Consider the following 576,716-nt stretch of genomic DNA (forward strand, 5'->3'; position numbering starts at 1 on the left):
AAACACCTTATATAGTGCCACCATTAGTGGTACCCCCTATGCAGTGCTCCTTATATAGTGCCCCCAGTAGCAGTCCACACCCCATGCAGTGCCTCCAATAGTGGTAACCCTTATGCAGTGCCCCTTAAATAGTGGACCCAGTTGTAGTCTCCCCCCCTATGCAGTACCCCCAGTATTGCCCTTTTTATAGAGCCAGTATTGCCCCCAGCAGTGGTCCCTCAATGCAGTGCCCCCAGTGGTAGTCCCCTCCCCCCTATGTAGTGCCCCTAGTAGTAGTCCCCTCCCCCCTATGCAGTGCCCCTAGTAGTTGTCCCCTCCCCTTGTAGTGCCCCTAGTAATAGTAGTCCCCCTTGTAATAGTAGTCCCCCCCAGTAGTAGTCCCCCCAGTTGTAGTCCCCCCAGTTATAATCCCCAGTAGTGGTCCCCCCCTGTAGTGCCCCCAGTAGTGATCTCCCCCTTGTAGTACCCCCAGTAGTGGTCTCCCTCTTGTAGTTCCCCAATAGTAGTCCCTCCCTCTTGTAGTGCCCCCAGTCCAGTAGTGGTTCCCCCTTTGTAGTGCCACCAGTAGCCCCCCCCTTGTAGCAGTAGTAGTAGTCCCCCCCTTGTATTGCCCCCATTAGTAGTAGTCCCCCCCTTGCAGTGTCTCCAGTAGTGGTTCCCCCCTTGTGGTGCCCCCAGTAGTGGTCTCCCCCTTGTAGTACCAGCCTCCCCCCCAGTAGACACATATAGTAAAAAAAAAACACCTGAATCCCCGCTCCTCCGTCTGTCCTTCCCGGACCGGGCCGCTCTGCATTAAGGGAGAGACGTCATATGACGTCATGATGCCTCTCCCATTGCCCACTGCGGGAGCCGGAAGATGGAGCGGCTCCTGCAGTGGGCGCAGCTCTGACAGACTCTCATTGGCTGCTGATCAAAACAAACACACAGCTGCTGGAGCCGGCGGCTGTGTGTTTGTCACTTGTGTAGCGCTGACCGAACTCCGTCCGGTCAGCGCTGCACACGCGGTGCAGTCTGTCACAGTGACACAGACTGCCTGTGGCCCGCGGCCTGCATGATGCTGCGGCCCGGGGGGCACATGGCACCCTGCCCCACGGCCCAGCCCGCCACTGGTTAGGGTTAGGCTAGGGAAAGGGGGGTTATGGTTAGGCACCCCTGGATAAAAGGTTAGGATTAGGCACCCCCTGGGAGGGTTAGGTTTAGGCACCCCAGGAGGAAGGTTAGGGTTAGGCACCCCTAAAGGAGGGTTAGGGGGGGAAGAGGGGAAGGTTAGGTAGTTTACTCAACTCCGTTGGGATCTCCGCTATTCGGCCTGCCGGCATCGGGATTTTGACCGCCGGGCTCTCGTCCAGCGGTCATTCATACTGATCCCCATTTACGCATCTGAGAGCTTTGAGGCTGGCCAGCCTAAAAAGAGGCAGATAACCATCTATGTCCTGATTCACAAAATTTGTGGTATATTGATATAGCTGAGTCCTATCTCTTCTGCAGGCAGCTATGGGACACTTTGGGTAGCTCTGCAAAAATGTGAAGAAACTGTCCTGTGTTATCCTAACAGAAGAATGTGTGTGAGTCACAGAATTCATTAATATTTGGCACTAAGGGCTCTAGTTATTAATATTATTTTGACTAAAATAAAGTGAAAAAGGGTGTTTTCACACCCTTTTCACATTATTTTAGTATCACCTATATTTATTACAGGGTAATTGGAGTAGAATTCGTAAGTATCACTTATTTTTAGTAATCAAATCACATTTCCCATAATTGTAATGGGATATGTGATGTGTCTGGTAGTTACTAAAAATAAATTATGAAAAAAATACCTAGGGAGGCCCTGTGATAATAACGCCATCTGGAGGTGGCGTTATCCAGGGTCTCCCCCAGGTAACCGGACTCCTACTCTGCTCTAACGGGGAGAGCAGAGCCGCGAGTCGGTCCCAGTAATCAGCTGTGTGGTCTAAACAGACTGCAAGCTGATTCACTGCAAAAAAAAAATTCACTTACCTGACACCAGGGACTGGTGGTCCTCCCTCCGGTCAGCTGGTCTTCCATACTGCACTGCGGCCCGGTCATCAGGTGATCGGGTCCCAGTGCAGTATGGGGTATCACCTGACCGGAGGCATGGAAGACATCACCGGAGCACCAATGACTGCAGATAAGTGTAATTAAGGGTGGGGGGGGGTTGCGGGGGAGGGGGGTCCGCAATCGTGGGGGGTGGGGCAATGCGAATTCAGTCATTAAAATCACACTACAATCTGCATTCAATATGCGGATTGTAGTAAATAGAGCCCTTAGAGAGTTAACCAGAAGGGTGGTGGCTAGGTATAGAGCCGTAACTAGACTTTTTGGTGCCCTGTTCCAGAAAGAGCGTTGGTGCCCCCCCCCTTATTTTTCAAATTGGGACATAAGACAGTGCACCCGAAAATAGGCCATGGCCTCAGGGCCGCCATCAGGGGGGGACTGCCGGGCCCGGACCCTGGCTGAATAGGGGGGGCGGCCGCTGCTACCGCCTGCTGACGCTGATAGCTACCACCCATCGCTGCCAACCGGAAGGACACCTGTTGGCTCCTGTTATGTTTAATAAAGTTTGCTTAGGAGTTGGCGCGCGTGACATCATGACGTCACGTGTGCCGCTGGAGGAAGAGGTCGGAGGAGCCGCAGATCGGGAGGGCCAGCGTCTCTGCCGGGGAAGAAGTGGAGAAGAAGCCGAAGCGGGGAACTCGGAGCCTTTTTCAAGGAAATAAGGTAAGTGGAAAAAGCTGTGCACAGCGGGCAGATGCTAGATGGATTAAATAATAATAAACAGGGCAGGGGAGCGAAGTGAAGTTGGAAAAAAGAGCTGGGCAGGGCACAGACTGGATTTACTAAATGGCGGGGAGTGAAGTGGGGGAAAAAGAGCTGGGCAGATGGCACAGACTGGACTTAATAAATGGGGGAGTTGGTGAAGTGGGGAAAGCTGGACAGATCATGGCACAGACTGGTTTTAATAAACGGGGGGAGTGAAGTGGAGACAGAGCTTAATAATTTTTGCCCAAAACATTTGACATTTTTTTTTATATTGAGAATGAATAAGGTAGGGGGAGGGGTGCCTTGCCTATTTTGTCAGTCCTGGGCCCCACAAATTCTGATGGCAGCCCTGCATGGCCTCATGGGGAAGGGCCAGGGAAGAGATAGGGGAGGCCAGGAGATGCTGGGGATAAAAGAAGAGGAAGATACAAGTGAGGATGATAAACAGAAAATTGACAGGCCCAATCAGCGCCCCCTGCCCTGTGGTGCCCGGTGCCATGGCACAGGCCGCACTACCCTAGTTATGGCCCTGGCTAGGTAACCCCTCCACACAGGGACAGACTCGAGCTAAGCAGCCCTGGCAGTCTCCCTGTGATTGCGGCGAAGGCGCACATGCACCTGCAAAAGGGGCAAGGCCTAATTACAAAAGGTGCGTGGCCCTGCCTCACAGGGGCATGCCATGAGTCATGGGAGCTTGGCCTCGCGGCACGCCTTCTTCTTTCAGTATTCCCGGCCGTGCAGAGCGCCAGAAGGTGGTGTGACACCAGACTGTCCCATCTGGCCATCGGCCCTCCTGGCATTTGCCAAAAGGGTCAGAGGTGCAGTCTGGCCCTCCCTCCACAGGTTAAAGCTGAATCTCTGACAGCAATTTTTGTTCCTTTTTTGGAGAAGATTGATCCCTTTCTTCTAAGTGATCTCCACATGGCAGACCTGTAATATTACTTGAGTGAGTTGTTTTGTTTTAATTCATTTTAATTTATTGAAATTATTTTGCATATTAATCTGTGTGTCCTATCTGCAATAATTTTTTTTATTTTGATGCATTGGAATAATTTTCTCCTCAGATTAAAACCCTTAATCTTGGCATGTTTTCTGACATTCTTTCCAAGTACTGATGCACCTGTAAGGTTGGTAAGGGCTATGCTACATACATATACACATGTGACCTTATTGTTTGGAAATTAATCATTGTGTAAATTAGAATCTAAGGGCTATGTCTTCCAATCACTTGATGGTGGCAGTTAAATGGTGTTTTTCAGTGCTGGGGTTTCAGAGTGAGGTATCGAGGAACCAGCAGTTCATGACACCTTTCCCCAATCTTTACATAATTTACCCTACTTTCCCTTTGTGCTGTAATTTTCTCACTGTCCTCTACTTAATTTCCACTCAACCTGCAATTACTATTCCAGACTCTCTATTTGTTATGATACCTGATGAACTCCTGCACTGTCAATACCTAAACAAAGTTCCCTTCACCAATAAAAACCACCTTTCCCGGAACACACACTTGTTCGTAGTTACTCAGCTGCCACCTGGACTTTGCACTTAAAGTAATAACAATGCAGGAAACACAGGTATCAAAATACAGACAAAGGAAAGTGACACCCTAAGAACTCATATAGGGAACTACACCTAGATTCTCAGGAGGTCTCCCATCCAGGAATAAACCCAAGTCCTCACTGCTTAGCTTCCCAAACTAGACAGAAGTCTGGCTAAAGCTAATAGATGTAGTGATACAAATATCACTCCGAATTAGTGATTACAAGAATACTTTCCTGCAGTTAACATTACTGCAAGCTAGTAACAAACAAGGATTCAATTTAGCTACTTATAATTAAGCAACTAACAAAAGGGTATGCAATTATATTTTCACTACATTAATAATATATACATTGTTAAACAATAATAATAATTCTAGAATGATAATTCAATAAACATGAGAGTATTTCCAAAACTCAGTAATTTCTTTAGATATATAGCAAACTACAGGAGAAGAAATTTCAAAACACATGGACTATCCAGAGTAGTATATTAGCTAGGTGTATATCTGCTAGCAATAATATGTAATAGACTGTATCCAGGATACTTAGCAGATGAAGAAACCAGCAATCCTTCCTAGGCAGCTTGCAAACTGTTATAACCAGGGACCAGGCAAGACATGCAATCCTGTGGGAGACACAGCCAGAACAGAACAACCCACACAGGCTCAAGAGCCAGCACCTGATTAAAACTGCTAGCAAACCAATCACAGTTGACCAGGCCAATGCCCAGGCTGACCCAAACATGAGGTTCACTGTGGCTGTAGAAAATATGGGCCTCATTCAGAGATGGATGTTCTGTAGTGCACATCACTCCTGCGTTTTTGGGTTTCCCGCCACCCAAATGGTGACAGACTGCGGCTTAGGAGGCACTGTGTGCAACAATGTAGAACCCGTTCTGTGTATGTGCAGAACGGGTACTGTGCTTGTGCAGATGCCCCACCATTGGAGATATACGCAAACCAAAATTAGAGGAACCACAGCAACTGTGATATGTCTTGTCCAATATACTGTAGGAATACATAAGGAAGTATTTATCGATTTTTTATTCTATTTTATTCTATTTTAAAGGTGAATTTATGTTCGATTTTGCAATGGACATTCAAAACCGAACTGAAACAACTATTCAAAATCGACACACATCGAATTCCATTTAGAAATCAAATTCAAAATCGAATCTTAGTAAATGTTCGATTTGGACAGTGAAATGAATGTCGATTTGATTCAATTTCAGATTAGTTAAACCGAACGCAAAATCAAACTTTTGTAAATATACCCCATTATGTCTGGTTCCTCCTAGAAGCAAGCAGATATAAAGTTATCACAAGGTGTCACAGTTTCCTATAATTTAAGTTCTCAAATTCATTGAATATTTCCACAGTCCTTTATATATACAACCTAAATCTAAATTATTTACAGTAGACCAGACACATTGTTGTTTATGTGAAGCAATTGATTGAGAGCAGTCAGCATGACCTCTATTTTCTATGGAAATTTGGATAGAATGATTGTGGTTACAGAATTCATTATTCTTTTAGCAAACAGGTTATTTGTAAACAAACCAGAAAGCTTCATTTTATAGGTTCCGTTAAAGACATATGGAATCTAATTGGAGTAGAGCATAACAGAACTGGTGACCTTACCTGCTGATCCCTATAGGCTTCAACAGGACACCCTTAAGCCGCATAATAACTACACAATATAAATGAATGATTGAATGATAACGACATCGTTATCGTTCAATCGTTCATTAATCGTGCAGTGAATATGCTGGCAAGGACCGTCGTTGTCGGCATCTGTCATCGCCTGAACATACTGCCCAACCTGACGATATGGTCAGGTTGTGCAGGTTCAGGAATGAGGGAGGGATGTTTGCACTGAATGACATATCGTTCAGTGTGGGCACATTGGGCCTGATTCAGACCTGCTCGTGAGCGCTGAGTGCTCGCAAATGGGTCGACGGTGCCCTAGTGCGCATGCGCACGACAGAGGGAGCTCCATCGTGTGCATGAGCGAGACCCGAATAGCGACGGCCAAGCCGTCGCTATGGGTCTCGCACCAAAGGGGGCGTGCTGTTGATGGTGATTGACAGCACGCCCCCTTTGGTGGGCATGCCGGGGGCGTGGCTGCCCAGACAGAGGCGTTCCCATTGGAACGCCTACCGTCTGAGTCCGGCCCCACTGACATCACTAGTGATGTCAGTGGGAGTGCTTTTGGCTCTGATAGAGCCAAAAGCACTCGTGGGCTTGTGGAAGCGAGACCCTACCGCAGGGTCTCGTCACAAGCCCGATGATCGCGATGGTCTTGACCATCGCGACCATCTTTTTGACCGCTCGCATAAGCTGTGGGTGGTCACCCACAGCTATACGAGCGGCCAGGAGGCCGCTCCAATATTAGGTAGGAGGGCCCTGATTCAGAGCGAGCACTCTTGTCAGAGCGTCCGGCTCTGAATCAGGCCCATTATCCACTGCACAGTATAATGAACGATTCAACGATAACAATGTCATTATCATTGAATCATTCATTCATCGTGTAGTGGATATGTCCCATCATAATATGGATGTTGACATTTCAGATGCAGTATGCTGTAAGGGAAAAACATACATTTGTTGTTCACTGTACAATACTTTTAACAGATGTATAAAGAATTTGACAGAGTGATGATAAAAAACCTAATGCTACTTGGTAATTTGGAAATTATTGGACTGATTCATTACGGATCGCAACTGCAATTGCAATTGCAATGACGCACGCAGTCTCACTGCGATATTATGCTAAGCCATTGCGATCACTATGCCGTTACAGCACTACAGAGGGATGCCCACCTTACCTTACACACATTCGTAATGTTTAGCAAGACTGCAAAACCATCGGTAACATTAAGTACAATCGCAGCCTCACACACACTTGCACAAGCTTTGACCTTACTCAGGAATTGCTAACCTCATCGCATGCATTGAGCACTCAAGGTGAGTATGGCACCGCAGTGGATAATCTATGCACGTGCATGCAATGGTGTTCGAATGCACTGGCAAGCATGTGTTTCGCCGACCACCCCCCCGGCACCACCCACAAATGGTACTTCCTGTCAATCACTCTGCGATGGGTCTGCGTAGTTACTGCGATCAGTCCCGATCGCAGTGGCTGGTTCGCGCACTGCGATGCATACGCATGATTGTGTGAGTAATTGCAGTTGCGATCCTTGCTGAATCAGGCCCTATGATTGTAACAGCTGTTTAGGAATAATGTTGAGAGAGTATGTATTGACATCAGGATATTTGAACACCTTGTTTATTGTATATAGCTTCCTGATGGCATGTCTACAATCGGATATAAAACAAATCATACTGTAAACTTGCCATTTAAAGAAATGTAAGGGAACCCCTACATACAATGTAAATATTGCCCTCTTTCAGGAAAAAACCTTTATCCATAATTATTTATGGAAACACTGGGCCTGATTCAGATCTTGTCGCAAGCGCTGTGCGCTCGCAACCAGGTCTATGGTGGGCCAGTGCGCATGCGCATGACAGAACCGGCTCCGTCATGCGCATGCGCAAGACCCGGATAGCGACGGGCACTCCGTCGCTCCGGGTCTTGCACCAAAGGGGGCAAGCTGTCGATGTTGAGTGACAGCTCGCCCCCTTTGGTGGGCGGGCCGGGGGAGTGGCTGCCCAAACTGAGGTGTTCCCATGTGAACGCCTCCGTTTGGGGGCGGCCCCACTGACATCACGAGTGATGTCAGTGGGAGAGATTTCTGCTCTGTTAGAGACGAAATCTCTCTGGGGCTTGTGGCAACGAGACCCTACCACAAGGGTCTCGTCGCAAGCCCGATGGTCGTGATGGTCTTGACCATCGCGACCATCTTCTTGGCCGCTCGCTATAGCTGTGGGTGGTCACCCACAGCTATGCGAGTGGCCAGGAGGCCGTTCTAAAAGAAAAAAAGACCGGCCCTGATTCAGAGCGAGCGCTCTGTCAGAGCGTCCGGTTCTGAATCAGGGCCACTATTCACACAATGTTTCAAGGCTATTTTGAGCAATGCACTCCAATCTGAAGATCCGATGGCTGACACCATGGTTCTAGATGCGGAGGGGGAACAAATTATCGGCGGTCGTACACCAGACTGTGTAATGTGTACGGACCACACGATATATCGTTCAGTTGCATTTGGTATAAACTACCGAGCCTAAACTCCGAAAAGCTTTGCTTTTTGGAGTTTAGTACATAGGGGTCAGATCGTAGTCCCCATTGATAATAATGGGGACTGCGATCTGCAGCCCTAATTAGAACTTGGCCGGAGATTTCTGTGAAATCTTCTGTATTGTGCTTTTAGTACATAGGATCAATACATATAATTATGCAGAAACTGCAGTTTCTGCATAATTTTATGTATCAGCTTGATACAGAAGTCCCTACATATCACTCAGTGGCGGATCCAGGGGGGTGGGCGATCAGGGCGATTGCCCCCCGTAACACAACTGCAAAACAATTTTTTTCCCATAAGGGGGCGTGGCCATGCCTCCCACAATTAGGTCACACCCCCTTGACCCAGACGGCTCTCTACAGGGACAAGTGCTACCACTTGTCAAGTACTCAGGACAGGAAGAGCCGAAGAGCCTGAGGAGCAGCAAGCAGCGCACAATAAACTGGCTGCCGTGGCTGGATCAACAGGACACCGAACTGAAAGAAAAAGGAGCAGATGAAGGTGAATTGGAGGGGGTCGGGGAGCAGGTTGGTTGTTGAGGTTATTCAGGGGGCTAGAGGGGAGACAGGAGGCCGGAATGTTGGGTGCTGGCGGGGACACGGGGCTGGAGGCTGGAATGACAGGTGGCTAGAGGGGACACAGGGGGCTGAAGGCTGAAATGACAGGGGGCTGGAGGGGACACAGAGGGCTGAAGGCTGGAATGATGAGGGGTTGGAGGGGACAGGAGGCTGGAATGACAGGTGGCTGGAGGGGACACAGAGGGCTGAAGGCTGGAATGATGAGGGGCTGGAGGGGACAGGAGGCTGGAATTACAGGTGGCTGGAGGGTACACAGAGAGCTGGAGGCTGGAATAACAGGAAGCTGGAGGGGACATAGACGGCTGGAAGCTGGAATGACGGGGCTGGAGGGAACACAAGGGGCAGGAGGCTGGAGGGGACACAGGGGGCACATTTCTGGTTGAACTTCTGTTGTATGATGATGACATTGGATTTATTCCTACACAAACAGGCATCTTCCGGACCATGTGATCTTCAATGTGAATAGTGACTACCGATTGATTACACTGTCTGCCCACGGAGGATCAATTTCTTCAGAGGTTCCCCATTACCGAGAAACCATCATATAGGTAAGGTGAGTTTGTATTTAGTATACACAAAAACAGTATCGATTTTTTTTTTGTCCTTTTAAGTGGGGCACCAAAAGGAATTTTCGCCCTGGGCTCTACTTGGTGTAGAACTGGCCCTGATATACACATAAAACCCCCTCCTACAGGTGACTAAAACCAGATTAATGAGGAGTCTGAGGACCCAGGAGACACGTACCTCACTCCCAGGGCCCCCATTGGGATCCATGATGATGGATGGATCGCCGACATGGTGGCAAACACATTCTTGCCACCACTGCACACACACACACACCGCCCCCCCTAAAGTAAGAGTCTAGATCCGCCCCAGATGTCAATATGCTTTTTCACTGCCATAAAGACCCATATTCACAATAATTCAACCAATATTGGTATAAGTATTGGCATGACAGTATTAATCTATGTTAATTTCCAATACTGGAGTATGTATAGCAGCAAAGTGCAGAAATTGCCTGTGCGCAGATCTACTAATGCAAATAGCAGGCCCCCTATGTTTGACCCATACATATGAAAGGTACCATAAAGAGAAGTACAGTAAAATAGTCAGACGGAAGCCGCCCATATAAATGTATCAGGTTTGTACTGTTAAGGGTTTTATCATCAGATATTGAACCCATAATGAGAGGACCTATGATAGACACATACTGATATGGACATAGAAAGAAATTTGCAAAGAATCTGCTAACAACATATGGCCTATTAACACTGTGTTATATGGTGGATAGATAGCAGGCGTGTTCCGATTTTACTAGGTATATCATTAAAAAGTGAACCCAGGCCAGGGCCGGTGCTACAATTAGGCAACCCTAGTCAGCCGCCTAGGGGCAACGGCAACTGGAAGGTGCCACTGAGTCCACAAAAAAAACAATTCATAGCTGAGTGGCATATAATGAATTTGTGGCTCAGCTGAGTGGCATATAATGAATTTGTGGCTCAGCTGAGTGGCATATTATGAATTTGCGGCAGTGTTATGAGGCACATTATGATTTTGGCGCTCTGCTGTGTGGAATATTCTATATAGTATATTATGAATTTGGGACACCGCTGTGTGACATGTTATTTAACTGGGGAGACTGATGCGTGGCATATTATGAATTGGAGGGAGCAGGGGAGGTTGAGGAAATGTTGCTTAGGGCGCCAGGAAACCTTGCACCGGCCCTGACCCAGGCAAATGATATTATACATTTTGACATTAATGTGCAGTAACAGTGTGCCACGCTGTAGGTAGATAGAGAGTGCTTCAATATACTGTATAATCTTAGGTACTTCTGCTTTTGGGCATACTGTACTATCACAGACATCATATTTCCTTACAGAGTGATACTTTACTGTGAAGTTATGAGGCATTTGAATCTAACCAATTATTATTACTAAACATAATGATATACGTAGTGTTTATCTCTCCTCACAGGATAGTATTACATATTGCTGATATTTTTGTATCTTTGCCATAACATATTATGCTGGGTACACACCTATCATCGGGCCGTTCTTTCAATATCGAGAGAACAGCCGTTGGATTGTATAGGTGTGTATACTGTCCTGATGCAGGAGCGTTAGCTAATAAACGGCTTTTAACGCCGCTGCAACAGTTGGGATCGGGAGGTTGCGTCTTATTACTGTTTAATATTTAACGGTACGACCTCCCGATCCCATAGAAGCCCGTACACACTGTGCTATGTCTGCACAGTGTGTACACGGCTCACAGGCAGCTGACAGGGCGTCACACTGGGGACAGACCGCACGGCTGATCAGGACAGTTTTACCCGATCAGCCTGTAATCGAAAAGGTGTGTACCAGGCTTAAGACTGGTGTTACACATTCTAAGGTGAATACTATCTTCTGAATACAGGAGTCTCAAGTGCTGGTTAATTTCAAGCAGGGAATATCCCATCGATTTTATTTCATTTTATTTACATGTTCATTGTATGTCTGTCCTTTGTGAGTCCACCTATAAAAGTTAAGTTTTAAACTAAACAATGAGTGTGCCCCACAAATAGAGTTTTCTTCCTCTTTGTTTCCTCTATCATTTTCATCACTCTGCGGAGCACATCCGGCTATATAAAGTTTGGTTTTATCACAAAACAAAATATAAGAAATGTCGGTTTATAGGTGACTTTAATTCACCAGATTAGGATGTGAATAACCAGTGCGCCCTTCACAAAACAATTTCAAGCAAAGACACTAAACTTTTAGACAATTAATTTCATATTCATAAATGATAAATGTTTTTGCTGAACCACTGCCTGATTGCTAATAAAACAAAACAACTTGCTTGCACATCTCACATAATATATCACGTATATATAATCTTTATGATGGAAGTACAATCACAATGCTAATAATCATATCTGCTATAATACTGTTTCCATATTATTGCAATTTGTAATGTTCCTATTAAGTATTGAAGATTAAGCATATCTCATGGTATATGCTGTGAGTTCACAGACAGGAAGTCATTAGTCCATGATTAATAGTATGTTTCACTACTAATCTGAGCAAAGGAAGTACAGTGCACACAGTTCACAAAATGTCTACCACTCATATATATAAATAATAAATTCATTGTAAAATGTACAGTTACTAAGGGGCCTATGTATCAAGCTGATTTTTACATAAATTTATGCAGAAACGGTAGTTTCTGCATAATTTTATGTATTGTTTGAAATCTCCAGCAAAGTGCTAATTAACATTAATTCGATTGTGGCTTTCCAATTATAGTGCAGAAGCAATGTTCTTCCAATGCTTCAATACAGCTGAATACGGTGTCTACTGCACATGTGCAACATAGGATTCTTGCACATACGTGAACCATTGCAAAAAGTATTTCCATTGCATGGTTTTGGTGCAATAATTATTCACCATCACATCGGACGTTTCAATGTCTGCTGTTGCTGCCACCTCGGTAAGCAGAAGCAGTTACATAGATAGGTAAGCCCAGTGGCGGATCTAGACTTAACATTTAAGGGGAGCGGTTTAAGAATAATACTAAACCCCCCCTGGATCCTCCCACAATAATAATATGGTCCACAAGCAGGCTCCCCCAGCCCCACATGTGTGCCAGACCCCCCCCCCGGACCTCCCACATTAATAATATGCACCACTAGCAGGCCCCCAGCCCCACATGTGCGCCAGACCCCCCCCACATTAATATGCTCCACAAGCATGCTCCCTCCAGCCACACATATGCACCAGACTCCCCCACATTAACAATATGCTCCACTGTCCACAAGCAGGCTCCTCCCAGCTCCACATGTACACCTGACCCACCCTCCGACCCCTAATGATATGCTCCACATTCCACTATGACTCACAGCAAGAAATAATCTGCATTTACCACAAGATCACTGGTCCATCACAGCCTAGTCTGCTCCACTGCTCATGATGGCGTCCTCCTCGACTGATCTTCAGTGTATCACTCCTTACTGTCTTCACTGCGCATGCACAAAGGAGAACAGGGGGGCCAGTCACAGAAGAGATTGTACTACATCCCCGCCGCCAGTGCCAGATTAAGTTCCACATGGGCCTGGAGCTGAAATTTAGGAAGGCCTATTGTGTGCTTCCGCAAGGGATGTGACCAGCATTGGGGAGGGGGGGTTGACTAGCAATGTGGGGGTGTAATGAGTGTTGTGGGGGTGTTGTCTATACAGGGGGTGTGCCCTGTGCTTGGGATGTGTGTGTGTGTGTATGTATATATATATATATATACACACACACACACACACAATGTGCGCCACTGCCCTTTTCAGATGATACAGGGCACGTGTCCTCATGGCAAGTCATCGTCTAAGCATGTTGGCCGAGCAGACAAAAAACAAGCTGGCACTCCTCTATAAAATGTATTACTATCCTTGTGCCCTCCTGGGGCCACTCACATGTCCTGAAGATCAGTGGCCTAACTAGAGGGGGTCAAGCGGGGCACGTGCCCTGGCAAGCCCAGCAGAGGGGGCGCCAGCAGGGTATCATACTGCACGTACACCCGCCCTTCCCCTCCCGCCATCATTGTATCCCAACTAATAACGAGTAGGTCAGTCTGCTGTGCCTGCTAGCCTGCTGCTAATTGGGCTGCCTCTAGGGGGAGCTGCAGTGGAAGTGCACAGCCCCTCACAGGCAGTCTTGTTGATGAGAGAGTGAGAGCTCTTCCTGTTCCCTACCTGCCTGAAACGAGCTGCCGTCTGACTCCGGGTACCAGGAGAGGAGTGATTCTTCCTTCCCCAGCTCTCTCTGCTAACTGCAGGTGGGTAATGGGGGGGGGGGGGGGGGTGGAGGTTGGTGTGTGTTATGTGTGGGGGGGCTGCATTTGTGTGAAAGACATCTGTGTCTGTGTACTGTATATGTCAGTGTGTGTATGTATATAACTGTATATGTCAGTGTGTGCATGTATATACGTGTCAGTGTACTGTGTATGTCAGTGTGTGTATGTATATATGTGTCAGTGTGTGCATGTATATATGTGTCAGTGTACTGTATATGTCAGTGTGTGTATGTATATATGTGTCAGTGTACTGTATATGTCAGTGCGTGTATGTATATTCCTGTATATGTCAGTCTGTGCATGTATATATGTGTCAGTGTACTGTATATGTCAGTGTGTGTATGTATATATGTGTCAGTGTGTGCATGTATATATGTGTCAGTGTACTGTATATGTCAGTGTGTGTATGTATATATGTGTCAGTGTACTGTATATGTCAGTGTGTGTATGTATATATGTGTCAGTGTACTGTATATGTCAGTGTGTGCATGTATATATGTGTCAGTGTACTGTATATGTCAGTGTGTGTATGTATATATGTGTCAGTGTACTGTATATGTCAGTGTGTGTATGTATATAACTGTCAGTGTGTGTTGATGTATATATGTGTCAGTGTACTGTATATGTCAGTGTGTGTATGTATATATGTGTCAGTGTGTGCATGTATATATGTGTCAGTGTACTGTATATGTCAGTGTGTGAATGTATATAACTGTATATGTCAGTGTGTGCATGTATATATGTGTCAGTGTACTGTATATGTCAGTGTGTGTATGTATATAACTGTATATGTCAGTGTGTGCATGTATATATGTGTCAGTGTACTGTATATGTCAGTGTGTGTATGTATATAACTGTATATGTGTCAGTGTGCATGTATATGTGTCAGTGTACTGTATATGTCAGTGTGTGTATGTATATAACTGTATATGTGTCAGTATGTGCATGTATATATGTGTCAGTGTACTGTATATGTCAGTGTGTGTATGTATATAACTGTATATGTTAGTGTGTGCATGTATATATGTGTCAGTGTACTGTATATGTCAGTCTGTGCATGTATATATGTGTCAGTGTACTGTATATGTCAGTCTGTGCATGTATATATGTGTCAGTGTACTGTATATGTCAGTCTGTGCATGTATATATGTGTCAGTGTACTGTATATGTCAGTGTGTGCATGTATATATGTGTCAGTGTGTGCATGTATATATGTGTCAGTGTGTGTATGTATATAACTGTCAGTGTGTGTTGATGTATATATGTGTCAGTGTACTGTATATGTCAGTGTGTGTATGTATATATGTGTCAGTGTGTGCATGTATATATGTGTCAGTGTACTGTATATGTCAGTGTGTGTATGTATATAACTGTATATGTGTCAGTGTGCATGTATATGTGTCAGTGTACTGTATATGTCAGTGTGTGTATGTATATAACTGTATATGTGTCAGTGTGTGCATGTATATATGTGTCAGTGTACTGTATATGTCAGTGTGTGTATGTATATAACTGTATATGTCAGTGTGTGCATGTATATATGTGTCAGTGTACTGTATATGTCAGTGTGTGAATGTATATAACTGTATATGTCAGTGTGTGCATGTATATATGTGTCAGTGTACTGTATATGTCAGTGTGTGTATGTATATAACTGTATATGTCAGTGTGTGCATGTATATATGTGTCAGTGTACTGTATATGTCAGTGTGTGTATGTATATAACTGTATATGTGTCAGTGTGTGCATGTATATATGTGTCAGTGTACTGTATATGTCAGTGTGTGTATGTATATAACTGTATATGTGTCAGTATGTGCATGTATATATGTGTCAGTGTACTGTATATGTCAGTGTGTGTATGTATATAACTGTATATGTTAGTGTGTGCATGTATATATGTGTCAGTGTACTGTATATGTCAGTGTGTGTATGTATATATGTGTCAGTGTACTGTATATGTCAGTGTGTGTATGTATATAACTGTATATGTCAGTCTGTGCATGTATATATGTGCCAGTGTACTGTATATGTCAGTGTGTGTATGTATATATGTGTCAGTGTGTGCATGTATATATGTGTCAGTGTACTGTATATGTCAGTGTGTGTATGTATATATGTGTCAGTGTACTGTATATGTCAGTGTGTGTATGTATATATGTGTCAGTGTACTGTATATGTCAGTGCGTGTATGTATATTCCTGTATATGTCAGTCTGTGCATGTATATATGTGTCAGTGTACTGTATATGTCAGTGTGTGTATGTATATATGTGTCAGTGTGTGCATGTATATATGTGTCAGTGTGTGTATGTATATAACTGTATATGTGTCAGTGTGTGCATGTATATATGTGTCAGTGTACTGTATATGTCAGTGTGTGTATGTATATATGTGTCAGTGTACTGTATATGTCAGTGTGTGTATGTATATAACTGTATATGTCAGTGTGTGCATGTATATATGTGTCAGTGTACTGTATATGTCAGTGTGTGAATGTATATAACTGTATATGTCAGTGTGTGCATGTATATATGTGTCAGTGTACTGTATATGTCAGTGTGTGTATGTATATAACTGTATATGTGTCAGTGTGTGCATGTATATATGTGTCAGTGTACTGTATATGTCAGTGTGTGTATGTATATATGTGTCAGTGTGTGCATGTATATATGTGTCAGTGTACTGTATATGTCAGTGTGTGTATGTATATAACTGTATATGTGTCAGTGTGCATGTATATGTGTCAGTGTACTGTATATGTCAGTGTGTGTATGTATATAACTGTATATGTGTCAGTGTGTGCATGTATATATGTGTCAGTGTACTGTATATGTCAGTGTGTGTATGTATATAACTGTATATGTCAGTGTGTGCATGTATATATGTGTCAGTGTACTGTATATGTCAGTGTGTGAATGTATATAACTGTATATGTCAGTGTGTGCATGTATATATGTGTCAGTGTACTGTATATGTCAGTGTGTGTATGTATATAACTGTATATGTCAGTGTGTGCATGTATATATGTGTCAGTGTACTGTATATGTCAGTGTGTGTATGTATATAACTGTATATGTGTCAGTGTGTGCATGTATATATGTGTCAGTGTACTGTATATGTCAGTGTGTGTATGTATATAACTGTATATGTGTCAGTATGTGCATGTATATATGTGTCAGTGTACTGTATATGTCAGTGTGTGTATGTATATAACTGTATATGTTAGTGTGTGCATGTATATATGTGTCAGTGTACTGTATATGTCAGTGTGTGTATGTATATATGTGTCAGTGTACTGTATATGTCAGTGTGTGTATGTATATAACTGTATATGTGTCAGTGTGTGCATGTATATATGTGTCAGTGTACTGTATATGTCAGTGTGTGTATGTATATATGTGTCAGTGTGTGCATGTATATATGTGTCAGTGTACTGTATATGTCAGTGTGTGTATGTATATATGTGTCAGTGTACTGTATATGTCAGTGTGTGTATGTATATAACTGTATATGTCAGTGTGTGCATGTATATATGTGTCAGTGTACTGTATATGTCAGTGTGTGAATGTATATAACTGTATATGTCAGTGTGTGCATGTATATATGTGTCAGTGTACTGTATATGTCAGTGTGTGTATGTATATAACTGTATATGTGTCAGTGTGTGCATGTATATATGTGTCAGTGTACTGTATATGTCAGTGTGTGTATGTATATATGTGTCAGTGTGTGCATGTATATATGTGTCAGTGTACTGTATATGTCAGTGTGTGTATGTATATAACTGTATATGTGTCAGTGTGCATGTATATGTGTCAGTGTACTGTATATGTCAGTGTGTGTATGTATATAACTGTATATGTGTCAGTGTGTGCATGTATATATGTGTCAGTGTACTGTATATGTCAGTGTGTGTATGTATATAACTGTATATGTCAGTGTGTGCATGTATATATGTGTCAGTGTACTGTATATGTCAGTGTGTGAATGTATATAACTGTATATGTCAGTGTGTGCATGTATATATGTGTCAGTGTACTGTATATGTCAGTGTGTGTATGTATATAACTGTATATGTCAGTGTGTGCATGTATATATGTGTCAGTGTACTGTATATGTCAGTGTGTGTATGTATATAACTGTATATGTGTCAGTGTGTGCATGTATATATGTGTCAGTGTACTGTATATGTCAGTGTGTGTATGTATATAACTGTATATGTGTCAGTATGTGCATGTATATATGTGTCAGTGTACTGTATATGTCAGTGTGTGTATGTATATAACTGTATATGTTAGTGTGTGCATGTATATATGTGTCAGTGTACTGTATATGTCAGTGTGTGTATGTATATATGTGTCAGTGTACTGTATATGTCAGTGTGTGTATGTATATAACTGTATATGTCAGTCTGTGCATGTATATATGTGCCAGTGTACTGTATATGTCAGTGTGTGTATGTATATATGTGTCAGTGTGTGCATGTATATATGTGTCAGTGTACTGTATATGTCAGTGTGTGTATGTATATATGTGTCAGTGTACTGTATATGTCAGTGTGTGTATGTATATATGTGTCAGTGTACTGTATATGTCAGTGCGTGTATGTATATTCCTGTATATGTCAGTCTGTGCATGTATATATGTGTCAGTGTACTGTATATGTCAGTGTGTGTATGTATATATGTGTCAGTGTGTGCATGTATATATGTGTCAGTGTGTGTATGTATATAACTGTATATGTGTCAGTGTGTGCATGTATATATGTGTCAGTGTACTGTATATGTCAGTGTGTGTATGTATATATGTGTCAGTGTACTGTATATGTCAGTGTGTGTATGTATATAACTGTATATGTCAGTGTGTGCATGTATATATGTGTCAGTGTACTGTATATGTCAGTGTGTGAATGTATATAACTGTATATGTCAGTGTGTGCATGTATATATGTGTCAGTGTACTGTATATGTCAGTGTGTGTATGTATATAACTGTATATGTGTCAGTGTGTGCATGTATATATGTGTCAGTGTACTGTATATGTCAGTGTGTGTATGTATATAACTGTATATGTGTCAGTATGTGCATGTATATATGTGTCAGTGTACTGTATATGTCAGTGTGTGTATGTATATAACTGTATATGTTAGTGTGTGCATGTATATATGTGTCAGTGTACTGTATATGTCAGTGTGTGTATGTATATATGTGTCAGTGTACTGTATATGTCAGTGTGTGTATGTATATAACTGTATATGTGTCAGTATGTGCATGTATATATGTGTCAGTGTACTGTATATGTCAGTGTGTGTATGTATATAACTGTATATGTTAGTGTGTGCATGTATATATGTGTCAGTGTACTGTATATGTCAGTGTGTGCATGTATATATGTGTCAGTGTACTGTATATGTCAGTGTGTGCATGTATATATGTTTCAGTGTACTGTGTATGTCAGTGTGTGTATGTATATATGTGTCAGTGTACTGTATATGTCAGTGTGTGCATGTATACATCTGTCAGTGTACTGTATGTCAGTGTGTGTTTGTATATGTGTCAGTGTACTGTATATGTCAGTGTGTGCATGTATATATGTGTCAGTGTACTGTATATGTCAGTGTGTGTATGTATATATGTGTCAGTGTACTGTATATGTCAGTGTGTGTATGTCAGAGTGTGTATGTGTATGTCAGTGTGTGTATGTGTCAGTGTGTGTATGTGTGTGTGTGTATATATATATATATATATATATATATGTCAGTGTGTGTGTGTGTATCTGTGTCTCTGCTGATAGACAATGCAGGGGAAGATGATGGTGTGACAGAGACGATGCAGGGGGGGAGCTGATCGCGTAACTGAGAGACGATGCAGGGGGGAGCTGATCGCCTGACTGAGAGACGATGCAGGGGGGGCGGTGATGGTGTGCTGAGAGACGACTAGGTGGGGAGTTGTTGGTGTGCTGAGAATTGACGCAGGGGGGGGGACGGTGATGGTGTGCTGAGAGACGACGCAGGAGGAGGGGATGGTGTAGCTAAGAAGAGATGACACAGGGAGGGAGATGATGGTGTGGCTAAGAGAGGATGCAGTGAGATGATGGTGTGGCTGAGAGGTGCAGGGGAAGGAAGTTACACAGGGGGAACGAGTCTGGTTGAACCGCTGTTTTATGATTACTTTTTTAACACATAAACAGGCATCTTCCGGACGACGTGACCTACATGAATAGTGAATACCGACTGAAGACGCCATCGTTCCAGGGAGGATACATTTCTTCAGAGGTTCCACATTGTGAGAAACTACCGCAAAGGTGTGTATGGAGCGCTAGTGAAGATCAGGTGACCACGGTGTGTAAATTGTATTTATTAAGACTCTAATAAAAAATGACAACATGCACACAGGACACAATAAATGATAAGTATCAAATCACAATAACAGAAAAAATGTGGGTAAAGAGCATCTGAGAACACCTGGAGATGTAATACGGATAAATACAAGGTAGCAGAGACTCTAAGCTCCGTCTTAGGAGAGGGACTTTCATAGCAGTTCCGTATTACATCTCCAGGTGTTCTCAGATGCTCTTTACCCACGTTTTTTTATTGTGATTTGATATTTATCATTTATTGTATCCTGTGTGCACGTTCTAATTTTTTATAAGAGTTTTAATAAATACAATTTACACATCGTGGTCACCTGATCTTGACTAGCGCTGCATACACACCTTTTTTCTTGTTTATCATATTAGCAGGTGCAGATCCTGCTGTAGGAGCAGCCTGTCATAATCAGGATATACTATCTAGGTGATCAGCGCACTCAAATCTATCTAGCATATGGAATGTGACAAAAAATGGGTGGTGTGTCATATTGGCATGCCCCATTTTCAGTAGCCACGCCCCTTCTGGTAGGTGACCACGCCCATATTTTTGACGCGCGCCGAAGGCGCGCAAGATATATTTGGCTGTTTCATGGGGGGGCGCCAATCTGAAACTTGCCCTGGGCTCTGAAGACCCTAGTTACACCACTGCTGAAGATACAAGTAAAAGTCAGAACCTTATTCTTAATAAACGTCACAAAGGGCTGTAATGTTGAACTTGACCACTGCTATTTTGTGTTTTCTAAAAAAATACCAAGGGTGCCGTCTTATCTCATGCTATATATACATACCTCCCAACATTTGGTGAAGCCCAATTGGGACATCTGCGCGCCAATGGTGGCCCATGCATAAAGGGATGTGGCCTGGCGGCATGCCCCTTTTTCATCATAAGGACGTGCCCAGCATCTTCGAGATGCTGGGCTGTCCCCGGGCTTCCCCTCTACTGTGAATAGATGGTTAGCGAATTTGGGCTGAGAGCGGGTAACGAGAGGTGTGAGATGAGATGCCATTGCCGGCATTTTAAAGACGTGGAAACTGCAACTCTCACCCTTTGCCATGGGCATAACTACCATAGGTGCAAGGGGTGCAGCTGCTATTGGGCCCAAAGCTGAGGGGGGCCCATCAAAGTTACGTGTGTTATATACATTTTTCACCATTGGGTGGTCCATAGGGGCCAGGGGCTGGCTGGCAACTTTTAGCCTGGGGGGCAAATGCATGCAGGCGGCCCTGGCAGAGGCGTAGCGTGTAGCAAGGGTGCCCGAAAGAACATGCGTGCTACGGCGCCCCCCCCTCAAGTGTTCTAGGGAGGAGGCGGGTCCATATGGGATTAATGTAAGGTAAAAATAAAGATTAGGGGCAGCCCCCTGTCGTAGTGCCCATGTGCAGTGCCACCCTGTGCCACAGGAGGACACCCTTATGCAGGCCTCAAGTAGTGCCCCCAGTAGTAATCCCCCCTATGCAGTGCCCCTTGTGCCCCCAGTAGTAAGCCCCTTATATAGTGCCCCCAGTAGTGGTAACCCTTATGCAGTGCCCCTTAAATAGTGGCCCCAGTTGTAGTCTTCCCCCTATGCAGTACCCCCACTATTGCCCTTTATATAGAGCCCCCAGCAGTGGTCCCTCGATGCAGTGCCCCCAGTGGTAGTCCCCTCCCCCCTATGTAGTGCCCCTAGTAGTAGTCCCCTCCCCCCTATGCAATGCCCCTAGTAGTAGTCCCTTCCCCTTGTAGTGCCCCTAGTAGTAGTCCCCCCCAGTAGTAGTCCCCCCCTTGTAGTGCTCACAGTAGGCCCCCCCTTGTAGTGCTCACAGTAGGCCCCCCCTTGTAGTGCTCACAGTGGCCCCCCTTGTAGTGCTCACAGTAGCCCCCCCTTGTAGTGCTCACAGTAGGCCCCCCTTGTAGTGCTCACAGTAGGCCCCCCCTTGTAGTGCTCACAGTAGGCCCCCCCTTGTAGTGCTCACAGTAGGCCCCCCCTTGTAGTGCTCACAGTAGGCCCCCCCTTGTAGTGCTCACAGTAGCCCCCCCTTGTAGTGCTCACAGTAGGCCCCCCCTTGTAGTATTCACAGTAGGCCCCCCTTGTAGTGCTCACAGTAGGCCCCCCCTTGTAGTGCTCACAGTAGCCCCCCCCCCCCCCCGCAGTAGAGACATAATAAAAAAAAACTAAAAAAAAAACCACTTACCTGACACCCGCTCCTGCTCCTGGTCCCGCCGCCGAGATCAGCTCCTCCGTCCGCCGCTTTGCATTATGGGAGTGACGCGTCACTCCCATTACCCACTGCGGTAGCCGGAAGATGTCCGGCTCTGGCAGTGGGAGCAGCAGCCGATGAGAGTCTGTCTGATTCTCATCAGCTGCTAAAGCAAACACACAGCTGCCGGAGCCGGCGGCTGTGTGTTTGTGCTGTGTAGCGCTGACCGAACTCCGTCCGGTCAGCGCTACACACGCGGTGCAGTCTGTGTCACAGTGACACAGTCTGCACCGCGGCCCGCATGACGCTGCGGCCCGAGGGGCACATGGCACCCTGCCCCCCGGCCCAGCCCGCCACTGATAGGGGCCCTTACAAACTTTTGCTATGGGGCTTTCACAAACCTAGTTACGCCCCTTCCCTTCGCGGCTAATTGGATTGACCCAGCAGTAGGACCACACAAGCTGCAGTATTAGCCAGATTGCCCACTATAGCTGCTGGCATTGCAGCATACTTGCCGACATTCAGCTCCCCCCTTTCGGGAGGGGACAGCCAGGCTTCTACGGTGGGGGGCATGGCGCGACAATAGAGGGCGTGACACAGAGATGATGTATTGTTAGGGGCAGAGCAGGGGGCATGACCGCTGGTCATGTCATTGCGGCCCCATCCCCTCTTCCCAATGCCGAGATTAACAGCATTGTGAAGCAGAGAGCGGGGCCACAAGGACACAATTCAGCGCGAATCACGTAATTGCCCCCCTCTGCGTATGTGGATGCCGGGGGGTCCGGGGGGATGCAAGGGGGTGGCAGCCGGCCGGGAGATTTGCCTACTTTTCTGGACAGCCAGGAGCGCCATCCGATTTTTGGGAGCCTTCTGACTGTCCCGAGAGAGTAAGCATGTATGCGTTTGCAGCATGTGTGTTCACCTTTAATAGACACTGCTATGCAGCCTTTGCTGTGCTGCCTTTCCCCATTTCAAACTCTGGGGGAGATGTATTGTAGTGGCCTGGATCGTGTCGCTATAGCTCTTCCTGCTCCGCCTCTTTACCGAGGTGAAGTAGGAAGCAGTACCGACGAGATGTACTAACTTCCGCTTCAACTTCAGAGTAGTCTAAAATATAGCACATGGCAGCACTGTGACCCAGCCACATACAGAAATGCCATCAGCCATCTTCTCCAGCGTCGGCTTCATCACCTCTAGCTGCTGTTATCTGCCTCTCCTCACATGAAGAAGCAGGAAGCTCTCTGTCACTTTACCCAGATAGGAGGCCAGAGAAATAACAGGTGAGAGTCCACAGGGCAGAGGTGGAATGTGTCTGTGCAGCCACCACCGGGTGCATTTCATTTGTTGGAGTTGCAGACTCCAGCTTTGCACTGATAACAGGCGAAGCAGGAGCAGCATTATCTCCAAGGAAAGTGGATTCTTATTACATGGGCCACTTAATTCTGTGTTGCCTTCTCTGCAACTGTTAGCTCTCTGCAAGCAGGATTCAAACAACAGCCAGTCCTACCAGGCTACAGGCAGCTTGTTGATGATGTTACAGGGGCAGAGCCAGATTAACAACAGGACAGAAGGGACGGTCACCCAGGGGCCCCCACAAACTGTTGCTACATCACCAGCATGGGGGCACTGTGGCATAATCTGAACTGTGTGGTATAATGTGAATTGGTGGCACAGTGTTTAATGTGCTCTGAGTATTTACACATTATAGTTTTTAATATCATCACCAGCATATCTTATTGACAATGTTATTGGTAGGGGCCCCCACAAGTTAGTTACCCTGGGGTTCCCACAAACCTTAATCTGGCACTGTACAGGGGAAAACAGATAGTACTTAGTGCTGCTGATAGATAGGTATCTCAATATTACAAGTAATGTACAATGCAAAGACTTGTAAATATTGGGACATTGACAGAATTTTCATATTTTGGCCTCTATTCACCACCACAATGGCTTTGAAATGAAACAAACAAGATGTGCTTTAACTGCAGACTTTCAGATTTAATTTGAGGGTAATTACATCCAAATCAGGTGAACGGTGTAGGAATTACAACGGTTTCTATATGTGCCTCCCACTTTTTAAGGGGCCAAAAGTAATGGGACAAACTAAACTGAAGCATTTGACTGAATGTGAGCATATAATATTGCCCGAAACACTTCAGAATTAATTCTGCTGCTTTTGTCAGCAGTCACATCATCAATAAATACAAGGGAACCAGTTCCATTGGCAGCCATACATGCCCACGCCATGACACTACCACCACCATGCTTCACTGATGAGGTGGTATGTTTTGGATCATGAGCAGTTCCTTTCCTTCTCCATACTCTTCTCTTCCCATCACTCTGGTACAAGTTGATCTTTGTCTCATCTGTCCATAGGATGTTGTTCCAGAACTGTAATGGCTTTTTTAGATGTTGTCTGGCAAACTCTAATCTGGTCTTCCTGTTTTTGAGGCTCACCAATGGTTTACTTCTTGAGGTGAACCCTCTATATTCACTCTTGTGAAGTCTTCTCTTGATTGTTGACTTTGACACATATACACCTACCTCCTGGAGAGTGTTCTTGATTTGGCCAACTGTTGTGAAGCAGTTTTTCTTCACCAGGGAAATAATTCTTCTGTCATCCACCACAGTTGTTTTCCATGGTCTTCCGGGTCTTTTGGTGTTGCTAAGCTCTCTGGTGCGTTCTTTCTTTTTAAGAATGTTCCAAACAGTTGATTTGGCCACACCTAATGTTTTTGCTATCTCTCTGATGGATTTGCTTTGATTTTTCAGCCTAATGATGGCTTGCTTCACTGATAGTGACAGCTCTTTGGATCTCATATTGAGAGTCGATAGCAACTGATTTCAAATGCAAATGTCACACCTAGAATCAACCCCAGACCTTTTACCTGCTTAATTGATAATGAAATAATGAGGGAATATCCCACACCTGTCCATGAAATAGCTTTTGAGTTGATAGTCCCATTACTTTTGGCCCCTTAAAAAGTGGGAGGCACATATAGAAACCGTTGTAGTTCCTACACCATTCACCTGATTTGGATGTAATTACCCTCAAATTAAATCTGAAACTCTGCAGTTAAAGCACATCTTGTTTGTTTCATTTCAAAGCCATTGTGGTGGTGAATAGAGGCCAAAATATGAAAATTCTGTCAATGTCCCAATATTTACGCACCTGACTGTATGTCTTTGTGACCCCTGTGTTTGTGTGAGCCCCCTGGAGGCAGCAGCAGAGAGAACTACATCTCCCAGCAGCCACCTCCCCTCCCAACAGCCCCCTCGACTCCCAGCAGCCTCCTCCCCATTGCAAACATGGAGGGGGGATGACCGGGAGCCGTGGAGACCACCGGAAACCAGAGGAGAGGTAAGTATTTTTTTTTTTTTTCGGTGCTGAAAATGGCGCATGCATTTTTTTAACATTAAATACCAAGGGTATCGGGAGCCTGCTTACCTGTGGTATTCCAAAATTGAGTGTGAGGTCCGCGTGATGTTTTGTGGAGAAAACCATGCACCCAAATGAACTCTCTCCATGGTGTTGGGTCAGGAGGGGGGTTTCCAGTCAACCGGAAACCCCCCTGCGTTTGCCTATGACATATCATATACACGTGGTACACATCAGAATGATTTAATGACGGATGGAATGGTCCTTCGCTTCGTCCTTCATTACCTTGAACGGCGCCGCATGTGATATTGTCCGGTTGGCCTTGCAGCATGGCCGACCGGAAAATATCGCTAATGACCGTGGGAGTGTGCAGATTGGGCGTACTCACTGACTGATCTGGCTGAGATGTCGTTCCGATTTGGCCACAAACTACAGATCGCGCCAACGTCACTCCAGTGTGTACCCATCGTAACTGTATACATGTTGCGATTTTACTTTAATATAGGGGCTTATTTATCAAGTTATTGTCCCCTTTAAATCATGCAAAACAGCAGTCTCTGCTTAATTTATCTAATTCTCCTTTTTATCATATATTTAAAAAATGAGATATCGAAAATGTGTAATTTATCAAGCTGTGAATACCTAAAACTTGCGGAGTTTGTCTCGGATAGCTAAAGCCATCTTCAGATGGCATTAGCAGACTGTTTCCAATGGAAATATATATCAGATTGCGAAGAGGGATCCATTCAGATCAGGAATACTGCCAGAACAGAACCAAACACTTTCTGGTATGCAGTCGGGATGCCGACGGTCGAAATGCCGACCACCAGCTTCCTGACTGTCAAATCCCGGCAGAGTACTAATGACAGGCATCGAAATCCCGACGCCTGTCATTAAATCTATGCCGGGAGCCCAACGCCCGGCATATCGAACGAAGTTAAGCCGGGCGCCAGGCGTGGACAGCCTCGGTAGGGGGGAACGTTAGGTTTCAGGGCTCCCAGGGGGAAATAGGGATAGGCACCCTCCGGATGGGTTAGGGTAGTGGAAAGGCGGTTAACGTTAGGCATCCCCGGGGGGGTGGTTAGGGTTAGGCACCCTCCCGGGAGTCCTAGGTTTAATCTGCGGGGAAGGTTAGGTTTAGGCACTTACAGGGGGGTTAGGGTTAGGCACTAGGGGGGGGAGGTTATGGTTAGGCACCCCTAAAGGAGGGTTAGGGGGGAGAGGGTTAGCAATAGTTTAAATACTTATCTTCAGGATTTTCAGGGCTGCCGGTCTTCCGCTGTCGGGATTTGAACCGTCGGACATAGGTCTGGCGGTCATTCATACCGATCCCAACTTTCTCTGTAGCAAACAGCTGCGAATATTGAGGTTGTTATATCCACCTTCAGAGCTGCCTATCAAACAGCTCTTTTGGCATGAATAAAAATGCTGGGTTTTGAATGAGGATTAGTGGGCTGGAGAACCTGAACAAAAACGTGAACTGGAAGCCAAATCTCACACTGTACCTACAAGGCAGCCAAATTTTTTAGTTATTGCCTGTGATGATCAGACAAGACCACTGAGCAGAAATCTATTATGTATATCTGCTTGCATTAAAAACTGAATAATAATTTACACTACGGGCTGTATTCATTTTTTATTTTATTCACATGGAGTCTGTTGCCAAGTGAATACCATGTCAATATATCTTGCAAGATCGCTTTGCGCATGTCCAGAATATAGGTGCAATTAGCAAATTGTGTTGACTGTTCTGGAATGCTGCAATAACAGTGGCCTGATTCTGTAAGGATTGCTATTGCGATCGCAGCTGCGAATTTGCACGGAACGCAGCTGTAAAAATATGCTAATGTTTTTCCAAAGCTCATCTGGCATAAAGACGCCCACTACTGCTTTCTCACATCCGTCCAATGTTGATCTTCTGCGTAAACATCGGTACCATAGACGCACATCGTACAGGAATGCAGCATTTACACCAAGTCTGACCGGCTGCAGACACTGCATGTCTCGCACGCAGTGGGCTTTCAACTTGCGTGTGCACTCGCAGTGGCTAATTTATGCACGCCCAAGCAACGGTTTAGAACGGACAGGCACGTCTGCATCCTGTCACTCACTCTGTGATGGGTTCCTCTGATCTTCTGTAATCGCAGTGCGATTGCAGCGCATACGCAGTGCGGTTTCTAAACATGCGCAATGGCTAACAATTTCTCGATCTGCATGTGTAACTGCATTTGGGATCCTTACTGAATCAGACGCAGTGTTTGGTGATTTGTTTGTCATGCAGGCATATATTATGCTTTTGTGTGCTGATTTAGTACAAACAAATTGGATATGATGTGGGGAGTTGTTTTAGCTGCATTAGATAGATTTTAGCAATTTTCCTTACATGGAATGCGTTTGTTGTAAGTAAAATAAATGGTTAAAAACATGGGCACGCATGAGAAGTAAGTGTATCCATTGTATGGCTGGCATATACAAGGCACCATTGTTACTGTTGCCAATCGGTACCAATCTTGATCTAGTTACCGCTTTGTATATGCGTACAGTTGCATGTTTTTTAATCAATACCAAATTGAAAGTACGATTTAGTTTGTATTATCGACCAATTCTGCATCAGTCCAATGATGTGACATACCGTAGGGCCTGATTCAGAGATGGACACAAATGCTCTGGTTGTTGTGATCTGCTGGGATTTGTATTGAGACGCCCACTTGCAGGGACTCAAGACCACTGATTGTGTACAAAAACGCAAGTATCAGACGCACATTGGTCGTTCATCGGACTTCTGAGTAACCCTATGGCTGCGCAGAATGGCCCATAGAACTAAGAAGCCGGAGCCTTAACAACTGCGTACAGGATCGCAGACACATGCCACCAAAATGGTCACGACACGCCTGCTTTTGAGTGACCACCTCCCATTACCGCCCACGAATGGTCCATGACTTTGCAAATAAATCCTCTCTGTGACCGTCATCATAAGTCCATCGCGCGACATGCCCAGTGCAACTTTGAGGCATGTGCAGTAGAAAAAACATCAGCCATTTATGGAAATATTGGTATTGAGTCCATCTCTGAATCATGTCCATAGGGTTTGTGAAAGGAATACTGCTGTTTTGGAAGGAGGGGTGGCAGGAGGATGGATACTATACACTGGGGTCTAGTAGAGTAAAATATTTAAAGTTAGGCCTAATTGTAGCTTAATAGAGCAAAGATATAGACACAAACATTGACTTATCTCTTTAATTAGATAGCTGTTTCAAGAGGTAGTGAGTGAAATAGTCATTTATTATGTTTAATTACATTTGTACCTTAGTGACAGGCTTTTAGCTCAGTATTAATGAGAAAGATCTATCATGCTGTATCTTAAATACTTTAAGAGATTGGTTGGTAGGATCTAATATGTGTTAAAGTGACTTTGGTAATTACAATTGGGATTTTAAAGTCTGTTATAATGTTGGCTCTGAAAGGATAAAATATATTTCATTTATTGATGAACTGACTGTTATAGATTTATATAGCACATACTGTACAGTTATAAACAGTGCTGTATGCCCAAAATGTGTTGGGATGTTCCCTTTCCAGTGATTCTTCCTATCTAGTTTTTGGTCTGAAGATTAATAGTAATATAACAGAAAACATTAACTAGGGCTAATCGGGCACTACTACATTGGTCCCCAATGTTTCTGCATGTTTTTGGGGGGTTCAGGCTGATTTCCCCTACTCCGACACCACTTTTCGCCTGTTCTGACTTCGCATGTCTCCATTTTCGCGTCTTTTGGAATTGAATAGGGCGAATCTTGGGTACGCGCACAATACGTTTCTGCAGCTAAAATACGCAATGTAGGTGAAGAGTCCGGCACGCGAAACTTTATGGCGTACCACCAGGAAACAGATGTATGCTGTCCTTATGGATAATACAGCAAAACAACACATGCAGAGTTCCAAGCAAGTCCATTTGTAGCAGACTGATCCTGCGTTACTGTAGTGCCCGTTGCTCTGTAGCCTAGCATATGCAACCACGGGCTATTCAGAGTGCTATGCAATTTAGTCACATCACTTGTGGCTTCAGTGACAAGGCTGGCTGGTAGCAGTGCATTTGAACATTGGTTAAGTCGAGTGAGGACATGTTGTGGGCATGTAGACGTAATTGCAGGCTATGATTAATATGATTATGAGGCTGATGAACAGTGAAGCCATGATGCAGCCTGGTGGCTTAAACATATCTCTGCAAATATATGCAAACTAAGGGACTGATTCAGGACTGAATGGAATTGCAAAGCTGCACGCAAGCAGCTTTGCAATTCCATCCTTGCAGATATGGTAATGCAGCAGGAGGCAACACTGCATTACTTATCCGAGCTCTGTTGTCCAAGATAGCATGGGATAATCTGTTGGAACATTAGCCGGCTAAGTGACCCATGGAGTCAAGCAAGCCTACCACCGCAGATGAAAGAGGCCAGGAAATCTTCGCCAGCCGATGGTGATCCTGGCCTCTTCCTTCCCCCCAATTGCAGTGACACGCCTCCATTCTGGGAAACAGAGACCGTCGCCGTACCCTCCCCCGCCCACAAACGGCAGCAGACTGTTAATCACTGTATGCAGGACCCATACTGCACATACGCAGTACAGATTATGGAGGCCTGCGCAGATTCACGACCATCGGGAATCTGCGTTCAGCAGCGCACTAACTCATGTAGTATTCAAGTCTCATTGCTGTTATTTGTAGAGTGCTGGGGAACATTTTTCCTTTTTCTTGTCTACATTAACCCCTCCTTTTCCATGCACCTCTGAAGGGCCATTAAGTTAATTTGGGCAGTCGCCACTTTATATTACTATTCTGAGAGGCATGGATGGGACCAGCATTTGTGGGGTGTGCTGGATCCTTTAGTGCCATTTGGAGGATTTTGGGATTCCTCCAGGTGAGTTGGTTCTCAACTTAGATATATTAATGTATATGCTATTATCATGTGACATAACAGTATGCAATTATATGACCCAAAGTAGGTGTGTTATTATCACATAGCGTTAGGGACCACCAGAACAGACACGCCTTGACATGGCCCGGTGGCTTAAACATATGTTTGCAAATATATGCAACAAAGATCTCTGTATTTCAATTATCATTGCTGGACCTTTGCAGAGTGCTGGGGGGAGAAGCGATTGGAGACTGCACATGTGCCCCTTCCTCTCTTAGCTGCCCTTGACTGGAGAAATCTTTTACACTAAGGCCCTCATTCAGAGCCGTACGCTCTGAGCAGAGCGCACGCTCTGAATGAGGGCCGGCCTCCATGAAAATGGAGCGTCCTTCTGGACGCTCGTATAGCTGTGGGTCACCACCCACAGGCTATACGAGCGTGCATTTTGATGGCCGCGATGGTCGAGACCATCGCGACCATCGAAATTGCGAGCCGGAGCCTGCGGTTGAGATTTTCAACCGCAAGCTCCGGAGTGATTTTGGCTCTATCAGAGCCAAAATCACTCCCACTGACATCACTACCCCATACACACAGCCATTTCTTAGGGGTTTTCTTTATTAAATATGCAAAAAGCTCAAAAAAACTTTTTACACGTCATTATAGGGTATTGTGTGTAGAATTTTGAGGACAAAAATTTAAATATTCCATTTTGGAATAAGGCTGTAACATAACAAAATGTGGAAAAAAGGGAAGCGCTGTGAATACTTTCCGGATGCACTGTACTGTGGGCCTGATCCAGACCCGGTCGCAAGGGCTGAGCGCTCGCAACCGGGTCAATGTTTGCCCACTGGGTATGCGCACGATGGAGCTGGCTCCGTCGTGCGCATGCGCGAGACCCGGCTAGCGACGGGTGCTCCGTTGCTCCGGGTCTCGCACCAAAGGGGGCAAGCTGTCGATGGTGATTGACAGCTCGCCCCGTTTGGTAGGCGTGGCCGGGGGGTGGCTTCACAAACGGAGGCGTTCCCAAGCGAACGCCTGCCGTTTGTGGGCAGCCCCACTGATATCACCAGTGATGTCAGTGGGAGAGCTTCCGGCTCTATTAGAGCCAGAAGCTCTCTGGGGCTTGCGGCCACAAGACCCTACCACAAGGGTCTCGTCGCAAGCCCGATGGTCGCGATGGTCAAGACCATCAACCTGGCCGCTCGCTATAGCTGTGGGTGGTCACCCACAGCTATGCGAGCAGCCAGGAGGCCGCACAAAAAAAAAGAAGAACACCCAGATTCAGAGAGCGAGCGTGTACTTCGTAGCTGTAATTATATGAAAGTACCGAACCACAGGGAAATATAAAGAGATACAGTTGCAGAATGTGTGATATTATAAAAAAAGAAACATATCTATGTACAATTAGATACTGTGATTATATAACGTTGCAAGATTTGGACCCATATCAGTGTGGAAGATTCTAATAAAAACAGAATATTAACATCATAAATCAAATGCGCCTATCAGAATAATGATCGCTGTATAAGGATATTATTACCCACACACTATCCCAATAGCTGCCTGAATAAATGATATATAATATATACATGAAAATAATAATAACTAGAGAAATACATTAAAGCAAACAGCTATTTGAACACTACAGGAGTGAATTATGTCTGATATAGACAGGGACTAATTGGTACTAAAAGTATATATAGTGTGACCAGCTGTGAAAGGGATTTTTTAATAGCAATTTTCTAATAACTCTTTTTCACACTTTAATTCCTCTTACTATCTGTTATTTTAAATAATATTTCACCTCTATATCGAACACATTATTTTAAACAAAGTAAGTAATAAAGGTTATTGAAATTTAGATATTTGTTGACAGAGAACATTAAACAACTTAAATACTGACCCAACAAGTGCACCGTGACAGATACTCTGCTTCTTTCTTTTTCTTTTTCATGTTTTCTATTATTATTATTATTATCCTTTATTTATATGGCACCACAAAGGTTCTGCAGCACCTTCTATGTGCATATTTCAGTGTTATCTGTTGCACCTCTAAAATATATCTATACTTTACTAAATTACAATTATAAGAAATTCTCACATAAGAGTTTGGGTTGATTCAATATATTTTTCTCTGTGAAAAAGGAAATAAATAATACTCAACCTATACTGGTGCGGGACCACAAATAGTATAATAACATCTAAAAAGAATGCAACTGAGGTATGATGTACTCGTACCGAAATTCAAACAGTGTGGACTGATAACCACATGGTTTAATGATTATACTCCACCGACTGAAACACCACTGTCACTTGGAACTCTCGGGTACAATAACCCACACCACTAGCTGCCACAGGGAGCCGCGGCATGCCGGGACCACGCTGACCAATATGTGCAGTAGAAGTTGGTGAGGAGTGTAGAACAATCTCCTGGAACCACCTGCTAACACGTTTTGTAATTAACTTTGTCAGAGGGCTTGTTCCAGGAATGCAAATTCATTATTTCTACTTCAGGGTCCATAGGGGTCCACAGGGTTGACCTTGGGGTATAGCTGGATCTGGATCCACGGGCACCACGCAGTTAAAGCTTTGCTGCTCCCAGGATGCACTTGGGTCCGTCCTCCTCTATACCCCGCCCCGGCCACAGGCACCTCAGTTTTAGTTGGTGCCCGGCCGGAGTCGGGTCACCCTGTCGCAGTGGGGCTGCAGGAGCAGCCCCTAAGCTTTATTTTAAAAGAGAATTTTTTTATTTTTTTCTTCTTTTTTTACACTTTTAGAGCGGCAGCATCAGACTGTCCTTTAGGACGTCCACGCTGCCGCTCCTTCTCCCCGCTGGCGCCGCGACGCCAGTACAGCTCTGGGGATCGCGGCGGGACCCCAGAGCCTGTACTAGCCGGGCTCTGGGGACTCCCTTGACTGCTGCCGGACGCGACGGGGATCAGGTAAGCCGCGGGTCGCCGCGTGCGGCGGCCCGCGGATACTTCAATGCAGTCAGGAGCCTCCGGTCTCTGGGGACAGACCGGAGGCGCTAGCGGCGGCGGCGGGCTCCCCCTCAATTGAGGAATACCCCGCGTGTCCGCTAGACCACCAGGGTATCAGGCTGGTAGCGGGACCGGCAACCCGGGGGTTAATTGCTAGCCAGGGGAGGCAGCCTTCCCTGTCTAGCGGCTCCTCCCCTCAGCTCAGCGCGCCTTTCAACAAGCAGTCTGGCGTCGCTGAGCTGCTCTTATCTTACGGCCACTCCTCCTCTGAGGTCTCCGGCGGCCATCTTTACTGGCACATCGCAGACTCCCAGGCGGTATCAAGTGGACCGGTCCCCCTGTGTACCTCTCCCCTGCTAAAGGACAGTGTACACAGCGCTATAGCCCTCCCAGACACTGAATCTGGGCGGTTGATTGTAGCGGAAGGTGCAGTGAGTATAACTTTTCTGCATTGTATGTGACTATTGCTAGTGCTGCCTGTCTGTGACTTATTCTCCTTACTGTCAGCTTATAACTATCCCTTTCCTTCTCCTACGGCCCGGCAGGTGTGTGGGGGAAGGGCGTTTTTCTGAGACCCTCACATATATAAAACACGTATTTGTGGGGTCAGTCACATACTGTTGTGTGCTACACAGTACCATATCTGGGCTGTTGTGTCGCATACTGGTGAGTGCGCGGGTGTTAAAACCGTAATTCCTCTGGTGATACCTATTTCTTGTGTATTTACGGTATCATGTCGGATGAGGAGACTGAGCGCTCTGTGGCTCCTGTGCTATTTTCCTGCAGACGCTGTGCTGCTGGAGTTGATGGGGAGGACTTATCTCAGGATGGTCTGTGCGGGCGGTGCCAGCTGGTACCGGGCCCCTCCAACCCCCCTGTATCACAGGACCCTCCTTGGGCGATGTTTTCACAGGTGCTGGCGTCTATTGCGGACCGGTTATCGGTCCCATCAGCGGTCCCTTCTAGGGTGTTACCGCAGCCCACCATCCCCCATTCCCCGAGGGTTCCACAAATGTTGCGGTCTTCCCCTGGGGCCCAGACTGTGGGTCCTTACTCGGGACTGCCTGTGTATGTGCAGTCTTCCCCAGGGACGTGTCAGTCTGTAGTGCCTTTGCAGAGTGTTGCTCCGACGGCTCCTCCGCCTTGGGTGGATGTTCTATCCAGCTCCGTACAGAGTCTGGCGGCTTCATCCTCGGCGTTTCAGTCTATGTTGCAAGGTGATGTGCCACCAAGGGTGTCTAAACGTCCGGTTGTGAGTTCACTAGCTGCGCAGTTGTCGGACTCGGAAGTGTCCTCAGATGATGGAGAAATCCATGAGGACTCTGACTCTGATGTCATGGGGCAGGAGGTGGAAGCTAAGTCCTCCATTAATGTTCCAGCCTTAGTTAGGGCGGTGCGGGCTATCCTACATGTTGAGGATGATGCGCCGGCTCCTAGGTCGAAGTTTCCTAATTTTAAAAAGGCCAAGGTGACCTCAACTGTGTTCCCCCTGTCTGATCAATTATCGGATCATATGGCGGCGGCCTGGCAATTACCTAGTAAGAGGTTCCATCCACAGAAGAGGTTGGCGGCGAACTATCCTTTTCCTGAAGCTCATTGCAGGAAATGGGAAACTCCGCCGGCGGTGGATTCCCACGTTACCCGCTTGATCAAAAGCGCGACGTTGCCATTGCCGTCTATCTCCTCTTTGAAGGATCCCACGGACAGGAAGGTGGAGACTTGTTTAAAGTCCATTTATTCTCTTTCCGGGGCGGTGGCTCGCCCGTCCATGGCTATCTCCTGGGTGGCTAAAGCCATTGAGGCATGGGCCAATGCCTTGGAGGATACCTTTCCTGATGAGGCTCCGGATATCCAGAGAGCGTTAGTGGGACAGATGCGGGATGCAGCTTCCTATATTGGGGAAGCGTCTTTGGATGCCAGCCTGCTCACTTCTAGGGTGTCGGCTGCAGCGGTATCTGCTCGGCGCTCCCTGTGGCTGAGGTCCTGGAGGGCTGATGCAGATTCAAAAAAGGGTCTGGAGGCCTTGCCTTTTAATGGTGATTTACTATTTGGTCCGGATTTGGACAGAATAGTGGATACTTTGGCTAAGTCCAAGTCGGCTTTTCTCCCTTCGGCCTCTGCGCCGGCTAAAGTGAGGAGCTCTGCCTTTCGGTCCTTTCGGGTTCAGGGTAAGGCCAAGGGCCAGTCCTTCCCAAGACATTCGGCGACCAAGGCCGCACCCAAGCCCAAGAAGCAGGCATGGAGTGCTCGGCGCCCTTCTTCCAAGCAGGAGGATAAGCCTGCTGCCTGATGGGACGGGCCTCTCTCTGGGGGACCCCAGAGTGGGAGGCCGACTTCTCCAATTCGCCCAGTGTTGGCACAATACCACCACGGATGCCTGGGTTCGAGAAGTAGTCTCTCAGGGGTACGCCCTGTCTTTTCGGTTCAGGCCGCCCCACCAGTTTTTCTGTACGAGTCCTTCTCTGGACAAGACCAAAGCTGGTCAGATTCAGGTAGCTATAGAATCCTTGCTACAAGCAGGGGTCATTGTTCCCGTTCCGCAGTCTCAGCGCGGGACGGGGTACTATTCTACTCTGTTTCTGGTACAGAAACCCAATGGTTCTCATCGCCCTATCCTGAATTTGAAGTCTCTGAACAGATACCTCAGAGTTCCCAGGTTCAGGATGGAAACGTTACGTTCCATCATTCTGGCGATGGAACCCGGGGATTATATGGTCTCCCTCGATATCCAGGACGCCTATCTCCATGTGCCCATAGCACCGGCACATCAGCGGTATCTGAGGTTTGCTATCCTGAACCATCACTACCAATTTCGGGCGTTGCCTTTTGGCCTTTCCACGGCTCCGAGGGTGTTCACCAAGGTGATGGCGGTTATGGCTGCCCACCTTCGGGGTCAGGGTCTACGTCTGTTGCCGTACCTGGACGATCTTCTGCTGCTGGCGAGATCCCCGGAGGTGCTTCTTCGACATCTCCACCTGACCATTGCTTGTCTTCAAGCACACGGGTGGTTGATAAACTGGAAGAAGTCCTCCCTGATTCCATCACAGCGGATGGTTCATTTGGGAGCCCTGCTGGATCTCATCAGCAGCGGATTTTCCTGACTCCAGAGAAGGTCTCCTCCCTGCAGCTGCGGATACACAGTTGCCTGAGCAGTTGCCGCCTGTCGGTCCATTCAGCTATGAGAGTTCTGGGGTCCATGGTGTCGACATTCGACATGGTGGAATTTGCCCAGTTCCATTCCCGGCCCCTGCAGGGGCTGATTCTATCGGAATGGAACGGGTTACCTCACCGGATCCGCTCTCAGATGCTGGTGTTGTCCGCGGAGGTTCGGCAGTCTTTGGCTTGGTGGCTTCAGACGGTGCATCTGGTCGAGGGGCGCCCCTTTTGGATCCCGGACTGGGTCCTGCTCACGACGGATGCCAGTCTTCGGGGTTGGGGGGCAGTGACCGGCTCATTATCTCTTCAGGGTCGTTGGTCCGCGGAAGAAGCACTTCTCCCCATCAACATCCTGGAACTGCGGGCTGTGTACAGGGCCCTGCAGTCGTCCGGCCCCGCTCTTCACGGAAGGGCGGTTCAGGTGCAGTCCGACAACGCCACCACGGTGGCGTACATCAACCACCAAGGGGGAACTCGCAGTCGGGCAGCAATGTCGGAGGTGTCTCGCATTCTTGCTTGGGCGGAGTGTCACGTTCCAGCGATCTCGGCAGTCTTCATTCCCGGAGTCCTCAATTGGGAGGCGGACTTCCTCAGCCGTCACGATGTGCATCCCGGGGAATGGTCGCTTCACCCAGAGGTGTTTCAGCTACTCGTGGACAGGTGGGGGCTGCCGGAGCTGGACTTGATGGCCTCCCATCACAATCACAAGTTGCCCGTTTACGGGTCAAGGACAAGAGACGCAGGCGCCTGTCTGGTAGACGCTCTGTCGGTGAAATGGACGTTTCACCTGGCGTATCTGTTTCCTCCGATATCCTTACTTCCTCGGGTTCTGCGGAAATTCAAGCAGGACGGCGGCACGCTCGTGCTGGTGGCTCCGGCGTGGCCCAGACGTCCTTGGTACTCCGATCTGAGGTGCCTCTCCATCGACGCTCCGTACCTTCTTCCTCAGCGTCGGGACCTGTTGTCTCAGGGGCCCTGCCTTTACCCGGATCTGGGTCGGCTGTCTTTGACGGCGTGGCTCTTGAGACAGCCGTCTTGAGGTCTAGGGGTTTCTCCAGTTCAGTGATTGGTACCATGCTTAGGGCACGCAAGCCTGCCTCCGCGCGGATTTACCACAGGGTGTGGCGCACTTATTTTCAATGGTGTGAATCCAGAAACTATGATCCGCAGGTGTTCCGGGTTTCCAGAATCTTGGAATTTCTTCAATCGGGTTTGGACCTCGGCTTACGCCTGGCCTCTCTGAAGGTTCATGTGTCTGCTTTGTCCGTGTGGTTTCAGCGACGGATTGCTACACTGCCAGATGTTTACACCTTTTTCCAAGGTGTTCTCAGGATCCAGCCTCCCTTCGTGCCTCCGGTGGCTCCGTGGGACTTGACGGTGGTACTGAGGGTCTTGCAGGGTCCTCCTTTTGAGCCGCTTGAGTCGGTGGAGCTCAAGTGGCTGACGTTTAAGACCATTTTTCTCCTGGCAATTGCTTCGGCCAGGAGGGTTTCAGAATTGGGGGCGCTTTCCTGTCGCCCTCCTTTTCTGATTTTTCACCAGGACAGGGCAGTGCTCCGCACGCGTCCTGAGTTTTTGCCCAAAGTGGTTTCAAAGTTCCACATTAATCAGGAACTTGTTGTCCCAGCTTTTCAGTCACCTGATCTTTCGGCTGGTGAGGCTTCCTTGGATGTGGTCCGGGCACTTAGAATCTATGTGGACCGGACTGCTTCGGTTAGGAAGTCGGATTCTTTGTTTGTCCTCTTTGGTTTTCACAAGAGGGGTTGGCCTGCCAACAAGCAAACGATAGCCCGTTGGCTTCGTTCAGTTATTTGTGAGGCTTATGCGCAGGAGGGTTTACCTGTGCCAGCCTCTGTTAAGGCTCATTCCACTCGTTCTGTGGGTCCCTCTTGGGCTGCTAGACGTGGCGCCTCCGCTGTTCAGCTGTGTAAGGCGGCTACTTGGTCTTCAATTCAGACGTTTTTGAGGTTTTATGCGTTTGACACCTTCGCCTCTCAGGATGCATCCTTTGGGCGCCGGGTACTCCTTTCAGCACAGGAGCGTCCCCGCCCTTAGTTGAACTGCTTTGGGACATCCCCAAGGTCAACCCTGTGGACCCCCTATGGACCCTGAAGTAGAAAACAAGAGATATGGTAAGAACTTACCTTTGTTATCTCTGTTTCTACGAAGTCCATAGGGTCCACAGGGCGCCCGCCCTGATGCACCTGGCTTCAAATGGGCTGTGTGGCTGGTCACCGGTTTTCCGTCTCCCATTTCTGTGAGTATGGTTTCTTGTGTGTTCCAGTCTTCCTTCTCTCTGTTTAGTCTCCTCCTCCGGCCTTAGCTGCTTACCAACTGAGGTGCCTGTGGCCGGGGCGGGGTATAGAGGAGGACGGACCCAAGTGCATCCTGGGAGCAGCAAAGCTTTAACTGCGTGGTGCCCGTGGATCCAGATCCAGCTATACCCCAAGGTCAACCCTGTGGACCCTATGGACTTCGTAGAAACAGAGATAACAAAGGTAAGTTCTTACCATATCTCTTGTTTTTATAGGCAGACTTTACTCACACCCACACTCACATCATTAGTAGTAATTAACAATGCAGGTGTTAGCGTCAGTTCTATCATAGAGCAGATCTTAAACAACAGTCAAATTAAAACAAACTGTTCTTACATATTGTACATATATTAATGAAACACAAAATTATACACATATATCAAATTTAAAAATATGTATAAGATTGAAAGTATATAAAAAAATGTATATATAAAAAGACATGCTCGAATACAAAAAAATAAAATTACATAAAAAATATATTTATATGTATAAACAAGGGCACATATATATATAGATGCACGAATATCCAAAGTTGTATACCAATGAAGGAGGAAAAATTATATATAGATCAGGAAAAGCACACAAATATAACAAATCATTAACATATAAGATTATTATTATAAAGACCATGAGTGTTTATTTAAATACCTATACCATAGAAGCTAATGATCTTTCACCTAAAACAAACCCAGACTTAGCTCTTAGGGGTAAATTTACTAAGATGGGAGTTCTATTAAGAAGTGATGTTGCCCATAGCAACCAATCACATTGCAGGCAGGGGAGTAGCGAGGGTGGTTCCAGTGGAGCATGAGCTCCGGGCGCCAAAATGGACAAAGGGCGCCATTCAGGTTTCCGGAATTCATGGGGCGCTGCACAGTATGATGGCCGCCTGTTTGTTTTATCTCAGTTTGTTTGCTCTATATCCTAAATAAGTTACGGATCGGAGATCTGTTTCTACATTTCATGCTCCCTCAAGCTGCCCAGATTGCCAGCCCTCCCCCCTCTGTGATCATCTTCGGTCATCTCCTGTCAGATTGATTACATTCACTTCTCACCTCTTTAATTCCCTCCCCTATCTACCATGGGATCGGCTCTTTGCCCCTGTCCACTCCTTTCTTTTTGGATTCTGTCACCACCCCTCTCTGATCAACTCTTTGTCCCTCTCCTTTCCTTTCTTATTGGCTTCTGTCACCACCCCTCTCCTCTCCTTTTCTTATTGGCAGGTATGAGTTTAAAAAAAAGTCACTGCTTTGCTTTTTAAAGTAATGAGGTGTTCCTAAGGTATGCGGTCACATTGCCAACGGACAGAATACCAGCGACGATATCCCGACAGTGAACAGAATACCGACATCGGCATCTCAAAGCTCCAGAATCCTGACCATCCAGACAGGCAAGTAACGTCAAAGTCCCTGGGGAAGGGGGGGTTAGGTTTAGGCAACACTGGGGGGGAGTTTAGAGTTAGGCACCCCCCGGGAGAGTTAGGGTTATTCAACGGGAAGGGGGGATTTGGGTTAGGTGCCACTAGGGGGGAGGTTAGGATTAGGCACCCCCCGGGAGGGTTAGGTTTAGGGTGCGGGGAGGGGGATTAGGTTTAGGCACCGCTAGAGGGTAGGTGAGGTTTAGGCACCCCCTCCAGAGGTTAGGGTTAGGCGCCACCAAGGGAGGGTTAGGGGGGTAGGTGTAGGCTAAAGTACTTACCGCTGCCAGGATTCTCAACCAGCCGGGCTTCCACTGTCGGGATTTTAGCTGGCGGCTTTTCAGCCGCTGGCTTATCATACCGATTCTGTTCCTACTAGGCATGACCACAAAGTGTTATTTGAAAGGTCTTTTAAAAAATACTGTATTAGGAGACATAAAATAATAGTGGTAGACAGAACATTATTAGTAGTACTCACATTAATATAGGTGCAATGTATATTTGTGAAGTAGGAGCATAGCTGAGAATGGAGCTTCCCATAGATGTCCCCACTCCAGCGAAAGCTGCTTGGGGCAGTAACTGCAGTAATAAGCTGTGCACCCTGTGGAATTTCGCTCTAGCACATGTACTCTGTCAATTTAAGTTAAATGATCAGAATATATAATACAATCTGCTCTATTGACTAACAACAATGACTCAAAGGAGATATATGTCAGATCCTAGGTGTTATACATAAATAAAGCAGTGCCTTAATGTCAGATTCACTGAAGCATTCTATTCCCCCAATGGGACCTCAATGCCCAGCATGATACTGCCACTGTTTGCTGTTTTTCTGTTCATTTCAGTATTCTCCCGCAGGTCGGCCATACCCCACTGGCACAGTACAGTGCAGTGAGAGGGAGCGAGGAGGGAACGCTACAACATGCACTTTCTCCGGGCGCTATGGTTCCACGCTACTCTTCTGATGCCAGGTATTATCTTCTAGAAGGTGCTAGATAAATAAGTAGAATCTGATTGATTGCTATGGGCAATATCGCTTATTAAATAGAACTCCCATCTTAGTAAATTTACCCCTTAGTATCTTGTAAGCATTTCAGACTATATCATCTCAAGCCCGAAGTTCGCACTCAGGATTTTATAGTATTTGGCCGAAGGTATTTGGCCACACCTGTTAATTATTGAATTGAGATGTTTCAATCAGACCCATTGCCACAGGTGTGTAAAATTAAGCACATAGCCATGCAGTCTCCATTTGCAAACATTTGTGATACAAAATGGGTCATTTTGTTTTGCTCTGCTGATTCCATAGCTGAAGAGTCCCAAAGTTCCACTGGCATTAATGTAAGCACAAAAACTGTGAGGCGGGAGCTTAATGGAATGGGTTTCCATGGCCGAGCAGGTGCATACTAACGTCACATCACAAGTCCAATGCCAAACGTCAGATGGAGGTTGTGTAAAGCACACCGACACTGGTCTGTGGAGCAGTGAAAACATGTTCTTGTTACGAATCCCAATGCCTGCTCCATGTCAGACCACAAGAACCCGGCTAGCGAGATCTTCACCAATAACAACCGCCTGTTGTTCCCTTAGAACTTGGATACATTCACCGGTACTTAGGTGGTCGCCTGGATTTATGCTCGGGGTAGTAGTGGCTCACATGGAGGTACAAGGGAATTCAATAGATGAAATGTACAGTTGGAACAGATGCAGGAGGTGGTAAGGCTTTGAGGAAAAGAAGAGTGGATATTTGACCAATGGTTTAAAGTAGCACAGCAGCGGATGATGCGGCACTAGTATCGATGGTGCAGCAATAGTGCCGATGGTGCTGCAATAGCCGTTAGTAAACAGTCTAGTCTTTGGAAATGGGTTTGGAAGCCGATTATGCTGCAAATGTGCCAATGGTGCGGCAATTGTACCGATGGTGCAGCAATTATGCCGATGGTGTGGCAATAGCCAATTAGTAAACAGTCTAGGTTTTGGCAATGGCTTTGGGAGCTGATGATGCGTCGAATGTGCTGATGGTCCGGCAGTTGTACCGATGGGGCGGCAATAGTGCCAATGGTGCAGCAATTGTGCCAAGGGTATGGCACCAATGGTTTAAAGTAGCACAGCAGCCGATGATGTGGCAATAGTATTGATGGTGCGGCAATAGTGCTGATGGTGTGGCAATTGTGCTGATGGTGTGGCAATAGCCATTAGTAAACAGTCTAGTCTTTGGAAATGGCTTTGGTAGCCGATTATGCGGCAAATGTGCCGATGGTGCGATAGTTGTACCGATGGTGCGGCAATAGTGCCGATGGTGCAGCAATTATGCCGATGGTGTGGCAATAGCCAATTAGTAAACAGTCTAGGTTTTGGCAATGGCTTTGGGAGCTGATGATGCGTCGAATGTGCTGATGGTCCGGCAGTTGTACCGATGGTGCGGCAATAGTGCCAATGGTGCAGCAATTGTGCCAATGGTGTGGCAGTAGCCGTTTGTAAACAGTCTAGGTATTGGCAATGGCTTTGGGAGCTGATGATGCGGCTATAGTGCCGATGGTGCAGCAATAGTGACAATAGTGCCGATGGTGCAGCAATAGCCGTTAGAAAACAATGTAGGTTTTTACTGTGGCTTGGGAGCCGTATGAAGGCTGATGAGCTGATGACAGCATTGGGGCTGCTTGGTGCAGCTGGGAAGCCGTATGGAAGTTGATGAGCCGATGGCAGCACAGGGGCTGCTTGGTGCGGCTGGAAAGCCGTATGGAAGTTGATAAGCTGATGGCAGCACGGGGGCTGCTTGGTGCAGCAAGAAGTCATATGGAAGCTGATGAGCTGATGGCAGCACAGGGGCTGCTTGGTGCGGCTAGGAAGCCGTATGGAAGCTGATGAGCCAATGGCAGCACGGGGGCTGCTTGGTGCAGCTGGAATGCTGTATGGAAGTTGATGAGCCGAAAGCAGCACGGGGGCTGCTTGGTATGGCTGGGAAGCCGTATGGAAGCTGATGAGCCGATGGCAGCACAGGGGCTGCTTGGTGAGGCTGGAAAGTCATATGGAAGTTGATGAGCTGTATCACGAGGAGAAACAAACAAACTGACCATGCAGCAAAGCTGATGAAACTCACAGACACACTATAGTCGGCACAGCTGCAATAGTTCAGTGAGTATAAATAGGCTGAAGTCCCAAGCAGGTTTGCACTTGTGGAATGCATCACTTCCTGAGTCGTCGCCTAGCAACAGGAACAACTGAAGTAGCCCCGTCCTGTCTGGGCAACCTGTTAGAAGGATTCAAGTTGTGACCGTGACTTGTAACAGTACCCCCCTTGACGCGGGGTTGAAGAACCCCTAGAACCTGGTTTGTCTGGAAAATCTTGAAAGAAACATCTTCTCAACCTGGGAGCATGTAATGCAAAATCAGGAACCCAGGAACGTTCCTCCGGACCATAGCCCTTCCAGTGGACTAAGAATTGCAGACAACCCCTGGACATTCTAGAGTCCAAGATTCTCTCCACTATGAACTCGTGCTGACCATGGACCATAACTGAAGCAGGCCTGGATGAAAGCCTGCTTTTGAACTTGACTGAAGAGAAGACCGGTTTGAGCAAAGAACAATGGAAGGTATTATTGTTACAGAGAGAGTTGGGTAATTGAAGTTTGAAGGCTACCGGGTTCGAAGGCATTAGACGTTGCCCTGTAACACAGAAGAATGGGGATACTGAAGATGCGGAATGGCATGAATTAGGCAAACTCAGCAAGCGGCAGATGAGATACCCCGTCATTATGACACTTGGAAACATAACAGCGTAGATATTGTTCCAGACACTGATTAACATGCTCTGTTTGTCCATTGGACTGTGGATGATAACCTGAAGAAAGACTAAGGTCAATGCCTATAGAAGACCAGAACACTCTCCAGAACTGTGCCACAAATTGTGATTCTCGATCAGAAATGATATCCATCGGTAGGCCATGTACCCGAAAAATGTGTTGAAGAAACAGACTGGAAAGTTCCTTAGCAGAAGGAAGTTTTTGTAATGGTTTGAAGTGTGCCATTTTACTAAACCGGTCCACCACTGTCCAGATAATGGAACATCGAGGAGATATTGGGAGGTCAAGTATGAAATCCATGGCGATGTGGGTCCAGGGTCTCCTAGGTATGGAAAGTGGAAGTAACAGACCAGAAGGAGCTGTCCGAGGTGTCTTATTATGGGCACATACCTCACATGCCAAGACAAATTCACGCACATCTTTGGTTAAAGACGGCCACCAAACAGAGCGGGAGAGTAATTCTAATGTCTTACTGATGCCTGGATGACCAGAAACTCGACAAACGTGAAAATCCAGAAGAACTGCTCTTCTAAACTTCTCTGGAACAATCGACCAGAAGGCTTCTCCAGAGGTGATTCTGATGACATGCCCGAATAAGATCTGCCAGATTTCGGGTGAGGGCACAATGGAAAAAAAAGTCAGGAATGATAGCTTCCTTTGACCTGGATGTCTGTTGAATTGGTCCAAAACTCCTGGATAGGGCATCAGCCTTGATATTCCTGGAACCAGGATGGAAGGAGATGAGGAAGTTGAACTGGTTAAAAAATAATGCCCAATGTGCTTGTCGCCTTGTCGGGAATTCAACCTTTTTGCGGACTGAATGTAGGGCAGGTTCTTGTGGTCAGTAAGAACCAATATTCGGTGTTTGGCCCCTTCCAGCCAGTGTCTCCAGTCCTCGAAAGCCCATTTAATAGCTAGTAATTCTCGATTTCCCACATCATAATTGCATTCAATGGAGGAAAACTTCAGAGAAAAGAATGTACATGGGTGCAACTTACTATCTGCCAGGTCTTTCTGTGACAAAATGGCTCCAGCTCCTACTTCAGAGGAATCTACCTCTAGGATAAAAGGAAGGTCAGGATCAGGATGTCGAAGGACAGGTGCTTGAGTGAAAGTGACTTTGAGAGTTTTAAAAGACTGGATCGCCTCGATTGGCCAATTTAAAATATCCGCTCCTTTTTTGGTCAGATTTACAATGGGACCCCTGGATGGCTTTAAGGGATGTTTGTTGGTATAGCCTCGACTTTTCCATGATCCATTGAGAATCCCTGGGACAAGATGGTATATCCCAGAAAAGAAACCTGAGTGACTTCAAAGTCACATTTCTCCAACTTGGCATACAGATGGTTCTCCCGCAATTTTTGAAGAACTTGATGTACGTGCTGATTCAGTGATTAGGATGTTGATTCAGTGATTAGGAAAAAATTAGAATGTCGTCCAGATATACGACCATGAATACTCCCAAAAACTCACGAAGAATGTCATTAATCAGGTCCTGGAAAACAGCTGGGGCATTAGATAAGCCAAAAGGCATGACTAGATACTCATAGAGTCCGGAATGAGTACTGAAGGCCGTTTTCCACTCGTCCCAACTCTTCATTCGAATCAGGTTGTATGCCCCTCGGAGGTCAATTTTGGAGAAGATATTAGCCTGACGCAACTGATCAAACAGTACCGGAATGAGAGGTAATGTATATGAATTTTTTACCTTAATGTTGAGTCCTCTGTAATCTATACAGGGACGTAGAGACCCATCCTTTTTTCCCACGAAGAAAAAAACAGCTGCCAGTGGTGATTTTGAGGGACGAATTAATCCTTTTGCCAAGACATCCTCGATGTACTCTCTCCTATAGCTTTTTCCTCCAGTACTGAAAGGGAATACAACCTGCCTTTGGGTAATTTGGCATCTGGAATCAAATTGATGGCACAATCGAAAGATCTATGTGGAGGAAGAACATCCACAAGTTTTTTGGAGAAAACATCAGCGTAATCCCGGGTACTGAAGCGGAATGGTTGGAGGTGTCTCAGCAACCGTAGTTAATACAGACCGAATAGGCATGGTCAAGCAACGCTTCTGACAGGTCTGACTCCATCTGATTATCTCACCAGATTGCCAATCAATCACGGGATTATGATCCCTCAACCATGGAAAACCAAGAATGACTGGAGCCAAGGAACAATAGATGAGATAAAAAGACAAAATTTCTGAGTGTAAAAAACCCACCGATAACTGGAGAGGAGGTGTCTTAAACTTCACATGACCTAATGAAATCAAACCTCCGTCTAGACCACATATAGGAATTTCTTGTTCCAAGGGGACAGCATGTACACCCAGAGGGCCTGATTCAGAGCCGGACGCTATTTGCACTCGCTCATTCAGAAAAAGGGGCCGGCTATTTAAATTGAGCGCTCACTCTTTGCGGTCTGTTGACGCCTCTATGTCTGAGCGAGCGAACGAAACATGAGCTCGCTATTTTGTAAAGACGCCCCCTGGCCGCTCGCATCCTACATCATCTCTGCTATTTATTTGATTAATCGAGTACATCGAAAGGCGTCTGAACTGCTCGCAGTGCTTGTGGTAGGATTTTCCTACCGCAATCATGCGAACAGTTCAGGCTAAGAAACAACCAAGTGACGTGGTCGATGACGCTGCTTTGTTAATTATGCACACCCTTAAAATGCCCGTTTTGACCGTTTGGCACGCCTGCGTTTGGATCTCCACTCCCTGTTTTCAAGCACCTTCCCCTGTTACCACCCACAAACGCCTCATCCTGTCACTCAAATTAGCAGGCACTCGCTATTTTGCTAGCGCTCGATTTCCAACCGCAATGACTGGTTGGCGCATGCGCATTACGACCCATACGCATGCGCAGTTGTGCGAACATCGCTCAGAGCGAACGAGCGGCCACTTACGAGCGGCTCTGAATCAGGCCCAGAGTGCGAAAGAAAAGAAAATCCATGAAGTTGCCTGCTGCCCCACTATCAATGAGAGCTGATGTAGTCAACATGGAATTGGCGAGTTGGATGGCTGCTGGAACTGAAAGAGAATTCTTGGAGGAAATGGACGCCAGGCCTAAGTGTAAATCCTCCCGAACACTTAGGCCTTGTCTTTTACCGGTCTGAGTGGACAGTTATTCCCAGTATGCCCCTTGTCACCACAATACATACAGAGGCTAAGAGACAGTCTTCTGCATCTCTCTTCTGATGATAGGCGAGAGGCACCAATGCAGTGGTTCCTCTGTGACCAAAGATGGAACCCAAGCGAGAGAACGAGGCGTTTTGATGGGAAGATTTTGTTCACGTCTACTTTCATGTAGCTGCTGGTCAATCCTAATAGCTTGTTGCATAAGATCATCCAAGGATTCAGAAGATGAATGTTGAACAAGGATGTCCTTGATGGCCTCAGAAAGATCAAGACGATACTGGCAATGTAAAGCCGGATCGTTCTAACCGAACAGTTGCCCATCTGTGGAACTCTGATGAGTAATCCTCTGCTGCCTTCTGACCCTGTTTGAGGGCATGCAATTTGTACTCAGCCAAAGCAGCACGGCCCGGGTCATCATACAATAGGCCCAAGGCTGTAAAGAAAGCCTCAACGTTCTGTAATGCTGCATGGGTTGAAGGCAGTCCGAAGGCCCAAGTCTGTGGATCCCCCTGAAGGAGAGAGATCACCAGTCCCACTTGTTGTAACTGTGTCCCTGAAGAGACCGGACGAAGTTGGAAATAGAGCTTGCAACTTTCACAAAAGTTTACAAACTGTCTGCGATCCCCAGAAAACCGATCTGGTAAATTCATCTTTGGTTCAAGATGAGGAGCTGCATGCACAGGAGAACAGTTCTCTTCAACTCGTATAGTGAGTTCCTGGACTTTCTGAGTGAGAGTTTGGATCTGGGCTGCAAACACCTGGGCAAGATTCTGTCCTTGCTCCATGATAGCAGAAGCTATAAGTCCAACACGACTCTTTCTATATCTATATCCAAGTGTACCTGTGTAGGCGGGCCAACTATAATGTTACGAATCCCAATGCCTACTCCATGTCAGACCACAAGACCCTGGTTAGCGAGATCTTCACCAATAACAACCACCTGTTGTTCACTTAGAAGTGAACTTGGATACATTCACCGGTACTTAGGTGGTCGCCTGGACTTATGCTCGGGGTAGTAGCGCCTCACATGGAGGTACAAGGGAATTCAATATATGAAATGTACAGTTGGAACAGATGCAGGTGGTGGTAAGGCTTTGAGGAAAAGAAGAGTGGATATTTGACCAATGGTTAAAGTAGCAGAGCAGCGGATGATGCGGCACTAGTATCGATGGTGCAGCAATAGTGCCGATGGTGCTGCAATAGCCGTTAGTAAACAGTCTAGTCTTTGGAAATGGGTTTGGAAGCCGATTATGCAGCAAATGAGCCGATGGTGCGGCAATTGTACCGATGGTGCAGCAACAGTGCTGATGGTGCAGCAGTTGTGCTGATGGTGTGGCAATAGCCATTAGTAAACAGTCTAGGCTTTGGGAGCCGATGATGCGGTGAATGTGCCGATCGTGCGGCAATAGTGCAGATGGTGCAGTAATAGCCATTAGAAAACAATGTAGGTTTTGACTGTGGCTTGGGAGCCATATGAAAGCTGATGCGCTGATGACAGAACTGGGGCTGCTTGGTGTGGCTGGGAAGCTGTATGGAAGTTGATGAGCCGATGGCAGCACAGGGGCTGCTTGGTGCGGCTGGACAGCTGTATGGAGTTGATGAGCCGATGGCAGCACGGGGGCTGCTTGGTGTGGCTAGGAAGCTGTATGGAAGCTGATGAGCCGATAGCAGCACGGGGGCTGCTTGGTGCAGCTAGGAAGCTGTATGGAAGCTGATGAACCGATGGCAGCATGGGGGCTGCTTGGTGCGGCTGGAAAGCCGTATGGAAGCTGATGAGACAATGGCACAGGGGCTGCTTGGTGAGGCTAGCAAGCCGTATGGAAGCTGATGAGCCAATGGCAACACAGGGGCTGCTTGGTGCAGCTAGGAAGCCGTATGGAAGCTGATGAGCCGATGGCAGCACGGGGGCTGCTTGATACGGCTGGAAACCTGTATGGAAGTTGATGAGCTGTATCACGAGGAGAAACAAACAAACTGACCATGCAGCAAAGCTGATGAAACTCACAGACACGTTATAGACAGCACAGCTGCAATAGTCCAGTGAGTATAAATAGGCTGAAGTCCCAATCAGGTTTGCACTTGTGGAATACATCACTTCCTGAGGCATGCCGATTGCCTAGCAACAGGAACAACTGAAGTAACCCCGTCCTGTCTGGTCAACCTTTTAGAAGGATACAAGTTGTGACCGCGACTTGTAACAGTTCTGTGGAATGACGAATCATGCTTCTATGTTTGGCAGCCAGATGGGCGAGTCTGGGTTTGGTGGATTCCAGGAGAACGTTACCTGCCTGACTGCATTGTGCCAACTGTGAAGCTTGGTGTAGGAGGAATAATGGTATGGGGCTGTTTTTCAGGGTGTGGACTAGCCTGTTATCTCCAGTGAAGGGCAATCTTAATGCTTCAGCATACCAAGATATTTTGGAAAATGCTATGCTTCCATTTTTGTGGCAACAATTTGGGGATGGTACTTTTCTATTCCAACATGACTGCCCCAGTGCACAAAGCAAGGACTATAAAGACATAGGGTCTCATTCAGACCCACTCGGAAGCGCCTATGCGCTCGTAGGCAGGGTGGTGTTGAGGCCCTGCGCACACGCAGTGGCCGCACTACGCATGCGCAAGCCCCGGAGTGAGAGAGAAATTCTCTCGCTCCTGGACTCACTACAAAAGGGGCGGCTGTCAATGGTGATCGACAGCTCGGGGGCGGGGGGGGGTAGCTACACAAACGGAGGCGTTCCCAAAGGAACGCCTGCCATTTGGGGGTGGCCCCAGTGGCCCCACTGACATCACTCTAATAGAGCCAAAAGCTCACTGGGGCTTGCGGCAGATGAGACCCTACCACAAGGGTCTCGTCGCAAGCCCCGATGGTCTTGACCATCTCGACCATCAACCTGGCCACTCGCTAAAGCTGTGGGTGGTCACCCACAGCCTAGCGAGTGGCCAGGAGGCCGGCTCTGAACTTAGAAGCGGCCGCCCTCATTCAGAGCGAGCTCTCGCATTTTGCGAGCAGCTCTGATGAAGGCCATGGTTTGATGAGTTTGGTGTGGAACAGTGGTGGCTCCAGAGTTGGGGCTGCAGCGCAGTCCAAAATTCAAATAGGAGAGCCACACTAAGTATCACCAGAATGCTGCCAAACATCGCTGGCCGGGAATCACTGGTAGCTGGTGTGACTCTCCTATTTCAATTTTGGTCTGCGCTGTAGCCCCACCTCTGGAGCCGCCACTGGTATGGAAGAACATGACTGGCTCGCACAGAGCCCTGACCTCAACCCCATCGAGCACCTTTGGGTTGAATTGGAACGGAGATTGCGAGCCAGTCAGCCTCGTCCAAAATCAGTGCCTAACCTCATAACTGCTTTACAGAATGAATGGGCACAAATTCCCACAGAAACACTCAAAAATCTTGTGGAAAGCCTTCCAAAAAGAGTTTAAGCTGTTATAGCTGCAAAAGGGGGACCAACTCCATATTAAAGTATTTGTATTTGAATACAATGTCATTACAGTCCCTCTTAGTGTAATGGTCAGGCGTCCGAATACTTTTGTCCATATAGCGTGTGTATATATACAACGTTTAAGCACTCAATATATTAACACTTTCAAAAGGACAGACAACATGAATAATAACATCTTACCTTAAATAGGCAAGTTCACCCAGGGGATGCCGGATTCTGGCAGCGGGATTTGCCACCTAGCAGGCAGTGCATAATCAATTACATCATCATGGCAGGTACATCAGGCGCGCTGAGTGATGAGTCACAAGTGCTTCCCAGTTACCATAGTAACTTACTATAAACATAACAAAACAAATAAAAATTGTACAATGCTGATATACATATACTGTTCAATAAGTTAAATAGCTAGAGTTAATCCATAGCCTACCTACAGCAATTAAAAAATATATATCATTGCAAACTGCACTAACAAGGAGACATATAGCATATGCAACAATATGTAACAAACATACATCAAAGTACAGGCTATTATTGTATCACCAAAGTTACCTACAGTATATTAACCTAAGCTTCAGCTTATGCAGACTGGCTGAGGGCAGCGACCGCAATGGTGATCCAGAGCCGGCCCTAGCCAATTTGGTGCCCTAGGCAAAATTTGGACTGGTGCCCCTAGCAGATAATCGCACCAGCAATCTTGTGTCAGGTACACACTAGATGATGTCTAGTGTACCCGACCTCGTCAGCGACTGGACCCGATGGCGGAGCCGGCATCGCCAACTGCAATACACACTTGCATGCAGGGTCGATGGAAGATGTCTCCGATGACATATGGCTTTAAAATACATAGAAATTTTTTTATTATGGATGGTGTTGTGGCTCTGTGTGTGTGTGTATATAATATATATATATATATATATATATATATATTTCCAAAATCATCCGGCACTCTCCTGAAAGTGATGCAGCTCACTGCGTGCCCGAGCTATAAGCAATAGAGTTCCTGTACAGTATATCTATGAAAGAAATACACCAGGCTCGGCACTGCAGTATAATAGAAATATATTAATGTGGTGTCATGTCCGCAGCAACGTTTCTGGACCCACGTATGTGTATATGTATATATACACATATATATATATATATATATATATATATATATACACACACACATGTTTATATAGACAAACATGTATACACAGATATATATATATATATATATATATATATATATACACACACATACACATACTGTATATTTTTAGAGCGTGTGGTTTTTCAGGGGAGGGGCATTGCCTTACGGTACTTTCCTGTAATGCATGCCGAAATAGAAATAGAAACCACAGAAATTACCTCTGAAGACCTCATCTCACAGTTTTACCCACATTTACACACCAACACTCCAGCACTCTCATTTCTGGATCCCCAGCACCTGCACTGTGTCCCCAGCATCCTCATGTCTGTATTCCAAGCACCTGCACCGTCTGTCTTCCCTGCTCCCTCATGTCCCTCTCCCCATATCTGTCTCCCTTAGCTTTAGTTCTTGCACCCGAATGTTTGTTTCCCCAGTTCCTGTACTCTAATGTTGTCACCAGTAACTGCAGCTGTGTCCCCAGAACACTCACCTTCATATCTGTGTCCCCAGTCACACCACCACTAGGCACAGGGAGGAGGAAGATGCTTCATCAACATACGGAGGAGAAGGCACTGTGGGATAGACATCATGTAGTCTTTCCCCACAAACAGTGCAGGAGCCAGGCCCGGGATAGTCACAGCCTGGCGCTGCCGCCGCGGAGCTGTGTGTAGTGTAGCACTGGAGAAGTAAGGGAGGTGGCAGGGGGAGGAGGAGGCACTGTGAGATAGACATCATGTAGTATTTTCTCAGTCCCCAAAAACAGAGCAGGAGACGGGCCCGGCACAGTCACAGCCTGGCGCTGGCGCCACGGAGCTCTGTGCACTGCAGCACTGGAGAAGTAGGTGGGGCGGCAGGGGACGAAGGAGGCACTGTGGGAGGACAGTCAGCCTGAGTGACAGAAGGGTTGCCTGGGCATACATTGCAGCAGTGTGTCCAGCAAATACATTATGGTGGTGACGGCCGGTTCCACCCCAAGGCAGCCGTCGCTCTGTGCAATGGAATCGGCCACACCACCCTAGTTGTGGCCCTGCATGGGAGGAGTGGCCGCTGCTGGGCATGCGCGGCATGTCCTACCGTGGCCATCTTGTTTTCTCCTCCTGTAGCGTAGTCAGAATGAGCTTCTGTACAGAAGCTCATTCTGACCTGGCTCACGCTGCGCTGCCCGGTCGGAGCTGAGCTCTGATCGCGGCAGGTAAAGGGCAGCTGCCGCCGGCGGAGGAAGTGTTTGAAAAGCATTAGGGGGGCAGTGGCAGGTGGGGGGGCTGGTTTGCTGCAGAGCCCTGGATGCCCCCTAGGTATTGAAGTCGCCCCTAGGCATTTGCTTATAATGCCTATGCCTAGGGCCGGCACTGTGGTGATCCGAAGCAATGTCTATGGATGCTGGACTCAGATCGCAGATACATGCAGGAGGCGTCTATTCCCTACACACAGCTCCTGCTGCATTTGCATTTTAGTTGGATGGTATTGCAGAATCCGGCTCAATAATGGGTGAGGATTGATCAGTGGATTAAAAGTGTGATGTTATCAGATTTGGGGGCCTTTTAATCACTGATGGCAGTGGCTCCCTGAATAGTATTATTCCTTATCGCTGAATATCACTCGTAATTCATTTTCAAGGGGTGACCTTTTAAAGACTCCTTTACAGTAGGAACCTGTCTTCACAAAGAAGCTGTCAGTAACGTGATAGCTACCACTTACACTCTTACATTGCACATGGGCAGTATACGTTTGAATAAAAGGCCAGGAAGGAGCATGGAGGCTGGTGGGGAGGGATCAAAATATCTCTCTCCAGTGAAAATCCCCATATATCAGATGACCATATCTAAAGATAGCGTCATAATGGGTACAAGCTTGGCTAATTGGGCGAGCCCGCAGTCCCCATTGAGAATAATAGGGACTGCGGACTGCAGCATTAGTTAGCCTAATGCAGGAGATATCTTTCGTATCTCCCACACTCAAGCTTTGTTAAATAACAGTGGTACTTAAAAAATGCTAGTTATGAGATGACAGAAAGAGACACAAGAAGAGGGAGAGCGGCTGTAGGAAGATGTAAATTTGAGTGTCATAACATAGAGGTGATGTTAGAGACCGAAGGAGCTGATTTGGTTTCCAAAGAAACAGATGTAAAGGTAGAAGAGGAGGGGGCCAAGGATAAACCTTTGGGGTATACCAAGAGGTAGAGGAAGGGTGTCACGACCAGGGCTGTGTGTCACCGGAGATCGCGGACCTTACCTGTCTGGGCGCTCTGGCGAGGTCCCTTCAGCAGGGGGTGCTGGCTTCTGGAGGTAACCCTGGTACTGGTGATCTGTCAGGGAGGTAGGCAAGACAGCTGGCTGGTGATTTTACTAGCAGTGCTGCTGACTACTGGGTGCCGCCATCTTGGATTTGGATATGTGACCTGGTTGAGCCAATCCAGTCACAGCATCTTCCTGGGAGTCCTAGCAACCAATCCTGCACCTTTCCATGGTACTTAAGGGCTGTTTGGAGGCTCTTTAGTTGCCAGTGCAACGTTATACACAGCACAAGCTGTGTGATAGTTCCTGTGCTCCCTTTGCCTCAGTGATTGCTGCAGTTCATTTGTAGTCTGTCTGCTATTCAGCTCAGTCTGACCTCTGATTCCAGTTACTGTGTGCACCATCCTGTTTGCCTACCCAGTCTGCCGTCCCCAGGGTTCAAGTGTCCCCTTCAGTCTCCAGTTCCAGTGTCTGACATACTCCACGTCTTCTTCAGTTTACTACAGTCTGAGTCTCCTTCATTGCATTTCTCATTCATGAATAACACCCCCCTAAGGTCGGCTTCTTTTCAATACCAGCAAACTGTTCTACGGACATCTCTTGTCTCCACTCTGGATTCAAGTTCTAATCAAGTTGTGACAAAGAGGGAGAGATGGAATCAGCGGTAAAGACAGAAAAGGAATGGTTAATGATATAAGACGTGAACCATTACAGGACAGACTCACATAGGGTCTCATTCAGACCCGGTCGCAAGCACCGATGCACTCACAACCGGGTCGATGGTCCACACAGAGCATGCGCACGATGGAGCCGGCTCCGTCGTGCGCATGAGCGATCCCCGACTAGTGACGGGCACTCCATCGCTAGGGGTCTCGTAGCAGACGGGGCGAGCTGTCAATGTTGAGTGACAGCTCATCCCGTTTGCTGGGTGGGCCGGGGGCATGCTCGGCCAAACGGAGGCGTTCCAGTGGGAATGCTTGCCGTTTGGGGGCGGCCCCACTGACATCATTGATGATGTCAGTGGGGAACTTCCTGCTCAAACAGAGCAGGAAGTTCCCTGGGGCTTACGAGTGTCCAGACCCAACCTTATGGTCTGGTCGTAAGCCCCGATGGTCGCGATGCTGATGACCATCGTGACCATCACCCTGATCGCAAGCTAAGCTGTGGGTGGTAACCCACAGCTTAGCTTGCGACCTGGAGGCAGCACTTCAAAACAAGAGGTGCCCATCCTCATTCAGAGTGAGCAATCGCTTCTTGCGATCAACTCTGAATGAGGACCATAGAGTGATGTAATGCAGGGTTTGAAAGAGAAGCATGTGATCAACAGTGTAAAAGGCTAGAGACAACAACAAGAGGATGAGAAGTTATAAGTGACCATTAGCTTTATCTGTGAAAAGGCCTTGGTGAGGGCAGTTTCTGTGGAGGGGATGGAAACCAGATTGAAGTCAGTCAAGGATGGAGTGGAAGGAGAAGAATGTGGGTAGTCAGAGTAGTAGCTTGGAGGCATGGGGGAGGAGAGAGGTAGCTAGAGAGAGTCGTGGGATCAAGGGTAAGATAAGGGCATTCCTACAGGGGATGGTGTCAGGAGAGAGGGGCAGGTTGAGATGAACAAATTGTGAACAGACTTCAGGAGAGAGGGAATGAAGAAGATGAGAGGGAATGCAGTCCAGGGGGCAAGTCTAGGAGGATTAAGATTAGGACATGGATTTGACCCCCAGTGGTAAGGGAAAAGGCTGAGAGGTTGGTTGGTAAGAAAGCAGTGGGAGGGGTAAAGGGGGGAGTTGAGAGTGGTGAAGAGGCAGCAAGGTTTAGGAGAAGCCAAGAGACTTAAAGTAAAACAGCTCAGTGTGTGTTATGGCAGAGATATAGGAGGAGATTATACATTTGAAAAATGGAGGAAATTAACATGGGACAGCATTTTCCTCCTACTATTCAGCAGAACTGAAGCATTTTTGATGGTAGCATGCTTAGAATGCCAGGGTAGAGATGCAGACCAACGGAGACTGAGAAAAACAGACTGGATTATGGAGTAAAAGGGCAAAGGAGAGGGTCTGGTTGTAGAGGGAGACAGCTTAAACAGGGCAAGAGAGAGTAGAGATAGAAGAAACTCCAGTAAGGAAGAAAAAAAGACAGGATGAATGACAGTGAGATTAGTAAGAATAACCTTGAGAGAAAAGGATGGAGTTGTGACTACAGGAAGAGACTCAAGGAGAGAAGATGATGGTCAGAGAGAGTGAGTGAAGTTAGATATGACACAGTAATGGAAGAAGACATAAATCAGGATCACCGTGATCGCTGGAATGTAGGAGATACATTGAGTGAGGTTTAAAGAGGAGGAGACAAAGAGTAGTTTGGAAGCCGCAGCATCCATGAGATTTTCAAGTGGGATATTTAAGTAACCCAGAATAAGGGATGGGAAGTCAGTGGAGGGGAAGTGGGACAACCAGCCAGCAAAGATATCTAGAAGTGGGAGGTGGGGCCTGAGGGATGGTAGATTGCTATGACACAAAGTTGAATAGGGTGAAAGAGATGGATTGAATCATTCTCAAAAGATGAGGAGAAAGAGGGCTCAGGAGGTAGGACATGGAAGGTGCATCCACTGGATACACGGGATGCAGTCAGGACACCGATGGTCGAAATGCCGGTTATCAATCGGGAAACCGGCTGCCTTAATACCAGCAGCCGGCTTCCCGACTGTCATATCCCGGCGAGGGTGAAATGCCAGGTGTCTATATCTAGATGCCTGTCATTTCCCCGACGCCAGGAGACAGGCGCCCTGCATCCTGATCGAAGGGATGCCGGGCGCCGCGAGCGTACAGCCGCGGGGGGGAGGGTTAGGTTTAGTGCACCCGGGGGGGACGACTTATGGTTAAGTACCCCCCCCGGGGGACTTAGGTTTAGGTAGCGGGGAAGGGGGGTTAGGGTTAGGCACTTAGAGGGGGGATTAGGGTTAGGCACTTAGAGGGGGGATTAGGGTTAGGCACTTGGGGGGGAGGTTAGGGTTAGGCACCCCTAAGGAGGGTTAGGGGGTTAGGTTAGCGTTACTGCCTCACAGCACTGAGGTCATGGGTTCGATTCCCACCACGGCCCTAACTGTGTGGAGTTTGTATATTCTCCCTGTGCTTGCGTGGGTTTCCTCCGGGTACTCCTGTTTCCTCCCAGACTCCAAAAATATACTGGTAGGTTATTGGCTTCCCTCAAAATTGACCATAGTGTGTATGTTTGTGAGCATGTGGTAGGAAATATAGATTGTAAGCTCCACTGGGGCAGGGACAGATGTGAATGGTAAAGCGCTGCGGAATATGTGTGCGCTATATAAATAACTGGTAATAAATAAAAAATAAATAAACATCATACATTGCTGCACGTCTATCATAATAAAGAATAGTAAGTCATTTCATTTTAATCAGTTCCAGTGAAGGAGCTGCTTTAGAAATCCATTTCTGTGGAATAATTTTCCTTGCCAGAGTGATCGTTTATGTACTATTCTAAAGATTTCTCCTTTTATTCGAAATCAGCATGTACCAAATCATGTTTTTCATTATTTCACTCCATGGTATATTCTCTATTACATCCTTCACTCTCCCTGCAGCTCACCCCTCTGTACACATTGCAGCCTCAATAATATAATCCCCTCTTATGAACACACTTGAGCTCTTTACTTATTTATATACATTGATAATAACACCCTCAACTTGTCGCCATAAAAAAAAATGCTTGTTTAACTGCGCTTCCTATCTCTGCTACCTCTCCCAAATATAGTGGGGTCCCTCCCATAGATAAATAGATAGTAGAGCTAATAGTGCTTAGGAGAGAATGGCGCTAAGAAACAATTCAGTATACATAAAGAAGAATTTGATTGACATACATCTTAGTATAATCGTTAGACACGGCTATATAGACATGCTCTATTAACAAATACATTTTGTGAATAGAGCATTTCTATATTGCCGTTTCTAAGGATTCTACTATCTCCGTATCTCCTTCTAATTCTATTAGCTGGTGACATATCACCAAATTCAGGCTCCACTCACAACGGAATATAAATCCAGCAAACCTCCAACCCATCACGTGCATTCCATCACCCTCCAAGTCACTAAAATGTGCCTTATGGAATGCACACTCTATTTGCAACAAACTAACATCCATCCATGATCTCTTCATCTCAAATAATCTCAACCTTCTGGCGGTAACAGAAACATGGCTCACACAATCAGACACTTCCTCCCCTGCAGCACTTTCACATGGTAGCCTACACTTCACCCACACCTTCAGGCCTGGTAATAGTAAAAGATGTGGGGTTGGAATATTACTGTCCCAATATTTCACATACACAGTTCTCCCACAGCTACCATCACTCACATTTACATAATTTGAAGTACATTCCATCAGTACTTTCACCCCTTTCTTTCTGCATATTGCTGCTATCTATCACCCACTTGGGCCACCCCAACAATTTATGGAACATTTTTCTGCCTTGCTCCCTCATTTCCTATCCTTTGACATCTCCGCCATCATCATGGGTGATTTCAATATCCCTATTGACAGTCTACAATCTCCTCATGCCTCCTAGCTTCTCTCTCTAACCCGACTATGCTCAGTTTTTTAATTCACTAACGCCCCTTTCCCTGCCTCAGATCACAACCTTATCACCTGCACACTCTCCTCCATTACGTCAACCACAATGTCATTCAAATCAACCAAGCCTCCTCAAACTCGCTGAAATGCTATAAATTTTCAACAACTAGCCACCTCTCTGCAACACCTATTCTACATTCCAATTTCTACATTCACTTCTCCTGAGACAGCTGTATCACACCTAAACCAGACCCTAGAAATTGCCCTTGATGAAATGGCTCCAGCTACCCATCACACTCCACGTAGACTTAGACGTCAACCATGGCATTCTAAATTAACAAAACACCTACAAAAACTTTCACGTAAAGTAGAACGTCAGTGGCGTAAATCTCATACTCCAATTGACTTCCTCACATATAAGATTATCTACCACTTTTATTGTAATGCTCTGGACACTGCCAAACAAACATATTTTCAATCTCTCATCTCTGCCCAAGCCTCTAATCCCAAGCAACTTTTTAATATATTTAAATCACTTCTTACCCCTTCCTCACCCAACCCACCTGCTACTATCAGTGCACAAGATCTTGCTTCCTATTTCAAGGACAAAATTGATAATATCTGAAATGAAATGGCAGGCTCTTCCTCAGCCAGTGACCTGCTCATTTCCCTACCTGAACCCGCTGGCACATTCTCTTCATTTGACCCCACAAATGAAGATGAAGTATCTGCACTCTTCTCATCCTCCTACCTCTCCTCTTGATCCTATGCCCTCACAAATCAGTAAAGTTCTGCCTCCTGTGCTCATCCCACCCTTAACTGAAATCTGTAATATCTCTTTCTCTACTGGTATCTTTCCATCACTGTTCAAGCATGCGGTGATAACTTTCATTATGAAAAAAAAAAATTCTGACCCTAACTCTCTCTCAAATTACCGTCCCATCTCCCAGCTCCCATACCCCTCCAAGCTACTTGAGAGACTTGCCTACACTCGCCTCACACACTTTCATTTGCACAACTTATTGGACACTTCAGTCAGGCTTTCATTCCCGACACTCCACAGAGACAGCAATGACTAAGGTAGTGAATAATCTGGTCACTGCTAAGTCTAAAGGCCATTAGTCACTTCTTATTCATCTAGATCTCTCTACTGTTTTTGACACTGTTGACCACCCTCTTCTCATACAAACACTACAATCCCTAGGTCTTCAGGACACACCCATTTCTTGGTTCTCATCCTACCTATCTAATCACTCTTTCACTGTTCGCTTTTCTGATTCTGCCTCCTTTTTGCTACCTTTATCAGTTGGAGTACTGCAAGACTCAATCTTAGGTCCTCTGCTTTTCTCAATCTATGCCACCTCTCCTGGCAAACTAATCAGCTCTTTTGGTTTTCAGTATTATGTGTACACAGGCGATTCTCAAATCTACCTGTCCTCCCCAGATTTGTCACCATCTGTGTTAGTCCGTGTCACTAAATGTCTTTATGCCATTTCATCTTGGATGGCATCTCGCCACCTCAAACTTAATATATCCAACACAGAATTAAATATATTTCCACCAGCCAAAAGTAGCTACAACCTGATATCTCTATCACTGTTGATAACTCAACAATCAACCCCACCCCACAAGCCCGCTGCCTAAAAATATCTCTAAAGTTCGAAAATTTCTTACACAAGACACTGCAAAAACTCTAATCCATGCACTCATTATTTTCCACATTGACTATTGGAATAGTCCCCTTACTGGTCTTCCCAAAAACAGACTTTTGCCGCTACAATCCATTTTGAATGCAGCTGCAAGGTTGATCTTCCTTGCCAAATGTTCATTGTCTGCTGATCCGCTCTGTCAGTCCCTCCAATTTTTACTGGTTTTCTACCGCATTCAATATAAAACACTTTTACTTACACATAAAGCTATTAACCCAACCACACCAACACACATCTCTTCACTTATCTCAAAATATCTCCCAACCCGACATCTCCGCTCAGCACAAGATCTGCGTTGTGTCAATGTACGGCTACAGGACATTTTTCGGGCTGCACCCACTCTGTGGAATGCCCTCCCACGCACAATAAGACTTTCTTCTAGCCTCCAAACCTTCAAACGTTCCCTGAAACTCACCTCTTCATACAAGCTTATCAGATTCCAGAACCGCCCACATACCCTTCATAACTTCTCTATCTACTTACATCCCCTCTTACAGTCCACACGTAACCTCACATATTTTCTCTTTCTTCACTTTCACATCCTCCTAACCCTAGGACAACTTTCCTGTGTGACTGGATCATGCATCTCACCAATAACCTCTGCAATCGGGTTGGACCAATATCCAATATATAGCACCTATCATTGTGTATCAATGCCTATTTCCCTAAAGATTGTAAGCTTGCGAGCAGGGCCCTCTTACCTTTATGTCTGTCTTTTATTACCCAGTTTTGTTCTATTAATGTTGTTTCCATTTGTAAAGCGCAAAGGAATATGCTGCGCTATATAAGAAAATGTTAATAAATAAAGAAAAATAAATGTATCTATGTTAATTTGTCGCTAGCTATCTACACTGTTCGCTGTATACTCATGTTGTCCTGCAGGGCCACAGAAATAATAATGCATTAAGCAAAACAATGGAAGCAGACTATAATAAAACATTAGGGGCTCTATTTACTACAATCTGCATTTGTAATGCAGATTGCAGAGTGATATTATTGACTGAATTCGCATTGCGAATTCAGGCAATATTACAGGGATTTACTACAAATCCCTTGCAGAGACAGAGCTTGCGAGAAAGCTCTGACCCTACGAATCCCCTCCGTACACTAGCCACGGTATTTTCGCAAAAAATACTGTGACAAAGTGCCCGTGCATGTGCCGACCGGCCGCCGCTGCTACTCCCCCCTGGTGCTAAGCCCCGCCCCCATCATTAAGCCCCACCCCCACGATCGCTGCCCCCCTTCCCTTAATAGCACTTACCTGCAGTCATCGGTGCTCCGGTGATGTCTTCCATGCCTCCGGTCAGCTGATATTCCATACTGCACTGGGGTACGATCACCTGATGACCGGGCCGCAGTGCACCATGGGAGACCAGCTGACCAGAGGGGAGTCATTACCGGAGCCCCGACCACCGGTCCATGGACTCAGGTAAGTACATTTTTTTTTGTTACTTTTTTTTTTTTTTTTTAGCAGAGATCAGTTTCCCAATGCAGCCAGAGGATGCCTTGCCTGAGGACGGCCCCCTGAGGTTGGTCGGAGGTCAGTATGTGGGGGGGCCATACGCGATCAAATTGTTGCCAGATTTTTTAGGTAATTATTTCCACAAAGTTATTTAATTGACACAATGTAGACATGTATTATTTTAATGTACACTTTTAACTTTTTTAAATTTTGTTTTTGTTTTATTCCCTAAAATGACCATAAAAATCCATGCATACTACCTGATCAACACAAATGACTTTATGTGGACACATTGGATATAACTTCGGGAACAATGATTTCTTCTCCTCATTTGTGGATTCATGTTGGCATGCTACTTCTTCAAACAGTTCTTGATTTTTTTTGGGGGGGGGGGATTTTGTAATTTTTTGGTCTTTTGTGTGTGTTTTAACTGTGTGATTTTGTTTTGACAATTCACTTGGTGTTTATTATTTGTGTGCAATAAATTAATTTTTTTCATTAAACAACCATTTCCTTCGTAAATTACAAACAAGTGAAACCTGCTCCAAAAAATGCAAACATGCTTAATGCCTAATACTGTAATTTCTTAATTTCTAAACTTTTGTACCCTGCTTTGTGGCTAAAAACAAACCCCAAAGGTATTATGGTGAATCAGTATGTTTACAATTCTAGGCCTAAGCAGGTTGCTTTAATGTTTACATTACCACCAAAAATATTTAATCTATTTTTGACGTTAAGTCTAAAAACCTATTGGTATTGTTATGTGTTTAATGTGCAAGCTTACATACTTACTTGACCTTTCTACAAACAAATTGACATTACTTAAAAACACAGGGACAAATAGTAGACTTATGTAAGGTTCAACAATCTAAGATTTACAGTCAAGGAATGAGACTTAAATAAATCAAAATAAACTTTTTTTTTTCTTTTTTTTGTCAAAATAGAAAAAATTATTGGCGCAGGATCGCCAAAAGGTGGTCCAATGCCACCAGCATGCCAATTACATGGCCCCGGAGTTCCACCAATCCTCCTGCAATGGCCTGGTTACGCCTCTGGGCCTCTGTGGTGAAAAAAAATATGCGGGTTACTAAAATGACACCTTCATTTAGAATGTTCAAACCCACAAAAAATTCAGGCTATACCAAAAAAAACATCAGTTACAAAAACATGTCCAAAAAAAAAAGAATGCCAAATGAAAAGATTTTCAAAAAATAAGGGGCCAAAAAGTAGAAATAACCTAAAAAAACATATGTCTTAAACCTAAGCAAAACTACGACATTTGTTGGTACCGTAAACAAGAAAGACACAAGTGGGAGTGTTTGGACATGTGTCATATGTGTAAGGGGAAAACATCCTTGACATTGTTTCCCAAAGATATATATAAAAAACATTTGAACTACTTTACTATTTTGAACTGCACAGGCAAAAGGACAACATCAAACAAATTAATTTACACAATAAAAAACCAAAAAAAACCATAGTTTACAATGTAAACATACCAGCCACACTGCGGACTGGGCCTGGAGCCATGAAATCCTCCTCATCTGAGGACTGGGCCAGTGGGTAAGTAAAGGAGGAGGGGTTATGGCTGAGGGAGTGGAGGGTGTGGAAAAGTGAGGTGGGTTTTGAGGGGAGGGGGAAGTTGGAGGGATGGTCAGGTGAGGAGAGGGAGGGGACTGAAGGATGGCAAGGTCTGGGGTGGAAGGGGAATTTGGGGAAGAATGGGCAGGGGATGTTTGGGTGGGAGTAGGGGGATAGGGGACGAGCCACACGTCGGCGCTGTCTGACTATCCGCTCTGCCCCTAAATGATGGAGAAAAACATTTTTAATTACATTTTTTACATATACTGTAAACAAGCGCACGCAGGTATGACCAAAATAATAAAAACAGGGATATACTGTAAACAAGCACACGCAGGTATGACCAAAATAATAAAAACAGGGATATACTGTAAACAAGCACACGCAGGTATGAGAAAAAAAAAAACAGACACAGAAACACTTACTTTGGCCAATCCGGCACCGCAAAAGGGCCAGCAGGCGTGGTGATCGGCGCCTCAGATCCGACCACCTGCGTTCCAACTGGCCGATATTACGGCGATAGCCGAGGGAACGCAGGCGCACCTCCGCGTAGGCCCTACGCTTTTGAAGATTGGTGATGGGGAGCGGATGGTCAGTAATGCGCTCGTCCATGACCTCAACTAGCACCATTAGCTCCCGCCTACAGAAAGCGTTGGCTCTCATGATGGCAATGATTTTTTTTACACAAACCAGTTTTAATAAAGGCCCTAGAAATTTTTTATTGGCTAATGTACTTTGTAAATTAACAGGAACAATTCTATCGGTTAGTGTATGAGTCATGTGACCTACACCCTCACAAATATAATGTGAGTTATGATAGGCTTGATGCAGTGACATGCGTAAACTAATTTAAATTAAAAAAAAAAATGGAAAATCTGCATTTAAAAAAACAAACAAAACATTAGTAGCATTCAAACAAACTTTTACATTAGAAAAACCATCCCCTTGGTCAAACCGTACGTATTCTGCGGAAGAAATGACACACACCAACAAGAATAAAGTTTATTGACATTGAAAAAAAAAACAGGATTGCAAACATGTGAAACAAACAATTAAGGTAATTAATATAGTGATTGCCAGTAATCGATTCAAGTATGTTTGCAGAATGAAATAGCAGGCAATCGAAACTGACAGGGCCACTTCCGGAATTGACTTGTGCAAGCGCTCACTGCAACCAAAGAGGAGATGGACGCTCGCTATTTTGTACATTCGCTAGCTAGAGGAGGGGTTGGGAGAATATGGGGCGGAAGGTTAGCTACGAGCGAACATACGAGCGAGCGCTTGGATTCAAATATTTCCACTCGTACGGTAGACGAGCGATCGGCCACTTGCGTCCGGCTCTGAATCAGGCCCTAAATTTGGTACTTAAATGGGAGAGGCAGGATTTCAATAATATAAGCAAAGAATTCAATAGAGAGCGTCTAGCCATGCACAAAACAGGTGTACCAGGTGGATGGTAACCAAACTCACAGAGTTGTGTCCTCTTGCAGCAGTGATTTCAATTCAGATATTCTCCTCCTGTTTAACTGCTGTGTAACTCTGAGTTATGCTGATTAAAATCTTAATACACTTGTAACATCAACATTTAGAGAAGACATAGCTATAGAACAAGCAAGAAAGTGTGTGTGTGTGTGTGTTCCTTTATGCACGGCCTGTGTTGTGTATCTAGCTTCTCCAAATCTTGCATGGTGGTGTAGTTTGACCAGGATTAGGTTTTTGCCCATGTTTGAAGTTTGACAGGGCCATGGAGGTCTAAATGATGCCCACCAAGTAGGCCGTGGAGTCTGTGATTTAAAATTTTAGTTTAAGCAAGTTCACTCATGATGTCTTTCAGTGCCTAAAACTGCACTTATCTGAAGGCACAGGCTAATATGTACCATTGGGGGGCAGGCAGAGCTCCAACGGAAGAGCAGTGAGTCAGAGGATCAACTGTTAAGGCACACATTCAGTAGACGATTAAATTGAGCGATTGAACGATAACAATATCGTTATTGTTCAATCGTTCAATAATAGTTTGCAAATCGTTCACTAAAATGTCTAAAACAACCAGCGATGCGCGCTCCCGCTGGTTGTTTTAGACATCTATCATCGGCCAAACAAGCTGTACGACCTGACGATAATGTGAGGTTGAGCACGTTAGGAGACGATTGATGTGCCTACACTGAACGACTGCTCGTTCAGTGTAGGAACAGCACAGACTGGAAACGACTGCACGATTACAATGTCATAATCGTGCAGTCGTTTTGAGGTCTACTAGTGGATGTGTGCCTTTCACTGCACCTGCACTGACAGTTACTAATTTCCTCCAAGCACAGTTTCATATACTATGCTCTCCAATGTTGGTCTGCAGAGATTTCTGCTTGGCAATGATTTGCTCTGCACTGATAAATGAAGGCTGCAGATGGACTTCAAGGTCCATTCTTCAACCCGGGCAACTTCTTCCCCACCTTGTTAGCTATACTGTGGCTGGTGCAGAAATAAGATAAATACCATGTATTAATCAAAATAGCACTTTCTTAATAATAAAGACAAAGTGCTATTTTAAGTAATATATGGTATGCTGCTTTTACACTGTCTTTGTACTTCCTTGATAACTTTTGTTATAGGAAATTATTGGCTATTTACTAACAAAGCACACATGTGTAGTAAAAATAACAAACATCATTGTATTTTAGACACTCCTGTATTTTGCTCATGGTCTGTGAGATATGTGTAACCTTCAAACTTCCTAAATGCTGCCCATACACACATTGATACTGCAGCCTTTTGGCATTTGGGCAGATATCTCAGGGCCTGATTCATATATGGACACTAGAAATACATGCGCTACTTCAAATATTTTTGCGTAGTTGCAGCAGTGGCAATTTGCAAATTCTAGTTTGAGACCTCCCCTTGTGTACAACGAACTGTGCAAGCTCTGAAACACCCACTTTCAATGCCCGTGGACAGTGCTCCGGCGGTTGTGAAAACACCACCATAAGCACACCATCACTTGCACCATCTACACTTATGACAGCCTATCAGGGGCGCCGAGAGAGGGGGGGGGAGTGGGTACAGTTTACCCGGGCGCCGCCCGCCCCCCTCACTTCCCTCCCTCCCTCCCTCTGCAGCAGCCCAGCACACAGCATGTGCTGGGCTGCAGCGGGAGATTGCTTGCTGCTGCTAAGTAGCAGCCACAGCAATCTCCTATGCCTGAAGGGAGGAGCGATCACACTGATCGCGCCCCCCACTGGCTTTGCGCCGGGCTGAGTTTTCTTTTTAAAAAGGGGATGTGGCCACACCTTCTGAAATTAGGCCACGCCCCCTCTTTACCGGGGCCCCACGTGGCTCTCTACGCCCCTGCAGCCTATGACTGGCGCAAGGTCTCCTTCTGTTAATCCTTTATACATGGCCTCTGTGGTTGTCGATCTGCGTTTGAGAACACAGCCATGTTCCATGACATGCCCATGACACTCCCATAATAAGCCCATAAGCCAGACTTTTTTGCGTTCACTTCAAGCCACCTACCAGGAATCGTTACGGAAAGCCCATGGCTTTCCGCCAGCAGCTCAGATGGTAGTGAACCCATATGCAACAGCAGTTGCTGCATACACTCAGTGGCACAACTGCATCATAAGGGTTTCATGACTTTACGCGCATGCGCAGAATCACTGAACTGTGCAAACATCTGCATTGTACGCACATCTGAATCAGGCCGACAGTCCTAAAATTACCTACATTCTCAATAATGACTAATTAAATTATAGGATCATTGTTTTGCACTCTGGTTACACTGCTGCTTTATCTCCGGTTCCAATCCAGTTCAAGACATCCGGTTTCACTCCGGCTAGTCTGCAGTTACCTCAGGTCCCAGTCCAGTTCAAGCCCCCAATTCCACTCCAGCTACTCTGCAATTAACTCTGGTTCCAGTCCGGTTCAAGCAGGGGCGTATCTATAATGGGTGCAGGGTGTGCGGGGCACACGGGCCCCCGGGTACCGCACCGCACACACTGCACCCATATAATTTAAAACTCACCTGTCCGTGGTACCGAGTTGGGTGTCAGTGCTGCACATAACACCAGAAAATGGCCGCCGCAGCTATTTTTCCAGGCGTTCTGCGCATACACGGTAGACTCCAGGCACACTCTAGTACCCAGAGTCTACTGCTTCTGCAGTGGCCACATCAGTCGGCTGCCGGCCGCCATGGAGAGAGGAGGGGGCCCTGCACGGAGAATGCACACGGGCCCCCTCCTCTCTTAAGACACCCCTGGTTTCAAGCCTCCAGTTCCACTCCGGCTACTCTACAGTTACCTCTGTTCCCAGTCTGGTTCAAGCCTCCAGTTCCATCCCGATTTCACATCTGCAACCTCCGGCTCTTATCCAGTTCATCTATTGTCCAAGTCTGAGTTATTCTGTAATTTCAGCCTGCTTGTATTCTGATGTCTCCTGGGCATTTCAAAGGCTCTTCTAGTGCTTCCAGTGCTAAGCCTTCTGCCACATTGACCTCATCTACTAGCACGTCCCCTGAGTATATCTCTCATGCTCATTGCAGGTTCATGTGGACTTTACCCTCACTGAACTTCAGTTTACTCCTGTCCTGCATCATATTTCTTTTACCCAGCATTGCTGAACTACTCTGGGACTCACTACTCACCATACCATCGGTACCTCTATCGATGGTGGTTGTTGCCCTGTGGGGCCTCTCCTAGAGGGTTGGGGTTCGTGCTAAGTCTCTGCTCTGTTCAATCCGGTTGTTGGTGATTGGGTGCTGGATCTAAGTTACTCTTTGATAGAGTGACCCAGCTCTGATAATTGGTCTGCAGCAGCCATTAGCAGATTCCAGGTGGGCTACCAATTACCTGAATTACTCGCTGTGGTGTGCCCTGAGTTCTCAAAACTGGTTCCAGCCTTTTATCCCTATATCCAGAGTAAGGGATTGAAGACCTCATTCAGAGTCGGTCGTTGCGGCCGCTCGGTTGTAAGGGAAAAGGGGCCGGATATGCAAATGAAGCGCTCGCAAGTTGCGTCGTTAAGATGGGATCGTTAGCTGGAAGAGCGAGGGGAGGATGCAGCCGTAAAACTAAAAACATGCCCCCTTCTCATTCGCAATACACGTCATCTCCGGGCATATAAGGATTAATAGAGACCATTGGGAACCATCGGAGCTGGTCGTAAAGCTTAAGGTTGACCATACCCTCTCTTAAGCACTACGATCAAGTCAGTGTAAAAACCTCCCATGTCACATGTGCGATGACACTACTTAGCTAATTATGCACTCCCATAAAACGCCGTTCAGATCTCCACTCTCCCGTTCACAAGCACCTTCCCCTGTTACCACCCACAAACGGCTCAATCTGTCACTCAAACTAACGACCTGGCTGTGTTCAAGGAGAGAGCAATTTCTGATCGTAACAGCTAGTTTGCGCACGCGCATTGCAAATTTTACGCATGCGCAGTTTAGCGAACATCGGTTGCGTACGACCGAGCGGCCGCAACGACCGACTCTGAATGAGGTCCTGAGTTCCACTGAAATTGTTCCAGGGGCAGCCTGGGGGCCTTGCAGCTGTCACTGACCTCTCCAAAGGCCCCAGGCATTTACCACATGAGTCTCACCCATGAGTACATCTCTGATTATACCACCACTATTCTGCTACTACCCAGTCCTGACATGGATCTAAAAACCCTAAACGTGACTATCTGTAGATGGTTGACTTATGAATTAGATCTTTTGATATAGTATTATGCATTTACATGGAATTTGTGGGCTCGCTAAGGGCATATTCATTTTGTTAATTATCGAGGGCCATGCGGTACCCTATAATTATCATTCATACTTGCAGCAAATCAGCTGTCTGCACAATTATTTTCAGTGCTACTTTCGTACTACTTTTGTAGAGAATTTCACCTACATTTCTAGAAATGAAGTGATGATGAATATAGCCCTTTAGTGTCTTTGTAATAGGGAATGCTTAAAAAAAATACTGGTAAAGGTTACATTAGTCTTCCGAACCCCTGCTATATCTCACTCTGCCCCCCGCTTTGCTGCTCTGTCCAAATCTGCCAAAGCCACCCCCCATCACCACACACACACACTCCATCCCGCCCTCATACTTACTTCTATTCCCAGCGGGTTCTGATCCTCCTCTCTGTTTCCCTAGCAGTGGAAGCTGTTGGGTGGGCGGAGAGCTTCCCGGCTCTCACTGCACATGGTTACGGGACAGACCTTATAGAATTAATATATTGATCCCAACTCTTATGCTGATGAGGGCCGGCCTGCTTGTGTTACAGTATCTTATACTGATGAGGTACACCCTGATTGGGAGTGGGAGGCACATATAGAAACCGTTGTAATTCCTACACCGTTCACCTGATTTGGATGTAATTACCCTCAAATTAAATCTGAAAGTCTGCAGTTAAAGCACATCTTGTTTGTTTCATTTCAAAACTATCGTGGTGGTGAATAGAGGCCAAAATATGAAAATTCTGTCAATGTCCCAATATTTATGCACCTGACTGTATATCATTCTATAGCTTAAATAAAGCTAATTGCCTTTGTTAGATTTGTGATAGAAATCACTACATTGTTGATGTTCATTGATTCATCCATCTTTAATATTTATAATATAACTGTTAATCTGAGGTTGTGTAAAATCCTTTTTTTGTTGTTGAATGCTTTAAAACTTGTATTTTAGTTTAGTTCGTTTATAAGATACTGTATACCACACACCTTTTATAAAGATAGATTTTAACAGAACATGACATAATAGTTTCTTCCCTTTCAAAAAGTTGAGTATGAAAATAAAGCAACCAACCAACCAAACATTTGCTTTTATTATCCTAACTGCACTACATAGAGTGGTATCTGTTCAACAGTAACCGCGTAGATGCACCACAATGTCAACAATACAATGTCGACATGGTTCAAACTGTCTACAGAAGTGAATTTCAACCTTTTTCAACACAAAGCACACTACGCAAGATTTCAAAATTGCCAAGGCACACCATCCTGGGATGCAGCGTCCATGAAAAACATACATATTGGCTCCCACATAAAAAAAACAACACATACATTGGCCTCCACTGAAATAAAACAGACTACATTGGCCCCAGAGAAATAAAACACACAGACATTGGCCCGCACAGGAATAAAACAGACTACACTGGCCTCCACAGGTATAAAACGCTCTACATTGGCCCCAGAGAAATAAAACACACATACATTGGCCCCCACAGGAATAAAATGCACATACCTTGGCCCCCAAAGAATAAATAACATTGGCCCCGACAGAAAAAAAAAATAACATTGGCCCCCAAAGGAAAAAAAAACACATTGCTCCTCTCAGGAAAAACAATGACATCGATAGGCCCCACAGAATAAATCTAAAACACATTCATACAAATAAATGAAAACATTGTCTGACCTAACAGAAAATATTCACATTGATAATCACATACCTGTCAGTGCAGAACTGTCAGCAGCATGAGAGCATGCAAGCATGCAGGCGGGCAGGAGAGCAGTCTGTCTGTCTGTCCTGAGGAGCAGGCATGGTGGGCAGGTGAGTCAGTGACTGGGCTGTCTTGCAGATCGGGTATGGTAGAGCTCATTTTCCCTTCATGCTAGGGACCTGGAAGTGACGTGAGTGAGGGCGGAAGTACAGTTCATGCCCATGAAGGCCAGCTAAACAATTAAGTTGTACCCACTTAAAGAAGAAAGTTGTCCCCTCGTGGGCTCGCTTCACTCGCCACACTTCACGCTCAGTAGCTCGCTATGTTCGCCACATGGTTATATTCCCCCTCTACGCCCACTTGGATGGTAGGGAATAATGCTGGACACTGGCTGATGACGTCAGGGTCCTCTCCGTGAAGGGGATTTAGACCCTACGGATCGGATATATCGGGCGGGCTGAAAGTGCGGCGTGCGTGACCTGTGATGTCACGGTGCCGCATCTATGCAGGTCACGGCCCGGGCGCGCCTGTGTCTCCCAGAGGAGCTCAGCGGCAGCGCTGCCCGGTTCACAGATCTGCAATGTGACTGGTGGCCCTGACCGCCGTTCCTGACCGCACTGCGGCACACCTCACAACTGCTGGCGGCACAGTGGTTGAAAATCGCTGGTCTACAGGCACCATGTTCACAATTTCGACATCTAAAAACTGTCACCATGTGACATGTTGACAGTCTGGAGGGTTAGGCTATAGGGGGAGGGTTAGGGTTAGACTGTGAGGTACGAGCGTTAGGATTAGGCACTGGGGGGAGGGTTAAGGGTAGGGATTAGAATTAGCAATATGGGGAAAATTCTCACCAGAACAAAGCTGCAGAGACATCACCGCCAAAACTGCTCATCACATGACGACCGGGTCCCAGAATAAGATGCTGGAGCCACTGAGCCACCAGGGAATGATTGGCTGCTATGAGCACTACATATTGTCATTAAAAAAAACTTATTTGTCAATAAAAAAGAATACCCATTTAGGTTATAAGACAAAGACTTTATCAATCTTTTACTTTAGCACCCAGGGAACTTTTCATATTTCCTTTGATTTTAGTCATCATAGTTAGTTGAGAGCTCTAAAGCTGCATACACGCACAACGATTTTGTTACCAATGATTTTAAGAACGAATTTATGAACGATTTTCTGTCAGATTATCTGTCAGAATTTTTAAAGTGTAATGAACAATTTTTTGAACTACAAACGATTTTTCCATATTCCCTTAATGAAAATTGTTCAGTTGACAAGTCTGACTGAACTACAAACTACAAATGTGAACGCACATGAACGATAATCATTCATCGTTTGACTCAGAAAGTGAACGATTTTTTCAAACGATTATCGTTAAACGATATCGTTTAACGATAATCGTTTAAAAAATCGTGTGTGTATGCAGCTTAAGGCAACGGAAGTTTTGTAGGGACTTTGAGCAAATCAGATGTTAGTGATAGGGAAAATTTTTAAAAGCTGTTGAACAGAATATTTGACTGATTACGCATTTGGTGATGATATTTTGCAGGTTTTGCCTTAAGTGTTCCCAGTCCTGCGCCAACAATACCATGCATCAGAATGAATTGACTGTCATTGTCACAGCTCTTTTACAGAGGTAGCCAGTCATAATGTAGACATTCAGAATGTCAACATATTCTGAATGTCCACATGGACATTAGAAAGATATGTCGACATACACAATGTCGACATTGCCATTATGTCAACATTGCATAAGTCGACAGTCACAATGGCGGGAGTAGCAATAATTAGATAATTCATACATTGTGCCCAAAGTGTATGTAGACAAATTGTTATGCCTTGCATGGAATACAATTGAAATCGGTCTCTTCCAAACTGGTTCTGAGCTGCGCGGTAACTGGGGTGTGCAACTGGTGCAGTTACCCTGGGCACAGGGCTCTGGGGCGGCACCAGTCACTGCCCAACGGCTCCTGTATCTGGCTAGCAGGATGACTGTAACAGCACCCTGCAACCTATATCGCTGCTGCAGTGCCACCTGGAGCATCCTTTGGACGCTCTGGGCACGCAGCCTGTATAGCCACCCGGAGTGTACTGAGGCTGGTCAGGGCAGTGCCATACTTCCCGGTGCTGGCAGTCTCACCCACCATCATAATGTCATGAACTCAGGTGGGTTGGGTTGGCACAAGGCGCACTGCCATTCTGTTACAGCACTGGTTCTGAGCATCAAAAATGGTAACAATACTGGCAAAAAAGTCAGTCAAATGTATCCTTAAAATAAGTTATGTTTTGCAAAGGTTAGTGATTCTGGGTCTCATCCAGCTGGGCCCAGAGTAGATCAGAGCATGAAAACTAGCAAAAGGGTCCATTTTAACCAATTAATCAAGTGCTATTTTTGAAGAGTAAAATAACTCTTGGCCAGGTTGATTTTATTTAATTTGATGGAGGGGAAAGTTACCTGTGTATACGATTAGTCAGTGACATGCTATAACGTATCACTTCAGAAATGGCAGTTATTTATTCAGGAAATTGGTCAGAATACGAACCTGGCTGAATGAGAAACCACAGATGTGTGACATGTACCGACTTTTGTGCCCATAGCTACAGTTGTTGTGAAGAGTAAAGTATCAGAAAATGTAATTTGTACAGATGTGATACAGCAATGTGAGCTATTTCCTACACAACCTAAGTAACAATAGTTTTGTGACTGCGTGTATGGTCTGCAGCTCTGATGCCCAGCACAGGGAGTGTAGTCAGTGAGGGTTCTGCTGTCACAGCAGTGACATGATTACAGAGCTTTAGCTCATAGAGTTAACAGGAGGAGGAGCTGTGTGAGAGGGGCAGAGACTAGTCTGAAAGGAGGAGGGTAAGTGGGTGGGTGGTAAATGGGTTTTTCATTTTTGTTTCCTGGTTTAGTTATCTATCTGTAAACGAGGAAACACCAGAGATACATGACATGTTATGCTGGAGACCACTAGCAGGGATACTTTGTATTATATGAGAATTCCCTGCCTGCAGCCGGAAATCATCATCATAGTGAGAATAATACAGCAAATCTCTTCCTGCTGCCAAACTCTCCCAGTGTTTGTGCATCTTTACCCTACTGCCATCTCTCCTCCTCCTGGGCCCGGACTGGCAGATACAGGGAAACCCGGGTGTGAGGAGGTGTCCTCGGCTTGCTGTGGATCTCAGGGCCGGAGCTGTGCTGCAGGATCCAGGTTACAGCAGTATGACTCACTCCCCGGGGCAGCCCGGCCTGCCTGGGATACAGGTAAGACCACCGGAGCACACACAGGCACTCTCTCAGGGGGCACCTGGGCGGTACTGAGTTATAGGAAGTTTTATTCACTATTTATATTTCCCCTTTAGGACCCAGGCACCATGTATAGGGTCAGATTGCCATAGGTCCTGCATTACACCTTCCCCACTACACACAGTGTTACCATAAGCAAGTTGTAGCCCCTTCCTTGCCTCACACACGCCAGCCTGGGTCACAGAGTTAGATGAGGTAAGAATGCATTAACATGGGGTATGTGCCATGTACACTGTCATACAGCCGCGGCTCTGCCTGCATATTGGGGGTTACTCTCTGATTGAAAACAGACTAATAACAAACAAACTAACAATAACATAAGAGAACTCTTGTTGTGTACCCCTCCCTATATAATAATGCCTCATATAAAATATATGGGTGTTACGTTGTAGCAAGCTTAGAACACAGCTTTTATGTTGCATTAAAGTTGTACATTACCTGTATGAGTCACAGTAGAGTACTATTGTTACTTCATTAGCTTCATGGTATCTCAGTGAGGATGGGTACACAAGCCTGCCTCATGTTATGCTCTATAAAATAGACTAACAGTGTATCACTGTTCAATGTACTGTATCACTGCATGTGCCTGTATAATGTACTGTACCAAAGTATCACTGCATGTACCATTACAATGTACTGTACCAAAGTACACTGCATGTACATGGTGTATACTGGCTGCTTGGTTCCATGATATTTCCCCTTCTATGTGCATTACTACGCCTGACTGCAGTGAGAGGAAATACGACAGCTAGCCTCATGTTAGCAACTTAGCAGCACATCTGGAAGTCAGTGTTGCGCAATGTTCTGCTAGAGCTGGTGCCCGGCGCTGGGTGACCCATGCTACTACCCCGGGCATGGATAGGAGGAGGAGCAGCAGCTTGCTGTGTATCCGGTGTGATGGTGACAGAGACATGAGGCTTCTCCTTACAGCAGGGGAAGAAGTACTGCATACAGCTCTGGCTACACCTGAGCAATAACTTGCCTGCCAGGCTCCGGGTCAGTCACTGGCAGGGGTATGCAGGCCGGGCAGGTGATTGCAGCTGATACACGAGTGAAGTATGTGTGAGTCAGACACGCAGGAACATTTCTTGGGTGGAAGAGCAGTAAATAGGGCGATTACTTTGTCAGTGTTACTCTGCATTCAGGCGTGGCACTGTTTCTCATGTCATTGGCTGCATATGTCATCTACCAACACTAGAGAAAGGTCAGACCATTACTATACTGTAGTTGGGAACCGATTTGGAGTTGTGTTATAATGTGTATATCTTGTCATGGTACCACAACACTTTTTGGCATCCACAATTGTAGACACCCCTGTTTATTCATATTGAGGACTCGTATTTAATATAATTTACTGGCTTGTAGATAAACAGGAGGCACTAATGTGATTAGGATACACAATTTACAGAACCATCTATTCTACAATGTACAATTTAATTTATTTATATGGAATTGTGCCCCAGTTATGTATGCTTATATGCAATAAATGTGTATTACTCTATACATACAAAGGTTGCTTTGTTAACATTAGACATGTAGGAATATAGTAATCATAGGTTTAGTTGCATGATGCATACCTGTAATAGTACATTATGAAGGCTGACCTGGTAACTCCTACGACATTATGTGACATCCAGGATTAATGATCATCAATCAAGGTGAAGAACAAAGTTGGGACTCATTATGTTTTCTTAATTTTTAATACACAAATATCCATTTAACCAGGCACTGTGCAGGTATGTGATCAGTGGTTTGTCCATATTCACTATCACATCTCCTAGATTTTTGTTAGTGATTTATTTATTGAAGCTTTGCCATAATACATTATTCAAGCGTGGCACTTACTGTATATGTTATGCCGATAGTTCCCATTCATTCCTGTATAATACACCTTTTAGAGTGAATGTGTGGTTGTGCCCCTTGGTGACGAGGTAGAATGAGAATCACCAGGGTAGTCTTGTCATACAGATACAGTTGTAGACAGAGCCAGTATGGCCAGTATGGCCAGTATGGCCAGTATGGCCAGTATGGCCAGTAAGTGACTGTTAGGAATGAGAGTGTTCAGATCTGTGGAGCCAGTAAAATTATTGAGTCCTGCTCTCCCCCAACATTCTCCAAGGGGCTCTAAAATCGGCATAGGAGTATATTAGACATAAACCCATGTCAGGGTGGAGGTGTCATTGAAGGTTAGAGAAAGAGGGGGAGTTGCCAATGTGAATCCATGATGAGCGAAAGCACCCTAGGCTATAGGAATTAGAGTAAGTGCTCCATTCCATAAATAGAGTCCCCCATGTCAGAGAGCCACATCATACTGAAAAGGGGGAAAGTCCTCCCATACCGGAGTCTAATAAAGGGGGAGAGACCCCATGCATAATAGCACTAGCAGCCAGTGAAGGGAACTCACTGCTGGGACAGTTGAGAAACTGAGCTAGTAGAGAAAGAGCTGATGCTGAACTGTATATGTGCCATGTAATGACATGCTGATCAGCATTGTGCAGGTGTGAATAGACAGGAGTGATTATACTTTTCTATTTTGTAAACTTTCGTCATGTGCTGAAGGAAGAACGACCAAGTTTATTTTGTGATAAGAGATGGTCTGGTGGCCAACTTATTGTAGCAACTTATTGTGCTGCACTGCATTCATCACTTTCCTGTACCAACAATTGTGTGTCCATACTGTGATTTTGCTATTACATCTGCATGTGTGGAGACCCCTTGTATACTTAGCAACCACAGCCATGAGCTAACCTGGTCAGGGCACAGTGACAGAGAAGAGATGTGCTACCTACACAGGAACCTCATAACACACGCACAGTGACTGTCATATGGTGACGCTCTTGTCACACACACACACACAGTGTAAGTCCTGGCAAACTACTACAGACATTAACCTTTAGGCAAGGAATAGCATGTGCTGCAGCCTGCAATAGCTTTGCTCTGTCTGTAATCTATACTTGTGGATATTGCAGAGCACTGTGTTGTATTGAAACAAAGTAAATTTATAATGAAGTGGCCCATTTATCATGTAATATTTGCAGTGTGGTCCCCGCAGCTCGCTGTTGCCTATGGGCTACACATTGCAATACTAGCAGGTAGTTATTTTCATAGGAACCCTCCCCCGGCAATGGCTGCTGCGCATGTGTGGACTGTAGACCATTCATGTGCAGGGGTCCCAGCACATCGCAGGGATGGGTTACTTTTGGAGCCCCTGTCCCTGCGGATGCCTGTTAGTACATTCGGGCGCTATGATCGTAGCTTTCAATTTCATCATGGGCACTAATATCGCGCCCAGATCGCATTGCAAATGCGATCATTAATAAATTGTCCCCTGAATCATTCATGTCAATCAATGCACAGTATATGGACAGCAGGTCCTACCTGTGGGCTCACAATAGAGATCACTTATCATTACTGCTTTATTAGCATGTCTTTTACTACAGTATGACCCACTTTACCTTTGAGAAAATGTTTTGCTCCATGGTTTTACACTTATTTTCCAGTTGCAATAACTGTGAAATAAAAATGTTTTTGTAACGTTTTTTTATTCAGTATTTTTTAATGCAAATAAGGAAAATCAATCGGGCCATTCTCTTACACATCATGTTGTAAGGTATAGCTTATGGAAAAGGTTTTCCCAATCTAGTGAATGTTTCATAGATCAAACAAAGTAAAAGCTGTGTTTCTTGTCGCCTGCAGCAGGATTAACATGCAGCGGTCGTCTGGGGGGGGAACCATTCTACAAAATGGGGACGTGTCACCCCGATTTTTAGGCATGGCCAGGCCAGGGTCTGCATCTTCGGCGGGCATCAGACCTGTGTTAGCGGCATGAGGCGTCTTTTTCCATCAGACGCTCCCTGCAGGCATTAGCGTACTTTAGCAGTAACGGCTGCTACTGCTTAACGTAATACTATGAATCAGGACCAGGGTGTAGTGATAGCATGTTTATCCTACAGATTACTTTTATTTGACCGGGCTAATATTAATATCATCTCAACATGTGATCCTGTATTTTTTTCATTAGTTCTTTAACCCCTTGAATGTTCATGACTAGAGCACATTTAAAACATTTTCTATATGTTTGTTTCACTTTTATTCACTTTTCTTTTTGTAGCTTCATAACATATTGGGTGTAATTCTGAGATGGACGCTGCAGTGTCTGTGTGTGCATCTCTGGCCTGGATTGCTTCTGCAGCTTTATGCAAATACCGGTACAAGCCTTTCCCTTATGTACATTCGTGCATCTGCATGTGCAAGGACTGAGACATCTACCCTGAGCTATCAGTCGCAGCACTGACCAGGCCCATGTCAGGTGCAGATTCTCCATCAGAGAATTGCTGGGCATACACTCTACAATCATCTGTCAGATATCTGTCCAATCTGTCTGGTGGGAAGGAAAATCTGGTCCGTTTTCTAGTGTTTGGGAGCAAATTTCTATTGTCATTTGCTCCCATACATTACCAGGTTTTCATTCCAACCAGCCAGATTGGACAGATATCTGACAGATAATTGCATAGTGTATGCCCAGCATTAGGCCTCCAATGTGAAGGATTATGCACTGAAGTTCTAAGTCACTTTAGTGACACCGCAACACTCCCATAAACCGCCCATAAGATGGCCATCTCCGTGCATCTGACTAGCCCACATTCCAGGTACTGTCCTGGAAGGAACAAAAGGACAGAATTTGCAAAAGGGCAAAAACTGAAAAGACAAATATGTCTATTTGGGGCACTCTTAAATCAATTCAAATTATTATCAATAAAATAGTTGGCTAGGATTAAAATTTAACTTTTATTATTTACCTTAGATAAAATAAAGTTCCAATCCACAAAAAGAAAAGGACAATAACAAATGTACAACAAATAGTGATTTACAAATATACAATAAGTGAAATTATTATCAGGATCGTATTTGCCTGCGGTATCATGTACATATAGTACCAATGGTCATTTATTTAGCAAAAGGTATCATGTACATATGGTACCAATGATTGTTCAATTAGCGAAAAGAAAGGAGAAAAAAGGCGAGTATTTGATGATTTTATCAGGTCCTCTTCCAGTTACCTACTAAATAAATCCCTGTGGTAGGAAGAAGGAAAACACCTCACACAGTTTATGGATGATGTGACCAATTGAATCACCTTATTATACCAATATTGGATCATGAAGGTCACATTAATTTATCATAATAATACATGTGTTTCTCATGCAGCATAACTTGTGATGACCAATTGTCAATACATAGGTGCTGGTACATCTGATTCATTAATCAATAAAAAATTGAATTCATAATTCATGATTTATAGAGCATGGAAGGTAATAACTTAATAGTTAACCATAATAATACCTCTATGAGTAAGTTTGATCTTACACATACTCCTGAACCCAGCTTGGTTCCAAATAGTATCTCAGCAACAATTGTTTGAAAATAACAAAGTGATGAATATTATAGTTCTGCACAAAGGGCAGTATTCACATCGATTTAAATACAAATACTATTTCACAATGTAGTTCAGTATAGTCTAGGGAATAACCAATATCACAGCATAAAAATGTCTGATGCTCTTAATAAATAATGTACACAGATATTAAGTAGGATATATAGTATATTGGCCAAATGACCTAATATAAAGGAGATTCCTATAGAAGAAAGTAAGATCTATGGTACTGATAAACGGAGAACCACTTCTACTTTCCCTTTTCTACATCAGAAAAGGGATGAGAGAGTGGTACAACGTGACACACAGAGGAAACAACAGTGAGCACTTCTACTGTTTGAGAAAAAGCTGGGTCTCTCCCCTGTTACCTATGCGGCATTGCAGGGGGAGTCGCGAGCAGAGAACTCAAATGAGAGAGTGCGTTATGAAATGACAGTGAAAGTACCTTGCCCTGGATTGAGGAAATAAAGCTGCATGAGTTGTGTGAGGGAGCCCTGGTGCCGTGCACCGTTCAGTCAGCAGTCAGTACGCGCGTTTCGCCATATGTGGCTTGGTCACCTGATAGTGGAAGGCCCAGCACATTTCCAATACATTCGGATACTGCGCCTCTGTGCCTAAATACTGTGTGACACATGCGCTGCGTGACTTTTTAGCGTCAAGCGCATGCGCAGTAGTAAGAAATTACTTAATACAGTGAACATCGGCATTGTATGTAACTCTGGCCCATTGTCTATTTGTACTGTTATGCTTGCTAAAACAGGTAGGCTTAGCAAGCATGACACTTTTCCATAATTCTTCCAATACTTTCCAAATGAGTGAAACACTGGAGTAGGACGGACCTCTTTGTACAAATGAGCAAATAGCACAATTTAGCGTATAGTGTGTACAGAAAAGTGCATACAGCGCATTTACAGAAGTGAATTTACACATTTTTGAGAATACATTGCGGGTGTGAGTTAGTGCGGCACCTTACTGCATGCCTGAACTCGCTCAGAACTGCTCGCAGCCCCATGGGCCATAAGCAGGCGTTAAAGTGGGGAGGAACTGCATGTCGTCAGTTCTATTTGGAGGCTGAACCAGTTCTGCCTCCTCTGGCCCAACTAACTCAGCCTATCAGCCCGGCGCCACACTGAGATGCTGGGCACCCGCTGAGATTTTGTTACCAGCAGGCGCCCGGCTCCTTCCCCACAGCGGCAGCTGGAGTTCACTACTAATGGGGGCATTGCATAGTGGGCACTGCATAATGGGCACCGCTCCTAGGGGCACTGCATAAGGGGCACCACTACTGTGGACCCTGCATAAGGGGCACTACCGCTACAGTGGGCATTGCCTAAGGGGCACTACTGCTGTGGGCATTGTGTAATAGGCATTACTGTTGTGGGCATTGTATAAAGGGGACTACTACTGTGGGCATTATGTGTATTAGGGGCACTACTATTGTGGGCATTGTGTATAAGGAGCACTAATGTGGGCATTGTGTTAAAGGGGCACTACTGTGTGTCAACATGAATAAGGGACACCATGTGCGATGTGATGTGAATAAGATTGTGCTACTGTGTGGAGTAATTTTAATTGGGGATATTCTATTCATAGAAGCACGGAAAGCTCAACTTTCCATTTTGCTTCTCCAAAAAAATGTTACCTTCTCAGGATGACGTAAACAGCCTCCTGATGGCAGAAGAGCAGGGAAGACAGCTGTCTACCTGCTTTCCACACTCCCTTCTGCTACAGCAGCCAATCCGAGGGGCCCAGGGAGAAAATGGCAGAGAAAAACTCTGCCCCTGCTCACTGATGGAGAGCTTTCCGCAGTGTACACAGAAGTGACCCGGCATATGCCTGCCGGGTCACTTCATACTGCTGACTGCCATCTACCCCCCCTAAAAACACGCGCACACACACGCACGCATCTGCAACTTTATGTTAATGCAAGTATTAGCCATTCCTCTGGTATACAACTGTGTGTCTGCATGTGCAAGGACTGAGAACCCCACTTTGTACGTCTTTAGTCAAAACCATCAGATGCATCATCAGAACTTCCACCTCCTTGGCTCCCAATGTATGGTTACGGAGACAGTTCCAACATATTCCAATCTCTAACCGCTGTCCCAGTTATCATTACTCAAACCATAACTTGCAGTACAGATATGTAGCATGGATAAACCACATCCACAGTAAAAATGGATCTGATAAGGATCACAGAGAACATTTTTATGAAATCTTGGGATACCCTACCATAGTACAAACCAGCCCTAGGCTGGTCAGGACAGAGATGTCTTATGTGTAGGACAGACTTGTCTGGGAGCGCCACCGACCGATAGACCCAGCAACTGTGCATCTGATTTTGGGAAGCATACACACTTGCCAATCGGCCACACGATATATCTGCCAAGACATCACAACTGAGCAGACGTTTAAATATGCCCGCCCTGTTGTCATGTCCTTGTAGCTGCTTCCTGTGGCCAGCATATGGGTCAGTCATCTGTACATACGCATATTTGAACAACATATTTTTCAGATATATTGCATGTGCCATGCTGCACGGCCAATGCAATATATATGTGAAAGATGATGTACACAGATATATTGTGTGTACACACGAGCCGTTGCACTGAATAGAGGCCCTGATTCAGAGCCGGACGCTCTGACAGAGCGCTCGCTCTGAATCAGGGCCGTCCCTCTTAGTTTTTAGAGCGGCCTCCTGGCCGCTCACATAGCTGTGGGTGACCACCCACAGCTATTACGAGCGGCCAAAAAGATGGTTGCAATGGTCAAGACCATCACGACCATCGGTCTTGCGACGAGACCCTTGCGGTAGGGTCTCGTTGCCGCAAGCCCTGGAGTGCTTTTGGGTCTTTCAGAGCCAAAAGCACTCTCACTGACATCACTAGTGATGTCAGTGGGGCCGGCCCCAGATGGTAGGTGTTCCCATGGGAACGCTTCTGTCTGGGCAGCCACGCCCCCTGTACGCCCACCAAAGGGGGCGTGCTGTCACTCACCATCGACAGCACGCCCCCTTTGGTGCGAGACCCATAGCGATGGCTTGGCCGTTGTTATTCGGGGCTCGCGCATGCGCATGACGGAGCTGCCTCCATCGTGCGCATGCGCACTTGGCCAACATTGACCCGCTTGCGAGCGCTCAGCGGTCACGAGCGGGTCTGAATTAGGCCCCGAATCTGTATGTGATGCCGGCAGCTGTTTAGCTGCCGAATCAAATACCAACAGCGGCAGCCTGGCGGGTCGAAATTCCGACAGCTGAAGGTAAGTACCCTATCCCTCCCTTAGGCGTGCCTAACCGTAACCTCCCCCCACCCCCGCGGCTAGAGGCTAAGACACCTGGCATACCTTCATTCGGTATGCCGGGTGTCGGGGTTCTGTAGTGGTGCTAATGATAGGCATCAGGATTTCGACGCCTATCTTTAGTCCCATGTCGGGATGTAAGTGTTGGGATATCAGCGGGTGGGACAATATAATGTAGAGACCATCATTGCCATACAGGGTTGGTCCTAGACCAAGTAGAGCCCAGAGGGCTCCAGCCTCGTGCCCTCTGTGTCACTCTGGCCTCGTGCCCTCTGTGTCACTCTGGCCTCGTGCCCTCTGTGTCACTCTGGCCTCGTGCCCTCTGTGTCACTCTGGCCTCGTGCCCTCTGTGTCACTCTGGCCTCGTGCCCTCTGTGTCACTCTGGCCTCGTGCCCTCTGTGTCACTCTGGCCTCGTGCCCTCTGTGTCACTCTGGCCTCGTGCCCTCTGTGTCACTCTGGCCTTCGTGTGTCACAGAGTACAGCCCCCCCAAACACCACTACCCATTACACCCATACTACTTATCACGATTGCTCATGCTAGGAGAAAGGGACAGTCTGCAAACTACTTATTACTATACAAGTGTATGCAGCAGTGTTTGAATTCACTTGTAAAGTGGCAAATAGTTTGCAGACTGTCCCTTGCTCTTAGCATGAGATCTTGCAGACTGGGAGATATCAGATTAATCACTTAGGAGAGCCAGCTTGATACTCAGTTGTCATCCACCCCAGCGGCTCCTGATAAGTTTTACAACATTGGACCAGCCCAAGGTGCAGAAAATGGGACCCTGCCCCCTGACCATAGTCGTCTTTATAATGGGTGCAAGGTGTGCAGTGCACATGGGCCCCTGGGTCCAGGGGGGCCTACACTGCACACCATGCACCCATAGTTGTTAATATACTTACCTCTCCACAGATTCTGATGTGCTGCTCTGCAGAGCATCAAAAACTCACTGGGAAAATGGCTGCGCAGATTTTCCCAGTGAACTGTGCATGCGCAGAAAAGATGTCCCCAGGAAAATAGACACAGGTGCCATTTTCCCGGAGACCCGGGCATGCACAGTAGATTCTGGCATGAAGCCAGAATCTACAGCGCTCAGGACCTGATTCAGACCTGCTCGCAAGCGGCCCGATGGTTTGCGAATGAGTATGAGCATGTGCGTGAACTACTCTCTGTGATTGCAGGCCGCTCGCTCGCCCAGCAAAGACTGCCCAGTGAAATGAGTGACAGGAGAGGCCGTTTGTGGGTGGTAACACCGGCAGGACACTAATAACGGGGGTGTGGAGGTGTGAACGCAGGCGTGCCTGGGTGTATCAATGCCATTTTTAAGCCGTGCATAATTAACAGGCAGTGTCATAGTACACGTCACATGCCTGTTTTTTACACTGAAGTCCTCACAGTGCTTGCGGCAGGGTAAGGCAACCACAAGTGCTGCGTTAGCTTCTGATGGTGCTCGATGTACCATTGTTTTAATACACTTCCTGGAGATGACGTGCACAAGTGGGGGTCTCAACACAGAGCGATGGGTGTCTGCATACACAGAGCCATCGCTCGGACAGCCAAAGTGGGTGTGCTTATGCCTTGGCGAGCGATCGCTGCCATGTCGTCACTTTGAAAAATTTGCATACGCTGGATGCGAGCGATCGCATCTAGCGATCAGGTCTAAATCAGGCCCTCAGTATGCTGACAGAAAGGAGGGGGCCCAAACTGAGGCTGCACACTGGCCCCTCCTCTTTTAAAACGCCTCTGCCCCTGACCCAGCCCACCCCTGGCAGAGAGATTTAGCACCTGGAAGAGATGTGTCCCAGCGTATTTCTATTTGTGCACTACATGTAAAAGTAGGCAGTATTTTCCCTGCATGCAAAAAATAAATATATTTGCACTTCTTGCATTGCAACATGGTTTGTTCCAGGAGCAAATTATACCCCTGTCACATACTCCTTTTGTTGTGGGTTGGAGCTTGGGGCCTGATTCAGAGCTGAACGCTCTGACCAGAGCGCTCGCTCTGAATCAGGGCCCTCCTACCTGTTTTAGGAGCGTCCTCATGGACGCTCGCATAGCTGTGGGTTACCACCCACAGCTTATGCAAGCGTCCATGATGATGGTCGCGATGGTCTTTACCATCGCGACCATCGGGCTTGCGACGGAGACCCTGCGGTAGGGTCTCGCTGCCGCAAGCCCTTGAGTGATTTTACCTCTATCAGAGCCAAAATCACTCCCACTGACATCACTAGTGATGTCAGTGGGGCGGGCTTCAGACGGTAGGCGTTCCCATGGGAACGTCTCCGTCTGGCCGGCACGCCCACCAAAGGGGGCGTGCTGTCAATCAACATCGACAGCACGCCCCCTTTGGTGCGAGAACCGGAGCGACGGAGAGCCCATCGCTCTCCGGGTCTCGCGCATGCGCACGACGGAGCTCCCTCCATCGTGCGCATGCGCAGTGGGGCAACATCGACCCGTTTGCGAGCGTCCTTTGCTCGCAAACGGGTCTGAATGACCCCCTTGGTGCGAAGGGGTCCTTGAAAAATAATCTGGATCTATTGCCCCGGCATTTTAACCCAGGTAGCGAGCAAGGTTGAACATGGGAGTGACCCGGGTTACATGGCAGTGTGCACGGGTGATCCATTACAAGCCTATGGAGAGCCGCGTCACCGGCGTTTGGAGATGATGTCATCTACAAGCGGTGGCAGAACAGAAAACACTGCACCCGTGTGCAGTGTAAACGGGGCCAACCGGGAATAACCTGGGTCGCCAGCGTGGTGTAAACGGGATTTTGGCCTGAAAGGGATATTAACCAAAACGTTTTATTTACTCTTTATTCTGCATGATCCCCGTTTTTCTTGGTAAAAGGTTACACAGTATATGTACATTGGGCCTGATTCAGCAGTGCTTGAATGTTTTCATAATTTTACAGTTTCCATAAAACTAAATATATACTTTTTTCAAATAGGGCACTTTTTTATATTTGTAATGTCTTCTCTCTGAAAAGTCTTCTGAATTTTGCAACAGGGCTTGTTCTTTATATGCAGCATATGTGGAGTGCATTCATTTTTAGGTTATGACTGGAGTCTGTAGGTTACAGTTACACAGTTTAGTCCTTGTACTATATGTTTACTTTTACAGTGGAGGAATGACTGCTGTTCATTTGAACTTACACTGCTTCTTTTGTATGTGAACTACATGGCTTTATTCACTAGGGCAGGCACAATCCTACACAAGTGCTTCATTGGAAGGTAAAAGCAAGTTAAAGCAAATAATGATATTTCTCACATGGTATGACTTATTAAATGAATACATTTAAGAAATGTAAGTTGTGTTCTTAAAGGATCTTTGGATGCTATTTGTTCTAATAGTAGTAGTAGCAGTCTTCATGCATCGCTCGCTGTTCCTTCTGAAGTAAGATTTCGTAGATCACAGTGCTTTATTTTTTTAAAGTTCATATGCATAAAATTGTCAGTCATGAGCGTTGTAACACAGTAAGGTATATAATTCAAATAAATAAATAAATAAATAAGGGGTCTGTTCAGTTAAATCTGATGTAACGCCAGAGCGAAATATGGGCCATGTTCAGAGCGTATATCACCCGTAAATATGGTATGCTAACATTGCCAGCATTGTCCCTACTTCAACTTTAAATGCACAATGTGCTGTTGGGACACTGGGTCTCATTCAGACCCGGTCGCAAGTGCTGAGCGCTCGCAACCAGGTGACTGTTAAGGCCCTGCGCACGCGCAGCCTCTTCACTGCGCGTGCGCAAGCCCCGGAGCGAGAGAGAAATTCTCTCGCTCCATATCTCACTACAAAAGGGGCGGCTGTCGATGGTGATCGACAGCTCGCCCCGTTTTGTAGGCGGGGGGGTGGCTACACAAACGGAGGCGTTCCTGATGGAACGCCTGCCGTTTTGTGGGCGGCCGCACTGACATCAGCAGTGATGTCAGTGGGGAACTTCCTGCTCGATCAGAGCAGGAAGCTCCCTGGGGCTTGCGGTTGCCGAGACCCAACCTTAGGGTCTCGTCGCAAGCCCCGATGGTCGCGATGATCTTGACCATCGCGACCATCAACCTGGTAGCCCACAGCTTAGCTAGTGACCAGGAGGCCGCACTTAAAAAATTAAGCGGCTGTCCTCATTCAGAGAGAGCGATCGCTTCTTGCGAACGCCTCTGAATGAGGGCCACTGTGTGAACGCCACAAACGGCACACACATTGTCCCTGCATCGTTCACTTTATCTCGCATCCCCGTTGGGGTGGGCAAAAAAATGCATGTTAGCCTACTGTATGTATGTATGTATGTATGTATTATGTGAGCACTGAACATAAACCACAAATACAGTGAAGTGCCAAAAGATATGGAATAGCAGTATGTAAAAGTAATGGTAGGTTGCGTCTTGGAAATGCCCAAACCTGCATCAGTTGTAATCTGACATGTCGTGAGTCAGTTTGAACCAGCTGGGATGTCTATAGCAGCACAACATGAATTATCGGAGTTCGAACGGGGCAGGATAGTGGGTGCCCGACAGATGGGACATTACTTTTCGGAAGTTGTGTGGACATTCAACATTCCTCAATCTATGGCGTCACGTGTGTACTGGTAATACCTAATTGAAAACATTACCATCCACCGTGGACAGCGCAGTGGCCGACCACCGGTGCTTAATGGGGGTTGGGTATGAACCCCCATTAACCTGGCACTCCGACAGCTGGCAGTCGGGGTGCCAGCTGTGAAAATACAGACAGTGGCATCCCGATGCTCAGTATCCTGACAGCGGTCCTGTAAGTATGCAAACCCTTCCCCCCCTTCTTCCCCTAACCCTTCCTGTTAGTGCCTAAACCTAACCCTCCCTCCTTGGTGCCTAACCCTAACCCCTCTCCCCAGTGGTGTCTAAACCTAACCCTCCCCCCCAGTAGCTAACCCTCCTGTGGTGCCTAACCCTCACCCCCCCCCCTGCTAACACTTAACCTGGCCCGCTATACTTATGTTCCGGATGCCAGCTGCCGAAATTCCGGAGTCTGCATCTCAACTGGCGTCAGGATTCAGTCGCCGCTGTTATGTTTCGGGTCGGCATTCCGATGCTGGAATTTCAACAGCTGGCATCCTTTGCTTCGGCATCTAAACTACATCCTGCTTAATGGTCTAGACCAGCAGCATCTGGTCAGAATTGTCCGTGGTAACAGACAAGGTAACACTAGCTCAAATCACATCCACATTCAATGCAGGAGGTACCAGATGCTTATCCAGCAGGTCAGTGCAGCGTTCTTTAGCTTCCATGGGATATGGGAGCAGAAGACCCACCAGAATGCCCCTGTTGACATTATGACAATGTACACAGCACCTCACATAGGTTTGTGACATTGCTAATTAGACCCTGGAGGACTGGCGATATGTGGCGTGGCCAGATGAGTCGTGGTTCCAGCTGTTTCGGGCTGATGGTAGGGTTTGGGTGTGGCGCAGACCACATGAGGCCACGGACCCTAATTGTCAACAAGGCACCATGCAGGCTGGTGGTGATTCCAAAATGGTGTGGGGTGTGTTCACATGGCATGGGTTTGGTCTGCTGGTCCGCCTGAACATGTCATTGACTGATAACTCCTACATTGCATTGCTTGATGACCATTTGCAGCCCTTCATTGACTTCATTTACCACTACAATGATGGACTATTCCAGCACGAAAATGCACTGTGCCATCTGTCCCAAGTTGTCCAGGATTGGTTTGAGGAGCATTCTGGAGAGTTCCGATGAATTTTGTGGCCACCACGTTCACCCGACATGAACCCAATCAAGCTTTTATGGAACATGGTCATTACTGAAACCTGGATCTCATCCTCTGACACCATTTCTCCTGTTGCTCTATCCTCTGGGGGCCTCACCTTCTCCAACACCCCTTGGCCTGGGGGTCGCCATGGTGGTGGTGTTGGGGTCCTATCCACCAGTTATTCTTACCAGCTAATACCCTCTGAACCATCCCTTACATTCCCCACATTTGAGGTTCATGCTATACGCCTCTTCCAACCAGTAAACCTCAGAGTAGCTGTCATTTACCGTCCCCCTGGCACTCCCTCCAAATTCCTTGACAACTTCGCTTCCTGGCTCCCTCATTTTCTCTCCTCAGATCTTCCCTTCATTATCCTAGGTGATTTTAATATTTCTATTGATATTCCCACAGAATCCTCTGCCGCTAAACTCCTTACCCTCACCTCTTCATTTGGTATCGTCCAATGGACCTCATCACCCTCCCATGTGAGTGGGCACTCACTTGACCTGGTCTTTACTCACCGTTGTGATATTTCTGATTACTCCAATTCCCCATTGCCCCTCTCTGACCATCACCTTCTCTCCTTTAAATTATCCCTCTCTCCCTCCCACCCTTTACCTCCTAAGGCTACCATTACTAAGCGTAACATTGAGGCTTTTTCCTCCCTGCTGGACTCTCTTCTCTCCCCTATCCTTTCTCTCTCCTGTCCTAAACAAGCCACTTCCCTGTACAATTCCTCCCTTATTTCTGCTCTTGCCTCTTTTGCTCTGGCAATAACTACTCACCCTCGCAGATCCACACCACAACCCTGGCATTCAAAATGCACCAGATACCTGCAAAAGTGTTCAAGAATTGCCGAGCGTCAGTGGAGAAAATCACGCTCTAAGGCTGACTTCCTCTATTTCAAATTTATTCTCTCATCCTACAGTGCTGTCCTGTCCCTCTCCAAACAAGCATATTTCAAGAACCTCATCTCCTCCCAGTCCTCAAACCCCCGGCGTCTCTTTGCCACCTTCAACTCCCTCCTCTGCCCTTCCCCTCCTCGCCTCCCCTCCTCGCTCTCTGCCCTTGACTTTGCCACCTACTTTACATCTAAAATTGACTCCTTACATGAGGACATCCTATCCCATCAGACCCTCAGCACTCCTGCCCCTCCTTTCCCTGACCACTCCTCCCCTTCTGCCTCACCAACTCTGACATCCTTTTTCCCTGTTTGGAGATAAAGTCATGGCCCTCATCCGTTCCTCCCCTCTTGACCCAATCCCTTCCCGTCTGCTCTCCTACCTGTCTCCTTCTGCCTGTTCCCATCTTGCTCACCTCCTTAATCTCTTCCTATCATCTGGCACTGTCCCTTCTGCATTCAAACATGCCCTTGCCTCCCCCACTCTTAAAAAACCTACCCTTGATCCTAACATACTCTCCAACTACCGACCCATCTCTCTTCTCCCTTTTGCTTCCAAACTCCTTTAGCGTATTGTTTACAACCACCTTGCCACCTTTCTTTCCTCCCACTCCCTACTTGACTCATGTCAGTTTGGCTTCCGTTTTCTCCACTCCACTGAAACTGCCCACACGAAAGTCAGCAATGACCACCATGCTGCCAAATCAAAGGGCCACTATTCTCTGCTCATTCTCCTTGACCTCTATGCTGCATTTGACACTCTACAAATCCTTCACTCTATTGGTTTATGTGGCACTGCCCTCTCCTGGCTGTCCTCCTACCTCTCTGATCGTTCCTTCTCTGTCTTCTCTCATGACTCCTCTTCCCCCCCCCCCCCCAACTTCCACTAACAGTAGGATTTCCCCAAGGCTCTGTTCTTGGACCTCTCCTTTTCTCCCTTTTATACGTCCTCTTTAGGTGAACTCATAAACTCCTTTTACCTCCAATATCATCGCTATGCTGCTGATACACGAATTTACCTATCCACCCCTGATCTCTCCCACTCACTCATATATCCAGCTGTCTCTTCATGGATGTCCCAGCGCTTTCTTAAACTTAACATGTCTAAGACTGAGCTGATCATCTTCCCTCCCTATTCCACTACCTCACTTCCCACAATTTCACTGTCTATAGATTGCACAACTATCTCCTCTAGCCCCAAAGTGCGCTGTCTTTGAGTTATCCTAGACTCCTCCCTCTCCTTTAAACTACACATTCAGCAACCCTCGCAGTCCTGCCATTTCCACCTAAAAAATATCTCCAGGATTAGATCCTTCCTCACCCAGGATGCCACTAAAACCCTCATCCACTTGCTGGTCATCTCCAGATTGGACTACTGTAACCTTCTCCTAGCTGGCCTCCCAGTCTCTCACCTCTCTCCAATACAGTCATTTCTCAATGCTGCTGCTCGACTCATCCTCCTCTCCAGACGTTCTACATCTGCTTCCCCTCTCCTTCAAGCCTTACGCTGGCTCCCCTTCACTTTCAGATGCCAATTCAAGGTTCTTACACTCGCCTACAAAGCCTTCACCAAATTCTCTCCCACATACATTTCTGGCCTTCTCTCCCTTCACACTCCCGCCCGCCCACTTCGCTCAACAAATGCATGCCGCCTCTCTTGCCAACTGATTACTTCCTCCCACTCTCTCATCCAAGATTTTGCCCGTTCAGACTCTCCACCTCTCTACAAATCTTCAAGCGGGCTCTCAAGACCCACTACTTCATCAAGGCCTTCCAGCTCTCATCCTAAACCACTTCATGCTCTTTCCACCCTATCTTCCCCTTCTGTGTCACGCCTGTCTGTCTGCCCCCCTTTAGAATGTAAGCTCTCACAAGCAGGGACCTCTTACCTCATGTGCTTCTCTTTGCATTTTCTTCTACTCCTTACTCCCCATAAGGGCACCTAACACTTGACTGCCAACTCCCTGCTGCTTATAGTGAGTGCTTTAAACGCTGTTGCAGCAATGTATATAAGTCTTGTCCTTTTCCTGCACTGTAATGTACTGTAAGTTACTTGTTTCTTGTTCACTTACTAGTTTATGTACTATGTAAGGCGCTGCGGAACACTTGTGGCGCCATATAAATAAAGGATAACATGGTGGAGAGGTCATTGGCACCCAAGATCCTGCACCTACAAATATCATAAACTGTGGGAAGCTATCCAGACAGCATGGGTCAACATCTCTCCAGAGATCTTCCATCCACTTGTGGAATCGATGCCACGTTGAGTTGCTGCACTTCACCCGGCTAGAGGGGGTCATAAACGATATTAGGTATCTATCCCATTACATTCGGCACTTCAGCTTACAGGAGGCTAACATTATGCATTTTCTTGTGCTCAGGCTCAGCTAGATTCCATTCCTGGCATCCACATACTGTCCCAATGGCACATTGCCTGCAATTCCCCTATGTCGAATGTAATTAAAGTGCCCCATAAGAGGCTTACAATGTGTTTGATTACAACCTCAATGTAAGTAATTTATTGCTTAGTTTGAGTTCACGAGTTCCATCTCCTTTTTATATGCAGGAACAGATTATTTGTTGTCCTACTATACATGGTGGAGGGTGACATAGAGTAATACAGTCTGGAAGTAAATACTTGGCATGCATTGAATAGTATAAAAAGGCTGTTTTAGGTGAGGGTTATAAAATAAATATTATGTACAACACTAATAAAAAAGAAGAAACAACTTATAGGTAAGGCGCAAAATAAGGCAGCATGGAATTTGTCAGAAACAAGTCACCCTAACTTGTCACAATGGCATAAAAACAATATAATGACAAAAAAGTCCTTGCGCCAAATATTCAATCCAGTAGATTATTCCATCTGTAGAGGAATCAGCAGTAATAGCATCTTCTTAAGTAGAATACGCCAACCAAGCACATATGAAATAAACAGATGGCAATATATTAGAGAAAAAAAATTAGTTTATGTAAACTTCAAAAGGAGTAGGTCAAATATGAATGTCCTTTTAAATCCTTCCGTGTAGAATAAATTACAGGACCACCAGTATAACGTGCCCTCCTATTATAGAGAATGCTCACATGAATAATACCTATAGAGGTTAAGTGTCAATCCCATCAAGGTTTCTTTAACCATCACATAGATAAAATAATGAAGCAGACAGCAAGATGCTCACATTCATTCTTACTTGAGAAAAACTGTAATGAATCTCATAAGGGTTTCTTTATCCTCCATTAACAGCAGTATCTCTCAGAGAAAAAAAATGAAAACTTCACATGGTTTAGTATTTTAAAAACTACATTTAATAGACAAACAGTATTAAAAATGGGAGTAAAACCTCCGTACCAGATAGATGGTATAAACAGGCACGATGGATAGACACAACAGACAGCGATGGGATCCGGATATTCCACTGCCGCAAGTGTAAGCCAAAATCCAGTTATAAATCAGGTACCAGGTAGACCTCCAATGTCACTCCTCCTATACAACACACCTATTTGCCAGTGACACCAGCATTTTATACTGTCTAATATTCATTGCTTAGGGAGGGGCTCTAGACTGCACCCCCTACTGGTAATGAAAGGTGCCATCATGCTAAGATTTTAAAGTAACATACACAAAAACAGAGTTGCAGATGCACTATGCGATCATTACTGTTTACATTTAAATTTATTAAATAGAATTTCAGAAGTAGTTTGCATATCAATGGCCAATGATACGGGCCTGCCCACTTGGTCAAGGTCACCTCATTGAGCAGGTCCCTAACACTCTGGGGTTCACATCTGGGACGCAGAGCACCCCAAAAGACAGCCCAGCCAAAGACCTCCCCAGGGCATCACACGAAAAGATGGGTGACAGTGAAGTGTTAAAGTATCAGGTGTGTAAAGGTAACTAATGAGTGTTAAGATAATAATAAAAGTAGAATATGTGTGAAAGGTGATATACATTAAATGGTGATGCCCTGAAGAGGTCCAGCCAGAACAGCTCAGGGGGTCCCATGTCCAAACGCTCACCCCAAATAAACTGACACTTCCTAGTGCCAGGAAGCTGGCTTCCACTGGTATAACTATAGAGAGTGCAACGGGTGCACTTGCTATGGGGCTCTGCGGCTTAGAGGGCCTGCCAGCCCAGCAACCAACCCACTGCACCGTGAAGACTTTTCTTTTGTTAATGTAATTTTCTCTGTTATCATTTATTTAAACTTAATGACTTCCTGCAGCAGTGGATGGCGTGAAGGCATGATATGGTTATGGGGGGATGTCTCCGGGACTTATTGATTACTGTGCTTTAGCCAGCAGCGCCTTGGAAATGCTACTGACTGATCTTGCGAGGTGATGACATCATCATCTCGCAAGTCTTTCTCTTCACTAGGCTCAGGGCGAGGACTGGTCTGGGAGGGATGTGCTGTAGTGTAGCAGCAGCTAGGGGCAAGGCTCAAGTCGTCGGCGCAGAGTTTGAGGGAAGACTCTGTGAGTGCAACAAAAGTGAAAGTGATTTCTAATTTCTTCATAAATCTAATATGCTCATCTTATATATATATATATATATATATATATATATATATATATATATATATATGTGTGTGTGTGTGTTATATATATATATATATATATATATATATATATATGTTTCACACCCTGATGACAAGACCACATAGGTCTTGAAACGTTGGTGAATAAAGTCATTTATCTTCACTTATAAAGTCCGTGGAGTGCCGCCTGTTGCTGTTTTTAACAGACTTCACATTTCTACATTATCTCAAGGAAGGCACCCCTGCACTATTGCATAGGAATTGTGAATGCCCCTCTACATGTTCTATACATATAGATATAGATATATATATATAGATATAGATATATAGCGTGTAAAATACGTTTTGGGCACATCAACATTTTTCTCAGTAAATATATGTGTACTGGGGCTATTGTAATGAAATTTCACCAAATGTCAGCAACAACCCATGTAATTCACACATGCAAAGAAAACAAACCATAGATGTCCATAAATTAAGTTATGTGTAATAACGTCACCCCTAAAACGCCATACCAACAGTGAAGTTTGGAGGTAGGAACATCATGGTGTGGGGCTGTTTTTCAGCATACGGTACTGGCATACTTCATATGATTGAAGGAAGGATGAATGGAAAAATGTGAGATATTCTTGATAAAAATTTGCTGCCATCTACCAGGATGCTGAAGATGAAATGAGGGTGGACATTTCAGCAAGACAATGATCCCAAACACACAACCAAGGACACTCTCAATTGGTCTCAGAGAAAGAAAATAAAGCTGCTAGAATGGCCCAGCCAATCACCTGATATGAATCCAATTATAAATCTATGGAAATAACTAAAGATCAGAGTTCATAGAAGGGGTCCATGGAACCTTCAAGTTTTGCAGACTGTTTGTGTGGAAGAATGGGCCAAAATCACACCTGAGCAATGCATGTGACTAGTTTCCCCATACAGGAGGTGTCTTGAAGATGTCATTAGCATGGGCAGCACAGACAGTGTAATGGTTAGCATTACTGCCTCACAGCACTGAGGTAGTAGGTTCGATTCCCACCACGTTCCTACCTGTGCGGAGTTTGTATATTCTCCTTGTGCTAGCGTGGGTTTCCTCTGGGTGCTCCGGTTTCCTCCCACACTCCAAAAATATACTGGTAGGTTAATTGGCTCCCAACACAAATTAACCCTACTGTGTATGTGTGAGCATGTGATAGGGGACATAGAATATAAGCTCCACTGGGGCAGGAACTGATGTGCATGGCCAAATATTCTCTGTAAAGTACTGCGGAATATGTGTGCGCTATATAAATAACTGATAATGATAATAACAAAGGCTATTGTACGAAGCATTAAATACATTTCAGTAAGCGTGTTCAATACTTTTTCCCTTTGTCATTTCACATTATTACACAACTTAATTTATGGACATCTATGGTTTGATTTCTGTACATGTGTGGATTGCAGGGGTTGTTGCTGACATTTTGTGAAAATTTTATTACAATAGCCCCATTACACATATATTTACTGAGAAAAATGTTGATGTGTTCAATACTTATTTTACTCACTGTATATACAGTTATATGGATATATATATATATATATATATATATATACTGTATACATGTGTATATACATATAATTGGCTGAACCCCACAAATGTATATCAGTGAGGGTATACAGCATTTCCATTACTTGTTTGTCATGAGGAGGAATGCTCACAATCATTTTTCTCTCTTCCACCCCATCGCCTTCCCCATCCCCACCATACATCTGCTACTAATCCAGGAGAAGTGCCACTTTACATTAATAAACTTCCCCATGGTAGTAGCATAATAGCTACTTTCTCACCATAAAGTCTCATGCCATGCATGATCACCACACAGAGTCCAATGGTCAAAATAAAAGCAGTATTCTCACCACGGAATGGGTATGTAATGCCGGCTGTCTGGATGCCTCCTGTCATAATGCCGACAGCAGCATCCCGAATGGTTGGTATCCCAACAGGGATCTGGCAGGTATACTTACCCTCCTCCCTTTTTGTAGCCTAACCCTTCCCACCCCGCACCTAAACCCTCCCCGTTAGTGCCTAAACCTAAGTTGCCCCCCCCCCCTTAGTGCCTAACCCCCCCCCAAAAAAAACTAACCCTGATACCGCTCCCTAAACCCCCCCCCTGTGGCTAATGCTAAGGGTGCCCGGGACTTACCTAGTTCGGGCTGGCGTCCTTCAGCGTTCCAGCTTCGGGGTTAAGATAGGCGTCTGTATTTTGACGTCTATCTTCAGTCTTTTGTGGGATTCTCCTGTCTGTATTGAGGGTCTCATAACTACATCCCCTCACCACATACAGGGCCTGATTCAGACCCGGTCGCAAGCGCTGAGCGCTCGCAAACGGGTTGATGGTGGCCCAGAGCGCATGCGCACGATGGAGCCGGCTCCGTCGTGCGTATGCGCGAGACCCGGATAGCGATGGGCAATCCGTCGCTCCGGATCTTGCACCAAAGGAGGCGTGCTGTCGAAGTTGAGTGACAGCACGCACCCTTTGGTGGGGGGGGCCAAGGGGGGTGGCTGCCCAGACGGAGGGGTTCCGATGAGAACGCCTACCGTCTGGGGGCGGCCCCACTGACATCACAAGTGATGTCAGTGGGAGAGCTTTCGGCTCTGTTAGAGTGCCGAAAGCTCTCTGGGGCTTGCGGCCACGAGACCCTACCACAAGGGTCTCGTTGCAAGCCCGATGGTCTTGACCATCGCGACCATCATCCTGGCCACTCGCATTAGCTGTGGGTGGCAACCCACAGCAATGCAAGCGGCCAGGAGGCAACTCCATTAAAAAAAAAAAGACTCCCTGATTCAGAGCGAGCGCTCTGTCAGAGCGTCCGGCTCTGAATCGGCCACAGTCCCATGCCCATCTTATTAGCTCTACAGCATGTCCTTGCTGTAAACTGGCTTCTAGGGCCTCCCTCATAAACTCATACATATATTAGCGCCAACTAAACTTCGTCCCATTCCCTTCAATGTAAAAATATAAATGTTTCTTCCACACCTTGACGTGTGGTAAACTATTTCAGCCACTAGATTATCTTTGACTCCAGGAATGTTTTATTTTTTTTCTTGGAAAGCCAATGTAATTCAGACCCATCCAATGAAATCAGAGGGAGTTTTAGCCAATGAAATCAGAGTTTGTGCAGAGAAGTTGCAGATGTTTCTCATGAAACTGGTTGGTTTCTGGATTAGCTAAATAGCAGCTGCAGTTTTAGCAAATGGATCTGCAGGTGTCTAGGACAGCAGAATAGAAACTGTTTCTTGGTTTAATAACGTAGGGTAAAGTGGCATCTTCAAGCTACTACAGTACTTTGGGAATCCTGGCTGACAATCAGTTGGACCAGTCTGTTCTGTGGGATAATTTATTCTGTGTGGTTTATGTCACTGGGAAAGCTTTGTTTATATGTAAACCCCTGACCTGCCCAGTGTCAGGATATTTGTGACGTTATAATGAAATGTAGGGATAAATACACACCTAGACAATTACAGTAATAAAGTATTCATTGGGATTTTCAATAAGCCCGGTAGCATTAATAATTGTTCTGAAATGTAATGTTATTGAAAACTGAAAGCGTAGTAAAGAAAATTGTGTTAATTCTAATGCTAAAGAGTAGTTCTAGCTATTCAGGTTGGAGCAAAATAGGGAAAATGGCAGAACATAGGTTGTGTAACTCACCAGTGATTTATTTATGGTTCCGGTTGGTGATGGTATTGCCATCACCTATATTTAGAAGGTAGTGATGTCACTCCTGAAAACAATGTCACTTGTGTCAGATGAATCATTTGAAAAGTGTTCTGCTATGAGATCCGCAGGTCTCGTCATAAAGCAGCTTGCCTTTGTTTCATATTCATACTTACATATTATGTTTATACATTTTGAGTGTGAACAGTTAAACTTAATGGACACGTCATCTTTTTTTTTTTTTTTACAATCTAACAACTACGCAACTATGTACCTATAACCTGTAACACTATGTAATGTACGGCCTACGTGATTATATAAACTTTATTAGATACTATCTGGCATTTTGTGTTTTAAATTGGAGACACATAAGAACGGTTATAACAAATGATTTCATAAGTGCCCCCCACCCCTAATAAGTGCTGTATATAGATGGTTAGGTCTTCTATAGTGTTGCTTAGAGAACGGTCTCACTTTCTACAACGTGAGGAGTATTTACATGTTACCAAATGTGGACAGAAAGACCTGTTCACTTCTTCACTAATTTAATGCTATTTCTTGTCCTCCAAATAAGTTTCCCAGATTCATTTGATCTCTATCCTGATCTGCCAGTATAGAAAGCAGCATCTTGTAGTGGTCCCCAAGATTGTGCCTCAAAGTGATCCTTTAGGGGTGCTGTATGTGTATTATTAGGAAGATCTGATCAGTAGACCATGTCCCCTCCCAAATTCTACCTTGTACCACTCTCCTGAACATCTGTTACCCTAAAAGGCCCTTGAGTTTCCTAAGCTGTATCCATAGCCAGTCCAGGGAGACGAGACATATGCTTGATCTTTGCTGAGTGTACAATGTTTAGATTTAGAGGTTATTCAGATGAGTGCAGCAGAGGAATGTCTGGCTCATATGACAGATATGACACATGTGGAGAACAGTCATGGAAAGATACTTGTTACATTGTATAAAAAGGTCTATGTAAAGATCCCAGCTCTTGTTTTGTAACATACATCACTCTTACAAGTTAAAACTGCAACAGTTTCAAAACCGTATTAAAAAAAAGCACACATTTTCATCCCCCCCCCCCCCCCGGGAGCTGTTGTCCACATCGCAATTGGCGGGTTGCACCCAGGATTTGTACACGCGTCCATCCCGGGTGCGACCCGCCTGAGACCCCTTTCAGACTGGTGTCCCAACCCGCCATCGCTGCTGAGCTGGAGCTTGGAGATGAGATCGCCGGCTCTTCCTATGCAGTGAACAAGACCCGGTTTGTCTCAATCAAGGTTACCCGTTTACACCGCACTGCGGGCCGGTTTGAACTAGTGTTTAACCCTGCTAGCTGCCCGAGTTGAAATGCCGGGTTGCTTGACCTTCAACTGGGCCCGAATTGCTGCACGTTCATGTACAGTAACCCGGGTTATTAGATGACACTGGGAAAGGGGTAGTCGTGAGAGTGCAGTTGCTTGTGAATATAAAAGAAGTAAACCTGGCAGAATAACTCACAACGGCATGGATGCTTTAGGAGGCTATGGTCACAGTATATGCATTTAGCTTTTTTAAAGAACATGTGGATATGGTTTCTAATTGAATTGAAGCCCCCACCAATTGAATCTGAAGAGAGGAAAATCTTATTTATTTGGGGTCACTTTGTTTTCATTCCCTTAAATGGTGTGTGTTTGTATTTTACACACTTACATGTTTGCATCTCACACACAGGAAGCAGTCAGTGGAGGCAACATACAATTATCAGTGTTGGGGTACACAAGCAGCAGTCAGTCCAGTCCGCATACAAATAGCAAAATCAGGGTGGTCATGGTACAGAGGCAGTGGTCAAGGAAAAAGCATGACCATAGATAAGACAGGCATAGTGTACTGTATTGTAATACTATAACAGGCAATGGTTTCCTGCTGAAGATTCTGTTTAATGCTGCTAACACCAATCAGCAGGCAGCAGAATGGGGTTGGGTACTGGATGCCAGCGTTTAGGATCCTGGTTGTCAGAATTCTAACGCCGTTATCCTGACAGGGTTAAGATACCGACACTTGTTGTTCAGTATCCTAACCATCCCCCTCTCCCTACCCCTCCCTCCGTGGTACCTAAACCTAACCTCTCCCTAGTGCCTAAACCCAACCTCTCCCTAGAACCTAACCCATAACCCTCCCCCTAACCCCAGCATTTACTGTCTGGATGCCGGGATTCTGCCAGGAGTCGGGATTCCGGCACCAGCATTCTAAGCGCTGGTATCCCGACTGTTGGTATTTTAACCGGATCCCACAGAAATCAAGACCTCCAGAAGAATGGGGAGCGTATAAAGCATGTAACCTCAAACATTTAGCATGCACAGCTATTTAGTTACATAACTGCTATGCCCAATCAGTGACTGACCACAATCATCAGCACAAAAGTGCAGTCATATAGAGGGAGATGTATCTAGCCTTGGAGAGAGATAAAGTGGAGAAAGTTGCCCAAAGCAACCAATCAGCCTCTGTGATTTTTCTAGCAAAGTCTTTAAAATGACAGAAGCTCAAAGGTTGCTTTGGGCAACTACTCCACTTTATCTCCCTTTAGTACTAGACACCTCTCCCCAATATTGCCCTTAACAACTGGGCTTAGTTGATCGTTTGTTTTTGAAAATTCATATAGCTCCCTAGGTAATGATCCAGGTTTTGGTTGATTCACTCAGTTTGCCCATTGGACTGCAGATGGTATGCAGTGGACAGAGGCGGATTGGATGTAAACTTCACCGGGAAGATTCCCGGTGGACCGTCACGCCTCTGGCTGCAGGTAAGTTATGGCCTCATCCCGGAGCCCACCGTAATCTATCAGCTGCTGACACAGCACATCCCCGAGTTCTGCAGACTCAGCTGTTGCTCAGCCTGGTGTACAGTGTTCTGCAGCTGTGACAAGGATTACAGGGCAGGGGCGATCATCTGCAGACTCAGCTGCCCAGGGTGTACAGTGCAGAGCATGAGCGATCACCTGCAGGGAGCCGCCAGATGGGTTAATAAACTGTAGAGTCTGGGTGCTGGACTGTATGTGTACTAGTGCCTAAGCATGGTGGGGAAGGGGGAATAGGTAATAGGGGTTGCACTCTGCACTAGTAACTGTCACATTACATTTATAGGCTGTAATAAGGTCAGAACAGCTGTAAATATGCTGGCAAATAACACCCATTACAATGTATGTGTAAGAGCTGCCTAACTATTATCCCCTATACAATGATGATGGGCACTGTCCTTTATAGATTAATCCATATGTAATATTTTTCAGCTAGGTACTTTGTGCCTTGATATATTCATTACTACTTTACTCAACACAAAGTGAAATGCTTTATATAAGCAACTCCTAATTGTGCTATATGTTCAAATTTCAATGAGCAGTCCATATAATATCCACGTTTTAATGTTGTTTAATCATGCTGCTTCCTTAGATTGGCTTCACCCCACTGTTAGTAATGTGTTCTAGGAACAAAGGAGCGCACAATTGTAAGGTATCAAATCATATATATATAAAAAAAGTAATTATCACGTACATCAAAGTTAAAAGCAATCAGCAAAGGACAAGCTTGTTTATGCTGTCGGCCTCCAGGGGTCATTTTGGCCATGGTCTCCAGTACAGATATACTTGATCGCATTTTGGACCTGGTCTCCAGTACAGATATACTTGATCGTCACGGACTCCTCCTGCACCTGATCCCTTGTAAAGACCGCTCTCTGCACACCGGGGCAGATGTATTATAACAGCATTTTTCGTGCTGCTATAACGCTTCTTGCTTCGCCTCTTTACCGAGGCGAAGCAGGAAGCACTAATGATGAGATGTATTAACATCTCATCGGCCGGAGTAGGGGAGTGAAAACTCCCCCATCCGGCGATTCCTGCCTGAGCACATAGCGCATCAGCCTAGTGCAGATGTGCTGAGTCTCAGTCCCGGCCGGCCCCACTGAGCATGTGCGGGATATCGCAAGATCCCATGTGCAGCCCTGGGGGGAGATGTATTAACTGCCAAAGCGGCATCAGCGCACCTTACATGCGCTGATACCGGTTCTTCCCCATGTATGAATGGGGGACTGGCCGGTAAATGACAGGGGTGCTATGCTCCCCTATCATTATTGGTGCTGCTGTCTTATAGGCAGGGCTATGTATGAAGTTAGTTCGCCTGACCGTTCCGCCCGCTGCAGCTGCTGCTATCGACAGCTGCAGCCTGGCGATACCCTATCTCCACAGCAGGCACAGCGCTGCCCCTACTACAAGGGCTGCCGGCTCCAGGACTGCACGCGGGATCTCGTGATGCTTGTGAGATCCTCCATATGCTCAGTGGAGCCGGCCAGGACTGAGACACAGTGCATCCGCACTAGGCTGATGCTCTGTGTACTCAGGCAGGGATCGCTGGAGGGGGGAGTTATCACTCCCATGTTCATACATCTCATCGGTAGTGCTTCCTGTTTCGCCTCGGTAAAGAGACTTATCGCGCCGCTATAATACATCTGCCCCACTGTGCACATTAACCGCCGACAGAGACTCCGGAACTTCACTGCTAGCTATGTTTATGTTAGTTCCACACCTAGGGGGAGATGTATTATAGCGGTACTTATCGTGCCGCTATAACGCTTCCTGCTTCGCGTCTTTTACCGAGGCGAAGCAGGAATCACTAATGATTAGATGTATTAACATCTCATCGGCTGGAGCAGGGGGGTGATAACCTCCCCCTACGGCAATCCCCGCTAGAGCCTACAGTGCTTCAGCCTAGTGCTGATGCACTGTGTCTCAGTCCCGACCGGCTCCACTGAGAATGTGCGGGATCTCGCAAGCATCACGAGATTCCGTGTGCAGCCCTGGAGCCGGCAAAGCTCCCCTGTCATTTACCGCAATAGGGAGAAGCTGTATCAGCGCACATAACATGCGCTGATGCCCCTTCGGTGGTTAATAAGTCTCCCCCCTAGTCTTAAGTCCTGCCGATGTTGTACCCCAATATGTGTACACCCAAACGCGTTTCGTCACTCCGGTTTTCGTGATAGATTACTCTTCTTTTATATAAAGTATTTTTCTATGTTACAATTGTGCGCTCCTTTGTTCCTAGAATATAAATATATATTTATAAATATATATGTGTATGTATATATCATGTGTATATATAATTTTTTTTATATGTTCAATATGTTTTTTTCTATATATATATATATATATGTGTGTGTGTGTATTTTTTTTTTTTTTATCTGTAGTGCTAAGGAATATTCGGCTCCTTTTTGAAGTTTTTATTATTCTGTTTTCTTATCTATGATGCACTCAAGGTGGATTGGTTTATGAATTCTTACTCATGACTGTAAAGTTTGTGGGATGTTGTGTTGTGGGATGTTGATGCACAGTCCTAGGCTTAAGCAAAATATAGCACCTGGCATTGGAAAATGTTCAATCCTCTCTCATCATGCCAAACTATTGTCCAACTCTACTTTATCTACTAGAATGCGGTAACTCTTTCAGTGGTGTTAAAGGCTTCTTTGCAGGGGCGGAATGGCCATTGGGCACACACTTACCATTGAGAGATCTGTTAAACGAACAAGAGTGATGGGTGTTATCTTGGGGGTGCAACTCTTTCTGTTTGAGATCCACAGGCTGGATATTTGTAATAGTTTGATCTGTCTGTGGTAATGAGTTGTGTGTCTATTTACTGGAAGTTTTGTGGTCTGTGTTCAGTCTCAGTGAGGGGCGATGTTATTTGGAATATGGAGGATTGGGGTTTGTCACAACACCTTACCGGTTTGCGAGTGTTGGGGCCACTAGACTATCGTGCATATTGAAACCCAACTGCTTCCACACAGGTGTAGTGATGTACTAACCCCGCCTACTTAGTTCTGCCTAAAGTTAATTTGGTGCTGCCATCGTGAGGCCACTATTAGAAATTTTTCCAGGGCCACTCTTAGGGGCATATGTATCAAAGCTTGATGTGAGATAAAATTGTGAAATATATATCACCAACCAATCAGCTTCTAACTTACATTTTGCAGGTTGTGTTTAAGAAATGATAGTTTGGAGCTGATTGGTTGGTGGTCTATATTTCACAATTTTATCTCTCATCAAGCTTTGATACATATGCCCCTTAGTTCCCAATGCGCCCCTGGCAATGGATAATCGTAAGTCTGTTATGTATTGCTTTATGAAAGTTCTCCAGGCTACTATGCCTTCTGGACATCCGTGCAGCTGATAGATGTGCTGGGTAAATCGCCTGGGAAGCCAAAATAAGATCTTTCATTGGACTAATTCATAGGAACCTTGGTTCTGAGGCAGAAGGGCATATATGTGTTGGCCAATCAGATGTCAACCCCCAGCCCCATTCTTTCAGTGTAGACTGAGACATTCATCAACTATTCTAAGACCGTTTCTCTGAGATAACGCTTGTAGATTGCAGGAGAAAGGTGCCTTGCAAACAAGCTGCCATTAGTAATTGTGATGCTCGTGCATGGGTTTGTGGAGCAAGTTGGGTGCTTTTGCAATGGAGCAGCAGCTTTCACAGGCAGAGTACATGCGTTAAAGATCATTGAAATGAGATAAAGGGTTGGAGATACTGTATACAGATTTGTCCTCATACATCTAGCCTCAATACGCCAAGTGGCGCGAGATACCTGGCGAGAGCCGCCAGGTCACGTGCAACTCTGCTAGACATATTGTTTGCCAAATATGCGTCTTAGCCGCAATGTGATGCACCAGGAGACTGTGCTGATTTGATATGCATCATCTGTGCATGACTGAATCTGTATACGAAGCACAATGGAACTTGGCGTGGAAAAAAAGGTGCAATTACATATCAAATTAATCAGCAGTGTCTCCTGTTGCATCACATTGCGACAAAGATGCATTTTTCGGCAAACAACATGCCTAGCACATGGGACCAGGAGCTGTTTGGTACGACTGCAGCAATGATGTCTGAGGACACATCTAAATTAAGGGGCTTTCATTGCTGTGGATCGAGTCATTTAGCCCCAGCCCCCTACTCGCGGACCAGCGAGTCGTGGCCTTTTACTGTGGTGGGGTCTAATGACTTATACAATCCGGCCCCGCCCCCCCTAAGATGTCAACCGAATCTCCTCCCCAGTCTGCTCCCAGGGAGGAGATATATAAAGTCGGCAAGCATAATTTAATCCCTTCATGCTCCGAAAATTGCCACCTGTAATGAAAAAGCCTCCATGTGTATTTATTTATTAACAGTTGTAATCTGTATCTGCATAGTTTGTTCTGCCTCTGCACGCCGAGGCACACTGTTAGTGTGCGGGGACAGGGTATGTGAGCATGCAGGGGTTTTTGAAGAGAGGAGACTCAGTGCGGGCCCACTCCTCTCTCCGGCTTGGCACTGTACTGGCAGTAGATTTTAGCTTAGTGCCAGAATTTACTGCGCATGCGGAGGTCTCCAGGAAAATGGCGCCCGCACTGTTTCCTGGGGACAGCGGCACTACGCATGCGCGATTCACCCAGGAAAATGGCTGGCGCCATTTTCCCACTGATCCCACTACGGACACTTAAATATAAGACTCTATGGGTGCAAGGTGCACCCAGATACGCCCCTGAAAGCACGCCTTTATGTGCACTGGGTGGTCTACTGAGACCACCTGGTGTAAAATCTAAGCATTTTAGTGCTTCGTAATGGCCTATGCTGCATGCTTGTCATCTCTCCCAGAGAGAGTTGGCAACTCTCTCTCTAGGTTGGTGTACACACTTGCCGATTCCATGAGCGATGGCGCAACAGCGGGGGCCATGCTGTATTCGGCAGCATGGCCCCTGCTGACTATATCGTCCAACGGGTGTTGCATGCAGGTCCAACGGGTGATTTAGCTGATGACTCATCGTCAGCGACATATTGGGCACACACTGCCCGATGTGGATGATATGTCGTGTGATCTGGCAGATCGGACAAATATATCGACTAGTGTATCATGACAGTTAGGAGCTGAGTGGCTGGTAGTTTATCACTTTCTAATTTATCACTTTCTAATTTATCACTTTAGAGAGCTTAGTACCCTGTGGCGTACCAAGCAGGTATTTCTATAAGATGCCCTCCTAATCCCGACTGCAGGGATTCCGGTGCTCAGAATGCCGGCATCCAGACACTGGTCAGAACCCCGGTGCCGGCATCCCGACTGCTGGAATCCCGAAGGTTAGTAGCAGGGTTAGGGGGAGGGTTAGGCACTAGGGGGCAGGGTTAGCGTTAGGCACTAAGGAGGGAGGGGATAGGTTTAGTGTGCTGGGGCGGAGGTTAGGTCTAGGCAACGGGGATGGAAGGTTGGGGTAGGGGGGGTTAGGGTTAGGACACCGACCAACAGGTCTCTGTATCCTAACCATGTGAGGATGCCGGCGTCTGGATTCTGTCGGGATCTCGAGCGACAGCATCCCGTGCCCAACCCATTTTTATAACGTGGACATAATTTAGCTTTATGGCCATCTGTATGATATTTTATTTTAGTACGACAGAGCAAATGCCTGTAATATCAGGTACTATTAAATGCAAATAGGCATAATACGATCTCTATATAGAATACCTTACATTAGTTTCACAAAATACTATATAATAAATGGGATTAAACAGAGGGCCTGATTCACTACCATACGCACCTGCTAATGCAATAGTGATTACGTACGTAGTTCAACTGCGATAGTATGCTAATTCATTGCTATTGCAATGCCATATGCAGCACTACATAAGGACACCCACCTTACTGTACACATCCGTAATGTTGAGCAAGACTGTGAAACCATCGGTAACATCGAGTACCATCACAGCCTCATGCACACTTGAACAAGCCCTGACCTTACTCAGAGATTGATAACTTCCATGCACGCTATCAGGCCTCAGGCTGCATAGGCCATCGCAGTGGATAATTTATGCACGCCCCTGCTACGGCGTTGAAATGCACTGGCACGCCTGCGTTCGCCCGACCACCCCCCTGTCATCACCCACAAATTACACTTCCTGTCAATCACTCTGGGATGGGTCTGAGATCGCAGTCCCGATCGCAATGGCTAGTTTGTGTATGTGCACTGCGATGCATACTCATGCGCAGTACGCAACAATCGGCAGTTACGTACAGTAGTGAATCAGGCCCAGAGTTACGTGTGTGTGGGGAAGCTTGCTTGCTCTTTTCAAAGGTGAGAAATGTATTTATTATTTGAGTTGCCTCCATTATCAGCTGGTGGCCACTGATTGCAGTCCTAGACGAATGAATGCTGGGGGTACAGTATGGCTCCACATTTAAGATTATCCCCATGGAAATATTTGTGTGTAGTAAACAGGGCTGTAACTAGGGCTGTGCAAATGGTGCTGTCACCATGGCACTGGGCCTAGACGCTGCCTCATGGCACCTGCAATTTACATCCTTAGGATGCTCTGGGTGCTCAGCCCCTCACTCTAGACCTCTTACAGGTCCAGTACCCCTCTCTCCACATTGTGACATTATGATGTTACATGCTGGTGCTGGGGACAGCACAGGGCGCATTACAGTCCTGCTACGGCCCTGCTAGTACATGTTGTTCTTCAGATGCAGTTTGACAGTTGATTGAAAACTCAGCTATTCAGACTAGTCTCTAGATCTCTGCCTTCTCTGTACACTTGAAAGATTGAGATTGTGGTGTATTAATATAATAGTCAGTTGCTAATTCCTTTTTAATGTCTTCTAGGGCATATAAACCTACATCTTCCAGTAACATGCCTTTGACACCTATGTTTTTGTTTCTCCTTAACAGAATCTAAAAGCAGACCCCGAGGAACTATTCAGAAAGTTAGAGAAGATTGGCAAGGGATCCTTTGGAGAAGTTTTTAAAGGGATTGACAATAGGACTCAAAAAGTTATAGCTATAAAAATTATAGACTTGGAAGAAGCAGAAGATGAAATAGAAGATATTCAACAAGAAATCACTGTGCTGAGCCAGTGCGATAGTCCATATGTAACAAAGTATTATGGGTCATATCTCAAGGTGAGTAATAGAAGTGAACTAGATCTTATTTATCTTGCATTTTAAGAACCTGACACCAGGGATACATTTATTATGAGGAGGGATTGTTTTTCTGGTGGTATTGTGGCGTTTTCCTGGTGGCATTGCATCCTGTTGATTTTCTAAAGCCAAAACTGCTGCAATCCTGCTGAGAGACCCCACTTTACAATCTAAATCACCATCAATGTTTGTGTTAGTTAAAACTAAAGAAATCTCTGTGCTAGACGTACTTTATTGTATAGCACTTATCCTTGTGTATCAATGCCTATTTCCCTATAGATTGTAAGCTTGCAAGCAGGGCCCTCTTACCTCTATGTCTGTCTGTTATTACCCTGTTTTGTTCGATCAATGTTTCCAATTGTAAAGCGCAATGGAATATGCTGCGCGATATAAGAAACTGTTAAATAAATAAATAATTGTGAGAGACGTATGGCTACCTTCAATATTGAAAAGGGAAGTCATAGTCTTCTTTAAAAAATGGAGAGCATTTATTTAGTGTCTGCATACCCAAATCCAGACTAACATTTGGAAGGTTTTTGAGCACACGGAGTGGTTTTTGTTACAACAGGTCACTTAAGAGGTAGCCCTTCTGCTCCACGGGAGGTTTCTGTCCACCCTGAGCTCGCCTTAGGACACCTGCGTTACGGTTTGATAGGTGTACCACCCCAGTCAAACTGCCCAACTTAACTTACGTCTCTTAAGTCCCTAACTGATTTATTATTATTTTATTAAATTATATTATTCTCGAATAGTGAGAGGATGCATATTTTGGCCTACTGTGTAGTTGTATTTTTTTTTGGTATAGTCTGACCTGTATTTTTACGTTTTTTTAGGCCATCCCACTTTAATTGTGTGCAAGTGCATTCATCAATAAGAGACAACACCATCATCCCACAATATAAGGCAATATTTACCTATGATATTATAGCATATAAAACTGAGAGCGAGACGATATCAGAAATTAAAATCTGTTTATTTCATGTTATCTTTAATTTGAATTATTGCTTTTACTATTTCACTGGTAGGGTACACATTTTTAATTAATGAAATAAAGGTTATATTTTATATGAACTTCTATAGTGCACCTAACAAAGAGAAAATCCTTTTCTCTGTATGCTCTCTATATTGTATGGCGGTCACTGTGATGCTCTCTGCATTATATGGCAGTCACTGTGATGCTCTGTGCATTATATGCAGTCACTGTGATGCTCTCTGCATTATATGGCGGTCACTGTGATGCTCTGTGCATCATATGCAGTCACTGATGTTTTCTGCTATGGCGGTCACTGTGATGTTCTCCATTGTATAGTGGTCACTGTGATATTCTTTACATTATATGGTGGTCACTGTGATGCTCTATATTATGTGGCAGTCACTATGATGTTCTCTTCATTATATGATGGTCACTGTGATGCTTTCTGTATTATATGTCGGTCACTGTGATGTTCTTGGATTATATGGCAGTCACTGTAATAATGCTCTGTGTACTGTATGTTGGTCACTGTAATGTTCTCCACATAATTTTGGTCATATAGTATATTTAAATGTCCTCTTAAAGTATGGAGAATGCTCCCACTGCTAAATGCCGCCTGAGCCTCTTGCTGAGATCATAAATACACCAGACAAAAATAATATGGATTGCTCACATTAGACGTTAATATGGCATTACATCACCATCTGCTTTAATGACAGCTCGGATTTTCCGTGGCATGCTGTCAATATGACTCTGTATCACATTCTTATCGCATTGCACCCATTCCATGACCATGTGGTCCTTCAATGCAGTCAAATTCGGAGGGTGTTTGTGTTTCTTCTTCACAGCCCGTTCCAACATGTCCTGTTTCTCAATAACATTGAGATCTGGCGAATTGGAGGGCCACATGAGATGTGGCATGTCAGTATGGTGCTCGGCAAATAAATTCTGCACAATCCTAGCGCGATGGACAGTACAATTATCATCCTGCAACAGTGGATCCACGAGACTGGACAAATATCAAAACTGCACGATCCAACAATATCACATAGACCACGCTTTCATGTGATTGGACACCAGCTCCAGCACTCGAAATACATCCCCAAAACATGACACTTCCACCTCTTTTCTGCATAGCTCTTTGGACACAGTCTGGTTGGAACACTTCCCCAGCCCTCCTCATGACTCTGGAGTGGCCGTCATTGGAATATAAGCAAAATCTAGATTCATCAGACCATATGATGCTGTTCAATGGTCCAGTGATGATGCTGTTAGGCCCATGTCAGACGCTGTTTCTTTTGGATGGTTGTTAACCTGGGACGCACCTGGGCTATACGACTGAAAATTCGTAACCGATGCAGTTTGCGCCGAAGTGTTCTTACTGATACTGTTTGGCTGGGTCCGGCATTGTACTGTTGGAGCAGAGCCTGATGCGTTTGGAACCAATTGGTGGTTGCTAGGAGCCCTAAATGCATGTGGTCTCGATTTGTCATGATTGACTTTCTGCCACTGTTCAACCGCTAAGATTTTTGGTGTCCATGCTTTTTCCACTGTAGATGGATAGTGCTCACTGTCTTCAAGGGCACACCAACAAATGCCGCCACCTCCTATGGCCATGCTCTCAGCCAAAAACAATGGCTCCCTTTTTCCACTCAGTCACGTCACGTATACGACCCATGGCTCCACCTGAAAAATAAACAATATTTAAACAAATCCGCATTGTATCAATACCTCAGACATTCACAATGATCATCCAATAGTTTTAGTGTCACCATCTACACATGCATGTTCACGTCCCGCTTCGTTGAACTTATACCACCTTGTCTTTCCGCATTCCATATTATTTTGTCTGGTGTGTTTATGTTAGACTATACCCAGTGGTATACCTATTGTATCTTCTTGGTGCAGTTTATGTGAAAAGCACAGTTGTATATCATGACAGAAGTTGCTTTCTCTTTTCAGTGTTATCTCCTAAATATCAGTACAGTGTATTTGTACAGAGGAACTTCCCATACTGAGAAAGGGAGTGTGCATTTATTTTTTTATTCATTTACTTCAGAAATAATCCAATTTAAACACAAATTATATGTGCTGTGTACCCTCATATTTTGTAGTTTAGTAAATCATTCTTAAAAGCATGGATAGATTAAAGAGGGCAGCATGCATTCATAGCGAATAAACTATACCAATAGATAATTTCCTGACAAAACTGCAGCACTTTCAGCCAAACTAATGTAACAATAGGAAGCACGTCCTGTGTTTGAAAATATAACTTATTTTTTTTTTAAAAAGGTTGATATTTAGATGGTTTTCCGTTTTGTTATTGTTTATCTGCCTTGTTGGTCCTAATAAGTTTCCATTTGTGAGAAAAGGGCTGGGTGTCTATAAAACCTAATGACTCCTGTTGCATTTCCTTTATTGCACATGCACTCAGGACTGATGCAATTCAGTGTATGTAGAAAAAGGCGGCACGTCACTGCCAGATGATTTTTGGATTCCTGCTGTTGCTGCCAACAAGCCAGCTGCCAGAGATAAGGCTAAATTTAGTACAATGACCCATGGCCCATAAAACTTTATGTTCAAGGACCTGGATGTGGCCATTAATGTTACAATCCCTATAGTGAGCTCAGTCTTTCAGTAAAGAAGAGATTATTCAATTATCAATCTAAATCAGCGGTTCCCAAACTCTGTCCTCAGGACCCCAAACATTACACGTTTTCCAGGTCACCCAGCCGGAGCACAAGTGTACTCAGAGCCACCATCAGGGGGGGCTGCCAGTACTGGAATCCTGGGCCCTGACAGAAGGGGGGGGGGGGGTGCCTGCCCACTCCTACTGCCACTGCACAGCCTGCAGCCCTGCACTACCTCCTTTATCAAAAGAATGTGAGCCCAGCAGCTGCTACCGCCCGCCACCGGCGGCCAAGTTCTCCAACCTATAGGAGCCAGGACACCCGCCGGCCCCTATGTATTTAATAAAGTTTGTTTTGGAGTCAGCGCGCGTGACTTCATGACATGACATGACGCTGCTGTGCTGGAGGGAGAGGTTGGAGGAGCCGCGGTGTGTAAAGTGCAGCATCTGTCGGAAAAGAAGAAGAGAAGAAGCCAGAAGGAAGGATTCCAGATCCGCCTTCAAGGGAATAAGGTAAGTAAGCTGGACAGGGCAGATGGCAGAGCACTGGTCTGCTCTGGTCCATATATAATAAACCAGGGGGGGAAAGGGACGTGGGATGGGAAAAAGAGCTGAGCAGGGCAGAGCACTGGTGTGGTACAGATTTAATAAACCAGGGGGAAACGGGAAGTTGCAAAAAAGGGCAGGGCAGGGCAGAGCACTGGCCTGGTACAGATTTAATAAACCAAAGAGAAACGTGAAGTGGCAAAAAAGAGCTGGGCAGGGCAGATCACTGGTCTGGTACAGATTTAATAAACCAGGGGAAAAGGGAAGTGGGGAAAAGAGAGCTAGGCAGGGCAGAGCACTGGTGTGGTACAGATTTAATAAACCAGGGGGAAACGGGAAGTTGCAAAAAAAGGGCAGGGCAGAGCACTGGCCTGGTACAGATTTAATAAACCAAAGAGAAACGTGAAGTGGCAAAAAAGAGCTGGGCAGGGCAGATCACTGGTCTGGTACAGATTTAATAAACCAGGGGAAAAGGGAAGTGGGGAAAAGAGAGCTAGGCAGGGCAGAGCACTGGTGTGGTACAGATTTAATAAACCGGGGGCAAAAGGGAAGTGGGATGCGAAAAAGGTCAGGGCAGGGCACTAGTCTGGTACAGATTTAATAAACCAGAGAGGGGGGCTGCTTATTTCGTCAGTCCCAGGCCTCACAATTTCTGATGGCAGCCCTGGGTGTACTCATTACTCACCAACACATTTTAAAAGATCCACGGCTGGAGCTACTTATTTCCCTTGTGATTCTGTGAGGGAATCTGGGAAACGTGCACTGTTTGGGGTCCTGAGGACCGAATTTGAGAACCTGTGATCTAAATGGTTTCCTCCAAATAATAAATGTTTGTAAATTTCTATACGATGGTTAAATTTAGGGCTTTGTTGGATTATATTAATATATTTAATACAATAGTTTGTGTCCTGTCATATTTTAATATTTTAACCTTTTTTTATAATTTTATTTTGTAGGACACAAAATTATGGATTATTATGGAATACCTTGGAGGAGGATCTGCTTTGGACCTGGTGTGTGTAAAACACTTACAAAGCTTTATTTTGGATCTCTACAGTATGACATGTTAATGCCATCTCACATTTAGAACTTCTAGTTGCATTCATAGCTGTTTTTAGATAATTGCTCATCTCAAAATGCTAGGTTAAAAAAACTGAAACCACAACCGATTACACAAATTAGCTAATTGGATGAAGGCTAAAATATATCAAATTAATGCAGTACATGTATAAATAGACTTGCAGAGGCAATTAATCATTGTCTACTGAACTCTCTGCTGGAACAAATGCTTGGGAAGGGAAGCGTGCTAGATCTTCTATAAATGGGATGGCAAGTATTCTGCATACTCAATTAGACCTTGATTGTGATTTCACTGGCAGCCATATTTGAAAATAATGGATGCCAAGTTTGCAGCACTGATTCCAATGGTAAATGGTAAGGCATTCTCAATCTGTGTCATGCCTCATAGCTGGTTTTCATCACTTGTTGCTGTGTTGTGTAAGAAAAACCACCTTTATACTGCCATGTCCACCTCATTACTGTCAATGTGCATACCCATTCATATTATGGCTTTCCAGGAGTAATATTCAGTGGGACTTGGTAGGCTTAATATTTACAGAAATGGACAGAATTGGGTAATTTTTTTTGCAAATTACAGAGTCAGGAAGTCCTGTATGTCCACAGCTTTATGTCCATTTGGTCTCCCTTTTTTTTTTTCCCTCTGCATTGTGCCCAACCTACAGCCACAGCTCTTATTGAGCAGATGAAGCTCAGCGGCCATAAAGCAGAGAATGGGACTGGACTTAGTCTTATTATCTTTGTGGATCACACAGCTCCTGCACACAATGCAGGGAGGTTACACAGTGCAAGCAGCACATCTAAGGTCATAGAGGAAGAGGGGTGAATCGGGCAATTCATCATTTCGGTCAGAAAGCTGCGCTGAATTCTCTTTCTGACCATAGAGAGAGTGGGGGAGGAATTACTTTTTCTCAGCTGAGCAGTGGCTGCTTTTGTTGCTATACGGATTCGGCAAAGGACATATCATATGATATGTGGGGACAGCAGGCGGGTACCACTGTAGAAGTACAATATCTAGGTTAGGTAAAGGTAAAGATGCAAAACCTTAAGTATAAGATCTTCAATGGCTTTTGAAAAGGGAAGAAGTATAGGGTAGCTACAAACTACTTGACAAACATAAACACCCGACCAGAACCTCGCCAACAGAACTGCGATCGGGAGGGTCACATTTTCTGCGGTCTGTTTGGAGTCATGTAGGCTCTGTGGACCGAGATTTAACATACGTCTCTACATGATTAATGCACTTAGACATTTTAAAATTCGTGATGCGTATAGTCTCTTCACTCGTCCCCCTCCCACTGCACACCCAGGTCCCACTTCAGTTTAGCATGAATTTTCTCAAGGACGTTTTCAGACTGAGGTCAGAAGCGGGTGTGAACTTGGCTAAATTTGTAGAAGTCCCCTTGAGGTAAGTGATTAGTGTCACACAGCTGGGTGCATGACAATAGAACATCACCGGAATATAAGCCTGCAGTGTACAAAGAACATTACAGTACCAGCCAGTTAAATTAACATTTGGAATTAAGACTAGTAATTTTTACATTTAGCCAAGGGCGGTGAAAAAAACCCCCAAAGCATCAGAACATTTCTCCCATGCATCAATGATGGTTACAGTATATATAGTGGTAGAGGCATGAAAAATTTCACAACAAGTGAAAGTTAGGTTGACATCATGACCCATGGTTTGGGGATAGAAGTGGACAGCCAATCCCATATCTGATTTGGGAAGCATGAAATATTTCCTAGCCAGCCTGGCTCTCCCACTCCTCCACACATATATTTTGAAAACTAAATAAAATGTGTGAAACCCATGACACTGGCAGCAACCAAGATAGAGCAATTTAAGGAGGAACATCATTTTAATAGCAGCTTTGTTACCCAACCACAAAACCTCATAAGCCATCTAGTCCATCTTGAAGGCCTCCAACTTACACAGAAGGGCATGGTAGTTACAATGCAATAAATCATCATCCCATTTCATGAGATTGATGCCTAAAATAACTTTGGGACTTTCTGCTAGGTATAAGTGTAAGTCAGTTGGAGATGATGGAAAGCTCCAGGCAGAACATTAATGGGTAGGAATTCCGCCTGTTAGGAAGAACCGGAATAGGCATCCAACAAAGTGAATAGCAGAGATAAAAAATCAATACTGTACGTTCTCAGCAGAGAGACCTAGTGTATGGGGAGAGCCTGAAACTATAGCACCTCTGGTGGAATTAAAGATCCAATCGTTCTTTGACAAGGACAAATATAAGAGGGGACAAGGAGCAACCTTACCTAGTGCCATTGCTAATGAGAAAAGTTTAGGAAAGAAAACCATTAGCTGAGGGGGATGAAGACTAGTATGGCATCCAAAAAATTACCCCAGAGACCAAATTTACATAACACAGTCTACATATAGCCTCTTTTAATCTCCATGGCCTAGGAGGGGCCAAAAAGGAATCGCAGTCCTAATGTTTAGGAGGCATGGTCAGACCGTGAAATGGGGAGAATAGAAACAGTCTTAAACTGTTGCGAGATCCATTTATTGGACTAGATCAATGGTTCTCAAATTCGGTCCTCAGGACCCTACACAGTTCACATTTTCCAGGTCACCCAGCAGGTACACAGATGTATTCATTACTCACTGACACATTTAAAAGATTCACAGCTGAAGCTAATTATATAACTTGTGATTCTGGGAGGAGACCTTGAAAACATGCACTGTTTGGGGTCCTGAGGAGCGAGTTTGAGAACCTGTGGACTAGATGGATGGGAGGGTTCAGAAGAGTGGGGAGGTTTTATTCACCACTACTTGGTCAATGTTTTGAAATGAACTCCCCTCACAAAAAAAACCCTGCACATCTCTATGTTAATTTTAAAGTATGTGCTATCATAATACTAGTAGACATTTGTGTGGAACAAATATATAGGGAAAAACATGTAACGAAGACACAGATTCATAGCCTCCACAGCGTGAGAGACATCCATGTGACACATAGAAGTCAAAGAAACACACAGAACTAACTTCAAGACATAATAGCTAGGGAAGTGCTGAACAGATGGGGGATCATCCTACAAAATCTGCTAAAACCCTCAAAAACTTGGCACCATCCTCCGGGGAAAGAAATTTCAGCATCATGCCCTCTCATGTGGCAATGAATTTTGTAATGAAAACCTAGCAGTAAGGGATCTGGGCCCTGCGCAGTGCTGTGGAGATTCCGGAGAAGGAATGTCTCTTGGCCAGTGTAGCCATACAATTGCAAGTCACCCAGGACAGGCCAGCAGACTCAGACATATGAGCAGAATGTAGTATCAGCTCCTTAGTAGCAGAGCTGCATAATAGCATCACTCAGGGAACCCTCAAGAGCAGATGGGGCTTTGGGGAGTAGGTGGATATGGTCCACAAGAAATTTAGAATAAAATAGCTCTGGCAGTAATTGCAGAACAGTTCCATTACAAAGCATATCAGACCAGAGTTGTTCATACTCAAGGATACCCCGCATATTTATAATATTGCAGTAGGATCTATCTTCATAATCGGTAATCTTGCCCCAAGAGCCACCAGTTCATTGTGGGAAGGTTCGTGATCAAGTCATTGTGGTAAGCCACCAATTTCTCCATTTTATTTTCCAGATAATTGGCTTGGTCTCTAAAATCCTGCACATCACATTTCAGGTCAGACTTTATCTCCGTGGACAGTGATGGATTAACAGGGCAACCAGAGAGGTCGCCCAGCCACCCCCCCCCCCCCTTCACACACTCAGCTACATCACCAGCCTGGGGGCACTGTGGCCTTGTGTGAACTGGGGAGCACTCGAGTGTGTTTAACACACATGCTGTAAATACTCCCAGTATGCAACATATCATATTAACTATTTTCAGTAGGGGCCCCCTATTTAGTTGTGTTGGGGCCCCCACAAACCTTAATCCAGCCCTGTCCATGGAAATAATCTTTCCCAAAATCAGATGTAACGGTCCGTCCAGCCTAGGATCCATGGGCGACTTATCAAAAAATATCTATGTACTGAAAAGAAGCAGGACTGGAAAACTCTTGTCTGGGGTGGAACAGGACGAATAATGTCTTTGGCTTGAACAAGCTAACAGGAGGAACATTTTGGGTAGTCTTTGTTTATGAGCCATAGCAAAGTAAACAAGGACCTAGGGAAACAGGAGGTGAACCACTTCAGGCTTTAACAAATGGTCACCGTGGCTGACTGCGTTGAAATGGGTTGGCAAGTGAGGGAGGTATATGAGACTGTCACTATTGTGTTTATAGCACCTGGCTATTGAAGAGGATAGAAGTTTGCACAGTCTGACTGCAGCCCTGTGAAGGAGTTAGGAGGCTTTAGGATAACTATTTATTATTATTATTATTAACAGTTTCTTATATAGCGCAGCATATTCTGTTGAGCTTTACAGTTGGAAACATTAGTAGAACAAAACTGGGTAATAACAGACAGATATATATGTAGGAAGGCCCTGCTCGCAAGCTTACAATCTAGTACCTGGCCTGTCAACATGGTGCAAGTGACGCTTCATTATTTATTATTTTTTTATTTCCGATTCCACTTCATCTTGTGAACATGTGGTGACTTGTACTGAGTTGGGCATGTGCCTAACTGCTGACCATAAATAGGCAAATTTATACTGGCATGGTCACAAAGCGTATGCCAACATTCATATGCAGATCTAACACTTGCGCATCCTTACACTTGGAGAGTTAATAACAGAGTCAGACCAGATCCATAGAGAGGCACATTAAAGCCGCTTAGTGGCCGTATCACTTTTAGGTGCCTGAGGGCTGAAGCAAATACAGACTGATGATGATGACAGTCACCAGGAGGAAGAGTATATCTGCTGTGTGTTATGGGCATAAATACCACATTTTATGTGCAGCTTACAGTTTGTTTTACAGCTTAATTTCTTTTCAACTCTACATTAGCACCATGTTTTACGCTATGGGGTACATTAATACAACATTAAACAGGTTGGTTGATGGAAACCTTTCTGCAGAATTGCATTGTGCCTGATCCAGCCTAAAGGCGCACATCCACATGCCGACTAGGGAAAGATGGTACGATTACAACATCGTAATCGTACCGTCGTTCCCGATCCCCTGCAGTGCCAACACTGAACTATCAGTCGTTCAGTGTAGGCACCCTCCATCATCCCCGAACATGGCCAATCTGTCAGCGGCAGATTGACCGGCATGTTCGGGTGACGATTGATGTCGGAAACGACCAGCAATGCGCGCTCCCGACATGCTCGATTTGTGTCTGAGTAACGAGCAATTGAATGATAACGATGTCGTTATCGTTCAATCGCTCTGTTTAATCGGGTAGTGGATACCCGCCTTAACAGTCAGAAGGCGATAGAAAATCTGGTCAGACAGAAGTGGCTGATGTGAGAATTGTTTGGTATAGCTAGTAACACTTGTTTATCTTGCATTACAGTGCCTGCTGATATGGTTACTTATAGGGTCTGGAATACGACACTATGGGCCTGATTCAGAGCCACTCGTAAGCGGCAGCTCGTTCGCTCTGAGCGATGTTTGCCCAACTGCGCATGCGTACGGATCATTATACGCATGCGCGAACCAGTCAGTGCGGCCGAAATTCATGTGCTCGCAAAATAGCGAATGCCTGCTAATTTGAGTGACAGAAAGAGGCGTATGTGGGTGGTAACAGGGGAAGGTGCTTGAAAACGGGGAGTGGAGATCCGATCGCAGGCGTGCTTAAAGGTCAAAACAGGCGTTTTATGGGTGTGCATATTTAAAACAGCAGCGTCATTGACCACGTCACTGGGTTATTTTATAGCCAGAACTGCTCGCAAAATTGTGGTAGCAAAAACCAACCACAAGAATAGCGAGCAGTTCATACCCTGTTCGATGTACTCGATTAATCTAATAAATAGCGGACATGACGTAGGATGCGAGCGGCCAGGGGGCGTAGTTTCCTAAAAAACGACCGCAAGTTTTGTACGCTCGTTCAGACCTAGAGGCGTGAACAGACCGCAAAGAGCGAACGGTTCAATTGAATAGCCACCCCTATTTTCTGGACGAGCGAGCGCTAATTGCGTCCGGCTCTGAATCAGGCCCTATATTGTCTAACACTGCTGTTATAGACATACAAAAGAGGGAAGACCACCCAGAGCTGATCTGAAAAAGACCGTCAATAAGACAATTTATATCATAAATAGTTCCTTTATGCAAAAAATATATCCAACATAATCTTCAGGGGGGTCCAATCAATCGATTTCTGATGTGCTTGAATAGATAAACGCTCACCTCAAAACGGTGAGATGAGTACACATAAAGGTATCTTTAGAGGATCCTCCACGTTTTTTTTCCGTGTAATCACTTGTCTCACTATGATCGACTCTCCCAAAGACCTCAAACATAAATCATAAAAAACGACCTTCCATCTTGTGATACAGTAAGGATATTTATTTACGACAGAACAAAACACTGAACATGTAACTGAGGTAAATGAATAAAACAAACAAAGGCCCCCTTAGGGTTCCTGCGTACCAAAGTAGGCCTAGAGGTAAGCACTGTAAAGAACATGGGTAGATGGATGTTAATCCGGATACATCTCCTCCCAGATCAATCCAGAATACTCCCCTCTTAAGTCCAATTGGGTAGCAGTCAAGTCTCCCACACCACCGACTCATTTTGGAACCCTGTTCCTTCCTCGAGGTGTACACCCTAAGGGGGCCTTTGAACATGTAATTGAGGTAGATGAATACAACAAACAAAAGAAATCGATTGATTGGACCCCCCTGAAGATTATGTTGGATATATTTTTTGCATAAAGGAACTATTTATGATATTGACGGTCTTTTTCAGATCAGCGCTGGGTGGCCTTCCCTCTTTTGTATGTGTGTTGTGTGGTAAAAGGGTTGGTGACCTTTTCGGGTTGGACCCCAGCTGCCGGTCTATGAGCGCAAGTTACACACAAAAATCGACTTTTTTTCTATATTGATACTGCTGTTATAGGGTGATGTGTATATCCTGGTTTTATGGGAGATAATGTAGGTGTTATTTTGTAAAGTTTATTTTGATCTCTTCATGTATAATTGATTTGTTTTTTGTAATTTTCTGACAGCTGGAACCTGGTCACTTAGATGAAACACAAATTGCCACAATCTTAAGGGAAATACTTAAAGGTCTTGATTATTTACATTCAGAAAAGAAAATCCATCGAGATATTAAGGGTAAGTACACAGTTACATGTGTGTGCCATGATGTTGTAGGTGAAAGTCTGTTATATTTATTATGCATTTCTTTTCAGCTGCCAATGTGTTGTTGTCTGAACACGGAGAGGTAAAACTGGCTGATTTTGGTGTAGCCGGCCAGCTTACAGATACACAGATTAAGAGGAATACATTTGTTGGCACGCCATTCTGGATGGCACCAGAGGTCATAAAGCAATCCGCATATGACTTCAAGGTAAGGTGACATGGTGACTCTACCTGTTTGTTTTTTCTTGTGTCGGATGGTAATTAAATACCATACATAATGTGATGAATCACTGTCTGTACACAAATAAAAGGGTTGGGATACTTGTGTTCTGTGGTAAAGGCTTCATGAATATTGATGATGATATGTGTAAAAGAACACTTAATAAACCTGTAGAACAACTTTGGTAACCTGCACAGTATCTTACTGCTTAGTTCACACTAGACATTAAGGGGTAGATGTACTAAGCCTTGGAAACAGATAAAGTACCAACCAATCAACTCCTGTCACTTTACAGTGTGTTTGAATAAAGACAGGAGCTGATTGGTTGATACTTTCTCTCCACTTTATCTCTCTCAAAGGCTTAGTACATCAACCCCTAAATATTTTAATTTGTAAAAAAAAATGAATTTCTGAGCTTCAAGATTTAGATTCATTTTTTATTCAGTAAATAAGTAATACTCAAGCATAAGTAAAATTATATGGAGCATTTTATTAGATATGCACATACCTTTTGTCAGGAACAAGATAATACCAACATCTATTTATAAATACATTAGTTGCCAGGTCACTAGCTGTTGTGCCCTTTGTTGCCGGGTTTTTGTTTTCTTCTCTCTTCCGCCCCACCTTCCCATTTCTTTCTCTCCTTTCCCAGCTTTTTCCCCTTGGCTTTATCTCTTCCCCCGTCCTCCTCTGTCTATCACTTCGTCTCTGTCTCTACCGCTCTTTCCCATTGCGTCTCTCTCTTACGCTCTCTGCCACGATTCTCTATCTTTTCCCCTGCTCCTCCCCTGGCTTTAGCTCTCTTCCTGTCCTTCCCCATGTTGCTCTCATCCCCCATTAGCCAAAAATGCTAAACCAGCCTGATTTATTATTTATTTTTATTGCTGCTTTAAATCGATTGGTCAAAGCCGCCAACCATTGGCAGGTTATTAAATCTGCTGCCTAATATTTCATTAGCACAGTACATTTAATCTGTGGATCATTATTAGAGCTTTTTGTATCACTGAGCATTGAACCGTGTGGTTCTTATTGAATGACTAGAAATTAGAGAACTTTTCTCCTATTTCCTCAGATTGATTATATACAGTCAGGTGCATAAATATTGGGACATTGACAGAATTTTCATATTTTGGCCTCTATTCACCACCACAATGGTTTTGAAATGAAACAAACAAGATGTGCTTTAAGGGCCTGATTCAGAGCCGGACGCTATTTGCGCTCGCTCGTTCAGAAAAAGGGGCCGGATATTTAAATTGAGCGCTCGCTGTTTGCGGTCTATTGACGCCTCTATGTTTGAGCGAGCGAGCGAAACATGCGCTCGCTATTTTGTAAAGACGCCCCCTGGCCGCTCGCATCCTACGTTATCTCCGCTATTTATTAGCTTAATCGAGTACATCGAAAGGCATCTGAACTGCTCGCAGTGCTTGTGGTAGGATTTTCCTACCGCAATCATGCGAACAGTTCAGGCTAAGAGACAACCAAGTGACGTGGCCGATGACGCTGCTTTGTTAATTATGCACACCCTTAAAACGCCCGTTTTGACCGTTTGGCACGCCTGCGTTCGGATCACCACTCCCCGTTTTCAAGCACCTTCCCCTGTTACCACCCACAAACGCCTCATCCTGTCACTCATATTAGCAGGCACTCGCTATTTTGCGAGCGCTCGATTTCCGACCGCACTGACTGGTTGGTGCATGCGCATTACGACCCATACGCATGCGCAGTTGTGCGAACATCGCTCGGAGCGAACAAGCGGCCGCTTACGAGCGGCTCTGAATCAGGCCCTAAGTGCAGACTTTCAGATTTAATTTGAGGGTAATTACATCCAAATCAGGTGAACGGTGTAGGAATTACAACGGTTTCTATATGTGCCTCCCACTTTTTAAGGGGCCAAAAGTAATGGGACTATCAACTCAAAAGCTATTTCATGGACAGGTGTGCGCTATTCCCTTCATTATCAATTAAGCAGGTAAAAGGTCTGGAGTTGATTCTAGGTGTGACATTTGCATTTGGAATCAGTTGCTGTCGACTCTCAATATGAGATCCAAAGAGCTGTCACTATCAGTGAAGCAAGCCATCATTAGGCTGAAAAATCAAAACAATCCCATCAGAGAGATAGCAAAAACATTAGGTATGGCCAAATCAACTGTTTGGAACATTTATGCACCATATTTATGCACCTGACTGTATAAGTGATTTGTATATGGTGCACATTATTTACCGGATGTGTGTATGTACAATATGCACACACATTTCCTATACAGTAGCAATTAGATGGGTGTAATCTCTGAAGTAGTACATTGCTATGTTTTCGTTCCCGGGCTGCTCTAAACGAGGTTCTATCAGAGTTATCCAGTTTTTTCAGGTGGGGACAATTTCTTCTTTGGTGGATAACAAAAAGTGTTTTCAACCAGGGTCACATCCTCTCTAGATGACTGGACCTTAAGGCCTACAGATGCTAGCCTTCTGGGTTTATGAGCTGGGAAGATGCAGTCTTTCCTCGTGAACAGCTCTTTCTGTCTTCGATCAACACACCTTTGGGTATACAGGTTTTTTCAGTTTCAGAATTTTAACATTAGTGGAGTGATATATGGTTCTGGAGGAATCTTTTTCTTAGATGAACAGACAGGGTCTGATGGAGTTCAGAGTGTTGTTTTTACCCTTAGACCACTAAGTGTATGGTTCATCTGGAGAATCTGAGGTTCTCAGGCCTAACTTTAGGCAAGCATGACTTTTCTGGCTAATATGTTAGGAGAATTAGGCTGATTTTTTTTTTCCATCAAACTTTCATCAGCTCAGATGAACAATTTTTCAGAGAAGAGCCTTAAATGATCCGGTGCTACTTTCTGAGCGTCGCATAATGTGTCCTCAACTTGGCAGCCTTGTGCTATTGCCAACTAGTTTCGGTCAATACTTACTGCAACTTAAAGTTTTGACCTATTCTATCTTAGAATGTTTTGTTTGGCCTACTGGTGCTGTGCGTACCCTCCCATCAAGAGATAGCTTTGGTACGTCACCATGGTAGCAGTGTCCCCCAGATTGGATTAGGGAGAAAAGTGGATTTTAGGTACTCGCTGTTAAATTAAATTCTCTGAATCCATCTGACGACACTGCGGGCCCCACTCATTGATTCACTGTTTTTTTGGATGATGGGTATAAAGTTTCAGTGGGCTCCATATGTTCCTTGGTACTTTGTAAGTTTACTTAAGGAAAAACAATTGCGATAGAGGTATACAGGGGAGGTGTTCCAGTAGTTGCCTTCTATGAGCCTAATCAGAGTTGTTTGCTAAAGCAACAGCCGCCGAAACCTATATTGAGGCATCAGACACAAGTCAGGCAAACATCGACTCCTTGAGTGAATCTATGGTTGCACAGCATTGCCGCCGTATCTGAGATGCTGGAGCCATGTTATCTGCGTACAGGATCGCAGACACTGCCGGAAACAAGCCTCCGTTTTAGCCGCCACTCCCTGTTACCTCCCACAAAACATTCACTTCCTGTCAATCATTTGTGATTGAATCCTCACTGCAACTGTAATCACAAATTAATCGCTGCACATTGCAGCTGTGACGCATGCGCAGACCACCAATAATAGCGCAACTGCGTGAACATCGGAATAGCATTCAACTCTGAATCAGGCCCTATGCGCCCAACTACTGAGCAGCCTCTGTAACCCATGGTAGCAGTGTCTCCCAGATGGATTCAGAGAAATGGATTTAACAGTGAGTACCAACAATCCCTTTTTAAAAAAAAATAAGAAATGTATTTTTATTTTCCTTACAGGCTGATATCTGGTCATTAGGCATAACTGCTATTGAACTTGCTAAAGGAGAACCCCCTCATTCCGAACTTCATCCTATGAAAGTGTTGTTCCACATTCCCAAAAGCAACCCTCCCACACTTGAAGGAAACTACAGCAAACTTCTGAAAGAATTTGTGGAAGTTTGTCTAAATAAAGAACCCAGTTTTGTAAGTCTTGAAAGCATGTTTGTTGTTATTATACATTTCCACACCTTGATTTATTACTAGTATTATTCATATTCGTTCACATCCATGTCCTATTTCCATGAATGTTCTTCACCATGCTGCATACTGAAAGCAGTCCCTGAGAAATGTCCACCTTTGTTGCCTAATGGCAAATTTTCTATCAGCCAACCTCATTAATGTATTTATAAAGTATTAATGGCACACAGAATTCAGGAAACAGTTTAGTTCTTACGCCACAAAATTTACACATTTGTCCCCTCTCCTCTGTTTAAAAAAAGAAAATATTCCCCCCACCAGAAGAACATTTCTACTCTACAGATCCCACATCTGCATTATGATCCTCTCTCTACCCACTTATGGGCATGATGAGGTGGCTCTCAGACCACAGCAGTAGAATTTAGACTCTTGAGATGAGACTTTGCTTGTGATTTTTTTTTATTGAAAGAAGCTCTGCAATAGGGACAGTCTGGGAACAAATTATAGTGCAGCTGATGCACCCACTCCCACAGCAGCTGTAATACTCTGTGCAGAGTGGAATAGGGCACATGGATGCCAGGACAGAAATACTGCTATAGTATAGAAATAATGTTTTAGTATTTCTGTCCAAGCTTCCCGGGTAGCTCTTTTCTGGTCTTGCTTCAGTCCGCAGAAATGACTTTGCTGGCCTCATGTATTGCATTTATGATTTAGCAGATAAACTATAGATTTGTAATCTTGGCATGGTGGTGATGATTATAACATTATGTAGCCACAGAGATTAGATATAGTTGCTATTGACTAGGCTGGACCTAGGAGGCTTTCTCATGAGGTTCCAGGGCTATGTGTAATATATATATATATCACTTCTCCAATTCCTGAAAAGTTTATCTCATGGATGTTTTGTGATTCCAATTTTTGAGAGACTGACTTTTTTTTAAAATTTTTTTAAGAGACCAACAGCAAAGGAACTTCTAAAGCACAAATTTATTGTGCGCAATGCCAAGAAAACATCATATTTAACAGACTTAATCGATAGGTACAAGCGGTGGAAGATGGAGCAAGGTCATGAGGCTTCCAGCTCCGACTCAGACGGGTACGTTTCATTATAAAGAGAATCGGCAGCTGAAATGAATAATATGAAGAAATTATGCTTTAATATTGTAACATAACTGTGTTTAGAAAACCTGGAAATCTATAAGAATGAAAATTAGCCCATTAAAAGGAATATTTCTCCACTGCTCTGAGCCTACACCTGCGTACTATTTGGAGATCACATTGAAGATGCCAAACATTTGTTTATGTATCTGGGTTACAGCACTCATCTAAAGGGCTTGTCTACCTAAAACAAAAAAGTAACTGTAGTGTCTATGGGCACTACATAGTGAAATGTCAGAAATGCCTTCTGTGTTCTGCTGTGACACTTTCTGACCCAGTTTCCCTGAGTTGTTTAGATCTCTCATGCAACACGGTTGGAAATATAGAGCACTTTGTTTAACTGACAGCTATACTCCAGAACTGTTATTCATATTGCCAGGTAGGTTACTGTAGTTAAGGTTCCAGGTACAAAGTTCAGGTCACTACAAGTCCAGTTGCTGTGTACAGAATGCTGAAAACAACGTGGTCCAGCACCAGTTGTACTCCATAGTGGAAGGCCTGACTGTGCCTGACCTCCTAGCCATTCCCCAAAACAACTCCTGATCCTGGTCTGTCACCCCTATTTAAACCAAACACAAACCTTTTGTGGGAAAAGCCCTCCACTAGGCATTCTAGTGGTTCCAACTGGTGGGCTCACTATCCGTGTCCATCCCCTCTGCCCATCTCTGTACTGTTTCATGTAACCTTCCTGCTGGGTCCGGCCCTGCAAAGTCTACTTGGAATCAGGATTAAACAATGGGAAGTAAACACCGGTCACAATGGATCTGTAGTCCACTCTCTGCCCGATTACCACTGACTGCTCTGAGAGTTATCCTGTGAGGTACTTTTTCAGTCTAATGTTGTTTCTTCATGGCTACTTCTGTTGGTTTGGTAAGATGACATTCCTACATGCAGCACCTACCCAGCGATATTTAAAAACATCATTATGTGATATGTGTAACAAATAACAGTACAAGTTTGCATTACACTGTGTAGGCACTCGCAAAGTCCCTGGTGAGAACAAACATCAGGCGGGTTTAACCTTTATTATGAAATGCCCAATACCCGGCTCTCGCCACAATCTATATCTAAAAAAAATGAATCAGTTATGGATTTTTTTTGACTACTTTTGCTATTTGTAACCAATAAGAAGGTACAAGATTTTTTGGCTTGATAAGTAGAACTATTAAATGAAAGCAAATTTAATCCTGGAAAATGAAGATTTTTTTAATTAAATGATAATAATTGCTCTTGGGGCAGGTTATGCCACAGCAGACTGTCAGCACAGAAATAAATACTGTACTCACAAATATTTTTGTCTGTCCAGTCCTCCATCCCAGCTATACTTACCCTCCTCCCGGCTGTCATATCTCGCCATTGGGGGAGGAGAGGTTGGCAGGCGCTACGGGCTCCCACCGTGCATATCAGAGACATGCCAGCCATCTCCAGTTATTGTATAACTGTTACTACTGCTATGGCAAGTAATGACAACTTGCCATGCTTCCAATGAACGGAATATGGAAAGAGATCATAGCATTTGCAAACCTCCGAATAACTGCTACTGTTTATTGATGCTTAAATCTGCTCACTGACCATAAAGCATGCACACATCCTGTAAGCAGTTTGGTGCATTGCTCATAGCAGGGCGGCACTCAATGCCATAGTTGGCTGCCACAACTGCCTGTATGTGCACTAGACTATGTCATCTATTGTAATCATGTCATGTATTGTAATCTATTGTAATCATTTACAAGACAACTAAAGGCCCCCATCTATTGCAGCAATTGTGCAATTTGCAATCGATTGTGTATAAAAATCTTTACCTTTTTCAATCGATTGTGGCATCTCTGCAATCAGCAATCGATTGAAAAAGGGAAAGATTTTTATACACAATCGATTGCAAATTGCACAATTGCTGCAATCTCTGATGTATGGGGGCCTTAAGTCCCCACTCCATTTTCCATGCATTGAGCTGAAGTACGTTTTGTTCAGTCCTTCACCTCGCATACGGAATATATTCAGTTAGTTTCCAGTCGGAATAGAACAGTGCGTGAAAAAAAAGCATATACGCTATTCATGCACTAAGCAAGTCTTCATTCACAGCTCTGAATGGGACCCTGCAAAGGTCAGTCTCCACAACTCTGTGCCCTACACGTAACCGTGATACAGATGTTATCCATCCAGCTTTAGGAGCTTAGTAATATGTTTGGTCTTCACTGGGATCCATTTTTTTTTTTTGTAAGATTAGTTTAGTACAGGCCTGGCCAACCTATGGCTCTCCAGCTGTTGTGAAACTACACATCCCAGCATGCCCTGCCACAGTTTTAGCATTCCCTAATAACAAAACTGAAGCAGTGCATGCTGGGGCTTGTAGTTTTACAACAGCTGGAGAGCCCACAGGTTGGCAATTCCTGGTTTAGTACGATGACATTGAAAAGTAGATGTTTATATTTTGTAATTTTATATAAAAAAGGGAAGAAGATGGAGAAGCATCAGGAGGGACTGACAAGGGGCCCTGGTACTTTACAATGGAAGAAGCAGATCTGAAGAAGATGCAGAATGGTGCAGCACAGCTGGAGGAGTTAGAGAGCAGTGAGGTTGGTAAATTCATGGTGTTCACATTTGTTCCTTTTGTGTTTTCTTTTTAAACCTTTATTGGCAGATTCCACAGTAATTCATTCCACAGTACAAATTGGTCATCAAAGGACTTCTCCACCATTAGACAGCCCATGATTTCAATAAGTTCCCCTCCAGTTATGTGTGGGAGTACATTCACTTCGCACTATTACATGAAACGGCCATAGTGACCTTACTTTTATTTCACCAGTAATTAACATGATGACTTCTCTGAAGCTGAATATTTACAACACTTTAATACATACAGCATCTTTTCTGCGAGAGCTTTTGGCCTGGATTTTTCCTGGCTGGTCAGCTTTTTGTACACTACCCCATTCTACACTTTTAATATCAATGGCATTTTGAGAGGGCAGGTAACTATGTTCAGGGGAACACATTAATGCTGCCTACTCTCCCCCTATTCTTTAACCTGGCTTTTAACCTGCTCCTCTGTATTCTCCAGTTCATGATTGCTTTGGGCAGTGTAAGTACCAAAGTCACAGCTTTTGCTCATGACCTCTTGCTACATATTTCAAACCCTCCTTGTTCTCTCCCACTTTATGGGATAAACTACAGGAATTTGGCCAGATTTGGGATTTTACCATTAGCCAAGATCATTGGCTTTGTCTCTTGGTACAGATGTGAAACCACCCTGGAGTGAATCTTTTAAAGTGACATGGGCAAATAAATCCCTCCCCTATCTACTGTAGGTACCCAACTCCAGAAAACTATACACTGTCTGCACTCTTAGTACAGTTTTCATGACTTTCCTTATATTATCAGAGATCCACAGCTGGCATAGTCTTCATCTGCCAACCTCCTCAAAATGAACAGCTTCCCCAAACTCCTTTATCCATTACCAATTTTAGCAATTGTTCTATCCGAGGAGAAAGACAGTCTGCTTAGTAGTACATTTTGTGCCTTCATCTGGCGCCACTGGTGCCCTAGAATAATTTCCCTCAACCTCCTGCAGCTTCCCCACTAATGGTAGCATTACCTTCACCAGTATTAAACTCTATAGTTTTGCAAGCGTCCTTCAAGTGATCAGAGAATTACCTCTATCTACTCACACCTCCACAACCTCCACAAGTGACCAGTACTTTTTTGCTGATATCCGTCTAATCTCCTCCTTACCCATAAATCAGAATTCTATCTGGAGAATTTGGACAACCCCTCTCCTCACGTACTCATGGATAATGTGGTAAGCCGTTAATAAAAAGATGGGCCTTAATAATTACAGTTCGTTACTTCTACCCATGTTACATCATTTAGAATTATATCATAGTGAAGCCTCTTATCCTTTTCAATCATAGAGAACTAAGGGTATAGTTAACCTAATAACATTGGTAATCATATTTATATAGCAACCTCTACAGATGGATGATATCGTGGATACCATTGTTCCCATACATTTATTTGCTGTCAACCACACGTTTAATTTTATCCTTTTAGTAACTCACACCCTGTCCCCCTCTGACTGGTCTAATGCCATTGATTCCATGGTCTTCACCCCTGACGGCAAGATTATCTCCATACATTATAAATGTTTGTGCTCTACCTTTAATTAAGCCTCCTGTAGGAGCTAGCTTTTCTTACTGGTTAGATGACTTCCCACACATGTCATTGGAAATTATTTTCCAGATGCTCTTTTACTACTGCTCAGTCCCTACTGCTAGCTCATACCGGGAGATGTTCCTGGATATTTTTTTATTGAGCTACCTTTCTCCTATGTGGTGTTTTGTCACTGACATTACATCTTTCATCCTCTGCATATGGGATTGCCCAACCATTTGACATTTTTGGAGGCAGGTTCAGCTCTATGCTTCCACTCATTTGCTTAATTATGTTGAGCTGTCCCCGGAATGGCACATTCTAGATGTAGTAGACCACTTCCTCCATATCTCCCATGGTGGAAGATGCCTGCTTTTCCGGTCTTATATTCAGGTGCATCCCCCACTATGGAACTTTTTCTCTCTACTGTCTACTCTGTGTTTAGCATGGAGTGGGTGGAGGCCTCGATGCATAAGGAGATCTGCACTAAAATGTTCTTTACTATTAGGGAGAGTTTTATAGACTCTCTCATATACTCCGCAGGCAGATTCATCACTGCTTTCACTACACTACCTGGTATGAGACGAGCCTCCTCCTCCTCTCCCCAATCATCATTCTCCTGTAGTGTGAGATGTCCCCCTCCCTTCTCCCATGGGGCAGGATCTGATCGTTTAGGACTCCCTTTTTGTTGATTCATGAACCTTGTGTTTTGCATGTCTTGTATACCATGCAATTTCTATTTTGTCTAGTTTTCTCTTTGTACATGCATTCACTGTTCTGTCATACGCTATGCATTTCTATAGTTTTGTAAGAAGTAGCAAAATTCATCTCCTCGTAGAAATATTGTTTATTTACTGTTCACTGGAAGATGCTTGTTCCTGTACCATATGTTTATACAGGGTTAACAAACTGGCCCTCTATAATTCTGCATTTTGCATTGTAAAGGAAAGTACAATCTCTATTAAACTAGAGGTCCATATAGTGATTGTAAAAATAACAATGGAAATATGTTTTTCTAGTTTCCTATTTTTAAATGATAGGTCATTGTTCAGTAAATGAAATGTACATGAATGTTTTTGTCCTCCATGGCAAGCCTAAGTTGTAACTTAAGTATGTGATGTACTGTAACCTGCGCTGGTTACTATACATCACATACTTTCAACACAAAATTATATTTATCTCTAAGTTCTGAAAAACCTCCTAGTTTAATTTTTCACAATTTGATTATCCAGTTAGCCTTCAGGAAGAGATAAAGAGCAATGCACGGAGGTGAGTTTTGTCTGTGTCATGGTAATTACACACACAGTTGATGATCTAGGCATCTTTCAGCTGCGAAGCAAACGTATAACCTAATTAAAAAGATGTAAGCAGGGAAAACTATAAAGGAAACAATAATAATTGTTCATTAATTTGCATATATATATATATGTGTGTGTGTGTATATATGTATATATATATATATATATATATATATACAGACACACAATACTGTGCAAAAGTCTTAGACAGGTGTGGACAAAAAAGCTACAAAGTAAAAATACTGTAAAAACTAGAAGCGTTAATAGTTTACTTTTGTCAATTAACAAAATGCAAAGTGAATGAACAAAAGCGAAATCTACATCAAATCAATATTTGGTGTGACCACCCTTTGCCTTCAATACAGCATTAATTCTTGTAGGTACACTTGCACAAAGTCAGGGATATGATTAACAGATCATACCAACAGGGTGATAATTATCATAATTTTCATATGTAGGTTGAAACACAGTCATTAACATAAACAGCTGTAGGAGGCTTAAAACTGGGTGAGGAATAGCCAAACTCTGCCTCAAAGGTGAGGTTGTGGAAGACCGTGTCATGTCACAGGTCATACACCATAGCAAGACTGAGCACAGTAACAAGACACAAGGTAGTTATACTGTATCAGCAAGGTCTCTCCCAGATTTCAAAGCAGAGTGGGGTTTCAAGATGTGCTGTTCAAGCTTTTTTGAAGAAGCGCAAAGAAATGTGTAACATTGAGAACCGTAGTGGTCGGCCGAAAAAACTAAGTGCATCAGATGAAAGACACATCATGCTTCCTTCCCTTCAAAATCGGAAGATGTCCAGCAGTGCCATCAGGTCAGAAATGGCAGAAACCAGTGGGACCCAGGTAAACCCATCTACTGTCCGGAGAAGTCTGGCCAGAAGTGGTCTTCATGCAAGAATTGCAACCAAAAAGCCATACCTTCGACATGGAAACAAGGCCAAGAGACTCAACTATGCACAAAACATATGAACTGGAGTGCAGAAAAATGGCAGCAGGTACTCTGGCCTGATTAGTCAAAATTGGAAATATTTGGCTGCAACAGAAGGCAGTTTGTTTGCCGAAGGGCTGGAGAGCAGAAAAATAATAAGTGTCTGCAGGCAACAATGAAGCATGGTGGAGACTCCTTGCAAGTCAATGACTCCAAACATACAGCTAATGTCATTATGAACTATCTTCAGCATAAAGAAGACCAAGGAGTCCTGGAAGTGATTATATGGCCCCCACAGAGCCCTGATTCAAACATAATTGAGTCTGTCTGAGATTACATAAAGAGACAAAAGGATTTGAGCAAGCCTACATCCACAGATCTGTGGTTAGTTCTCCAAGATGTTTGGTACTACCTCCCTGCCAGGTTCCTTAAAAAAAAAATTAGTGCAAGTGTACCTAGAAGAATTGGTGCTGTTTTGAAGGCAAAGGATGGTCACACCAAATATTGATTTGATTTAGATTTCTCTTTTGTTTATTCACTTTGCAGTTTGTTAATTGATAAAAATAAACTATTAACACTTCTATTTTTTACTATTATTCACATTCTTACTTTGCAGCATTTTTCCACACCTGCATACAACTTTGCACAGTACTATGTATGTGTGTGTATATATATATATATATATATATGTATATGTGTGTGTATATATATATATATATATATATGTATATGTGTGTGTGTATATATGTGTATATTATATAATATATTGTTTTTTAATTGCTAATTATTTTTCTTCACTTTGTACTCCAGGTTAAAGACATCCAAAAAAGACCTTTATCTCAGTGTTTGTCTACAATAATGTCCCCTTTATTTGCTGAGGTATGTTCACTAGTCTATTTATTGTTTTGTCTTGTGCTAATTTCAGCAAAACCAATATACTGTACTCGTATTGTTTTGCTAATGACCAGAAACCCATCCTGAGGTTGCCCTCACAATAACATGCTTTGCCCCTTTGCACCATGGCACATTACACAGATTGAACGTGTGCCACGGTGGGATGATCAGAAGATTTGGTTTAATGCAAGAGACTGAAATGTAAACAATTGTGGAATTGCATGAAAAAGTCTTTTACATGGAGCTTTCTGCTCAGAATTAGGGAAAGGGCGCTAGAAAGACTCAATCTCATGACTGATATTTTTAAAAACAATTCATGTATCGTGTATCCGAACTTTACACATAATTCAGGGGCGCAAATTATTTGTAAACTGGAAACCTAAAGTTTGCTCAACCAATAATCATCCTGGTTCCAGGTTTGACCTGTGAAACCTGGAAATATATATGAACTGTACTATTTTAAAATCTATAAAACTAAGGGCTCGATTTAGACCCGGTCTCTAAGAAGCGTTCGCTCGTAGCTGGCCGATTTTCGCATTCTGCGCATGCATTACAGTGCACGTGCGTGAACAAGTGCGAGAGATCGGGAAGCGTATGCCCGCTGCGCATAGACTGCCCTGCAGAGTAAATGACAGGAGAAGCTGTTTGTGGGTGGTGACAGGGGCAGGCCACTAGAAAAAGGGGAGTGGAGGTGCGAATGCAGGCGTGCCTGAGCATCTTAACGCCGTTGCAGAGGTATGCATAATTAACAGGCAGCATCATAGTACACGTCACCTGGTTGTATTTCACACTGAAGTGCTTGCAGTAGGATTATGGTCTGCCTCAAGCGCTGCGATCGCATCTGATGGTACCCGATGTACTGATACACTTACTGGAGATGACGTGCGCAAGTGGGCGTCTTAAGACAGGCTGGCGGGCGTCTACATACACAAAGCAATCGCATGCCAAGACATAGTGGGCGTGCTTATGCCTTGCCGTGCGATCGCCTGCCATGCTGTCACTTTGCCAAATTTGCATACACTGAGTGCAAGCGTACGCGTCTAGCGAGTCCTATATAAACTCCAGAAACTGAGGCATCATTATTGAACAATCGCTTGCTAAAATCGCCTAGTGGATACCCCCCTTAACGTGCACATATTTTAGTTGCCTCAGGTGCTAATTCACCTTATATGAGGAAAAAAGGTGCGCTCTCTCTCCTGGAACCAGTAAGAGTATATCTTTTGGATTGTTGCAACATTGTTAATTGTGTCCTCTTTCTTTTGTCATTAGTTGAAAGAGAGGAGTCAGTCATGCGGTGGCAACGTAGGCTCTATAGAAGAACTAAGAGAGGCCATTTATTTAGCTGAAGAGGACTGTCCTGGCATCTCCGACTCAATGGTGTCACAGCTGCTTATGCGGCTTCAAAGGTAGAAATTCATAGAAAGTCATACATGTAAGCTGAGCATTATTGTGGTGGAGTGTTGCTGCTGTAGTAACCTCTAGGCATCTCTTCCTGGACAACCTAAAAAGTTAGGAATTTGTATCAAAGCAATGGTGACTCCTTCTGCATTGGCCAATCAGATGTGACCTTACACCAGAAAATATCCCTAAGCAGGGATGGCATGAACCCGTAATGTAATAGTAAGGAAAAGAGATGGCGTGTAACATAGGAATGTTTTCTTGAGTGGAGAGCACCTTTTAACATAAAGTGAAAGTGGTAACTGCAAAATAAATTGTATTCCACTATAAAGGCATAAATAAGCACCATTAATATGCTAAATTCTTCACTGCAGTCACACAATATTAGGAATTGATGACATTAGTATATTAGATAGTGTACCCTAGTATCGTTTATAAGGTCATTTAAAGTCACCAGGAGCTTAATACTTTTATAAGCAAGCTTAGATACAGTACACAGGTACATACACACATACACTCAGTGGCCACTCTATTGGGTACACCTGCTTGTTAATGCTAATATCTAATAAGTCAGTTGGGATGCAGTCAATATACCGACCACGGGGATTCCAGAATGCTGGTGCTGCAATCCCAACACCTGTCAGAATCCCGACCACCGGAATCCCAAAGGTAAGTAGCGGGGTTAGGGGGAAGGTTGGGCACAAAGGGGGGGAAGGGTTAGGTTTAGGGTCAGGGGAAGGGGGGAGGTTAGATTTAGGCACCGGGTAGGGAGAGGGGGAGGGTTAGAAATACCTACCAACAGGTGTTTGTATTCTAACCCTGCTGAGATGCCAGCGTCTGGATTCTGACCGCCGAGAGCCCGAGCGCCGGCATCCTGTACTCATCCAAGTCAATCATGTAGCAGCAACTAGATGCATAAAAACATGCAGGAATAGTCATGGTTCTTATTTAACAGGATCCAAATTAGTCCGTATTTTTAAAGCGGAAATAATTTAATGGACTGAACCAACTTGATTTTGCCTTTCAAAATTATTGTCTGATTAAAAAGAAAATAAAAAAACTCCAATGAGTGTGAGTTATTTGGGTGAAAATGCCATGTTAATGAGAGTTCAGAGGAGAATGATCAGACTTGTTCAAACTGACAGGAAGGTAACAGTAACTCCAATAACTTGTCCTGCTGCATACTGCTAGTGTATCTCTGAATGCACAGAGGGGCTGATTCACATTTGTAAGCAAAGCAAAAACATAAGTAAATTTGCTTCTTGGCAAAACCATGTTGCAGTGCAGGTGGGGCAGATTCGTACTTGCCGACATGCTGACTGAGGTCGGCACAGCGGTGGGGTGGGGAGCATGATGCAGCTATGGGGGTGTGGCTGGGGACATTATGCAGCTTTGGGGGGAAGTGACTGCTTGACCACTTCATCGTGGCCCTGCCCGTGCTGTACAGTGCTGTGAATATCGTCATTGTGAAGCAGGGGGTGTGTGTGCATCATCGCCCCCACCCCAGTGCAGGTGTTGAGGGGGCGGGGTAGCATAGGGGCATGTGGAGGGCAGACAGGAGCCTTGCCTACTTTTCACGGCGATTTGGCATTTGTAGCTTACATGTATAAGCAGCCACTATTTACTCTGCATGCAAACAATGTAAACAGATCTGCACTCCTTGCATTGCTGCATGGTTTGTCCAGGGGCAATGTTACTGCTTTATTTGCTGTGTGTCCACCTCAGGAACAGCCCCAGAATGTCAAAACCTTTTATTGTGGAAGAACCACATCGGGTTCCACACATGTGCACTAGGAACAGGATACTGTGGCTACAGTGGGCACAGGATCACTTCAACTGGATAGTTGGAGATTAGGAAAATGTTGCCTTGTCTGACTTTATCTTCTTTTGTGGTCAGAATTTGGCGTGAACAAAAACCAATGGATACATCCTGCCTTGTGTCAATGGTTCAGGCTGGTGGTGAAGTAATGGTATGGGGAATGTTTTCTTCGCCCACATTGGGTCTACTACTACCAATTGAACATTGTTTAAATGCCGCTGCCTATCTGATTATTGTTGTTGACCTTGTGCATCCCTTTATAGCCAAAGTCTCCCCGTCCTATAGTGGACACTGTCAGCAGGATAACACTCCATGTAACAAAGATCACCTCTTCTCAAGCTGGCTCCACAAACAAGACAATGACTTCAGCGTACCCCAATGACTTCCATGGTTGCCAGATCTCATCCATTAGAGCATCTTTTATATATGATGGAGATGATTCCCAGAACAAATCTGCAGCAACTGCATGATGCCATCATGTTACCATGGACCAGGAATTCTAAGGACTGTTATATTGAATACATGCCAAAAACAGATCGTTTTTTTTTTTAGGAGCAAAGAGGGGTCATACCCATTACAAGCAAGGTGCACCTAATAAAGTGTCCACGGAGTGTGTATGTACACTTACACCTACAGAAACTCAGTATTCCTAGCTGCTGACAAGCTGGTACCTAGACAGGAAAGAATGTGGCACCATGGCAGTTTGCTACAACAAATCTTTTGTATGCAAAAGTATATGGAAGCTGTGTATGAGGAATGGATTGTACACAGACTCCAACTTAACACCATCTCTATGTGGATGACAATGGTTTGGCTATTAAGTTATAATATTCCAATTAATCTTCCCCAAAATGTAGTTACTTGGAGCCTGCCTTGTATTTCATTTATATTTACTAATGCAAATATTTATCATACTGTAATATAAGAGGCACCAGATTTACAGAGTGAGCTGCTGTAACTGCTTCTTTCTCTTATTTCAGATACTCTGCTAATGGAAAAGACTCTTCAGCACACTGAGTTTATGTCCTTATAGGACAGTGACACTTTCCATTCTTCCTCTTCACCAGGATTTCCTCTGTAGAGTCACAGAATGTGGACATAGCTTTAAGTATCAGTGACTGCGCTGAGCACACCTAGAGCTTTTATGGTTTGATTTTATTTTTTTGTAATCCTAGTGCAAATATGGAAAACAAATCAGACTTCTAAGTACTGTGATAAGACTAATGAAGATATTGGGAATCCTCAGGTATCTTGTGCTAAGCAGGCAGCTCCTCTGGAAGGTGGAACAAAAGCTGCGTTGGATTTTGTGTACAGAAATGTATGTATATAGCATCATTTTTATGAAACTTCTTTGACTGTGCCCAAGGCATCCCCTGTGTGCCAACAGGAGAGTGCGGCTGGAGATAATGTTATTGGATTCAATATTTAAAAGGCCATAATACTTACGTTTTACCCTTCAGTTACCTATATGTTTTAAATGACTTGGCTGGCTAATTTGTTTTCTATTTCTAATATGTTAATCTGAGATAAATGTTACATGAGGCCATTTTTTTGCAACACATTTTACTAAATGAGAAAATACAGTATTTGTATTAAGAAATGTCTTCTAACGATCCTGTAAGCTATAAAAAGGCTGACGTTGGGTCATACTGCATTTTTATTATGTTTTTTAATTTATAGTTCTGCTTCTTATAAATATAATTAGGACAGTGCTAGACTTAAGGTGCCTATCCACTAGACCAGACCTGCCCAACCTGTGGCTCTCCAGCTGTTGTGAAACTACAAGTCCCAGCATGCCCTGCTACAGTTTTGCTATTAGGGAATGCTAAAACTGTTGCAGGGCACGCTGGGACTTGTAGTTTCACAACAGCTGGAGAGCCACAGGTTGGCCAGACCTGCACTAGACGAGTGAAATGAGTGATTGAACAATAACGATATTGATATAGTTCGAAAATTTGGTCTTTTAGACATCTATCATTGTGCAAACATGCTGGTCAACCTGATGATATCGTCAGGTTCAGCATGCTTGCAGATGATTGATTGTGCCTGCACTGAACGACATATCGTTCAGTGTGGGCACCCTGCAGTGTAGTGAACGATATCGTTATGTCTTTTTACTGTTGGGTAGTGGATACCCACCTTTATGCTGCATACACACGTAAAGATTTTCTGTCCAACCATCAAACTAGTTGATTGGTTGGAATGAAAATCTGGTAATGTATGAAAGCAAATGACAATCAGCAATTTGCTCCCAAACTCCGGAAAATGGACAAAAACTGTTTGTTAAATGTTTGATCTAAATAATTTGTTCGAACTTGTCTGACGGCCATTTTCATCTGTTTTCTGGCATTTAGGAGCAAATTGCTGATCATCAGTTGCTCCCATACATTACCAGATTTTCATTCCAACCAATCAACTAGTTGGATGGTTGGACAGAAAATCTTTACGTGTGTATACAGCCTAAGAGGTCTTATTGTCACACACCACTGTTTTTTTTTGTTTGTGTAACTGCAAATTATTACATTAAAAACAGAGTGGCACATTCTGCAGATTTGTAGCTTTAGAAAAAATATGAGCGAGTACTTTTCTGATCACCCTTTGGCATTAGCAACAACACAATATGGAAGTAGCCATTGTGTTGGCTTTTCAGCCTATGAATTTACAGAAGAGCATAAAATCCCTTTGGTAGCTGTACCTGGAAGTGACGTGAGTGAGGGTGGAAGTGGAGGTTTCTGCCCGCACTTTCCACGAAAATAAGAAAGTTGGCCCCTTGCTGGCTCGCTTCATTCGCCATGCTGCAGGCACGGTGGCTCGCCACACGAATATATTCCCCCTCTATGTCCACTGGGATGGTAGGGAATGACGTTTGACATTGGCAGATGACGTCATTGTACATCTACGGAATGGGAATCTATCTCTTCCCTTGAATTTACTAGATACTACAGTAAGTATGCATATGGCTGCCTCTGATAACCAGCAGGAGGCAATATCTGCCAATATAAACAGCTTATCCTGCTGCATTCAGTGTTCCGTAATACAATTTATTAGGGCACTATGCTGGTCATATTTCCTAGCTAGAATTGGACAATGCTTAAATAGGTGAAATCCAAAGTCACAGTGTACTAGGGATCTTATTCCAATAATACCTTGTCCCACATGTATTAGCCTGTGAGTTGTGGACAACTGCTAGGTTTAAAGCTGCAAATTGTTTTACCTTAAAAATTGCTACTTTAAATCTTGAGGCTATATCCCCAAAATCTGGCTTGTGCCCACAACATGCAGGCTATTACATTTGGGCCTGCACAAGTGCATGCAAGCACATCTGTGGCCCCCTTTAAAGTCACTATCATTAAATAATGGTCATCATCACTCTTTACTTTGTGAAAGCTGGTGAAGAGCAGGAATAAAGGACAAGTTTACTCCTAATTGTAACCTCCTCATCAGGCACCTGCAGAGAAAAAAACATACCTTGGGACATCTATAACTGGTGCACAAGAAAAAGGTGCTGTTTTAGCAACCAGATTTTGTTTATAGAGTTTAGGAAATAAAAGCAAATGTCTGATTGGTTGCTGCGGGTTACATCACATTACAAAATATCCCATCAATGCTTTTTAAGTGGATTTAAAACTGGTAAAAGATAAATATAGTTTTATGAATAAGCAAAGGCATGTAAAGGGTCTAAAACAATAACACTTACCTGCCCCACATTGTCTCCATTTTGTGCTTTTCCCACTGAAAAGCCTTTCATCAGTGTTTCCTTTTACTTGCTGAACAGTGTGGCAGCTTCCACTCACAATTTTTTCAACTATGCAGATCCATGTCTGCACCATGACTTATGCCCATATATTTCATTTATGTACAATAAAAAAGTGAACACAAAGTTACATGTATTTAAAGTTTATTTAACTATACTGGAATATATTTTGTGTTAATCTGGTAAGAAAAGAATTGTTATGTCTTCTCTTGGTCAACAGTTGGGGTTGTCCACTATCTAAATAACCTCCACTTCCTATTTGTATATCCTTGTTTTTAGTTTTCTTTCCCGTCAACTTTGTGTATTTTAGTCTATTGTTTTCTGGGTCTTATTATATTAATCTCTTCATATGAAGAGATTTTATTCAGATCATGGCTCCTGTCTCTCTCACCCCCACCACCTATTTGCTGTTATCTGGGAATAAGGCTACATTGGTAGCCAACACATTTATTTTTAAGCACTGAAGTTTATCTTGGAAAATATTGATTATTAAATATTATTTCTTCTCTAAACTAGTTTCTTGGTCATTACTTTGGGAATTAGGCAAGTATAATAATAAGTAACAGTTCTTTATACATATTTTGCTACTGTTAAACAATTAATGGGAATTTGTTTTACTAATCTGGCTGTATCAGATTTTGTAATGCATAGAAAGCTGTGCATTTAGGATTTATGAAAGGTAGGTAAAACCTTACACTGGGAATATTGGAAGGTACATTAACTGAAAGTGTAATGAAAATGATGCATGTTCTATGTATTATTTAGTAATCCTTAAACAAAGGTATGGTAAACAGGAGATACTGGGACGTGTTAGTATATAAGAAGGGGTCCCAACTCCAGTCCTCAATAAACCCCAACAGGTCATGTCTTGAGGATGTCTGTGTGTGGAAGCAGGTGGGATCATTTCTGACCCAGGAACATAACTCACCTGTGCATGATTACAGACATCCAGAGAACATGAACTGTTGGGTTATTTGAGGGCTGGAGTTAGGTACCACTGGTATAAAATATGGAAATTCACTTACCGCCTTCACTTCTAGGGATTACACTCAGTTTTGGCTCTAAAAACAGTAGCTACTGGTACTAATATTGATGGACTGGAATATTACATAGATCTGGGCAACCTTTTTTTTTTTTGTTTCTTTAAGGTGTACACAGACCGTGCACACTAAAATAAACATATACAAAAGGGTGTGAAGTTACAAGCAAAAGGGAGAAGGAAATAAGTGACACCTATGGCTGCTGAGTAGATGCATGTCATTTTTAAGTGTGATTAACACCATTCTCTTTTTAAACTCGCTTTTAAAGTGGAAGGAAGCTTCTCTGAAGAAAATGAGCAGTCAGTGAGCATGAAGAGCTAGAGAAGCCAGAGTCCAAGATGACCATAACTACTCTAGATCAGGGAATCTCAACTCCAGTTCTCAAGTGCCCCCAGCAGGTCATGTTTTTTACTTTCTTTAATCATGCACAGGTGAGTTAATCTATGTTGCTGGGTCAGTGGTTATCCCACCCGTTTCCAGACAGAAATCCTCAAAACATGACCTGTTGGAGATACTTGAGGGTTGAGATCCACTGCTCTAGAAAAACAATGTAGGACTTGTGGGAGGAGGTAACAAATGGTGGTGAGCAATAAGTGGAAAATTGAAGATTACTTTAAAATAATGTTACAGATATAGGCTGCAGAAGACATGGGAATGGGCATTTAAGTTCAGGATACTACTTAGAACTGCATACAATATTCAATTGGGCGTGAGGTTTAGCGAGGTGAAAACCTTGCGCCGAATTTTGGAATGCACATTCCCGATACCCGCGGTATCCAATTAAAAAAAAAGTGGTCGCAGGGTTTTCAGCTATGAAAACCTCGCAGCGCATTAAAAAAAATAAAAAATCTGCACTTACCTGCCCGGGGGTCTCCGCGGCTCCCAGTGGCCTCCCCTCTATCTTCTCACTGGAGAGGGGGCTGCTGGGAAATGTAGTTTTCCCAGCGTCCATTCAGTGGGGGCACACACTTACAAACACTCAAACAGTGACATACTCACCCTGCAGCAGAAGACCCGGATTGTGCCGCATTCTTGCCGATTGGCCGGCTTCAGTGGCGCTTGGAGCTAATTAATACCGCTTTTCCAACTAACGTTCCTCATAGTACCTATGTTGTTCAGTGCATGAACCCTCCCTCATCCCCAAACATACACAATCTGTCGTTATCAGCAGATTGACCAGCATGTTCAGGCAATGATTAAGTCAAAAGACCAGCGGGAGCATGCATCGCTGGTCATTTTCGACATTTTAATGCCATATTTGTGAACGATTAATGAGCGATTGAATGATAACGTTGTTGTTATCGTTCATTTTAATCGCCTAGTGGATACGCACCTTAAGTTCTAGGTCTGACCTGAGATGCGGGTGCAGTGAAACACTTCGCCTGGTGCTTGGAGATGTCATCTCCATGCATTGGCAAACCCATTAAGGCCTGGGTCCTGTTTACAGCATGGGGACCAGTTTACACGGGTCGTTCCCTTGTTAATCCCTGCAAGCTATCCGGGTTGGATTGTCTGGTCACTCGACCCAGGAATCCAACCCTTGTCCCTTTTACACCTAACGGCAACCTGGGTTTTAGCTGTGCTGTAAAAGGGGTATAAGCGACCTGTGTTAAGCATGGATAGCCTTAAAACCTGACTCTTTATGGTGCCTTGAGGATCAAGTTTCGGAACCACTGCCTTAATATAAGAGTGATGATTGTTATGGTCATATTGTTTACTCTCAATGTTTTTTAACTCTACTTAAAACCACACATTCAGTACTTATAGCGATCCTGCCATTTCCATCTCAAAAATATTTCCAGGATCAGACCCTCTCTCTCTCTCACCCTGGATGCTACTAAGACCATCATCCACTCACTGGTCATCTCCAGTTTGGACATCTGTAACCTCCTCCTACCTGGCCTCACTGACCCTCCCCCTTCCACTCCAATCTGTCCTTAATGCTGCTGTCAGTCTCCTCTTTCTCTCCACATGTACTTCATCTGCCTCCAACACTTGGCTGCTGACACCCTGCTGCTTTTTATACGATCGCTGATGACCAGAGTGTATAAACCACGTCCTTGTCCTGCACTGTTTAACGGTTTTCTTGTGTGCTCATTTGCTTATGCACTGTGGAACCCTTGTTATAAATAAATGTGCAAAAAGTTTATTACATGCATCACCTAATTCACTTCTGATCTAACATAATGGTACACCACTATTATGCAATTGGTGCGTTTGTATACTGACACCACTATGAGAATGCATAACTCTGCACAGCACCAAGAAACCACAACCATGTTTGGCAAAAAGTTTACTGCAATGCTTCTCCATGACAGAAAATCTAATCAATGTACAGCAAGGTTAGTGACCAGGATGCTAAATATAAAATGTACTGTGTAAAAATGATTATTATTATAGATAAAGGAACAATGCTTTAGGCTGCAGTTCCTTGTTGTCTAATTCTACTTTGCTTTACCTGTATCCTATTGTTCCTTTTGCTTGGCTTCCACAAACAGAGGTGATTAAAGTGCTTTGTATGTATGTAAACCTTTACAAAAAACTGATATACTGCATGAATATTGCATTGAAGAAAGCTTTATAACTTAAAAAAAACACTAGAAAAACATTGACCTTTCATTGCTTGTGTACACGTGTTTAAATTCAATAGTAAGTTTAAAAACCTGGAATAAGAATAAAAGTTTAATCATTTGCCACTATACTAGAGACAACACTATTTAATGTTGGCACACGAAATTCAAACAACGTCAAAATGTATTGTACAGGTAGGAGACCAACTGCCTGCTGTCAGCAATGGGTTAATTTAGAACAGGAAGGGATTCAGCTTTTATTTAAAAAAAAAAAAAAAAGTTTTTAAAAATGTATCTGTCCAAACAAAGTTGGAGAAAAAGTCACTGAGAGGCAGTCTCTGGTCCTGTGTGGAACAGCTGGCCTTACACTTCAACAAGGGCTGGTATCAAATTCCTGCTAGAAAGCAGCTGGGATTTGTGAGCCAGGGAATGTTCTGACTTCAGTAGAAGTGGGACTCTTTGTGACTCAAAAGGCGGGAGCGACAGGCGGAGTCCGTGGCACTTCGAATGACTTCCATCCACCTGCAACCAAGGAAAGAATGTGTTACTTAACTGGTTCCAGTCCAAATACATGCACTAAACTAAGTACAATCTATCCACAGAAATAAAAAAAGACAACCTGTTTGACAAAGCTTATGGCAAATATTGTATCAATTAAGCAGAACACGGCACTTATAGAACAAATAGTGTGTTTAAATCTGTTCCTTTTAGGATGTCCGCTTAAGAAATAAGAGGTTTAAAAGTTGAAATGGTTCTCAAGTAATGTGATTTGTTGACAACTGAACAGACACCCTGTGTTTCTGTGCTCAATGTGTATTTATGAGGATCCCACATTCCATAACGTGTTGTATGTATGGCTATTATTTCTTAAATTATTCAATGAGAATTTAGCTGGCCATAAACTAACAACTTTTTAATCATTGACATCAACTGACTTTTCTGATCAACTAAACTATCAGGTTGACACTATACACTACCAACTACCAGCTTTTCCATCAGTTATGCCAGATATCTGACCCCTTACCTGTGATGGCTACCCTAAAATCAAGGGGAAGATGCCATGGGGTCCCCTATGATTTGGCTGGTGCAGCCTTAGAGGGGATACCCAGGTCAGTTTCCAACAGGGCTTTCTTCCCCCAGGGTGGTCAGACACAAAACTGCATGCGCCCCCTCCTAGTATAACCAAACCTATAGCGAAAGGAATTAAGGCCATTTCCATATCTGATGGGTATGGTGTAATAAAGTGTTTAAAAATACATAGAGATTTTGTTATTCGCTCACCACAAATTACATAATGGTCTAGCACTTGGAGAACGACTAGTGCCAGTAAAAAATGCAAATAAAGACAGGACACAAGTTTCAGTAAAAACACACGTTAATAAAAATAATAAACACTCTACAAGTCCCCTCTTAACACAGCCATCCTTTATTTTATACTTAGGACCATGTCGTCTGATAATCCACATAGGTTGTCTTTTAAAAAAAAAAAAAAAAAGACTGGTCTCCACCCACCCATCGGCATTGGGTGTGGAATAGCAATAGTGCTATTGGCAATTATACCCAAGAAGGGAGGACCGCAAGCTCTGACCTGGTACTGGTAGGAACTATGATTGGGGGACCTAAACACTGGCCAAGCCTAGTGCTGGTTACCCTAAAATTGGGGGATGGGTGTCCCAAGCAGGTTTATCCCTTGATTTTGGTGTAACCAGCACTAGGCAGAACCTTGCGGGTAGATGCTGTCCCCATCTTACACCACCTCCCTGACAGACTGTGGGAAAGTCAGAAACAGCAGAACTCTGAAGGGTGTATATGTTTTGGAATGTACGACTACTTTGTAATTGTGCACTGCAGATATCTACTCTATGCCCCTCATCGTTTCTACAAGTCCGATTGTGGGGAGTATATACAGGGTTAGGACATTAGCCACTAGAAAATTACCTGGTACTAGTGACAGGTAAAACTATTAGCAAATTGATGGTGACTGACAGCATGCAAGCCAGAAAACATCAACCTACTGGCGATTCGGGATAGTTTCCTTAAGGTCATCTGCTGTGATCTTGTTGAGGTCAGGAAGTCTATGAATATCAAGAAAGTGTGTCCCTCATTGGCTGAAACCTACAAGTACAGAGTCCAATTGGTAATCAGTTCACTTTCTATCATATCAAATGAGCTCCAGGTCTTGCTGCTGGAGTCAGCCCATACTTTGATATCTCAAAGTTGGGCTCATGAACAACCAGAGAGCATTGTGACTTTCCAAGCTGATGCTCTTCCTGGGGATTCTACTAGACAGATGGTGTTCTTGGCTGAGAAAGAACTCCTCTCTTGGCTAGGATTTGACCCCACTAACCCCAGACTTGGTATCTTTTCATGCCTGTCCCATGTAATTTGTTTTCAGGTTTAAGTTGAAGTAATCTGATCACCCCAAATTTACAGTGTTCCAAACTGAGCTACCTTCATAGTAGTTCAGTCTCTCCACAAGCTGACCAGTCTGCTTTCTGACTGCCCTGATTTTGTAGCTCTACTGGGGCTGTGGGCCTACAACCGTAGCAGAGATTGCCCCTTCTCCATCTTTGGCTGGGAAAGTGTGACAATGGATCCTGACCTTTGAGTCTGGATGTCAGTTGCTCTACAGTGCTGTTTTCAAACAATGCCAGGGTATATTCAGGCAGGACTCCGAGAAGCAGAGCTAAATGATCCAGCCATCACAGCAGTTTTTCGAGGAACAGTTTCCCCAGCTTTCTAACACCTTCACTCAGGGAGATGGTTGTTTATCAGGAAGTTTTCGTGCAGCTTGTGGACAGGTGGGGGTCAGCTGAATGGAGACTTGAGGTATCTTGGTTGAACTTCAAAGGGGGCACTTCAGCTCCAGGAGAAAGGACTCAACGGCGTCTCTGGTAGACGTTATGTTTGTCCTTCCACAGGTGCTGGCGCAGAAAAAAAAAAAGTAGCACTAGCTTGGTCCAGAGGGCTGTAACATGCAGACTAACAGCACGTGCTTCATGAATTTCTCTCTTAAGTTAGCCACCCCCCTTCCCTCTTTTCTACCAGAATGTCCATCATGTGGCTTTTACAGTGTGGCAATTCTGCATTTGTCTTTAGAGCTTATGATTTTGCTGACAATTTTAGATCAGGTTTAGGCTTGGGAAGCTTATTATGGCAAGTATGTCCACAGGATTTGAAAGGTCTCAACTGTGAGGCAATGTGTTTTTATCTCTTCCTATGGTCGGACTGCTTAATGCTCTGTAAGGGGTTGTTTACACTGTGCTCTTAAAAAGGTTTCAGTCTCAACCATCTAGGTTTTCTTTAGAGAAAATACAGATCTTTTTTTCCTGGGGTGATGCATGTGCAGCCTATACATCCCCCATATGGCTCATTGGGATATCAACCTTTGGATGCATTGACTATCTCCATAGATAGGTGAGGTTTGGAGCTGTAGGCTTTGTTTTGAGCGTCTCCATTCTTTGGCTTCCATGAAGATAGGGCTGTACTTGGAACCAAGGGCTCAATTCAGACACGCTCGCTAGATGCGTAAACTCGCACCCAGCGTACGCAAATCCGGCCAACCCACAGCAAGGTAGGCGAGCGCACGGCAAGGCATTAGCATGCCCACTATGTCTTGGCATGCGATCGCTTTGTGGAGATGTGTGCGCACGTCATCTCCAGGAAGTGTATGCAACCATCAGTATATCGGGTACCATCGGATGCGATCGCAGCGCTTGAGGCAGACCATAACCTACCGCAAGCACTTCAGTGTAAAAACCAGCCAGGTGACTTGTACTATGATGCAGCCTGTTAATTATGCATGCCTCTGAAATGGCGTTAAGACGCTCTGGCACGCCTGCGTTCGCAACTCCACTCCCCCGTTATTAATGGCCAGCCCCTGTCACCACCCACAAATGGCTTCTCCTGTCACTCACTCTGCTGGTCTGTCTATGCGCGGCGAGCAAATGCTTCCCGATCTCTCGCACTGGTTTGCGCACGCGCACTGCAATGCTTGCGCACAATGCAAAAATCGTCCAGCTACGAGCGAACGCATCCTAGCGAGCGGGTCTGAATCTGTTTCCGAATTCGGTCTTACTCTTCCCGCCTTGGACTAGGAGAGGTCTCCGGGGGAAGAAGGCTCTCTTGACTTCCTGGACGTTGCTGGTTCTATGTCCTTGCAGCACGGGTTTCCGCAGGCTGGGTGACCTGTTGATCTAATACAGTTTCCATGTATTCGTTTGGTCTGTGTATTCACAGACCCTGAAGTTTACTTTGGTAATTCATCCCTGTAACTTTGAGGGCACCTGGTCTATTTGGCATCTAGAGATGGGAACTTTATCAAAGACTCTTTGATAAAGTTCCCAGGTTAGAACAAAATGCGTTTAAGGACTTACCTGCTTTGTCACCAAGCCGATTCGGTGCTCTTGGGGTGTTTACTCATATTGAATTACCTGCTATTGAAACGGTTTCCCTTATGCACATATGGGATATCAGCTGCCCTGTGGAGATTAATTGGCTTGCTATCGGACATAAACAGATCCACATGTGGATCAAGGGTGTGCTCTGGGAGCTGCAGCCGGGCACCGGCACTTGCCGTGAGACAGAGACAGTCAGACACGGTTGATGTGTGGAATGAGATTGCCGGACGACAGATGAGAGCAAAGCCGCGGCTTCATTATAGCACAAAGTCATTCACAGCTCTGTGTGCTTGTGGACTTTAAGGAGATGCGTGTAATATGACATGCAACACGGCTCCTTATAAGTATCCCCATTAAGCATCTGGACATTTATTTCACTATATTATACTGGGGATCAATTACCCCATACATGGGGAGAACTTATCATTACAACAAAAGACTATCATACGTCATTTTGAAAGCTATTACCATTTCTGTCCACAAATTATATTTCCCTTCTTCTTTGAAAAGACAGGTGAAAACTGGGAGGACAGGTGAACATTAACATCCACCTGATGTAAAGAGGACAGTATCCTTATAACCTTACCAAAGGAACATGGTTATTATATGTGGTTATTATACAATTAGCCCAGTTTTATATTTGTTAGGATCGATAAACATTTGTGTGTATGGATATATGCTATGGTTTTATAAATACAACCGGTTGTTTCCATTTTATAGATTGTATTGAATATAAATATAAGCGTGATATTTTTTTACGCATTAGAAAATAAAACATTTGTTGTGGATTATATAAGCATCCTTCATTTCACATATCAGACATCATGATATCAAAACTAATAGCACAAATTATCCTTAAACAACATTATTTGTACAGCCTATAATGCAACATATATTGTATATGAATATAGTGTTTTAGTTAATATTTTATACAAGGAAATACATTCCTGTGAGTATTATTATTAGAATTTGGTTATTGAAGTTTTATAATCAAATGTGGAAATACACCTTACAAAGTGACACTGGGGGGTATATTTACTAAAGTGAGAGATTTAGAAGTGGAGATGTTGCCCATAGCAACCAATCAGATTCTAGCCATTATCTTCTAGAAGGTGCTAGTTGAATGTTAAGTAGAATCTGATTTGTTGCTATGGGCAACATCTCCATTTCTGAAAACTCTCACTTTAGTAAATATACCCCTAACGGTGACTTTACCTTTCAAAGGTGTACTCGTTTTCAGCCCTGAAGTAGTAGACGTGTGACTTGAAGTGAAGTTTAAAGACATAATCCTTGTGAATATTCTCTGATTCAGAGGGAATGGTGAGTGAATACCCAAGCAATGGGAGGCTGGCTAACGGGTGATTGTCCTGAAAAGAGAAAGGGTACACATAAAATGGGCACTTTCACAGTCCTGAATATAATTATACAGATGTGTCCACATACATCTTACTACCTTAAACAGCCCTTCTAGTCGCGCCATGCCCTGGCATAACTTGGTAGCGCTGAGCATCTTTTTATGTGACTTTTTACCTTCAAATGCATCTTATTCGCGGTGATATATTCTGTGTGGGACTGCGGGTGCATCTGCATGCCAAATGCTACATTACAGTGTCATAGCCACCGGCAGTGTGAATAAGACGTATTTGAAGGTAAAAAGATGCTCGGCGCTACAGAGTCGCAACAGCACTCCCACATTACGTTTATTGCGACTTGTAGAGCACGGAGGCAAGGTGTATGTGGACACATGTATGCTTTATCTAGACTGAGAGGACCTGTAAGGTCCATGGAGAATTGCCCATTAGTGACATTAGGGCTTGAAAGCAATGACATTTCATGTGTCACAATATGAGAGTGAATATGAGGAAGGGCAGGATTTGCTGTGTGGGTGTCAGGAAGTCCCTCTAGTCACACAATGCCTTAAGCAAAAATAAAGCTTATACTGTATGATAAAGAAAAAGCTCAACTGTACATAGAAAATGTATTTCAGGCTGCCTCCTCCCTATCACACTGCGTCCTTATCAATTTACCAGGCAGGGGGGAAAAGGGCAGAACCAATCCCTGGAATGGTAAAGGAAGTGCTCGGCTAGGACACTTACATACCTTGGCTGTGATAACACTAACATGTAGGAGCAGCTTCACATGTTATCAACTATAGCAGTGACAAGTTCTGTTCTATTGTTGTAATATAATTTAACTCCAAAGCGCACAACATGAAAAAAATAAATGTGGTCAATAAACTGACTTCAAAGCATGGACTTACACCACTGTCAGGGACTAGACCCTTCTGGACATCAATTGTCATTAACACAAGCAGTCACTGAGTGCTGGAATATAGATGTTGCTGTAAGGTTGCATCAATATTTCACAGCTCAATTTCTCAGGGCCCCATTTATCAACGAGTGATATTCTTGTTATCACTCGTTACTAAACTTAAATGGTGCTCTAGCCAATCAGCTCCTAACGGTCATGTATTTGTAAAATGACGGGAGCGGATTGGTTGGAGCACCATTTAGGTTTAGTATCGAGTGATAACAGGAATATCACTGGTTGATAATGGGTCACCTAGCACTCAGGTACAGATTCAGTGATCACACTAAGCTCATAAGTATGTGGGTCACGGGGAACAATCGCTTAAGACGTTTTGATTCCGAATTCACGTTTTCTGGGGCCCATCATAATGTATGGTTTTGGAAATGCACTGCGCACATCCCCGAGAAATACAACAGGCCAACATCGCACATTTTTCTGCAGGCATCTATAAGGTACAAAGTTTATGGCCGCGAGTTGCGGACGATATGACCATTTCTCTGTCACTTCTCAGCCATCACTTTGAATTCAATCACCCACATTGAGCAGTATAATAGAACTAAAGGTGGAAACAGGAGTGCACTAATCCCAAGGGTTACCTGGTGTGATTTGTAGAAAAATAGGCAGAAGTTTGTGAACACCACCCACAGTTTCTGCCATCCATTGCTGTTCTTGAACTTTCTAAGCAGGTTTCCCGATAGCTGATTCTACCAATGGGGAAGAAAAGACAGACATTTAAACAAAGTGGAGTTAGGGGTTAGAAGACTCATCCTACAAAGTTCAATAATAAAAAATGTTAAAGGTGGGCTCACTAGTTTCATAAAGAGCGCCATCGCCGCCCCCCCCCCTCAGGGTCAATTCTAATCCCGTGACTATGGGGACCTTCTACTGATCGCTTCCACTGCCGCCTTCGGGTCTTCCACGATGGATACAGCTTCTTCTGTTTATGTAAGCATCATGCAGCTAGCTGTGTCTCTTTTGGTTTGGCTCTATGTTTACCTATGTATTTTGCTCTCTCTTGACTACTGATCTAGGCCTGCTATATACCTGTGCTCCCCTCCCCTCACCCCATTCTTTTCAGACTTGGAAAATACAGATGTGTCCTCATACATCTAACCTCAATATGCCATGCAGTGCGACTTGCCTGGTGTGAGTGAGCTGCCAGCTCCCGTGCTACTCTGCTAGCGTCAGGCGTCTTTTTCCCCCGATTTTTTGTATATCTGTGTGCACCTGAGTCTGTATATGAACCACAACAGAAAATTTGGTGCTCATACACGGTACGATTTTTTTACCCCATATGGACAGTTACGATGAGTTGTACAGACCAATCGTATAAAAATAGGTGTTTTTTGTGTTCTGCGACCCCGATGCGCGTCCCCGCTGTCCTCTAGTTGGATCGCAGATCAGATGGTTTTGCAGAGAGATCTACGATCTTTTGAGTACAATGTGATACACTTCTATGCTTCTTATCCTATGATCGTAACGATCAATCGTACACCATTTGACCACATCGTATGAAGAATTTCAAGGGCAATCGTACAATACATCTGATCAACTTTGAATCGTATATGGGGGCCATTAGAATGATAAAAGCTGCGGCCACTACATTGTAGCACTTCGTATACAGATTCAGAGACACAGCCGCACTCAGATATGCAAGTGTCGCATATCAAATTAATCGGCATAGTCTGCTGGTGCATCCTGGTCACATCACATTGCAACTTAGACGTATATTCCCCAAAAAAAGATGCTTGATACTGGCAGAGTCTCATGGGACCTGGCGCGCTGAGAGGGGCTCTTTAGCGCGACTGCAAAGATGTTTAAGGACACCCCTGTAAAAAGAAAATGGTAGTTTATAAAAAGAAACCAGAAAAAACAGAAATGGATGACATCAAAGAAACAATTAAAGAAAAAAAACGGTAAAGGTAAGAAACTGATCAATGAACTGTTGTCATGGGAATCCGAAATCTGTTAGATCATCAGTTATGGTAAAGTGACATTGGTGATGTCAATAATTTTTAATAATATTTAAATCTGCGGTGTGAGTGTGTTTGTAGACACTCAGTGCTCTGGGGTAGGAATCCCTCCTGTGTATGTCACAGTAGTCTCTGGGCTCGATTCTGACCCACTCGCTAGATGTGTTCGCACGCAGTGAAAGTATGCAAACCCGCAACCGCACAGTAAGGCATTAGCACGCTCACTATGTCTTAGCGTGCGATCGCATTGTGTATGCAGATGCCCATCAGCCTGTCTTAAGACGCCCACTTGCGCACGTCATCTCCAGAAAGTGTATGCAACCATCGGTAACATCGAATACCATCAGAAGCGATCGCAGCACTTGTGGAAGACCATACCCTCCTGCAAGCACTGCGAGTGATTCAGTGTAATTTTCAATCAAATGACGTATACTATGACACTGCGTCTTAATTATGCACCCTTCTGAAACGACGTTAAGACGCTCGGGCACGCCTACGTTCACACCACCACTCCCCCGTTTTCACCGACCAACCACTGTCACCACCCACAAACGGCTTGTCTTGTCACTCATTCAGGCTGTCTATGCGCAGCGAGCGAACGCTTCCCAATCGCATGGACTGGTTCGTGCATGCGCAGAATGAAAAAAGTCATCTGGCTGTGTGCGAACGCAGCCTAGCGAGCAGGTCTGAATCGGGCCCTCTATTCGTTGTTCTATGGAGGTCATTTCCTATTGATGCAAGTGGTGATGGCACTAACTAGACTGACCAGTGGAAATACGCTGAGAAATTCCTCGTCTTAGACAAAATAAAAAGGGACCAACACCTTTTATTAGACTGGTTTGAAGATTTTGCCTTTATAGTCTAAAATGAAGAAGTGTTTATTATTTTTCTATCTAAGGTTGCCAAAGTCAAATATTAAAACTGAATGAAGTACAATAAAATACAACACATTCTGTACATTATTATAAATACTATTTTCATTATAAGTGTAATTTCCTATTTTCTATTGAATTTGTATAACTGTATGCTGATGTTTAGTCTTATTTTAATCTGCATTTGATATGTATTGTTTTATAAATACTGCATCTCTGCTGTAAATATAAATGTAATATTAATGATGTAATGTTCTAGATTCCTTTATTTGCAGTTAAACAATGTAATGTGCTGCCCCTGAAACTCAATCTTTCCCCTCACCCATGATACTGTTAAACAAAGGAAATCCAGCATGGTATAGTCATCGGCGGGGCCCTCTGGCTTTATGAAGATCCGGCCACTCACACAAAGGAGAAGGAACTGACCTATCCAACATCGAGTATACACAGATTTCTGCCTGTACCCAATGATTTTATTCCTTAAGGACTATTTGAATGTTAACCTATAAGTTGAACTGCAGTGACCTTTGGAAGGCAGTGAATTTAGAATTGAAGCCATGTGTTGGCATTGTAAGGGGCGGTACTCTTACAATGCACATGCGCGGTTGGCACCAACACAGGGATGCCAGAGGAACAGGTATAATCTAAGTATTGGTATAACATGATACCAGAGGAACAGGTATAATCTTAAAATTGATGCAGAAGGGAACATGCTGTCAGCAGATGGGGGTGCTAGCAACTACTAGGTATATTGTGTATAATTTTTGGATAATCAAGGTCTTATATTTTCCTGGAGTATATTGTGAGTGGTTGTGCCTTTCCACAAACTCTGAAGAAGTGCATTTAAAGAGAAGGTATCACTGAATGCGATGACATGTCTCATAAAAGGTACATTAATACTGAGAATTCAATTTAAAACTAATCCAACAGCGAATGGTACTGAATTACCCAACATCAGTGACTGGTGAATATTGTATTACCTTAGAGTAAAATTTTGGGACAAAATGATGTACATACATCACAAATGAACCACATGATCCTAAAGAGGAGATATATCATAAAATGGATGAGTATTACAAATGAAATGGGATTTCAGGAGAGCTCATAATGCTTCATTGACACTGGTGGGAGAAGACATACCAGGCTGGTTCTCTTGGTTGGATCAGGTAAAATGGTTTTCCGGAATTAGCATGTGGGTAAAAGGAGTAATGTCTTTATTAGGAAGACTTCTGTTATTAATATTGACAATACTACTGATTATATTTTATATTTTTCAAAATTATATATCTCTCTTTATAAGGTGTGTTAGAAACATGTTCAAGGGTAACAACAACCAAACCAATCACCCTGGTATAGAAATGGATGTTAGGGTTCCAATAAAGTATTACAACACAGAACTGGACAATCCGCAATATGATCCTACATTGGAATTATGAAAAGAGTGATCGTTTATTGACTATGAAAGGGTGGACTGTCAAAGTCAAATATTAAAACTGAATGAAGTATAATAAAATACAACACATTCTGTACTTTTTTATAAAAATTAATTTCATTATAGGTGTAATTTCCTATTTTCTATTGAATTTGTATGACTATATTGATGTTTAGTCTTATTTTAATCAGCATTTGATATGTATTGTTTTATAAATACTGCATCTCTGCTGTAAATATAAATGTAATATTAATGATGTAATGTTCTAGATCCCTATATTTGCAGTTAAGCAATGTAATGTGCTGCCCCTGAAACTCAATATTTCCCTTCATCCATGATACAAAGGAAATCCAGCATGGGATAGTCATCGGCGGGGCCCTCTGGCTTTATGAAGATCCGGCCACTCACACAAAGGAGAAGGAGCTGACCTATCCAACATCGAGTATACCCAATGATTTTATTCCCTACGGACTATTTGAATGTGAATTTATAAACTGAACTGCAGTGACCTTTGGAAGTCAGTGCTATGCCCAATGATTTTATTCTGTATGGACTATTTGAATGTGAACTTATAAATTGAACTGCAGTGACCTTTGGAAGTCAGTGTATTCAGAATTGAAGCCTTGTGTTGGTGCCAACCGCGCATGCGCCTTGTAAGGGGCGGTACTCAGTTTATTTCTTTGTGCAAATAAATCTTTTGGATTTTGGAACTCCAAGCTGATCGGACTTCACAATTATTTTACTTTAATAAGGGGAAGGTAAGCTTGTAAATGACTAGGAAATAGTGGTGGCAAGTAACATATTTGGTTGCACAGACTGCAATACAATGAGAGAGAGGTGAGAGTAACAAAGTAGGGGTGTGGTAGGATCTATAAAGGCTGGAGAAACAGTAAATGAGAAGAAAAGAATGACACTAGAGCTGCCAGTTGCTTAATGCTCCTTGGGAATACCCTGAGCTGCCAACAATCACATGCGATTCCCCCTGCTGGCAGCTTCTGAAATGCCGTTGGTAAAGGGGAGTTCTATGTACTCTCTGCTTCTACCCCACCCAGAGAGACTAATGATGTAGAATAAAATAATTAGCAGTGCTGTAAAACTCCATTCATTTCAATAATATCAATTATTTTAATGGGGTTTATATATGTAAAGCACACCCTGGAAACACCATAGAAAAGAGTGGGAAAAGCTCAGACATTTTAGACCATTATTGGCAATTTCATATATATTTTTTTTAATTGATGAAAACTATATGCATTAGAAAAGAAAATGCTGAGTAACATATTAAAGAGTAGGGACAACAAATCCCTATTTCTTGTTGATGTGCGTCTATTTAAGGCTAGTGAAGGAAAAATTCTTTAGCAGTTTCTCCAAAACATGTTATTTTTCTGTATTAATGTTGTCTGCAATAGAGATCTGCTGCCACCTACTGGAATATCTGTGCAGCTTATCATCAAATAGTTTACATATTTTCCAGATATACTAAACGGGTTCTAAAAATGGGTCTATGGGTAACTAGAATGATACATTGATAATGCAGTTACAGACCAATACTTTGTAAATGGTTTATTCCACTTTTCTACTTATAGCAACACAGAGAAATGAACAGCTGCTATACAGAAGTTAAATAACTTTTAAAAGCAAGTAATTGCCTCTATATTGCCCTACTGTGTGCATGGAACTATACAGTACATGCAGGCTTGTACGCATCTATACAACTGCACTGCCTCTATACATAGGCTTGGTTTAATACCCATCATTATCAGTGCACAGATCAGTCTGTAACCAGACATAATTTCACAACTCTGCATATATCAGTCTGTGTCCCATTGCTCAGCTTTGCCTAAGTGCGAATGCCATGTAACAACCCAGTTATGCTTCTCTAGCTGGGAAAGGAGATGCAGCTGATCTGTGTATGACTCAGCATCACCTGTAGTTGAAAACGCTCCTGAGAATGCACAGTATAAAAACACTTTACCTCTGCAAACAGATTTGCATTAAACTCTGTATCAACCTCTATGGCTATAAGTATGTATCTTTACAGTACAGGGGTGAACCCAGGAGGGAGGGAGGCGATCAGGGGGATCCCTCCTAACACTTCTCCCCTGCCCACTGTATAGCAGAGCAGCGCCACTGCTCAGTGGAAGCAGCCTCTCTCTCCCCCTCCCCCCAGTCCATCACACGCCACGGAGTATGGGTCCTCCACTGTTACAGTACCCTCTCTATGCATGTTACGCCATCAATTGCAGCATTCGTATCCGCAAAGCATCTGTGATGCCATGAAGATAATCCCAACACAAGGATCATAATAGGACATGCTGGAAATAATACAAACAGAAGATGAGCATTAATGTGAGTGACCGAACTGAACTGTTCTCAGTCACTCATCTCTTAGGTGGAGCAGTGGGATTGCAGTGAGATTGGCCAGAGTAATAAAACTATATTGTCTGGGAGTAGATTTGTGATACAACAATGGGAATGTTTCAAACCAATCACAAGAGACAATGAGAATACGTGGTATAAAAGCAGGATGATTGTGTTACTATGCACGATACCTCGACGGCAAAGCTAAAATCAATCATGGAGACGCTTGTGTTTCGGTGCCAGCACACATGGACTGTAGTGTTTCCGCGATGTGGTGATTGTCGTTCCAAAGAAGTGCGGGAAGAGCTTAAGTCGTCCTCAGATTCCTGGTCTGTGGGGCCTTCCTCCGGCGACTCTGCAATGTCATAGATTAATGATTAACTATGTATTTGTAGTGTTATTTACAGTAACCCACTTATACAGATGTGTCCACATACATCTTACCTCCGTGCGCTACAAGGTCGCATTACACAACGTGTGAGAGCAGTGTGACTTGGTAGTGCATAGCGTCTTTTCGTGTGACTTTTTACCTAGCGTTCCCGCTAGCTTATTTTAGCGGGGTGCCACGCCCAGCCCAGTTTTTACAAGGTGATATGTGCCCTGCCCGATTTATGACTGTCTGCATCCTGCACCTCCACTTCTCCCAGAGCAAAACAACACAGGCACTTACACAGAGTCTGGGAGAAGGGCGGAGCGAAGAGCCGGGTGGCCAGCCACAGTCCAGCCCCAGGAGGCGGGTCGCACACCGTTCAAAGAACAAGAGGGAGGTCTTTGGTTATCCCACTCGAATTTCGCTGGCGCGGACCAGCCGCTGCTCAGTACTCACAAACCGGTAGCCTGTACATGGGGGCTGGGCTACACTGACTGGAGCGTGGACTCTGGGAGGTGCCGAGGATCAACTGCTGTCCCTCCGGATGCCAGCCTCTGTACTGTGTCATCTGGTCCAAGCAGACAGGCTCCTGGACCCCAAACAGCAGCAGCAGCCAATGGCTGACAGCGGGGGTGGTGGGCTGTTACTGTTCCTGATGTGCCTTAAGGGTTGCTGCTATTTCCTAGTTGGAGAAAGGACCTCTGTGACGTATCCACCACGTGACCGCTGCAGGAGGCTGGACCGCTCCTGCGTTACCATCCACTAGGGCATAGAGGGGGAATATTTTTTGCGAGCGCAGTGAGCCACCGTGCCCGAAGTGTCGTGAGCGCAGCGAACCCGTGAGGGGACACTTTTGGTCCCCCGTTAGCATCCCCGCCCCTCCCCCTTTCAGACCGGGTCACGTGGGTGTGACGTCACATGTCCATCTGCGCTGTATAGTCTAGTCCTAACCGTGCCTTAAGAGCAGTTGCATGGCATGCCCAGGGTGACTCACTACCACCACAAGTACCAGAGCCCACCATCTCTTCCACACGTATCTCCTCTGCCCTGCATGGGACAGGTATGGCAAGAAATGAAAACCGCTCTCCCCAAAGGCAGCACAACAACTCCACAGCCCTCCATGTGATACAGAAACAAGAGTAACAAATCTGATAACCAGTGGTCACCATCACCACCACATACTGTCCCCAGCAGGTAGGGGTACATGTTACTTCTGCTAGTTTGATAAGAGAACAATCACTGCAAAGTATGTCTGACAAGGTTACAGTGTTCACAAAGTTTATATAGTCACTGTTATGTACTGTCATTGCATAGCACATTAGTGATTAGTCTTACTCTAACGAAGTTGTTTGTGACTGTGCACATGAAATCGTGGAAGGTAGTGAAGGAATTAAGTATTGGTATAGTTGGATTTGGAGGCAGAAAGGTAATTGATTGGCAATGTGGGTGGTCTGAGGGGAATTAGGTGGTCAAATGCTGGGCATATACCAGAGTGATGGAAATGGTGTGCTGTGATGCCACGCCCACTCCATGTGAGACCACACCCCATCTTCGGCATGCGCGCTAAAGTAAATACGTGCCCTTCAAAATAAAAAGTCCCGTGATCAGCACCCTGCCCTAAACAAATCCTAGAGTGAACACTATTTACCTTCAAATGTATCTTATCAGCACAAGCAGCTTCTGCTGATTACAATTATATGCCTATATTCTGTGTGCAACTGCGGATTTAGTTGCATGTGACGTGCTATGTTACAATGTCAGCGGCTGTGCGAATACGACGCATTTGAAGGTAAAAAGTCGCAGGAAAAGACGCTTAGTGCTACAGAGTCACACCACAGCATGGTGTGACTAGAAGGGCTGTTTAACATGCAAGGAAGCTAGATGTATGAGGACACATCTGTACATATAGTAGTGTATGCAAATCAGCAAGTTACTAATACCTAAATAAATGTTTTAGAAGCTTCCTAGAATGATGGGATATTTGACATTAAGCTGTGATTGCATTAGAAGCACGTTTTTATATGCAGGAAAACTTCTTGTAGGTAACCCAATTAAAAGCATTGTGGAGGAGTGCCTCAGATACAGATATAAGAACAATAGCTTGCATCAGAAACACCGTAAACAAAATAAATACAAACTCAGAATAGAAGGACTTACCCCAAATACATTTGTTAATGTTAAAAATACCTCAGATCAATTACTAGAGGTAATAATATCCCCACTTACGCAGTGATGTTTCTATACAATGCCTAAAGTGGCTGTGAGATGTATTTGGCACATACTTTAATTTCTTACCTCACAGAATCAGAATGGAATTATTCAGGAATTCCTACCACTGATTAATATTAAATATTCAAACAAACAGGACAGATAATAGTTATATAGTCATTCTCCCCCTTGCTTTAATACTTGGCATAAGCCCCTTGCTGCATTGGCAGGTATGAGTCTACTTTGGCCAAGTCTCTTGACATATCTGGACACTGTCATTTTCATCCATTCTTTAATATTGCTCACAGTGCATTAGGTTAGTTGTGGATCGAAACGTCAGCAGCAGTGTCTGTGATGGGAACATTTTAATCGGCTAGCAGGGGGTGGAGAGGTCTCAAGTGATCCATGTTTTACAATTGGGAGTATACGTTCCATATTTAAATAGAAAACATTTTGCCCCAGGGAATGGAAACTGCAGTTGTGCCTGATAAAAAAAAAAATGAGGCTCATTGTAAACAGAGGGGCATATCCAACTAGCTGCAAGGTTTTGCCTACAAAAAATTACCCCAGCAATTTTGGATTTCTGCAGGTATGCGCAATCCTGATACTCACGCTATCCAATTGAAAAAAATTGGGTCAAGGGTAGTGGAGGGTAGTGTGTGCAGGGAGCAGGAGCAGGGTAGGGGTAGTGTAGTGTGTGCAGGGAGCAGTAGCAGGGTTAGGGGTGGTGCAGTGTTTGCGGGCAGATGGGTAGTGTAGTGTGTGCGGGCAGCGGAACAGAATTAGAGGTAGTGTAGGGTGTGAGCAGGAGCAAGGTTAGGGGTAGTGTGTGTGTGACAGCAGAGGGTGCAAGGTTAGGCATAGGGAAGTTCAGGGTTAGGAGCAGTGGGGTGCAAGGTTAGGGATAGTGGAGACAAGGGTTCAGAGCAGTGGGGTGCAGGGTTATGGGTGTTGTAGTGTGTGACAGCAGAGGGTGCAAGGTTAGGCATAGGGAAGTTCAGGGTTAGGAGCAGTGGGGTGCAAGGTTAGGGATAGTGGAGACAAGGGTTCAGAGCAGTGGGGTGCAGGGTTATGGGTGTTGTAGTGTGTGACAGCAGAGGGTGAAGGTTAGGGATAGTGGAGTGCAGGGTTAGGAGTAGTGGGGTGCAGGGTTAGGGGTAGTACTAGTCCTGTGCCAAGCCGGTCCATGGAAGCTGGCTGTGACGATGGAGAAGAAACAGAGGAGGAGGACAGCACTGCAGAAGATGAGTAATTAAGGACTAATTAAGCTAATTGGAAACTTTCAGTAGCTTAATTAGTCATTAGGGGGACTGTCCAAAGGGGCCTAGAGCAGGTGCAAACAATTTTTCCTTAAAATATTAAAGATTTTTGGTAAACTCGTATCTAACTCCCACCAAATTGAATATGCCTCAGACTGTAGCAGACCATGCAGCACATTCAAAGCGAACAGAGAGTACACTTATCAATGGGTTCAACTGGAGTAGATCAGTTTGGGGTCTGGTTACTTACTGCCATCAGGGGGGCTGCTGGCCAACAGCTCAGGGATAGGACCACCACTTTTTTCTGCTAAGTCAATAGCCATCTGAATATCTTCACTCCACTTCTCCATTTCAGCCCGAGAACTAGGAAGGAAATACCCCAGAGAAACAGTTTACAATCATTCAGTCATTTAAAATGTTGGTCGATGCTCCAACATTTTAAATGGCTGCAAACAGACAGTTTGTTTATCATGTAACAGGCTTTTCCATTTTATTCTAATGGATTAAAATAAGATTTACATTTTTTGGTTTTTTTTATTTTTTTAGCTTCTTGTTTTAAATGCTTTTATTTCTACTTTCCATGTAAAGGAAAGCTCTAATGCTACAGAAACTATTGTAAATGCTCTCTGGGTCAAATGAGACCCAGAAGCTTAACCCACTATAAAGCTGGGTACACACTATACAATATATTGTATGACGCAGATTGGAACTAAATATCATACACATCGTACAGTGTACACACACGATTTGTCGTTCACAACAGTAGTGCACAATGCAATGGACAGTGCGGTGCAATTACAGACGGCATGTAACTATACATTTCGCCATTGTGCAGTGTGTATGGCGGGCACAGTGTATCATCGCATCATCGGTGTGTCGCACATTGCATAGTGTGTACCCAGGTTATGGATCTATCAGGATGTCACCTAAATATGCAAATTACATGGAAGACACACAGGGGTTTATGTATCAGTGAAAAGTGTGGAGAAGTGAACCAGTGGAGAAGTTGACCATAGCAACCAATCAGCTTTGAAGTAGCATTTATCAAGTACAGTCTATAACATAATAGGTAGGAGCTGATTGGCTGCTATGGGAAACTTCTCCACTGGTCCACTTCATGCTATTCACTGCTTGATACATAAACCCCACAGAGCTCTATGTTTGAATGTTATATGGCGCGATCTAAACACCAAAAACCGAATCAAACTATGAATTCCAAACAGTAGAACATAGCTCTATGCTTGTTGGTGATTAGAACGTTCATACAGTACATTTTAAGTGGTCAGGAAGTAGTTAAAACTTTTGAAAATCTCTTTTTAAATTCACTCTTTATGGGAAAGAAAATATTCTTTCCCATAAAGAATATTTTGAGAAGTTACAGTAAATAAATGAACATAATATAGCGCCCTGTGACATTAATCATCTTGATGTAAATTATATAGTGTCATACTCAGAACAAACAGAATGCTAGATGAGATGGTAATTTATTATAAAACAAGCAAGACATGTCTATGGGAACATTTATAACCTACAGCAATGGGTCTCAAACCCTTTACACAGGACCTGTAACAGTTCACAAAGTCATTACTAACTTCATCATATTTTAAAAAGATCCTCAGGTGGTCTGGAAAACATGAACTGTTTTGGGACTTGAAAAAAAGAGTTTGATAAACACAGCCCTACAGCATCTAGCACAAAATAAAACGTGCCATGTTCAGGCTCGGAGTTACATTTTCTGCCATGCCCTGGGTCATTACTGCTTTTCCACCCAACAAGCCCATTCCTCCAGGTCTGTACCTCTCTTTGGTCCAAGTTCCCACAAAATAACGTCTTTAAATACAAGTAACTAGAAATAATTCAGACTAATGGCAACCATACGCAAATAGTAAATTATTTATAAATACAAAATAATGATGTTAAAGAGAGAAGAGAGTTGTCCTTGTGCCCCTGCCTGAGCACATGTAGCCTTTCTGCAAATGCAGACAAGTCCGTGTACCTTGAATTTCAGTACCTACCTGGCTGCAACAACTATAGCCTGGTTCTGACTCCTTAAAGTAAGGCAGTGGGAGACTCCCCATTCATCATCACTTTCTTCTACCTAAGTGCAAGAAAGAAAAAAAACAGCATATACTGTATGTTGTATCCACTGCTTAGAAAACAGAGAATAAACTTCATCACGTTCACCAGACAGCATGTAAGAGACTGTAATTAGTCACACAAATGTAAGTTATAGTTTCTAAGACTATCAATGGCTATGACAATGCTGACTATTTACCAATACAACAAAAGACATTTCTGTTTAGATGACAGTACTCCCAGTCAGCAGGAGGAGAGGACGACTCACCGTCATGTTGAACAGTGGCAGCTGTCCATGCACTTTAAACTGATTAGATGAGGTCAGTCCTCTACTTGTGTACAGCAACACATCATTAAACTGCAAGACAGAGGGTGCACCGTTATCTCTCCTTACATTCAGCAATGCTGCCAGTTATACAGTATATGGTTACAGGGAAGGTGGGAAAGCCAGACAATGTGCAAAGTGCCTGAAGCTTTTAGGCAAAGTAGGAGATGAAGAAATCGCTACCTAGTTTCTGCTTCTTCAGTACCAACAAATTCAAAATAATACAGTGAGTGTGTTATAGTTTTAAACAACACCCCAAAAATGTAAACAAGAGTTTTAGATCTAACAGATCCAGTGGCAGACTGGAGCATGCAGGGCCCATAGGGGAACGCAATAATAGAGGCCCACAAAGGGGTGTGGTCAGTCACTGGAGGGGGATATTTTATAGTCTTCTATTTTTATATACTAAAAATAGAATAGTATAAAACTCTCTCTCTCTATTAATGGAAGAGGTCAGTGATTTACTCCTGTGCATGGCAGTCAGTTATGTGGGTAAGGACGATTGTGGTGGGTATCGGGGGTCCTGTAGGCAGTGCAGTGTTTGGTATGGAGGGGCCAGGTGGATAGTACAAACAGCAGAGGGATCATGTTTGGTAGCGAGGGGTCAGGGGGTAGTGCAGATAAGATAGTGGTGAGTATAGAGAGGTCAGGGGGTAGTGCAGAGAGATAGTGTTTGGTAAGGAGGGGTCAGGGAGGTAGTGCAGATAGGTAGTGGTGAGTATGGAGGGGTCAGGGGGTAGTGCAGAGAGATAGTGTTTGGTAAGGAGGGGTCAGGGGGGTAGTGCAGATAGGTAGTGGTGAGTAAGGAGGGGTCAGGGAGGTAGTGGTAAGCATGGAGGAGTCAGAGAAGGTAGTCGTGAGTCGCTCAGTAACCCTTGCAATGCTGGTCAGTTATGGGTAAATGAGACCACTACACATGTAGTGACATTATGCCATAGTGTATCGCATTTACTTTATAGCACACTATAGCGCCCCCCACATTATGCCACACTGTAGTACCCACACATTAAACCACACTGTAGTGCCCGCACATTAAACCACTGTAGTGCCCGCACATTATGCCGCATGTAGTGCCCGCACATTATGCCGCATGTAGTGCCCGCACATTATGCCGCATGTAGTGCCCGCACATTATGCCGCATGTAGTGCCCGCACATTATGCCGCATGTAGTGCATGCACATGTCAACTGTAATACCCACATTATGCCACACTTTAGTGCCCACACATTATGCAACCTGTAGAGCCCACATTATGCAACCTGTAGTGCCCACATTATTCCACCTGTAGTGCCCACATAATTCCACCTGTAGTGCCCACATTATTCCACCTGTAGTGCCCACATTATTCCACCTGTAGTGCCCACACATTATGCTGCCTGTAGTGCCCACACATTATGCTACACTTTAGTGCCAACACAATGCCACATGTAGTGCCCACACATTATGCCACATGTAGTGCCCCCCACATTATGCTGCACTATAGTGCCCACACAGTGTACTCACCAGAAGCCACAGCAGCCTCGAGGCTCAGACAGCCGGCAGAGCAGCAATCACAGACTCGCAATGAGTCAAGCTCATGAGGCTGCGCTGCTGCTGGGCCAGAGGAGCAAGTGATGGGCTCATCCAATTAGAGCTCAGCACATGCTCCTCTGAACCCTCTGCAGAGATTCCTGGGATGTATTACCCAGTAGTGCACTGCAGTGCTGAGTCTAAATGCACTGTGCTCCAATCCACTGCGTGTAGCTGCCGGCCGAGACAGTCAAAGCCTTGATGACTGCCCGGCAAGCAGCTGCACTGCACAGTAGGCCATGTCCTCCCGCGATAGAGGGCGTAACTACATATCACTAGGGATTTCACAGAAATCCCGGCGGCCCAGTCCGAGCCTGAACAGATCGAAGTTTATTACAGATAAACTTCTATTATGTTTTATGTAAGGTAAATGGTGATACAGGTTGAGTCTCCCATATCCAACATGCTTGGGACCAGGGGTATTTTGGATATCGGAATATTCCGTAATTTGGAATATATGCATACCATAATGAGATATCTTGGGAAAGGGACCCAAATGTAAACACAGAAAGCATTTATGTGTTATATACACCTTATACACACAGCCTGCAGGTAATATTATACAATATTTTCAATCATTTTCTGGCTCAAACAAAGTTTGTGTACATACCTGAAATTCATTTAGGTTTCATATACAACTTATACACAAAGCCTGAAGGTGATTTTATACAATATTTTTAATGATGTTGTGCCTTAAACAAAGTTTGTGCACATTGAACCATTAAAAAGCAAAGGTTTCACTATCTCAGTCATGCTAAAAAATATTCCATATTTTGGAATATTTGTATATGGGAGACTAAACCGGTATTGCATTTACAACCACCACAACAAAACAAAATTGCACCATATTTAGTTTCAAACACCTCAACAAAAACAATTACACTATTTTTACCAAAAAAATAAAATAATAAAACAAGTTTTAGAAATGCCAAACACCAATTTTTGTAGCCAGTGGTGCCAAGAAGGGGAACTGGGTAGGAATAACCCAGATTCAGAGTCTCCGTAAGGGATTGCAGGGAGCAGACACTCCCTCGTTAAGGTGTGGCCACGCCCTCTAATGATGAAGCCACACCTCCAGGAGTGGGCAACACAGCTTTGTTATACAGATAACTGGCTAGAGAGTGCACAGGGTGTGCACGTGCCAACACTACAACACCCGGGCCCACCAGGGCTCTCAGCAGCCTTGTTTGCACTCTAACACTGTGTTTTGTCTTGTGAGATGCAGTTTTTTGATGATTTACAAAGTCACTTGTTACAACAAGGGAGGTTAAGTGACATTCTTTCCCACTTTGCCTAACATACTGTACATCAGACATGCCGACATTCTGGCCGCCCCTTCCGGGAGGAGGGCAGCCAGACTGGCAAATCGGGGGGCGTGGCCGAGTGTTGTGGGCAGATCGGGGGCGTGGCCACACACTAGTGTCATTTGGCCCCGCCCCCGCTACACAATGCCGATAATCCCGGCATTGTGAAGCAGGGGGCGGGGCCAAAATGATGCGATTCGGCATGAATCACATCACAGCCCCCCGCTTCCTGGGGATTCTCACTGATCGCAGAATGGGGGACAGGAGGGGTCGGCAGCTTGCGGGAGACTTGCCTGCCTTCCCGGGAGGCCGGGAGCGGCACCCGATTTTCGGGAGGCTCTCAACCAACTCGGGAGGGTAGGAAAGTATGCTGTACATTAGGCTTTTCTAACAATTCCTAGGCAAAGTAGGTAATGAACATCATTTCCTACTATACCCAACACATTTGTGCACAATGCCCGATTTCCCACTTTGCCTGTAACATACAGTATACAAATGTTATGTAGTGTCCATGAATCTATACAGTGCATTAAATAAGGAAGTGATTTGTTTAATGATGGGAATCAAATTCATGGTAAAAGGAACATGCACCCATATACACACACACACACACATATATATATATATATATATATATATATAATATTTATACACACGCACACATATATATACACACACAGTATCACACTGTACATATATTAATCATAGATAATTTTGCTTACCAAGAAAAACATACGCTGCTGCAGGCCTTTCCCAGATAACTTACTTAAACTTCCAAGCCTGATGAACTCCTAGAATAGAATATAAATAATTTGTTACAGATATGTTCAGTAAATACTTTATGTAGGATTAAGGTCACTTTGCGTAAACTTGTTACTATTAGTGTGGTTGGAAGTTGATTTCATATCTAGTAACCATGGCCCTCATTCAGAGCCACTCGCTAATTGCGGTCGTTCGTTCTAAAACAAGGGGTGGCTATTCAAATGAACCGTTCGCTGTTTGCGGTCTGTTCACGCCTCTATGTCTGAACGAGCGAGCAAAACTTGCGTTAGTTTTTTGGAAAAATACGCCCCCTGGCCGCTCGCATCCTACGTCATGTCCGCTATTTATTAGATTAATCGAGTACATCGACAAGGGTATGAACTGCTCGCTATTCTTGTGGTTGGTGTTTGCTACCACAATTTTGCGAGCAGTTCTGACTCTAAAATAACCCAGTGACGTGGTCAATGACGCTGCTGTTTTAAATATGCACACCCATAAAACGCCCGTTTTGACCTTTAAGCACGCCTGCGTTCTGATTTCCACTCCCCATTTTCAAGCACCTTCCCCTGTTACCACCCACATACGCCTCTTTCTGTCACTCAAAATAGCAGGCATTCGCTATTTTGCGAGCACATGAATTTCGGCCGCACTGACTGGTTAGCGCATGCGTATAACGATCCGTACGCATGCGCAGTTGGGCTAACATCGCTCGGAACGAACAAGCGGCCGCTTACGAGCGACTCTGAATCAGGCCCCATGTTCTGATCTAATTTACCAAAATGTCTGACAGAGATCCAGTTGAATTTGATCAGATCTTTACTATGCCTCATGACTGTTTGGGGCCACAGACGCTATGATATCGGACCAATTGCTTTATACAGCAGGTGATATCACAGCATGTGTGACCAGCATTAGATACTAATGTTTGCAGTCACTGTGTTTCCTTACTGCCAATATCTGCACTATTGTAAATAGAGAAGAAAAGGCTCATCCACACACCTGGATTACATACATGGAAGTGACCATAAGAAACAATTGTTTGCATCATTCTCGCAGGGGTTACTTTTATGCTGCACATTTCATTGTTGCCTGGATACATAGCACAATGTGTTCCAAGTATTTCTCTTGTGTGGATGAGCCAATGTAAAAGCAGATAGAGTTTTAAGAACATAGAAGGAGCTGGTTACTGCAAAAAGCAATGCGTGGAGTGGAACTAGATGAATAAGCTGTAGCTGGACAGCGTCTCCTGCAGCTGAGATTCCACAAATAGAATTAGAATGATAGAATTGTGCTATCACCATAGCAGAAATAATGCCAATCAGGATACATATAAAATTAAAATATTTAAACACACATAAACATTGAAAAATACAGTTACTATAAAAACTTTGGCCCAAAAATATGGTATTCATTTTATACGTATCCTGATTGATATTATTTCTGCTACGGTGATACTTTATTACTAGCTCAGTTCTATCATTATAGTGCTATTGGAATAACTGCAGCTTCTTATTTATAAATTAATATAAATTCAATTGTATTTATCTCTATTAATATAGACGAGACGTCTCTTATTACACATTTCTTATCCAGCGTCTGAGAATTTGTTTGTGGAGAGATCACAAATGGCATTCTGCAAGGAAATCTATGGGAAAGTTTTTTAAAAAATGAAATCATTATCTTAGTTATATATAGAAAACTGTGGCCGTGCAGGGCTGATATAATCTGCATACACAATGGCAGCAGGCAGGTGGCACAATCAGCTGATTGCTGCTCTTACCCTTCCTGGTATCATCAGATTGTCAATGCCCGTCAGATCCTTCCGAAGCTCCTGCAGTTTCTGAAAATTCTCCATCTTTATCATTGTCCCGTGGTGTTGGGCCACCATTTCTGAGATCTCTGCCAGAGCCGCTGGAGATAAGAGAGTCAGGATATTTGTCATCTGTAATGCTCTATGCGTTTTCACACTAACCATTTTGTAAATACAGATTTTACAGAGAGGTAATTCTAGTACTCATTGCAGAGCCTACTTCATTTCAAATGGCCAAAGAGAGACACATCCAAAATAGTGTAAGCAGACATATCCGTGGCAGTTAATATAACAATACAATGTATCAGTGATATTAATATGTGTAAACTCCTGTTAAATAATATATGTATAATCGTTAGGAAAATGTGTATTGGAGCGCACATTCTATTGTAAATTATTCCTGGTATTTGGAGATCCAAGACCTGGGCCTGCACCGTGTGCCCATAAATGATCACGCAACAGATTATATAATACTTACTGTACACTATAACTTACTATACTGTACACACCTACAAGGCAGTGAAACTCCCTAATACATAATGGTCAATAAAGTAGATATGTCCTCTATGTATCCTCAGGCAGTGATGTACTGCCCTACAATTACAGAGACGGGAATACAGTGACAGTAGTGCTCTTATTTCTAGACTCAAGACAGTAAATTGGCTTCAAGCATCACATGGGCCAAAAATACAGCCTGTGTCCTTACTATAGACCCTGAAGTAATTTTCGGTATCAACAGATCACTAATTTTAGGGCCACTAATTCCACGTTCACTTTGAGTAAATGTATAGTATTTCATATTACCCTTACAGCCTTTTATCAATATCTTGTGGACATGTCTCTCCTTCAATAACAGAGGACCTGTACACAGTGGAAGCATCCATATGTGTGCTCTCATATTCATGAGTAGGCAGCCTATCAATTTACTAGGAACAATTGCCTCATGAATACAAATTAGGTCTCTAATCAGACTTCATGAATATGTATTAGCACGTGCTTTAGTGATGTCACTAGTTCCTAGTATATGGATAGGCTGCATACTGGGTGAGCTCACAAAATGGATTCCACTGAGTATAGGTTTCAGGTCCACTTTAATAATAAACCCTAATTCTTGTACTTTTAAATATTCTGAATGTGTATGTGCGTGGTCACATTGGGTTGAAGTTAGCCTAAACATTACTAGGAATTTATTTGAAGGTGAGCACTTGTGTGCAACATAAACGCGCTATATTGCCCATATTTTATATCAATAACACGAGTCACAAATGTAAAAACAATATGTTCCAATTGATTGATATATATTAGTGCATATATTATTTCACTGGGACCACAATGGTGCAGAGAATACTTGTCCAGAAGCGATCCAATACTTTTATTTGATTGGAGGTCAAGTAGATGTGTCCGGTTAATATAATAAGGTTATTGCCATCCAAATAGTTTTCTGGAGATACATATATATTAGAGTGTGCTTTGTCCCTACCATTCTCTTGAAACAAACTAAAGATACACACACTTGTGTCACATCATGAAATGCGTAACAGTCAATGACAGTAAGGTATTCAAGGTAATGTATTGACTTAAATATAACAAATATAGTATTTAATACTAGGATGTACTTATAGACAGGCTAGTGTAAATATCCTTTTCCAAAAATAAATACCAGCCTTTTATGTTTCTGTCCATAGTTATCATTATAGCAAGCAGACTAGAAGCATCTTACCTCGAGTGTCTCGGAAATCCACGTGATTTGGAGAGTAGTGCTTGCAAAGCCTCTCCATGATTTGTTTGTAGTGCATGAGTCTGTGCAAAGGCTGAAGGAGGAACATGTTCAGAGGCAGGTAGCAGACCTTCTCCTGCTCAAAGTCCCTGCACAAAATATCCAGCTTGCGGGAGGTTTTAATTGCCTTCTCAAGCTCCATCAACAGCTCAGAGTGCTTCTGAAGGTTACATGTGAATTGCTGCAAAGAAAAAATAAAAAGTTTTAGTTAGGAAAATCATCATTATATTCAAAATTAATCGGAGCTGGAAATATAAAACTCTACTTTGATGGTTTATTGGCAAAATCTGAAAAATCACAGGATCACTGAGCCATGTGGCTACAAATATGGATCGCCAAACGGCATCAGATTCCCTGTTTTCCACTCAAGCTCATCAAGCAGATCTCACTTCCAGAAACACACAGGACGGTAGAAGTCCCTTTTCAACTGGATTTACCAATACGCCTATGCAGGTATATTTGTAAACTTGCGAATTTATGGTCTAATTTGGTTCCCCTGTCCTTATGTAATCTTGTTGTGTACTCTATCCCCTATGTCAGGGGTGGGGAACCTTTTTTCTGTTGAGGGCCATTTTGATATACTAACATATTATTTGCGGGCCTGGTGCAGGTCACGCCCCCTCTGTGTGATGTCACACAGGGCTGGGACCACAATCACCGGTGAATACAGCAATGCCCGGAGCATCCTCAGAGCTGTAAGGGCAGCGGTAGGATGCTTCAGAAGGTCACAAGGACGCTCCAGGTGGCACTGATGCATAGATTCTGGCTGCAGTGTGCAATTCTAGGCACCCTGCTATCGAGATGAGGCTAGCAGAAAAAAGCTCAGAGGGTCAGACCAAATGATTCCAGGGGCCTTATATGGCCCTTGGGCCTGAGGTTCCCCATCCCTGCCCTATGTACACACTACAGATGTATTGTGTAAGAGAGAATTAAATAATTAAAAGATAATTAAATAATAGTAACTTTGACAGGTACATTTTCTGGCATTGCGGTTGCCAAGGACACACAGACTTCAAATGCCAAATATCTCCTCTGATATGACAAGGTTTGTGTCCAGCATCACTTTTACTCAGATTTCTCATTCAATAGAAAGTTACCTGAAAGAAATCTAACCTAGCGTCAATACTGATCTAATCTTTGAAGGAGCTAACCATAACGTTAAATGGTATTACCGTCAGTAATAAAAAGTAGCTAATAATCAAACAAAATTCATATTGAATTTTTCTTTCAAAATTGCTTACTTCTTTTGTTTAGATTCAATTATCAAGCTATAATATGGAACTCTTCACCTAAAAGTAATCATTTCTTAGCCAATGAGTAATATGATTAAAAGTGATGTGGCTGTTTAATTAGGATCAGAAAGTGTTTTGCTGTTTACTAATGCGATTGTACATGAATGCACATGTTCATTCGGAAACTAGAAAAACATTTCTGTATGTAAATATGAATAAGGTCAATATGTAATAATTAATCCTGTTGTATGAGTTTTCGTAGGCCAATGAAGCTTTATTTCATTTTAATTGCTACTTCCCGTGGAATCTTCTACCCGCACAGTTTAGAATCAAAATCACCATCAATGTTTTAGGTCATTAAAGGTAGAGACCCAGGTCTACTAATTGCTGGGTACTCACTGGCCGATATATTGGCCGATCAATTCATTGGCCAATATATCATGCCCCCGTTGGCCAGTGTGTACAAACGATATGTCTGAACGACGTAGTTCGCAGACATATCGCATTGGCTGTGCTGCACAGCCGATGAACAGCAAGTCCATCAGCAAGTGTGTACGGCCGATCGCCCGTATACACACAGCGGCAGCCGTGTGGAGGGGGGCGGGAAACGCCCCCTACCCGCTGCACCATGCAGATGATGGTCGTTCAGTGTGTATGAACGACCATTATCTACAGATATATCTGCAGATCACTCGATCTGCAGATATATCGCTATAGTGCGTACTCACCTTAAGAAAAGGGTTTAGCACCCACCACAATTCTCTTGTTCCACCCAGGTTCCTACACCGCCATCTAGAACTGCTTCTCCCAGGGGGATGCGGTCAGGATCCCAGCGGGCGCTCCCGACGCCTATCATTAGCCCCACTAAATCCCGACACCCGAAGGTAAGCCGGGTGTCTTAGCGTCTAGCCGCGGGAGAGGGGGGTGGGGTTAGCTTTAGGGCCCCCCGGGGGACTTAGGGCTAGAATAGGGAAAGGGGGGGTTAGCATTAGGCGGCACTAAGGGGGGGGGGGGGTTAGGGAGGGTTAGAGTACTTACCTGCTACAGTTGGGATTTTGACCCGTTGGGCTGCCGCTGCCGGTATTTGATCCATATACCGATTCCCTCCCTGGCTCCTACCACTGACACATGGAACCCACTTACTTCTGAGTATGCTGCAACACCTCCTGGTCGGTGTCGGCTAATTCCCCACTGGTCACTCACTATGGATAAGTCTGCACTGCGTAGCTGGCAGAGGGCTTGAGACATTGGACACAACACAAAACAGGCAGAGAACAGACTAGCGTTTTATGCTATTCTGGTTGTCAAAGGATGCGAGTAGATGCTAGCATATTGAATCAAGTAGATGTTTATTGCTCAGATTATGTCTTTACAAAGATAGTTACTCCCAGCATGATACAGAAGTACACTCCTCTGAAGATAATCAGAGGATATATATTTTCAGAGCTCACAGGGCCTTTTTTTATTCAGTTCCAACACAGTACTGCAGGGGGTAAACCCGCCAATCAAGCTATGTACATGCGCTGTGCATGTACATTTAGTTTGGACATGTAATATTGTCCCTAATGAACAGTGGGGAATGGTTGCTCCTTCCATGACTGGGACAAAATACAACCATTTTCTATATTTTAATATACATTTCTATGGCAACTAGAGATGGTAGAACCTTGAAAATGCACCCCTCAGTTCCACAGTATGACAGAACATGGGGTTCACTTGATTTTCCACTAGCCAGCACTAGACTTTACTTGCCAGGGCTTGTGGAACCATAGATGAGAGACCAGCAGAGTGTGTGGGGTAGGGGATTTCCTCACCATGATTCCAACCAGTCATACTACAATTGGCATCAGAGCTGGGTTCCCTAGGAGGGTCGGGTTTGCAAACACTCACAGGCTCACCCCCTCCAAGGTATACCAAACCGTAGTGCCAATAGAACTAGGGCTCATCCCAGACCCACGTAGGGGCAGTTGCTGCGTAAATAATAACAAGAATTATTATTAATTTTTTTTTTTTTTACATTTTGTCCATGGTGAACTACAGGTACCAGAATTGTCGGGTTCCAGAAAATGGCAGTCAGGGTATGGCAGCATTGGAGGAGCACAAGTGCCTTAAAGCCCTGGCACTCAAGCTCATTGGCACATGTAGTGTGCCAGGGAAAAATTTAAACACACAGACACCAGTTTAATTTACAAAAATAAAAAATTTAATAAGTAAAACCACCTTACACCCCTTGTAAATATCCATGTTTTATTACATACTAACCTCATTAGGATTTCAGAATATTCTTCTGTTAAATTCAAGTGTTAAATAAGAAAAAAAGAAAAGAAAAATGGTAACAAAATAAATAAACGTGACTGGACTGCAAGCAGTCTCCTGCACCACTGGGGATAAAATGTTGGGAACTACTTCCTATTCTTAGCACTAGACTTTCTCATGGTCTTGACCTAAAGAAAACATCTAAATGTTGTGGGTTTTTCCCTCAGTGTTACTAAAGTGAAAGTACTGGATAGCTTTATACGGAATGCCCGGCGGTTGGAATCCCGGCAGAGGAGGAAATCCCAATCATCAAAGGTAAGTATATACTAACCTATTTATACCCCCTAACCCTCCCTTAGGGGAGCATAACCCTAACCTTTCCCCCCAGTGCCTAAACCTAACCATCTCCCCCGCCGCCTAAACCTAAGTGCCCCGGGGGGGGGGGTGCCTAACCCTAAGTCCCCCCGGGGGTGTGTAACGCTAACCCCCCTTCCTCTAGCCTAAACCTAACCTCCTGGGGAGGTGCCTAACCCCAAGTCCCCCCCGGGAACCCTAAACCTAACCCTCTCCCCCCGTGGCTATCCGCGCTCGGCGTCCCTTCGATCGGATGCCGGGCGTCGGGCTCCCGGCGTATGTCCAATGACAGGCGTCAGCATATCGACGCCTGGCTTTAGACCCTTGCCGGGAAATGACAGTCGGGAAGCTGGCTGTAGGGATTAGGTCCGCCGGCTTCCCGACTGCATACCCTTTTTACTGTCCAGGCTGCACAGAGCACTATTCTACCCTCACCCAGACCAGAGTTATCATAGGTACAATGTTTGTTTAAAAAATAATAAGATAAACCCTTGGAAAAGTAGAGGCTGTGCTTTTATAAACGTCATCTGTAATCCAGTCAGCCTAGATAACAATTTACAAATCTTATCATGTCACCAATATTTTACTTGCTTTTTCCTTCAGCTTACATTGCATTACACCTGGGTAAAAACCTCCAAGAGAATTTGAACATTCTAGTAGTGTTATATTAGGCTTATGTTAAAAAGGTCTTGATTGAAGATCACATTCTATCATCTGCACTAAACCTATTCAAACACTGGAATCACTGGGTAGAACAACCCATTGTTGTAAATGACCAGACTACAGATTTCCAACCACTTGAGATAAGATGAAGCAAACAGACATGAGGTTATAGGGGACAGACCCACAAAGTGCTTCAGATAACATAACTATGAAAGCAATAAACCACAATGTGATACCACACAATGTATATTAAGAGTATTTACCCCAGAATCTCTCACTCAATAACTGGTATTTTAATTATTACTTCTCCTTGATCTCTCTTAAGTAAAGGTCACTGAAAACCCTTTGATGATTTTACTCCTTTGGGCCTTTTTAATTAATCAAGATAGGTGCAATCACTTTGTTTGTAAAACCTAAGATGCAGTGATGTACACATTACATTCACAAAGTTTTTGTTTATAGTTGAATTGTCCGCATATTGCTTAATACAAACTTTCTTAAATCATGGCGGCTTACAGTATCAGCATTCCTTTCATGTACCACTAGGCCAAAAGTGTCTAATTGATATACTGTATTCAGCAAAAATGATTACATTAAGTATATTGTCTTTAGTTATGTGGTGGTGCACACAGTTGTACTTTAGTTTGTCAGCATATTCTGTGATTGGCAGCCACCAGGACTGGTTTAGCCTATTACATTGACCATAAATAATTTGATTTGGTACTGGCCACCAACCCATGGCGCCCTGCTTGGGAACCACTGGCATAGTGTGTGAATGAATTCCCAAAAAGTTGTTTTACTAAATAAAAAAAAAAGTTCCCAGACCAGGACAATTAGTAATTGTGAAACCATTGAAGGATTTTATTGTGAAGTTCGTACAGCAGCTTCTGCAATATTTTTCTTTTCATTATTTTGTTTTCTGCAGTTTGGTTTTATGTCAGACATAAGCTGGTGTGTTGTGAAGTCACAGTTGAACAATCTGATCAGCGAATGCTCAGATCATTGTCCAGTCAGCACAGAAGATAGTATTTGCAGGTCAGGTATATCACTAGTATCTAGAGAACAGTTTGGCTGCATTCCTATATACTGTATGTTGGTTAGGACACATCTGAAGTCTCCACCACAAGGTGTCTTACTACTGTCATTTGCTAATTGAGAGTCACACAGAAAATGATACATTGAGGACTAGGGGCAGCAATAATATTGATTATATTACGCTATAGTTAGCTGTTGTGTATTGCACATGCTCTGTTACTTGTAGCGGTTGAGTAGTGCACTTTTGCACTGTTACTGTTATTTTACAATGTTACCCCCTTGTATGGAGCTGCTGACTCTTTGGGGCACCAAATAAAACATAATAATAATAATCCCATATAATAAACTGTGCAATATTTGTTTTTCTAACACAACCATCACCAAGGGCCAATAATATTGTATTTTATACAACTTATAGAATAGACAATGTGCAGTTACACTTAAATATATTTAAAGACTTGTCAGTGAATTGATCTGCAACTTCCATTATATTTGCTTTTATTAGTGGGAGTAAAATGGAAGTATAGACATATTTTACCATTTAAACGGCATATTCCAAAGTACCTTTAACCCCTGAATGTTCTTCAGCATCACATCGCCAATTTTCTGATTATCAACTTTCATATGCGAATTGGACCTTCCTTCCCTGGCAGAACACAGAGCAAAATTACTAAGTAATAAACCGTATATTATTAAATAATATTTATTATAGTCCCATGAAAAAATATATATTTTTTGTTTGCTTCTAAAATAAATCCCTCTTTCGGGACACATGGTGGTGTGTGTTGCTCCTCAGGTTGCTTTATTTCATGGACCTGTCAATATCATACACTATCACACATTCAATTTAACAGAGCTTGAAAAAATATTTGGTTTTCATGAAAAGGGGATGGGAGAATTTTCCTTCCTAATCATACAAACCAAATGATTGAGCCTACAGGTTGGTACAGAGTGAAATAGCTTACAGTAGATAACAATGTAACATTACACCTGTCAGACATGTAGACATTTACATAGGAAAGTTTTTACACTATAAAATATAATATAATTGTATATATTATAAAATAAAATACTGAACATACCATTAGTAAAGCCACAAGACCGTTATATTGGATAGAATTGTATTTTAGGATTAATGAATTGTTGCTAGGTGGTGCAGAAGATGAACCCACTGTGTTAGAAAAGCAATCTCATGTATTTACACTACATTTTATTTATCTATAAATGCTAAAAAAGAGTATCTTTCTGTATATAATCATTATTTGCACATCTGGATCTATATGCATGGAAATTAATCAGACATGCAATATCTACATGGTTGTAACCACAAAAAAAAAAAAAAAGAGATTTCCTAAAGAAACTGGATTTGAGCTGTAATTATATAATTATGCTCATCAATGGGATACTTTATCTTTGAACAATCTTTGTTTTTAAATTGATGTTCACACAAAATGACCATTAAATCAATCATCAATGGAGCATTGCAGAACCAGCATACATGTTGCCCCTTAGTGGAATGTAACTTTAAATAAAGGTATCCTTATCTATAACCCAGCTCACATAGTTTTCTGTCAAAATCCCACCATAAGAAGTCATTTGTTAGATTGCTATTTGGAACAATACTAGGACAAATACAAGCAGAAGCAAACTTGTCTCACCATAGAGTAAGTCTCTGATCAACTTCCTTTAGGAAATTGGAGTGGAACTTGTGTAAGGGGTCAAAGTTAGAGAAAATTAGATTTTTGAGGGGTTCTGGCATTGAGTCATCTTTGTTCACTGCATTCTGGAACCACTATAAGAGAGAGGAAGACAACTTCTTCACATACTGCTGACAAAGTAAAACACATACACTGAGCGCTTGCTGATACATAAAATGTTGGGAATTGCTAACACACACACAGTAGAGTAATGTTAAGCAAGTTGCAGTAGGAGTATGACTGAGGGCACCAGCCCTCAGCCACATTTGCAGATGGCTGAGGGCTGGTGCAAATACACACCGCTTCCGATTGGCTGATTCACCACAGGTGCTTTCTACATTACTCATGCATATACTCTATATATTATCCTGTCAGTAAATCTTAGCAAGGTTTTAAGAGTTACACTTGCTATATTTGAGAGGATTTTTTTATTCAAACCCATCAACTGTTTATTTTGCCATCTAAACAATGTCAACAAATTGAGAACATCAGCATGTTTATAATGTCCACATTAAACATGGTCAAAATGCTGACATTATTTATGTCTACATTATGAACATGTTAGGGTTAGGTTGTGGTTATGGTAAAATAGGACTGTCAGCGCTCCCACTGTCCACATTCATAGTGTTGCATTTGTGTACATATCAACAGCGTGAATGTCAACGCGCTGACCATTTTGACAAGCTACAAATGTCCTGTTTTTTTTATTTCTCAAAGATTAAAAAACAAAACATCATCCCCACCATTAAAAGTGCCTCTCTGGGATTTGATACAGGATTGTAAGTAGGTTCATATAAATATACAGATATGTGACAACAGTGGGGCAACATAAGCTAGTCCCTGGTCCACTCAGACCTCACACTGATCTGCCAGGATGCACCATACTTTTGGGTGAAACGCCGCCCAATTTTGTGTAAGCACCGCCATAAATTCTGGTCTGCGAATCAGGACAGTCGGCAGGTAATGCAATCTCCTGAAGAACAAATTTGCAGTGTTATAAGACAGAAAAATAATTTACCACTGTAATGACTTCGAGGTCTTTAAGATAGGTGCACTCTGTAGATGAAACCTCCTTTGCAATAAAGTAGGCTTTGTCTGTGGGAAATTTCTGCCAAACAAAAGGTATAACAGAGTAAGTAAATCTATGGAATATGAGAGAAGAATGTATTTCATCTACATTATGAAGGTTTTGTTAGTCTTTCATTACATAATGTAAGTTTCCACAAACCTAATAGTACAGCAACTGCTTTCATGCTTGTGCAGTTTTCAGACAATCATTATGTGATTTTCTCCACAAAATATAAGCCGTGAATTCACTGACTGCAGATGTGCTTGAACATTAACGGTCACAGAATTAAGAAAAAAAATAAGACATTGATCTTGTTTAAATGCTATAATACAGAAGAACCGATATGGTACTCATCCGAAATGAAGTCTTCAGTATGCATATGTTTAAGTTACTAGCACTACACTATAATATATTCTATGAGGCACTTTGCTTACGTAAAAAGCTTAATTAAATGTATCAACCACAAACGGTTTGCTTTACTTCTGCTGCTATGATTAGATTACACAACAAGAGATGAGATTACACAACAAAAGTGCGGCATGAGAAAACAGTGTTGGCTGTTTTGTATTATAGTTTCACGCTTTTCCACACAGAACACCCAAGAATACTGTAAACAGATAAACACGCTTGTGCATGCTGTTCAATAACAATACTAAATTGCTTGTGCGGATACGTTCACACACCTCAAACAAACGTTCATAAAATAGGGAATGCATCATCTGTTGATACTTTGCATCAGCATTTTTACTAATTTATGTTACTCTATGGGACTACTTATTAGTCTGCAGCCATATGCCAGTCTTATCTGTACTTATCCACAAAAACATATATTAAATTTGGTAATATATGTGAAGCCGAAAATATTGTCAATTTCTGGTTAAAAACTGGCACCTCTGCCTTAATATTGCTGTATTAATGCTCTTATTCGGCGGTGTTCCCCAAGAGTCAGAGGAATACCATGAACACAAAGAAGAAAAGAAGTCTCTTTGTTTTGGGGCACTCTTATGCTGGTATATCCAGTATAAGCATATCTACCAGCATAAGAGTGCCCCCAGACAAGGAGTCTTTTCTTCTTTTTGTTCACATAAGTAATGTTCCAATTTTTCGACCTAAATTGTCAACTATTTTGTCCACTGTGGTCTCATACATGGAGGTACAAATGACCCTGAACTAGTACTTAGGGAGCCTGGGACTGCTTAGTAAGTGCACTGTGTAATCTCGTCTGCCAATGAGCTTACACATAAGGCAATAAGGTCTTCATCAACAGCTCTGATTATTTTAGGTGGTCACACTTTAAGCCAAACAGACTGACTAAATGCTCATGTGTGTTGCCAGACTAAAAGTTCTCTAGCACAATGTTTCAAACGGCCATTACATATAAAATAAAGAGAGAATTGAAAAAATATTTCAGAAATATGATTATCAAGTTTAAACATTTTAAAACAATTGTATAATGGTGCATACACAGTGTCAGATTTTTCTTCAGATTTGACGCTAACGATTTAAAAAAAATCTGAAGAAAAATCTGACATATCTGTCAGATGAACGATTTGAACGATGCGCGTTCCCGATGGTCAGATAACGATATCTGACATCTGATGTGTTTGCAGTCAGACTTGGACGATTTCCATTCATTTTAATGCAGTCAAAAATCGCTCAAATCTTTGGTAAAATCGTTCATCTGACAGCTCTGACAAATCTGGCCGTGTGTATGCTCCATAACTGTGTGTGGGCAGATTGAATTATCCAAATCAAAACAGTCTCTTTTCTGTGCATGATCAGAATATATCACATTATATCACATTATATCAGGGATGGGGAACCTCGGGCCCGGCCCCCGGAATCATTTGGTCTGGCCCTCTGAGCTTTTTTCCTCATCTGGTTAGCAGGGTGCCTAGAATTGCACACTTCAGCCAGAATCTATGCAGCACACTTCAGATGGTGACACTGCTGCCCTTACAGCTTCCCGGAGCATCCTCAGGATGCACCGAGCATTGCTGTAATCACCGGCAATTGTGCCCCTGCCCCTGTATGACATCACACGGAGGGGGCTTGGCCTGCACCGGGCCCGCAAATAATGTTATATATATCAAAATGGCCCTCGGCAGAAAAAAGGTTCCCCACCCCTGAGTTAAATCATTGTCAGTGTGTACAAATTGTTAAATTAATCACAAAAATAAATAGAAATGGACCTTTTTACGACTATCTTCCTCATCATCAGTTCTGATGCAGATTGGCTCATTCACAAATGGACTAATCAGTGGAGAAGAAGGCTTTCCATCTGGGCTTAAGTTTGGCGATAGAGAAGAGTTTAGTACAGTTGTTCCTCCTTGAGAATTGATAGATAGTTCTGAAAGGTGTGGGCTACCTGTTAAAGAACCTATAAAGAAAAAAAAAAATCAGTATAGCATTTTCTTCCAAACAAAAGAACATAAAAGCCTAAATATCAGACTGAACCACAAACACACTGGTGAAAATGTACTGAACTATGATATACCGGAAAGCTTGGTTGCAAGAGATAAAGTGATTATGCGATACTCAAGTAGGATAATATTTTAATTAAACCAATAATGCAAAGAATAAGAAAGACTAAGATTTGTTTCTCTCAAAGAGAAAGCTCCATAAATGATCATGGCATAGTACATCCTCACCAGTGTGCCAGAATGACTATCAAGGGCTGCTTTTAGCAGTTTGGGAGCAGTGGCTTTTACAATCTGGGCAATAGGTAGTATGTACTATACAATAGAAATGAAGCTGGTGATAAACTACTGAATGGACATTTGCTAGAAAGGATCTAAACAGAGGCCTTCTAATATACAAAACTCCATAGCATTTCACACAGATGACAGGGGCTTAGTGAACTACATTACCAGTACTACACACAATAGACGTTGTATACCTTTTGCCGTCATTCCATTCATGCTCCATAGAATGCCTGTGACAGAAATCCTAGTACAGCTAGTCTACACTCAGTGAAGAGAAATGTCCAGATAAGCATAGATGGTAAATTATTGGCACATGATGTGTTTGTAAAGATAAATTGGAAACATGAATGCCCGGAAAACCTGATCCGGTAGTGCCTGGCAAGATGTTGGCATTCACTTGTCAGGTCTTCATATTTTGTGGATTTTAGGAGGTTTGGGAACAATAGATCTTTAAAGAATGCAGTTTCTATAACTGACAGCTGCAAATATCCTCAACACTTTGCAAGGGTTCTTATTGACTAAGCATGACTGGGTTCCAATAGTTGTTTGCAACAGGTAATCAGTTACAACGCTGTGAAGGATCATGCAACTTCATTAAGCGTGCTGTAACATGTTGTCGTACGCAAAATTTAAATAATAAATAATTTTCCCAGATATGGGTTTTGTTTTAAACCCATATTTAGGAAAATTATGCATTATTTTAATTTATTTTATTTAAAACAAACTGTCACATTGAAAAATAATCTTATTTTACAGTGCTTAAAACTGGCCATACATACATTTCAGATGATATCAGCAAAGATGACAAAAACGAGTGTATGGTATCAACAGATTGATAAGATCATTACAGATCATACACATGTACTGTAGCTGGGTGCAAAATGGTCTACTATGTGCCTATGGGTGTGGGTACACTAGGCCCCAGTGCGATGCCACTGGTCGGCCAGATCTGTGACTACCTATGAATGTTGCAAAAACGGAAAATTATCCTGTTGCTCGCGAGTTGTTTTTTTAATCTGTAAGAAAGAACTAACCATAGTAGAGAGTCATAACAACGATTTAGGGGTCTATTCAATTACTTATTGTATCGTTGGGCCCGCAGATTTTTGTTCTCAACCCCGTAGGGCTGAATACAAAAATCCACGAGTCCAGGACGAGATTGGGCACTGTTCACTTCTGAACAGTTATCAGGTACCATTGTAAACATAAATATTCTGTTCTCGATGGAGTGGGAACATGCTTTATACGTTTCGGGAAGGACAGACCTGGAACAGTGTACTGCTAACAGTAGTGAAGCAATCATGCTCATTGTCTTGGCTTATTCATTGTAATTTGCACTGCTTGTCCCACACCAGATGGCAGTTATTTCAAGGGGGTTGTATTGTGCAGTATGCCTATGAACTAAACTTGCAGACTGCAAAAAAAAGATTAAAAAATATACTCATGCTGGGTTACGTGGCACAAACACATGGCCATGTACAGTTCTACAACTACAACACAATATTAAACTCACACTTCTTAAAGAAATGACACAAAAAGGTGCCAATTTTATTGATGCTAGAGAACAATATTACACAGTGAAATGCCTTGAAAGGAGTATAAGTGTATCACAAGTACTGTATTTAAATCAAACTATCCTACTTGTGTAAATATATAAAATTCTGTCTGCAAGAAACACGTTCTATGCACGGATCTGTACATGAAAAGGGCATATATGTGTCTGACAAAACTGGTGCTATGGAACCATAATGAGAGAACAGACGAGCACCAACATTTTCACAGACAAGACTGTTAGGCCACAGTGTGAGAGAATGTTACACCTTTTCAAGTCTAAGGAGGGGTGGGAGGTTAATTTAAGCGTGAGGCCCTGAGGTGCTCCTGTGCCCATCTCCAGATATTGTCGCTTGCACCATGTGATGACTTAGGTACCAGGTCATCCCGTGGAGACGCACTGCGCGAGGCTCCTACGGGACCTCACACTTAATTTAATATACCCTTAAGTATATATAAGAGAAAAAAAAAAAAACATGCACCATTTTTACTCTACATGAACAGTAATCTCATCTACCTAGTCTATACTTCACTACAGTTTTCATGAACAGTAATATACTTATCTAGTCTAACTTGTTTGTTGAAAGTCTGGAGTTGACAAATTCCTCACTGTGTACATATATTACATAAAATAGATCATTTCACATGGCGAAAATGATGCATATAATAATTAGTTGAACTACTCTTCCATTCTATATATATATGGCACAATAAGACAGACTCTTTCTTACGAGCAAAAGCTTTTTTTGTTGTTGTTTTGTTTACCCCTTTGGAACATATCACAAATGACACTTTCACCAGAATCTCAAAAATTAAATAATGAATGTAATTATATTAATATGTACTATGTGGCCAAAATAATGTGGACACACATCCGAATACGTTGCATGGCCAAGTGAAGAAGAAGGGCACAACACATAGCAATCATCCGTCCTGAGTTGCAACACTCACTAACTTCTAAACTGCTCCTGGAAGCAACATCAGCACAGGAAATAACCACCATGAGTTTATGGATTAGGTTTCCATGGCTGAGTGATACCACTGTGCACAATGCTAAATGTTGCATGGAGTAGGGTAAAACACTGCTATTCGACTCAGGAGCAGTGAAAATGTGTTCACTGGATTAATGAATCACAACCTACCATCTGGCAGTGTGACCAGGGGTGCCAGGAGAATGCTTCTTGCCAGAATGTGCCAACTGTACAGTTTAGCAGATAACTAATGGTCTGGAACTGTTTTTCATGGTTTTAGAGTAGGAGGAAAACACAATAACAGGATAGAGAATTCTTTGCTTCCAACTGTGTGGTAACAGTTTTGGGTATACCCTTTCCTGTTTCAACATGACAATGCCCCCATGCATGCATAAAGCAAGGTTGTGAGCAATGCTGACTACAAGCTCAGTATTATAATCTAACATTACTGATTAACCTCACTGATGTTCTTGTGGCTAGTTGTAAGTAAATTCCCATCAACCAAATTAATATTATAGTGGAAATGAATGAAGGTGATTAAAGCAGCAAAGGGAGAACTAAATCCATACCAATGCCCATGATTCACCAAGCACATGTAGGTGTAATGCTTGGGTGTCCATATACTTTTGGGCAGGATGTAGTTAAAATCGCAGCTGTTGGTGCGCAGAATGTTGGCGCCGGAATACCAACACTAGTGACTAGTGTTGGTATTCCGGCGCCAACATTCTGCGCGCCAGCATCACGACGATAAATCGTGGGGTTAGGCACTAGTGGGAGGGTTAGGGGTTAGGCACAAGGGGGATGGAGGGTTAGGTTTAGGCACTAGAGAAGGGAGGATAAGTTCAGGGAGGGAGGGTTAGGGGTAGGATACTTACCGTCAGGTTTCAGTATCCTAAGCCTGTCTGGAGACAGGCTACGGGATTACGATCACCGTACCCAACCCTTTTGGGCATGTATTGGAATATGTATGTATGTATGTATAATAATAATAATCACAGCCTTACAATTTACTGAGCCATGGCTTCCTGGTTCAGTAAACCCTAGTACAACAAGCTGTGATACAAACCGTTGTGCTGATTGGTGATCTCTTTATGGAAATCATTTTCAAGATCTTTCTGATTGGCTTACTTTATGTTATGCTTTGGGTAGTGCTGAGAAATAGTTATTTTTCTTAGAGATGCTTCACTGACCTATAAAACGTGTGTGGGTTCCCTGTACTAAAGCTAGCAGCATGATGGAAAACTGCTCTCAACATTAACCTATGCACAGCCAATAAAGAACCAGTGCAGACTATAAAAACACTATGGGGTCTATTTATCAAAGTAATTCTGTCCTTAATGTGGAAACTGTTGTTTCCGCAGAGTTGAGGGAGATGTAAGGATCACAGCTCTCTATGAAGGTTATAAAGCAGAGATAATCAGACATATCTCAGGACTGTTTTCCATATTACAACTCTTGCAGCAGCCACCCCAATAGTTTTCTATGGGAACTGCGTTACTGGGGCTATTTAGCAAACTCAATAAAGCTTAATTTTTTTTCAGAGCTGGTCTTCAATATCTAATGCCATGTGGAGATGGCGTAGGGCCTCTTACCTCTATGGGGTAATCCCGTTAAAAGAGGGATCTTCTGATCTCTACCCAGTAGGATAGAGCGGATGCAGGAATGTTGCTCATGCACAGTCATCCCACGGGCCTAAGTGACCACTGTACCTTTTACTTATCACTACGGTAGGCGCTTATCAGAACCAGTCTCCTGGTGACTGTCCCATGATAAACTGCCACGGAAAAAAAATTCAAACACGCAGCAACAACAAATGTACAATTTTGAGGCATTAGCGCAAATCTTCATAAATAGCTCCAAAGGTTCTGAGTGATTGTTACAGAATAATGTAAACTTTTGCGTAAGTGTCTTTTCTCTATTCCAGCTTTTTATCTCAGTAACAATATGCTAAATTGCAGCACAATAGACTTTGTATAGATTAATGATGATAGTCACCAACATACTCTAATCACAAAAAAACAAAAAATCTATACATATTAATACTATTATACTTTTTTTTCATACATGCATCAGATTAAGTATGTGGAGTGTCTAATCAGTCATACTGATGAGCTGGTAGCCTGGGTTGCCCTTAGAATTATACTTACACTCTTGAATTTAGGTTTTAATAGTACAGTTATGGTGCAACATTAATGCCATATTACACAGCCTCTATGTCTATGACATTAATGTGACATGATCTCATTACTTTAACAAAAAATAAAAGATACTGGAAAATTGAGCTGTCAACTTGGTAGCATGATCTCACTGATCAACAGCTGACAGCTATACATTTCACCAAATGTCAGAGTACTGTAGCCATGCAATGACAGATTGTTCCATATTACTCTGCACTGTTGTGAGTGACTGGACTCCAAGATCTATTATAGTAACAAATGTATATTGTATCTTTACATTATAGTGTGACTAATCATTTATGGTATATTTTAATACTAGTTTAGACAAATTCATAGTCATGTCAGGTTTGACGCAGAAAGACTGCCTAAACTACAATATCAAGCATGCATTGCAAACCAGCAACAGTGCATGCTGGGACTTGTAGTTCCACATTAGCTTAAGAACTAAGGTCTGTCTGAGGATAGCTATGTTCCACAAGGGTAAACAAGGATGAAATTTACCTGTAGACTTCTCCAAGCATGAAAGTCATAAAAGTGCTTCTGTTAAAAGCTTTTGCACAAAGAAAAAAATTAAGAGTAACAACTGACACATGGTCTAATGTGTGCCACAGAAAAGAATTATTTTGAAGCAGAGTAAGAGAGAAACACAATAGGCAGTGATTTAGGAGTACATTACATCTTACCCAGTGACTAGGTTATCACCAAAGAGGGTCAGCAGGGTGACAAAAACAGATAAACAAATGACAGTTGTACAGCAGGCTGCAGGTTGGGTGGAGGTAATGCCCCTGGCGTGGGTGCAGGGAAGCAATGTATCACATGCACAGTAATTCACCAAGCGGAGCGTTACATAGGCAGCCCATAGCGTTCCCAGCCAGTGCACTCATGCTTTCATGTTGTAATATTACATAACAAGTCATCATTCTGAACTGCAACTGCTGCCAGTACAGTAACATTGGTTACACACACTAGTGCTGACTCTTATCATGTAGGTGGTCAAAATAATACCTACATCATCAGAAATAGTACATTTTATGCTAAGGGTATGCTCAACTATTCACTAGTGCAGAGACCATTGTTACACCACTGACAGGTGTAGTTCACTTTAACACGCACCTTTCCAAATCAACAACAGTGATCAATGAATATTTCCTGCAATAAGAATAAATGATAAACTGGCCAGGGGTAAATTCCACAATGCAAATATGCTAAATAAAATCTGACATAACTGACCGTAAATGATCTGTGTGCCATTCATACACTAAGTGAACAGTTTTTGCCTATTAGCATATGAACAGACGTATAGACTGCCCTGTTAAGATGGCAGGAACATGACGTAGTTGTATTACACTTGTATTGCTTGGACCACACATTCATTTGTTAGGACCTTGGAAGGCAGTATCACTGTTGTTGAATGAAAAGACATTGTTCTGCATACAAGGGCAATCCAAAGAAACGGAACATCAAAACAAGACCAAGAATAATGTGAGTAACAGAGGATAAAACATGCTGGAGGATGAAGACAGAAACCCCCTTCCACTTTCTTTTTATAAAACACATGCCGACAAAAAGCAATGCTTACAAAGCAACATAAACAAATTTCTTATTCACAATAGGTTAACAAATGACAAAAATGAGAATGCATTTCCCAAAGTAGTATATAACAAGAAAATTAGTGAACAAAGATGTTTTAGAAAGTGAAACAAAGCGGTTGGTTACACGTCACACCATCCGATGTGCTCCATATGTTAGTGCATCTGCAAATTCTTCTGTATGAAAGTTAAGAACAAATTTAAGAGGCAAGCACCCCAAGCAAGCATTTACAGATGGAAAGGGATCTTAGTTTTTTAACTTATTTGTAATTGCTATACATTATATATTATTAGGATTTAAATATATACGTGAAACCGTATTAAAGTGTCCATATAGTATGAAGGTCGAAGAAAGAAGGCAAGAAAATGTGCACATGACTTCTAATTTGTCAGGCATGGGATATCGGGATCTACAAAGAAAAAGCTGGAACTGGAGCGGTTGTGAGGAACATATAAGCGAGACCCTCTGAGAATGAGGTTACAACCTCAGCTGAGAGCAGACGGAAGCAGAGGACAGAGTGAGAATACCATTCATCACATACTCCAAAAAGGTTTAGTCTCTCCTCAAATGAGAAGCCTTTTGTACATACATGTATACATAGTTTGCTTCCCCAACGTTTCCTCTACACTTTCTATATGTCACATTAATGTGACATATAGATAGTGAGCTAATCCTACAATATTTTTGAATGACTGGAAGCCTCTAGCTGTAATAAGACAATTGGAGTTCTTTCAAAAGGTTTAAAAAAAAAAAAAAAAGTCAGTGACCTCTGGACAATGGCATAGCAAGATAAGTCTAAAGCTGGGTACACACTGGCAATTATATTGGCCAATCAAATGATCACTCGATCTGTAGATATATAGGTTAGGTGTGTACCTAGCTTAAAGCTACCTATTTGTTTTAGAACATCTATATAGAAGTGTGAACCAAAACCACCAGAAGCCCTGATCAGGACCTTAACCAGCTAACTGTGAATGTAATTGGTCTACACCACTAACTGGACCCCTCATTTGGCTCAGATGGCAAATTGATTGACTTGTATGACATTATGAGCATGATGTCAAAGTTTGTTTCATTATCAAACACATTTGTAAAACTGCAGGAGAAAGTTACCCACTATAAGTTTGTGTGAAGACATCTTCCGACTGCCCCATCTTACTGTATATGGCCAAATTAGACAGTGATCCTCTTGTTTAAACCGAGTGGCCAGATGGCTCAAGGGTAACATTAGTATTGTGGACCAGAAATATAATCAAATAATTGGGCTAAACAATGTGTGATATATTGATCTACAGCCAGAACTGGAAAACCTCTGTAATAATATAGTTTATATTAGAATAATAAGAACTATAGAAGCACTGCTATGTTAAACGGGTATATAAATTGCAACTAATCAAATCTGCATTTAGTAAAGATCCTTAGGGCTAAGACACAGTTGGGTAATTTAGTCAATGACAAACAGCATAGGTACGTTAGTCTGGGATGTAGTTTAAATCCTGGCTGTTGGGATGCCGGTGCCCAGAATGCCGGCACCGGAATCCCGACACCAGACCGAATCCCGACGCCGACATCCCAATGGTAATTAGTTGGTTTAAGGGGAGGGTTAGGCACTAGGGGGAGGAGGTTAGGGGTAAGATACCTACCAACAGGTGTCGGTATCCTAACCCTGTTGGGTTGCCGGCGTCGGGATTCTGACGCTGGGATCCCGAGCGCCGGCATCCCATACCTGACCCGTTAAGTCTTTTCTTCTGCTGTGCGTCATATTTTTCAGGCCGTTTCTGAAATGGTTATATAATATTCTACACTTTAGTGTTTACTGTATTCATACGAAACATGTTAAGGCCTGGCCTGGTGATGCTGTTCTAATGTGATCCAGCATCCCTGGAAACCTTCCTAAACCTAAATCCACTGGCGGCTGGCCGTTCGCGGCGGGCACCCGGTTATCAAGGACTGAAGGTGGGAGATTGCCTGGGTTTACAAATATCAAAGCCAAGTGGTAACCAGACCACTCAGCTACATTGTCGGTACAGGTTCACTCTATGGGGTAAATTTACTAAAGTGAGAGTTTTTAGAAGTGAGTTTTAAAAGTGATGTTGCCCATAGCAACCAATCAGATTCTAGCTATTATCTTCTAGAAGGTGCTAGTTAAATGTTAAGTAGAATCTGATTGGTTGCTATGGGCAACATCACTTTTAAAACTCACTTCTAAAAACTCTCACTTTACTAAATTTACCCCTATGGGTGTATTCCAGTGTTATGTGAATTTTATTAAAGATTTTTATTCACTATGGAGAGCCCCCATCTCATTCTATTTTAATATATAAATAATTTAATTTTTTTATTAAACTGATCTTTTATTCTGGTTTAATTCAAGTGCATAATGCTATTGTGTCTTTAACCCTAAACAACTAATACTGTTAAGTGCAAAGGTTTCTTGATGAAAAATATGTGCAATGAGATTTCTTTGAAATGTAATATGTTTGCTATTGTGGTGCTGCCGAGACTGACTCTCATATTACACACTCTTGAAGCTAGCCAGCAAATTTGCTGGTCAAAGAATTCACCTTCTAACCCACAAACCACACTAACTGGGGCACACGTGACCCTGTAAATAGACATAAGCAAAGGGAACTATCCTCTTTGGTCACATGTGACAGCTACATGACCATAACTGCTAATATAAGAACAATACACCATTTAACAAACCATATAAAATCCTGGCCCCAAATTAGCATTAAGGAATTAAGAATGAAACATACAAGAAGCCATCTAGCACATACACAGTTTTACAGGCCCAAAAAGGTAAGAGGGCTATCCATAAACATAAAAGGCATAAACCTTCAATTCTAAAAATATGCTCACTAATCTGCATTGTGGCCATATATTTCTGAACAATAGGCACTGTAAAGAGAAAATACGCTTAACCTAAAAAATAAATTTTGACCGTAGAGTATGGCTTAATGTACAATTGTGGCACTAAAGGCTTCTTTTTTCCATTACCACAAGCACATCAAATTCTCCAAGTACCACATTAAAATCATGAGGTTGAGCCTCAAATTGTAAAAAAAGGCTGTATTTAGAAAGAATTAGTGCAAATGAAGCTCAACAACCTGTGCGACTCCAGATACAACTACAAATACTGATATTCTACTTGAATGAAAAAACAGGTCTAAACGAGACATCAACTATAAAAATCAATGTAAGTGCCACTACAACATTACAAAACCCATAAAAAAAATCTATTACATAATTATTAAACTATCTTACCAAATACTTCAATTACTATGTTTACCTATATTTAAACATAAGGTGCAAGCTACTTCTATCATATTTTCTCTTGCCTTGTCATGGATGGCATGAGGAACACTATCACAAGAATGTTTTCACTGGACTAGATATTTTTTTTTTAAATGTTCAACAGCTAAAAACATGTGCACCATCTTCATCACTAAAACTAAGGACTGTATCCTCATCGTTTACCTCTTCAGCATATTCCTCCAGCTGAAGGCTACCAAACGAGTAGTTATTTCTAGGCATCGGTGAAGACGTTAAGACTATTGGGTTCCCATACACAAGTGGGTGACCGAAAGAATCAACTATATCTGAATCTGTATCACCAGACTCACTACCACTGCTGGTAGAACCATCAGCCATTGGAAGAGCACCCATATGCTCTTCAACCATAGCAGCTGACCGCAATACCGGGCTGTATTTAGGCTGCCTGCTGTCAAAGATTCCATTTGACATCATTTTAGCTTCCAAAGCAGCCATTTTTGTGAGGTGGCCTATCCTTTGCTCCTCGGCTCTATGGTCTACTACTGGAGTTGAGGATATTTGACTTAAAATAAAAGGATCAGTATCAGAATGGTTGCGGTAGCCACTCTTTAGTTTCTGAATATGTGGTCTTTCTAAAGGCGTGTCATACCGCTTATTATCGTAACCCTGGCAAACAAGCCCATTGTCTTCTGAAATTCTAGCCCCATTATTATTATACACATTTTCTGATACATAGCTTGGAGATCCAGTCCTATTAAAACTCATATTTGGACTTGAACCCTTACTACTTGGAGGCAATGGAGTAGCAAGGGGACTACGGCTGTCAGGGCCACTGAACATTTCATCTATCAGAGAACTGTGCCTGGGCATTTTTGGGCTACTGCAGGCATAGTAAGACATGCCAGCTGAGTCATCATCAATGTACTCCTCAATAATATTAGATGATGACCGAACAGAGGAAATTTGTTGCCTCAATTTGGTGTGTTTGACATAATCATCTGTTTGATAGATTCCATTACTACAATGAAAACCACACTCATCATTGTCATTTGTTTGGGACTGAGAGCGGATTAAAAGAGCTCTGTGAATATCATATTCGCTATCTACATCACTGCAGTCAATGTAAGGAATTGAGTTACTGCTGCCATGAGCAGCCCGGGATGCTGGACCTGTGCTTGGGTGGTGTGCGTTCTTCATATTCTGCTGTATGTGGTCTTTGGCCTCATTTTCCCCATCAATTGTCAAATGCACTCCTTCCTTTTCTCTCCTGTCAAGAAGAATTTTCTTGGGAGATGGGCTTTGACGTTGTGATGGCACCTCAGCCGCTAGCTTTTCCTCCTTGGCTGGTTGTAAGGTTTGTATCTCATTGGCCTGAGAACACTGTACAAGTGTTATTTTAGGGCTCTGCTGTAAAAACAAAAACAATCTTTTGAGCAAGCAAAACTGGAATACATAATAAGAATCATGCTGAAAGGTAACTGACTAGGCATTTATAAAGAGCCTAACAAAAGAAAGCAATACATTGTTCTCTATAGAACCAAGACAAAGAAGTTGTCCTATAAAAGTGGAGGCAGAAGGTTAAGGAATACGTGGAAAAATACTACATAGTGTGGAATCTGCGCCAAAATCTTCACCCTTCACAAATCATAAGGGATCTAACAAGGACTTTATTTCATAGCCAATCACTTCGCTCAGTTTGTCCTTTGGCACTCTCCTCACATACAAGAGTGCAGGAGTTATATGGGGTATTTGCCCAACAGCCCATCCGAATGACCTATTTTGGCAAGCATACACATTTACCAATCGCCCGCATGATATGTCTGGCCACAGACACACCTTCCAGATATATAACATCTGCCATGCTGCGCAACCAAGGCGATATATCTGTGAAAGACGTTATTCATAGACATATCGGGTGTACACATGGCCAGATGCACTGAATGATATATTGCGCAGTGTGTATTAGAAGGTAAACACCCCACTCCAGTTTCCATTGTCTCCTCCAGTGGAGAGCCCAAGACATTAAAAAAAAAAAAAAAAAAAACTAACCTGTAGTAACATCCCCTTAAAAAAAACTTTGGTGGTTATGGATGCACATTTCCTGCTACCAACCACTACCACTCTCATCCATCTTTGGAATAATCTGGTCTTTGACCCTGGGCTTAAACTTTGTTTCTTTTCAGAATGGAAACACAGGGAATATTTTTCTTAGCAGACGTCATGCCTCTACTTTAGTAAATGTAAGAAGCAGATCTCACATTCAGGGCACAGATCACATTCTTTAGCTCCAGCTGTGGCAACTACATCTTCAAAGACTTTATACTTCCCAAATACTCTATACTAGATGCCCTATGTTGGCAACGGAATGGGTATGAAGTCCCGCCGGCATCCCGAAGGGAGAAGATCCCGACAGGGCAGGTAAGTACTCTATCCCTACCCCTCTCCTTCCCCCCTATCCCTGCCTTAGTGGTGCCTTATCCAAAGCCCCCCCTTAGTGCCTACCACACCCTAAACCTAACCCTCCCGGGGGGGTCCCCCGACCTACCCCCGGGAGTGCCTAACCCTCGCCCCCCTACCTGAGGGTGCCAACCTTCCCCTCCCCAAAACCTATCCCTAATCCCACTACACTCCCTAAACCTAACCCTCCCCCCCCCTCGCGGCAAACGCTAAGGGCGTCCCGGACTTACCTCGTTCGGGCTGACGTCCTTCGGCGTTTTGGCGTCTGGATTAAGATAGGCCTATCTTAAGTCCCTTGCCGGGATTCCGATGTTGGTATTGAGAACTACATGCCATTGGCTACACACTTCTCTTCGAGATCTACTATCTTTCATATGCAAACTCCTGTCCTCCACCAAAGTGCAACACAAACATGAGCTGACATAAGGAAGAACAGGACTCGGAAGAGTGAAAGCAAATTAGAGTATATACTACGACCTATATGGTACATGCCAAAACTTGCACACAAATTAATCAGGCACATATTGACTGACCCCACCACTCCTTCTTAATTATTAATAATAGATAGAGCTTGGTGTGTGTTCATAATAGAATATCACAGAGCCAACCACCATTTCTTCACTTGGAAACCCACTGCACATCACCTACCTAAGGTTATACATACCTCACAATAGAGATCAGTCTTGTTCAAAATTTGTTCTATTTGGGTATAATAGCCTTCATGACTGAATACATGTAACCAATGCCTGTTGTGTATAATTTCTTCTGGTCTACACTGTTCCTCCCTCACCCCTACATTTTTATTCCTTCTGTAACCCCTGAACCTCTTGTTGTTAAATGACAGAAAAAGAGAACATAAAACCATATGTAATAACAACTAACTTGTTTTGGCACCTCCAAAACCTGCTCAGATGAGGCCGTAGTCAAACTTCTTATAGAGCAAAGCTTGCTGTGCTTCCTATTAGAAAAAAAATGTTTAAAGACAAAACAAAAAAACTTGTACTATACAATTCATTCCAAATATGTCACTGAAGAGAAACAACTAAAACCATAATAATATTACAAACTGTAACCTGTGTTACAACAACTTAGTTGCAACAGTCTTGAGTAGTCTTCAGCATACCAGCTACTGCTGTACTAAAAATACCAACCCTGGACTAGACGCAGTACAACACGCATTTTGGCGACTCCTTTTCAGTTAACATCAGATACGGCAAGTTGAACAAGGATTCCTTACCTCTCAAACTGCACTTTTTTGTGACTTCCTTCCTTGACATAGTCCAAAACTTGCTTTTGTGTGCGGCCACTGATAATAAAGAAAATGATACTTCTTTAATTTTTAATTATCAAAAAATGTAATATTTTTTAAAAACAAAATAATAATCATTCCTTCTCATACCTGTATTTACATGCTATGACTTCATCACCTAGCTTAATACAGTTTGGCACACAGGTTCACCTTATATACATCAGGACTCCCTCTCTAATATACATTGATATATGAAGTCAGAAAACATCAACTGAGAAATGCCATGATGTGCCCTTCCCGGCAAAATCTGTGGATGCTCTAACAGCCTGGGGGATACCAGCCCTATGGCTGCCCAGGCAGCGCCATGTTGGCTTACTCCCTGGGAAACATTACAAAATTTTTTAGCAAGACAGGGTGCACAGGGATATTTAAAGAGGCTGTTGGAACCCACCCTTTTCCACACTGTGAACTGCCCAACGCCATCCTCTCCGTTACCTGCTACCTACTTAACAATTATGGGGAAAGAGGCATTTTAGTGACATCACAAAACAATTCAGCTTCCGGCTTCTGTAACTGGCGGATAGCTGGAATACCAACAAATGTTTTGTATTTTCATTACTTTTAGTTACAGTTTTAGCTATTTTAATTAACATAACCTGTAATATTAGCATTGTAATGCGGTTGCTTTTCTTTGTTTTCTTTTTTTATCTTATAATGGAATATCTGAATGATTATTTTTTATGCATCAGGACAGGCAAATTGTTTTAATTCATTTTATGACGTGCACCATCCTTGTCTCTGTGAATTTTCTATTATTAATATCTAATTTTTCTGTTGTAGCTACATTTCCTATATGGCACCTAAGTAGGATAGGAATAAAGATATCCAGATAATTCCAAGATGAAATATACTGTACAGTTGACAAGAATATATAAACTGGGGCAAAGAGCATTATCAGTTATATCTGCTGTAGCCAAAAAATGTATCCTGCAGATGTGGGGTACAACAAACCCCTCCGCCACTCTCGCTATATTTAGAAAAGTTCTTTCAAGTCTTCAGAATGGATTGGTTGGAGCACGCTCTGCAAACAGAGAAATTTACTGAACGTTGCTTTTAGACATGCGAGAGCTATATTGATGCCCTTCTCTCCTCACTTAGGGAGTAGCTATGGAAATGATTTTTGGGGTATGCTGTGGTATGAAACCCATGTGTGTGCTCAAGACCCCCTGATTTACTTTCCCACTGCTCATACCTCAGACTGTCGGTTATTGGACCACCTTCCTTTCTTTAGGATGTGTTCATAAGGCTGTGGTTCATGTCTTTAGTTTTGGTTCCTAGTCTACCTCCTATTCCAGCTACTGATACAGATAATATTCCTTTTTGTTCTGTATTTGTATTATGTGATATACAACTTTTTTATGTTGTACTTTTTGTTTATAATTTCATGTTTCAAACTTTTTGTTCTGTATTTGTATTATGCGATATGCTACTTGTTTATGTTGTACTTTTTGTTTAGAATTTCATGTTTCAATAAAGAAAAACTTAAAAAAAATATATATATATATATCAAACTAAAATACATATGCTCATGTGTATAATACATATCACAATAAACAACATTATATTTAAATAAAAACAAATGTTAATGTATATAGTCTATATGGAAGATCTTTCAAGACAAAATCACTGACAATGCCGGGAGCAATGATGTACAAAGGAACAAAGTGTCATGTTTTCAGTGACGTATCAGGTTTTCGTAGCATCTTGACAAGTGTTAGCTGGAAGCCTGCAGGAACACAGTGATCACTCAACTACAGACAGGAGGCCTTTTCTCTCCAGGCAAATAATTCAGTTTACAATGTCACTTTAAATTTTGCTGTCAATTCTATTTCACATTATTTATTGATCTTTTCATTGTAATCTAATAAGTAGTTTATTAAAATGCAATACATCATCACTTCAACTACAATGAAAGGACGTAATAAAGTTCAGTACCATGAATGACTGAAAGACTCCGCCGTGGTCAAGGTTAGCATAAATCAAATTTAATGCTGATCAATACATGTGAACTTTTGCTGACCAGTTATTGTGAGATGTTCAAATTGAAAATTGATGAAAAAATTATCTGGTTCTCACCTGAATCTAAAAGAAGAACCGCGGCTGAAAAGAACTGGCTTTGGCTTTGGTTTGGGTTCCTCAAAAAGCCTGAAAAAGGCATGGTATTCCACACATATTTTCCAGAATGATTTACAAAAATCCCGACTAGCCATCATGAATTCCAGAGTATCCTGATAAGAACTCTGATAGCATAAATACGGAAAAACAATATTAATTAACAGAATAACAGACTAACCCATTCTAAGCATACATCTATAAAATAAAACCGAACGCTGATCGAAAATATATTAGCAGGTCGGCAGGCACACATGCATGCCTAACCTAAACTAAGTGAAGTGCACCTAACTGATTCCAGATTTCATTTACAAAAACTTAATGCACAGTAAGTTGCTGCAAAGACAAATGCAAGCTGGTTAATGGACTGGCAGCTGCGCGCTGTGCACCCTTCCGATGACTATGTGATTGGCGACAGCAATAGATGAAGAAGACTGGCGGCCGGCCCTTGGAGGAGGCAGGTAGTAAGACTAGTATGCAAAAGATAGAGGGATAGAACAGAGAGACAGAAACTGAGGGGCAGGCAGGACAGAGAGAAGAGTAACAGGATGACAGAGAAGGGGAAGAGTGAGAGGGGGTACAGTACGTAGACACAGTGTAGCAGGAGAGAAAGGAAGCAGGGAATAAAAAGAAGACCAAATGGGGAGAGCAAAAAGAAAATGTCAAGAAACAGAAAGATATATAAGACTGGGAGGGAGAGATATCATGGAACCAGAGCGATGGAGTAAGCGGGGGCAAAATAAATAAAATCCCAGACAATGCCAGGGAGAAATGCTAGTTTCACAATAAAGCAAAACTCTTAGTCTGGTTTTATTGTGTCAGAGCAAATAAATCTTTATGTGACCAATCGCTATGAACGAAGTATTATAGGGACATCTTACCAATATTATAGGGACATCTTACCAATATTATAGGGACATCTTACCAATATTATAGGGACATCTTACCAATATTATAGGGACATCTTACCAATATTATAGGGACATCTTACCAATATTATAGGGACATCTTACCAATATTATAGGGACATCTTACCAATATTATAGGGACATCTTACCAATATTATAGGGACATCTTACCAATATTATAGAGACATCTTACCAATATTATAGGGACATCTTACCAATATTATAGGGACATCTTACCAATATTATAGGGACATCTTACCAATATTATAGAGACATCTTACCAATATTAATGTTTATAAACATACAACTGTGTTTAGGTGCAATAATCTTCCCTAACAAATAGTAATTCCATATTTAATAAGTGAAGAACAGCAGCAAGGAAAGAAACAATTCCGTGTAGCTCAACATTATTTATGTGACTGTTTTGGTAGGTTTTCAATCTGTGTGTATTTTTTTTTTAACTAGCAGCTACAGATGTAGGGAAGTAATAGCCTCCACAGACATTGATCCTCTCTTATACATCATTCAGAGATGTACAGTGTACTTTTATTATGTATTCTAAAGATTGTATTCAATTCCTGTTGTTGGCTTTCCTTTGCTTTTTTCCTGCAGTGGGAAGTTGCTTCCAGTTAGATTCTGCAAGGACAAATCCCAGCATTGCTAGTGCGCATGGAGCAGTGATTGGAAGACATTTCTTCATATAATAATGAACAGAATGTGGTGACCTAGAGTTGCTTTGTTCTAATACTATACATCAACTTAGCACTGTGAGAATCCACATATTCTATTTGCACAAAAGCCTTAAAATAGTATGAAAATGTTATGCTCCCTTAGGCTGTAGATATTTAAACATTACACAACACAACATGTTCTGTTTAATGATTTATTCACGTTTATTATATAATGCAAAAACACTCCACAGTGCTTTACAATTGGGAACAAGCAAAGTAACACAACAAAGGGGGTACAACTGGGTAATGACAGACAAATGGGTCCTGCTTGCAATCTATAGGACAATAATAGTTTGATATAAGAGGTTAAATACAAATATTACATATTAGTCACAGATTGCAATGGGAAAAGTGCTTAGTGGGGGTTGATGATGCCATCACTCAGCAGTGTTGGATTAGGGAACGGACGGGTGTGTAAGTATGGAAAGAGAATAAATGTAAGTATTAGTGTACTATGTAAAGGGGAGGTAATCTGGAAGGGAGTGGTTTGCAATTTAGATAAGAGGTGAGTTTTCACGGAACACGTCACGGTTTGGAGGATACAGGAAAGTCTTGTTATATGATGGAGGGTCTTTCACAGAATGGACGTAGCCTGAAAACAGTACTGTAACAGGCAAACACTGAGTGTGGATGAGAGACACATATATTGGAAAGATAAGGGAGGTAGAGAATTTTAGATATGGTTAAACACAGTCAAGCAATCTAGGGACTGATAGAGTGGAGCAGCAATAGAAGAGTTATTTGTAAGGACATTAGTCTAGCCATTGCATTCAAAACATAACACAACATAAGATATCACTTACATTCGCATCTGGGCGTAGTTTTATAAGAAACCGTTTTCTTTTGAAACTTAGCTTTCGTACCTTTGCCCAGTTAAATGCATTTATTTTTGTGTGACCCTGAAAAAAACATACATACATGTTTTGAAAGTTTATAGGCAAAAGAGTTGTAAATTAAATGGGCGTTAAACTTTCTTGGAATTAAATCTGAAGCAATATTCCACCCTGTACATTTTACAGGGTTGGGGTACGGCATCCCAATGGTCAAAAACAGATTTTGGTAAGTATTTTAACCCAAATCTTAACCCTTAACTTAACTCACCCCTCCCATAGCCTAACCCTAACTCTCCCCTCCCGCAGCCAGTGCGTACCCAGCATTACATTTACTGTCCAAATCTGTCGAGTTTGTGACCTACAGGATGCTGCTGTGAGTATTCTGACCACCTGCATTCTGGCGGGTGGGATCCTGACTACATCTCCATTTTACATGCCACAAATCAGCAAGTGTATTACAATTTCACTATCACTAGATTTAGGGGCAGCACTAGTGTGATGTGAAATATGGTGTAAATTGATTTATGGGTTCACAGGCACTGTTACCAAAGCGCTCTAGAGATCTTCATAACAGTGCAATGCTCCATGTAGCACTTGATCGATAAATCAGTAACTACAGTATTTTGCAGATCATCCTGGACTGCTATTGTATTTTGTTTTTATAAATATATGGAATTCTTACAAAACTGTGTACCAGCAAAAATATTACTGGAACCAAGTTACTGTACATCCTGCTTAATTTTACTACTAAAACATATTTGCGGATCTCCAGGAACGTCCGGAAGACTCTCAGATAAGGAGAGAGGAGCCATTGCTGCTGGTGAGAGCTTACTGGTTCAAGGTTGGGCATAGAAATAACAAGAATTGCATAACACTGACCCTGCCACTTAGCGTTTACTGAGGTGGATGGGACCTGATGGTAAATGTGATGGAGCACAGAGACATCAAGCTCCAGCCACCTATTCCTTTGCTACTTTACCTCTGCATCTTCTGAAAGTCAGGTAGAAAAAATAGGCAAGTATGAAATGATGGCATTCTTTAAATACATCAAAGAAAACGCCCTTATTACTGCGCTTAAGTGGTATTTGCAATGCATGCTTGTATGTTTTTTTGTGTGCAGGAATGCATAAAAACACATTAGTGCTGCTGTACAATAGTACAATAAGGAGGTCGACATCATGGCGGTGGACAGTCACTTTAAAGCACTAATTCCCATAAGTACCTGAAGACTGCCCTAAAATAGCATTTATTCCAGTATACAGGTAAAACAAGCTATTGTCCGAAAAGGAGATATAGAAAACATACTATACCTGAGGACATGTCCTATATTGAACAAGGCATTGCTAAATATGTAGTGACAATCTAAAATACACCCCTTATGAAATGAAAGCTATCAACAGTGAGAAAAAGGCCCTGGATGTAAAATTCATAAAATGTTAGGACACTGAAAACTTGTCTGATCATTCTGAATGCAAGCTTTGAAAACATTTAGTGAAACAAAAAGGAAGATTGGAATGAAAGCACGTTATAAGCAAGCTTGGCAGGGTAGGTATATTACATATTTGAAACAACATGGTAATCAAGCATAACAAACCTGAAATACTAGGATGCCTGTGTTGGCCACGGACAGGTTGATCTTGGTTCCCTCCCGGTCCTTAGCTGGGTGCAGTCTTATGCCATACATCTCCAAGCGACGAGCAACCTCCAGAAGTTGGAAATCTGATTCAGCTGGGGTCTGTCCACTGCAGGCAATACGATGAACACAGTATGAACAGAACTTAATTGAACTACTCAGCTGGAAGATAAAAGCTATAGAGATTCTTTACTATTTAATTTTTTTGGTAAACAAAACACCCTCTAGAAATTAGAAATTAGAACATTTAGCATTTTTGATCCCCTTGGTAATACAACAGAGTTATCTAGCACAATCTATGAAATTACAGTTAAGGTGCACATCCACTTGTAGATGCGGGGACGACGGCACGATTATGACGTAATCGCGCTGTCGTCTCCTGTGGGGTGAAGTGCATATACTGAACGTTCAGACGTTCAGTGTATGCACATCAACCATCACCGAACATGGGCAACCTGACAACGGTTGTCAGGTTGACCGTCATGTTCGGGCGGTGATAGATGTCGGAAAAGCGACCAGTGGGCGCGCGTCTCGCTGGTCGTTTTAGACCTTTACATGCCCGATTTGCAGCCGATGCCTCAGCGATTGCATGATTATGATGTCATAATCGTGCGATCGTTCAGTATTATCGGCAAGTGGATGGGCACCTTTAGAATCTGATTGTTGTTTTGGGCAACTCTTCCACATTATCTCTTCCTGAAGGGTTGATACATCTCCCCCATAAAACTTGAGATATTGTAAAAGGTGTGCCGGAGATAGGATAGGTGAGAATATTTTATTTAGAAAAGTAAATTAAAGGCTAAGATTTTAAATACATTAACCACTTAACCTCTCAGAAATGGTCAGGATTTTTTTATGATTGCAGTAGGCCAAGAACATCTAATTATAACTTCTATAAATACAATTTTGTTAAAAACTATTTTACTTATTTACAGACATGGCATTAAACTCAACGATATATCAGCACATTGCGGCTTTGCATTGCCTCAACGGCAGCTCCCCTGCGCAGTCGCTGGGTGCTGAGGGCTGCTTCATTTACATTTCCCTGGCAGCTTCCCCTCTGGGCAGCTGCTGGGTATACACTGGGTGTGGAGGGCTGCTTCATTTACATTTCCCTGGCAGAAAGATGCAGCCACCGGGGATATGTGAGGGGTGTTGCCAGATCAGCAGTGATCAGCTGCACAGCAGACACTAGGGGAGGGTGCAAGGATGCAGAGGGGCCGGGTGAGATTGGCGGCTGATGGAAGATTATCTTCCAGCTGCCGCCCAGTGGGCACTTCTGACTAATTGCATTGTTGGAGACCATGTCAGGGCCTGGCAAGTGGTTAACGCAACATAGGCAAGTATATTCTCCATTGTTTACTTCTACATTCCCATTACAAATATGTAATGACAGAGTCACAATGAAAATACAATGGTCCCAGCAGAAGGATCACTCACAAGTGATTCTGATGATATTCCATGACTTTTTCTTCTAAAGCGTCTTGTTGAGGCATGTAGATGTTCTTTGATAAATGTTCTCGGTCAACAGCTTCATCAAAATCTCCTATTTCAGCTAAGCAAAAAAAAAAAAAAAAAACAGGAGCAAAATAAACATTAAGTAAATCAGTTCATTAGAAAAAACTCCTATGTGATATAAAATGCACAGCACACACAAGCATTTACTTTGTTTGCTCTTGTGACTCTACAATATAGCTAAGATGTCCTCTAATGGTATGTACACATTAGGCATAGCAGTGTTCTCCTCAGAGCCTTATTCATGGGTGCAATGCCCGACACAATTCTTATACACTGCCCAGCTAACAGTCGCGTCATCAGGCACCCAGGAGCGCTGTGAGCAATACTCACTGAACAGTGCTGCCCCAGCCAGAAGTAGGATCCCGGCCGTAAAGCCGGTGCTAGGGGATTCGGCTGCCCCTGCAGGGACAGGCAGCTGTCTCTCTCTCTCTCACTGCTTGGTAGGTCCATCTCCTGGATTTGTAGTGCACAGCTGAGGCAGCTCCTCCATTTCACCTCGTCTGGAGCACAGCACACCACACAGAGAAAGAGTGGGTGCGCTTGTGTGGCATCATCGCGTACTTCATGCATGGTAAGTGCCGGTCTACATGCTATTGTTGGCAGTGGGACTACTTAGAAATACTTAACAAGGCAAGGGAACATACTAGCCTCTCCCGCTCAGGGGTGGGCAATGCCAGGCAACAAAATCAGTTCCTGACCAGGCGGCCGCAGACATAAATTACATTTAAATTCAGGTGGATTGGCGATCTGCCTAATGGGTGGTCCGGAGTCTGGACCACTCATTAGCCAGATCACAGATCTGCCTGAATTGAAATTTAATTTATGCCCGCTGCCAACTGGTCCACCCCTTAGTTTCGGCCTGCCAGGCCCGCCCATGACACTGCTGCAGTGACTGCCTCAGCCTGCCTGTCTTGTGCAGCAACGCAGAGAGCAGCTGTAAAGGTGCCCAGAAAGCAAGCATTGGGGAGGGCACCTCTTCAGCCTGGCAATCCCCTTGCAATGCTTACCCCGCGGACAGCATTGCACCGGCCTTGCCCAGTCACCGCCTCCACCTCAGCCCTCCCTGCACTGGAAGCAAGCATTGCAGACTCTCAACCTCTCCTACCGGGAGCCTACCAAACAGTAAGTGAGATGCAGGGTGGGAGGGTGCACGATGGGCTCCTGTTACCTCCTGTGATAGGGTTCGGTCTGCCCCCACTCCCTGGCTACCTCATAACGCCACCCAGCTTAAAAAAAAAATCCTGGGTAGACTACTGCATGGCTGTATTGTATTAATTAACACAATTCGACAAAGACAGAAAACAGCCTTTGGATTTTTAAATGAAAACTGGTTACATGACTATGGGGCCTATGTACTAATCACGGAATTGCTGCAATTATTAAGGATCCGTTTTGCAGTGGATATTTTTATTGTTAACAAAAAATATGAGATATGGTAAGAACTTACCTTTGTTATCTCCATTTCTACGAAGTCCATAGGGTTCCACAGGATACCTTGGGGTATAGGTGATGATGTCAGGCATCGGGCACCATAGAGTTAAGTTTTCAGCCTCCCACGATGCACTAGGGTCCCCCTCCTATACCCCGCCCCCGAGCCAAGGCATCTCAGTTACGTACCAAGCCATAGGCCGGAGGAGGACAAGGAAGAGAAAGAAGAAAGATCTGGACACACAAGAATCACATTCCTACCAGAGGGAGACGGAAAAAAAACGGTGACCAGAGTAAAGCCCATCTGCAGCACAGGTGCGACAGGGCGGGAGTCCTGTGGAACCCTATGGACATCGTAGAAATAGAGATAACAAAGGTAAGTTCTTACCATATCATATTTTCTACATCAGGGTCCATAGGGTATCCACAGATTACCTTGGGGATGTCCCAAAGCAGTATCCTTTAAGGGTGGGGACGCTCCTGTGCTGAAAGGAGAATCCGCCGCCCGAAGGAAGCATCCTGAGAGGCAAAGGTGTCAAACGCGTAATACCTCTCAAAGATGTGGACAGAGGACCACGTGGCAGCCTTGCAGATCTGGACTGCAGAGGCACCACGTCGAGCTGCCCACGAAGGACCCACAGACCTAGTGGAATGAGCCCTCACAGAGGATGGAACCGGAAGGCCTTCATGAAGATAAGCTTCTGAAATTGCCATACGAATCCAACCTGCCAAAGTTTGCTTTGAAGCAGGCCAACCCTTTTTACGGAAGCCATAGAGGACAAACAAGGCGTCCGACTTCCTAAACAAAGATGTGCGGTCAACATAAATCCTTAAGGCCCGCACAACTTCCAAAGTGGCAGCACTCACTGAAAGGTCAGGTGAGTTAAAAGCCGGCACAACGATTTCTTCGTTGATATGGAAACTTGAAACAACTTTGGGAAGAAATTCAGGACGAGTGCGCAGCACTGCCCTGTTCCTATGAAAAATCAGGAAAGGGGGTCTACAGGAGAGAGCCCCTAAGTCAGAAACACGTCACTGGTCAGAAGGAAAATTGTTTTAGCTGTCAGCCATTTAAGGTCCACTGAGCCAAGTGGTTCAAACGGCGAGAGTCCTCAGGACCACAGCTAAATCCCCAGGTGCCACCGGTGGAACAAAAGGCGGCTGAATTCGAAGAACAGCTTGCATAAAGGTGCGCACATCAGGGATTGCAGCAATCCTACGATGGAACCAGACTGACAGGGCAGACACCTGCAGCTTCAGAGAAGCAAGGCGAAGCCCATCTTCTAGTCCCACCTGTAGCTAACACTCTAGACAGACGGAACTCCCGAGGGGCATAACCTCTCGGTCGACACCACTGGAAGAACATATGCCACACACGATGGTACATCCTTGCAGAAGATGGTTTCCGAGCTCTTAGCATAGTTTGTACCACAGAGCTGGAAAACCCCCTGGAACTTAACATTGCCGTCTCAACAGCCACGCCATCAAAGACAGCCGAGTCAGGTCCGGGTGAAGACAGGGACCCTGTGACAGCAGGTCCAGTCGTAGCGGCAACCGCAGAGGAATGTCCACGGACAGACTCTGAAGCTCTGAGAACCAGTGCCGCCTGGGCCACGCGGGAGCTATCAACAGGAGCGTTCCTCCTTCCTGTTTGAATTTCTGGGTTACCCGTGGAAGAAGGGAAAACGGAGGAAAGAGATAAGCAAAGTGGAACGTCCACTGGACGGACAGAGCATCCACCAGAGACGCCTTTTCGCCTCTTGTTCAAGACCCGTACACCGGCAACTTATTGTTGTGCCGTGACGCCATGAGGTCTATCTCTGGAAGACCCCACCTGTCCACCAGAAGGTGAAAGACGTCCTGGTGCAGAGACCATTCCCCCGGATGAACGTCCTGGCGACTGAGAAAGTCAGCTTCCCAGTTGACTCCCGGGATGAATACTGCTGATATGGCCAGGAGTTTGCGCTCTGCCCAGACCAGGATGCGGGACACCTCTACGAGTGCCGCCCCACTTCGGGTTCCTCCTTGCCGATTTATGTAGGCCACGGTGGTGGCGTTGTCCGACTGGACTTGCACGGGGTGACCTTGGAGAACCCGATGTGCCTGCTGGAGAGCATTGAAAACCACGCGGAGTTCCAAGATGTTTATTGGAAGCTCCTTTTCCACCTGAGTCCACCTGCCCTGGAACAAGTGTGTACCCGTGACAGCTCCCCAGCCCCGAAGGCTGGCGTCCGTTGTTAACAGGACAAAGTTCGCCACCCAAAATGGACGACCCTTGTTGAGGTGGGTCGTCTGCAACCACCAGGCTAGAGCCAGGCGAACCTCCGGAGTGAGCACCATCGTCTGGGACTTTAGACTCTGAGGCAGTCCATTCCATTTGGACAGGATCAATTGCTGCAGAGGTCTGGAGTGAAACTGGGCATATTTCACCATGTCGAATACTGACACCATGGAGCCCAGTAACCTCATCGCCAAGTGCAGAGACACTCGGCGACTCTGCAGACAACTGCGCACCCTCAACTGTAAGGCAGAGATCTTTTCCCCCGTCACAAAGATCCTCTGCTGTCTGGAGTCCAATAAGGCTCCGAGGTGCAGAATCCTCTGAGACGGGATCAGGGTGGACTTTTGCCAGTTTATTAACCAGCCGTGACGTTGCAGTACTGCAATCATCAGGTCCAAGTGGCGTAGAAGGAGCTCTGGCGATCCTGCCACCAACAGAAGGTCGTCTAGGTACGGCAACATGCGGACTCCCTGCAGCCGCAGGTAAGCCGCCATGACCTTGGTGAACACTCGTGGTGCTGTCGCCAGGCCAAAAGGTAACGCCCGGAACTGGAAGTGATCGTTGCGGATTGCAAACCTGTTGATGGCGTAAAAGAATAGGGACATGCAGGTAAGCGTCCTGTATGTCCAATGACACCAGTAATCTCCAGGTTCCAGCGCCAGAATGATGGATCGTAGGGTCTTCATCTGAAACAGTGGCACCCGCAAGGACTTGTTGAGGGTCTTGAGGTTGAGAATCGGACGGTACGACCCATTGGGTTTCTGCACCAAAAATAGATTGGAATAGAAACCCTGGCCCCTCTGGGAGAATGGTACAGGACTATAACTCCAGCCTGGAGCATAGTGTGCAAAACCTTCCGCAGTTCCAAGGCTTTGTTCCGGTCCAATGGAAGACCTGTGGTGAAGAATCGGGATGGGGGCCTGTACTGAAAGGAGAGGGCATATCCGTGAGAAACCACCTCGTGAACCCAATTGTCTGTCGTGGTTATTGACCAACACTGGGCGAACTGCAGCAGGCGGCCTCCCACTTTGGGATCCCCCAAAGGGAGGCCCGGACCGTCAGGCCGCAGGTTTGTCATCTGACTTAGGGGCCGGACGTCTGGTACTCCAGGCCTGTTTCCTGGGCTTGGCCGATTTCTTGGGCCCAGCCTGTTGGGGAAATGACTGTGATTTAGGCCTACCCTGGGCCCTGTAAGGCCGAAAGGACGACGTACCCGAACTTGAAGGGACCGCAGCAGACGGGCGACAAGCAGATTCGGCTCCCGCCAGCGTGGCTACAATTTTGTCCAGATCCGGACCAAATAGGACTTATCCATTAAAAAGGCAAAGCTTCTAAGCCCTTTTTGGAATCAGCATCCGCCTTCCAAGATCGCAACCATAAGGTGCGACGAGCACCAACAGCTGCCGAAGAAATCCGAGATGTGAGGATACTGATAGCCAAGGCCGCTTCATTGATGTAAGTGGCCGAATCCCGGAGATTGCCTACCAACTCGGCCTGTTCAGCCGAACAGTCGGAATCCAGAGACGCCTCCAAACTATCAGCCCAGCGCTCCATAGCTCTGGCTACCCAACATACGGCCATAGCCGGTCTGGATGCCCCCCCCGCGAGAGAATAAATGGACTTTAGGCAGATCTCCACCTTGCGGTCCATAGCATCCTTCAAGGAGGACATGGAGGAATGGGCAACGAGGCACTTCGGACTAGGCGTGTCACATGAGAATCCACTTAGGGAGGGGATTCCCACTTAGAAAAATAATTGTCCGCAAACGTATAAGCCACAGCTAAGCGCCTCTGAGGCTGATACCGTTTACCAGGGTGTTTCCACGCCTCCTCTAAATGGTCTACTAACTGACCCGAAAGAGGAAACACTGTGGAGTCACCCCCTTAATATCCTTAAAAAGGGCATATTTGGACTTGGACACCGGAGGATCATCATCCTCAATAACTAAAGCCGTGCGGACTGCCCTAATAAGACCAGGAATATAAACCTTGGACTTAGCGTCCAACTCTTTAGTACGGAGAGGTTCTTGGTCAGACAGATCAAGAATCGGACGTCACATCATCATCCTCATAAGGAGCAGACAGAGACGCCACAGGCCGCTTATGTGGCCGCAACACAGACTCCACTTGTAACACGTCCGACAAAAGCTGTACCGAATTTGTCAGTGAATTAACCCACGCAGGCTTCTGTGAAACCTGGGGAGGAGAAATAGGGAGACTGTGGGGTACCATCAGTTGTCTCGGGAACCCCTGCATGGGTGACGACACCACTGACTGCTGGGACAATCCCATCTGGGAGAACGCAGGTGACGGAGCCAACTGGCCCACTAGGGTTGTAAGCGCTTTAGCGAAACAAGCCCAGGGAGGTTCCTGTACCGGAGTCGTGACAGTAATTGGCCACGCCAATAAATAACACTGCCGACATTACTCCTCCGCGTTACCCTCCCCCTCCGCTATTGGTACATTGCACTTAGGGCCTGATTCAGACCCGCTCGCTAGCGCTGAGCGCTCGCAAGCGGGTCGATGGTGCCCTAGTGCGCATGCGCACGACGGAGGGAGCTCCGTCGTTTGAATGTGCGAGACCCGGGGAGCAACGGGGAAGCCGTCGCGCCAGGTCTCGCACCAAAGGGGGCGTGCTGTCGATGTTGATTGACAGCACGCCCCCTTTGGTGGGCGTGCCGGGGGCGTGGCTGCCAGATGGAGCGTTCCCATGGGAACGCCTACCGTCTGGGTCCGGCCCCACTGACATCACTAGTGATGTCAGTGGGAGTGATTTTGGCTCTGATGGAGCCAAAATCACTCCAGGGCTTGCGGTCACAGAGACCCTACCGCAGGGTCTCGTCGCAAGCCCGATGGTCGCGATGGTCTTGACCATCGCGACCATCATCATGGACGCTCGCATAAGCTGTGGGTGGTAACCCACAGCTATGCGAGCGTCCAAGAGGCCGCTCCAAGTTTAGGTAGGAGGGCCCTGATTCAGAGCGAGCGCTCTGGTCAGAGCGTCCGGCTCTGAATCAGGCCCTTAGTACACATAAGCTGGAGAGGAAATTCACTCTCAGACATGATGGTAAGTATGTGACCCCTCTCACTGATACTTGTTAGTATAGTGGGAGAACCACCCTGCAATCACCGTACCACAAGGGCTTTAGCAGAGGAAGAGCAGGGACAGTAAAATGGCTGACAGTAGAAAGTGAAAGTACAGGCAGCAGACGCTACCAGAAGTCACATACAATGCAGAAGAAATTAATCCCTGCACTATCAGCGCTGATCCTCAACTACACCGACACAGAGCCTGGTAGGACACAGCGCTGCGTACACAGACCTGTTTCAACGGAGGAGAGGTATGCCGGGGGATCCAGACTGCGATGCTACCGTCAGCAGTAACAGCAACCATACAAAGGTGGCCACCGAGGAGCAGAAAGGAGGCTGGCCTGGGGGAGGAGCGCTTCCACAGGGACAATCGGCAGCGCAGAGAGGGCTGTGTGCAGCGGGGGAGGCGCCGGCTGTGCACAGGGAAGGCGCGCTCCCCTGGGATGCAATTAACCCCTGGGACGCCGCAGCGCTTGCCGCTCAGCTGCGGTCCGCTGTCCCAGGGGGGTAGTGGAAGCGCAGGTTAGTTACCTGGCTCCACACTGCAGCCAGTCCCCAGGTAGCCCCCTGCCTGGGGACTTTGGATCATGTGCTCAGCAGGGACCCACCGCGGGACCCCGCTGCTTACCTGCTGCCCCTTGAATCCGGCCATGGTCAGAAACATCTGGGGTCACCGCTAGCCGGTACTACCAGCGTTCTGGTACTGGCGGGGTGTAGGGGAGACAGCATGGACGTCAGCAGTGACTGTCCATGCTGAACTCCCAGATGTGCAGCCACAGCTGCCTTGAAGAAAACTTCAGGGGCTATTCTTAGCCCCCCTCTAAGCATGTGCTCCGACTCCGAGCCGGGCACCAACGAAACTGAGATGCCTTGGCTCGGGGGCGGGGTATAGGAGGGGGACCCTAGTGCATCCCGGGAGGCTGAAAACTTAACTCTATGGTGCCCGATGCCTGACGTCATCACCTATACCCCAAGGTATCCTGTGGATACCCTATGGACCCTGATGTAGAAAAAAATTATTTGGGACAGCGGTTGTGGTAACTGCTGTCCACATGAGTTATATCCCCAGCAGTTTGTAGAATTCTTTCACGTTTGTGTTAGACTTCTCCGGGGAAGCCTGACACTGCGTATGCGCAGTGTCCGTTTTCCCCGCTGGCCGATCTTTCTCCTGTTTGTAAGCCTCTGTAAGCTTAAAGCAGTTTACACCAGCTTTTTGGAGTTTGGTACATAGGGCTGATATCGTAGTCCTCATTGATAATTATGAGGACTGTGATTGGTATGCAGTCGGGATGCCGACAGTCTAAATGCCGACCGCCGGCATCCCGGCTGTATAATCCCGGCAAGGGTCTAATGACAGGCGTCAAAATCCTGACGCCTATCATTTTACCTAAGCCGGGAGCCCGACGCCCGGCATCCTGACCGAAGGTAAGCCGGGCGCGGACAGCCACGGGGGTGGAGGGTTAGGGGCTCCCGGGAGGGACCTAGGGTTAGGCAGCCCCCCGGGAGGGTTAGGCTAGAGGAACGGCGGGTTAGGGTTAGGCACCCCTGGGGGAGAGGTTAGGGTTAGGCACCCCCTGGGAGGCTTAGGCAGCGGGGAAGGGGGGGGATAGATTTAGGCACTTAGAGGGGAGTTAGGGTTAGGCACTTGGAGGGGAAGTTAGGGTTAGGCACCCCTAAGGGAGGGTTAGGGTTAGGGGTGGGGGGTTAGGTTAGAGGTACTTACCTTTTAGAGCAGTCGGGATCTTCACCCCTGCCCAGGGCCGGATTACTAATGGGGCGGGTGGAGCTGCAGCTCCAAGCCCACTATGAAAATAGGCCCACAGTATCCCGGCAGTGCACTGCAGACAGTGCTGACAGGAAAAAAAAATCCCTGTTTACAGTGCCTGCACTGTACTGAATCCGACAGCACGCTGTCTGCACTGCAGTGTGTGAGAGTCCGTACAGTACACCCTAAACACGGGCAGATGATTCACCTCCCTCCCATGCCAACATCGGCAGTCTGAAGCTCCGCCCCCAGACAGCCTAAAGCTCCGCCCCTAGCCACCCAACTATCCTTCTTGCAGTCAATGCTCCGCCCCCTTGCTCCCGTAGCTCCGCCCCCAGGTCCTGCTTAAGCAACCCAGCCTGTGTCCCCTGGTTCACTAGAAGCTAGAGTACCCGCTGAAGCCCTGCCTTTTCACCCCCCCCCACCCACCAGCCATTCCTGGAAACTGGCTTGACAACTGGGAGCTGGCCCTGAAAATTATGAGATTATCGTGGAGCGCAGAGGCTGAGCTGACTTGCACAGGATGAAAGATAGTTGTCACCAGCTGAAAACAGCATGCACAACCAGGTCAGTTCAATGTCTGCCACCTATAATGTATTGTATGTGTTTATTTATGTATGTATATGTGTGTGAGTGTATCTATGTATGTATACATGGGCAGTGGCGTAACTAGGGTATTTGGAGCCCAGGGCAAATTTGAAAACGGAACCCTCCCCACCCATCCCCCTCCCCCCCGAGGCGCGCGTTGAAAAATGGACGTGGTCACTGAAAAATGGGGCGTGTCAACATGACACACACCCCTTTCTTGTCACTGGGAACATTTCTCTCCATTTGCACCTTAATGCAGTGCCCCTTATACAGTCCCCACCCTATGCAGTGCCCCTAGTAGTGGTCCCCCTTATGCAGGTCCCCAGTAGTGGTCCCCCATATGCAGTGCCCCCTGTAGTGGTCCCCATTATGCAGCCCCCCATTAGTTCCCCCTATACAGTGCCCCCAGTAGTGATCCCTCATATGCAGGCCCCCAGTAGTGATCCCCCATATACAGTGCCCCTTATACAGTGCCCCCAGTAGTTGTCCCCCTTATGCAGTGCCCCCTGTAGTGGTTCTCCCTTTTCAGTGCCCAATGTAGTGGACCCCCCTGTGCAGTGCCCCCTGTAGTGAGCCCCTTATATAGTGCCCCCAGTAGTAGTCCCTCCTATACAGTGCCCTTTATATAGTTCCCCCAGTAGGAGTCCCCCTTGATGCAGTACCCCTGTAGTATCCCCCCAGTAGTGCCCCCAGTAGTAGTCCCCTTCTTTGTAATAGAGCGCGCCCCCCCCCCGAAATACACACTAAAATGAAACAAAAGAAAAATTCTTACCTGTATCCATGCTCCTGCCGCCGTCGTCCGCACGTCCATCCTCCCGGGCCGGGCCGCTCCGCATTATGGGAGAGACATCATGACATCATGACGTTTCTCCCATTACCACTGCAGGAGCCGGACGGAAGCCCAGCTCTTGAAGTGGGCGCGCAGCAGTCAATGAGAGTCTATCTGACTCTCATTGGCTGCTGATTCACACACACATCGCTTCCGCTCGGCAGTGATGTGTGTGCAGCAGCAGCAGCCAATGAGAGTCTGTCTGACTCTCATTGGCTGCTGATTAACATACACATCACCGCCAGTGCTGGCGGCGATGTGTGTGTTATGCACAGTCTGAGCCCGCCTGAGCCCGCCTGCCACCCACCTCCTGGCGCTATTGGGCAAGCGCTCAGGGGGAGGGAAGGGGCTCAGCTGTGCAGCACAGGACCGGCGCTGGAAGCCTAGCGCCGGTCCTGTGTAAATGTGTAGCGCTGACCGCACTCACTGCGGTCGGCACTACACTGGCTAACTAGGGCGGGCCGGTACCGTGGCCGGTGGCGCCCCCCCCCCGCGCCGCCGGTCCCATGGCACCCAGGGCACGCATCCCGCTCACCCTGCCCTAGTTACGCCACTGCGCATGGGTATATATGTGTACATGTATGTACAGTATATACTGTATGTATAAATGTATGTGTACATATTATAAATACATATATATATATATATGGGGCTGCTGCCAGGGCTGCCAAGAGTCGGCCAGTGTGAAGGGAGTGTGCTCTAATAGCAGTAGGCCATGCCCCATTAAGATAAATAAAATAAAAAAACATTGTTGGCACTGCGTGTTGGGGGCGCTGTGAGCCCCTTAGCACAGCGCATATCTGCTCACAGGATGTTGGCCCAACCCCACAGGCAGAGGAGACTACTGCTGCGGCAAGCAATCCCCCTTTGCAGCCCAGCACACAGCAGCATGTGCTGGGCTGCTCAGCAGACAGGAAGGAGGGGGGCGGTGTCGTACCCGGGTACCTGCCCCCTTTCCCCGCCCTTGGCGCCCCCGGCTGCTACATCACCTTCAGGCAGCTATGTTGACCTCCTGCTCTGGCTCTGCTTCACTAAAGCAGTGTATATCTGTGTTGACACACTGGCTGCGATGCACACAGTATGGAGCAGTGGTGTTTCTAGAGAGGAGGGGGCCCGTGTGCAGTCTCCGACACGGGCCCCCTCCTCTCGTCTGGTGGCCAGCTTCGCAATGAGCGGTGCGCGCCCAGAGCCGCACTTATAGACTCTGGGCACTAGAGTGTGCCCAGTCTATAGCGCATACACAGTTCACCGGGAAAATGGCTGCGGCGGCCATTTTCCAGTCGTTTTTACAGGCATGGACACCAGAGCCGACGTGGGACTCCGGAGAGGTTAGTTTTATGGGTGCAGGGTGTGCGGTGCGGCCCACACACCCTGCCCCCATTATAGATACTTCCCTGGTATGGAGGGAGGTAGGAGTGAAGGATGGGGGAGATAGGAGGATGCAGGGCTGTGCTGTATTATAGATATAGGGCCTGATTCATGGTCAGATGCAGATGAGGGATCCCACACAGTTTTTCGATCAGAAAACTGCAGATGCACAGGATCCATTCTGCACATGTGCAGAACAGGTTCTGCGATATCACTCACAGATCCCCCAAGGGATCTGATTTACATGCTGCGGCATTTGGGAAGGTGGACTGTGGGCATGTCGGTCACTGTAACACTCTCTACTTTATATATATTTTTTGTATGTATTGTATACCTTGACAAAGGGGAGTCACGGCCCCGAAACGTTGGATTTATATGAATACATATCGTTGACTACTACAAACCCGGAGTTCCGCTGTTTTTCTTATTGTATGCTACAGTTTCACGGAGGGCACCCGGGTCCAGTGTCCCATTTGGTGGAGTGCCGGGCTATTCGTTCAGTATATATACAGTATATATATATATATATATATATATATATATATATATATATTATAGAATTCCTCTGTCTCTCACACAAGGACATCTAATAAAAAAGATCACATAACTGCTCCTGCAGGTAATAGTATAATTGATTTTGAATTTCTTCTCAGAGTGCGGATGTACAAAAGTATTCCCCATCTCCAAATATGCATCCGTGACACCTCACACACCCTTTCTTGTATGATAGAAAATTTGTATTTTCCACCACCTTCCAGAGAGAGAGATTTTTATGGGCCACCACATCACCAATATTTTGATGACGTCCGCAGCAAGGTAACAACCTCAAATCTACCAGGTTGTTATCCTGCTACAGACGCTGAAAAAGTTAACCATTGTCACCATGGTCCATCATTGCCATTATTTTTTTAAAACAACAGCTAAATAGACAGTTAATTTATTAATTTACTGCGGTGGTTAGGAATATGGGATGGACACTTATAGAAGTATGCCAATGTCAGTGAACAATTTAGATATTTTTTCTTGTTAATCTAAACTATTGTAGCAGTCCAGGAAAGGTAGACCACACAGTTCACACTCTTCACAATTTTTTTTTCTTGTTATAGTTCCAGTATTAAGTGGGTGAAGGTAAATGCCACCTATGCCCTCCATGGAGATAGTCACATACACTGTGTAGACCACATCCACACACTATGCATGCCCCCACATCATTAGTCCCACTGCTACAGCTCTTGTCACACTCCCCTGCAGCAGCACACAATAGGCCCTTCATAAATTTCAGCTCCAGGCCCATGTGGACCTTAATCTGGCACTGCCCCTGCCGGGCTTCTGCTGTCAGGATTTGAACCGCCGGCCAGGCGGTAAATCATACTGATTCCCTGTGATCTGCAGTGCTAATTAGCACTCTGCCAGAGATTTCTGTAAAATCTCCTACATTAGGCTATTTGTACATAGCAACAATTCATAAAATTATGCAGAAACTGCAGTTTCTACATAATTTTATGGAAAAAAAAACTTGATAAATAGGCCCCTATATCATCCAATCAGACTATGTCTAGCAGAGTTTAGAAAACTACAGTAAATGTGTATAGGTTGCTATGAGCTAATTATAAAACAGCATAAACAGTATACTGTATAAACATTAAACAATTGTGGGACACCATCTGTGAGTGTTGATGAAGTGACAGCATTCTGTAGGGTTTGTCAGATTTCAAATGAAAAAATAAAAAATGATTTGGAGCAGTGTGAATAGAAGACAGCATTCCTCACTGAAAATGTGAAAAACAGATAAGTAAATTAAGAATGGTAAGTAAAAAAGCCTCCAAGAAAAACTTCAAAACCTTGTGAAGTATAATAATAGCACAGATAAGGCATACACCTTACCATCACAGTGCCAGTGTTAATAATAAACGCATTGGAGGAGAGGAGCACAGCAGTCACCTGTTAGAATGACTCCACTACCAATTGAAATATTAACCTGCTCAAGTGCTTAGGATGTTAAATACACAGCACCAAACACATTAACACAATTTCAAAGCGAATGCTAAAAACTTACATTGCACAATGTGTGAGATTAGGAGTGCAGCGCTGCTTTCATTACATGTCAGCTTGCCTTGTGCCAAATCTTGTTTCACTTGAAGCGCAAAGAGGTACCTGCAGAAACAGGAGAGCGGTGAACATTACTAGGGGAGTGCTACATCCGGATCCCAGCAGATACTAACAGTAATGTGATACCTGTAACATACTCTAATATCTCTAACTGGCATCCTGGAGACACTGACAAATATACACATAAGTGGCTGAAGCCTTTTGGCCTTTCAGAACCTCTGAGAAATTAAAATACGTTGCAGGGGAGGAGGACAGGATAGAGGATATAGAAATATAATTTTCTGAAACTGGATACAAACCATTTAGGATTTTTATTCTATTTCTGCTTTTATAAGAAATCATAAGCAAAATATTATACATCTAGTATGTATTATTCATAGTAATAGTCTACAAACAGTGAGATTGCCAGCAGAATGGAAGCAACACACAACAGATACATTACAGAGTGCTCACTCACACTCATACAGGCTGTCGAAGCTGGATTATTGGCTGAGACAAGATCAGTTTAAAATTGAATCGCAGCGACACCATCTTGCGACTGGCCGCAAGATTCCATCTTGGAAATGAGATCGCAAGATGCCATTTTGCGAATGGCCGCCTAAGCGTCATTTTAGATAAACACACTTTAGTACATGTGGCGATATTACTATTAGCATCATGCGACTGCCTCTGTGACCATCGCCATAAATTACGGCGATTCACCAAAAGCCCATTTCATGACTTTACGTAGTTTGGGTGCTCTGGATAAAGTGTATATTATTATAATTCCCCTAAAGGATATATTTCAGAAATGGATTTACAGTATGTCAAAATTGGATTGCATTAGCTGAACAGAGCAAATGGCCACGTGACAACTAGCTTGTGTAGACAAGCTTCCTGGACATAACGTCTGCTCTCACTCCAGGTGGCCCTGCTCGAATACAGCAAGAGGGTCGTTTGTAGTGCCTTACATTAGCAGGCTTCCTGCAATAAAACACCTTCAAAGCCAAGAGTGTTATCTGAGGTTTGAGTCTTGTAGCTGTGCTAATTTGCATTTACACAAGAACCTGGGACAACAAAGGATTGTACTTTTGAGCCTGGGAAGGGTGGGGGCTGCTGAGAGAGGGGGGCGTGTGGAACTATAAGGCTCAGCATTCCACACTGCTAGGTGTTCACTTAGTTTAAGTGAGATTTAAGTGCACCATTTCTCATACACACATTAATACGCACAATTGCGCTGGTAACTAATCACATATTAGCGAAGGCATAAGATCCTGTATGAAAACGCTGTTTATTAGCTTCATGCGCACGCATCTGCCCCAAGTTAACTAGCGTCTTTACATCACACCCCGCATACTTACACATTACATATTCACATAAAAGGTTTAATAAGCTTTCAAGTATAAGATTTAAGTATGCACATTTACTATAATTGCTATGAAATAAAGGTTATTTCGAAACTAAGGTTTTATACGTGATAAGTAAGCCATGTTTGGAATTGTACTGATGCATACTCTCTCAACAGTATTCCGGTACCATCGGTGTGGAGATCGCATCATGCATTCTCAACTTATGGACCGCAGAGACTTAAAGCAACAAAATGTACATAATATGAACAACTGTTAGGATGTTTGCATGAGGCAGGAAACCAGAGACCCCCAGTTGTTAGAGGCTGGGTTGTGTCTATTTGAATCAACCTGTTAAATGGCTTGTAACATATGCCCCCTCCGTTACGACCAATGGTATTAGCAACAAACTTCTCTATTGTGTTGTTTATTTCTGGGGGGGATAAATATGCTCTGACCCTGGGTTCCTAGTCTTTGTGCTGAATGCTGATGGACGATGGGTTTCTTGCTGATGCCTAACATCTGGACCAGAGAGCGCTGCGTATGTATAATTGTACTTGGGTCTGTATAATCTCTTTGCGCTAAGATTATATGAGGATCATAGCGTGTAACTGCTGTACTTTACTTGAATAATACTTTGTGCTTTGGAACCACATGTTCTAAGTCTGGAGTCTTTATTTACTAGATGACTGCGTACGCAAATTAGCGTCATCCTTAAGAGGTTTATAGGAAGAATATTAGAAGGTATAGGAAGGGGTATATAGAGGTTCAAAGGCAGTATCCTTAAGGCTTAACAAGGTTGCCATAAGCATTAAATGTACTACAACAGCAGTCTATTTTGCCAATGAAACACATTGTGAATTATGCGTCAATATATGCAAGAAATACAAACCACCATGTTCTGCTTAAAAATGCAGATTTGCTTACACAAAGATAGCTGCCCACATCTTTGTTAATTAATATTTTGTCTATATAAATTATGGCTAGCTACATTACACCATTCTCTTCTCCAGCAGCTGCATGTTCTTCACTGCCAAAACTGCATGTACAAAAACACTATTAACCATTGTGCAAAGAACTGCAAGACTGGTGTAACAAAGTAACAACAGACATGGTGGTTATTATAGTGGACAGGGTAAGAGAACTTTCTTTTTTAACTGACTGAACTCACAAATAGCTATGCTAGAAACAAATATAACTCCTTCAGTGCTAAGGACTACTAAGGTGCGTACACACGGGACGATTTGCTCCTTGAACAAAATTGTCCCGTGTGTCCCCGGCAGGGGTGTGCTCAGTGTCATTAATGACACTGAGCAGAAACGCTGAACGAAATCAAGAACGATTTCGTTCAGTGCCGGCCACCCTCCCTCATCCCCGAACATGTTCAACCTGACATTATCGTCATGTTGGATGGGACTTTCGGGCGATGAACGAAAACTACCAACTACAAACGGGAGCGCGCATTGGTAGTTTTCGTTCATCGTTTTGGCCCTGAAACTGGACAATTTATTTGACGACTGAACGATGACTACATCATTATCGTTCTGTCGTCCAAAAAAATCGGTACGCACCTTAAGAATTGTTATCCTCATATACTTCTAAAGTGCTGCCTTTTAAATTGTTAAATCCTTTATTCCCTATTTTATATAAGACAACCTATGTATAAAAAGGGGCTCCATTTCCTTATGACAAATCCTGGATGCTATTTCTGAACACAAAAATATGTTACATGCTACTGATGATGAAAACCACTAGCCCAAAGCATTTTTGAAAAATTAAGAGTTATGGTAAGAACCACTCTTGTTAACTGTATTTCTTCAAAGTCCATAGGGTCCACAGGGATTACCATGGGGTGTAGTTGGTTGGAGTGAGTCATGTACCAAACAGTTAGCTTTAGCTCCCCGGATGCACTGTCCCTCCATATATATATATATATATATATATATATATATATATATATATATATATATATATATATATATATATATATACACACACACACATACATACATATACACATACACACATATATACACACGCCACCCCCAGCCACAGGCAGCCAGTTTTGTAAACAAGCCCAAGGCAGGAGTAGGAGAGAGGAGAAGGTAGAACATTACTCTCAAGAAACACACTCACAAAAGATGAGGGAATCCGTAACAGAGAAAAATACCCAATGAAGCCAGGTTGCCCTGTGAACACTATGAAAGAAATAAGAGTCAACAAGGGTAAGTTCTTACCATAACTCTTAATTTGTTCTTCAGGGTCCATAGAGGATCCACAGGGATTACCATGGGGACATCTTAAAGCAGTTTCCCCTAAGGGTGCGGACGCTCCTGAGCAGAAAAGAGAATCCTGCGCCCAAAGGAAGCATCCTGAGGCAAAAGTCTCAAAGGCAAAAAACCTAAGGAAGGTGTGGATGGAACCAAACGCTCTTCAATCAAAATGAAAACCCCCAGGATACCACTTATGGAGGGTAACCAATCCAGGTACAGAGGACAGCTCTGTCCTAGAAAAGAAATAAAAAGCAAGCACCCAGAAAACCCTAAAACCATAAGGTCATAACCTCTGGGTGAGCACCCTTAAAAATAAGAGTGCGAAGCTCTGTGACATATGCGGACTGAGGAAGGCTTCCTCGTCCCAAGCATCATCCTGACCACAGAGCTAAAGAAACTTTTGGTTTTAAGAGAGACAACTCAAGAGCCACACCGTCAAAGAAAGACGAGGAAAGTCCGAGTGCAGGCAAGGACACTGTGCTAACCTGTCCGACCACAGAGGAAGTGGAAAAGGAGTGTCTATGGAGAGACTTCATATATCGGTGAACCCGTGGTGCCTGGGCCAGGCTGGAGCTATCAGTATCACTGTGCCATCTTCCTGCTTGAATTTCCAGAGAACCCTTGGGAGGAGGGAAATCGGAAGAAAAAGGTATGCGAGATTGAAATTCCATCACACTACCAGAGCATCCATGAAAGCTGCTGAGGGGTCTCTGTCCTGGATCCATACTTGGGGACCTTGTGGTTGTGATGTGAGGCCAGGAGGTCTACGTCTGGTAGGCACCATTTGTCCACCAGTGGGTGAAAGACATCCGGGTGAAGAGCCAATTTCCCTGCGCGTACATCCTGATGACTTAGGAAATCAGTTTCCCAGCTGAAGACTCCGGGGATGAATACTGCAGAGATTGCAGGGAGAAAACATTCGGCCCACATTAGGATGTGTGTTACCTCCAGCATTGCTGCCCGACTTTGCGTGCCTCCCTGATAGTTGAGGTAGGCAACTGTATTCGCATTGTCGGACTGGATTTGGACCGGCCTGCCCTATAGAAGGTGTCGTGCCAAAGTGAGCGCTCTTTACACAACTCGAAGCTCCAGGATATTTATAGGCAGGTAACTTTCCCGAGTTGTCCATCTTCCCTGAAAGGTATGATGACCTGTCACTGCGCCCTATCTACGAAGGATAGCATCCGTAGTGAGAAGTTCCCAATTTGGAACCCAGAAGCAGCGACCCTCGTCCAGTTGGGACTTCTGTAGCCACCATGAGAGGGAAAGCCAAACCTCCGGAGAGAGGAGGATCATATGGAACCAGATGATACTGTCCATTCCACCAGGAGAGAATCAATTGTTGAAGGAGCCTGGAGTGGTTCCTCATCCTCTATATTCAAAAAACTGATTTAATCGCCCTTACTAGAGAAGGAACATCCAACTACCGAATGATGGTCCTCCTCACCCGAGGTGGACCCTGGAGGAGAACCCTGTGCATCATCTGCCTCCTCAGAGGATGTGTCAGAATTTGAAAGCTGGGCAGACTGAAATAATACAGGCCGTCTATGGGTTTTGGTGGCTAATGGTCTGTCCCCCAGTAACATATCTTGCTGAAAGGTAGCAGACGTATGCGCCATATCCTGAGCTGGGTGAGCATAAGCATTCAACCAGGAATGATGCATAGGGGGTACCAACCTAGCAGGCTGTAACTGCTGTGGGTACCCCATAGTGGGACAAAGCGTGGGAGCTGACAAGTGATCCACTAAATTCGTCATAATCTGTGCAAAGGAGGACACCCAAGGTGGCTCCTGCTCAAGATACTGGCAAATTAAGCTGGTGAGGAGGTACATGACAATTAGCACACTGACCATCCTGCACAATATCCAGAGAGGACAAGCCTACTGAACAGGTTATGCATGTAAGCAGCACTTGCCTTTGGAAGACATAGTAATACCAGTAAGCAGCACACAATACAGTGTATAGCTTATAATGCAATGTGACACCCTTCACAAATACAAGTAAATGTGAAGTACAAACAAACCCCTACACACCTGGTAGTGATGGATTGAGAAAGAGCAGCAGGGATAGATATAACGGACAGTCAGAAAGTTAAAGGCAGTATGTCACCACAGCAGGGCTAGCACAAGTCACATACAATGCATATAAATATACTTGCAATGGTCACTGAATCAACTACTCAAGCAACACTAGGCTGGTAGGATTTGAGTGCTGTATAACCCGACTCCAGGGAGACAGCACCTGATCTCTTGAGACCTACAGCTTCAGAAAAGCCCTGATTAAAAGCATCTGAGCGTCTCATTAGGGAGGAAGGTGTAGGAGGAGCAGCTCAGATGTTGGAAGACTCAGCTGAGAAATCACATTCTGAGCTGGGGAAGGGGCTGTCAGGGGAGAGCTTACTTCCCCACTGCTGTATTAAGCCCCTGGGTCTACTGGCTTAACAAAGGCCCCAGACACCAGATTTTACTGCCCTGGTGGTGTAGTGGGGGAGCGGACGCACCAGTCGCCCCAAAACAGCGGCATCCAGCTGGTTTCAACAGCCGGAGGTAAGGACTAAATAACGAGATTCCCCGCAAGCAGAGAATCGCCTTACCCGACATTCCCGTTATACGGCCGCAGTCCAGGGTCTCCCAGGCAAGCCCTAGCCAATCTCTGCTGGTGCCGGCCGTAATCACTGGACCTGCGGCACCGGCGGGGGTAGTAGGAGCAGTCACGCAAGTGTCCATTAGGACGCTCAGTGCGACTTGCTCAGAAACAAAGTAAAAACTTGAAAACATAAAATAAAAGCTTGGGGCTGTCTAACACAGTGCTACTGCTTCTGCCAGCACCAAACTGGCTGCCTGTGGGCGGGGTATATATGGAGGAGGGCCCATGTATCCTGGGAGCTAAAGCTTTAACAGTTTGGTGCACGGCTCACTCCAACCAACTACACCCCATGGTAATCCCTGTGGATCCCCTATGGACCCTGAAGAAGAAACAACAGAATGAATTCAGAGGTGTAAAGAACAATCTCTTCACAGAGATTGGAATAAAATATCTGCAAATGAACTAAATTTAGAGCTGCTCCCCCCTCCCAAGAATTAATGACAGTGAAAATGATTATTTGTGCTCTGGTAAAACAGTTCAAATCAATAACCTAGTGACTAGCACTGGCTGTCTGACATGCACCATATTTATCAGTGCATTTCATATGTAACAAGCTGTTATACTGTAACTAGCAGCTTCCAGCACTGTGCTATTCTCACCCAGACAAAGGCTCATTGATTTACACTTTTATTTACAGGAACTGACATCTCTCTCCATAGCGGTATTATACCTGCATGATAGAATTATAGTAGATACTGAAATACTGCCCATCATATTCTAACTGAAAGTTACTAGATCATAGGAATAATTAAAAATGCCTAGACAACATGAATCTTGCAAAGCTACATTACATTAAAACGGACTGCATTTAAGCTGTACCTCACCTTTCCTTTTTAAAACAGGAAATGTTTAATAGGGGATTCTTGCAATACAAGGGAACCACTTGAAAACTGGTAAAGCACGGCATAGCTAAGCTGCAGGTAGCTATAAAAATATTCTTTTGGGACATTAAACTGTGAACACAACTGAGTAAAGGACTTGAGAGAACTTCCATCATATTAGCTAACCCAGACTGATCACTGCCCGCCACTTCCAGACAGTTTCAGCTTGCAATGGCCCAATCACTCCCCATAAAGGGCCATCAAGGTCCAACCCCTTTATTCCTAATAATTTACCTACCAGGTTCCAGATCTTATCAGCCTAATGCAGAAAGGGAAGACTAAATCCCGTCTCCCTGCCACACAACGGAGCCTATTGCATTCCTGGCACCTGTTACTTACAGGGGAGAGGAGGCTCATTTGCTACCTATACAGAATTCATCGCATTTTGCGACTGTTGCCCAATCAGAATAGGAAACAAAATTAAAGTTTTTTTCTGGATGCATTTTGTCATTATGTTTTCATTTCACTCTGAATAAGGCCCATAATCCTAAGAATTTAAGAACCAAGTGTAGTAACTACAACCTATATTAGGTTTGTAATAACACCTTCCAGAGAATTATTTCGATGTACCCTTGAACTCCCGGACAAACGATCTGGTGCATACACACTGTGTATTCTAATAAACGACCAAATGATATATCTTGCATCGTTTGGTGGTTACATAGTTAACTATATAATGTAACCATATCGCCTGATCGTCCGGTAGTTCGTACACAGGTCACGATCGGAGGGGAATCTTTAAAGAGATTGAAAGATCTTCCTGCATGGAGATGGAGAAGATGCGACGAACATCGTCATGGAAGCGTGCATAGTGCGTACACACTTGCTTTGAATGATTTGTCGTTCCGATGTGTCGGAATTGGCCAAATCATTCAAAATATCATCATCTAGTGCGTAGGGGCCGTAAGTGTATGTACCTGATGCTCCATGATGGGCAGTCACTTCTGCTCTGTTACAAATAGAAGACCTTGGGTATATGATACTATTAATTTTAAAATAGGTACAGCATCAGTTAGTTATAATTCCAAGTGATGAGGCTTTATTTTCAGGCACAAATTGCGACATCAGCTGAATAAATCAGGCCGTGTGTGTGCAGGTATGCAGTTTTAAGTAGGCCGAATATAAATGCAAAACGGACTGCGCTGGCCACACATCAGACCAACTTTCCTCGAACCAACCAACTGACCAACCGTCCAACTTGTCTGTCCAACTAAAACGCTTCCCCACACATCTAACCAACTTTTCATCCAACCAGGCAACCTGCCAATTTTTTCAACAGACCAGCCAACATCTGTCCAACTTGTGATGTCACAGAAGTAGGCGGAGACTGCCTGCCTACTTCTGCATGCTTTGAATATATTGAACACACACACACACACACACACACACACATACACACATATATATATATATATACACACACATATACGTCTGTGTGTTTAAAAATATATATATATATATATGGAATTGGTATGAAATACCGTCGGCCGCATGGTTCGATTCCTGTCAGCGGCAGCCCGACAGAAGCAGAGTGCGACGCAGCGGAAGCCCGACAGCGCTGGAAATCCCGATCGTGGATAGGTAAGTATCCACTAACCTAACCCCCCTAACCCTAACCCTCCTTAGGGGTGCCTAACCCTAACTTCCCCCCCAAGTGCCTAACCCTAATCCCCGCTCTAAGTGCCTAACCCTAACCACCCCCTTCCCCGCTGCCTAAACCTAAGTCCCCCGGGGGGTGCCTAACCCTAAGTCCCCCCCGGGGGTGCCTAACCCTAACCCTTCCTCCCCCTAGCCTAACTCTAACCCTCCTGGGGGGGGGGTGCCTAATCCTAAGTCCCCCCCCGGGAGCCCTAAACCTAACCCTCCCCCCCGCGGCTGTCCGCTCGCGGCGCCCGGCATCACTACGATCGTGATGCCGGCCGCCGGTCTCCCGGCGTCGGGGAAATGCGGGCGTCTACATCTCGACGCCCGGCATTTCACCCTTGCCGGGATAAGACAGTCGGGAAGTCGGCTGCCGGTATTTAGGCAGTCGGCTTCCCGATTGCCTCCCATATATATACACACAAAAAAAGTGTGTGTGTGTTGTGTGTTGTGTGTGTGTGTGTGTCACTGGATAGTGCCAAATGAGGGGATGAGAGTTGGGATGGATCGGCGGGTACGGAGCCATGATGGTCGGGGGGAGGGTGGCCAGATGCAGTAGAAGTCAGATGGTCATAAAATATATAGGGGCCCATTTATCATTCAAGATTTGCGCTGTATTCCCTGAAAACCGTTTTCGGGGGATAGCCGCAAATATTAAGTATTGTCCGATATCTGTTGCTGTCCCTCCATTTCCGTCTGCAACGCAACCCCCATTAGATTCTATGGGGGATGCAATGCTGACAGATTTATTAAGTTCCGGATTGCGAAACATTCCGAAACCTTGATGCGCGCAGCATGAGCCTTCTGAAGATGGCGTAAGCAACTGTAGCCTATGGTCTACACATCACAAATCTGTCTGGAAGAGGGTTCCATAGGAAACATCCCTTGGCAATGGCCGCAGCGCATGCGTGGTCTGCAGACCACACATGCGCAGGATCCAAGCACAGGAGTGAAGTGACTGCTGTCTCTGCAGGTGGAACTTCATACAGCCAGGCAGTATGATTGCATCCTGCAATGCGATCATGGGCGCTAATATGGTGCCCAGATCGCATTGTAAATGCGATCATTACTAAATGGGCTACACACACACACACACACACACACACACACACACACACACGTATATGATCCATAGGGATGTAATTATGAGACCGGCGGTCCCAATTCCAACTGCGGAATCCCGGCAAGAGATTTAACATAGGCGTCGAAATTCCGACGCCTATGTTAATCCAGACGCCGGACCGATCGCCCTCCTGCCGGTTAAGTACAACACTTAGCCCGGGGATGGGGGGGTTAGGTTTAGGAACCACCGGGGGGACTTAAGGTGCCTACACACTAGGCGATGTGGTCACGATCCGATATCGTGTCCGATTTCCCTTGAACTTTCCCCGGCACTCCAGGACACGAAGTGCAGCAAAAGCGTGTGTGGGGGCCTTTACATGTTATCGTGCAGCCTCTAGATACATATGTAGCTCAAAACTACATGTCACAAGATCTATCGTGCAAAAATCTAAAGATTTGTCGATCTTTAGATCGTGCAGTATAGCAAACAGATGCTTGCACGGATCAGGGATATCCGTGATGCATGTATCTGTCTGTAAAAGAATAAAACACAGATGCACGGACGGGAACAGTGAGACCCGTCTGTGCTGCTGTTTAAAAAAATTAAGACCTGTGTAAAAAAAAAAACGGCGTGACTGCTCCCACAAAAGAGCAACCAGCCCCTGGGCTTTAGTGACCTAGTGCTGGTTGCGCAAGATACTGTGGACAAACGACGTAGGGGTACCCCGTAATCTGTGCAACCAGCACTGGGCTCTGATCCGGTCCTGGTTCTGGAAATACAGGGGGGAAAATGAGTAGAGTCCCCTTGTATTATCTGTCTTTATTTTCTGTCTTTATCCACACATACTGTCATGTGCTCGCATGTTTATTTACCTTTTTGAATGCAGTTTTGTTCACCAGCACAGATTCATGGTGCGGTGTAGCATAACAGCATTCAAGTATGTAATCGTTTTGCTTTGTAGATGCACTTATCGATTAGGCCCTCTACTTTGTAACTTTTAAACTTATCTCTTGTCTTTTAACTGATACATTGGTGTCTCGTAGGTGCTTTTCTTTTTCTTCCCTGTTGCCAAGACGACCAGCCGCGTTCTCGCGCCAGTGTCCCGGTTGCCTAGGCACCAGGGTCACGCAGCGCGACCACGTCATCAGTGCGGGACTCCGGCGACGTCACGTGGGGTCCCGTGCGGCGTCCGGGCTCAGGCACTTCGGCGGGCTTCTCTTGGGATATAAGGTAAGGACTTTCTAGCTTCTTGTACTCTTTTTACCTTGACAAAGGGGCGCATATAGCCCCGAAACGTTGGTATTGGCATTGTGAAGGATCACAATTAAATTTTAGCTGACAGACTCCTAGTGCCGCTTTTTTCCTTGGTGTATATATGTATATATATATATATATATATATATATATATATATACACACACACACACACACATACACATGTTTATATACATGTATATAGTTATATACACATATATGTGTATACCTGTATACACATATATACGTATTCATACACATATACATGTATGTATTCCTGCATACACATATATGTGTATATATAAGCATATATGTATACACACAATGACAATTTGGAGGGGGATCGCGGGGTGTGGTGGTCCCGAGGGGTGGAGGGGGGTCTCGATCGCGGGCTACAGTGATCCCGGAGGGGGGTCTCGATCGTGGTGTGCTGTGGTCCATGGGGGGGAAAGGGGAGGGGGTAAGCAGTGATCGCGGGTGTGCAGTAGTCCTGGGGGGAGGGAGTAAACTTCCATGATCGCCGTTGTGCGGTAGTCCTGGGGAGGGGGAGGGAGAAAGCAGACGCGATCGCGGGTGTGCGGTAGGCCAAGGGTGAGAGGGAGGATGGTGCAATCGCGGGTGTGTGGTAGTCCCGGGGAGGGAGGGGGGGTGCCGCGATCGCAGGGTCCGGTGCGCGGGGGGGGAGGGGGCGGTGATCGCAATCGCGGGGGTGAAACTAGTGTGGCAGACAAAGATAGGTACCTGACTGAAGTTCAACAGCAGCGCTGCAGGACAGATCCAGCTGCAGCACCGATGAGTCACTGCTGCTGACAGGGATCCCAAGCTGGAAGGTACACGGTGGAGAAGTAGGCGGACACTACCGGCCAGTGTCCGCCTACTTATCGTTCAGTTGGGGGGAGAGTTCCCCCTACACTAGAACGATAGTTGGTGAAAATCAAACATGTTTGATTTTCTCCAACTAGTTGGAACGACCGTTTTTGGCCGTTTTTTAGCGTGTGGGAGCAAACGGCTGACTATCGTTTGCTCCCACACACTAGACGATTATCATTCCAACCAGCCAACTAGTTGGCTGGTTGGAACGATATCGTTCTGGTGTGTGGGGGCCTTTACATGTTATTGTGCAGCCTCTAGATACATATGTAGCTCAAAACTACAGCGCAAAGATACAGCTGCATTAAGATACACTCAGAGCATACATGTAGCTGTACAATAGTACCTAAAAGAAGAAAAAAAAACTAAAAACAAACCAAAAACTCTGGAACATTTAAAAGCATTCTAAATAAAATAAAAAACTTAGACCCTTTTCTACCTTCTTATTCTACTACTAAATTCATAAGGAATCTTTTTTCACCATTCTTCAATTCACATGGATTTCAATTAAAAAAATCATAACCTGACAAGAACGAAAGGGTAAAAAAACATGGTCAGCCAATCAGAGCAGGTGATGCATAATAATTTTGAAACTGGCTGGGCAAACAAGGTAGAGGGCAAACAGCCCATGAGTCCATAAGAAATTCCAAAATAAAACTTTTAGTGTAGAACATTTATTGACTTACTGATAACCAACCTAGGGCCTCACTAACACCTCGATGAAGAACGCTAGAACACAACTGTTGCACTCAAATAGCTAATATGACATAGTAATAAAGAGAGACTGGGCACATTTACAAATTAGTCACATAGTTAACAAGTATTGAGGCAAAATGTGCGGCACGACTGGTGTGTCATATTTATGATTACAACTGTGATTTTCTTTTCTTTCAGAAAGTGACACACTGCTCTCCACAGCAAGGTCTGGTCATCATCACTACCGTCATATATTTAGCACCAATATTTTAGACAATGTCGTCTTGTGCTTCTGTATTTCACTAGGTATCGCATACAGATAACACCTTCAAAGTCTCTGGCATTTAAACTTGGTCCACACTGGAGGGCACAACTATAAAGTATCCCACAAAAAATAACTTGCCTTTAAATCAAGCCTTAATGCCTTGTGTTGTTTTAATAAGGCTTACATGTCATGATCAAACATTTAAAAACAAGTAACAAAAACAATGACCCGCCCTTAAGTGGACAGATTTGTGCTGCTACATTACATGTTGCCAGAATTGCTGAAACATTACATAGAGCAGTGAAAGACTCGGCCAGCTGAACATGTTCTCATAATTCATAACCTGCCAAACCAACAATACAGTAAGCCAAACGGCAGGGTTTAAAACATTATTTTTTCAAACGCTCAATTTCTGAAGACTTTGTATAAATATCTGCAGATCATTTTAATATTGCTGTTTCAGAAGCATGGATTTTTACCTGTTATGTTGGCTTTTAAGTCTTACAGTTCTTCAGGCTAAGTGCCCAAAGCAGAAACATTATATAACACAGCTGTCTGGCAAGCTAGCCAATTTCTGGGTAGTTCTCGAGAAGTTTCTGAAGTGCATGTTTCCGATATACAATTTTCCAGTACTGTGATACCACACTTAGAAAAGAATGCCCGCCATTTTAGGTAGCAACAATATTTCTATATGATATTTGATACTCTGCATTCAACAGCCTTGTATTATTATATTTCCACCAGGCTTTGCCTCAACAACCGATACATGATTGTAAACATTGGCAAAAAAACTTATCTGCTTATAAATAGTCTGTATCTCTAAAAATGTAATAAAATAGATATAGTAAAAAAAATACTTATTATTTCAAGGCACAAATGTTAAAACATTTTTAAATAAAGTATATTTTCTCTTTAACATTTTTATATATTTTAGACAATAATGTAACACCTAACCCCAACTGCTGTTCTGCTACATGTTTCCTAATCAATAAGATAAACCTTCACTCTGACATGAAGACCCTTAAGGGGCCTATCCACTAGGCGACCTGAAAGACTGAACATCTAGCGTTCAGACCTTCAGGTCGCCGAGGTGCGGTGCCCGCACTGAACGGCGTTCAATGATCATCATTCAGTGCAGGAGTGCGACCTCCTATCTCTGAACATGCCAAACCGGACGAGCGTCACCAGGTTGACTGACATGTTCAGTAGATAGTCGGGGACGGCAAGGACCCAGCGTGCACGTGCATCGCTGGTCCTTGCCGACTATCCATTACCCGACTTTGTGAACAATGCGACCAAAAGCTCCTGGTTTTGGTCAGATTGTTCACAAAGTCGTGCAATGGATAGGCACCATTATGCTGGGCATACACTATACAATTTTCTGTCACATATCTGTCCAATCTTTTTTTTTTTAAACATTAGATTTTTATTGTTTCAAAATTATAAGGGTAGGATCTGGGATACAGAAATAAAAAAAAGGAAAAGGGGTAAATGGGGGCAGAAATAAAGAAATAGGTACATTATTTGCTTATAAGATTACAAATATAACATGGTAATATTAATACAGTCCAGAACAAACAGCTGTTCTTGTCAATCAGTATGTAACTATAATACTTCAATCTAGCAATCACTAATAGCATACATCTAAACTGACGAAATATGAACTACTAGCTAAATTCTTCCGAATGGTCAAGGAAATTAAAAAAAAAGGACCAGATAGGACAAGACAACTCTCCCTATAGAATCCATTGGTCTACTTAAATTCGGTTATTTATCCTCAACTTAATATATGGATCTCAGGGTTTGGATTTTGAGGTCCAGTAGTCAGACCAGTTTGACCACTGAATCAAGAGGATTTGATGACAATAAGGAGTAATTTACTCCAGCTGTTTCAAACTCACAGTGGATTTAAACTTTTTTCTCTATATCTTCCAAAGTGGGAATTATAGGAGATCTCCAGAATTGGGCTAACATTATTTTAGTGACTATAAGGATGTGTACCATTAAATAACGGTCGTTGGAAGTCATGTCTTCTTTGAATATATGAAAGATAGCTATGACATGGTGTGGAGAGATAGTAATCTTTAAAATGTTTGAAATTAGGATAAATACCCTTTTCCATAGCGTAATGATAAAGGGGCAAGTCCAAAATATGTGGAGTCGAGAGCCCACATTGCACAATTCCGCCAACATAAATTGGAGTGGGATGGTGAGATAATATGCATTAATTTAGGCGTGAAGTATTGTCGGTGAAGTAACCATAATATTGTTCCATATGCGATAATCATTTTGATACCTTATGACTAGTTTTAAATATTAGACGGCAGTCCTCTTCAGAGAAGGCACAAGAGAGGTCTGCTTCCAATTTCAAAATCGTTACAGATTTGTTAAATTCTGTGGGGGTAATTGAGAGTACCACAGTGTAATACCTCCTTTACTATTAGTTTTATTTAGTTGATTAACTAAAAGTTTAGGGAGATCATGGATGATGTGTGGGGATGGAGTTATACTTTGTAGCCAATGTCTAATTTGTAAATATTTATAAAACTCTCTAAAAGATGTGTTAAATTGTGCATTAATTTGGGTAAATGGCTGTAGAGTGCCTGATGATGTAATTTCTTTAATGGAAAATATACCATGAGATCTCCAAGTCTCAAAACTTAAATTAGGTATTAGAGCAGCCAATCCCTCCAGTGTAAAATCGGTGGAGGGAAGGCTAACTTCTGATATCACATTAACCATTTCTAAACAGGCTTTCCTGGTTGTGGACATCGACGTTAACTTTTCAATCCACGGAATCTTAACATGAGATGGTATCCAAAGACAGTCCATTTTAAGTGGGGAGTGAAAAACCATATCCCATTTTAACTGGACCCATGGCATCAATTTCCCTTTTGAGAACCAAGGGTTCAATTGTGCTAATAAAGACGCTATTTGGTACCAATGTAAATCTGGGAGTCCCAGACCCCCTTCCATCTTAGGTAGGGACAGTGTTTTCCTTGCCTACCTAGGTTTCTTACCTTTCCAAATATAGGAAGTAAAGAGTTTTTGGATCTTAATAAGAATATATTGTGGGACTAATATGGGCAAAGTTCGAAAAAAATACAATAACTTCAGTAATACGACCATCTTTAAGGCAGAAAGTCTGCCCATCCATGATATATCGAACATCATCCAATCATTGAGTAATAACGACAATTGTCGTATCAATGGTAATTAGCTGCTATTAAACTATTGGTAGTAGCTGTTCAGTGTATTCCCAAATATTTAATAGAGTGGTCCTGCCAAGCATAAGTATAAATTGCTTTAAGGGATGCCAATAAGCGTTGTGGGAAGTTAATAGGGAGTGCCTCCGTTTTGGAACAGTTCATCTTATAGTAAGAGACGTCAGAGAATTCTCCCAACAAACTATGTAGAGCTGCTAAGGAATTAGTCGGATCTGTGAGTGTCAGCAGAATGTCATCGGCAAACAGGCTAGTTTTGTACATTTTACCGAAAAGTATGGGGCCTGTGATGTTATGGTCCTTTCTAATGGCTTCTACTAATGGTTCGATTGCCAGGGCAAACACCAGTGGGGATAGGGGGCACCCTTGTCTCGTGCCATTTGTGATCGGAAATGGGGTGGACAATATACCATAGACAAAGACTCTGGCCAAAGGGGAGGAGTATAATGCAAGTATTGACGTTAGTAAACTGCTCTTAACTCCAAACTTAACCAAGACAGCTCTTAAGTATTTCCAATTCAATCTATCGAACGCTTTTTCAACGTCTAATGATAGAAGTAGGAGAGTTTGGTCAAAACTGGAAAATGATTCGATAATATTAATCACCTTCCTCGTATTATCAGGTCCCTGCCTCCCCGTCACAAATCCTACTTGGTCTTGATGTATTAAAGTTGGTAGCAATAAATTAAGTCTATTTGCTAGGAGTTTGGCAAATATTTTTATATCCGTATTAAGGAGTGCAATTGGCCTATAATTAGCCATGGATGTCAAGTTCTTTCCTGGTTTGGGAATGGCTACTATTTTTGCTTCCAGCATTTCTCCCGGGAATAAGCCCCCTGATGAAACATCATTAAACATTTGTGCTAATATAGGAGACAAGGTATCTTGGAAGCATTTAAAGAATTTATTTATATAGCCGTCTGGTCCCGGTGCCTTATCTAAGGGAAGGGATTTGATTACTGATAAAATTTCTTCCTCGGACCAGGGATCTGCCAGCGTACCCCAAGCGTCAGCGTCCAGAGATGGTAGATCGACTGTACTAAGAAAATCATCAATCTGGGTTAGTGAAGGTTGGGGTGTTATAAGTTCATCTTTCAAGTTATACAGGGAGGAATAATACTGCGCAAAGGATTCTGCTATATCATAGGGGTCTGTAATTTTGATACCTTTAATATTGGAATCGTTCTAATACTTTCTTTCGCTCTTTTCCCCCTTAACTTTCGTGCTAGTAAACGACCCGCTCTGTCTCCTTGAGTATAGAACTTTTGGCGTAGTTTGAACATTGCCTGGCGGACTTTTTTAAGTGCCAATGTTTTCCATTCTGCCCTGACACTGAGTAATTCCCTATATACTGTATCATCATTCGGATTAAGTTTATGTTTAGTGTCTAAGTCTGCTAGTCGACATTCGATATTTGCTTGTTGGAGGATAGAAGCCTTATGTAGGCGAGCCGCTGCCTGAATAGCTGAACCCCTAATAACTGCTTTTAGCGAACACCAGAAAGTAAATGAAGAAGTATCTTCTGGTTTGTTGGTTTCTAAATACATGGATAGGGCATTTGATATTAGTTGTTTAGATTCTGTAATAACTAGGAGGTATTCTCCCAAACGCCAGGGGCCTGGGGGGGGATCTCAATCTAGTAACATCCCAATCAATAAACAGTGCGCATGGTCTGACCATGCAACCGGTAGAATTAATGATTGTTTAATATAAGGTAAAGACCATTTATCCGCTAAGGCTAGATCAATGCGGGAGTAGGATTTGTGCACCTGGGAGTAAAAGGTGTAATCCCTCTGCTCCACCCTCCATACATCATAAAGCTCATATTCACTAAGAATTCGTCTGAAGCTCTGAGAATGGTCTTGAGAGGAATGAAGACTCACTTTGGATTTGGATGAGGATTTATCCCATAGCGGATCCGGGACTATATTAAAATCCCCTAATAATAGTAAAATCCCTTTTATACGTTTGAAGAGCCGTGCAAAATTTCCTGAGAAAGGATACTTTTTTTCGTGTTTGGAGCGTAGATTGATGCAATTGTCACTGGAACATTATCTAACTTACCAATAAGAATAAGGTATCGGCCTTCCTTATCATTTATTTGTTTATTCAAGATAAAATTGCATGTATTAGAAAATCAAATCGCCACTCCTGCTTTTTACATGGGCCGTTGGAGGTATAGCAAATAGGGTATTTCAAGTTAGAGAATTGAGGGGGGGCGGATTGTTGGAAATGGGTTTCTTGAATAGCGATGATATGAGCTTTACATTTAGCAAATCTTCTTTTATTGGGAGAGTTGAGTCCCTTAACGTTAATAGATAGTATCTTAACCATTTGGAAATAGTATAACATTGCTTAGCATTAGTTGCTCTGAAGGTAAGAATTGTTTATCGGATATGTATAGTACCTGAAAACTTGTTAAATTGGTGAAATAAGAAAAAAAAATGAAAAAAAGGGTTAATAATAAAGAGTAAATAGTTTCTAAAAGGGACTATCAGGGACCACCTTCTTAGGTAATACATTGGGGTAGGTGACCAAAAGAACATTTAACCCCCGTCGCCCGGGGTCAGAATACACTGCTTTAAACTTGAGTATTCTTTGTAGAGAATAGGAAACATATATAACGACCTATAACTATTGTATAAAGAGAAAACACCGAAAAACCACACCCAGTAATCCAGATTGTGAAATAAACACTACAATAACATGATGTTCAGTTCTGCGACCTAAACAGAAAAGGCAGTTCTAAATGGTAAGTCGATAATTTACTACCTCTATTCTAATCACACTAAATATATAGGTTCACAGAGAAGGAACATCTTATAACTAGATAATCAGTTAAATCTAATAACACTAGGTGTGTACATTTGTGAGAAAGGATACGGTACATCTGAGAACAGTTAGGACCATTCCTAGTTTATATGAAGGTTGCTTGGAATTTTCTGTGAGATGTCCTCTAAATTCCAAGACACAAGAAGCTGGATACCGGCCGCTGGATCTGAAATGACCGTGGTAGAGCCATTTCTATTGATTATCAGTTTAGTGGGGAAACCCCATCTATAATTGATGAATGCTTTTTGTAGGGCTCTGGTCACTGGCAGAAATGATCTTCTTGATGCTAGCATTGCAGCAGAGGTCACCAAAAATTTGGATTTTACCCAGAATGGTAGCGTCTGCTGACCTTGCTGGATCGCCTCTTTAGTATGGAAATAGTGCAATCGCATCAGAACATCCCTAGGAGCATCTGTAGGAGCATTACGGGCTTTAGGCAGTCTATGCACACAGTCCAGTAGCAAGTCCGAGATCTGTGTAGTCGGTAGAAGGTTCGTAAATATTCCCGTAACATGTTCTGTCAACTCTGAATTCGGGATTGTCTCCGGAATTCCACCGAGCTTGAGATTATTTCGCCTAGACCTATCTTCCAGGTCTGCAGTCTTGATCCTCAGAGATGTGACCTCTGGCTGTAGCTCTTCATGGAGAGTGATCAGTTCATTATGTTATTTCACTACTTCCTCCAACCTGTTCTCTAAATGATCTGTGCGTGACCCCAACTCGTCAACCGAATGTTGGCAGGATTGCAGAGCTGCTTTAAATTCGGAAGTAATATCGTCTTTAAAGGAAGCCAAGAGCATCCTCATAGAGCCCATTGTAAGTGGGGCATCATCTGCAACTTCCAGCTGTCTGGAGGTAGTTTGTGGGAAGCCGTCAGACTGAGCACTTAATGCAGACAGGTGTTTACTGCTTTTATTATTAGACAGGCCTGCTTTATCCATTTGTGAGGAAGGAGACGCTTTAAAGAAAGATACTGGTGGAACAGTAGATGAAGACTTTGGGCGTTTAGGCGCCATTATTAAAGAACTGAGGACACGCAGTTATGTATTAGATATCAGATACAAGTGCCTGTACTGTAACTCATTATTATAGAAGGGCGACGGAGGGTTAAATTGGGATTAGTGAAGATGAGCCAGCATTTCGTAGCAGCGGTGGTATTTATTACTTGGAAGGTGGCCTATCAGCATCATAGACACGGCTCTTGGCAATATTGGTTCAGCTATTGGCAGTGCGCCAATGTTCCTGGGTACTTGAGGGCCCCCACTTCACAAGATGCAGGTGAAGCTGGAGACTGACAGTGATGTCTAGCAATGTATAGCTGCAAGGAGAGGCCAGGTACTAATAATAAGTGGGAGTCCTGGTCAGAGGCAAGTCCTCCTACTGTGTAGCTACCAGCAGTATTCAGGGAGAAATGATGCGGGCTGGGGAGACCAGGGAGAGGTACCGCTGCCAATATCCTCCACCGCACTGCTGGTTAGGAGCTTTGGTAAAGCAGCAGGGGGGAGAGAGAGGAGCTAAGATGGCGGCCTCCCGCTATCGAGTGCTCCGATTCGGGCCTTACCCGGGGACTACAGGTGGCTGGGGCTACCAGGTCTAACCAGCCCGAATGTGCACTCCGGCATAAAGGGTGCAGCAGAGATGTGCGGTTATCTCCAGCGGTGATCGCGGCCGCTCCGGTTCGCGCACCGCACTCGTGACTGGGGCTGCTGAATACGACACCAGCCTCAATCCCCCGGCGGCAGTGCTCAACCCCCGGCGTGAAGGTAAGATGTCAGCGGTCACGGGCGGTTCTCTCTGCGGCCCCCTGTGAGATGCGGCCGGCAGGCTGCGACCGAAATCGAGGCCGCGGCTTGTGGGTGCAGGGAAGGCCTCAAAGTTTGTGGGTCTCCAGATCGGTCTCTGGAATAGCGACGGCCACTGGAGACAGGATCGCTATGTCCACAGGGTCTGGAGGTATAATTCCGGGGGTTTCAGTACCCTATTATAACATATAACAGGGGGTTATATGAATGGGTGAGCGGAGCTCCCAGAAAATGCTGCCACTCTGCTCTATAGTCAGGCCACGCCCCCTATCTGTCCAATCTTGCTGGTTGGAATGAAAATCTGGTAACGTATGGTAGCCAATGACAATCAACCATATGATCTTAAACACTGGAAAATTGACAACAATGTTTGTTCAAATTGGTTAAATTCGTTTGATTTAACCAATTTGTCTGAGAACGACCATTTTTGTCTGTTTTCCAGTGTTTGTCAGCAAATGGTAGATTGCCGTTTGCTCCCATACACTACCAGATTTTCATTCCAACCAGCCATTTTATTCTGTGTAATTACCCTTCTAGAGAGTTTCTCAATCTAAAATGTTTTTATATATTTCTGGATTTACATCTCGTATAACAATCCTTCTGGAAAAGACAAGGAACAAGACAAGTCTTATTAGAGGGAATATTATGTGAAATGCAAGCTCAACCTTCTTGCAACCACAGCAGTCTTGGGTCTCATGGGTCAAATTTGTGACTGGGTCCTGGGCAAGATGAGAGCCCAAAGATACAACCCTAAACACCTGGCTTGCACAGAAACTTGTGCTGCAGCCACCCACACTCCTACTGTACATTGCAGACTGCTGGAACTACTGGATTTAGCTAAAAGCCTCCAGGTCTACATATAGAGTTTCCAGAAACTAGCCCTCTCTGCAGTATACTTTCAGTAAGCAATGCTTTATCAGAACCACCAGGTAACCACATGAAGACTTTGAGATAAATTGGAAGTTAAGGACCAGAACCCGATCATGAGTCTATCCCAGTGCAAAGAACGAGTGATCTTTGGGGCAGCTTGCGGAGAATGGATGACTATCTGTACATTCAGGCACTTGTTCATACTGTTTTTTTCCATGCATATTACATGTGGTAAAGTCAGGACATGTGTCAGCATGTTAAGTGTGCAGTGATCTTGAAAATCATGGATTCCTAAAGTCTTTGTGTCTGTCTGTTTATATCTCACCACACCACATGTAAAGTGCATGGGAAAAATAGTGTGAATAAACACACACACAAAAAAAAAAAAAAAATTCCATCCATCTCCCATAGCACACAGGTAAATGGTTTGCCCCAGTTCAGATTTTGGTTGGGAAACAGTTTATAAGAGCATAAAGGAGCAAAGAAAGAAAAAAATCTAGGCGCTAATGTGTATGGGTGCCCAACCTCTGCAAAACTATAGCTATAAAAGCTGCAGGCAGCACCTCAAAAGCACTTTAGATGGATATGCAATTTAAAATAGCTAGTAAAATGCATGCATGCGTGCGTGCGTGTAGTAGTAATAGTAGTAGTAGGTTGCAAACCTGGTCAATTCTTCTTGCAGTTGAGTATGATCAGGAGGGAAAAACTTTACAACAAACTTCAGAACAGTAGTCTTGGGTCCTATAATTTAAGAAAACATCAAATCAATAATAAAAACAAGTGAAAAAAAGAAATAAAGACAGCTATTAGAGCTCATTCATATAAAATACTTACTTCTGATTTGTTTTATGATGGGTTTCAGCAAGTCCAGCCATACCTGAAAAGAAAATACAGATGTAATTCATATTATTAAACCAGAAAAGCAAATTCCATGAATATTGTATATTATAAGCATTTTTGTCACATAACTAGCTCATTCCTATGCTTCAATAGTCACATTTTCAGAGTGTTCCAGAACAAACTAAAATGTGGCAATAATTAAGGTTATGATATGTGGGAAGGGGTCACTACATTGGGTGTATAACAAGGGGTCACTACATTGCCACAGTGTAACAAGAATAGGTTGCACAGCAGTACTGAAGCTCTTTTGTCATACATTTAATTTACAAGTGCATCCGAGTTTCTGCAAACACCAAATAACTGGTAGTTTTTGACAACCAAAAAATATTGCCAACACAGCAACTTAATTTTATCATGGAGCCCCCACAGCTAGAATGCAGCTCATTTAAGATGAAAGAGCTACTTATAACATCACAAATGTGCACAGAATATCTTCAAGGAGTTATACTAATAGTAAATATATTTAGTTCCAATATCGGTAGTCCTTAATCCTTCTTTGATCACCTGTGTGTTGCCATCAATAGTATATATAAAATACCTGTATAAACCTAATACACCTTTCCTGTATTTTGCCCTTTTTCCTTTATCTGGCTATCAGGGGAAAATATAACATTCTGAAAATACAGGCTGTACTCTTTTTACCTTATGCTGGGTACACACTGGCCGATATATTGGCCGATCAATTGATCAGCCAACCTATCTGCTGGCCATCAGCCAGTGTGCACAGGCGGATATGTCTGAACTACATCGTTCACAGACGTTCGCATTGGTTGTGCTGCACAGCCGATGGACAAATATGTCTGCAGACATATCTGTCCATTGGCAAGTGTGTACGGGTGGCCTGCAGACCGCCCGTACACACACAGGTCGTCCATACTGGTGGTGGCTGGGAGGTACTCAAGAAGCAAAAAGCAGAATGCCTGGAGCTGGACGCCATTGCTGACGTAGTATTGTGCACTATAAATGCTTTAATCCCAGCCCAGCCCTGGGCCACTACCAATCATTTTATTAAATATAGCATTATTTTTAATATTAATGAAAAAAAAATACTAGTAATACTTTTTATATTATATATATATATATATATATATATATATATATATATATACACACAAATCGCTGCTCAATACATTTCTCCCATCAGTTTAATTATTTGCAACATCAATGTACACAGCACTTTCCAAAATGGCAAGTTATGTGTGGAATATATGGAAAATGATTACAGCAGAAAAGAGGGCACTGTCACAAAGATTTTACAATATATTCGGTATATTGAAAAAACATAATTAATGACAACTACCTGAAACATCTTTTTTTGTTTTCCTTAGAGATATTACATGTTTAAATGAGGGCAATGATTTTAAAATGCCTGACAAACTAATACAAATGGAATATTATAAACAATAAGATAAAATGATATCCATATAAAAAAAAAAGTCTGCAGCATTGATAAGAGAATTATGTAGACATCCACACGTATGTATTTAATGGCACATACCATAATTTTTCTGTGGTCCTGAAACTCCAGTCCAAAGTAATCACCTTCAACGAGATTAAGGTGACAGCAGACAGCATCTAAGAGTGCTTTGCCGGGGGCTCGTACCTGTAGAAACAGGAAATGTCAGATCGTGCGGTACTACAGCACCAACCACCACCTAGAAGGTCATACATACTGTACATGCATTAATTTAATAAATAACTATTTTTGTTTCAACACTTATTGTTCCATTACAGCACATCAACGCAGTTAAAAAGTCCTATTTGGAGAAAGAGCGCTATATAAATAAAATTATTATTATAAAAAAACCTTTACATTGACATTAATGGAAGCAAATTGTAAACTCAATCAGATGTGGTAGAGAAACCTTTACATATACATTTCCACATGTGACTGGCTTGAACAAGATAAATTCCTGCGTTATCACAGACACGTCTATAGTAGCCTCTGAATGTATACAGAAATGCAATTTTTATCTTTTATCGAGCAATTTAAAACAAATTGCAGGAACCAGTGCGTAGCTAACCACACATTTTCACACCTGTATGCATATACTTAGAAATGCATCTTAAATGCAGAATGTTAACCCCATTGGGTACATATTCTTAGTTTTATATTTACCATATTCTAAATTCAGCCTCAGATCAGAGTGTTTCTAACACAACTTTTTTTTATTTTATTTTTTTTTAACACCCCCCAGTGTGTTTGTCTATAAATACCCACAGTGTCTACATCAGTTTCCATGATGAAGAGGTATCAGCAGTGCATCATGAGTCGTTTATAGTGTGGTAACCTAAACTATTCTGCAGAGCCAGAACTAGAAAATGTAATGCCTGAGGCAGGAAGGAAATTTGACAATTTTCAGTGGTAACCAAATTAATCCAAACATTTTAATTTCCTGCGACCCTATAGATTTGGGTCTAGGGAGACAGCCATTCTCACACAGCACTAGCCATGGCCTTGCTACAGAGCCATGAGTCGCGGAGCAATAGATTCAATCTACCATGGAGACACTCTGAACTCAGGGCCTGATTCAGCTTTGGGAATAGAGTAAGATATACCAAGTAACTGTGCATCTTGGTAAAACCATGTTGCACTGCAGGTGGGGCAGATATAAATTGTGCAGACAGATTTAGATTTGGGAGGAGTGTGTCCAAACTGACATCAAAATTGCATTGTAATAATAAAGCTGCGCAGTATTTATGGGCTACATGCAAAAGCAGCCAGTATTTACCCTACATACCATATGCAATTTTTCTTTTATGTATTTGCACCTCTTGCATTGCAATTAATGTTTTGTCCAGGTTTACAGTTACTTGCTATATCTGTTACTCTATTATTCTACTCCCAAAGCTTAATCAGGCCCTCAACTCCTTACAAAGTGACCATTGTATAAAGCCTTTTTTTTTTTTTTTACTTTAAGGCCGGAACTTTTGTAAACTGGGCATCAAAACCTAAGGATATTCTAAATGATCTGTGACTGAAGGTATGCAGATTAGTCACACACATATCCAATTGAGAAGGGCTGAAGAGGCTTTCATGGTAACTGTATTATTTATCCATTTTTCACTGCAGCATAACACAATAAATGAGCCCTATTTAAAAATGTATTTAAACTATTTCAAAGTCTCCATTTATTCCATTACAAAATAATTAGTTCATATCTACTTCACAGGCCAATATTAGTGAAAATAAATGTATAGTTGTCATCTAAACTTGTTGCTTTCTTCTAAAATGTAAAATATAGGTTGAGTCTCCCATATCCAAAATGCTTGGGACCAGGGGTATTTTGGATATTGGAATATTCCGTATTTTGGAATATTTGCCTACTATAATGAAATATCTTGGGAATAGGACCCAAATCTAAATACAGAATGCAAGTATGTTTTATATACGCACAGCCTACAAGTCATTTTATACAATCATTTCAATAATTGTGTGGCTCAAACAAAGTTTGTCTACATACATTAAATTCATTTATGTTTCATATACACCTTATACACACAGCCTGAAGGTATTTTTATGCAAATATTTAATAAGTTTGTGCTTTAAATAAAGTTTGTGTACATTGAACCATCAAAAAGCAAAGGTTTCACTATCTCAGTCATGCCAAAATAATTCCGTATTTCGGAATATTTGGATATGGGAGACTCAACCTGTATGATATGTAAATTTTTTTATATAAGAAGTCACCATACAAATATAAAAATAAAGTTGCATTCTGATCATCTTGTGGTGAGTGTGCAGATAGACTTTTAAACGCAAAAATCCTAATTATTGTTTATGTGGCTTTATACAAAACCAGAGTACAGCAGATATGCAAAAAGAAGCCCAGTTTTAAATCATACTTGTTGCAGCAGATATAAATAAAATCCCTATTATTACATGATCTAATTATTCTGACTTTAACCATGGAGTATTCAAATCAAGTGAATACATACGTTTGCTCGACAATCAATGTCAACAAGCATGATATCAGTAGCAGTCTGCCGACAAATTATAATGCAGCTTAAAGCATTTTAACAGTGCTGGCAACAAACTGCGGTATAACTGTAACCATGCTATTTTACCAGACACCGCTTTAAGCTGTATTTTGACTGTCAGTATACTGCCGCCAAAATACTGCCAGCGATGATCTACATGCCAACAATATGATAGTCTATATGCAGAATGCATGCCCAATAATGAACAATCACTACATTACATATGTGTCATGCCAATATCAAACTGAAATTGGCTTGGCAGCAGATATAAATATATATATATATATAACAGTATCATATGTATGTCTCCAAATTTCCTTCCCAGATTAGGTTTACACTGCTACTCATTGGCAAACACTGATTTCCAGATTAGGTGACCTCTACTCTAGTCCATACAAGTTGTGTTATAAAATGTGTCATTTAAACTTGTGACTAAGTCATGGAGTCATATCACAAAAATTGTTGATGAAACGTAAGAGAACTTTTTAAGATAGCACATAACCTTGCTATAGAAACAATTTCTTGTAATAGATTAGCAACTGAAAAAGGAGAAAATAAAACTCAATTATATTTATGTCTTTGCTTCCATACACAAACTTTTAACAAAAGAAACTGCATTAGAAGGAATACCTGATTATTCCACTGTATTGCTCTACAATTGTTACACAGTAGTAATACAGTGGACCAGCCAACATGCTTCTGTTAATAAAGAATAGTCTCTGAATGTGGGCAATTCTCTCCTAAATGTCAGTGGTAATAGTGACTTTCTTTTGAGATATTTACAATGTGCTGTGTATTTTCCTTTTGCTTTAGGATTCAGTAAAAACACTTGGAAAAAAAATAATAAAACACATACACCCATTTGGAGGCTGATTTAGAAATAGGTGTACGTCAATCTTCTTTTGTTGCACAACACACACATTTTCGTACTGTGCATGGACGATATGAGCACCAGCAGATACGCCTTTTAGTAGCCATATATCCTGTGGTGCTGGTGGGCTGGTGTAAAGACACACAATCATGATTACAACTCTCTGCAGGACTATCTGCCCACTTCAGATTGGTTAATTACCTATTTAACCCTCCTGTGATGGTAATTCTTTATCACAGCAGCTATAATTAATACTTTTCAATTTAAACTCCTGCAGCAATTTTTATTTTTCAAGTAGATGTTTGTAATTAATGTAATTTGTATTTAAAATCAATTTTATATTGAAAATGTGACTTATTTATTTAATAGTTCTTGATATATAGAGTATACATACGAGAAAATATTTTGGTCATTCACATTAGTCCCTACACCAGCATAGCTTGCAATTTATATTCCCTATCATATGGATGCACACACATACTAGTGTTAAGTTTTTCCACATAAACACGGTAGAATATGCAAACTCCATGCAGATAAAGCACTGGTGGGAATCAAACCCAGGACCTTGATGCTGTGAGTCAGCAAGATAACCACTGCGCTGTCCTTTTATTACTAAGGGGGAGAGGTATCAAACCATCAAAAGGAAGTGAAGAGAAGCTTATTGTTTATTAAGAACTATTAAGACAATAAATACCCCTTTCAGACAGAAAAACAAAATTACCGGGTCAAACATTTCAATCCGGAAATTTGCTGATCAACACGGGTCCTTTTTCTGTCTGAAAGGGTCAACGCGGGTCAAAAATCCCAGGACTTCGACCCAGGAATTTACCACGGTCGGAGACCCGGGAATTTCGACCTGAGTTGACCCTTTCAGACAGAAAAAATACCCGTGTTAAATCAGCAAATTACTGGGTTGAAATGTTTGACCCAGGATATTTACTCTTCTGTCTGAAGGGGGATACAGGCAGGGACTGGCAAAAAAAACCTGCACGCAAATGCGGGTAAAAGCCGGGATTTCTACTTTTTCCTGTCTGAAAGTGGTATTACCCTTATTTAGATGACCCTTAATTACATTACTATAGTGTAAATGGTAATGCCTTTACAATGAATACTGTGATCAATCTATTGTGGTACAAATTTGTTATGCCTGGCACATGAACAGCACCAAATGCTACTGTTGTAGGACGTAACTCATCAATGTAAAGATACTGTTTTTAATGCACATTTTATTCCTATATACTGTACATTTGAAGTGCAAGAGTATCCAACACTTATACCCCTTTCAGACAGAAAACCAAATTACTGGGTAAAGCACTTTTACCCGGTAATTTGCTGAGCAACAAGGGTACTTTTTCTGTCTGAAAGGGTCAACCTGGGTCGAAGTTCCCGGGACTTTGACCCTGGTAAAAACCAGGGTTGACCCTTTCAGACAGCAGATGGTTTTCTGTCTCAAAGGGAGTTCAAGTTGGGACCGGCAAAACGAATCGGCACTCAAATGCCAGGTAAAAGCAGGTTTTTTTTAAATTCTGTCTGAAAGTGGTATAAATTAGCCTTTTGGTGAGAACAGTTTAGAAAATAAAGGGGAGCCGTAACCAATGTAGCTCTGGAAACAGAGTTGCAGAGAGTTAGTACAAAATAAAAACACCCAAAAAAGACCAAAGCAGTTAACTAGACTTAATTATCAATTTTTAAAATTCCTAATGTGGTTTTCTGAGGTAATGACCAGTTTACTTTGTTTGATAGATTATTTCCTGAAACATACAAGAATGAATAATAATGAATTCTCATAGAATGGGAATTAGATCAACATTTACTGAAAGTAAACATGTGGCATTCAGTGCAACTACACTGGTGTTTTTGTGCTGTTTAGTTGTCTTTCTTTGCACGTCAACAGTTTTATTCTGAGCCCAAGATGAGGAGTCGTGGTATCATTACTCCAAAGGATAAAAGTGATTTAAGAAAATAAACCAGAATGTAGGAAGTGGACATGCAATCAGTCAGTGTTCATTTGAGGAGACTACACCCAACAATTTTCATCCACAATAAGAAAAACTTGGAAAGGCTGCTTTTCTATATTGCAGTGTAGAAATTATAGGCTAACTAGTTTCAGAAGTTGGTCAGAAGCCTAAATAACGTGCCAAGAAGATGAACATGAGTGGCCCTGCAGTGGAAGCCAAGGATGTCTTTCCGAACGCTTACTTCCTTGTCCTACAGTACAGAGTATAGCATAGCCGAACATGTTATATAGTCGTTTATTTGTAATTAACAAGTTTTACATTTGCACCTATTTTTATTTTATATTCTAAGGATATTGATACTATTCTATAGAAGCAAACTAAATTCTTTAGAAACAAATGTTACAGTAAAAGTGCAAATACTCGTATATGTATTCACAATCCGCATAAAAAGTGCCACCTCTGATGTGCCCAAACCCTGCCACAAAACACCCACTTTGGATGAAGCTTTGCTGATTTCTGTGCAGGTTCTGCCCATTTTACAGTCTGAAAATTGGGACTGTTGGAGGGTTTAGGGTGAATTAACACCATAAAACCACCACTATTTTATTTTTTTCAGTGTTCAGCTCAAAATGACATTTTAAAGATCATTTAAAAAAATGTATTTTTTACATTCAGAATAAATGATAAAATCTTCAGACACACATTTGTCGGCACAAGTTTGTCAGGAGGAGCAAATCATAATGCTCTGTTTGTTGTTGACATTTTGATATCCAGATAGGCATTATATTAGCTGGGTTCCTCCAACTTCAAAGGAGTTAGCAGAGCTGAAAATGTCTGTGCTGCATTTTACTTCTAATGCTCTATTTGGCCACAAGTTTTTCCAACTCCGCAAATTTCATATAGCGCACATTTATTTGTAACCAGTTTTGAGGAATAAATACAGCAGAGGTTTTGGCCATTGTCAAACTACATACAAGCAGCTGTATACGATGGCAAAAATATTTGTAATCTTCCCAAAATTCCTTAAGGCCAATGTATGTCCATTTAAAAACAAAAACACACACACACATTGACTAGCGATTTAAAAGTAAATAAAGAAATAAAACAACATTTGTTGCTAAAACCTGTATACATGGCTATCATCTTTGTTTACACAGAAAATGAGACCAAAAGCTTGTGATAAATAGGCCCATCACTGAGCGTATGACATAGATGAAGTTACAGGATCTATGGAACATATTCGCATATCAGGGAGATCGCCACACTTTCCTGCACTTCATTGCAGTGCCCTCTCTAGCTCATACATAATTCTTCCTAGAGAAGAATGAAATATGCTACCTAGGAATTCAATATACAGTAAGATGTGCACTAAATAACAGGATCTGTGTTCCAGTTCCTTTTTGAACACGAATAATAATAATTATTACATAAAAACATTTGATAAACAGTTATTTTGTTTATAACAGTTCAATGTCCAATCCTATGTCTGATAAAGAAAGTTGTTCTAACTTAATAATAGAGTAAAGGAGCAAATCCACTAGCAGATGAGGTAACGAAAGTATGATTACAACAACGTAATCGTACCGTCGTTCCCCATCCTCTGCAGTGCCTACACTGAACGATTAGTCGTTCAGTGTAGGCACCCTCCATCATCCCTGAACATGGCCAATCTGTCGTTATCGGCAGATTGACCAGCATGTTCAGGCGATGATTGATGTTGCAAACGACCAGCGGGAGCAAGCATCGCTGGTCGTTTGACATTTTCATGCCCGATTAATGAGCGATTGCACGATTACGATGTCGTAATCGATCATTAATATCTGCTAGTGGTTACGCGGCTTAAGAGGTAAGATTTGTTGACAAATTGCACGTGGTAAGAAGAAATGCTCATTACTTTCTATACCTACAGTACAATTTTAGTAAATTCTTCAGTCATTTATCGGTGTTAAGCTTTGCATCATGAAGCAAAATTCAGACCGAAATGCTACATTACGGAGATATCATTGCAATGCTATCTAACTAAACTGAAATGTGCATACAAATAAAAATTAACTAAATGGAGGAATTTCAGTTTTTTTTCCCCCCAGAAAACAAAAGAGCAAATAATGAAACTGGAATTCATTCAAGTTTTATTGACATTTAGTAAATTGGCTTCTTGCAGTCTGTGTGAACATTTTGTGTTTGGCTGCTGAATATTAACAATAAAACGTACTCTGCTTTGCAATACAACACAAGAATTCATCCAGCATGTAAAAAGTTCAGCTGCCTTAGTTCCCCCATAAACTTGCGAGGCATTTTAATGATTTTGCATTTATTATCTTTATGCCAATGTGGAGACATAGCTGTACTGTTTCTGGAACGCCACCCAACTGATTTCATAGCTTATTAATGAATGTGTCTAACTTGCAGACTGAGAGGCATTAGAACTTCACACTACGCCTCTTGTTTCGGCAGTAGAGCAGAAGATTGCACACAAAAAAAATGCTTATTAGCCTCCTTCATATTAAATTTCACAGCTTTACAGAATGAAAAGCAGAGTATAATAGCACTATTCTCCAGAATTCTATTACATGTAATTTGTAGGTAAAGAGAAGAACATTTCCCTGGGCACTGTGTTAGCCCTTTCTATATAAATATGCCGGCCCCTAACAAGCCGGTTCCTCTAACAAGCATGATAACCGTATAAAAATACAAAAAACTGGCTTGACTGGTTTGGATGGCTTACTAATCCCTATCGACACTAAGTTACTCATTCTGGGGCCGACACACCAAACCCCACAAGTACAGGCGGAAAACATAACATTACTACATGGTATATGGCAATGCTGATGCTATGTTTCAGTTAATAAACACATGGATGGAACTGAAATCCTGCTTTCAGTGTTTGCAATCCATCTGTAGAATCTAATTATTCCAAGAGGGATACGTTTAAGATGCCGGCGACGGGATCCCGAATGTCGAACTACCGGCATATCATACCCAACAGATAAGTTTAAGATGCCGGTGGATGAGATCCCGGAGTTCGATATACCGACGCCAAAATCCAGACCCCCCGGCATAATGCCGAACACATAAGGATAAGAATACAGACCACCAGCATCCCGAACGTAAGGGTGCGGGTAAATATTGCACTTAGCCCGGGGATGGGAAGGTTAGGTTTAGGAACCTCCTTAGGTGGGTTAGGCACTCCCCGAGAAGGGTTAGGATGCGGGGAGGGGGGTTATGGTTAGGCACCACCGGGGGGAGGTTAGGGTTAAGGTGGGTACACACCTGACAGATATATTTGCAGATCGAGTGATCAGAAGATATATCTGTAGATGATGGTCATTCATACACACTGAACGACCATCCTCTTGCCGGGGGGTGGGTTAGTACCCCTCCCGCGGCTGCCACTGCATGTGTACGAGCGATCAGCTGATCGCCCATACACACTTGCCGATGGACAGATATGTCTGTGAACGACGTCGTTCACAGACATATCGTCTGTACACACTGGCCGACGGGCATCAATATATATTGGCCGATCAATTGATCGGCAAATATATTGGCCAGTGTGTACCCAGCATTAGGCACCACCGGGGGAAGGTTAGGGTTTGGCAGCACCAAAGTGGGGTTAGGGTATTGACCAGATCCTGTCGAGATTCTGCACGATCGGGATTCCGGCATCAGCATTTGAACAGTCAGCATCTCATGTATCAGCATTTCATATCCAATTCATTCCATGAATCTGTATACTTTAACTAAGCAAGTACATTCTAAACAGAACCATAGAAGCGATTTAAAGGCAACATCTAAAGTATCCCACATATCAATAAACAGTAATAACCATAAGATAGTAACAATCATTCCTAGGTATGTACGTTACACCCTGCACGCACTGCTGAAAATAAATAGCCCTAGACGACAATCAAGGAAAATGTTACACTGGCATTATGGAGTATGTAAACTACAGAACTGTACATTATAATCTCACACTCACATTACCATGGGGAATTTCACAGCCCATTGAGCACTGGAATGGATGCCTCAATGGTAACATTAAAAGTAAGATAGGAAAAAAAACAAAATGCGATGGACACACAACACCTATGTACTACATTTACTGCATCTCACAGAAACCCTGGAAACTTATTTTTCTTTGAATAAAAACATGTTATATTTATACAGGGTAACTTGACAACTAACAACTAAAATCAACAGCAAGTCTAGTCTGCAGCCCCTGGAACAAGCAGAAATGATCATATAGCCTCTACTGCAATATGCTCTTTATCCATTGGTGGCAGATATCATTGTTAACAGCATTTTATTAAGCTAGTGAAAGCATGAAAATGGGTATAGGGATGGGACCTATTGCCTCCAACGACCCCCTACACACTTGTACTAGTTGTCAGGAGCAACTGCCTCTTAACAATGGGTAACCAACCTTATGTGGCAGAATTCATGCTGTGGCACTGGTATTTTTGAAGTATAAAGGAAGCCCACAGAGGGATGCTAGGTTGTGTAAGCCATAGGTTCTCTAACTCAGTTCTCAAGACCCCAAACAGTGCATGTTGTCCAGGTCTCCTCACAGAATCAGAAGTGAAATAATTAGCTCCACTAGTGGATCTTTTAAAATGTGTCCGGGAGTAATGACTACACCTGTGATCTGACCTTAAAAAATTTAACTGTTTGGGGTCCTGAGGACAGAGTTTGAGAACCACTGGTGTAAGTAATGAGTATGACATTGCAGGCAGTTATAGAGTTTGGTGGGTACAGATGTTGAAACACAACAAGCTATGTTTCAAGAATACTAGAATGCATTTTGCCAAGACTTACAAATAAAATATGAATAGGAATGTAGGATTTTTTTTTTTTATGACTATAGTTTGTATTATTGTGTCTAGCAAAGCACCAGGGAACAATATACATAGTTTTAGGCTATGTGCAGGCTATGAGTAAACTTTGGGACCTGTGTCTGCCACATCATATCTCCTGTTCTCTGACATATGTTTAAGTACTAACAGACCTGGCCACGTCTACAATGATATAATGATCACACCTAAATGATGCCAGACACATATCCCTTACCTGTATGTCACACCTTCAAGCTATTGTGCTGTGAGAACTCATCACACACAGACAGAAAGCTCTGGGAGACGATAAAGGCATTGTAGGAATGAAAGACAAGCAGACCATCACCATTATAGAAACTAGGTACAAGTCCAAAACCAAGAACCTCAGGATTTAAATGATACAAACACAAAGTGAAAATAAATATAGAAAGTTAGAGATTCTTGAATGTTTTAAAAGTTGAAGAGTGATATTGCAGATAATCAAGAACAGACAAAATTTCCGATGCCACATACTATCTAAATCCATAAACACCAAAAATTTATAATTTTCATAATATTATACATTTAAAAAGATAACTACATTGTTTTTTGAGCCTGAAATGTACAGCTAAGCATGGCTGAATTAAGCTAGGTAACAACAGAGCATGTGCAATGCAGGGGACAGTAAATAATAGTAGATACTGTATTCATACCCTCCAACAGGTACAAAATGTTCTGCTCCTAGACTTCCCACTTCCCACATCCTATCATTGCAGTCACCTGTGTTAAACAAATTATTTTGAAGATTGTTTTAACACAGGTGACTGCAGCATGCAGATGTCCAGGGGCAGAGCATTTTGTATCTGGAGGAACAGGTCATGTTGGTCGGTCTGGGTGTTTATAACAGATTATAGCTTTTGTCAAGTTAATGGTGCATCCTATGGTTATTTTACCCCATCAGAACTTGCTCGAGGTTAGCAGTTGACTACTCCTGCACCTGATTGGCCATCCTATTGTGCTATCATGTACGTGAGAACATAGCACTCATCCAAGTAAATATCTGATATGTAATACAAACAAGGTTGATTATGAAAAAGCACATATAGATTATAGCACTTTTATGAAAGATTTAACACACTACAGAGTGAGAACAGATTACAAAGTGAATACACACAAAACATACCAGGGGAAAACAAGGTATTATCGTACCAGTCTGATTAGCCAACTCTGGGCTGTCTAATCCAGGACTGTTTCCTTCTATGGAAGTAGGGTTGCCAGATCATCCATTTAATAAAGGACAAATATGATTTACACAGGTTCTGTGGCTGACTAAAACCAGGTGAAATGGAGCACCTGTGTAATTTATGTGTGTCCCTTCTTAAAGGGATGAGGTGGCAAGTCCACATGGAAGTAGCTCTACCAGGGATGCTGTTGAGAAAGTGGTTACGTTTGAGTGTCTTTCTGCTGTTTTTGGCAAACACACAAATCCACAGGACCAGATGTGGTGAAGGGCGCAATGTTGCAGGTTCTTGATGATCTGCAATTGTGCCTGACCTTTAGTCATTCCAGCGAGAGCATATAGCTCTTGCCAGACCTGACACTGCATTGTTCCATCCAGAGAGTGGGAGCAATTATATCCAGCAATGGTTCTTTGAAAGTCCTGTCTTCCAGCCTCTGAGATAAGGTTACAGTTACTAGCATACCCAGTTGGCACATCATGAGCTGCAGGATTCAATCCAAAACTTTTCCCCTAGTCTCATTTGTACTTCTATCAAGGAGCAGGACCACTTCTCAGGCTCTATCCTCTCTTCTTCCTAGCCATGGTTCCACAATGTCTGGGTTGTCCAGGGTCACACAATAGCCATTCATGAAAGCAGTAGAATTACTGTGGGTTGAGGACAGCCAAGAATTGTTGTATGGATTAGTCCAGGTACCACTGGAGCTGCAGAGTATCATTCTCTTGATGACTGTCACTATCCCCATACATCTGCAGGGCTTCTGGAAGCCTTCCCCAGCTAGGAGCAGAGGCTTGTTCCAGCAACTCGTGGTTTTCTGGAACAGATTGCTTTGGCTGGAGACAGACTGCACCTAGTAGGTTATCGGACCTTCTTTGCAGGCCAGTATCAACATAACACATATGATAAACATACAGTGTGCATACAATTACAACATTTACCTGGTACACCAAATGCTGAACATTCATTAGAGGTGCATATAACATGGGAAAAGCCTGAGTGAACGTTGTTTGAATAACCTTCACAGATGAGAATGGGAATCGAAGAGGGATGAAGGGCTAAAATTACTATGAGCAGAGTTCATAGTACTTCATACTATTTTCAATTTGAGACACAGTAATAAAGATGTTTAAGATACCCCTCTCTTTGCCACAGCATCTACAAGGCTGTAATTCTTTATTCAGCATCACTCAGCCCTGAAGGTCTTTAGAAAGTTTAGACAAGACGGTCGGGAACCTGGTGGTCAGAATACCGACAGCGGTATCCCGACAGTCAGAATCCCGATGCATGCAGGTAAGTACCCTAATCCTAAACCCTAACCCACCTTTCCCACATCTTAACCCTGACCCTCCCCTCTAGCAGCCTAAACCTATTCAAAAGGATAGAATGCACCCTGCCCCCCTTGGCGGTGCCTCGCTTAAACAGCCTGCGGGTGCAGTCTCCATCTGCAGGCCACAGTGTCCAGTGTGTGGGGAAAATTGCGTATAGCGATTACCACTGGTGAATGGATGCCGGGCACATTTTCTGAACCCCAAAATATTGTAGAAATTTACTGAAAAACACTTGTTTGACTTTTGCATTTTTAATTAATGATGGAGAAATGTGTAACTTTTCACCATTTCAGAACCTCCAGTACTTTCCCAATGACCACTAACAGATATGGTCCTGCTGTCTCAGTTATTTGGGGGTCCAGGATGATTTAGCCACTTTTTCATATACATCTCCCAGGTCACTTTTTGTAGAAAAGTTGCAAGTCCTGCGAAATGCCATTTCTAATTGAATCTCGCATTTTCCGGGGGCGCGCATTGCTGCAATTTATGAGAGTTTTATGATGCTTAATTGAATTGATGATAATTGAATTGACCCCAACCATGAATATAGCCCGTTACATTTGTACTACTGAAAACTGAGTGCTCAAAATAATTATTAGATATCCATAGATAAAACCTCCTACTACATAATCAAAACATGACCTACATCAAACAATAAAACGCCTTTATCACAAGATTATCATAAGGACTCTAAGATCTGATAAAACATGTCTCGTATTCCTAGAAACACAATGTCACCTTCTTTAAAAGCAAATATCTGCAAATTGAGGAAATGAATCCACATCAGAATATATTTGAATTGTGATATAGTGGTGGCTAAGTATATGCATTGCACATACGTCACTTCAGTGAAACTCTCTACTAGTTTATGTAACACACTAGACGTGTTAGCCAGGACTTCTATTGGCAGAAATAACCATATCGACCTACTTAAGTTACATTTATAAAGTCCACAAAAGGTGAACACATTTCAAAGTATGTGCTGAACCAATTACCCCATAAATTTGCTAGGAACCATTGACATTACTAAGGCATAACAAAAATCATTGCACCCAATAAATGTCCACCTCCAAATGTGTGGTCATCAAGTACACTTAAAGCAGGGGTGGAAAACCTTTTTTCTGCCAAGGGCCATTTGGATATTTATAACATCATTTACGGGCCCTCCACGTGATGTCACACGGAGAGGGTGGGGCCACAATCACCAGTGATTACAGCAATGCCTGGAGCAGAGCTGTAAGGGCAGAGGTGTGACCCTCTGAAGCGTCCTGAGGATGGTGCATGCGGTACTGCTGCATAAATTCTGGCTGTAGGGTGCCATTCTACGCAGGCTAGCAGGAAAAAGCTCCTAGATTTATTGAATTTCGAGTCCCGTCTGCAGTTGCCTTGGCAGGGACAGACAAATGATTTTGCAGGCCTTATACGGCCTGCGGGCCGGACGTTCCCTACCCTTGCTTTAAAAGGTTCTCTAGTGTTAATTTTTGTATAATGACATGGCAAATCATACACTATATACCGTGTTTCCCCGATAATAAGCCCTACCGTTACTTTTGAAAAACGGTCCAAAATGAGCCCTACCCTGAAAATAAGCCCTAATAAAATCCCCATTTGGTCCGGTCCCTGCGCTACACTAAAATGCCCCCAGCTCCGCCCCCTGGATGAAATGGATGCCGCTGTTAAAGATTTAACAGTGGCATCAAATCACAACTGCAGCGTCTCACTCTCTCCCAGTCAGCGCGTGGCAGCGTCATTTACAGCAGCGCCGCGGAGGAGAGAAAAGACTATTTTTGAATAAAGGTAGATTTTTTTTGTTCACACTTACCTGTTTATTGAAATTGCTGTCAATGTTAAAATAAGCCCTACCCCGAAAATAAGCCCTATGGAGTTTTTTTAACCCAAAAAAAAATAAGAGTGTCTTATTATCAGGGAAACACGGTAGTAGCAAAAAAAAAAATACAGATATCACCAGGCATGCTGTTCATGGCAAGATTATTATTATTATCCTTTATTTATATGGTGCCACAAAGGTTCCGCAGCGCCCTACACAGTACATAAATGAGCACACAAGAGAAACAGTAATACAAAACAATGCAGGACAAGGGCATGGTTTATAAACATAGCTGCATAACACAAGCAGCAGGGCCTCAGCAACCAAGTGTTACAGTAGGTGCCAATTGGGCAGTTAGGAGTAAATGATAATATAAGTAGGGGGAGGAGAAGCACGTGAGGGACGAGGGCCCTGCTCGTGAGAGCTTACATTCTAAAGGGGAGGGGCAGACAGACAGGGGCGACACAGATGGGGTAGATAGTGAGGAAGGAGCATAGAGCAGTGGGTTAGGATATGTGCTGTGGAATGTGTATGTTTAAGATGACTTGATGTTATGTCAAAGTTAAGTCCTTCATTAATCTATCTCTATGACAGAAAATAGATGTTTATGTGTTATTTACTTCAGAGATGTACAAAATAAAGTTGTAGCACTTTAATTTGTGTGTGTTACATTTTAGCTGCATTTTTAGCGGGATGTATTTAAATGCTATTATGGGACTGTCCACCATCCTAATACAGTTGGGAATACTTTAGTCCCAGCTGCTGGGTGCTATGTCATGCTCCTGTGAGTGGGTGCATCTCACATGCTAGACCCATCCACAAATGGGTGCAGCCATGCCCAACATACTGTGGTCCCATTTTATTCAGTGCACTATGGGCCGGATTCAGAGCCGCTCGTAAGCGGCCGCTCATTCGTTCCGAGCGATGTTTGCACAACTGCGCATGCGTACGGATCGTAATACGCATGCGCGAACCAGTCAGTGCAGCCAAAAATCGTTTGTTCGCTAAATAGCGAATGCCTGCTATTTTGAGTGACAGGAGGAGGTGTATGTGGGAGGTAACAGGGGAAGGTGCTTGAAAACGGGGAGTGGAGATCCGAACGCAGGCGTGCTTAAAGGTCAAAACGGGCGTTTTATGGGTGTGCATAATTAATACAGCAGCGTCATTGATCACGTCACTGGGTTATTTTATAGACAGAACTGCTCGCATGATTGCGGTAGGAAAAACCAACCACAAGAATAGCGAGCAGTTCATACGCTGGTCGATGTACTTGATTAATCTAATAAATAGCGGACATGACGTAGGATGCGAGCGACCAGGGGGCGTAGTTTTCCAAAAAACGACCGCAAGTTTTGTTCGCTCGTTCAGACCTAGAGGCGTGAACAGACTGCTAAGAGCAAACGGTTCATTTGAATAGCCACCCCTTTTTTCTGAACGAGCGAGCGCAAATAGCATCTGGCTCTGAATCAGGCCCTATGTTCTCTACCAGACAGACCTACTCCAGCCTTTAGAGCAGGAGAGCTGTAATGCTGTGCCCACAATATGTCATTCAGTGTAGGCACGCTCCCTCATCCCTGAACATGATCAATCTGTCGTTATCGGCAGATTGACCAGCATGGTCAGGCGATGATTGACATCGGAAACGACCAGCGGGAGCGCGCATCGCTGGTCATTTCCAACATTTTCATGCCCGATTTTTGCACGATTAATGAGCGATTTAATGCAAACGATATCGTTATATCGCTCATTTTAAACTGCAAGTGGATACCCACCTTAAGACTGCACAGAAGAAAGCATAGAGTGCAGTGTGAAAATACAACTTGGAAGCAGAGACTGGTGAGTCAGTTCAATGCTCGTTCCCAGATCAGCTTCATCTAAAAGTCCCAGCTCTTCATCATACGTGCCTACTCATGGAACTCCCCTCCAGAAGATTGCAGAGAGCAGATTAAAGTTTGAGGGACAGGATGTATTTTTGTCATGACAGCGGCATTCAGACTGCTCAATTATACGATTCGCATCAAACCAAAAAGTGGCCCTAATGACGTAATGCACAAATGCAGGCCAATCCTCACACAGCAGAAGCAGAGACTGATATAGCAAATCACATAATCAAAGAACTTCCACTGAACATAAAGGAGAAGCAGGATCCTGAATGGTGGCCTACTCTCTGGGGATCTGGGAGTACTACCTGAAATTCCCCCTGATATTTTGGCAGAGTAGGCTATAATGTAGTAAAGCAAAACACATAATGCTAGTGACTGGTCCACTTTAGCTACAATAAGTCAATAAACATTATCCCAGTTGTTAGAAACCTAAATAAATATTGTCTTTGCTCTTTATACATTAAACAAAACACACTGGATTTATAGGACTCGTTCTGCTAAAGAGCCAAGAGCCATGTCCTTTCCGCATATAGTTTGTTGCCTTTTGCAATCCATCCACTTGTACTGAAACAATCAATATGCCCACTCAAATTGAATACTTTATAGTGAACATTTTAGTTTCCATTTCAGGCCGCAGGGATATTGCAAAGTCCTTTAGAAATAAAAGCTCCTAAAAGCATTTAAAATATGTTTTCTCTCCATGAGGTCACTTGTTCTGGATAAATCATATAGTTGCATCATAAAACCAGCTTTGTTTCCTCTGCAAATTGCCTGTGGCTGTTCCCGCCTAACAAAAGCACAGTTCTGCAGACTAAATGCTTCACACACAAAAAGAAATGTACAGCAAATGCATTGTTTATCCCCTGCACTGCCATCCAGTACATGTTCCCATTCTTTAAACAAGAAGTTTTCCTTTAGGAACAAAAGAGTGAACTACTAAAACAAAAGCTATGGCGTCACATTTTCCCAGGCTTAAGTGAAAAATGCTCATTTGATTTTCTCAGTGATGTTAATTGCAAAGCGAGCTGTACCCAATGTCCTCTCTCTGTACTGAAATCTAACCCATCTTTGTTAAATCCTTTGCAACAATTTTCCAGTGCTTTGTAAGTACTTAGGAAACACAATGTTCCAGGGCTGACAGAATAAACCAAGAGCAGGTACTGGTTGGGGATAGTCATACTAAGTGGCCCAGTGTGTTCCACTGCCAGAGAATGACCAAGCTACAGAGGGGAACTGCCTAGTACTAACCTGCCTTCCAATCAATGCTCTGCCTATACACAAACCAGACAACAATGCTCTGCCTGCAAAGCATGTAACACATAAAGCACCTTTTCACCTGGTAGAAACTCTTATCATTACATCTTCCTCCATAACAAAATAAATTTTTTGCATGTGAACACAAGATGCACTATTGTGTCCATCACATAATTAGTTCTCAGTGGCCCAATCCACTCAGTTCTTCCCATGGGAACATTCTGAAGGCCGCAGCACTCAGAGGCAGTCATTTTCCTATGCAAACTTCATTACTGTTTGCAAATTTAAGCAAAATCATTTGAAAAACAATTGCAATTGTCCTGTTAGTATCAAGTCAATAAATGATGCTATGCAGGTATGTTCTTTCCTTATTAATTATATGGCACAGAATTGGTGTGAAGCTGAAAAGGGTAAGGGAGAGCTTACAATAACTTCCTAGAAATAATATTATGCCCATAAGCCACTCCTGTTCAAATAGTTTTAACTTCCACACCTATGACAGAAGGGAGGTAGTTGTAATCCCAGCTGTCGGCGCTCAGAATGCCGGTGCCGGAATCCCAACACCAATCAGAATCCCGGCACCTCAGCATCCAGAAGGTAAGTAGTGGGGTTAGTGTTGGGTTTAGTCACTACGGGGGGGTAGTCTTAGGGTGTGGACAGGGAGGGCTAGGGTTAGGATACTTTCCAACAGGTGTCGGCATCCTAACCTTGTCGGGATGCCAGCGTTGGGATTCTGACAGACAGGATCCTGAGCGCTGGCATCCCATACCCAACCCTGACTGAATACCCATGGTATACACATTTGGTATTTTTACCAATACGCTACAAAGGCGAAAGATGGGAAGGGTGTTTATATAGCATGTACTGTTATATTACAGTTCTAAGCTTATCTAGAAAGACAAAAGGTACATATTGATACAGTATATAGAGCTCTGGAAAATGACATTTACATGGCAGCTCTTGGATCCAATGTTTGCCAATTGGGTATTAGAGTAAAGCTGGGTACACAATGACTGATATATTGGCCGATCAATTGATCGGCCAATGTATCTGCTGCCCGTCGGGCAGTGTGTACCCGCGATATGTCAGTGAACGTTGGCGTTCAACGACATATCGAATTGGCTGTGCAGCACAGCTGATGGACAGATATGTCTGCAGACCGCCCGTACACACTGAGCAGCAGCCTCGCGGAGGGGGGTGGGACACGCCCCCACCCAGTGGGACACTCCCACCACCCACTGGGACACGCCCCCTGGTCGCCGGGACCTGCGGGCACTGATGGTTGTTCAGTGTGTAAGAACAACCATCATCTGCAGATATATCTGTATCGTGTGTACCCATCTTAAGACACAAGCCACTTCAGAGACATAAGGCACAAGTTTTACTCAAACCTGTAGCTGTAGCTCAGACTTAGATGTACTGAAGTTTAGAGCAAAAACATTTTCACTGGAACAAATTAGCCAGTGCACACTGTTATTATATTGCTAGCATTTGAGGAGCAGATCAGAGTTATTTTTTTTTTTTTTAAGGGCTCTAAATATTTTTTATAGCTTTAGTTAGACCCAATGCTCAGGTGCACCCAGAATAATTGTCTCTTTTGTTCCTTAAGAAATGATGCTAGGTGTAAGCACTGTTGCCAAAATGTATCGGTTGTCCTGTGCGAGGCTCTGCTAGTGCTGGGCAAGCTGTATAACCGCTCTCCAGCCCGATGCCGCCCCTGTAATGCAGTCCGCGGGGTAAGCATTGCAGTGGGGTGACAGGTTGGAGAGGCACCCTCACCGCTGCTAGCTTTCTGAGCGTCTTTAAAGCTGCACTCACTGCACCTGTTACAGGCAAGCTCAGGCAGACAGTGCAGCAGTGTCATGGGCGGGCAGGGTGAAATTAAGGGGTGGTCGCCGATCCACCTGAATTTAAATGACCCAGAGTGGGTGCTACTATTATGTAGCAATAATTATTTTGGGGCGAGCGTTTGGGAGTGGGGCCCCCGAAGTTGTTCTGGCTAACATATGTGATCTGTACAGCAAAGGACAGCTCTTCCGATAAGAGCTGTCCTTTGCAATCCCTGCAGCCTTGTGGACTTGTGGACTTCCGGGTTTATGACCCGGGAGTCCATATGCGCAGAGTGACGCAGCGACCGCGGGGCATGCTGGGAGGGATCCCTCATAGCAAAGCGATGCGGTAGAAGCCCATAGGCTTACCCTCCGCATCAGAGCCCGGCGGCCAGCTGATTGATGCATACGGAAAATGCGGTAAACAGGGTTTTTACCGCACTTTCCGTTTAGTGCATCCCGGCCTCTGTGTGGTGTGCTGTGCCCAAGAAGAGGAGCTGCCTCAGCTGTGCACCGCAACGCCAGGAGGAGGTCCCGCCGAACAGTGAGAGAGAGAGCTGGCAGCTGCCTGTCACTGACAGAGTTCAGGAGGGCACAAATTTATCATTTGCAGGGGGGGCGTTGAATACCCTAGCACTGGCCCTGACTACTGGTATAATAAGAGGCAGTGTAAAGTTTAGAGAAGTTGGTCACAAATAAGCTGACAGATGTATATAAGTGGCGAGGCATCGCTGCATTAGGCAGGTAAATAGCTAAAGGTAAAAGTAGCCATAGTGGATAAAAATAACTATATCGGTGAGAGCAGCTATTATATTACACAATAGAGAGCAAAGATCACCAGCAGACTGCCACATGTCTCTGCTAAAGTCACGAACAAGTCTAATTCATGGATGCTTCAACAACAGCCTGGTCTATCGATCGGTTTGCAAAACTTGTGTTAAATTTGTTCTCGCTTTACATATTTATATTAGAGGTAGGTCTTTTTAGCATTTAGCCACAGGGTGTCTGGCTTTTTTTCTTAATCCAATTTCCTATTATGAGAACACACAATGACAACCAGTAAAGGAAGAAATAGATTAAATAAACACCAGAATACTGTATAGAATTGCCATGATAGGCAGTGTGTGTTTACACACACAATGACAGTCTGTTTACACATCTTATGTATTTGCTGAAGAAAAAAAAAATGCTGATGTTATTTAGCGTTTAAAGTAACTGGTCAGCAGATAGTACAACATATAATGCCATGACGACATGCACATAGCCTTCAGAAACTTGTATTGTCCATTCTGTACTACTTTGCATAATACTATAATAACTTCTAAAGCTCCAGAATTGTGCAAAGCAAGAGCATTGGAGCTGTGTTACATAGGAGGTAAAGCATAGGATAATAGTTTTGTTTATTGTTACAATTTTTGGTTGTTATTGTCTTTAAAACAATAACAAAAAAACAGAACAAATAAATGTTGTTTCGAGTACAGCAGCTACATAAGGAGGTGGTTGGTATCCAGTTTGTAGCATTGTCTGCACAGAGCAGGAATAGGACAAATAGATTATGGAGAGTGTGACTAGGCAAACTATACAGCTGTGGACAAACTCTGTATACGAAACAAGCATAATTACTAATACTGTATAAATTAGGATCTACAAATGGAGCAAATGTTATTTAATTAGGTTTATGTTTTATAGATATTTTACATGCAGATTTGCTGTATTTGGGTATATGTTGTGCTTTACATTAGTGAGGATAAGCCAAGCAAAAACCAGTTGGAAAACTCAGTGATGTGTGCTGTGATTATATCCCAGAGAGGAAGGGAAACAGCCTGGAGCAAGTCGACTACTAAAATAACATTGGACTAGTAATCTGATCTGTGCGATACACAATCACACCAACACAAATACATGAAATATATTATAATACCTTCCAACTGCAGCTGTTTAAGCTTTTACAGACTCCATTGTGAAGAGTTTATAGCTTATTTTTTTCTACACAGATCATAATGGAATAACGGAAAGGTGTTATTTGGTCAATATAAATGAGATTACGATACTTTAAAGCTTTAACAACTTCACAGCTATATCACAATGCATTAATTCAACCCCGTACCTGTAAATATGTGTCACTACACACAAAGATTTATAAAGCTTGTAATTCAGTGAATATCCATAGCTCAGTAACAGTGAACTCAGTATGCCCATACACCACCCAGAGGTTCTTAAAGGATTTTGTCATCCAAATATAAAAAATGTTTTGGGTGGAGTTAGGCAAAGGCTATTCTTGTTCTACTTATCTTGATGAACGCAGCACAAAACTAAATTGCTTATTTTGGTTTCAGTTATCATATAACCTTTTTCACCTTGGATCCATATTATTGTCTGCTAACGCTAAAGTTCTGTATTCGCTCTTCCCACATCAAGTGTAAAACACACAAAACTGGAGTTACATAGGAGATATATAGTAAAATGAGTACTTCTTAATGCACTGATGGTGAACAAGGAGGGAAAATAAACGGATAGGTGTGGTATGAAGTGGAGACACTGTAATTTACAGTTTTCTACAAAAAGAATTCTGTTAAACTAAAATACTACAATACATTTTTTAAAAAGTGCAGGCTTTATTAACAAATGAAGACATGATCAATGATTAGTGTATTAGTACATAATAGGCATACTTGCTAACTCTCCCTAACTGTCATGGAGACTCCCTGAAATAGTAGCAATCTCTTCCGACTCCCTGAAGAGGCTAGTAATCTCCCTGATTGCACCTCACCCCCATTAAGAAGCGGTTATATAAACCACCCCCCACAGATCTATACATTGAAATGGGATCATTAGTATAATTTCCCTGCATTGGTTATAAGCACAATGATCCCTATGGCTACATGCATTTTCTGAAAAGTATCAGTGTGTTTTCATCATCACGTAGATCTTACTTTGGGGCTCATTTACAGTTATGACACGCCTCTCAGATGTAGCAGTACACGCCCACTTTAATGCAAGCTCATAGGTCTTGCTTTGACAATCTTCCTGAAATGCTTTTTTAAAAGTAGGCAAGTATGGATTATGGGCACTCACCCTATATGGAATGGTGGCCCCTAGTATAAACCAAGGGAGTGCACTTGGTAAAACAATAGCTGACACACATATCAGTTAGTAAAAACAAGTAATAAAAAAGGTAGTTAATGTACATTTTTTATCTTATTGCTTGTTGAACAATCCTGACCTAAGCCTTAGGCCTATGTTAGATGGAGAGCTGTAACAGACGTATGGTTTCATTTATCATAGATATTCATGTTTATTCCGCACAATAAAAATATCTGAGTTGACATCAGATGTTGGCAGTGTAGTTGCTTTATTTACATTTCATATGAAATTCCATGGGCAATTATATGGCAAAGTCAATGTCAAAGAATGGCTTTATAAAAGAAGACAGGAATAAAAAGGCTGTAGTAAGGTGTTTTGCAGCTTCAAAGGCTAAACAGTACATGAGAAGAAGTTTCCCTCAGTAAAATAAGTGCTGATGATTACAAGCCCCAGCCGTCTTCCTAATGCTATACACATACTGACGCATGAAATATATTTTTTATCATAGAATCTAAATGAATATAAATCACATTCCAATAGTCCGCATCTATTTATGTTTTGTTTTGGGGTTTTTTAAACAAGCACATGATAATAGAGAAAGCCAAATGCCTGTATAAACGTATACATGACGCTGTGTGTTCGGCATCCCGACAGTCGGGATGCTAATGCTTACATTACCGGTGCCAGAATACAGATGCTGGTCAGAATCCCGGCGCCGGCATTCCGACCGCTGGAAAGCCAAAAGGTAAGTAACAGGGTTGGGGGGACAGATCGGGTTGGGTTTATGGGTTAGGAACTAGGGGAAGGGTTATGCACTAAGGGGGGGACTGTTAGATTTAGGGTGCATGGAGGGAGAGGTTAGGTTCAGGCACTGGGGGGGGTTAGGGTTAGGCATCAAAGAGGGAGGGTTAGGGTAGGGAGAGGGGGAGGGTTAGCATACCGACCAACAAGTGTCGGTATGTTAACCCTATCGGGATCCTGGCATCGGAATTTTGACCGCTGGGATCCTGACTGTCAGTATTTCATACAGATTCCTATATGACTGCTTCTCCATAGCTCATTGCAATTACTATTTAGATTAATTAAGTTTCCAACTGTGTTGACAAGTCAAAATGGTTGTGGAAGCTTTCAAGAATGTTTGAGCAATCACTGCTAATGTACAGTAGTGCTAGTATAAAGGATATTGACTCCATAGATTAGTTCATGTAGGAAATGAGGTTATCATAGAATAGAAAAATAAAAGATAATATGAAATGTGTCTGGAGTCTCCAAGTGCAAAAGTGTGTTCACAGCTAACCCACACACGGAGATAACACTTCCAGCATAAAGATAGGAAAATCTCCTGAGAGGTGTTATTGGAAAACAGTGACAAAACATCAACATAACAGTTATCATTGAAATGTAACATTACAGAAAATAAGTGTTCGTTTTATATATGTTATAGTCAGTTTTCATATAGTTTTTTTAATGTTATGAAAATTACTATACCTGTAGGTAACCATTGTGCAAGGTTGCTGTGCAGCTATTGGGGGAGATGTATGAAGCCCAGAAACGGTTTCAGCGCACGTTATGTGTGCTGATACCGCTTCTCCCCCGATGTATGATCGGGGGGTCTGGGCGGTAAATGACAGGGGCGCTATGCACCCCTGTCATTATCGGCGCTGCTATCTACAAGATAGCAGCGCCGATAGCCTGGGCCATGTACGAACGGTCAGATCGTCTGACCGTTCAGCCCACTGTAGCTGTTGTTATCGACAGCTACAGGTTGGCGCTGTCCTATCTCCACAGCAGGGACAGCGCTGTCTCTGCTGGGGCTGCTGTTGGCACCAGGCTGCACGCGGGGATCTCCTGATACTTGCGAGATCCTGCGCATGCTCAGTGGAGCCGGCCGGGACAGAGACACTCCCCCTCTCCGGCCGATGAGATGTTCTTATATCTCATCGATAGTGCTTCCTGCTTCGCCTCGGTAAAGAGGTGAAGCAGGAAGCTTTATAGCGGCACGTTAAGTGCCGCTATCATACATCTACGCCACAGTGAGTTATGATGATAATTGGTAAACTTTATTTGTACTGCCTTTATAATCTAATTTCTATCATCTTTTGTGCTTAAACAGCCCTATATTAATGCAGGGGTTATTCACGTGCTTGACCTCAGGTGTCATACGTAAGCTCTTATGATGATAATCAGTAAATGTTATTTCTATTGCCTTTAGAATTCCAGTTTTATCATCTTTTGTTCTTAGAGAGCCCTACATCAATGCAGGGGCTATTCATGTGCTTGTAATACGTATAGTGCTTGTTCTCCGGGTATATTATGTATATTGCAAACTCTATGGCAGTTGATTGCATGAAGGTTTCATTCAGTATTACTTATGCATTCAACCATGTATGCTCGTTTGAAGTGTGATTTCAAAGTGTTTAACAGTATGTTAGAAGTTTATTTTCTTCATCAATTTGGCTTTATTAATCCTGTAAGTTGCAATGTTTAATATGCTATGTATTGTGCTACATTTTATTACTCATGTACATACTTGTACCTGCAGCACTTTGTTAGTGATGGTGTCACTTTGTAACTATGGAGAGTGGATCCACCCCCCCATCCCCCGGTCTGATGGACACGTGATAGATGATGTCAGCTTGCAGATGGTCTAAATGCCGACCGTCGGCATCCAGACTGTCTAATCCTGGCAAGTGTCTAATGACAGGCGTCGAAATCCCGACACCTGTCAGTAGACCTACGCCGGGAGCCCGTCACTCGGCTTACCGAACGAAGGTAAGCCGGTGGGGACAGCCGGGAAGGGGGCCGGGGGGTGGTTAGTTTAGGGGCTCCCGCGGGGGATTTAAGGTTAGGCACCCCCCCAGGAGGTTAGGGTTAGGCTAGGGAAGGGGGGTTTAGGCACCACCGGGGGGAGGTTAGGGTTAGGCACCCCCCAGGAGACTTAGGTTTAAGCTGCAGGGAAGGGGGGGTTAGGTTTAGGCACTGGGGGGGAGGTTAGGGTTAGGCACCCCTAAGGGAGGGTTAGGGTTGGGGGGTTAGGTAATAGAAAAAATACTTACCTGTCGCGATCTTCACCGTCGGACTTCCGCTGTCTGGATTGGAAACACACCTCAAATTCATAATTTACCACTCCACCTCTGCTGTTCTCGTCAGTCTATACTACACTGAATCAAATTCAAACTCCTCTCACTCTCTTACAAACATCTCAAACACTCTCTCTCTCCCCTGCACCTCCCGCTCGCCTGCTCCGTTCAGCCAACAACTGCCTCCTCTCATCCTCCTTCATCACTTCCTCTCACTCCCACCTTCGGGGCTTCTCCAAAGTTGCCCCCATACTCTGGGATGCCCTCCCACTATCAGACCTTTGCCTAGCCTCCCTCCTTTTTAACCGCCCCCCCTTCCCTCCCTTCTAGAATGTAAGCTCTTGCAAGCAGACCCTCTCTCCTCATGTCCTGTTATGTAATTGTGCATTCCACGGGTGGTAAATATGTATCTGTCAATAACTGTCTATATAGTTCACTAAATAGCAATGTAATTCTGTATGCTGCTGCCTATGTACAGTGCTACTGAACTCTTCTGAAGCCTAAGAAATAAAAGATAATAATACACTGCAGAAAAATAATGGAGCCCAAGGATTCAGGGATAGGAGAAGATATTTCCCAATCTGGATTACATAGATTCAAGACACCCACATTTCCCCTTTTTCAAATGATTTGGTCACCAGACAATAGCTACAAGTTTTCCATACACCCTGATACTAAATGTTCCCTCCCCCATACTGCCCAAAACAAGTGGGGGCACCTTTGCAGCACAGATGGTGCTACGTTAGCGTTACTGCCTCACAGCACTGAGGTCATGGGTTCGATTCCCACCACGGCCCTAACTGTGCAGAGTTTGTATATTCTCCCTGTGCTTGCGTGGGTTTCCTCCGGGTACTCCGGTTTCCTCCCACACTCCAAAAATATACTGGTAGGTTAATTGGCTCCCCATAAAATTGACCATAGTGTGTATGTGTGTGAGTATGTGGTAGGGAATATAGATTGTAAGCTCCACTGGGGAAGGGACATGTGAGGGGCCAAATATTCTCTGTAAAGCGCTGCGGAATATGTGTGCGCTATATAAATAACTGATAATAAATAAATAAATAAAGAGTGGAGTCCCCTCATTCAAGCTATGCGCCCCTTTAGTAGTTATTGTCTGGTGACCACCAGAAACATTACGCAAAAAATATTTCTGTTTTCCACAAATATAGGGGGGAGGGACACACACACACAAGAGACTAATGCCAGATCACCACTATCCTGTATTAAATAAAAGGGGTCCAATCATTTAATGAGTTAGGTTTTCCAGACTAAATATTGGTAGGCCTTTTTGGACTCTTATTCCTACACATTCTAATAATTCATTCAAAACTGCAAAAACAAAAACTCTATTTTCAAAGCAGATTTTTTTTATTATTTTATTTATTTTTTTTTTAAGAAAATCTATACTGAATCCATCATCAATTTAGAAAAGGTGGATTAATGCCAAAGCTGGAACCACAAATAATGTATTTGTATTTCAATTAAAATTAATTAAATTTGTTACATTTTATTTGAAGTATTAAATAGAATAAAATACATTGTATTTTCTGAAAATGCAAGGTCTTATAAACAAATTTTTTTTTATAATTTGTGTGGGTACAACATAACATCAATATGTGATATTGATGACTGAAATGAGAAGAGCGCTTACATGGAAAAATTGTGTACAGGACTGAAAAGTGGTTAATTTCACCAAATCTATATGTTCCTGGATCACAGGGGCTCTCTAGGTCACCAGTGGAGGTGACTTCTATTCCAAGTAGATCATTCGTGACCACTGGTGATGAAACATTAAAATGACCTGGTCATTTTCACATGAGAAACTAACACCTATTTGAATGATATTCCCTACTTTATCCAATCAACCAAAATATAGACAAAGCCGTTCTTTGATAACAAAAATCACAAGACACCTATTGTTTTACCACGTGCTATGATCTGCATATATCATAATAAAAAGTCATGCCAAAAGGTTTAATTTAAAAGTAAATATCTTAATGCAAAAACTTTGATAGGATCCCTTTAAGAACAAGTATAGATTCATTCAGTGAAAAAACGGCCTCCTTCATTCAGGGGAACTACGCCTCTCACCAGTCAGAGAGCAGATTGTTAGTGCTGCTACAGCAGCCAGACATCCTTGCAAGGTTTAATATATCCATAAAGTGTATGGGAACATTTTAAATGAGGTGCAGTTTTAAGATATCCTCTGGGATTCCTGGAAGTATGTTATATAAAAAAACAAAATACAAACTCATTAGGAGAACTGTGAGCATATTTTAGAAGGGTACATTTACTGAACAGACCATTCACAGATAAGCCAAGAATTCAGGGTAAACAACTCAAATGTCAAACATGTAAATAAAATAAACATGGGACTCAAACTGCCTAAAAAAATTAACCTGAGAATTGAGCAATGTCGTCAAAATATAGAAGACTGTGATATAAAGTGACTACCTATATGAAGACTAAAGAGAGGTAAACAGTCTTGCAAAGTAATTATTACACTTTTTTTTTTTGGGGGGGGGGGGGTAATAACATTGTGAGAGATAAAGTACTAACCAATCAGCTTCCAATTTACATTTTGCAGGCTGTGTTTATAAAATTATAGCTAGGAGTTGATTGGTTGGTAATTTATTTTTTACAATTTTATCTCTCTCCCAGAGTTGATAAATATCCCCCTTGGTGCACAAAACCAATCACAACACTATGGTGAACATATCAGCATGTGGATGACTTTTGTACATAACCAATAACAACGTGACCTCCAGAGAGCACCCATTCCAATGTTTGATTATTCTAGCAATCCCATACTCATTGAGATTGAAATCATTTACAGTGAACTGCAGGAGAATTTTGATCATTGTCGCATATCTGCAAAGCAACATCACATCTGTGCCAAGACAAATCCAGGGCTTTTAAAATGTTGGTAAATAAATGTATTTGTAAAAATTAATCACATTACATCATGTTGGTATTATTATTAATAATAATAATGATGATAAATAATATCTTCCACATTTTGTTCTAAAACAAAGCTTTCTGTATCAAAGCAAGCGACTATGGATTACTTAAGCCAGGTACACATTTGGACGACATGCAAACAATTCGATGTCGCTCGCGATTTCCCTTGAACTCTCTGGAACTTCTGGACCAACGATATTGTGCGTACACACAGTGATTTTACAAACGACCAAACGATATACTGACACTAGCAAATTGTTGGATTTATGGCTAATTTAATTATGTGAAGACATATCGTTCGTCGTTCGTACCGTACACACTGCACGATTTCCTCCAAGTCGTTAGTGACATTTTCAAAATTGAGTTGCATGTACAGATGACAGGACGTCGCTAGCGAGCCACGGGAGCGCACATCACTAGCAATATATTGCGTGCACATTCAACGATTTAAAGATTTTGTCGCAACGATTGGTTGTTATTGGCAAATTTGTTTAAAATGTCGTCTAATGTGTACCCAGCTTACACAAAGCTCGTTTCAATAATATCTCTGCTAGAGAACAATTGGAAATACTAGGCTATTTGAACTATTACTGTTTTGGTAATAAAAGAAGTGAATTAAATCGCTGACGTGAAGACTCAGGTGGTTGTACTGTATCTGTGATATGGACTTTGTGTGGTTTCATTACCTAACAGAAAAATGAGCAGACTACGAAGGGACACTCAGATGACGAATGTATTAGTTTGGTCAGCCAACCGTAAATGATTCCAGCTCAGCTAATAAAGAGTGCTGGGCCCAGAGCCAAACTGCTGACCACATCTGCAAATCATTAACAAAAGGTAATTCAGCTTAGAATTAACTTGTACATTTTTCATTCGTTTTCAGTGGTTTGTCCTTGTGTGTGTGCTTAATGTATCCCATAAACACAGTTTACAATATACACATCATTTCCTGATACCAGCTGGCTCTGGATTAAAAGGAGTAATCCTTTCCCGTTCCAGTTTTGCTGCCACTTTGACCAGAGCAAGCAAATTTGTAATTTTGTAATGTGAAGCAAGATCTCCTCTTTCTCAAAGACAACTTGGCTTGCCTAACATACTGCTGTTGTGCCCCAGGCATAAATAACTTGGGAGGGCCGATATTTACAAGTGTATTTAGTTCTCCTCATGAATTGTATTTTTGTCCCTGTTTGCAAGAGATCTGCACTACAAAAGGTAAAGAAGCATGCCAGAATTCTATAGGAATATCTTTCATTACTTGAGTGCTGTCAATACTTGTACAAACAACCGTAAAAATGCCCTCAGCTTTGGAGACCAACCGCTCATAGTTACAAAGGCAGTATTAGTTATGGATCCATATTAGGGCATACCAGTGTAACAAATAAAACATTATTATTTCCCAGTTATACTGTGCTTACACAGATATCTACATATATAACCACACAAAAAAGCATGATAAAATAGAAGCTCAAGTGTCAAAAAAATTCTAAGGGGGGAATTCAATTGTTTTTATCGTGGTTGTTAGTAATGGGTGCCTGATGGAGCAATTCAGTTGCTGCTCCGATCGAGAGTTAGTGCCACGGGCGCCCACAATTCTGCTCGCAGCTTCCTGAGGTGGCGAGCAGGAAGGTGCAAAAAACCTGATCCGTGTAAAGCAGTACTTTAGATGGGTTTAGCCACTTTGTGTGGCTAAACCCAGTGCTTTTGGGAGCGACAAGCGCAATAATTAATGGGCTCCCAAAACAATTAAATTGCTCTGCAGGTGCCCATCGATTATCGCCACCCAATGCTTATTTTCTTTGTAAAGAAAAAAAAAACCGCTGAGGAAAAATATATTTCTACCTTTAAATATAAGGTGGTTGGAAGTTAACATGACCACAGAAGACTTCTTATATCTTTATAATAAATTAATAGGTGAATACATGAATAAAGAGCTATGGATCATACTGTATGCTTATATATTTGCCGACCTTTGACTAGTCATCATGAATAGTTCATTTCACAAGCCAATGTTATTACGTACCTCATCCATTTCAAGCATAACCAATAAAAAAAAATCAGAGTTATGGTATAACATACCTTAGATAACTCTTTCTACAGGGTCCATAGGATCCACAGAATCTACCTTGGGGTATGTAGTTGGAGAAATCCATTGCACCAAACATCTACAGCTTTGAAGCTCCCAGCATGCACTGGTCCTCCTCCCTATATACCCCGCCTCCAGCCACAGGCATTCAGTTTGTAAACAAGCCTAAACGGCAAGAGACGGAAAGTGAAGAAGGAAGTACAATGTACCCAAGAAACACTCTCAAAATACGAAGAGGAAATCAGTGATCCCAACTGAGGCCAGGTGTGTCAGGGTGGGTGCTCTGTGGACCCTATGGATCTAGAAGAAATAAAGTTATCTAAGGTACACTATACCAGAACTGATTTTCTTATTCAGAGTCCATAGGGTCCACAGAATCTAACTTGGGAACGTCCTAAAGCAGTTCCCTTAAGGGTGGGGACGCTCCTGAACAGAGAGGAGAATCCGCCACCCAAAGGAAGCATCCTAGGAGGCAAAGTATCAAATGCATAGAATTTGATAAAGGTATGGACGGAAGACCAAGTGGCTGCGTTGCACAGCCGTTCAGCCGAGGCGCCATGTCTGACCGCCCATGATATTCCGACAGACCGAGTAGAATGTGCAGTCACCTTGTTAGGAACAGGTAGATCAGCCTGTATATAGACTTGAGCAATAGTCGTACGCAGCCAGCGAGCCAGTCTGTTTGTTATATGGGTTTCATAAACGAGGATGGCCAGCTAACACAAAGAGCGAATCTGATTTCCTGATGGAGCTGGTACGATCTACGTAGATACGAAGGTCTCGAACCACATCCGAAGAAGCTTCACCTGTAGACATGTTTGAAGACTGAAAAGCCGGGACTACAATTTCGTCATTTATGTGGAAGGTAACAGGATTTTATGTGGAAACAGGATACTACCTTCGGAAGGTAACCTGCCTTAGTACAAAGAACAGCATTATTTTGATGAAAAATCAAATATGGAGAGCGACATGATAGTGCTGTCAAGTCAGAAACTCTATGAGCCGAGGAGATAGCGAGGAGAAAAAGTGTCTTTGCTGTCAACCATCTTAAGTCCACCTAATCCAAGGGTTCAAAGGAGGGAGCTTGCAGCGCCCTGAGAACCAATGATAAATCCCATGATGCCACTGGAGAGACAAACGGAGGTTGCAGTCGTAGGACCCCCTGCAAAAATGTTCTTACATCTGCCAGGGGCACAATTCTGCGCTGGAACAAAACTGACAAAGCAGAAACCTGAACCCTCAAGGTAGCCAGACGCAGACCTAAGTCTAACCCAGCCTGCAGAAAAGCAAGTACTCTTGAAACCTTCAAAACCTTAGGGTCATATTTTGTTTCGGAACACCGACGGTATGAATGCCAAATCATATGATAGATGCAGGCTGAAGCAGGCTTCCTAGCCCTCATCATCGTTTGGATCACAGAAGCAGAGAAACCTTTGGCTTTTAAGATGGAAGCCTCAATAGCCATACCGTCAAAGCCAGCCGAGGTAAATCTGAATATAGGCAGGGACCCTGCACTAGCAAATCTGGTCATAGAGGCAGTGGAATTGGCCTGTCTATGGATAGACATGTCAGATCGGAGAACAAATTACTCCTGGGCCAGACACGCGCTATTAACCTGCTGCCTTTCTGCTTGAACTTTCTGATGACTCTTGGGAGGAGGGATATCAGAGGAAACCGGTATGCCAACCTGAAGTTCCACCTCGCTGCCAGAGCATCCACGAAGGCGGCTGAGGGGTTCCTCGTTATGGAGCCGTATCTGTGGCGTGACACCATGAGGTCTATGTCTGGTAGTCCCCACCTGTCTACCAGGAGTTGAAAGACGTCTGGATGAAGAGCCCCTTCTCTGGTGTGTAGGTCCTGATGACTTAGGAAGTCTGCTTCCCAGTTGAGGACTCCTGGGATGAATATTTCCGAGATTGCTGGAAGATGGCATTCTGCCAACAGCAGAATGTTCGCCACTTCCCTCATGGCTGCCGGACTTAATGTGCCTCGTTGATGGTTGATGTAGGCCACTGTAGTCGCTTTGTCGGAACTGAATCTGGATAGGCCTGCCGTGAAGAAGGTCCTGCGCCAGATCTAGCGCTCTGTGCACTGCACGAAGCTCCAAGATATTTATTGGTAGATGACTTTTCTGAGTCGTCCACCTTCCCTGAAAGTAAAAAGCCTGGGATGGTCTAGGCAGCCCTGCTGTTAAACAGGTGCATCTGGATACTTGGCGCGCACCAAATCTGAATGCCTGTGGCTGGAGGCGGGGTACATAGAGAGGACGACCAGTGCATGCTGGGAGCTTCAAAGCTGTAGCTGTTTGGTGCAATGGATCTCTCCAACTACAAACCCCAAAGTAGATTCTGTGGACCCTATGGACCCTGAAGAAGAAAGCTTCAATTATGTTCTTACACTGTTTATGAACAAACCCAGTAGTCCCATATGCCCAGTAATGAGAAACCTGATATACTTCAAGGGTCGCAGATCTAGACACATGCCCCCCAAAACTCACGTCACATGTCCCTTACATGCACATCAGACCTCCCCCTACCTTTACTTACAGATATTTCTACTAGCTACTGCTATTTGTCTTGCCCGCAGTAGAAGCGAGGAGAGATCACTGATCCCCCTCTTCTGGTATGCTGTGTGACTGTCCCTGCATTGCAGAGGAGGTCACTATGCTGTAGTCAGCTGCTTCAGTTCTTCAGTGTGTATCAGTGTGTGAAACCAAAATCGTTTGACATGCACTACAGAAAGTTGGAGGGAAATCTATCAATGATATCTATGGTTGTTCAAGTTGTTCCATGTGTATGCAGCATTAGTTTTATCTCGGTTTGTTTGCTCTATGTCCTAAATAAATTACGGTCCTGAGATCCGTTTCTACATTTTATGCTCCCTCAAACTGCCCAGATTACCTCTCCTCCGGCTCCCTCTCCTCTGTAATCATCTTCTGTCACCTCCCCTTTCTGTCACATTGATCACATTCACTTCTCATCTCTTTAATTGCCTCCCCTCTTTACCTTGTGATCAGCTCTTTGCCACTCCCATCTCCTTTCTTATTGGCTTCTGTCACCTTCTCTCCTCATTCATTCATTGTGCTTAAGTGGATGTAAAGGTGACACATCTGAGGTAAAGTCCTAAACTTCAATTATTATGTATGAGATTAAACAAAGTCATTGCTTTGCTATTTAAAGTAATAAGCTGCTCCCAAGGAAACCATGTGAATGGCCGGCGGTTCAAACCCCGACGTCAGAAGAGACAGTCAGTAGTGAAGATCCAGACAGGGGATTACCCCCCCCAACCCTAACCCTTCCTTAAGGGTGCCTAACCCTAACCTCCCTCCTAGTGCCTAACCCCCCCAAAGTGCCTAAATCTAACCCCCCCGTTCCCGCAGCCTAAATCTAAGTCTCCCAGGGTGTGCCTAACCCCAAGCCCCCCCGGGGGTGCCTAACCCTAACCCCCCTGGGGGGGTGTCTAACTCTAAGTCCCCCCCCGGGAGCCCCTAACCTAACCCACCCTCCTGTGGCTGTCTGCGGCCCCATCATTCGGTATGCCAGGCGTCGGGCTCTCGGCGTATGGATAATGACAAGCGCCAGGATTTCAACACCTGTCATTAGTACCCTGGCGGGATTTGACAGTCGGGAAGCTGGCGGTCGGCATTTCGACTGTCGGCTTCCTGACTGCATCCCGCTCCCAGGCATGAACACAAATTGTTGTTTGAAAGGTCTTTTAAAACATATTATTAGGAGACCTGAAATAATAATAATGGTGGTAGACAGCACATGGTTAGTAGTACTCACATTAGTATAAGTGCAATGTATATTTGTGAAGTAGGAGCATAGCTGAGAAGGGAGCTTCCCATAGGTGTCCCCACTCCAGTGAAAGCTGCTTGGGGCAGTAACTGTAGTAATAAGCTGTGCACCCTGTGGGATTTCACTCTTGCTCATGTATTCTGTCAAGTTAAATGAACAGAATATATAATCCAATCTCCTCTATTGACTAATAACAATGATTCAAAGGAGATAAAAGTCAGATCCTAGAAGTTATACATAAATAAAGCCAAAGGAGCTACCCCTTAACGTCAGATAGCGCATCACCGAAGAATTCTACTCCCCCAATGGGACTTCAATGCCCCAGCATGATACTGCCACTGCGGCTTTTCTCTTCGCTTCAATATTCCCCCGCAGGCTGGCCATACCCCACTGGCACAGTTCATTACAGGGAGGGGGGGGCGCTAAGACATGCACTTTCTCCAGGTGCTATGGTTCCACGCTACTCCTCTGAGAGGGCTTTAGGCAATTTCGCTTTGGCACACACCAATAACTGACCAAGCATGCAGTACACTGTAGTTCCATTATGACCACTGTATCACTGTATATAAAAAAAAAAAAAAAGCATTATTCTCAAAAACTGCCCTTTACGCACACCCAAAATGTACTTTTGCCTTACAGGCATATTTAAAAGTAGATTATATCAAAGTAAACAAAGACCCAAACGGCATTGGAAAAACTTGATGTATTACATTTTGAAATAAAACAAATGGTCTAAAGTTTGTTGCACATAAACAGAACATGTAGAACAGGCAATACTAACACATACATGTTGTTACAAAACCCATGAACACTAGTAAATATTTGTACAAAGTGTTTTATTTTCCTTTTCTGTGACATACTAGAAGAAATAGGAAAACGAGTGTTGAGGTCTGGTTGAGACAAGTTAAGAAGTATGTTTGTTTTGGATAGAATGTCAAAGCTCTGCAACAGACAATACATAGGTGCCAGTAATGTCTATGAATGATTACTACTCCCAGTAACATAATATACATGATGTATAGGACACAATGGAGCATATGCCTAATCACACACAAGGACTAAACAACAAAAAATTATTAGGCATTAAGGGCTCGATTCTGACCCGCTCGCACGCTAGATGCGTATGCAAATTTCGGCAAGGCAAACGATCACACGGCAAGGCATTAGCACGCCCTCTACGTCTTAGCATGCGATCGCATTGTGTATGCAGACGCCCACCAACCACTTGTGCACGTCATCTCCAGGAAGTGTATGCAACCATCGGTACATCGGAAGGGAACGCAGCACTTGTGGCTGACCACACCCTACCGCAAGCACCGCGAGTGTTTCAGTGTGAAATACAACCAAATGACGTGTACTATGACGCTGCCTCTTAATTATGCACGCCTCTGAAACGGCTTTAAGACGCTCAGGAACGCCTGCGTTCACACCTCCACTCCCCCATTTATAGTGGCCAGCCCCTGTCACCACCCACAAATTGCTTCTCCTGTTACTCATTCTGCAGGGCTGTCTATGGGCGGCGAGCGTACGATTTCCGTTCGCTTGCACTGGTTCGCACAAGTGCATTGCGATGCGTACGCATGCGCAGAATGCAAACTATCGGCTGGCTGCGTGCGAACGCATCCTAGCGAGTGGGTTTGAATCGGGCCCTAAGTTTCTAATATCCGTCACCTTATTCCTAATAAGCATTTTTTCCTCACCTACTACATATATACTAATTGCTCTTGACCATCTCTCGTGTTTTTTCTCTATATAAATGTTACAGATGTGTCATCACACATCTAGCCTCAATACGACATGCAGCGCATATTGCCTGGAATGAGTGAAACTCTGCTAGCATTGGGCATCTTCTTGCACAGACTAGGACGTGCCAGCAGACTGTGCTGAGTAATTTGATATGTGACACTTGTATATATGTGTGTGCACCTGAGTCTGTATATGAACCACAATGGAATTTGGTGTGAAAAAAGCAGCGGCTGCTACATTGTAGCACTTCGTATACAGATTCAGAGACTCAGTCGCACTCAAACATACAAGTGTCGCATATCAAATTAATCGGCCCAGTCTGTTGGTGCGTCCTAGTCGACGAAAGAAAGATGTAAAAAAGACACTCGCCGCTAACAGAGTCTCACTGGACGTGGCGTGTCAAGTGGGGCTGTTTGGGGCGACCGCAGCAAAAATGTGTAAGGACACCTCTGTACTTTAAGGAAGCAAAATGTGATAAAAGAAATATAATAAAAAATTAAACCGCACAAACTCCCAAATAATATGAGAGAATTTTAAATGACGCCATTCACAACATTGCCTGTTGTCCTGTGTGCTGGACAGAACTTACCGTATATACTCGAGTATAAGCCGAGTATTTCAGCACATTTTTTGTGCTGAAAAAGTACCCCCTCGGCTTATACTCGAGTGAAGTGTAGCGCTGACCGGACGGAGTTCGGTCAGCACTACACACTGCCAAACACACAGCCCCCGGAGCTGGCAGCTGTGTGTTTGTTGTAATCAGCAGCCTGAGTGAGTCTGTCAGACTCTCATCGGCTGCTGCTGCTCCCACTGCGGGAGCCATCTTCCGGCTCCCGCAGTGGGTAGTGGGAGAGACGTCATGAGTAATGACGTCTCTCCCGTGCAAAGCGGCCGGAGGAGCTGTTAGCGGTGGGACCAGGAGCGGGGGTTTCAGGTAAGTGTTTATTTTTATTTTTTTAATTACATCTCTCTACTGGGGGGGGGCAGGGACTACTGGGGGCACTACCAGGGGGCGATTACTACAGGGGGCACTACCAGGGGGCGATTACCACTGGGGGAACTACCAGGGGGGGGATTACTACTGGGGGCACTAAAAGGGGGGGGGGGGAGTACTACTGGGGGCACTACCAGGGGGATTACTACTGGGGGCACTACCAGCTACTGCATTTCCCACCCTAGGCTTATACCCAGTTTTTTGTGGTAAAAGTAGGAGCCTCGGCTTCTATTCGGGTCGACTTATACTAGAGTATATACGGTATATGCAGAACGAAGATAAAATTATCAAAAGAAAATATCAAAATTGTCAAATTAATTTAAAAAAAGCAAATGTTTATCCACACCCATGATGACTAAACAAAGAAAGCATGCAGGCACTGCCCATAAACCCACTGAAGAACCATCATTATTAACCTGCTCTTCACCACTATATAAAAGTGTACTACAAAATGGAAACAAATTTGTAATAGTTCAGCGGTAGCACCCCATATGTGATTATTTTAATTATTATTAATTGGGAACATGGAATATATGAAAATACATATTGATAAAAATGCAAAAATAAATTAAATCTATTGGGGGGAAATAAGTTGTTTTCTCATACCCGATCTCCCATCAGAGCGATAATCAATTGATTGTGTCCGCGGGCACAAGTTAATGGCGCCTATTAATTATAATGCACCTATGCAAAGTACTTAGCATCCTGTGATTGGGTGCCCAAAAGCCTGACTTTTTGCAGATTTCTGCTCGCCACCTCAGGAAGGTGCAGGCAGAAATAATGGTTTCCCCGCGGCACTCACATCACAAACACTTGAATTGCTCCCATCATTTTAGACATGAGTTGCGGGCAGTGCAAAACAATGGAATTCAAGCCTCGATCTATGATTTTTGATTTGGTAGGTTTTTTTGTTTGTTTGTATAATACATGCCTAACTCCTAATTAATGGAGAGGTTACATTCTCAGGAAAATTGGTTCAGCCTATAAAATAGCTGCCGTCACACTGAATAGACAAGGGACATGCACCAAATTTGGGTTGAATTTAGAACCTGACAATTTTTATCTTAGATGTTGCTGTTTGATACACCCACTAATAGGCATTTCAAATCAGAATGTACAGATCTGTTTCTCAAACAAGGAATTTTAAGAATGCAATGCTGTTTCACCATACAACAGAAAGGAGTGTTATTGTTTACAGAAACTCCAGAACACTACATATGCTGGAGTGATAAGTTGTCCTATGTGCAATGCACCTCTCAGCATTCTTAAGGAGAATCGTCAACAGCATATATTATTGTATTCTGCAGCACCCAATATCAAGTCTCTGAATAAAGCTCCGCAAATGTCTCACAACCATCAATATTTTCCAGCCATCTATGTTTTGTCATCCAACTGTAGCGTTTTCACTATTCTTTGGTGGCCTTCCGATGGTAGCTGCCATTGAATGGTGTGGAAGCGATGGCCATCTGATTTTAAAATACAGATGAATTCAGCTGTTTAACATTGGGAATGGCCATGGGGCAGTGGCGTAACTAGAGCAGGGTTAGCGAGGCACGTGTCCTGGGCGCCGTGGCTAGCCCAGCAGAGGGGGGCACCGCCGGCCAGGACATCGTACCCGCACTGCCCGCTCCCATTGCACCCGGACTGAAGACTGAACGAGCAGGCAAGTGTGCCTGCTGGTGCTGCTAGGGATGACTGTAGGGGGAGCTGCAGCAGGAGTGCGCAACCCCTCCCAGGCAGTCTTCTCATTCAATCTATACTGGCTGAGAGATGCCACCTAAGGTGATGGTGTGACTGTGACAGGGTGAATCTCCTTCCCCGGCGCTCTCTCTGCTCTGGACCAGCCAGGTAGGTACTTTCTTTTTGCTGGGGGTGGTCGGACTGCAGCGGGGGAAGAGAGGGGGATCGGACTGCCGTGGGGTGGAGGGTGTGACTTTCAATTGAGGTCAGCAATGTTTTTACTTGGCTGGCTGCATTTGTGTGAAAGGTGTGCTTGTGTCTCAGTATGCGTGTATCAGTGTGTGTGTGTGTGTATATATCTGTTATGTTGTGCAGAGACACAACACAGGGGGAAGCGATGGTGTGGCTGAGAGATGACCCAGTGGGAGGAGGTGATGGTGTTGCTGAGAAACAACGCGGGGGGGAGGTGATGGTGTGGCTCAGATACAATGCAGGGGGGGAGGTTTAGTGTGGCTGAGAGACAATGCAGGGGGGAAGGTGATGGTGTGGCTGAGAGACAATGCAGGGGGGGAGGTGATGGTGTGGCTGAGAGACAATGCAGGGGGGGAGGTGATGGTGTGGCTGAGAGACAATGCGGGGGGAGGTGATGGTGTGGCTGAGAGACAATGCAGGGGGGAGGTGATGGTGTGGCTGAGAGACAATGCAGGGGGGGAGGTGATGGTGTGGCTGAGAGACAATGCAGGGGCGGAGGTGATGGTGTGGCTGAGAGACAATGCAGGGGGGGAGGTGATGGTGTGGCTGAGAGACAATGCAGGGGGGGAGGTGATGGTGTGGCTGAGAGACAATGCGGGGGGGAGGTGATGGTGTGGCTGAGAGACAATGCGGGGGGGAGGTGATGGTGTGGCTGAGAGACAATGCAGGGGGGGAGGTGATGGTGTGGCTGAGAGACAATGCAGGGGGGAGGTGATGGTGTGGCTGAGAGACAATGCAGGGGGGGAGGTGATAGTGTGGCTGAGAGACAACGCAAGGGAGAGATTGTGTGGCTGAGAGACGCATGGGTAAGGAAGTTACACAGGGGGAAGGAGTCTGCTTGAACTGCTTTTGTATGATGACCTTGTTAATATTCCTACACAAACAGGCATCTTCCGGACAATGTCACCTACAGTACATGAATAGTGAATACTGACTGAAGACGCTGTTGTCCCAGGGAAGATACATCTCTTCAGAGGTTCCACGTTGTGAGAAAGCACCGTATAAGTAACGTGCATATGGAATGGAAAGGAATGTTCCCAAAGTGACGAGAAATGGGTGGCGTGTCATGTTGGCATACCCCATTTTCAGTAACCACGCTCATTTAGTATGTGACCATGGCCATTTTTTGCTGCGCACAATTTTTTTTTACTCGTGTGTGGGGGCTAGGGGTGGTGCCATTCTTCAACTGCCCTTTGCTCCAAAAACCCTAGTTACACCACTGCCATGGGGTGCTTTTGCACATGCGTAAACAGGTTTTTTTTTGTGCATGCACTTTCATAAGAAAGTTTTTCCTCCATTGAATTCTTTAGATATGATGGTTAGTTACCATCGCATCGAAAGTTTTCATGGCGGGAGCCCAGCATTCATTTGATGGTGGATTTCCAATGTCCATCCCTAATACGGAGACAGGAGTGTAAGAGTTAAGCACTAGAGTTATAATTAGGCAGAAAATGCTCATCCAAACCGCCGCTCTGTCAGACGTTTGCACCGGAATTGATGGTCACATGACAGCCTGAACCTGGACAACGCGCTAGAGCCACTGCAGTCGTCTGAGCCAGTCACGTGACCACTGGGCCACCAGGCATGTTAGGTCCACATTCTATCATGTCAACATGTCGTCATCCATGTAGGCATGATAAATGTTGACACATCACTGTCGACATGCTAAGCATGTCGACATTTTCAGGTCAACCTGATGCAAATCGACCTAGCACACCACACCCCTCAGTAATCACCCTCCTAATTGATTACTGGAAGGACAACATTGTGAAATATAATTGTGAAAAGTAGAATATTACATGGATTGACCGTTAAAAGGTAGCATCATTTTTATCAGCTGAAGACCTGGTTATTCTCATTCAATCAAGTGCTGCAAGATAAGCAACTTCTGCAACCTAATGTGTACAAACCAGTGCCATATTTAAACTAATTTAGGGTGCGATTAATCAAAGCTTGTTGAGATATAAAGTGGACAGAGATAAAGTATGTACTAACCAATCAGCTTCTGTCATTTTACAGGGTGTGTTTACAAATAACAGTTAGGAACTGATTGGCGAGTACTTTGTCCCTCTACTTTATCACTTGGCAAGCTTTAATAAATCTCCCCCTTATTCTGTGATGTATGACATAACAATGCAATTAATTTGAATTCCCAAATCCCAGTCTCTTCACACTACAGACCAATAAACACAGTGTTATATTTAAATCTGGTTTACAGTAGTGGTGTCTAGGTGTAAACTGTGCTGCAATGTGTGTGAAAATTAGCCCATCATTAGCAAGTTCATGTTCTGTGTCTGCTCTCTTGTGAGCACAGCCCAGTTTAGCAGCAATTTAATTATCTATTCATATCTTTTCATCAAATAGAGAGAGCTATGGGAGCAAACAAATTGTCAAATCATCGCCATGTTGCTGGAATAGCTTTGAAGTTAGAGCACTCATGAAAAGTAATTTTTTTTTACATATTAAGCTTAAAGCTAGGTACACACTACACGCTATATCGTGCCGACGTGGATCGGAACAATATATATTATACACATCGAACGCCTGATCCATCGTTGCTCATCGCATCGTCCCATCTGCTGTTCTGCACAGCAAATAGGATGATGCAATGAACGACATGATGCTGTTACATGCAGCATATAATGATACACTGCACCATCGTATGCTGGATAGTGCAGTCCAATATTCAAATAAAGCAGCCACACCAACTGCCACTGATGTTTGGCAGCATTTCGGGTGACAGTTGGTGTGGCCCCCTTATTTGAATATTGGACTGCGCTGCAGATCCACCTCTGTAGTCGCCACTTCTAAGGACTAAAAAAAAAAAATTAATTTACTTAATCTAGATACTAGCATGCTCCTTTACACCAAAGGCAGAACATACACTAAGGATATACTGTAAGTTAAGATTGTATGAAGAAAATTAAAATACCTAAGGTCTACCCGGGTGAAATCAGGTGCATCAGTAAGTATGTACATACGTACGTATTGACACGACTTGAGGTAATTATCTCGGTAGATGGGTGTCAGTGATACAGGTGCAGAATTAGAGTGCACACATGACATTTCAAGGTATAAATAAAAGAAAAGTGCATTACTGTCATTGGGCAGCACAGACGGTGTAATGGTTTGATTCCCACCACGGCCCTAACTGTGTGAAGTTTGTATATTCTCCCTGTGCTTGCATGGGTTTTCTCCGGGTACTCTAAAAATACACTGCTAGGTTAATTGGTTCCCAACACAAATTAACCCTAGTGTGTAAGTGTGTGTACATGTGGTAGGGAGCATAGATTGTAAGCTCCACTGGGGCAGTGAATTGTCAAATATTCTCTGTAAAGCGCTGCAGAATATGTGCGCGCTATATAAATAACTGGTAATAATAAAAAAATACTGTCAGCATACTGTAGAAAGAAAATAAACTCCTAGCCCCCATTCAGGGCACTGACTCACTTCTTCACCCCCGACCACCTTTGGACAGCTAGTCTGCAAATAAAGTACAAAATCTCACACTCTGCTTCCTGCAGAGTAACACTGGGATAATCAGTCTGGCCTGGCTTACAGTCTCTGGCTTCTCAATTGTCAGCTGTCCTGACACAGAGCCTGATTCCTGCTTCAGAGCACATCACACCTTGAGAATTGTCCTCAGTTGTATAGGACAATATTTGACAGCCCTTGTATTGGATCATAGACAATTTTGGTCCTCATTAGGGACTTTATTTCACCAGTTTTCTATTGGATCACATATTATTGTGATGTGTATACCCCTGATGAAGTCCTAACGGACGAAACGCGCTGGGTTGAGATTCTAAAGTTCATTGGTTTGAAGTGAAACACCTGCCTATTGAAAAATCTGACCCTAAAATGGGAAACAGCAGGATAATTATTGTCATCTTCCACTGTTCGAACCAATGGACAAATTGATTGTGTAAGCAATTATTATGTACAAACTATTTTATGTCAATTTGACAAAATAATTTTAATAAATACATTGTCTATTACATCTAATAGTAGGCCTTTGGGCCATTTCCTGGGTTTATTTTTTTGGTGAGTGGGTCTTTTTTAGATATTCATTTCAGGAATTTATGGAATCTACCTTCAACTTCCTTGGAGCTTTTATCAAAAAGAAGAGATCTATTTAAAAGGATATTATGTCAGCACTTGGTGCAAATTGTTGAATATTTGAGATTGTTTGATATATCAAAAAGTACATGCTTTTGCGCCCTCTAAGCATATTTTTGTATATATACTGATGGAAGATATTTCCTGGGCTCACAATTGATGTGGATTTGAAGCTACATTTGAAGCTTTAGTCTTTTCATGAATTTGTGGAGCAATTGTCTCATTCTGACACACTGTATTCTTGGGCACGTTTTTGGGACATTGTTTTGTATGAATCTGTGGAGTAATTTGTCCAATTTTGTTGTGATACTGGGGCGTACATAGGATCCTGAAACTGTGGACTATTATATTCAATTGTGCTGACATAAAAGTGGTGCTTCCACTTACCAAGGTACACCCCCATCTATATGGTGGTGGATAAAAATTATTTGAAAAATATTGCACTAGGAGGCGCTCTCTTCTCCACTTTTTATCTTCATAGGATTATATGCTGTCGGAACAACAGTGTTTGGGAGATAAAGCAGCCACCTGTGAAAACTTGGGAGTGCATGTGTCAAGGATTACTGAAACACTAATCTGATTTTGGACTCAGCGCCATTACCACTATTTGCATATATATATTATATATATATATATTATATATGCAATATCAAGCTAGGTGACGGAGATGTGACCACACCTAATGGCTGCCGAGTGGATTCAGTCCAAGGTAGGACTGATGCAGACAAGTGTGACTTGGTGGAAGTCAAGCCAGGCCAGGAGGCAGTGTCTATACCTGTGAAAATGCTAACAGTAAAGCTCCATTTATTTAATTTAACCTAAAACTGCATGTGGACCCTTAATATGAACCTAAATATTGCACCACTGACCCATCTGTCAAGCTAATTAGCCTAGACAGAAATAAATAAATATATATATATATCCTCCTGATGAAGTCCAGCTATATGAGCAAAAGGACGAAACGCGTTGAGGACAGAGTGACCTGCGCATACTAACTTGTGGCCAGTATCAGATAAGCTTTCTGAAATCCTTTTTAATGTAATTGTTTCTATGTGTTTTTGTGGCGTGTGTAATAAAATTGTATTGACTGTTACACTATGAGAGTTTTTTTCTCTCTCTCTATACGGACTGGGCCTGGGGAGAATCTGTGACTAATCACGCAGACTGTTGTGGGAGACCAGAGGTGACTTCCCAAAAAAGACCACATACTATAAGCCTATAGAAAAGGGCAATACGGTACGCATAATATATATATGTAGTGCGTGACCGTGAACCTGTTAAACGTGATTACACTATTTGGCGCTTGTTTCCACCTTTTATTCTTTCAATATATATTATATATATATATATATATATATAATGCAATTGCAAAAATTAGTGGGTTGATGTCATAAAGAGGACTTCAAATTATCCAATTATACAGTCTTACACGTATGAATAAACACAATCCAGTTTAATAATCTTGGTACGGCTTCAAACATTTCATGCACAAAGATAACCACGGGTCATTTTAATATTGTTTAGCTTATAGGTGTTTGTTTTGGATGTCATGTTATAATGTTATACCTAGCAGCTTCTCTTTTTGATGTTTATGTGGGAGTTTTCTGGCTTACAAAATGGATTTTAGGTGCCATTAAATATTTTTCCAGTTCTGAACAATTCACATTGTTCCAATCCCACACAATAAAAACCACAGAATTGACCACCCTACCTGAACTGTGGTTTAGTTTAAGCTCTTTAGCGCTGTGTGGGAGTAAAGCTAGATCAGAAAAATGGTATCATGTGGAGCGCAGACCAACTTTTCTCAGTACTCTGATACAACATGCACCTAGAACATTTTTTAATAGTCTAATATGAATGCATGTTGTCGGTTCTCTAACATGACAGCTATAATACAGTAGTAGTGATCGTGGTAAGGGGCGCAGAAGTGAAAAAACTAAATATACACAGATTTAAAGTAGTGTGAAAAAATAATCTAGCAACATTTTTGCCCTTCTGCTTCACGTGAGGTTTCTGTCCCACCTGTTATTTAATGTAATATTCAAATGTACAAATAACTAGTTCAGTAAAAGAGAAGTGAAAGATTAAGTGCTGTGATTTTGTTGTGATATAGACACTAGTGCAGCATACAAAGCTGATCTTGCCATACTCTATCTGCTCTAAGTACCAATTCTTCAAAGAAGCCATTGATAGACGTGTAAGAGTTCTCTTCTAATCCTAGTAGTTTGAAAAACAGTAATACAAAGTGACAGCTCCAGATGCTGGATCCAAGGCAAGAGCATCTATTAGTTTACGTAGGATTAACTTAAACTACTTAACCTTCAGTATAGTAAATCCCCATCCCACAACTGAGTACTACAGCAAAAATAATAGTCTTTCTTGGAATAATTGCAGCCTAGTGCTGGACTCATTACAATGTACTGAAAACCCAACAGTGTCACAAGCAGAACACTTCAAACATGCACAGTGCTGCAGTTTATTGATGACATTACAATTATACAGCTAAGGCTGAGCCCTGAAGAATTAAAATGTGAATTAACAATAAGTAAATAATTAGTTTAGAAGTTCATACATTTATTAAGTGAGAGTAAATATTAGGCAGCTTAATGTGTGCCTTTGATCTCAAGGCATTAAGCATTAAATGGTTTAACTGGAATGTATGTCTAGAAAGGAGAGTGTTAAGAGTGCTTTCAGCACATCTTTTAAAATGTGCCATTTCTCCAGAAATAATATTCCACATACCGGTAATTAAAAAAAAAAAAATGATTTGACTTATCTGACAAAATAAATTAAGGTATGTTGTGTAATTCATTTGATGTTGTATTGCTGATTCTAAGTCTTTGGCTTCTGTAGGTTTTTCGCTTTAGGCATAGCTACTGCTGGGCAAGTTCCTTCTGCATTTTCATGCTGGACACTGTAGAGTAATGCTATATTTTGTTCCAGTTTCAAACCATGCCAGTGTCTCAGTGGTTAGCTCTACATAGGGATGGGGCATGGGACATTGGTCTCATAATGGACACATCACTGTAGGTTGTCCTCTAGGCGTCAGTGTAGGTTTCATGTAAGTCCTCCAGTTTTTTTCCAATAGTCTAAAGACACACTGTTACATTCATGCACGCCCACTGTACCAGAATGTCTGAAAGATTCCCAGATCAGGGAGCCCTCCTGGATTCCTGTGAATCACGTCATCAAGGCCATGACCCCACTGTAGAATACTGCTATTTGCATCAATCACGCCACAAGGTGGCGAAGCCAGGATAATGGAAATCATGTCACCATCCACCCTGCACTTGCCTCTTGGGTTTCTCCACTGAGAGGGCGATGCAATTGTTTTTTAGGTCGTGATAATTAATGAGCGCCCAGTTTTGCTATTTAATTGTTCTGGGCGCTCATTAATTATCGCCCTCTTTGCCCCCTATGAGACCAGGTTTAGCCGTATAAAATGGCTAAACCCGCATAAAATTCTGGTTAGGGCACGCTAACTGCGGTTAGCGCGCCCTAACCAGGGGGTTTCTCTCACATTTCTGCTCGCACCCTCCTGAGTGTGTGCAGAAATCCCAGCGTCGGCGGCCATCGCGCCCTGACAGAGCAACAATTCAATATAGATGTGTTTACCTATACTTTGTGCACCATATGGCGTAAGACGCATGCTGCAACTGCATGGGTAGAGATTCCCGGACTTTCATACACATTTCTGACGTAATCGTACTGTCTTCCCTGGGTCGTGTAGTGGATACGCACCTAACCCTCCCACCCGCAGCCTAATTTTAACGCCTACATAGTGACAATGTCAACTTTTCACATGACATGTTGCCTGTCGACAGGGGGGGGAGAGTAGGGGTGTTAGGTTTAGGGTCTCCCGGGGGGATTTAGGGTTAGACATCCCCCCGGGAGGGTTAGGTTAGGGGAAGGGGCGGTTAGGGTCAGGCACCCCCGGGGGGAGATTACAGGTTATGGTTAGTAACTAGGGGGGGAGGTTAGGATTAGGCACCCCAAAGGGAGGGTTAGAGTTGGAGGGAGAGGGTTAGGGATAGTCTACTTACCTCCCCTGTCGAGATCTTCTTCTGCCGGACTTCCGGCATCGGTATTTCATCCGCCGGGCTGACGTTCCGGCGGTATAACATACAGATTCCCTTGGTTCATATGTTGCCAAAGTTACCACAGTGCCCCTCTGAGGGGCTCTGCACCCAAAATGAGCCCCTATTGCCATTCCATCTCCATTATTTATAACATTTTATTGGATTGTCCTGTATTGTATTGTAAGTCAATGGTTACTTTTTTGTCTATGTACTTTGTTAGGCGATGCGGAACACTTGTGGCACCATATAAATAAATGATGATAATAATAATAATTGTGCCTTTGTTTCCTGACCCATGTTTACTGATGTTTTTAAGTGAATATTTGTTCCATACAATAGTTTAGTGTGTTTCAATATACAGGTTTCATTTCAATACAAAGTTATCACTAGATGGTATAGGTGTCCCACCATATTGAGTAGAATGTTCCCAGATCATTCCAAACTTAGGGGTCAATCCAATTAGGTGTGAATAGCGAGTTTGCTTTTTGAAACTCGCAGACTTCGTGTCGAAGCGCGCTCCCGAGAATTCTCCAATCCAATTAAAAATGCCTATTCGCACTACTCGCAGCGGACTGCCGAATGAGATTTGAGAGACAGGCATGAAAATGTGGGGTGACCATCCTGGACCCCCACAGTGGATAATTTCATTAGCAGGGCCATATAGAAGGCTGTTGTGAGCATTAGGTATGTACTGTAGCTTTTTAAATGGTGTCAAATGGCTGATTACTGTATTTTTTTTTTTTTTTTTAAAAGCAAAAAAATTATAAAAAACAAACTTTTCGTTTAATCTCAAACGAATTAAACGAAAAAATGCAAAAGAAAAAAAGATAGGAAAGGGTGATTTTGGGGTACTTTGAGGGCATATTGAAAAAAAAAATGTTAAAAACAATTTTCAACTAAAAAATAATTGGAATTAAATTTGGAGTGCCTAAACTAACAAAAAAGTTGATTTTGGAGCAATTTGAGGACAATTTTTTTAACCCCAAAAAATGACATGTAATTATTGGACTAATTAAGCTAATTGTAAACTTCCTATTGCCTAATTAGTCATTAGGGGGGTGTCCAAGGGGTTCAGCACAGTGTCCCGACATTTTAACCTTAAAATAAAGATTTTCCTTTCCATCTCTCACCCTCAGAGAGGTGTGAATGGAAAGTTGCGAATTCAATCTGACCGATTCAGTGCGAGTTACTAATTGGATTGCAAAATAAATTTGCTATGCGAATTCCGAGTGAAAATAAGAACTCGCACCTAATTGGATTGACCCCTATGTTGGAGATGCAGCAGCAGTGTGGGATCTGCCCCACATATTTGGTGGCTCTGCCCCTCTTTGACATCTTTTTGGTTCCAAGTTATTCAGTTAGCCAGAGATATTGTGGGAGAGAAGGTGCCTGATGGTCCGGAATTTTGGATCCTTAATGTAATCAAGTGTCCTATCTCTAAATATAAAAGTTATCTCTTAGAACATATGAATAATGCAGCCAAGGCGGTTATTCCAGTTAATAGACGGAGGGGAAGTTGATCTCCATTTAAGAACTGGTTCCACAGGTTGGATATGTATATGGTTATGGAAGAGATCTCATTGTCAACATCAAACCTCCTTGCCACATTTACTACCACTTCGTATTGCTGGTTGGAATTTAAAGAGTCTGCCAAATATAAGGATTTAATGGCTTAAAAACTTTTCTTATTCTGTGTTTGACTTGTGATTTAACTGCTGGAGACCTATGTACCCCCCTTCCCTATCCATCCAGTCATCCTCCTCTCTTTCCACCCTGGTAATAATTGGGGTCGAAGTCCCGTGAATTTCGACCCAGGTTGACCCTTTCAGACAGAAAAAGGACCCGTGTTGATCAGCAAATTACCAGGTAGAAATGCTTGAACCTTTAATTTGCTTTTCTGTCTGAAAGGGGTATTAGTAATTATTATGTTGCAAAACAAAAGCTCTACAAAAATATTCTGCTATATAAAAGTTTGGACATCCATGTTACACTAAAACAAACTAAGTGAAAAAAAGTTGACACCACCTCTGCCGCGTACAAATGCAACATCTCTCTTAGTACAAATATCTTTACTGGGTTTAATAAAAAAAAAAAAAAAAAACACGAACAAATAGCTCAAAAGACAAAAGCAGATAGAATCTGTTAAATATATAACAAGAAATGTAATGAAATAATAATAGAAAAAGTTACAAAGATCACATTATTAGATAATCTAATTAAAAATAAATAAAAATAAGGTAGAATAAAAAACAGAGGAGAGAATAGGACAACAAAGAGGAATAAATGCAAATGGGGAAGAGGAGGAAATAGATGGAAGGGAGGAAAGTGTCTGGCATCTACCAAAACTAGCAGACTGAGATAAATGAATACAGGTCTACCATAGAGCGACTCTCCTAGAGGCAGATGTACGAATAAATCAACATCTTAATGCAACCCTAAACCAGTACCACCATCACCAAATTCCACAGCAATAATCACCACCTTAACCTCAGGCATGGGTAAGAATGTGTAAGGTCGAAGCTAGTGGCCAGGTCGGGACAAAAGCCAGAGCCAGCGCCAAAGGGTCGAAACCCCAGGGAGCCCAAGTTACCATAAAAGAGGCCTACAAGGAGGTCAGGGAGAGAGTATTCATGAAGGTCAAAGATTTCTTAAAGTCCAGCAAGGAAACCAAGTATCCCTTAAAGCCTCATATTTGCCATCCACAGATGTTGATATATCGTCCATCTCCATAAAAAAAATCTATTTAAGCAAACCAGTCTGAAACGGTTGGAATGCCAGCTCACTGGGATAACTGCCTTAGCTGCATTATTCAAGTGGCATAATAAGGATTTCTTGTATTTTGAGAGGGGTAAAGGGGACAGTTAAAATGGCTAAAATACATGGTCCAATGGGACAGATTCCTTTAGAATTTTAGTAGAACGATGAATCACCTTTGCTCCAGAAGGGACGGAGGCTCTGGCACTTCAACCATATGTGAAACGGTGTACCAGGAGCATTAATGCTGGGACACCAATCCCCATCTTGCAAACAGTATCTGGTAACCTGTAGCATTGGGACAGCAGCTTGTATTGAGTTTCCACCACGCAGGAACTAGGTCAGCTAAGCGGAATATTTTTTTCCCACTTAACTTCCCCCAAATCCTCACCAGTCTCTTTTTCACAGGTTTTAGTCAATTATGGCAAAATTAAACTAGCATCTGCAGACAGGAGATTATATAGCAGAAAGATAGCTTGAGTTGGGGCACTAGAGCTGGCACAGAAGTTTTCGAAAGGCGAAGGCGCCATATGTAAAATACCAGAGGGGACGTGAGACTGTAGGAAATGGCGGACCTGCAAATATCGCAATTTATCGCCCAGAGGCAAATTCCACTTGTCACACACGACCTCCACGGACACAATTTTGCCCCCACTTACCAGCTGTTTAATTTTTAAAAGTGCAGCATCAAACAAATATAGGAATGCTCTAATGTCAACACCCAGAGGGAAATTTGATAGGAATGACATATGAAAGGAGGCCTTTGAGTAGATAGACAATCTTTCTGAGGGGCTTCATCATAAAAGGGTGGAATGGGAGTTGTTGGGAGGGGTGGGGATCCACAGAGCCATGCAGATGGGGACAGATACGCCCTGCTACTTGATCTCAACCTACTGTGATATCTGTACTAGACCACCCTAGGATTCTATCGAAGAGGCTAGCATGGTAATACCCCCGAAAATTAGAAAGTCTTAAATCCACCCCCCCATGTTTCTGTCTGTACATCAATTCCAGCTTCAAATGGGGTCGCTTACTCCCCCCCCCCCCCCCACACCGATACAAATTCTCTGATAAGCGCCTGAATGCCTAGGAACCCTCGATCCGGATGGGTAGGGTCTGCAGGAGATAAAGAATCTTGGTATGCAAGATCATTTTGAAGAATCCCGAACCATGAGAAGGGTTTAGATCTAAATGACTGCAGTTTTGAGTGCAGTTTGATCAGGAGAGGATAAAAGTTTGCCTAAAATAAATGATTAGGATCTCTGGTAATAGCAACACCCAGGTACTTCAATTGAGAAACATGCCAAGAGAAGGAGAGAGCAATCTTAAAGGCCAGCTATCATTTGAGGGGGCGCCGCCGTGATATTAAGTGATATTAAGACTTGTACTAATTGACCTTGAATTTGGAAAGGTCTCCACATCTCTTAAAAACTCATCTAACAAGTTTGGCAGAGAGATTTGTGATTGTGGAAAGTACGTAATCAGCAAATAAAGCCAATTTGTACTCTTTGTCCCCTATCCCGTTCTATCAGAATTCAACTGTGTAGAGCTTGCCAAGGCCTCCATGCAAAGGATGAAGATCAGGAGGGACAGAGAACATCCCTGCCTGATATCATTATCGATATCAAAGGTACTGAAGAGGGAGCCATTTACTCTAATTATAGCAGAGGGAGAGTGGTAGAGGGAAAGTATGTCTTGGAAACAGGCAGAACCCAATCCCATGTCCCATCACCCATGCCATAAGACTCCAGTCTATTCTGTCAATCAGCGTCTGTGGACAAGGGATGGACAAGGGCTAGGACTTTAGTGGTGTTGTCCCAGCCTCAAAACTGGGTACAAAACCAACCTGGTCACTAGGGATAACAGCGGCCAGTAACAATTTAAGTCGATTTGCTAAGACTGGACAGTAACTGGGACACAAGGATGGATCCTTCCCCTCTTTGGGAATAACAGTAATGTGGGCTTCTAGGGATTGACAAGAGAAGGGGGTATCATCTGAGAAAGTGTTTTAAGCCTCAAGAAACAGAGGAGTAATTTTATCTGTGAAAACCTTATACTAGTTGATGGTAAAGCCATCAGGGCCAGGGCTTTTTCCTGTAGGGGGCTATTTGATAACCTCCTCCAATTCAGGTAAAGTAAATGGCTCCTACAAGTTATCCCTTTCCAAATACTTAAGCCGTGGGAACCGTATTCTAGAAAGGTAAGCACTAATGGCCTACTGTTTCGCCAGAGTACCAGGGTGGTCTATGGGATCAGATAACTTATAAAGTGAAGTATAATGAGAGCAAAATGCAGCTGTAATCTTGCGGGTAATATTGTGAACCAAACCCTTATCGTCCTTAATAGAGGGTATTAAGGGGATAGCTCTCTGATCTCTACACATTTTAATGCATAATTACTACTGATTCTTGATTGACTTATTAGGCCTTAAATTAAACCAGGTGAAGACAATTTCAGAGTTGAATAAATACTTCTTTACATTTTCACTTTTAGAAAAACAAGAGACACACATTTTTACTTTTAATAGGAGAAAGCCATACTTCTAAATAATGCAAAGCAGAATCCTGTGATTAATTTGCTATATTCGCCCTATAACTCCCAGCATACTACCTACTCTCCAGGAATTTCCAGAAGAGTCCTGAATTTGGAGATCCCCAGGGTCCCAGAAGAGTAGACAAACTCTTTGCATAATAGAAATAGGATCAGCGCCATAATGGTGTATTCAAATCTGCTGTCTAAGGAAAAAAGGCCTCCCAACTAGACCATGGGGGTGGTCTGTAAACAGAAAAGTACTCTCCGGCACCGATAGCAACATTTATAACTTCTCGCATGCTGCCCACTTCTCCAGTGAAGTGGTCAGGGCGTGAAAATGTGATTTGCTATGGAATGTCATCATGGCTACAACCACTTGTAAAAATGCTAGTCATATGTCCTGGGGAAGAGGCAGCGATGATGCAATTCGTAATGCCATGTCCCCATTGCTTCCTGGAGGACATATACAAAAGTAGATATGTGCACTAAACAACTGGAAAACTACTAGCAAAATAGCAATTCTTCCTTTTCTGCTGCTGTCACAATGGTGGTACAATGCTACAAACTGTACATAGACTAGAATTTCCCAACTCCAGTCTTCAGGGAATCCTAACAGTGCATGCCATCCAGGTTTCCCCAAACAATCACAGCAGAAATACTACGTACCATTCCTGCATCTTTTCAATGTTTTAGACAGCAAAGAATACACCTGTGCTACAGTAAGCAGATATGAAAAACTTGCATTGTTAGAGTAGCCAGAGGACTGGAAACACTGAGGGATCTATTTACTAAGCAGTGTTAGGAGACAAAGTGAAAAGTGATAAGGTGCCAGCCAATCAGCTCCCAACTGTCATCTCACAGGCTGTGAGCTGATTGGCTGGTACCTTATCACTTTTCACTTTGTCTCCTAACACTGCTTAGTAAACAGACCCCTCAGTTAGATACTGGAGGAAGTTCAATAATAAATGTCAAACATTCTATGTACCAAGCTGTATTTTTTTTTCCAGTGAGAATTGCTAGTGTAAACACCTTGTATGTTAAAACAGGAAGAAGCAATTATCATATGTACAGTTTATAGTCATTTAATGCATGGCTGTACAGTCAATGATTTCCAGAGATGCTGCTTGTTATAAGGCATATGAGTGCCATTTATAGTAACCTGCCGCAAGTGGCCTTTACTAGACATTAATGTAGTGTACTTGCTGTGAGTTACTACAGCCAGCCGATGACACCGATCATGTGTGCACTGATCACCAATCATATGTGATGCTTACGGCAAGCAAGCCTGCTTGCTATTATATTAATTGCTTGGATTTGCACACATGCACACAGTGTTGTTGATACAGGCAACTTCAAGGAACCTGATTATTAGTGCAAACTGCTTTCTATAGGCCAATAGAAAGCAGTTTGTGGCAACCATGATTGTGCCAACCAAGAAGCCGCCTGAAATCTGTACAGGTGAGACCGGTTCAATACGAGATAGGGACTAAATAGAACTAGAGTAATCATTCTAGGCTTTGAGAATAGACAAGCACCTTCTGCACAAAGAAAACTACATCTCAATTTACAACAAACAAGTGTTTACATTAACAGTCTAAACTAAAGCTGGGCACACACTGGCTGATATATTGGCGATCAATTGATCATCCAATATATCTGCTGCACGCTGGTCTGAACGACGTAGTTCACAGACATATCGCATTGGCAGTGCAGCACAGTTGATGGACAGATATGTCTGCAGAGACATATTTGTCCATCGGCAAGAGGGTACGGGTGATCAGCCGATTCCCCGCACACACACACACACACACACACACACACACACACACACAATAGCAGCCGCAGGGAGGGGGCGGCCCCGCATAGATGATGATTGTTCAGTGTGTATGAACAACCATCATCTAAAGCTATATCTGCAGATCACTTGATGGACACACCAGGAGGGGTAAAACAAATGACGGAGGATCTGGGTAGACTAGAGGAATAGGCAAGAACATGGCAACTACAGTTTAATGTAAAAAAATGCAAAATCATGCACTTGGGTCTCAATGACAGAAAGACTAAATATAGTATCAAGGACACTATAATGGAAAATACAGAAGAGGAAAGGGATCTAGGAGTTACCATTTCAGATGACTTGAAGGCAGGCAAGCAATGCACCAAAGCAATGAGGAAGGCAAGTCAGATGCTTGGTTGCATAGGGAGAGGAAAGGAATCAGTAGCAGGAAAAAAGAAGTGATAATGCCACTGTATAGGTCTTTGGCACGGCCTCATCTAGAATACTGTGTTCAGTTCTGGAGGCCATATCTCCAGGAGGATATAGACACATTAGAGACGGTACAAAGAAGGGCAACTAAAATGGTGCAGGGCCTACAGCACAGAACTTACCCAGAAAGACTAAAAGATCTTAATATGTATAGTTTGGAACAGAGAAGGGAAAGGGGGACATGATAAAATCCTTCATGTATTCGAAAGTTTCTAACAATGTACAGAAGGGAAGCATTCTTCAAAGGAAGAGATGCACAAGAACACGAGGACATGCACTGAAACTGGAGGGGGGTAGGCTCAGAGGAAATTTGAGGAAAAATGACTTCACAGAAAGGGGAGTGGATAAGTGGAATAGCCTCCCATCAGAGGTGGTTGAAGCTAAGGCAGTGGAACAATTAAAACACGCTTGGGATAGGCATAAGAATATCCTTAAGACAGACGTAAGGAGCAAATAGGGTTGAAGTTGCCAAAAGGATACATGAAAAGGGGCAGATTAGATGGGCCAAGTGGTTCTTATCTGCCGTCAAATTCTATGTTTCTATATATTTCAGGTGTGTACTCACCTTAATACAGCATTTTTAATCCTAGTGTCCCTTTAAATAAAAGAGGCAGTTTCACGTTTATTAATTGTGTACAAATCAATGAAAATTAGCAAGTGACTTATGACAATGAATTCTAGTGTTTAGGGAATGCAAAGGAACAGAAATTCAGTTCTCAGTACTATATGCCTCACCGAAATACTAAATGAAGCCTCACACTTCAGATGTTAGGATGACATCATGGACAGACATTTTCCCACTAGGTTGCAGCTGCTGTTTGAATATAAACTCCCTCAACATCTGCAGGATACTCAGTTCTTTGTGTACAAAACTAGTTGTATGCTATAAAAATGATATCATTTTGTATTATTAAAACCAGTTGCAGAAACCAGAAATCAGACAATATAAGAGTCCGATAACTTGCATGTAGTAGGGAAGCTACCACAAATCTTGCATCAATTTGGAACTTTAGGTGAGTACTGGTACCATTTTCATAGAAATCTTTATACACAAACATGTACATTTCTGCAGTGAATTTAGAAAATTTCTAACCAATGTTGTTAGGACTTCACACTATGGAACTATGTTACATTAACATGCACTTCACGATATATTTTCATCAAGTGCGCTCCTGATACCTGCACAATGTAATTAGAAACAGTAAGTCATGGGTATCACAGCAATGTTGCCTTAATTCTGCAGTGTGTGACCAATACATAAAAAGTGACAAATAAGCAGGACAGTGTAGAAGACAGTTAGTGGCCATAAATAAAATATTGGAGTCAAATGGTTTATTTTTGCAGAATTGTAATTTTACACTAGTGCAGAGGTCCCAAACTTTCGCATCAAGACACACTTAAACAGTCCAGGTTTTAAGCATATCCATGCTTGACCACAGGTGACTTAATTAGTACCTCAGTCAATTTGATTTAACCACCTGTGCTCCACCATGGATCTCTCTAAAACCTGGACTGTGGGGTGCCTTGAAGACAGAGTTTGAGAACCTCTGCTCTAGTGAATTTCATCACTTCGATTACTATGATATTAATTAGCAGTCATCATGGAAGCAATATTTACAATTAGAATTGCTAGGCCAACTAATTGGAGGGCAGTAAAAACCTCAATTGCAGTTGGGCAGGTAAATCTTTATCTCCTGTTGCATGCACCCCTTCAGCACTGCATACAGTGCATCCGGAAAGTATTCACAATGCTTCACTTTTCCCACATTTTGTTATGTTACAGCCTTATTCCAAAATGGAATAAATTCATTTTTGTCCTCAAAATTCTACACACAATACCCCATAATGACAACGTATAAAAAGTTTTTTTTAGATTTTTGCAAATAAAATAAAAAACTAAGAATTCACATATACATAAGTATTCACAGCCTTTGCTCAATACTTTGTTGATGCACCTTTGGCAGCAATTACAGCCTCAAATATTTGCCTCAAGTTTGGCACACCTATCTTTGGGCAGTTTCGCCCATTCCTCTTTGCAGCACCTCTCAAGCTCCATCGGGTTGGATGGGAAGCGTTGGTGCACAGCCATTTTCAGATCTCTCCAGAGATGTTCAATTGGATTCAAGTCTGGGCTCTGGCTGGGCCACTCAAGGACATTCACAGAGTTGTCCTGAAGCCACTCCTTTGATATCTTGGCTGTGTGCTTAGTGTCGTTGTCTTGCTGATAGATGAACCGTCGCCCCAGTCTGAGGTCACAAGCGCTCTGGAGCAGGTTTTCATCCAGGATGTCTTTGTACATTGCTGCATTCATCTTTCCCTCTATCCCAGGGGTCTTCAAACTTGGCCCTCCAGCTGCTGTGGAACTACACATCCCAGCATGCACTGCCACCTTTTTGATATAACAGCATGCTAAAACTATGTGCAGTGCATCCTGGGATGTGTAGTTCCACAGCATCTGGAGGGCCAAGTTTGAAGACCCCTGCTCTATCCTGACTAGTCTCCCACAGCATGATTCTGCCACCACCATGCTTCACTGTAGGGATGGTATTGGCCTGGTGATGAGCGGTGCCTAGTTTGTTCCAAACAGAACGCCAAAGAGTTCAATCAGATGCATTTTGGGAAACTCCAGGTGGGCTACCATGTGCTATTTACTAGGAGTGGCTTCCGTCTGGTCACTCTAGTATATCAGATATTTTTCTGCACCCTTCCCCCAGATTTGTGCCTTGAGACAATCCTGTCTCGGAGGTCTACAGACAATTCCTTGGACTTCATGCTTGCGTTGTGCTCTGACATGCACTGTCAAGTGTGGGACCTTATATAGACCGGTGTATGCCTTTGAAAATCATGTCTAATCAACTGAATTTACCACAGGTGGACTCCAATTAAGCTGTAGGAACATCTCAAGGATGATCAGTGGAAACAGGATGCACCTGAGCTCAATTTTGAGCTTCATGGCAAAGGCTGTGAATACTTATGTACATGTGATTTCATTAGGTGCATACACACACACAACGATTTTTTGAACAATTATCGATAACGATATCATTTATCGTTCAATCATTGAAAAAATCGTTCACTTTCTGAGTTAAAACTATGAACGTTTATCGTTCATGCGCGTTCACATTTGTAGTTTATAGTTCAGTCAGACTGACCAACTCAATAATTTTCAGTAAGGGAATATGCAAAAATCGTTTGTAGTTCCAAAAAATCGTTCATTACATTTAGTAAATGAACGATTTTAGTAAACGATTTTTGTACATTTTTCCCTTGAAAAAATGAACGAAAATAGTTTACTAAAATCGTTCATTTACTAAATCGTTGTGTGTGTATGCAGCTTTAGTGTTTTTTTTATTAAATTTGCAAAAATCCCAAAAAAACTTTTTACATGTTGTCATTATGGCGTATTGTGTGTAGAATTTTGAGGACAAAAAGGACTTTATTCCATTCTGGAATAAGGCTGTAACATAACAAAAATGTGGAAAAAGTGAAGCGTTGTGAATACTTTCCGGATGCACTGTATAATGGAGATTTTGAAACAAAGAATAGTAAACTTAGGGCCTGATTCAGAGCCCGGACGCTCTGACTAGAGCGTTCGCTCTGAATCAGGGCCGGCCTAGCTTAAAACGGAGCGGCCTCCTGGCCGCTCACATAGCTGTGGGTGACCACCCACAGCTTATGCGAGCTGCCAAAAAGATGGTCGCGATGGTCAAGACCATCGCGATCATTGGGCTTGCGACGAGACCCTGTGGTAGGGTCTCGCTGCTGCAAGCCCAGGAGTGCTTTTGGCTCTATCAGAGCCAAAAACACTCCCACTGACATCACTAGTGATGTCAGTGGGGCCGGACCCAGACGGTAGGCGTTCCCATGGGAACGCCTCCGTCTGGGCAGCCACACCCCCGGCACGCCCACCAAAGGGGGCGTGCTGTCACTCACCATCGACAGCACGCCCCCTTTGGTGCAAGACCCCGAGCGACGGCTTCCCTGTCGCTCACCGGGTCTCGCGCATGTGCACGACTCCGACGTGTGCATGCGCATTTGGGTAACATCGACCCGCTTGCGAGCGTACAACGCTCGCGAGCGGGTCTGAATGAGACCCTTAGTTCTTACAAATAAACCTTGTGATAAAAATGCTACAACCAACACATTTTCTATTCTGTACAAGCACCTTTTCATTTGCATGGCTTTCTGAGAAGGCCTGTCTGTTCTCCTAATAAGAGTAAATCCCCTTCAACTAATTGGCCTTGATTCCAGCATCAAACAGACAAAACACATTTGGTATCCTATGAAATTACCAGTGATTAAATGGTTGATGGAATCACATAACTTGGAACGATTCTCAGTTAGAACAGGACAATCCCTTCGGGAGGCTACAGCTGGTTCAGCTGCTTCATATTCTAATCATACATTGTCTAGCTACAGTACACTGCACACACCAGAAACATACATCATAAAACTTCCAGCAGATCCTAGAACAAAAAGCATATTTCATTACAAACATTACTATTTACATATTCTACTTTATTAGGACATGTATTTACTATTTTTTTTTCTGGGAGAGTTGCATTTCAGGAGTAACATTTTTATTTATATTTGGTTACAATGTCATGTAACTTTAAGGCCATAGTATGTTCCAGACGGATTGCACATTTGGGGGCAGATTGAACTAGCTGTGGGTTGTGTAGCACAAGGCTCAATTAGACACCTGCGATCAGCCCACAAGCAGCTCAGAGGCCGCAGTTAACACTTTTCCCTGCTCACACCTCTGAAGCAGAACTAAACATTAACTGCTGCCTCGGGCCTCTAATTGAATAGTTCCGGGCACTTTACCCGGAAGAAGAGACCATGCGACACAACCCGTGGCTAATTTGACCCTTAGGGGCATATTCAATTAGCCGCAAACAGTAGGCCAAGTTTCGCCTGCCAGACTTTCCACCTACATCGTGTATTTTTGGAGAAAAGACTTCGCGTGCGCGCGGCTGCTTTTCACCCTACGGACGCTAAATCAGGACCCGGCGAAACTCAAACAGGCGTAAAGTGCTGTCAGATTTGGGGAAATCAGTCTGTCACCCCCCCAAAAGATGCACTAACATTGGGGCTCAATATGGATACCCCCGAATAGCCCTGCTGAAGGTATTTGGGGTACTTAAATGCTCTTAATAGCGTCTTTGCACAAGTGGTGAAGAATAGCATTTAGCCGTTTTATTTGGAGAAAATAACTAGTCCCAGAAACTTTTGGGGTACATGAAAATGGATGCAAGCATATTTTAAAGTTACTAATGTGAAGTTTTAAAAAAACTTTAAAAATCCACCTGCCGCAACCACCTGCAATCTTAAAAACACCTGGGGCATACTTGGGGACCCCTCTGGAGTCTATTTCGCTAGTTTTTAAGTTTGTCCCCATCTTCGTACTTTTCTGCCCCCAAAACGATAGTACTTTTTTGGGGAAGCAATCGGGAAGCCGACTGCCTATATACCGGCAGCCGGCTTCCCGACTGTCTTATCCCAGCAAGGGTGAAATGACGGGCGTCTATATGTAGACGCCCGCATTTCCCTGACGCCGGGAGATCGGCGCCCGGCATCACGATCGTAGTGATGCCAGGCGCTGCGAGCGGACAGCCGCAGGGGGGGGGTGGGTTAGGTTCAGGGCACCCCTAAGGAGGGTTAGGTTAGTGGATACTTACCTATCCACGATCGGGATTTCCAGGGCTGTCGGGCTTCCGCTGCATCGCACTCTGCTCCTGTCGGGATGCCGCTGACGGGAATCGAACCCATTCCCTTTTTTGGGGTAAGTATTTTTTAAACTTTTTTTTTGACAGTATACCTTTGGGAGACTGGGCCTAATTCAGACCCGCTCGCGAGCGCTGAGCGCTCGCAAGCGGGTCGATGTTGGCCTAGTGCGCTTGCGCACGAGGGAGCTGGCTCCATCGTGCGCATGCGTGAGACCCACATAGCGACTGGCAAGCCATCGCTATGGGTCCCGCTACAAAGGGGGCGTGCTGTCGATGGTGAGTGACAGCACGCCCCCTTGGGTGGGCGTGCCGGGGGCATTGCTGCCCAGACGGAGGCGTTCCCACTGACATCACAAATGATGGCTGATAGAGCCAAAAGCACTCCAGGGCTGGCGGCAGACCGAGACCCTACCACAGGGTCTCGTCGCAAGCCCGATGGTCGCGATGGTCTTGACCATTGCGACCATCTTTTTGGCCGCTCGCTATAGCTGTGGGTGGTCACCCACAGCTATGCAAGCGGCCAGGAGGCTGCTCTAAAAAAAAAAGAGAGGGAGAGCACTGATTCAGAGCAAGCGCTCTGAAAGTGTGTCCGGCTCTGAATCAGGCCCACTGTTCCAAGGCTGCAGGGGGGTTCCCGCAACTTTGCACCCCTAAACTGCACTTTTTTTCGACTGCTATTCATAGGCAAATCTTTTTCACCTATTCCAATGCAATGACTTTCCGCACCTGCGAAAAGTCTTTGATGTTTTCGCCTGGCGAAATGACCCCAAGTGGGAAAGGTAAGAAATACATGTAGAATAGTTGTTACATGCTCTGTTCACATATGCAATATTGGTCATTTCACACATCCTGCCTATCCTGATTTAAGGGGACCACGTCTCACAGAGTAGGACTTTTGTCCAGATTCCAGGACAGTTGGAAGTTGTGCCAGACCAACAGGGACCCTTCAACGCCCCACACACCCACAACATGTGCATGTGGCATTGAAGGGGGTCATTAGGGGAGGGTTCAGAGTTGCGTGAGTACCAGCACATTGAGGGGGGCATAACATATCTAATGCTACCATGCAGCACTAGTTGGGTGACCCCTTTATATATAGGCCTTTTCTCAATAAATTATATTTAAAGAGCAGAGCGCAAGTGTAATAGACAACCTGTGTTGGGTGTTAATTACATTTAGACTTCTTAGTATAACATAGAACCAACATGCTCTAGAAGATGGGACATGTGGTGTTTCTGTGGAAAAATTCTGGATGGTTTTATTTATAATAAGATGTAGTAAAATAAACCTTTACTTATTTACTACTAGCTGGGATACCCGGTGTTGCCAGGGTTAAAGAATGGATCTTGAAGTACATCTGCAGCCTTAATTTTTTACATTGCAGACCATGGCAGATGAAACTGTGCTTGGAGGAAATTAGTTAACTGTCAGTGCAGGAGCAGTGTGACAGTTGACCCTCCCACTCACTGCTCTTCCGTTGGAGCTCTGCCTGCCCCCCACTGCTACATATCAGCCTGTGCCTTCAGATAAGGGCAGTTTTAGGCACTGGGAGACATCCTGAGCAAACATGCTTAAACTAAAATTTCAAATCAGAGACTTTACAGCCTACCTTGTGAGCACCATGTAGACCTCCATGGTCTTGATGAACTTCAAACATAGCCAAAAACCTAATTCTGGTCAAACTACACCACAATGCCAAATTTGGTGGACACACACACTTGCTTTAAAACTATGGAGAGATATATGTGAAGCAAAGCAAAGGGGGATCTCTATTATTTACAGTTCAGCTAAAAAACTGAATACTACATCTTGGGAATGTTTACTGCTATAAATAAATACAACAGCAGGATGCATAGGGAGTACATCGGCTTACTATGAACAGACAGTGAATCATGCTTTAGACAGCTGATATTATCCCTGGACTTCCTCTGCAAAATATTTTATTTAGCCTGAGACCACCTCCAATTCATTAGTCCAAAAGAAGAAGAGTTTATAGAGAACAAAGACAATCATTGACTATGGACAGACAAAGCCTAGCCTCTAAGTGAAAGTGTAATTGATCGATGAATTAGGGTTGTACATGTTTCTGACTAAAGTGCAGCAATTAACTTGTGCTAATGAAATAACTTCCTGTCATAAATTTGCTTTGCCAGAAATACTCTTCTCACTGTGATAAAAAGTAATGTTTATAATTTAGTAACTGAAATACTTTGTTTTATCATCATTTTTGTAGCTCTAGTATTGTCTGCATCACTTTACATTGTAGAACAAAGACAGTACATTGTAGAACAAAGACAGTAGTAGATTGGGTATTAAACAAAAGACAAATCAGTAAGAAACCCTGCTCAAAAGTGCACTCCCTGAAAGGCATTTCATACATGAGGCTAAGGGGGTCATTCAGACCCGCTTGCGAGCAAAGTTCGCTCGCAAGCGGGTCGATGTTGTGAGAATGTGCATGCGCATGATGGAGGGAGCTCCCTCGTGCGCATGCGCGAGACCCTACCGCAAGGGTCTCGTCGCAAGCCCTATGGTCTTGACCATCGCGACCATCATCATGGACGCTCGCAAAAGCTGTGGGTGGTAACCCACAGCTATGCGAGCGTCCATAAGGCCGCTCTACATTTAAATAGGACGGCCCTGATTCAGAGCGAGCGTTCTGCTCAGAGCGTTCAGCTCTGAATCAGGGCCTAAGTGCCTTAGCATATGTATCAAAGCTTGATGTGAGATAAATTGTGAAATATATATCACCAACCAATCAGCTCCAAACTATCATTTCTTAAACACAGCCTGCAAAATGTAAGTTAGCAGCTGATTGGTTGGTGATATATATCTCACAATTTTACCTCACATCAAGCTTTGATACATATGCCCCCTAGATCGCATTTTGGTCTTGCCTGATTGCAATGGGAAAAAGTGCTTAGGTGGTTTTGGGGTCAGGTGGTTAGAGAACAGAAAGAGACTAAATGTAGGTTGTGTGTGAGCTGAGTTAAGTGTTAATCATGAAAAATAGCCTCAGGGTGGTTCAGAAATTCTCATACACTTTCCAGGGAATACAGATTTTGAGGCTAGGTAAAATCTTGTTGTATGACCGGGGGAACTGAACAATGGTGCATCCCCAAAAATAAAGTCCTGTAACAGAGCATGGGAATGCCTGAGATGGGATGATATGAGTCAAATAAAGAGTTGTACATTGGTGCAGTTTTGATAATGGCATTTTAGTTTATCAGGAATACTTTAATTTTTGGATTTGGTAAAGTACAGGTAGTCCATGTAGTGACCAGCAGTTTGTAGCACCAGTAGGAAATGCTTGAATAAGAAAATTAGTCTAGCTGTTGCGGAGATTAAGGGGGGAATTTAACGGTTTACTTGCGGCCGTGAGTGCTGCGGGCACCCATTACCTGTTGTGCATGTTGCACGCAAATTATCTGCATAAAGCAGACTTCAGATGTTTAGATTCAGCCGTAAATAAATAATTGACTCCCTTAGTAAGCGCAGTCAGTGTGTTGGGAATAAAGCGTGACTGAAGAGGGTCCAAAAGGTTGTGTGAAGAGTGAAGTTCAGTGAAGTGTAGGCAAGGCTGTCAATGTACCTATTCCAAATTGTAAGTATCACACATCCCTATTGCTATTCCCATGGTAGAAAAAAAATAGTGCATAATTTGGGAGCAGTTCAATCAAATCTAGAAGACTGAAGACTCTTAAATTTTCAAGAACACTAGATCAAAAATAATTAATAAACATTAGGTGCCACATTTCTTTAGTGTAATGGTTACTTGGCTCCAGGGATTTAGTCCAGAAATATCCTGAAAAAAATCAATAAGTAGAAAAAAAATGCAAAAAAAAAAAGTGTCCTAGCATAATATATTTTTATGTAAGCAGCTGAAAATGCTAGTAGTCTTCTAAATGTATAGAAATAATGTCAACATATATAATTGGAGGTAAACATACACGCTGGGCATACAAGCCTTTAAATAAGAAATAAAATACAGATGCTTTTTGTATCTAAGTGGGTTTATCACCCAGCTTCACAACTCAGAGGCTGAAGATGCAAATTGAGTTTTATCACTGATTTGATTAGATTTCATGCATCATGCCCTCATTAACCCCATATGAATATTTGGAATTCAGTTCTACTCAGACATCTTGAACAGAAGTGTTTTTGCTCATTTCTTTGAACAGCTGAATCAGTTAGCAACAAGATAAATGTTTTAACAAATTTCATACTTGGGTCTTTTATAATATGTATTGCTCTCACATGGGTATGTAAGAGCTTTAATTCAAAACAATTATGACTTTCAGTATGGTACAAAGTACAGACATCTTTTTTTGGGTATACTGATGTGCTTGACGTGACAAGTCCCTGGCAACTCGACCTCAACTAACGCCTTTTTCGCACAATTAAAAACACATAGAAGCAATAAAACTACTTTGCTAGCTTACACTGATCAATTTGGAGTGTGACATTTGTACATCTGTGTGCCACTCTGAATCAGTGTAAAAAAGGCTCTGTGAGCAGCCAAATTCATTTGCGTTTCATCTGCGACTTTGTGTGTGTGTAAAACCAATTCCTGTGCCATTAAAGTCGCATGTGAGTGGCGTTTCACTGGTACAAAAATGAAACAAAAAAATATGGTACTCTACTCCTCTCAGAGCGTATTGCGCCATTTGGCGTACAGACAACCAGTGTGGTCACATATAATTTTTAATTCTTATAACTAGTTCCAGAAATAGGTAGAAATCAGTAAAATTGTTAAAAACTTCAGAAATTAATAAAAACAAATGAAAAAATCCCTCCTTAATACTGATGTTAAATTGTTTGCGAAATTGATTGCCAATAGGCTTAAGACCCTGCTTCCTACCCTGATACACTCGGATCAGGTGGGGTTTGTGCCTGGGAGGGAGGCGCGGGATAATACTACTAAAGCCATAGATCTAATACATTTAGCTTCTGGTGGTTCCGTCCCAGTGGTCCTGCTTTCCACTGATGCAGAGAAGGCATTTGACAGGGTCAGTTGGATATTTTGTTATAAGTGTATAGGTGATGAGCGACTGACGTATATCTGTGCAATAATTAGTAAAATGTGCAATTCAACCAACAAAACATGATACACACAGTATATATGTATGAAAAAAATATATCACAATTTAATAATAATAAAATATACACACAAAATAGACATATATAGAGATACTGCTTAGATAAGCACAAAGTGTACTAATAAAGTGTCCACAGTGTGCAAAAAGTGCTAATAAATATTCTAAAAGTACAAAATATAAAAAGCGAGCAGAATATATATACTTGAATATTTAAAACATTTTAAACCAGTATCACAGAGGAATTAATAGGGAGTAAAAACAATTGTAAAAAACAAGTTAAAAAGTTTCAGACTCGTTTCTTAAAAAAGGAAGTTTAGAGTAAAAGTGCAAAGCTTATCTGTAAAGGTTCATTTCAGGCAATGGTGGCTTTTCCCAACGCGTTTCATCCACTTGGGGACTTCATCAAGGAAATACCAGTTGGATATTTATGGAAGGAATTTTGAAACACATGGGTTTCGGCCCTGTAGGCTTTTATCGAATATTAGCGCTTTATCGTTCTCCCACGGCACGGATTAAAATTAATGGTGCACTCTCGGACCCGATAAAAATAAATAATGGTTCCAGACAGGGGTGCCCTCTCTCACTCCTTATCTTTATACTATGTATGGAAGCCCTTGCATGCACTATTAGACTCAACCCAAACATCACTGGCCTCAAAATTGGGGATTCTGATTACAAATTGGCTCTGTTCGCAGACGACCTGTTAGCCATCTTATCCAATCCGGTTGTCTCAATACCCAATCTGATGGTCGAATTTCAGAAATTTGGCTCTTTTTCTAATTTTAAGGTGAACTATTCAAAGTCTGTAGCTGTGAATGTGTCGGCTCCACCCCACTCCATAGATGGGCTCAAGCAATCCTTTTCCTTTTCCTGGCATCCCTCTAGCCTGAAATATCTCGAGGTCACCCTATGCACTGACCTTTCTCGTCTCTTTGCCGATAATTTTAAAAAGCTACTACATACCCTCCACTCTGAACTCAAAGACTGGGGTACCAAAAGGCTTTTGTGGCTTGGTAAAATTAGCGTAGTGAAAATGAATGTACTACCTAGGGTTCTATATCTACTTCAGACACTACCTATACATATCCCCAAAGCCTGGTTCCGGGAATTACTCAATGTTGTTAGAAATTTTGTATGGGGCAATTAGAGACCGAGGTTTCAGCATGCTATCCTTTTTAGACTTAGACATATGGGAGGGCTTCAACTCCCACACTTCTCAGGTTATTATGACGCAGTGATGCTGGGCAGGATCATGGAGTGGTCCCGGACAACTGACATTAAACAGTGGGTTCACCTTGAAAATGTATCTTTGCCCATACATATAGCACAGTATAAGATTCTAAGATTCCTGTTGTCTCCCATCCCACTATTGGCCCAACTTTGGCTCGCTGGAATAGATTGCGTAAACTTCCCTGCGTGTCCTCAAAATTTTCCCCCTTGACTCCCTTGTTCAATAATCCTGACTTTCCCCCAGGGGTTGCTAGCTCTGCCTTTTCTATTTGGATGCGACGTGGAGTGCAGTGAGTTGGCCAGCTGGTGGAGGAGGGGGGTGTGTCTTCCTTTTCTGTATTGCAGACTAAATGGGACCTCCACCATCTGAGATTTGGAGATACCTACAATTAAAGCATTTCGTACAGTCCGGGGAATTACGTGCTGCTTCTGTCAGACCCCTGACTCTCTTTGAGGACATGTGCTTGGCACCTTTACGCCCGGCGCATTCCCTCTCGAGAGGATACGGACTTCTGATTGAGCACATGTACTCTGCTCTCCCTAAATATGTTAAAGACTGGGAACGTGACTTACAGCTGGACTTAACGGACTTTGACTGGAACAGAATTTTCCAGAATACATTTGTTAGTTCTGTTAGCTACTCTGTGATTGAAACACAATTCAAGGTTCTATCACGCTGGTATAGGTGCCCCATTACCCTGGCTAAGATGTTTCCTGGGGTATCCGATAGATGCTGGAGGTGCAATGAGGAAATTGGCTCTCCATTACACATTTGGTGGGAATGTAGGCTTCTACGCCCTTTCTGGGAACAAGTAATATCTATCACCAAGTCGATTGTGGGCTTGGAGACACCCTCTGATCCTTCTTTCTGGTTTCTTAATCTATACCATGGTTCTCCAGCAACATATAAAAAATCCCTCTTAAAGTTCCTCAACAGTGCTGCGAAAGCTGTTATCCCAATTCACTGGCGGTCTACATCCCCCCCCCCACTCTTAAAGAGTTGTTTGCTCGAATAGACATGTACATGTCTATGGAGGACCTCCGTGTGACCCCAGAAAAGAGTCAAGAGTTCATTTCTACTTGGCATCCATGGCTGAACTTTAAATCTTCTGGAACATATCTGACGTCTGTGGCATGATCTTCATCACTTCTCCACTGATGGAGTTCTAATGGTAGATCTGGTTGGGGACAGGATTTAATTAACAACTCTATTTGTATTTTGAGGCATCTAACTCCTCCCCCCCACCCCCCCACACTTTTCCCTCCCCTTTCATCCCAAACCCTTCCCTTCTCTTTGTCTCTAATTAAGTTATTTATTTATTTTTAGGTTTATAACCACAAGTGCATATGGGCTATGCTGCCAATGCCACAGGCCTTAGTGTTGGTACCAGACGCAACCAATTTGAAGCAAATGAAGCACAAGGCATCAAGGATACCAGGAGCAGAGTAATGGAAGGTCCAGTGTACTCAGGATCACAGGTGATGGCTGATACCAGAAGAAAGTGAAGAACAGATAACGGAGTACCAGGCACAAGGAACCATAGACGAACTGGAGCATTTATCATGCACAGGATCTTGAAGAAAACTGCAGGAGTTAAAAAGGGATAAAGTAGCTAGGCTGACAGAGACTGAAGATCTAGCATCTAACAGGTGCACTAAGCAAGTTTAAATAGCTTGGTGAATGAATGCGGCCATCAGTAAATACGAACATGTGCCTAAAGGCATAAAGGACTGGGATATGAGTGCATGTTTCCCGAAAAAAGGATTTTGACATGTACAGAATAATATTTTGACAAGTTCAGAATATCGACAACCACAATGTTGACACTGACAAAATGTTGACATTTACATAATGTTGGACAGCCAATTATCGACCATACCTTAACTCCCAAACCAAAACATTCTATTCGCAATATTTTGACTGTTTCGAAATTTCATGTGTCGACATATCAAAGGTGTCGACGTTTAATCTTGTCAACATTATGGTGTCAACATTGCGATTATCAACATAATGACTATATGCCAAATGAATTTTTTTTATCTAGACAGTTTTTTTATCTAGGAATATAGGAACAGTAAAGGTTGTGATCTTCCTATACAAAGAGCATACATTTAATATAAGATTATGCTTAAAATAAAAAAAAAGTGCTTTCACTTTTGTATCCCAATTCACTTTGTAGATGAAACGTTATTCCTTCTAGTTCACACAAGACAAATCATTATTACAAAAGAAAACTATTTAACTTTTTTTACTTGTTGGAAATAAATAGGATTAGATATATAGCAGAGCAACAGATCACAGACCGATTCAGAATTCATGGCTTTTCCCACACTAGTCCTCCCCAAAAATGGCCAATGTAGAAGACCAGAAGGCAAGGGGCAACCTCTAAGCTAAACACTTCAAAAGCAGCACAAAACAGGATTACCATTACTGAATGAGCAAAAGGCTTCCACTCTTTACAGAATGGTTCATTTTCAGCATGTGTCTGTTATAGTGGTAATATACAGTGTGTATATATATATATATATATATATATATATATATATATATATATATATATATATATATATATATATATATATATATATAGATAAAATAGTAATGTACAGCTTATCCAATATGAAAAGTCACCTTATAAACAGGCTGAAAACTATATATACATCCTCTGACACCAAAGCATTGAATTCAGAATTGTAAAACACAAGTGGTGGGAATATCCGTGGAATACAATAACAGCCATTGTACTGTCTGATGTCAGGGCATGCAGCAGATGAAACATGTACTTCCCAATTTCCACCACTTCTATCAACTCACAAGACATAATTACAAGGCTCTGTATGAAGCTGCCAGATTTGAAATCACAACCAGTTTTTGTGCAGTCTCCTCTCCTTGTGCTTTATTATATGACCTGGGAATACACTTATTTGTTTGTGTACTTATTTTTAAAGCTGGTCTTCTTTCTAGATTCCAATTATAAAAGTATAGAGCATGTAAAAAAATACAATATACATCATTGGAGTCTAATGCTAAATCATTTGAACAGGATTAAGGGGCCTATGTATTAATAATCTCGGTGCTGGCGCGAATATTAAGGATCCATATCAATATTGAGGAGTGCAATCTGCAGTGCTAATTAGCCCTCTGCCAGAGATTTCTGTGAAATCTCCTGCACTGTGTGATTAGTAAATAGGAACAATTCATAAACTGCAGTTTCAATATCATTTTATGACAATAAAAAAAAAAATTAAAAAACCCCTTGATACATAGGCCACCAATACACCACAACCTGTGGCAGGATAAGCAATGTAACCTTTTGACATTACTAATGTTGGACTCCTGTAAAAAGCAAAGTCTTTTCTAGCTTGTGGGAGACCACCAGATAAGCATGGGCGTCGGAAAGGGGGGGGGGATGCGACTCCCCCCTCCCAAACATTTGAAAGGTGTGGCAGTAGCGGATGGTCAGGGGCTGTGCTTTATAGCAACAGGCTGCATGACCCCTGCAGTTTACGGAGGAGGAGGTGTAATGTACAGTCTTTAAGTTAATAAACCGCACATTACACCTACTCCTCCGTGCAGTGCAGGGGCTATGCAGCCTATTGCTATAGAGCATAGCCCCTGACCGTCCGCCGCTCCAGTCCCTGTGCGCGCAGCAACATGTAAGAGAGAGGGGTGGAGAGAGGGGGGCGGGAAGGGGCATCGGGACGATTTTATGTTGCCCCTCTAACATACAATCGTTCTAATTCCCCTTCTAGAAAGGAACACTAGAATACGGTGTTTCATAATATACAATACACACAACTACCAGAGAGGACAGAAAGTGGAGTCAAACCTGACAGATCTATAGTAGAAAAACAAGAGCTTAAAGGGACTTTTATGGTTTGTGTCAAATCCATTGTAAAATAAATGCTTAGTGTTCTATTTATCATCCAGTGATAATCCAGAATTTATTTTACCCATTTTCCATAGACAAAAAAGGGTGATCACAGGTTAGTACAATTTAGCAAGAGGTTTCCATTGAGAAATCAATGATTCCTAGGGAGGCTCCCTACTTACTGGTTGTTTCCCCATACTCCAACAATCACGTTATTGTTTATCAAACAGCAGTAAGCACCGATGGACTTAGCTGGATAGGGGAGTATTGGTAAATTACCAACAGTGTCCCCTTAGCTAGAGTTGCGAGCGGCTGAAATAATGAACAGACTACAACATTTAATGATAAATAGCGCCATTACCGTCTACGCCAAAGAAAACCCAAATCTATAAAAACAATGGATTTATAAAGAAATAAAAAAACAAAAAACATATGACTGGTATACATTTACCTGTTACGTTAAATTAATGGGGTCTTCCTTTTGAGTACAAACAAAAAGCAATGGAAAAGTTTCAAATAACATATTTCACAGGGATGATCTCAGAGGTCAATTCAGGGAACAAATCCAGAGTTGGATGTCAGAACAAGAAACAAAATTTCACTCTAATGTGTTATATATATAACACATCTATACACACACACACACACACACACACACACACATATATATGTGTGCGTGTGTGTAAATATTTAATACCATATTTTCCATTTTTCCCAATGATAGATTATAATATAAACAAGCACATTTCTACTTCATTAAATTGAAACAAAATAAAAAGTCTCACCAACAATCTCAATCATTAATTTATGTTTTTCTTAGCTCATACATTCTTGAAACATGTCATGTGCCATGACTTGTTACTTGGGAATCACCTTCAGTATAGTATTCACTTGGAGTAGGAGTTAAAATAAGCCACAAACCACTGCAATCAAACCATGAGAGTCTAGACTGATAAGTCAGAACTAATTAACTAATCTCTTCATCCATAATATTATATGAACAGGACATAACATGTTTCACGTGTTCAATTATGTTTTTCAGCCTTTGCACAGCGGCAGATAGTCACATTTCTTTTATAAGCCAGCTGCTAACAGCACAAACATGAAGATCACTAAGCAAACCCTTTTTTTGGACATCAAGACACTACAGATGTGTCCTTGCTCATCTAGTCTCAATACCCCATGCAACGCGATATGCCTGGCATGAGTGAGCCGCATAGTCCCTTGCCGAATTATTTTTTTTTTTTGCTGAAAATGCACCTAGGACACACCAGAAAACTGCTGATTAATTTGATATGTGACACTTGTATATTTCTGTGCGACTAAGGGCCGTATTCAATTTGGAGCGAAAAGTCAGTTTTTGCGGAATAGTATCGCCGATTATGTCATTTTCGTCAATTTCATTTATCCCCGTATTCAATTTCAGAGTCTTTTTGCCGGCGCGATAAGGCAATGCAATGTTATAGGCAAAAAAGTTTTGCCTATGAACACACGGCGGAAGAAAGTGCCGAATTGGGGTTTAGGGGTGCAAACTTGCGGGGACCACCCTAAACCCTTTTTACACCCCCCTTGACGCTAACTGCTTCAAAAAACACAAAAAATTACACAATGGACAGCCCAAAAAAGCACTCTGAAACCTAATAGGCAAGCTTCAGATAACACCAGATGACTAATCAACCTAATTCACCTCGCCCAAAACAGATCAGATCCGACCCTGGTGGTGGCCCTTGACGCAGAAAAGGCATTCGACAGAGTGGCATGGCCTTTTATCCAACAAACTCTTATTGCAATGGGATTCAGGGGAGCTTTCTATAACGGCCTAATATCACTATACCATAATCCCTCAGCCTCTGTACTTGTGAATGGCCTCTCCTCAGACCCATTTCTTATTCGAAATGGCACTAGACAAGGATGCCCCTTGTCCCACTAGTGATGGAACCCCTTGCCGCTAGAATCAGACTTAATGATTGTGTCTCTGGTATCACTGGTGGTAACACAGATCACAAAATTGCTCTTTATGCAGATTACATAATCCTGACACTAACAGACCCCCACTCTTCTTTACCACACTTATTTGCTGAAATTGAGACTTATGGTCAACAGTCAAAACTTTCAAATTAATTTGGACAAAACTGAAATGTTGGATATTCGGATTCCCCCAGCTTCTCTGCGACAATTGCAGTCTACATTGCCTTCCAGATGGCAGCCAGACAAGTTGAAATATTTGGGCATTTACCTTACCAAGAACTACTCTTCTCTTTACAATGTGATTTTTCCAAGACTATTAGCTACTATCGCTACGGATCTCTCCACCTGGGAAAAACTATTGATTTCTTGGACAGGCGGTATCGCAGCGATCAAAATGAATATTCTACCCCGACTTCTATATCTCTGGCAGACTTTACTGATTCATATCCCCGTAAAATTTTTAAAAAAAACCTTCAAAGTATGATTACGCAATTTAAATGGGCGGGTCGAAGACCACGAGTTAGTATAAGCATACTGCAAAAACAAGGCTCGCAGGGAGGCTTGGGTACTCCTGATTTGGTAAAATATTATAGAGCACCTCAACTGTATCCTATGGCACGCACCTCCTGACTGACTAGTATTGAAGCACATGTTCGTCAGACATAATTCCCTTATAGTCTCCTATGGTGTACCCCTGCTAATCGCCCGAACACCTGGCCTGATTCAGAGCCGGACGCTCTGACAGAGCGCTCGCTCTGAATCAGGGCCGGCCTTCTGTTTTTTTAGAGCAGCCTACTGGCCGCTCGCATAGCTGTGGGTGACCACCCACAGCTATAGTGAGCGGCCAGGAGGATGGTCGCGAAGGTCAAGACCATCGCGACCATCGGGCTAGCGACTAGACCCTTGTGGTAGGGTCTCATTGCAGCAAGCCCAAGAGAGCTTTCGCACTGGGCCACCATCGCCCCGCTTGCGAGCGCGTCTGAATCAGGCCCACTGTCTCAATCCTTCCTACAGTTCGGTTTACGCGCTCTATGTGGGACCACTGCACACTATTATATCACCTTCGCTCCTCCCATCCGTTTTTAATTCCGTTATGGAATAATCCAGATTTTGTCCCAGGTTTGACCCATCAATCATTTCAACATTGGACCAAATCTAACGTTCTTTTTCCAATGGATTTAGCTCCCTTAAATTATTTCCCAGAATTCTACGATATACAATCTCAATACTCCCTCCCACACAAAGTATTTTATCAGTATTTACAAATCCGTCATTTTTACCAAATCGCTCAAAAAAATCAACCTCTCCTATAAGTAAAACTCCAATAGAGTCATTATGTCAAAATCATCGTACCACCAAAAGCCTAATCTCTACAATCTGTCAAGTTCTTCTTTCCCACAACCAGCCTTTAAAGGAGTCACATGAATTGGCATGGGAAACTGATATAGGAGAGACTTTGACTCTCGAGGAATGGTCAGCAATCAGATCGGAGACTTCTAAAAGCTCCATTTCAGTAAGAATGAAGGAGAATTCGTATAAACTTTATTACCGCTGGTATCTAGTCCCTTCCTGCCTACATTCGATATACCCGGCGCTCTCTCTGATGTGTTGGAGATTATGTGGTCAACGACGAACCCTGCTACATGTTTGGTGGTCATGCCCCCACATTTAATACTGGAAAGATATTCATAAATTGATTAGAGAAATTGTAGATGCTAAAATCCCCTTTACCCCACTAACTACTCTGCTCTCTCGTCCTTTTCTAAATACTACCCGACCTATACAAAAACTTATTAAACATATTTTGGCCAAGTGCCAAATAGCAGCGCACTGGAACTCAATTACACCTCCTCCAGTGCTAGCTATAATCAATGGAATTTGGATTACTTATAAAATGGAGCGAATATCCTCTATCTTACATGACACCCCGGATCACTATATAAAAGTATGGACTCCATGGACTTCCCACTTTAATGCTGAAACCCCTATGACTACTATATAGGAGACATTTTTGACGTAATGTTGAACTGCATTGGCTGGCACTCCTCATTATCTCCCATCTCCTACTCTATTATTCCTTATCTGCTAACCTTTTTGCCCCTCTTTTCAACTCCTCTTTCCCCTTTTCTCATCTTCCTCTCCTTATCCCATATATCTTTATTTCATTGACTATTGTTGCTGTAATGCTATGATGTATTACAAATTTAATCTCTAATTTCTGTGATTTTTGAAAAGATATTTATTATTATGTTTTGATTACTGTTTCACTGTATACTTAAAAAAAAATTCTTAAATAAACAGATTTAAAAAAAGAAAAAAGAAAAAAAAAAGCACTGAAAAAATGGCCGAAAAAAAAAAAGTTGGTGTACAAATTCAAAAACTTGCAAAATAGCCTCTGGGGTGGTCTGCAAGTATGGGGGATGTTTTTTTTTTATTGCAGGTGCTTGCTCAAGATGCGTTTTTTTGTGCACTTTAAAGCTTTATTTTAGTGACTTTGAACTATGCTCGCACCCATTTTCATGTACCCCAAATTTGATGGGAATACTTATATTCCCCTCAAAAAAGTGGCAAAAAACTATTCTTCACCACTTGCTTGAAGACGCAAAATAGCACCTATTGAGACCATTTAAAAGCCCCAAATACCTTTAGCAGGGCTATTTGGGGGTACCCATAGTGAACCCCCATGTCAGAGCATCTTTAGGGGGGTGTCAGGCTGATTTCCCCAAAACTGGCAGAACTTTTCGCTAATTTGCCGGGTCCCGTTCTCGCACATTTGCAATTGAATACGGGGATACGCCGGGACGCACGCGATACTTTTTCGTGCAGAAAAGCAGCGAAAACTGTGAAAAGTCCGGCAACTGACTTTTCGCTCCAAATTGAATACGGCCCTAAGTCTGTAAACGGAGCTTGGCATGGATAAGACTTGCGAACACTGCATCCTAGCACTTCACCTGCTGATTAAGAGACTCAGGGCCTGATTCAGAGCCGGATGATCTGACATAGCGCTCGCTCTGAATCAGGGCCGGCCTTCTGTTTTTTTAGAGCGGCCTCCTGGCCGCTCGCATAGCTGTGGGTCGCATAGCTCGTGATATCAGTGGGGCCGCCCACAAACGGAGGTGTTCACATGGGAACGCCTCCGTTTGGGCAGCCACTCCCCCGGCCCGCCCCCCAAAGGGAGGCGTGCTGTCACTCAACATCGACAACACGCCCCCTTTGGTACGAGACCCGGGTCTCTAGCATGCGCACGACGGAGCCGGCTCCGTCGTGCACATGCTCACTGGGTCACCATCGACCAGCTTGCGAGCGCATAGAGCTCGCGAGCGGGTCTGAATCAGGCCCTCAGTCGCACACAGAAAAACAAGTGTCACATTGCATTGGAACATGAATGCATTTTTGGCAAAAATAAGATGCCTGGCGCTAGCAGAGTCTCAGGGGACCAGGTGCACAGAGAGAGGCTGATTAAAGAGACTGCAGCAAAATAAAAGAGTGAGGACACATCTGTATACTGCTTCACTGCTGTCAATATTCAAATTGAAAAATGGAAACAGATACATACATACATAGTGAGAATAAGGACAATTTTTATCCGCTCATACTTAAGATCACAAGCCTGCAGCTGTTAATAGTACAGTGCTATATTCTATTAGTATAGTATAATCTTTCATTTCAAAGGCTTAAAAAAACTTGTAGGTTTCAGCCTTCCTTTAGCCACCAGGAAAAAAAAATGTAGAGACCCAGAAAGACAAGATAATGTCCTAACTTATCTGGCTTTTGTAGAACAGATTTCTGTGAATAATTAACAGCTGTAAATCAACTTGATGAACAACAAATGTATCTTGCTGAAAGGACTAATCAAGCTATGTGCTCATCAGACCGGTTTTAGTGGCAATATACCAGAAAAAAGAAACTGTATTTAAGTACCAGAATTAATCCCTGTAAAGTTTAACGGATATGGAATCCTCATGTACACAAATAAACCTCTCTCCAACTGAACCTTTTTTAGTCACTCCTTTGTTTAAGATCAACAAGGTGATCCAAACCAGAATTCTAGCATAACTAAACCAAACAGAGATTATTATTTATGAGAACATGGCCACCCATTATATATAGCATAGAATACAATATTGTCATACTGTTTGGCCAATATAACACAATAAGTAATCACTATGAGGATTTATTGTATAAACTAATGCAAAGACTAGGCAATTTGCCCAAATGGCTCCCGTCACATGTAGCCAGTATTTGTCAAGAGCAGTTATCTGAGCAAGGTGTATTAAGATTTTATTCCATTGCTTTACCAGGCTTCACAAGCAAACAACTAAAGGTCAACCCATACAGTAAATAGATTTTTTGGTGCAAGCCAGATAGCTGATATATGTCTATTCACATACTGAAGTCTGTAGGTTCTGTTAGAGCAGAAGTAGGCATGTGGGACCTCAAAATATGGGTCACTGACTAATATGCAAAAAAATGCTACTGGGATCCTGGAATAATGGTATTTCAACCTTATCTCTTGATATTCACCCAAACTGTATCAAAAGAGTAATAACGGACTTTAAAATAGTGACCACCGGGAAGTGGAATGTATATGCACACAGACTTGATTAGAAAACAGATAATGGGGTACAGACACAAACAGTGGAAAGCATGCAGAGAATGTAGTAACGCAGGACATTACAGCAGAGTCTGTCCAGATGTAAAGAAGTGCACATTCCCATACAGCAACAAAACCATGGCATCTGCAGTCTTAAACTGGCAACACTAAAGGTGCGTATCCACTTATAGACATACAAATGAGAGCACGATTACAACACTGCAATCGTGCTGTCGTTTGTATATCTAGTGATGTGCCTAGACTGAACGTTCACTCGTTCAGTCCAGGCACATCCATCATCCCCGTACATGCTGAACCTGATGGGATCGTCATGTTGACCAGCATGTACGGGCGATGATAGATGGCAAAAACGACCAGCGGGCACACGCATCGCTGGTCGTTTTTGTCATTTACATGCCCGATATGCGGGCAATTCCATGATAACGTTGTTATTGTGCAATCGCCTGTCAAAATCGCCTAGTAGATACCCTTAAGGCGGGGGTCCAGTGTTGGGATTATCGCTCAGTTCCTTTGCAGCCCATTACTGGATTCTGCACACAGGAGATTGCCGTCATCTTCAGACTACGCTATACTGCCTGAAAGTGGATCTTTTAAATAGGAATGACAGAAAATAGAGTTTGAGGGCACATTTAGCAGTAGAATGTGGTAGAATCCCCTTTCAAACATGAAATGTCTGATTTCTGAGCAGTGTGGGATAAAGTTGAACAAATTGAATCCTCAAGAACTTTGTAAATGTACACAATGTTTAAAACAAACTTAAAAAAATATATATATATTTAATCAATATTTTAGAGACTTGTGATAATTGTGTATCTTTCTAAAAGTGTCAAGGCGTCATTATTCAGAAATCAAATGTGAGTGAGTGAAAATCTGGATGCATGGTTGTGTGAGATCATCATTCAACCAATCTGTCTGTGCCCAGTAGAATCTGCCTGTTACTCGTACATATGTGTAGACCATTTGGATGTGGAGCAAACCGTTCAGCACATGGGCTGGGTTAAATGACTAAGGGACCTAGTTATCAAGGCGGTTATTCATAAAATTATGCAGAAACTAAAGTTTCTGCATGATTTTATGTATTATCGCTATGTACTAATAGCCTAAAGGCTAAATATCGGAATAGATCGCAGTCCCTATTATCATCAATGGGGACTATGATCTGACCCATATTTACCAAACTCTGGAAAGCGAAGAATTAATGGTCTAAAGTCTCATGCTTTATTTCCTAAAAAATTCTGCCACAAAATATGTACTAGAATCAGTGGTGTCATCCATTCGGATGAGTCAAATTGGAATGCGGAATCATCACGTGCGCACCCAATAAAGCACTACATCAGCGCGCACAAAAGCCCAGCCTACATGACCGTTTGGCAGTGAGTCACAGACATTTGGAACAGTGAACGCAGACATGACTGTAAAGGAGAAACTGCTGATTGAGGTGCCAGGCATACAATCTGGTGACCACCTCAAGCCGCTGTTGCCCTGGTCAGGCTATAAACTTCAGATGGAAATGATGGCAAACTGTGAAAACAAAGAATGTTACTAATACTATAAAACCTACTTTTGTGCTTTTATTGAAATAAAAGACTGTAGAGAAATAAATGGAATACATACACAAAGATTCGTGATGAATGTCACTTAAAAATTGAATGAAAAAACTTTTCCCATGCAATAAAATGGATGTTTACAAATGTCAATAATACTTTCACAGATTTGTAATACTTGGATCATTATCCTTAAAGGAGTTTATATTAAAAGTGTTTCCATTTCATAACCACAGTGAAAGCAGACATTTTGTGGGTTGAATGGCTCAATTATCACTATAATCCAGTGGTTCTCAAACTCGGTCCTCAGTACCCCACACAGGTCACATTTTCCAGGTCATGCAGAAGGTGCACAGGTGTATTCATTACTCACTGACACATTTTAAAAGATACACAGATGGAGCTAATTATTTATCTTACGTTTCTGTGAGGAGACCTGGAAAACATGCACTGTTTGGGGTCCCAAGGACTGAGTTTGAGAACCTGTCCTATAATCTATTGACATGAGGCCTTCTGAATTAATTTACAAAACAACTAACTGTCCCCACGGTGTGTAAGTAATGGCCATTGCTTACCAACTCTGAAAATCACCAGGGAAATACAGTTAAAATGTATAATCATGCACCGGAACAAGCCATTCCCTCTAAATACGTGAGTAGGAGTACAAAATGTCGGTGTGTTCTTAGGTAAAGTACATTTTCAGTCCCATGTTATTTTTCTATGCATGTCTTGTGGTGTCAGGTGTGCCCTGTAACAACACTGACCAGCAGGAGTTAAAACAGAAAAATGTATGTGGGGAAGTAGACTGTAGAGATGCTTAGCATTTCAATTAAGATTAGCTTTGTTTGTCTTGTCTACAGTGAGGGTTGTTATAAGCTCTGAGAGCAGAGACCCATTTCCTGACTGGCTTCACCTAGTTCCAGTTCTGCATATAAAGTTTAACACACAACGCATCTGCTTCTATAATCTTCCCAATAATAACAAATACTGCCCTGGAAAACACATTTGCACTGTTAAGAAAAGAAAATGTTGAAATAGATTTTGCTGAGGGAAGAATACTATATTTTTAAAATGTATTTTGTCACTCGAACCATCTTCACTAGATTTGTAAGGACATCAGTGCATAAAAATGGGTGATGTTGGCCGTGAGATTGTTAGATATATGAAATACGTCTGTCAAAGGGTTCCTGACTATGACATATTAGAGAACACCATGGCTATATTTAAAGGCATGTTATAGAAATGATATCATCATCATCACACACATTTTATGATACATTAAAAAAAAATAAAAAAAAAATATATATATATATATATACACACACACGCATACATATACATACACACACATATATACACACACACAACCGCACATATACATACAGGTTGAGTCTCCCATATCCAAAATGCTTGGGACCAGGGGTATTTTGGATATCGGAATATTCCTTATTTTGGAATAATTGCATACCATATTAAAATGTCTTAGGTATAGGGCCCAAATCTAAACACATAATGCATTTATGATTTATATCCACCTTATACACACAGCCTGAAGGTAATTTTTTACAATATTTTCAATAATGTTGTGGCTCAAACAAAGTTTGTGTACATACATGAAATTTATGTGTCATATACACCTTATACACATAGCCTATAGGTCAATTTATACTTTATTTGTAATAATTTTGTTCCTTAAACAAAGTTTGTGTGCGTTGTACCATCAAAAATCAAAGTTTTCACTATCTCAGTCATGCTAAAAATATTCCGTATCTCGGAATATTCCGTATTTCGGAATATTTGGATATGGGATACTCAACCTGAATATATATTAGGGATGTGCAGGCTCGGATAGGTTCGAATTTGCACGCCGAATTCGGATTTTTCCCTCCAAAAAACGGGACTCGGAAAGAGGCAAATCATCATCTTACCTAGACAGTCTACAAGCCGCTGATATAGATATGATTATAATATATATATATACATATATACACACACACACAGGTCATATCCAAATGCAGAATTTTTTTTGCATGACTGAAATAACGAAACCTTTGATTTTTGATGGTTCAATGTACACAAACTTTGTCTAAGGCACAAATTATTTTAAAAAATTGTATAACATTACCTTCAGGCTGTGTATAAGTGTATATGAAACATAAATGAATTTCATTTCTGTACACAAACTTTGTTTGAGCCACAAAATTATTGAAAATATTGTATAAAATTACCTGCAGGCTGTATGTATAAGGTGTATATAACATAAAAATGCAGTCTGTGTGCATATATGGGTCCTATTCCCAAGATATTTCATTATGGTATGCAATTATTCCAAAATACGGAATATTCAGTTATCACCCTGGTCCCAAGCAGTTTGGATATGGGAGACTCAACATACATATATATTATATTATAATAAATTATATATATATATATATATATATATATATATATATATATATATATATATATTGATATATTATGTGTTTTTTTGTTTTTTTAAACACTGCCACTTGTCAGGACACCTGAGGAAAAAAGCCAGTGTATAAATGCAATGTTTATTACAGAGTTCAAATAAATTATTTTTATAGGCAATGAAAGTATTCTGAATGCGACTTGATCCTTGAGCTGACACATAGCTATATCTGGGATGTAGTCTTTAGGTCAACAATAACAAATTTCAACAGTTTTGATTTCGACATTGTTAAAATGACCAGGATACTGTGCTGATTAATTTGATAGGCGACACTTGTATAACTGTGTGCGACTGAGTCTGAATCTGCATACAATGTGCTACGATGCTGCAGCTTTTTGCAATGCCAAGTTCCATTGTGCTTCATTTACAGTCTCAAATGCACATAGATATACAAGTGTCTCATATCAAATTAATCAGCAGTGTGTCCTGGTGCATCCTAGTACATCTCATTGCTACTAAGACGGGCGAAAGATGGTACAAATATGCCCGGCCCTAGCAGAGTCACGCGCGCCAGGCATCTCGCGCCACGTTGTGTTTTCAGGCTAGATGTGTGAGGACACATCTGTATGTGTATGTATTTATAATAAGAAGGCTTCTCATTGATAAAATAAAACTTAGAGACTTCTCTGTATTCTGTATTGCAATTTTCATAAAATCGAAGTGAAAGGTGCCATGGGCAAATAGATTATAAACACAATGAACAAAAAAAAGTTCATATTTTTTAATTATAATAAGGTATTTATATAGCACACACATATTCCACAGCGCTTTATCAAGAATATTTGGCCATTCACATCAGTTCCTGCCCCAGTGGAGCTTACAATCTATATTCCCCATCACATGTTCACACACATACACACTAGGGTTCATTTTTGTCAGGGGGAAATTAACCTACCAGTATATTTTTGGATGGTCTGGGGAAACCGGATTACCCAGATGAAATCCACACAAGCAAAGGGAGAATATACAAACGCAACACAGTTAGTGGGAATCGAACCCCGGACCTCAGTACTGTGAGGCAGTAATGCCAGCCATTACACTGTTTGTGCTGCCATTGATATCAATTCCTAATTATGTATCAATAAGAAAAATGGACAATGGTATTTCAGTAGTTGGGTTATTTCCACAGAGCAAAATAACTACAGCATATAAAAGGGGAAATAAGTAGCATGTATGAAAAGGATTCCAGTTATAAAGCCTGCATTCAGCATATTGTGGGGAAAATAAAGGTTTCCTTTAAAGTGAAAAAACAATGCTGACAATTTCATACCACATATCACTGAATATTACACCATGACGAATTGCTTGTACCTGTATTAATCAGCAATGTATACTGCATGGCATTACATATATGCACAAAATTAGCCAGACAATCACACATCCTTTTGTATTTAGTACACACACAGAAAATTAGCACAGACTCAAGGTTAGACAACTGACATGGATACCAGGCTTTCACATTCCAAAGCAATGTTTGTTTGCATCTTCGAAGGGGAAGTAAGCGTCAGTTTAGGGTGAGGAACTGATATGAATTACATGTATTCTCTGTATGTTGCCGCAATAAAAATAAACCATAATAATTCCCAGACACAGGGTTATACAATAGTAGTTATTAGTGATAATGTTAAATACCTCTTGGAGTCTACATATATAGACAAATATGGAGGAAAGAGCACTATTTCCTCCATATACAGTATGCCCCACTGGACCTTTTGCGTGACTGTCAGCTAGGGAGGAGTGATGGTGGGACTAAGGGGCGCACAATATAATGGACCCTGGGACATGAGCACCGCTCACTTCCGTCATCATGCACCAAATTCCTCAGCCACCTCTGCTTTTATGCAGAATGGTGCTATATATGCAAATCTAAATATTACATATGGCACTGCAATGCACATAGGGCCTGATTCAGACCCAGTCGCAAACGCTGAGCGCTCGCAACGGGGTCGATGGTGGCCCAGAGCGCATGCGCACGACGGAGCCGGCTCCGTCATGCGCGAGACCCAGATAGCAACGGGCAATCCGTCGCTCCGAGTCTCGTACCAAAGGGGGCGTGCTGTCGATGTTGAGTGACAGCACGCCCCCTTTGGTGGGCGGGCCGGGGGAGTGGCTGCCCAAACGGAGGCGGTTCACCCACAGCTATGCGAGCGGCCAGGAGGCCGCTCTAAAAGAAAAAAAAAAATATTCCGGCTCTGAATCAGGGCCATAGAGCCTATTGGTTTGCAGCATAATGGAAAGTGAAAAGCAATTGGGAGGACGACAATAAATCAAGGTGACAAAACAGCTGTAATTTCAAACAAAAGTTGAGGCTCATTGCAGAAAATGTTACATACATAAAACAGCTGTACTTACGTCTCTGATGGATATGTTTAAACATGCAATTAAAATTTACAATTTGATTGATTGTCACTTTTCAAAAAAAAAAAGTCAATGTACCTTTGCAGAACAAATATATGGCAGGTTCTATTAATACCCAATAATGTAAAATAAGGTGGTACAGTATGTACACAATGAAGGAGATGCAAAGTCATATTTTAAACTGATGGTAAGATTGTATTCAAACATAATTCTGCCATGACTGTTGCAACATTGTTTCAACAAGTGAAAAAACACCAGTCATCCCAACTATCCTCAAATTCTACTATCTATATTAGTGGTTCCCAAACTGTGCGCCGTAGCACCATGGGGTGCCTCGGGACACTTGCAGGGGAGCCTCAGGTTGGTGGTCCTGCACAATCAAATTATTTATGGTCAATGTAATGTAAATATGTGGATAAACAGTAGCGCAAACCTGTCCACCACCACATAACTGACCCTATGTATCACAGTTAAGCACAATTTACTTCACTTTACTAATTTTTTTTCTGAATTTCTCGATAAACTTTTGGCTTAGGGGTGCCGTGAAAACAATGCTGATACTCTAGGGCGCTGTGGTTCAAAAAAGTTTGGGAACCAGTGATTATATAATAAGCGAGAAAACGTGTATGTCCTTTATGCACGACCAGAGTTTTGGACCTAGCTCCACCAAATTTGGCATGGTGGTGTAGTTTGACCAGGAATAGGTTTTTGCCTAGGTCTGAACTTTGTCAGGCCCACACATTGTCACACAATACCCAAAAATGGGGACACTTAAATTACACAGGTTCCGGGGCTGGCTCCAGTGAAAATTGTCAGTCTGCAAAAAACATGTGAGAAGGTTACCAAAATATCCTTTAACCTTGATGACTCATGCAAGTTCATATTATTAAATCCAGAGTCTCTGTATTTGCATGCAAGGGCGTAACTAGAACTTTGCAGGCAACATAGCAAGTTCTTAAAAAGCCTGCACCCGCTGGAGGTAAAAAAAAAACAAAAAAAGCCTTACATTTGCCCCACACAGACCCCACTCAGGTTATGCCACACTATAGTACCCCGTGTACACATTATGCAATGCAGTAGTAGTGCCCCTTATACATTATGCCACACAGTAATGCCCCTTACACATTATACCCTTGATAATGCTACATAGTAGTAGTGACCCATATAACACATTGTTGGCGCACCAACAGGCAGCGGCAGACATTGGCCAGCAGCGCAATTTGAATCTGGAGCCAGTCGCAAACCAATCGGAGCTTGCGGATCAGCAGCCAACCATGAGCCACCGCTGCTGACTAACTGCAGGTTCGCTAGCTCTGATTGCCTTGCAACCAGCAGCGCTGTCTCTTGATTTCTGCCTGCAGGTGAAGGTGGCGAGCCGGCACCAATTCAACACCGCTGACATGTGTGCCTCCCTCGGTGGCTCTGACTGGACCGGCCCACCTTGTGTGCGTGACTGGGTGCAGGGGGAGTGGCGGCCACAAAGGCATCTCTGGCACCATAGCAGCTGCACCCCTTGCACCCACGGTAGTTACACCACTGTTTGCATGCATGTTAGCAAACAGTGGGGTCCTTTTCAGGATCAATGAATGGGTTATAGGCGAGGACAATGTAAACAAATAAAGGCTGCAAGTGTACTGATTGGTGCCAATATAATTAACAAGTACCATGAATGATAAGAAAAGCAGAACATTTTCACAAATGTTCTGCAGGAGAGTTATGTAAGTAACCAAAATTTTGTTAATGTTTGCCGACACTAAGCTTGTAAAATTAACATTTTGCAGTATAGTGCGTGCATGCGTGTGTGTGCAGGTACATCTTACATTTTCATTTTTGAATACCAAGCCCCTTTAATAGCCTTTGAGTACAGTACATGTGTTAAATGCTTTGTGTTTACAACAGAGACAAATTATACACAAATTCCATCAGTTTGGGAGCTCAGCACATTTACCACTAGAGCAAAACCTTTTGGGGTAGTTTCTGTTACTCTCAATGAGTCCACATCTTCGAAAGTACAACAAATAATAAAAATTCTCTGGTTAACTCCTTGAATGATATATCATTTTGACCACATCTGTTCATTCACAACTGGCAGCACACATATCATCACTATCAAATCTATATTATTATTTGTAAGAGTAAAATGTAAAAAGTGGTAGATGCATTTTCACAAAGTATCGCTGAGGAAGCTAGACAAAGGCAAAAGTCTTAACCAAAAACACTGGCATGTAGTAAGGGGTGTGTTTTCTCCCACCCCCTTTTCTGGTACACAGTGTACTCTGTAAAGGACATTTCTGTGCACAAGGCTGCCCCACTCTGCTTTCACTTACGAGTTCAGGGTGGGAGAAACCATCTGGCCGACAGCTCCTTCTATGAAGTGTTATGACAAACTGTAAGACAGGACAGTCCAGGGCTGTACATAAACCTGACTGTGTACAACTCTGTCACACTGAATAAAGACAGACATTCAAGACCAGTGGACAAAATTTCTCACTTAAGGAAATACAAAGCCCAAAATGTTCCCATCCTCCAGGTGAGACTCTGTGAAAGCAGTGACAAGGAAGTATTATTATATATAGGACATTTCCGTAAGTAATGACATCTATATGTAAAACATATCTATATCTGCGACAGGCTGCTGCAGGGGAAGAGGTTGGATCTCTTGTGCTCAGATAAATCTGATGGAGAAAGAGAGCAATGAAGCATAGACCCAGTAGTATTGTTGTTAAGACATGGTAGATTAATTAGTGTGAAGTATTATCATCTTTGCCACACTCCAATGCACATGCCTGTGAATACAAAACCGGCAATGGTTCCCATTGTTTCATTAATGTGGCTTCTAAAAAATATGCACCAAGCCTGGATGGTAATAAATCTGCCATTAGAGGAGTAACAATGTGAGGACAGATGGATAATTATTTTTTCAAACAATATGTATACAATCTGTAGAATTTGTTTTGTTTACTAAAAGAAAAAAAAGTCTAATGCCGGATATACACTTAGCCGACGGATGGCTTGGTGTGTATGCAGGTGTGCATACACACTTATAGACTGTCTGGCAACAGGAACCGGTAGTGACGTCAATGTTGGCGGTTCCTGCGGCTGGCATCTGGGTCGGTAGGTCATCTGTGTACACAGGCAGATGTGCACGATATATATATGAAAGATAAATTGCATCTGCCATGCTGCACAGCCTACACAATATATCGGTGAACGACCTCGTTCACTGATATATCAGGCTTACACTGGTCGATGGCCTGGACGATATATATCATTCGTTGCTGTACAAACAATATACTGGCCAGTGTGTACCAGCATAACAAAGAAATATGCAATAAAATACAAAGCTATTAGTCGTTAAAAAGTTAAAGTAAACAATAGTTATTTATTGACAAAGGTTAAAGGTTTATTTAGCTGTGCTATCTGCTATGTTGTTAGAGAAAGGTTTAAGTTTCCTAATTGTGCACATTAGCTCTGGTTTTCTCATCTTATTGAGAGCATATTGTCATGTGTGTGCTAAAGTAAACATGGTGACACATTGTTTGTGTTATATGTTGGCTTCATTTCTTATTGTTATAAAGACGAAAAGAAAACAAGTTCTAAAATGTACACTTAAAATATTACATTTAGGATATTGAAAACGTGTATAAGGAAGAACAGTGCAACAAACAAATAAATGCAAACGAACAGGTAAATAAGAAAAGTTTGGTAACATTCAACAAGCAGAACCAAAAATGGTGTTGTCTAAGAATCTTGATTTTTAAAAAAATATATATATTTTTTAAATATTCATCATGGAGTTACTGATCAATTATTCTCCAAAATAATTAGAAAAGCAACCTCGTCAACATTTCAATGCTTTTTGTCAGTAGCAGAGTCAATGGTTGGAGAGCTAAAGGAGAGATGACCGCCAGACACAAGTATCTCTCAACTGGTGGTAATCCTAGACATTACATCTCAATTTTTGAAGGGAATGCAAATGTAATCTTATTCCTAATTCCCACATGTGACACCCTGATGTACGCAGCTATCATTGAACTTATCAGAAGTACAGTATTTTACATTTCTGCTATGAGAAGGGAAAATAAGCATATAAAACATTGAAATGCTGGTGGCAATACTAACCAGTGCCTGAAATGCAAAACCAAATGTATTATTTACTTTATTTATTACCAGTTATTTATATAGCACACACATATTCTGCTGCTCTTTACAGAGAGAATATTTGGCCTGGCCATTCACAGCAGTCCCTGCCCCAGTTGAACTATCACATGCACACACACTTATACACATGTTGGGAGCCAATTAACTTACTAGTATATTTTTGGAGTGTGGGAGCAAACCGGAGTAAACCCACGCAAGTAGTGAGAATATACAAACTCCACCCAGTTAGGGCCATAGTAGGAATTGAACCCAAGGCCTCAGTGCTGTGAGGCAGTATTGCTAATCATTACACACTCAGGTACCAAAAAATATTTATGCTGTAACTAAGTATTATATGGACAAGCTGTCCATTTGCAGTATCAGAAGGACTAACTTTCAGAGTTTTATAGGGACTGTGGTAATTATCTGTTTTTATTATAAACTAGCAGATGCACCTGGTTTCACACAGGTAGACCTTAGATATTTACTGTTTCCATCTCACCTATCCAGTAACACATTAATCCTTCACCTTAATAGTAATGCATCACTGCTATAGTAAGACATTACCCTCCCTCACCTTTGTACTAACACATTCCACTCCCTGACCTCTGTAGTAACACATTATCTTTGCTCAGCTCTGTAGTAACACATTTCCCTCCCTCGCCCATGTTGTAACACATTCGACATTCCCCTCCCTCACCTGTATAGAAATACAACCCCTCCCTCCCACCTGTAGTAACACATTACCCTCACTCACACCTGTAGTCTCCCTCACCTCTGGAGTAACACATTCCCCTCCCTCACCTCTGCAGTAACAGATTCCCCTCCCTCGCCCATGTTGTACCACATTCCCTTCCTTCACCCCGTAGTAACACATTTGACATTCCCCTCCCTCACCTGTGTAGTAACATTTTCCTCTCTCACCTCTGTAGTAACAGAGTGTCCCTAACACTACACTCCATACTGTACACTTACCCCCAATCCTGAACCCACTACTATATGCTTACCTGCCTAACTCTGCATCCAACACTGTATGCTTATCCCCTAACCCTGCAGCAAATACTATGTCCTTATCCCTCAACACTTAACCCAATACTGTACCCTTATCCCCAACCCTGCTACCAATACTGTACCCTTACCCCATAACCATGCACCTGATTGTATCTTTACCTCCAACCCTTACCTTACTATTCAAATAGGGGAGCCACACCAACTGCCAGTGATGTTTGGCAGCACTTGGGATGACAGTTATGTTTGAATATGAACTGTGCTACAGTCACGATGAGACAGTCAGGCAGGACATTGCACAGGGGGAGGACACAGTTTAGTCATTTTCAACCCCTTAGGAGTCAAAAAATATCTTCTTAGTGGGCACCTACATCATAGAAGAAATATTCTCCCCGATTCTCCCCTGATGTTCTGGCAAAAGTAAGCAAAAGCAGTAATGGACATTATTCCACATTGTATTTTGGCCCACATATTTTGTGGACTGCAATATGCCAGGCCAAAAGAAACATTCAAATTAGCCACTGGCTCAAACAGATTCTAGATTTACTGCTTGTGTGAAGGTAATCTCTATTAAATGATGCAAAAGACAACTGGACATGGCCGGTGAGACATGGATCTGAATAACTGTCTCAGGGATGTCTGTGGTGAAAATACAGCAGAAAAAAAATAAAATAACAGAATAATAAATAAAAATCAGCGTAAGAAATATGATTGTTGAATGGAGTCCCAAACAGCAGAGCTAAATCAGTTACCTCTGATAAGGGATAACATCGCCGAGGTGTCCATTATATATTCTAATTCATGGCAAGCATACCAAAAAGATGAATTTAGAGAGCCCGGAATAATCAATTCAAAGTTCATCACTGGTAATAACTTTGTAGAGACCCAAAGACCGGTGTACAGGTATCTGGTCATATGGTTGACAGGCACAATGTCACATCAAAATGTTCACAATGTCGACATGTGAAATGTTGGCACTCTCAGAATGCCGACGGTTAGGGTGCCACCAGGAAGGCTTAGGTGAAGCTGTGGGGGAGGGTTATGGTTAGAGATTAGGGTTAGAGGTAGCGGTAAAATACTCCCGAGATGCCATTGCATCAGGCGCCTCCACCGGAAGTGTTGGTCACATTGCACTGGGACCCAGCTGATTATGCTGGAGACACCAAAACCACTCGGACCAGGTAAGTGACCACTGGGTCACCAGGAACGCTAGGTTGACATTCTATCATGTTAACATAATGAATGACGAAATGATCAATGCCTTCAAACTAACTATGTTGACATTTCAATCATCTCAATCTGATGCATGTCGACATGAGAACTATCGAACCAACATACTACCCGTACCAGCTGTGATGTCAGTTCAGACATATTAGGTGCAGATGTTAGAGGAGGTAATCAGGGCAAGGTGACAATCATAGGAAGAGCAGAGAGGGGGAAGGGGAAAGTGGAAGGCATGGTAAGTAATAAACATTACCTGTCAGGAACCAGACAGTTTGGTATTCTGAAAAGTGTCTGTAGTATGTGCATAAAATTGACATGTTTTGTTAATACAAACAGGGCCTTATTCAGAGTTACACATATGTTTACTCTACGGATGTAACTCACAATTTTTAGCAACAGTGCATGCATCAGAGCCAAGTACATGCATCTGTGAGCGATTCAAAGCTGTATGCATCCCAGACACATCTCACTTGCGGCTAAATGGGTGTAACTGGGTAGCAAAGGTCCACACTTGGCCATGGGCGTGTAGGTGGCATTGCAAGCTATTCAGAGTCCAGCGTACGCAGTGAAACAATGGATTTTACTCAGATCTCCTATATACCAAGTATAGACTGGTGCAAAGTTGACGGCTACTTCTATAAACAGATGGATAGTGGAGGTGTGACCGCACAGATGTGTGCAACTCTGAACAAAGATGCAATTCCACGATTATTTTCAGCACGCAATGCGGCCGCATCTGAGGCCGACCTCCGTGCAAGTCTGAAACAGACCCATATTGTTTAAAGCATAAAATTGTCATTTGTTTCCTGGGTAAGTTTAGAATGTACTAAGCATAAGTATTACATATGTCAATAATGTGTACAGATACATAAACCCTGTTTAATAATGCATGGATAAGAGCTATCTAAACAGTATGTAGTGTTCATTCCAGGACCCTGCTGATGCAACAAACTGCAGAGGTACACCAGTTTGTGTGCTAGAAGCACTAGAGCAGAGTGACACCCCCGTGTGCCCTGCACCCATTATAGATATGCCCCTGGTGCATAGTATATACTGAACTACCAAGCTTCTATTAGTTCGGGACATTTTGTTTGTTGGCACTTAAAAACACATTTAACATACATTAATACCTAAACTAATTTTTCCAGACGTGTCAGTTTATTTAACATATATACTAAGCACTTTAAGTCCACTATGGTTGGTTTGGATTGACATTCGGTAGCTATGTAATTTTGCAGTAAAGACAGAAGAAAGGCTCAATTAGCTGCGGTAATTTACCGCGGGAGAAACAGGGTGGTAGCCACTGGCTTTTACACCTGAACCTATTTAATTACAACCTTTTTTCCTCACACTATAAAATTGCGGCTAACGCATGTTAACCCATAGGCTCCGAGATAAGTTCCCTGGACCTATGGGCTAAAACGTTTGTGGCACCCGTGATAAGGGTTCTTACTGTGGATTTCTGTTCATGCCTCCCTCAGGCTCGAACAGAAACAGAAATCTGCGATAAGTGCAGCCTGTGGACTGTAATTGAATAGCCCCGGAAGACCAATTAGCCCGAGATTAATCGCAGTGGCTAAGTGAATCAGGCTCATGAACTAAAAAGTCTAACAGATCAGTTTATCTTCATCTCATTATTTGCAAAGCTTGCATTATCCCTACATTGTCAAAGTATAATGTTAAATTAGAAAGCTGAATACACAAAAAGCGAATATGCACACATCCATCAATGTAGTGCTAAACGTAAGATTTCACCTGGCAGGCACCATATTTCACCCATATGACGATTTTAAAAAAAAAATTATAAAAAAAAAAAAAAATGTGAAAAACACTATGGAACTGATAGCTGGTCATATGCCAGTTTACCAACCATATCTCGGGAATTCACACTTTCATGCTCAGAAAGCGCATACACATGTACGGGACTATGCAGACCCGCACGCACTTTGTATGGTTGAAATATTACAACAGGAGTCGGAATGAGGGATTGAAAGATGTTCTCACATTAAATAACTATGTTCCCACAAATACAGCTCATGCAGACCAGCATATAAGCTCATATTCTCCTATAAGGAGTCGTATCTCTAGAGAGCACAAGGATTCTCCTATAAGGAGTCGTATCTCTAGAGAGCACAAGGATGACTTGTAGCAAACCAGGCTAAAACGCTGCTAATACAGAAACATATATACTTTTCAAGATGTGCATCACTCTGCAATATGTACGGAAATACTCTCTTCACATGAGTAATGTATGCCTATTTTACGTAAGGCATGGTATCGGCTCCACTGACTAACAGTTTCTCTTGCCAATGGGCCTGATCCAGTTCTGGATTATCCAACTAAAATGCAGATGCAGCAGGAGGTGTGTGTAGGAAATAGACGCCTCCTGCATGTATCTGGGAGCGATCCATGTGCTGCGTCCATAGACATTGCTTTTGTTCACCATCATGACCATCAGTTGCGATGGTTGATGCTTTGGTCACGCTGTGTAAGCAGAAGCTTACTCAGCCTGGCCGGCTCCTGGCCACCTACGTGGCCAGGAAATCTGCATACAAGGATGCAGACCCTGGGTTCAGCTCACTCAAGAGACTCGGGCAACAAGCCCGCCTCCAGGAACGCACCCCAGCGCCGCCCTCTCCCCGCCCGCAAACGGCTGCAGCATGTCGATCATGCTGCGGCTTTGGGGCGCTGCGTGCTAACAGGCAGGACTCGTTCTGCTCATGTGCAGACCCACAAACAACGTATATGTATGTAAACCATCAGGTTTATGTACAAATCTGAATCAGACCCAATGCCAGAAAAGTGATTTAACAGTGGCAATTCTATAGCAACAATTGTAAGTGTTAAAAGCTTTTTTAGAAGTAAAAGGTAAACTACAAACCACTAACCGGGAAAAATTATACAAACAATTTGCTTCAGTTTTTGCATAATACCACAGACTATGTCAATGTACATAACATTTTGCTGAAGTTTGATCTGTGACCTGCACTGGTAAATCATGTGTGATATTACTGCTCAGAAAAACAAGAAAACACTTACCGGAACTTCAATAGCTTCTTGTGTGTCATCCAACATTTGAACTTTGAATGGAAAGGACTTGCCTTGCGGTGACAGGGGTGGCTTAATTCCATGTTCTAAAGTACTGATCCCGGCACTCTCAGGAGCCCCTAATCGTGAGGCTGCAGTCTGCTGTTGCTCTATCTCCCCCATGCTTTAAAAATCCACGGACCCCTAGTTTTGCCACTGGAATGAAAAAAATGGAAAAATGATTGACACAAATGAATTACACTGTGAAAGAAGAAGTTACATAGTAACTCATTGAGGGGAAAAAAGTTGCATATTCAAAAACAAATAAATGGTGAAAAGCTAGTAATACAGCTGCTTGTGTGATTTAAAAGTCTGCCAAACGTTGTTAATTATGGAATATGTATGAAATTAAATAGGACTTATACTTGAGGAGAAATAGATCTAAAAGTATGTGCCTAGATGTATGTATATATATATATATATATATATATATATATATATATATATACACATATACATACATACATACACACACACTGACTTTCATATAACATATATATATATATATACTGACTTTCATATAACAAAGTTCATAGACAACCCCATTAAGAACTCCCTTCTCTACCAACGGCCCTTACTTTCCATCATTACATCAGCGGATACGGACCAAACAGAAAACAAGCCTGTAATAAATATTATGCTTTCAAAGTGATTTTTTTTTACGGCGTAATGATCTATTTAGGCCATGTCACCATTCTATTAAAGGTACAGCTATACAGATTTTCTGGTATGATCACTTTCGTTTCAAAAACAACAATAGACCGGTAACATGACACATTCCTCGATTTCTCTACCTCCAGAAATAACATTCATAACTTTCTTAGATGTATGTAAGTAACCTGAATATTGCATGTATATTTCCATTTGCCTATTATTCACAGGTATACGGTATATTGAAACATAACATTTTATAATAAAAAGAAAACAAATATATCATTTCTATTAAACAAAGGTATAGGAGAAAAAATCTCTCATTGATAAAGAGGAAACCAAAGAGTCTTATAGAAAAATATTTGCTTTGTCTGCCACAGCATAGAAAAGGTCATTTCTTAGCGGGATGCAAACTGAATATGTTATTAAACCTCAAAGGCCATTAACATGTGAGGGATAAGGAGGAGAGTGTGGAACAAGTATGGATGATAGAATGTACATGTGTGCTCCAGATGTCAGCTCCTGGAACAAGCAGTGGAGGTGAGAGGGGCAATCTGGTAAACAATAACAAGATATTCAAACAAATACATATTCAGTCTACCCAGCTCTGTAACAGGAGGAGAGAAGCTGTACAGTAGCCAGCTGGCTTTGTAACATTTTGCCTTTTATCATTTTCACAGAAAGAAACTCACATTGTCACAGATAGTTTAACTTTTTGTAACGATGGGAGAGATGTAGCAACCTCCTAAAGAGTTCTACCTAGCATTTATGAAGTAGATTCTACAAAATGACAAGTAGCTGATGTGTTGCTATAGGCAACTTCTCCATTGTTCAGAAGGCTTAATCTATCTCCTCTACCTATTTAGAAGGACTCAATCAGACATCAGCACCAGTGTTACAGTTTGTCCTGCCAGTCTGTGCAGACATCACGCATAAAGCAATGAAATACATCAGGATCATGAGGTTTGTGAAACTCATTCGCTCTGCAAACTTAGATCCACAGTGACATCCAGCCAAGCATCATAACACAGCAACATGAGCAGGGCTAAACTCAGACTACATGGACTAAGAATTCTAAATGGTGGGTTTTTTGAGGGAGGAGCTTACAGTTTTATTAGCTGGCAATGGGATGTTATATGACATTACGGGGGCGATTAAATTGTTTTGCTTTTTTTAGGATGGCTAATTGATGGTCGCACAATGCAGCAATTCAATAGTTTTTTTGGCTTATTAATTACCATGCCTGTCATGCCCAATTAGACCAGGTTTTGACACGTAAAACAGCTAAACCCATCTAAAGTCCTGGTTAGGGTGCCCAAAACCAGGAGGGTGCGAGCAGAAATGCAGATGGCTATTTGCGCCCGAACAGAGCAGCAACTGAATTGCTCCATCGGGCGCCTATTAGTCAGAGCAGCCGGGGGAAAACCATAGAATTTTACCCACGATTCAACAAATACATTTTTATGAAACTGTTCAGTTCGAATTGTAATCAACCTATTCTGTTCCATAGATGTAAAATATATGTCAATTGCACACTGCTACCATGGAGTTATGGATCCTACATTGTCTCTTCTCACATTCCAAAGACATACTGGTAGTTTAATTGGCTTCTGACAAAATTTAACTCGAGTGAGCGTGCTTGTGGGAATTTAGACTGTAAGCTCCATTGAGGTAGCCTTGGATGTAACTAATATTTTCTGTAAAGTGCAATAATATGTAAGTGCTATACAAAAACATAAAAAAATATAATAATCATCATCATCATCATCATCATCATCCAGGGCTCTTCCATACAGCCATTTTTTCAGAGGTTAGAGGGTAAATTATATACTCCCACGTTCACATTCCAGAAATAGATGGGAAATAGTTATCTATGAGAATAAATAAAATAATGTAACTACACGAGTTTAGTGCAGTATCACTAATTAGTTGACACTAATGTGGAAAGTAAATAGTGGAAGCCAGGTCAATGACGTGAACGGAGCAAGGGAGATATCACCCAATGAGAACGGACTGCTGAGCAATGGCCATACAGGGCCTGATTTAGCATGGATCAAAATTGCAACCGCGTACATAGATCAGCCGATTGTTGCGTACTGCTATTACGGACACACTGTGGAATACATCGCAGAGTGAGAGTGACAGGCAGTGAGTGAGGGTGGTGATGGAGGAGTAGTTGCAGAAACACAGTCGTGCCTGTGCGTTTGAATGCCGTTGCATGGGCGTGCATAAATTAGCCACTGCGATTGCCTAAGCAGCATGAGTACTCACTGCGTGTGACGAAACTTGCAAATTCTGAGACAGATCAGAGCTGCTGTAACTGTGCGTGAGGGGCCGATGTTCTCCGATGTTACCTATGTATACGCAGGACTGCGAGGTATTATGGATGTGAGAAGACAGTAGTGGGCGTCTCTATGCTGGCTGAGCGGTGGCAGACATTAGCATATTTTTGCAGATTCATTGCGTGCGATTATGCAGCTGCGATCCATGCTGAATCAGGCTCATAGAGACCTACTGCTACGTCCAACAAGAGGGAAAAAACATTAAAAGGGATTATTTTTTTATAACTCATTACAGGACTGTAATCTAAATTCAAAACATGAAAAATGTTCTTATGATCGTGTCCTTATAAATGTCAAGCCTAATCTATATTTATTCAGCTACATTTGTGCAGGATGTACTCTTCATCACAGAAGCCTGTAATGAATTGTTTCTCTTCATTGTTCCCATCTCACCTAAACTAAAAGCATCTGCACCTGAGCCCTCTACAGCTGTCACAATATTTATTGAAATCTCCAGCTGTAACATTATAATCCTTTATTTATATAGCACCAACGTATTACATAGCACTTTACAGAGAATGTTCCGTCATTGACATCAGTCCCTGACCCATTTTCATGAAATAAATGATTTTATTGTTTTGAACAGATGCTAATGAATGAATAATTTCCAGTTCTTTATTTGCCTAAACATGTCTAAAAACAGTAGATTACCAGATGTCTGATGAACGTGTTACTACCCTTCCCAAGAAGACACTTTATATATTTTGAGCAGAATCTCCATTAAACATAGAAAATGGAGTTTGGAAGGGTTTATGTAAGAAATAGCAGGCTCCATCTATTTGGTCTGCATTAAATACAGAATAACAAAGTATGGTGGTCGCTCATATCAGCTTAATGACATTACACAGGTGCTTGTAAAGGGCGGGGCTTACACTGAACCACAGGGAAGGAAAAAAAAAAAAAGGATTCCCTCCAGCTCACTGCAGCAATATCAACAAAAAATACTTAAATCCTACATGATAATAGAGATTCAGAGGTATTAGTTACAAGGGGAAAAAAGGTGATAGTGAAGTGTAAAGAATAGATGTGTAAAGATAAATCAATAAGTGTTAATGAAATGAGAAAGAATTAAAATGATAAATAATAAACAAACAATTAGAAAAGTGATACAAAAATATCTATGTGAATTAAGTGGTGATGCGTTTTCAGGGCATCACCACTTAATTCACATAGAAATTTTTTATCACTTTTCTAATTGTTTATCATTGTAATTATTTCTCATTTCATTAACACTTATTGATTTATCTTTACACATCTATTCTTTACACTTCACTATCACCTTTTTTGGGGTACCTCGGACGTAAACCCCTTAATGTTAGGGACGCCAGTATAGAGGAGCCTTGACGATGGCCTGGCGCTTATTCATATATTTGCAAATGTATGTAACTAATACCTCTGAATCTCTATTATCATGTAGGATTTAAGTATTTTTTGTAGACATTGCTGCAGTGAGCTGGAGGGATTTTTTTTTTTTTTTTCTGAAATATAGAATAACGTTTCAATTTGGGCAGTAATACACCTCTGCAGAAGAAGGCTGACTCCCTTCCTGAGGCATGGAAATTTGAACAAGACAGACAATCACTTGAATGTTCTCCTCCTGGACTCCTGCCAGACAGCACCAGTGTACACATACACTCATTTGGCTGACTCAATGCATATACCATGGGAGTTTGCAGCAGCAACTGATACAGAATACACACAATACAAATCAGCATATATTATATATAAGAAAAGAGTCTTACAAAGAGAGTCTTCACTATACACAGGAACATGAAGTATGTTGTTGCAATTAGGAATAAAATGAAAGAACTCTTGGAAATGGGAGACTTAAGGTGCCCATACATTTACACGATTTCTGTCCGATTTTCGATGAGTCATAAGATGGATCTTGTGAAAAACGTGTACTATTTTAGTAAGATAAGATCCGATGCGCGCTCCCGCAGCTCCTATAATCGGATCATATGATCAGATGTACAGCACATCTTGTCCATCGTATCTTGTGCAGATCGTGCCATTTATTTTGTTCATACGATCCATCGTGCAGCAATTCAAGTCATTTCAATGACTGTTTCCCTAATGAGCCTGTGAGACACAGGTTCGATATTACGACAGATCGTGTGCTAAGAAAAACAACAAACATGCTGCCGGGACTGCCAGGGATCTCCGGGGAATCGTAGGGAAATCGTATGATGAATCGGATCTTATGCTGGTCGTGTAGGTGTATGGCCAGCAATAGCAAACTATTGAACTATATAAATAAAATATGCAACACATGCAAAATAAATAAAGATCCACAAAATACAGGTTGCAGTCAGTACACTTTCTCCTGCTTCATATAATACCAAGCCTAACCAATCCTGAAGACATTGGTTAACTGTTAGAGGAAGAAGTTGCTGAAGTAGAATATGTTGGAAGGACACTTCGGCGCAGAGCCAGTGCATCTATACAGCTTAGGTACCATATAGTCTCTGTGGAACCTAGGGGCCGATTCAGACCCGGACGCTAAGCTGTGCTCTCTCGCAGCCATCAGGGGGCGGATATGCAAATGCTGCGATCACACAGCCAGACTAAAAAGACGCCCTCTATGTCTTAGAGAGCGACGGCGGAGTGAACGCTCGCCGGTGTAATGATGCCCACATTTCTTTCTTAGCACATGTCATCACCAGGAAGTGTATGATTATTCAGTAACATTGAGAGCCATCGGAGCTGCTCGCAGTCCTTAAGGTAGACCCTACCCCGCCGCAAGTACTGCGATCACTGCAGGCTGAAATACAACCAGGTGATGTGTACATTGACGCTGACAAGCTAATTATACACGCCAAACGCGGTTTTGACGCTCAGACACGCCTGCCTTCGCACATCCACTCCCCCGTTTTTCCGAACCTTCCCGTTACCACCCACAAACTGTACTGTCACTCAAAGGAGCGGCCCGTCTGCGGGCTTCGAGCGTGCACTTGCCCATCGCACAGACTGGTTAGCATGCATATTTTGCTGCATACGCATGTCCAGACGGGTGACAATCGCCCATAGCGAGTGAACGCGGCTCATCATCCCGGTCTGAATCGGCCCCTTAGAGCACTACAATCACACAATGTACTATGCTCAGTTATAGTGCACTGAAATGTGAAAAAGATGGAGAACTTCTCCCAATCCACAGGACTACACTATATTTTCCCTGCTTTACATGTGCTTTGAATATGTTTCACCATACAGTATGTACATAAATGTGCACAAGCTATTATTTAATGAACAGTTCAGCGCCGCTTAGTTGTAGAAACGCAGGCAGCTCACTGATGTAATGGGGAACAGGAGACGCCACAGGAAGCACAAGATTTCCAATGTGAAAATCAGGACAATTTAGTCTATGTTCCAAAACACCAAAAATCACTCCCTCATCTAACTGTGCCACACCCACGTCTGTGGGCCACACCCCATGGACTTTGGGAGATGTACACACTATGGCTATTTCAAGCATATTTTAAAGATAATGAGCATGATGCAGAGTTATACAGAAATCAGTGGGCACATGTGCTTCCACACTGATAGCACAGAAGCAAATGTATACATATCTGCATATACATTATATACACATCTTGCCCCCCTACCCATATGCTTAGTTTAGGTACCATTCATCACAATCATCAGTATTTGCAGCAGTCTATACTTGTACATAAAACAGCTATAACCTTAATACTTATCATTGCTTACATTTCCCTGTAACAACCCAATTACACTAATCACAAGCTTCTCATGAAAGGCCACAAGACTAGTATTTTTTTTTAAAAAGACACCCACACATCTTTTATTTAATAGATACAAAGAGTTATTACAACAAACTTGTTCCAGGTAAGTTCTTGAAAACCAAGACAACAGTTAAAAACAGCATAATCGTGGGAAATTGGTTCTGAATGTAACATTTTTTGGGACTATCCAACCTGATGTCAGACTATCCCGACCGTTATGTCATTACAACCCACAAAACCATACTCCCAAGCTATTGTGCGGTTAACGGGTTACGACACATGAATAAAAAACAGACATAGGTCATGGGTCTGAGAGGAAATAATGACCTTATGAGCCAGTAAAGGAATGCCATTCATTGGAATGGCGAGGTCTGGCTCAACTTTGCTGCTTTCCTCATATTTCCCCATAGACCAGCTGTGCATAAACAGTAAATGGATATTACAATTAGGCCATTTCTTCCTGCTGAAACAAATATTCATACATCAAAATCATTTTCTGCAAATAATCATGGTAATTGTACTCTAATTAATTAGCTGTGAAGTTTGGTAATTAAACATTCACACTTTTCTCTCTGCAAACTGTTTTCCTCTCATTTTATTCATGCAATTGCCATTTTTTAAATGAATCAAACTTGCATGTTGGTGGGCTAGTGTTTATCGCTTATATGGGTCAACATACCAGGCTTCCTTAAGTAAGGGTGTACATTAGCAACTCAATTATTATGCAGAATGAAATTAAATCAAGATATAGGTTACAAAGTAGAGAGGATGTATTGTTTATGGATTGCGTCTGTATAATTACTGCCCACAGCTGCCCCCAAGACTCTGTTAAATGCACGCGCACCCATAGTTTTTCCCTGAGCCTATAGTATAATCGATTTGCATCCATGTTCATTCCAGTGGTTACCCTGAACACTTCTGTATGCTCTTGGCAAAGAACTCCATCTGTAGTGATTGGGCTGTGCCACTGGCACTGGGGACTGCAGGTCAGGGGGCGCTGTTTGGGCCTGTCAATTTTCTATTTATTATCATTCTCACTTGTAGCTTCTTCTTATTTTATCCCTAGCATCTTCTGGCCTCCCCTATCTCTTCCCTGACTCTTCCCCATGAGGTCATGCCCCTTTTTCATGTGCGTTATGTCCCCATTTGAAATAAAGGGGGGTGCAAATGTTCTTTCTGGCACAGGGCACCAAAAGTCTAGTTACGGCTCTGGTCAGTGTGTACCCAGCATTATGGTAAACAAGAACACAACTTATTGGTCATAGATAAAAACAAAAGACAAGATACAGTATGTGGGATTGGATGTAATAGACCGTGTTGTTGTAGGATTGAAGTGTATACCATAATTCTTCTCGGCACAAATTTAAATAACTAAATGCAAGTTTCTTAGAAAAAAAAAAAGAGCACCGCTAGTAGCATAAATACATGTTAGAGTTTCAAGAGCTTACTAGAAAATAAGATTTAATAATTTTTTTTTAAATCTTGTTATAATGAAATATACTGCAGTCACACTCTTAGCAGAAAATGCATGATAAAAAGGAAATACAACAAATATATACCCGAATATACAGTATTTGTGGACAGTTAGTTGCCCTATTAAGCTAGAAACACACTAGAGCATACAAATCGGAACAAGAAATTGTGCAGTGTGTATACACTATATGTGCACTCCCGCAGCTGCAAGCAACGTCATAGGTGTGCTGCACATCAAACCTGACTATATCGCATGCGACGCCATACAATGTAATGAGGGACAGAACGAGTGATTGGTCTGTCATTCATTACATCGTTCTGAAGTGTATCCAGGATCCGACATATCAGCCTGTTGGGCTCGACATATCGGCTGGGTACACATCGCTCAGTTTGTACCCAGCTTTACTCATTCAAATTTTTTCAGTAAATCCGGGAAATTCTAATACAAATGTAAACAGAGTTCAAAATTCCTACATGTAAAATATGTCAACACAAAAACACCCATTACAAGAAGAGTTGGGTTAATTTTGTCAATAATAAAGAATAATTTAACGTAAAAATAAATAACTAAAATTGTCGCTTAAATTTTGTTACAGCAACACAAGATTAGTTAGAGACTGGCAATGTTTAAAGAGAAACGGATCATTTGATGACATGGACCAATGGAAAGGCTATTTTCTGTGCTTTCTTCTTTAACTTCTGAAGCACAACGTAAAAAAATTGATTATTGCTAATAATCAGATAAATACTGGGGGGCACTCATAAAAATCAGGCCAATCACATAGTGGGTTTCATTTTGTTACTGCACTAGAAAGTATCCACCAATATCTGATGTATGACACTAAGAGGAGTATTCAATATGAAACGTTAACTTCACTGTCGAAGTTAATGTTTCATAACGGTGTTTTTACCTGCGTTAAAGTATCGGGCGCGCTCCAGCTTATCCCCGTATTCAATATAAAATTAACGAAAACGGGAAACTCCGAAGTTGGATTTTAGTATAGTTACGAATTTTTCCTTTAAAAAATTGTAAGACCCCCCTAAAGTTGTAAAAACATGGGGGAACACTATGGGTACCCCCGTTTTAGCCTTTAAATGAAAGTCAGGGATTTAAATAGCTGCAGCAGGTGTTTTTTTCCTGACATTGAAGAAGTGTTGCAGAAGAGCACTTAGGTTATTTTTTTCGTTTTTTTAAGTGGTCCCATCAAATTTGGGGTACATGAAAATGGGTACTAGCATATTTTTAAGGCCCTAAAGTAAATTTTTTTAAATTCTGCATTTCTGCACCTGCCGCTATAATTCTATTCTAGAAAACACCTGCCGCATATTTGCAGAATAGCCCTGAACCTATTTCCCTATTGTTATACAATTTTTTTCCAATTTTTTTTTTTTCACCCCAATTTTTTAATTCATTTTTTGGGGTGTCCCTATTTTTTTTTTAAACTTTTTTTGACACAGTTCTTTTTTAAATGTCATCTCCAGGGGTGCAGGCTATTTTTTTCAAGCCTGCACCCCTAAACCCCAATTCTACACTTTTTTTCGACACCTATTCAATGGTGAAAAGTTATCCCCGTTTTTTATCAAAGACTTTTCAAAACTGCGATAAGTCTTTGAAATTGAATACGGTGTAAAAGTAAAACCTGCGATAATGACGTCATACCTCCGATATTAACGCAAAATCGATGTTTTCGCTCCCATATTGAATACCCCTGTAAAAGTAAGAGAAACAGCCTAAGAATTGGATCCACTAACAATAGTGTTGTGATTTGGAACTATGTTGTGTGAAAGTTTACCCAGAGAGACAGCAGTGAACTTGGAAAATAAAAGGAATAGGCAGTATTAGTATGCAGAAAAACAAGTCAAGAGCTATCAGTAGCCTCGGCTACTACATTACTGACAGAGGGTGCCCTGCTAGAGGAAAAGCCAAGCTGCCATGACAACGCTGTTCAGCAAAGAACTAAAACCAAGGCAGAAACGTCAAAGTGGGTTGAAGAATATTACATTAATGGCGGCAGCTGGACAGGTCTACAATTCCACGGGCCATTTTCTTGCCTTGCAGAAATAATATGCGCAGAGAAGACAACACAGTTCGTGCACAGTTCATATATTTTCCTCAAGTAACATCAATCACAGCAACATCCAAAAGCCTATTTTATGTGCTTTCTTCTAGCTTTAAAATGGGGATGTTAATTGCCATGGTTACATTCTTTTTAACTGAAGATATAAGGGTAACATTATACTTATTTACATTAAATGACTTATTTTTTTTTCAACTTAAACCTGCATTACCACCTCAGGCCCTTCACACAATGCAAAGCCCCGGGAACGGCTGTATACAGCTATTTTCTCAGGGCTGATAAGTTTCTCACAGTCCCAGCTGAAAACTGGGGTAATTGGGGAGAGAGGGCATTAGATTACAGTTCTGGAGGGAGGGAAAGCAGGGTAGGAATGGTATAAGGGCTTTTTATACCTAAAGTGGGTGCACTTATTTGGGAACAGCACACATGCAGTGATGGACGCTGTACATGCCCTGTTTTAGGTGACATTTATGTGAAATGATTAAATACCAAGATGAAATGTACCCATGTGATATAAACCACATTGCAATAGTGATTTTAACAGTAACAAAGCTGTAGAAAATCTTTATGGGCCTATATAAAGTAATAAACAGTAATGCAGAGGAGCCAGGTGCTACCATACCATGTTGATGAAACTATAAGCAATGAAGTCACAAAGGCTCTGCAGGAAGTGAGGCTTTTTAGAATAGCACTGTGTCACTAAAGGTGTGCTAACACTAACTGATTCATATGGTTCCAGCGATGATGGGAAGACTCAGATCACTAGGTTATATATACACAGTCAGTAGCAGGAACTATTAATTCAACTAAGATTATGTGGGTCTAATAGTGTGGGGTTGCAATAGTTTCTGTATGCATGTAGAATATCATTAATAAATAATGAAGACCAAACTAATATCAGTGACTCTTCACTTGCTGGTCCGCTGTGAAACTCACTGTGCAGCCCTCAGAGGTCAGCTCAGGTTTTATCACTACCAATGTGTCTTATGCGGGCCCTACACGGTGTGATAAAGCAGCCAATCAGATGGATTGGTACAATTTGGCTGCTACAGTCAGGTGCATAAATATTGGGACATTGACAGAATTTTCATATTTTGGCCTCTATTCACCACCACAATGGCTTTGAAATGAAACAAACAAGATGTTCTTTAACTACAGACTTTCAGATTTAATTTGAGGGTAATTACATCCAAATCAGGTGAACAGTGTAGGAATTACAATGGTTTCTATATGTGCCTCCCACTTTTTAAGGGGCCAAAAGTAATGGGACAAACTAAACAATCCTAAATCTAACTTTCACTTTTTAATACTTTGTTGCAAATCCTTTGCAGGCAATTACAGCCTGAAAGTCTGGAACACATTGACATCACCAGACGCTGGACATCACCAGACGCTGGGTTTCATCCCTGGTGATGCTCTGCCAGGCCTCTACTGCAAATGTCTTCAGTTCCTGCTTGTTCTTGGGGCATTTTCCCTTCAGTTTTGTCTTCATCAAGTGAAATGCATGCTCAATCGGATTCGGGTCAGGGGATTGACTTGGCCACTGCGTAACATTCCACTTTTTAGCCTTAAAAAACTCTTTGGTTGCTTTTGCAGTATGCTTCGGGTCATTGTCCATCTGCACTGTGAAGCGCCGTCCAATGAGTTCTGAAGCATTTGACTGAATATGAGCATATAATATTGCCCAAAACACTTCAGAATTCATTCTGCTGCTTTTGTCAGCATTCACATCATCAATAAATAAAAGGGAACCAGTTCCATTGGCAGCCATACATGCCCACGCCATGACACTAGTACCACCATGCTTCACTGATGAGGTGGTATGTTTTGGATCATGAGCAGTTCCTTTCCTTCTCCATACTCTTCTCTTCCCATCACTCTGGTACAAGTTGATCTTTGTCTCATCTGTCCATAGGATGTTGTTCCAGAACTGTAATGGCTTTTTTAGATGTTGTTTGGCAAACTCTAATCTGGTCTTCCTGTTTTTGTGGCTCACCAATGCTTTACATCTTGAGGTGAACCCTCTATATTCACTCTTGTGAAGTCTTCTCTTGATTGTTGACTTTGACACATATACACCTACCTCCTGGAGAGTGTTCTTGATTTGGCCAACTGTTGTGAAGGGGTTTTTCTTCACCAGGGAAATAATTCTTGTGTCATCCACCACAGTTTTTTTCCGTGGTCTTCCGGGTCTTTTGGTGTTGCTGAGCTCTCTGGAACATTCTTAAAAAGAAAGAACGCAATAAACAGTTGATTTGGCCACACCTAATGTTTTTGCTATCTCTCTGATGGGTTTGTTTTGATTTTTCAGCCTAATGATGGCTTGCTTCACTGATAGTGACAGCTCTTTGGATCTCATATTGAGAGTCGACAGCAACTAATTCCAAATGCAAATATCACACCTAGAATCAACTCCAGACCTTTTCCCTGCTTAATTGATAATGAAATAACGAGGGAGTAGCCCACACCTGTCCATGAAATAGCCTTTGAGTTGATAGTCCCATTACTTTTGGCCCCTTAAAAAGTGGGAGGCACATATAGAAACCGTTGTAATTCCTACACCGTTCACCTGATTTGGATGCAATTACCCTCAAATTAAATCTGATAGTCTGCAGTTAAAGCACATCTTGTTTGTTTCATTTCAAAGCCATTGTGGTGGTGAATAGAGGCCAAAATATGAAAATTCTGTCAATGTCCCAATATTTATGCACCTGACTGTATATAGCACCGTGTATGGGCTGAATGTCGGACTGAGCGCGCACGCATGGGGTCGTACATCGCACCCCCTGATCTTACTGCAGGATCAGTCGATTGGGGGATGCGATGTGCGATCCCATGCAGCACTATGCGGGTAAGGGAAGGGGAAGCCGGCATATCGGGCGGTTGGCCACCCGATCGATATGTCGGACGTTGGATCCCCGGACGTGTCACACGGTGCCATCTCACAGTATATGCCCCGCTTAACTGGAGTTTCAATATTCCTTACTTGTCATATGAAAGTAGCTATTAAATAATCTTCATGGAAAATTAGGTTTGGTAGGGGTGGGGGTTCTATGGTCGCCTTCGAACTGCAAAAAAGCATGAATCTTTTTTTACATGCTATGGATTGTCCCAAATAACAGATCAGTTAGTAGCAGCACAATAAAAAAGTAAATCAAACATAAGAATGTGCAACCGCTGAGCATTCTTCTGGGCACTGCTGCAACTGCTAGGCACACTGCTGGGCACCGTTGCACATACAGCTAGCCATCATGGCTTACACGGTACGTACAGCTAGGCATTAAAGCTACCAATGGGTATAATGGCTACCACTGTACAGTAATGTCAACAATACAGGCCATCTTTTGCAGTTATACTATATATCAGTAAAAGGCCATCTTTTGCAGTTATACTATATATCAGTAAAAGCAAAATGCCCAATATTATGCAACCTACAGTAATAATGTCAAGTTATATGTCACCTGCAAATCTGCTAGCTGTAGTAATTTGGGGTCTAGTCTAATGTGATCAATGGTCATGTTCTGCATTTATGACTGTACCCCATAACGATCCAATCGGAATATCGTTGGCATATTCCAACATGTATGACCAGCATAACTTAGTCTGTGGCTTCCTATTTACATGTCACACCTTGTACTACCCTGCCCTCACTAACATCATGGAATGATTAGCAGGGTCAGCACCTCCCGAAAGCCCAGTACTCTGTGAAATATTCCATCTGAGAACACTCTTGTGAGCCAATTGGTTAAAGGCTATACAAATCCCATCCACTTTAAACATAGGACACTGCCATGTCTGAGATAAGCTTTGTTCAAGTCATAAAGACAGCAAGTGGTTTTCTGTTATGTTTTAGCGCAGCTTATGTCCACATTTCAATTTTAGCTCAGTCTTTATATATGGTACATTTAATGCAAGTACGTAGAAGGGGACATCAATTCTATTTCATTCACATGCAACTTCTTAGATCATACTATTTTTCTAATGAAGACTTAAAGATTGTAACATAAAAACAGTAGTGAGATGATCAAAAGCTCATGCATTTCTAAAAAGTAGCCCTTAGATCATTCAAAATAAAGCACCGTAAAGAAACAAAAAAAGAAAGTTTTGCACACTATAATAGATGGCCTGTAATAAGAAGATCATACAAGCAAGCTTTTTAGTGCATCATAAAAGCTTGTGTGCAGACCCTTGCAGCATACATACTGGAACAATGTGCTCACATAAAACTAGACCTTATATACTGGGTAGTCTTTAAGCTTACAGTAATACAAAATATGTCTGAAGTTATAACCCAGTGCCATTAACAAGTTAACAACTGATCTCAAATAGATATAAAAGCAGGTTTTAAAAGAGAATCATATAATCTAATAATGAAGGCCTTTATTGCAACATCAAACAGCTACTAAAAGTCAGTACAATGAGATTTCAAAGAAGGTTCACTAGTTTTGGGGGTGGGGTGGTACAATGCTTCATATTATATTTCATTTTTGCAGTACAGTCAACTTTACAGCAAAGTGACAGGTATAATTGAAAAAAATAAATGGGAAAAGATCATTTTAATTTCTATAGCAGGTTTAATGCTGGGTACACATGACAAATGGGTCAGCAGAGCGGTCGATGGGTAAGCAGGTGAACACATTTACCAACCGGCCGCTCGATGTGTGTGGACTGACATCACAACTGGTGCCTGCCCAATTGAGATGTCAGTGTCGGCAGTAAATGTACGGGCAGTTGACAGGTCACTGGTACACACATGCAAAAACACAGATATATCAATATAACTGTTCAGGCCTGCAGCACAGCCTGTCCTTCACAAACATATTGGGTGCACAAATCCGCCGATGCCGATGATCGCCAAATGTGTACCCAGCATAAAGGCTCATACACACTAGAAGATAAATTCAATGATATGAACGATATCGTTATCTTTCAATATTGTCCAGTGTGTATGCACAATATAGTTAATGATGTGCGCTCCCGTGGATCGTTAACTATGACTTTCATCGTCCGAACTTGCAGGACAACCAGACAATATAGTCAGGATCAGCAAGTTCGGTGATGTGGCAGGTGATGACACTGAATGATATCGGTAACGACATTCAGCCCAGCAGTTCAAGGCCAAACACTTAACGATATTGCTCATGGAGCATATCTTCAAGTGTGTATAAGTCTTCAAGTTATATGAGCCTTAAAAGTTAAAACTGTATATTACAGGCTTTCACCTGCTTTTTGCTAATGCAATAGTCATGCTGTATTTTTATTGCACTGCATTAAAGTCATAAAAATGCAAAATTGTATATATCTATCACTAACCAGGGTTGGATGAATTTCACGAGCAGAAGAGCCACGTGTAACTTTTCAAGCTGGGGCCTAATTATTTGTGAGGAATTCAGTAGTTCTCTGTATGTGAAACCTTTGCATTAACTAGTATTCACTCTAGGATTGTTTAGTCAGGGTGCTGGTCACTGAGGAAGGCATCATTTAATTTTAATTAGGAAAATTTTGGATGCAACGCTAAAACTGAAACATACAGTTATGGTAATGCATTTAAATGAGTACATGCACCTACTGCATACCTAAACCATAGTATGCCGCACAGCCGTGGACCAAATTCATATTATGCCACACAACAGTGCCCCAATAAATAATATGCATGACAGCAGTATCCCCATGCAATACAGAAAAAAAATTAGCGCATTGGACCAACCCCAAAGTATGGACCATTGTTTGACAACAATGTAGTACTTAAATGCAGTAGCTCAAATGGTACTCTAATTGAATGAAGCAGAGGTGTAAGCCAAATGGTAGACTAAAAAGCTCTGTTGTAGAGCTATGGCAAAGTGTCTCTGTGTCAATGGTTCAGATAATAATGTTAAAGTGATATGAAGGAAAGATAGGAGCAATTGATTAAATACACCTGTGTACCTACTGGGTGACTTGCAAAACGTGAACTGTTTTTGATCCAGGAGGACAGTGGAGCTCATTCAGACCTACTCGCTAATATGCAAACGCTCGCTGCTGCCGATGGTATGCATTGTGTATGCATAGTGCGCATACAAGAGCGAAAGTTCACAATGCATTCGCTCGCTGCGCATAGACAGCCCAGCAGAGTGAGTGACAGGGGAAGCCGTTTGTAGGTGGTAACAGAAGCTGGCCATTAAAAACGGGGGAGTGGAGGTGCAAACACAGGCGTGCCTGAGCATCTCAACGGCGTTTCAGAGGTGTGCATAATTATAAGGCAGCATCACAGTACACGTCACCTGGCTTGTTTTTACACTGAAGTGCTCGCAGTGCTTGCGGCAGGATATGGTCATCCTCAAGCGCTGCGATCGCATACCATGTACCGATGGTTGCATGCACTTCCTGGACATGACGTGCACATCTTAAGACAGGCTGGTGGGTGTCTGCATACACTGTGTGATCGCTGTCTAAGAAATACTGGGTGTGCTAATGCATTGCTGTGTGATTGCACTGCCTACGCAATTTGCATACACATCATGCGAGCGGCTCTGAATCAGCTCCAGAGTTTGAGAACCACTGCAGAAATAGAGGACACATGGCTAGGGTAGGGGTGGTAAGGGTGGATAGGGGGTTCACGGGTTACGCGAGTATTACATCAGCAGAAAAATTAACTTGTAAAAAGAGCTCAAAAACTTAAGATCAAAAGAGAAAAGAAAAAAAAAGACGAAGATGTATGTTGTAGTGTGTACTGGTCCTGAGAGAGATCCTGAGATCCTGTACACTGCTCGCCAGTGTAACTCTCTGTGTAGCTCTGCAGTAGCTGCCACTGCCCAGCAGAGGTGGAATCCATCCACTGGGGAGAGGGCATGACATGGCAGAAGTCTCAGTTCAGTTTACATAGGTGTTTCAAGAGGATGCTCTCTGAGAGCAGGCAGGCAGTCTGTGGAGTCATGCTAATCGCCACTAAGCTGGCACAGAAACGGCAGAGGAACATAAATGCTGAAGAAAGGGGGAAAAAGGCGGGACAGCATGCAAGCCCATCCCCTCTGTTTCTGCAGAGTACAGGAAAGAACGCCTCTAATGTCGCCTTTTGTCTGAAGCTCTGGATGGCATTCCAAATAAGGGCAGTGCAATTTTCTCACCAAAAATAAATAATCAGCAGGGCGTGGCAACTTCTTAAACAATCTAGCATGAGCACCACAGGGTTTATTTGATAGACCTCCGAGTTTTTTTATAATTTTGTCATCCTGACGCTAATTAACATCTTCACCAAATATAAAATAACTATCCATTGTATTAGAATTTCAGACATAATTTAATCTGTGTCTAATTTAGGCTGCCAAGTTGATGTTTGTCCTACACCAATATAGTGTTAAATGTTTTCCTTTCCACAAGGTATAATAATGTTGTGCATCACAGGTTTTCTGTCAGAACTATTTAGATCCCAACATCAGTGGTTCCCAAACTCGGTCCTCAAGGCACCCTAACAGTCCAGGTTTTCAGGATATCCATACTTAAGCACAGGATACTTTATTAGTACCTCAGTCAGTTTGATTATAACATCTATGCACAAGCATGGATATGTTTAAAACCTGGACTGTTAGGGTGGCTTGAGGACAGAATTTGGAAACCCCTGTCCTAAGGATTTCCTTGTACTGTTGAGCCGCTTTCAAGTTATCTGCATTATGAGGACTGGCAGCAGTTTCAGACACTACCTCCATTTTAATTTATGGCTACAGACTTAAGCCTGATCAATTGATCGCCCAACATATCTGGTGCCCGTCGGCCAGTGTGTACCAGCGATACGTCTGTGAACGCCGTTGTTCACAGATATATCGCATCGGCTGTGCGGCAGATATATCTGTTCATCGTGCAGTGTGTACGTAGACATGTAGCAGGGGCCACGGGGAGGAAGGCGGGACACGCCCCCCGGCCAGTAGGACCTGTGGCCAGAAGCAGATGATGGACGTTCAGTATGTATGAACGACCACCATCTGCAGATCACTATATATCTGCAGATGTACCCACTTTAACTATAATTAACAGCAGTAGACATGACATATTTATTGTAGGTTTTTAGAGATATCCATGGTTGAGCACAGAATAGTTAATTAGTACCTCAGTCAATTTGAATTAACCACCATGGATATCTCTAAAACCTAAACTGTACTCCTTGAGGACCGCATTTGGGAACCTCTGTGCTTTATATATTGATATTGAAGATGCCGACATACTATAAGCTACAAAAATTGTAGATTTTACTACCTGCAGCTAAACCATTCCGAGGTTCTGTGGTAAGCAATTTCAGACTTACTGCTGTGCAGCACATTGCCTGAAACCTGTATATATATTTTTTTACTTGAGCTTAGTATTTCTCTGATACTTTTACTTTACCTTAGTATCTCTGATACAAACTAACTATAAATTTGATTGCATTAAATGTTTCTTTTCTTTGGATGGCATTAGTCATTGGAATGTAACATATTTTGTATGTGTAGGTCATTAATTGTATGTGTAGAATGAAATGTGCATTATATTTCAAGTGAGCTATTCTGGGTCGCATGTGAATGCCTGCGCAACAGTCTACCGATTTTGTGCTCTGCATGGAGAGTTCCTTGCCGCGCATTGGTACTCCAGGACCTAAAATGTGAATGTGAGCGGGAGATATGGGAAAAAAACACATAGCCTATATTCTAACTCGGCCTGTAAACTATTCTTATGCGATTTGTCAAGTCAATCCATTCAAAGATTTGGCCGTGATTTAACAACAAACAACGCCTGCGACTTTATGTAAATGCCACTACAAAGCTCTTCATTTGTGTACAGCCATGCGTATGAATGCGCGAGGACTGAGACACCCACTTTGAACGTCTGTAGACACTGTAATACTGCTTGGTGTGTCTTTAGATGCCACCCTCGATCACACCATCAAAACTTGCACTAGCCCTATGGCAGGTGCAGATTTTCCCATCTGAGCATGGCCTTCAATGTGAACAATTGAGCGTTTGTGTAGGCAAAAACTTTAGTCGCACTCCCATAAGACGAACCATCTCCGTGCATCTGTTTAGCCACCTCCCAGTCACTGCCTAGGAATGCCCAGTAATTTGCCCAAGACATTTCTAATACTGTGTGCCTCAATAGCAACTGCGCCTTTGTGTGTACACAGTGTAACGCATGCACGGCAGGGGGTTTTACGGATTTTTCCACCGTATTAAAAAGAAAAGAAGGTAAACTCCATGAACATCGGCACGGCTTTCAGCTCTGATTCAGGCCCTAGGATGGATAGACTAAGTACCGACCAATCAGCTCCTAACTGCCATTTTTCAAAAACAGCCTGTAACATGAGTTAGGAGCTGATTGGTTGGTACTTTGTCTATCTCCAAGGCTTAGTACATCTCTCCCGTGTCCATCTATGGTGCATTAGAAATAGAGAATTGTTCCCTAATTATTAACATTTATTTATATAGTACCAGCATATTCAGTGAGTAAACTCAGTTATAAAACAAAAAGGAAATATTACCAAACAGAATGGGGTGTCGTTGCACATAGCAACCAGATTCTAGCTATTATCTTCTAGAAGGGGCTAGATAAATGATAAGTAGAATCTGATTGGTTGCTATGGGCAACTCACTTCTAAAACTTGCACTTTAGTAAATACATCTCCAAAAAGAGGTAGTATGGCCCAGTATGAAAGCTTTCAAGCCATACTGGCCAAAGATTCCCATTGGATCATATCTAGGACCCAAATTATCTCTAAAAAAAAATAATAATAATAAAAAAAAAAAAGTTATAAACAAAACTATTTTTTTTTTTATACTATGCAAGGAAACACTTTGGAAACAAAATGTAACTTCAGACACAAAAAGTACCTTGTTTCAGCAAGGTGTTATACAAAATTATTAATTAATAGGCAATATATTTGATGGTCATTTATTTTCCCTTAAGCATCACTGTCTAGTACAAAGTATTATAATGTAAACAACCAGCCATAACACAAACCATAAAATGCAAAAATATGCAGGAGTGTTATGCTGCCCATCCACTTAACGATGCGGGGGACGACGGCACGATTACGATGCAGTCGTCCCCAGCGTGGTGAACTGCATACACTGAACATTCAGACATGTATGCAGATCAATCATCCCTGAACATGACAACCTGACGGCGGTCGCCAGGTTGACAGTCATGTTCGGGCGATGATTGATGTTAAAAACGACCAGCGGGCGCGCGCATCGCTGGTCATTTTTAACCTTTTACTGCCCGATTTGCGGGCGATTACCAAGCGATAATGCCTGTCGTTATCGCTCCATCGCTAGGTTTAATCACCTAGTGGATGGGCAGCATAATCCACACATACATCTATATTTTTATTGCTAATGCTGAGCATACATTGGCAGATAAAATATATGTTGGTCTGACAAGCATTTTATGGGACAGCCTTACACCCAGCAGATATTGTGGCCATAAACTGAGATATTGCACAGTGTATGGCCACACAATATACAGTGCATCCGGAAAGTATTCACAGCACCTTTTTCCACATTTTGTTATGTTACAGCCTTATTCCAAAATGGAATACATTATTTTTTGTCCTCAAAATTCTACACACAATACCCCATAATGACAACATGTAAAAAGTTTTTGCAAATTTAATAAAAAAAAAAACTAAGAAATCACATTTACATAAGTATTCACAGCCTTTGCCATGAAGCTCAAAATTGAGCTCAGGTGCATCCAGTTGCCACTGATCATCCTTGAGATGTTCTTACAGCTTAATTGGAGTCTACCTGTGGTAAATTCAGTTGTTTGGACATGATTTTGAAAGGCATACACCAGTCTATGTAAGGTTCCACACTTGACAGTGCTTGTCAGAGCACAAACCAAGCATGAAGTCCAAGGTATTGTCTGTAGACCTCCGAGACAGGATTGTCTCAAGGCACAAATCTGGGGGAAGGGTACAGAAAAATATCTGCTGCTTCGAAGGTCCCAATGAGCACACTGGCCTCCATCATCCGTAAATGGAAGGAGTTCGGAACCACCAGGACTCTACCTAGAGTTGGCCGGCCATCTAAACTGAGCGATCGGGGGAGAAGGGCCCTAGTCAGGGAGGTGACCAAGAACCTGATGGTCACTATCAGAGCTACAGCATTCCTCTGTGGAGAGAGAAGCTTCCAGAAGGACAACCATTTCTGCAGCAATCCACCAATCAGGCCTGTATGGTACAGTGGCCAGACGGAAGCCACTCCTTAGTAAAAAGCACATGGCAGCCCGCCTGAACTTTTGCCAAAATGCACCTGAAGGACTCACAGACCATGAGACACAAAATTCTCTGGTCTGATGAGACAAAGATTGAACTGTTTGGCCAGGCATTATGTTTGGAGGAAAGAAGGCACCGCTCATCACCAGGCCAATACCATCCCTACAGTGAAGCATGGTGGTGGCAGAATCATGCTGTGAGGATGTTTTTCAGCGGCAGGAACTGGGAGACTAGTCAGGTTAAGGGGAAAGATGAATGCAGCAATGTACAGAGACATCCTGGATGAAAACGTGCTCCAGAGCGCTCTTGACCTCAGACTGGGGCGACGGTTCATCTTTCAGCAGGACAACGACCCTAAGCCCACAGCCAAGATATCAAAGAAGTGGCTTCAGGACAACTGTGTGAATGTCCTTGAGGGGCCCAGCCAGAGCCCAGACTTGAATCCGATTGAACATCTCTGGAGAGATCTGAAAATGGCTGTGCACCGACGCTTCCCATCCAACCTGATGGAGCTTGAGAGGTGCTACAAAGAGGAATGGGCAAAACTGCCCAAAGATAGGTGTGCCAAGCCTGTGGCATCATATTCAAAAATACTTCAGGCTGTAATTGCTGCCAAAGGTGCATCAACAAAGTATTGAGCAAAGGCTGTGAATACTTATGTACATGTGATTCCTTGGTTTTTTTCTTTTATTAAATTTGCAAAAATCTCAAAAAAAAAAACTTTACACATTGTCATTATGGGGTATTGTGTGTAGAATTTTGAGGACAAAAATGAATTTATTCCATTTTGGAATAAGGCTGTAACATAACAAAATGTGGAAAAAGTGAAGCGCTGTGAATACTTTCCGGATGCAATGTATGGCTTCTTTCCATGGGGAGGAGACATTTCCTTGTTCCACGCCCTGTGAAGGGGCAGGGGAAATGTCCATTGTTCATCCACGACAGCACATTCATTGCACAATGCAGGGACTTGCAACTCCAAAAATATCGGTCGGACATGCTGGATGATTCGGAATACACTGTACAATTATCTGGGCGATCCACCAATTTTAGGCGGATCGCCCGAATAATTATATAATGTAGGCATTACCTTCCTCACTAGTTATACAATTGGTTTAGTATGCCGTGGTATGAAACGGTTTCAGTAGATGCTTTTCATCAAATTCAATAATCACCAGATACCATGGTAAGGAGTGTTTAGTGGGGATGCATTGATGCATCTAAAAGTTAGAAATGCATCAGAGAAAAGCCAGCAGACATTCATTCCACATTTTCTTTTTTTTTTTTTATATACGGTACAAAAGGAATCCCCATGGTACATTAAATGGATATTCGAAGTTACCAAGAAATTCAGAGACCATATAAAATCAGAGGGCAGCAAGCCAAGTGTTTTTATACAGGTGACAGAAATTGGAGGTCACCTAGTATTAGTAACATTTTACAGTTTACATGTTCGTTATTAATACACAATTTTACATAATAAACAATGGATTTGATGACATAAGAATTCATCGATTAAGTGAGTACATCAATATTGACTACCAGTACAGAAATTTCCAGAAGTTTTAATGTTCACTAATATCACCTGTATATTAGAATTTATCATACATATATTGTGTACATAAGAATTATTATTCAGGCATTAGGACATGCCTGACAAAACTTCAAATGACATCTATTGATTTAAAAAAATATGACAAGGTAAGTATACCATAGCAAAATAGCTGAACTCTGAGCTATCGCTACAGTAATTTGTGTTAGGGTGTTGCCTGCCTAAAGTATTAACTTTTGCAAGGAGAAATACATTTAGGCCATGTACTTTTTAGCAGCGTGTCCAAATTTAAACATGATATTTCCAGAGGCACCCAAGGGTAAAATCAAGTAGCAGTTTTTCCAAAGTCATAAGAATGAAATGTATTTCATACTGGTAATATATATATATATAAGTTATACAACTTTTACTGTAGATAGGGAATTGCATAGGCTATATTTTGGACATAAAAATAAAACACATAGTAGTCAATTCAATTAGACATAAGTAAGTACGGCTATATACCACACTCACTGTAACTCCAGACTCGCAAATTTTGTTCACAGCCTCACAAAAATTCACAAGTTCTGGGCAAGAACAGGCTGTGCAACGGTGCGTTGCCGTTGGAGGCATTTCTACTCCATTACAACGGCAGCTCGCCCCCCTCGTGTCTAATTGAATTTAGCACATACACTGTGGGCCAAATTCAATTAGCTGTATGCAGCGCCAGAACGGCTTTAGAGGATAGGCCTCAGAGGGTGATTTCAGCCCAAAGCCTATGAAGTGTAAGCAGATATCATCTTACCGTAATTGCCTTTCATATGGGCAACTTGCGGCTATTTGGATTAAGTGTTATCCAAAGTGTTAAAGCAAATACAAGGGTAGTTCAATAAGTAAGGTAACACTACCTCTCACATGTATAGTGTTCTCTATTTCAGTCTAATTTCCCGCCAGGCCAGAGCAGGTAGACCACTGCTTCCCTTCCCCACACGGCCATTAGACTGCACCTCACATCAGTCATACTGTCCCAGCATCAATTGTAAGATGGCGTGGCTGCCGGGAACATGGTCAAATGTAGTGTGATCAGATTTCTGTGTTTAAAGGGTACATCAGATGTTCAGTTTGTTAGCAATATCACTATCTCAAATGAGTCTGTCCTCCTGAATCAGACCTTCAACGTGGCACAAATTGACAAATTGTCATCTGTGGTGAACGTACTTGGCCGGCCAGATTGCCGCTCTCCTTGAACGTTTCTTCTGCCATTATCAAAGGCAGTGCACCAAATCCAAACCTGTTTCCGTGACGGACATTATCACTGTACACCTCGAAAACTTGTATTAAAAACTGCAAGTAAAATGCCAGTGGGTATGAGACCTACCAGAGTAAGCATGGGTGGTAGAACTGTCTGTAGGGAGAAGAGATAGAAAGTGAATGAAGGGGCATGATGGCAAGAAACACTGAAATGCCAGCTGGGTGCAAAGTCCGATGCTCATAAATTATCAACATCTCAACACAAAATGGTGCACCTGGAATTAAATTAGTTTGGGGCAGAGATCACCATCATTGGCATAAACTGCACCAGAAACAGAAGAGTATAAGCCTTCTTAGACAGAAAGGACTCTAGGTACAAGTAACTCTGTAACACCACTAATAATACTTATTCTTGCCACAAATGTTTTGTGTGGACTTAATAAATAATATATATTTGAACTACCAATCAGTGGAGGAATGCAATATTGTCAGCTGAATCACATTTCGTCATATTCTCGACAAACGTTAAATGAAAGTTTGGCGCCAACCTAAGGCTTCATATCCTGTGACGTCAAGTTTGTGCATTGTACTCATTTGTTTGCGTGCGTACAAAATAATGCGATCCGTAGTGAATCAGGCCAGTGACAGTGAGTGAACTGTATCCAACAGTGAAAGGGTCTGGCACGGTTTGGGTAAGGATATTCTTTAAAAGGCAAAATAAATGTAATTCAATAGTACTGAGTGATGGTCTTTACTCTCTTTTACAGCACTTAGTGGCAGATGTATCAACAATTCTAAAGAGGACAAGAGGAAAAAAAAGTTTCCCATAACAATCAGCTTCTAGCTAGCCTTTATCTAGTTCTAGTACAGTATAGAATATGATTTCTAGCAGCTGATTAGTTGCTATGGGTTAAGCTGGGTACACACTTTAAAGATATATCTGCAGATCAAGTGATCTGCAGATGATGATTGTTCATACACACTGAACAACCATCATCTGTCGTGCCACGACCCCCTCCCCGCGGCCTCTGCTGCAAGTGTATGGGTGGCCAGCTGATCGTCCGTACACACAGCACCATGCCCTTCTGCTCCACGGGAGGTTTCTGTCCTCCCTGAGCTCGCCTTAGGACACCTGGTTACGGTTTGACAGGTGTACCGCCCCAGTCAAACTCCCCACCTGCCACTGTCCACAGAGGGTCGCGCGCTGGCCAGGTGAGGGCTGTACAGCACAACCGATGTGATGTGTCTGTGAACAACGTCATTCATAGACATATCGGTGGTACACACTAGCTGACTGGGACTCGATATATTGGCTGATCAACTGATCGGCCATTATATCTGCCAGTGTGTAACCAGCATAAACTTCTCTACTTGTCCTGACTAGAAAGTTTGATACATCTCCCCCTAAGTCTCTGATGGTAGGAGTCTCTGGCAGGATGACAAACTATGCAGAGACCAGGTGGCGCCCAATGGTTTCATGAGCATGACACTGATGTGACCCGTATGTCAAGGCCTTTATGGAAGTCATGGCTGAGAGACCACCAACTAAGTGTCAGGCGAATTATCTTGTAGATTGTAGAAAAAATATGAGATATGGTAAGAACTTACCCTTGTTATCTCTATTTCTACGAAGTCCATAGGGTTCCACAGGATACCTTGGGGTATAGGTGTGACGTCAGTCGCAGGGCACCAAAGAGTTAAGCTTTCAGCCTCCCAGGATGCACTAGGTCCCCCTCCTATACCCCGCCCCCAGGCCAAGGCACCTCAGTTAGTTACCAAGCCATAGGCCGGAGGAGGAGAAGGAAGAGAGAGAACAAAGATCTGGACACATACAAGAATCACATTCTCACCAGAGGGAGACGGAAAACCGGTGACCAGAGCAAAGCCCATCTGCAGCACAGGTGCGACAGGGCGGGAGTCCTGTGGAACCCTATGGACTTCGTAGAAATAGAGATAACAAGGGTAAGTTCTTACCATATCTCATATTTTCTACTTCAGGGTCCATAGGGTATCCACAGGATACCTTGGGGATGTCCCAAAGCAGTATCCTTTAAGGGTGGGGACGCTCCTGTGCAGAAAGGAGAATCCGCCGCCCGAAGGAAGCATCCTGAGAGGCGAAGGTGTCAAACCTGTAATACCTCACGAAGGTATGGACAGAAGACCACGTAGCAGCCTTGCAGATCTGAACTGCCGAGGCACCACGTCAAGCTGCCCACGAAGGACCCACAGACCTAGTGGAATGAGCCTTCAGAGAAGGAGGGACCGGTAGGCCTTCATGAAGATAAGCTTCAGAAATAGCCATACGGATCCAGGCTGCCAAAGTTTGCTTTGAAGCAGGCCAACCCTTTTTACAGAAGCCATAGAGGACAACAAAGCGTCCGACTTCCTAAACAAAGAAGTGCGGTCCACATAAGTCCTTAAGGCCCGCACAACATCCAAAGAGGCCTCACCCACGGAAAGACCCGGTGAGTTAAAGGCCGGAACAACTATTTCCTCGTTAACCTGAAACTGGGAAACAACTTTGGGGAGAAACTCGGGCCGAGTGCGGAGCACTGCCCTGTTCCCATGAAAAAAAAAAAACCAAGAAAGGGGGTCTACAAGAAAGAGCCCCTAACTCAGAAACACGTCTGGCTGAAGCAACGGCCAGAAGGAAAACAGTCTTAGCTGTTAGCCATTTAATATCCACTGAGCCCAGTGGTTCAAACGGCGGTCCTTGGAGAGTCCTCAGGACCACAGCCAAATCCCAAGGCGCCATAGGTGGAACAAAGGGCGGCTGAATACGGAGAACACCTTGCATAAAGGTGCGCACATCCGGGATTGTAGCAATCCTACGGTGAAACCAGACAGATAGGGCCGAAACCTGTACCTTCAAAGAAGCAAGGCGAAGCCCATGATCTAGTCCCGCTTGCAGGAAGGCGAGAATCCGAGACAGACGAAACTCCCGCGGTGCATAACCTCTCGGTCGACACCACTGGAAGAACGTATGCCACACGCGATGGTATATCCTCGCGGAAGACGGTTTCCGAGCTCGTAACATGGTACACAGCATAGAGCTGGCAAACCCCCAGGACCTCAGCATGGCCGTCTCAACAGCCACGCCGCCAAAGACAGCCGAGTCAGGTCCGGGTGAAGACAAGGACCCTGAGACAGAAGGTCCGGTCGTAGCGGCAACCGCAGAGGACTGTCCACGGACAGACCCTGAAGGTCTGAGAACCAGTGCCGTCTGGGCCACGCGGGAGCTATCAACAGGAGCGTCCCTCCTTCCTGTTTGAATTTCCGGATTACCCGTGGAAGAAGGGAGACCGGAGGGAACAGGTATGCGAACCTGAACGTCCACCGGACGGACAGAGCATCCACCAGAGACTCTTGTGCGAGACCCGTACACCGGCAACTTGTTGTTGTGCCGGGACGCCATGAGGTCGATTTCTGGAAGACCCCACCTGTCCACCAGTAGTTGAAAAACGTCCGGGTGCAGGGACCATTCCCCTGGATGAACGTCCTGGCGACTTAGAAAGTCCGCCTCCCAATTTAGCACTCCCGGGATGAAGACCGCTGATATGGCCGGAAGATTGCGCTCCGCCCAAACCAGGATCCGAGAGACCTCTACGAGAGCCGCCCGACTGAGAGTTCCTCCTTGCCTGTTTATGTAGGCCACGGTGGTAGCATTGTCCGACTGGACCTGCACCGGGTGACCCTGGAGAAACCGCTGTGCCTGCAGGAGAGCATTGAAGACCGCACGGAGTTCCAAGATATTTATTGGAAGCTCCGCTTCTGTCGGTGTCCACCTGCCCTGGAACAAGTGTGGACCCGAAACTGCTCCCCAGCCTCGAAGACTGGCGTCCGTTGTCAACAGGACCCAATTTGGAACCCAGAACGGACGTCCCTTGTTGAGGTGGGTCATCTTTAACCACCACGCAAGGGACAGGCGAACCTCCGGGGTGAGCACAATCGTCTGGAACTTCAGAGACTGAGGCAGCCCGTTCCACTTGGACAGGATCAGGTGCTGCAGAGGTCTAGAGTGAAACTGGGCGTATTCCACCATGTCGAACACCGACACCATGGAGCCCAGTAACCTCATCGCCGAGTGTAAGGACACCCGGCGGCTGTGCAGACAACTGCGCACCCTTGACTGTAAAGCAGAGATCTTGTCCTCCGTCACGAAGATCCTTTGCTGTCCCGAGTCCAATAAGGCTCCAAGATGCAGAATCCTCCGAGACGGGATTAGAGTGGACTTCTGCCAGTTAATTAGCCAGCCGTGCCGTTGCAGCAGTGCAATGGTCAGGTCCAAGTGGTGTAACAGGAGCTCTGGAGATCCTGCCACCAATAACAGGTCGTCCAAGTACGGCAACATGCGGACTCCTTGCAGCCGCAGAGAAGCCGCCATGACCGCCATAGCGTCCTGTATGTCCAATGACACCATGTAGTCCCCAGGTTCCAGCGCCAGAATGATGGACCGTAGGGTCTCCATCCGAAACTTCGGGACCCGCAAAGACTTGTTGAGTGCTTTGAGGTTGAGAATCGGACGATATGACCCATTGGGTTTCTGTACCAAAAATAGATTTGAATAGAAACCCTGGCCCCTCTGGGAGAATGGAACAGGCACTATAACTCCAGCCTGGAGCATAGTGTGCAATACCTTCCGCAGCTCCGTAGCCTTGTTCCGGTCTGATGGTAGACCCGTGGTGAAGAATCGAGCCGGGGGTCTGTGCCGGAAGGAGAGGGCGTACCCGTGAGAGACCACCTCCAGAACCCAAGTGTCTGTCGTAGTGAACGACCAACACCGGGAGAACTGCAGCAGGCGGCCTCCCACCCTGGGATCCCCCAAGGGGAGACCCGGACCGTCAGGCCGCAGGCTTGTCATCTGGCTTGGGGGCCGGACGTCTGGTACTCCATGCCTGTTTCCGGGGCTTGCCCGATTTCTTAGGGCCAGCCTGTCGAGGAAACGACTGTGGTTTGGGCCTGCCCTGGGCCCTAGATGACCGAAAGGACGATGGTCCAGAACCAGAAGGAGCAGCGGCCGACGGGAGACAAGCAGATTTGGCTGCCGCCAGCGTGGCCACAATCTTATCCAGATCCGGACCGAAGAGAACTTCTCCGGTAAACGGCAACGCTTCCAGACCTTTCTTGGATCTGCGTCCGCCTTCCAGGATCGCAGCCACAAGGTGCGACGAGCAGCTACCGCTGCTGAAGAAATTCTAGACACCAGAGTACTAATGTCTAGAGCCGCCTCGTTGATGTAGGTGGCCGAATCACGGAGATTGCCAATCAACTCCGCTTGTTCGGCCGGACAGTCGGATTCAAAAGAAGCCTCTAATGAATCCGCCCAGCGCTCCATCGCTCTGGCAACCCAGCAAATGGCCATAGCCGGCCGTGCTGCCCCCCCTGCAAGGGAATAAGCGGACTTCAGGCAGATTTCTACCTTGCGGTCCGTAGCATCCTTAAGGGAGGACATGGATGGCATCGGCAATGTGGCACTACGGACAAGACGGGTCACGTGAGAATCCACCTGTGGAGGGGATTCACACTTAGCAAAATAATTATCCGCGAACGGATAAGCCACCGCCAGGCGTCTCTGCGGCTGGTATCTTTTGCCAGGTTGTTTCCACGCCTCCTCTAAATGGTCCACCAACTGACCCGAAAGAGGAAAGACTGTGGCATCGCCCTTCACATCTTTGAAAAAGGCATACTTAGATTTAGCCGCTGGGGGAACTTCGTCCTCAATCACCAAGGCTGTGCGGACCGCCCGAATAAGTCCAGGAATATATACTTTGGACTTAGCATCAGCGTCCTTAGTATGGAAAGGTTCCTGATCGTAAGGATCCAGAATCTCCCCATCATCAGACGTCCCTTCGTCATCCTCATAAGGAGCGGACAGAGACGCCACCGGCCTTTTATGAGGCCGCATCACAGACTCCCCTTGCAATACATCCGACAAGTGCTGTAAAGAACTCGTCAGGGAGTTAACCCACGCTGGCTCCTGAGAAACCGGGAGCGGGGAAATAGGGAGACTGTGGGGTACCACCAATTGTCGTGGGAACCCCTGCATGGGTGACGACACCACAGACTGCTGGGACAAACCCATCGGAGTAAACGCGGGCTGCGGAGCTAACTGGCCCACTAAAGCTGTTAACGCCTGAGCGAAACAAGCCCAGGGCGGCTCCTGTACCGGTGCTGTAACCGTAATAGGCCGCGCCATGGACAACACTGCCGGCAAAGGCCCTCCGCGCTACCCTCCCCCTCCGCTAACGGTACTTTGCACGTGGTACACTGTAGCCGGAGGGGAAAATCACTTTCAGACATGATGGCACCACGTATGTGACCTCTCTCACCAATTAAGTATTAAATAGGCGAGAGACCACCCTGCAGCACCGCACCGCAAGGGCTTTAGCAGAAAGAACAGGGACAGTAATAAAGCTGACAGTTTAGTGAAGAATAGTTACAGGCAGCGCTAGCACAGTCACATACAATGCAGAGAAATAACAATTCCTGCACTAACAGCGCTGATCACTCAACTACACAGACACAGGGCCTGGTAGGACACAGCGCTGCATACACAGACCTGAGCCACAGCGGAGGAGAGGTATGCGGGGGGACCCAGACCACGATGCTTCCTTCCAGACTTCCAGCAGCGTTCACCATGCGTTGCAGAGAAGATGGCCGCCGAGGAGCAGAGAGAAGCTGGCCTGGGGGAGGAGCGCTGACACAGGACCAGTCAGCACAGTGCAGAGAGGGCTGTGTGCAGCGGGGGAGGCGCCGGCTGTGAGACAGGGAAGGCGCGCTCCCCTGGCATGCATTTAACCCCTGGGACGCCGCAGCGCTACCGCTCTGCTGCGGTCCGCTGTCCCAGGGGGTAGTGGAAGCGCAGGTTGGTCGCCTGGCTCCACGCTGCAGCCAGTCCCCAGGGAGCCCCCTGCCTGGGGACTTAGGACCATGTGATCAGCGGGGACCCACCGCGGGACCCCGCTGCTTACCTCTGTCCCCCTTGAATCCGGCCATGGTCCGGAGCATCTGGGGTCACCGCTAGCTGTGACCCCAGACGCCCACCAGCATCCCCGGATCAGTACCGGCGTTCTGGTACCGGCGGGGTGTAGGGAAGACAGCATGGACGTCAGGACTGACTGTCCATGCTGTTCATCCAGTTGTGCAGCCACAGCTGCATGAAGAATAAGCTTCAGGGGCTCTTCTAGCCCCCACTCCAACAGGTGCACCCGACTCCGGCCGGGCACCAAACTAAACTGAGGTGCCTTGGCCTGGGGGCGGGGTATAGGAGGGGGACCTAGTGCATCCTGGGAGGCTGAAAGCTTAACTCTTTGGTGCCCTGCGACTGACGTCACACCTATACCCCAAGGTATCCTGTGGATACCCTATGGACCCTGAAGTAGAAATGGTGATGCAATCCTCCTGCACAACTCCAAGCTCCATGCCACAGGGCATACTGGCCATATGTGGCAGCCTAATGCCCTATAAAGTGAATGTATATTGTTATATAGATTTTTTGTCAACTATGTGTATCGGTCCTTTAAGATTAGCAAAGAAACCTGCGCAAGCTACTGGGCATGCTGCCCAAACAGCAGTTTGGGCGCTCAAAAGCCTGACTTTGGGCAGATTTCTGCTCGCTCCTCAGGAGGGTGTGAGCAGAAATATTTGGCACCCGCGGCCCTTGAGCCCAGTGGCACAACAACTGATTATTGACTGTAACTCTATATGGGAGCTGCGGGCGCGAGTAAACATTTGAATTACCCCCTAGGTAAAATCATTTAACAGCTGGCATGACTATCCTCACCTGACCTTGCAATAAAATCATTGCCACAATAGTCACCATTGTATGGCATCCTTTTAGATGAGGACTTGTAAAACGAAGTAATGAAATCAAAGTTTTTTCCTAAATGAAGAAACACTGCAGTTCACTCACTGTCAATTTTATTAAGCAAGCTTAAAAACAGTCAATAGAAAATACACTAAATAACGCAAAACATGCACATCAATTTACAGTTACAAAACGGAGAATAAAACGGTGATTAAAAAAAGCACTTATTTCATTAACTACCACAATTAGGAGCAGTGACACAAAATATGTTATCAACTTAGGAGCACAGGGAGTGGAAACAATATTTCAATTTGAAATTTGATTAAACCAGATGAAAAATTAAAAAAAAAAGTTATTTTTGCCCAAAAACCATAATAACAAATCTGTAACTGGCATGTCATCGTATTAAGATAATAGATTTACCCCTGAAGGCTAATTCTCTCTCTCCCCTCCCCCCCAATTTTCATCAAAACTTCATTAAACTACATGTACTCAATTCATTGAACAACAACCTACTACTACTACATTGGACTCTTCGCCACATTAGTAAAAGGGTCATTATGTTATCACAGGACAAAACAAGCAACTGTGGCCACATTATAGACATTATAACGGGTAATATAAACTGATGGAGCATCATAGTGATAAAGACAATATTATTTTTGGTGAGACTTGTTGCTTTGTCCACTCAAGGTTACTCAAAAGTAGTATTATTACACTACAACAAGGAAGCAGCCATAATGTTTAGTATCATCACCTAGATAAGTAATGGAACAGCATGCACACAGCCTATTAGGAGGCTCTCTCAATTCACCAGGCAAGTAAAGAAAAAAAAATCAGCATGAAACAAGTGAAGAACAAAAAAAGTGATTGTCCAATAAACATGTTCCACTGGAATGACTGTGAAGAGCCCATACATAGCCATAACTCCCTATATAATAAGATGTCATTCTGGGCCTTGGGAAAGCTGTAAATCACTGTATCTGGATGTTGCCTTAAAGCGACTATGTCAGGGCTCCTGAGACACAATCCCTCATATAGGGCCAGGCTGTGGTGGGAAATAATCGGATTACAGAACCAGAGACTTGCAGAAGTGTTACCTGCACAATATAATCAGGAACACTGTGCAGGACAGTGATTAGGGGCACTGAATAGTCCTTATAACAGTGACACTGCGACCTGCCTCCTGGGCATGCTATATAATATCAGCACTGTCCCTACACAGGCTGTCATTTCTCAGTTTAGTTTTTTATTTCCTCTTGGAAATGTGTCTGATGTACTGAGGTGAAGCGCTGGCTGCTGGCAGGCTCTTTGTTACCGTCCTTCCCATATCCCACACCGTGCAGCAGCTCTGTTCCTCCTCAGCCTGATGCTACAGTACACTGGCAGCATTATACTGTTCCTCCTATACAGGGCTAGGATGGTTCCCCTGCCACCTCCCCCTTCCATCCAGTCTGACCTGCCACCTCCACACTTCCCTATGATGTGTCCCTACACTGTGATCGGGAGAGGAAGTCCTTTGTGCTGATCGCCCGCTTACCTCTCCCTGCTGGCTCCCCGGGTTACTACACACCGCAGCCCGTCCTTTGTGTGATAACTCCCGGCCGCCGCTCTGTTCCTGTCACCGCTGGGGGTGCGCTGGCTGCAGCTAGAAGGCAGGAGCGGAGGGCAGGCGGAGGGATGGGATGTGCTGCAGGGGCGCCATTGCCGGAGGGAGCTGCTCTGCACACAAGATTGCCAGAGCCTAGCTGATATCCCTGGAGGAGGAGGGGTAATAACCGAGGCTGTACTGCCTCCTCCTGACCACGGAGCGGGAAGATGAGCAGCAGCCGCTTTCCCCTCCTCCCGTTCTCTCACATCCACTCCGAGCCAGCCGTCTCCCCCTCCCCTTCTCCCTGCATGCCCCCTGGGAGGAGAGAGAGAGAGAGCGACGTGTGCAGCCCTCGGTGCGCTGGATGGTTGTCAGGCCGCGGAGAGCGGGACACAGCTCCCTCCAGTGTCCGACATACAACAGCACGCCACGGTACCACCATCATCAGGGACTGCCCCCTCTCACTGCTGTGTCCTGTCTCCCTGCACATGTCCCAGCTATGTTGGAGTATATACATTTTCATTAATCACTGCGTCAATTAACAATGTAGACATAAGGACAAGAATGGACATTTTTTTTTTCTGAGCCCATAGAAATGTAGCCGAACTTCTGAACGGGTGTCGTGTCATAATGAGACATAAGTAGATATTTGTAGGCCCCATAGCAAAAGTTCGTACGGGCCCCTATGTAATAATAATAATAATAATTTTATTTATATAGCGCTTTTCTCCTAAAGGACTCAAAGTGCTTTATATTTGCCTTTACAGTACAAAATACAAAATAAGCTTAAACTAGAGACATTAGTGAAATGCTTGGGTGAAGAGGTAAGTCTATGCGGGGAAGTGAGTTCCGTAAGCTCGACCCCCAGACGAATTCCCGGGAGATTCTAGGTAGTGTTAATAGCCCTTCGTCAACGGATCGCAGTACTCGTGTGGGACGGTACGGAATCAGAAGCTGCTTTAGGTACTTTCGGCCATGGTCATGTAGGGCTTTGTAAGTTAATAATCCAATCTTGAAAACAATTCGACATCTGACAGGCAGCCAGTGAAGGGAGTGGAGAATGGGTGTTATGTGGCTGGAACGTGGCTGGTCGGTTAATAGCCTGCCAGCTGCTTTTTGTACCATCTGCAAGCGGTGCAATTCTTTTGCTGGGAGACCGAGGTAGAGGGCGTTGCAGTAGTCTAGGTGTGATGATATAAATGCATGTATGACTTTAGGCAGATCTTCTAATGGAATTAAGTGCTTGATTTTGGCTATGTTCCTCAGATGAAAGAATGAGGATTTGATTGTGACTGATACCTGATGTTTAAGTGTCAAGCCACTATCCAGGACAACACCAAGATTCCCCACATGTTCAGTGTTTTGTAATTCTGATCCCCCAAGCCCAAGGCCTGTTGGTTGGCTATGCTGTAGCCCTGACTTGTGACCTTTTATAACATAAGGACCTCTGTTTTATCAGGGTTCAGTCGCAGCCAACTGGCACTCATCCACTCCTGAAGCTCAGCTAGGCAGCCATTTAGGGTTGTTATGGGGTCCTTTGTACCTGGAGCAAAGGATAGGTACAGTTGTGTATCATCTGCATAGCAGTGGTACACCAGGCCATGACGTCTGATTATTTCACCCAATGGTAGCATGTATACTGCAAAAAGCATGGGAGATCGTATAGAATCCTGTGGGACATCGCATGGAAGTGGCAGTGGTGATGAAGAGTTTACTCCAGAAGAAACTCTCTGTGACCTGCCGGTCAGAAATGATTTGAACCAGCTAAAGACTGTGCCATCCAGTCCACAGAAATTTTTCAGGCGCTCAATTAGAATCCCGTGGTCCACAGTATCAAATGCTGCTGAAAGATCCAGAAGGATTAAGATTGAACAATCACCTCTGTCTCTTGCCATCAAATGATCATTGAGTACACATACTAGAGCTGTTTTGGTGATATGTCTTCTCCTGAATCCTGACTGGAATGGATCATGAATATCATGGGTAGACAGGCGGGCTTCCAGTTGCATTGCCACTACTTTCTCAATGACCTTTGCTAGAAAAGGAAGGTTTGATACTGGTCTATAGTTGGTCATGCAGTCGGGGTCTAAATTAGGTTTTTTAAGAAGTGGTCTAACAATTGCTTCTTTTAGTGGTTCTGGAAAAATGCCTGTTTGCAAAGAGCATTGAACTATTTTTGCAATTACAGGGCCAATCATGTCCATACACCCTAAGAGAAACTTAGTTGAGGCAGGGTCCAGATCACAGGTGGTGGGTCGCAACATTCTGATAATTTTGGCAATCCAGTCTTTTACATCCATTATGTCAAAGCTGTTCCAGGGAGACAGGTGGCTTACCTTTGCAGGCTTGGTAGTTTGGCAAACCTTTGATGGCACTGTGGGGATTCCAGCGCGGATTGAGGATACTTTATCTGCAAAGAATTTTGCAAACTTATTGCATCTGGACTGGGAGAGGGTTTCATCAAGCTGCAGGCATGCTGGTTTGCAAAGCATCTCGACTACGGAAAAGCTGAGCTGGCCTATTGTTTGCTGCCTTTATCTTGTTGATTGATATTCTGTAATATGTTTGATTAGTGTTAACTTATCCTTTACAAGGTTAGTCTTCCTCCATCGTCTTTCAAGTCTACGCCCCCTTTTCTTGAGTTCACTAACACTATTGTCAAACCAAGGGGCTTGACAGTGTGATATGCGGGGTCGTATACGCACAGGGGCGATAATATCCATTGCAGCAGTCACATCTCTGTTATAGTAATGGACTAGAGAACAGGGATCTTCACAGCCCCCATTATTGCAGAAAGATCCAGGTTTGCTGCAAGAGCCTGGGGGGTCATGCCCCTCCTTGGATGGTACCATGTCAACTCCATGGGTAAAGTTCTATTTTGAGGGGTTGCAACTGAGCAGCAAATTGAGTGGTGGTTTGACCACGTGACTGGGTTTATATTTAGGTCAGAGACTTCTAATCCAATATGAAAGACAAGATCAAGAGTGTGACCACTTATATGAGTAGCTGAAGGATTGACTTGTGTGAGGCCCAGAGCATTCATTGTGCACAGGAGATCTTGGCCAAGGTGAGAGAGCTCATCATCAACCCATGCATTGAAATCCCCAAGGATCAGTCATCTTTGATGCTCCAGAAATAGTCCAGCAACAATATCTACAAATTCTTGTAGAAATATCTTTCCATCTCCAGGGGGGCGGTAAATGAGAAGTACTCTGAATCCTAAGTCTGTAGAACTCTGAGCAGAAATGCACTCAAATGAGTGAGTAATTTCCATTGGGTGGACCCTAAGTTTAAGTTCTTTTTTTAAAGCAGATTGCCACTCCCCTTCCCCTGCAGTTAAGTCTTGGGTTGTGAATGACATAGTAATTTGTTGGAACTGCAGCTTCCAAAATAGGAGCTGCATTTTTGTCTAGCCAAGTCTCTGTAATACAGGCAAGATCTGAAGTTTCAATAAGGTCAGCAATTGTAGCAGTCTTGTTTCTTATAGATCTGGTATTACAAAGGTTAGACCTGATTGGGCATACCAGAGCGCCTGTAGTTTTTCTTTATATTGAGTGTGGGGGTTCTGGAGATGTCAGTCACAGTGCGAGAGTTTACAGGTCTGTTCTTCCAAGCACAGGGCCATTTGATAGGTACCACTTCTATTTGTCTCCTATATGAAACTGGTGAGCCTGAAGGCAAGGAACTTACGTGGTTACAGCGGATAAGAGACTTTCGTCCTCGCTTCCCACGACTGCCCCATTGAGTTTTTTTGAAAATGCCAAGGGATTTGAGAATGGAAGCCTGTGCTGGATCAATAGGAACTGCTGTTCGTGGTGGGAGGAGTGAAAGCATGAAGCTGGAGCTGTAAAAATACATTGGTTCATCGATGAGAGAGCATGAATTGCATTTGATGATGAGAGAAGATCAAGCAGTTTTTATTTTTCTGTTTTCTCAACTCTGTGTGTGATCCATAAGTTATAATGGGATTCATGAGCAGTCTAATTTAATTTGGCTATTGCTATGTCCAGTTGCTTCTCTCTTGTTCAAAAGCTACATTTTGAATAAGGAGTATCTAAATAAGCTAACTTGTCTTTTCAGTTGATGATTTAGTCACATTTAAAAATTGTTCCAGGGCAAAGCAAGGCTTGTGAAAGGTGTTAGAAGCCATTCCTATTGTATAGGTGTGAAAATCCCAGTGTGAGACTCCTTTTGAAGTGGATTTTCTGTGCAAGGGTAAAGATAACATGTCTCCAGGAAAAAAAAAATGGGATCCTGTGTTTTAAAATGACCAGACCGCTGGATTTCAGACTGGGGATACTGTGTTTTAGATTATTAATGCAAGAAATCAGTTATTTGCTGAGAAGAGAACAGAGGTGAATGATGTCGAGGGGGGAGCTGGAGCCAAAGATAATTTGTATTCCACAGTACCTTGCTCTGGGGAGTCCACTGCAGAGGTAATGCCAGTCTGAGTTCTAGTGGAGAAGGTAGAGGTTCCATTCCAATCTGAATCTCAGTGCAGGAAGGCAATCCGTTGATTTTGGAGAGATGTCCATGTAGTGCAGTACAAATTAAAGGTAAGTCCTTGGATATTTCTTGTGCTTCTGATGTCACTTTTGTAGAATTTAAGCTGTTTTATGGAGATGTTCAGGAGCAAGTAAAAGGTGAGGCAGCCATCTTGGGCGCCTGGTAGAAATTATATGTACCTGCAAAGGTGAAAAAAACCTATATGTAATATATATACCGCTCTTGGGTGTGGGCTTGCGCTCTGATATACGAAAGAGCCATCGGCCTTTGGCCTTGTGCGTTCAACCACCTAAGGCATGCATATATCAGAGAGGGAACACACCCAAGAGTGCTATAAGTATCTTATAAATTGGCCTCTGTTGTGACAAAACAGACCCTGTAAACGCAAAGCACTGGGCCCATGATATTGGCTCCATCTGTTGGACGTAAGGCCCTAAAAGGTATCTGTACATGATAGAGTTTGTGCAAGCTTGGGAGTGTGGTGCTCCTATGCCTCTGATGGGGCACCACATTTATTGTGCAGTTGGCATTAAGATTTGGAGGCCCTAGCCTCTAGGGCAGGGGTGGGTAATAAGTGGCCCTCCAGCAGTTGTTGAACTACTCTTAGCATGCTTTGCACCAGTTTTATGGCCAAATAGCAAAACTGTGGCAGGACATGGTGGGATGTGTAGTTCTACAACAGCTGCCTTCCCCTATTGTAGAGCATAGGAAATTGTAGGCTACAGAGGCTTACACAGCCACGCCTATTCCCCCTATCAGTGTTTTGTGTAGTCTTGCTTTTGTTCTTGCCTACCTTGCAGGTATTTCAAGTGGATGAACAGCTCAGATCACAGCTCTCACCCAGAGCAGAAACTGACCTATACTATGTTATGATGGTGATCTTAAGTTGAGGCTGGGTGCCTGTGAGACACAGAAACCAAGGGCCACATCACATGGTACATGGATGAAGGGCCCCCGCAGTCAAAGGAGAACTCTAGTGGTGGTAGATGACGACTGACACTGCCTCACCAGGTTAACAAGGTAATATCAGTCACCTATGCAGATGTCACCAGTCAGGGGCGTATCTACCCATTGGCCAGGATGGCACACGCCAGTGGTGCCAGCCAAAGGGGGCACCACCCAGCAGTGCCACCAGCAGCCAAGGGGTAGAATCAGGCTGGGACTAGCGGCAGTGCATCCGGTTGTCTGCACCGCACCCACCGCAAGTGCCCCGGGCCCCACAAGTGTACGGCAGACCGAAGTGAGAGCGGTCTGCCCTACACAGTTACAAACACACAGCCGCCAGCGGCAGCTGTGTGTTTGTTATAGCAGCCAGCCAATGAGTGTCAGACAGACTCTCATTGGTTGCTGCGTCGTCAACAGAGGGAGCCGGCTGGAGCTCACTCATGAGCTCCGGCTCCCCCCGCAGTGGGTAATGGGAGAGACGTCATGACGTCTCTTCCATCCCATAGTGCAGAGCGAGAGCGGGCCCGGAGGAGTGGACAACGTTGGTCATCAGCAGGAGCGGGGATCAGGTAAGTTTTTTTCTGTGTATGTAAGCCTGGCACGGGGGGGCACTGTAAAGTGGGTGGCCGCTACTGGGTGCACTTTATTGGGGGGGTGGGTTGGATGGTGGCCGCTACTGCGAGCACTGCATTGGGGGGGGGACTACTACTGGGGGCACTGCCTGAACTTATGAGAGGAGGGGGCGCCAGTCCATTACACTGCCAGAGGTGCTCGGCTCCCTAGATACACCCCTGTCACCAGTTCCACGCCATGCCTAAATAGCGGTCTCACTTTCTGTAAGTTCACTCAAAGTTGTTCAGTCAAACAGCACACATTGGTGGGAGTTGTGTAACAGCATACATTGGAGTAAGATGTGTGGGGTCTGTGTCACAGCACACACTGGAGGGGGGATGTGTAACAGCGCATATTGGAGGGCCGTGTGAAAGAGCACACATTGGAGGGGGATGTGTAAGTGCGCACATTGGAGGGGGGATGCGTAACAGCACACATTGGAGGGGGGATGCGTAACAGTGCACTGTCACACTCCAGCCCTTAAAAAAAACAGTCTTACCTCTCAGGTGTCTGTCCTGGATAGCACATAGGTCCATTCACACTGCACATTCCTTCCAGCTGGTGCTGAGGTCTGTCTGTGGTGCTCCTGCACCGTCCACTCAGTGTACTGTCACTGAGCATGGAGATGGCTCTCCGCAGCTCCTTCTCACAGTATCTCTTCCCAGCATGATGACACACAGGCTGCATGCCAGAGTTCCCTCCTAAACCACAGCATGGGCACAGCCATGTTGGACTCTGTCACCTGATGCTCTACCTCCAGTCAGAGTACTGCTCCCAGATCAGCTGATTGCATCATCCAATCCCTGGGGATCCTCCCCTATAAATTCCATTTCCTGACTGGCCTCTGTTGACAGTACGTTGTCACTTATTGCTGAAGTTACAGTACTGTGCTGAGTTCCCTGGTACTCTGTATTTGTATGGTCCCAGGGCCCGGTTCATTAAGGATCGCAACTGCTAAAGCGTTCGCAGATGGGCGATTGTTGTGTACAGCGCATGCATATGCATCACAGTGCGTGAAGGCACCACTGCGATCACGGAGAGCCATCTCAGAGTGGTTGACAGGCAGTGAGTGTTTGGGGGTGGTCGGAGAAACGCAGTTGTGCCTGTCCGTTTGAATGCCGTTGCATGGGCGTGCAAAAATTAGCCACTGCATAAGCAGCTTGAGCACTTACTGCGTGCCACGAGATTAGAATTTCTAAGTAAAGTCAGGGCTGCTGTAATTCTACGTGAGGGACCGATGGTACTTGATGTTACTGATGTTTGTGGAGGTTTGCAAGGTATTACGGATGTGAGGTAGTGGTAGGCAGTGGGCATCTTTATGCTGGCAGTGTGTCAGTATTCACTAACATTTTTGCAGCAGACCTCCGTGCGATTATGTAGCTGCGATCGCAATAGCAATCCTTAATGAATTAGGCCCCCAGTCCGTTATATCCAGTTCCATTATCTGGTAAAAAAAGTCTCCTGTACCATTTTGCACACCAATCTGGTTTTAACACTCTTATAGCCACCATTGGTTCCAGCTGATACCTCCAACCATCGGTCTCATCCAATGCTTCCAACATTGAAGTCATATCAAAGTTCTTTAATTCATCAACATCTTTCCCAACTGATCAAGTTCATCAATTCATTAACATTGATACACAGGAAATGATCTTACGAGTCCGCGCTAATGAGAAGTTTCAGGATGATGAGCCTTGTTCATATACTCCCAACATATAGAAATCAGTCCATATGCAAAAAAAATATAGAGAAAAAGACTCTCTCGTAATAAAGTTCTTATTGTCAATATGGTACACCTTCAGTGCTGAAAACGAATGGAGAAGTGAGACTAGTCCCAATCCACAGTGGGGGTAGATAGTGGGAGAATAGTCAAAACGTCCATAGAGAGTAGATCCACCCTGTGATCACAATAAATAGTGCTTACATGTAAGCTTACATGGATCAGGTATGGTGCACCCACGTAGCGGTTTCTTTAAGGGGTCTCCTTTACCAATTACACATCCGCAGATTCCTCATATAAGTGGGATCCACGGCACCCCAAAAATAAAGGGACCAAAACAATCACCACGGATAACTAACACTCCAAAGTTTATTAGAAAACCATAAAATCACAATAAGCCTACCCTGTGTGCATCAAACAATCCTACAGCGTAAAGATGGATCCCGGGAATAACGCTAAGGTAGGTAGGTAGACCGCACAGGGTAGGAAAAATGCAGACACTAGGATGCGTTTCGATGCTCTGCGGCTTTATCAACTTTGATGTCACAGCGTGCAGCCTGTTTGATTATACGGGCGCCATCTTGTTTGGAAAAAACTACCATTAACATTGGACTGATATCAATTAAGTTCTTCAATCGTTCAAGATCTGTCTCAATCCGATCAAGTTAATTAATTCTTCAACATCACATTCAAATCCATCAAGTTCTGCAATTCATCAACATCGGTCTCAAACCGATCCAGCATCATCGGTCCCAATCTGATTCTGCTCATTCATTCAGTATTATAGTTCCAGTTCCATTCCAACCTGCTGTTGAATAAAGACATTTTATTCCTGTCCTTGCCTTCGGGCCCATCATTCACTGCCGTATCTCTACCTCACATCAATACATAAGGAAGTCCTGGCTCAAGTCATCTAAGTTCCTTCACGCCTCTTAAGTCTCCTCTTCAGCCTTCCATACCTTTTCCAACCCAAACCTCAGACGTGACAGTTTGTACTGGCACCATGGATCCAGCCAAGAATCAGGCACAAGATGCTGGGTTTGCATCTGATCTTGTTGCTCGCCGAGAACACCAAGAGGTAGCACAAGGTCAGGTGGTACAGTTTCTCCAAGAACTGACTGACCGGCTGGATAACATTCAGTCAACTCTTAGAGGCTCAGGAGCTGCCTCTTCATCCATTGCAATTTCTCCGGATCCAGTTTCCTTTGTGGCACCTCGTCTGCACATTCCTACTCCTGCAAAATATGATGGGAACCCCAAAAAGTGCAGGGGTTTTGTAAATCAATGTGAAATACAATTTGAGCTTCAACCCAGCAATTTTCCTACACACCGTACTCATCTCCCTATTATCTGGATCTACCTTAGACTGGGCTTCACCCTTATGGGAAAGATGTTGTCACGTCATTCTGCCATATCTACCACGAGCCGGGGAGAGTGTCATCTGCATACACTCTCAGACCTTCTACGTCTATGCCAGCATTTAAATTCTGTAGGCCAGTATCTGGTGCAGTTTCAAATACTGGCATCAGAACTCTCTTGGAATGATGGGGCATTCTATGCAGCCTTCTGGAACGGCTTATCCGACAAAATGAAAGATGTTCTTGTTACTCGTGATCTCCCGGACAAGTTAGAGGACTTTATTACCCTGTGCACTAAAGTGGACTTACGTTTTAAAGAACATGCTATTGAGAGAGTGAGATTCATTCATCCTAAACCTCAAGTGACTGTCTTGTCTCAGTAAGTTTCTCCTCCCAAAGAGGAACCGATGCAAATCAACCATTCTCGCCTATCACAGGAAGAACGCAGAAGGCGACAGTCTGAGAATCTCTGTCTATACTGTTCTGCTCAGTCTCATCAGATCAACAATTGTCCCAAGCGTCCGAGAAATGCTCACAAGGAGAGGCTAAGTTAGGAGTAGTTCATTCCTCTCCAAAGAAAACCGATTGTATTCTCTCAGTTTCTCTTTAAGTGGCCAAGCACAAGCAAGTTTCTTCTCTGTTGGCTTCAGGTGCAGCTGGCAACTTTGTCACATCCGAATTAGTCCAGTGGTGGGCATTACCAACCAAGATTCTGTTTCATCCTATCTACCTCACAGCAGTTGATAGAAGTCACATCATAGGGGGTACAATTATCTTTCAGAGTCGACCTCTGCAAGTCAAGATTGGTGCTCCACACTCTGAACTTGTACATTTTCCTGTCATACCCAGGGCCTCGCATTCCATAGTTCTGGGCTTGCCCTGGCTCCGTCTGCAAAATCCTCATATTGACTGGAGAACCTCACAAGTCACTGCTTTGGGATCTTCTTGCTTCGGTTCTTGCCTCCAAAAAGTTCTTCCAGTATGCTCTGCAGTACCATCTCATCCGGATACTCATCCTTATTATGAATTCACTGATGCTTTCAGTAAAGCTGGTGCTGATCTTCTTACTCCTCACCATGAATGGGATTGTCCAATTGAATTAATCCCTGGGAAATCTCCCAGAGGGCAAACTTATCCGCTATTACTTCCAGAAACAAAGGCCATAACTGACTATATCCAAGAGAATTTGGAGAAAGGGTTTATTTGCCCTTCCACCTCTCCAGATGGTGCAGGCTTCTTTTTCATTAAAACAAAGGATGGAGGTCTGCACCGCTGCATCAATTACAGGGGACTGAATTACATCGCCATTAAAAACTGCTATCCTCTCCCTCTGATCAGAGAGCTTTTCGACAGAGTCAGTGAAGCCACCATCTTCACCAAATTGGACTTGTGAGGAGCATATAATCTCATACGAATTCAAGAAGGAGACAAGTAGACCACATTTAACTTCTGCACCAGCCACTATAAGTACCTCGTTATGCCCTTCAGTCTCAGAAAAGCTCCCATAGTATTCCATCACTATGGGCCTGATTCACTATGGATCGCAATTCTGCTTATATGCACGCACTGCAGTAGCTAATATCAGCGGTGTTATTTAAATGTTTGCATTCACATTGCGATCGCAGCCTGATATAACGACGCCCACTTCCCCTTACTCACATCCGTATACATGGGTAATATAGCGAAACAATCAGTAGCAGAGTAACATCGGACCAATATGTACACTTGCACAAGCCCTGACCTTACTCATAAAATGCTAACAGCCATGCACGCTATCAGTGCTATGGCTGCTTATGGCCACGCAGTGGATAATTTAGGCACGCACCTGCAACGGCATTGAAATGCACTGGCATTCCTGCGTTCACCCCACCACCCCCTGTCACCACCCACAAATGACACTTACTGTCAATCACTCTGCTCTGGGTCTGCGTAGCCTCTTTAATCGCAGTTCCAATGCAATTGCTAGCTCGCGCACTGCAATGCATACACATGCGCAGAACGCAATAATCGACCGATTGCAAGCATATTAGCAACTGCATTCCTTGCTGAATCAGGACCTATGTCAATGAGATCTTCCGCGATCTGTTGTACAAACATGTTGTCTATCTTGATGATCTCATATTCGCCGGCATGTAAAGGAGGTTCTGACTTGTCTCCGTTCCAATCATCTCTACTGCAAATTGGAGAAATGTGTCTCTGAGGTCAAGTGTAGTCTCTTCCTGGGATTTATCATTTCAGGTTTTGGTCTCAAAATAGACCCAGAAAAGCTCCAAGCAATTCAGGAATGCCGCTTCCTAATACTCTCAGGATTTTTCAGCGCTTCCTTTGGTTTGCGAACTACTATTGCAAATTCATAAAGAACTTTTCCACCATCGTTGCACCTATTACCGCTCTCACCCAGAAAAGTGTCAATCCATCCCGATGGTCAGAGGAAGCAAAGAAAGCCTTCCAAAACATCAAACAGAAGTTAATTTCAGCTCATGTTCTTCGTCAAGATGTCACACAGCCATTCATCTTGGAATCGACGCCTCCCGACCAGACCACCCGCGGGCCACTTTAGCCCACGGTTGGAACAGCGGGACAGTGCTGTCCCATTGAAATCAGGATATTGAGAAGGGGTCACCCTCTATGGGGTGGCACCCCTGTTCGACCGCACTGGTCGAACACCCCAAGAGCCAGCCCTGCTAGGAACTCCTATATTTACAAATTAAATTAACAATTATCCATCAAATTAAAATTATACACAAACATTGGAAATAATCTCATTTAGAGTTGAGCAAAATCCAGCATTTACCGGTGCTGCCATTCGACAGGCAGCATGGGAACAAATTAGAATGAGACCGCTGCATTCTGATTTTCTACTATGCTGAATTTCATTGCATAGCTTGGACAGTGTAGCTCTTAAGTGTATACTTATTAAATGGTGGTTGTCAAGGCTTTTAAAACAGATGGGATCCGCCACGTATTGATGGCAGGTTCTAAAGTTAACATACAGCATTTACGAAAGATCGGTTTGTCCTTCTAAACATAACATACCGTCAACCCATATCTGTTTTTAAAGCTCTATCCCACTGTAAAAAGCGACTCCAAACCTGCCATACTGAAAAAAGCCTAGGGCTTGAGTAATCAGCCTTGGGCTAGAATTGCTAGAGAAGTGGGGACCCCCCAAAAATGAGTTCCCTCCTCCCTGAGGACAACCTTTTCTCTGGATTCCTGGAGCTCTGAGTACGGAGGTAATTAATAGTTGTTATTAATAAGAATATTGTTCTTTACAGGTGGATTACTGGTCCCAGCAAGCCTGTCGGGGGCATGACTGCAGAACCACAAGTGTCAGCGTATCTGGGCATATAGAGTACCTGTAGTCCACCTGTAAAACAAAAAAAAATAAATCAGTTCACATATCGCATTTCAAAGTCTTTTATTGAAAGAAAAAAAAAAAACACCCCTCATTTTACCATTTATTACTTGCAAATATGAATGAGATAGGGAGATAATCAGCAGTTTACCATCTATTTGAGCTTTAGTAAATCTGCAGATAATTTTGCAGATAGTGCAAAACCGCCGTTCAGTAAATTTACCCCTTCAAGTATTAGTAAATGTGTAATTTAGGCCCAAAAACACATCAATGTTGATCAATTTTCTTTAATTTAAAATTGACCTTTAGTAAATAGACCCCTTAGTGTCTGTATAAAGAGACAGTGATTAGAATGCATTCTGTATTGCATGACATACAATCATATGCTCTCTGTATTGTATATTGGTCATTAGGATGTTCTCTGTTATATAGTGGTCAATAGGATGGTTTATGTTTTGTATATTAACTAAAATTTTCTCTGTATTGCGGTCACTAGAATTTGTTCATTGTATGGAGGACACTACATTGTATAGTATACATGGTATAATAAGAGGTTGCCTGGAAATATATATACCACAATTCTGATTCTTAAAGATGAACTGTTACAGGAGTGATATTCTTTATTTAATAAACTACTACTACTAAATCTAGATTGCAAATGGTATAAATTTCTGCCCAGATAAGGTGACTGTGATGTATGTTATACTACTGAAAGGAGCATGAAATGTTGTCTTTTTATTTCCCTTGTTTGGTCAGAATTTCAGATTTGCTCTGCAGGAGGGAGAATTGCTTGTCCTGCTTTATCGGCCACAAGTGGGTAGGAGCCACAGCACATGTGAGGCTAAAAAGACACACAAGTTACTGGGTTTGGAAAGTGGCTAACCAGGGTAAGGTCAGCACACTGACTTTTGAAGAGGATGGCAGACAAGTAGCAGATAGCTATATTTCTTTTTAAGTGGCCCAACATTTCAGTTTCAACTACTGACAGGAGTGTTAAAAAAAAGAACCAAAAATTTAATTCACACTATTAAAATCCCTAAATCTTCTGGGGGCATGGTAGTAAGGATCTCAATCTCAGCTCAGGTAATGCTGTGAGAAGAAATTTAACTTTCTACCAGCAGCATTCAATGGAGTGAGCTGGGTGTAAAGAAGGCAGGCCAGGCCCCATTGCAATGACACCCTCTACACCAGGCATATTAAACTCGTGGCCCAAATAAGCATTTTTATATGGCCCGACAGTGTGGGCCCAAATGCAAATATGATGCGGCCCACACCCCTGCCGCGATCGGAGCTCAGCTCCGATCGGGTAGTGTTTACTGTATTTAAAACTGGGAACGCTGGTCTCTGAAGCAGAGACTAAAGAAGCCTCTGACCACTTCAGAGGCCAACGTTCTCAGTGATGCAGTGCACGGGTGATATCATGACGTCACCCACGATAAGAGGAGCCTACGCCTGCTGGTCTGGATCTAGTTAGATCCAGTCAGTGGCAGCGACTACGCGGGAGTGCTGACGATGTGGACTGGAGTGGTACCCAGCGGCTAGCGTGAAGAAAGGTAAGTACTGCACAGGGGAGTGGGGCCTGTTCTATACTGGGAGGGGGCACAACATAAGAGGCATTACTGGGGGCAATGCATAAGGGGCTCTAATACATGGGGTATTGCATAATGGGCACAACTACAGTGGGTATTGCATAAGGGGCACTGTATACGTAGACCTATGGGGGCCCCATAGTCAGTAAGTAAATTTACTTTTTTAATTTTCTTGCGGTCCACACACTCTTAGACCTTGAATATTCGGCCCGGTTGGTATTTTAAGTTTGACATGCCTGCTATACATCATTGTAGCTAAGCGCACATCCTAGCTTACTTTTGGAAAGCACTTCAGGGAGATAATGAAAGCAACACATATGCACATGGTGCTGAAGAGGATATGTACTGCTCTGTCCAAAATGAATATCATGAAATTGACTTACATCCAAGTATAAACAAGCATCTACTTAGTTTGGCACATATAAACTATAAACAGTCAAAAAGATATGGATGCAGCTATGGAGAATGTCAGGCTACAGGTTCAATAAAGTTAGTTTTGGAATGGAGTAAGTAGCATAAAACGCTTTATATAAAATATGTTGAAATGAGGAAAATTGTTCCGAAATTTGAAAGTGCGATTACACAACCATTGGAGGATTTATATAAATATAAAAAGTTCCAAAAAGTCATGGAAAAAGTAATTCAGGAACTTGGAGAATGAGACCATCAGATGACAGAGAGGTCAATGTGGTGTTTTTTAATGTGATGGAAGCACTTGATGAGAAAAGTGAAGAGCGACTTTTGATTGAAAATTCCTTGCCCTAAATTGCTCAAGCCAGGGTTTGGGAGCTGGGGAGGGGGATATGTGATAGTATGAAGATAGGTAGTATTGGTGAGACACTGTTTCTGTGCTTTGATGGTGGAATCCTCCCACACAAGTTAACAAGGGTTTGAAAACACCTATGGACTGCCCTCAGAAAGCTAGATAGCATTGGTGAGCCATGTGGGACTAAGCCAGCCAGACCACAAATTAGAGGCTGTACCTGAAAAAAAACCAGGAAAGCTAAAGGACAAGTTCACACACATACAGGGGTCTGTCCCAAAAGTACTGGAATCCTGTAAGACGCTAAAGGCTCATGCACACTCGACGATGTGCTGTATGAATGATATTGGTGAAAGATTTTCCTTGAACCTTCTGTAGTGCAGGACAAACTATATTGGGTGTACACACTAAAAGATATCTTTAAAGATATCTTTCAATTAAGTCATCCTGCCACATCTCTGAACAGGCAATTCTTGACGTTATCGTCAGATTGGCCTGCATGTACGGACGATAAAAGAAGTCATTAACGACCCGCAGGAGTGTGCGTCGTTGGTCGTCCACTGCATACACACTGAACGATATATTGTTGAATATCGTTATCATCCATAAAAATCGTTTAGTGTGTATGTGGCTTAAGCAGAGGAGCTGAGTGGGAGAGAGTTCAGAAAGGCCATTAAGAGCCAGGCCAGAGGCTAGACCTGTAAGAAGCAGGCTGGAAAGACTGTGAAAAGCACCAGTTGCCCATTAATAGAGAGGGCTGAAACAGTTCCCTGAAGGGGGCTAGGCTTATTTATTTTTCTGTTCATTTCTGTCCTGGATTCAAAATGGGCGTCCCTTGTCCAGATGTGAATGCTGGAGCCACCACAGCTGGGAGAGACATGCCTCCTGAGGAAGAAGTAGAGTCTGAGCCTTGAGGTTCGGGCGAGACTTGATCCATCATTTAAGAATAAGACTGGAGAAATTGGGAGTGGAACATCATATCAATTGTTGAGACCAATGACCCCAGAACCTGCATGCACAAGTGTATGGACACTCGACACTGACTGAGGAAATTCTGTATTTTTGTCTGTAAAGTCAAAATCTTTTCTGGAGAGAGGGATACTCTCCGAGCTCTGGAATCCAATAGTGCTCCTAGGGGGAGCATCTCCTAGGACAGTGATAGCGTGGACTTTTTCCAATAGAACTGTCGGAGATTGCGCCAGTAGCAACAAGTTGTCCAGGTATATTAAATTCTGATGCCCCGTCGGCGCAGAAGTGCAGCTATGACCTTCACGAACACACGAGGGGCTGTGGACAGACCAAAAGGCAACGCTTGAAACTGGTAGTGACTGGTTTGGATAGCAAACCTGAGATATTGGTGGTAATTGGCTCATATAGGGATATGCAAGTATACAGACATGGCCAAAAGTTTTGAGAATGACAAGTATTGTTTTTCACAAAGTCTGCTGCTTCAGTGTTTAGGATGACAAGTTGCATATACTCCAGAATGTCATGAAGAGTGATCAGATGAATTACAATTAATTGCAAAGTCCCTCTTCGCCAGGACAATGACCTTAATCCCAAAAACAAAATTTCCACTGCATTTCTGGTGTCAAGAAGGGCAGCAAAGAAGCCACTTCTCTCCAGGAAAAATATCAGGGAAGACTGATATTCTGCAAAAGGTACAGTGATTGGACTGCTGAGGACCGAGGTAACGTTATTTTCTCAGATTAATCCCCTTTCAGATTGTTTGAGGCATCTGGAAAAACACTTGTCCGGAGAAGGAAAGGTGAGCGCTACCAACAAAAAATGGCAGCTGCTGAATCAACCTGGCAGTACTTTTCAGGTGCATGAAAGGGAGGGGTCATACCAAGTAGAAAAAGGGGGGTTCCTCAGCATACTGAATTATACTTGCAAGAATATATGAAGACAATATTGTAATAGAAATTCAGAGATATTAGTTCATACTTATTAACTACTCACACACATGTATACTTTACACTACATTGTAACCCTCTTTCCATTTTTCGTGTGATGCCCTGGGCTGGACTTTTTTTTGGAGTGCCCTGCACCTCAGACGTGAACCCCTTAGTGTTAGGGACTGCTAGTGACAGAGAAGCCGTGATGTGGCCTAGCAGCTTCCCATGTATTTGCAAATGCATGCAACTAATATCTCTGAATTTCTATTACCATATAGTCTTCATATATTGTTGCATGTATAATTCAGTGTGCAGAGGAACAATAGAGGGTTAAACCTCCCCCCCTTTTTCTACAAGGTGAGCTCTACCGTCAGTCCTGTGTCATGCCAACAGTGAGACCATTCATGTGTGGGGGGAGGGGGGGGAATTGCTTCTCAGCCAAGGGAGTGGGTTCACTCACAATTTTGCCTAGGAACACAGCCATGAATAAAGAATGGTACCAAAACATCCTCCAAGAGCAACTTCTCCCATCCACCCAAGAACAGTTTGGTGACTACCTTTTCCATCATGATGGAGCACCTTGCCATAAGGCAAAAGTGATAACTAAGTGGCTCGAGGAACAAAACATCTAAATTTTGGGACCATGGCCAGGAAACTCCCCAGACCTTAATCCCATTGAGAACTTGTGGTCAATCCTCAAGTGATGGGTGGACCAACAAAAACCCACAAATTCTGACAAACTCCAGGCATTGTTTAGGCAAGAATGGGCGGCCATCAGTAAGTGGCTCAGAAGTTGACTGACAGCATGCCAGGCGAATTGCAGGGGTATTGAAAAAGAAGGGTCAACACTGCAAATATTGACTCTTTGCAAAAACATAATGTAATTGTCAATAAAAACCTTTGACACTTATGAAATGCTTGTAATTTTAATTCAGTATACCATAGTAACATTGGACAAAAAAAAAGTCTAAACACCCTGAAGCAGCAAACATTGTGAAAACCAATACTTGTGTCATTCTCAATACTTTTGGCCATGGCTGTACATCCTGTATATTCAACAATGCCATAAAGTCCCCCGGTTCCAATGCTAGAATGATGGACCGAATGGACTCCATGCAGAATCTGGGAATCCGAAGAAACGTGTTTAGATGTTTCAAGTTGAGAATGGGTCGAATGGAGCCGTCTGGCTTCTGAACCAGAAATAGATTGGCGTAAAAGTCTACCCCTCTCTGTGACTGGGGTACTGGAATGATGACCCCCTGAGGCCAAGAGAGAGCGAACAGACGCCTCAAGAGCTTCTGCTTTTTCTGTCTGTGTAGGCAGACCGGTGGAAAAGAACCAGGAAGATGGACGCTGATGAAAGGTGAGAGCATAGCCTTGAGACACAACGCCTCTGACCCAAGCATCTGTTGTGGACTGCATCCACACCACCAAAAAACGAAGAAGCCGGCCTCCCACTCAGAGGTCCCCCGGAGGGAGGCCCACTCCATCATGCGGCAGGCTTGTCTGCCGGCTTGGCAGCTGGACCTCTAGTGGACCATGGTTGCTTACCTCTGGGTTTGGAGCTTTCAGAAGCGGAAACCTGGTTTCTGGGAAAGGGCTGACCTCTGGCCTTACAGACGAAAGGAACGAGATGTAGAAGTTCTGGATCTCGGGGTGGTAACCGATGGCAAGAACGCAGATCTAGAAGCTGCTAGCATAGTCACTATCTTGTCCAATTATGGACCAAACAAAACCACCGCAGTAGGGGAGGGCTTACAGGGCCTTCTTAGATTCAGTGTTTGGCTTCAGGTGCGCAGCCAGAGTGCTCTTCTTGATGCAACCACTAAAGCAAAAATTTTAGAAGTTAAAACCCCTGAATCTATCTATGGTTGCTTCAAAGAGATAAGAAGCTGCCTCTCTTACATGTGTAACCATAAAAACTAAATCACTTCGGTGTGCATCCGCGGTAAGACCTTCCTCCAAAGCGTTTGCGCAGCAGCCAACAGCTTTAGCCACCCCAGCTGATGCAAGGGCTGAAAGAGCCAGAGCACCTGCATTAACAAATTGTCTTTAGGAAATTTTCCAGTTTCCTGTCTGTGGGACCTTTAAGAGATGCCCTGTAAGGAATAGGTAGCAGGGATGATCTAATCAGCCAAGTGATGTGGGCATCCACCGGGGGAGGAGACTCCCACTTAGCCCTCCCCGCTGCAGGGAGAGGGTAAAAGTCCACGCCTTCGCTAGGTCGTCTTCTAGCTGTGTGAACAACGGAAATTCAGCCACGGTCTTTTGTCTTTTAAAAACATGTGCTTTGGATCTGGGAGGTAGCTCTGAGTCCTCCACCAGAAGGATAGTTAATAGCTCTAATAAGAGCCTCTATATCTACTGGAAACAAAGCTTCCTCAGGTACAGAAGAAGTCTCCACATCGGATGCAATAGAAGCTCTAGCCTCACCATCAGAATAGACTTCTGACTCCGAAACTCCACCAGATACTGGAGTGGAGCTTTTGCATGGGGGAAGGCCTATGCCTTGGAGCACTATCCTTATCCAGCATCTGTTGAAAGGTTGAGCCAACCCCTGTACTGACTGTGCAAAGGTTTGCATCCAGGGTGGCTCAGTAATGGGCAGCTGTGGCAGTAGGACAGGCGGTACCAAGAGTGACATATGGTCTACAAATTGCGACAGTACCCGAGTCAGACATGACGCCCAGGCCGGTTCTAGAGTACAATCCATTGGCGCAACCAACTAACCATCATGCTCTGGATCCTGAGGAGAAGGAATAAGACATTTCTTGCATTTGCGCAGTGCAGATGCACCTGTCTCTTTGGTAGTCGCAGAAGTACCACCACACACCTTAAGTATGTGAAACAAAAGAAAAAGGGGACCATAAGTAGTGTCAGTGTTATATAACAGCAATGTGTGTATATATTTATATACTGTACTCACCCCTACAAGGGATGCTCCCCCAGTAACAGCAGCACAGCCACACAATAGGGTACACTTACATGCACACAGACCTCTTAATGCAGAATAGTGGGCTAAATAGCTCAACAATCCAGCTAAAAAGCAGGAAGGAGCAGAATAAAGCACAGTTGCAGGGAGCAGGCTATAAAGGAGACCGGAGCCCAAACTTCTCACTCCCGTGCTGAGGCAGGCATGCAGTAAAATGGCCGCCCAGCATTTAGGAGGGGGAGAAATGGGAGGCACCTGGAGCTTACTGGCCACTAGGGAGAAGCGGGCTCCAGGGGTAGGGTAGGGGCGAACAGATAAGCACACCCCCACTGGGAATATGGCCGCTACTGCTTGTATTAAGCAGCCCCTGAACCATAGTATGCATCCCTGGTCTAGAGGAAAGCGCGGTGAACCGGGAGACCCCTCCTACCAGCTCCGGCGGCAAGAGCCACGAACTCCGCTGCTTACCTTGTCCCCTGCTGAGCAGAGTCTGCGGCTCCGATGTAGAAGAGACCGCGGCCGAAGTCACTGGCCCTGTTGCCAGTGTTATGGCCACCGGCGCAGGAGTGGTGGCGTAATAGTGGAGGAGTCTTCTAAAACGCCTTCTACTGCACACTCAGAGTAAGCTAATGAAATAAATTAAAAGTTAAATAAAATGTTTGGGGAGCACCTAAAGTAGCCCCTCCAAAACCTGGTGCCCAGCTCTTGCCTAGCATCTAACTCAAAACTGAAGGGCCTCTGCCTGGGGGTGGGGAGGAGAGAAGCTTGGGCTTTGTGTGCATTTGTATTTAACCGTTCGGGGCCCAGACTATCCTCTCCAGGCTATACTCAGCGTTGTCCCTGTGCCCCCTAGTGGAGGAAGAAGGGAGGCAGCCTCAGGCTTTATATAGGTTATTTAATTAGGCTCCCTTTTCACCACATAACATTTAACACCTGTTAAATTGACGTTAACGGGCATTAAACACAGATCCGCGAAAAGTTCACAGAACATGCGTCGACCGGGTCACGGCACCCGTTAACCACCCTAGTTATCAAAATTTTTTCACTGCCTGTGCAGTGGTAAAAAAAATCCCCCATAAGTGCCGATCAATTAGCCCACAGTAAATTACGGTGGCTAATTAAATTCCCCTTCGTCGCAATGGGCGCTTCATGAGACTCCTCTAATTTGATATGCGACCGATTGATTTGATCATTTGATGTGTGAACGAGTCTGAAAATGAAGTGCCACAATGCAGCGGCCGCTGCTCTTTTCCACACCAAGTTCCGTTGTTAATTGTATACAGACACATCACACAGATATATACAAGTTTTGCCTATCAAAATTAATCAGTGCAGTCTGCTGGTGCTTCCTAGTCGCATCGAGACTAAAGCGGGTACACACTAGACAATGTGTGTACCCAGCGATGTTGGATGAGGCTGGCCCGGCGGGTGTGCCGGCATCAGCAAATGCATACACACTTGTTGATGCCGGCAACGACTAACGACGTTGGGTGGGAGAGAGGGGAGCAGGGCCATGCCAACGATATCCCCAGATTGGATTGCATGTACAGACGACTGGGGATATCATTAAAGATCCGCAGGTGCATGCATAGTTAGTAAGTGCATACACACTGGACGATTTGATAGATATTGTTCAAAGATATCGTTAACATGAATCGTCCGGTATGTACGGGGCATAGAACATTTCTGGGTAAAAACCGCTAGCAGAGTCGTACAGGACATTGTGGCTCACTTGTGCCAGGGGTCTCGTGCTGCAAGGCGTATTGAGGCTAGGTGTATGTATATATTAATTTATCTCTGTAGGGATTATGGATAAGACCTCCATTCAAGACAGGATAGTAACAAACATTGGTGCCATGTGTGAGACTATGGTCAATCTGGACACAGGTCGTTCAAGGATAACTATCCCAAATTCATGGAAGGGAAAAAGCATCATTTGGCAACACACACACACACACACACACACACACACACACCAGAGTACTGTCAGACTATTATGCACTGTAACAAATTCAATGCTACTGTTCAGTACAGATTATTACAGTATAATTTTTTTTTTTTTTTAAGTTATATATTTGGCTTCTTTCATTCTTTATGTCATTGCACATTAATCAAATTGCGCTGGTCTGGGTTGAGTTGAAAACAGGATTTTGGTATTTACCGATAAATCCCTTTCACCGATTCCACAGGGGACACTGGAGTTTCATAGATGTGTGCTAACCAGGAGCTGGCACTTTAAATTTAGAAAGAGTGACTAGCTCCTCCCCCTCTATACCTCCTTACAAGCCAGTCTTCGGAAACTGTGCCCGAGGAGAGCTGGAAAGAAAAAAAAAAAAAAAACTGTAGAGGAGGAAGTGAAGTACACAATGACAAACAAACACAACATGTGTAAACAGGTTGCAACAAACAGTTGAACAAAAAACATCCAGTCAGAACTTAAAATGACAATCAACCATGGCAGGAAGGAACAGTGCCGGGTGGGCGTCCAGTGTCCCCTGTGGAATCGGAGAAAGGGATTTATCGGCAAGTACCAAAATCCTGTTTTTGCCTTCATCCACTAGGGGACACTGGAGTCTCATAACAGTGGGGACGTCCCAGAGCTCTCATCCCGGGCGGGAGAGCGCTGAGAACCCTGCAGAATCGCATGGCCATACCGCGAGGCAGAGGCCGCGAATGTATCAAAGCGATAAAATTTTACAAAGGTATGTCAGCCCAAACAAGTGGCCTCACGCCAAAGTTGAGCCATGGAAACCCAACGGGCAGCCGCCCACGAGGGACCCACCGAGCGCGTGGAATGCACTGTGATGGAAGCCGGAGGTTCCTTTGAGGAGGCCACATAGGCTTGTCTTATGGTCAGACTGATCCAGTGTGCAATAGTCTGCTTGGAAGCCGGCAAACCAGGATGAGCGACATCATACCAGACAAACAGGAATCGGTTTTCCTGGGAAATGCAGTCCTATCCATGTAGATCCTGTGGACTCTAACGACGTCCAGGGATCTAGAAACCGGAGTGTCCTCTGGGCTAAGAGAACCACCTCCCACGATAGGTATTTCAACTCAACAGTAACGGTTCAAACAGAGAAGACTGCAGGAAAGAGAACAAGATGCAAATCCAACAGAGCCGTGGGAGGAATAAAAGGGAGGTTGTAAACTGATAACCCCCTTGAGAAAAGTCTGAACATATGGGAACAAGGCCAGTCTCTGCTGGAAGAAAATGGACAGTGCTGAAACCTGAACCTTCAGGGATTCAAGACATCGGCCCACTGAGAATCCTGTTTGCAGGAAAAGTAGGAGCCTGGACACCTTGAATGCTGTAGGAGGCGATCCCCGCCATTCACACCAAATCACATAAGCATTCCAAATACAGTGGTAGTGTTTGAATTGATGTCCATCCGGACCCGGAGCATGGTAGAGATAACAGTAGATAGGTTCCCATTTTTCTAAAGATAGCCCTTTCAACAGCCATGTCAAATGTAGCCACCTTAAGTCTGGATAGACTAAGGGACCCTGTTGTAGGAGATGCTCTCGCAGCGGTAGAGGTCACGGATTATCTATCAGCAGTAGACGTAGGTTGGAATACCAAGCTCTTCGGGGCCAATCTGGAGCCACTAAGAGAACCATGGCCCTTTCCCTCTTGATGCGTTGCAGAAGTCGAGGCAGAAGAGGAATCATCGGAAACAGGTAAACAAATCAGAACTGCCAGTGTGTTGAGAGCAGGTCAACTGTCACTGCCTCCGGATCTCTTGTTCGAGAGCAAAATAGAGGCAGTCGATTGTGTCTCGATGCCATGAGGTCGACTTGTGGGAGGCCCCACCTCTGAACAAGCTGTTGAAAACACCTGGGTATGGAGTGCCCACTCCCCTGGATGAACATCTTGATGACTGAGGTAGTCAGCCTCCCAATTTTCCAAACCTGGAATGAATATTGCTGATATTGCCACGGCAAATTCCTCCACCCAGAGTAGAATGCGGCTTACTTTCATTGCCGTCCTGTCAGTTTATGTACACCACCGCCATGGCGTTGTCCGACCGGACTGACTGCTCGACTCCGCAACAGGTGATGTGCTAGTTGAAGACCATAAAACTGTGCCCATAATTCTAAGCTGTCCAGTTGAAAAGGTCTGGAGTGGAAACGGCCATCATCCAGAGGTGTCGTATACACAGGTGCACCGATACTTGTCGATGTTGTAAGATCAGGTGCACCATCTCCTGAATGGAAGTTGCTTTTTCCTGATGAAGGAAGACCTTCTGACCTACAGTGTCCAAAATCATTCCCAGAAATTGAAGCCTCTGTGTTGGCTGAAGATGGGACTTGGGAAAGTTCAGGATCCACCCTTGTCGTATGAGGAGCCTGAGTCACCAGTATATTTTGTAATAATTAGTTCCTGGAAGGAGCTTTCAGGAGGAGATCGTCCAGGTAACGGACAACCATGTCTCCCGGAGTCCGCAGGAGAGCCATCATCCCAGCCATGACCTTGGTGAAAACCCTGGAAGCCGAAGGGTAAGGCCTGGAATTTAAAACAAGAGTCCCGAATGGCGAATTGTAGGAATGCCTTGTGAGACGGCCAGATGGGACTGTGTAGGTAGGCATCTTTTATGTTTAAAGGCACCAGAAACTCATTTTCCTTGAGCCCCGCAATGACAGATTGAAGGGAGTCAATTCAGGTAGGGATTGAGATCCTTCAGGTTCAGAATAGGTCTGACTGATCCATCCGGCTTCAGGGCCATGAACAAACTGAAACAGAACCATTGCTTTAGCTAATGTGTGGGGACCTGTACCGACACTCAAGAGGTCAGAAGTTTGTCTACAGCTTCTTGCATCACTACCCTTCTGTCTTTGGAAACTGGCAAACCTGTGGTGAAAAACCGAAGTGGTGACTGGATCTGGAAATCAAGTTTGTACCCCTGGGTGATGAGGTCCCGGACCCAAGCGTCCGGACAGGATTGTGTCCACACTACCCTGAAATCTCGAAGACTAGCTCCCACACCCTGGGGTCCCCCAGGTGAGAGGGAAGCCAGTCATGCACTGGGTTTGGTAGAGAGCTTTTTTTTGTCCTGGTGTGTAGAGGTTGCTGTAGCTCTACCCCTACCTATGGAGCCACGAGAAATGGTAGGTCTTCCTCTGGAACGGCCTCTGAATCTTCCTGGGGCACAAAAGTACGGTCCTGAAGGTTTACGGTAGCCGAGGCTGAGGGGAGAAAAGACTTATTCCCCCCCCCCTAGCCTGAGAGATCAACTTATCCAGTTCGGGTCCGAACAGGACGTCACCAGTGAATGGAAGTGCTTCCACCACCCTCTTTGATTCTGCATCAGCCTGCCACTGTTGCAGCCAAAGAGCAGAATACCTAGAGGCGAGATTACATACCTCTTTTGACGCCTCGCCCAGATAAGCAGCCAACTCCCCGATCTGTTCTGCTATAGAAATAAGATCCTCAGCTGGGAGTCCTCTCTTTAATCCTTCGGATAGCTGTCTAGCCCAGGCTTCAATCGCCTTGTTGGCCCAGCAGCCTACTAGTGCAGGGCGAAGAATCACACCCGCTACTGTGTACATGGACTTTAGGGTATTCTCCAACTTCCTGTCCGAAGCTTCTTTTAAGGAAATGGCCCCTGGTACTGGTAGAGCCGTCTTTTTGGTCAGACGAGAGACTGAGGGATCTACCGTAGGAAAAGAATAAGAAGACAGAAGTCTACGGGATATCTGAAACTTTTTAGCCAGGTGTTTCCAAGCAGAGGTGGGGATAGAATCCAGCTCCTCTGAAGCAGGAAAGGAGGCAGCCTGCCTTTGAACCTTGGCCCGTTTCCTCCACGTTTAATACCTGTCGGATTGCTAAAATCAACGCCTCTATGCCCTGGGACAAAGGTTCTGGATCCTCCTGGACCTATTCCTCCCCGGAATCATGAAACTCACCCTATTCTAAAGGGGGCATATCCTCATCCTCCGAGTCACCCGACTGTAGGACTGAGGGTAACAGCCTCTTATTGGGAACCTGTGGGGAAGTCCCCGCGGAAGGGAAATGGGACATCATGGCTTTTGTGAGCCCCTTCACGATTTAGCTAGTGAACGAGCCCAGGCTGGTTCAGAGGGAGAAATAGTAGACGTCTGAGATCTGGAAACCGCTCTTTCTTTACGAGAAGCCTCCAGCTCTGCAGACAGGTGTGACATAACAGAAGTGAACTATGCCGCCCAAGTCGGCTGTTCCTGTATCTGGGGTGAGCCCTGTGTAAACTTTTCTGCACAGTTCTTGCAAGAAAAGGACTTGTGAGCCTTTGATCCCCTTACAGCCATGGTACACAAACACTAACATACAAACAATATTTTAGAGGACAGTGTTAAGTTGGCACACATCTAAAGATTATCTGTCCAACCAGCCAACTAGTTGATTGGTTGGAATGAAAATGTGGTAAGGTATGAAAGCAAATGACTATCTGCAATTTGCTTCCAAACACCAGAAAATGGACAAACACTGTTTAAACAAATTGATTAGATCAAATATTTAACAAACTTGTCTGAACAACCATTTTCTTTTTATGGCATTCTGGAGCAAATTGCTGATTATTTACTCCCATACGTTACCAGATTTTCATTCACACCAACTAGTTGGCTGGTTGGACAGAATCTTAATGCTGGGTACACACTGGCCGATCAATTGATCGCCCAATATATCGTGCCCCCGTCGGCCAGTGTGTACAGACAATATGTCCGAACAACGTCGTTCAGACATATCGCATTGGCTGTGCTGCACAGCCAATGAACAGTTATATCTGCAGACATATCTGTGCATCGGCAAGTGTGTACAAGCGATCAGCCGATTACCCGTACACAGGGGTGCAGAGAGGGAGGAAGCCGCGAGCAGGTACTACTTACGTGTCCGGCACAGCTCCCCATCCACAGCTGCACTGGGAGACTGTCCGGGGCGGCTAAAGCAGCAGCCCGAGAAGTCTCCTATGCCAAAAGGGGAGGAGCGATCACACTGAATGCGCCCCCCATTGGCTGTGCGCCGGGCTAAGGGGCACACAGCGCCCTCCTCCCCAACACTGCAAATAAATTTTTTCTCCAAAGGGGGCGTGGCCATACAGGCCGTGATTAGGCCACGCCCCTACCCGCTGCAGCATGCAGATGATGGTCATTCAGTGTGTATGAACGATCATCATCTGATCACTTGATCTGCAGATATATCTGTCAGGTGTGTACCCACCTTTAGATGTGTAGCCAGCTAAGAATAGAGACTGAGATATCATATAGAGAGGAAGGAGATCAGGACAGAGAGTGGGCAGCCACATCCGCCCAAATAGCGCTGTTAGCAGTGCCAAAAGTGCTGTGTACAATCACAGCAGTAATATCTACACTGTGCTCCTATCTAGCCTAAACTCCACTGATACACAAATCCTGGGGAGGCTGTCTCAGTGCTGCTGTTCAGCGCAGCTAGCAGCACGAAATGGCCGTCGGCTGTGATTCTAGAAGTGCAGGGGCAGCTGGGAGCAAGAAGCAGAACTCTGCGTTAGGCTCCGTCCCCCGCTATTGCACCCGGTTTAAATGCTGTATATGGTGCTCTGCGGACTGCCCTGCTAGAAAACACTGCCGTTGTGTGCCTGGCAACCCCGCTAATCAGGGAGCCAGGCTATACTCACAGTAACTGCCAAGGCTGTCTGTGGAGGTGAGGCTAATGGGAGACCGCGACGTGCACCACATGCAGTGCGTCCTGGTCAACCCCGGAGCCAGTGGTCTCTGTAGCAGAGGACCCTTGCACAAGCCGCTGCGATAGGGTCCCCACGGCAGCTCTGTCGCAGACAGGCAGGGGCAGTAGCTGCCTGTCATGTCCTCAATGCTTGTATCCACATTTTCTTTAACTATATTAAACTAAACTATGCCTGTTAAGATATGCCCAAAGTAAGACCAGGTCCCTTGGGCACAATACTAAGACTGGCTTGTAGGGGTGGAGGAGATAGTCACTTTCTAAATTTAAAGTGCCAGCTCCTGGTTAGCACACATCTATACCCCACTGTTGTGAGACTCCTGTGTCCCCTAGCAGATGAAGGAGAAAAGGTTTATAAGTTTTGAGGTCAAGCTAAAGGCTAAAAAGCAGCTGATAGATGGCATATTGAGGCTTTGGGATGATGTACTGACACCATGAGAGCAATAATTCTATTGATCATATATTTTGCCTGTGATAGTAGAAATAGTCAAGCCACTGCTATGTAACAATGCATTTTGTTGAATACACATTATAAAAAATGCTGTATGCTTGCAGTAATTTTTGTAGTTCACAATGCTCAGTTTAATAAAATTGTTAAAATAAAATTAACCAAAGTGTGTAGTTTCATAATGCTGCTTGAGATTTAACATATGCAAGGCTTTATGTGGGGGATAGTTGGAGTCAAAATGGCAAACAATAAGTGGGAAAGGCGAATGGTAATGTGAAGACATGGAGAGATGATCCTGTGTACAGACACATACAGTATATCAAATACATGGCCATTATACAGTGCATACTTTTATTGGACCAAAAATGCAAAGTAGTAGAGCATATTACTGCATCCAGATGCAAAATAATGTACCATAATGTCCTTCCACAGTCCTTGCGGTGGTGACATGGCCGCAGTAGCTGTTGTAAGGCAATCTCCAGTCAGCCACCTTGCTCAACACAATACCCGCAGCTCTGCTCCATATGGCTGGTAGTGAAAAGGACCGTACCCATCCCTACAATTAATGTTGAAATAGGGACTTTTTTTTTTTTTTTTTTTACAAGCACACAAGTGGGAGAGGCTAAAGGTAACATGAGTAAATGGAGTAATGACAGTGTGCAAGTATACAGTATATGATGTACCAAGTACATAGCAATTGTAACCAACAGTAAATTGGTTGCAACTAATCTACAAAGCAGTAGACGCACATTATTGTAACTGGAAGCACAATAGTGTACATACTGCACTTGCAGTGGTGACCGTATCCCCACCAGTGGCTGCTAGACCGCACTCTGTCTCAGTAGTATAGTGCATCCACTGTAAATTGATAAACAGAAAATTTTATGTGCCATTAGGTATCAGCAAGCTATAAGCTTTATCTACAGAGGTTACTCAGAACATGACAAAACATGTGGGCATAAAAGGCACCTTAAACAAACTGGATTGCATAAATGTGAAAAGTTTTATTTAAAAAAAAAACCCCACCATACCTACTGTATGACAACGTTATAGTGGTTAAGAATGATTTCAGCAAGACAGTAGAGAATGATGCACAGACTGTTTGGATTTCATTGTTGTTTATTTAGGAGTGAAGGAGATATTGCCAGACATGCCAGAGACATTTCACATTGAAGGGCCTGAAGCTAAATATTTTCCTGTATCAATCCACATATCCTTTGGGCACAATGCATGGGCAAAAATTAAAAAATAAAAATATGCCAATATAAATCTGTGCAAAAAAAACTTTTTCTTTAATACCATACTTGGACTTAATATTTCACAAGATACAGCAGTTATTTCCTATTCCACGCACGCGGAGTTAATACTATGTGGAGAAACATCTGTCTTGACGATTATAACATCGTGCTAATTATGAACTCGCCATACCACTGTGATAAATGGCGTGGGGAGCACCATTTTAAAAGCATTGCAGGCCCTTTGGGTACATAGGATTTAAGTCCATTTGTCTTAAAATCCATTTATAGCACTCTGATTACTAATTTGCTGATAAACGACAATGGAAGGTGGTTTCTCCCCAGCCACAGAAGGGTAGAAACAGGAGACATGATAGGAAAGAATAATCCAATTAAAGTTATTGTAGGCCTGTAGAAAACATCCTTCTTGAAGAGTCCATTGTAACAGTACGGTGCATTTCTCCCAGTATGATGGACCTGTAGAAAAGTGGCCTACTAGCACTACCGCTTCTTTTGCTCAAAACAAAACAAAAACCTAAATAGAAGAGGTAAGTGTATTCATCGTCCTGATCTATGCTGATGGTACAGGCCTTCACGCCGTGCTGAGTAGATCTTGTAATGCCTTCTGCTGAACTGCAGTCAGCTGCGAGACACATTCTGTGAACAGTCCTCCAGAAGCCTACAACAAGCAAGACAATTACAATGAGTGTAAACACAGCACATTTCCCCAGCAATAATGGTTTAACTTGTAGAAGGGAAACTACATTTTTTAAATTTATACGATTTCTGAACTATATGAATTTAGATTGTACATTTATTTTAAATATCCCAGACAATAACTACTACACAAAAGAATGAAGCTAAACACACCTATTTTTTTGTGTTTTTTATTAAATGCTCTCTCTCTCAGGGGTTCTCAAATCCAGTTCAAGTACCCCCACAGGTCATGTTTGGATGATTTTTGTTATCATGATCAGGTGAGTTATCTATGTTGCCGATACAGTAATTATCCCACCTGCTTCCACAGACAGATACCCACACATCATGACCTGTTAGTGGTAAATGAGCATAGTGATTGAGGCTCTAGTTAACCATTATAAAGCTTTTAAAACGAACAATGTCACCTTTCACAAATATGCACCCTCTTTAAATTTAACTAGATGAACCTACCTGAACTTGTCGAACTACATTAGCAAGTCGCTTGCCACAAACGTCTTCATTTTTAATTGATTCATGGACACCGCCATCTGCTATAATACTAAATATTTTGGGTAAATTTGAATTGTTGGGTCCTAGCACAATAGGGTTGTTACTGTGAAAGGAGGAGACAAAAATCATCATGCTTGATCACTGAAATTCTTGATTAATAGCTGCAGACATCTTCCTATATCTTTCTTTTTTATCTTTATTACGAAGATCAATATATTACAATACTTTAAAACAGTATATTAATTCGATAAATTAACATGTCTTCATTTTCTTAAGTTAAATTTGATCACCATACAATATAACACGTAATAAACATCATATTTCTAATCATTCTGAGACGATTGTGCTTACATTGCATTAGTTCTCTCATCTCTTACCACTTTAGTTTGTTAGCGTAGACTGATTCGGTACAATAGACATACATGGTGAACCTTCAACAGATTCTATTTATCCTTCAGGGTATCAATACCGGCTCTTTCTGCATAGTTATTTGGGTTTCAAACTAATGTGTTACATAAAAGCATTTATGGATTTGTACTTTAGTGTGTGGACAAAATATCTATAAAGCTCTCCCAAGTTTCAAAGAGTTGTTTCACCCTTTTTGCCCTTTAAAGTGAGGCTTACGTCCATTCCATACGGAAGATGTTAAACAATTCCACCCTGAAAAGTCAACGTTGGGGGAGCATCATGCGTCCACATCTGGAGTATTAGCTTTTTAGATCCCTTTTGAATTCGAAAACCTTCAGGTAATATTCCAAACACAGCCCAATTTGAAAGGGGGCTCACAAAATCGTGCACTGTAAATTGCCAGACTTCAAACCAAAATTTCTTAATTTTAGGACATTGCCATAGACAGCAGTATAAGTCGGCATATAGGCCTTACACTTATGGCATCTGTTGTCATTCGATAATCCTATATAAAAATGCCTTTTAGGAGATAAGTATGATTTATGGTATAAGTTATAAAATATTTCTGTACAAGTTATTTCTGGGATGATGCGAGAAGAATCGGTCAGAGACTAACAATTCATCTAAGGTTAATTTGGCAAAATGATGTAACAATTTTGTGGTCCCCGTATTTGTTTTGCCATAGTCTAGTGGGGTATGTAGTAGATTATAGTGAATAGATAGCTTATCTAACTGGATTCTGTTGCTGTAATAATCGATCCAATAGGTTGGATAGATCTTCCTGCTTTAACCTACAAGATATAGATGCTACAGTGTTGAGCCTGTAGGAATGCAAAATTGTGTGAAATAAGCTCCCCATATTTGGATCTAGCTTGTACGTATGTAAGCGGTTTCCCGGAGGTAATATCCATAAGATGGCCGATATTTAGAATTCCCCCTGACCTCCAAAAGCCTTTGACACTTATGAAATGCTTGTAATTTTACTTCAGTATACCATAGTAACCTCTGACAAAAAGGTCTAACACTGAAGCAGCAAAATTTGTGAAAACCAATACTTGTCATTCTCAAAACTTTTGGCCATGGCTGTAGACATTAGTATAGGTTTATTCCAGTTTACCTCTATATCTTTTTGACGTAACAAAAAACCTACAAGGTGTGTGTGTGTCTCAAGAATTCTTGTTCCAGTGTGGTATCTGTATAAACATGCGAATTGTGGATCCAGTCTCTAAGGTGGCAAAATTGATTTCAAGACCAGAAACAAAATCAAATTGTTTATTTTATTCATCAGGGGTCCTAGTAATTTTTTTGGATTTGAGAGATACAACAAAAGATAGTCGGCAAATGCCGATATTTTAATGGTCCTGTCACCAATCCGAATCCCCTCTACCACTGACCATGATTGGATCATGCGTAACATTAAATCCAATACTAGGATGAAAATAAGGGGGACAATGGGCATCCCTGTCTTGTTCCATGAAACATCTCAACCTTTTCTCCTCGCAGTTAATTAACAAAGATTGAAATGTAAAAAAAAAAATTAACCAGGGCTCTAAAATCTGCTCCAAAGCCTCGGCAATTCAAAAATCTCATAAATAGTGCCAAGAGACTGTCGAACGTTTTTTGTGCGTAAAATCTAAGAAGCATATTAGAATGTGCTGAGTTGACTTGTAGCGATGACGCTGTCACTGCCGCAACTGCAGTCCGAATACCCCTCACCGAATGACGGCCTTGCACAAAGCCCAGCTGATGTTCTGTTAGCAGTACAGACAACATACCCTGGAGGTGAGTTGCCATGATTTTAGCCAATATTTTAAAGTCCCTATAAGATGAAGGCGACAATGTCTTTCCCTGGTTTCAGAATCAAAATTGTGTAGGCCTCGTTGAATGAGGGGTATATTGGCTGCAGTCTATGGATTAAACTCTACAGTTCAAGAAGAGTAGGGGCTAACTCATTCTTGAGTGCTTTATAATATTCTGTTAAGAAACCGCCCGGACCAGAAGATTATGAAGTGGCATCTTTAAGACAGCCTCAGAAATCTCATCTGTGATATCTGCCTCCAACAATTCACACTGTGACTGAGTTCCAGGAGTCTGGCCTCATTAAGTAAATCCACAAGTAATTCCTGGCTACATATATATTTCAGAAAAATAAGATTGAAATGTTATCTCGGAAGATTTCGTTATGATGTGATCAAGGCTATCACCCTTGAGGGACAGAATATGGTTTTTATGCCTCACTGGTCTGGACATGTTTGCCAGGAGTGATCCTACGCGGTTTCCCCACCTAAAAAGATTACCAAAATCAATATTCAGTTTGGCTTGTGATAGTAGATAACTAATAATTGGCACATCTGTTGATATCTCTCCAATAACTCAGGGCACAGGTGGTCCATGTATTCACGATATCCAAGAGAGACCTCTCTACTGAGTTATATTTTTCGTTGCTTGGCCACATGATATGATCTCCCCTCGTAATACCACCTTAGAGGCTTCCCAAAATAATATAGGATTATCCCTCTGCTTGCTATTATTTTCAGCATATTCCTTCCACTTATTCCGGAGAAACTGTTGAAAATTATCTGATTGGTATAGATAAGCCGGGACTCTCCATAGTCTGGATCTTTCACCAGTCTGTGGGGTGCATATGGAGACTAGGACCATGGCATGGCCAGATATTAAAATATCAGATATGACTCGATAGAACATGTGGGATTAGATGACTTGACAATAGAATGTAATCGATTCGTGAAAAGGAGTGATGGACTCCTGAATGGAACGTATATGTTCTGTTTTATTAATTAATCTCCATGGGTCCACTATCCCTAACTCCATTGTTAGTTTATAGATGGGGTTTCTAATGGGTACATTAGGTGTTATAGTTGTGTGTAATCTAAGCTTGGGTCCACGACCGCATTAAAAACTCCGCCCATAATTAAATTATCAATTTCTCGACTAAGGATAAGTTGCTTTACCTGTACCTAGTGTCCTGAATTTGTAAATCTATTTGTCACTGATCCCCAAGGGGAGATATATACTATTTCCTTGACAGTAAATATTATAGGTTTAGCTAAAACTATGGCAAAGCCTCTTGATTTTGTATGGTACGATGCAGTCAAGCAGTGCCCAATCCATGTGTCCCGCAATGTTAGGGCATCTCCGCTTCCATCTTGTTTCCTGTAGGTATACAATATCCGAGCCAGAGAGTTTTATATGTTGGATAACTTTTTTACATTTTATTGGGGAGTTTAATCCACTAACATTCCAGGATGATACAGTTAGTTGAGGTTGCCTGACAGCAGATGACATGTTTCCATGTATGTGTGGTGTATTCACCCTATCCCCTCCACGAGAGGTTTAAAACACTGAAAGTAACCCAATCTGCTTCAGCTCAACCCGTCCCAGTGAGCAGGTGAATAATCCATTAAACACTTGGCGATATTCCATATACGCCTTTTTCTGCAAAATAGTCTCAGATTACAACTGCCTCTAAAGCAAAAGATTGATCATATTGTGAATTAGATCTTGCTTCAACTCCTTTTCAATTTTCCTCTATGCTATTGCTTAAATATTGCCCCCCGTCTTTCACCTAGGGGCAATAGAGACCATTTTTTAGTGAATACATGTAATAGCTAGAAACAAAGCACCACATTTACAATCATTGTACTTTGATAGCATTTTTATACTACATATCTTTTCCCTAGTCCAGTACGCAAAATATACAGTCATCTCCGCCAACATTATATAAGTGTTTTACAGTGATATGTTCATTTGTGACATTCCATCTTAAAATTAAAAAAACTAAACCCATATTTATAAAGTAACGTCCTTATAAAAGTGCAGAAAAGGTATGATTCAATATAAAAAAAATTCACAAACATTTAATATAAGAAACGTTGGCAGGCCCCCCGATCCCTGCCCAATATTCAGTCAGGAGATGTGCATTCCTGCCGCCATATTCCTTGATTTTACCACTTATCTGTGTACCAAAGTGACCAAACATTTTACAAGTGTAGTGTTCATTAATGATCTAATTTTACCTGGTCTCCAATATTTCACTAGGGCTTTTAACTATAGGGCTTAATTGATCAGTTGGTATTAGAAGGCCCTTTAGGAGTATGTTTAGGATCAAAAAACTGCTCAGCTTCTGCAGGCTCAGTGAAAATGTGTGATTGACCATTTTAAATCACCCTAAAGTTTAGCAGGGTACAGTAAGGTAAACCTCTTATTTTGTTCTGCTAAGAAATTACAGATGGGAACAAATTCTCTGCGCTTTTGTGATACCACAGTAGAGTAATCCTGAAATATCCGGATTGCCTGACCATCTATTTTTAATTGAATATTTTGTCGAAAGGCCACTAATATCAGCTCTTACTATAAAGTCCAAAAATGTGGCTATAACTGGGCGTGGTTTAGTCTCTGCTCCTTCCTTTAGGAAGGTCTAATGCCTGGACAACTAATTGTACCATGAGTTCTGAGAGACTCATATCTGCTACTTCCTCTGGCACACCAATAAAATGAAGGTTATTGTGACAATTCCTATTTTCAAGATCATCTAATTTCTCAGAAAACTGTTGCAATTGGTGCTCCTGGGCTTCCACTGTTTTTTGTAGAGTTAATATGAAATACTCTGTCATCGAGCATCTGTTCTGCTTCTATGATTCTATTGGACTGCTCCTCAAGTTTCATTAATTCATTATCTACCAATTTTTTAATTGGGTCTAATTTTGCATCCAACTTCTCCTCCAATTTCTCTTCTATCATAAGCAGTAGAATTTAGTATTGGTTACATGTTCTTGATTAGATGGAAAACCACTAGGGGTAGATTCCCCCATGCAATGGACAATTTGGATGGGAAGGAGCTTGTCTTGGGATAATGGTTTTATTTTTACCCATAGCTTGCTGGCCAGTTATTGTTGATTCCCTTGGCATTGTTTTGGAAACTTATTTATCCATGCCCATCTGGGCCACCCTACATTCAAAATATAACCATAGATTATATTTATATAGTTACATTTATGTGGGACCTCAAATAAAGTGTGTACCCTTTTGGGTGTTTATACACAGATAACTGGATATCCTGTGCCACTTCCGCTTATTGGTACATTTATTTATTAACAGTTTCTTATATAGCGCAGCATATTCCGTTGCGCTTTACAATTGTCAACATTGATAGAACAAAACTGGGTAATAACAGACAGATATATAGGTAGGAAGGCCCTCTCTTTGTATTGCCTCAACTAATGGTTAGCAAACCTCTGATGTTACTAATCTAAAGTGCAGCAAAAATTATACCAATTTATGTCTACTTAGACAAGTAAATATAGTTAGCATACACCGCTGTGATTCACAGCTCAAAAGAAAATTCCAAACATTTATGTCCATAGGAACATTTGTTTTTAATAGTTCTCCACAACCAATGATGCCCCTGATCTGCTGGCCCAAAGTTCTATGAGTGGTACTAGCCCTGATTACTTCCGCATTTTATTCATTATTTGAAAAAAAATTGAATCCCAGTATCCAGGTCTATATACGGGGGCACCTGGCCCTTCACAGTGCATGGGTGTATAAACCACTTCACCCCCTCAGAAGATCCAAAAGAAAGGAAAACTCCAATAAAATCACAAAGTTACACCATATACATGGGAGACACTCAAAATCGATCTCACCCCAAGTTGGCTGTGAAGGAGAAAAAAAAAAAAAAAAAAAGTTAGATAGTCTGTCCAAAAACCTTACCACAGCCAAGTAGTAAGGGGGTAAGAAATGCTATCCGCGGCCACCAGCTATTATGAGGCAGAGAGGAACAACATGATTCTCCCGTCTCACCGAGTAGTGTCACAACCAAACTCCACCAGGAGATCACAAGTATCCTTTTCAGCAGCAAAGGCACCGAATCTCCACCAACAACTTCTCCAGGAACCAGCAGCTCGGGCCCCTCCGGACTCCAGGACAGCCTGTCAAGACTAGGAACTGCAGCGCATCAGCACGGTAAGTCCAGCAGTCAAGCAGGTAATGGCGGGCTCTGTGTCCGTGAGTGTCTGAACAGCCGTCAGGGGGTTCTACTCTTCAGAGTACCGCCCAGCCACTCCACCAACCTCTTCCCGGGGACATCAGGAACCGCAGATCTAAAACCAGCAGCATGGCCCCTCCAGACTGCAGCACAGTCCATCAAGACCAGGAACTCCAGCGCATCAGCATGGTAAGTCCAGCAGTCAGATGGGTAATGGCGGTCTCTATGCTCCCGACCACTAGCACGCAGCTTTCACAGGGCAACAAAACGCGTGCAGGGAGGTGTCTTCACCGATATTCCTGGGTTGAAGGCAGCAGCATACACTCACGGAAGCGACACCTGCCATGCATCTTACCACGTGGTGGCCCGACTATGGGCCAAACTCCGGGGAACATGGCTCCAAGCACTGGCCACCAATTGCTACGGCAACATACATACACCCCCCCCCCCCCACGATGCTCGGGAGGGGAAACCGTCCGAACAAACATGCAGAAAAGATTCCAAAATGCAACGATAGCTGCAGCAAAGAGCGAAGCTCAACTAAAATGTGGCCATCCAGATGCGCCACCCACCGGAAGTCAGCTTCCTTATATCTTTCAAACTTTGCACCAAATACAATATCTACCCAAACTACATACATACAATAATTACCCAAAAGTAGTTTAAATTATTTAAACAGCATAATAAGCAAAATACTAACTGTAGTCTGGAAGCATTAATGGACATCAGTATGGATTTATTTATCAGTGTTGCGCAACTTCATTACTATGGTGCAGCACTCTGTGTACAGAGTTTGGTAGTAGATTTATACCTTTCTATGAGGTCACAAAGGAAGTTAAAAGTATGGACTGCTTCTTCTTTATCCTCATGTAACGGCAGCCATGAAAGCCAATGAGGGAGGACCTCCTCCACATTGACACAGTCAGGTCTGAATTTCATGATTTTTCCTACAGCTGAGATGCAGTTCTCCGTTGCATTGACATTCTCTTTGGTTTTGGAGTCAGGTGCCTGGATTACACCAACAAGAAGTGGAAGCGCTTCTATAAACAAACAGAAAACAGACTGTAAAATACTTGTTTCGAGAAATGTTTACAGTACACCCATACAGAAACCGCATACCTGTGCAGAAAGGATGATAATTATCACCACCAAATTGTGCCATTACACCAATGCCATAAGCAGCCGCCTGTCGAACCTCTGGACTGTTATCACAGATAGACTGTAGCAGAGGTCTCAGGAAGTACTCAACATATTTGAAGGAAGTGGGGCTGCAATGCTCAATAATGTCATCAAAGATACAGAGCCCCCACTGTCTGTCTGGCCAGGGCCGGTGAGGACACTGGAAGGGATTAGAGAATATAAAACATGTAAAGGACCTTCAGAAATGTTTAATACCATGCAGCTTTACAAAAGTCAGAGACAAAAAAAGGCTGGAGCTGCATAGCTCCCTATAGGTTTTCCTATAAAACTCTGAATCATATATAAATTAACTGATCAGCAAGTTATGGTGAACTTTATATGTAACAAAGTATAAAATACAGCTACGGAGATTTAGGACAACTAATCATAGCATGGTGAAAATCTGCCCTGTGCAGGCCCCACCCCCTGAACATGTGACATGATGTCACGAGAGGACAGGGCCACCTAGACCAGGATGAACTGGAGTGCCCAGAGTGACCCTACAGACTGTTTTAGACACACTGCAAGCCAAGTGCAGGTACCGGCTGCACATCCCTGGATACGGCACTGCAACTAATTTTAATGTAGGAGGAAAACGCTACCTGTTGCAAGTAGCAACTGAGCAGGATAAGATCCCTAACATTTTAACAAAATATTTGACCAGAAAGTAACAACTCAGATATAAACAGAAAAAAACAAAGCCAAACTTACAATCAAATTAACAATTAATGGCAGTAATTGTTCAAACCACGGCAAAACCTTTTCTTTGTAGCTGCTAAATATAGAGTGCAAAATGTCTGCTACTTTAGTCAATATGTAAACATCATTGTCGTCCTGTGGAGAAAAAAAAAAAAAGTAGTGTTATTAGTGTGTAAAGTGGTGCTGCTACATATCACAAAAATGCAGCACTTCTACTGCAAGTTTAAATGTCCCACACTGAAAGCAAATTCACTATATACGAGGGCGGTTCAATAAGTAAGGTAAAAATAACTTGTGTATTGTTCTCTATTTCATTCTAATTTCCTGCCAGCCCGGAGAATGTAAGACCATTGGTTCTTAAACTCGGTCCTTGGGACCCCACAAAGGTCACGTTTTCCAGGTCACCCAGAAGGATGCACAGGTGTATTCATTACTCACTGACACATTTTATAAGATTCACAGGTGGAGCGAATTATTTCACTTGTGATTCTGTGAGGAGACCTGGAAAAACATGCAGTGTTTGGGGTCCGGAGGACCGAGCTTGAGAACCTGTGATGTAGACCACTGCTTCCCCTCACTACCATTAGACAGTCATACTGTCCCATCATCAATTGTAATGGTGCGTACACGGTATGTTTATGAACAATCACTATATCGTTCAATGATAAATCATTCATACCGTTCATTTTTATGCAGCGATCGATCAACGAACGACCAACGATGCGCGTTCCAGCATGGGCAATAACGATCTCTATGGTCGTCTGTACATGCAGGCCAACTTGGACGATTTCATCACGATTGTGGCAGGATGACTTCACTGAAAGATATCCATCATAGATATCTTTCAGTGTGTACACCCAATATAGTTTGTCGATGCACTACAGAAAAGTTCAAGGGAAATCGTTCAGAGATATCGTTGGTTGTGCAGATCGTATAGTTTGTACCCAGCTTAAGACAGCGGGGCTGGTGGAAAAATGGTCAAACATTGAGGTGCCTAGTGTGATCAGCTTTCTACGTCTGCAGGGCACATCAGCAGCTCAAATTAATCGCTAAATTGTAGAGGTGTACAGTGATTACATCATGTCACAGAAACCGGTTTGGTGCACTGCCTTTGATAACGGCAGGAAAAACGTTCAAAACGAGCGTCGATCTGGCCAACCAAGCACGTCCACGGCAATTTGTGCGGTACTGAAAGTCTGATTCAGGAAGAGAGATGCATTTGAGTCAGTGATATTGCTGATGAACTGAACATGGTTACTGCGCACATTGTTCATGAGTAACTGGGGTACAGGAAAAAGTGTTCGTGCTGGGTACCGAAACAACTCACAGGTGGTCACAAAACCAGAATGGGATTGTCTCTTGTGCACTTGACAATACCTTGTGAAGGGAGTGCAGTTCCTGCAGCGTATTGTTACAGGCGATGGTACGTGTGACACCAAAGACGAAGCAAGCATCCATGACATGGAAACAAGCATTGTCCCCACCTTCAAAGAAATTCGAAACAACTCCATTAGCAAATGTGGTCATGGCGACTGTTTTGGGACCACAAAAGCACGCTTCTTGATTATTTCCTCACCAAGGGAGATACTGTGAATGCTGTCAGCAATTGTGACAGATTTTGATGAATTGCCCTCTGCAAGCGGTTCAAACTACCTAGGTTGCTGCGAACAGACGTTTTATTGCCATGCGATAATGCCAGTCCACACTCAGCCAACTGCATGCTTGAGTTATGGCACTAACATTGGGAGGTACTGGACCATCGCTCCTACAGCCCTGACCTGGCACAGCAATTTTCATCTCTTTGAACCATTGAAGAAGCACCTCTGTGGAAGGTGATTTGCAACCAGCTGTGAAGTTCAGCAAGCTGTCATTGTCCTGGCTTCAAGCGTTTGACACGGATTTCTTCTATGCCGGGGTAGATGCTTTGGTGTACTGTTGGAACAAATGCTCCGACACGTATTGGGACTATGTGGAAAAATAATCTGTACCAAGACCATACTACTGATTATATGTATATGTAAGAATTCAATAAATTTACGCAGAGAGGTCTTGTTACCTTAATTATTAAACCACCCGCGTACAAACCTACATCCCAAGCTTACAAAACCAGATTCCTTGGCCCATATTACCAGATAAATAACCTAACAAGCATGTACACCACATGGATTTAGAAATAAGCATAGAAAAATAAAATGAAAGGTTTGATTTTCAAAATTGGAACGGCAACTCTCATAATTTCAACAGTCAAGATCTTTAGAAAAGGTAAAACATACTTCATCCTGCAAGGACTCCTCAACTTCTTCATCGTAGTCTTCATCTTGCCTTTTCACTAAAGTTAAAAAAATGTTAATTAAGAAAATCTATTTACCAATATCACAATCTGTAACATTTCAGGATATATCAAATACATTTTCCCATTACCAAGATCTTTGAGAAACCTTCTTGCTTGTGAGGGGTGGAAACATTTGTGCGGTTAGTGACCAAGAGGCCTATGTATCAAGCCATTTTTTTACATAAAATTATGCATCGCTCCTATGTACTAATAGCACTCCTATGTACTAATAGCACTTTGCCGCAGATTTCACAGAAATCTCCGGCAAAGTGCTAATTAGCACTTCAGATCGCAGTCCCCATTATTATCAATGGGGACTACGATCTGTCCCCTATGTACTAAAATCCAAAAAGCGAAGCTTCTTGGATTTAGCCATGGTAGTTTACACCATCTTCAGATGGTGTAAACTACTGTTTGTCTATGGGGGATCCCTGGGGGAGGAGAGGTGATCTTTTGATCAATCCCTCGCAGCTCATGGCCAGTTCCGGAAGGTGACGCTGTGCGCATGCGCAGTGTTAGCTTCCCCCGGGGAAGTCTTCACTTCTGTGAAAGTCTTCTCCCAAATGTCGGGGATATAACTCACTGGGACAGTGCTTACCGCAACCGCTGTCCCTGTGAGTACCCGGTAGTACATAGCCTGGATATTTTCATTGAAAATTCATATAATCCCGGCGAGATGGAACGTTAATCTCGGCAGTGCCACGATTTATACATAGGCCCCCAAGTAAGATATTCCACCACTCAAGTGAAACTGTTTAACCAGGCCAACGCCACAACACTTCTGTCAGTCAGGAGAATGTACAATTATTCATTTCATGTACACTTGTGGTATTTCTGGTTATGGAACAAGCCATGAAAAGGTAAATCAACACACTCCAGTTGCTAATGGCGTTAACAGTGTAGAAACTTTAAATGATAATATTTTATCAATGTATATGGAAGACTGAAATCGCAAGTGTGTATTCTGGATGTAGATATTCTATACATATGACATGAAGGTGATCACCGGACAATATCTTCTAGGGCAGCTCTTGACGTGGCTCCCCTGACTGCTTCCTCTGATAGGCGCACGGCTGTTCAGAGGAAGCTCGTCCTTCGTTGCAGCAGTCTGCTCCGCTCCAGAGTCATGACCAGGTGACGTCACTCCGCAAACAGGAGGCGAAGCTCAACTTGTGACTGAACCTGCAGCCTCGACAAGCTGTGAGGGTTTTTCATTTTATTTATTCATTTTGTTTGTGACATGTGGGGGTGCTGGAGTGAGAGGGAGTGTGGGGGGGAAGGTGGATGGAGATGCAGTTTTACCTGTTCTATGGTAAAACTACATTAAAAGAGGGGACTCTCCTCTTTCAAACAAGAGTGTCCTCATCTTTTTAAGTGCCAAAGTGGGGGAGATATAGGGACTAAAAGTTCCTTCACCATTTATCCACCCCTAAAGTCCCTTTCCCCATTTATCACATTAGGATCCTCCGCCCAAACCACTGCACTCCCCACCTGGTGGGGAAGAGGACAACTTTATGCTGTGGAGAAGAGGGAAACATGGTGTGGTACTGTATTATCATGTCGACAGTCGTCATTCAGCATGTCTACCATCTAGTGTACACAGATAGGTCAACATGATCAAATTGATAAACATTTGAGAGAAAAATAAAAAAAAAGGATTTTCCAGCACCTGAAGAAATAATGCCAGTGGTTAATGAGGTAATACTATCACAGTGGTTCTCAACCCCAGTACAAGTAGCCCCCCTCCCCCAACAGGTCATGATTTGTGTATTTCTTTAATCATTCACAGCTGAGTTCATCTATGTTGCTAAGTCAGTAATTATCCCACCTGCTTCCACAGACAGAAATTCTCAAGACATGACCTGTTTAGGGTACCTAAGGGTTGAAGAGGAGAACCACTGCTGTATCACTTCTCAATGTATTCAAATTTAAGTACAGGTTGAGTCTCCCATATCCAAATACTCCGAAATACGGAATAATTTTTGCATGACCGAGATAATGAAACCTTTGATTTTTGATGGTTCAATGTACACAAACTTTGTCTAAGGCACAAATTAAAAATATTGTACAAAATTACCTTCAGGCATTCTGTATAAGGTGTATATGAAACATAAATGAATTTCATTTCTGTACACAAACTTTGCTTGAGCCATAAAAATTATTGAAAATATTGTATAAAATTACCTGCAGGCTATGTGTATAAGGTGTATATAACACAAATGCATTCTGTGTGTATATTGGGGTCCCATTCACAATATATTTCATTATGATATACAAATATTCCAAGATACGGAATATTCCGTTATCCAAAATGCCCCTGGTCCCAAGCATTTTGGATATGGGAGACTCAACCTGTATATAGATAATCTACAGAGACTAAATTGAGCAGATACTGATAAGGATAGTCTAAGTGGAAGTCAGCTATTTAACTTGTGCACTTATACAACTTATGATAGAAGGCTAGCCACCAACTAGCAAAAAGTGTTGCAAAACCCTATGCTTTAATGTATGTTAATATTCACTACCAACACCCTCCAACAGCTTCTGTAAATATACCTTGTCTCAGTTCCTGGTTTTTAAAGTGCTCTTCTAATTTGCTTTTGAGGATGCCTCCAAGTTCTTCAAAGTGTTCATTGTTTAGACAGCCATCTCCCATCACCTCAATACACTGCCAAAATATATTGTAAAACAGATTAAAAACCAAAAACCTTAAACACTAGCCTACAGTAGAGTACAGAAAAACAAACTAAATCTTGAAACATTTAAATATATGCAAAGAAAAGTTTGACATCACATGTTATGCTCGTCTCTGCTTGTAAAGCTGGGTACACACGTAAAGATTTTCTGTCCAACCATCAACTAGTTGATTGGTTGGAATGAAAATCTGGTAAGGTATGAAAGGAAATGACAATCAGCAATTTGCTCCCAAACGCCGGAAATGGACAAAAACTGTTATCGAACGAATTATTTAGATCAAACATTTAACAAACTTGTCTGACGACCATTTTCATCTGTTTTCTGACATTTAAAAGCAAATTGCTGATCATCAGTTACTCCCATACATTACCAGATTTAATTCCAACCCATCAACTAGTTGGATGGTTGGACAGAAAATCTTTATGTATGTATGCAGCTTAAGTCCCTTATGTGTTTTAAGATTCATTAGGTTGCCTGTAGCATACTTCAATAAAAATGAATTCCTGATACTACTGATCATTTCAAATCAAATTGCATTTGAGGTTCAAGTGCTTAAATGAAGTGTTTTTAAAGAAAAGAAATGAACAAACTTTACCTTGGCAAAAGAGTGCATTATTTCTGACAGAACATCTGAATCTGGCTCTGTTCCAATTCCTTTGATGAGTGCATCACACATAAAGTGCCACATTTGTGTCAGGTAGTCAGGGCCACGTACCCTGGCACACTCCAACAACAGTGGCATGGACTCTGCAGCAGCAACTCTTACACGTACAATGGCGTTAAGGAGAAACAGGCAGGCTTCTTGTATCTTTTTACACGAATCACAGAGCACTTCAGTTGTACAAGATTGACATCAACAATACCAGAACAGGTTTCAAAGTATTTTACACTATATAATTGTCAAGTTTAGCAGCAACTGTTTAAAAAGGATATCATCATGAAAATAAAACTTAAGCAGAGGAACCATTAGTTTTACCACTTGTTCAGTATATTCCACAAATCCTTCCTTCAGTTCTTTAGCATAACAAACCTGCATGTATAAAACAGGAAAGTATTATATACAAAAATCATAGTTCAATATCAGTCAAGAAATTTCCATACAATTCTCCTAATTTCACCGCCACATACAAGCAAACCATAACCTGATGAGTGGAGAAGAGGCAGGGGACCCTTGAAAACTGCACTAAAGAGTGACTGCTTCCCATCCCCAAAGGCTGGCGTTTGTTTCCCTATAGTTCAATCCCAAATGACGAAGCTGTGATCCTTATAGTGTCTGCTGCCCTTCAGTTACCAGAGGAGCGACTTATGGAATTAAGGAGACAGTCTGATAAACTGAAAAACATACTGTACCTGTTTAGTTTCAAATTTTAGTTAGATCTGGTACACCCCTGAATTGAATCCTGCAATTACACCACATGAAAGGTAGAGACTAACCAACCTAAGAAAAGTGTACAGACACTTGTCTGAGCTAACAGGGACTTCACAAGTCCCTGAATAGAGTGGAATTTAGCATCGGGTGGGGGGAACCTGCAGGGAAGGTCTCACAGTAAAGATCCCATGGAGGAGTGCTACGTCTGGGAGCAAAAATGGTCAGAAAATAACTTCACCTGATAAGTTTAGCCTACTCTGGGCTGAACACATCTTTTCTGAGAATGGCAGAGACCACAGAGCTCTCAGACTCAATGTCGGTTTCCGAGATATTAAAGCAGAGCATCCGGTACTATCCAAAGCCGAACCTCTACCATGCCTTTCATGGCTCATGAATTCATCAGTTTACACCCGAGGCCAGGGAGCTGTTCTGACCATCTCTCTACGAACATGCCAAGGCTAAAACAGTTCCGTGCAAGTTAACTTGAGAATGGTTGCAACCTTACAGTTCACTCCAACCTTAAAAAGCTGCAGCGCAGGCATATGGATAGCTGCACAATGTGGGCAACTTCCTTGGGAGACAATTCCCATCTAGCCATATCCTCACTAGGGAGAGGAGAGAGTATGTAATCTGTAAAACCTGGAACGTGTTCCCATAGTCCATGCTGTACCACGTAAATAATTTAAATGGTGGGAAGAACAGAAAGAAATCAGTTTTACCAACCACTGAAACAATGACTTCTCAGGAGCCAGAGACATCTGGTTCATGGCCCACACTACAAATATCAACTGCCTGCCTTCTAGAGAAATCTTCCCAACTGAGGTTCCCATCTATGTGCAGGTGAGAATTGCTTGCTGATCCTTTGATTTAAAAAAAAAAGTGTCCTTGAATGCAGAAACTAGTTAAGAACCTAAAGCGTGGAATCCTACCTCTCCTGTTACTGAAATCTATCTGGCATTTGTACTATGTTTGGAGATCCAGTGGCGGCCATCTTAAATTTCTACTGACATGATTCACCTGTTTAATAAATGATGTTGCAATTACATTTTTGATTGAGAAATCAACAAGGACTTTGCTCATAAACCAGATATCAACAGCTAGGGCTCGGAAACCTGCAGAAAGCTGCCACCAGCTGAAAAGAGTTTATAAGATATACTAGTTTAACATTTGTTTACATTGACTTCATCCTAAACTGGCAAAAGCTATTTCACACGTACAGATGTGTCCTCACTTGTCTTTGCTGCAGTTGCGCCAAACAGCCCTTCTTGGCGTGCCTCGTCCTGTGAGAGACTGCTGGCGCTGGCCATATTTTGGCAAAAATGCATCCAAGTCGCAATTCCACTAGGAGGCACCATGGGACTGTGCTGATTAATTTGATATATGACACTTATGTGTAAATAGCATGTGAAATGCTATTATATAGCGGCCGCACCTTGTTTCCACGCCAAGTTCCATTTACAGTCTCGGTCACACACAGATATACAAGTGTCGCATATCAAATTGCCCAGCAGAGTCTCCAGGTGTGCCCCAGTCACATGACATTTTTAGGCAAAAAAAAAAAAAAGGGGCAGACGCTAGCAGAGTTGCACGGGACCTGGCGGCTCACTCACACCAGGCATATCACGCTGCATGGAGTATTGGGGATAGATGAGCAAGGACACATCTTGTACTAATGCGGGCTTATTCAATTTATCATGAGTTTGAAGAATGTTATGACTATTTGGCCTTTAGTGATTTTCTTTGCATGTTATATTCAACATTGTCTTAATTATGAGGCACTTGTAGAATAATGTTATATTTATATTTTCTTCAAGTTGATACAGCGAAGGTGGATACTTATTTTCTAACTAGTCTTGCACCCTGCATAGCGACACTATATCCTAGGGGCACATATGTCCCTAATTCTAGTGTTGGCTTGCCGACATCTCTACTCTAAAATCAGTTATGTCTTGAGTTTAGGTAAAATGTCTTATATACACATCAAGTTATTACCTGCACTATATTATCTCTCCTTTACCCATGTTTTTAACACTAAAAAAAACATGTACAAATGTATAAGAGTTTGATTTAAAAAAAAAAAAAAAAACTAGCTACAAAACAAACTTCCCGTTTCTGCGATACCTACCAGCATTTGACAAGCAGTTGCTTTTTCTTCAAGTCCAGCAGTTTTAATTCCAAAACTTTGCTGGTCTCCCAGGTTAACAAATTCCCATCCGTCATCATCTCCCATGCTCTCCATGTCTTGCGCTGTAAAAAGCAAGGAAACAATATGATTTATATTATTAATACAGCACTATGTAAAGATTTCCAGAGAGATTGAAATCAGGAAGAGACGTCACTAATTGACAAGACTCAATATGTGGAAGTGTGTATAGTTTCCATATCTTATAAACAAGCACCTTTTATTTCATGGAATATTATTTTAATATTACTTTCCAACAGTACCTTTAAGCATTTTACATATTTACAATGGCCATGCTCCTTACACTTTTAAGGTGATCATGCATTCATGTTCCAGATAGTCTGACCACAATACAATATTGTTGGGTAACACCAAACTGGTAACAGGATTTTTGTATTTATGTTACATAAGTTTCTCTCAAATTCATTGGTGACACTAGAAGACTGATGTATAAGAGGGACAAATGGAGCCTAGGTTTTTTTTTTTTTTTCAAACTACCCTCTTTAACACAAGCTCCCCCCTCTCTATACCCTAAATGGCTACTTCCAGAGTGCGTTTATGCTAACAAAACTCGCAATGGACAGAATAAGTATAATGAAAGGAATCTGTTAAAGCATAATGGGGGGTAGCCACTTAGCGATAAACAAACGACAGCACGATTGCGACATTGCAATCGTGCTGTCATTTATATAGCTAGTGATGTGCTAGGACTGAACGTTCACTCGTTCAGTCCCGGCACATCCCTCATCCCCGCACATGCAGAACATGACAAGATTGTCAGGTTGACCTGCATGTACTTGCGATGTCGGAAGCGACATGCGGGCACATGCATCGTGGGTCGCTTCCGTCCAAAACATGCATGCGAGATTTCACGATAACTACATCGTTATCGTGCAATCGCTTGCTTAAATCGCTTAGTGGATACCCCCCATAACAAACTAGGACAGATAAACAACAAGAATGAAAGAAATAAAAATAAAATAAATAATCAGATCATACAGTTGCCCCCCATGGAATTAGAATAAAGGATTTAAAAATTAAATACAAAATCCTATTTACTTCACACGGGAGGCAATGGAACACTGGGGACTACCCCAAGCTGCCTCTTTAAGGGTGGGAACTGCTCCTGGGTGGTGCACAGAACCTTACACACAAAACCTGCGTCAGGTGGCAGCTTAGGAGATACTCTATGTCAGGGGTTCCCAACCACGTTCCTCAAGGCACACTAACAGTTCAGGTTTTAAGGATCACATCACATCACTACAGACGTTTGAGCAGTAAGAGACCTTGTAAAAACTCTCATTTGTGAAACGTACGTTGGCAGCAGCAGGGATTTTACTGCTGCATGAGCAGATATGTTACTGCTCAAACGTCTGTAGTGATGGGATGTAAAAAGATGATAATACTTCACTTAGTACTCACCTGATATATGCGCTGTGTATATGAGACACTTATCTCTATTGAGCTGATGTAATGCTCATATATATTATATTAAGTCAAACTTAATACTCATAACATACTGCTGAATTCAACCATTATTAGTGAGCTAGTGTAAGGCTCAGATAGTGTATACCATGTGACTGATTAGAGCTGTTTCTAGACTCACTAAGTTACCAGCTATTCATGTTAGATCCTATTTATTTATAGCTGCATGAACAGCAGCAAGCTTAGAATCATTTATACACACCATGAGGGGTATTCAATATGAAAGGTTAACTTCCCTGGCGAAGTTAACGTTTCATATCGGAGTTTTTTTCTGCGTAAAGGTATGGTGCGCGCTCCCGAAAATGGGAAACTCCGAAGTTGGATTTGCGTAAAGTTACGAATTTTTCCTTAAATTGTAAGACCCCCCTAAAGTTGTAAAAACATGGGGGAACACTATGGGTACCCCCGTTTTAGCCTTTAATTGAAAGTCGGGGATTTAAATAGCAGCAGCAGGTGTTTTTTTTCCCGACATTGAAGAAGTGATGCAGAAGAGCACTTAGGTTATTTTTTTCGTTTTTTTAAGTGGTCCCATCAAATTTGGGGTACATGAAAATGGGTACTAGCATATTTTTAAGTCCCTAAAGTCAGTTTTTAAAAATTCTGCATTTGTACACCTGTCGCTATAATTCTATTCTAGAACACATCTGCCGCATACTTGCAGAATAGCCCTGAACCTATTTCCCTATTGTTTAACAATTTTTTCCCTTTTTTTTTTTGCACCCCAATTTTTACATTAATTTTTTGGGGTGTCATTTTTTTTTCAAACTTTTTTTGACATTTCTTTTTTAAATGTCAATCTCAGGGGTGCAGGCTATTTTTTTTAAGCCTGCACCCCTAAACCCCAATTCTGCACTTTTTTTCGACACCTATTCAATGGTGAAAAGTTATCACCGTTTTTTATGAAAGACTTTTCAAAACTGCGATAAGTCTTTGAAATTGAATACGGTGTAAAACTAAAACCAGTGATATTAACACAAAAAAGTTAAAAGGTGCGATATTAACGCAAAAAACTATGTTATCGCACCCATATTGAATACCCCTACATGTGTGCTGTTCAAATTTGGCTTCTTTCCCAGATACTCCCTAATATGGGCATGGGTTTTCTTATTGTGAAAGCTAATGCAATAACCCTTATGATTTAAATGGCTACATGTGCTGCAAACATTATAACAAGACCTGTGACACTGCAACATTGTATATCTGAAGATTTGGCTTTCTTCCCAGAGATTTGCTGAATACACTGCAGACAGCACATGTGCATGTTTACCTGCAGCCTAATGAATAGCCAATAATGTCCAACAACATGGTAGGATAATATGAGGGGATAAGGTGATAATATAGGATATCAATCTCCCAATCCTACATGACATTTGTGATATGAAATCTATATTAATTGAGCCAATTGACCGATTACAAGTATATTAGTCGGTCTATACGGAATATAATTCCAGCCCCTTAGATGTTATAAGTTATTTGTTGGCTTTGCAGCAGTTAAGTCAACCTTTGTTTAAATGTATTAGATTCCGTGTGCATTTCAGCTATAGGTGGCAATCTAGGTATATGAGTATATTGCGGCCACTTCTCACATGCATATCATGGCAATTCTGACATGCAGTGGACATTGCAGAATATTATACCACTTTTAGGGATGTTATAGCATGCCACATATAATTGGTCCCAATTAAATGCATTTTTTGATTTGCTATTTTTGGATTTGCATATATTCTATGACTTATTTGTGAGAGATTTTCTATTTATTAATATCCATTTTTGCCATTACACGTGCAGGTGTACCAATAACACTATTCATTTCAATAATTAACACAGACGTTTTTTTATTTTTTATATTTCACTGCAGAGATTATATATACAATTTTAATATTGTTTAATAAAAGTTAAATTTTATCACATTTTTTGTTAGTGCGCCAACCAAGGGGACATTTCTGTCTTCTTTTTAATTTTTCTTCCATGTTGTATCTTGTCCTTGGCAGCACGCCCCAGACGTCGCATAAATATTGAATTTATTACTCTTCATATTGAGGTTTCACACTTATTTTTAAATAAATATTTACTGGTGCAGAAGCTTTCCCAGATTCCTTTCCTTCTATTCTAACCATCCATTCTTGTGCCTGGCCCCCCCAATAAAAATGCCTAACCCTAAAAAATAAGTTATGGTAGACTTACCTAGATAATTCCTTTTCTTCTAGGTCATAGGGTCCACAGGGTTACCATGGGGAATATTATGGATGGAGACCAGGCACCAAACTGTGAAAGCTTCAGCTCCCAGGTTGCCTTGGGTATTCCCTCCATATATACCCCGCCCCTAGCCATAGGACTTCAGTTTAGTTAACAAGCCTCAAGCAGGAGAAGGAAAGAGGAGAAGGAAGAGCAATCGTACATCAGAAACACTTGCACAAAATGAGGGAATCCGTGCCCAAAATAAAAAAAATTTACCCAATGCAGTCAGATGCGTCAGGATGGGTGCCATGTGGAACTCGAAGAAAAGGAGTACTCTAGGTAAGTCTACCATAACTATTTCTTCTTCAGGGTCCATAGGGATCCACAGGGATACAGTGTTGCAGCCCAGCGGAGGTAGATGGAGTCACAATATATGCATCTAAATTCAGACGCTCTACTGCCAACCCAAAAACAAAATAAAAGCTTAGGACTGTCAGAGCAGTCCCCTGTTAAAAATGTGCATCTTGATCCTGCCGCACCAAATGAACAACTGAAGTCCTATGGCTATCGGCGGGGAATATATGGAAGAGGACCCAAGGCATCCTGGGAGCTGAAGCTTTAATTGTTTGGTGCCTGGTCTCCAGCCATAATATTCCCCATGGTATCCCTGTGGATCCCTATCGAGCCTGAAGAAGAAAACAAAACCTGTCAACCATTTTTGTGTCGACCTTTTCTACCTGTCGAGATTTATCAGTGTTGACCTTTAGTCCCTGTCTAACATCTGGCGTCTATCTAATTACTGCCTAGCGACTGGAATGCAGGGGGTATACGAGTCTGAGTAATGGCGTATCTTGTCCTACTGCTCCAGGACAAAAGACTGTCCAGTCTCCCTAAAACAAAGTACTGGAAGAGGACTTCTGGCCTTGAGAAAAAGGGGAAGCTCTATCACCCTTAAGATAGGATAAAATTTGTACCAGGCTGTACAGAAAGTGCCAAACCCCAGAACCTAATTTGGCTCAGTTATTACTTGAGAAGTAATCTGAGGTTCCTGCGCCTGTGGAAAAAGAGTAGCCAATTTACTATCTGCATTTGTTAAAAGGAGAGGCAGAGATAGCAACATCTCTGCTCGACACCATGCAATCAGTTGTCTGGATAATGCAGCTATAGCTTAGGTAATGGTGGTAGCGTTCCCGCTAGGCTGTTTTAGCGGGGTGCCGCGCCTTGCCCTCCTTCTAGAGGGCAAAAAGCGCCCTGCCCTCCTCCAGGAGTGCAAAGAGAGCCCTGCACTCAGCACCTGCGGGTGCAGTCTTCACCCAGAGGTCGCAGAGTCCCGTGGGCGGGGAAATGTGCGGTGACCCGGTCACCGCTGGTGAATAGACACCAGGCGCATGCGCCCGGCATCTATTCTCCGTCAGCAGCACTTGGGGGCTGCCCGGCGAGTCCGTAAGTGCCGGGTACGCCTCCAAGAGTGACGAAAAGGGTGACACGTCTTATAGACTCGTCCCCTTTTCAATGGCCACGCCCCCTGTTCAGGTGCTCTAGCCGGAGCTAGAGTGAACACTATGGTGGGTACACTATACAGATATATCTGCAGATAATGGTCGTTCATACACACTGATCAAAGCTTTTCAATACCAGGATGCTCCCGTCCTTCCCCCTATACCCCGCCCACAGCCTGAGGGCACTTAGTTTCGTTGGTGTCCAGCAGGAGCTGGATCACCGTTTTAACAATGGCCCGACTATTAAGCAGCCCAAACTTACTGTTTTAATTTACTTTTATTTTACTACTGAGCAGCAGAGCGAGACAGTCGTTTAGATGTCTGCACTGCTGCTCCATCACCCTTCCGTGGCACCGTGACACGAGCCTTTTCCTATTACTGTCAGTTTATACATTTCCCTTTATTCTACTATAAGCCTGCCATACTAAGGTTTAATTCACATCTCCCTATATTTGTGAGGACCATCACATATTATACATACCTGTTGCGCACTACACTGCCATATTGCACATGCATCCGAGTTGCTCACTGCACTGCGTCAGATTGTGTTACATTATTTTTGCAGCTATGTCTGGCAGATGCAAGAATAACAAGCAACCTGCTGCTCCCAACTCTGGTGTCTTAAGTTCTGCTCAGCAGGCTTAGCTTCAGAGGACCTCATTCAAGATGGTCTTTGTGCATCTTATTGTACTGCCCGGGCCCATCAGCCACGATTGTCCTCCCCACAGGACCCACCCTGGGCTACTTTATCACAGGTGCTGGCAAAAATTGCAGACCACGCAACGGTCCATGTGGTAGCTCCCTTATTGGATGGCCACAGTAGATACTCCCTGCAACTCCTTTGTCTCCCTCATGGGTAGACGTACTTTCTACCTCAGCGCAGAGTCTGGCGGATATCTCTACAGCCTTTCAACAAATGCTGCAAAAGAAGACCCTTACCTAGTAAATCTACTAAACATGCTGGGTTATCTTCCCAGTCCACCCAGCTATAAGATTCTGAATTATCTGGGGAGGCAGAAGATGCAGCCCTATCTCACTGACTCCCCCTCGGGAGACTAGGAACCCCCCCTCTAAATTGAATATATCTTCACTTGTGAGAGCTGTAAAATCTATTCTTAAAATAGGAGACGGAACCCGCTCCTAAGGTAAATGCCAGTATTTAAGCAACAAAAGGTAGTTTTATCAGAGTTTCCTCAATCTGATCAGCTATCTGATCATATGAGTGAGGCAAGGAATATGCCCAGTAAAAGATTTCAGCTGCCTAAACGTTTAAATTCCTTTTACCCTCTTCCCGCTACTGATTGCACAAATTAGGAAGTTCCCCCAGCAGTGAATTCCCACATGACACATCTGGTCAAGAATGCTACCTTACCTATCCATACTGCAACCTCCTTGAAGGAGACTACGGATAGAAGTATGGATGCTTGTCTAAAATCTATATACTCTTAGAGGGGCTATTACTCGTCCTGCTAGGGCTACGGCCTGGGTGGTAAAAGCCATTGAGTTGGGCAGAGGCACTAGGAGACATTTCCCTCTGATGCTTCGAGGGAACAGTTGTCCTACATATCACATCTGAGATGCAGCCTCCTATTTGGGTGAAGCAGACTGGGTACTGCTCTCCTAGCTTCCAAGGCATCTGCCACTTCTTTAGTAACCTGCCATATTGTATGGCTCCGCTAATGAAAGGCAGATTCAGACTCTAAAAAGGCATTAGAGTGTCTGCCTTATTCTCGGGATATCCTGTTTGGTCCAGAATTAGACAAAATTGGGACCACCTTGGCTGCTTCCAAAACGGCACTGCTGCCCTTTGCATATAATGCAAAGCCTCGGATGTCATCCTTTCATTCTCAAGGAAAAGCTAAAAGGTCAGTCCTTTCCAAGACATCAACTAAGGCCTCCATGCCCAGGACCAAAACAGATCAGGGCTACTAGACGTACACCTTCCAAATCTGAGGACAAGCCTTCAGCCTGATAGGGCAGGCCTCTCCCTGGGGGTTCCCAGGGTGGGAGGCAGACTTCAATTTGGCCAGTTCTGGCATCAGACGCCTGGGTAAGAGTAGTGGTCTCACGGATATGCCCTCTCCTTCCTGAGGTAGCAGTTCTGTTGCACAGGACCTCCATTGGACCCAAGCAAAGCCCTGCTGCTCCAAAAGGCCATTCAGTCCTTACTGCCCTCAGGAGTAATAATTCCGGTCCCCTTCTCACAGCAAGGGAAGGGCTATTATTCTACCCTTTTTTTAGATCAGAAGCCCAACGGGTCTCATCGGCCTATCTTCAACCTCAAGTCTCTGAACAAGTTTATCAGGGTGCCCAGGTTTCGTATGGAAACCCTCTGTTCTATTATCCTGGCTATGGAGTCTGGGGACTTTATGGTGTCTCTGGACATTCAGGACGCTTACCTACATGTACCTATAGAGCCTTCTCATTAACAATATCTCCGGTTGGCTATACTACAGCAACATTACCAATTTCAGGCTTTGTCTTTTGGCCTTTCAACAGCTCCTCAGGTCTTTACCAAGATCATAGCAGTTATGGCGGCCTCTCTGTCGACAATGAATGAGACTGCTACCATACTTAGACTATCTCTTGCTGTTGGCCAGCTCCCCAGAAATTCTTCACCGCCATTTACAGGTACATTGCTTTTCTACAAACGCATGGTTGGCTGATCAACTGGAAAGTCTTCCTTGACACCTTCTCAAAGAATGGTACATCTGGGAGCCCTCCTGAAATCTCGGTATTACAACACCAGATGCGCAGACTACTACACAGTCACTGAGTGACAATTCACACTGCAATGCTGACCCCGGGATTTATGATGTCCACCATGGTGGCGTTCGCTCAGTTTCACTCCAGGCCCCTGCAACATCTGATCCTCTCCAGGTGGAACAGGCTTCCCCATCGGCTCAGATGATGGGCCTCTCCCTGGAGGTTCGCCTGTCCCTAGCCTGGCGGTTAGAGACGTTCCACTTAGACAAGAGACGCCCCATTTGGATCCCGGACTGGGCACACCTCACAACGGACGCAAGCCTCTGCTGGTGGGGAGCAGTGAGCGGCCAGTACTCCTTCCAAGGCCGCTGGACTCCAGCAGAGGCAGTCTTACCAATCAACGTCCTGGAACTCCGAGCCATCTACAGAGCTCTCACTCTGGCACAGGATATTCTTCAGGCCAGGCGAAGTACAGTCTGACCATGCCACGGCAGTGGCCTAACTCAATCACCAAGGAGGCACTCGAAGTCTGACAGCAATGGCAGAAGTGTCTGGTATTCTCACATTGACCCGAACACCATCTCTCCCAGCCATCTCCGCAATGTTCATCCCAGGAATTCTCAATTGGGAAGCGGATTTCCTCAGCCGTCACGACATGCATGCAGGAGAATTGTCTCTACATCCAGAAGTCTTTCAGCTTCTGGTGGACAAATGGGGTCTTCCAGAAGTGGATCTCATGGCCTCAAGACAGCAAAAAACTTCCAGTTTATGGAGCAAGAACAAAGGACCCCGTCGAGGCCTTCATAGTGCCTTGTCGGTGACATGGACCTTCCAGTTGGCATCTCTCTTCACTCCAATATCCCTTCTTCAGAAGTTCAAACAGGAAGGGGGCACAGTCCTGTTGGTAGCTCCGGATTGGCCAAGACGCCATTGGTACTCCGATCTTCAAAGGCTCTCCATAGACGTTCCTCTTCGACCAGACTACTTGTGTCAGGGTCCCTGTCTACATCCGGTCCTGGCCCGCCTGTCTAATGGCTTGGCTCTTAAGACATCCCTCCTAAGGGCTAAGAGTTTTTCAAGCACTGTGGGTCCAGACCATGCTCAGATCACGTAAACCGGCCTCGGCCAGAATTCATCACCGGATGTGGCAGACATACAGTATTTCCAGTGGTGTGCTCCTAGAAACTATGACCCTCAAGTTTTTAAGGTTTCTAGAATACTTGCCTTTCTTCAGGCTGGATTGGATCTTGGACTCCGGCTGGCATCTCTGAAAGTGCATGTCTCCGCTCTGTCCATCAGGTTCCAGTGCAGAATTGCTCCTCTACTGGACGTTCACACCTTCCTACAAGGTGTTCTACTTATACAGCCTCCCTTTGTCCCTCTTGTGTGCTATGTGGGGATTTGTCAGTGGTTCTCCACGCAGTTCAGGAACCTCCATTCGAACCACTGGAATCAGTGGATGGGTCATTCCATGTCAGTTCAACCAGGGGTGTCCACCACCCATCTCAGATTTCTACAAATTTTTTTTAGTTGAGATGATGTCAAGACAACTATTTCTGCCATATATCTTGACTGTCTGACAATTAGTTTATTAAATATAGATTTTTCAATTTATTAAATTTACTAATCGTGGCTTTTCTCTCCATTTGAAATATCACGGGTGTTTATTAAGGAATCACCATGAAATTTGGACCCCTAAGGTAACTTTTCCCCCAAATCCAATAATCTAAACCAAATTACCTTATCTGCCTCATGTTTTGCGTTACGGCAAAAATGCACGTTTTTCAAATAGAACTAAAAACGCTAGGTTCCATTGACATTAGGGATCCCATTTTTTGGGGGTGCTTAAAAAAGGTATCCATTACTACTACAAAAAAAATCAGCAGGGTACTCTGTTTCATAGTGGAGAAAAAAAAATCAAGTTGACGCTTGCAGCTTCTCCTAAATAGGAGGCCGCTTCCCGTATGTGGGATATAGGTCAGCTGTTCTCTGGTAGAATTTGGTAGAGTATCTTCTAATGCTCCCGTCCATTCTTCAATAGCCTTGGCTACCCAAGCCCCAGCCATAGCTGGTCGAGTAACAGCTCAAAATGATGAAAATACGGCTTTAAGACAGGTTTATATTTTTCTATCTGTAGGATCTTTAAGAGAAGATGCTGAAAGAATAGGCAACATAGCACTGACTTAAGGTGCCCACACACATACCGACTTTTCATCCAATTTGGCCGATTTCGACGAATCGTGACGACAGATCATGTAAAAAATGGCCAAATCGTGAGTTTCTACACTTGATCACGATGTCGATGCGCGTCCCCGCTCATCGTACATCGCATCTTCAGATCTGCCGTGCTGTAGTGCAGATTAGCCAATCTGGGATACAATGCACTGGCTGCAAGATAGATCTTAAGTCAGATTGGACATTTTTAACTCCAAATCGTGACCACGACTGCCTGGGGAGAGTTCAGGGGAAATCGTGTACATTGGCTGATTGGGAGCAAGTCGGTATGTGTGTGGGCACCTTAAATGTGTCATATGAGCATCCACAGTAGGAGGGATTTCCCACTTAGTACATTCAGAAGCTGAGAAAGGTTACAATGATGCTAATCTTTTCGTAACATGAAATCGTTTATTCAGTTTACTTCATGCATGTTCTACAAATTCAGTAAGCTGCCCAGATTTGGGAAACTCGGCTGAGCCGGCTCATTAATCTGTATATTGAGGATTAATTTGACCGCCCTCACCAAAGGAGGAACCATCCCCTATAGAAGGATGGTCCTCCTCTCCTGAGCTAGACCTTGGAGAACAACCCGGCGCAACATCCGATTCCTCTGATGATGCGTCTGAATCTACATGCTGAGCAGACTGATAATATGAGATATGGTAAGAACTTACCCTTGTTATCTCTATTTCTACGAAGTCCATAGGGTTCCACAGGATACCTTGGGGTATAGGTGTGACGTCAGTCGCAGGGCACCAAAGAGTTAAGCTTTCAGCCTCCCAGGATGCACTAGGTCCCCCTCCTATACCCCGCCTTCGGGCCAAGGCACCTCAATTAGTTACCAAGCCATAGGCCGGAGGAGGAGAAGGAAGAGAGAGAACAAAGATCTGGACACATACAAGAATCACATTCTCACCAGAGGGAGACGGAAAACCGGTGACCAGAGCAAAGCCCATCTGCAGCACAGGTGCGACAGGGCGGGAGTCCTGTGGAACCCTATGGACTTCGTAGAAATAGAGATAACAAGGGTAAGTTCTTACCATCTCTCTTATTTTCTACTTCAGGGTCCATAGGGTATCCACAGGATACCTTGGGGATGTCCCAAAGCAGTATCCTTTAAGGGTGGGGATGCTCCTGTGCAGAAAGGAGAATCCGCCGCCCGAAGGAAGCATCCTGAGAGGCGAAGGTGTCAAACCTGTAATACCTCACGAAGGTATGGACAGAAGACCACGTAGCAGCCTTGCAGATCTGAACTGCCGAGGCACCACGTCGAGCTGCCCACGAAGGACCCACAGACCTAGTGGAATGAGCCTTCAGAGAAGGAGGGACCGGTAGGCCTTCATGAAGATAAGCTTCAGAAATAGCCATACGGATCCAGGCTGCCAAAGTTTGCTTTGAAGCAGGCCAACCCTTTTTACGGAAGCCAAAGAGGACAAACAAAGCGTCCGACTTCCTAAACGAAGAAGTGCGGTCAACATAAGTCCTTAAGGCCCGCACAACATCCAAAGAGGCCTCACCCACGGAAAGACCCGGTGAGTTAAAGGCCGGAACAACTATTTCCTCGTTAATATGAAACTGGGAAACAACTTTGGGAAGAAACTCGGGCCGAGTGCGGAGCACTGCCCTGTTCCCATAAAAAACCAAGAAAGGGGGTCTACAAGAAAGAGCCCCTAACTCAGAAACACGTCTGGCCGAAGCAATGGCCAGAAGGAAAACAGTCTTAGCTGTTAGCCATTTAAGATCCACTGAGCCCAGTGGTTCAAACGGCGGTCCTTGGAGAGCCCTCAGGACCACAGCCAAATCCCAAGGCGCCACAGGTGGAACAAAGGGCGGCTGAATGCGGAGAACACCCTGCATAAAGGTGCGCACATCCGGGATTGTAGCAATCCTACGGTGAAACCAGACAGATAGGGCCGAAACCTGTACCTTCAAAGAAGCAAGGCGAAGCCCATGATCTAGTCCCGCTTGCAGGAAGGCGAGAATCCGAGACAGACGAAACTCCCGCGGTGCATAACCTCTCGGTCGACACCACTGGAAGAACGTATGCCACACGCGATGGTATATCCTCGCGGAAGACGGTTTCCGAGCTCGTAACATGGTACGCACCACAGAGCTGGAAAACCCCCGGGACCTCAGCATGGCCGTCTCAACAGCCACGCCGTCAAAGACAGCCGAGTCAGGTCCGGGTGAAGGCAAGGACCCTGAGACAGAAGGTCCGGTCGTAGCGGTAACCGCAGAGGAATGTCCACGGACAGACCCTGAAGGTCTGAGAACCAGTGCCGTCAGGGCCACGCGGGAGCTATCAACAGGAGCGTCCCTCCTTCCTGTTTGAATTTCCGGATTACCCGTGGAAGAAGGGAGACCGGAGGGAACAGGTATGCGAACCGGAACGTCCACCGGACGGACAGAGCATCCACCAGAGACGCCCCTTCGTCTCTTGTGCGAGACCCGTACACCGGCAACTTGTTGTTGTGCCGGGACGCCATGAGGTCGATTTCTGGAAGACCCCACCTGTCCACCAGTAGTTGAAAAACGTCCGGGTGCAGGGACCACTCCCCCGGATGAACGTCCTGGCGACTTAGAAAGTCCGCCTCCCAATTGAGCACTCCCGGGATGAAGACCGCTGATATGGCCGGAAGATTGCGCTCCGCCCAAACCAGGATCCGAGAGACCTCTACGAGAGCCGCCCGACTGCGAGTTCCTCCTTGCCTGTTTATGTAGGCCACGGTGGTAGCGTTGTCCGACTGGACCTGCACCGGGCGACCCTGGAGAAACCGCTGTGCCTGCTGGAGAGCATTGAAGACCGCACGGAGTTCCAAGATATTTATTGGAAGCTCCGCTTCTGTCGGCGTCCACCTGCCCTGGAACAAGTGTGGACCCGAAACTGCTCCCCAGCCCCGAAGACTGGCGTCCGTTGTCAACAGGACCCAATTTGGAACCCAGAACGGACGTCCCTTGTTGAGGTGGGTCGTCTGTAACCACCACGTAAGGGACAGGCGAACCTCCTGGGTGAGCACAATCGTCTGGGACTTCAGAGACTGAGTCAGCCCGTTCCACTTGGACAGGATCAGGTGCTGCAGAGGTCTGGAGTGAAACTGGGCGTATTCCACCATGTCGAACACCGACACCATGGAGCCCAGTAACCTCATCGCCGAGTGTAAGGACACCCGGCGGCTGTGCAGACAACTGCGCACCCTTGACTGTAAAGCAGAGATCTTGTCCTCCGTCACGAAGATCCTTTGCTGTCCCGAGTCCAATAAGGCTCCAAGATGCAGAATCCTCCGAGACGGGATTAGAGTGGACTTCTGCCAGTTGATTAGCCAGCCGTGCCGTTGCAGCAGTGCAATGGTCAGGTCCAAGTGGCGTAACAGGAGCTCTGGAGATCCTGCCACCAATAACAGGTCGTCCAAATACGGCAACATGCGGACTCCCTGCAGCCGCAGAGAAGCCGCCATGACCGCCATCACCTTGGTGAAAACACGTGGTGCTGTTGCCAGGCCAAAAGGTAACGCCCGAAACTGGAAGTGGTCGCTGCTGATTGCAAACCTGAGGAACTGTTGATGGCGCCAAAGAATAGGGACATGCAGGTAAGCGTCCTGTATGTCCATTGACACCAAGTAGTCCCCAGGTTCCAGCGCCAGAATGATGGACCGTAGGGTCTCCATCCGAAACTTCGGGACCCGCAAAGACTTGTTGAGTGCTTTGAGGTTGAGAATCGGACGATATGACCCATTGGGTTTCTGTACCAAAAATAGATTTGAATAGAAACCCTGGCCCCTCTGGGAGAATGGAACCGCCACTATAACTCCAGCCTGGAGCATAGTGTGCAATACCTTCCGCAGCTCCGTAGCCTTGTTCCGGTCTGATGGGAGACCCGTGGTGAAGAAGCGAGCCGGGGGTCTGTGCCGGAAGGAGAGGGCGTATCCGTGGGAAACCACCTCCAGAACCCAAGTGTCTGTCGTAGTGGTCGACCAACACTGGGCGAACTGTAGCAGGCGGCCTCCCACCCTGGGATCCCCCAAAGGGAGGCCCGGACCGTCAGGCCGCAGGCTTGTCATCTGGCTTGGGGGCCGGACGTCTGGTACTCCATGCCTGCTTCCGGGGCTTGACCGATTTCTTAGGGCCAGCCTGTCGAGGAAACGACTGTGGTTTGGGCCTGCCCTGGGCCCTAGATGACCGAAAGGACGATGGTCCCGAACCAGAAGGAGCAGCGGCCGACGGGAGACAGGCAGATTTGGCTGCCGCCAGCGTGGCCACAATCTTATCCAGATCCGGACCGAAGAGAACTTCTCCGGTAAACGGCAACGCTTCCAGACCTTTCTTGGAATCTGCGTCCGCCTTCCAGGATCGCAGCCACAAGGTGCGACGAGCAGCTACCGCTGCTGAAGAAATTCTAGACACCAGAGTACTAATGTCTAGAGCCGCCTCGTTGATGTAGGTGGCCGAATCACGGAGATTGCCAATCAACTCCGCCTGATCGGCCGGACAGTCGGATTCAAAAGAAGCCTCTAATGAATCCGCCCAGCGCTCCATCGCTCTGGCAACCCAGCAAATGGCCATAGCCGGCCGTGCTGCCCCCCCTGCAAGGGAATAAGCGGACTTCAGGCAGATTTCTACCTTGCGGTCCGTAGCATCCTTAAGGGAGGACATGGATGGCATCGGCAATGTGGCACTACGGACAAGACGGGTCACGTGAGAATCCACCTGTGGAGGGGATTCCCACTTCGCAAAATAATTATCCGCGAACGGATAAGCCACCGCCAGGCGTCTCTGCGGCTGGTATCTTTTGCCAGGTTGTTTCCACGCCTCCTCTAAATGGTCCACCAACTGACCCGAAAGAGGAAAGACTGTGGCATCGCCCTTCACATCTTTGAAAAAGGCATACTTAGATTTAGCCGCTGGGGGAACTTCGTCCTCAATCACCAAGGCTGTGCGGACCGCCCGAATAAGTCCAGGAATATATACTTTGGACTTAGCATCAGCGTCCTTAGTATGGAGAGGTTCCTGATCGTAAGGATCTAGAATCTCCCCATCATCAGACGTCCCTTCGTCATCCTCATAAGGAGCGGACAGAGACGCCACCGGCCTTTTATGAGACCGCATCACAGACTCCCCTTGCAACACATCCGACAAGTGCTGTACAGAACTCGTCAGGGAGTTAACCCACGCTGGCTCCTGAGAACCCGGGAGCGGGGAAATAGGGAGACTGTGGGGTACCACCAATTGTCGTGGGAACCCCTGCATGGGTGACGACACCACAGACTGCTGGGACAAACCCATCGGAGTAAACGCGGGCTGCGGAGCTAACTGGCCCACTAAAGCTGTTAACGCCTGAGCGAAACAAGCCCAGGGCGGCTCCTGTACCGGTGCTGTAACCGTAATAGGCCGCGCCATGGACAAACACTGCCGGCAAAGGCCCTCCGCGCTACCCTCCCCCTCCGCTAACGGTACTTTGCACGTGGTACACTGTAGCCGGAGGGGAAAATCACTTTCAGACATGATGGCACCACGTATGTGACCTCTCTCACCAATTAAGTATTAAATAGGCGAGAGACCACCCTGCAGCACCGCACCGCAAGGGCTTTAGCAGAAAGAACAGGGACAGTAATAAAGCTGACAGTTTAGAGAAGAAAAGATTACAGGCAGCAGCGCTAGCACAGTCACATACAATGCAGAAAAATAACAATTCCTGCACTAACAGCGCTGATCACTCAACTACACAGACACAGGGCCTGGTAGGACACAGCGCTGCATACACAGACCTGACCACAGCGGAGGAGAGGTATGCGGGGGGACCCAGACCACGATGCTTCCGTCCAGCGCTTCCAGCAGCGTTCACCATGCGTTCTGGAGAAGATGGCCGCCGAGGAGCAGAGAGGAGGCTGGCCTGGGGGAGGAGCGCTGCCACAGGACCAGTCGGCAGCATGCAGAGAGGGCTGTGTGCAGCGGGGGAGGCGCCGGCTGTGAGACAGGGAAGGCGCGCTCCCCTGGCATGCATTTAACCCCTGGGACGCCGCAGCGCTACCGCTCTGCTGCGGTCCGCTGTCCCAGGGGGTAGTGGAAGCGCAGGTTGGTCGCCTGGCTCCACGCTGCAGCCAGTCCCCAGGGAGCCCCCTGCCTGGGGACTTAGGACCATGTGATCAGCGGGGACCCACCGCGGGACCCCGCTGCTTACCTCTGTCCCCCTTGAATCCGGCCATGGTCCGGAGCATCTGGGGTCACCGCTAGCTGTGACCCCAGACGCCCACCAGCATCCCCGGATCAGTACCGGCGTTCTGGTACCGGCGGGGTGTAGGGAAGACAGCATGGACGTCAGGACTGACTGTCCATGCTGTTCATCCAGTTGTGCAGCCACAGCTGCATGAAGAATAAGCTTCAGGGGCTCTTCTAGCCCCCACTCCAACAGGTGCACCCGACTCCGGCCGGGCACCAAACTAAACTGAGGTGCCTTGGCCCGGGGGCGGGGTATAGGAGGGGGACCTAGTGCATCCTGGGAGGCTGAAAGCTTAACTCTTTGGTGCCCTGCGACTGACGTCACACCTATACCCCAAGGTATCCTGTGGATACCCTATGGACCCTGAAGTAGAAAAAAAGATATCCTCCACTTCGCAACAGCCGACATAGCCATACTCTGACTTGAGTGGGCATAAACATCCACCCAGGAAGGGTGTATAGGACGGGTAAACATAGCATGCTGTGGGTATCCCATTAAAAGGGAGCAGTGTGGGAGTAGCCAAACTATTCACTAGCTGCGTCATTGCCTGAGACAAGGAGGGTACCCAAGATGGCTCCTGTACAGGGGCTGGTATACTGGACTGGTAAGGTGGTTCTTTATAACAGACAGCACACAAACCACCCTGTATAATGTCCTGAGGGGACAAGCCTGCCAAACAGGATTTACTAGAAACCATCACAGGGTCCTCCATATCCTGTTCCCTTGACATATTCAATAATAAAAAGGTAACAATGCAATGTGACAACCTTCACAAATACTAATAAATTTGAAGTACACAGAAAAAAAACACCACCCACCTGTACCAGAGGGATGAGGAGAAAAAACAGTGATAGCTATAACTGACAGTCAGAAATAAAAGGCAGTATCAACACAGGAGCTAGCAAACAGTCACATACAATGCATATGTAATTTAGTTACAATAGACCCTGTACCGGCTACTCAAACACGAGGCTTGGTAGGATATAGAGCACTATATACCTGACCCGGGGGAGAGGTATACAGGGAGACTGACCCAAAACCTCCTGAGGCCAAACCACTTCAGCAGAGCACAGTTAGTGGACTGTGAGCACCTCATATGCACGAGGAGGGTAGGAGGAGCGACCCAGATGCAGGAAAACCTTTGATGCATCTGCACCTGGGGAAGAGCTGCTGGGGGAGAGCCCATCTCCCCCAAGCTGTGTCAACCAGCCTGGTACGCTGACCTCCTGGCAGCAGAAATGTCTGCTGCCGATCCCCAGTGTAAGACTATAAGGCCCTGGTGGTCTAGTGAGGGAGTGGACGGCCCCGTGCCCTCACTGCAGCAGCTTCCATTGCGTCTCCAGCGCTGAAAGGACTGTCGCGCGCGATTCCCAGTGAGGAATCGCCTTACCAGACATCTCTGTGCGTCGGTTGCAGTCTGGGCCCCAGCATCGCTGCTAGCAAGCTCTGCCGCGACCCACCGAAATCACCAGACACTTTACTGGTGTTGCGGCCCGGCAGAGGTAGATTGAGTCGCAGTGCAGGGGTCTTAATTCAGATGCTCGGCACTGCTAACTCAAAAACAAATAAAATAAAACAAAATAAAAGCTTGGGACTGCCTGAGCAGTCCCCTGTAACCTGCCTCACCACACTATCTACTGAATGCCTGTGACCAGGTGCGGGGTATATGTGGAGGACGTGGGGCATCCTGGGAGCTGAAAGCTTAACTATTTGGTGCTTGGGTCACGCCAACCACATTATCTCCATGGTATCCTTGTGGATCCCTATGGACCCTGAAGAAGAAAGTGCATACGTTTTTTTAAATAGGGGTATTACCCTCTCCAATTCATTATAATCTCTGATATTACCAGATTATAACTGTCATACGTTTGTGGTTGTATCTATTTGATTATTATAGCTATTAACACTTCTAAAAGTTTTAAGTTAATTATTTTAATGTATCTTTAACAATATAAGGAACACAATGAGTCTTCTCCTGCCTTGTGTCCATACTTCTGCTACTAATGGGAAGCACCACTATCCAAAAGAAGCTCATGCTACAAAGATGCAATATTAGGGAATAGGTTCTGTGTTCCTGATAGATTTACCCAATTGTCCTGCGCGGAAAATGCCTCTACTTTTTCAGGTTATATTCTAAACAATATTAAACACACAACAGACATGCTAATGTACTCATCTATATTTTTACAGAATTGCAAGGATACATAATGAAAAAAAAAAGGGCGGGAGAAATATAAAATAATGAAAAACTCACTGTCAAGAAGAGCCACCTCTGGTTTAATAGATGCAGTTTTCATGAGAGGACCCATGACCACAGGGAGGTATTGCTGGAACTCTTTCCCAAGGATCTTACACATACGTGCCCAAGCAGAAATCATGTATGAAATCTTGGGGAAAGCAATGTATACGATCAATTATGTGACCCTATAGATTTTTATTTCATTAACATACAGGGTAAAATAGCTACAACTAAAACATTACATTTAAGATTGCATTTAAAATGTTAATAATTTTGTGCATGTGCATTGTAAAGTCAATCCTAACTAGTGTATGTTTAGTAACATGCGAGCTAGAAATTATTCTATAAATGCACGTAAAAAATGAATTCTTCATATGTGCTGGTGTGAACATTGTACAGATTACAATCAGAATGTTGTGAAGATGAGAACAGCAGCATTATTTCACACACACCTGAGGGTCATCGTCTTCCAATTCACTGAAGTCCGTCTGAGTCTTTAGCAGAAGTTGCATCACATCGGATGCATCTTGCATGAACTGAAAGAGAAACCGTGTAATATTCAGCAAAACTTCAAACCATAGTTACTTGATCCACCTCCACTTGTTACATAGGCTTCCATAAACTAGCTTTAATTTAAAAAAATAAATAAAAAAAAAACCACTTACAAATTCTTGAACTGGTGTACAGTGTTTTACAAAATCGCTTCCTGCTTCATTTTCTTATACATCGATATACTAACATGAAATTACAGAAAATAGATCCCTTCGTTTTCTTAATGCATGCAACTTATTCCATTTTGTTTCACTTTGAAATAGGAGAAACTCTGCTTAAAATTTATAGCACATTTTGGCTTAATTTAAAATCAATATAAAAACAAAGCTCAGTGACGTTTAAATAAACCTGAACTAAACTTGTCCCTATTTTCATGTTATTTATGAGTACTTACATGTCTTATTAGTTTGGGGGAGTTTAGCGTTCCATCTACTTACATAGTGGAAAAGTGTTAAAGGATAAAAATCTGAGGAGAGGTGGCAATGATTACATACAGTAGAAGGGGAGAGGAACAAGAATTCAAACCATATACGAGTTAGTGACCCTAATTTTCTGTAGTACAGGGCGTTTCACTCGCTATTGGCCCCAAAGTTTCTCTTATAACTTTTAAAGTAATTCACATAATTTAGTGAAATGTGACACAGACATACCTTGGTCTATGAGAAACATGAGGAAGTCATAGAAGGTTGAAAGCATTTATGGCAGTTGGTGTAGTTCCCCTATTTAATGTTGGACTGTGCTGCAGCCACCTCTGCTAGTCAGTAGGTATTCCTGCTTCTGACAGTGGTGTGTACGGAGGCGTCCACATTCATCGTGTGTATTCCACACCGATATGAACCTTTATCGACTCCGTTTTCCAGTACGCCTGGTTCAGCAGTGTGCCGGTTTACATCAGCACATAACAGACACGAGGTGGGGCTGTGTTAAATTTCACTAAATTACGTCAATTGCTTTAAAAGCTGCTGGCTGAAGTACCTGACGTTGCCCGGGTTTAAATCTATGAGTTATTTAATTAAGTGATGTCATCCAAATCCATCCAGTGGAAGGCCCAGAACTAGTTTTCTGGGTCAAAGTTCTCCCCGGCTCACTCCGCTGTGAGGTCTGACCAGGTCCCCAACCACTCCAAGCTCAAGCCCTCCCTGTCGGAGATAGTTTACGGCTACTTTTCCCACCCGCTGGACACTGCGGCCCACGAGTGTGGAAGGCACAGGGCAGGCTGTTTTATTGAGGCGTTGCTAAAAGGGCAGGGCGCATTATGCCGTGCAGGGCGGCACCACGCTAACAGCCTAGCAGGAACACTAGTACTCGAGAAATATTTGAAACTCCTTGAATAAAAGAAAAAGCACACTGGTGCCAAGCCAAAATCTTACCTTATCTTTACCAACAGCCAGACCAATCAGACTAATGCACTCAATAGTTTTCCCTCTGAGAAGGCGAAGTTCTTTCTGCACAGCATTTTCCACTATATGCTTCAGGGAGGGCATAAACAAATCATAATAGGGAACAAATTTCTCTTCAGCAGTGTCTGCAACAGAGGCTATTGAAGTCACCACTTGTTCCAAAACCAGCTTTGTGCCTTTCTGAATGAGCTAATGGAGAAAAAAGCATTTGTATTACTTATATGTTTAGTATTCGTGCGCAAAGTGATTAAAGTATAAGCGGATTAAATTAACTTTTAATAATCTACAATCCATCACAGTAGGCAGCACTGAACATGCAGACAACTTTGCAAAACTAGTTAAGGTAATTCTCTAACTGATCAATATGAAATCGGGTTTTTTGAAGACCCTGAGCACAAACACACGGAAAGTGGTCCAACAAAAAGGTGTGCGAGTACAGCAAAGAACAATGTGAAAAACTTTACGGATCAAAGTTCAAAAAAGTACTTGTAATAAATTAGTTCACTGGGGGAAGCATAATGCTACACGTTCCCCACAACTAATTTATGCGAACACTTCAGCAAATCAATGTGATTTTCCACTAATCAAATTTTCTCTAAAAGAAAAGAACTAATAAACGACAAACTACAGCCAATGTATTCGATATGGATACTTTGAAGTGACCTGGACTTTCAGAACCAAGTTCTCTTTACAATGAGACTGGATGGAAACACTGATCGGACGCCACCACAATCATAACAAAAACAGCAAGGAATAACAAGAGATATAGTAAGAACGTACCTTTTATATCTCTGTTTCTACGAAGTCCTTATTGTCCACAGGGATACCTTGGGGTATAGGTATGGGCTTGTCCATGGGCACCACACAGTTAAAGTTGTCATCCTAGGATGCACCGGGCCTCCTCCTATACCCCGCCCCCAGGCACCTCAGTTTTAGTAGCAAGCCATAAGCCGGAGGTGGAGAAAAAGGAAGAAGAAAGTCTGGAAAACACAGGAATCACGTTCTCACAGAAAATGAGACAGAAACTGGTGACCTGAATAACACCCTACAGAAGCACAGGGCGTCAGGGCGGGCGCCCTGTGGACCTTAAGGACTTCGTAGAAACAGAGATAACAAAGGTAAGTTCTTACTATATCTCTTGTTTTCTACTCCAGGGTCCTTATGGATCCACAGGGATGCCTTGGGCATGTCCCAAAGCAGTATCATTCAAGGGAGGGGACTCTCCTGTACAGAGAGGAGAGCCTGCCGCTCGATGGAAGCATCCTGAGAAGCAAAAGTGTCAAACGCGTAATGCCTGACACGAAGGACCCACAGACCGAGTAGAATGAGCAGCACCAGAGGGCGGTACTAGAATGCCCTCATTATTGTAAGCCTCAGAGAACGCCATGCGAATCCACCTCGCCAATGTCTGCTTGTTGGCAGGACCTCCCTTCTTATGGAAGCCGTAGAGGACAAACAAGGAGTCAGACTTCCGAAGGGAACTGGTACTGCCCACATAAATTTAGAGAGCACGTACCACATCCAATTAGGCCCCACCGGCTGAAAGGTTTGGTGAGTTAAAGGCCGGTATTATAATTTCCTCACTAATGTGGAAACTAGATACCACCCTAGGAAGGAAACCAAGGCGAGACATAAGAACCGCCCTGTTCATGTGAAAAATCAGAAAAGGAAGGGCGACAAGAGAGAGCCCCCAAATCTGACACCCTTCTAGCTGAAGCAATAGCTAGAAGAAATACAGTCTTCGCTGTAAGCCATTTGAAGTCTACTGAACCCAGGGGTTCAAATGGAGGTCCTTGGAGAGCCCTAAGGACCATAGCCAAATCCCACTGGAGGGACAAAGGGAGGCTGAAAGCGAAGGATACCCTGCATAAAGGTGCAAATATCCGAAAGCGGAGCAATCCCACACTGACAGTGCGGAAACATGCACCTTCAAGGAGGCGAGGCGGAGACCCTTTCTAAGCCAGAGCCCTGGATATCCGAAATACCTGGGGATCGTACTCCCTGGGGTGGCACCATTCAAAGTAGGTATGCCACACCCCGTGGTAAATCCTGTCAGAAGCGGGTTTCCGAGCTCTGAGCATGGTGTTCACCACAGGGTTGGAGAACCCCTTAGCCCTTAGGAGGGTTGTCTCAAGAGCCTCGCCGTCAAAGGCAGACGACCCAGGACCGGGTAAAGGCAAGGACCCTGAGACAACAGGTCCAGACGTTGAGGCAACAGCAACGAAGTGTCGATGGAGAGACTCCGAAGATCTAAGTACCAGTGACGTCTTGGCCATACTGGAGCCACCAGCATGAACAAACCCCCTTCTTGCCTGAACTTTCGAAGCACTCGAGGAAGAAGGGAGAATGGAGAATACAGATACGCAAGCTGGAAGGTCCACCATACCGACAGAGTGTCTACCAGGAGAGCCTCTGCGTCTCTTGTTCTGAACCCATATACTAGCAGCTTGCGGTTGTGTCTGGAGGCCATGCAGTCTATTTCTGGAAGGCCCCACTTGTCCACTAGGATCTGAAATACCTCCTGGTGAAGGGACAAATCCCCTGGATGCACATCATGTCGGTTGAGGAAGTCCGCTTCCCAGTTGAGGACTTCCTGGGATGAACACTGCCGAGATGGCTGGGAGATTGCCTTTTGCCCAAGTCAGAATGCGAGAGATCTCTTGTCGATGGAGAGACTCCGAAGTTGGGCCGCCTGACTTAGAGTTCCTCCTTGATTGTTGATGAAAGCCACTGTGGTGGCGTTGTCTGACTGAATTTGCACGGGCTTTCCTTGCAGAATGAGTCTTGATTGTGGCAGCGCTCTGAACACCGTCCGAAGTCCCAATATATTGATGGGGAAGGCAGACTCCACTGACTTCCACCATCCCTGAAAGACATGTGGACCTGTCACAGCGCTCTAGCCCCGAAGACAGACATCCGTTGTGAGTAGGACCCAGTCCAGGATCCCAAAAATGGGCATCCCCTGTAGAGATGAGACGTCTGTAATCACCAAGTTAGAGACAGTCGCACCTCCGGAGAAAGCACCATCGTCTGTCTTTATCCGTTGGGGTAATCCATCCCACCTGGAGAGAATCAACCTCTGCAGAGGTCTGGAATGAAACTGGGCATACACCACCATGTCGAACGTCGACACCATGGACCCCAGTAATCGGATCCCTGAGTGAATGAACACTCGGCGACCCTGGAGACAAGTGCGTATCCTTGTCTGTAACACAGATTTTCTCTACCGTCAAGAAGATCCTCTGCTGAGAGTCCAACAGTGCACCCAAACGGGTCATCCTCTGGGATGGAGTTAGGGAGGACTTCTTCCAATTTATCAGCCAGTCGTGGGTCTGCAACACTGAAAATGTCAGTTGCAGATGGCTGCAGAGTACTTCTGGAGACCCTGCTAACAGTAGAAGGTCGTTCAGGTAGGGTAGCAGGCGAACCCCCTGTAGCTGCAGGTGGGCCGCCATGGCCACCATTACCTTGGTAAACACCCGCGGTGCCATAGAGAGGCCAAACGGCAGAGCTTGAAACTGGCAATGGTGGTCTAGTGCAGCAAATCTGAGGAAATGTTAATGAGCTCAGGCAATAGGGATATGCAGATAGGCATCCTGAATATCCAGAGACACCATAAATCCCCAGGTTCCATAGCTAATATAATGGAACACAGAATCTCTCTCCGGAACAGAGGGACCCTTAGAAACTTCTTCAGGGACTTGAGAGTAGGGCGGTAGGAACCGTTCGGTTTTTCAACCAGAAAGAGGTTGGAGTAATAACCCATTCCCCTTAGGGGTAACCGGACCGGCACTATGACCCCCATGTGGAGCATAGAGTGCACCACTTCCTGAATTGCCCGAGCCTTCTCTGGATCTGAAGGAAGGCCAGCAGTGAAGACTGATGAGGAAGCCTGCTGTGGAATTAGAGGCCATACCCCTGAGAGACCACTCCCCTTACCCAAGTGTCTGTGATGGTCTGGCACCAGCACTGGGCGAATTAGAGAAGGCAGCCTCCCACCTTGGGGTCCCCCAAGGGGAGGCCCATCCAGTCAGGCTGAGAGTTTGTCGTCCTGCTTAGTGGCCGGACGTCTGGTGCTCCAAGCCTCTTATTGGATCCTGACTGCCTCGGAAAGGACAGCACCCTAGGCTTACTCTGTGGGCGAGAGGGCCGAACGGACGGGGTCCTAGACCTAGATGGAACCAGTGCTGAAAGTAAACTTGCAGATCTTGCTACCACCAGTGTGTTACGATCTTGTCCAGATCAGGGCTAAACAGGACCTGACCATTATAAGATAAGCATTCCAAGCCCTCATTCGATTCAGCATCCGCTCTACAAGAATGTAACCACAAGGATCGGCGATCCGACTTTGCCGCTGAAGAAATCCTAAAAGTCAGTAGACTCACATCCAAAGCTGCTTCATTTATGTACGCAGCGGAATCTTGGAAATTGCCCACTAACACAGCCTGTTCACTGGCAATCTCCTAAGATAAGGAAGCTTCCAAGGAGTCAGTCCATCTTTCCATGGCCCGCGCCACCCAGCAGACTGCCATAGCCAGTCTGGAGGGCCCTCTAGCGAGGGAGTAGATAGACTTAAGGCACTCTTCCGCCTTACGGTACATTGCATCAGTCATAGAGGACATGGACGGCATAAGTAATGTAGCACACCTCGGTAAGCGTGTCACATGAGAATCCACCTGAGGAGGCGACAGTTCATCCTCCCCATACTGTGTAGTATGGAACACAACAAAGGTCTCCTAGCAGGTCTAAGTGGCAGTTCTTGCAACCGATCCGTTAGGCTCTGGACCGTGGCATACAAACTTCACCCAGACAGGCTCTGTTTGGGAAAGAGTCTATTGAGGGGGACATTGCGCTACCACAGTCTGTCCTGGGACCCCTAATATGGGGGACGGGACTACCGCCTGCTGCGTGAACCCCAAGTGAGGGATCGCAGGGGGGCCAGGATAGTCAGGGATTGTGCGAAACAAGCCCAGGGAGGTTCCTGTGAACGCGCATAAACCATCCGGAAGCACACACCCCCGCGCACACACACCCGCTTTACACCTGGAGCAGGAGAACAGGAGAGGGGCATCTGACTAGAGATATTGGTATGTGACCCACTGCACAGTAAGAAATACTTCAAACTGTGAGGCAAATTCCCACCCTGACAGCACTGGCTCCGTGAGGGCTGAGAGAAAAGGAGATATAGAGATAGTAAAATGGCTGACAATAGAATAACAGGCAGACAGCGCTTGCATAAAGTCACACATCCTGCAGAGATGGCGCTATCATCAACTACACAGACCAACAGTCTGGTAGGAATAGCGCTACATGCACTGACCTTACTTGGAGGAGAGGTATGTAAGGGGGACCCGGGCTCCGCACTGACACCAGCGTGTATGCTCATCTAAAAAGGCCGACGAAGAAGGCTGGCCCAGGAGGAGGTTCGCTGCCTCAGCCCGTCAGACTGCAGTGGAAAGGCGCTGAGAGCAGCGGGGGAGAGGCCTCCTGTGCGCTGCAGAGAAATTAACCCCACGGGATGCTGGAGCGTGTTCCACAACATTCCAGCCCTGCATCCTTGGTGGTCTAGTGTGAGTGCAGGCTCAGTGCCTGGCTCCACTATACTGCCGTCCCCAGGGAGCCCCCAGCCCTGGGGACACCGGACTGTATCAGCGGGCGCCTACCGCAGACGCCCACTGATTACCTTATGATGCCCCCCACAGGTCCGACCACAGTCCAAGGCCCCCGGGGGTTCCGCTAGCTGGAGCCCCCAAGAGCCCGTCGAGTTCTCCGGATCGCTACCGGTGGTCAGCGCCGGCGGGGGTGTCGGAGCAGTAGTATGGATGTCCGCTGGACTGTCCATGCTACTGCTCTTGAAGATTTTCAGGGGCTGTGAAATACAGCCCCCTGTGCGGTAACCCATCTCCAACGGGGTATAGGAGGGGGCCCGATGCATCCTGGAATGACAACTTTAACTGTGTGGTGCCCATGGACAAGCCCATACCTATAGCCCAAGGTGTATCTGTGGATCTTTAAGGACCCTGGAGTAGAAAGGCAGCCCTGAGTTTTGGGAATTCCTTTTTTGTTTTGTTTTACATTGTTAAATATTTTTCTTGTAGTTCATTAGGAGACATCTGAACAATGGGTATGCAGGCATGTAAGAGGCCAAGCACCTGAAATCTAAGCCCCACCCCCGGTATATCCGCTTGCCCGAAAGTCCACATGAATCTGCAGACTCAGAACAGAAGAAATTTAAAAAGGTAAAGCTGAATGGCAACTGACCAGGTGAACAATTTCAGTCTAGGTATTGGGTCAAAACTTTCATCCTGGCAGGTTCCGCCAAGACAATGCTATTAGCTACAGATCAAGACCAGACAGCTCTCAGCATCACAAGACTGGCAAAGAGCATCTGCACCACCCTGTGGCAGTTTACAGTGACATTTAGAACTGAAAAAATCTCAGTGCCCCAGAAGAGGCACCGAAAACTGCTTGTTTTGGCTGATACAAATGACCCGTAGTAGACCTCAACACAGGAGGAGTGGAACTATAATTTTTAACAAGATAAACAACCAAAGACTAACTTCTCTCAGACTAGGAGATTAGGAGGAGACAATGCTGCAAGCTCAGTACTGTCTTTCCACACTGAGAAAAGCCTACCAAGAGAAAGATTCAATCGATCCTTAAAACCTGGACTGTCAGAGCGTAGATTTTGGGAAACACTGCATTAACCAATGATGACGAGACACCACTAACAAAGTGCCCTGCTCCTGGGGCATTTGAAGAAAGCTGGAGACTTTCCATCTAATAAACCTTTTCCACTATCGCAAAAGCCTGTGTTATTGCCATGTCAACCCGGGTCATGGCTCAATGGAAAAGGCTCCTAGGAAAAAATACTGGGTTGATCGACCAGACATTTCTTCCAGAGTCTCGAGCAGGGTTTTACGCGGTTAAAAACTGGGTCAGGCTCAGTGTATACGGGTAACCCGGGTCATTCCACACAGGACCAGTTTAAAGCATGGTGATTGGGTGAAATCGAAAGGTGTGACAGCTGTCACCGGGGAGGGAGAAATTACAGATTCCCGGTATGGCCCGGACAGTTACGGTTATCCCCGCTTCATACGTGGAGGCTGTAATCTCTCCCCACCCGTCTCCCCGGTGACATCAGACAGCCTCCCGAAAAGATTCCTTCGCCTGGTAGCCGGTCCTCTCCGGTCCGGTGTTCAGCGGAGAGCTGGAGTTTTCGGCGCTTGGAGAGGACTTCTCCAAGCGCCGGCACTACACCAGTGTGAACACCACCAGCCCAGGATATTCCCAGGTCGACAGTGGGGACTAGGTAAATCCCGGGTCTGACCTGGCTTGAAACAGTGTTCTAAATCCTGGGTCAGATCTGTGATTTTGGTGGAAAAGCAGTATTGGTTAATAAAAGATAACAAGGAAAATACAGTATACACAGTGAAAAACTGCAACCTCAGACAGCAGTTAAAGTATCAAAATCCCACAAACCTATAATACAATTCCATCCCAGTTCTAGAAATATTTCCTTGCAGTTGGGGATACTCAAAAGCGGAAGGGAACAAGAACTGATGTCAAGGTGTTAGATCTGGCTACGTTTCAGTGTACTTAAGCACACCAAGATGGAATTGTTATACTAACTTGAGCTCTGCACCTTCTTCTGTGGACCAGTATACACACTGGCACTAAAGACAGTCCTTTTCTGGCAAACCTGTGATTTGCCCTTATTAGCATAGGGAACGTGAAGTCACTCAACTTGCAGCTCCCCCATAGCATTGTGTGGCACTGCTTCAAATATTTATGGTAGCAATGGATCAGGTTTACTTCCAGAGTTAAGGTGGGTACACACGGTACGATGTAGTTAATGATCCAATCTCGTTAACGATCTCCCTTGTACTCTCCCTGGCAGCTCCAGCGCACAATGTGCAGTAAAAGCTGAACGATGTACACCAGATCGATCATGCATAATCTAAAGATTTGCATATTAGATTGTGTGCGATAGACAGATGTATTCACAGATCAGGGAAATCCGTGATACATGCATCTGCATGTAAAAAAATAAAGACAAAGATGCACGGATGGATCAGCGATAAAAAAAAAAAAAAAAAGGTTACTTTCGCAGTTCCCACCATTGACTTCGATGGTGGGAGCCGTTCATTGACAGAGGCGGAAGGCTAGCCTCATTCAGCCAATAAGCGCTCAGCACCAGGATTTCTATAGTGAATTCTGGTAGTCCGCAAATTAGTTTGTTTTGCCAAGCCCCATGGATGCCTACTTTGGAATGAAGACGACATGAACCACGCACAGGAGGTGGTGAGTATGGAATTTTTTTTTTTATTTTTTTTTTACAGGTACTTGTGGATTATCTACTTGGAGAAGAGGACGCAAAATGACTAATCAATACTTAGGTGATTATGTGAGATAGTGAGTGTTCATTTAGGTTTTAATTAGCTTTTACTTTCACGGTGTGTGGGTGTTGTCGTTTTTTAAATATTTCTACAGGTACCTGTGGGCCCGTAATGCGGGGGAGGCTTACTGGGACCTGTAGTTTCACTGCAAAAGATAATTTTTAACTCTTTCAATCGCACCACATATTTACATAATCAATTTGGCACACACCGCTCCAGGGGTGCCAGGGATAGCCCTGGACTACAAGCCTAGGCCTGGGGTGTCCTGGAGAGGGACCCCTATAATGGGAGGGTCCACACCTCCCCGGCCTGGGCTAACTAGCGGTCAGGGGTAATGCTTTGGCCCTGGCTGTGGCATTAACCCCCGCTAGAAAAAGTTCAGCGCTGTTATGGAAATACAGGGGACAAAAAGCAGAGGCCCCCTGTATTTTCCATAACTAGGACCGGCTCAGAGCCCAGTGCTAGTTGCGCTAAATACAGGGGGACCCCTACGTCGTTTGACCCCTTTATTTAGCACAACCAGTACTGTCTCTCCAATGCCCGGGGCTGGTTGTGCTTTTGTTGGGGGGGGGGGGGGGGGGGGGCACAGACGTATCTCAAAAGCAGTCTAATGCATCTATTTTTTTTTTTGTTTTGTTTTTTTTACACACAGATGCATGCATCAAGGATCTCCCTGATCTGTGCATGCATCTGTGTCGGCCATCACATCGTTCACCATGCATACACATGGAACGATGTGTGGCACAACGTGAAACATGGGTCGTGATCTTTCTGCATGTTGACGAGATCACAGACCACGACCAACAGGAGCGCGCATCTTTAGATTCCCCACACGGCACATTTTTCAAGGTTATGTCATCACAATCGGTCGTAAACGGCCATATCGTTTAAAAAAAACGTACCATGTGTGGGGCTTTTAGTCCCTGCAGAGTAAAATTCTAAATCCTGGAGCAGGAGGTGGCACATGGCGTTGCCCCCTCAACCAGTTCCAGGTCTGCCGCCCATGTGAAGATGTCAATAAAGACGACAGCAGTGGTATCAAAAAAGAAATATAATCTAATTAACATAACGAGCTGCTGAGGCAGAATCCAAAGTACCCTTTCTCAAGTCCTCCAGTGAATGGGGATAATGAGAAAAGGAGAAGCATAGTCGTTGATATTTGAAGTACCAAAGCCCTAAAGAAGGCTATATACTCTATGGTGCATTGTCTCCCAATAATTTCATGTACACAAAATGTAAAAGTCCCCCTTATATATAAAAAGGCCACAAATATATTGTTGCTTAACTTCCGCCTGCATTTTTCAGATGTAATACTTTGTTTTACTAACAGTCACAAGCTTATATAGTAGCCTTGAGTAAACCAGGCTAAATGAAGGCTTGTGTAGGAAAGAAATACAGCATGAATTAGTAGGTTATCAATACTTAATTATTACAAATTACTTACAGTTTAGACAGACATTTCATAATGATCAAGATTTAATCATTTAAAAACAGGGTAGTGCAGTGTACGGCAATGTTATGTATCGGTACAGTGAAGGGTGGTCCATAAGTGTGGAAACACTTTAATAAAAAGGAAATGAGTAAGGAAACAATCCAGTCTACACATATGGGGAGTGGGGGAAAACTTTAGGGTATGTCACCAGTATGGCGACCATCTTGAAGTCAGCCATCTTGAATGCAACTAACTTTTTTAAATGGGAAGGTAGTCATGCAATATATAAAACAGATGCAGAATTTCAAAAGAAAAAAAAATGGTGTTAGTTTTAACGCATCTTATTCATTCTTAAATTTTAGCAACGTTTATAGGATATGTTCGAAGTGTTGCCCACCATGCTGTAGTGTTAATGTGCTGCTGTTATTATTCCATCAATGAAGAATGGTCCCACAATACACCAGCACCCCACCATACCAATTGTTTTGCAGAGGCTACAAACCTATAGGCATCTATAGAGAATTTGGATGCCTGTAGGGTTATAGCCTCGGTAAAACAGTTGGTATGGTGTGGTTTGTGGGGTACGTATTACCGTACTTACCAGACCATGTGTAAACTCTGTCAAACACTACAAAAATTAAGAGTTTATAAAACATGTAAACTAAAAAAAAAAGATTTAACTTAAATTAACAAATCAAATGTACTAAAATCAAGTATCTTAATTTAAAATAAGCCAACCAGTTCAGTAATATTAACTTTGGGTTTAACATAGTAAAATAGATTTAATACATAGGGAGAAATTCAATTAGCACATGCCAATACAACCCCACAGAGGTGCGAGCAGAAAGGAGCGAGGTTCTCTTTCCTGTAATTATGCAATGAAACAAAACATTGTGCTTCATTGACTTCCCCCCCCCCCCTAACAATTTTTTCCCCCCAATATTTACAGTGCAATTTCAATCAGAATGCATCACAAAAAGTGCTCATTAGAAAGTCTTTAAACAAAGGCTCTCTCAATCACTGACTTGAGTCATACCTCTTGCAACTTGACCACCATAGTGGAATGCAAATGTTTAACCAGATTATCCAGGTAAGGAACAAGGAGTGACTTGGGGCAGTCTTCAGTGAAGTTAATGAGAGCTGCAGCTGCATGAGCCTGGACACGAGGGTTACCCTGATCTTCCATGGTTTGTAGCAGGCTTGCAATCACCTTTAGAGAGAAAAAGATAAAGGTATAGATGCAGAATGGGATTTTGTTTGTATCATCCAAACTTGGTATTCTGGAAGTGAGTTGTAAGAGGCACCTGAAGGCAACACCTTAACTTAAAGTACAAATTATGAATGTATAACACATGCGCTGTTTGCACACAAGCGATTTTTTCTCCCATATGAGACTATAACCATTTTGTCCCTGACTAATCAATAAGAATACAACTGGATGGACCTTTTAATAATTTTCATGCTACAGCACACTGCATTGGATTTTGGGTGTACTCAATGTGAAGTTGGATGAAACCAGTAAGCAATATATACCCAACTGATCATAGCAAAGGAGGAAAATACATACACTAGCAAAACAAAAACTAGACCATACAAAAAAATAAACTGGGTTCTTACTTTCTCATGAAACTTCTTCTGAAAGGCAGGGGCAAAGTCTGTTGCCATCTGTCCGATAGCATTACATGCAGCATAACGCACGCGGGGATGCTAAAAGTGAACACAATTTACATATTCAGGTTTTCCATGCACAAACATTTTTTTTTTGCTGTAGAATATGTTTCGCCATTAACATTTTTTTTTATTTTAAAGAGTTTATTTAAATTTGAATGATATTCATAATTGGCTTGACAATCTCCATAAACCAAGCATTGACTTAATCTTTAAGACGTTTGGTTATCTAGTGAATCAATGAAACAAAAATGACAGATAAATGTGTACACGGATAGGATTCTTACTGGATCTTGAAGAAAGAGCAAAACAAAGTTGACCATCTCATTAAGGATGCTCTCCATTTGCTGGTGACAGCCTTCCCCGATGGCTGACAATGCCATAAGGCCAGCATGTCTGTACTTCCAGTCAGCTGCAGAAAAGCAAAGTGACAATATAAAGCAGTATGCCAATGCAGATACCATTCTGCTTTGCTTTCAGAAATTCATTCAGCACATTTTCAGGCCCATGGCTGGTATATACCAAGAACTCTTAAAGTTGAGATACACATGAGCTAAAATATTATATTTCCATGCTTTAAGTTATAAAAGCATGATAAAAGCTAGCAGAATTATGTATGAATTACTAAATTGACACGTTGCAAAATTGATTAGTTTAACAACTTCAAATAATTCTACACATCATATAGTAAGAGCTGAAAATCCCCATATGAGAAATGAGCCAAGAACGTGGTTTATCCAAACAAATGGCATTGCTTAATTAAATTAGGGAATGTGATAGATTTGGTCACACTCTTTAGTCAAAAGTATTTCACTATAAAAATAGAGAATATAGAAAGATACGAAATATGTATCTACAGGTTGGAGTTCTAGATTCGCACTGCAATTCGGGAAGCCAATCCTGCCTCATTGTATCAATTCCAGGATTTGGGATTGAAAAAATCTAAATCCTGGGATTCCCAGGATTGAGTCGATCAATGAAATTATTATTCTGTACTTTTTCTAAGATAAAATTGAGTAATACCCCACCCCTTTCACATCGCAAACTCGGCTCTAACCCGGGATTTTGAATAAGGGTCCAACCCAGCTGCGACCTGGGTCAGACCCATTTCACACTGCACCTTCGACCAGGGTTATTCCCGGGTTGGCCCTGTTCACACTGAACCCGGGTCAGCCATGTAAAACCCTATGAATGTCATTAACATTTTACTTTTTCAGGCTCACAAAGATAAGATCACAAAAGGGAACAAAAAGGGAGGAGTGGGGACTGCTCACAGCATTGCAGGTATCATGGCTGAGTGTTTGTGCTGTACTGCTTTTTGATTCAGCCAGTGAGAGCATGATGCAGCTTCTGACAGCATAGTGTACAGTTCACTTCTTCAGTCCAATTAGCCATCGCTAATGACAGTAGTGGTGTTAACCCCATCCAGGCTGCCAGAATACTGCCTCTGCTGTTGTCTGCAGTGTGCTGCCTGTGTGTTTGGCTGCTGACATCAAGTGAGACCAAGTAACAGCCAAATAGTGGTGTTTGCCGAGTCCCGGGATGAATAACCCAGGTTGGGCCCGTTCACACTGCACATCAACCCGGCTTGTTCCAGAGTTCAACTCTGGTCGATTGCAGGGCTGAAATGCGGAGTCGCCGGACTCAGCAATTTTTCTGTTGGCGCGTTCACACTGCACCTCGACTCAGCAATATACGTGGTTACTGTTGTGATGTGAAAGGGGTATAACTAGTACAAATAGTGTGAAAAAGACTAAAGCCTTTGTTTAAAGTCACACTTAATAGTGGACCCTGATCTAAATTTACAATTATATCTAATCTGACAGCCATCAGCAGTAAGTATTAAAACCTTAAAGGCAAAGTTAAGTAAAATAAGTCATTGAACTGTTAAACAAGAATTGAGTATGGACCCTAAGCTGAGTCAGACTATGAATATCCGATAGTTGTTACTGCGTCAGCAAGTAGTACAGTAAGTAATATTAAGAAAGCCTTTAAAGTGAGTGAAAGTGTCTGCCTCCGCTTAGCAATAGACAGCCGCCCACAGTGCGGGTGGTCGTGGCTGTAGTGCGGCTGAGCAGTGTGACCCCTGTGACTTCACACACAGCCACAGGAGTCCTGGGGGCAGCGTCTGAACTGACAGAAATAATGCTCAGTGCTGCCTACATTAAACCCTGGGATTGGCTTCCTTAACTGCAACCACTGTATTACAGCAAAGTGATTGGGAGCAATTATAATGGTACGTATATTTTACATATAATTTTTCGATTAATAGCATCCAAAAGACACTCGTGTTTATAGAAGTTAAAATTTTATGAACCTAATGTAATTTATTCAACAAAATGCAATATGAAGTCATACAACAAAGTACACACATACTTGCTTCCACATTAAAGGTGATTATAGATGATTATTTGAGCCAGATGCTGTAATCTAGCACCTACTGTATTTGAACAAGATGTGCTACCACCAATAAAGAGCAGCAAACCACTGGTGATAGTTCAGTGTGATGCAATGATCTCCCAGAGCAACTGCTGTTGCTCATCATTGTGGGATGTGTTACTTATGCCGGGCATACATTGCCAGATAAAATGCCTGCCAGACAGACAGACATTTTATCTGGCAGCCTGCAGGCATACCATGCAAGATGTCTCACAGTGTATTGGCCCTGACATCTGCGCTCCACCCCCAGGGGAGAAGACATTTCCCTGTTCCTTCCATGGGTAGGAACAGGGGAAATGTCTGTCTGTTGGCAGCGGCTGGGCATACACTGCCCGATGCGGCCGACATTTTACCTTGCAGATATCGCATCGGACAGGCATGCTGGACGATCCGGCATGCCCGACAGATCGATATTTAACCCTCGGTCGGCCACACACTACAATTATTGGGTGGTCTGTGGATATCGGGAGGATCAGCAAAAACAATTTCTATACAATTTGAGGTTCATCACTTTATGGTGAGAAATATTTACAAACTGAGGACATGAAATTGTGGTCAAACTTCTCAATAATGGATGCCTCAGCAACTTAACCCAAATACAACACTGTATGATGGCCTGACAAGCTGCAAAATACAGCAATGGATCTAACAGATGACCAAATGTTTATATGCTCTGTCACATCACCTTTTGACTATCTACTTTGTATCTTTTTCGAATGTGCTTTGTTTCTTGGCAGAAAACGGTCAAACTTCTTGTTTTGATGTTTCAGTACTATATATGCGGTGTTCGCAAATACGCGCTATAATAGCTAGAGGTCTGCTAGAGGGACACATTAGGTAAGAGGCTGCTGGGGAGGTGGGATGCATAATGTATAAGGGGTATTACTGTGTGGCATAATGTGTCAAGGCCGGGCACCTCTGTGAGGCATAATGTGTAAAGGGCATTAATGTGCGGTGTCCCGTTTAAAGCGATAGTATGGTTAGCCTGGAAAAATTATTGAAAATAATGTTTTTTCTGAAAAATAAGTATCGAGGTTAAATTTGGGGTACCTGAAAATGGGTACTAGTATATTTTGATGTCTCTAAAATGAAGATTTAAAAAATCTCAAAAAATACACCAGCTGCTGCCTCCTGCAATCCCAAAAACCCCTGTCCCAACCATATGGACCCCCCACTTATTTCACACTTTCCAATACACTTTTCATTTTTGAAAAGTTAAATTTTTTTGGCTAATTAGTCATTAGGGGGGTGTCCAAAGAGTTCTGAACAAAGTCCCCACATTTGTACCCCAAAATATAGATTTTGCACTTCTTTTCTCCAGCCTTTTGCTGGAGAAACAGGAGTTCAAAAGTACCAGGCACCCCCGGAAAATGCTCCTGAACGCCTGGCTGGTCTCCAAAGGATCCCCGTTGCTCTCCTCCACCAACGCGTTTTGATACAGGATTATATCTTTAAAAAAAAAAAAAAATACTTGAAAAAGATACAATCCTGTATTGAAACGCGTTGGTGGAGGAGAGCAACGGGGTTCCTTTGGAGACTTACCGGGAGTTCAGGAACATCTTCCGGGGATGCCTGGTACTTTTGAACTCATGTTTGGTTGTCTTATTTGTGTAGACAATACTATCTGGTGAGAGTCCGTTACCCCGTATACTATTTTAATGGAATTGTCTATCTGAATTAAAACACAATATAAAATGGGAAAAGACAACTCCAAATAGTATAATTCTATCAGGGGATATGAATACCATACTCTGAGGAGGAGATCAATCGTGTTGAAAAAAGATCAAGCAGATTATTAATCTATGCTGTTTTGTCTATTTTATCTACAGTAGCCCAACCCTTCTGGTACAAGTCCTAAATAAAGTGTGGGAATTGGAAGTATTTATCCATGCAATATTACACTAATGGGTTTTTTTTTCCTCTCATTTTGAGTTTTTATAGGATGATAGCCATTTGAACTGTAGCGTTTATGAGGACGAATTTTAGTATAGCACCTGAAGGACTATTTGGTAAAACTATTTTTGTATTGTGTGAACTTGTTGGTGAAGTGTGGGCGACACTTATTACCTTATGGTCACGGGCTGCTGGTCAGGCACATGTTCTACTTTGCCACTACGTTATAGAACAATCTTAGACGTTGAACCTGTTCAACAGAAGGTGGGTGGGGTTTTCTGGTTCAAAAGGTTTTGTCTGGTTTTGGACCAGAAAAAAGACTGAACTAAAAACCCAACACCTTGATAAAGACCAAAGAGATGGATGAAACGCGTTAGTGACTAGCTGTGGGGCCCCTGAGACTCATCCCAGAAGGTATTGCTTAATAGGGGAAGTATTACCCATATCTGCTGTTTTCTGTGCCTTTCAAAAAGGTCACCTCTGGTACGCTGCCACTGACTTACTTGTATATTTTACTGCATTACATTGAATAAATTGAGGATTTTACGCTATATTCTGTTCAGTCATATCTTGTTTTTCATACAAATCACCACAAAATAAACAGAGGGACAATTGCGTTTAATCATGCAGTGATTGGAAGAAACCAGGTGCAGGATATATTTATGAACAGATTACAAGGAAGATTCTCGAAGGAAGTAACATTGAACTTTTGGATATTTAAGGTTTAAGGAAATATCTGAGATATTTAACTTAATACATGACTGTGCCTTACCTGTGCACTTGAATTTGTATATTTTTTGACTGTATAAAAACCCAACCCACCTATGCTCTTGTGGAACAGGAATGGCAAGACCCAAGTACACAAAATACTGAATGGCCCCTTCAGAGCTAGTCTTTGTCTTGTCTCCTGGAAGACTAGTTGTGAAAATATGACCCTGCGTGGAAAAGCAGGTGCAAGAAACAGATTGTATGTGCAGTTATTTCTGGCAGGCTCACCAAAGACATTGTGGTGTCTGCCAGAGATTAGCTCCTCCTACTTGACATGGTTAATGCCTAGAAGGAGGATAGGTCTCCCTAAAGACCAGAATGTCCCTAGTGTACACAGCTGATAGACTAGCCAGCCCAACCCTAGCCACTGAGCAACGGAGGTCTAGCACCATGTTCCCGAGTGGTTAGCCCCTGTAACCGGGGCTAACCACTCTAAAATTATTTTCCTTATAAAGAAAGCACTCGCTTGGAATCAGGCCCCCTGGAACATGACCTACTGTCTGCAGAGCCACACCCAAAAACAGCAGCCACACAGGGTCCCCCAGTCACTACCTGCGCAGATGGATTCCCAATATAAAGACCATACCACATTGAGCTAGGAATGGTGGCAGAGGGGGAGAGGGGGTGGGGGTGCAGATTCAATTTAAGTGCCTAACTCCTGGATGAAGCTCTATTCAACAAGGTTCAAGAAACCAATTATGTTGCAACATAAATAAAGGTGATATATACACTGATCAGCCATAACAATAAAACCACCTGCCTAATATTGTGTAGATCCCCTCGTGCTGCAGAAACAGCTCTGACCTGTCGAGACATGGACTCCACCACAAGACTTCTGAAGGTGTCCTGTGGTATCTGGCACCAAGACGTTAGCAGCAGATTAAGTATGTAATTGCAAGGTGGGGCCTTCAAGGCTCTGATTTATTTTTCCAGAACATCTCACAGATGCTCATTCAGATTGAGATCTGGGGAATTAGGAGGCCAAGTTAAGGCCTTCAACTCGTCATGTTTCGCAAACCATTCCTAAACAATTTTTGCAGTGAGCATCATACTGCTGAAGGAGGCCATGGCATTGGCATTCTCTAATGGCAGTGAAGGAGTGTACAGCCATGGCCAAAAGTTCTGAGAATGACACAAGTATTGGTTTTCACAAAGTTTTGTCTGATGTTACTATGGTATACTGAAGTAAAATTACAAGCATTTCATAAGTGTCAAAGGTTTTTATTGACCATTACATCAAGTTTATGCAAAGAGTCAATATTTGCAGTGTTGATCCTTCTTTTTCAAGACCTCTGCAATTCACCCTGGCATGCTGTCAATCAACTTCTGGGCCGCATACTGATGGCCGCCCATTCTTGCCTAATCAATTGGAGTCTGTCAGAATTTGTGGGTTTTTGTTTGTCCACCCACCTCTTGAGGATTGACCACAAGTTCTCAATGGGAATAAGGTCTGATGAGTTTCCTGGCCATGGACCCAAAATTTCAATGTTTTGTTTCCCGAGCCACTTAGTTATCACTTTTGCCTTATGGCAAGGTGCTCCATCATGCTGGAAAAGGCATTGTTCGTCACCAAACTGTGCTTGGATGGTTGGGAGTAGTTGCTCTTGGAGGATGTTTTGATACCATTCTTTATTCATGGCTGTGTTCTTAGGCGACATTGAGAGTGAGCCCACTCACTTGGCTGAGAAGCAACCCCACACATGAATGGTCTCAAAATGCTTTACTGTTGGCATGGCACAGGACTGATGGTAGCACTCACCTTTCCTTCTCCGGACAAGCGTTTTTCCAGATACCCCAAACAATCTGAAAGGGGATTCATTATAGAAATTAACTTTACCCCAGTCCTCAGCAGTCCAAGACCATTCATGTGTAGGGTTGACAAAAAGGTCTAAAAACAATGAGGCAGCAAACTTTGTGAAAAGTAATACTTGTCATTCTCAACACTTTTGGCCATGGCTGTACTTGATACAGAACAATGTTTAGATAGGTGGAATGTGTCAAAGTAACACCCACATGAACAGAATCCAAGGATTCCAAGCAGAACATTGCCCAGATCATCACACTTGCCTTCTTCCCAAAGTGCTTTCTGGTGCAATCTCTTCACGACGCACACGCACACGGCCGTTCACATGATGTCAAAGAAAACGTAGTTATCAAACCTGGCCACCTTCTTTCATTGCTCTATGGTCTAGTTCTGATGCTCACACGCCCATTGTACAATCTTTCGGCGGTGGACAGGGGTCAGCTTGGGCACTCTGACCAATCCATACACAGCACGCTTCTGACACCTTTCTATCATATCCAGAATGTACGTTTTCAGCAAATTATGCTACAGTAGCTCTTCTGTGCAATAGGATGAGACTGGCTAATCTTCGCTGCCCACACCAAAAATCCTTGGGTGCCCATGACCCTGTCAACGGTTGACCTTCCTTGGATCACTTTTGGTAAGTAATAACCACTGCATACCAGGACCACCCCATAAGACAGATGTTCCTAAACTCCACCACTACAGTCCATGTTTTAAGGATATCCAGGCTTGCACAAGTGACTTAATTAGTACATCTGTCAATTTTAATTAACCTTCTGTATTCAAGCATGGATATCCTTAAAACATGGATATCCATGCTTGAGTACAGAAGGTTCTGACCCACGTGAATCTTTTGGAAATGTTTCTGACCCACGTGGATCTTTGCTCTTAACAGGAGTTTTGCGGTTTCTGTTCCTAGTTCTGCCTCACCACCAGCGGCATTATATCCCAGCTGAGAGCTACCAGGCCGTAAGCATGCACAAAGCACAGCTAGTCAGCACACAGTTTCTCTGGTGATAGTGTGGGATTCACCCACTCATGATCTTCTCACCAGCCACTCCATTTATCATAACGCTGTGAGTGTTTACACAGAGGCTGGACATCTAAACAATTGTAATATACTGTGGCTTAACAACAGCACACATGTTACTCTACTGAGGCTGGTGCAGTGTCTACCCTGCATTGATTCTGGGCTCTGAAGGGTTATGCAGCTGGGAATACTGCTAGGACAGCTGACCTGTGAGTCTGGTGAGGGTGAGAACAAACAGTTCACATTATGTTATTTTATTAACTCATTTTTCTTTCTTACTGCATTCAGTTTTCACTGACCAACAGTGGGAATTCATTAGCATTACAATAAATTTTTCACCACTAATGGACCTTGGTGCATTAACTTTTAAGCATAATCTATACTAATATCAGTGGGCTTAACAATTGTGTGGACCCAGTTTAATCAATGTGAATGTACTCATATTGGAACAGTGAGAGCCTGATTCAGAGATAATGCACTAATGCGATTGCCATTTGCGATTTTGCACGGACCACAGCTGCGAAAACATGCTAATTGTTCCAAAGCTTAGTCATCTCATCTGCATCCGATGTCACGTACCAGCGTAAATATTGGTAACACTGACCAGCTATGCAGCCCTTGTGGAAGGTCTGACCTGTCTCTAATACAGCGTCTCTCCAGACATGCAGAGAGCTCTCGTGCTGTGTAGGAGGTAGCAATGGCTAATTTATGCACGCCCATGTAACAGCGTGTAAACGGTAAGAGACACCTGCAGTTTTTTAAAGGGATTCATGGATCCCCAGTAAGAAATAACTGTCTGGCAAGTGCCATTTAAAAGGACAACTGCCCTATTTTTTGCCTTTGATGCATTATAAAATTACTACAAAGGCTGTAATGGCTATGTTACCCTTCATTATTATTTTAAGGCGCAAATTCTTCAGCGCCAGGAAGTTAAAGTAATATTTGCATATTAAAACATAATAAAGCAAGTACAGATAAAAGTACAAATTGTACAACGGCAAGTTACACAATTAAGTATTACTTTTGAAACTACAGTTTAAACCTAAAACCTTAACTTACATAACTCTCAAAAAGTTAGCCATTAAACATTAGAACATTCAAGATAGACATTAGTACATTCAAGGTGCACTAACGCAACTGCAAAGATTAATGTTAAAAGTTTAAATGCAATTAAACTGCTTGAATGTCCTTTGAATATCAACTTTGAAAAAAAACAAAAAACAAAACTTACGGTTCTGTAGCATCTGCATGATGTGCTCCTTGATCATGGGGAGCACAATCTTTCCACCCAGACCGCAGGCCATTCTGTCCAGGGCACTTTCACCAGCCACGGCATTGCTGAATTAAGGGAACAGATGATTGGGGTACAGGTTAAAGGAGCCATTTACAAAAAGACAGACTCAGGGTAGGCAACGTGTGGCACTACAGCTGTTGTGGAATATACATCCCAGCGTGCAGTGTCAGTTTTAGTATGCCCTAAAAGCAAACCTGGGTAGCTGGAGTGCCACAGGTTGCCTACTCCTGAGCTAGACAAACATGAAAAGGATTATATTCTGCAATTACTAGGTTGGCCCTGTAAAATGTATGGTGGAGACAACTTTAATTTATTAGGGTTTAGAGTAAAAACACCTGACTTTATAGCCATGCTAGATTTATGTATTTAAAAAGAAAACGCTGCGATTACCCAAAAATGCTTATTGCATGCATATAGAATACCTGTCAAAATCATCATCTTCCAGCTCATCTGCATTTGACCAATCTTCATCTTCTTCCAAATCTACCATCATTGCCAACATCTGCGGTACTGAGGGGGAAAACAAAATATTTATTAAGTTCTGATCTTAAACTAAGTATTTCAATGAACAGGACATGATTCTTGGAGCTACACACATTAATCAACTTCCTAATATATATTAAACAGTCCTTTAGCTTTTACTCAACTGCAGATAATCAAAGATTACTTACTGCCCTGGGCAACAATACTAGTATGCTTCCTTAGCATTGCTGCTGCAGTCTCAGAAAGGGTGACAATAACCTCAAGCGCCAACTGTCTCTGCATGTTGCTTAAAGTGGTGTCTGCGCAAAGCTACATGAAAAGAAAAGTAAAGCTTGGCTTAATGTATTTTTCAGATGTGACAACAATGTATTTTTTTGGATATATTCGTACCTTCAAGCTTAGTTGCAATGTTGCTTCCAGGTGGGGTCTCAAATACTTAGGAACCGTATCTGCAATTTCCACCAGTGACTTCAGGACTGAGTCATCATTCTGATAGCAGGATTCATTAACAGACTAAACAGAGCAGAAAGATATATACATAAAACGCACTAAAAGCAAATGAATCAACTTTACATACCCAAAAAACAGTTTGCACAAAGTTTGCTGCTTCCGTGTTTTTAGACCTTTTTGTCAGATGTTACTATGGTATATTGAAGCAAAATTACAAGCATTTCATAAGTGTCAGAGGCTTTTATTGACAATGACATTAAGTTTATGAGAGTCAATATTTGCAGTGTTGACCCTTCTTTTTCAAGACCTCTGCAATTCCCCCGGGCATGCTGTCAATCAACTTCTGAACCATATACTGACTGATGGCCGCCCATTCTTGCCTAACCAATTGCTTGGAGTCTGTCAGAATTTGTGTGTTTGTTTGGTCACCCACCAGTGATCGCAAAATTCACGCTATAGCAAGTTTTTACACTCTACAGGGAGTGAGGGACCCAGTTTTTAAAAATGATCGGGTCCTGCAGGACGCGCTATGACTCACTGACATCTGGCATTCCTCAGTGTCTCCCCAGCCAATCGCTGCTGGCAGCCTCCACTGAACGCCTCCCGCATTGGCTGAAAAAATGTCTAGCTTCTCCCCTAGTGTTGTCTGTGGAATGGCAGCATTCTCCAGTCTGTCATGTGGATCTCCTGGTTCTTTAAGCCTTACCACTAGCTGCATTACTTTTCAGCTGAGAGGCACCAGGCGTGTAGTCAGCACAGCATCACCGGTGATATAGTGGGATTCACCCACACATCACCTCCCCAGCGGCTCCTTTCAGCCTGATCACGCTGTCATTGTTTACACACAGGCTACCCGGACAGCAGATCAGTTCTAATTTACTGTGGCCGGGTCACCACTTAATCACAGCACACATGCCTCTCATGCTACATAGGAATTAGCAATGGCTAATTAATGCACGCCCATGTAATGGCGTTTAAACAGTCAGACATGCCTGCGTTTTTCTAAACACCCCGTTACCTCCCCCAAAAGCTGACTACCTGTCACTAACTTTGCAAATCGGTTCTGTGTGTGCGGAATAGCAAGACAATCGCTGCATGTGCACAGTGCGGCTTATATGCATGAACAGTAGCAAAAAAAAAAAAAAATCGCTTGAGCCAAGTTAAAAATCAGCATTGCGTACATCTCTAAATCAGGCCCTTAAATGCTGAGGTGATTTAGCAGCTGAAAAAAGCTTGCTTGAGCTTACTAACCCACATAGACATCAGAACAGCTGTGCATTACATAGCTGGTATTATTGAGTTTCATATTTATTGAGATTTCTGCACTATTATTGACCCACATGATTTTATATTGCTCGTTGATATTTATGGATTTATCTAATTTCAACAATTTTATGTGATTATTGCCCAAGCTGCCAACTGCCCCCAACACCAGCACTGTCCCAACTGCTGTCTGCCCTTAGCCCCCCTCTCTGTTCTTAACTCAAAATGAGTGTGACTTTCCATACTATACAGTATGTATAGGGCATGTGGGATGGTCTAATGACATATGGGAAGCTCAAAAGCATAAATTGGGATGGGACGCAGAAATTGTGGAGTAGGACCCTAATTTTTTTTAAAGTGAGGGGTCCCTGAGAATCATTTTTTTTCGCTCAGCACAATCACTGCCCGCCTCTTGAGGATTGACCACAAGTTCTCAATGGGATTAAGGTCTGGGGAGTTTCTTGGCCATGGACCCAAAATTTCGATATTTTGTTCCCCGAGTCACTTATCACTTTTGCCTTATGGCAAGGTGCTGCATCATGCTGGAAAAGGCATTGTTAGTCACCAAACTGTTCTTGGATGGTTGGGAAAAGTTGCTCTTGGAGGATGTTTTTGGTACTATTATTTATTCATGGCTGTATTCTTAAGCAAAAATGTGAGTGATCCCATTCCCTTGGCTGAGAAGCGACCCCACACATGAATGGTCTCAGGATGCTTTACTGTTGGCATGACACAGGACGAACACTTTTGGAGGATGGCCTGGTGTCAAGAAGGGCAGCAAAAAATCCATGTCCCTCCAGGAAAAACATCAGGGACAGACTGATATTCTGCAAAAGGTACAGGGACTGGACTGTTGAGGACTGGGGAAAAGTTATTTTCTCTGATGAATCCCCTTTCAGATTGTTTGGGGCATCTGGAAAAACGCTTGTCCAGGGAAGGAAAGGAGCGCTACTGTCAGTCCTGCGTCATGCCAACAGTAAACCATCCTGAGACCATTCATGTGTGGGGGTTGCGAGTGATCCCACTCCCTTGGCTAAGAACACAGCCATGAATAAAGAATGGTTCCAAACATCCTCCAAGAGCAACTTCTCCCAACCATTTAAGAACAGTTTGGTGACAAACAATGCCTTTTCCAGCATGATGGAGCACCTTGTCATAAGGCAAAAGTGACAACTAAGTGGCTCGGGAAAGAAAAGATTGGGTCGAAATTTTGGGTCCATGGCCAGGAAATTCCCCAGACCTTAATCCCATTGAGAACTTGTGGTCAATCCTCAAGAGACAAACAAAAACCCACAAATTCTAACAAACTCCAAGCATTGGTTAGGCAAGAATGGGCGGCCATCAGTCAGTATGTGGCCCAGAAGTTGATTGACAGCATGCCCGGGCGGATTGCAGAGGTCTTGAAAAAGAAGGGTCAACACTGCAAATATTGACTCTCATAAACTTAATGTCATTGTCAATAAAAGCCTCCGACACTTATGAAATGCTTGTAATTTTGCTTCAATATACCATAGTAACATCTGACAAAAAGGTCTAAAAACACGGAAGCAGCAAACTTTGTGAAAATCAATACTTGTGTTATTCTCAAAACTTTTGGCCATTGCTGTACATTGCATAAACTAAGTAGTGCCTATTTAGGAAGATTTTTATTTTTTTTGTTCTCAAAAAACCCTGGAGGAGCAAAATGATGGAAGGTCCAGTGCTGTTTGGCTGTCACACTCCAATTCCTTAATTAGGACCTAGAAAGCAGCAATGCCTGAGGACCCTCCAAAAGAGAAATACAGATTTTCGAGAATCCGTAAAGCGCACTGCTTCCACAGATTTCCAGGAAGCAACCTGCTGCAATGGAGCTGAGCAAACACCAGCTCCCAGCGCTGTAGGATTATGCCTTTGGGGTGTAGTCAAGAATCAGTAAAATTTCTGGAAGTCAGTCATGGACCCTGTATCAGTAGCTCCTAACCTGGCTCTAGTTGCACATTAATAGGGGAAAGAAGCACACTGCCACTACAACCAGTTTAATAACCAAACTGTCTGTACATTATGATGCTAGACCTAGCTACACCAAATTTGGCAGGGTGGTGTAGTTTGATCAGGATTAGGTTTTTGTCTATGTTTGAACCTCACCTGGGACACATGAGGTTCAAACCTAGGCCGAAATGAGGGACACTTAATTACACAGGTTCCAGGGTTGGCTCAAGTGGAAATGGACTATCTGCTAAAAACCTGTGTGAAAGCTTAAAAAGTATCCTTTTAACCTCAGTCTTGCAAGTGTCAAACTTTAATGACTCATGCAAGTTCATATTAAATCCAGACTTAGGGGGTGATTCAGCATCGGAAGGATTTGCAAAGCAGCAGGCAGCTTTGCAATTCCATCCTTGCAAATGCTGCAGCAGGAGGGAGGTGTATGACACCCCCTGCTGCATTTGCGGCCCCAGAACTGCTACCAAGGTCACAGACTGGGATCACCATTGCAATCATCGGTGCTCGCGATGGTGTACGGCACTGGGCCTCCGGCCAGCTAAGTAAGCCTCAGCTTACCCAGGCTGGCAGGCTTGCGAGGCCTGGAAACTGCATCCATCTGCGCAGCTCCTGGCATTGCCACTCCCTGAAAATGGGGCGGACACGACCCAGTTTCCAGTAACTCCAGCCGACCCTGCCTTAAAGGCCTCTGCCTGTCAATCAGACCGAGGCATCGAAGGGGCTGCGTGTGATTTTGCTGAATGGGTCCCATTCGGCACTCTCACAGAAGGGGTCCAGCGCAAATCCAGATAATCGGGAATCTGCGTTCAGCAATGCTGAATCAGCCGCTTAGGGGGGTATCCAATTAGCCGAGGTAAATCACTGCGGCTAATTATCTCGTCTGGGGCTATTCAATTAGCCCCAAAGGCGGCACATATCAGGGATTTTGCTTCATCAGCCCCTGGCAGGTGAAACCAAATCTCCGATATGGTGTTTTTCTCCCGATCACGGCAGAGAAAATACATGGGTCTGCGACTTATTGCGGATCCTATGTAATTTCGTGAGAGAATGAGAATATATATAGTGGGCAACATAGCAAATACTTAAAAGGTCCAGGAATACCAAAGCGTTCAAGGTGTTGACTTGGGCTCCAAATATCCCAGATCTAAAGCCAACTGAGCATCTGTGGAATGTGCTGGAAAAACAAGTCAGCCATGGAGTCACCACCCCTCAAGTTAAAGGACTTAAAAGTTCTGATGCCAACGTCTGTGCCACAAACCACAGGACACATTCAGAGGTCCTGTGGAGCCTATGCCTCGATGGTCAGTGCTGTTTTGGCAGCACGAGGTGGGAGCTAAACAATATTAGACACGTGGTTTTAAGGTTATAGCTGTGGGTATATGTATCTATATATCTCTTTCTATATATAGCCAAAAAAGAACACACTGTGCTTCAATGTGTAAGTGAATTCACTTATTTTAACAGGTAATTCAAATGAATATTAAATGACAATTAAATTAAAAAGAGGAGCCATTTTAAAACGATCTGCATTTTAAGTGACCTAAAGGTATTAAAGACCATACAAATACAAAATTAAAAGGTTCACTATGATCTTACCTGCAAGATGCCAGGTAATAAGTCTGCAAAGTGCTTTAGCAATGGAATATTGTGTTCATTGGCCAAGACAAATGCACCAGCAGCTCTAGCAGATAGTGTCCTGATCTATAAGTGGAAAGAACAGCATGATAAAGAATATATGCCAGAAACGCATTATTAGTAACAGCCTGAATTGGATCAGAAGTACACTATGCAAAGCATTTCAAGAAACAAAAAAAAAATTTGAGGAACATGCAAGATTGTCATAGTTAAACACAAACCTAATAGCTACTATGTGAAGTATAGAACAGTTATAAAGCCTGGCAATACACATCATGCCAAAACCATCACCTACAAGGAGGTATCACATAGCCTAGAGGGGCAATAAGTAACAGGAGGTAGTGTAGCTTTAAGAGACCTGTTACCACTTCTACAATTTGTACTTTGTGGTGTAAAATGTTTGGGAAATTTAAGGACGGGGAGAGTGGATTTTACAACATAAGGCCTTTAATTACATAACTTAATATATATTGTAACAGTTTAAAAACATTAGCATAGTCATTCTCAAATCATAATTGTTTGAAATATCACAGAAACATGTCCTTAATATATACTAACTACATAAAGCAGCCACTGTGAAATACTACATTTCTGAAACAGCATACTGCATATTATATAGAAGTGGATAGTTACCCCAGGATTATTTTGGTCCTGCATGCACTGTACAAGCATTCTTTTGATTACTTCTAGGTAATGTTGTTGCTGATTTCCAAATATACCAGGGAAGTTCCTGAGAAAATTTAAGCATGGTTAGACAACTTAATTCCTTTAGGTGCTACATATAAAAACATAGATCAGATATCAGGGCCTTCATATGAAACTACAGGTCTACGACAAAGGGTTCTGGTAGAAACTTACTTTCACTGCTGGTTAAGCACTTCTCAGCTCACTGAGCCCAAAATAGACTACAGAAACATAGGGACAGGAGAACCAAGTATATTTACAAGTGTATATTTATAATGATAAAGAATCTAATATAACTTACTACTAACTGAAGCCTGATTTTTTTCATGTAACAATTGGGAGAGTCAATTCAGCATGATGCTGAATAGCCTCGGGAAGGGAGTTCCTGGAGCTATTCAATTCACCACGCTGTTGAGTCCTACTACAGGATTTCTGCTCATGCCCTCCTGAGGTGCAAGCAGAAATCCAATTTAAGTGTCGATCCTCGATGCCATTTTCCGGCTTAGCGTGGCAGTAACAGCCTTGCGGCTGGCACTGTAGTCAGATAATGCCGGTTACTGCGAATAAACACCCAACAATAACTTAACAAGACATTAATTATATAACTATATTAACAAACAGCAAATTACTCAGAAAAGGGAATATATATATTTGTAGTGTTGAAAACTAAAGTAGTAAAACATAATTAGAGTGAAAAGAATAATATGAGATATGGTAAGAACTTACCCTTGTTATCTCTATTTCTACGAAGTCCATAGGGTTCCACAGGATACCTTGGGGGGTATAGGCGATGGCGGCAGACATCCAGGCACCACAGAGTTAAAAACTTCTCCATCCTCCCAGGATGCACCGGGGTCCCTCTCCTATACCCCGCCCCCGAGCCTCAGGCACTCAGTTTCGTCACAAGCCATAGGCCGAAGGAGGATAGAGAGAGAGAGAAGAAAGTCTGGAACACACAAGAATCATTCTCACCAGAGGGAGATGGAAAAACCGGTGACCAAAATCACAGCCCATCTGCAGTACAGGTGCGACAGGGCAGGAGTCCTGTGGAACCCTATGGAGTTCGTAGAAATAGAGATAACAAGGGTAAGTTCTTACCCTATCTCATTTTCTACTTCAGGGTCCATAGGGTACCACAGGATACCTTGGGGATGTCCCAAAGCAGTATGCTTCAAGGGTGGGGACGCTCCTGTGCTGAGAGGAGAATCTGTCGCCCGAAGGAAGCATCCTGAGAGGCGTAGGTATCAAAAGCATAATACCGTACGAAAGTATGGACAGATGACCACGTGGCCGCCTTGCAAAGCTGAACAGCTGAGGCGCCACATCGAGCTGCCCACGAAGGACCCACAGACCTAGTGGAATGAGCCTTAACAGAAGATGGAACAGGAAGGCCATCGTGAGCAAAAGCTTCAGAGATAGCCAGTCGAATCCATCCTGCCAATGTTTCTTTAGTGGCAGGCCAACCTCTTTTGTGGAAGCCACAAAGGACAAAAAGTCTGACTTCCAACAGACAGAAGTGCAATCCACATAGATTTTCAAGGCCCGCACCACATCCAAGGTGGCCTCACCAACCAAAAGGTCCACTGAAGTAAACGATGGTACAATAATTTCCTCGTTGATATGGAAACTAGATACCACCTTTGGAAGAAACCCAGGACGAGTGCACAGCACAGCACTGTTTCTATGAAAAATTAGAAATGGAGGTCTACATGAGAGCGCTCCCAATTCCGAAACCCTTCTGGCCGAAGTAATAGCCAGAAGGAATACAGTCTTAATGGTTAGCCATTTCAAATCCACTGAGCCCAGTTGTTCAAATGGCGGTCCTTGAAGAGTCTTCAAGACCACAGCCAGATCCCATGGTGCCACAGGTGGAACAAAGGGAGGCTGAATAAGAAGCACCCTTTGCATAAAGGTACGGACATCAGGAAGCATAGCAATCCTACGATGAAACCACACTGAAAGTGCAGACACCTGTACCTTTAGGGAAGCTAGACGAAGACCCTGGTCTAAACCCGCCTGTAAGAAGGCCAAAACCCTGGACAATCTGAACACCTGAGGAGCATAACCTCTAGTGCGACACCACTGGAAGAAAGCCCGCCACACTCTGGTAGATGTTGGCAGATGAAGGCTTCCGAGCTCTCAGCATGGTGTTGACCACCGAACTGGAGAAACCTCTGGACCTCAAGAGGGCAGTCTCAATTACCACGCCGTCAAAGACAGCCGACTCAGGTCCGGATGAAGGCAAGGATCCCGACGTTGAGGCAACAGCGGAGTGTCCACTGAGAGACTCTGAAGATCCGTGTACCAGTGCCGCCTGGGCCACGCTGGAGCAATCAGCAGTAGCGTGCCGCCTTCTTGCTTGAATTTGCGTATCAATCGAGGAAGAAGGGAGAACGGAGGGAAGAGGTACGCATACTGGAAGGTCCACTTGACCGCCAGAGCGTCCACTAGACAAGCCTTTGCGTCTTTTGTTCTTGACCCGAACATTGGCAGTTTGTTGTTGTGTCGTGAGGCCATGAGATCCATCTCTGGAAGGCCCCACTTGTTCACCAGTAGCTGACAACTCCTGGTGAAGAGACCACTCTCCTGGATGCACGTCTTGACGGCTGAGAACACCTGGTATGAACACTGCTGATATTGCGGTGAGATGCTTTTCCGCCCATACTAGAATGCGGGACACCTCTGTCAGAGCCGCATGACTGCGATTCCCTCCTTGGCGGTTTATGTATGCCGCCGTGGTGGCGTTGTCCAACTGTACCTGCACAGGTTTACCCTGCAGGACCTGTCTTGCTTGCTGGAGAGTCTTGAATACTGCCCGCAGTTCCAATATGTTTATTGGAAGAGCAGCTTCTACCGATGTCCACCTTCCCTGAAAGAAATGTGGACCCATCACCGCTCCCCAGCCTCGGAGACTGGCATCCGTCGTGAGGCGTCTAGCCACCAGGCCAGAGATAATCGCACCTCCGGGGAAAGCACCATAGTCTGTGTCTTTATCCTTTGGGGCGACCCATTCCATCCGGAGAGGATCAGCTTCTGCAGAGGTCTTGAGTGAAACTGGGCAAACTCCACCATGTCGAACATAGATACCATGGATCCCAGTAACCTCATTGCCGACTGAATAGACACCCGGCGACTCTGCAGGCAAAGAGGGACCTTTGCCTGTAACGCAGAGAACTTTCCTCCCGTCACCAAGATCCTCTGATGTTGGGAATCCAACAGAGCTCCTAGATGAAGCATCCTCTGTGATGGTACCATGGAGGACCAATTTATCAGCCAGCCGAGACTGTTAGTTGCAGATGGCGCTGAAGTTTCTCTGAGGACTCCGCCAGTAACAGGAGATTCGCCAGATAAGGTAACAGGCGGACTCCCTGCAACCGCAGGTGGGCTGCCATGACGGCCATAACTTTGGTGAACACCCGAGGTGCTGTAACCAGACCGAAGGGCAGAGCCTGAAACTGGAAGTGGTCCTTGACCACTGCAAATCTGAGGAAGCACTGGTGTGCTGGGACAACAGAGATATGCAGGTAAGAATCCTGAATATCCAACGACACCATGAAATCCCCAGGTTCCATTGCTAAAATAATGGAATGCAGGGTCTCCATCCTGAACCGAGGAACCCTCAGAAATTTGTTGAGGGATTTGAGGTTGAGTATTGGCCGATAGGACCTATCGGGTTTCTGCACCAGAAAAAGATTAGAGTAATACCCCAATCCCTTCTGAGACAAAGGAACTGGCACTATAACTCCATTCTGGAGCATCGAGTGCATTACCTTCTTGAGTTCCCGGGCCTTGTCCTGATTGGACGGAAGGCCCATGGTGAAAAATCGGCTGGGAGGCCTCCTGCGGAAGGAGAGGGCGTACCCCTGAGAGACCACTTCTCTGACCCATGTGTCTGAAGTGGTCAGACACCAGCTTTGGGCGAATTTCAGAAGTCGGCCTCCCACTTTGAGGTCCCCCAAAGAGAGGCCTGTCCCGTCAGGCCGAAGGTTTGTCATCGGACTTGGGAATGGGATGTCTGGTACTCCAGGCCTGCTTCCTGGGCTTTGCAGGTTTCTTGGCAGCAGTCCTCTAGGAAAGGACTGTACCCTGGGTCTGTTCTGCGTTCTGTAGGGCCGAAAGGACGAAGAACCAACTCCTGATGGGACAGTAGTGGAAGACAGACACGCAGACTTAGATGCTGCCGAAGTATCCACAATTTTGTCTAGATCAGGGCCAAACAGCACTTCTCCATTGAAGGGTAACCCCTCCAAACCCTTTTTGGAATCAGCATCCGCCTTCCAAGAACGGGATACGACGAGCCGCCACTGCTGCCGAGGAGATCTTGGACGCCATGAGGCCCATATCTAAAGCTGCCTCATTAATGAAGGTAGCTGAGTCCCTTAAATTACCCACCAACTCCACCTGTTCAGGTGACGAGTCTGGGTCCAGGGATGCCTCCAAGGTATCAGCCCAGTGCTCCATAGCTTTGCCACCCATCACACGGCCAAAGCCGGTCTGACACCTCCTGCAAGGGAATAAATCATTTTCAAACATATTTCTACCCTGCGATCCGTTGGATCCTTTAAGGAGGACAAAGAGGGCATAGGCAACGTAGCACTCTTTACTAGACGTGTGAATCCACCTGTGGCGGGTTATCCCATTTTGCAAAATTATCTGCAAAAGGGTATGCCACCGCAAACCGTCTAGGGGGCTGGTAACGCTTACCCGGCGTTTTCCACGCCTCCTCTAAATGATCCACTAGCTGATCAGATAGGGGAAACACCGTAGCATCACTTTTAATATCCTTGAAAAAGGCATATTTTTATTTAGTTACATGAGGAGAGTCATCCTCAATAACCAAGGCCGTGCGCACCGCACGTATGAGCCATCATCTGTCGTCACAGCATCCTGATCTTGATGAGGTTGCAGCTGACGCTTCTGCGCCCGCACAGACGACTCGCCCTGTAACATCTCTGATAGCTTTTGTACTGAGGTAGACAGTGAATTAGCCCACGCAGGTTCATGGATGACCTGAGGGGGCGACAACAGGAAACTCTGAGGTACTATTAACTGTGTAGGAAACCCCTGCATAGGGGACAACACCATAGACTGCTGTGAGACCCCCATCTGGGGACACGCAGGGGTTGTCGTTAACTGGCCCACCAGGATAGTAAGTGCCGTAGCAAAACAAGCCCATGGTAGCTCCTGCACAAGTGTAGTGACAGAAGTCGGCCGTGCCAACCGCAGGCACGCCTTACATAATCCATCAGTTACCATCACCCTCTGCCAATGGTACCTTGCATACAGTACACTTAGGCAGAATGGGGAAATCGTGCTCACTGTCAGACATACTGAGTGTGTGACCCGGAGCTGTATGTGACCACCGCACTTCACAACAAGTTGTATAGTGAGGTATAAATCCCCCGTGCAACACCGCACCGCAAGGGCTTGTTAGCAGAGAAGAAAAACAGGGATAGGGAAAATAGCTGACAGTATGTGAAAGTAACAGACAGCCGCGCTAGCCCAAAGTCACATACAATGCAGAATATTGAAAACCCTGCAGTATCTGCGCTTCATCAACTAACCAGACCTCAGCCTGGTAGGAAACAGCGCTGCATACACTGACCTTGCACCGGAGGAGAGATATGCAGGGGGACCCAGACCACGATGCCCGCGTTAACAGCTTCCAGCAGCGTTTGCCACATGTATTAAAATGGCCACCGAGGAGCAGAGGGAGGGCCGGTCCGGGGGCGAAGCGCATGCAGGCGCCTAACCACCTTGTGGAGAGGCCGTGTGCAGAGGGGGAGGCGCAGGCTGCTTAGCAGGTAAAGCGCGCTCCCCTGGCATGCATTTAACCCCTGGGATGCTGGAAATTTACTTTTTCTGTCCAGTCCTCAGTCCCAGGGGGTAGTGGAAAGCGCAGGGATCAGTAGCCTGGTTCCATACTGCAGCCAGTCCCCAGGGAGCCCCCTGCCTGGGGACTAAGGACTGTGCTATTTGGCTGGGACCCACCGCGGGACTTTGCCGCTTACCTGAACCCCCGTAAATCCAGGCAAAGTCCGGGCAACCGGGGCCACCGCTAGCTGTGACCCCAGTCACCCACCAGCATCCCCGGATCAGTACCGGCATTCTGGTACCAGCGGGGTGTAGGAGCGACGACATGGACGTCAGTACAGACGGTCCATGTTGTCTGCTCGTTAGATGTGCAGCCACAGCTGCATTGAAGAACTTCAGGGGCCTGCAGACCCCCACTCTGTACGGTGCATCTGACTTCGGCCAGGCACCAACGAAAACTGAGTGCCTGAGGCTCGGGGGCGGGGTATAGGAGAGGGACCCCAGTGCATCCTGGGAGGATGGAGACGTTTTTAACTCTGTGGTGCCTGGATGTCTGCCGCCATCGCCTATACCCCCAAGGTATCCTGTGGATACCCTATGGACCCTGAAGTAGAAAGGGGTGGTAAAAATTCATTATATTTGTATTGGACTTCATATCGATCACATTAATATAGATGTACAAATTAATATTTGACATAGAGAGATATATTGAGTAACATTGTATCTATACATGGCGACTGTGGGTAATTTATTACAGGTGTGTATACCGTGAAATAGCATCAGGCCATCGTCCCCACCTGTAACACTTCTCATGGCCGCGTCTGTATAACAGTGCAGACACACATTGGGCAGCAGGAGAGCAATACGGTGCCTTTATTTTGTATGCTGTCACATAGCACAGTTGTAAGGAAAGCAACAGCTATAAAACAGATCATTTTCATTGAACCCATCTGTCCAACCTGTAGACTTACAAAATAATGAACAAGTTGTCAAATTTGATAGAATTGGGGTAAGGGAAGTGCTCAAGCACCTTAATATGGGAAAAACACAGACAGCATGACTTAAAGGGGCGATTCAACTCCAGCTCGCTGTTTAACCTTGCACCGTCCTGAGCATGCGAGGAGAAATCCAACTAATGTGCCCGCCACAATGCTGATTCCAACTTAGCACGGCGCTAACAGCCTCGCGGATGGCACTTTAGTCTGAGAATGCCGGTACTCAACTAAACACCCAGGTTAAGTCGCAAGAACCGGCATTTTCCAATTTAACTGCTTCCAGTCGTATAAACGTCGCAGTGAATTGAATAGCTCCGGGAGCTCCCTCCCAGGGCTATTCAACTACCGGTGAATTGAATCTCCCCCAAAGTGAGTAAAGTATTTCACTGAGAAAAGAATAAACACACAAAGTACCAGAAGATGTGCAGGGCAGACTCACGCAGTCCAACATCCTGAGAGCTCACAGAATCAAATAAGAACTTCAAGGCTTCAGGCCACTGATTATTGCCATCATCATCTGATAAGAGAGTGGTGAAATCTTAATGCAAGCCAAGTTATAAATAGGATAAAGAGAGCATAGGTTTGCATTGAGTGGTTACTGATATTCTATACGAGATTGGTATAAGAAGCAGCAGTTAGATCCACAAAACATAATCCATTAAATTAGGAAACCTATGAGATTTCTTGGCTTACAGTGAAATGCAGTAGAGATGAGATTCCCACAAAAAGGAAAGCAAAACTGAAAATACAGTTGCTATTCTTCAATAAACAGGAAAGTCCTGAAAAAGTGCAGTATTTATTTCAATTACATAAAATGTATCCGCACATATATTCTTGGCCTTACCAATTAAATTTCTAGCCAATTCTGCAACAATGTCACATATCTTTTTCCTCATATTGGACTGAGCTTCCAACTGAATGACAAGCAGTAGTTCACTTTTAATGGCATTCTGGACTTCAGTAGGGAGGGATGGATAGACTTCTTCAAAGGAGGATGACAGGAGTCGTCGCAATAGGACGGCTGCCATCTGTCTTGTCTGAAATATAACCCAAAATAAGGTTAGGCAGAGTAACTATAGAAAATACCACAAATCAGAATGAACATACTGGAGAAGTCTAAATCCAGTTGCGAATGACAGTCACGTAAATCTTAAATCCATCCATGTGTGTCATTGGTTGGGATTTTTTTTTCTTTTTGCAAAACAGTGAGCGAGAACTCACAGGGAGATGTAGCCGGTATCACGGAGCAGGAGATGAGCAGCAGCACATAGTGCACCCTTACCCGGTATCTCTCATGCTGTTTAGTAATCTCCCGGTAGGAGAGGGGGAGGCCGTGCCTGCATAGCTTGCCTATAGTGCAGGGAGTACCAGGATAGAGACAGTGTGGACTTGTGGAGAGAGGGGCCTATGTTGGGAACCTTTCTTTTGGTGGGAACAGCTTTGTGCAGTGATCTGTTGCTCATGGCACACACTGCTACCTCATGCCAGCGCACAGTAGGATTATTGCGCAAGTCATGCTTTCCCTGGGTGCCTGATGTTATCTGGGCGGTGCAAGCAAAATGCCAGGCAGTGCACCCATGAAAGGCCCTGGGGAGAATACTGCCTAGTGGATATAATCTCCTCTACCCTCTTGTCTTTGTGTCTCTCCTTGCTATCTTACTAGAAAAAAAAAAAAAAAAAAACTAGGGGGGGGGGGGGGGGGGGGGGGTTGCTTGGCGGCCATGGAGTCCTTAGAAGAAACAGAATTATCAGTTAGTATAATCTGCTGTTTTCCACTTCATCCCTCCATGGCAGCCTTTACTATGGGATGTACCCAAGTAGAATACAGGGAGGGCTATGGACTACAAGTGAAGACTTCAAGGTATGTAATTATGCCAACTTCTTTTCGGTGAGCTTCTTTGCAGGCACACTAAGAAAATCTTAACACTACTAAAGAAGAAGAAAAACAACAAACTTCAGTACTCTATCTAAAGACAAGATAAAATACAAAGGGGGAAGAGGCGTTCGGTTATACAACCAAAGGGGGCGGTTCGTTGAAATCGTATTCTCTCTTGGAATGGGTTGTCCCGGATTCATCGTCAACACCACTTCCCACCTTCCCCACCAAGGGCTTCATTTGGATCGGTCACGTAGAGGTGCGCTAAAACAAGTACTTTCCTATATAAGCCTTTCATTTCTTAAAGGAAGCTTGCAATATTTCAATATATTGGGATCTGGTTTTCTACATTTAAGACTTGATAACGGATCAGATTCAGTGGAGGTCTGATGTGGTTCTTTACAATTCTATATTACAAGAGACTATATCTTGTGTCACAGGCATGTCCTATCCCCTTTAAGTTCAATGTGGAATTGCAAGATGGACAATACCACTTAAATGGTTCAGCTTGACTGAAATTCAGCTTTAGATCCAGAAACAGTTGCTGATACAACAGGGGTTCCCAACCACTGTCCTTGAGGAACACTAAGAGTCCAGGTTTTAAGGTTGGCCATAGTTGAGCACGTGTCTTAAGTAGTACCTCCGTTATTTTGATTTAACCATCTGTGATCAAGCATGAATATCACAAACCTAAACTGTTAGTGTGCTTTGAGGACAGAGGTTGGGAAACACTGCTGTACAACAATGGGCTCAATTCAATGCGAAGTGAATACTGCCGGGAAGGAGCTCCCGGAGCTATTCAATTCAGCGCACTGTTAAGCCCAACTGAAGGCTTTCTTCTCGCAACTTACCTGGGGTGCGAGCAGAAATCCCCAAAAATAAGAGATATGGTAAGAACTTACCCTTGTTATCTCTATTTCTACGAAGTCCATATGGTTCCACAGGATACCTTGGGTATAGGCGACACAGCAGCAGCATCAGGCACCACAGAGTTAAAACTTTAGCCTCCCAGGATGCACTGGGGTCACTACTCTATACCCCGCCCCCCAGCCAAGGCCATCAGTTTTGTAACAAGCCATAGGCCGGAGGAGGAGAACAAAGAAAAGAGAGAAGAAAGTCTGGAACACAGAAGATACACCTTCTCACTAGTAGGAGACGGAAAAACCGGTGACCAGATTAAAGCCCATCTGCAGTACAGGTGCGACAGGGCGGGAGTCCTGTGGAACCCTATGGACTTCGTAGAAATAGAGTTAACAAGGGTAAGTTCTTACCATCTCTCTTATTTTCTACTTTAGGGTCCATAGGGTATCCACAGGATACCTTGGGGATGTCCCAAAGCAGTATCCTTTTAAGGGAGGGGACGCTCCTGCGTTGGAAGGAGAATCTGCCGCCTGAAGGAAGCATCCTGAGAGGCGAAGTCAGGAAATGCATAATACCTAAGGTATGGACAGAAGACCACGTGGCTGCCTTGCAAAGCTGAACAGCTGAGGCACCACGGCGAACTGCCCACGAAGGACCCACGGACCAAGTAGAGTGAGGATTACGAGAGGTTGGTCTAAGAAGGCCCTTATGAATGTAAGCCTGAGAAATGGCCATGCGAATCAATCCTGCCAAAAGTTTAGTGGCAGGTCAACCTATCCTATGGAAACCATAGAGGACAAAAAAGGGAGTCCGATTTCCTAAAGGAACTGGTACGGTCAACATAAATCCTTATAGCACATACCACATCCAAAGAGGCCTCACCAGCAGAGAGGACTGAGGAATTAAAGGCTGGTACTAGGATTTCCTAATTAAATGTGGAAACTAGATACCAACTTAGGTAGAAAAACAGGGTGAGTGCGAAGCCCTGCCCTGTCTTTATGAAAAATCAGAAAGGGAGGACTTGAGAAGCCCCAAATCTGACACCCTTCTGGCCGAAGTAATGGACAGAAGAAACAGTCTTAGCTGTAAGCCATTTGAAAGCCACTGAGCCCAGAGGTTTCAATGGCAGTCCTTGGAGAGCCCTCAGGACCACAGCCAAATCCCAAGGAGCCACTGGCGGGACGAAGGGAGGCTGAATACGAAGTACACCTTGCATCAAGGTGTAGACATTAGGAAGTGTAGCAATCCTACGCTGAAACTAGACTGACCGGGGAGAAAGTTGCACCTTCAGTGAGGTAAGGCGAAGACCGTGATCTAAGCCCGTTTGTAGGAAAGCGAAAACCCTGGATATCCTAAGGACCTGAGGTTCAGAACCTCTAGGACGACACCATTTAAAGAAAGTATGCCTCACCCGGTGGTAAATCCCAGCAGAAGTAGGTTTCCGAGCTATGAGCATGGTGTTAACAGAGCTGGAAAAAAAACCCTGGACCTTAAGAGGGCTGACTTAACAGCCATGTGGTCAAAGCCAGACGACCGAGGTCCGGGTGCTGGAAAGGACCCTGAGACAACAGGTCCGTATGCAGAGGCAACAATATAGGGGTGTCAACTGAGAGACCCAAAAGATCTGAGAACCAGTGCCGTATGGCCCACGCTGGAGCTATGAGCAGAAGCGTGTCACCTTCTTGCTTGAATTTGCGAGTAATTCGAGGAAGAAGGGAAAGCGGAGGGAACAGATACGCAAACCTGAAGGTCCACCTGGCTCACGGCACGTCCACCAGAAGAGCCCCTTCGTCTTCTGTGATTGAACCGTACACAGGCAGCTTGTTGTTGTGTCAGGAGGACATGAGGTCTTTTTCTGAAAAAAAAACCCATTTGTTCACCAGTTGGTGAAATACTTTCTGGTGAAGAGATCATTCCCCTGGATGCACGTCTTGACGGCTGAGAAAGTCTGCACCCCAGTTGAGGCCTCCTGGCATGAACATTGCCGAATTATGGCAGGGAGATTGGCCTCTGCCCAAGCTAGAATGCGGGACACTTCTGTCAGAACTGCCCGACTTCAGTTTCCCCCCCGGGCGGTCTATGCAAGTCATCGTGATGGCGTCGTCTGACTGTACCTGCACGGACAGTCCGTGGAAGACGTGTTATCTGCTGGAGAATTTTGAATACTGGCCGAAGTCCCAAGGGATTTATTGGAAATGCAGATTCTGTTGGCGTCCACCGTCCCTGAACGAAGTGTGGACCCGTCACTGCTTCCCAGCCCTGGAGACTGGCGCCCATCATTAGAAGGACCCAGTCCGCAGTTGAAAAGGGGCGCACCCTGTCTGGGGAGCAGTTAGTAGCCACCAGGCTAGAGACAGACGGACCACGGGGGAAAGCACAATCATCTGTGTTTTTAACCGATTGGGCAACCCATTCTATCCGTTGAGGATTAGCTGCAGCAGAGGTCTGGAGTGGAACTGGGCATATTCCACCAAGTCGAACATCGACACCATGGAACCCAGTAACCGCATTGTTGAGTGCACAGACACTTGTCGGCTGCGAAGGCAACGTCTGTAACGTAGAGATATTGTCCTTTGTCAAAAAGATCCCCTGGTGTTGAAAGACGAACAGGGCTCCGAAATGGAGCATCCTCAGTAAGGGACCCAGGTAGGACTTCTCTCAGTTTATCAGCTAGTCATAATTGTGCAGCACAGATATTGTTAGGTGCAGATGGCACTGAAGGATTTCTGGAAACCCTGCTAACATGAGGTAGTCCAGATAGGACAACAGGCGGACCCCCTGCATTCGAAGGTGGGCTGCCATAACCGCCATGAGTATGGTAAATACTCGAGGCGCAGTGGCCAGAGTAAAGGGCAGTGCCTGAACAGGAAATGGCGGCTTAACATCACAAACCCGAGGAATTGCTGTTGCGCCAAGATAATAGGTATATGAAGGTAGGCTTCACAAGTGTCCAGAGACACAATGAAATCCCTAGGTCCCATTGCCAATATAATGGAACAGAGGGTCTGTATCCTTAACCGAAGAACCTCAAGACTTGTCTAGGGACCTGAGGTTTTGGCCGGGAAAACCCATTGGGTTTGTGTACCAGAAAGAGAATCGAGTAATATCCCGTTCCCTGCTGGGATAACGAAACAGCTACTATAACTCCACCCCGGAGCATAGAGTGCAGCTCTTCTGGAGTTCCATGGCCTTAACAGATGGAAGATCTGTAGTGAAAAACCGGCTGGGATGCCTACGCCGAAATGAGAGGGCGTACCCCAGAGACCCCACTTCTCTGATCCAAGTGTCCATGGTAGTCAGATACCAGCACAAGGCAAACTGAAGAAGCCGGCCTCCCACTATGGGGTCCCCCAAGGGGAGGCCTTAGGCTGAAGGTTTATCATCCGACCTGGGAGTAGGAAGTCTTGTGCTCTAAGCCTGCTTGTTTGGCTTGGCAGATATTCTGGCTGTTGACTGCTGAGTAAAGGACTGCACTGTGGACTTACCCTGGGCCCCAGAGGCCCGAAAGGATGAAGCACCAGACCCGGATGGGATCGGAGCCGATGGCAGACACGCAGACTTAGCTGCTGCCAGAGTAGCCACAATGTTGTCCAATTCAGAGCCAAAAAGGAGCTGTCCATTAAAGGGCAAGCATTCCAAACCAATTTCGGAATCTGCATCCGCTTTCCAAGAGCGCAACCCTAGGAAGCGGCGAACTGCCACGGCTGGCGAGGAGATTCTGGAAACGGCTGCCTCATTAATATACGTGGCTGAGTCTCTGGGATTGCCTACCAACTTCGCCAGTTCAGGCGACGAGTCAGAGTCCATAGACAATTACAAATTATCAGCCCAGCGCTCCATGGCTGTGGACACCTAGCCCATGGCCATAGCCGTCTGGACGCCCCTCCAGCAAGGGAATAACTGGATTTTAGGCATATTTCCACCTAATGATCCGTGGCATGCTTTAAGGAGGCATGGAGGGCATGGTAACGTAGTACTCCACACTAGGCGTGTAACATGAGAATCCACTGTGGAGGAGTCTATTTAGTTTTGGCCACGGGGGGGTTGCCATCCTCAATAACCAAGACCGCACGGACAGCCCGTATAAGGTTTGGTATATATGTTTTTGACTTAGACTTCTGGTCTGAAAGGTCAAAAATTGTCAGTTATCAAATGTCATGACATCACCATCATGCAGAACATTGAGACACTACAGACCGCTTAGCAGACTGCAATGATGGCTCCCCATGTAACACGGCCGACAGGTTCTGTACCGAATTGGACCGTGAACACACACACGCAGGCTCATGCGAGACATAGGTGGGCGAGAGCAAGAGAGACTGGGAGCCACTCAGCATCCTGGGAAACCCCTATATGGGTGAGGACCCAACAGACTGCCGTGATAACCCCTATGAGGCAACGCAGGGGTTGTGGCCAGTTGACCCAAGCCCAACAAGGCCAGGGTGTTCCTGTACAGGCGCAGACACAGTAACTGGGCGTGATATTAGAAAACACACCCTGCATAAACTCCCAGTGTTACAATACCCTCCGCTATGAGTACATTACAAGTGGTACACTTTAGCAGTAGGGGAAAATCACGTTCACTCTCAGACATTATGAGTGTAACGGAGTGTATGTGACTTTCCTCACAAATAAATACTTTAATAGTGAAGCAATGACGACCCTGCAGCACCGCACCAGAAGGGCTTTAGCAGAGGAAAAACAGGGATAGAAAATATGGCTGACAGTCAGAAGTGAAAGTACAGGCAGACAGCGCTAACTTTAAGTCACATACAATGCAGAAATAACTTCCTGCACTACCAGCGCTGAGATCGACTACACAGACACAGAGCCTGGTAGGAAACAGCGCAGCATACACTGACCTTAACGTTGCTCGAAGGAGAGGTATGCAGGGGGACCCGGACCACACAGCCACCAGTCATCAGCGTACAGTAGCGCTTGCACATTGTTCATAAAATGGCGGCCGAGGAGCAGAGAGGAGGCGGGCCCCGGGGGAGGAATGCTGAACACAGCCCGCCAGACCGCTGTGGAGAGGCACTGTGCATTGGGGGAGGCGCCGGCTGTAAACAGGGAAGGCGCGCTCCCCTGGCATGCATTTAACCCCAGGGACAACGGACGTTTTCCGCTCAGTCGCGGGCCGCTGTCCCTGGGGCTTGTGGAAGCGCAGGTTAATACCTGGCTCCACTCGCAAGCCAGTCCCCAGGGAGCCCCCTGCCTGGGGACTGAGGACTGTCTTCCGGCGGGTCCCCTCCGCGGGACCCGCCGCTTACCTGGTCCCCTTAGATCCGGCCACAGTCCGGGTGGTCCAGGGTCACCGCTAGCCGTGACCCCAGACCCCCACCAGCATCCCTGGATCGGTACCGACATTCTGGTACTGGCGGGGTGAAGGAGCGACAGCATGGACGTCTGAAGAGACTGTCCATGCTGTACTGCTCTAGATGTGCAGCCACAGCTGCTTTTGGAAAGTCTTCAGGGGCTGTAACAGCCCCACTCTGCTACATGTGCGCCGACACCTGGCCGGGCACCGACAAAAACTGATGGCCTTGGCTGGGGGGCGGGGTATAGAGTAGGGACCCCAGTGCATCCTGGGAGGCTAAAGTTTTAACTCTGTGGTGCCCGATGTTTGTCTACATACATTAAATTAATTTATGTTTCATATACACCTTATACACAAAGCCTGAAGGTATTTTTATGCAATATATTTAATAAGTTTGTGCTTTAAACAAAGTTTGTGTACATTGAACCATCAAAAAGCAAAGGTTGCACTATCTCAGTCATGCAAAAAAAGGTCAGTATTTCGGAATATTTGGATATGGGAGACTCGACGTGTGTGTTAGAGATAGAGATTATATATATATATATATATATATATATATATATATATATATATATATATATATATATATATATATATATACACATACACCATAATGAGATATCCTGGGAATAGGACCCAAATATACACACAGAATGCATTTATGTGTTATATACACTTATACACACAGCCTGCTGGTACTTTTATATAATATTTTCAATAATTTTGTGGCTCAAACAAAGTTTGTGTACAGAAATGAAATTAATTTATGTTTCATATACACCTTATAGACACAGCCTGAAGGTAATTTTATACAATATTTTTAATAATTTGTGCCGTAGACAAAGTTTGTGTACATTGAACCATCAAAAATCAAATCTTTAATTATCTCAGTCATGCCAAAATTATTCCGTATTTCGGAATATTCTGTATTTCGGAATATTTGAATATGGGAGACTCAACCTGTACCATGTTTAAGGTGCGAGAACAGGCATTCTCCAACATAACAGTGTGCTGAATTGAATAGCTCCGGGAGCTCCTTCCCGGCGCTATTCAATTTGCGTTGAATTGAATTGAGCCCATTTAGTCTATTTATAGCATTTTCGAGGGGCATCAAAATACTCCTTATCTGCTTAACAGTAAGAATTATATTATCCATTTCATATGTCGCAATGGCACCCTACATATCTGTTCAGATGTGCTCAGCATAGTGCATGTTTAAGACTTACCTCTTCAGCAGCTGCTGCATTTCTTATTGCTTGCAGAAGGAAAGTGATCTTGGATGGGCCAGGGATGCTGTCATAGGTTTCCTGTAAAAGAAAAAACCATTAATATTTTATAAAGCAAAAAATATTAGTTACCATTTCACTAAAGATATTTTTTAAATAAAAAATTTAAACAAAACAAGGTAATAGGAAACAAACAAATATTATAAACACTATGGAGTAAATTCAATTATCTTTGCGGGGATGGAGCTGCCAGGTCAAGTGGCAGGAGCAATTCAATTTACCAGCGCTAAAGCTGGGAGTTGCACCATACCGCGACTAATGCCCAGGGCTTAGTTGCGATACACTGCATCTCCAGGCTGAAGTGCGGGGCGCTATGCAATTACCGCACACTAACACCGTGACTAACTACGAGGCACTAGTTAGCGTGGATTTCTGCTCGCACCTCTGGAGGGCGAGAGCAGAAATTACTGTGAGGGCAACTGAATAGCTCCAGGCATTTAACTTCGGGGGTAAAGCCCCACAAAGAATTTAATTGCCCCCTATAGTTGAACCAAAGCGTTACATTCTGAAGTTGATGAGGATTTACAGCAGAGTCTCCTTTTCAATTGACTTTCTGCACGTACTGAAAATTAGAATCTCACTGATGTACCCGGTTTACAGCCAAGGGGCATTCAACTTGAGGCGAAAAGCCGTTATCGGCGATTTATTTATTTATGGGAACAAAGTTTTAACCTAACGAAATTCGGGGGGGGTTCCCAAGTATGCGGCAGGTGCATTTTTGAAGAATTTTAAAAATACACTTTAGGGACTTAAAAATAGGCTTGCACCCATTTTCATGTACCCCAAATTTGATGAACCTAGGTTTTTTTTGTAAAAAAAAAAAAAAAAAAGCCTAAGTGCTCTTCTTCATCCCTTCTTCTCAGGCGGAAAAAAACACCTGCTGCGGCTATTTAAAAAATCCAAACTTACCTTCCGCAGGCCAAAACGGGGGTACCCGTAGTGATCCATGTCAGGACATCATTAGGGGGGGACCATGGATGATTTTCTGAAAAAGCCCTATTTTTTTCGGCTACTTACCTTCCGCCGGGTCCCGTTTTCGCTCCTTTCTATTTGAGTGCAGGGATAAAGCAGGCATGCGCCCGGATACTTTATCCCTGCAAAACCTCCAATGTGGAGCGAAAAAGTCCAGCACGGACTTTTCGCTTCAATACTGAATACGGGCCCAAGTCTGAAACAAGAAAGATTATTTCTGTCTGACTAAGTCTGTGGTTTTAACCACTTAACTGCCTAATATTTTTATAAAGGTCGCCAAAAACGTTTTTTTTTTAATCAAATTATGCATACAAGAGCTATTTAAACCTGATTCAATATGATTATTCAAAAAAATATTAAATAAAGTTTAAATAGCTATAATTTACATAATGTGATAATTTTAAACAAAGAATTAATTTTGTGGATAAAAACTATAAATAATTTTTAAGTTAAAAAAACCCTCTACTGTTAGCAGAGGGGACACATATATACATACACACACACACACTTAAGACTACCCAATCACTGTGACCAGCAGTGACGCCACAGTGATCGGGATGAATGCGGAAGCTACTTATACACCGGCGAATGCTCTTCTCTGCAGCTCTTCCACTGGCTGGAATAAACAGAGTCTACTCCTCTCTTCAGCCGCCAGGAACACAGCGCTCCTTTCACTATATTTCCCCACCAGCTGCAGAGAGGAGCAGCCGCCGGACATACACATGAGCACGGTGGCTCCTTTTACTACATTATCCCAACGGCTGCTTCGCTCTGCAGCCGCCGGGTGGGGGTGCCGCCTATCTGGCTGATCACTGTGCCCAGCAGTGATTGGCAGAGCCATGGGCTAGGAGCCATGGGAGCAGGGGGGCCGGCAGGTCCCTCTGAGACTGGCAGCTGCTGGGAGCTTAACTTCCAAAAGCCGCCCACAGGGCGTTTCTGGTCGCATCAGCCCAGTCTGGCATGGTCACATCTGATGTGACCATGCCAGGCAAGTGGTAAAGTGAAGACCATTACACACTTTACATGTGAGAAATTCACAATTCAAACATTACAGTATAAATAGAAAATACTAAGAAAGGAAAGCATTTCTACGATTAAGTACTATAAGATATTCAAAAACGATACAAAAACATTGCTTACTATCTTATATAACTTTTATAAAGATCTACTTTCATATACCTTTGGAGAACAACTGATGGCCACAGGGGGCTGCATGTATGTATATGTCAAAAGAGGAAAAAACAAAAAAGAAGTTTTATAAGCTACATAGAGGCTGACCAGACTTGGGAAATTCCTGTTTTTCATTGTGTGCCATCAGTGTGAATGGACTGATGCTGCTCATCTTTCTTGGAAAGGTATCTAATTTTTACCTCAGATTCTGTTGCTCTAGGTACAGTGCTAGCTCAAGGCTTGCTCTACTGTTGCACTTTGCACAGAACAAGCCCCGATGTGTACCGAAAGCCTTTCATTATAACCAACATGCAAGACAACAAAGACCAGGAACAGCCATATTGGTCAGGTGACTAACACATGAGGGAAAATACAATTGTTTTTGCACCCCCAGGATTTTTTATGCGCCGAAAGCTATTCAATGATTCATGAATGCATGATTTCTACTCGCACCCTCCTGAGGTGGAGCTCAGAAATAGACGAAAAGTTTACTTTGGATGTGCTAAGCAAGAGTTTAGATGGCCTATTTGCATGCAACAGGTTGGGTACGGGATGTCGCCGCTCAGGAACCCTGCGGTCAGATTCCCGACACCAGCATCCCAACTGGGTTAGGCTACAGACACCTGCAAGTGAGTACCCAATCCCTCCCCGCAGCCTAACGTCCCCCCCACCCTTCCCTGCATCCTACACCTAAACCTCCCCCTTAGTGCCTTACCCCAATACTTACCATCGGGATTGCGAGCAATGGCATCTTGACTGCTACTGATATCGTTATCGTTCACTCGTCCTTTAATATCATGTAGTGGATATGCACCTTAAATGTTTCACTGGGTTGTTAAGACAGACATTCTGTGTGGTCAGTAGCACATGCCTTAAGCTGGGTACACATACGATGTATCGTACAATAAATCGTTCCGGCGTTGATTGGAATTATATATATCGTACATGTCACGGACCTGCATGCCGACCCTCCAGATACACCAATCTGAGAATCGCCACCCGTGACTTTTACAGGTTACCTCAGCACATGTGGTTAACTAATCCTGGTAACTGCCACAAGCAGAAGAATATAATGCTAAAGCATAAGGTGAGCTTCTGCTCTCACCTGCATACACAATTATCAATACTTAGAAAAATAGGTAACATGAGCTATATGAGGCCTTGAACCATAAAAACAGATCCACAACTAGAATGAATGTTTAATGCAAGAATATCTTCAAAGCTTATGTACAAAAATTACAAAGAATATAATAAATGTTAAAAAGAATCACACCATTACTTACAAGTTCCAGAAAAGCAAATAAAATAATAAAAGTGAGAAACAAACCATCGGATCATGTTGGAGTAAATGGTTCTGGGATGAGGGCTTCTCAATGATGAATTAGGGATCATCTGTATCCTTCGATAGCCTCATGCAGAATGAACAATGGGTCTGGGTTGACTCATATTTATGCTTACTCTCCAGGCACCCCCCTCACCCCCTTCCTGGGGGTGGTTTTAACCCTTTTCAGCTCAGAGTGGATTGTCCAATTGGCTGAAGCTCAGGGTTTCTTTAATAACACATTCAGCTCTCTTTGGGAAGTTTGGGAAGCAGGCTGGGGTCTATACACGTGCCCTGCGACTAGGTGAAGAAATTCACACCTCCTGAGACCGAGTGTAATCACTGTTCCCAAACAGAACACAGGGCTCTTAATGACTGTTTCAGCAAGGGCCTCTCAGCAGGGAATATCCTTGCCTTTGATCAGCATCTCAAAACAGAATAAACAACTTGTTCATGCAAGTGTCTGACTGCTCGTTCCAGATGACATACCTCCTGAGCAGTTATGATACATTAATCATCCTTGTAGATAATATTTTAGGCATGAGTGTGTCCCCATCATTACACCTCCCCCCTTTGGTAGACACTAGAATAGTGGCTACCTAAAGGCGCAACTCTGGTGGCGTTATGGGCTGCTGTTCAATCCAACCACATACCTCCCCAGCAGTTACTTACAGACTTTTCATTTGTGATAGTTAGAAAAGACAGTATTCCTACAAAAAAACAGATATTGCATACAAGTTAAACAGTACAACTGGCTAATATGCCCATTCCAGTACGAAATGGGCTTCACCGCTACAGTACACAACGTATAGTGTCTACGCAGATCCGTTCATCGCATTGTCCTATCAGCTCTTCTGCACGGGAGATGGGACAATGCGATGAACGATGCAGTGCTGTTACATGCTCTGTAATACACCAGATCGTGCAGGTGTGTACAGCATGTGCAATGTATCGTTACATCGCTGGGATTGCACCATTGTACAGTGCGTAAGAAACGTTACTTTCAAAATGCTACAGTATATCGACTGAATGGCTTAGTGAAAAGTGTTTCAGGTTTTTAACACTTGATGCAAAATGGGTCAAGAAGCAAAACATTTCAGCAAATGCTGATATACTTATTTATTATCACGCTGACACAATTTGTATATAATCACTGTGTTGCCAAACCCTGCTTCTTCTAATACACCAATGTGTGTTCTACACAGGTGGACACTGATGTGCCTCACCTAAACACAACAAACGTCATCAGTTGTCTTCACCATTACACTTTAATTATCTAAATATGGTTTACTATTAATGCACAATCCTTTGTGAACTTTGGGGGGAATTTAATTAAATGCAATGGTGAATTGCGCAGTGAATGAGTGCCCGGAGCTATTCAATTGGCCATGCTGTAAACCTCCAACTAGAAAAGGGTTCGACAAATCCCAGGGGCCAGGTCGCCACGGCTACCAGATTTTGCTGCCTGGCTACTAGATTTTGCAGTGAGGGAGGAAGCAGATCCTCAAAAGCTCCGGCAGAGATTCGTGTCTATAGTATTGCAGTGTTCATAGCATGCACAGGAGTGCATGTGCTGAGTCGCCTGCGGTGGACTGCTGTGCCTCTGTCGGTCCCGGCCTGCGCCGACGGCTCCTCCATCCTGGCCTGCTCTGATCCCTGCTGTCTGCCCCAGTTTACGCTGATCCTCCTGTATGTCCCGGCTGTCTACTGTCTCCTATCTCCGGCTGCATAGAGCTTTCCGGTAGTAGGGTCTATGCATGGCCAGGGATAGCGGAGCGGCTTCAGAGGGACAGTGGTGTGACCACGAGGGGAGGTGGGTTTTGTTGTACTTTCTGGCACCATTATTTTACGTGAAATGTGGTCCGTTATTACTGGAGGGTTGGGGGGGGGGGAGGGGCTGTGCAGAGCAGTGAGGGGGCCTCCATTTTACTGTATCCATTCAACTGTGACCATTTTGTGGACTAGTATAGTGTGTATAACAGTTGCATAACACACAGAGCTGTGCTCCTCACTCACTCCTGTAGCTTTTTTGGGGGGACTGTGGTCTGGCTCCTACACTTGCATCCTGGGTCTTTAGATTTTAGAAAACTTTGTCAAGCCCTGAACTAGATGATTCTGCTTGCACCCTCCATATGAACAGGACCATCATTTATCAACAGTCCCTACCCCAGTGGAGCTTAAAATCTTTATTCCCTACCATAGTACATACATACTAGGGTACATTTTGTTGGGAGCCAATTAACCTACCAGTGTGTGTGTGTATATATATATATATATATATATATATATATATGAGAGGAAACAGGATTACCCAGAGGAAACAAGCACGGGGAGAATATGCAAACTCCACGCAGTTATGGCCATTGTGGGAATTCGACCCAAGACCTCAGTGCTGTAATGCGGGCCCATACATCAGTGCCACGATTCCCCAATTCTAATCTGCGGACATCAATGATCTTTCCGGGAATTGGAGAAATTCAACATGTTAAAAATGTCTGACTTGGCGATTCAGGCCATTTTCGGGTTGGAATGGAGATTGTACAACATGTTGAATTTCCCCGATAACAGGAAATTGGGGCAATTCATTGCAGATGTATGGGCCCCTTAAATCAGTAATGCTAACCAATACAACCGCAGTGCACAAAGGTTATTCAAGTTATTTATACATATAGATATTGTATCTATTAAAGCAGGGCTCAACAAATCCTGGTCGCCAGGGCAACCAAGTTTTCAGACCTGGCGACTGGATTTTGCAAAGCCGTGCTGGGATCAAGTGGCTGATCCCAGCATCGGCACAGCTGTAGGCAAAGGAGATGCGGCCTCTGCGGGACACATCCCTGGCCTACGTTGGGATGCAGTTTATGCTCCTAGTGCCGAGTAAGCAGAAGCGGCTGGTACCTGGTGAAGGGACAGTCTGGTCCCTTCCACCATCACTAGCGGTAAAGTGGTGGCGGGCAGGACTTGGCTCCAGGTGCAGGCTTACTGTAGCTCGTCACCCGGTAGCCTTGATACAGCAGCGGGTGTTTGACTGTGGCCGTGAGCCGAACATGGCTCGTGGCTCAGCAGCCAATAGGAGGCAGACGCGACGAGCCAATCCCGGCTCGCCGCGTCATAGCACTGCCCACTCGCGGCGTCTGCTGAGCGGGAAAGAGCAGTTTGGCGGCGTTGAGGGTAGACGAGACCTCCCGAAGGAGAGAAGCGTTCCGGCGGAAGAGGCCAGAAGACGCCGTGAACAAGAGAGAAAACAGTAGGCGGCGGCTGAAAGAAGAGGCGGCGCTGCTGGCCAGCAGCAGAAGAATGCGGCAGAGTACCGGAGAGGACCGCAGGGGTGGAAAGTGAAAGAGCTAACGAAGCTCCCCTCGCAGCCTCTTCCACCGTAGCAGGTAGGCCCTCTGTGGCCTACTATTAACCCCTCCCTAGACCACCAGGGTTGTCGGGCACTAGGCCCATGGGGTAAATCAGGCAATAGGCCTGTGTGCATATAGGCAGACTCAAGGCCTGGGCTACATTAGGCCCAATATAAGGTATCTCCCCCCAAAATAGGTGCGAGTGCATTAGGCCCAGGTCACTGAAAGGCAAATAGGTGGGCCATCCCAAGCAAGGGGGGTAGTGTATACAAGGTTTTGGTTTGGGACGATGGTCTGACTCCTATATTTTTAAGCTGGCTGCTAGATTTGAGAAATATTTGTCGAGCTCTGTAATAAAGTCATTTGAACTGGCCAAATACAAAGTGAAGTAGAAAAAGCATTGGCAATTTGCATTATGTTCACTTTTCTTTACGTTGCAATGTTCGGTTACTTGCACATTTACAAATAAAGGCTAAAATATGAGAAGCAAACAATCCAAATGATGCTCTTATAAATGTATAGATAAACTAACTGTAAGAACATTATTGCAGGAATTTAGTTCAGAGCAATGACCATGAAGTGCCTCTGGAAAACTCAGGTAAAGGCACTTCGCAACCAGTATCTTAGCTAACTTACTCACACCGCATAGTAGCAGATTCAATACAAAGCAAAGTGCCACCAAACATTGCTGGAATGCCTGGCTGTGCACACATCAGCCAATTACGGTAGTGAAAACAGCGCAGATATTTCCACGTATATCTTTGCGAGGGAGAACTTGCAATGTTGGACGTAATTTACCAAAACAGCACATCGCGACCTTCACGCAGAATTGTTCTCCCGGCGCTTTATTACTCGTCTGTCCGCCTGGCAAAATTCACATGCCGCCCGGCACTATGGCACAACCTAAAGCCACACTGCACTGACATTTGTGTCCAGTCAGTATTTGTTACTGGGCTTTCTGTGTAGCAAGTAATACCCCTTTCAGACATACGACCCGGGAAATTTCCTGCTCAGAGACCCTCCTTCCACACTACAGCTTCTACCCAGGAAATTCCCAGGTAGATCCCTTTCAGACATAAGCAGGGTTTTTAGTTTTTAATATTACCTGCCTCTCCTCTGCCCTTCCTAGCCTGTCCCCTCTCCGGCTGCCGCTGATGTTGTCATCATGCAGCCGACCAATCACTACAGGCATTTTATTTTATTAAATTTAAATGTGCCCTGGTGGTCCAGCGGAAATGCGGGCGGCCCGCTGTTGCAGAGACCTGCCGGCGGGTGTCCCCGGCATCCGTCGCTGACGGGGGTGAGCAGCAGCGCTGAGCATCCTATAGGACGCTCTGCGCTGCCAAATCAATGTAAAAACGGCTTGGTGCAGCCCAAAAGTAGTAAATTCCCTGGTAGCACCATTCAGACATAAGCAGGGTAATTTGCCAGGACTTAAGTCCCGGGAAATTCCCTGGTCGATTGAAGGGTCGGCTACCCGGGAATGTGTTCCCGGGTTGTACCTTTCAGACATACGTGGCAACCCGGGAATTTGGCTGAGGCAGGCCAAATTCCCGGGATTCTCGGTATGTCTGAAAGGGGTATAAGTAGGGCAGTATCTGGGCTGACTATCAGTCCAGATAGCAAGTGAGGCAGTTTCTGGGCAGTGCTACCATCTGTACCCAGATGGGAAGTGGGGCAGTATCTGATCAGCTCTTAAAAAATGTATGTGTATCCAAAAAAGGAAAGTGGTCATCTCTTAGGATTTTCTACTATGAAACTAATTAAAACCTGTTTAAGGAATCACATGAAGCAGAGCACACTAAATAATCTGATGCGAATTTCACTACAGGGACCAGATCCTACAGATTTTGATTATGAAAAAGCCGCAGACAACTGGGCTAAGAAGAAAATATATAAAATTCTAATTTAGCGTTTAAATTAGAGATGAGCGGGTCCGGTTCTCTGAGAACCGAATCCACCCGAATATAGGGGATCCGAGTACACCTTGGGTTTTCCCGCCTAACTCGGAATCCAAAACTTCATCATCCTGCTGTCTGATTCTCACGGGTTTTGGATTCTATAAAGGTCCCGGAGATCGGCGCCATTTTCACTCCGGCTGTGGATAGTGTAAAGAGAATAGACGTGTTCTGTGCTGCTCTGTCTGTTCAAGGGTGCAGTGTTGTCGAGCTGGGGCTGCAGTACATAAAAGGTGGGGTGCTGCTGTGTCACTGTTGTCTTGTCAATTAAGGGGCTGCAGTACATAAAGGGCTGCTGCTTTGTTGTCCTGTCCATCAAGGGACTATGGCTGTAGTACATAAAGTGGAGATGTGTCGTCCAGGGGTTCTCTTCCCCAGTGTAATAAAAATAAAAAAAAGTTAATTAAAATTAATAATTATCATTCCACAAAACAAAGTTTTTTGAGTGCACGCTAGTATTGTTCGCTGGCAGTGCCGGCCAGTCCGCAGTTTATCATCCACGTATTGTGACACTATAAAATCGTAGTGCAGTGTTAGTCTTATAAAAAATCTTGATATACTGATAGCGCAGTGTTTTACTCATAAAAAATCTTGTGACACTAAGTGGTAGCACAGAATGTTATTTACTTACTCAAAAAATAGTGACACTGTAGGTCATTGATGCTGCAGTGTAATATTTAAAACTGGTACAAATTGACTTGTGTGCTGTACGCCACTTCATTCGTGTTTGTGGATATGGATAACGATCAGTTGAGAGGAGAGCAGGAACCACATACTGATGCAGGAGCTGCTGTCAGTGCCACCAATCATGACGATACTAGTCCGTCTACATCTATTAAAGCCGATGCCCAAGGGCATATAGGGCTTAAGTCGGGGCATCTAAAATCAAAGTACCAATCTTTTTACAGTGGTAAAGAAAAACCATCAAAGGGAAAGTTAGCTGCAGAAATACATAAAATTGGCAATATGCCTTTCACCACATGAAGTGGCAAGGAAAGGCTAAGGCCTTTATTTATGACTGGAGGTTCCACCTCTTATGATGACTTAAGCACAAGTGAACATGCGGACATAGAATCGAGGATTCTTCTGTGGCAGTGCACCAGGATAAGGAGTATATATGTGTAGCTGACTGATGAGGATGTTGATGTTTGTGTAAATCAGGCACCAGCGGAAGAAACAGTAGTTGCCCATGATAAGGAAAAGCCCATTGTCATGTCTGGACATAAGAAAAAAAAAAAATTCCCCTTCTTATGTGTGGAATTATTTCTACCCAAATCATCAATCAACCCATCTGTACCCTTTGTAAAGCCAGAATAAGTAGGAGGTAGGAACCTTAACAATCTAGGAACCACCTCTGTTACATCATCTGCAGCGAATCCATCAAAAAAGTTCTCAAAATTCATAAACTTTGGCTAAAATAGTACCAAAAAGCAGTCCAGTGTCAGCTAGCTGCCTTCTCTCTGCTAGATCCAAGCACCTGCCATCTTCACCACCAACACCTTCATCAACAATATAATCAATCATGAAGCAATTAGTTTGTTTGGGCCTCCAGAAGACAAGCTACCAATGGGCAGCTCACATTGCTGGCAATGATCTCTACGTGCACAAACTGGCTTTAAAGAGGCAAGATGCTGTTGCCATTATCATCCATTGCCTCCTCATCTTTCTTCACAATATTAATTTGTCCCCGCTGGAATCCACCATTACAGCTGCCTGTAATTTTTAGACGTAATTGGCGGTAAAGGTCTTCCTCGTGGAATTTGTAGTTCATTTTAATGAATATCATATTTACCACATTTTGAGGAAGTAGCCCCTACACTGATTGCTGACAAGGTTCCCAGCGGTGCTGAAAACTCTTTCGGAGTACACACTGGAGGGTGGGCAGCTCTAGTAAAGCAAAGCCAGTTTGTGCAAGGGCCTCTAAATTGCCTTTTTTTTCTGCTAGTAGTCAAAAGGACTGTCTGACATGCCTATTTGGACGCCATCATTAAAAATAGTCCTCAATCATTCTTTGAATAGTGACCGTATCAGATGGAGTCACGGTAGAGGTCTCATTAATTTAATTATAGGCAATTCTTTTAGACCCGACCAGATGCCAAAACTTGGTTGATTTGACCCACCTGCATCACCAGTGGGTCTTTTGTGAAAGTTTAGTTTTTCCTTGTCAGCCTTACTTGCTGGAGAAACTGAAGGAGGAGCCATCGCTGCATCACGTGCCGCTTGAACTGACAATTTTCTTACCAACAGGTCTTTGCATCTCTTCAGATCTGTGTCCGCTGAGAAGACACGACATATGACTTAAACCTAGGATAGTGCACGGTCGCCAAAATGTATTGATCCAATTGGAAGGTCCTGACAACCCTTGGTTCCTGGTGAAGCGAATGAAGGACTTGATCTACAAGTCCAACGTATTTTGCAGAATCACTTCATTTCAGCTCCTCCTTCAGTTTCTCAAGTTGCATTACCTGACTCAGGCTGGCAGTAATTGAAATCACTTCACAGGTGACTACTTCAAAGTGTTTCAGAACTTTGTACAACACAAAGTATTTTCCACTAAGCTTGAGTAGGGTGCATTCCCCCTCTTCCTAGGTCATAGTTCGCTGTGTAGCTTTGGATGGCTTTTTGCTGTTCCTCCATCCGCTGAAGCATATAAAAGGGTGGAGTTCCACCTTGTAACTGCAATAAATGTTGAAGACAAATTCAACATTTATTGCAGGTGCTGCAATTCTCTAGATGCGCTTGCTGAATGGCGAAAACGTCCTGAAATTTTACATGCCAGAGAGAGCATCTCCTACACGGTCCTGTCATGTTTAAAAAAAAATAAAAAATTGCAGCACTAAGTTGATTGCGTGAAAACATAGGAAATGTTGGAATTCACCCAGCTGTAATGCTTTCACAATATTGGTGGTGTTGTCAGAAATTACGATACCTGAGGAGAGTCCAAGCGGGGTAAGCCATTTTATAATTACTTCCCTGAGTTTTTCTAAAAGGTTGTCAGCGGTATGCCTCTTAGTGAAACCGGTGATACACAGAGTAGCCTGCCTCTGAATGAGCTGCTGTTGCTGAAGGCAATACACCCACCCAGTGTGCTGTTAGACATGTAATCTTGCGTTTGCTCTGTTCCGCTTGTCCACATGTCTGTGGTTAAACAGACAGTGGGTACAACGGCATTTTGCAGGACACTTTTTACCGTCCCTGTACAGGATGGAAATGTATTTTCTAGTGCAGTGGAATCTAGATGGGATTTGGGAGCAGGGACACAGGACCTCAATTAACTGTCTAAAACCTACAAAATTATTGGTGGATATTGGACGCACATCTTATACCAGCATAGATGATATGGCGTCAGTGATCCGCTGTGCAACTGGGTGACTGCTGTCATACTTGCTCTCCTGGCAAAGGATTAACAGTCAATTGTTTTTCTATACTACCGGGATGAAAATCCTAGGGCAAGGACTGATGTGAATTATTTAATATTTTTTGTAAATGCCTCCTCCCTTCTCATAAATTTACTACTAATGAACCCTTCAACTACATACATACTCCAACTCCCTCAGGCCTCTTGAATAATAAAAACATTTGTTTCCTGATGTGCCGTGTTCGAAGAACTGCCACAGCCGCTGAAATCTTCTACATTCGGTTGCAGAATGCCAAATGTCTAGAAATCACATAAGGTGCGTAAAGCAGGCTGAGGTAAACTGAGGCACACCACCTGTTGATAAAACTTCCAGTAGGCACAGCAAACATCACAGATGCTGGGAGTTCTAGTTCAGCTGGAGAGCTACAGGCTGCTTTCCTTTATGTAAACAGCAAGTCTTGGTCCCATTATCCCTAACAACTTCCCTGAGCACAAAATAAACGTCTGTTTACAGTGTGTACTAGCAGCACCTCCACAAGTAAGGCAACCGCATTTCTATTAGTTGTATAAAAAACCTCCTCCAGATCAAAGATGTCTTTTATGAACTGAAGAACTTGTTCCTACATTGATCCTCCCTAAAAAGTTTTTAAGAACCAAAACATTAAATTAAAAACTAATGAATCCTTCCGTCCTTTCCCTGACTTTAGGCCTTAAACATATTCAAACTTCCTCGGGCTCTGACCTAGTTCTTGATTAATGAAAACATTCTTGGTTTTTAAACTTCCTATGGGGTCGTATAGTTATCCGGTCTACCACTGCAGTACCACTCTGCCATTTTGGAAGCTGAACTTCCACATGTTGGTGCCGCCCACTGCTGTTGCTTCGCTTAGTCAGCCAGCTAGTTGGATGCAACCTTTTGGCCAAGGATGGATGAAATCAAATTGTGAGGTGGTCAAAATTGACTGGAAACAAGTGGAAATTAATATTTATAATACTGTAGAAACAAAAACAGGCCCAAATTCTGTGATTTTAGCTGTTCTTATGATTTTTTTTAAAAATACAGATCCAAAACAAACACGGAAAGGCAGTTTTGCCAAAACCAAATTCAGTACCAAAACACGAAGGGGATACAGATCCAAAACACAGGGGTCAGCGCACATCCCTAGTTTAAATCAATAGGTCAATATTTCAACATTTCATTATTGCAAAAAAAAACCCACTCGGCTGGCAAAATTATCTGGAGAGAAGACTGGAATTGAATTCTTCCCATAGTGGCACAAGACAAAATTAGTGAAGATTCCGTATTGTAATAAACGGTAATGTGCGCTGCCAGTTATGGTGCTCACCAGCTGCACATCACACTAGGCAATTCAATTCAGTGCGCGGTTTGGTCCGACTAAAGGATTTTTTCTCGCACCCTCCTTAGGGTGCGAGGAGAAACCCGAAAAAAAGGGCCGGCAGCACGGCGCTAACAGCCTCGCGGCCGGCACTTTAGTTGGAGAATGCCAGTTCTTGCGACTAGACACGCAGGTTAAGTCGCGAGCACAGTCATTCTCCGACTTAACTGCTAACTGTCGGACCAAACAGCGTGCGAAATTGAATCGAGCCCACTGTTTGAAGTGACCTTTGTTAATTTTCCAGAACTCTTGAAAGTTTTAGCACTAGGGCAACAAAAAGGCATGACAAATATAAAGACAGTAGAAACATACAAAGGTTTGAGCTTAAAACAAAATAAAGTCGACATGGGGCAAAGATTTTTTTTTTTTTTTTTACACAATACCTTTTTCTGGCTATAAATAGTTCTGCAGAATATGTAGAACTAAGCTGTGAGCCTTATGATTTACACATGCCTGACTAAATCACAGTACAGCAGTTGGTCAAACGTGATAAAGTGGTGGCACTAAACTTAAGGTACGTACACAACGATTTTTTTAAACGATTTAACTATAACGACGTCATTACTGTTCAAAAAATCGTTCAGTGTAAAACGATAAACGATTATCGTTCATGCGCGTTCACGTTTGTCGATTGTAGTTCAGTCAGACTGGCCAACTGAACGATTTTCAATAGAAGTTGCAACATTTTTCCTTCAACACAGAAAATCGTTTATTATGTAAAGTAAAACCAACTACTTTGTAAAACGATTTTCGTTCACTTTTTCAAGGGAAAAACTGAACAAAAATCGTTCATTACTTACATCATTGTGTGTGTACGCACCTTTAGGGTTAACCACAACATGCATACACAGTACATACATATGGCAGTATTCATACAACGAAAAAAAGGAAATGGTCAGAAACAATTAGCCTTTTTTTGACAGACATTTGCGCTGTTCCTTTGTAAGGTACCATACCAGCATTTGCTTGTATAGGGTAATGCCCCTGCCTCTACTTGGGGGGGGGGGGGGATTCAATTCAGCGTGATGGATGTGATGTGCCTTTCAGAAACGGCACATTGAGCTGGCAACGCATTTTACTTCGCATCCCATAGAAGTTGCAAACGATTTTGTTTAAAGTAGCAGAATAAGAGAATGGCACAGGTCACTCGTGTAGGATCTCTGTCTTTTGCCCATATTTTTTTCCTGAATTCTGCACCTTAATGTGATAATAGTGTACCAAGTCACTGATAAAGGGCGATTTCATTGTTTATCGATCCCATCTAATGTAACCGAGAGCTATTCTATTGTGTGTCTGCGACCATCCCCGCACTGATCATGAATGACGAGTTCTCGGGCCCTAATGCACAGGACTAGCCGTGTTAAGCGGTTTCTCCCGTGCAGTGCACTTACAACCAGCCCCAAAGTGCAACTTTATGAAGATTTCTACTCACTCCACAGAAGGGTGCGAGCAGAAATCTGCAATAAGCCTCGGTGCTGGTTGCCCAAAACAATTGAACAGCTACCGGTCACTTTAGATGGGAGTGATAAACAATTGAATCGCCCCCATAGTGTACTAAGTGCTTGCAAGGGTATTGATATAAAGTAGCAGATAAAGGCACAACTAAATTGCAGGGTTTAACCATTATATACGGCTAAACCCAGGTCTAATAGGATAGGGTGATAGTTAACTAGAGCCCAGAACTATTGAACTGCAAAACTGGGTGCTAATTATCTCCACCCATGCAACATTTGAATTGCCCCCCAAAAGATTGAAAGCCTCATTAACAATTTTAGAATTGGATTCCAAGAAAGCTGTAGTAAAAAGTTGTGCAACCTACTTTACAGCTAATCTAATCCACTCTTTACTTGTCATCACTGTGGTACCAGTTTAGCCTCATAAGTACACTCAAAAAAGACAAGTTAAAAGTACACCATTAAATGCATGTAGCAATAGATCATGTACAGCCAGCTGCAGATAACAATGGGAGTGACTGAATGACTGGATTTCTGTTGTGTATGGTCACAAGAAAAGAAGTGCTGAAGTGTGCGGGGCAGGGATGCCGGGGATAACACCAGCAGCCAATGGGCACGTCCTGGGATACAGACACTGGAGTCAGCTCCATACAGCAGTGATCCCCTGCATGCCGCACAGTAAGGACTCCCTGCTGAGGTGGGATTAGGAGTAACAAAGCCACAGGAGCTGCTGGTGGAAAGTTTTAGCTGGGTATAGATACAGTGTGCATCATACACAGCACAGGCACGGAGCACACCACACACATGCTCCTTGGACCTATGTTCACAGCAATAGTGGCAATGATGAGACAGTGAGTTCAACACACACACACACACACACAGGCGGCACCTGTGCCCATGATGTGGACACAGTCACACACTGACTGGGGAGGTCTCTATATACCCGGCACAGGGCGGCAGCGGCCGGATAAGTTACGGGGTGCATACTGTGCTGCACAGTGCAGAGGAGCCGGCGCCATGTGTACGTGGGGTGACTGTGGGGAGAGCTCTCACACGTGGGCCGCGGCCAGGACAGCGAGAGATGCAGCCGGTCACAGTAGACGCCTCCCAGCGACACAGCCAGCGTCTCCCCCCTCCGCTCACCTCGGCCTGTTTCCTGGCGCCGTTGTCGGGGCTCAGCAGGCTGCTGAGGAGCAGGTAGAAGTGCTGTTGATCGGCCGCCATGTCCGCAGCGCCTCCACCACACGCCGCGCTGGGAGAGAGAGAGGGCGCGAGACCGAGCGCGGGCCGGAGGGCGGCCTGAGGGGGCGGGGCCAGAGAGGGGTTTTGGTTGGCGCGCGCGCGCTCTGACCTCACACGTCCCGCGCGCTGGAGATTCCCCGGAAGCCTATTGGACCACGGTCGTTGGGGAGGAGGAACTGCTTTGAGTGGAAACCGGTAGCAGGCCGGTGACGCAGCGAGGAGGGTGCTCGAGGAAGACCGCTGATTGGCCAGTCGAGCAGCAGCTGATAGACATAGGGTGTGTATAGAAGAAGAGCTCTCAGACGGTGACGTCTCTTACTGGGAAGGGGGTGTGAGGTGGCGCATGTGGTGTCACACAAATTCCGGCTGTCCACAAAGCGCGGGAGATATAGTGGTTGCTGCTGTTCCCGCCTGGTGTCTTAGGGAAGGGGCTGGGGCGTGTGTTTCTGATACTACCACGTCAATATGCGGGACTGCATCTTGCAAACCATTTCGTTCTATTTTCCAGAACTAGTCCCAGATTTTTAGATTTGTTCCCGTGCATGTTCCTTTCTCGGGCAGTAAAGTTGGATAAACACTGGAGCGGTAGCGATATGTACTCAGACGATATGGCAGCCGACTGGCCTACATACAGGGCCGGCGCAAGGTTTCTTCGCACCCTAGGCATTTCCAAGCCCTTATACAGTACCCCCAGTAGTCCCCCCCCCCCCCCCCCATACAGTGCCCCTTCTATAGTGACCCCAGTAGTGGTCCCCCTCGATGTAGTGCTCCCAGTAGTTGTCTTCCCCAGTAGCAGCCCTCCCTATGCAGTGCTCCCAGTAGTGGTCCCACCAGTGCAGTGCCCCTAGTAGTAGTCCCCCTCCAGCAGTATTCCTCCCCTATGTAGTGCCCCCAGTAGCAGTCCTCCCCCAACAGTACCCATAGTAGTAATCCCCCTCTATGCAGCACCCCCAGTAGTCCCCACCCACCCCTTGCCAGACACACACACACGCATGAAAAAAGAAAACCTTCCACTTACCTTAATCCCCGCATCGGCATGCTCCGTCTGGCGTCCTCCCGGGCCGCTCTGCATGATGGGAGAGACGTCACTCCCATCAGCCACTGCAGGAGCCGGAAGCCCGTCTTCGGCAGTGGGTGCAGCAGCCAATGAGAGTCTGACTCATCGGCTGCTAAAACAAACACACAGCTGCTGGCGCCGGCAGCTGTGTGTTCCTAGAAGTGCAGTGGCAGGCATTTGCCTAGTGGTAGCGCCGGCCCTGCCTACATATCGTATCTGCGGTACACATCGGAATGATGTAATAAATGGAGGTTTGTCCAGAGGGACTGTCAAGCTGAGATCGGGACAGATGTGACGTGTAAATATTTGTGGTGGAATCATTCAACTATTGCTTAAATGATAACTGTATATATGAACAGGTTTTTTTTTTGTAACAGTAAGGTCATTGAGGGCAGGTAAGCTGAATGCCCTTTGTTAGGTTTGGTCATCCTGTGACATTTACCACCCATATAAACAGGGTCTAGGAATAACAAAGTATATTGCTTGTAGTGCCCATGGAAGGTATAATAAATACATCTTTGATGATGTTGATATCTTGTGCTGATAGTCTTTTTCGAGAAACCAACTTGCACAGACAATACAAACTGACACTGATGCCGGCTATCAAAAAAATTAATTTTTCAATATTTGTAGAAACATTTTTTGACACCTTTTTGTTATTATTATCATGAGCATTAATTTTGCTACTTTATTTGGTAGCTGCTTGAGTTTAGTTCACTGTAACAATTGGCTTATTTTAGGTATGCCTTCACCTCATTATATTAATAAAGTAAAATAATTAGATCTGTCTGACCACATCTGGCCGTGTGTCATCTGAAAAGCCACATCTCTGGCCCTGTGTCATCTGTATGGCCACATGTCTGGCCTTCTTGTGTCATCCGTATGGTCACATGTCTGGCCTTCTTGTGTCATCCGTATGGCCACATGTCTGGCCTTTTTGTGTCATCCGTATGGCCACATGTCTGGCCTTGTGTCATCTGTATGGCCACATGTCTGGCCTTCTTGTGTCATTTGTGTGTGGACACATGTTTGGCCTTCTTGTGTCATCTGTATGGCCACATGTCTGGCCTTCTTATGTCATCTGTATGGACACATGTCTGGCCTTCTTGAACAAGATGTCTAAATGTTATGAAGGCTTTGTTAACACTAGACAACAACTTGCATTTCTTATTTATTGACATCACTCAATATTGCTAATACACTGTGTTCCTGTTTGTTTTTTCTCTGTGAAACTCAGAATTTTCATGCTTCCAGAACTATCCTACTGCACAATGTCCATTTTTCACGCTATCAACAACAAAAGACCCAACATTAGTGGGAATTTACTTTCAACCTCTACCATTTGCAATTTCCATTTCACTATTATTCATGAGCCAGCTGAAACTTTTAATAAATCCTTTCTTAAATACTGTAAGCTTTTTTTTTATTGTAATTTTTATTTTACACAGCTACCTCTGCTATTACTACTGCTACTTGGGTTTTCATTTTTATTCAGCACAATATAATAGACACGCTGGGCAAATTCAAAGGTGACTAGTGTGTCAATCCCACATTTCTATGTTGTTTTTTAAACTTTAGGGAAATTATGTAATGTGATTGAAAAAAACAGTGGGCCTGATTCAGACCCGGTCGCAAGCGCTGACTGCTCGCAACCAGGTCGATGGTGGCTCAGAGCGCATGCGCACGACAGAGCCGGCTCCATCGTGCGCATGCGCGAGACCCGGATAGCGACGGGCAATCCGTCGCTCCAGGTCTCGCACCAAAGGGGGCGTGCTGTCGATGTTGAGTGACAGCACGCCCCCTTTGGTGGGCGGGTCAGGGGGGTGGCTGCCCAGATGGAGGCCTACCGTTTGGGGCTGGTCCCACTGACATCACAAGTGATGTCAGTGGAGAGATTCCGGCTCTATTAGAGCTGAAATCTCTCTGGGGCTTGCGGCCATGATACCCTACCACAAGGGTCTCGTCGCAAGCCCGATGGTTGCGATGGTCTTGACCATCGCGACCATCATCATGGCCGCTCGCTATAGCTGTGGGTGGTCACCCACAGCTATGCGAGTGGCCAGGAGGCCGTTCATAAAAAAAAAAAAAAATCGGCCCTGATTCAGAGCGAGCGCTCTGTCAGAGTGTCCAGCTCTGAATCAGGGCCAGTGTTCGAAAAAGTACTCACTCGATCTGCAGATATATCTGCTAGGTGTGTACCCACCTTTACATCTTTTCCTGAAGTAAAATATATTATCTATTATTGATATTTATTTTTTTCTATTATTTCTTCTTCAGGGTCCGTAGGGATCCACAGGGATACCATGGGGGCAATATTATGGTTGGAGACCAGATACCAAACAGTTAAAACTTCAGCTCCCAGGATACCTCGGGTCTGCCTCCATATATACCCCGCCCCTCTGGCAGTCTTAAGCTTTTATTTTATGTTTCATTTTGTGTTTTTGGGTTAGCAAATTAAGACGCATATACTGCGACTCCATCTACCTCCGCCGGGCCGCAACACCAGTAATTGGGCTGGTGGTTTCTGCGGGTCTTGGCTAAGCTTGCTAGCCGCAATGCTGCGACCTGGACTGCAACCAGACACACTGAGATGTCAGATAAAGTGATTCCTCACTTACTGGGAATCGCGTGCGTCAGTCCTTGCGTCTGGTGCCAGAGATGCACCAGAATCCGCTGCTGTCAGGGCCCGGGATTATACGCATCCTCACTACACCATCGGGGCCTTATCATCTGACGCTGGGGATCGGCAGCAGACGCTTCTGCCACGAGGCCAGCGTACCTGGCTGGTTAACGCAGCTTAGGGGAGGTAGGCGCTCCCCCGGGAGATCCGACTCAGACGCAATCCCTACGAAGAGTTTTGCACATCTGGGTTGCTCCGCCTAACCTCCACGTGTAATGAGAGTCCACGCTCAGAGCGCCCTGTATATGTTGGTCTCAGGAAGGTTTAGATCAGTTTCCCTGTATACCTCTCTCCCATGGTTAAGGTATATTGGACCTCATTCAGACTCGGTCGTTGCGTCCGTTCGGTCGTAGGGGAAAGGGACCGGATGTGCAAATGAAGCGATCATAAGTTGCGTCGCTAAGATGGGTTCGTTAGCTGAACGACCGAGCGTAAGAAGCGGTCGTAAGACTAAATACACGCCCCCTTCTCGGTCGCAACACATGCCGTCTCCGAGGATATAAGGATTAATCGAGACCCATCAGAGCTGATCGCAGAGCTAAAGGCTGACCATACCATCTCTTAAGCACTACGATCTAGTCAGTGTAATAACCACCCATGTCACGTGTGCCATGACACTACTTTGTTAATTATGCACTCCCATTAAACTCCCCTCGCATAGTCAGGCACGCCTGCGTTCGGATCTCCACACCCCCGTTCACAAGCACCTTCCCCTGTTACCACCCACAAACGTCTCATTCTGTCACTCTAACGACCTGGCTGTGTTCAAGGAGAGAGAAATTTCTGATCGTAACAGCTAGTTTGTGCACGCGCATTGCGAATTTTACGCATGCACAGTTTAGCGAACATCGGTTGCGAACGACCGAGCGGCCGCAATGAACTACTCTGAATGAGGTCTATAGTGCTCTATATTCTACCATTCCTTTGTGTTTGTCTAGTTGATTTAGAGTCGATTGTAATTTTATTACATATGCATTGTATGTGACTGTTTGCTAGCTGCTGTATTGACACTGTCTTTTATATCTGTCTGTCAATTATGACTATCACTGTTTTTCCCTCCATTCTCTTGGGGTGGAGGTTTTTCTCTGAGTACTTCACATTCATTAAAATTTTGTGAATGCTGTCACATAACATTTCAACTGTTGCCTTTATATTGAACATGTCAAAAGATAAAGGAATACAGGAAGGGGAGCCTTCTGTGCTGGTTTCATGTAAATCATGTATGGCTTTTTTGTCCCCTCAGGACATTAAGGATGGTTTCTGTGTTGTCTGTTATAAAGAGCCACCTCACCAGTTCAGTTTACCTGTTCTTGGACAAGAGCCTTCTTGGGTATCCTCTTTGTCCCAGGTAAAGAAGCAGTTTGTGGATCGTATGTAGTGTTCACTCTAGGTCCAGCGCCTGACCTAGAGAAAGGGTGTGGCCTATGAAAAGGGGGCATGTCTTTATGACGCATCTTCTTTCCGTCACTCTTGGAGGTGTGCCCGGCACTTACGGACATGCCAGAAAGCCCCCTAGCACTACAGTCACTGTGAATGGATGCCGGGCGCATGCGCCCAGCAGCCATTCACCTGCAATGCCGTTTTCCCCACCCGCAAGACACTACGTCCTGCAGGCTATTTCAGTGGGGCGCCGCGCTGGAGGGCAGGGTGCTTTCTGCACTTTAGAAATAGGGCAGGACCCGGCACCCCACTGAGACAGCCTAGCATGAACGCTAGTATGGCTGCTCCTTGGATGGGGTGTCCACAGCATTCTATGTTTGCACCTCCTATGCATCCTTCTTGGAAGGATGTTGATGGCATTCTAGTCAGAGTATGGCACCATCTAATGTTGATAGCAGACCGGTAGTTACTAAGGCGCCTAAGCACCAGTTAGCTTTTTATCAGTATGCTCAACATATAGATTCAGACGCATCATCAGAGGATTCAGATGATGTGCAAGGGTCTTCTCCAGCAGGGGCAGAACTATGGGAGACAACGGAGGTATCTGCTGCCGGGCGCCAGCACTGAAGGGGCACCTCCATTGCCGACAATATATTTACCTCACTTGTGTAAATATGTACCCAGAGTATACCGTCGCGGCTGCCCAATACATGGCACCTCTTCCCGAGCATAAGCGCGGCTGCAGATCTTGCAGGAGCTGGATGTCAACAAGGATGCACCAGACGGAGCTGCAGGTAAGTGGGAGGCGGGGAACTGATCTTTGGTGGAGCAAGTTCCCAGCATGTGAAGCAGTTGGCAGTAGACTGGGCATTTTGTGATTTGTAGTTCCACCACAGTAGCAGTCTTGCAGTATCTTGACTCAAACTCAGTCCTCAAAGCCCCCACATCAGGTGGTATTCCCCTCTATCTGGGGTATCAGGAGGCCTCCCCACCTCACATCAGGTGGCTTTCACCTCCCTCAGAAGGACTCTGAGCCTCATGCTAATTGCACTATACAGGTCACTATCTTATCTGTGACTAACGCATAGCTGTATATACCCGAATAGGGTGTTTTGGGGGTATATCCTGCAAATTTACTTTAGTAAATATGTCTAAGAAATAAATTCACATATTCTATAGATAGATATGCACCATATTTATTTTCCATTTTTTTTATGGGGGGGGGGAGGCACCAAATTATAACTTGACTCCAGGCATCTGGGATGAAATAATGCCACTGCTCTCCAGGGTCTAGCTCGGGGGAGCAGGACCATCCGTCCATAGTGGATGTTTCTTCTTTGGTGAAGGCGGTTAAATCAATCCTAGACATTCAGGATGATGAACCAGCTCATAGTAAAAAGGCTCCAGTATTTAATCACAAGGTGGTAAAAACTGAGTTTCCTGTATCTGAACAGCTCACTGAGCTTATGGATGAGGCATGGGGTTACCCTGACAAACGTTTTTATGTGAATAAGAGAATAGCATTGTTGTATCCTGTCCTGGCTTCTGTATGTACTAAGCGGGAGGTACCTCCTAGTGTGGATGCTCATGTGAAGCATTAAATCAGAAATGCTACATTGCCTATTCCGTCTGCATCTTCCCTGAAGGATTCCATGGATAAAGAGATTGAAACATGTCTCAAAACGATCTTTTCATCATCTGGAGCTGTTACCCATCCATCTATGGCTGCAGCCTGCGTAGCCAGGGCTGTTGAAGAATGAATGGGAGTATTGGAAATTCTCTACCAAATGCTACCAGAGAACAGATGTATATCTCCCATATACGGAAAGTGGCTTCCTATCTGGGAGGAGCTGCTGTAGTTGCTGGAATTTTAGCTTCTAAAGCCTCGGCAACTTCTTTGGTTAAGAATCCTGGAAAGCTGATACAGGATCAAAGAAGGCACTGGAAGTTTTACCTTTCTATGGAAAACTACTTTTTGGAGTATAGTTGGATAAAATAATAGCTACTTCGGCAGCTTCAAAGTCAGCAGGTCTGCCATCTACGGTGACTATAAAGTCTAGACAGGTTTATTTTCAGTCCTTCCATTCTCAGGGACGAGCAATGGAACAGCCTTCCTCTAAGATGTCTAGTTTTTGCAAAATATCAAGGCGACAAACTAAGAGGTCTGGCCCAGCAAGACGCACTGTTTCTAAGGTGGACGGGCCTCCTCCTGGGGGATCCCAGGGTGGGAGGCCAACTTCTTCAGTTTGCAGATTGTTGGCGCCCTACAACAACAGATTACTGGGTCCGAAAAGTGGTTTCTCAGGGGTATGCTCACTTTCAGGAGGCATCTTCTCCAGAAGTTTTTTGCATAGATCCTCCAGCAGATGCGGTAAAGGCTTTGGCCCTTTAGGAAGCCATTCACTCCCTGCTGCAGGCGGGGGTAATAATCCCAGTTCCTGTGTCGCAACAGGGAAGAGGTTATTATTCCAATCTATTTCTGGTTCAGAAACCAAATGGGGCTTATTGCCCTATACTACATCTAAAAACCCTCAACAGGTTTATCCATGTACCCAGGTTTTGTATGGAATTTCTCCGATCAATTATTTTGGCAATGGAGCCGGGGGATTACATGGTTTCCCTGGACATTCAGGATGCATATCTGCATAATCCTTTTATACTATCCCACCACCATTTTTTATGGTTTGCTGTCCTTCAGTAACATCACCAATTTCAGGCTCTACCCTTTTGCTTATCAGGAATCAGAGAGTCAGAATTCTGCCATATCTGGACGACCTTCTGATAATAGCACAGACTCCGATTGTTGTACAAAACCATCTTCAACTGACTATAGTCTGCTTACAAAAGCTCGGCTGGATTATCATTTGGAAGAAATCATCACTGGTGATGGTACATTTGGTAGCTCTTCTGGATTCCCGGGCATAGACAGTGTTTCTGCCAGAGGACAAGATTGTGGCTCTATCATTGCGAATACGCAAGCTGCTATGCAACTGAAGGGTATCCATTCTGTTAGCAAAGCAGCTCCTGGGATTAATGGTATCCACCTTCGACATGATGGGATATGCTCCGTTCCATTCCAGGCCTCTGCAAAGATTGATTCTCTCCAAGTGGAATGGACAGTATCATCAAATAAAGTCCCAGGGGATCCTTATTACTCTAGAGGTTTGTCAATCCCTCCTGTGGAGGCTGAGAAAGGATCATCTGAACAAAGTGCGCCCGTTCTGTATTCCAAATTGGGTGCTTCTCACCACAACCAGTCTTCGCGGATGGGGTGCAGTGACAGGTCATCACACCTTTCAGGGAAGATGGACAAATTAGTAAAGTCATCTGCCAATAAACATGGAACTGCCAGCAGTATACAAAGCTCTTGTCAGGGCACATGACCTGCTCCAGGGCAGGCCTGTCCAGATCCAGTCCAACAATGCGACTACAGTGGCCTACCTCAATCATCACGGAGGCACAAGAAGTTATGCGGCCATGAAGGAAGTGACAAAGGTTCTCATTTGGGCAGAACGTCATCTTCCGGCCATCTTGGCAATATTCACTCCGGGAGTACTCAATTGGGAAGCAGACTTTCTAAGTCACCAGGACATACACGCCTGAGGTGGACTCTCCATCCGGGAGTGTTTCAGCTCTTGGGAAACAAATGGGATCTACCAGAGATATATCTCATGGCATCCCGCCACAACCACAAGGTCCCCAACTACGGGCCAGGTCCAGAGACCCATCAGCAGCCTTCGTGGATGCACTGGCAGTAAGATGGGACTTCAAGTTGGCGTATCTCTTTCCTCCAATTTACCCTGCTCCCAAGAGGTCTCAAGCAGGAAGGCGGAACAGTAATACTGGTTGCTCCGGCTTGGCCTAGATGTCATTGGTTCACCGATATACAGAATCTGTCGGTAGACACTCCGTATCCTCTCCCTCTGTGGCAGGATCTGCTAACGCAGTGTCACTGCTGACATCCGGACTTGCCCCGTCTGGCTTTGAAGGCGTGGCTCTTGAATCTTCCATCTTAAAAGCGAAGGGATTTTCCAGTTCTGTAATTCAAACGATGCTTAGAGCACAGAAGCCTGCTTCTACCCACATCTGTTTCAGAGTTTGGCATTCTTTTGGTCAATGGTGTTCTCAAAAGGAATATGATCCTAAGGTGTTCAGGATTTCCAGGATACTGGCTTTTCTGCAGGCAGAGTTAGACAATGATCTCCGCCTGGCCACTTTGAGAGTGCAGGTTTCTGCACTGTCAGTCTGGTTTCAGAAGAAGATTGCTTCATTACTAGATGTTAGAAATTTTTTTCCAGGAGTTCTGCGAGTTCAGCCTCCTTTTGTTCCACCGGTAGCACCGTGGGATTTGTCTTTGGTTCTTAAGGGGTTACAAGCTTCCCCATTTGAAACTTTAGACTCTGTAGATTTGAATTGGTTGACAGCAAAGACACTTTTTCTTCTTGCTATCTCTTCTGCTCGCAGTGTCTCGGATTTGGCAGCGCTCTCTTGTTGCTCCCCATTTTTGATTTTTCACCGGATAAAGCTGTTCTTTAGTAGTGTCATATTTTCATGTAAATGAAGAAATAGTTGTTCCAGCTTTTCAGGCTCTAGACCTTTCTGTAGGTGAAGCCTCCCTGGATGTAGTTCGTGCTCTCCGTATCTATGTAGAGCGCACAAACACTGATAGAAAAACAGATGCTTTTTTTCTATTACATGGCTTTCACAAACGAGGATGGCCATCTAATAAGCAGACTCTGGCGAGATGGCTACGCATGACTATCTCTCAGGTGTACACACAGGCTGATCTTCCTGTCCCAAGCACGGTGACAGCACATTCTACTCGGCCTGTATGGCCATCCTGGGCATTCAGTCATGGTGCCTCTGCTGAACAATTGTGCAAAGCTGCCACGTGGTCTTCTGTCCACACTCTTCTTAGGTTTTATGCCTTTGATACTTTTGCCTCCCAGGATGCTTCCTTGGACAACGAGTTCTCCTTTCGGCTCAGGAGCGTCCTCCACCCTAGGGGAACTGCTCTAGGACATCCCCATGGTATCCTGTGGATCTTTATGGACCCCAAAGAAGAAAGAATTATGGTAGACTTACCTAGATAACTCCTTTTCTTCGAGGTCCACAGGGACTGCAGGGTGCCCACTCTGACACACCAGGTTTAATTGGGTGCTTTTCTTTCGGTCACAGATTCCCTCATCTTCTGTAAGAGTGTTTCTGGTGTACGATTGTTCTTCCTTCTCTTGCCTTTAGTCTTGTTAACTAGACTGAAGTCCTATGGCTAGGGGCGGGGTATATATGGAGGAGGACCCAGGGCATTCTGGGAGCCAAAGCTTTAACTGTTTGGTGCCTGGTCTTCCAACCATAATATCCTTATGGTATCCCTGTGGACCCTATGGACCTCGAAGAAAAGGAGCTATCTAGGTAATTCTACCATAACTCTACATGTCTGAGGAATGGCTACTTTGCATAAAATCGCCTGTTAGTTGGCCACTCAGTGTTTAGACTTCTGTATTGCTTAAAAAAAGCTTTTATTCCCCCAGATCAAAGATATCCCTGATTGGTGATATTCACTAACATTTCCATTGTAAAAAGTCATATTTTCTTAACTGGCATAAATTATGGGTTGTCACAATTCATAATGTATTTAGTAACTATTTAGGATTGTTTCAACTTCCAATGTTTAATTATCCATGCAATTAGAGGCTGATTAAGAGTTGGGAGCAAAGCAAACAAATTAAGTAACTTTGCACATTAGCAAAACCATGTTGCAATGCAGGTGGAGCACTCCGGGCTTGCGGCAGATGAGACCCTACCACAAGGGTCTCGTTGCAAGCCCGATGGTCGCGATGGTCTTGACCATCGCGACCATCTTTTTGGCCGCTTGCATAAGCTGTGGGTGGTCACCCACAGCTATGCGAGCGGCCAGGAGGCCGCTCCAATTTTAGGTAGCCCGGCCCTGATTCAGAGCGAGCGCTCTGGTCAGAGCGTCTGGCTCTGAAACAGGCCCTGTGTAAGTTAAGTGTGGGAAGACCGCTGATTTATTCCAACAGAATATATTGGTGATATATAAACATTTTATTAAATAGTAAATAAAACATTTTTAATATATATTTATTAAACAATTTTATTGGCATAGACATATAGTAAACTGTACAGACAATATCCACATACAAAACTGTTACAAGGTAGGACAATGACCATATAGAGTGCCTGATTCATCATGGATCGCAACAGCGTACGCAGATCGGTCAATGGTGCGTACTGCGCATGCAACGTAGTGTGGTTGCGTGAGTTAGCATTGCGATCACTCGTGCAGAAAGAAAGCCATCGTAGAGTGAGTGACGAGAGGTTAGCGTTTGGGGGGGTGATGTGGGAGTGGTTGTAGAAACGCAGGCGTGCCTGTCCGTTTGAACGCCATTGCATAAATTAGCTACTGCAACGGCATACACAGCTTGAGTACTCACCGCATACAATGAGGTTAGCAATTTCTGAGTAAGGTCAGACCTGCTTTAATTCTGCGTGAGTGGCCGATGTAACTTGATGTATGCGCAGGACTGCAAGGTATTACGGATGTGAGATGACGGTAGTGAGTGTCTCTATGCTTGCTGTGCAGACCTCTGTGCGTAATCACAGCTGTGATCGCAATAGTGATCCGTAGTGAATCAGGCCCGGAATACAGAAAACCAAAACTCCTAAAAACAATTACAGGAGGAGTAGTACATTGATAAATCTGCTAGACTAATTCTAAACTTCATAAAACAGTGTAAATTAAAATTGTACAAAGAAAAGGCAGTTAGCGCTCACAGAAGAAGGATAGATGTTACCACTAGCTGTTTTCTCGGAGATGTCCTAAACTCTCCCAATACCAAGAAATACAAAAAAGAGGAGAAAACCGCTCCGTGGTAAATGGGTATATAAATGTCAAATTATGTGTGAGGATTTAAGGTCTAAATATTCTGATCTTTTTAACTATGGTGTTTTGGATATATGACATCAGGTGGGCAATAACTTGAGGCTGGACGTTGAACTTAAAATAAATGAGGAATTCGTCCAATGATGTATATCAGTGATTTCTTTAAAATTGAAATAGTCAGTCTCTCTGATTCTGACAGGTGGGCAACAACTGTAGGCTGGGTGTTGTAAATCAAATATGATGTACTCAGGGCTTTATATGGTGCCAAAAAATTGGGACAATCCCTCCTTATGCAATTGATGTATAGTGCTATCAGTCTATCTGGCTGAACAGGTAGACAAAAACTGTAGGCTGGATGTTGCTTTGGGTGCCACCTCCTCTGTAATCAACGCCACCTCGGAAATAGGAAACGCAGTATCAGGATGCCTTATGACACTATAATGCAGTATAAGGTAAGTGGGATCTACTTACCCAGGATGAATATCTGCTGGTCTGACTCCTCCTTGCGTCCAGGTGGGCTAAGTGCATGCAACTGAGGGACCCATAATTATGCAGCATGGAGATAAGCCAGTATTGAATAAAATAACTATTTTATTGGCAAATAAATAAAAAGTATTTTTTAGACAAAAATAAATGTATAGAGACAAATGCAACCACAGACAAATTCAAGCACACTGATTTAAGACCTAAGTCGACATTCAATCCAAGCTATATGAAGGGCTGTTACATTCAAACTTTTGAAAAGGCAGTCTTGGAGGATATCAAGAAATTAACACAACAGTCAGTTCATCAAAGATCAAATATCTCCAAGGGAGAATGGGAGGCACTTAGAGAATTAGAGCAAGAAAAGAGATTAGTGGTTAAACCTGCTGATAAGGGAGGTGGAATTGTCATCCTTAATAGGACAGACTATGATAAAGAGTCTTACAACATCTTGAATGATACCAACACCTATCAGAAACTAAATAGTGATCCCACTAATAGATTTCAACTTGTACTCAAAGCATTATTAGATGAAGGGAGAACCACTGGTATCATTAACAAACATGAGTATAATTTTTTATCATCTCCCCATCCAATGATTCCAGTTTTTTATTATCTCCCCAAAATTCATAAGAACACCACTACACCCCCCCTGGCAGACCGATCACATCAGGGATCGATTCCATCACTTCTCCCTTATCCCAATATATCGATAATTTTCTACAAGATTATGTACAGTGTCAGAGGGCATACTTAAAAGACACCACAGAGGTAATTCAATTGTTAAAGGATGTGGAGTGGGGTGAGGATCTCTGGCTTGTCATTAGCGACGTCACCTCACTCTACACGATCATTGATCATCAACCGGGCCTTGATAGTATAAGTTATTTCCTACAAAAAAATGGAGATCTAGATTTAGAACAATGTAATTTCCTTATACTTGGAATAAATTACATCTTAACACACAATTACATGTGGTTTGATGGGAATTTCTATTTACAGCGGAGAGGGACAGCTATGGGGACCAAGTTTGCCCCAAGCTACGCAAATCTCTTCATGAGCCATTGGGAGGACAATAAGATCTGGTCCTGTGCGGAGCTTGGGGCAAACTTGGTCCTTTGGAAGAGGTATATAGATGATGTGTTGTGCATTTGGAGAGGGGACGAATTATCTTTAATACAATTCATTGACTATATCAATGATAATGATAAGAATCTTAGATTCATCTCCAATTATAGTAAAACTAGGGCAGAATTTCTGGACCTTGAGATATTCGTTCAAGACTCTAAGTTACATACCAAGACACATCATAAACAAGTGGATGTCAACAGTTATATTTTTGCACACAGCAATCACCATCCGAATTGGATAAAGGGGATTCCCAAGGGGCAGTTCACACGGTTACGACGCAATTGCACCAATATTTCTGACTATATAGAACAAGGTAATGATTTGAAACAAAAGTTCAAGGAGAAAAAATACAATATGGAGATAGTAGAAGGAGCATTTAGGCAGTTAAAAGTAACACCAAGAGAGCAATTGCTTGATCCTTCCGTAAAGGTTCCATCAAACACAAATGAGCAGGATAAGGTCTATTTTGTGACACAATACACTGGAGCATCACATAAAGTGAAGCAGATATTAAATAGACACTGGCACATTTTGGGTATGGATAATAGCCTTAAAACCATTATACAAGCCAAACCAGACGTAGTTTTTCGCAAAGCTCCGGATATTAAGAGCAAGCTAATCCGCAATCATCTAAGGGTGGACAAAGGAAATAGACAAGTCACCCTTGAAGGTAACAACATTAGAGAGGGCTTCTACCACTGTGGGAGATGTGGAAATTGCACTAGATTAGGCTATAAGAGTATGAAACCCACCAGCAAGATAGTGTCTCACCAGACCAAAAAGGAATTTAAAATCAGAGGAACCCTATCATGTGACAGTGACAATTTGGTGTATCTACAATATGTAGGACGCACAATAAGACCTTTGAAAGTCCGTATATATGAACATGTGAGAAACATTTTGAGGGGTTTTTACAATCACAGTGTGTCTGAACACTTCAAGAGCACTCACAATTGCGACCCGAGAGGCCTTAAATTTTTAGGGATAGATAAGATGAATTATAACTGGAGGGGAGGTAATAAAATTAAACAAATAGATATATTAGAAAGCAGGTGGATTTATGATCTGCAAACATTACACCCTGAAGGTTTAAATATAGATCCTTGAGCAAAAGTAGTTAGTCGCAGGTTCCACCCGCATACATACCTCCAATCAAGATACATGGACAGTTCCTATTTATCATTTTAGTGTCCCAGTTTGACTTACTAATGATGGAGCTCCAGTGACGCTTTAACCCATTTATCAAATTAATCAATACACATGAACCATCAATCAAGCCATCAAATCATAATATTATTAGTCTGTTTATCAATGTATACCAACTCCAAATAATACCTTTATTTCTATTTAATCTATTCTAATTATGCAGTTGTCATTATTTACTGATCCACCTAACCACATTGAGTGTATGGATCATTATGCAGAATACTAATTAAGGCATAAGTTCACTTGATCAACAATGACCCAGATAGAATGAATATTTTCTCACATCTTATCCTTTGCTTATATTGAATGCAGAAAATGCATTGTTACAGAAAACACCAGCCTCACTTATTGACATAGAAATTTTCCTCTATATATAGGGTTTTTATTGCATTTATCTATATACAATATGTCCTCCTAATTCTACTCTCTCTCTTTATCATTTAGCAGAGCAAATATATAAGAACTTCCCCTTGCCTCACTGATCACCGCGATCATTGAATTAGAAGCACAACAACTGATTGATATGCCTTTTTCATGTAATTAAACACATCAAAGATGGCCGCCACCATCACTGCAGACAGACTACAACAGCATCACTATAAGGCCAGGCTACACTATGGACAGACTCCGCATACCCACATAGGAGGAGACACAACCCTACCATTGAAGCTTCACTCCTATCTACATGTCCAGGCGTGCGATGTGCGCGTGCGCACAATACGGAACCCGGAAGTGCGGGTTACTACCGTATTCTGGCGCAATTCTCAGTATTAACTATCTATAAATAGATGTTAGAGTCACACTAAGGAACTTTTGCCCTTGAAGAAGTCCCACAATAGGGATGAAATGCGTTGGAACATTATATATATATATAGTTACTGTATATGACTATACTACCTACACTGTATGGTCATTTTATTTGCCAATAAAATAGTTATTTTATTCAATACTGGCTTATCTCCATGCTGCATAATTATGGGTCCCTCAGTTGCATGCACTTAGCCCACCTGGACGCAAGGAGGAGTCAGACCAGCAGATATTCATCCTGGGTAAGTAGATCCCACTTACCTTATACTGCATTATAGTGTCATAAGGCATCCTGATACTGCGTTTCCTATTTCCGAGGTGGCGTTGATTACAGAGGAGGTGGCACCCAAAGCATACAGCTTTCGTCATAACAAAAGTGTTTCACTGCAACATCCAGCCTACAGTTTTTGTCTACCTGTTCAGCCAGATAGACTGATAGTACTATACAACAATTGCATAAGGAGGGATTATCCCAATTTTTTGGCACCATATAAAGCCCTGAGTAGATCATATTTGATTTACAACACCCAGCCTACAGTTGTTGCCCACCTGTCAGAATCAGAGAGACTGACTATTTAAATTTTAAAGAAATCACTGATATACATCATTGGACGAATTCCTCATTTATTTTAAGTTCAACCTCCAGCCTCAAGTTATTGCCCACCTGATGCCCACCTGATGTCATATATCCAAAACACCATAGTTAAAAAGATCAGAATATTTAGACCTTAAATCCTCACACATAATTTGACATTTATATACCCATTTACCACGGAGCGCTTTTCTCCTCTTTTATGTATTTCTAAATTAAAATTGTGCTTGCCCTTCTAATAAAGCCAAGTTGTACTGGGTTGTCAACTGGACACCACATTTAAGTGCTACTTTCATATCAGGAGGCAATGTATGAACATAAGGTAGCCACACAATGAAAAATGTCTCTGCCAATTTTTTTTTTGTCAATGGATGTAGTGGTCCAATCCATAGTTAATACATAAAGAAGCCTGATCATCAATAAAGTGATTGCTGGGGTGCTAGGTTCGATCCACTGAGAGAGAATTGTCTTTTTAGCAGCAGCAGCGATTTTTGTCAGTAGTTGCTTTTCTGGTTTGGTTAGGGTATGTGCAGGGTAGGAAGTAAGGCCCTCATTCAGAGCCGGACGCAATTAGCGCTTGCTCGTCCTGAAAATAGGGGTGGCTATTCAAATGAACCGTTCGCTGTTTGCGGTCTGTTCACGCCTCTAGGTCTGAACGAGCGAACAAAACTTGCGGTAGTTTTTTGGGAAACTACGCCCCTTGGCCGCTCGCATCCTACGTCATGTCCGCTATTTATTAGATTAATCGAGTACATCGAACAGGGTATGAACTGCTCGCTATTCTTGTGGTCGGTTTTTGCTACCACAATTTTGTGAGCAGTTCTCGCTACAAAATTACCCAGTGACGTGGTCAATGAAGCTGCTGTTTTAATTATGCACACCCATAAAACGCCCGTTTTGACCTATGAGCACGCCTGCGTTCTGATTTCCACTCCCAGTTTTCAAGCACCTTCCCCTGTTACCACCAACATACGCCTCATTCTGTCACTCAAATTAGCAGGCATTCGCTATTTTGCGAGCACATGAATTTCGACCGCACTGACTGGTTCGCGCATGCATAAAATGATCCGTACGCATGCGCAGTTGGCCAAACATCGCTCGGAGCGAACGAGCTGCCGCTTACGAGTGGCTCTGAATCAGGCCCTATATTTACTCCAGAATGCCAATTCAGGGGTCAACACAAAGTCTATACCAAGAGTATTTTTGATATACAAGTATACCTGATCCCAAAACCGCCTATGGACATGACCAAAGACAGTGATAAATGTTAACATCAGGAGAGCTACATTTAAAGCAATTAGACGTCACAGATTATAAAGTAAGAAACTTCAATCTAGTAGGCCATGTGCAGGATTGTAGAATTCATCTCCGTGTAAGATGTGGAGACCAAATCATTAGGTAGCTTTTACTAAATACAACAGGTCTAATTATCTGTCCATTTGGATCCCCCCCCCCACCCCCCCACCCCCCCCGATATAGTAGGTAAATCAATAGTTGGGCATACAGAGGAAGAGTCAGATCAAAGGCGGAGCACACCATGCAGTCTACATTGTTTATCTATGTCAGACAGCAACTGCAAAGTACTACAGTATCTAAATAACTTATGTGACCGTGTGTTAGGATGCTGCAAACACCCATTTTGTGTCATCTCTTCTAGGCATAACCTATTCCACCCAAGGTAACCCTACGAAGTGCGCCCAAGACAGCTGCCTCATATGGTACCTTCCGTGGGAGGAATATATAACCCGTGCACGTTATTTTTAATTATCTCTCTGAAGTTTTCTATTTTCTGCAATACCAAATCCTATACCCCCACTGTCTTGAAGCCTCCAGTGTCCCATATGCATGAAGTAGAAATACCATGTTTTCTGATGTCTGTAAAGCGACTTTGAGTCCTACAGGAGAAAAGCTCTATATAAATAAAAGTGTTATTATAATATAAGGCTGTAAAGATCTTGTATCCACCAACTGGTATAAATATGTTAAACCATGGAGGGACCAGGTTTTCACATAAGAAGTACGACCACCAGGAAAGAAAGGGTTAAATATTTTTATTATAGCCAGCAAATTATTAAAATAGAATATCAATGGCAAGCAGAGAGCCAACTTGTTTTTCAAAGAACCTACAGTATGCCTGCATATTAATTGCACTCTCAATGGGGCTAAAGCAAATTTGACTGCAAGTTGGTTGTAAACACTCCCCCCATATTATGCATGGAATTAAATGCTCATATATAACCGTATGCAGTTGTATAGATCTCTGTGATGGCAATGCCGATATCCATATGCTTGGTTTCACATAAATGATCATTCTCAGTGAGCATTTGCACCAGCCTAATCCATCTGACAACCAACATATTTGAGTGTGTACAACTCTGCATAGCCCACAGTTCTTTCAGTACACCCTTACTAAACTGTGTCTATGTGCAACTGCACCGGTATTACTCATTTACACATGAAACACCCATAGTTGCATACACTCCACAACATGCACTGTGCAAAAACACACAAGATATTTAGGCAAAACTGACTTACGTTCAACTCTGCATTAACCCCAATGTGTATTCCTTGCTCTCTAAATGAGAACCATATTAAATAACAATGGTTTATGAAGGGATATAGGGCATGATTCAGAGATGTACGCTAATGACGCCGCAACTGCACATTTTTAGTTTTACGCATTTGTACGAAAAGATGCAAATGGCGCTGCTGGGATTAATATTGGAGATGCCCAATGGTGTCTTCGCAAATCCAAGCGACTGCGTGCAAAGATGCAGCTGTCGCAGATCAGACGATTATCTGACTTATGAGTAACCCTATGCGCAGAATGGGTGCTGGAACTGAGATGCTGTACCCATTTTTACTGCATATGGGATTGCAGTCACAGGCTGAGACACCCCTAAAATGGGCATGACACGCCTGCGTTTTAATTGCCACCCCACCATTGCTGTCCCCAAATGGGTCCCTACCTGCCAATCACTTTGCAAATGAATCCTCCCTGCTAGTGACAGCGGTAATGAAACTTGACGCATGCGCAGTGCAAATCATATGGATGCACAGACACCAATATTCGTTCAACTACGTAAACATTCGTATTGCGTTCATCACTAAATCAAGCCCATAGTAAATGTCTATGGAAAAGGATTTGGTTAGTCAAATGAAAGCTTTCGCTTAAATCCTCTTTGCTGCTCCTCATCTTTCATTGGATGTAACTTCATTGGAGTCGCTGTCTGTGTTTCCTTCCCATGCTCATTCCTTTTTGGTGTTGTGTTATCAAGTCTAAAAGCTTCATTGCTGTGACCTGTAAACTGTTCCTTAGACCCAATAGGTGCTGATTGTTTAGAGAATAAAAGGAAAGTAAACGTTAGTCAACCAATAGAAAATAATTTGTATACATTTTCACATGACTATACTATAATGAAAAGCATTTTGGATAGAATAGCTCTCAGTGGTCAGTTTTGTCAATCACTTTTCTGGTTCATTGTATGTGTTTTTCTGACCAAACCTAGTCAAACTGTTAATGTAGGTTTTTCATTAAAGAATATCTACCAAAATTGTATATGTCTCTTAACTTTTAAATTAATAGTTGTAATTTATTTCTAAAAACTGTCTATGTAAATATATGAACCAACTTACTTGAGCTTTCTTCATTTGTTTTGAAAATATAGCCATCAGATTCCTGAAAGACAAGTTTTTGTGTCATTATACTTTAGCCGTTTGGTTAAAACAGGGGGAATCGGTATGTAATGCTGGCTGTCAGGTAACCCCCCCAGTGATGCCTGACCGTAACCTCCCCCCCCAAAACCTAACACAAACCCCACTATCTTACCTAAACCTAACCCTCCCCCCCTGCAGCAAACACTAAGGGTGCCCTGGCTTACCCTTGTTCGGGCAGTCCTCCTGGATTCCGTCATCGGGACTAAGGTGTAGGTATTTCAACGCCTATCTTAAGTCCCTTGTCGGGCTTCCATGCGGGATTGAGACCGGCGGCATCACGGCCGCCAGTCTCATATCTACATCCCAAACAGGGCTGTATGTTTGTAACTAAAAGGCAAATAGTCACAAGAACTGGTGCAACAAAATCAGAGCCTTCAGTAGCACTACTTGAAAGTCTACTGTCTGTAGGAAAATATCTCCTGGCGCAATTGCAACTTTATCCCAAATAAACCCCACTTCTGATACTCAGTGGCCACTTTATTAGGTATAACTTTGGTAGTACTAGTTAGGACTCCCTTTTGCTCCCACAACAACCTGACTTCTTTGTGGCATGGATTGTTTTAGGGGCTAATGTGTGCCAAGAAATTATGAGAATGCTAATTGGGGTTTTGTTGGTATCAGGAGTAAGGAAATGATAGATTGTGGCAATGTTTTAGATGTGAAAGCAGCAAGATTGAGAGATTATTATCCTTTATTTATATGGCTCCACAAGGAATCTGCAGCACCTAACAAAGTACATAGACAATTGAGCAGAATAGAACAGTGACTTACAGTACAAGTCATTGCAGGACAAGTACATGGTATATAAACATTGCTGCAACAGCGGATATATCACTTAAATAAGTAACAGGGTGGCAGAAGTCAAAGGTTAGGTGCTGTTGTAAGGAGTATGGAGTAAATAGAGATTGTCTGAATGCGACATGTGAAGGAGAGGACAAAGTCGAGGATAACACCAGGGCAGCAGATTTAGGGAACAGAGGAAAGGATGATGTTGTCAACAGAAAGAGGGGAGGATATTTGTAAGGAGAGAAGGCTATAAGTTCAGTCTTGGCAATATTAACTTTCAGGAAATGCTTGGACAACAGGAGAATATGGCATACAAGCAGTTGGAGCCATTTCAGTCATCTGAAGAAGCTGATTACAGTGGTGTAGATTGAGGAGAGAAGAGGGATGAGACCAACCCTTGTGGGATACCTACAGGAAGAAGTGAGGGGGAGTAGAATCATAGGTAGAGACAGAAAAAAGCAGTTAAGGTAGGAGGTAAACCAAGACAGAAGAGACTAATATTCTAATAACTGAAAAAAAAAAATTTGATTTCTGCTGTGTGCCCAAGAGTTTACTTTTCATCAACATGTAATACTGTACCTCACTCCAAAGATCATCAAGTTCAAGTTTATTTTGATAACTTTGGATGTCTAACTCTTCACAAGGTTGGAATCTCTCTGCTGGATTTACAAAGAGATTAAAACATTCTTCATATTCCTCCAGATCCATCATTTTAATTTGCACGCCACAGTTTTTTAGAATGTGCAAAGCTATTTTATTATTGTAATCGTGAAATTTATATAATTTGGAAATATTTAAATTCATGATTATTTTCCCGTTGAATTTATGGAGAAACGTGCACACTGTTTTAGAGCATGGCAGACAGGGGCTGTAGTTTGTATATAAAGTGACTTTATACTGTAAATCCTTTTCTGAATGATTCGATTCCACAAATTTGGAGAGTTCACGAAAAACAATTAACGCAGCATGTTCAACTTGTGGATTGTTGTATGCATAACCCCAAAGTTTCCACAGCGGTGGCTTATCCTCCACGCTAAAACATATCAAGGTTTTGTTCCCTCATTCCACACTGTTAAAGTGATCATTAAATTCTTCCTCTGATAATGATTTTTTGAGGTAAAGCGACATACCAGGAGGAAACTTCAATAACTGTGGAGCCAATATATAGATAAGGTATTGATCTGCTGTGTGTTGGGAAAAAGAAAACAACTGTGAGCTTTTAAGAAGAGCAGCATATGGGTTACAATATAACATAGGCTGGTTTAATGCTCATTCTTACCTAAGAGCTTGTAATGTACATTTACAACAAGGCTGAAGTTGGCTTCTTATTCACTTCTTATTCGTGCTCCTGCTTCCTATTCAGATCATGTTATATTAAAAACAATTAAATCAAGTTGGATTACTCAGTTAACATCTTATAAACAAAAAGTGCATCTCTTACACAAATTTAAATTGTATTTTGACGTTAAGTGGCTACCCTCTGTTGGTTCAAATTGTCAAATTTGTGGCACAAGAATCTTTACCCTTGCAAAACAGCTAAATATTCAAATCAATAAAAAGGAGTACCTGTGCCCATGTTCCCACCCTATTTCATGCTCAAAATCCTTGCTGGGACAGGCAAAATATAATTGAAATTTGTGAAAGATACACTCTATGTTTTATACAATTTTATCTTTGTGATCCAACTTGATTTAAGAAGCTGGAGCACAAATAAGAAGTGAATAAGAAACTGTAGCATGAAAAGAGTGAATAAGAAACTGGCTGAATAAGAAACTAACTTTAGCCTCCTCATTTACATGTTAATAAGCAAATGAAAATGGCATTAGTGATAGAACACAGTACTTTTAATAGTACAGGTTGAGTCTCCCATATCCAAAATGCTTGGGACCAGGGTATTTCGAATATCAAAATATTCCGTATTTTGAAATATTTGCATACCATAATGAAACATTTTGGGAATAGGACCCAAATCTAAACACAGAATGAATTTATGTTTCATATACACAAAGGCTGCAGATAATTTTATACAATATTTTCAATAATTTTGTGGCTCAAACAAAGTTTGTGTACATACATGAAATTCATTTATGTTTCATATAGACCTTATACACAAAGCCTGAAGGTAATTTTATACTTTAGTTTTAATAATTTTGTGCCTTAACCAAAGTTTGTGTACATTGAACCATCAAAAAGCAAAGAATTCACTATCTCAGTCATGCTAAAAAAAATTCCGTATTTTGAAATATTTGGATATGGGAGACTCAACCTGTATAGTTCACATCATTATGTTCAGATAAATGTTAACATACATATTTTCTGTGTGTTATTCCTTGGATTCAGCTGAATGGAGTCTTAGGGGTATATTTACTAAAGGTTGATTTTAATAAATTTAAGATTAAAATTACTGAGAATCCATAAACATTGATGTTTTGTTTCTGGGGCTAAATCACACATTTACTAACAGAATTTATTTATTTTTTTTAAGTATTAGTAAATGTGTAATTTAACCCCAGAAACAGAACATTGATGTTGATTGATTTTCATCCATTTTAAATCAATATTTAGTAAATATACCCTACTGGGTCTGTTTCAGAGATGCACGCTATTGCAGCCGCAACTGTATCTTTTCACCCAGCGAGACTGCATCTTTATTCTAATTCCTTAGCCGATGGGATATGTACAGCGGTGTATTAGCTGCAGCACTAATACACCGCTGTGCACACTACGATGCATCAATGGTCACATCCATAGCACCATCGGAGAATGCACCAGTCCTATGGTAGGTGCAATTTCTCCATCTGAACATGGCTGCTGGAGTCAGTGCAATTGCATCTTAAGACAGTCACTGACCAGCGACATGCCCAGCTAGCCACCCCCCTGTTATCACCCAGAAATGCCCACTAAAATTGCCTCTTTGTGTCTAAATGAATTTTCTAGCTTTCAGCGGCAACATCGGAACTGATGTGCAGACCGAAAACATCAGCTGCATGTGTGCTGCATCGACACTACAGTCTAATTTGAATCAGGCCCTTAGGGTCTGCTTCTGAGTCGCATCCACTTCCGCCCACATTCTAAGTAGCACGGATCTCTGTGTCTGCACCACCACCACTTTTTTTTGTCTGTCATCACTAGTATTGGCACATCCATCTATACCAAGCTTAATGCAATAGATCCATCTGAAATAGGCCTCCCCTCAGCATACGCGTGACTCAGAATATGGTATAACTGGCAACACCCATGACAGTTCCATGAAATGTTTCTCTTCCATGGGTACGTCCAGCTGACACCCTGATACACCCATTCATGGACAGACACAAATGTCCAAGATCCACTCATCTTATAAACGCTAGGCGATAAGCAGATATATTTATGTTCTCTAAAGTGTATGCGCAGTTTGCTACAATTCGCTAGATGCGGCTGCACACAGACCTACATGTGACTCAGGAGCTGCCCCTTAAAGTGTAAAAGCTGCACATTGCATTTCCCAGACACATTGTATCACACTAACCAAACGTGAGCAAATTGTTTAAAACTGTGCTGCAATATATTTCCTGAATTACACATTTGGCAGCAGCACATCTCACAGCAGCATGAGGTCACTGTTCCCTTCCCAGCTCTACTTCACTAAATGTGAATTGTAAAATACAGTGTGGGCTGGCATTCCTCACAATGGCACAGCAAAATCAGAACTCTAAGAGCAACTTGCTGGAACTTAGAACCTCTGTCATGTCAGCTGTTCCACCACAAAATTATATTTGCTGTTTGTGTTCAGTCACATTGTGCTCTTGGAAACATTTCTTCTCAAGAAATACAACGTGTTCTAACAATTAACTCTGATATTGTTCTCTTAAACAAAAATGTTTAAAATTGAAGGCAAATAAAAGTTCAGTATTATGTTAAGAAGAAATAGCTAAACAAAAGCTTACTTACAGTAAATTTGCAGGATCCTTTTACCTTGTTTTCCGTTCTGCTGGCAGTAAACAGATCAGATGAATTATATTGTTACGCCCACATTCAGCACATGCGCACATAAATAAAAGAAAGTGAAAGGGAAAAAGTTTAACTCTTGAGTGCCCTGCTACAAGGCCACTTGTCATGCTTCTCCCAAAATTCCAGTTGATCACAACTGGGTGGCACAGTATACAATTCAGGAATGCTTGAACTTACTTTTATCCCTAAATTGCAGAATTGAGTGACTCTTTATCCTCTTTTTTTTTTCTTTTTGTCATACCTGTATTTATTTGTGGAACTGAAGTCTGGTAGATGCATACTTGCCAACTCTCTGTTTGTTAGGGAGACTCCCTGAAATAGAAGCAATGTCCCTGATTGCACCTTGCCCCCATTATGAAGCTGTTAAATATATACATTTAACAAAAACAGAGACATGTACATTCAAATGGGCTCATTATAGTATAATTTCCCTGCATTGGTTATAAGGCACTTTGACCTATATGGTTACATGCATTATCTGAAAAGTATCAGTGTGTTTTCATCAACAAGTAGATCTTACTAACTGCATTTGGCCTCATTTACATTTGGATGGAAGTCAATTTTATGACACGCCCCTCAGATGTAGCAGCACATGTTTACTTTACCACCGCGCTCATAGGTGTTACTTTCACAATCTACCTGAAATGCTTTTTCAAAAGTAGGCAACTTTGGGTAGATGTCTATTTGAGAGGTGAGAGGTGTGTAAGCAAAGCTGGCAGGCTTGAGGAGCCCTCTTGGAATATATTATAGATGCTTCCCAGACCGGGAATCAAACCCGGGTCTCGGTAGAGAGATGCCGGATCGTATACACTAGACCACTAGGGACATTGGTGTTGTGTTGATAGGATGTAAGTAGCAGTGAAGAGTGTAGCAGTATATTGATCAAGCTGAACTGGGTTTTCTTTGTAGTCTGGGAGCACTCCAAGGATGACAGGATCGGACACAGAGCCTGATTCAGACCCGGTCATTATGTCTTGGCGAGCGATCACTTTGTAGACGCCCACTAGTGCACGTCATCTCCAGGAAGTGTCTTAAAACATTGGTACATCAAGAACCATCGGAAGCGATCGCAGTGCTTGTGGTTGACTGTACCCTCCCGCAAGCACTGCGAGCTCTTCAGTGTAAAAAACAACCTAGTGACGTGTAGAAGGACACATCTTTGCTAATTATGCACACCCACAAAACTCCGTTTGGACACTCAGACACGCCTCCGTCCGCACATCCACTCCCCCGTTCACAAGCATCTTCCCCCTATTTCCACTCTCAAATGGCACATTCTGTCACTCAAAGTAGCGGGCAGTCTGTGTACGCACGATTCCCCATTGCTGACACTGGTTTGCGCACACGCACTGCGAATTATACGCATGCACAGACGGGCGACTATTGGTCAGCGCGAGCGTCCGCATCTTAGCGAGCAGGTCTGGATCAGGTCCACAGGCCAAACACCGGAATGGATGGTAGCTGTGGTATAAACAGGAACAGAACCAAGAACAGTTAGTATTACCTATACTTACCGACTTTGCAGGGCACCATTACGGGAGCAGCCATAGAGAACCTGCTTCTTTCTTCTTCAGTGGGTGGTACCCAACAATATTCAGCATTAGGTCCCGCCCCCTTTACAGGAAACCCCTGTGATTCGCAGGTCCATGAGGAGGAGGCAGGGCTAAACATCGCCATTTAGCCACGCCCGCTCCATACGGACCCACAAAAATCTCAGAAAATCACTAGGAAGTGGGTGGGATGCGGGAGATTTGCCTACTTTTTCGGGGGTGCGGGGGTTAACCGAAAAATCCGGAGCCTCCTGTGACTCCTGGGAGAGTAGGCAAGTATGGCATTACCTGAGCAGACAGCTGTATGCTTTGCAGTGAGATAACACAGAATCAGCACACTGGATCAGGCTGGAATGGCTTGTGCAACTTGAGATCCTGATACACGGGAGAAGGACAGAAGAGCAGGTTATTGCAGTAAATACAACATGAACTGCACCAGCAGAATCGCATGAGTGTAACCAGAGCACAGCTCAGCTTCTCTCAGTAATGACTGAGCTAAGCAGCAGCAGCACTGCTCAGGATACATGCTATTCCAAGGACAGCAGCACAGGAGCTCAGTGGCATAGACTCGGTAGGAATTGAGCTTTGCCGTGCTGTGAGAGGATGAGCAGAATCAGGTGGTTCAGGGAGGCTCAGTCTGGTATAGGATTGGATGGACCATGGTCAGGTGATCGGGACCTGTCACAACAGTACTCCAGGCTAGGCTCTGATGTGGACTGCGGCCTAGCAGGCCGGAAACAAATGAAGCCTGCGTCTCACAGGGATGACAGTGGACGTACAACTCAGTTCAGGGAGCGAGCCGGCTGGCCACAGGAGCGGTAAATAATCCAGCGGCAGGGTAACGAGCCCGAGTTGTGACACTTTTTATAAAATGTGCATCATTCCCATCAACATAGAAGTTTTTTGAATATTAATTGCCTTTTCCTGAAAGGGAGTTTTGGTGACAGTTTGCTGGATGTTACTACATTAATTATCACTGACATAAGGTTGTCATGAAAACTGATGTCATTTATCTCTTGCAAATTTACTTTTCTTGTTGAGTGATTGACTGAAGAGTTTGTGTAAGCATTTCTTGGCAACTTTCGGATGCTAAAAACAATGTACCCTTTTTCTGTAGTATATAACAGACATACAGCAGGCAATAAATAAATATGGTAGCTGCTCAAATCAGCTTAATTGCATAACACAGGTGCTTGTAAAGGGCGGGGTTTACACTGAACACAGAAAAAAAGAGATTTGCCCCCCAGCACACTGCAGCAAAAACAATACTTAAATCCTACATGATAATAGAGATTCAGAGGTATTAGTTACATACATTTGCAAATATATGAATAAGCGCCAGGCCAATCGTCAAGGGACCTCTATACTGGCGTCCCTAACATTAAGGGGTTCACGTCCGAGAAGCAAGGCACCCCAAAAAAATTCCAGCCAAGGGCCATCCCCAGGGCATCACACGAAAAAGGGAAAAAGGTGATAGTGAAGTGTAAAGAAAAGATGTGTAAGTATAAATCAAAGTGTTAATGAAATGAGAAAGAATTAAAATGACATAAATAATATACAAACAAATAGAAAAGTGATAAAAGTATTCTATGTGAATTAAGTGGTGATGCCATAAGAAAGGCCCAGTCATAACCCCCCTGGGGGCCCCACTCCCAAACGCTCACCCCAAAATAATTATTGCTACATAATGGTAGCACCCTCTCTGGGTCATATAATTACAATTGGTGTAGTGCATGATAACAGTACATATATAAGCTGAGAGCTAACTTACCTTGGAGGTACCCCAAAAAACCTCCACATGGCACTACAAGGATCAGCACATCCTCCTAATGCTGACTCCCTTCATGCCTCTCCAAACTGCAAAAAAAATATGGTAGCTGCTCAAATCAGCTTAATTGCATAACACAGGTGCTTGTAAAGGGCGGGGTTTACACTGAACACAGAAAAAGAGATTTGCCCCCCAGCACACTGCTGCAAAAACAAGGCTCCTCTATACTGGCGTCCCTAACATTAAGCCTCAGGGTCCTCCTCTATATACCCCGCCCCTAGCCATAGGACTTCAGTTGTTCATTTGGTGCAGCAGGATCAAGATGCACCTTTGTAACAGGACTGCTCTGAAAGTCCTAAGCATTTATTTTATGTTGTATTTCATGTTTTTTTGTTGGCAGTACTAAGCGTCTGAATTAAGACGCTTATACTGGGATTCCATCTACCTCCATCGGGTTGTAACACCAGTAACTGAGCTGGTGATTTCGGTGGGTCGCGGCTAAGCTTGCTAGCCACAATGCTGCGACCTGGACTGCAAACTGGACACACGGAGATGTCAGGTAAGGCGATTCCTCGCTTACAGGAAATTGCGCGTGGCAGTCCTTGCTACTGGTGTCAGAGACACACCAGAACCCGCTGCTGTCAGGGTCCGGGATTGTCCGCGTCCTCACTACACCACCGGGGCCTTATCGTCTGATGACGGGGATCGGCAGCCGATGCTTCAGCTGCCACGAGGCCAGCGTACCCGGCTGATTAACGCAGCTTAGGGGAGGTAGGTGCTCCCCCGGCAGCTCCTCCCCTGACCCAGATGCAGTCCCTATGAAGGGTTTTGCGTATCTGGGTTGCTCTGCCTAGCCACCACGTGTATATGAGACGCTCACAGTCCATTCTCAGTGCGCCCTGTAGCTGTTGGTCTCAGGAGGGTTTGGGTCAGTCTCCCTGTATACCTCTCCCTTGGTTAAGATATATAGGGCCTGATTCAGCTTTGGGGAGTGAGAAAGAGCACGTAACTGTGAACCAGGACAAAACATGTTGCAATGCAAGGGGTGCAAATACATACATTTTATTTTGCATGTAGGGTAAATACTGGCTGCTTTTGCATGTAGCCCCCAAATACTGCACAGCTTTATTTTTACACTGCAATTTAGATGTCAGTTTGGACACCTCCCTCCCAAATCTAAATTTCTCTGCACATTTTACATCTACCCCACCTGCAGAGCAGCATGGTTTCACCAAAATGATCAGTTACGTGCTGTTTCTCACTCTGGGCCTGATTCAGAGCCGCTCGTAATAAACGGCCGCTCGTTCGCTCCGAGCGATGTTCGCACATCTGCTCATGCGTATGGGTCGTAATGCGCATGCGCCAAGTCAGTGCGGTCGGAAAACGTGTGTTCGCAAAATTGCGTGACAGGATGAGGCGTTTGTGGGTGGTAACAGGGGAAGGTGCTTGAAAACGGGGAGTCGAGATCCAAACGCAGGCGTGCCAAACGGTCAAAACGGGCGCTTTAAGGGTGTGCATAATTAACAAAGCAGCGTCATCGACCACGTCATTTGGTTGTTTCTTATCCTGAACTGTTCGCATGATTGCGGTAGGAAAATCCAACCACAAGCACTGCGAGCAGTTCACACGCCTTTCGATGTACTCGGTTAATCAAATAAATAGCGGAGATGACGTAGGATGCGAGCGGCCAGGGGGCGTCTTTACATAATAGTGAGCGCATGTTTCGTTCGCTAGCTCGGTCATAGAAGTGTCAACAGACCGCAAAGAGCGAGCGCTCAGTTTAAATAGCCGGCCCCTTTTTCTGAACGAGCGAGCGCAAATAGCGTGCGGTTCTGAATCAGGCCCTCTATTCCCAAAGCTGAATTAGGCCCATAGTGCTCTATATCCTACCATTCCTTTGTGTTTGTGTAGTTGATTTAGAGTTGATTGTAATTTTATTACATATGCATTGTTTGTGACTATTTGCTAGCTGCTGTATTGACACTGTCTTTTATTTCTGTCTGTCAATTATAACTATCACTGTTTTTCTCTCCATTCCCTTGGGGTGGAGGTTTTTCTCTGAGTACTTCACATTCATTTAGATTTTGTGAAGGCTGTCACATAACATTGCAGGTATTGCCTTCACTGAACATGTAAAAAGATAAAGGGATACAGGAGGGGGAGCTCTGTATAGCTTGTATGACTTATTTGTCCCCTCAGGACATTAAGGATGGTGTGTGTGTTGTCTGTCATAAAGAGCCACCTAACCAGTCCAGTTTACTTGTTCCTGGACAAGAGCCTTATTGGGTAGTCTAATTTTCCCAGGTACTCAACCATTTTGTGGATCGTATGGCTGCTCCCACTATGCCTCCTTGGATGGGATGTCCACAGCATGCTAGTTTGCACCTTCTATGCATTTTTCCTGGAAGGATGTTGATGGCCATTCTAGTCAGAGTATGGCACCATCTAATGCTGATAGCAGACCGGTAGTTACTAAGGTGCCTAAGTGCAAGTTAGCTTTTTATCAGTCTGCTCAACATATGAATTCAGATGCATCATCAGAGGATTCAGATGACGCGCATAGTTCCTCTCCAGGGTCTAGCTCAGGGGGAGGAGGACCATAAGTCTACAGTGGATGTTCCTTCTTTAATGAAGGTGGCTAAATCAATCCTAAACATTCAGGATGATGAACCAGCTCATAGCAAGAAGGCTCCAGTGTTTAATCACCACCGGAAGGTGGTCAAAATAGAGTTCCCTGTATCTGAACTGCTCACTGAGCTTATGGATGAGACATGGGATAACTCTGACAAACGTGAATAAGAGAATAACATTGTTGTCTCCTTTCCCGGCTTCTGTATGTACTAAGCAGGAAGTACGTCCTACTCTGGATGATCACGTGACGCATTTGATCAGAAATGCTACATTGCCTATACCGTCAGCATCTTCCCTGAAGGATTCCATGGATAAAAAGATTGAAGCATATCTTAAGACGATCTTTTCGGGAAACAGTCGGGAAGCCGGCGGATGCAATGCCGACCGCTGGCTTCCCGACTGCTGAATCCCGGCAAGGTGACAGGCGTCGAAATCTTGACGCCTGCCATTTTATCTACGCCGGGAGACCGGCGCCCGGCATCCTGATTGAAGGGATGCCTGGCGCCGGACGCGGACAGCTGCGGGTGGAGGGTTAGGTTTAGGGCTCCGGGGGGGGGGACTTAGGGTTAGGCACCCCCCTGGGGGTTAGGGTCAGGCTAGAGGAATGGGGGGTTAGGGTTAGGCACCCCCCCAGGGGACTTGGGTTTAGGCGGCGGGGAAGGGGGGGTTAGGTTTAGACACTTAGGGGGGGGATTAGGGTTAGGCACTTGGGGGGGAGGTTAGGGTTAGGCACCTCTAAGGGAGTGTTAGGGTTAGGGGGTAGAATAGGTTAGTTTATACTTACCTTCCGACGTTCGGGATTTCCACCTGTGTCGGGCTGCCGCTGCCGGGATTTGATGCGGCCGGCGGTAAATCATACTGATTCCGATCTTTTCATCATCTGGAGCTGTTACTCATCCAGCTATGGCTGGAGCCTGGGTAGCCAAAGCTGTTGAATGGATGGGAGCATTGAAAAATTCTCTACCAAATGCTACCAGAGAGCAAATGATGTATATCTTTCATATATGAAAAGTGGCTCCCTATCTGGGAGGAGCTGCTGTAGATGCTGGAATTTTAGCTTCTAAAGCATCAGCATCTTCAATAGTGGCATGCATGGCCCTTTGGTTAAGATCCTGGAAAGCTGATACAGGATCAAAGAAGGCGCTGAAAATTTTACCTTCCTATGAAAAAGTACATTTTGGAGCAGAGTTGGATAAAATAATAGCTGTTCTGTCAGCTTCAAAGTCAGCATATCTGCCATCTATGGTGACTATAAAGTCTAGGCAGGTTTCTTTTTGGTCCTTCCATTCTCAGGGACGAACAGGGGAACAGCCTTCCTCTAAGACGTCTAGTTTTTGCAAAATATCAAGGCGACAAACTAAGAGGTCTGGCTCGGCAAAACATCCAGCTTCTAACCCGGACCACAAACCCTCTGTCTGATGGGGCGAGCCTCCTCCTGGGGGATCCCAGGGTGGGAGACCGATTTCTTCAGTTTGCGGATTGCTGGCATCAAACAACAACAGATGCCTGGGTCCAAGAAGTGGTCTATAAGGGGTATGCCCTCAATTTCAGGAGGCATACTCCCCAGAAGTTTTTTCCACAGATCCTCCAGCAGATGTGGGAAAGGCTTTGGCACTTTAGGTAGCCATTCACTCCCTGCTGCAGGCGGGGTAATAGTCCTGATTCCTGGGTCTCAACAGGGAAGGGGTTATCATTCCAATCTATTTCTGGTTCAGAAACCGAATGGGGCATATCGCTCTATACTAAATCTAAAAACAGGTTTATCCATGTACCCAAGTTTCATCACTTTCTCCAACACAGCAGATGGTACATCTGGTAGCTCTTCTGGATTCTCGGGCACAGACGGTTTTACTGCCAGAGGACAAGATTGTGGCCCTATCATTGCGAATACGCAAGCAAAGGGTGTCACGACCAGGGTTTCGCGGCGTGGAGGTTGCGATCCTTTCCGGTGGTGGCACTGTGGTGCGGTCCTTCCAGTGAGGGAGCTGGCGTGTGGAGACTGGCATTGTGTGTGTGCAGGTGTCTGCCAGCACTGGGCCATCCTGGCAAGGGTAAGTCTAGCAGTGTCTCAGTATCACAGGTACATAGGAGCGGCCATCTTGCCTCAGGTCATGTGACATAGTGGGCCTATCCTGATACAGGTGATCTCTCCAGCCACTCACACTCTGCTGCTGGGTACTTAAGGGGGATTGGAGCTCCCTGTAGTGGCCAGTGCAACTGTGTGTTTCAGCATCAGCTATGAGAGAGTTCCTGCGCTCCTGACCTTAGTCTTGTGCTCCGCTGCTTGCCCTAACTCCTTGTTGGTCCCTGGCTCCCTGCAAACCTGCACCATGCTGCCCTGCCTTGCTTCCTGCTGTGAGTCAAGTCCTGCTCCTTCTACCTACCCACTCCTCCCTGAACCTGAAGTTCCCAAACCTACCCATTCCTTCCTGAACATGTTGTTCCCAATTACCTACTCCAGCCTGTACCTGAGTTTTCAGCAAATATTACAGCATTTCCAGATTACCCTGCGAGTCAACTCTCAGCATTTTTGGATTTCCCTTCAGCCATTATCACAGCATTTCCGGATTACCCTGCGAGTCAACTCTCAGCATTTTTGGATTTCCCTTCAGCCATTATCACAGCATTTCCAGATTACCCTGTTTAACCATCATCTCAGCATTACCTGCTTTCCTTTTCAGCAACTATTACAGCATTTCTGGATAACCTTGTTCAGCCATCGTCTCAGCATTACCTGATTTCCCTTTCAGCTATTATCACAGTATTCCTGGATTCCCTGCCATGCTATTACACCTGACTTTCTGAACTTTTCCTTCAGCTCCACAGTTACCTCAGTAATCAAGACTTTATTTTAGTTCTGTCACTGATCTGGACATTTATTCTTTGCATCACTATTGTTCCTTTGGTCACAGTTGTTCATCAGTATTATTCTTGTGCTTGTCTACCAGTATTTACATTAAACAACTCACCTTTCAGTTTAAGTCTGTTATGGTGTCTGCTCCTGTTTCCACCCCGGGTCCACAACAAACACAGATTCTAACAAAGGGTATCCATTCTGTTAGTGATGCAGGTCTTGGGATCAATGGTATTCACCTTTGATATGGTGGGGTATACTCAGTTCCATTCCACGCCTCTGAAAAGATTGATTCTCTCCAAGTGAAATGGACAGTATAATCGAATAAAATCCCAGAGGATCCTTACTCCAGAGGTTCGTCACTCCCTCCAGTGGTGGCTGAGAAAGGATCATCTGAACAAAAGACATCCATTCTGGATTCCAAATTGGGTGCTTCTCACCACAGATGCCAGTCTTTGCGGATGGGGAGCAGTGACAGTCACCAGGACTTACATGCTGGAGAGTGGTCTCTCCATCTGGGAGTGTTTCAGCTCTTGGGAAACAAATGGGTTCTACCAGAGATAGACCTCATGGCATCATGTCACAACCGCAAGGTACCCAGGTACGGGTCCAGGTCCAGAGACCCAACAGCAGCATTTTTGGATGCACTGGCAGCAAGATGGGACTTCTAGCTGGAGTATGTCTTTCCTCCGATCTCCCTCCTCCCAAGAGTTCTCAGGAAATCCAAGCAGGAAGGCAGAGCAATAATACTGGTGGCTCTGGTGGCTCCAGCTTGGCCCAGACGTCATTGGTTCACCGACATACAGAATCTGTCAATAGACAGTACATATCCTATTCCTCAATGGCAGGATCTGCTAACACAGGGCCCCTGCCGGCATCCAGACTTACCTCGTCTGACTTTGACGGAGTGGCTCTTGAATCTTCCATCCTAAGAGCAAAAGGTTTTTCCAATTTTGTAATTCACATGATGCTTAGGGCACGGAAGCCTGCCTCTGCCTTCATCTATTACAGAGTTTGGCATTCTTTTGGTCAATGGTGTTCCCACAGAAAGTATGATCCTAAGGTGTTTAGGATTTCCAGGACACTGGCTTTTCTCCAGGCAGGTTTAGACCATGGTCTCCGCCTGGCTATTTTGAGAGTGCAGGTTTCTGCACTGTCAGTCTGGTTCCAGAGGAAGATTACCTCATTACCAGATGTTAAAAATGTTTTCAAAGGAGTTCTGTGAGTTCAGCCTCCTTTTTGTTCCACCGGTAGCTCCATGGGATTTGTCTTTGGTTCTTAAGGGGCTACAAGCTCCCCCATTTGAACCTCTACACTCTGTAGATTTCAAGTGGTTAACAGTGAAGACACCTTTTCTTCTCGCTGTCTCTTCTGCTTGTAGTCTCTGATTTGGCAGCACTTTCTTGTCACTCCCCATTTTTGATTTTTCACCAGGATAAAGCTGTTCTTCGTACAAGGGAGGGTTATCTTCCTAAGGTAGTGTCTCGTTTTCATGTAAATAAAGAAATTGTAGTTCCAGCTTTTCAGGCTCCAGGTATTTCTGTAGGTGAAGTCTTCCTGGATGTAGTTCGTGCTCTCCGTATCTATGTAGAGCGCACAAACTCTGATAGAAAAACAGATGCTCTTTTTGTATTATATGGTTTTCACAAACGAGGATGGCCAGCTAATAAGCAGACTCTGGCGAGATGGCTATGCATTACTATACACAGGCTGATCTCCCTACCCAAGCACATTCTACTCGGTCTGTAGGGATATCATGGGCATTTAGTCATGGTGCCTTTGCTGAACAATTGCACAAGGCAGCCACGTGGTATTCTGTCCATACTTTTCTTAGGTTTTATACTGTTGATACTTTTACCTCTCAGGATGCTTCCTTTGGGCGATGAGTTCTCCTTTCTGCTCAGGAGCGTCCCCCACCTTAGGGGAACTGCTTTAGGACATCCCCATGGTATCCCTATGGACCCTGAAGAAGAAAATTTGAGTTACGGTAGTCTTACCTAGATAACTCCTTTTCTTCGAGGTCCACAGGGCACCCACTCTGATGCACCTGGCTGCATTAGGTATTTTTTCTTTTGGTCACAGATTCTATAATTTTGTGTAAGTGTTTCTGGTGTATGATTGCTCTTCCTTCTCCTCTTTCCTTCTCCTGCCATCAGGGCCGTCCCTAGCCCAAATTGTTTGGTAAGCGAGTAGATTTTTTGGCGCCCCCTATGCAGTGCCCCTTTTACAGTGCCACTGGTTGTGGTCCCCCCAGTAGTATTCCCCTTATATAGTGCCCCCAGTAGTAGTCCCCTTATGCAGTGCCCCCAGTAGTGGTACCCCCTATGCATTGCCACCAGTAGTGGTCCCCCCCTATGCAGTGCCCCTTGTGCCCCCAGTAGTAGTCCCTCTATGCAGTGCCCCTAGTAGTGGTACCCCCTATGCAGTGCCCCTTTTACAGTGCCATCGGTAGTGGTCCCCCCTGTGCAGTGCCCCTTGTGCCCCCAGTACTATTCCCCTTATATAGTGCCCCTAGTAGTAGTTCCCCTATGCAGTGCCCCTAGTAGTGGTACCCCGCTATGCGGTGCCCCTTTTACAGTGCCCCCAGTAGTGGTCCCCCCTGTGCAGTGCCCCTTGTGCTCCCAGTAGTAAGCCCCTTATATAGTGCCCCAGTAGTACTCCCCCCCCTATGCAGTGCCCCCAGTAGTGGTACCCCCTATGCAGTGCCCTTTATATAGTGCCCCTAGTAGTTTTCCCCCCTCTTGTAGTGCTCCTAGTAGTAGCCACCCTTGTAGTGCCCCCAGTAGTAATACCCCCTTGTAGTACCCCCAGTAGTATTCCCCCCTTGTAGTACCCCCAGTAGTAATCCCCCCTTGTAGTGCCCCCAGTAGTAGCCCCCCTGTAGAGCTCCCAGTAGTAGCCCCTCCTTGTGGTGCCCCCAGTAGTAATCCCCCCTTGTGGTGCCCCTAGTAGTAATCCACCTCCCCCCGCTCGCAGTAGAGACATAATAAAAAAAATACAAAAAAACCCACTTACCTGAAACCCGCTCCTGCTCCCGGTCCCACCGCCGATATCAGCTCCTCCGTCCACCACTTTGCATCATGGGAGTGACGTCATGACGTCACTCCCATTACCCACTGCGGGAGCTGGAAGATGTCTGGCTCTGGCAGTGGGAGCAGCAGCCGATGAGAGTCTGTCTGCCGGCGGCTGTGTGTTTGTGCTGTGTAGCGCTGACCGAACTCCGTCCGGTCAGCACTACACACGCGGTGCAGCTGTGTCACAGAGACACAGTCTGCCCGCGGCCCGTATGGTACGCAGCTGAGGAGCCCTTCACTATGTGGCACCCTACGCAGCTGCGTACCATGCGTAACGGGAGAACCGGCCCTGCCTGCCATGAGGCTTGTTAACTAAACTGAAGTCCTATGGCTAGGGGCAGTGTATATAAGGAGGAGGACCCCGAGACATTCTGGGAGCTGATAAAAATATATATATATAACCCAAGCGCCAGTGTTGGTATGTTGTCAGCTCCCCTCCTTGTGTAATTGCAGCACACCCCACAGGAAGTATTGCCACACTTCCAACAAAAACAGAAATATACACAAAAATAGTAGGCGGCGTCTAAAAACACATATCAGGGAGTGTAAATTTAAATTTAAATCACCTTTAATAAAAACTCATTTGTCTGGGTATACTGTATGTAAACATACAGAAGTATCGATAAACTCCCGGGAGCATATAAAAATTATGTACACACAACATGTAATGAAATAGAGCACAGATTTACAATTCAATATAAATATTAAACGAACAAGTACAGTAAAAAATCTATATTACTTCTCAAATAATGAATTTGCATCTAAACTCTAATGCATCTGTAAAACAGGTGTTATAAGCCAAGTTCAAAGCGGCACAGTTGGCAACAATATCTCTGATAGCTGAGAAAGAGCTTCTAATGTAGCAGTAAATCGAGAACTGAGTGGCCCAATCTGACTAAGTTGTTGCCAGTGTTTCACAGTGCACAAATGGTGTGCGCTTCCAATATAAAAAATTGTATAGCAGTGCGGAGTAAGAAAACTCAGTACTCCGCTGTACTCACTCCCCTCTTGCCAGTCCCTTTTAGATAGTAGTAACTCCGGCTCCAGCATTGTGAAATTGTTAACAGCAACGCTGTCCCTCCAGATGGTGTTCTCGGGCCACTAAGTGAAAGCTGAGCCCCACTGCTGCCATAAACTCAGATAGATTACATCTATTTATTTTTCCCGCTCACATATCAACAAACAGCTGATGCCCCATGTGACCCGCGCAGCCTCCTGTGGGTGAGACACTCGGAAGGACTGCGGATGGAGTTTCCATCTGGAGGGACAGCGTTGCTGTTAACAATTTCACACTGCTGGAGCCGGAGTTACTACTATCTAAAAGCCGCTGGAGCGGCGGGACTGACAAGAGGGGAGTGAGTACATCGGAGTACTGAGTTTTCTTACTCCGCACTGCTATACAACTTTTTATATTGGAAGCGCACATCATTTGTGCACTGTGAAACACTGTCAGCCACTTAGTCAGATTGGGACACTCAGCTCTTGATTTATTGCTACATTAGTAGCTCTTTCTCAGTTATCAGAGATATTGTTGCCAACTGGGCCGCTTTGAACTTGGCTTATAACACCTGTTTTACAGATGCTTTAGAGTTTAGATGCAAATTCATTAACTGAGAAGTAATATAGATTTTTCACTGTATTTGTTCGTTTGATATTTATATTGAATTGTAAATCTGTGCTCTATTTCATTACATGTTGTTTATGTAAACACATGTTGTGTTTACATAATTTTTATATGCTCCCGGGAGTTTATCGATACTTCTTTATGTTTACATATACCCAGACAAATGAGTTTTTATTAAAGGTGATTTAAATTAAAATTTACACTCCCTGATATGTGTTTTTAGACTCCGCCTACTATTTTTGTGTATAATCCTGGGAGCTGAAGCTCTAACTGGTGCCTGGTCTCCAACTATAATATTCCCCATGGTATCCCTGTGGACCCTATGGACCTCGAAGTTTAGGAGTTATCTAGGTAAGTCTACCATAACTCTAATTTTTGCAAGAGTCATTACATTATAGATAAGTTCTACAGCCATATAGCAAATGCATAGACGCAGTAAAGGGCTGCTTCCGAGTCACGCTCATTGGGTACTAGGAAATGCAGATTTTTATCAGTAGTCAGAATTCGCCAAACCTATGCACCACCTCCATACATCCTCTTATGAAACTACTCGTCATTACTAACAGTACACAATTGCACCAGTCCTATCCTTTGTGCAAAAGAAGTCAGCCAGATCTCTGCATTCTCCTCTGAATAGCCTGCAATCCCGCCTACATGCCCACGGCACCCTTATCCTACAGATAATGTGGCAGAAGTGTACGATAAAGGTGAACAGACTGAAATCAACAGTGCACCTGGCTGTTGCAGCAGCTCAAGTTGAAATTGATAGGTGACACTCCACACATCTTAATCAATTAGAAAATATCAGAAGGTAATTTACACTGAGCGCATGTACCAATAATCACAGTACATTTGCTGAGAAATATACCAAGCATATTCAAACACTTCCAGGGATTGAAGCGTCTTATCAAGGGCCGGAGAGCCTTCCAGGATCAGGAAGTGCAGCAGAACCGGGGACTTTACTATCTAGGAGGCCTTATTATATGCCTAAAATCTTTACATTTCTGGTATGAGTTCAACCAAACAATACGTATTTCTTGTTATGTATCTACTGTTTTAATATATAAATGGAGTGAAGTAACGATTTTCATGTTTTTAATCAAAATACTAGAAATATTACACTAGACTTTGTTTCCCCAATTCCTTTTTTAAGTACATATACAGTATATAAAGGAAAACAGGACCAAAGAAATATATTCGTGGCAAATGTATCTTCTTACATAAAGTAAGATTATATACAGCAATTAGTGTGTGGTGGAGTGATCATTTCTCTTCCTTCTAGAGACGGATCAAAATTAACACTGATCCCTTAAGCTTTAATTACTCAAAGGGTGGACTCCCCTTTGATTCTTTATTATTGTGAATGTATTACACTAGCTTAATTTTTTCTTCATTTTTGTTGTTGTATTATTCTTATTGGATTGAGTTGCAGCACTGAGTGAAGATTTCCTGTGAGATGTATATGACTCTGAATCACCTGTAGTTGCTGATAGATGTGTACACAGGCTTGGACGCATGCGCAGTTGCTTCCTGACTTCCCCACTAACTCTTCTCAAACCTTCCCTCTCTCATCTTAGGTGACTATACCTATTGATGTCCCCACTGACCGACTACCTCTAAACTCCTTTTCCTCACATTATTGTTTTGTCTCACTCAATGGACCTTACCCTCCCATGTGAGTGGACACTCACTTAATCTGGTCTTCACTCACTGTTGTGATATCTGACTTGACCAATTCCCCATTCCTTATCTCTGACCATCATCTTCTTTCTTTTAACTTATCCCTCACTCCTTCTCCACCTCGGCCTCCTAAGGCTACCATCACCAAGCGTAACCTTGAGGCTATTGACACTATAGACCTGATTCACAGGTGGGTGCTAACGCAGCCGTGACTGTGTCTTTTTACACAGTGCAACTGCATCTTTAGCTAATGCTGCAGACAATGGACAATGGGATTCATACAGACAACAAAAGAAAAACTGTAACATGTACATTGGCGCTTTGAAAATATACAATTAGAGAATTGTACGCCCCTAATAATGGGAAATTCCTCTGCATGAAGATTTCAATAAGGGAATGGGATTGAAATACCGGTGGCTCAACTGCCGCCTGTTCAAATCCCAACATTGACAGTGCGACAGATCGAGATCCCGACGGGCATTGGTAAGTACCCTAACCCTCCCCTCTTTCCTAACCCTAACCCTCCCTTAGGGGTGCCTAACCCTAACCTCACCTCCTAGTGCCTAACCCTAACCTCCCTCCAGGGGTGCCTAAACCTAACCCCCCCTCCCTGCACCATAAACCTAACCCTCCCGGGGGGCTGCCTAACCCTAACCCCCCCTTCCCCTAGCCTAACCCTAACCTTCCCCCGGGGTCCCTAAACCTAACCCCCCCATCCCCAGGCTAAGTATTATACTTACCCATCACAGGACGATCGGGATGGCGGACATCGGTCTTCTGGCATTGGGATTAAGATAGGCGTCGGAATAACTCCGCAGGGATTCATACAGACACCTACTGGCTGCATTGCAAATCCACCACTTTGTGTAAAATGTGCACCATCAGATGCACATCGGTTGCACTACCGGACATTTGTGCAGCCTTATTGTTGCTCAGAATGTCTGTCGGAACATGGAAGTTGGTACTAGTGCAATTGCAAAAAACATTTGCTGACTACAACATGGCTGTGACACGCCCGCATCTAACTAGCCACTACTGTTACTACCCAGGAACGTCCACTGAAATTGCCTCTCTCTGCATCCAAATTAATTCTGTGTCCACAGTCGGTAACCATTGAGACACATATGCAGTGCAAAAAACATCAGACAACTGCTCAAACATCAGCACTGCATCCATCTCTGAATCAGGCCCTATGTCCTTATCCTCCCTGCTCAACTTAGTTCCCTCCCCCTTATCACTTTCTCCTTCCCTAACCAAGCTGTTTCCCTATACAAAGAACAGGAAGCCATTACCCACCTGAACAAAAATGATAGCATTGTTATAAAGCCAATTCGACAAGGGTGGTGGCATTGCAATTCTTAATATAGAGGATTACAAAAAAATAAATTTTCAGACAATTAGGAAACAACCACTTATCAGAAATTAAAGACTGATCCTTCACCAAAAATCAAAAATTACTTCCAGAAGCTAATTGACAAACATTTGGCCACAGGAGCCATCACTAAAGATGAACATGGTTTTATCAACATAGAGCACCCCATCACTCCAACCATCTATGTTCTACCCAAAGTGCACAAAAACATTGCAGTACCCCCTGGAAGACCCGTAATTGCAGGAACGGGTAGTCTTACTTCCAACCTTTCAACTCTAATCGACCATCTACTTTAACCACTAGTCACAAAAAATCCATCATACATTAAGGATACCGAAGACACCATAAGAAAGTTTCAGAACATTAGATGGACACAGGACATGTGGATGGTAACTGCGGACGTTACGTCACTATATACAATTATAGAACATCATCATGGCGAAGAAGCCATCAAATGGTTTTTGGAAAAAAGTGAGTATACCACGGCAGTTAAAGATTTCATTAAATAGTCCATAAAATTCATCTTGAAGAATAATTTTTTCTTTTTTTGGGGGGATTATTATTTACAGAGAAGAGGTACCGCGATGGGTACATGTTTTTCACCCAGTTACACGAACCTCTTCATGGCATACTGGGCATTGAAGGAAGTCTACTCCAAGGAAATATATGATATCAGTGTAACAAATTGGAGCCACTACATAAATGACATCGTATTTGTCTGGAAGGGAACAGAAGAGGATTTGGAGCATTTCTGTGAGGAGACAAACACCAATGATAGAAATATCCAATTAACCTTCACAAAAAGTCAAAAGGAAATGCATTACCTGGATTTACTCATATACATCAAAGAAGGAACCCTAGAAACAATGACATATCAAAAACCCACGGATACCAGGAACTATGGGCCTATTAGACCAGGAAGTTCACTTGGGCTTGCGGGAACTGAGACCCTACCACAAACAAGGGTCTCGACGCAAGCCCGATGGTCGCAATAATCGTGACCATTGCCAGGCCACTCGCAAAAACTGTGGGTGGTCACCCACAGCTATGCAAGCGGCCTGGAGGTGGATTTTTTTTTTTAAATTTGTCCTCTGAATCAGGCACGATACCGCTAGAGAGAGTGAACATCATCACACTTGGCTGCAAGGTATCCCAAAAAGTCAGTTTACCAGAATCAGACGCAATTACAGTGAGGACACCATATGCCTTGAACAGACTTTACACCTGAAAGAAGATTTTCTAAGGAAAGGGTATAAAGAACAAGAGCTTGAAAAAGCGGCCATTGTCTCACTCAATACCAACAGATCCACTTTACTTGAACCAAAGATAATACCATCTACCAGTAATATACATCATCACGGGATACAATTGTCTACAGGAGAGCTGCCAATTTGAAAACACATCTTGTTAAAAGTGCAATAACAACAAAACCTCCAAATCCGATTCGCACAAAAGGATTTCACAGATGCGGGTCCTGCCTAGCCTGCATACAAGTGAAATCTGAAAAACAACTAAATTTACCGACATTTAATTTAATGGAACTAAATTCAAGATTCAACTTTATAACCTGCAATACCATCAATATGGTATATCTCGTTATGTGCTCATGTGATAAATCCTATGTAGGGAGAACTTCCCGATCCCTAAAATCCAGCCTGGGTGAGCACTTGAGGAACATCAAGAAGGGCTTAACAACCCACAGCCTATCTGAACATTTTCGGATCCATCTCAACTGTTCCCCTGATTTCATCAAATGTTTCATGGGGCTTCAACATGTGAGGTCCACATGGAGATATAGGGATATTAAAGGAAATCTAGCCCGCACGGAAATGAAAACCATTTACTGATTACAAACTCTGCCTCCACTAGGTTTAAACCTAGATTTTGAAATTAAATGGTTTTTGTGATTCATTTCAATCTCCTGTACCCCCTTGTATTAATGGACATATCTTAATTTTCTTTCCCTCTTTTCTCATCCCTTTCTCTTTCTATTTTATGGGAGAAACTTCCTCTCCCCTACTGAGGTGGACAGTCCAGAAATCATCCAAAATGGCCAACCGAACACATCAGACCAGACATTCTTAATGTGTCTTTTGACTATCCGTGGACTCCGCAAAAATGGCACACGGAACACAATATTAAAGACACAGATGCTCACTGATGTGTTCTACTCCACAACACTTCACGGGTCAATTACGTTCGCCACATGGTTATATTCCCCCTTTATGCCCACTTGGATGGTAGGGAATGACATTTGGACACTGACTGATGACATCATGGTCAATCTACAGAAGGGGATCTAGCTGCTTCCATCCGGATACCAGGACATTCACTCAGTATAAATAGGACCAGTACCAGCACTGGTAAGTACTCGCTTTGAGGAAGAGATCAGCAAGCGTCTCGAAATGTGTTGGAATACCCCCGTGCCACCCGGATTCCGAGCATCTAAAGGAGAACATTACCTCGACTGGTTAAGCATCAGGAGCCACGTGCAGGGGAAAAAAACGGTACCTCTGCATGTTTTTGTTTCTAACACATGCGTCTCCTCTACCCAGTTGATGGTAGGAACTTTTTCATAATTTTGCATATTATTCGTGCTATATTGAATGCTATGCATTGATTTTACAGTTCTGGTGAACTGAACCCACTTCGTTTTGTTTACACATTTTATTCATTTAAATATCTTCTGACAACCTATCAGATCCATTTTTATTCTCAGTGTTCTATATGTTATTTGTGGTATCATTCTCATATTTGTGTATTGCCCCTCCACAGAGGCGTGTGTGAGACCTTTATTAGTCTTTCTCTCCTGGATTGAATGGTTTTTGCTCATTTGTACATTGTATGGTACGTACAGTTTTCTATCCTTATTTTATATTTAATATTTTGTGATTATATATTTAGTATTTTTACTATCATCATTCTGTTATGGTTTACTGGGCAGCGCCATGTTTTCTATGACGTCATTTTGATTTGTCTATACCCAGCCTTGTGAGTTCCATAGGGAAACCCACAGTCATAGTTTAGACTTGCTTGGACCCTAGAAACGCCCACACCAGCACCTAGAACCTCTTCACCACTGTTTCCCTATACAATGTCTCCCTTACTTCTGCTCTAGACTCTGTTGCTCACCTTTGCAGATCCATGCCTCAACCTTAGCATTTCAAATGCACCATATACTGCAAAAGTGTTCAAGAACCACTGAGTGACAGTGGGGAAAATTGTGCTTCAATGCAGATGTGGTACCCTAAGTCCATTAGCATCCTTCACACTAGACATGGGTACCTACAAGGAACAGGTTCGAAAGATCAGAGATAAAAGTCTCCTAGTGAGTGTTCCCCTTTTTAGCAGACGCAATGACCACACAATGCTATTTTATTTTATTTTGGACTCAAAGATTATCAGTGCTGGCTTTATGAGAAATCAGTAACCCAACATAATTATACAAAAAAACACAGTCCTTACAATATAAAACAGATTTTAAGTAGAAGGTTCAATAACAAGCAGGCTATTGTAGTACTTGTACTGCACCAAGGTAGCTATGGGAAAAAATCCTTGCAGTATAAATCACTTTTAAGCGGAGAATTCAAAAACAAGCAGTCTATTGTAGTACTTGTAGTGCACCAAGGTGGCTGCAGGAAAACCCCATTCCTTGCAGTGTAACAGCTTTTAAGCAGAGAGTTCAACAACAGGCAGGCTATTGTAACACTTGCAGTGCACCAAGGTAGCTATGGGGAAAACAGTCCTTGAAGTGTAATAGCTTAACAGAGAGTTCAATCACAAGGTTATATTGAGGACAACCTCTACCGCATATGTAAAGGGTCCACAATAGGACAGTACAATATAGCTTTTACAGTTAATCTAAGCAATGTTAACTTGTATATATACGCTTGAACAGAAACTAGACACTAACTAGAAAAGGGCTGTTAGCACAAAGTGGGACCCCTTACTCTAAAGACTATTTGTGGGAGACTGAATGCTAACCACAAAATACCAGTGTCCATATTTATTCCCATACTGTAGAAATCCCATACACTATTTTACATTTTTCAGAGATCTTTTCTCCTATAGACCCTGTATAAGATGGGACACACACTCTCCAAATCAAAACCACTGGCTACATGAATGATAACAAAAGTGGGGACAGTTTAAGGGGTCTCAAACCAGATTTCTCAACCCTTCAAGCTTTTCTGCCAGCCTCTGGCGTGCACCCATCTCCTCTTTTCTTCAGCGTTGCTAAGGGGCGGGATGCATGAGGCATCACATTTTGCTGGTCATCGCATGAATGACGGCGTTGGTAACCCCGGTATGCATGACGATCCCTGCAAAGGAGCGCTCTGTCTATAAGAGCAGCCCTTTGCGATGGAGGATCTTCTGGTTCTATGACCCAGATGCACCTCCGGTGTCCTACTGCACATGCGCAGAAGGATGCATGCGCCATTGGGGGTGTTGGGAAGGATCCAATTGGATCCCTCCATCAGCACTTGGCGGAGAAGCCCATAGGCTTCTATGGGTAACGCCATCAGGAAGATGGCGTTACCCATGACAACTAAGTCCCAGAGTGCATCGCACTCCGGGGCTTGGTGCATATGAGAACGCGCATTTTCGGGGTTTGACGGCATTTTTCCCCTTGATGCATCCTGCTCTTGGATATATTACACTGCACCGGGCTGCGCTCCAGTGCAGTGTTAAAAATCTAGATGGCTGGTCCTTTAAACTGTCCTGTGCGCCGGGAAGTAAGGGGCCACAGGGGACCCTTGGAACTGATGACTGCTCACATGAAGAAGGTGGTCCACTGATATGTTCCCATTATATGTTCCCGTTAGTGCTTCCGGCTCTCTTTAGCTGCTTCTTTTTATATAACCGGCAGCTGCAGGGTCCGCCTCAGATGCCCGGTCCTAGCCGTCTCACTGACTCCTGTCCCTAGAAACAGCCAGCTCCGGGTCCTCTACCCTAAGAAACAGTGATGACAGCGGGAAGGGGGGCAAGGGGTGGGCCTAACAGTTGCGGGGACCCCATACAGACTTCTTCCATTTCAAATTTCAACCTTCAGTGCTGCCCTTACCCTCTCTAAACAGTCTTACTTTAAGAACCTTGGGCCTGATTCAGACCCACTCGCGAGCGGCTGTCCGCTCGCAAGTGGGTCGATGGTCTGCACTGAGCATGCGCACGACGGAGGGAGCTCCGTCGTGCGCATGCGCCAGACACGACGAGCGAAGGACTTTCCTTCGCTCGTTGTGTCCGATCAAAGGGGGCGTGCTGTCAATGTTGATTGACAGCACGCCCCCTTTGGTGGGCGTGCCGGGGGCGTGCCTCCCTGACGGGGGCGTTCCCACGGGAACGCCTCCCGTCAGAAGCCGGCCCACTGACATCACTAGTGATGTCAGTGGGAGTGATTTTGGCTCTGATAGAGCCAAAATCACTCCGGAGCTTGCGGTTGAAAACCTCAACCGCAGGCTCCGGCTCGCAATTTCGATGGTCGCGATGGTCACGACCATCGCGGCCATCAAAATGCACGCTCGTATAGCCTGTGGGTGGTGACCCACAGCTATACGAGCGTCCAGGAGGACGCTCCATGAAAATGGAGCCCGGCCCTCATGCAGAGCGTGCGCTCTGCTCAGAGCGTACGGCTCTGAATGAGGGCCCTTATCTCCTCCTAGCCCTCCAACCCCTTTTGTCTTTTAGCCACTTCCAACTCCCTCCTCAGCCCCCCCTCGCTTCCCGCTTCACTATTTACCCTTGACTTCTCCACCCACTTAACATCTAAAATTTAATCCATACATCAGTACATCACATTCCACCAGACCCTTGTCATATCCTCTTCATTCCCAGCCTGCCTCTCCCCATCTTCCACATTCACATTAATTTGACCAACTCTGACTTAATTCTCCCCAGTATCTGTGACGAATTCATTGCCCTAATCCAGTCCTTCCACCTCCCAATTAATCTCACCTCCCTCAAATTCATTATCTACTAGCACAACCACCATCTTGTATAGTGCACTTTTTTGGAGTTATTCTGGACTCCTGCCTCTCCTTCAAACCACACATTCAGTACCCTTCACAGTCCTGCCATTTTTATCTCAAAAACTATCTCCAGGGTCAGACTCTTTCTCATCCAGGAGGCAACTAAGACCCTCATCCACTCATTGGTCATCTCTAGACTGCTCTACTGTAACCTCCTCTTATCTGGCCTCCCAGTCTCCCCCTCTCTCCATTCCAATCTGTCCTCAATGCTGCTGCCTGGCTCAACTTCCTCTTCAAATGTACTACATCTGTCTTCCCTCTCCTACAAGCCCTACACTGCCTCCTCTTACCCTTCAAATCCCAATTTAAACTTCTCACACTCACTTACAAAGCCCTCACCCAATTCTATCTTAGTTACATCTTTGAACTTATCTCCCTTCATACTCGCATCCGCCACTTTGCTTCAAAAATTAATACGGCCTCTCCTCCCAACTGATTACTTCCAGCCACTCCCACCTCCCTGATTTTTCCCATTGTGCTACCTACCACTGGAAGTATATCCCTGTCCTTCTCCCTATTAGACTCTCTACAAAAACTTGAAACAGGCTCTCAAGATCCACTAATTTATCAAAGCCTTCCAGCTCTCATCCTAACCAGCTACTCCATGCTCCTTCCTCATTGTCTACCCTATCTGTGTCACCCATCTGTCTGCCCCTCCTCTTAAGAATGTAAGCTCTCACAAACAGGACCCTCTTCCCTCATGTGCTTTTGCTATTCTCACTTATACCATCATCTCCTCCCCACTGCCTACAATGGCACCAAACCTTCTGTTTCTGCCACCCTACTGCCAGGGCTGTATTATTTATATGGCTGAATAATTATAATAATAATTTTTTAAAAAGTTACAGGATCCATCCACAAAGCAGGCTTTAGTGGAACTCTGAATCGAGCCGTATGTTTTTCAGTAGTCTTGGCTACCAATAGTCATAGATACAAAGAGCATCCCCAAATATTTTCATCTGTTACAATGCAGAAAAAAAGAATGCCGTAAACAAGTTTTATAAGGCTATATACATAAAGCACTTTTTACATTGATGCATTTTCATATTGAACCTCATTGATACAATGAATTTAGGCCCTCATTCAGAGCCGTACGCTCTGAGCAGAGCGCACGCTCTGAATGAGGGCCGGGCTCCATTTTCATGGAGCGTCCTCCTGGACGCTCGTATAGCTGTGGGTCACCACCCACAGGCTATACGAGCGTGCATTGTGATGGTCGCGATGGTCGAGACCATCGCGACCATCGAATTTGCGAGCCGGAGCCTGCGGTTGAGGTTTTCAACCGCAAGCTCCGGAGTGATTTTGGCTCTATCAGAGCCAAAATCACTCCCACTGACATCACTAGTGATGTCAGTGGGCTGGCTTCTGACGGGAGGCTTTCCCGTGGGAACGCCCCCGTCAGGGAGGCACGCCCCCGGCACGCCCACCAAAGGGGGCGTGCTGTCAATCAACATTGACAGCACGCCCCCTTTGATCGGACACGAGCGAAGGACTTTCCTTCGCTCGTCGCGTCTGGCGCATGCGCACGACGGAGCTCCCTCCGTCGTGCGCATGCTCAGTCCATAACATCGACCCACTTGCGAGCGGACAGCCGCTCGCGATTGGGTCTGAATCAGGCCCTTAATTCCTAAACAGTAGGGGTAACAAATAGCATAGCAGCTTTCTCACACCCTAAACAAGAGCAAACCTGCTCTTGATTGGTTACTTACAGAAAGACACCAGGCCTGTCACTTGTGTTGCATCCTCACAAGGAACCTGTTCTATCAGGGTTTTTTTTTTTACTTTGCTAACATTGGAATTCCATAGGAGAAAGAAAATTAGAATGAAAAGAAGATAAATCTTGAGGATTTTAGGTTCATAATAAATGGAAGAACAAGTGATTGGGGAGATTGTTTACAATAACCTCTTTGCTGCGTTGGACAAGGTAGAATCGTCCTCCACGTCATCTACAGCAAAGGTCCATGTAAATGAAAAAATCTTACCTTCTCACTGGAACTAAACACCAGTACAGAGTTTCAAGTAGTCATGAGGCCAGTCCCTGGCTAGTGACATTGTGCATGCATGCTGATGATAATTTATCAAGAAAAGAAAACAGTAATGCCAGGGAATGGGGGAGTAACTTAGTTCTTATATTTCCTCCATCCTGGCACATAGAGAGACGAGGGCACCGGTTTCCAATTAGATGCCCCATTAGCAGATAATGGGGATGATTCTGTAGCATACAAAGGCGCAGGGCATAGCGTCTATTGGCGGTTGCCCAGTCTGTGAGTTTATGCAAATGCCGCTATAAATCCTTCCCTTGTGTATATTTATTAAGCCAAATGTGCAAGGTCTGAGACTCTTCCACTCTTATCTGTGCTGTAATATCGATTGGTGCATCCTTGTACACTAAGGTGGGTCGAAAAAAACAAATTTGCGAGTTCCAAATTCCAATAGTGCAGAAAAGTTGTGGGTCCATAATAGGGGTGAGCGGGTTCGGATTTCTGAAATCCGAACCCCCCCCGAGCCCCCCCGATCTGAGGCCGATCCGAGTCAGGCTAGACTTTTCCCGCCTGACTCGGATCTGAAATCGAGGCAAAACTTCATCATCCCGCCTTCCGGGTCTCGCGGGTTTTGGATCCTATATAAGGTACCCGCATCAGCGCCATTTTCTCACTCGGCTGTGGACAGTGAAGAGGGAGGGTGGGAGTTAGGGCTGGCTGGGCTGTGTAGTGTAGTGTAGTGCAGTGTAGTGTTGTGCTGTGCTGTGCTGCGCTGTGCTGCTGTTGTCCATAGGGGCTGTGTCCACTCCAAAGTCCTGTGCAGTGTCCCAGTCCTAAAGGGGTGCTGTAGTGTTGTCCAGGGGGTGCTCTGTCCGTCAGGGGTGCTCCCCCCAAGTGCTAAAAAAAAAATATTTTTTCTGTGTTTGTGAATTGTGTGCACTGTGGCTGCACGTGCATCAACAAAGGAGCAGCGCCAAGCGTGCGCCTGTGTCCCATAAGTAAAGGGCTGGCTGGCTTGTCCGTTAAGGGGTGCTGTAACCCCCAAAGTACACTCCAAACCAAATAAAAAAATATTTTCTGTGTTTGTGAATTGTGTGCGCAGTAGCCGCACGTGCATCAACAAAGTAGTGCCAAGCGTGCGCCTGTGTCATAAGTAAAGGGCCGGCTGGCTTGACCATTAAAGGATGCTGTAACCCCCAAAGTACACTCCAAACAAAATAATAAAATATTTTCTGTGTTTGTGAATTGTGTGCGCAGTAGCCGCACGTGCATCAGCAAAGTAGTGCCAAGCGTGCGCCTGTGTCATAAGTAAAGGGCCGGCTGGCTTGACCGTTAAAGGGTGCTGTAACCCCCAAAGTACACTCCAAACAAAATAAAAAAATATTTTCTGTGTTTGTGAATTGTGTGCGCAGTAGCCGCACGTGCATCAACAAAGTAGAGCCAAGCGTGCGCCTGTGTCATAAGTAAAGGGCCGGCTGGCTTGACCGTTAAAGGGTGCTGTAACCCCAAAAGTACACTCCAAACAAAATAAAAAAATATTTTCTGTGTTTGTGAATTGTGTGCACTGTGGCTGCACGTGCATCAACAAAGGAGCATCGCCAAGCGTGCGCCTGTGTCCCATAAGTAAAGACCCGGCTGGCTCATTTCTTAAAGGGTGGTGTAACCCACAAAGTGCACTACTCTCCAGCAAAAATAAAAAAATATTTTCTGTGTTTGTGTGCGCCTTAGCCGCACTTATATATCAATATAACATAAATGGAGGACCAAACTTTCTCCGATAAAAATAAAATAGAGAAAGATCAAGAACCACTTCCTCCTAGTGCTGTTGCTGCTGCTGGGAGTTGCTCATCATCCCAGAGAGGAAGTAGGAACACAACTACTTTTACTAAACAATTGACCCTCCAACAGTCCCTAGCGATGAGGATGAAGTACGACAGCAGTCATCCTGAAGCAAAACGTATAACTGAGGCCTTGACTGCTATGTTGGTGTTAGACGTGCGTCCGGTATCCGCCATTAGTGCAGTGGGATTTAGACAATTGATGGAGGTAGTGTGTCCCCGGTTCCAAATCCCGTCTAGATTCCACCTGCATCCTCAAAGCAGCAGCGACAAGCATGCATCTGTCTGTTAAAGGGTGGTATAATCCTCAAAGTGCGCTCCACAAACAATAAAAAAATTCTTCTTTTTTATTCTCTTTGTGAAATGTGTGGGCTGTAGCCGCACCTGCATCCTTAAAGCAGCAGCGACAAGCGTGCATCTGTCTGTTAAAGGGTGGTGTAACCCTCAAAGTGCGCTCCACAAACAATAAAAATTTTTATTTTTTTCTGTCATTGTGAATTGTGTGGGCTGTAGCCGCACCTGCATCCTCAAAGCAGCAGCGACAAGCGTGCGTCTGTCTGTTAAAGGGTGATGTAACCTTCAAAGTGCTCCAAAAAATAAAAAACTATTTTATTTATGTGTTTGTGACTTGTGTGCAATGTAACCGCATGTGCATCAACACAGTAGCAGAGCCAAGCATACGCCTGTGTCATAAGTCAAGGGCCGGTTTGGACATCTGGTCCGGAATGAAGGACGTGCCAACAATTTCTGACAAGTCTACTGTCACTGCATATGATACTGTCCTCAAAGCAGCAGCGACAAGCGTGCGTCTGTCTGTTAAAGGGTGGTGACACCCTCAAAGTGTGCTCCACAAACAATAAAAAAATTCTTCTTTTTTTTCTGTCTTTGTGAAATGTGTGGGCTGTAGCCGCACCTGCATCCTTAAAGCAGCAGCGACAAGCGTGCGTCTGTCTGTTAAAGGGTGGTGTAACCCTCAAAGTGCTCCAAAAAATAAAAAACTGTTTTTTTTAGGTGTTTGTGACTTGTGTGCGATGTAGCCGCACGTGCATCAACACAGTAGCAGCGCCAAGCATGTGCCTGTGTCATAAGTCAAGGGCCAATTTGGAGGCCCCTGTACAAACTGGCTCTATTTTACCTGAGTTGCCCCCTCTCCAGTGTGCACTCCGAAAGAGTGTTTAGTGCAGCCGGGAACCTTGTCAGCAAAAGGCGTAGGAGGTTGCTTCCACAAAATGTGGAGAAGATGATGTTCATAAAAATGAATTATCAACTTTTCCAGGGAGACCAGCCTCCAGAACGTACAGAGGGACCTGTGGTGGTGGATTCCAGCGGGGACGAATTAATACTCTGTGAGAATGAGGATGTACACAACACTGAAGAGGGTGAGGAATCAGTGAATGAGGAGGATGAGGACGACATCTTGCCTCCGTAGAGCCAGTTTGTACAGGGCCAGATAAATTGCCATCTTGTTTTGTGGGGGCCCAAACGAACCAATCATTTCAGCCACAGGCGTGTGGCAGACCCTGGCGCTGAAATGATTGGTTTGTTAAAGTGTGCATGTCCTGTTTATACAACATAAGGGTGGGTGGGAGGGCCCAAGGACAATTCCATCTTGCACCTCTTTTTTTTCTTTGCATTATGTACTGCTTGGGGCCTAGTTTTTCAAACTGCCATCCTGTCTGCCACTGCAGTGTCACTCCTATATGGGCCACTTGTTTGTGCCGCCCACTCGTGTCGCTTAGCATAGTCATCCATCTACCTCGGTGCAACCTCTTGGACATAAAAACACTATTGTGAGGTGTGAGGTGTTCAGAATAAACTGGAAATGAGTGGAAATTAAGGTTTTTGAGGTTAATAATAGCATAGGAGCAGAAAAATCAACACATTCTGTGATTTTAGCTGTTTTTATGCTTTTTAAAAAAAAAATACTGATCCAAAACACAAAACCCAGAACCCAAAACACCGAAGGGTGGTTTTGGCAAAACCAATCCAGATCCAAAACACGAAGAAAGATCCAGATCCAAAACCAAAACACAAAACACGAAAAGTGGCCGGTGCACACCCCTAGTCCATAACAGTAACTCGTGTGCAAAATTTCAGCTCGGTCGGATAATTTTTACTATCCCCAGCAGGCGCTTGAAGTTTTGAAAATTTTATACAAATTAGGATATTTTGTAATCAGGTGAAGGCACGGTTTTGGGGCACATAATTTGGCAATGCAGTTGCCTGAAAAAAAGGTCAAAATACTGCAATTTTCAATAAAATGCCATCTTTGCCACGTGTGCTCCTGAGATTGACTGGCACTATTTTCAGTTATTCTGACTCATAAAATATTATTTTCTAGGCTGTAGGGAGTAGAGATGGACATTGGAAGCCCACCATCAAATGCTGGCTGGATTTCCACCATTGAAATTTTTGATGCGATGGTAACTAACCATTGCATCAAGAGTATTCAATGGTAAAAACTATATGATTTGTGCATGCACAAAAAACCCTGCAACGCAGTTGGCAGGGGGTGGGATCGGGGCATAGCTAAGGGCCCGGAGCAACATACATACATGTTCTCTCTAGTGTAGCTAGCAGTGCTGCTGTGCTGTGAGGACTGGAGCGTACACTATATTTATAAAATACAGTCCGGCTCCAGAGTCCATCAAGCCCAGCACTGGTGGTGAGGCCACAGAAGTTCAGTGTGTTACAGCCAGGCAGGGAAGAGCAGAGACACAGCTGACACTGACAGTGTGATAGTGTGTCTCTATGCTGTGTGGGTGACTGCTGCTGGGCAAGGGCAGCGCTCTTATTGGCTCTCTGAGATAGTTTTGATGTTTTCTTCACTGTGGAGTGATCAATGACTGATGAGATGTTATTGGGAGTGATGAGACATAAGTCTTGCAAAACTGCAGTTGATATGGCAGTAGTTTCCCTATTTGACATACTATATCGATCACTAACGAGAGCAGTGTTTGAAAGACTAATGCGCTTTTGCTATGAGGAGCTTCCACGCTTTGATGGTTTAAATCATCTTTACTGGTGTCTGAGTAGCATGAGGTGGGCCATGAGCAGCAACATCGTAAGTGTGGCGGCTGCTGCGGATAGAGAAGTGGGGCTGCATACACAGAAGGGGGGATGCTGGGGCTGGAGACACAGAAGGGGGCTGCTGGGGACAGAGAAGGGCTGCTGGTGTTAGGGACAGAGAAGGGGGGCTGCTGGGGCTGGGGACCCAGAAGAGAGACTGCTAGGGACAGAGAATGTGGGCTGCTGTGGATGGAGACAGAGAAGGGGGCTGGCTAGAGACAAAATGGGGGCTAGCTGGGGACACAAAAGACAGAGAAGGGGGCCTGGCTGAGGATACTGAAGGACACTGCTGGTGGTTATGAGGACACAGAATGGGGGCTGCTGGGGCTGAAGACACAGAAGAGGGGCTGCTGGGGACACAGAATGGTGGCTGCTGGGGCTGGAGACATAGAAGGGGGACTTGCTGGGGACACAGAAGGGGAGCTGCTGGTGCTGAGGACCCAGAAGGGAGGCTGCTGGGGACTGACGACAGAGAAGGGGGGCTGCTGGGGCTGGAGACACAGAAGGGGGACTGCTGGGGACAGAAAAGGGGGCTGCTGGGGCTGGAATCCCAGAAGGGGAGCTGCTGGGACAGAGAAGGGGGTCTGCTGGGGTGGAGACCCAGAAGGGGGGCTTCTGGGAACACAGAATGGGGGATGCTGGGGCTGGAGACACAGAAGGGGGCTGCTGGTGCTGAGGACACAGAAGGGGGCTGCTGAGGCTGAGGACACAGAAGTGGGGCTACTGTGGCTGGAGGGACATAAGGGAAGCTGATGGGGACACCGAGTGGGGGTTGCTGGGGCAGGAGACACTAAAGTGGGGCTTGTTGGGGACATAGAACACAGAGAAGGGGGCCTGGCTGGGGACACCAAAGGGGGGCTGTTGATGCTAAGGACACAGAAGGGGGGCTGCTGGGGCTAGACACAGAAGGGAAGCTGCTGGGGACACAGAATGGGATATTTTGTCAGTCCTGGGCCCCACAATTTGTGATGGCAGCCCTTAGCTTTCCTCTTTCTCAGAAGTGTCACTTCAGGGCGCGCTGCTGCGGGCACTACTGCAGGGGTGTTAGTTTAAAGATGAGCAGTTTGCTGGTGCTGCCCATGGGGAGGAATAATGTGAGGTGTATAATGGAGGAGTACTGTGATGTGAATATTGAAGGGGGAAGCGTTGTGAGATGAATATACAGAAGGGTTGAGGTGCTGTCATGTGAATATTGAAGGAAGGTGGGGGGTACTGTGATATGGTGAAGGGGGAGAGTGCATTGAAGTGGGGGAGTGCTGAGAGAGGAGAACATTGAAGGGGGAAGGTGAGTTGTGCACCCTATCACCTACCAGACCAGTCCCTGCACACTCACCCTGTCACCTACCAGAACTGTCCCCACAAACCCACCCTGTCACCTACCAGACCTGTCCCTGCACATGCACCCTGTGCTAGTGAGTGGGGAGTGCTGTGAGGTAGACATTGGATGGGCTGAGGGGGTGCTGTGAGGTGGTTGTTATCAGTGCTTAAAGTGGTCCTATAGACATCCTTGGCGCTTTTGCAATAAAGGGGCAGCCTTAAAAGAAAGTGGCATGGTCACACAATAGTATTCCCAATTCAAATTACACCACACAGTAGCACAATTTTAGTCGCATTACACTGCACATAGAGCCCCAGATTCACATTACACCACATAGTAGTGTCCCTTATTCATGTTATGACACACAGTAGTGCCCCTTTTAAACAATGCCCACGTTAGTGCCCCTTATACAGAATGCTCATAGTAGTAGTGCAACTAATACACACAGGCCCTCATTCAGAGGCGGTCACAAGAAGTGAGCGCTCGTTCTGAATGAGGGCGGCAGCTTCTTTTTTTAAGTGCGGCCTCCTGGTTGCTAGCTAAGCTGTGGGTTACCACCCACAGCTTAGCGACCAACCAGGGTGATGGTCGCGATGGTCAAGACCATTGCGACCATCGGGGCTTGCGACGAGACCCTAAGGTTGGGTCTCGGCAACCGTAAGCCCCATGGAGCTTCCTGCTCTGATCGAGCAGGAAACTCCCCACTGACATCACTGCTGATGTCAGTGCGGCCGCCCACAAAACGGCCGCACTGACATCAGCTCAGCGCTTGTGACCGACTCTGAATGAGGTCCACAATGCCTACAGTAGTATTGCCACTAATATAATGCCCATAGCAGTAGTGCCACTTACACATAATGCCCACAGCAGTAGTGTCCCTGATGCAGTGCCCCCAGTAGTGGTGCCCCTTATCCAGTGCCCCCAGTAGTAATGTCCCAGTAGTAGTGTCCACATTAGTAGTGCCCACAGTGGTAGTGCCCCCAGTAGTTGTGCCCCTTACACAAAAATGCAATTAAAAATACAAACACAATACTTACCTTCCGTCTGAACGCTCCTCAGAACTATTGGAGTAACTTAATGATGTTATGATGTCTCTCCCATTGTACCCACTGTGGTAGCCGGAGCTCAAAAGTGAACTCCAGCCTCCAGCTGCTTCTGTGTGGAAGGAGCCAGGCACTTGCTGGTAACAAAATCTCAGCGAGCGCCTGGCAAATGGAGCCTACCTGTGGCCTGGGGCGACTGGCCGGGTAAGGTGGGCTGGAGGAGGTGGAACTCATTCTGTCTTCAAATGGAACTGACAGAACCGCTCCATTCCACCCACTTTAACCCCTGGTTGTTATAGGGGCTGGGGGCTGCAGTGTAGTGGACAGGGGAGGGTAGTGCTGTGAGGTGGCAGTGAAGGGGGGTGTGCTGTGTGGTGGACAATGAAAGGGACAGTGAGTACTGTGATGGAGTCAGTGAGTGCTCTGAGGTGGACAGTGGGTGCTGTTAGGAGGCAGTGATGAAGTGAGTGAGCTGCGAGGGGATCAGTGTTATATGGAAGGAACTGGCAGTGAGAGAGAGCTTTGGAGGAGGTAATGAGAGACAGCGATGGAGGGGGAAATCAGGGATATATGCAGGGAGGGCTAGATGAGACAGCTATGAAGGGGCAGTCAGGGAGATATGCAAGCGCAATGAGACAACAATGGATGGGGCAATCAGAGCGATATTGAGGGAGGGGACAATGAGACAGCTATGGAAGGGGCAGTAATAAAGATAATGGGCAGGTAGAGGGCAATGAGAGAGATACATGCATTCTAATGCTTTATGTTGGCTGGCAGTTGCAGATCGAGAGGGACCTAAATTATTTGACACTTTTAAATGCAGGTATTTATTACCCATCTCTTTTCCAGACAGGTCTGAAACTTTCTTCTCCAGGAAAATACTCCCACACAACTTCCCCTATAATTTTGTTCTGGATCACTGAAAACAGTTAAAGTGTTTTGTGCTGCACCAAAGGGTGCCTTATAACTTACCTCCACTCATCACATGTGTGCACTCTGCAGTCTAATTTAATCAGTTTCACTAATGCTGGACATACACTATACAATTATCTGTCCAATCTGGCTGGTTGGAATGAAACCTGGTAATGTATGGGAGCCAATGACAGTTGATCATATGGTCTCAAACACTGGAAAACGGACCAAAAACAATTGTTCAAATTGGTTAAATTTGTATGTTTTAACCAATTTGTCTGAACCAGTGCTTGAAGTGTACCGGTATGCAACGGTATGGCATACCGCCACGTCAAGCACTAAATTTTTTTTTACAAGTTACAAGCCAGCCGCAGTGAGTGTTTGTGCGGCTGGCTGTGTTAATGCTGCGGCGTTCAGCAGGAAGGGTGGGCTTAGAGCACAGTCTGAACCCTGCAGCAAGTGGACTGCTGCCTTGTCTATCTGGTAGGCGGCGGCGGAAGCAGCACCGCTGCAGCAGCATTGTCCCCTCCCTCCTCCCAGAGCAGCTGCAGACCCAGCACCTCCTTTTCTCTGCCTTCACACATCTGCAGAAGCCAGAGTGACTGGGGCAGGCTCCGCGGTCCCTCTATATGGCAGCCCGACTCCCGAGTGAAAGTACAGCATGGATGGCTGTTGGGAGTGGTGGATGGGCTTGCCTCAGTTACTGCACTTTTAAAGCGGTACTCAGATATTGAATAGGCTTATCCTCCCTCAAATTCATTTTGGAAGCCCCAGGCTTCCGTATTTGCTGCTCTCTAGCAGTCTGAGCTATCATCAGGCAAGCAGCTGCACGAGGAGCCCGGGGACAGAACCTACCTCAGGACCCTCACCCACCTATTGCGCGCAGCGGATCCAGGATCAGGGCCTGTGCCACCATAAGGGCGCCGACAACTGGAGGGCGGCACTGAGCCAATGAACTAAAAAATTAAGGATGTTTTGGGTATCCTTCTTTTCAGTAGCTCTAGCGGTGGTCGCGGGTGACGGCGGGTCTAATCAACCACAGCCCGCAGCTGTCTCTAAATCAGCTCACCCTACATCAGGGCTTGAAGAGAGCCAGTATACAGTGCAGACGGCGCTGGGAGCAGCGGCAGCATTAAATGGAGATGTGTCCCACTGGGGACACATCTCTGAGCAGCACTGGCTTGAACAAGCACCGGGTGACACCGGGTCCCGTTGCCAGGACAGAATGACACTACAAACCCGGCGCCGGTCATGAACCAATCACAGACCGGTGGCCAGTCTAAAGGAATCCTCATTGGTGGTGGGGTGGTCTTTAAAATTTGGTGCCGTCCGCTAGCCAATCATGGCTTGCGGACCGGCAGCCAATCAGAAGCACCCACGCGGCTGTATCTGATTGGTTGCCAGTCCGTGCTGTGATTGGTTCACAGCCAGAACCAAGTCTGAAGCCTGGAGGGAGGTTGCCGAGCCACTCGCGGAGCCAGGAAGGTGGAGAAGCCGGACATGGAAAAAGAGGTACTTGGGGTGAGAGAGGGAAGGAAGTAGTGTGAGGTAGAGGGGATGGGTGAAGGAAGTAGGTAGTGTGAGGAGCAGGGGGTGGGTGAGGGAAGAGGTAGTGTGAGGTACAGGGGGTTGGTGAGGTGCAGGGGGTGGGTGAGGGAAGTGGGTAGTGTGAGGTACATGGGGTGGGTGAGGGAAGTGGGTAGTGTGAGGTGGAGGGAAGCTGGCAGTGTGAGGTACAGGGTGTGTAGTAGAGGGAAGCAGGTAGTGTGAGGTGCAGAGGCTGTATCTCATTGTCAAAATCCCCAAATCTTGGGGGGGGGGTTTCAACTAAAATTTCTATACCCCCACTTCAGTATTCCCACTTCGAGCACTGGTCTGAACTACCATTTTTGTCTGTTTTCCAGTGTTTGTGAGCAAATGGTTGATTGTTATTTGCTCCCATACATTACCAGGTTTCCATTCCAACCAGCCAGATTGGACAGATATCTTACAGATAATTGTATAGTGTATGCCCAGCATAAGATCACTCAGTTAATTATTATGCCTAAATTGTAGTAGAATTTTGTCTATTATAGAAGAATTAACATTTTAATCTTCCAACCAAGATTAAGTACAGGTTGAGTCTCCCATATCCAAAATGCTTGGGACCAGGGGTATTTTGGATAACGGAATATTCCGTAATTTGGAATATATGCATACCATATTGAAGTGTTTTAGGAATAGGGCCCAAATCTAAACACAGAATGCATTTATAATTCATATACACCTTATACACACAGCCTGAAGGTAATTTTATACAATATTTTCAATAATTTTGTGGCTCAAACAAAGTTTGTGTACATACATGAAATTCATTTATGTTTCATATACACCTTATACACACAGTCTATAGGTCATTTTATACTTTATTTTTTATAATTTTGTGCCTTAAACAAAGTTTGTGTACATTGAACCATCAAAAAGCAAAGGTTCACTATCTCAGTCTTGCTAAAAATATTCCGTATTTTGGAATATTTGGATATGGGAGACTCAACCTGTATAGTTATTATCTTGTGTATATGTATTAATCACAACAGAGAACAACATCATGCTTTTTTTCTTGTGGAACAAAATAAGATGGAATCATTAAGAATTAGTATTGTTCCCATGGTAACAAGATCACACTGCGCTACATTGCTGGGAAAACACTTTTAATTGCACTTAAACATTTTCACCACATGGTGTCACTGTTGTCTGAATACAAGTAAACCTGTTTAAAAGTGCATATACACGGTCAGATTTGTCAGATGAATGATTGAACGATTTGAACTACGAACGATTTTTGACTGCATTAAATTGAATGGAATCGTCCAAATCTGACTGCAAACACATCAGATGTCAGATATCATTATCTGACAAGCGGGAATGAGCATCGTTCATCTGACAAACATGTCAGATATGTCAGATTTTCCTTCAGATATGAATGATTGAACGATTTTTAAAATTGTTATCGTTCAGATCTGAAGAAAAATCTGACCGCGTGTATGCACCATAAGGAAGGACACAATAATTAGTCAAAATTAAAATTTTCCAAGTAAGAAGAGGCATGAAATTATCTGTGAGTATTTGACATGTATGATTTGCTTTAAATGTAGGAAACTCTACTCAAAGTAAGCTGTACCTTAGGCTTCAGCACAAGATGGTAAAGAAATATGCAAGTCTGACCAAGAGAAATGTATCATTAGGATGATTTAAAAATGGCATATAAAAGCCACAACTGTTTATTTTTGGCAAATAAGTGTCTAATACAAGGTAATAATATTTTTACATTTTAATAAAAAAATATATGACATTAATAATTTGTAGGAGAAAACTAAGTACTGTTCTGGAATAACTGCATTACAAGGAAACACTCAGAGGCATCACTGGGTCTGGCTGCGGCCGAAAAGGGGGAAGGGCCTAAGATAAAGGGGCATGGCCTGGTGGGGATCCCGATAACTTCACTCTGGGGGCAGCCCACTATCAACGGAGATACTGGGCTGCCCCCGGAAACTGGGCTGTCAGCACTGTCGGCTCCTCTTCTATGACAGGAGCCAGGTGTTGCAGGAGATTGTCACACTGCAGCACCCGGCGCCTGTCACTGCAGAGGAGCCGCATTATGGTGTCACCCCCTCTGAGGATGACACCCGGGTGCGGCGCGCACCCACCTCATGTCGCCACTGGGAACACTAACCTGTTCTAAGAACTGGATAGAGTATTTTATGGTTCTCTTCTAGCTCTCGGTACTGGTTTATAAGTCCATTCTTCTGTGAAGCATAAAGTGTCATTTTGTTTTCTCCTTCGGTCCTCAGTTCCTGGATCCACGATGGTGGCTTAGTACTACAAACCTTGTTTGCATCTATGTGGTTGAATCTATAAGATTGTAAGCTTGCGAGCAGGGCCCTCTTTCCTTTATGTCTGTCATTACCCCATTTTGTTCTATTAATGTTCCAATTGTAAAGCGCAATGGAATATGCTGCGCTACTGTATATAAGAAATGGTTAATAAATAAATAAATGCGGTCTCATGCACGTGAGTGCTTGCATGGGATAATATATGCACAGAGACTGGTTAGTCATATTACTTCACAGAGAAACAATCCTACTAATTGTGATTCTGTCCCGGAGGTAGTTTCTGTTTCAGGTGAAATATAGGGGGTCATATATCTTAGTGCCATGTACAAGTCAGACTCAGAGCTCACTGCATACAAAGAAGACCTTGCACTGACACTACACTCAAACTACAGATGACCCAACAGCATCACAGGTGAGGCCCCTTCTTAGCTACTTACCTGCAGGAAGGTGACCCCCTTTCAGGGGAAGCAATTGAATGGTTGCCTCTATGGTAATGATTTAGCCCCTGTTGTTTCTCACTCTCTACTGTCACAAAGTCTCACAAATGTAGCACTGCTCTGGAGTCTGGACTTTTATATAAAATGGGAGGCGGGCTCCATAGGGCAGGTGGAGGCGGGCTGGGCTGAGGAAAACTTAGTGTCTGTTGAAGTGGGCTTCGGTGGGCTGCTGGGTGTGTGGAGGCGGGCTGTGGGGGCCGCCAGAGGCAGGCTGTCATGCATCATGCCAGACTGTACTGCCCTAGCCGGTGGCGCCCCCCCTCTGCTGGGCCTGCCACGTCACCCAGGGCACGTGTCTCACTTGCTCCACTCTAGAAATGCCCTTGTACATCACAGTGTTGACTTCTATTGAGAAACATATCAAACTGGCTACATCTTCCCATATCTTTGCTAGGCAGTAATACAGTGATTAAATCGCTGCTGTTACCAAAGTTATTTTACATTATTCATATGTTCCCAATTAAATTGACACCAACTGATACTTACAAATGTATGAGATGATTTCTTCAGTACATGTGGCAGGTCAGGAAAACTCGTATAGGCTACAGAAAGTTAATTAGAAGTAAAGCACTGGGTGGTATCGGTTTCCCAGACATAATGGCATTCCACAATACAACCCTGTTTTGCTACATTAACAGTTGGCTACTAGATAACCGAACATTTAATAACTTTGCATTAGAGGAGGGGGTCTATGTACTAAGCCTCGGTGAGAGAGAAAGTGGATGGAGATAAAGTACCAAAAAACAGCTCTTAACTGTCATTTTTCAAACACAGCCTGTAAAGTGACAGTTAGGAGCTGATTGGTCGGTACTTTATCTTTGTCCACTTTATCTCTCTCCAAGAATTAGGACCTTATTCAGAGTTGGTTGCGAGCGCTGAGCGCTCGCAACCGACTCGATGTTGGTCCACAGGGCGTGCGCACAACGGAGCCGGCTCCGTCGTGTGCATGCGCGAGCCCCCGCTAATGACGAGTGATCCCTCGTTAGCGGGCTTGAAGCAGACGGAGCGAGCTGTCGATGTTGATTGACAGCTCGCTCCATTTACTGGGCGGGCAGGGGGGCGTGCATGCCCAAACGGAGGCGTTCCCGCCGGAACGCTAGCCATTTGGGGGCAGCCCCACTGACATCATCAGTGATTTCAGTGGGGAGCTTCCTGCTGAAACACAGCAGGAAGCTCCCTGGGGCTTAAGGTTGACGAGACCCTACCCTAGGGTCTTGTCGTAACCCCCGAAGGTTCGTGATGGTTTTGACCATCGCGACCATCTCCCTTAGCGGTCGTTAGAGCTGTGGGTGTTAACCCACAGCCTAACGACCAACATGGAGGCGGCCATCCTGTTTCTGAACGACCGCTTGCATCCTACGACCGCCTCTGAATGAGGCCCTTAGTACCTAGACCCCTAGGTCTAAATTACCTCTGGCCATTTTTCATAACATTATCTTCTGTGATACCTTGATCTGCCATTAATAAGAAAATAGGCCGTTGATGTATTGCCACAAAATATACCATTAAATACTGATGTGTCCAAATACATATATCCTCTGAACACTACAGTGTACTACTTGTTACACTTAACACGTAAGCGCCATGCGACTCGGTAGCACAGAGTATCTTTTCAGTGTGACTTTTTCCATTACAATGTATCTTATTCGCACAGCGATGCAAATAGGACACACAAGCAGCTTCTGTTGATTAAAATGATATGCGGCATGCCTATATTCTGTGTGTGACTGTGGCTGTGAAATGCTACGTTAGTGTCAGCGGAAGCTGCTTGTGCATCCCACAAAAAAATGCTTGGTGCTACTGAATCATGTCACGACATGGCATGACAAGAAGGGTTGTTTAACGTGCAAGGAGGCTATACTGTATGTATGTGGACACATCTGTATATCACCATTTGGGGAAATCTGGATTTCGAGCCGGGTTTAATAATGCAATCTTTCTGTGCTGGAGAGAGTCAGGAATAGCTAAAATTTGTGATGTCTTTGATTCGGGAGGTGTTCGCTATTCATTACAACAATTACAGGATAAATATGGTATATCTCGATCACAATTCTTTATGTATTTACAACTCCGCCATTATGCTATATCATTTGACACTACAAATTCCACTCTACCCCCCTGTGATACACTGGAGTATTTACTCCATTTTCTTAAGACAAACCCTTGCAGAATTATTTATACTCGGATCCTTTAGACCCGTAGCGCCTAAAGATCTGACATGATTTACACCTAGGGTATCCCTCGTGTGATTCTATACTTAAATATTACAACAATGCTTTAAAATATTTTTTTAGCTCACATAAAGTTCCTTCATAGGGCTTATATTTCACCTGCTTAGAGGAAGCATTTTGTTCCCGAGGAGTCAGGTGCTATATAAAATGTGCACAGCCAGGGGCAACATTCCGATATTACTTTTGTGAATGTAAGAAAAAAATTTTTGGAACAAAATATTACAATCCCTTAAAACCCTTACTCGTTTGCCTTTAACTTTTCATATTATTTGTCAGGTTTGACATACTGGAATCACCTAGTGAGGGGTTGTGATGGTGGTGTTGGAAGAATTCGGGGAACTGGCCTGGATATCAGGACTCCTCATCCACAAGTCTTGAATGTTGACGAGACCTGGTCAAAGGTGCAGAGTCTAACCTGCAGGGAGGTGTTCACCAGTGACCCCTCCAAGCGGGATATGGGCTTAGCTGCACCCTGCAGGCAGGTTTGCGGTCCTTTGACCAGGTATCCAAGCCCTGTGGGAATAGAGACTCGAATATCAGTGGCCCAAGGGAAGTGCCTAACAAAGGCACTGTTACACCGGGAGATCCACCAGGAGATGATACTTGTGGAGTACTTGTAATTAACACTTGAGGTACACTGGAGTTGACACTCGAAGGAGACACAGGTAACGGTGCGCGGATGCACCTTTGCTCCACAGGGTGGCACTCGGGGGAGACACAGGTAATGACGTGAAGATGCCCTTTTGTACAACGAGGTAGCACTCGAGGGAGACACAGGTAATAGAGTGTGGATGCACTTTTGCACAATGAGATGGCACATGAGGTAGACCCTGGTATAAATGTGCAGACGCACTTTTGTACTGCGGGGTGCACTCGAGGGAGACACTGGTATTAATGTGCAGACGCACTTTTGCACTGCAGGGTGCACTCAAGGGAGACACTGGTATTAATGTGCAGATGCACTACTGCACTATGGGGTGCACTCGAAGGAGAAGTGGTATTAATGTGCAGGCAGGGATATAGGTCGCACTGCTGTTTACAAGAAAATACTGAAGACTTAGGCACACAGGCAGAGATGTTAGGTCGCACTGCTGCTCACTGGAAAACACCGGAGGCTTAGGCACACAGGCAGAGATGTTATAGCACAGTCACTGGAACAAAGCTCTCAGGTTGAGATGTTATTAGCACTGCTGTTCACAGGGAACACTTGTAGCTTGTAATCACAGAAGTGCAGCTGTGAGACACTCAGGAAAACCTTGTAGCTAGAAATCACAGAAACAACATGCACAGGTAGGGTTGTTAATCACACTGGTGCTGAAAGGAGACACTGGAACTCCAACACAGGCAGAGGAGGAATAGGAATAGCACTGTTGCTCACTAGAAAACACTGGAACTTAGGCTTGGAATCCAAGGGAACCTGGAACAGAACTCAACTAGAACACTAGGAGTGACAATTGTTGATCAGGCAACTTCCTGGAGTTCTGGGGGCGGATTTATACCCAGGGGTAGCAGATTATTGGAGCACAGCGTCAGCTGACTGACATCATGCTACCATTGGTTAGGAGGACTGTCACATGAGAAGAACTGTCATGGCGGCGCCCATGATGGGAACTCCGATCCCCAACATACACAGCCGACCATGGAAGTCCGCAGAAAGCACCTAAGGCAGAATACTCAGCAATTCGCCCATCACTGCACAAGGAAGTCAGGGGAAGCCAGCACGGAGGTAAGAGATAGCTGATCCTAGGCTGAACCCTGACATTATTCCTATGCTCTTCTACAATTTTGATATTTGGGTCCATGTGCTTCAGGGGCGAGATGCCTCGTCTTTATTTCCACTCCTCACAGTTATATTAACTATGTCAAAAAAAGTTATCCTTTGAAAATGGACTATATCTGTGGCCGCCTCTTCAGCTGAAGTTCAATCTGCTCTAATAGAACTTCTTTACTTTGAGAGACTCTCTCTCTTTCCAGACATATAAAAGGGAGTTTGACAGTGAACATTTGGTTCCTGCAACTCAAACGGGTATTATGAAACTTTTTGATAGCACAACATGGTATCTGTATAGACAATTATCTAATGGCACTTCTATGACGTCCTAATCCTCGCTGTGGTTTAATAGATAGGGGTTTGTTGTTGTGTATAACCTTGGGTCCCTCTTAATTCTCACTTTATGCTGAATGTTGATTTATATGGACTCTTATGGTTAAATTTTAATCTAGGTGTCTTACTCAGACCATTACCAACTAGACGGTTCCAGCCCAAACCCCTCTCCCCCGTCCATTCTCTCCCCCTCGTCTTCCTCTCCCCCTATCTGTAATTGCTGCAATTCGTTGAGCTTGTTTCCTCCTGTTTCATTTTATTTTCTCTTCTCGCCTTGATTGCTGTATTGTACAATCACTGAGTTATAATTCTTTTAGTTTGTTTCTAAATGCTTACAAGGTTATCTATTAAATGCTTGAGAATCACACTCTATTGTGTATTAGAGACTCTGGGGTAAATTTACTAAGAATCGAGAATGGTCGAGTCTAGTTTTTTTAATCTCGTTTTGCATCGCTGAATCTCAGGTGATTTTCCCGTTTTTCATCTCGCAAATTTACTAAGAAGTGAGTTTAGCTGAAAGTGAGTTGGCCGATGGTGAAGCAGATCGAGATATCTCCCCCGAGTTGCAAGTGAAGATGAGCTTACTCACCCGAGATTGCAGTGTTTTCTCTCTGCAAATCTCTCTCGAGCTAGCAGCCTGCACATATCAGTGAGATATGTGTTGGCTGCTTGTGTGTTAAGACCTGTTAAAAACGGGTTAAATGTTATTTAAAATAAAGACATAGGGTCCCCCCCTAAAGCTTAACCAGCCCCAGACTTGAGAGACAGTCCTGGTTCTTAAAATTACGGGGAACAATATGAGTAGGGTTCCACAGTAATTTAAGAACCAGCACCAGGCAGCAGAGATAGTCCTGGTTTTAAATATAGAGTGAAAACAAATTGCGTGAGGTTTCCCCATATATAATTAAAACCAGCTCCGGACCCTTTCAAGTGGGAGACTGATGCCACAGCCAGGGGAGCCCTTTCACCGGGCCCCCCAGCCGCAGCATCTCTCTCTAACTCTCCCGACTTTGCCTTGTTGAAAATCATGCCTAAACTCTCCTTCTTGATTCTTAGTAAATTTACCCCTTTGAATTATAGCTCTGCATTTTGATGTGCTTTCTCTCTCTCTTGCCTTATTTTAAAATCCTAATAAGTTTAAGAAAAAATAATCAAAATAAGATGCAAAATGTTCCTTCAAAATGAAGACTCCAATAACATTATCTGCCTGCAACTAAGCAACTGTTAACCTTTTAAATTGTATATGAAAAGTCTCCCTCCTTGATTTATTCAATTGGTTTCATGTAAAGATAGGACAGGAGGTAGCCATTTGGATCCTCAAGACAGGAGGTTGCCACTGGTACCTTCAGGACAGGAGGTGGCCATTTGAAAGCTCAGGACAGGAGATGGCAACCGATATCTCATGACAGCAGATGCCGTCGAAATCCTCAGGACATTAATTAACCACTGAACCCTTAGCACAGGAATCAATTACTGAACATTCTGGACAGGTATAGACTACTGAAGCCTCAGGAAAGGTATCGACTACTGAACTCTCGTGACAGGTATCAACTACTGAACTCTCTCGACAAGTATCAACTACTGTAACCTCAGGATAGAAGTTGACCACTGAACCCTCAGGGCAGGTGTTGAAGACTGAACTGGACAGGAGACCAAGGGGTTGATGTATCGAGGCACTGAAAAGTGTGGAGAAGTGAACCAGTGGAGAAGTTGTCCATAACAACCAATCAGCTTTGAAGTAGCATTTATCAAGTACAGTCTTTAAAATAGGTAGGAGCTGATTAGTTGCTATGGGCAACTTCTCCACTGGTCCACTTCTCCATGCTTTTCACTGCTTGATACATAAACCCCCAAGGCTGGTGAATGCAAGACCAATAATGGAGAAGCAATCATCAGGTTTTTGTTATATTCTTTGAACAGTTAAATATCTCGGAAGATCCATGAAATTCTTCATACACTTAACTGTGAAAAAACATCAAACATTTGCTTTCATTTTCGTAAACTCGAGTTGACAAAATATAAAGTCCCATCAGTGCACAAGAAGAATGTCTAATAAGGTAATGTTTGTAAGCACAGGATATATTTGGTATAAATGTGTATACAGGAAGTCATTCTGAGGACCGATTTATCATTGCCCGTATTTTAGCAAAGAGAAACATGATTTGTTATCACTGCATATCACAGTGACAGCAATAAGACATTATAGAGTCTATATTACAAATCGCTGGCACAACTTGCTACCCTACAGCACTTCGATGGTTACTCCTTCTACTTTCGCCTGCCGTACGAGAACTGCACCATCTGTTGCTAGGCGATCTGGACGCCGGACGACATCATGTGTTACTGGGACACAGAATGATCTTCCATTAGTTTGATTGGTTCTTCGCCTGTTAAATATCCGGCGGCATCTTCATGGCCTTGCCGGCTATAGCGTCTTAGTAGGTGCCCTTCCGGTTCCTGTCTCTGGACTCTGTTCCTGCATCTCACTAAGCCGTACCTCGGTTCCCAGGCCGCATTGTATTCTCCAGCTCTAATAGTCGCACCACGGCTCTCCTAGCCGCACCTCGGTCCCCATGCTGCATTTTATCCTCTGGCTCTGGTAGTTGCACTACGGCTCACCTAGACATACCTCAGTCCCCAGGCCGCATTGTATCCTCCGGCTCTGGTAGTTGCACCATGGCTCACCTCGGTCCTTAGGCCGCATCATATCTAGTAGTCGCACCGCGGCTAACCAAGCCGCACCTCGGCATCCAGCCACATCAATCCTACCAGCTACTTGCTGCATCAATTCAACAGGCTATACCAGCCACTTCAATTCTACAAGCTACTTGCTGCATCAATTCAACAGGCTATACCAGCCACATCAATTCTACCAGCTACTAGCTGCATCGATTCCACAGGCTATACCAGCCACATCAATTCTACCAGCTACTAGCTGCATCGATTCCACAGACTGTACCAGCTGCATTACTTCACCAGCAGCAATTACCACATCTGTACCACCAGTGCTTCATTAGCTGCATCTATACCACTAATGCTATATTAGCCGCATCTATACCACTAGTGCTTCACTAGCCGCATCTCAGCTGCTGGCTCTCGTTGATGTCACATTTTATTCTGATACTCCTGGGAGATCTGTGTAAACCCCTACTACTCCGAGCTTAAGTCCAGGTGGCTACCTAAGTACAGGTGAATGTTTCTAGTTGTAAGGGAACAACAGGTGGTTGTTAGTGGCAGAAGATCTTGTCCATTGAGTTCTAGGGGTTTACGCAGGGAATCCTTGGAAAACTGGAACATTCTAACAGGACAATGTATTAAAAAAGGCTTGCAGGGACATGGACTCCTATAGGAACCCATCCCTGCAAAGTGTAAGATGATTGTTTACACAATCTACTTCCAGGTTTGGACCTGACAGAGTTATGGTTCATGCACGGCTGTCATGTAGAAGTGAACATTACGGATCCTTCTCCGAAAAAAATCAAACTCTTATCCTATAGCAGCTAGCAACACGTAGCCTATGGCATTAGATTTCGGGACCCAAGCTCCGAAAAGAGTTGCCTTTAAGTGTTTTTTGATGAAAAATGTACTATTAGCAGGGAAGGAGACAACCAATAAAACAAGGACACATTCTAAAAACTACTGTGATAATTCCTTCCTTGGCAAAGGACAACTGTTCTAAAATAAGACACTTAAGATTAGTTATGTTGGTAGTGCTATAGTATGGGGACCAGAACTTATTAACTTGAGGCTGCCGGCTTCAAAATCTATTAGCAGAGTAGCAGTATTGAAGGTTGCAGTGAAATAACACTGGGTGGAATTAAGGCTTTGTAAATAGTCCCAATATATAACAGTCAGTTGTAGCACTATGCTCCTCTAATGTAGCGGTGGTGATATAGTGTACTTGTAGTACTCTGTGGGCCCTGCAGGGCTGGTGTATCTGCAGGAGTCTCAGAGGTGTATCCATTCCCTATGAACTCCAGGGAGGAAAGACGTGCAAACAAAGCACATGTGCTGTAGCATGTCTGGGGTCAGGGTTTCATACATTACTCAGCAAGAAAATATATCAACATTCAAATATGTTCCAGTCCACGTCCCTGCAAAAAAACAAACATTCTGGACATGAGAAACCAAAACTGTTGTCAAAATGTTGCCAATACGGTTTTCACCTGAAACATGAAATGTGAATCCAAGGGCCACTACTCTATGGTCATTGTTCTTGACCTCTTTGCTGCTTTTGACACTGAGGACCACCCTCTCCTCCTACAATTCCTTCACTCCCTTGGTCTACATGATATTGCCCTCTCCTATGTAGCCTCCTACCTCTATGACTGTTCCTTCTGTATCCTCTCATGACACCTCTCCTCCCCCCCCCACTTCCACTAATGGTAGTTGTTCCCCAAGGTTCTGTTCTTGACCTCTTCTATTTTCCCTCTTTACATCTTCTTTAGGTGAACTCATCAGCTCTTTTTGCCTCCAATACTATCTGTATGCTGATGATACTCAGATCTACCTCTGTCCTCACCCCCTCTAGCCTCTCTCGTATCGCCAACTGTCTCTATGCTATCTCCTGGATGTCCCAGTACTTATGTAAACTTAACATGTCTAGGACTGAGCTGATCATCTCCCTGCTCTCCTGTATAACCTCACTTCCCACAATTTCAATATCTATTTACAGCACAACCATCTCCTCTAGCCCCCAATTGCACTGTCTTGTAGTTATTCTGGACTCCTCCCTCTCCTTAAAAGCACACACTCAGTACTTCTTGCAGTCATGCCATTTCCATCTGAAAAATATTTCCAGCATCAGATCCTCTCTCACCCTGGATACTACTAAGACCCTCAGTCACTCACTGGTCATCTCCAGTTGGACTACCTTAAACTCCTCCTATCTGGTCTCCCTAACTCCCACCTTGCTCCACTCTAATCTGTCCTCAATGCTGCTGCTCAACTCATCTTTCTCTCCAAATGTTTTACATCTGCCTCCCTTGTCCTACAAGCTCTATCCACTCACATTTATATTTCAGCCCTCATCTCCCTTCACACTCCCGCCTGCCCACTTTGCTCAACAAATGATTGCCGGTACTCCTGCCAACTGGTTACTTCGTTCCACCTCCAAAATTTTGCCTGTGCTGCTCCCTACTTCTGGAACACTCTCCCTCTCCCTATCAGGCTCTCCACCTCTCTACAAATCTTCAAACAGGCTCCCAAGAACCACTACTTCATCAATGCCTTCCAGCTCTCATAATAACTCCCTGCTCCTTCCTCATTGTCTATCATATCTCTGTCACCCCTGTCTCTCTACCCCTTCCCTTTAGAATGTAAGCTCTCATGAGCAGGGCCCTCTTCCCTCATCAGCTTCTCTTTCCCTTACTATCATCTACTTCTAACTCCCCGTAAGGACACCTAACACTTGCTAATGCCCTGCTGCTTACCTTTTTTGAATGCTAATACAGCAATGTTTATAAACCATGTACTTGTCCTGCAGTGTTTTGTACTGTAAGTCACTGTTTTCTTGTTCACTCATTTGTGTATGTACTTTGTAAGGCCCTTGTGGTGTTATATAAGTAAATGATGATGATAATAATAATAATAATAATAATAATAACACACCTAAAGCATACTCTATCAGCTCCCTGACAAAGTGATGTTTTGTAGCAATGTTGATGGCCTTTCCTGAAATAGAAACATTCATATTACATTTACTTTCAACAGTAGGTAAGGCAAATGCAAGTACTTCTCCATCTTCAATGGAATTCGGAGACATGATCTTTAATACTTTCAAACTCTCTGAACAGTTGTCTTTAGCTTCAGGACTCATTGGTATCATGAAATGTCTGAGGTACACAGCAAACAAGACCAGCAAACTCCTCACTGTACTTTCTTGGAGGTTTTCCTTTGTTGCTCCTCATGGAACTCCTGTTCCGTAAATGGTTATCATTCAATATCACATTCTCTGACACTCTTTGAGGTGCAGGCATTTGTTGCATCACAAATATCTGCATCACGGTCTGGGTATTCTGTATATCCGGTTTGGGACCCTTGGACTGAACGGAGGTACAGATGAAATGAGGAGGCTTAATGTTATTCTTGCGCATGAGTATAACCAGGAGTATAGGTACACTTGTGACAGTGTAGGAACTACAGACTTCTGATCTGCATGGATACTGAACTACAGTGAACAGACCAGGTCCACTGGGTGACCCCTTGTCTAGTGACCTGTAAAGGTCAGCAAGACCAGGGATACATGCCAGAGACAAAGGTGAACTCCAGGACTCAGAACAATATAGTACTAGTAGAGAGGAACCCAGAACTCAAGCCAGGAATTGGAGTATTATGTAGTCAGAGTACAACTTGAGGAAGCTGTAACCCTAGTACTGCTCTGACGGAAGACCTGGAACTGGAACCAGTGAGGAACTCAGAAACTTATTTAAGTAATACAGCTTACTGGATACCTCAGTGTACAGTCCGTATACTGCACCCTGAACCCTAGTCCTGGAACCAACATTATTCTCTGAACCAGCCCAAGACAATGCCACACAGCACAGGGAAACCAATACAAGGTCAGCATAACAGCATAACTCAATAACCTGGACAACCACCAAGCACAGAGTAAAACATAGTAGGTAACTTGCATGCACTGTCCCAGCGGTATGATGGAATGAAGACCGCAGCTGTACTTGCCGGCTCTGCACTGATGAGTAGTAACTTGATATGCAGCGTGGAAGCAGCCGTGCTGATAGGTGACGATACACCGGGCAGATGGAAAGCAGTATACTTGCTGGCTGAGATGAAGTGGTTGAAGCAGGTCTGTATGTAGCATGGGAGCTGCGGCGCTGAAAGGTAATGGAATACAGTGGAAGATGGAAAGCAGGTCTGTATGCAGCGTGGAAGCTGCTTCGCTGACAGATAACGGAACACAGCGGCAGATGGTAAATTGTGAGAATCCATGAAGTAGCAGATCGAGTCACAGAGAACAAGATCACAGGATACAAGGAGTAAACCTGGAGCCTAGAACTATCCTGAGAAGGAAAACATTGTTCAGGCAATGGGTTGCTCACAGGAACTGGTTTAAATAGGAGACAGTCCATCCCCATTGGAGCAGAGGATCAGGTGAGCACTGCTAAGCTGCTCATGTGCATCAGGTAATTGAAATGGAATGTTTCTGCATAGGCCTGGATACAGCAATGAAGGAGTGTCTGAGCTTGTCAGAAATGCTAAAACCCAGATTTGTGACACTCTGTGGCCATACAATACTCTGGTTGTTTTTGACAGTAAGAGCTTTTTGTTGTTAGGGTCCCATAGATGTATCCTTTGCTCTATTTATAGTACCCTAGCATGATGCACTCAATGGATTTAGAATCAAGTTTGTGTCTTCTCTCTTTAGGAACATTGGCATACACGCTTTGGCATACACCATGCTTCCAAATACACTTAAATGACTGATGTTTGTTTTTTACCAGTCCACACTTTCAATGGTCTTGTCTTGTTATGACTGCCATAGTAGGTGATAGATTCTTAAAGTAAACAGCTGTTTGTACTGCTTCAGACCAAATTCTTTTGTGAAGACTTGCATCAATCTGCATACCTTGTGTTCTTTCAACTATTGCCCTATTAACTCTATAACTTATGCCATTCTGCTCTGGTGTATAAGTGATACCGGATGCTGTTTGCCATTTTCTCTAAGGTAGTTGACTAGATCTTTATTCTTGTATTCCCAGCCATTGTCAGATCCTAGTACCTTCAGTTTCAGACCTGTTTAGTTTTCTACAAGATTCTTGAACACTTTAAACTTATTTGTTACTTTGTTTTTGTAATCATTGTAGCATCATTGAGGAGTGTCAAGAGGTAATATTTCCCAATCATGGATTCTTCCTCTATTGATCCACACACATCAGTGTGCACTAATTCTAATTGTACTTGTGCTCTGGATGCAAACTTGGGAAGGTGCAACGTGTTTGCTTGCCTTTCATGCAGCTTTCACATGCTGGTCTTACGGGATATCCCAGTCACCATAAAACTTTGAAGCTTCTGTATATTGTAATAGCCTAGGTGTCCTAGCCTCCTGTACCACAGCCCCAATAACTGGTTGGATTGCCTGGCACTCCACTGTGTCTAGGATATATGATATATAGTTGTTGGTACCGGGTTGCTGCAGCAATTACAGTGCCTCTTTGGTTGTACACAACGCACCAACTCTGCTATCCTCCTTCTCTCAAGTCCATTGAAGGCAATTAAATTAGTTCCTAGGCTAGGTACAAATAATACATCTTCAATGTCTTTGACAATTTCCTTGCCTTTTACTTTTAAGTATAGAGTAATTGTCCCAACGTTTGTTGCATTTCAGACTTTGTCTCCAATTTCTCTGACTTTTACTGACTCACATGACTTTAATGTTTTGAACCAACTTTCATTACAGCTAAAATGCCTTGTGGGTAGTATGTCCATGTAGCAGCAGTACTTACTTTGTCTATCTGCTACATTCAGAGCTGACTCAATACTGCTATCACATTAAGGTGATGCGGTGCTACTTGATACATTATATCTGCCTTTTGAGGCCTTATGTCTATACTGAGGCTTCTAGTGCTTTGAACTTTTAGGCAGTGCAATAGAATTTTTAGCACTTATTTCTGTTGGTATGCATTTATGAATCTGCATTAATTTAGCAAATACAATCTCTGGTTAGCTTCATAGTACTTGACTCTAATGCAACCATTAAGTCGTTCTCTTATGTAAGATTTTGCAGCATCACCATTGCAATCTCCTCGTTATCTATTATTACGCCCACTGAAGTCAATTGTTTAGAGGTAGATAACATTCTATATACTTGCTCATGTTCATATATGCACTAAGCTTTGTTGCATACAATGTGCGCCTCAAGTTAATTCTTCTCATTAGATCTTTATCTTCATAAGACATTTGCAGAGTTACCCATATATCATGTGCTGTCACTTTACCATGGATGATGGAATAAACATGTACATTTATCTGAGTAAGAGTCTGTCTGTACTCACTTAGATCCTAGTACTTTGTGTTGTTTACAGTTTTAGTGATCTTGGTATCAGCTTGTTCCACATCAAGGATATCTGGACTTTTGGCAGCTGGATTCATGCACGATGACAGCCTGGATTCAGATCCAACTTACACTATTTGAAGTCTGTATCTGGGGTTTGAGTGATTACTGGGAATTGAGTGATGACTGGGCCCATAACCTGTTGATAGTGTCAATGTATGGGGGACCAGAACCTAATAACTTGATGCTGCTGGTCTTATAACCTATTTGCTGAGTAGCGGTAGCAAAGATGTGCACTGGGTGGAATTGAGGTTATGTAAATAGTCCCAATACATAACAGTCAATACACTAGGCCAGAGTGTATAAGAGTGTATAACATGTTAAATGTGTTGTGCAGTTTGTTTGGTGGTGGTGGCAGTTAGTCCACACATAGTACAGCTTAACCAGGTCTTAGGTTTATTGAATCGGGTAGAACAAGTAGCATAAGACATATGGATATAACAGATGAACAAGGCACGCATGCTCAGTAGCACGTCAGAGGTCAGGTCTCCTGCTAAGCTCTGGCAGGCACTAGAGTAACCTGAGTTGGTGCTCCTCATCCAAAACTGCAAACCTTTTTACTTACCAAGATTCCATATACAGTAGACTCATCCATGTTCTCTGGTCTTCTATACAGTGCTGCTTCTCTGCTACTCATTTTCTGATTTTAGAAATAGATGGACAACTCAGAAAATAAATAAAAAAATATTACAAAGAGCCCCAATTAGGAACCCCCCCTGGGAGGGTTAGGGTCAGGCTAAGGGAAAGCAGGGTTAGGGTTAGGCACCCCCTGGGAGAGGTTAGGGATAGGCACCCCCCTGGGAAGGTTATGTTTAGGCTGCGGGAATGGGGGGTTAGGTTTAGGCACTTATGGGCGGGTTTAGGCAGGGCCGCCATCAGGGGGGACTGCCGACTCTGGAGCCACGGGTCCGGACACTTGGGGGGGCCCGCTCCTACCCCCTGCTACCACACTGTAAAAGTGAGTGCCTGCCGCCCTCCTGCTCTGCCTACCTACACTGCGGCCGGCACACACATCCCTTTGGAAAAAATGTACAGGCCCTGCTGGGACCCGCTCCTTCCACCATGCTTCGGCCACCCACCACTACTCCCAGAGGCTGCCTGGCTGCTGGGCCGGGGGACAAGGTGCCGCCAGCAGTCTGCAGCCGGACGCTGCACACACGTGCAGGCCCTGCCTTGAGCCAGCATTAGTCAGAGAGGAGACTGAGCACTGAGACTGCCGATGAGTCATCTGGAAGCTCCTTCCCCACCCCAGTCATTGCAGTGTGTTCAGGGACCCCAAGCAGCGTCAGACATGAATCATGATTACAGCAGCACAGCAGAGGAGCCAACTGCCAGGGAGCAGGACTGGCCAGCAATGTTATAGGTAAGTGTTGGAAGTGGGGCACAGTGTGGGTGAGAGGAGGGGGCACAGCGTAGGTGAGATGAGGTAAGGGGTGCACAGTGTAGGTGAGATGAGGTAAGGGGGGCACAGTGTTGGTTAGAGGAGGGGGCACAGTGTGGGTTAGAGGATTGGGCACAATGTAGGCGAGATGAGGTAAGGGGGGCACAGTGTGGATGACATCAGGGGGCACAGTGTGGGTGACATGAGGGAAGGGGGAGCACAGTGTGGGTGACATCAGGGGGCACAGTGTGGGTGACATCAGGGGGCACAGTGTGGGTGACATGAGGGAAGGGGGAGCACAGTGTGGGTGACATCAGGGGGCACAGTGTGGGTGACATCAGGGGGCACAGTGTGGGTGACATGAGGGAAGGGGGAGCACAGTGTGGGTGAGATGAGGGATGAGTGAGCACAGTGTGGGTGACATGAGGGGGCACAGTGTGGGTGAGATGAGGGACGAGTGAGCACAGTGTGGGTGACATGAGGGGGCACAGTGTGGGTGAGATGAGGGACGAGCGAGCACAGTGTGGGTGACATGAGGGGGCACAGTGTGGGTGAAATGAGGGACGAGTGAGCACAGTGTGGGTGACATGAGGGGGCACAGTGTGGGTGAGATGAGGGACGAGTGAGCACAGTGTGGGTGACATGAGGGGGCACAGTGAGGGTGACATGAGGGACAGGGGAGCACAATGTGGGATGTGGAGCACAGTGGGATGCAGAGAAGGGGAGGCAGAACATATAGGGGGAGGTACATACATACAGTTATAGGAAGGGACAAGACAATATATGATGGCATATATTATATAACGGCTTCTTTGCTGTTCAAGTTAAGTCTGCCGGGAGTCAAGTAGACAGTAAAGTCAAGCTACCGTCCAGAGGCAAGTGAGGGTCTAGCACTTGGCAAGCTGAGGAGTGGCGCTGACCCTTGTGGGGAAGGGCTGGCACAGAGGGTACCCCGCAGAGCAGGTAAGGTCCCAGTGAGACAACCCTTCCTCATTACCACCCTAGACCACCAGGGTGTTGGGCTTTATTCCCTGGGCACACAGGGGCACATAGCAAAGCCAGGGCCAGTTGCTTGTGTTTCGCTTCCAGTTACCAGCTAGTCCCTCACTATCTCCCCCCCCTTCTGCAGCACAATAGGGTGAGTCAGGTCACTTCCCATTCAGCTGCCCAGGGCCTTCCTCCCACTCTACCTCCTACATATATACGACGCAATAAAGTTTTTCTTGTGAGCCGGCACAGCGTGACGTCAAGTGAGGCAGGGCTAGGGGGGCCCTGCCTATTTTGTCAGTCCCGGGCCCCACAGTTTTTGATGGCAGCCCTGGGTTTAGGGTTAGGCACTAGGAGGAGAGGTTAGGGTTAGGCACCCCCAAGGGAGGGTTAGGGGGGATAGGGTTAGTGTTACTTACCTTAATCCCCTGTTGGAATCTTCACTGCTGCTGGTCTTCCAGCGGTATTTCATACCGATCCGGTTCTGGAACCCCACAGTATATTAACACCACAAAGCAGTGTGAAAGGGCTGTGTAGCTTCATTCTCTCCTAGGTGAAACAACTGTAGAGGAAAGAGCCTTTCTTTCACCCCTTCCCAGGTAGTCCATTATAGAACCAGCCCGGGAAGGTATATGCCACTATGCCCCTGGCCTACAGCACCCTTGCTGGACGATCTTGGCCCTGCCCCCTGAAGAATATGTGCACATTTTGCTGAGGGGCTGCAGGTGTCTGCTTAGCCTATTTTCTTAAGATGTGCTCTGTAGCAGTCACCCAGTGGTTTAAACAGAATGTCTTTTGCACTTTCCATATGAATTCCATGTAGGAAAGTGTACTTTTATTCATGCAAATCCAATGCCAAAATAAAATGGAATAAGTGTGACAAATGAAATTCTTTCAATGTTCACTTACTTTAATGATTTTTTTTTAAAAGAAATGAATGATGATTTCAGGAGAAAAAATCTAAAAGTAGTAATTGATGAAAAGGATGGCCCAAACACTATACCAGGCATGACTTTGCAGCAAAAGTTTTAATGTTTCTACTATGCATATATTGAACTGCTATCTGGCAAAAGGTCCTGCAGAGCATTTTTAGACAAGTATTACCAAATGTATGGGCATCACCAGAAAATATGTGTATATGAACAATATGAAATGTGCTGCAAATTTGCATTGTACGAAATAAGTCAACAAGCCTTTCTATTGTGGTCCATGCCAGTCAGATTGCACTTTTACACATAAGCAATGTGTCAGCCATTTTGTGGATTTTTTTAATGAGGTCAAATATGTCCACAGCTGTGATCCCTATGTGATTCATGGGAATAAAATGATGTTTAATTAGAACCATTGATGGATTGGCTTTGATGGATCCAGTGTTTCTTCACCATCATTAATATTAAGGAGTTGTCCAAAGGTGGCAAGTCTTATTCAGAAAGTCCTAAACAAAATGTGTAGGGTAGTGTCTCTCAGCATGGTATCTTCTGTCACACTGTTGTTCTGGTGCAGACTGTTTCCCAGGAGAAGTCAATACTGTATGGAGTTGTTTTCCAGTATTGGATGCCGATGTGACTACCGTAGTTACTATCTGCTAGCTGGGACTGTTGTATTCAGATAAGAGGATTTATATTTGATAGAAAGGTGTTAAGTGTTTTATATTGATTAAAATAAAAAAGGATTTATTAAATGAGTGGCTTTTGGCCATGTCTCTGGTGTGTCTGATGTGGGGGCATCTTCCAGAATTACCCAGGGATTTAGAATTCACAAATGGATGATAGTAGTAGATCCTCTAAAAACAATGAGGCCAGTGGTGGAACTAGTGAGTGATGAGCCCAGGTGCAAAAATTTGCTTTGGCTCCCCACCACGAAAGGCCCACAGTAGCAGCTGCTCTGTGCATAGGTAAAGAGGAGAAAAAACTGGGTGCTTCAGTGTTAATCTGTTGTGGGGTACAAACTACAGCTCACCAAATGGGGGTGACAAACCCCTATCAAATGCAAGAACAAAGAAAACAAATATTGGGAGTGCTGTGGTACCAGTATGAATGTATTTAATGTCTAAAATACAAAACATAAAATATCAATGTGAGCACAGAAATAAAAAACAAATCATATAGATACAATATAATAATAGTAAATGTCTGACCTAATGGACCTGGGTGAACATGAGTAGCTGATAGTACTGGAACAACTAAATAAGTAAGCAACAATGTGGCCACATAAAAATAACCATAAAAAAATAAATATTAAATAAAAAATTAAAATTAAAAAATATATATGAAAAATAGTTCACACAGAACCGATGAGGATTGAGAATATAGCTCCTATAGTGCAACAGCAAAAGTTTCGTAATAAAGAGCACAGGTAAAATCCAATTGGAGTAATTCTCTAGCAGTGCAGACATGGATACAGTTTGTAGTACTTGTAAATTAATTAGAATACATTTTTAGTATGACAGATTAATGCATAGTAAATATCCTGCAAGCGGGGAACAATTAGTAGGTAACACAATTAATAATCCACATAGGTGGATGTGTACCTGTGATCTCCAAGTGTGTCCGTGTCTCAGAAGTCTCTCGTGAGAAAAATGCAAAACAATCCTGCTGTGATTGTGCTAAACCAGCACTGAAAGTGGAGAGGCCTCTCCTACGTATCCCTCCGATGGGATCCGTGATGTCTGACAAATGCCATTGGTTGTGCACATGAGTGGCAGGATCACTGCTCTGCAGTGAAGTACGGACTGTTCAGTGAACAGAAAAGTCAGCTGTAAAGCTGCATACACACACAACGATTTAGTTAATGAACGATTTTAGTAAACGATTTTCTACCTTGAAAAAATGAACTAAAATCGTTTACTAAAGTTGTTCATTTACTATGTTCATTTAAATGTAACAAACGATTTTTGCATATTCCCTTACTGAAAATCGTTGAGTTGACAAGTCTGACTGAACTACAAACTACAAATGTGAACGCGCATGAACGAAAATCGTTCATCGTTTGACTCAGAAAGTGAACGATTTTTACAAACGATTATCGTTAAATGATATCGTTTAACGATAATCGTTCAAAAAATCGTTGTGTGTTTATGCACCTTAAGACACTAAGGACCTCGTAAGCGGCCGCTCGTTCATTATGAGCGATGTTCGCTCATCTGCGCATGCGCATGGATTGTAATACACATGCGCAAAACAGTCAGTGCGGCTGAAAATCGTTTGTTCGCTAAATAGCGAATGCCTGCTATTTTGAGTGACAGGAGGAGGCGTATGTGGGTGGTAACAGGGGAAGGTGCTTGAAAACGGGGAGTGGAATTCAGAACGCAGGCGTGCTTAAAGGTCAAAACGGGCGTTTTAAGGGTGTGCATACTTAATACAGCAGCGTCATTGACCACGTCACTTGGTTGTTTTATAGTCAGAACTGCTCGCAAGATAGCAGTAGGAAAAACCAATCACAAGAATAGCGAGCAGTTCATACGCTGTTCGATGTACTAGATTAATCTAATAAATAGCGGACATGACGTATGATGCGAGCGGCCAGGGGGCGTATTTTTCAAAATTACGACCGCAAGTTTTGTTCGCTCGTTCAGACATAGAGGCGTGAACAGACCGCAAAGAGCAAATGGTTCATTTGAATAGCCACCCCTTTTTTCTGAACGAACGACCGCAAACAGCGTCCGGCTCTGAATCAGACCCTAAGTCTGCATGGTAACAACAGGCTCTACTGTATTTTACCTGTGCTCTTTATTACTTGACTTTTGCTGTTGTACTAAAGGAGCTATAGTCTTGATCCTCCTGTGTGGACTATTTTTCATATATATATATTTTTTCATTTTTATTTAATATTTTTTTTTTATGGTTATTTTTATGTGGCCACATTGTTGCTTACTTATTTAGTTAATCCAGTGCTATCAGCTACTCATGTTCACCTAGGTCCATTAGGTCAGACATTTACTATTATTATATTGTACCTATAGGACTTGTTTTTTATTTCTGTGCTCACATTGATATTTTATATTTTGTATTTTAGACATTAAATACATTCATGCTGGTACCACAGCGCTCCGAATATTTGTTTTCTTTGTTCTGTGCATGCAAATCTGAATCTGGCCCATTTTCTGCATACCGAGGGCCTGATTCAGCAGCATACACAATAGCGATCACAACTGCGATTTCAAACGGAACACAGTTGACAAAAGATGCTAATGCTTGCCAAAGCACAACTGGAATAGGGACTCCCACTGCTGCTTACTCATGTCCGTCCAACCTTGCTTTTCTGCGTTTACATCGGTGTTATATCTTGATGTACCTTTCTTTATAGCAATGAGTCATCAAGTATGCTGTTTATGTAGTTTATTATCAGTAATACTCGCATTCTTACAGGTAGATAAAGACATCATCTCCCCACTGTTATCCTTTCTCCTACTTTCTCCTATATCTCTACACTTCCTGATCACATGTCCTTCTATGCTGTAAGATCCTTAAAGGTACACTACCTCATTTTACTATTACATGACAATGCACATAAACTATCTTTATAGATACTACATCTCCCCCTCCCCTTCATATAATTTTTTTTAAAAGATATAAAATTTACGTTTCATTTATAAAATTAAACCTATAACAATGTGTTAACGGTATCTGAGCATGAACATTAACCCAATATACATGAAACTGGAGTCATATCTGCTCAATAAGCCTAACAGGAGCTTTAATGACTCTGCCTTTTTTTGTCTGAATATGTGATCTTTCACTCAAAGAAACAGACTCCATGATCGGATCACTTGATGCTGAGGATGGTAAAGGTACTGTGATGACATCCTCTTGACTTGGTCCATCAGAAGATAAAGATGTAGAACCACCTAATTCTG

The 576,716-nt window shown here is 43.9% G+C and overlaps 3 protein-coding genes and 1 pseudogene across 6 annotated transcripts; 1 reads left to right on the forward strand and 3 right to left on the reverse strand.

Annotated features, from left to right (window-relative positions):
• The first annotated feature begins 74,053 nt into the window (after positions 1-74,053).
• STK24 (serine/threonine kinase 24) lies at positions 74,054-138,108 on the forward strand. 2 transcript variants are annotated; one of them, XM_088456983.1, is made up of 11 exons: positions 74,054-74,435; positions 107,812-108,042; positions 113,165-113,221; positions 120,374-120,482; positions 120,560-120,717; positions 124,513-124,698; positions 125,646-125,788; positions 128,303-128,426; positions 133,041-133,109; positions 134,394-134,530; positions 137,322-138,108. In XM_088456983.1, the coding sequence occupies exons 1-11, from the start codon at positions 74,394-74,396 to the stop codon at positions 137,356-137,358; spliced, it is 1,293 nt and encodes a 430-aa protein (XP_088313109.1). In that variant the 5' UTR covers positions 74,054-74,393; the 3' UTR covers positions 137,359-138,108. The 2 variants fall into 2 exon arrangements, with proteins under 2 accessions (XP_088313109.1, XP_088313118.1); XM_088456992.1 differs by lacking the exon at positions 137,322-138,108 and adding an exon at positions 136,605-137,313.
• Positions 138,109-143,836: 5,728 nt separating this feature from the next.
• Positions 143,837-367,320, reverse strand: FARP1 (FERM, ARH/RhoGEF and pleckstrin domain protein 1). 2 transcript variants are annotated; one of them, XM_088458803.1, is made up of 27 exons: positions 366,976-367,320; positions 333,294-333,497; positions 240,088-240,192; positions 238,524-238,566; positions 238,352-238,430; positions 215,995-216,092; positions 202,513-202,627; positions 201,034-201,181; positions 199,410-199,505; positions 196,932-197,095; positions 194,784-194,852; positions 194,429-194,504; positions 192,259-192,493; positions 181,012-181,199; positions 178,769-178,858; positions 177,712-177,845; positions 176,618-176,699; positions 170,457-170,694; positions 168,707-168,837; positions 166,887-166,955; positions 163,235-163,324; positions 162,906-162,988; positions 161,141-161,253; positions 157,245-157,408; positions 151,012-151,119; positions 149,321-149,472; positions 143,837-144,227 (listed from the first exon to the last, which is right to left on the reverse strand). In XM_088458803.1, the coding sequence occupies exons 2-27, from the start codon at positions 333,462-333,464 to the stop codon at positions 144,146-144,148; spliced, it is 3,123 nt and encodes a 1,040-aa protein (XP_088314929.1). In that variant the 5' UTR covers positions 333,465-333,497; positions 366,976-367,320; the 3' UTR covers positions 143,837-144,145. The 2 variants fall into 2 exon arrangements, with proteins under 2 accessions (XP_088314929.1, XP_088314927.1); XM_088458801.1 differs by having other exon boundaries at positions 192,259-192,496; positions 366,976-367,319.
• A 28,626-nt stretch (positions 367,321-395,946) lies between these two features.
• IPO5 (importin 5) lies at positions 395,947-494,371 on the reverse strand. Its single transcript, XM_088458816.1, has 26 exons — positions 494,147-494,371; positions 477,967-478,047; positions 469,531-469,723; positions 469,101-469,203; positions 461,827-461,923; positions 461,155-461,259; positions 456,256-456,378; positions 456,054-456,174; positions 455,805-455,892; positions 455,320-455,426; positions 446,439-446,563; positions 446,101-446,190; positions 445,520-445,693; positions 434,623-434,841; positions 433,153-433,236; positions 432,716-432,848; positions 414,106-414,227; positions 411,545-411,641; positions 411,207-411,379; positions 410,471-410,582; positions 407,856-407,911; positions 405,595-405,717; positions 404,824-405,043; positions 404,516-404,744; positions 397,251-397,392; positions 395,947-396,759 (listed from the first exon to the last, which is right to left on the reverse strand). Exons 1-26 carry the CDS (start codon positions 494,225-494,227, stop codon positions 396,673-396,675), a joined length of 3,285 nt encoding a protein of 1,094 aa, XP_088314942.1. The 5' UTR covers positions 494,228-494,371; the 3' UTR covers positions 395,947-396,672.
• An 18,150-nt stretch (positions 494,372-512,521) lies between these two features.
• On the reverse strand, positions 512,522-517,411 carry LOC148538185 (DNA dC->dU-editing enzyme APOBEC-3C-like; annotated as a pseudogene). The gene is made up of 4 exons (XR_015872904.1): positions 516,268-517,411; positions 515,568-516,172; positions 514,122-514,164; positions 512,522-513,816 (listed from the first exon to the last, which is right to left on the reverse strand). The product of XR_015872904.1 is annotated as a DNA dC->dU-editing enzyme APOBEC-3C-like (transcript).
• Between the last annotated feature and the right edge of the window lie 59,305 nt (positions 517,412-576,716).

Source organism: Taudactylus pleione, unplaced genomic scaffold (genome assembly GCF_031769625.1).
Source record: "Taudactylus pleione unplaced genomic scaffold, aTauple2 ptg000041l, whole genome shotgun sequence".
Taxonomy (NCBI): domain Eukaryota; kingdom Metazoa; phylum Chordata; class Amphibia; order Anura; family Myobatrachidae; genus Taudactylus; species Taudactylus pleione.

Coding starts and splice junctions, on each gene's coding strand:
- FARP1 (XM_088458801.1), bottom strand. CDS start 333,464: ATGGGGGAGATAGAGCAACAGCAGACTGCAGCCTCACGATTAGGGGCT. Junction 176,700..177,711: donor GATCAGAGACTTACTCTATG/GTGAGACAAGTT, acceptor GTGTTCTGCCAG/GGAAGGAAGGTCCAATTCGC. Junction 157,409..161,140: donor CAGCAGCCCCCCTGATGGCA/GTAAGTAACCAG, acceptor ATGACATTGCAG/AGTCGCCGGAGGAAGGCCCC.
- IPO5 (XM_088458816.1), bottom strand. CDS start 494,227: ATGGCGGCCGATCAACAGCACTTCTACCTGCTCCTCAGCAGCCTGCTG. Junction 433,237..434,622: donor TGGCTGTTGGTAAAGATAAG/GTAAGATTTTGG, acceptor TTTCTCTTTCAG/TTCATGCAAGATGCATCCGA. Junction 405,718..407,855: donor AGGAGTCCTTGCAGGATGAA/GTATGTTTTACC, acceptor TTTTCTCCACAG/GACGACAATGATGTTTACAT.
- STK24 (XM_088456983.1), top strand. CDS start 74,394: ATGACTCACTCCCCGGGGCAGCCCGGCCTGCCTGGGATACAG. Junction 113,222..120,373: donor GAGGATCTGCTTTGGACCTG/GTGTGTGTAAAA, acceptor ATTTTCTGACAG/CTGGAACCTGGTCACTTAGA. Junction 128,427..133,040: donor AGGAGTTAGAGAGCAGTGAG/GTTGGTAAATTC, acceptor TTTGTACTCCAG/GTTAAAGACATCCAAAAAAG.